The sequence below is a fragment of the Drosophila teissieri genome, chromosome 3L (genome assembly GCF_016746235.2).
Source record: "Drosophila teissieri strain GT53w chromosome 3L, Prin_Dtei_1.1, whole genome shotgun sequence".
NCBI lineage: Eukaryota > Metazoa > Arthropoda > Insecta > Diptera > Drosophilidae > Drosophila > Drosophila teissieri.
Genome location: NC_053031.1, coordinates 15,154,151 through 15,711,528, shown reverse-complemented (window position 1 = coordinate 15,711,528; position 557,378 = coordinate 15,154,151). Strand labels below are relative to the sequence as shown.

Here is a 557,378-nt window from a genome sequence, read left to right as displayed (position 1 = left end):
ATGGCTCATTTCGTTTAAGACAATTTTTATGACCTTTACGACTATTTGCCGAGTCGTTGCATTGGATTGGCTTTGATTGCGTTTATGGTCCTAAGCTTCTTGGGCCAGGAATAAAATTCCTCAATTTATTTGTTTGTCTTAGCCACATAAAAAACGGGTCTACACTTCGGACTGCTTTTCGAGTAATTTGATCTTGGTCGCAACTTGCAACCCTTTTTCTTCCTTTTGTCGTGGAGGCCAGAATCTTTAGCGCGCTTTTGAGCGTTGCGCATTTTTTAATTGCTTGAAATTTAATATTTTTTGGCGAGTCTCGATGTTTGTTTTATTTTATGCTAATTATATTCGCATGCAACGCGAAGCAGTCTCTGTTTTTATCTTCTCCCCCTCTTGTTGCCATTTTTTCCGAAAAGCCAATTATAAAATTTCATTTTTGCACTCTTCGCTTTTCAGTTTGTTATTGAAAATAGCTTTTGGCATTGGTAATCCGATAGCCGCAATTAGCAAGGCGAGTCCTGGGAGGTCAGACGAGATGAGAATTTAATAACAATAAGCAGATTGCCGGATTATTTTCACATAAGTGTGGCTTAAAATTAAAGTGATGGCTTTCGAGCGAATTGCTAACAATATGCTCCGTGTTTCAATGTGTTACATTTGAAGTCGTGTCCGGCTGAATTTTATTAACTTTCGATACATAAATTTGTTTAATTAAGCATTTGATAAAACTTAAATCTCTTTTCACCTCTATATATATGCTATCCCAAACTAAATTAAAAACTTCCGCATGAGTCAAAAGTCCCTAAACCCAAGTAAAAGGTGCCAGTCGATGCGCCTTAAAAATGCACACATCTATTTATATTTATGAGCTGACTCGAGTCCTGCTTCGCGAGTGCATTATAATTCAATAATTTCCGCGCTCGCATGGCGTCAGGATTTTTTAATTGCTTTTCAATAACCGGGTCGTGAGGAAGGGGGAGAGCGGAGGGCAGGATGTCCTGCGTGGAGCCTGTTTGGGTGCTGATAAGCCGCAGGATAATCATCGGCATGGCCAACGCGTTAAAATGCTGAAAAATTCATAGGTATGGAGCTGAAATATTTACGATGCGAATTAAAAAGCGCGCTAATGCAATTCACTCGGCCAGCGCTAATTTAAATTTGTAAGTGGCCCTGCAAAATGCGAAAATAAAATTTGAAAAAAGAGCAATGCAATTTGTATTTCGAAACTCCGACGTGGTACATACCCTTTGGATAACACTTTAAAGCATATTGCACACCATTATTATGCATGTTAATATTTATTGCATTTTGATAGGCGAATAAAGTTATCTTTTCCCTTTTTTTTATAACAAAATGGACAACCAAATTATGATGCCCTTCTTCGAATACCCTTTAGTTCGTTCCATAAAAGAGCAACGCATGGCTGCCGCTGACGACGTGTGGTATGCAACAAATTGTTGCATGGCCTTTCAAACTAATGTCCGTTGCTGTCGCCCTCTCTGTCTATCCTGTACGCCGCTCTCGCTCCCTCTCACTCGGTGGGCGGGCAACAATGTTGTGTTAATGTTTACACATGTCCATGACACGACCACAATGAACACGATTCCGGAGCAGGCACCATTCCGGTCTCATTTCCAGGCCAGACCAGACCCTACACAGGCAGATCATTTTGAACTTGGAATACCTTACATTCGAAAATAAATGATTTTTAAAATTGGATTAAAATATAGTCAAATTAGTTGATCTTTTTTAATCAAATGCAATGCAAATAAATCATTTTAAGCCTGTAAAATATGATTTTCAGCCCTGAATACTTTGAATATTATTATTACATTCACTCCATCGCAATGGATTCATCCAACTCATCCAATAGTCCATCCAACTTTGAATTGTGCAGCTCGTAAAGTTTTGTTCCAAGACTATATAAAGTCTTTTCCTTTTCTCGCGGTGTACCTGGTCAAGCCAATTCAATCCAATCCAGTCGGGTCTGTCCATAAAGTGCATCAGTTGCGCTGCACTGCACTCTGGAGTTCCGTTGAGCTGAGCTAAGTGGAGTGGAGTGGAGTGCCTCGAAATGCACGGTGTCTGTTCGGGTGTCGATAGCAGGCCTTAATTAAAATTAACATTTTTTGCACAAAACTTAACAGGTCCTTTTTACATTGTGGGGCTATGCTTTTAGGCCAGAGTTAACTCAATTTGGGAGCCCTGGCCACTGGGAGCCTGGAGTACCGTTGGGGATATGGGATGCATGGGATGTGTTTTAGAGGGGCCTTTATCTCCTATGCAATATTTCTATTGATTCTGATGATGGTTATTTAATTTGGAGCGTCAAGTGTGCGTTATTGATGCGCACTGGATGGCCTTTGAGTGCATTTGCCGTTTTAATAGCCTGCGGATGTCAGGAGGGCTTCATTTTGTGGCAAGGCACACTCCGGCGATGGGGGAATATTCCTAACGTGTCCTCGATTTGGGACTGAATAAATGTGTTGGCGGGCATAGGTGTAATTTGGCTTAGCAAATTATTACATAGAAATGGCTGGAACGAGTAGGAATTTATTAAAATTAAATATTTATATTAATATCATACTTAAAATATTATTTATATATCATATATAATATAAGTATTAAACTAAAGATTGTATTAGATCATCACATTTTTGTTCGAAAGTAAACACTAGATAATGAAGCCTTTCGATTTATTTGTATTTTGTATTTACGAATATATTTAATAACATTTATATACTGATAATAATATGGAATTGTATTATATATTATGCTGACTTATTGGCAAATTTGTCTTTTTCTCTTTTAAGGCAACAAGTTTTAGCGCGAAAATAAACTTGAAATCGTATTATTTATTCGCAGGGACATTTATTTCTGCTTGACTACACTATTTGCATGTCAAGCTATACTGGGAATTCCCCATAATCCGGGAAAACACAACATTAATGCACAGAAGGCGAAAGCCGCGCAAAACCGTATTTAATAACCAGCTCATATTTCCACATAGTTTATTTGACTTTTTGCGAAAATGCATTTCCGCGCCAGTCGCGAGCAGCCGCCGGCGTCAGGGTTTTAACAGGTCTGCATGGGTAAATATCAATATTTACACCTTTAATTAAAAACGCTAACAAGGTTATTTAGTGTGTTGTGAACGTGGCAAAGGGGGGCAGGGGGATTGGCCAGGAAATCTGGCAGGAAGTCAGCCGTGGCCTACAGCGAAGCTTCGGTTACGACGCTTTTGCCTCGGCGTTCGCTTATTTTCGACCCTTTCAGCCGTGGCCGGAAAAGCTTTTAAGCGAAAATGCCAAAATGAAAATGTAAAATTTATTTCTCGTTCACTTGTTTAACTTAACATTAATGCACTGTTTGCAATGCACGCTCGTTTGTGCGGAAACTTGATGGAACGGTGTAAAATTATGGCCAAAAGATGAATTCGAATATTAATCAAAGGGTGCACAAACCTGCCGTCATGATTTTGAACTTTTTTCCAAAGCTAATAAGTTTTTTCTGCACCCAATAGTGAATAGTGCAGTTATTAATTTTTTTTCAATGCGGAGTCTTACCAACTTAGCTCATATTATGTTGTGTACAAAGACAAAATAGTCTTTTATTTGCAACGAATCTTTTATATCATTTTACTCTACGAGTAACGCGTATAAATAGCACTTTTCTTTTAAATGTTATACGACAATTGGAACCGTAATCGAAGGGAGCTTGAAAGGAATTAGTCATCCGTTGGTCAGCATTCCGGCGACTTCACTTGCCACTTTGGAGGCATCGACAGCCACTCCCGGATGCATTGTGTGCCTAAAATATTTGTCATATTGCACGTGCCACAAAAAGCTGCATCGCCGCCGCCCACGGCGCGAGGTGGTGACATTAAAATCCCGGCTGCGCTGCATGTCGTTTAATTAAAAAATGCCCCAAAAGCATTTACTCAAACCCAAGTTTGTATTTAAAAGGGCAAAAAACCAGTGCAAGCATTGGTGCAGTGGGAAGAAGGGATGTGTGCATTTTAATGAAAGCGGAAACCAAATAATCAGCAAGTGACAATCTCCTAGGGTGGTGGTCAAGCTCAGATGGAAAAGTAGTGCACTGGAAAGAATAAAAGGTACTACTAATAAATTTTAAAAATTATTACGGTTTCAGTTATATATTTTCTGTAATTAAGGGTGAAAGTAATTCCTCTCTTACTTTCCAACCTAATGGTTAAAAATACTTTACATTTCTTAATTTTCTATATTTAAAAGCTTTTTTCTACCAAAAATTGGAATTTATCCAGTGCAGAGGCGAACAAAGCGCCAGTGCCAAATGAGAAAAGTGCAACCCGTGGAGCGTATGAATTTAATGATTTAATCGCAGTCCGCCGCCCCTTTGGTGCCACGCCTTGTTGACACTGCATGCGTGTCAAGAGAATTTGTCAAAAAATGCAACCGCCGGTGGCAGCCTCAAGGGAAATTGGACAAAGCCAAGTGGACTTGGAGCACGCGGAACGGGATTAGGGCTGCACTTGGCCAAGTTATTGACTTTGTGTGTCTGTCAAATCCTGGCATGTGGTCAACATTTAAGTGTAATTAATGCCCGCGGCCACTCGCCGGTTGCATTTCAGCCGATCTCCTCCTCCGGAAGCCGGAATATGAAAACCAAATATTGCGCCTAATTTGATTAGCGTGTCTGCGCCCAGATTCCGATTGCATTTTTCGGTTTTATTTGTGCATCGCAGCCCGCGGCAATTTTCGCTTCCGCAGTTGTGCCCATCAGGAGCAATTCTTCATTATTCTTTTTTAGTACTATGAATTTGATATGAGATATATGCGTTATTATACATCTAAAAGTACATTTAATTTCTTGTTTGGTAAGCAGTTTTCATGTAAATCATATAATATAATATGTCATGTGCAATACACCATATCTACAATATGGAATGTTATACGAACTTCTCAGTAACTTACCTTAGGGGATAGTTGGCCCCAAGTTCCTCAAGTTTATTCCTTTCAATTTTCCCAGGAGGAGGCGGCTAATCGAAAGTGTTTCTGCTTTGGAAATTAATAGTTTTCCAACAGCAGGAAACTTTTAAACGCTTTGAAACTAAATGCAAATGTGCCATCAAGTTCAGTTCCTTTTCTTGGCTGATTTTCTTAGGCGGGCAAATTGAATTTCACTTGGGTCCGTTGAAAGGTTTTCCATTCCCATAGTTTTCATTAACCCCCGCAAGTCCCGTGGGGCCTTTGACGCCTCGTGTGTGAAGCATAATTACAGGCACTAGCCAAGTTCTTCAATTAAAATTTATTTGGTTTTCGGTGGGGGATGGAATTCTGGTGAGTGTGTGTGGGTTATTTTTAGTTTTCATGTCGAACTAGAGAAGTTTTGGACTCGCTTCGATGCGGTTATGTGCGCTTTTTAATCCTTTGTGCCACTGACAAGCCAATTAATGATGATTTGTGGTCGCTTTGTGCAAACGACTTGAACTACATCATATAGTGGGTTTAATGTGAAAATAACAGCTTGCGAAAAAATGCAAGAAAAATGTAGGAAACGTATTCAGTTTGAAATCATAAAATAAATAAATAAATTCATTTAACTGTATCTTTTACGTATTAAATAAATTTATCATGTCCAAAGGCGCTGATGATGAATTAAGTAAATAGAATAGAATATAAATGGAAAATGTTGTTAGTTATTATGCAAGTACTGTTCACATATTTTGCAGTTAACAATATCAGAATTGGTTCTTTTAAACATTATACATTGAGCCCATTTGTTTAACTATTCGCACATTGAACACATTGTTCTCCAGCATTTCGATAGGGCTCGCTCATTCTTTTAAAGCTAAAAAAAACCCTGTGGCCATATCGAACACACTCTCACACTTAAGTGTCCAACAGAAAAGGGAAAAAACTCGTTGGCAGTCATAATGATGACACACTTACCACATAAACCGCACGCACCACATATACATACATACTATAGCCACCACCGAAACCGGATCCAACTCGGAGTGTTGCATGCCACCCACGGGGGGTGCGGCAAAAGCGCCATAGAGCTGGGAAAAGCCCCGAAAAAAGGGTTGGCAGGGAGGGAGGGGGAAAGGCTTGCCACTAAAATGCACGCTAATGAGTTTCAATTACGACCAACTGACAAGATGGGACGCTCTGAAACAGTTTTTATTTTTATTGACATGGCATTTGGGCGCCGCAGCCTCATTTCCCCCGCTTGTTTTCAGTTTCGGTGTCGTCGCTTCTGTTGTCAATTTGCGTAAAATTTTTGTCCTTTTTGAGTGTTTGCTTGTCGCTACTTTGATTGAAACTAAACGACGAGCTGAGCTGCGGCTGAAGGTGTGGGACGGAGGGGTTGGGGATCGCGAGTGCTTGATTTTAATTAAATTCCCATTCCCGCAGAATGCGGCACAAGCAGCTGAGCCTCATCGACCTTTCGTCCTGTGGCCTCAATGCCCGCTGCTCTGCATCTGTTTGTCACTTGTCATCCTGATTTCGGTTGCTCTACATCGGGAGTACTTTGACTATTAAGCCGTATTGGTCTTAAGACTGTTTTTCCATATCATTATGGTATATGATAATTCAATAAAATTGATAGCAGTAAACATTTTAATTCAATAGTTATTGTTTTTACAATTGCCTTTCCGCTGTAAACCGCCAGCTTACTCCTGAATTGAAAAACTAACCCATATTGTGTTTAAAATCCTGTGGTAACCGACAGTTAATAATAGTAACTAGATTTATGAAAACCAAATTGCTTAATGTTTTTTATTTATTTTACACAGTACTTATATTCCAACATACACCTCCAATAAGGCTTATAGGACCACCATTGCAATCCTTGTTTTTTAAAATCGTAAACTTTTATGATTACAAGAGCACCAGGGCGTTTGTTGTTATTTGTGTCCCTGCTCCTGGTGTCCTGGTATCCTGGTGTCGTCGTTTACTTTGTGGCCTGGAGTCGGTGTTGCCATTGGCACATGTTACAGCAACCGAGACTCGTCTAAATGGTTATGGCGCCGAGCATTTTAAATAATTAATGGCCGAGTTGAGAGCGAGTGGAGTACAAGTGCACATCGCACTCAAACTCAAAGTCAAGCCGAAGCGGCAAAGTAAAGCAGCCAGCTCGACGGAGGCGCCACAAATGTAATAAAAATGTTGGGCCAAAACTTTGACCAAGATGCCGACAACGAAGCAGAAGTTTGCCGACTTTGGCTAAAAATCGACTCGACTGCATTTCAATTCCCAAACGATTATAAACTACCGACCGTTTGCAAATTTAATTTACAACTGCACAAAGTGAACAAACCGCAACAAGAGCTCGAAACGAAGTTTCTACTTTGTTAAAGTCGGAGGGCAGACTTTTATTTGCCACCTACACAACAACTTTTGCTCGAGGGTCAGCTGCCAGTTGGTGCAACTGGAATTGGCTGCTAACTGGGGAGTATATTTGCACTGGAAGGAAAGCGAGCGAATGGCAGTTATAATATTAATTGGACTCGGAGCACGAAAGAAAATTGGTCTCTGATATTTTTTGATTTTTTTCAATTAAATTTTTTAAATTGTACTGTCTGAACCATTATTATAAAATCTTTGTCAAACTGCTTTTAAAAATTAATTTTTCATTATATGTATTTAATTTAAAGCATAAACTATACCAACTCATAGATTGAAGATTTACTTGTTGCTTTTATACATTATCTACTGAATATATATTATAATCATCGATATTATTTTTCTTGGTGTGAGGAGTATAGAGAAAAGTTTGCCAGAACAGGAAATTATGTTTATTATTACTTTGGCACACACAAGTCGGACGCCAAGTGGCCAAGAGCTTTTCCCCGAACAATATGCAAATGTGCAGCAGCGAAAGGTGCTAAAAGGACTCTAACAAGGAGTGCCTCAGTCCCATTCTCAACCGTTGCCGAAAACTTCAAATTTAAATTAATAAGACAGCAGACGGGATCGCCCAGTTGGATAAGCTTCGTTAGCCTCGTGGAACATCATCATCAGGAGCAGCGTCTTTTTCCTTGAAGTGCTCACTAAATTGCACTTTAATTGCACTTTTGGAGAGAGCCAGTCGATGGGCAAAACTCAAAACTTTTGTTTTCCTTTTCCCTGCGAAAATTTTCGGCCATTTTCTGAATGGGGTGCAGACGGGAAATTGGCAATCATCATAAATAAGTGATTCAAATTAATTAAATTCAGCTTTGCGACAAAAGCATTCTTCTGGGGACCGGTAATCAAAGTCTTGGTAAAGATTTCTGGAAGTTTAAAGAAGTCAAAGAGATGTAAAAATAAATGCGTACACTTATAGTTCCTTATAATTTATATTATAGATCAAAATATAATAAATTTTACCATAAAATAACACAAAGCGCCTCGAAATGCTTATTGATTGTAATATTTATCTGATCAACTAAGTTGCACTTCAGCCAAATCAAGTTTTGCCTCCATAACTGCAACTTGTTTGCCATTGTGCTTGATGCCCCTCAGCCATTTGATGTAGTCCACCGGGACACCGGATTCCGTAGCTCCTTTTACCAGAACTTTGAGGTACGTTTGCGAAGGCTGGCGATCGAGTGGAATGATTTCCTGGCCACCTCCAGCATGGACGTCTGTTTGAGGCTGATTTGTCAAGTGGTAGGCACGACAGGTGATGCTTGTATCGGTGCTCAACAGGTGAACGGGCACACTAATCGGAATATATAAGCCGTCGGGCACACTCTCCTGACTAAGAAACATGGGAAATGTAATATTTCAAAAACAACGGAGCAAAACCTACTCATCCAAATCCTTAAGGTTGCACATATCAATCTCCCAAATGGCTCCGTACACATGCGATCCTGGAGTGGGTACGATTGTAGCGGGAGCGCCCAGCCAATTCCTCGATTCTGTGTGAAAGTCTAGTCTAAAGTTCTGTAAAATAAATAATTCGATAGATAAGTTTATTATATTGTACATCTTTTAGGAACAAAACTCACAAATATTCGATATTCTACCATCGATAGTTTGTTTTATTGGTGTGGCAAAAATGTCATGTTAGATATGAAAAAGTTTTATTGAAAGCATAAAAAATTTGTTTATTTAAACTTACCTCTAATTTTCCAACACCAATCCTTTTTGCAGTTGGATTTTGTATATGAATCCGACTGGCTAGCATATTGCTTCCGAAACCGAAATAAAAGAATTTAGTGCCCATATTAGTAAGCAGGTGTACCTAAAAATGTAATTAAAACAAGAGAGAACGCTATAGTCGAGTTTGTTGGCAAATCGATAGAATTTTACAAGACTAATACAAAAATGAAAAAATATCAAATATCATTTTTCAAAAGTGTGGGCGTGGCAGCTTTTGGCAAACCGATAGAAATTAAGGAGACTAACACAAAATTGAAAAAATATCGAAACATTTTTTAAAAGTGTGAGCGTGGCAGTTTTAGGCGGTTTGTGGGCGTTACAGTGGGCGTGGCAACATGAATCGACAAACTTGCGCTGCTTCTATGTCTCTGGAGTCTGCATGATGAATCTCAACTTTGTAGCTTTTGTAGTTCCTGAGATCTCGACGTTCATACGGACGGACAGACGGACGGACAGACGGACATGGCCAGATCGACTCGGCTATTGATCCTGATCAAGAATATATATACTTTATATGGTCGGAAACGCTTCCTTCTGCCTGTTACATACTTTTCAACGAATCTAGTATACCCTTTTACTCTACGAGTAACGGGTATAATAATTTTAAAATATGTGCTTATGTAAAATTAAAAAAAAATAACAAGGTGAACGCTTTAATCGCGCCCCGACTGTCAGATACCCGTTACTCAGCTAGTGAAAGTTAGAGAACGAAAAATGTCCACATTTTTCTGGCATATTAATAGGGAACAAATAGTATAATAATACATATAATAAAACAAGTTAGGGCCAGACCAATTCGGCTAGTGATTGTAATCAAGAATATAGATCCTATATCTAATTCTTACATAATTTTCAACGGATCTATTATACCCTTTTACTCTACGAGTAATTGCTACAGTTTTGGCAGCACAGGCCGTTTGTAAAACAGTGCGTGCAAAACCTTACACTGCTTGTCTCGCAAGTTCGTTGACGACAAGCAGTGCTAATAATGGTTGATGTATGGGATAACGTAATTTAATGTAAAGTGTTGCTCTTTTCTCGCTAAAATTGTATTCTTAAAATCAAAATAATTATAAAGACAAACTTATTCGTATAAGTAAATGCAATATACACATTTAATGAAATACGAACTCTGTTTACTATTGTCTTCAATTCGATTACACATGGAACAGCCCAGCTGTTAGAAAAGCTTATGGTTGCTGAGCTTTTAAATCGTAAATCAAATCAGCTGTTCCCTAGAATAATTTTTTTCATTTTATTCTATTCCACTGGTAATTCTTACACTAATTTTACACGCACAAATTTGTAATTATAGCACTTACTTTTGAATTCATGAAAATATAACACGTCAACACTGAAATTTATGTACACTTTTAAAACGGACGAAAAGAATAATGTGAAACGTCACTGACAAAATTTTAACATCTGTTTGTAGAGCTACACTGTTCGCCAAGTTTCCTATCGATTACGTGGTTCAACAGATAGCAGCCGCTTTGTCTAAACTCTCGATTATAGGGATGGACATGTGCCTAAGGCTTCATAGTTAAATATTTGTGTTTACGAAACTATTTTTTTAAATTATTTAGGCTTATCACTAAACAATGGCCTCGGTATAGCCCTATTGTAAATAAAAATGTGTCCCTCGTTACCAACTCAAATTTAAACTAGCTTCAATCAAAGGAATATAAATTAAAAATTAAAAGGAAATAATTCAACTCAATAATTTACAAATTATTGTAATATAAAATATTTTTTTTAAGATTCCCACAGTTCAGTTTGATTTGGCTAAGGGTTTTAGAATTTTCTTATGGTGTAAGTGGTTTGAAACTAAATAAATGACTTGGAACAGGCTACATTGAACTAAAAAGTTAAACCTAGTTGTGATTGTAAAACTGTATATGTATTTGATCATCACAGCACTGCGGACACCTTTTCAGACGGACAATTGAGAATAGAAATATATACAAAGAAACAAAGAAACAAATTTCGGGTTTCTAGCTTTGTTACTATACAAATTAATATGTTTGTTATCTTTACCTTTAATATATAGTTTAGTTTGCATTCTGATATGATAAAACTTTAAGTCAAAATACATAATTAACATATATCTCTGTGATGGTAGCCTGCAAAATTCGCTATTCTCTAGATAAGTCTTAATAAATGAAAATGCTATGGAAGTAACTTCAATAGTTTGAAAAATGAATCAATTTCCTGTCGTTAGACGAGTCCTCCGCTGAAACATGAAATCTATCAATCCAAAAACTAAGTACAGAGCAGTTCTATGTGCTATAAATAATGAACCAATAAGGGCCATTCAAAATTTGGGGGCCACCACCACTTCACCAAGCTCCAGCGACAAAAAGCAATGGAAATAATAACATTTATTTTAGGCGGAAAGAAGTCGCACTCAAAAGCACCAATTTCATCGCAAGTAAAGAGTAACAACGAGGAGACCCACTGACCAAGATTTTCTCGCAGCCATCATCCCTCTGTAATGATTAAATATGAAATAAATGATCAAATTGATTTGCACCCGGAGGATTGAAGGATTTAAAGTATTTCTCTTGCGTAGCTAAATTACAGGGAGGAATAAATATTCAGTTACAAAGCATATCACGTGATCAAAGATTTGTTTTTATCAAAGAACCTATTGTCTGCATGAGTGTTATGCTTAACAATAAACGCAAGGGTTTAGTTTCAATAGTATTTTATTATTTGTCTGAATCAAACATATTTTAAAAAATCGTTGATAAAAATGTCAATGGCACCATCAATTCTAAGGTTCAAAAGGAGTTTACACCTAGTTTATACCGAGTGAAAATGCACCTATTTTTATAATGTTTTGATTACTTAGAGGGTTACATTTTCCAGTTCCAGTTTCCGCTCCGCATGGGAGTTTACTTTTCCATTATGCTTGATGCTCCTCAATCGCTGAACATAATCCTCCGGGACGGAGCTCTCGATAGCGCCTTTTACGAGGCATTGGAGATATGTTTTCGAGGGCTGTCTGGATAAGGGAATGGAGTCCTTGGGTAGCATGTAGAGATTGGTCGTTGGCTGCTTGGTCAGTAGATAAGCACGGGCAGGAGTTAATTCGGATTCTCCACGGAGTTTCACGTTAACGGTGCGGGGCTCATAAATGCCTTCACTAACGCCTTCTTGGCTGCACAAAATATATAATTAAGAGGTATTAGAAGTAGAAGTAAATTAGGAAAAATAGATGCTACTAAAGGCTTTCAAAATACATAAATATAGATTAAGAATATACTTTATCAATTGAGTAATGTGTTTGAAAGTCTGAGTGTACGTCAACACGCTATTTATATTTATTTGCTTGAGCTTACTTATCTATATCCGGTAGATTAGTTAGATCGATCTCCCAGAGGGTTCCCCAGACATGATCACCCTGCGTGGGAACGATGGTCGCCACAGATCCGCTCCAACGAGCTGATTCGAGGGCAAAGTCCAATCGAAAGTCGGGTAGCAGGGCCGGTCCGACTCTCACGGCCGTTGGATTCTGGATGTGGATCCTTTGGATCAGCATATTGCTGCCGAAGCCGAAGTACAGGAACTTGCCACCTCGAATCTCTGGTAGATTCAAGGTGGCATTTGCACTGATGCTGTGGCAATGAACTGTGGCTACCAATAGGCAGTTAATCATCCCGATAAAGCACCTTCGATTCATTCTATAAAATTATAAAGACTTGACACCTGCCAGTGAACCGATCTGACTTGAGGTTGATTGACTACTGAAAGCTGCATTTTCAGACTTGTCTGATTTGGAAGCTTATCTTCTTGTTTATGGATACATGCAACGACATATACACTTTGTTTTGTATTAATAAAAAAATAATATATATATTATATTATTTTGCTCTGCAAAAGCAAAACTTTTCAACAAGGTAAATGGTCGACATAGAGTTTCAAGCTGGTGTTTTCTAATATCAATAGCTGAGAGAGAGCATCAAATGTGTTCATAAACCTCAATTACTGATGCCTTTTTTTATTGCATTAATGAACACAATCTTGATGTTTACATTTTTTTGTATGCTCTTTGAAAGGTCGTTGATTTATATAAGTAAGAGATGAACAATAAAACTAATCAAAAACAAACAACGAACAATGCATTGAAATCGGTTGATAGTCCAATTCTTACATAGCAGGTCAATATCGAGTATTTTCTTAAAGTATTTTAACGATTTTGTATTTTTTTTTGTTTATGCTTATATTTTTATTTATATTATTTTTGTCAGCAGTGGGAAATTGATTAAATGGATATTACCAGCAAAAAAATATTCTGTTTTCGTTTCGTAAAAGGGTTAGGCGCTTTATCGCTTTATGGAGCTGTAAAAAATATTATTTAATCTCAGTGGAATTTATCAAGATTCATGTTGGCTTAATTTCCAAAAAGACTGCCCTTGTTGTAGTTCTTTTCCTTCCAATTTATGTCCACATAACAATTTTACCCTAAAATAAATTGTAAAAATCAAAACAAACACATGGACAATGACAGTCACCAAAAACCATATCGTTTGGCTTTCGAGTTCAATATTTGGTGACATGATGGGTAACATATCATGGGAAAAGGACAATTTGCTTATGTTTGTTCGGGGTGCCGCAGTGACAGCCGTTTGTTGCGCGAATATGTGCGAATGCATTTTAAATGATTTTTGCGATTTTATTGCGGATTTGTTGCACGTTTTCTATGGATGTTGGTGTGGCTTGCGGCGGAACTCTGTCCAGTTTGACATGGTTTCTGGCCAAAGCCGAAACCAGATCGCTTCAGAACAGGACAGGCGTCAGTAGTTGGTGAGCTCAGAGGTCTGACATGGACGTCATGACAACAGAACTTTGTGTTGATTTATGCGATTTTAACTGCGAGTGCCATGTGCGAAACATATGTACATTTCATCAATTATATACAATTAATTATACAATTAATAATTTTGTAAAAATTATATTTATTTTATTGAATATATTAAGGCTGCAGTATAGGCAATCTATTTTTACTGCATGGTGTGATAATTCGAACTCATTTGTTATTTAAGTTTGTTGTGCCATGCAAGTAATGTGGCGTACCCTTAAGATAAAACCACTGCAGCCACTTGAGAATGTCACTTAACTCGGTGAATTTATGGGCCGCCTTGCCGCAAATCATTCAATTGGCTGCCTCGTCTCAGACCTGATGAACAGAAACAAAAACAGGCGCCAGCATAAATATTCATACTAGCGTGTCATCCCGAGGGCCCATTCAACCCGGTAAATCCTTGTCATTGTCCTCGTATCGTGGCTGATTTTCACGCACACATGAGCTCATAGAGAACACAAATGATCAGAGCATCGTCATCATCATCATCGTTTTCCTCATATCCAGCATTACCATTATTATCAGTGGTATTCACGACAAGCTGGGAGAAAACATACACATATTTACAGTCAAAACATACGAGTATATGTGATATCGGAAACACTGTCTACACCATGGCCACACTTATAGATACTCGAAGCGAAAGTAATTTGAATATGATGCCATTCAAGGTTTTCGGTGCCAACGGAATGCCAACTGTGGAGTCGTCATTTATTTCATGCACCTGCCGCTAGTTTTTGTCATGTAAATATCGCGCATCAAGTGTCTTTCGTTACTTTTTCAGTCGTAAAAAAACATTCACATACAGGCAGCAGACACATGATAAATGGATTTTCCGCCCCACAAGCTTTGGATGTCGCATGCAGGACTAGGCTGCCTTTTCTCGTTTGCTTTCTTCATTTAAAGTTTGCCGCGCGGAAGTTGAACGCTTTTATGCACGCATACGGGGCGTATACGTATTCAAAACTCAAATATTTGAGCATAAGCATATTTTATGTCCTCGGTTCTTTTGTGCAGAGAATCCGTCATAAATTTAATGACGTCACTGGTAGATGATGAATAACACTAACGTGTGAAATGGGCTTTGATACAGCAATTTATAAAATTCATAACCATTGCCTATTTTATGTCATAAATTAGGAAAATTTATAAAAAAAGGGACCATATAGAGGCTATATGTTAGAGAGCATATGCTAATGTAAATGATACATTTTTCGAATTGAAATACATGGAAATACTTTTGAGTGTCTAGTGAGTTGCGTTTTAATTTGATGGCACTACGTTCGCTTTTAAATTAAGTTGCATATTAGATTAATTGTTCAGCGCTCTGAAATGAAGCATACTTACCATTAAATGTGCAGTTTAAGCAAATTAAATATTTAACATAGCGTGAATGGATCAATTAACTGAATTTCCGCAGTGAGGCAAATACCGAAATGCTGTTTGCATTTCATTTGTATGTTTTTTGCACAGTTTAATTAATTTTTAATGTTGCGCAAAGACAACAACGAAAAATCAAACTGAAATGGTCGATTTATGGCTATTGTTGTAGGAGCGAAACCCGCAAAGGATTCACAACGTGTCCTGGTATAAATGGGAGCTCGAGTGGGTGTATCTATGAAATGAATTTCCAACTAGGCCTAACACGAGTCTGCCATTAAAATGATTGAGCCGCAAACCAAAGAATCTACAACAAACATCCGCCCAAATTGCCAAGTAAACGGATTAAATTTCCGATTTCCGATATGAAGAGCAAAAAATGCAATTAGGATTGGCAAAAACTTTCGAATACCCTTCAGACATTGTTTAATTTATTAGGTAAGTCGCTAACTTTTTTTACAAAATGTCTTATAGAAAAGTAACAATTACTTGATTTTATTTATAAATAATAATTTACTGTATTTATAAAATTATTGGCATATTAGCAGGCGAGTAGGAAGGCCAAGAGCAACCTGGAGAAGAACCGCTCACCAAGAACTAGCCCAAATAAACACCACATGGGAAAGTGCAAAACAGACAGCTCAAAATAGAGTTAGATGGAAAGCTCTCGTAGAAGCCCTAAGTTCCCGAGAGGAATAGAAGGAATTAAAAAAAAAATAAAAAAATAGAATTATTGGTTACAATACCGAAGCCTTGCCTCATCGATCTATGAGGGGTTGCCTTTGGTGAGGGTATAATTATAGGGAATAAGGACTGAAAGATTGCGTAATCAATTTAAGCGCTTGAAATATCAACAAGGCCTCCAGAACCGTTGGCAAGTCACGTTGTTTGATATCTGCCGACACACGGCGAGGCTTCTTGATATGTGCTCTTGTCACAGGGAAAACTTTTCGGCAGGTTCACAGCCCAAATATTTGCTTGGAAAAGTTTCAGGCTCGAGGGTGGAGGGGCAAACGTGTGGTGAAAAGAACATATTTTTGTGGCTTAACTCAAAAAATATATATATTTTTGCTAGGGCAATCCACAAAGGCGCCGAGGATGTAATATTTGAAGCATGAGGAGTACTACCAGCAGTAGGCAGTAGGCACTTGACCTCGACTGAACTCACTTCACCAATCAACGTCACTTCAGATGAGAAATGACTGTGCCTTGTATAAGGGTTTCAATTTTAGTGCACATTTTTTCAATAAATTTAACACACTCAGCACTCAGCTTGCATTTCATCATCAAAAAAACATGAATTTTTCAATAGACCCTGTGTGTACATTATAAATTGATTAAAACCAAGGAATTCTTATTAAGGAGCAGCTGACCACAAAAAGTTGGATTTTTCAATTCGCTGACCAAAGGCAAAATATTTATATGTATCAAAACCACAGTCTACAAAACACGCAACAAGTTTAAGTTGGTGCACTCGACAGCTTTTAAATTACTAGCATTCTTACTTATGCATTCAAGAAATCTCTGCCACGTCCTTGGCGAAATTTCATCATAGCCATGGTGTGGGTAAAGAAGCTGCTGAAGGTTGCTGAAATAATGGCCCATTGAGCTTACCAATTTATTCATAGAGGAAAATTTAGTTATTCTCTCAACCTATTCAAATGTAATAACACTGTTAATACGCGAATAAAGCGATGGGTTTTAGAAGTAAGTAGTCTCTTAAATGACATTTCATTAATGTAACCTACACTACCCATTTCCCGATCAATAAAACATCTCGTATTTATTGCTGGTGCATTTATTACCTTAATTTTTGAATTTTTAGGCATAAAAAACTTTGTAATAAGCCCTACCACTTCTTACAAACTTTCCGATTAGAATCGTAGTAGTATCCGTAACCACAAACCTTTTCCAAACTACCCTGAGGTAGACGGTCCTCAAACTTAACTGCATTCACAGGGCTGAGAACCAGTCCCAGAATAGCCAGCACGAAACCTTGGTATACGTTCATCTTGTTGAGTAGAGCTGAATATCTGAATGATCGGCTGTGGGACTCAGTCAGCTATTTATACCCTGCTGCACGCTGGAATTAATAAGGACGCTCTATGTGGCGCTGTGATATGGAGATAAACAGTTGCCATTTAAGCTTTTTACGGCATTTAAGCCCAATCACGTACGTAAGCTGTTCGTTCTAGTTTCACATTTCACCGCTGACCCTCTATGATTGGATGGCCCACTCGGCGTATGCTTGATAGCAAATATGATGCGTTAACAAGCGAAATGAGCAGTCCACGGACACTCATTCCTCATTTCCTACCCATCTCACTTCCGATCTCTTCGGTCTTTCTAGCCCATTTAAATTAGATTTCTGTTTGAACTTGCAAAGCAAATCTAGTTTCCTAGAAGCTCCACATCGTCAGCTGCAATACACCTCAAAATATTCATATGTATCAAAACCACAGTCGACAAAACACGCAACAAGTTTAAGTTGGTGCACTAGCATTACTAGCATTCGTCCTTGGCGAAATTTCATCGGATAATGAAGAAGCTGCTGAAGGTTGCTGAAATAATGGCCCACTGAGCTTACCAATTTATTCATAGAGGAAAATCTATTTATTTTCTGAACCTATTCAAATGTTATAACACTGTTAATACGCGAATAAAACGATGGGTTTTAGAAGTAAGTAGTCTCTTAAATGACATTTCATTAATGTAACCTCCACTCCCCATTTCCCGATCAATAAAACATCTCGTATTGATTGCTGGTGCATTTATTACCTAAATCTTTGAATTCTTTGGGCATAAAAAACTTTTTAATGAGCCCTACCACGGCAGGCAAGTATGCCGAAGATAATTGTAGTAGCGTCCCTTACCACAAAGTCTGTCCAAGTTAGTTTCATTACGTACTAGTATCTGTCCATTCGCAGGGCTGAGGACCAGTCCCAGAATAGCTAGCACGAAACCTGGGTATACGTTCATCTTGTCCAGTAGAGCTGAATAGCTGAATGATCGGCTGTGGGACTCAGTCAGCTATTTATACCCTGCTGCACGCTGGAATTAATAAGGACGCTCTATGTGGCGCTGTGATATGGAGATAAACAGTTGCCATTTAAGCTTTTTACGGCATTTAAGCCCAATCACGTACGTAAGCTGTTCGTTCTAGTTTCACATTTCACCGCTGACCCTCTATGATTGGATGGCCCACTCGGCGTATGCTTGATAGCAAATATGATGCGTTAACAAGCGAAATGAGCAGTCCACGGACACTCATTCCTCATTTCCTACCCATCTCACTTCCGATCTCTTCGGTCTTTCTAGCCCATTTAAATTAGATTTCTGTTTGAACTTGCAAAGCAAATCTAGTTTCCTAGAAACTCCACATCGTCAGCTGCAATACACCTCAAAATATTCATATGTATCAAAACCACAGTCCACAAAACACGCAACAAGTTTAAGTTGGTGCACTAGCATTACTATTGAGCGGCAGAATTTTATAAGAAAAACACAGTGTGTTAGCTGCGGAATTTTATTTGCGACTAAATGATGAACGAAAGAAATGACAAAATGATTATACATATTTTCTTATTCCTAATTCGTTAGAGCGGGATAAATTTATGATCGGTAACGAAATACAAAGCGTGCATTGTATACATACAGGGCATATACAGGATCTCTATTTTCTACAATTACTAGCATTCGTCCTTGGCGAAATTTCATCGGATGATGAAGAAGCTGCTGAAGGTTGCTGAAATAATGGCCCACTGAGCTTACCAATTTATACATAAAGCAAAATCTATTTATTTTCTGAACCTATTCGAATGTTATAACACTGTTAATACGCGAATAAAACGATGGGTTTTAGAAGTAAGTAGTCTCTTAATTGACATTTCATGAATGTAACCTCCACTCCCCATTTCCCGATCAATAAAACATCTCGTATTTATTGCTGGTGCATTTATTACCTAAGTCTTTGAATTCTTTAGGCATAAACAACTTTTTAATGAGCCCTACCACGGCAGGCAAGTATGCCGAAGATAATTGTAGTGACGTCCGGGACCACAAATTATGTCCAAATCAGTATCATTACGTATCTGTATCTGTCCATTCGCAGGGCTGAGGACCAGTCCCAGAATAGCTAGCACGAAACCTGGGTATACGTTCATCTTGTCCAGTAGAGCTGAATGATCGGCTGTGGGACTCATTCAGCTATTTATACCCTGCTGAACGCTGGAATTAATAAGGACGCTCTATGTGGCGCTGTGATATGGGGATAAACAGTTGCCATTTAAGCTTTTTACGGCATTTAAGCCCAATCACGTACGTAAGCTGTTCGTTCTAGTTTCACATTTCACCGCTGACCCTCTATGATTGGATGGCCCACTCGGCGTATGCTTGATAGCAAATATGATGCGTTAACAAGCGAAATGAGCAGTCCACGGACACTCATTCCTCATTTCCTATCCATCTCACTTCAGATCTCTTCGGTCTTTCTAGCCCATTTAAATTAGATTTCTGTTTGAACTTGCAAAGCAAATCTAGTTTCCTAGAAGCTCCACATCGTCAGCTGCAATACACCTCAAAATATTCATATGTATCAAAACCACAGTCCACAAAACACGCAACAATTTTAAGTTGGTGCACTCGACACTTGTAAATTAAAAACACTATATTTAATGAATTGCGCATTCTAACTCGAATTTTAAATAAATGTTAAAATAGACCTGAGATTTTAGGGAGCCCTTTCTTGAGGTTTTTTTAAACTAGCAGCTCTCATTGAAATTGTATCATTATAAATTCAATTTAAAACCGATACTGGTTGACTGATACTGGTCGGTTACCTTAATTCAGTGAATCTCAACCAGATATGCATCCTCCCATCATCATAATCAGGCAACTTGTATCGAGGGCATGAGCATTATTAGCTTCGCCATCGCCGACAACAAAGTGATAAACTGCTCGACAACCAGGCATCAGGGAGTCAATTATATAATGATGCGTCGATATCGCAGTACATGGTGGCTGTTGCCTCGCCCATTTCAACTGTTTCGCCTGACAAGCTCGTTAAAATTTATGCTTTGTTTGTATTTCAGGGAAATGGGAGTCCAGGATGCTCCTCGCATGACGCACTCATTTGTGACGTAGTCCACAGGACCCGACAGGATACAAGGGGTTAGAAGCAACTATTATTCTGCCCCAGTTGGCCAGTTGTGACGGGCAGCAACTGTCACAATAGTTGTCAGTGTTTGGACTTTTGTCGATGACCATAAAACAGAAGCTTAAATATTAGATCGTTTTCGAAAGTGGACATTGTGGACTTTATGGGCTGGGCGGCACTTCTGGTTGATGAATGGGCCCAGAATATTTATTGGAATAAGATAAGATAAGATTAGCCCAGTCGAGTGAATTCATTTTTAAGCTAAGAATAATGCACAATAGAGTGAAAGTTTGAATGGATTGTTAATTTTTGTTTCAATTGTGTTTGTATTAACACAACCATATTCGAGCGCAGTACAATTTATTTTAATTAGCTCTTTGCTTAATTGTGAGTCAAATGATAATTTGTTCATTGACAATGCTAATTAAATTATATGAATAATTCGTTTAACTCTGTATATGAAGCAAAATCGAAAAACATGCAACAATATTTAATTGAGGTATGCCTACAACTGTGCTTGGCAATTAAAATACTGTTATTACGAAAGCAGAAAAAGTTAGAATATAAACGAGAATTCAAAATGATTTTCGAAAAAAAAATTTGATTTACAATGGCAATCTATAAGCTTAACTGAAATGAAATGGAAAGTAAATATGGGCTACTGAATTAAACGTAAAAGCGTAACAAATAATAAAGCAGGAAAACTTCATTCGGTCAGTAAATATAATTTTTATGCCAGCGGCACACAGAAAAACGTTTCATTGGCTGTCCAAAGATTCCCCGCAGATAATAGTAAATATTTGAAATTAAATCTGTGTTTGTCCGCCAGTTAACCGATTGAGTGCAATCCAGAGCCCGCATTAAAATGCAATAAATCTGCCTCGAGCAGGCTTTAATTTCCCTGATGAGAGGCCGCACCAGGCTGTCTTTTCCGGACTAAAGTACCCAGTTGCCGAGGTGCCGAGGATCCGAGTACAGGACCCCCAGTTACAACAGGCAGAACGCCAGTGGAAGGCAGTGGAATCCTGCACATGTTTACATGACGTTGGCCTGACTGCAGTCGCGGCTGCATGCAAAATTAATAAGCCATAACAAGTTGGTTTATACTGCGGCTTCCTGGGACTGGGAAACCGTTCTTCTTAGGGGTGAATTAATTAACGAGCTGTGAAAGAGGCAGAGGCATAAAGTTGTGCATTCAAGAAATCTCTGCCACGTCCTTGGCGAAATTTCATCGGAGCCATGGTGTGGGTGAAGAAGCTGCTGAAGGTTGCTGAAATAATGGCCCATTGAGCTTACCAATTTATTCATAGAGGAAAATCTATTTATTTTCTGAACCTATTCAAATGTTATAACACTGTTAATACGCGAATAAAACGATGGGTTTTAGAAGTAAGTAGTCTCTTAAATGACATTTCATTAATGTAACCTCCACTCCCCATTTCCCGATCAATAAAACATCTCGTATTGATTGCTGGTGCATTTATTACCTAAATCTTTGAATTCTTTAGGCATAAAAAACTTTTTAATGAGCCCTACCACGGCAGGCAAGTATGCCGAAGATAATTGTAGTAGCGTCCCTTACCACAAAGTCTGTCCAAGTTAGTTTCATTACGTACTAGTATCTGTCCATTCGCAGGGCTGAGGACCAGTCCCAGAATAGCTAGCACGAAACCTGGGTATACGTTCATCTTGTCGAGTAGAGCTGAATAGCTGAATGATCGGCTGTGGGACTCAATCAGCTATTTATACCCTGCTGCACGTTGGAATTAATAAGGACGCTCTATGTGGCGCTGTGATATGGCGATAAACAGTTGTCATTTAAGCTTTTTAGGGCATTTAAGCCCAATCACGTACGTAAGCTGTTCGTTCTAGTTTCACATTTCACCGCTGACCCTCTATGATTGGATGGCCCACTCGGCGTATGCTTGATAGCAAATATGATGCGTTAACAAGCGAAATGAGCAGTCCACGGACACTCATTCCTCATTTCCTACCCATCTCACTTCCGATCTCTTCGGTCTTTCTAGCCCATTTAAATTAGATTTCTGTTTGAACTTGCAAAGCAAATCTAGTTCCCTACAAGCTCCACATAATCAGCTGCAATACTCCTCACTTACTTATTTAATCACTTTCGCTGCCCTCATCGAAGGAAATTCAATACGCACTTTTCACCGTCTGTGTTCTCAGGCTTTAACTTAATCTGCTTAGGAAAATTAGCAGAAATTTTAAAGATTGGGTTGAAGTGAGTAAATACTTCGATGGTATTACATTAGAAACTTGTATGGCCAATAACTCATTTAACTAAGACTAATGTTAATGTGATTTAGTGTTTTGAGTTAGCTAAAATAACTCAAGACCCATAAGCAATTTAAAATATGTGTTTCGACAATATATTTCTTATTTAACAAATAATATCCTAAGGCACCAAAGTTTTTCAAGTGACACACTTTTGGCAGCGGTCAAGTTGGTTTGAGAAATGTAGGTTTATTAGTTTATTAGGAACTATTTTACCCAATGAAAGTTCATCCCTTGCTTATGCTTTAAAAAAAATACTTCCTTAAATTGGAGTTGAAATGTTGCAAGGCTTTCCCATGCATTATAGTTGCAACTCTTTTCCTCGTTGGTAAGTATTTAAGATTTAAAAATTCAATTTGAAATTACGAACGTTTCCCTTCGAGCTCTTCCCGCAACCCCTTCAACCGATTCCATCTTGCGTTTCTCAATGAATACTTAATATCCCTCTTTTCGGATAGAAAGCAAAAGCCGAAAAGGAAAATCGGAAAATCTGAAAACCGGTAAAACTCAGCTGAGTGACGAATGCTGCCCGGAGCTTACATGGAGACATAATTACCCAGAAAGTCGCACTTAAGTAGGGCGTATGGGGCGCCCGAGAGTGGGCCATTAGGTGTAAGCTGATATTTTTATGCCCTGCAATCGCAAAAGGAAACTTAATTTTTGAGTGAACAACTTTAACTTTAGCGGAGCAAGTAATATTTGCTTGGGCTGGAGTTGGTGGAGAACTTTTAGGAGCTCCTACGACTCGAATTTAATTAATTACACGAAAAATGCAGGAAGAGGGAGCCACCGGTAGTTGCTTTATTTCGGCACGTGATAAATTAATTTAAGCCAGCTCCAAAGCATTTCGTGTAATGTTTTTGCATACACATCGCCAGGCGACGTCAGGTGGCATAAAACTGGATCATTTAGTGGGCGGTAGAGGTGGCAGTGGCATGTAGCGGTGGCAGTGGCAGTGGCAGTGGCAGGTAGTGGGCGGCCGAAGAGGTTTAGGTTATCGAATTGGGCGTGGCATCAACTTAATTACGCTACGCACGGCAGCTAATTGAGTTCGTAGTCTAGCGAAAAATAAAACGCCATTAGTCTAGGCATTGGTACTCAGTTTCGCTTTTCGCTTGGCGATTACACGCAATTTCCATGGTCTCACTGTGGAATACGTATGAGGTTCTATGATTTTAAAAGGTTTTACCTAATGTTTACCTAATATATATTATTGTACATTTATTAGAGTTAAAAAAAAGCATTATAAAATAGTATTCTAGTGAAAGCAAGCCAAGCCGAAGCTATGTTAAAGTTCGTCACTAGTTTCTTAACTCGTTTACTAATCATTTATAAGTTCTGTTTTCTTTATCAGGGAGTCCACTGACCACTGACCAAACGAGACCCTAAATAATACGTTTTTGTTCCTCCAGGAAATCCAATAGGTTCGTAACTGCCCAATTGTTTAAGAGAAGAGTAAATGTTTGCAGAAGGGCATTTTTGCCAGGAGATGGGATTCCTTAACCTCAGCGAGACCTCGACTTTAGACTTGAGCCAAAGGAACCGATTCGAACCCATTTCACGATCTCCTTTCATCTGCACACTTGACAGCTCAATTTACTCAGCTCGCCTCGCCTATTTTCGCTTCGGGACGCCAGTAATTATAACTTGGCTGTAATCTGCGTATTAATCTCAGTTTGTGTGGGCCCAGGAGACAATGAGGGCTTTTTCGGTTGGCTCAGGGCTCAGTTTCCAATTTTTTCCCCATTTTAACATGAAACAAATGCCAGCGAATTTATTTTGTTTATTGTTGCTGATGTTTTGCCGCTTTTCGCAGGCTGCTTTTGTATAACTTAGCGCTTGGCACGAAATATTATTAATTAGTCTAGACGAGCACGAGACAAAAGCACACAACCTCTTGCTAAGAAAGCCCTAATGAGCATTAGAACTAAATATGTTATGTACATAGTTGTGGAGATTGGTTATTCATCTGCCCCTTATCTCTAAAGGTTTTGACAAACTTAAAACAGGCTATTTTGAGTAAAATTGCTATTCAAATTAATTAAATACTTTAACAACGGGGTCGTAAAACTAAAGGTAGTTACATTTTGAAGATTTTATAGTGTCAAATCTATTTCAATCATATAACAAGTACACAAATGTAAATCTTAACTTATGCCATAGTTAATTTTTTTAGTAAATGTAGTGAGCACATTGCAAGCACATTCTAAATAACTATTTTATGCATCTGCATGCACACTTTAAGTGTGAAAATATAAAATAAATCTATAAATGTGTGTCCATGTAAAGTAGGTAATAATAATCGCAATCACACTCTGAATATCTTTTGTATGCATCTGCATGCACCCTTTAGTGTGTAAATATAAAATAAGTAAATAAAATAAATTAAAATATTATTGCGACGAGAGTGTAGACCCCAGACAGCTCACATGTTGGCTTTGCACGAGGTGAAATCGAGTCACATAGGCATTTTCCATGCAAAGTGTCGTCAGTTCAAGGACAAAACCCGTTGGACAAGTACTTAATTAGCCGACGAGGTCTCGAAGTGGCGGTTAATTTCTTGGCGTAGAGTCCTTCCAACTTGGCTCCATGCCACTGTAAGTTTATTTTGTCAGGTTCAGGGATCCGAACTTGGAGTCGGCCTGACAGCATGGCAGACTGCACCCATGTAGCTTGACAACTCTGTTGCAGTGCCAGCCAACACGGTTCGTAAGTCCTTCGCCTAGGAACCAGTCTTTCAGTCTTTCAAAGTCAGATCGAGCCACATGACTTTACTCTTCTCTAATAATAGAATTACATGTGCCTTTGTAGACACATCGCACACAACACATTTACTATCTGTATTCTACTTGAGATTGTTTTGATTTTGCAATAGTTTGTAAATGGAATTGCAATGGTTGTTTTGACCTTTCAGCGCAAGGTTGTCTCCTGGTGAGTCCACAATCTGCACCGCCCCACACTTTTGAAAACAGTTTTGATATTTTTAAATTTTACCAAAAATTGTTTGATACACCCACTAATGCGGTTGCTTTTCATTTTATCATTTCTCTTTCCAAGATCTACCGACATGGCTAAAAAATGTTGAAAGAAGCCCACTTTAACGCCCTCAAACCAGCAAGCACTGCCACGCCCACACTTTTTCTTCATTTTTTTTATTTGTCTTGCCAGTTGCCTTTCACTTTCTGAACTCAGGGTATTTGATAGTTGAGTAACTCGACTATAGCGCTCTCTCTTGTTATTTGCAGTGCATATTTTTTGGAAAATCCTACAATTTATCTAAAAAAACACTAAAAATGTCTATTAGGCCTGAAAATATTAGACACACAAATATTCTGCCTTAATAAGGAGCCATACTTTTGTTATCAAGGGGTCCACACAATGCCCGAAAAGTTTAATTTCTGTTAAATGCAAAACACAACCGGAAGAATTTGATGCCAACCATTTTTGGCACCTGGAATTCACTGTTTCGCCTGTTGTTTGAATTATCCCAGACAATTAAAAAGTTGCCGCCATCAAATTTAATGCTTCATTTTAGTGGACAACTTTACACATAATTGTTGTTGTTTAGCTGCGGCCCCGCTGCTAATTTATGCATCACAAAAGGACGCAGCAGATATTCAGGTGACATCTAATTGCATTTCGCATTGGGGGAATCGTCCAAAAAACATCCACATTCTATGAAACGTGCTGCGGGCTCTCTGAACTTTTTGCCAGCTCTCCGCTTTTAATGAGTTGAAGTTGCCGCAATTTTACGGGTCCACGTGAAGTGGTTGAGTGGTTGGGTGGTTGGGTGGTTGGGTGGTTGGGTGGGTGGTGCCGAGTGGGTGGTGCAGGTCAGTGGTGCCCCGTTCACCTGCGGCGAAGGGGATGGCCGCAAATTGGCTCGTGTGGACGGCTTTGTCAACGTCTCCTATCGCCGAGTTCTGTCGAATTGAATCTTGGATGGGTCCCTTTTATGCTGATGCTCTTTTGATGGGAGAGTAATGTGTTGTCCCAACGTTAATTTTATCATAAGTGACTCATAAGTTGTCTATCAACAGAATTGACAGTATTTGGCGATACACGTTTTTCTAGTTCTTTTAATCCACTGTAGACACCCCTTCCCTATTGACCCCGATCTGTTATCATTTCAATTTGCATTCACCCAAGTAATCTGGATCGGTCCCTCCACTATTTATTTCCAAGTATTATTTAAGTTTGCCCTGAATGTTTGCATAAATAATTGCCGAGATAGTATGCGCTCTACTCGACCACTAAATAACCACTTCATTTACTTTCCACATTTCGCTCGAGGCCCAAAACTAATAAAGCCACGAATTCATATAGTTTTTGGATTTTAGTTGCCACTTGGACTTAGTTGCATTTTCTACCTGGTTTATTTTGTTGATTTAATAAAGCCAAAAGCTCATTAGCACTGAAACAACAAGCGGTAGCTGAATCCGCAACTTCCTTTATTATTTGTATGTTTCAGCTTTAATTTCGAAATGTTTACCTTTGTTGGAGGTGATTCTGCAGCAGCCAAGGGCAAAAGAAGCTCTCCAGAAATAATAATTCCCAATGCTCGAGCGACTGACCAACAGAGTATCTCAACCGCAAAATCAAACATTTAGCCAGGGCACTCAAGTGCTGTCCTAAGATATGATATTTGCATTGGGTTCCCTAGGTTATTGTTATGTCTCGAACCCTTTCACCTCATGCTGGTTTACTCAGAAGCCCTTCAAATGTGTGCTATTCACGCCAGAGACTTATTTCGATTCGTATTTGTGGATTTGTGGGAAACTCATCGATGTCTAATATCTGTGAAAACCAATAATATCTTGTGGCAGGCAGCATTTGTCAAGCCCATTTAGCAAGCAGAGTGCATTTATTCATATGGCACACAAGGCATACCGAACAATTCGGCAAATTGCTGCAGTTCTTCCAACTTAATATTGGCATAACAATCACAATGTGATTGAAATGGATCCTGGGTTCTGTTTCAGATGCACTGGTTTTCTGCATGCCACACGTGCCAAGATATTTGAATAACTCTTGATTTGGCCAGACCAGAAATATTTCTAAACGTGCAAGAAATAGTTATTAACAAAAATCAGAAGTACTTTGTTTTACTCTTTGAAAATACCAAGCTAATTTGCATTTTCCCAGAGTGAATTCCTAGCTCATTGCCAATTACACTTAAACAGGATAAATCAGTGAAAATAGGTTGTAGTTTTGATTTTCTGGTTTCTGTATCGCGTTTCGATGTATAAGTTGTTCATGGGTTTTGGTCCCTATTCAGTCCCACGGTGCTTGGCTCCGAAGTGTCGGTTTCTCCTATCGAGTTACTCCTTCCTGTGGAAGGAGCCCCGCTGACCAGAGCAATCAAAGGATTCTCCTTTGTGGCCTCTGGCACCTTGACGCCTTCGTAGGAGCCCTCACCTATTTTCTAATTTTCCTGCTGGCAAATTCAATTAGTTCCGCCTGCGCCATTCGGTCAAGTTGCGTACCCTCAATCAATTTCCATTTATTCGAGCAACAATGGGCCAGAGTGGGAGGTGCTCTCATTATGCTGTCAGCTTAATTATTATTTTGACATCGCCAGCTGTACATTTAATTACTGGGAATATTTCCATCGCTCACCTGGCCAGAGTATAAATCTCGTCTTGTGAACTACAGAGGTACAACTTTCGTGCAAAATGGTCTGAGCAATTGCCTTGGCGTTGGTTTACTTTTCAGCACTTTTAGCTTTGTTGTTTACTCGGCGGTTGCTATTGTTTCCCTTGATTTTCCTGGGAAGAAACTTCTGCGGGAGTTGTATTCCCCGTGCTTTGCTTGGATAAGCCTTTACTGCCCGTATTTATTTTAGTTTTTTACCCCGAAAATACAAAAAACAGTGTTGGCGAGCGTTTCTTCTGAGAACTCGAGCCACTGCAAAAGTTCGGGGAAATAAAACAACACAGTCACAAAAATACCTAAATGCAACGTTCAAATGCAAATTTAAAAAAAGTATTAAAATTAAACGATACACAATTTACTTAAAGTTTTTGTTCGCTTCTTAATTTGGGCTTGTGGTTTTTAGGAATGATTGTTTGGGTTTTTTAAGTCTGAGTTATTTTAGCCAATTATTTCCACTACAGTTGTCTTTGCGATGCTCCTGAAAATATCTCTGAACTAAAGCATTCGTTATTAACGTACCTTTGACCTAGTTGCTTGTAAATTAAACATCAAAGAGCTTGAGTGAATAGAAAAGAGAGGAAAAAGTAAAAGGCTCCTTCTCTCATTCTGTTTCGTCCATTCATCTCGACGTTTACTAGTGTCTGCTGCTGCTGCAAATTAACAACATACATCATTGACCTGTAATCCGGAAAACAGGCAGCCGGAGCCGCAGACCCGTAGTCGCTGCCGTATTCGTACATAAACCCGGAGTCGATGCCAAGCTGCCGGCTGGCGTCCGGCTTTGGATTTGGCCTCCGTTTAGTTTTGTCTGACGCTTGGCACTTCCGATGATCCGAGGGAATTGCCAAAGGTTTCACCGCCTTTGGGTAATACCTCCTAACTATGCGCTATTCCTCGGACATTAAAAAAAAATAATTTTTGGGGATAGGTAACACCTATTCACCGTACTCACATATTGTTTTGTAGAATATTAAGGAAAAAGGATGGGGAGCACAAAGTAATAAATTTTAGTAACTACCAATCGGATATACCCAAGATAATCCGCAACCGGAAATACCAAACTATGCGGAAGAAAAACAAAATGTTAACAATATGTTAACTCGAGCGGAAATATCACTTAGCAGCAACACGAATTCGGACATGGACAGCCAGCTTCTGACTTTCGTTTCGACCAGCAAAAAAAGATAACGAAAAATCGTCGAAAACAGAAACGAGACTTTGGGCCCGGGGCAATGGCTTCTGAGCTAGAAAAAGGCGGAAAGAATGTGTCAATAATGACTAATGGCCAAGTCGGAACCGGAGTTGGCTAAACTGGGGTTTTCCCTGCTGGCTGAAGACTTCTATTCCTATTTATTTTTGCATATTTTTGAGGGCTGGCATTGGAGCTGCTCGTGATGTCAAAATGATGTGGGCTTTACCTTTTCTTTTTGTATTTTCCGAGAGCCCTTGTTGTTCCCTGTTGGGACCCGCTTTTAATTTGAAATTCACAGAAGGCGAAACTTTGCCCGAGAATGGTGACCCAATTTGGAATGAAATTCACCCGGCTTTAAGAGTCGGACACATCAGAATAAATTTTATTTTTGTATTCCCATTTGCAATAGCCCGGCTGTCGACAAGCAAAGAAACATTTAATTAATTTAGGCTTATATACTCGAATCCGGCTAACGAGAAGATTTCGACAAGTGCGAGCCTGGTAATGAAATCTAGTATTAACCAGCAAAATGTTTGCCCTAAAAAATGTCAATCTGCGTACTTTAAGTAACCGAAAGAAAAAATTGCCCAGCTATGATATGGGGTACAGGTTTGATACATTTAAAGCTCAATTTAACATTTTTAACTGTATGCTGATGAACATTTTTTTTTTAAAAAAATGTGAAAACTGCGAAAATTCGTAGATGTTAAGAAGACTAATCAAGTTTAATAAAATGAAACGAAGCAGTGCTTCAAGTTGATGATACACTTTTGTGTAACTGCTAATAAAAATTCCAATTGCAGGCTTCATTTAAATCAAGCAAATTGACATTATTCGGGGAAATCATTCTTTGATTGCCAATCCGACAATCATCGGTGCAAACACAAACACATCATTAGGAAAAGTGAGCAAAGTATCGAAGCTCATTATGTGAAACACTCCCCAAAGAAGCTTTTCATCGTAAAAAGAACACGTGCCTGTTTTCATTCCGTTCGGGATAAAAATAAAACATTGCTCGCTGGCCAATTGGCAAATCTTTGTGGTCTGCAGCCCACAATTATGGAGAGAAAATGAAATGCTCATCTGTCGTCAAAAAAAAAACAGCACGAAGGAACAGGAGAAAAATGGCCCAAGGACCCAAAAAAATTCCAGAAAAAAGAACTAAAGAGCCAGCGTGGAAATGGGCTAGATGAGGAGGCATAAATAACTATGTCCGCCCAAAGTAAACAGAAATAAAAGCGGGGCAAACACAACAAACTCAAATTACACACCGAAATGCAGGCGGTTGGAGAAGAGGACCTGGTTTTTCTGGCTGAAAGGGCGGGCATTTCGAGGGGAGTGCCGAAAAGTAGGCAACTAATGTTCGCAAATGTTTGCCTGGATTTGCTCTGGTCTGGTCTGCTTTCCATTCCCAGCCAAATCCAAGCTATGCAGGTGAGGCATTCTCCTACCTTTGCTACCTCTGCTACCTTTGCCTTTCCTTCCGGTGTGTGCTTATGTAATTAATGTTTTCCTGCTGGTCCAGGTCCGGCAGAAACAGCCGGAACTGGAAGTGTGAGCCCAAAAAGTTTGCTCCCAACAGGAAATTGTTATTGTTTTGTCGCCTTAGAAAAGCAAAGAGCAGCAGAGCAACGCCAGAAAACCAAAAGTCAATTGCAAGATACCCTATTTCTGAGTTACAATTTAGGGAAATTTAAAATGATGCCATATTGCTGATAAAATTTAAATGAAAAACCAAGGACAGGTTATTGAAAAGCATATACAAAATAGAAGGTTTTTTAGAAATTTTAGGTATTGAAAAATCTATTATTCAGATAATCCAAAAACTATCTAAAAGCTGTATCATTTTATATAAACCATCAAAAATATACCTATTTCATAACTTCCCTTTTATTTATTAATTATTAATTAATAATTATATAATATAATAATTATATTTAAACCATAAAAAATATACATACCTATTTCAAACCTTCCCTTTTATTTTTTAGGTATGACAAAATGATGGAGATGCACAAAACACTTGTTAAGAAATAAGGAAGCTTTAAAAGATTCTGCTCTAAAATATTTCGGAACAAAAATATCTGGTAGCCATCCATTGCATGAGAACCGGAAGTGTGGGTAATCTGGGTTTGTTCCACACTCAAGTGGAGCTATGGTTATCCCGGTCAGGTCATTGACTTGTCTCCAAGTCCGCCCATTAAAGCTCGTCCTTCTGCGTGTGTGGATGGGTAATTAAGATAACATCCCAGGGCGTTGAAATGCGAGACGAAAAACGATTTCTTGTTTGTCATTAGGCTTATGCGGCTATGGCGAGCCTCAACCAAAATGATTTCCCGGAATTTCCCGGAACTCGGTCGGCTTAAAGTCACATTTTCAGGGATCTCCTTACGGCGACTGCTTATTCCCGACAGCGTGCCATATTTTTCAATAAGCACAATTGACACCCACTCGACCAGGGAGTGGCCATCCTGGATAGGGACGAGGTCCTTTGACAGTTTCCCGGGCCTGGGCTAATTTACGCCTTCAATTTGTACTGGCCGAGCACTTGTTATAATTGATGGCCAGTCCAGAACAGTCGCTCACTGCGACGAATTCCCATTATCCTTATGGGCTCACGTCCTTGCTGGAGTAATTAAATAAATTGACATCCAAATCGTAGCATAACATGTTTCGTTTCGAACACTTCGTTATAATTATTATATGGCATATAAAATATGCTATACTATTTTTTCAGTGCATCCTTAAGGCGGTAGAGGCAGTCAGTGGGGAGCAGGAGGCGTCGAGCTTACCCGCTGGCTAGTAATTTACTTGTCCTTGCTGGGACGATTTGGCTTTCCCGCCTCTTCCTAGGTGACGCCTAAAAGCAGACCAGAACCCACCCGGTGGAGAACACTCCATATATCGCATATGTATATGAGCAGCATATTTCAGGCATTTTTATGGCTCTAGAGTAGAATCATAAATATAGGAATTGGAATGGGAAAGGAAAAAGTAAGGAAGATGGCAAACGGGATCCACGGCATGTGGCGTTGTTTACGGATGAAACTGCCTGACCATGGGGTTCCTAGTACCCCAGCTATTTGGCGCCTGGTTTCCTAATCTCTCCTCTTTCCAATATTCATCATCATCTTTGTCGAGAAAGTGTTACGAAAATGTTGATCGATTCGAGTTTGACTTTTATGCCCGCTGCGTGTGTGTCGTTTGCAAGGGAACTTTCTTTTTAGGGATTGAGTAGCTGGTGTAGCCAATTGCCACAATCATAAATAATCAGAACCCCAAAATATATATGCAAAATATCATGACGATATATCTGTCTCACTGCAAAACACAATATTTTACATTCTATAAAAATCTATTTGTATTTTTATTAGTTAACTAAAGACTTGTACAACAGGAACTACGCTTATTTCGGCACAATGAAAATGAAAAGTTGTACTTATATCTAAATATACAAATCACCAGAAGAGCATCCACAGACCGCCTATCAGTTTGCTCACCATTGTTTATTTTGTATCCTTCGCTGTTAATATTTTTTCGCAAGCTGGCTTAATCATCAATCATTCGGTGACCGTCTTATTCCACAGTATGCCACACAAAGGCTTATCAAATTTGTTCCTGAGTGCCACGTTCTGGTCTTGAATCGAAGGCAAGTATTCGGATGGAAAATGCATTTGGGTTCCAATTACTATAACTAAAGAAGCAGCTCCTTGAAAATTTACGATCCAACTCAGCGACTTTGGACTTTTCAGCAATTTGCAAATGCAGCAATGTGAAAGAGGTGAATCGAAATAGTTTTAGTGTGCAAAATGCCTGGCGCTCCAGTGGCCGCAAAACAAAAATTGCGGAAAAACTTTCAATTTGGTCGAAAGCAAGTATCGGAATCGTGGCAATCATCAGCCAGCAACAAAAGAAGAAATCATGAAACACAAGCCACAAGGCGAGGGCTCCACCAAATGGAGCACACTCGAGAGGGCTGGCGAAGTGGATGAAAATGCTCGAGAACTTTTCAATTTGGTGGCAAAATTTGCGCAATTTCCTCGCTGGCTGGTCGGGCAAGAAAGGGTTAAACTTCCTCCACATCCACATCCACCTCGAAAGCTGCCCGCCTCGAAAGCTGCAAGTGTCAGTGGGGAAATTATGAATTGCTTAAAGTTGCTCAACCGCTTTTGTGGGTGCCCCTAACGAGGTTATTCAGTTTGCATACAAATTTGCATTAAATATGCACTTTATTGATGAGTGCGATTGCTCTGAGAGCAAAAACTTTTTAAATAACTGAACAGAGGGTACAAAATCGATAATTTCTAGCAACAAGAGAACAAAGCAACGATGGGAACAATTCGAATTTCGCGTTTCATCGCCAATTTAAATTCGCAAATTCATACAAATTCGCATTCACAAATTCATAGGTGTATAGGTATTTTAGATTATTTTAGCGTCTGGCACGATCCACCTGGCTACGCCTTCAGCTTTCTTCCTATAAATGATTCGCATTTAGGTTTGTATTCATTGAAATGTGTATTTAAGTGCGGTATTTGTTTAGGCAACGTCATTACCCGACTGATTGAGGTGCTAATGTATTTATAAAGCGACTTGGATTTATTTTTAGCCGCTAATGAAATTTCGCTTCTACCGCAGCTGGATGCCTTTTTATCTGTTCATTTTCATTGCCCAATTTATGAAGTGTGAAGCATTAATTTGATTTCGTATGTAGCTGCGAATAAATTAGGTCAAAATGTGCACGATTTACTGGCCAATTCTTTGAAGTCTGCGCTATGGATACACCTTCACTGTGACTTTGAAAATGCACAGATAGCGTTCGAAGATGTAGTTACATGTCATAATTCAACCGACAGCTGAGTTTTTCCATCAAAATGCCAATAACTTGCCTGTCTGCCAGCCAGTGGCGTGGAGCCCATAGTAAGTGCTTTTCCAGCTCTGCCCTGACCTTAAACTTCAACTGGAAACTGGCAACTGGCTGGTGTTTGCAAGTGAGATGGCAGGGGGCAACCCATTACGAATGCGATTTCCCATTAAAACTCTTCAAGTGGCCGCGCATATGGCTATGTGCATCAGAATGCAGCCGGGCTCCACATAATTCCCTGCTTTGGATCCTGCTCTGCCTGCTAATGAAGTCCAGGGCCATCAATATGCCACCTATGTGCTTGAAGATGACCTTCTGCAAGTGCAAGTAAAAGCATGACTGACGTGAAAAACTATCTTTCTCTGGCACTATGGAAAATAAGAAGGTGCCACTATAAGATCCATGCTTACCGAGCTTGATTTTAGAACTCTGTAATAATCGAGTTAGCATTATTGCTTTTCTTGCTAGATGAATATTTACTCAATTTTCTCGCTTTTATAATTCACCATCTGTCGGAAGAGTCATTGTCCTGTGGGTAGATTTTCCCGCTTTCTCTCCCGTGCCTGCCACTACAATTTCTTTGCTTGTCAGTTCAAGACTTTATGTTGCTTCCTTTGCTTTTTCATTCTTCAGGTTTTTGTGAAGCTTTCATTATATGCTCCGGAGTTTTTCATTGCATTTTCTTTGCAATATTCCGCCAGTTTTGTATTGCCTTTATACTCGTACTCGTATGCTGCAGATGTGGGGAATGGCCAAAAGCAGTTGCACATTAGACGAAGCATGAAAATAGTTTTTGTTTGTATGTTGACAATTCCTTCGTTGCTTGTCTTCATTTTAAATGGAAACGATACACCATTACTATATATAATTTTATACTTATGTATCACGCACGAGCTAACAATCCGAATCATATGAAATCAAGAAAGAAAAGCATTCCCTGTGAAGGTAAACAAACAATTATTGTAAGGAAAACCATTCTCTGAAAGCTTGTGCATTCTTTTAAAATATTATTTATTTGTATTTCGATTTTTAAGCACTTACGTTTAGCTTCAATCAAGTTACACTTAAAATTGAAAAATGTTACATTTATCTTTGGTTTTCTTCGCTTTCCTGTATTTTTTGGACAATTAATAGTATATATTGTTATTTTATTTTATTATAAAAGGTATGCATAAGCCTATTTTACTTCCAAAAGTACAAATACAATTAAGGAGAAGTGTTTTTCCACATCCCCAACGATAATTCGGGCTTTTGTTTACAATAATTAAGTCAAAGTCGAAGATTACTGTGAGTTTGTTTGAACAGTTTTATTGTACAACTATTGTGTGTAACGCAAACAATGAAGGAGAATTCTATTGGAACTGTATTTGTTTGCTATCTTTTTACACTATTTAATATTTATGGCCACAAAGTGTGTTGGTATGACTTCATTTGCATTCACTGAATTGAATTATCATCATTGAATGCACAATTGAGTTAATGCACGCATGTGTTTAAAAACACGATTAGCTTAATGTAAAATAAAATATACACAGCTAATTAATCCTCGTTTAAGATTATTGTTATGAATCGTTATGCAAATTGTCCATTTTACCGTTCATGGCTTTTTTAACAATCACATTGCAGTTTAATTCGATTTGTAGAGCTTATATTGAGTACTTTTTAAGTTTTATTTCCAATGGAATTATTTGCATTTATGGAATATATCTTGTTTTCGATTTATACTTTAGTGAATCCTTGCAAATAGTCGACATTAAATACAAATTTAAATGTCGCTCTCCAAAGTCTTTTCTTGAACATTAAGATTAAACCTTTGGCTAACATTCGTTACTTTTTCAATTTTCAAACTGCTCCACAACCAGCTACACAAACTTATTCTAGCATACCAACGCTAAAAGGTTTTTAAGCTTATTCTAGAGGAGTATGTAAACTTGGAAACGACAATAAAAGTATGCACACTTAATTACTCTGTATGATAAACTAATACAAACACTTATCTGATAAGCTCGCAAATGCGAAAACGGCCAAAATATGATATTAGCTACAGTTAACAGCTTTCCTTTCCTCGTGGTTACCTTTTGTGTCCCCAGAACTGGAACAACTTAAAAAGACTTAACTAGCTATTTATTATTAACAGAACTTTATTTTATTTATTAAATATCTATTTCATATATTAATACCTACACTTTTTAAACCAAAATTTAAGTACGTTTCTTATGAAAAAATGTAAAAAGTTGAGAAAGTTTCGAAAAACTACTTCGGCCTGTTAGTAGGGATAAAAATACCAACAGCTTATTGTATAGATAATTTATAATAAACCAAGGATTATTTAGTCGGGCTTTTAAAAATTCCTTGTTGCTGAGATTCGATCTTATAATAATGGGATTCAATTTACCCGTTTTCGCGTAGCTCCGCCCTAATGGTATAAAATATTAATATCATTTCAGACGACCTATAGCAAGCTCTCCGAGTGCCTCAACAGCTGGCGATCGACGGCCACATCGAGTTCCAGCTCCACCTGCGGATCTCACCTCCGGGCGATGATGACCACCGTTTCCAGGGGCATCGAGGAAGCCCGGTCTTATAAGTCCGTGTGAAGCACGGGCGGCTTACAGTTGTTGGTCTCCGCATTGACCACCAGCACAGTGGCCGGACTGCCCACCTGGATCTCGGCTGGCACCTGTTGCACTGGCGGCTGGAGACAGGTCACTGCATCCGTGCCCGTCGTGGTGGTTGTCGTCGTAGTTGTGGTGGCCATCGGAGCATTGTTGTTCCTCGCCGCCGCCAAGCCCTTCTTCTTGGTTAATGCCCCACGTTGGGCGCCACCTTTTCCATTACCCCCGAGAAGACGCTCCGATTGCCTGCCCTTGCCGAACTTGGGGAAGAAACTGTTCTCCAGCTGCAACTGGGCATTCACATCCTTGCGTGCCGCACACGTGCAGGCCTTCATGAAGCTCTTCTTGAAGTTGTCGCTCAGGAAGGCGTACAGGATGGGGTTCATGGCCGAGTTGGAGTAGCTGAGGCATCCGCAGGCCAGGAAGACGGCGAGCTCCAGGCGAGATGCACATCGTTGAGGAGCGGAGCTGATCAAAGCCACCTGGAAAATGGTACAAAAATAAAGAGGATTCTACAAATGCTCTTTTAAAAATGTGCAGTTTATGGCAAGGCCCATACATCTATTAATTTGTTTACCTAATAAAACCCTACAAGTAACTAACAAATAATTCAAAAATCAGTCTTAAGGCATAAAGTAATAAACTAATTGAATTTGTGTTTTGCATTACAAAATTCGGATTGTAATGTATACAATTATTTACCTGTGAAATCCAGTGTGGAAGCCAACAGAATATGTACGCACTTATGACCTGTGGAGTAAAAGAAATTTATTATATAATCTTATTATTTACTTTATAATTATTAACGTTTATCTTTATTCAAATTAATAAGAAGAAAATGGTACATTTATTTATACATTTACTTAATGCAGCAAATACGTGCAAATTGACTTTAATTTGAATTATTGGAATTTTAAAATGCTATTGTCATGCACGCTGACATTATAGCACTTGATCAACATACTGAAAATATAATTTATAAAATAAAAATAATATATGGCGATTATAAATATGGTTTTTCTATTTTTAATACAAAGTATTTTCATAACGCTGAGCGTTCGTTGTAATGAAATTACTAATTTGAGGGCAATGGTAAGTTCCAGAAATAAGCAAATTGTTGTATATTATTACCGTGAGCACCAGTTTGGTGACCTTCCGGTGGGAGCGCTTCTTCTCCTTCGACTTGTGCTTCGGCCCCACGGTGTGAAGCTTCCTGATCACCAGGCAGTAGAACACCAGGATGAAGGTCAGCGGAGTGGCGAATCCCAGGACCAGGGAGTACAAAATGAAGGTGGAGTCGGTGTGCGAGTTCTGCGTGTCTGGCCATTCGATGTTGCAGGACACATTCCCATTGCTGGACTGCACTGTGCTGGCAAAAAGGATTACCGGCAGCATGAGCAGCACGGATGTCATCCAGGCGAAGGCCGATACCAACTTGGACACGAAGGGCGTTCGGTAGCGGGGCGAGGATATGGGATGGCACACGGCGATGTAGCGATCCGCCGACATGATCAGCAGGAAGATGGAGGAGGTGAAGGAGGTGATGGAGGTGCTCACCATGTAGGCCTTGCACATGTAGTTGCCGAAGGGCCAGTTGCCCACCTGCATGGTGTACAGGAGGAAGGGAATGCCGATCAGGAAGCACTCGTCCGCGATGGCCAGATTCAGGATGTATATGTTGGTCACGGTCTGCATCTTGGAGAACCTCATCACCACATAGATCACCAGGGTGTTGCCGAACAGCCCGATGATGCAGACCAGTGCGTACAGGATCATCGTGATGAGCTTCAGGATGAAGTTGTAGCTGTACGAGCAGTCCGCACCATCATCGTCGTACTCCAAATAGTGACTGCCATTCTCCTGCGTCGGTCGATTCCTGTGGTCCAGGTGGGGTCGCACACTGGGCACCATTGTCTCATTCATAGTGCCATTTATGGCTGGATTCGACGCGGACTCCACGGACTCCACGGGCTCCACGGACTCCAGTTGCTGCAGAGTGGTTCCATTTGGCGCCACTGCCAGCTGCTCTGTGGGCGTTATTAAGCTCGTTAGTGTCATCGCTGTCAGCACAAATAACAGAATGCCCGAATGGGCACAGCCGTTGGTCGCGATGGTGGTCCTTTTGCTGCTGTTTCTGCGGCTCGCAGCTGCCCCATTTGGTGTCGAGTGTCCTTCCATGATGGCTTTCCCGCCCAAACATCCTCCTCCTCGCCACCATCCACCTTCCATTTCGATTCGGCTTCTGTGGCTGCCGGCTAATTTCCAGTTGGTATGTGGCAGTCAGTGCGACAATGCATGCTAAACCAGCTAAATGGCAAATATTTTAATATGCTTTCCATACTTTATGCCTGTGACGTCACATGTTGCACGCTGCGGTTTCTGCAATGAAGTGATGTGGAAGCCCGAGAAGTATTAATTAGTTTCGACCAGCAAACAAACATATGTACATGATACATATACATACATATATATTTAGCTATTTGCTTTAAAGAACTTAAATATTTGAAGAGAAAATTCTTAGATTTGTTTAGCACTCATACAGCGGTGCTATCTATTTTGGAATTATTGTTATGATTTCATAACGAACAGTGATAGGTTTTCAGATTTTAATACACATTTATGAAAGCAGATATTAAGCAGATTCTAGTTTCTGTTATGTTTATCCCCACGGTGTTCCTTTCAGTTGGTATGCAGTTGGCTCTAACAAGCGCGTATTATTTACTGACAATATTGAGCACATGCTATCAGCATTTCATAAGACTAACCCAGCCCCGCCCCTCACCACTCCACACCACACCATCCACTTCGTAGTCCTTAGTCCTTGATGTCCTGCATCATCGTGCGAACATCTTCCTGCAGACAATGCAATCAACTATATGAAATTCTGCTCGTTTGCTTGTGTTTGCCTTCTTCGCACTGCTCAGCGTGAGAAAAAATGATTCGCTTTCCGCTTTCCGGCGGGTGAAAAATGAAAGGCGAGTGGAAAATGAAGAAGAAAAAACCAGAGAGTAAAGCGGCACAACAAAAGTACAGCCAACAACTACACGCAATTAACTTTTTCATAAAGTGAGACCAAAAGGCGAGGCGTAACTCATATAAACTCGATTTATTGTTCGTGCCAGGACCAGAAAAATAATTAAATAGAATTTGAAATGAGTCAACAGTTTGATGGGATGAGTCCGCAATACAAGAAGTGCCTTCAAAGTTCAAACAATTTTCACTCAAATTATTCATTATTATGTAGTGCAAACAATGGCTTTAACTCAGTCATTCGAAAATGATGTGTTAACTTTTATAATTGGGCTCGACAGAAATATAATATTCTGAAATGATTTATTTTTAAGTTCTCGTCGCAAAACTTTGGCCCACAATTAATAAGCCATTTGTTTTGAGGTTTCAAAAGAACTTAAGCGTTGTAGTGAAACGTCGTCCATATGGCGTGAAACATGGAAACTTTGCGGCAGAAGAAACCACAAAACATATATACTACACAGCTCCACGAAGGTCGCAAACTTCTCGGTCAGTAGCCAAGCTAAAACTTTAGCAGACACTGGCCAAAAACACGCCAATAAGAAGTGAAGTCAAGTTTTTCGTTGGCAATAAAACCAGCAATACAACAAGCCAAGGCCAAGGGAAAGGAAATAGCCGCAGGGGCGGAAACTCCACCCACCACTCAAAGGAAAATCAAGGCAGATAGCATTTCCGTTGATTAATTAATTGGCGTAATCCTAGTTAGATAAACTGCGCGACTCGCCAAGGAATTTATGATCGCTTCGCAGTCCGGAATTAAGTGGGTCACCAGCAGCTGGGCCTAACGACCTGGCCACCCGATCGGGTTAAAGTTCAACCCACCGCATTAAGCTCCTTAATTGCCTAGATGCAGACGCTTTGATGTCAGCCACATAATAATTGTTACATTGAGGGAACTAGTTAGACAGGAATTGCTACCTTATATACATATGTATGTATGTATAAAGTAAACCTTTTTAATCATAAATAAATAACAATAATGTTATAGTTGTTTGGGGATATTTTGCTCATACTCGAATCTATCTAAGTACCCTTGCTTTACACCGAATCGGACCAAATTCAAAATGAAGTTGATTCGCCGTCCTATCTGATCGCCCAAAATGCCAAGCTGTGGCTCCAAATGAACACTTCTTTGATATTCAAAGACACGACAGAAGACTAATTTCGTGGCCAGTTTCTCCGCACCTTGATTAGACGGACATATGTGCCGATAATTATGGTATGGTCGAAAGGAGTAGAGAGGCCACTCGGAAATGTCCGAGTGACAGTGGCCGTGTCCCATTGTCTGTTCCTGTTCGCTCGACAGCCAGCTTCTGGCCGAGACAAACAAGGTTAGCAATCAATTGCTAAACATGTTGCCATTGACGATGATGGCACCATGCCTAACAAAAGTCCGACCCCGTTTTCCACACCCGCTCACCAGCTCACCCGCTCACAAAGGACATAAAACGCTTGACTACCGATTGATCCGGCCAGTGGAGCACAAGATATGTGATTTGGGCCATTGGCCATTCCCTCCATGTGAATGGCGATTGGGCTGACCAAAAAGCAGGGTTTCGGTGGGTTGCGTTATGACCAAGTGACTGATGAAACCATAATTGGCAGCAGCAGCGCCATCGTTCGCTCCTAATGAGCCAATATGACATGGCCATCCCTTGCTATATCAGCTGCAGTGAACATGCACTGTGTTCGCTTAAGCAGGTAAGACTGTACAGTGGGACAACAAGAACATAAGAAAGAGACATTAAGGAAACCTTAAATACTGTTTTCAGACCCAAAACAACCTAAGTCGTTTAAAGGTAGATAAAAGTTTAAACTTATTTAAGAAAGTTGTATTTTCCATTAGCCATTACTAAGCTTAATGCATTTATTAACTGCTAATTTACTTTCATACCTTAGTTTTATGCCCTGTCTTAAAACGGCTTGAAGCCTTAGGAATTAATCTTAAAGTTCATTGGTGGTTAATTCAAGTCCGGATCTAGTCAATTTACATTATTATTCAAATTTTATGCTGCTTAGCAAAACTTTGTTAAATTTAAGTAAAACTAAATTGGAGAACCCGACACAATTTAATGTATTTTCTTTTTTCGTGTGAAAAATACCATTTTGTTTTTAGCGCCTTTGTTCCACCTGAGCACGGTGGACAAACTTTAGCTGTTATCTTTCTCACTCATTGGCCAAAGTCATTGTCATGCATAGAGTTTCCCATTTTCCCCAGTTTCCCCATTTGCCCCGGTTTCCCATCTTCCAGCTCGGCTTTGTTCTGGTCGTCTGTGGCATAAATTTTCACTTCTGCCGTGAAGTGCACGGTTAAGTTCCACTTAGGAGCTCTCTTTCCTTCAGCTTTTCAACTTTAGAACGCTCTGTTGATTTGTTTTTCCAAGCATATAAACCGACATGTGCTCCTTTGATTTCCGAGTGTGGAAGCCATTTGCTTAATTAAAAATTTCATGCGATCTGTTAGGCAACCCACGAACCGCAAATAAACGCCAAATCGGCTTATGTCAACTAAGTTAATTGGTAAATGCACAAAAATAGCTCACCTCTAACCATCCATTAATCCCTGGGAATTGGGACGGAATCATATATCCATTTGCACATGGCTGAACTAGGCCGATTGGCCAACTAATGTTTGGTGCGCTCTATCATGATTCAATTTCACATTTCACGACTGACTCTGATTAGCTGCATCCAATCGAGATGCTAAATTAAAATCGATGTAATTAAGGAATGACGCATGTAATTGACTGACAGCAAACTGAGTCTGATTGCAACGGCTCATTAAATTAGGATTTAAACTCATATGCTCTTATTAGTTTGCTGAAATAGTTTTAATCAGTGGCCTAAGTTTAAGTTAGTCTCGAGCGGATGCACATGTCTAAAGCAGATTATATTTAACCGCATGCTTATAAGCCATTAATGGTCCAGACTAAATTATTAATTAATACCGATAGGAATAAAATTAGTAAAGTTTTTCAACCATATTTAACTCACACCACCTATTACAATAGATTAATTAGGTCTTTTAAGTGTATTTTTGGACAGGCTAATTGGAACTAATTTCATTTGTGCATAATTAAGATTTAATTAATTAAAATACTTATTATAATTATACTACTTATAATACCATTAAAGCTCGAGACACTTCTTCAAGTTTATACTACTTGTTTAGGTTCTGATAGAGTGAGTTACGATGTCAATTTCCACACATTTATCCCCACATATACTCGCATTAGTAGATTTGCCTCCCACTGACGCCTGACAAAATATGTTGCCATAATTTATGTATTTACACCATGACCCAGACCTCGACTTGAACCCGGCTAAAGCATCCGTATGTGCTCATTCGTGCGGCGGCGGAGAGATCACGTTCTCACCTGGATTCCGGATTCCGGGTTCTGGATTCCGGGTGCTACGTCATTGTCGTTTGGCCAGGTCATGATTTATAAATAATTAAATATTTATTTTCGCACATCGTAAATGACGTTGGCATCCATCGATGAGATAGGGTGGTGGCGTTGGCCACGGGAAGTTTTGCTTTGCCTGTTTGTCGTTTGGCCCCCACCATATGCTCATTAATATTAATAAGGCGATGTTTGCGAAGGGCAGATGGCCCGGCCCTCCTCCCCTCCCCTGGGTTTTTTCTAATATTTCCCCCTGATTTATCCCACCTCAACAGGTGTCGACCCACACGTGTCGCCATCGCCCGACGGCCTTGCCCTTGTGGGCCCGTAATCAAGTGAAGTGCCATCGACTCGGCCGCACAAAGTTTCAGTTATAAACACGGCCTTCGGCCGGGGCGTTTTCGTTTAGGCCAGAAAACCTCGGCTCGAATCCAATTTCCATTATCCAATTTAACGCCGACATGCTCGCATAAATAAGCCTCTGTGGATAGACCAACAGCGGAGGACATAAAGATCCGGATCGCTCGGCGGGATGATACTGGCCCACTTCCCGTAGAGCATTCTAATGCAAATAGCAGGGACAACAAACTCGGGATTTATATAAATCTCTTACTCAGCAGGGATCAGGGAGCAGGGAGAGAACGAACTAAAATAGGCATTAAAATTGGAAAACAAATACAAATTATTACCCGAACATTTAATTTAATATTTAAAAAGTAATGCTGCAAACTGGTTTATGTATTTATTCACATTTCTGCAACCACCTTAACGTAGTAGAAGAGTAGCTATTACATTTTGCCTCTTATTTATGTTTGTATGACTTGAAAACTCAAATGTAGCTTAAGGATTTTCCGTTAATGGAGAGGCCTCGGAAGTCCTTTCAATTTTCCAGGAATCTGGATTGCCCTTCAAAACAATTTTGTACACATCGCTCGAGGGTTTTTCCCTCAATTTTACCGAAAATTTTATTTCTGAGCTTTAAGTGAGTTACTGAAATATATCATATATTAACAATATGTAAACAATAGCAGTCAAAGACATGAGCAAGCATTTACCATTTTCATGAATTTTTCACCGAAACCAAAATAAAGTGCACGAAAACAAAGGAAAATGCTAAGGTAAAATAAAACGCCTACATAAAAGGCACTTTGTTAACTTTGTAAGGGGCGGGCCACGCCCCCTGGACACGCAACTTTTACAGCTACCCGGGGTGTGTCTGTGTGTGTATGACATTGTGTGAGGCTGGTTTCCACCGTAAAGAAAGATAAATAAGTTACAATGCTATAGAATGCTATACGGGTACCATACTCAAAAGCGAGCTATAGATTTAATATTTGTATAAAACGATTTTTCAACAACTTTAATTCCTTCAACGGAAATCAAAAATGATGAAATGGGAATGTCATTACAAATAATTTTGTCAAATGTATTAAATCTTTAGTTGTACTTTATTACTTTTTTAATTATCAGTATGATTTACGTAGTTCTTACTGTTTTTAAGTATAGTTTTATTATAATTCGTTTTAATATGATATTTTTTCTTTACATTTTAACGTTTATGAATATGACCTAACTTTTCTATGTCACAATAGGGCAAAATATGAGAATTTTGTGCTCAACGCTTACAAGTCTATTTCATGCTATTTTTCCGCTTACAAATATTGTACTATTTTTTTGAACTTTTGTTGTCTCAATAACTCGATTTTTGCTGCGTTCGCCGCCCAAAAAAAACACCAATCTATTTAGAAGGTGGCATAGCCGACCTTTTGACGATGAATTTTCACGCAGAGTAAAAAAATAAGGGAAAATGAGCCACGCGCTCTTTCAGCAACATTTAATGTCAGCGTCAACGATGTGTCACGCCCAAAGCGCCCATTTTGGAATATCCACTATGAGATTCCCCCTCACCATTTAGACAATAAATTAATTTCTGGCAAGAGGCGCGGGGAGAGCGGGGGGAGCTGAAGCCAGCAACAGCGAAATCAACTCAAATCAGTGTCTAGACGAGGTTGAAAACTATGGTCGGAGGGAAATGGAAATGAAAACAGACTAAGACTGCGACAGCGACAGCGCGAGGGGAAATTTCAAGGAGCTGGGAAAACTCCTGAAAAGCGCGTGCTGAATTTAAAGACAAGTTAGTGGGTTCCCATATCCAGTGCGGTGGCTTATTCGCTTGAGGATTTTTCCGTTTTGATTTTCATATTCATTCTGGTTATGGCTTACAGCTCGTGCGTGAGAAGAATTGTGTCACGGAATCTTAGTGCTCAGGACAAGTAAACAAGAAACACAACAGCAAGATAAGTGATTTCGAATTTATGAAGGCAAAACTAAGCGAAACCATAAACGAAAATGAAGTGCGAGTTTGGGAAATTAAAAAATAATAAATAATATCAGGCAATTCTCATTTTACGGGGTTTTCTTGCTATTTTATTCAGAGATTTGAGATTCAAAGATACGAAATTTCCATAGCAATGACTACTTAAATCGCCACACGAACGTATCACTTTACAGTCAGCATAAAATGGAAAAATTATTTGTTGTGCTTACAGAAAGTGATACCCTTTCACTTTTAAGATATAATTTATTTTTGGCAGCAAACTAAAATAAAATACTAATTCTAATTCTAAGACGGATGTGAACACATTGTATAGTTATTCAGAATTGCTAACTGTTTGAATGTATAAAAATTAACCTGATCATATTTCGTTATACTCGTATACACTTTCCGTTTCAATTGAGTACCTCGAGATAGAGTACCATGAAATAACATTTATTACACACAGATAGGCACTGAAAAGTTGGGAAAGAGATGCAAATGTGTAGAATGACTGAACAATAAAATGGAAAATATGTGGATGGGGAATGCTTGTAAAATGCCAATGGAATGTGACAAAGTTGCGAGTCGTTCACGCAGTCTATAAGAATGTTCTTCCCTCAACCATGACCTCCAACCTCATCATCGGCCTCTGACTTGTAATAAAAATATGTAGAGCAAAGGATTGTTTGCAATAAATTTGTCGACTTTTTCTGTGTTCCTTGAAGAAAAACGGGCAGCAGGACGTGATGGTGCGATAAACGGACAGTGTCCAAATAAATCGTATCGGAACAGAACATACTATACAAACAAGCCGAAATGGAGGTCAACATCGTAAAAAGCAGCGACACAGAAGCAAAACATGTTTCTGTATATAAATATGAGAAGGCAAATGGGATGGGTGCAAACTAAAACCCGATATTCAGATCATTGAAATTGTTTAACCGAACGGACCCACGAAAATTATGACTTTTCGAACATGACAGAGCCTAAGTAAGTTGGCATAAAATTTATGACCACAAAATAACCGACCGACTGTTGGTTAAGTGAAACATGAACCCATAAAAATGATGACTGCGCCTCTAAATATTCCAAATGAAAACAGGAAATTCCGGCAGAAAAGAGTCCATAAATTGTTCTGGCCAAGAGCGAGGCTATAAAACACGCTAAATGGTTTCGCTCTTGATGGGATTAATAAAGTTGGAAACGCAAAAGTGTCATTTGAAATAACATCTTGTAAAATATTAGTTTAGTTTGCTTTATGCATATGCTTTATTATAGGCTTAACAGAAATCCATAATTACACAATATTCGAATGAGAAAGTATCTTAAAAAGTATCTATGGTTGATAGCAATCTCATGTCGTCACCAACAATAAAACCCCACGTTGTATCCCAATGTATGAATTAATCCCACTGAAAAACTTTATGCAATCTATAGTTTGACAAAGCATTTCACTCATTTTATGTAACAGGAACTCTCCTAGTTGTCAGGCGGCAAAAACAAGGAAAACAAGACAATCCAATTTTCACCAGCAATTTCTCAATGTTTTTCTGCCTTGGAAGTTTTTTCCTATTTTCGTCGTTCAAGCTGAAAGTTTTCAATTAGTCACCCGACTGCACAATTAAATTTTTCCGCCACTCGCAAGCGACACAGATTGTTCCCATGTCCTGGCACCGATGTCTTGCTCTCAAAGGACTCTGCTGAAGAACCACCTATGGAATTGGAAGTAGCACCAGCCACTTGCCAACATTTATCTTCGAGTTCGTCCGCAGCAGAAGAAAATGTTAAGGAAAAGCGGAGTCAGGAGAATTTTCCCCTAGAGACCAACTTGTCGTAATTCACTGGGAGCAGAAGTTTTGCCATCGATAAATTTTCCGGACTCCAAACACTTGTTGCACTTTGAAGTTTTCAATCAGCTGGACGGGTAGATTGCTATGTAGGTTTTCTAAATGGACATGGCCTGGTGTCAAAGTAAATCACTTTAGCCGCTAAACAGCGATTACTATTTTCGGCAAATTTCTCTTTGAATTCTACAAATTTATGGGCCGCTAGATAGAAACATGGCCAATGAATATCTCCATATGCTATTAAAAGGCTTAAATGCTTTTGAGCTGATATACTATATAATCAGTTCGAATTTAGGATTGTCAACAAAACGAAATTCAGCGCATACCAGATTATATTTAAACTATTTTATTTTCCACGAAATTCACAAAATATCGCGTTGACAGGTTCCATGATTAGCCATTAACATAAAGTGGTCGCAACTGATTTACTATACAAAACGACGTACGTATTATGCAAACATTAGCCATCTATTTTAGCCAAGCCGACAGATCCACGCATAACTCAGGACTGACTGCCTACCGATTTGGTCTGATGTGTGTGCCCGCAATTTTGCCCAACATTTCCATGAAACCAGGACCGGCTGGCCTGACACGATGACGTGACAGATGTTGCCGCAAAATACACTGAGAAAAAATGGTTACAAACTCATAAAAGCAATGTGCAAAGCAACATTAATATTTCTGTAATTTTTAGTTCCCTAAGCTGTGTACAAAGTTTTATAAAGCCTATGTGATGTTAAACTTAAATATATAAATGATTTTAAGTCTTGAATTTTAGTAAAGTATATTCTAGTGATTTTCTTTTAGTGTGCTCCCACAAAATGTTGTAGCTCCGCTCTAATTAAAATGAATCAGCTAATGCGAACATTTTTGGCCTTTAAATGGAACTCTCAATTGGCAAGGAATTTAAATCTACTGCCAAGCAGAAATGGATGAGTTCTACGACTCAATTTGGAAATGAAACTACCACAGTGATGCAGTGCCACCTACACTACTGCGAGCAAGGCAGATTCAAGGCAATTCGAGGACGAAACGCATATGGACTGCCAAACTGAACTCGGCTTGATGAACTGACGTATCACTGCGAATCGGTATTTTGACCACTCACCCACGCGCTGCTTTCCCTTCCAAATGTGGAGGCCCAAGGACAAGATGGACTCGACTGAATTATGCAATGGACAGCCGAAGGAAAGGTGGCCCAAGCCCACTGCACTGCACTGAAACACAGTGGAAAAATGAAGGCAAAAAAGAAGGGGATGGATAGGAGACGGGTCCTGTCGAGAGGATATTTTCATTTGAGAGAGAGAAAAAGAGGTTTTTTGAGGAGATGTTTCATATATAGTTCCACACCCACAGAGGTTTCTGGTTATTGCTTCTGTTTGGGTAATTGCAAATTGTAATTGACGCTCTTATCCATTGCACCGATTGAAGGCAGCCACAAATTTGTGGAGGTTAAGTGGAGTAGGGATCAACACACATTCACTTTCAAAGAACACGTGATTTGCTGCAAACTTATTAATAGTTTTTACTAGCATTTTAATCCTGTGAAAGTGTACAATTTAGTCTCGTTTAATTTATGGCAAATGCGAAACGCAATTGTGGGCTTATTTAAATTATTCATTTTCGGTTGGCAATCCGCGAAAAAACTTGTAATTCAATTTCAGCTCATTGGGGCCATTTCGCTTTGCCCGACCCTTTTTGTTCGCGTTTTCCACCCATTTGGGTTAGACTTTTTTAACAGCTTTCGGGAGCACCTTTGACTGAAATTTCAATTAAAAGCGTTACAGGAAGAGGCCAAGTGATAGCACTTGATGAATTTCAATGGCCAAAAGAAAACCGAAAAAATTATAAATCAAAGTGGAAGCGCTTCAGAAAGGCAATGAGAGGAATTCGGAAAGGGCAGTTCAAGTGACGATAAACAACTTAAAGGGTCAGGAATGAAATTTGAATAGAACTCAGAGTTTGGCCCTATTTCATTTTACTGCCAACTTTATTTGCTCTCTGACGGCCTCGTTCCCGCAAAACTTTTTACATTTTGTTACAGTTTTTTTACATAATTCACATAGCACAATTAGTTCGGAAATTTTTTTCGATCAATGGGGGAGACTCACTGGGAAATTAATTTGGTTTTTGCGGCTGCTTGCTGGAAACTTTTCCTTTTCCAATTTAGATCAATTTTTGAGCTCATTATCTGCTTCTGGTAACCTTTTGAAGTGGCAACTTTCTGAGGGGTATTTTTCTTTCCAATGCTGAAAGTTTTAATAGATTTATAAGAGCTTAAGGAAACTTGTTTTTACCACAGTTCTATGCTTTTATCGGACGTCTTAATTTTTTGTTTTGCATAGGCTGTTAATGGGCTTTGTTTAATTTTGAGGTAAAATTAGACCAATGTTTGGCCATTTGGGTGCTTAACTATTAAAATCACTTTAAATTCAATTAGAATTTCTAACCGAGTGCTATTTGGCGATTGTGGCTGTCTAAGTGGATCAAACAAGGTGGCTACCTACATAGAAAATTGCAATTTTAATTGTTATTTTTGTGCAATTGGGTTGCACGAACAATAACGGCAACTATATCCCCAAAAACAATAACAAAAACCAGCTCCAAAGTTTGCCATCAATACAGGGAAGTATTCTGCTGAGATAGAAACTATGATTCTACCCAGCAATTGTGTGAAAAGCGTCTATTTTCATTAATCTTCAAAGATGAATTAGAATTGCAAAGAGTAAGCAAATCAGTTTAATAAATAATCATCTACCAACAAATCGTTTTGGTACAACTTTTAATAGGCTCACAAAACCACAAAAAATAGCGGGTATCTTTTGAGTCGTAATATCGGAAAGCAATTTCTATCTGTTTTGTTGATATAAATGCACAGATACCGCGCTAGTGTTAGTGGGGGTCTGTCTGTGTTTGCTAGTCTGCTGGTGATAACAATGTCGATTTAATTACATTTTATTGACTCCACAGCGCGGACAGGGGTGCGGGGTACATCCCCAAATAACGTGCGCGTCATCGTCATAAGCTGTTATCAAATAACAGTAGCACATTATGCCGTAATAAAGATATATTTACTCATACACAGATACGTTTGCCAGATTGTTTTTGCAGTTTAATTACACTTTCATTCTGAGCGGTTTTGTGCGTTTCTGATGAACTTAATTTGTTTTTCAAAAATATTTTTGCTTTCTGAGTGAAGTTGAGCGACATGATGGAAGGAAACAATTCAATTTGTTGGTTTGGCTTTTCAAATGAAAACCTTTCTGGTATATTTAATCAATGAAAATAATGAAAGTCACTTGATGTATTTTATACATCAATGAAAATAATGAAAGGCAATTTCAGCAGAAAGAATTGAGAGACCTTGTTGAATATCATTAACGATAATTAAAAGTTACACCATGCCATTCCTGTAATTAAGCTTTCTATTAGCTTACTTTCCGAAATCTTTAAATTAATATGAAACAACTTAAACAGATTCATTATTTTCTAAATATACTACCAATAAAATTATAAGTGAAGCAGAATCGTTTTAAGATAAGCCGAAAAATTAATATTTCAAAAAATAATTATAAGCACACATGGCAAAATAGCATAAAGATTTTTTAAATCAAATTATAAATTTTATGATAGTTGTTTATAGTTTATCGATTTTCACGAATGTAGGCATTTAATATAATTGCGCTCATTTGTTTGCGTATATAAATGGTCGTAAATTAGGTGCAATCGAAATGTGAATAAATTTAAAGCAGAACAATTGCTCTATAAATTTATTAGTTTTAAAAAATGTTTCCATTGAAACTGTAAATTAAATTCTAGATGAAACTATTTGTGTTATTTGACGGCAATTCTAGGACGCTTGACTTCCGAGCAATAACATATTTCATGGGCTTAGATTGTTGCTACATTGTGTGTCCTGTGCTGTTGGGGTCCTGTTGTTGTTGTTTTTTAAACTGGTGCTGGCAATAAGCAAGTAATTACTCACACAAGCAAGGGCAAGTGCACAGACACGTAGATGGACTCGGAAGAGTCGCAAATACAAACACATGTAATTACATTTAATTATCTGCATTGAGTTTGCGGTCTCCAAAGGCGGTTTCCCTCACACTCTTCCTCTCGGTGGCACCCTCTCTAGTCGTTTATTAATTTAGCCTTTTTGTCTCGCTGCTGCATTGTTGAAACGGGAGTGAATTGGCCCACATCTGAAGCTGTTCCCTACCGAAAATGGCTCAGTGAGCTATTTGGCAGTCTGCCCCCAAAAGTGTGCTGCAATTCACTCTGACAGCCCCTGCAGTGAAAGTTTCACTTGCATTACGAGTACAACGCTATCGGCACTAAGAATTCTGAATTCCATCTGCTTTCATGGGTGCAGCACATGTGGTGGACTCCCCTTTCATACAGTTTTCTTGACAAATTTGGCAAACCATTTCGCTGCCACATAAAGCCCTCTTCCGCCAATATATACCAACCACCTACATAATGAATGTGGGTACAGTGGATATTCGTAAAAAGCAGAAGATGGTTACTGTTTTATACAAATTTGTGGTAAAGTGCAAAACTTGTATTAGACGAACTAGTGTTTTTCTGTGAATTTTGGGATTAGCTTATTATCACTTCTTGATTGGATGATTTTTATGTCGTTTACTGTTCGTAAAACACTTTTATGACATTGCATATACGATTTGGTCGTCATCTTCTTTTGTCACAAAAACCAAGACATGCGGAACAGAAGCAAAAATCTCCTTGTTCTGGTCTTCTAGGCTCTTTATCTTTTTATCCTCGACTACGGAGCCTTTCCTCTTTAATATTATATGGCCGTACCATACCATTCTTTTGTCCTTCTAGACTTCGAAGTCAAATTTCGTTCTAAGAAGGATTGCGATAGTTGGGCACGCTCTAAATGAAGTGTATAAATAATAAATTAACGAAGACTGTCTGGCAGGTTATACGTTTAAAGTAGATCTCTTGCTGGTTCGTAACTGTGTAGACCTTTTCCAATTTAAGGCACTCGAAAAATGATTGTAACGACTTTTTAAACTGTGGAGCTATTTATATTTTTAGCTTGTGAACTGTGGCTTAAAGTTGGCATAGTGGGAAAATTTGTATCCATTTGATAACAATTGCTCTATAATGTTATCTCGGCCATCAAAGCGCTATCAATTGTGGAATATATTTTTGTTTTGCCTCAGAAAAAGGGGCCCAAAAGCGAATACAAAATATGTTTACAACACAATTACGAGAACAAACAAGTTGACACCCACGCAAACAAAACAATTCAACAATTCTGCCGCATTTCAAAGCATTTCAGGAGGCAAATAAAAATCCTTGAGGTTAAAGCACAATCACACACACAGGCCAGATGGAAAGGTTTCCATCCTTCAGCTCAACGCAACTCAACTCATCTCGACTCGACTCAACTCATAAGCCATATAAATTTCCGGCTGTCGTCTTTTACCGCTTCGCATAAATTTGACACTTTTTGCATTATTCGTTTTTTGTGTTTTGTTTTCGGTATTTTGTTTACTTGTATTATGGCTTAGGGGAATCGTAACTTGTGTTTATGCACCGAACGCGAGAGAGAGCAGTGCCTTGGAGTTCATTTTAAGGAAGATTTATAGTACGATATGGCAGAAATAATATTTACCTTGACAAAATTGCGTTTTTCGGCAGTTTTCTTTTGTGGGAGAATTGTGAAAATTATTTCTGGGTAAGAGAACACGTTTCTTTGATGTGCAGTTTCTGCGTATTTCTGGTTTATTAAATATTCACGAGTTTTTATCTCTTGCTTGAAGTTACATTTGGTCGTTAGAGATTCGGTTATAATTAGCTTTTTGGAAAACGCTTTGATTATTTTGTTTCCACTTGACTCCAAAATCGGAAATGTTTGAGCCAAGTTCTTCAGTCCGTTTCGCGAATGAATTCAAGTGTTAATTTTATTTTCTTGAAGAGCAAGGCTTTTGGACACGTTCGCATCGTTTTGTTGACAGGCAACGACTGAAGCCGCCCAAGAAATTCACTGTCTAACATCAAATACGATGATGATGATGGCCCATTGAGTGGCTAAAAGCCAGCAGCCGAACAGCTGTTCATCCGAATGGCGGTTCGTGTATCTATATGTGGTATATATCCACCTTTTCCTCGGCTACCGAAATGCGAATGTTATGCGAATTCCGATTCCGAAAATGATTTCCAGCCGACTGCTAACATGGCCAACGCTTAACATAGCCAAGTGGGTGGTCTTTTGGCCAACAGCTTACCTGTTTGCTGGGCACTGTTAAGAAACAGTGCCTTAAATATGTTCGCTTCGCTATCATTATGGCACTAAATGTTACGCCCCACCGGGCTTATTTCTCCGCCCAGGTGTTTATATTATTTAATATTATTTTTTATGTTAATGGGTTTTTAATGCCCACAATTCGGAGCGTTTAATGTTCATCGTTCTTTGGTTTTTCATTTGATGGTGGCCTCTTTTATGTCGGCAGCACATTTGTTTACAAACAAATCGGTTGCGTCGGGCGGAGTGAGGATCGAAAATAAATAAATACGCTGGCCAGGCCATAACAATTCCCACCAATTATCGGTAATAAGTCAGACGTCGATTTATGAAAGTGTCAATGCAATCTTTTTCGCTGTTTTCAGTTCTGTGACGTCAACGCTTTGAAATGCTCTCTCATGCATTTGTATTCCAAATAAATAATCGCCCATAATCCATTTGGCGGCGTCTTTGTTTTCGCCAGTTTTCCACAGGTGGGGATAGGTGGCCTTGATACCTGAAAGATGATTACAACATATTTAGTTAGCGCACTAGAATTCTGAGAGATTTATCTAAGTACACCATAATATTACTAAAAATATTACTAAAATATGTTTGTAATATATGGAGTACATAACTTATCTCCTAATAATTTATTATTCTATATAAATGAAAATAAGTATAGCTACTGAGCATGCCATTGTTGAAAAGGCTATTAAAATTGGATATTCCATATACTAATGAGAACTGAACTACCTCAAAATGTAAAAAGTAATTTCTTAAATCAACAAAATGTTTTGTACTTAAAGGTTTAACTCCTATTAAATTATTTGACTTTTTTGCAGTTCAGGGTTACCAACACCTCAGTTTGCCGACCTAGCGAACAATGTATTCACCTGTCTGCCTGTTCAGACCGGGTTCATTGCCGGGCTTAAAACAAAAAATTGTTTGTTCTTTACTTCGGACTACGGTTGTCACTCGACCTGCATTGGCAATCAATTTTCGTGAATCCTTACAGAGCAGCTTACTGTTTGATCCCGCTAATGTATTAATTAACCACTGCGGTTATTTCGTTTGTTTTTATTTTGTATTCCTTTTAAGAGCGCTTACCCAGTTTATTAAAGCTGTTCATTTTTAAAGCCGCTTTGGCTCTGGCTTCACCCATAAATTCCCGATTTATACACGTTTTAAATGTTTTTACTGCAGGCGAATCCTGCAGCTCCGGAAACTGCATTAAAATGCGGAGGATGGAGGCGATAAAATGAGGGGTACCGAGGAATGTTGTTGAATGACTCGGATTGAATTGTTGCCGCCGGAGTTTTTCTTTTTCGGTTGTAAAAGCGGAGTCAGAGAGTCAAGAGAAACTGATACCTCGCCAGTTTCTTAACAAACTTTTAAAGGATGCTCGGTTATAAAATATCAAAGAAATGTATATAAACAAATTCACGAGCCTTACCTTCTGGATGAATGTTATTACTTTTATTTACTTTTTATAAAAATATGTATAGTGCCTAGAGTTGTTTTAAAACTATTTGCTTGAACATTTCATTTAGAATAAATATTTTCCATTTTGTATCTTACCAAAAGGTGCATTAATTGTCACAGAATCTCCTCGCTGTTGCTATTCTTTTTATTAACATTATTTACGGCATAATAAGTCGGTAGCTATAAATTCCGTGCATGCTGTTTGTCCACGGTATGCGGGCCAGGATCTCCACAGGACATGCAATTCACCATCCCTCTCCCGCCTACTTCTTCTACTTTCCAGCCACGCCCACCTGCTCAGTCTGCAGCTGCTGAGTTTGTTTGGTGGCGAATGCTCGGGTATCTCTTAATAAAAAGCAAATTAGCTGAAGCACATTAAATTGATGTGGCAGAAGGAGCTCGGGCGGAAGGACCCGCCCCCAGACCGGGTGAAAATTTATACTTTCATCGCACTTCCTCGGCTGTCTACGCCATTCGGCGTCAATTTAATGCCCGGCCATAAAATTTGAAAGGCTAAAAAATTCACCCAGAGCTGGCAAGGATTGTTCATATGAGTATGAAAATCCAGTCATAAATGTTGGCTTGCTTCTTTCCATGCTTCTTTCCAGGACGGTCATCTTTTTTTACTGCCATTAGAGCTGGACAGTAAAAATTTTGAATGCCGGTCAGCTGCTGAGGAGTGAACGACAATTATGGGACTGGCTAATGGTATCTAAAATGGCATTTAAGGACTATATTTACCAACAGGCGTGACGTAAAAATTGAATGTGTCTCAATGTTTGAACTTGTGTTACATTTATTTGCTCGTAAGATAAATGCAGTATTCGATGTATTAAAATGAAAAATGGTCCTAAGAAAGCATTAAATTGTATTCAAATTAATATAACTTCTTGCACGATAAAAATAATTGCCCGGGCGTCGAATGCAACTTCCTTCCTGTAATTTATGTGTCAAATGTAAATGCTCACCTAGCACCTCGGCCTTCCCCCCTGAAGGCCACTTCTTTGGTTAGTTTCCTTTGTAAATTTGCATCGCTTCATTAATTCATTATACCCGCTAGTTGTAAAGTAAAAGGATATCCTAGATTCGTTGAAAACTATGCACCAGTTACCGTTGGCAAACCTGAAAATACGTATAAATGTCGAAAACAATAAGAACTAGAAGTAGATACACAAAATTTATGCAAATTTGTTTCCAAAGATTGCCATACTTGAAATTTTAAAAAATGTTTTGATATTTTCTATTTTATTTTTCAATTGCTTTTTACTAAGTTTTTAACATGTTTGCCTCGCTGAGTAGAGGGTATCTTGAAGTCAAGGAACATCATAGCGTTCTTTCTTGTTTTAAATTACATGCACGAGCTGGATGCAAATTACAGGCGGCGAATGTGCGCCTCCCTTAAATTAACCCTTCCTCTTCCACCCATAGTAAGTTGTTGCAAAATCAGGCGTTTAAGTGCGTTTTAAATGACTTCCGCACTTTAATAGGGGATACTTTGGCGACGAATGAGACGCATGAGGTAATTATTGCCACGCACTTCTTTGACCAGCGGATACTGAGGATTGCATTAAATATGCAAATTGGCAACCTTATTAAATGAATTTTAATTTATTATTATTTCTCTGACAAAGCAAACAAAAATCCCACAGCCAGTATAACATGTTAATTAACATTTAATTGCGAGGGTAATCAGCATAAAATGGGTTAAGTAAATGTTTAAAGTGATTAATATATCGAGAGTTCTGGATGTGGTTTAAAATACATTAATTGGAAATCTCCGATGCACAATAAATATTTCAGGCAATATTTGCCAAGTTGTTTAGTTATTTATTAGTTTTTATTCGAGACTGAAATCGCATAAGGAAATAAATATAAAACAAACTAAAATATTTAAAACCATTTTAAACATACGAAAAACTTCGTTCCCATTAAAGTATTTCGCTATTTTGAGAGCTTGCTTTACGATCACAGAATCTGCAAAAGAAATCACGTAACAGATTTGCATATTTATGGCTCTTGGGCTATCTCAAACAACCGCCACATGTGGGGAGAATAAGGAAAACTACTGACTGGATGAACTCAAGAACTCTTAGATTGGTTGAGTGGCTTTATCGTAAGAATATGCCCCCAGAAGGGTTTTCAGTGATTTTCAAAGAAAACGACGATAAGTGCACTTGAAAAAATAATGCAAAAACCCGAAAAAATAAACTTCTTTGAATCCATTAAGATTTTTGTAAAAATCTCTGGTCTTATGTTAATATGCAAAAATGTCTGCCTAAAAATAATAGTTTACCTTAAAATTGGTTAGTTTACTTCATTACTCTAAATAAAAAGGGATTTTTTTGTTGTCCCTCCGTTTTTTAAAATATTTATTTCTCTAGCTTTGTCAAACCAAATTAACGGATTCTATGCCTGTATTTGTATTTAAATTATCCACTTTGTTGTGCTTAAGTATAGTATTATATACATCAAAATACTATAAGTAAAAGTATGGCGAAATCAATTGGATTAAAATTTAAACGTATACAAGTTTGCGAATTAAAGAAGTCTTATTGGCATGTAACTAGATAATTTGCCAGAATAAGCACATTAAACATAAATTAATTAACTTCAATTTCCACCCGCATCCCAGTGTGGCCCAATGCATTGACCCATATTTAAAGGGCAGTGGGCTCAGACATTTTCCACTTGGCTGGAGGAGAGCTCGTAGAAAAGCGCGTCGATGTACAATTAACCCAATTGCGAAGTGTTGTCAACATGCCGCAAGTCAACTCAACTCGAGCATTGCTGCTGCGTATACGTAATGTGGATTGTGGACTGTGCCACCAACACTGTTGCCGCCTTGCTGCCTGTCTGGCCTGCGAGTGTGTGGGTGTATAGGTGTGTGTGTGCGGGTGTGCGTTCGACGGGTGTGCTTGCTCGTGTGTGGCATGTAATTGAGTGTGTGCGTGTTACATTTCCTCGTATTGTTCAGCAATTTCCGTTAGCACGGGTTTTGTTTGGTTTTTTTTCTATTTTACAGCGCTTAATAAAGAGGAATTAGTCCTACTTTGCAGGAAAGCTTTAAAGAAATGAAATTTTTAGAATCATTTTATTAAGATTATCGTTAAACTTAACATTATACACAACAAAGACCATCAATAGCTAACTATTTCAATATTTCTATATCCGGCTCCTTTTGAATCACATAACTGCCAAAATCCGATATTGGTTTCTAGGACTACTACCTCAGCTCCATTTTCAAATGCCACGCTTTAGATGTTGTTGACCGCTGCTGTCTTGATGGGCAGCCGTATGGATTGCCAAATACTACCACAACACCTGGCAACCGAGTCAACATGGCGTATGCGCAATTCCCCTTTCTCCACAGACAAGATGCACCTGGGTAACCAGTCTATGGCCCCCAGCATCGCGAAAATCAACTGGACCGAAAGGTCATGAAAGTATGGTAAGCCACTCCATTCCGGATAGACTCACGACTTATTACGGCATATTATAAAGTTCCTGAAAATTAATTTCTAATGGGAGCAAAGGGCACAAACGGTCTCGGGGGCGATCTTCACGAGTCATTGGAAGTCAACTTGCTGATGTCGAACAATTAGAAACTTTTATAACTTAATTCAGTTGGTACTTTATTTCACTTTGATTCTTTGGAAAAGAATGATGTTCCACTTGAAAAGCTTTGTTCAGTTAGTAATTATGAATGGTCTGTTTAACCATTGGGAGCACAAAATAAATGAGCTAAGTTGAAAGATTCCATATAATTGCTTATTGTGAGCTGTTCATGAAATGAAGTAGTTTAATGCGAAGTTACAGTGCTTTAAACTACTAATTTCTGGACAGAATTAAATCATTAAATATTCGTAGGTAATCTTGAAGGATGTAAATTTTGAAATAAACTTACTTACACTTTATAAAATGACTTAATATATTTAGATATACCCTAATCATTAATCAAGAATATTTAAATAACCCGACATGGCGCAACTCTTAACCATTTACAGCAGTAAAGTCGATATTGTGACAGGTTGCATCCATTATTCAGTCATTGATTACTTAAATGGATTGTTTCTTTGCCACATAATCATCGTTGCGGGTCCTTCTCCACCACATTCTTCCGGCATATTTCATTCGCGTCGATACTCGCCATTTTTCCGCGTCACCCCCTCCCCGATCGCCTTGCGACTTCTATGAACAGGACTCCATTGAACATTGACACATGGCCCATGGATGCCATAACTTCGAGTACCGAGTGCACTCTCCCCTAATGGCTCCAACTGCATTGCCCCAAATGATAAATGGTCCAGGCGATATCTTAGGCGGTTCTATAGAACTTGACTTCCAGCAAGGATATTTATGTGGTGGCAATTTCGTTGCAGCAGAAGTACCTAATAAACCTCTCTAGTGGAATGCAATGACCTGTTTCCACCCCCCCAAAAAATTGTTTAAATTTCATTCGCGAACCTTTTGCATCCGTCGCTCTGTCGACCGCCTAATTTCAATCACCCAACGCCGACCATCATTTAATTTATATGCTTGGCCAACTCCTTTTGACTTGGTAACGCGGCGTGAAAAAAACGCAAAAATACAGCGAATTCCCTCTGATTCCGTGGGCAGAATAGCCTCCCAACCGCAGGATTTCCCCCACCCATTTTTCCATCATCCTCTCACATGGCTGGAATTTGTTTACCCGGCCTTATTCGGAGACCTAACTTCTTATCGGGCAAGATAGTTACACTATACTGTAAAAAAATATATTATTTGTATATAATAAAATTAATTTATACAAATATTTCTATTATATTTGTATATATGGACGGAATACATATAGTTATATTATTATATTATAAATATCAATAATAAGGTAAATAGAACAAATGTGATTCTCTAGAAACTTGCCTTATTTTGGGGTTTATTTACATTAATTATTATACATTATTATACATTAATTATAATTAAGTGTAAGAAATGTTTTTACACTTTAATTGAAATAACTTTAAAAAAATATGTACCATTAAAGGGTATTTCAATAGGGTATCACACTAAATCGTCGATCCTTAAGGGCTTTCTATTTTCCTTTTTGGCGGGCACTCGAATTCGTATTTGTTAAATTGAAATTCGTTGCGCTGACGACCGCTGAAAAGGCAAAACAGCAATCCAACTGCTCTCCAATAGCCCATTTCCATTCCCATTCCCATTTCCATTTGGTTTCCCTCGCCATTTTTCAGCCCCCCATCGGCTAAAAAACTCTCAAAGTAATTGATGTAAACGCAGCTGAAGGGTTACCCCAAACACTTTCCGCATCGGTTTTTGTGTAGTATTTACTCCCTGTTCTCAAATCTAAGGATCCTCGTTGCGGTGTTCATATATCATCGAAAAAACAAGATAAAAAGGGGGATGCGCGTGGTGGTCGCGCTTGGTAGTTTCCTCTTAAAAGTCAATGGCCACTGGCGTGGAAAGGCTTTAATTTTAGTTTCCGCCCCTTTACAATCGACGCGACACTCAATCTTTGACAATTTCTTAGTTAAAGTTCAATTGCAGTGCAATAAATGAAAAGGTGTGTCTGTGCTCTTGCACAATCGTTTCAATGATTACAAATCGGCGGAATGACCACCACACATAGCCACCCAGTTCCACGTGTAAGCGGTAAGGATGAACGTTTATTCGGGGTTATTTTTAAGAAATTTTTAATTGGTATACATAGTTAAACGTATTAAGGATATTCTTTAAGATGCTAAGTAGCTTATATTTTATTGAGACAGTGGATTGCATGGATTGGGATTGGAAAACTATATAAATGTAATTATCATGAACTCAACTTACGTATTATCCTGAAGACTGTATCCATCTCTCTCTTGTGGAGAGTTAGACTAGGTTTCCCTTCGAGCGTGTTTGGTGTGCCCCCAAGTGAGTGCGTGTCTGTGTGTGCGTGCAAACGTGGTGCGCGTGCCACAATTTTAAGTTCAAGTGTAAATAAAGCCATAGCAAGAGGCGAACGTGAGCGAACAACAAAATGGCAATTACCCCGCAAAGAAGTGAATCCGCCTTACCGTCTATTTCACTACCTTTCATCTATCTCTCTCTCACCCCTGACGCTATCTCTTTCCTCGCAGCTGCCCCGAATCGCATCGAATTTGTATGGTCGCACTTAAGTGAAAATATTGGCAAGGTAAAACAAAAGAAATGCGAGACAGAGAGGGAAGCAGAGGGACAGAAAGAGAAGGGAATAAGCCTCTATTGCAGAGTAGCAAATACTTAGAAGGAGAGAGGAGAAGTGGTAGAGCGATTGGCATCATTTGATTGCATTTATTGGCCACTTGGCCAACAGGAACCCTATTGACGCAGCTCAGAAAATATTTCACAAATGGCCCTTTGCATATTCACTTCTCTTATTAAATTTCAATTGCTTGAAAATGCCTGGTGTCACCGAGAAAAAGAAACCTAATAAAGCTAGGCTTTGACCAGTTTGTCACTTCTATCTCAGCTGACCAATAAACTTTAGATATTTGATTTATGTATCACGTGATTAGTATTGATAAAAGTCCTGCTTTTCTTTTTCAATCTGCAACATAAATCTCTTTATTATATACTCTGTTCTAAACGCTTTGATCCACATTTTACTCTATCAAATGCCTGGCGATAAATTGTTTAAATTTTGATTTAAGTCGCTTGAATTCATAACTATATATATACGATATACGATATATATATCATAACTATATATATATCCATTTATATGGATTAAGGCGTCTTTCAATTCAACCAGTTCATATTAATCAAGCTCTGACTACTTGGCCCTAACGACACCTAATTATTTTCAGGTCCCCCGCCATAAAATAGCTTAGCATAATTAATTTATGGCTCTGGACCCCCATTGAAGTCAAGTAATTTGTGTCTCTAGCTAAATGCTTGCCACTTTGCCATTTTTCGAATATTGTTTTGCTAACACATGTTAGCATAATGAATTACAGTGAGCTGAGCGGTAATAGATCCCCCACCAAAAGTATCCACGCAAGCGAGACGCATCCATCATCATCATCGGGAAGGCTGGGTGTGAAAGTGTTGCCTACTTTTGGGATTCGGCAACGAGTCTGACACTTCTTCGGATCTCACCTCACCTGGCGGGCTCCACTTTACACCTGAGCCACCTGTCATCCAGAGAACTCCCTCGATCTCTGACCAGGCGTGCGTGATATACGAGTTGTTTTCCTCCTTGTGCAGCGTGCTCATCCGCGAAGTGTTAAACCTAGTACATGACTGGTATTTCATTTGAAATACAATTGAATATTTATTTCAAAGAGCTAGAAGGGAGTTTCTAACAGAAGTGTTTAAATGTGCTCGCTTACTGATTAAATTCAGATGCCATAAACAAACTATATTAAATAGGAAAGTAAAGTTATATGTCTATTCTAAGCAGTTATAATAACTAGTTGGTAAATGAACCATTGATAGTAGAATATCTACTGTGTAGGTCCGTGTGTGAATGTATATTGTTGTTCTCTGTCAGAATGAGGAACAAATTAATCGCTCTCCATTAACTTTGATTTATGATTCTCGCTTGAGTTTCCCTCAACGCGGATATGTGGGCGGGGAATGTAGCAACGAAGTTGGGCGTGGCCGGTATTTACTTATTGCTCGCCATATTTTGCACATATTATTTATAGTTTTGTTACCGCTTTGCCACCCGGCTGTCTCAGAAAAAGATGGGTTTGGTGGGTAACAAATGATGTTGGGGTTAATAGACGGTCAAAGTATTTTGTTCATCGTAGCACATATCGGAAAAAGGAACTCTATCTTAAAGTCTAAAAATCCAAGCAGAATAGTATATAATTTGATTGACTTTAACTGCTTACTAAGTGCGATACATTTCGCTGCGCTTCCTACTAACTAGCGCGTATAAACTTCCATCTAGTTAATAGCAATGAGGAATGTTGACAATTTAGCATTTTAGCTGACGTTGCCTTTTTAATTCTATTCTTTTTATATGCGAAATACTAAACATTTTGCCTAGCACTAGCCGTCACAGCTCGTTAGAATCAGAGGAATTTAGGCGAATTCATACATTCCGCCCTGCGATACCTCCATGCAGCTTTTCATGTCGACGTTAATTTGATTTAGACACATTGCTGAACGAACCTTTTCTCTCTGACCGAGAGACTGCTGTTGTGGCATCACTTTAGCCATTAAATTTAATTTCATTTGATGCACAGGGTATTTAGTAAACAAAGTCAGCGCCACGCAAGCGTCATAAATTGGCTGCTGATATTTCACACATGCTGGCCAACATTCGCCGACATTCGCCAACAGGGGGGAAAGTGGGGAGAGTGGGGGCCCTTGGGAGGTGGCTATATATAATATACATATTCGCCGACCAAGTGGCGCTAATGAAATGCTTAATTTACCATATTCCGATCATGGAGCCGGGCAACCTTTTGCCAAATGGTCCAATGAGTTGCTCACGTTTGGATTGAAATCGTTAGGGGCACGTGTTGGTGTTGTGCATTTTAATAGAATTTTATTGCTGTCGATTTTGAATTCTCCATACTTTGCTTTTAATTACCAATAAATTGGCTTCTTTGCGTGCTCAACAATTGCACCAGTGATTGACTAGCCTGCAATTTAGCTGCATGTAGATAAACCAAGTGTAATATTGTTAATAGTGTAATTACGAGTAAATTTGGTAGATAAACTGATTAGAAATTCAACACTTTAGTTGCTTTCGGTTTTGTTCAGATACATTCTCCATCAATTCACTTAAATTTAAGGCAAAAAAGCGGTAATAGAAATATATCACTACACACAAAATAAGGTTTTTGACTTGATTCCAAATCAAGTCCCTGTCACTGCTTCCACTCACTTCGAGTTGCTTTCCTTTTCCGTTCACTCTGCTTTCCCTGCGTTAAAATGTCATTCAAATTACGTAAATGTGAACGAGGAGAGAGCCGAGGAACGTCTTCACGTATCACTTTGCATTAAATTTGCCACAGATGCATGAACCCTGAATGGAAGAAAGCAGGGCATCCAGAAAAATCCCAGCTCAGCACAATAATCAAAGTAACAGCCCAGAGTCGCACTATACAAACGCATACGAGTATGTACATACATATATAGTAAATATTTTTGGTCATTGGCTTTTGCATAAATTGTGAGGAGAAGGCAAAGGAGCAGCAGCGTAAAATCAAATAAAATAAAGTAAAATAAAAATATATTTATTTTTATATGCCATGAACTTTCCTTGTGGAAACTACACACATGCCGCATTTAAGCCGCCATTACGGCCCCAAAAATGGCAAAGGGAAGTGGGGAGTAAGGAGTGGGGATTTCACTTGTCTATTTCCGGTCTGTGCGCCATTTTTGTCGCCCAACCGCCGTCTTTGTTGTTGCTATCATTGTTGCTCTTTGCGGTTATCTAAACGCTTTGTTTTCGTTGCTTTTTGCATTTCAATTTCGGCTGTTTTTTGCCCCCAGTTTTGGCCCTCTCAAGCTGGCTTCCCTTTTCCCTTTTGTAGCTTTTGTAGGGTAGCAGACTTTCCCTTCCTATGTATTTCCCATTTTGCCGTTATGCCCTTTTTTATGGTGATTTTGTTTATTTTGCTTTCCGGCCAGCGGAAATTAGCCCGCTTTAAACGGTGACTAGATGCCCTTACAGATGAAAATGAAAAATATGTTTAAAGTAAATACCTAGACAGGTGTTGGAATGATAGCCAACACTTCTCTAATAACTGACTAAGGATTTAAAACGTTCAATTTAAAATCTATTTAGATTCTGTGGTCTTTAAACCACAATATAAATATATTATTTTGTTGTATTTGATACACTGTTTTACCATATGAGTAACTTGTAATAGTATGAAACACATAGAAAAGAATCTTTTGAGTAAATATTAGGGTGTTGTTAGAAGGAAACCATTCTGAACACCAATGAACGGTTTTCTGTCTGCTCGCAACTTTCGGCTTAAATATGAATATACCCGAGAAAAGGGGGAGTATGGCAGGGAAACCCACCATGAAAACATTCAAATGATACGCTCCATTTGGTGTGCTCCTCTGACTGGATATTGGGGGACAAACTTTAATTTGAATTGGTTACCAAGTGTCCGGGATTGACTTGCGCAATAATCAAATAATTTGGCAAGTGCTGGGCTGCTGCTGGGACCACTCGCAGGTTTGCTAAACTGATTTTCAATAGGAGTTCGCCAACGCTCATTGATTAAAATCAATCGAAATCAAGTTACTCACAAATCAATTTGTGCAAGCCGGCTTTTAGAGGAGCCAACAAATTACGTTATCAGAAGCGGATGCTAAGCAAATAAAGATCAGGGCAGAGGGATTCTAGGGGTGCTCTTAGCATTTTATATAAATTCATGATGGGCCGAACGGAAAATTAAAACGATAAAAGGGAGCCTGCATAAGGCATGAGAGTTGGGTAAGTGGATCCCAGCCCAGAATGGAGGTTCCTTTTCGGGTTTCCAGCCAGTTTTCCCGGCTTCTTGCCGCCAGTCAGGCAGGCATACTTAATGAGCGAGGTATTTTCGGCACACTGGCTTGGAAAATGAAGCGGAGGCTAAAAGGTTCCACAATCATATATTGTCTTAGCAACAGGCATAATATTAAGGTTTGCTTATTTATAGAGCCATGTCAAACAATCTTGAAGCCGCTGCCAAAATAAATTGATTTGAATATGATAGAATTTAGTCGGTGTTTGTGATACTCGTAAGATTTCAGTCAAAATGACTTGTTTAAAGCCCTATTTGAGGTAATTTGACAATGACAAATTGCATTAAGCATTACATATAACATTAACTAAACATTTACCCAATTACTCAATTGCCTTGTAATTCTCTATGGCACCTGCAATTAATTTAATACAAGTGTTTGCTCAACATACCTGTCCAAATCAAGTGCCAAATTGTCCGTAAATGAGTCAAACAAAGTTGATTTATTACAAGTAGAGTGAAGGGCAAATTACACAAATCATATTTGAAGCAAACTGCAAACTGCATAGACGGGCTGTGCAGCATGGCTGGATTTCCCAAGAGTTTTCCCAGCCCAAAGGGCGGACATTCATCCATGAAAATATTGAAATAAAACCAGCCATGTGCTCGCGTCTGAGCGAAAAAGAAAAACAACCAGCCAAGGAGTTCAAGGCAGTGAGATGAAGGGATTTAACTATTCGAACGACAGCCTGACATTGGCTTAAATCAACAACGGAGAGTTGGGACCTCGGGGCTTCTGGCTTGAAATGGAGTCGAATACCCCCTCACATCCCGCATAACGGGATTTGAATCTGCTGCTTTTTGCGCCTCGCATCAAAAATGTAAGCAAATCAGTCAAAGGATGTTGGGCAAAAAGTGCACAAACGTCGGCCAACTTGACGCAGCCTGGCAACCAGAACTGCACGGGGTCGGGAATAAAATAAAACGAAAAGCAATATAGGTCAACACTGCTCTCTAGACGGCCCGCGGCGTGTTTTGCTCCAAAGGCAAATGGAAAAAGCTTTAAATTTAATGGACAATGTTGTGCATAAACAGATTTGGAGTCGAGTGCCTGAAGCGAAAAAATGTGCGTGCTATTCCACCACATTGTGCTGCCCGGCAACTCAAAAGCACGCGTATTTATACGAAAGCTTTGTTTGTCAAATGCGAATTATTGGCAAGTGTTATGAAGATGCCTTTTGGGCCTTAACTTATTTGTATGACAAATATCAATATCTTTAGTTTAAAGAAGCTAGAAACAGCTGTTCTTTGTGTTTAACTAGAAATGCCAATCAAACAGGTAAGCAGGGAAACGGAAAAACCATAGTTTTCTTTGTTCTCATCAGGTTTCTGTTATCCACTTATTGTCAAAATAAATAAGGTATGTTTACATACATATTTAAGTAAGTAAATAGTTCCACTTTAAGCTTCGCGCTTAATGGATTTTGAAGTCTCCTATCATCATCATTGCCTCTTAAAGTGATCATAATCATTCAGACGGCCACCTCGTAGCTGAATTTGGGAAGACCACGCGAAAGAAACTTCTCCCAGGACCTCGCAATTTATATGTGGGCTTGATGGAGCATTTCTCCGCCTGTCGAATGTCGAATGCCTCATTGATCCGGGACATAAACTTGTCGGTTTGCTTATCTCTTTGTTTAGACAAACATATTGGCAGACGCGCGAGACATCATAGACAGGCACTTAGCGATGGGCTTAGAGGGTTAATGCTGGGGGTCAGGGGTTAGGCAGACAGACATGCTAACTACGGCCATGAATCAGCCCCGTATGAGAGATGAGCCAGCTCGTCTCACCATTGAGCCCCAATACGACTCAAACTTGGAGTAATTGCTTTCCGTCTGGGGATGAGCTGGAGCTGAGTTCATAAAAATGCCATAACTCGACTGCTTTACCCTTGCTCAGTGTTCTTGGCCATTTCTTTTTTGCCGAGCTCTTTGCTATAAATTTACCAATTTGCCATGGCATTTGTTTTTACAGCTCCAGACGACGATGCGTTGATAAAGCTTATGCAAATTGCTCCGCTTGATGGTGTGCGATTTTTATTTGTCATACATCACCCGAACCCACCAACCCACCAGCCCACCGAACAAAAGTGCAGTGGGGTCACTGCACAAAGTGGCTAATCGACAAACACAATGGTAATTAACCCAATTTGGCTGGCGGTGTTCATGCTGCCTATGCTGATGGCTCGGTGGCGTTTCGGCCCAGTCCAGCAAAACATTTGCACTGCAATTTAATGAACGGGGTAATAAGCGACTAGCTACTGCCTTTCCCTCCCTTTACCCCTTTTCGCTCAGTCCCTGGAAAAGCCACTGATGTTGGGGAAATCCCTCCTTGTTTTGTCGAGCAAATTGCCATCATGTGTTCGTGGGCGGAGGAACCTTGCCTCAATTGCAATTTGAATGGCGGGGCCACAGCCACTTGGCCGCGATTGTTGGCTCACTTTAAGTAGGGTCGATGGGATGGCATTATGATGCTGATGTAGTTCCTGCATATGTTAACCATGCAATTGGCAGATTACGAGCTCCTAAGGCCTCTTCCTATTGCGTAATTATACCGACAAGAAGCTTGGGCTCTTGCTTGAAAAATATTTTCAGAAGGCACAAAATGCATTAGCTGGACAAATGCCGGTGGATATCATTACAACAAGTAATTCGACTAATTAAGTCATTTTATTGAGTCCTGTCATAAATCGAGTTATTTAAAAAAATTGCTAGTCTTTTTTTAAGATGCTTCTCGAGCAAATAGAATTATAAATTGTGTATGTTAAAAAATGAAGTACCATAAATAAATAAAATTGGGTTTTTTTTTCCAAGTTGTCTGCCCAGTTAGTTTCAACAAGGTGCTGTGCAATTATTTTTCCCAAACTACTTATATCAATATGAAAATCAAAAATAGATTTGCTCCTGGAGATAAAATGAAATAAAACCCGAGAGCACTTTTGACCCAAAAAAATAATGGACATAAATAGAGAAAAACAGCCTTCAGTTGAGGCATCGACCGCATCATTGTCACTCAATTTGCTGGTCTGACATTTGAACTGCTTGAACCTTCCGAGTGGGCCAGACATTCTGGCCAACAAGAAAAACTGCAGCCATCGATTTGGCTAGGAGTAAGAGTAAGAGTGGGATTTGCGGCAACCGCGGCAGACCAACAAGTGTGAGCCTTGGGGCAGGCGTAATTTGTAAATGTCTTAACATGAAATCAAGACACAAAAACAGCCTTGGGCTGCTAGGAAGGCCCAAAAAGGAGCAGCTGATCCATGCATGACTTTGCCACTTCTGCCTCCAATTTCAGGATCCCTCAATATCCCAACTTTCTTGCGTTTCGGCCAAGTCATGAGCCTTGTCTTCGAAGCGCACGACCCAAAAAGGCACATTTTGCCCCTTGAAAACTGTTGACAATTTGAATTTTAGCAATCACAGCCAGATGGTCTTTAGAATAAAAATCACACTGCAATATAATGGAACTGAGTTTCACATTTTTTTCTAAGTAGCTACTAGCGAATTATGAGATCTTAATAAACTGTTAGTAAAAACATTCAAATGATTACATTACACTTCCTATTATTGATTAGTAAAACAAAGTGAAATAAAATTAAGATTTCAAAATCAACATAGTATTGAATCAGCTTCATGGTATTCACAATAAAACATGGGCAATAATGTTTAATAGAAATCTAACTGAAAAAGCTAACCTTCTTTCCAAGTGTAAGCAAGCAAAAAGTATAGAAGCGTATTCCGCAGACTGGGAAGGAAATCACAGTTTCCACGTGCTGCAAGACAAAGGATGTTGGGCAAGTTTTTCAGCAATCTGCATGTAAAATATTTAACACGAAATGTTTTTGTATAGTCTCCCATTTTCATTATATTTCAGCCCGAAATACTGCCTGGCCCTGGGGCTTCCATGGGCTCGAATTGGGGGAAACTGGATGGGATTACATATACTCGTATACATACATATATACGCCTCCGGAGCGTGGGCTGAAAAATAATGAGCGTCATGCTGCGTCGCCTGATAAATATAGCACACACAAATTTATATATGGGCGACAGTTGTTGATGCCATAAGCGATAAATTTTCGCCAGCTCATGGCAAATTGTGATTATGCTGAAGGATGCATAATGTGTGTGTATGAATGCGGATATATTTATTAAGGAGTGAGTTGACAATTGTGCGACCTAGGTGTTTTGTCGATAGGAGACTTTCCAGTTTGACGACCCATCTCAAATGGTAGCTCTGAATGGAACTTACTTTCATAAAATTGAACCGTTTAGTTTTCACAGAAATAAACCAACCAGCTAGGTAATTATTTTTTGGAATAATATCACTTAATTTGGTTAAAGATGAAGTTGATCTAAAAAACTAAAAGAAAAAAGTAAACAACATGAAAACAGTTGGCCCAACAATAGCAAGAGCGTTATTTGAACAAAAGCTGTTGACTTTTAAACTGAATATCACAGTGTGTACCCCAACGTATATTGCTTTAATTAAACAATACGCTAAATATTCTACGTTATATTAGCTCTTCCCCCAATGAGAGATTCTTATATTTACTCGCCTTCCAACTGTCTTACGCCCAGAAGAGTCAAAGCAAACACAGATTGGTTGGCTGAAGCACAAGACCATTTCGATTTGGACCTATAAAAAGGTGGTTGTGCACCAAAGTTGTATAGTGCGCCTGTGACACAGCTCAAGATGTGTCCCAAACTTATTCTTTTCGTGGGGTTAGTGGCCCTAATCGCTGCTGTGTATGCTGCCGATGAGCCTGCATCGCCATCGCCGGCATCCCCAACTCCTTCAGCCTCGCCAACTTCGCCGACATCCCCAACTTCGCCAACTACTCCCACATCACCGACTTCACCAACCACGCCGGATGCCGCTACTACCACCACTACCACCACCACCACTACCACCACCACTACGGCAGCCACCACGACAGAAAAGACTCGCAGGCGCAGGCACAGACGCAGGATCATCCGGATCCGCAGGTTCAGGAGGGGCAACAGAGGAAACAACCGTCGCCGCGGATTTGGAGGACGCAGATCCCGCCGAGGTGAATTCGGAGGTCGCCGCTTCCGTGAGGGAGGTGACCGTGAAGTGGTGATCCGTGAGCGTGGATTTGGAGGATTTAATCGCATCCTTTAAGATCTACGGGCAAAAACCTGAATAAAATGAAATCGAATTATTAAACTCTGGGGTTTCCCGATTTTTATTTAATATTAAGTACTAGTTTAGCTATAGCTAGTCATTCCTTTTCAGTTTTAAATGAAAGAGTAATGCAGTCCGAATGGTAAAAAATGTGATAGTTATCAGTATGATTTTGGCTTAATCCCTACAACGTCCCGTTCACTGAAAGCCAACCACAGCCGAGAACTAATTCGGTGTACAATGGAACCTCTCGGGTTGACTTGTGGGGCGAAAGTTAATCAGGCACCTAGGTGCGCTTATTATATATTAATTTAGCAGTCAGTCAAGTCTGCCGTGCCGCAAACGCGATTATTTTCGGCCTGGTTAGGCTCAACTTTATGGCCTGGATCTCGGCACAATGCATCTCGGCACAAGTTGGTAGACGGAGGGTTCTTTCAGTTCCTGTGCGAAATGCCCCACCCAACTTCCCTTCTAATGCCCTTTTGTTCTGCTGGAAAGGCAAGCAGCACACTGCAGCTGTTGCCCCATTAGCCATGCAGCGTCGAAAATTGGCCAAGGACATTACAAGTTTTTGCAGCACAGTGCAAATTTAATTTCGCACGGAAATAGTGCTAGATGGGTAAATGGGTAAATGGGTAGATGGATGGGTATGGCGATCTCTTAAATTTCATTGGCAGTGCGCAATTGATGCGCGATTCCTCTTCAGTGCTTCGGCACATGCAATTTGGTTGAAGCTGAATATTTATATCGTTATACGAGTCCTTTTTAAATAATGTATTCCATTTCAGCATTCAACAAGCCCGTTCGCTAAAATAAAAAATATCCCTACATAAATAAGCGGAGATGACAACTTGACTTGACCAAGCGTAATCAAATAAATGATGACCCCACGATATAAAAAAGCCACCCAAACAATTGGTCCTGTCATATAAAATCGACTTTTCCCTGCCTTTGACTGTCGAATTGCGACTGCGAAAAAAATTGTAAAAGTTCGATCGAGGGGTGGAACAATTAAATCGGTTTCCAGGGGGCGAGGCGAACCTGAATTTCTGTTTCTTTTGACAGCACATTTCATTTCATTCACTTAATCTGACTCTGACTCGATTGGCGATTGTGACAATTGCATCTCGTATACCATTTATGCCATTTCGCTTTAAATATTTATATATTCTGTGTAGTCCTCATTTCTCATCTAGCCTGGTATGTCAAAATATTAATTACAAATTGCTAGTTTCAATTCTCAACCGCCTCGTCTTATGTCATCGTTTAATAGTATTATATAGTAATAATATCAATTTATTGGTTTAAACTTAGACTGTGCACCTGATGTTTCGAAGATTAAAGCCAAGTCTCGTTTAAGCTACTTTAAATTCTCCTATATCGATGAAAAACATGTATTGGAATTTGTATTCTGATTACTGCTAGTATTATCTTTAAAATATTTAAGCTTTCAAGCTGATTTCAGAGCCTCTCGTGTATAAGCGATTTCGTTTGGATTGTTTTCAATGATATAGCTAAAATACAAAATCAGGCCCCGAGGATTAATAAAATTCTCCCTGTTTCATATTTTTAAACGAATCCAGTTACTCATTTATCTACGACACATTATAAAATGTTAAAAATTTCGCAACAAATTGGATTTATGTAAATGCAATCCGCGGATCAAAATTACTTACATTTATGTAAATCATTTTTATTACCTTCTTTAATAACTTGTTAAAATCTTATCGCGATCCCACTTCCGTTGTATAGCCGTGTAATCTGTAATTAATCTTTATTATGGTTCCATAATAATGGAACTTAATAGGCTAGCTGTAATTTATTTTACATGCATTGCGTAATGCAAATAAAGAAGTACCAAATTCAAACCTTTAATAGATGGTGTTTTAAAGGTGCACTACAATTTGTAAGCTAAACAAATACCCATTATATATTATAACATTGAGCAATCATTTTAGTAGATCCGAAGCAATATTAGCATATTTTGTTCATCAGTTTTCTGGGAATGACAACGGGCGATGGTACTACACACCGACGTAGAACCGTCTGCGTCATTGAGATTTTACATAAACTGTTCGGTTATGCACGCAGATGGAAAAGCAGAGCAAAACAGGACTCTGTGCGTAATTATAGAACAGACGGGGCCAGACACGTGTTCCTTTACCACTTCGAAGGTCCCAGGTGAGACCATAATGAGTGAGCAGGATTATGCGGAGAGGTGTGGATGAGCCGCACAAGTGTCCTGGTTATCCTCGGCTTCTAATTGTGATGAATCCCCTCAAAGGAATGCAAAATTGCTGCCGGCCTTTTGTGCGGTGTTATTATTACAACATTTGGTGAGCTAACACGCTTTAAATAAAGCTTTTGTTCCAAGGAAACGTTTCTGAAACAGGTGATGCGACCAATAAGGACGAAATTATGGAATTTTGTGCCATCTGCGTCACTAATTGACGTTGGCTGTGATTCGCAATGTAAAAATATAACTTGTCTGCGGATCCTTAGGTTGGCAATAAGCGGATTATTTTTAGACAACGCTTGACCTTGACTACAAATTGATTAACTAAATACTCGTCCATAGTTCAGTTTGCCTTATATTTTATTTGCCCAAGGGAAAGTCCTTTTCAGCTGCAATATGTTGCCAATTATATATTAATTAATTCGCCAACGCGTCTCTGGCAAATTGCGCCGGTTGTAAAACTAACTAATTAAAAGTTAAAGCCCAATACCGCTCACAGGTAAACAGTTGCTAATTCAAGCTGTCAGATTTGTTTTGCCTATCCCGAATCCCATTAGTTCAAACTCCTGAAAGGGACCATCTGCCTTATCCCTATACGAACCCTTTTCAACACCAAGACAGACTGTCAAACATTTCACTGGTGCCAGACAAACATGGATACTTTTGAAAATAAATTCATTTTGGCGAGAGCAACTTTATAAATGAATGCAAGGAGGAGCAAGGACCTCCTTAAAATCCCTAAGCATCAAATCAAACCGCACGTGTTAATTTAAAATAATGTTTTTAATTATCCAAGTTGTACACTTGCACTTTTGCCATTTTCTGAATATGGCTAAAATCCAGAGGCCCTTTTAAGCTAAAACCCAGAAGCAAATGTTTTTACTTCAATCTGCTGGTTCTACTTCCAAACCCATCCATTTCAATTTAGAAATTTAACTCAACTCTATTGCACATCAATCAAAATCAACTCTAGAAATATCCCTTATCGACAGTTGATATCCTTATGTTGTGAGTAACAGCACTGTTGATAACAGCACTCCTTCTGTGCAACATACTTAACAGCTGTCTAGCAGTATCCTGTTGCGCTCTTACTCCGAATAGTTGGCACTCGCTCTCGCGGCTCTCCCGTTGGACTTTCCAGTGTCTCTCACTGGAAAAGCCGCCAAAAAGTCAGCTGTTTTTGCGGCTTACGCGAGCGTTTGCCTCAGATTGCCGATATATATGGGGGTTGGAGGCAAGAGCAGCCATAACAAATATTTCCCTACCAGATCCTTGACGTTTATCGCGTCCAATGTCGCTTTAACCAATTTAATTGTGTTTAATTTATGGCCCAAACTGAAGTCCAACCGGAACGTCTGCGAATCCATACGCCAGTAGGTTCTAAACAGGGGATCCTTGGGGGTCCGTATGAGGTCCTGCAAATGGTGCGTGTCCAAATCGCATTCAGAGGGCGAGGCCGGCTAGCTGGGTAAATAAACGGCAAAATGAAATAAAACAAAATGGAAATGGAAATCGACATAAATAAATTGCTGGGAAAACGGTTTTATCGCCGCCACAGCCTTTGACACTTTCGGTTAATGGCGAGTCCACCCCTCTCTTCCAGCTCACGCACACACACGCAAAATGATTTAGGTTCTGGGCAAACCCACATGGCGTATGCGCAATTAAAACACTGGCCCCGCGGCAAAAACCTACACAATTTATTTGCACGAATTCCTTGCCTTCAATTTTTTTTTTTAACTTTTATATGCTTATCAGTCTCCCCTTGTTCTCCTTGTTCAATAAGACATAAATTTTACTTTGGCAGACAGCGCAGGACAAGAACAACTAATTTGACAATTGGTTTGTCTGAGAATTTCAATATGTTCCTTTCTTCCCTTCTGGAAATATTTATAATCGTACTGTGGAGGGGGGTGGCACATTATCATAATTTGGCCTTGACATGCCTGAGTTCTGACTTCTTGGCAATGTGTGCAAAAAGTTGCCGACAAGAATAATTTTGGATACTAAGTTCTTTTGCCGCAAGAAGTTGGCTTACGCATGGAATTTTTTCTGAGTTGATTTTCTGATAAAGTTGAAGTTCAAATTGGCTTGAGGAAACATTTGAAAGAACAACAGCGTGAAATATAGCACAAATTTTATATTTAGTTAGGATTGTTCGTTTTAAAAAGCACTATAAAAATGCGTTCTGTTTCAAGAGCTGCATCTGAAATAATATGTTTAATATTCCCCTTTGGAATTAAATAAATAATAAAGGTTGGACGCCAGGTAACTTGCCACAAAAAAATAGTACTTCTGAAACTGAATAATTCCCTTTTCCCCCGGAGCCAATTTAAGAGGCATTTCCCAGTTGGCGCCACCTAATTGTTCCCACTGAGGCTGGCGAACTTCTGATATTAATTTTTATGGTTTTTGTTCCGCTTCTCTGTTTTTGGACCACTTGCATTCATTTTTTTTCGTTTTGGAAACGGTTTTATTCCATGTCCGGCAAACCATTTCGAATGCAAATGAAAATGCTTGCGGCCTGTTTCCGACACTACTATATCCACACTCATGTATCCTATACAAATCCATGTATATATATTCCCACCTATATATATCGTAGCCTCGAACATTGCTTTTCCATTTGTGTGTCGCGTTTTAATTGCCAAGCGAAAGAGGGCCAACTTCACAGCGGCCAGCTATTTGGCCCAGATTTGGCCGCTTTGCGCCAAAACATGGCCAAAAGCCTGCAAAATTGTCAGCAGATTGGGTGCGTTTTTCGGTCAGCCTCCTATCGCAATTTGTTATAATGGTCCATGTCGTGTGCGAAAAATTAGCAAGCAATTTGAGCGGAATTGGTCTGGCTTAAATTATGGCCCTTCAATTTCAATGAAACATCTTTGTTGAGCTTGGCAAAAAATGTTTAAGGTTAATTTCGAATTATTTCAGTACGAAAGCTTCTATCAAAGTCTGCTTAATTATATTCAATTTTGAGTACTGATACAAATTAATTAGAACAAAGCCAATCAATATTAATAAGCACAAATACAAATTTCCTCATTTGGAGAGATCAAAAGCTGTCCAAAATTCGTAGTAATTCAATTAGGTAAGAAAAAATAGAATCGAAGCTGCTGAAATGAAGTTTCAGCTTAAGTAAGGCGTTAAGTAAAAGTCCACCAAAAATGGTTTGGCTGGAGCCAAAAAAGGCGGAGCATAAAAGGGCGAAGCATAAAAATCAGACACAAAAAGCTCGAACAGCGACGAGAAAAAATCTCGACAGATATTAAAAGACAGCCTTGAGGACGCTAAAAGTTGTCTTCAAATCCCAAAAAAATGTCAGAGCAGCGAGCGCCGAGAAACATCAACTTAAATTTCATGAGCGATAGATGGTTAGATGGTGGAAAATCCCTTTTTTTCCACCCGATGGGGGGTGGACTGGCAATGGATATAAATGAAAAAGATAAACCCACTTTATGAATGAATTTTTTATGCGAAGTCTTGTCCTTTTCTACGGTAAACCGTTCCCTTTCCCCCCTAAGCATTCTATTCTTATACTCTTGCCAAAAATCAAGTGCTGGAATTTCAGGAGATAGTGAGCTCACTTCCACAAACCTAATAGGATTAGGAAAATTAGGAACAGATTAGTAAAGAATTCCGAATATGAATAGAAAATGTATATCTAAGTAGTATAAATGCATGAATCAGATGTAAACAAACAAGATGATACGAATTAATTAAAATTTATCAAAAGTAGAAGCTGTATGTATATTAAAAGAAAAGAATACTTTGATTATAATTTTATTAAATTCATGCTTTTTTTTAACTATTTGATAGGGTATTTTAAGATCGGTATTTCTTATTAAGGCTTTATCTTGGACAGTCTCTTTAGAATTATGCGGAAGGCCGAAAGACGGGGCGTGGCAGGCGCTAATTCCAGGCAGACACCCAAAGGAGTAGTTAGCCTCAGATAAACGGCGTTTAGAAGAAGACGCCCAGCAGACACTTGGCCATGGCCATTGTATATTGTATTGGCCAGAATGGAGGCATTGTGTGGGCTGCGTTTTCACCGCGAGACGATGGACGCCAATGACCGCAGACTGGCGATTGGCCTTGGCCGCAAATGGCCATAAATCAGCGCCTTTCGGGCTGCAAACTGTAAATCTAATCTGCATCGCTCGAAACCAGCCATACCCATAACCGAGCTCATCCTCAAGAACGGTCGAGAAACGTGATGGGAATATGAAATCTTAAGCTAGCAAAGGTTCATAAGTCCTTATTCCCATGACTCCATATCCTTTCTGTGTGTCCCTGCAATTAGGAGTGGCGAGTTGTCATTTCCATTTGCTTAAATCAACATTTAGTCGAGTTTTTCTGGTCAACTGCTTATGGCCCAGAGCGCCGAGCCAAGTGTGTAAATGAAAATTGGCCAATAAAATAAGCTAACTGCATTTGCGTGACACTCATGTTGAGTGGCAGTCAGTCAGTTTACCAGGGTAAAATTGCTGAAAGAGTTCGGGGAATTGGTATATTGCAATGGGCTAAAGCTCAAAGGATTATATACAAAGTAGAAACTAATTGAGAAACATTCCCTGGGCACTCGCAAATGCTTTGGTCCTAACTTCTCATAATAATCGTTTTAGGTAAGTGCAATTATCATATATGAAGGCAATCACATGGTAGCAAGCAATTAAAGCATTCTATAAAATTTTGATGAAAAACCCCTGTTACCTATTTGCATTGTCAAATATATCAAATGGAACAGATTTCCGGAAAATCCTTAATTTAATTCAGTACTGAAGACCCGAAATTTCTCAATTTAACGTTGGCCGGACGCCCAAAATGGCGCCACAAAAACGATTGTCAACTGGTTGCCCATTGAGTTAGGCCCCTCGAAATCGGAGGCGTAATAAAACTTAATCAAGTTTGACAGAAAGGAGGCATTCTGGAAACTTTTACCCTCCAGCTCGGATTGTTCGCATTCAGTTCGGTTGCCACCGAAGCAAATCCACGGATGACTGATACCCCGTCCACTGCGTTGTTTATTTTGCATATCATTTGAGATGAATTTCCAATTTATCTGGGAAATTTTCCTCCGACTAGCTGCAGAACAAACAGCCGTTTGAAATTTTAATTCCGTCATGGATTTCGCACATATGAATTTTGAAAATTACCTGTATCACATTGATTGAATTCCATCCAGAGGGCCCTTCGAGGTGGCGACATTGTCAGAGCCTTTGATTGATGGCTTAGTCGAGGAGCGACCTTCACGCTTCGGGCTTCCACGTGTTGTTGCCGACAGGTGTTTACCTGCCCCTGATTGATGGCCAGTGGTCAGATTTGCACTTCAAGATCAATAAACTGTCGAAACGACGAGCACTTCGTTAGCGGGTCTGGTCTGTGATTCCATCTTTCCCTGTCACGTCGCTGAACCCTGACGGATTTCAAAATGCGAGTTCACTGAACTGGCAACAAAGTTTTCGTCTGCCAGACGAACGACACTGTGCTAATTAACCAGAGGGAAAGGTTGCTCCTTCGGTTTGGGTTTCCTTGTTGGGTATCCTTGTCATGTGTAACAGGTGTGAAATGTCTCCGCTTGAGCTTCTTTAGTTTGAGTGCGTGCCAGAAAAGTTAGGGAATTTTGGTGAATGAATGGGCAATTATATGCGGGCATTTCAGTGATTCAGTGAGTGGGTTCAGTGATTCGGAAATGTATGATATACAAAAATAAATTTCAAACAAATGCGATTTTTTCATTTTACGGGAGGTTTTCCTCTCAATAAATTTCTTTATTCTACGTTTTTTAGATCAATTTGGTGTAATAGTGTTTAACATGTATTGATGATTTTGAGTTTTTGATAGGATTTCCTAATAACTATGGCAAGTTAAGAAATAAGTATAATAAATAATTCTTTTTATATAAGTTTTAAAAATATTTTTGTAGTAATAAATATAATGTATTAAACGAAAAAACATCTTTATTAAGAAAGTGTTCTATCACTTTTCAAATTATGCTTCTAATTTTCCTTCAAGTTTGAAATGATGTTCCATTTTCACAGAACAGTTGTGAGATGAAATGGCCTTATCCATTCCATTGAGTGCAATGGCACATTCAGGTTAATTGTAGCATCTCATGCTTATCGTTTTGGGTAAGAAAACAATTCAAAAACTAATTTGAGCGGAAAGAAAATCGAGCTGTATTCAAACAGAAGATAATCCCCATACTCCCCAAACTTTCCTTTATCACGACACGGCGCGTGTTAAAATCTACGGAGAGAACGAAGACAAATTTTTGCTTTTATTGCTAATATTAAATGTTTACACTTGAACGGGTATCGGCAAACAGGAAGGCAACAATAACAGCAACGTAAACTCGATTATAATAACAAGGCAGCCGCCGAGCTCGGTATTTGGTCCTTGGACTCCTTAACCTTTTTCACAGGGATCTGGAGGCCCAAACTCAAGTGTTGGGCACTGAGTCTTTGAGTTCGTCGCACGTGCAACGGATGTAGCCACTTGTATGTCGGAGCATTCCATCTCTGAGCTCCTCATTCATGACCATTTTCCCCTTGCTCACAACATAATTCTGTAGTGCTTCCTTTTGGCCTGACCTCTGTCCCAATGGAAGCAGAAAATTCTGTCGAAATTTGCCTGTCCTCGGGGGCAAAAGGACATGCTGAGGTGGAGTCCCAGTAAATTTGACTTGGCCAGAAACACGAACACGCACGTGTGCGAAATGATTTTAAATTCTTACCTAATTACGGTGTCGGTAACAGCTGGTATTTTGTTTCAGTTTAGGGTCTTAATTTCGAATGCTTAAAGTGCCTTCTCTAGCATATTTTGTAGAGCTTTTTCTAGCACATTGTGTATAAAGGTAATGGATATGAGAAGGCGTAACCACATATGCCACATATTATTATATTATATATATTAAATTTATTGGAAGATTTTTAATTACTTGATCCCATTTATATAATATACCATAAGGTTTATTTATTTAACCAAACTCTATTAAATCCAATTATTCCCATTAAAAGCCAGCTTTTGTTCTCATTAAATTGATTAACCAAAAACCACTAGAATCACAAAACATTTCTGGGAATCAGCCGTCGTTCGTCAATTTCCTTGAAAAGGCAATGGCTCAAATCGAAGGTCTGTGCTAATCGCACTCAAATCGAACCAGTCAAACGTCCCATTCCCAACTTACACAACTTGTTTGCTAATTATTCAAAACAAACGCATTTTCGTGCCATGTGTTTGCTCACTGGTGTAGTGCACAAAGGAATTGGGATACACTAAGATTATTGATATGATTTCCTCATTATTTTGCAGTAAGTGTACTGACAAAAACTTAATTTCTAAGATCTTAAAGGGCTTGAACCTTAAACGAGAATTCGGCTCTTTAAGAAATATCCTAAACTATAAACTAGGTATTTATATTATCACCACTTACATAAGCTGAATAAAATATTGATAACAGTTCAAACCGTGATAATTTATGTAATTATACTTAAATGGTGAGGTTTTTATTACAAAATCTTTGAATCTTTGAAAAATATATTTTTTATACAAAAATAGTTTTTAAGCTTATTGAAAGTGTTCTAGTTTTTCCCAGTGAAAGCCAAACTAACCTTAAGTGAGTAAAGAAGCGTAGATATAATGGAAATCGGTCCACGGGTTTTGTAGGAGAGGCGGAAAGTACGACCTCGTCTGCTCCGCAACCACTTGAGTTGTTTGCTCCGGCGGTTTCCCTCAGCTTTGGGGCTTTCTCCAGGCGCCGTCGATGTCGGTCCCTCCGCCCATCCCCGCATCCGCTCCTGGATCCGTCTGCATCTCCGCCCATTTCCCCAACTCTATCCACGGAACGGTTCAATGAGTCGGCGGCGGTCAGGCGAGTATCCAGCACAACGATTCAAGAGACATTCATTAGGAGCCAGCCCAGAAATTCGGCTTTCGATTCTCGGCATGGGCGTGGTCACATTTAAATTCTGACATGTGAGAGGCCATGGATTTGGAGCCGGGTTCATGTGGGGAGCAGGGAACTCGAAGCGCGTGTTTCATCCCGAAAGGCAGAGGATGGAATTGAAAATTAAATGACACTTCATTAAAGGCCGAGCAGATGGGTAGCACATGGCAATCCATTAAGGATATCCCATAATTGCTGGCTTTGAAGTCAAACTTGAGGCTGACAAGGAAATTAAAACACAAATCAAAATTCGCTGAAATTGAAATAAATCATTTTTAACAAACAGGAAACCACCTATGAAACGTTTCACATCACATCATACATTGCTATAATAAATTAATTTTTAACTTGAAACTTTGTATAAAATATTTGTTAAATCATTTAACAACGGAATATTTAAGCATTACAACATTTTGTTAGTACACCCTTAAGTTAATATACCTTGTGGTAATATCTTTTACCCCAATTTCCAAAGTCGAAAGTAACATTCATCCTTAAAAATGCCAAATGGCTGTCGAATAACTCTCGAACGAATCAGGGGCTTGTCAATCAGTGAAACCCGGCCATCTGCCCAGAGGAATGTACTTCAAGTCCATTGATTCCCAAAGCCTGAGTTGAGCCGAACAACCTTCATCTTTACGCTCCTTGGGCCCCCATCACTTTGATTATGTTCACTTTAATTGCTTTGCTGGGCTTTTCATCATTTCCCTCTGTAATTGCCTAATGTCCATCATTGTAAGCCCCTTCAAAGGCAGGGCAGCAAAAAAGAAACACACCCAGGGCCAATTGGATACCAAATCGAGTGTCACTCAAACGGGACTTACTCTTTTGATTGTCTTTTTTGTGTGATTGTCTTAGAGGTTGCATCATGACCAAAATAGTGTAGGAGGCGATTCAAATGCGGCCGTTCTCTCTTCTTGTCACAAACGAAGTGTTCTTTATTTCTTCGTTCCGTTCCTTCTTAGCCTATTACATGTATGTATTGGTGTGTCAGTTGCTGATCGTGCGAACGGGACGCACAAAGTAGTGTCCGTAAGCACGATCTTAACATTAGCGTAAAATTGTACTTAAAACTAAGAGTATGTATATCTAGGACTGTATGTACAATCACTGTGTGTATGTTACGGTAGTGTGCCTGCTTGCTACAATCGGCCATCCTGACCGGAGAGCTCCTGATCTCTACAAACATGTTAACTTTTACTTTTGTTTATCCATGGGCGCATATTTGCTACTGCCCAAACTCCCTTGTATGGAAGTCTAGACTGTTGAAAACCTTCAACGTCCTCCACGACATACCTATCGTTACGCAAAACTTTTGTTATTCTATATGGACCTTTGAACTTGGGGATTAATTTTTTGGATACGCCTATATGCGAGTCGAAATTCTTGATCATCACCAAATCTTCTTTTTCATACTTATAAGGATCTTTCCTTTTCGAGTCTGTTCGTAACTTGTTGTATTCTTGCAATTTATTGATGTTTTTGCCAGCATTTTCTCTAATTTTCTCAAAATTTATGTCATCATTTGTTTTATTTATTTCTTCTAACCTTTCTTTTAAACTATCTATAACTCTGCCTTTTTGAGATACTCCAAACAGAACTTTACTTGGATGTTGGTTAATTGATCTTTGCATTGTATTATTTAACGCATATTCGACCATTTCTAAAACAGTGTCCCAATGCAGTCCTTTGTCTGGTTCAGTTAACTTAGCTATAATGGGACCTATGCTTCTGTTCACCCTTTCGACCTGACCATTAGCCTGTGGAGAACCGGTAGCTATCTTTATGTGTTTTATTTCACTTTCTTTCAAGAAATCTTGAAATTCCCCAGAGGTAAAACATGTCCCGCGGTCCGAAATAATACATTTTGGCCTACTGTAAGCCCTAAAATAGTCCTTTAATGCAACTATTGCTTCCTTTGATTTTGTTGTTTTTGCAGGATATAGTCTTACGAACTTTGTAAACGCGTCTATAATCACTAATATGTGTTTGTTCGACCTACTTTTATCAACAGGACCATAATGGTCTATATGTACTACATCAAATGGAATATTTACTTTGGGAATGTTGTGAAGGAATCCCTCTTCTTTTCCAGACTTTTCAGAATAAGCTATACACTTCAAACAATTGCTAATGTGTATCTTGCATTTCTCTCTAACTTTGGGAAACCAATAGCTTTTTGAAATAACTTCTACCATTTTGTCTATTCCAACGTGTCCTAATTGATCATGATAATTAAACAACACGTGGCTTTCCATTTCGTTCGGTACATAGAATAAGAGAACTTCCTTATCCTTCTTTCGATAAACTATTCCATTACGCATTTCGTAACCTTTGAGTTCTGATTGTTGTAGCTGTTTAGCTATCGTTTTGATCTTCTCGTCTCTGCTTTGACAAATAATTAAATTTTCCTCAAAAGAGTTACAATCAATTGTTAGTATGTTTGTATTTCTACTTAGTGCATCTACGTGCTGCATGTGCTTACCGGACCTATGTTCTAAGATGTAATCATAATCTTGTAGAAACAGCGCCCACCTGGCTATTCTTGGACTTAAATCTTTTTTATTTAATGCTAGAGTAAAAGCACTACAATCTGTGACTATTTTGAACTCAATTCCTTGAAGATAAATCCTAAAACGTTGCAAAGAGTAAATCACCGCGAGGGTTTCTAATTCGAAACTGTGGTACTTTGCTTCAACATCAGTCGTTCGTTTTGAAAAGTAAAATACTGGATGAAACTTATTGTCTTTCTTTTTCTGCATAAGAATAGAACCGAACCCTAAAGCGCTAGCGTCGCAATGTAGTTCTGTTGGATCTGTAGGGCTGTACAATGCTAAAATAGGAGCTTCTAGAAGATTTCTTTTTAATGTTTCGAAACAATCTAACTCTGTCGCACCGAAATCGAATTTTCTATCTTTTCGTACAAGATCGTATAAAGGTTTTGCCTTTGTTGAAAAATCTTTTACAAATCGTCTAAAGTAGGAGCACAACCCCAGAAAACTCTGAACTTCATGAGTTTTTGTCGGCATTGGAAAATCTCTTACTGCTTGCATGCCTTTTGAATCTGGTTTAATACCATCACCTGATATTACATATCCTAAGTACTTTATTTCACTTTGAAGGAATTCGCATTTGTCTATTCTTAATTCCAGTTTGTTATCTACTAATCGCTTAAACACTTCTGTTAGTATTTCTATATGGCTTTTACTATCTTTTGTTGCTATCAAAATATCGTCCATGTAAATGAGGACCTTGTCCTCTTTTACCAAATCTGCGAAAATTCTATTTACAAATCTCTGAAAAACTGCGGGGGCATTTCGTAAGCCGAACGGCATTCTGAGCCATTCGTACTGTCCCATAGGTGTAGTGAACGCGGTGTATTTAATTGAGTCCTCGTGCATATGCACGTGAAAGAACCCGTTTCTAAGATCTAATTTGGTGAAAATTACTTTTTCAGAAAGTTTATCAATAAGGTCGTCTATCAATGGAGTAGGGTAGTTGTCTTTTAGCATGTTTTTGTTGAGAGTTCGATAGTCAACGCACATTCTTAATTCTCCTGACTTTTTCTTAACTAGAACAATTGGTGATGCATATTCTGACTCGCTTGCACGTATAATCCCGTCTTTTAAGTAATCGTCTAATAAATTCTGAACTTGACTTTTTTCTGCATATGATAATCGCCTTGGAGGATAATTGAATGGTTTTGTGTTGTCAAAATTAAGTTTCATTTCCCATTTTACTGCTGGGATTTCTGGACGTTTCGCATTCACATAAAGTTTATCAAATACGTCTATTAATCTGTTTCTTAGATTCGATTCACACTTCTCGTTAATATTTAACTGACTGCATTCTATTGGATCGGGGTATTCAATTGATAGTATTTCTAATCCGTCATAAGGACTACTTGTTTTGCTCTCATTTCCATTATTTATATTAATTGAACACTTATTTCCATAATTTTTGACATTAGCCACGTCATTTTCAGATTTTCTATCATTTAAACCATTATCTTCAGAATTTTCATTATTTAAAACAGCATTTCCGGAATTTGAATCATAATTTTCACAATATCTATCGTTTGCAATAAAATTTTCAACATTTCTATCATTTGAACGATCATTTTCACAATGTCTATCATTTGCAATAAAATTTTCAAAGTTTCTATCATTTAAACAATCATTTTCGCAATGTCTATCATTTGAACTATCTTTTTCCCTAACAATCTTAAAATTACTAATTTTCATAAAATCTCTTCCCAAAACTGTTCCATATGCCATCGATCTGTCTGTCACAATTAGTAACTCAAAATTTAGAATTTCTTTATTGATAATAACGAAACATGATATTTTTCCAATTATATCTAAAGGGCTACCGTTTAAGCCAAAATAATTTTTAAGAATCTTTCCATTTAACGTAATATCTTCCTTTTTCAAAATTTTTTCGACGTATGACTTCTTTATGAAACTAATTGGACTTCCAGAATCGATTAGGCATTCTAAAAACAGGCATTCATTAGGTTTTGAACTAAAATAAATCTTAAACGGTCTTACATATTCGTTGTCGGATACGAACTTCCTCTCAGTGCAGTTGTACACCAGATGATCCTTACTGCCACATGCGTAGCAGGCTCCATACTCGCGCTTGGGCTTGCGGCAGTCGGCGGCGAAATGCCCAACAGCATTGCAATTGAAGCACCTTTTTGGAGGCGCCGAACCAGGTTCCTTATCGAACGAAACCTTAACACGTCCAGCCGGAGAAAGTAGCGGTTTACGTAACGAGACCTTGGCAAATGCGTGCAACATCTGCGCAGACGAATTAAAACAGTGCATGTGTGCCTGTTGTCGTAGAAGGGAGTCGGGAATCCCTTCAATGATGTTGTCGATTAGCTCCTCATCGTCTATTCGAATCTGTGTAGCCAACAGCGTTTTTTCTTTGAAGTATGTGGAGAAATCTTCCGACGGTTTCCACTTGCGCTCTTGAAACTTGCGTCGAGATATTATTTTGCTCTCCTTACCGTGGAAAGCTTCACCAAGTTGAAATAGAAGTTCTTGAACCGGCAAAGTCAGCAAACGTTCCGAAGAGTGCAACCAAATTTGAGCATGGTCCTTTAATTTGGACATCACTAGCATGCGAATTACATCGTCGCTTAGCTTAAACATTTTTGAGACCGCGTTGAGCTGGGCGACCCATGTGCTAACATTGAGTTTGTTGTTAGAAGCACCGTCGAATATCGGAATCATTTCCTTGGCCATTGCTAGCAATGTTTGTTTATTTACAAATGCTTCCTCCGATCTGGCATCTCCGCCAGCGACTTCTTGATCTTGAGTGGCATCCTTGTGTTGATTTGGTTTGGCAACACTGCTTCGAATTAGTGGGGTAGCCTTGTTATGACCCGATGTGGCAGCGCTGTTTTGATCCGATGTGGCAGCGCTGTTTTGATCCGATGTGGCAGCGTTATGGCGTCGAGCAGATTCCAATTTCAACATTTCGTTTTCCAATTGGAGCAGCCTTAGTTGACGCTGCATGGCGTCGAACTGCGTAGAAACTTCTGGAAAATGTTCCTCGCGTGCCAACTCCGAATCGCGATGATTGGTAGATGTTGAGGGCCTGGCGTCGTCATGAACATTCATGCTTTCAGCATTGGTGCAGTGTTCGCTGCTTGGCGGCACCACTCCAGCGGCGGCGTCCTCGATCATGCTCCTTGGGCTTTCCATGTCGACCTCTGGTGCTGACTCTCCGACGATTTCGTGCTCCAAATCATTGTTAGCGATTTCGCCTTCTAATTCGCCAGTCACCGGGCAAACTCCTCGGGCTTCTGGGGGCACACCGTTCAATCGCGCCGCAAGCGTGGCCTTGTTACCGCTTTTCTGCATGCTGAGCTTTTCACACCAATTGCGCAGTTCTGCTGCTGTATAATCGTCCGCACCGATGGTTTCCATTTGATTATATTTAAAGATATTGTTTTTACTTTGCTTCGTAGGTTGAGTTTTTTGTGAAAAAAAAATTCACAGTAATCCCACTTCTGAATTTGTAGGAGGCGATTCAAATGCGGCCGTTCTCTCTTCTTGTCACAAACGAAGTGTTCTTTATTTCTTCGTTCCGTTCCTTCTTAGCCTATTACATGTATGTATTGGTGTGTCAGTTGCTGATCGTGCGAACGGGACGCACAAAGTAGTGTCCGTAAGCACGATCTTAACATTAGCGTAAAATTGTACTTAAAACTAAGAGTATGTATATCTAGGACTGTATGTACAATCACTGTGTGTATGTTACGGTAGTGTGCCTGCTTGCTACAATAGCCTGTTAAAATATTACTAAAATACAATTCCTTCTTTAAATTAAAATATAATATATTCGAAATGCTCAAAATGAACTTAGTAGCACAAGTTGTTATGTTTAAAAATTAACATAAATTCGTAGAAACCAAATCAAAGATTTTTGAAAATTAATCAGTCAAAATACCAGCCCGAAGAATTTAATTTAATCTTAACCGAGCATGAAGAAATTTGCATTGCTTTAGAAAAAAAAACGAACGTGACTCCTTTGAAAAAGTTTCACCTGCGAAGTCAGTCACCTGAGTTATCCTTCCTGCACCGCACCACGCCCCATTTGCGGTGGGCGCCATGAGAGATCCGCTCATATCCTTCCAAATGGCAGGCCCATCCTCCGTTCCTCCGCAAAGAAATAAGCCATGTCCCCAGCAAAAAGACGTGAGAGCGTTCACATAACAAGGAGAAAGCGGCTTATGGAGAACGTACTAGCCTTGGTAGCAAGATATTGCTTTTTTCGTGTGTGCCCCAATGTGAAAAATGTTCACTATACACATGCCCAACATCCTCGAACCGAGCAGCTTTTGGGCGGACCGGGAAAGGTGTTTATCAAAGAGATTTCACTCCTTTGACTTGGCAATGGGTTGGCGATGGGTTCATGGCCTTCGAGTCGCAATAAAGTCGTAAATTTCGATCGATTTGCATAGTTCTGCTCCGAAATGGAAAGCGTTTTATGTGTGATGCAAATTGCTGAAAAATATGTAGCTAAGCGCTTCCTGTGCACATTGCACAATTCGCTTAATTGGCTTTATGTAATTCTTCGACTGTTTGTTGGCAGCATTTTTGCGGTTGCGGCAAACAAGGCAAAAACCTATTTATTAAATCGATTTGGTATTGCTGATGGTGCGGCTGCCGTTCGTACAAAAGTAAAAACCAATTAAATGCACTCAGTTGTGAAATAGAAACAAAAAGTATCACAGTCCACAATTGACAGTAATTTAGGGACTATTCAGCTGACACCTTTTTTTGTAGCGCTTGTCGGTTAACCACAAAGCGACAATGTTTTTTCACGGTCCCCAAGGACCTCATGAAATATCCGGTCAGGGACACAGGCATTGTTCGGCAATAACAATAATATTTATCGGTGGCAAAGATAAGCAATTCGTTTGTCCTAGCAAATCAATAATGTTTATTGTTATTTAAAAATAGCACTAAGAATAAGAAGTAATTGCAATTATTAGTGTGTTACTGGTAGTTATAATTAATTAGATTGGCTGTGTTACTGGTATCTATAAGTACACAGATTGTGAGTATTACTGGTAGTTATAATTAACGAAATGTACGTTAGTCCTGCGAGTACCAGAAATACATACAACATAGTCAAATTAAATTATGCGAATCGGGCCGAGGGTAAATCAGCTTTTACTAAAAAGAGATATACTTAAAAGCAGTTATATTACTTACTCTTTATTTGTCTGTAAAGAATTTAGCTAAACACATTTATAAAGAAAATGTAATTTCCATTATAAGATGTATAGCAGCCTTGCACATATCAATTACAATCTCAACCTACAGGTATAAAAATGTATTCTGAAATAACATTTTCCTTTGAAACTGATTCAAGTAATTTAAACATGTTAATTTTATTCACTTGTTTCTGCATTGCAAATAACAAACGCTCTCTCCGCACTGGAAGCAAAAACGTATTTATATAATTTTTAGAATAAACATTTTTCTATAATTAAGATCAACAACGAGAGACAAAGGCACGTGTTTGCTTTCAACTTCGTTTTGCCTTCGCCCCCAAGGTCAATTCCACCTGCCACGCCCCCTTTTGTGCACCTGAAACGCTGGCGGGGCGGAGATACGGAAAATGAAAAGTGGTAGGAGGTGCAATGCCTGAGGCGGGGAAAACCGCACGCGGAAAAACAATCAAGTCGTTGGTGACCTGACCCCCACACACGCACACACACCCACGCACACACACTTACGCACAAAGCCCCTCACACGCAGCCACTCAGCACGTTGAAGCGAACTGTTTATCTGTAAATATAAGCTGCATGTGCACGTGTGGGGACACCAGAAACAGATACAGATACAGATACTTATTCGGATACAGATACTAATACAGGCACAAGTGCAGATACGGATACGAATGCAAAAGGCATTGCCGTGAAGATCCCTACGCAAATAAGTGCTTATACTGCACGAAACAGGTTCCTGTTATAATTACAAAATTTATTACATTTAAATTTCTATAATATTATCTTCCGAGTGAAAGTAGGAGATGGAGTACATGTTTCACAAACGACTTGATGACGTGACAGAAAGGTAATTTTGTGTAAGAATTTAGAAACCAGACTGTCAGAACCAAAATAACTTAATCACATTTGGCATTGACTTCGAGCTCGCAGTAATTTATTAGGCGAATTAAATTTAGTTATTCTCTTTGTGCAGAATATCAGATACAATATGCGGACTACAAACACGATTGCACTTATCCCCGCGGCTTTCGCGGCCAGGCAATGCGCGTTTCCTTCTCGTTTAATTGCGCTTGCAACATGACGGCAACCATGGCGGATGCGCACTCACACTCACACGCACACTCGCGCCCATATTGATATGTATATATGTTAAAATTCCATTTTAATTTCGTTTTCATTTCCGCGCACAAGCGGCGCTGGGCCTTGAACGGCGGAAGGAGAAAGTCGAAGATTGAGAATCTGAAACCAGTTTGCGGCAACACATGTTCTGAGGACCCAGGGGCCTGAGTCCTGGCACACGGATTCCAACGGCAGCCAATCACTTCGACAGTTTAAATATATAACAAGATAGTGGGATATTACGCCTGTGAAGAGCTGAGCTGTGCGCACTCTGTGGTGACTCAAGGATGCGTAACTTGGAAGGACTTCGACATCTTAAAAAGAATGCCTATCAAATTTGAAAGATTGATTTGATAACAGAAATCACTCGGGTCTAAGAAGTAATATGCCTCTTTCGTTAGTCACAAAAGTATTTTTCTAAATCTTATTTATTCATTTTTAAAGTGAGCCATAAGATATTAATGACAATAAAGTACAGCACTCTTTAAAAATATTTAACTATGTTACCTATTAAATATCTGAAGCACATGTCCTCTTCATCCTATGAAGTTCACATCCCCAGCTGGCATCGGAATCTGAAGGCATACGCCATTTATTATTGAGCGGAAATGAGACGAGTCTGTTGCGACCTCTCCACCTTCTTTTATCCCCAACCATCCACTCCCCACTCCCACACATTAAACCCCTTACTTCGCGGTCTGCTGTATTTTTTATATTGTTGCCCACGTACGCGTTTCGCGTATGCTGAAAATTAAAAGAAACTTAACTCTTCCGCTGTGTACTTGCCGACGTTCCGCGGAAGTTGCAGTAAAATTGCCGACATCCGACAACAACAAAGAAAGCCAATAAAACACCAGCAGCAATGTGGGCCAACCCACAGCGTGTGTGTGCGTACTAGAGATGCCCAGGTGCATATGTCTTAATAAATAACCAGCCTAAACAAATTAAATAATTAAGAATAATTATAGAGTTATGTGTAATTAATATGAGAAGCAAATAAATTATTAAGTTTAATATACAATTTGTAACTTGGAAAGATGCATAACATATATAGAACATTCAAGAGAGTCACAGCCCATCAATTGCAAAAGAAGCTAAAGCGTCATATCTGAGCAGGGATAACGTAACAAGGACGAGCCAGTCCCGACTCCATGCATTTGTCAGTCTAGGCAGGCAATATGGCTGCTTATTTCCTGTGCGCACGGCGGAAGTGATTTGAGCTGCCTGCAGGACATGGAGGCCGGGAAAGGGATACCCGGAGCTACCTTTACCCCTCATCCGAGTCGGAGTCGGAGGCAGATTCTCCTGATTCTCATGACGATGACGGCTGCTCTGCAATTAAGATGATGGACTGCTCTGCACTTGCGCTTCATGAATATTTAGGGGAACTTTTGCACTGTTCCACGGGTGCTACTCTTCCATGGCCAAGGTCGAGTTTGTTTCCTTTTTCACCTCGACACTGACCTTGAATGCCAATTACGAGCTCACCTAGTAGTAAAGCACAAAAGTCCGAAAGGTGAGAAAACATATTGATTCGCTATTATAACACACTGCTTGATGCCAAGCCAACTTGAAGTAATGATTTATATTTTAAAAATACCACTTAATATACGAGTTAAGGGGCAGTATGTGTTACTACTATGCAACTTACCTTAATTGTTACTTGACCACTACAGTTTTCAAAACCAAATTTTTTAATTATTTTTTAAGCTAATAAAGAACACAAACAATCCATAGTACAAATAGTCCAAAAGTAATAAATAAATTAGCTCGCCATAGAGCTGTAAAATTAACTATGCAAAATTACTCTTCTTGGCCATTTGACTTAGCGCTGCGTTTTAATGATACTTCCAGAGCTAAAGGATCCGATTGCTGTGACACTTAAATGCTGCTTGGACAAATTTGCATTTGCATAATGTCCCGCTTGGTGTCGAGATTTCCGAGCAGACTGCCAAGTTTGCGAGCTGTAGACAGCAAGGATTACGCTTGCCAACCGCCAAGGAAAAGTTTTCGGAAATAAAATAAACTTTTCGCTGACAAATTATCGCGGGCACGGGCTGCAACTCCAACCTCAACTCGAACTTCAACTGCGGAAGTCGGCAGATAAACTAGTGTCCCACATGTGTAATGGCCCTGTCCGCCGAGTAGGGCTCCGGATTAGGTTAACTTATCCACAGGCAGCAAGCTATCGACAGACTGCCACCTCCATATGGCACGAGTTCACTTGATCCTTGTTTGCACTTCGCACTCCGCACTCCGCTCACTGGCTCCTTTCACTGCAGTTATTTCCTCTCAAACGGTGCTTGCACACTTTTATTGCAAATTGAATTTGCTGTGTCACGTCGTTGGCCACTTTGTCAATATTTTTTCGCTTCTTAAACTGCCGCCTCTCAAAAAGCGCCCAAGAATGTATGTGTGATGGCCACTGAACGAACAGGGTTATTTTAGATATTCAACACCTAATTCTTTAAGAAAATAGGTCTTTCACCAATGTCATTATTTGTTTTATTATTACATTCAGTTTAGTTTTTGAAATCATATGTGTGGGGCTAAAAAGAAGCTTAGCTCCTACATTTGTTTATTAGATTTAATACAATTTAAGTTCATTTAAACTATTAAATAATGATATATATATGAATATGAATATTTTTACAAATATGGTTGTAGAGCCCTCCCTGATTTATGTATATATATTTTATTGAGACCATTTAATGGTAATGGTTTATGAAGCTTCTTTATGAAGAGCATGCAAATCGGAAAATATTTCACAACGGACTATATTACGAGTGCAAAACTTAATTCAATATTCAAGACGTAATTATCACGCCTTTAAACGCAAAACTTAAACGCACTTTGGAGCACCCTATTTTGAAAACTTGTATCAAGGAGGAAGTTTACACAGCTATGACTATTTTCGTGGCCATAAAATGCAGCTGCAACTTTCAGCAGTTTCCTTTTTGGGCTGGGCTGCAACAAAGGACTTTCGGTGGCATTGTTATAAGGCGGTTCCTGCCACTGGTGGTCAGCTCAGGACATTGCCCTTTTGGCATTTTAGAGCGGCGGTCTCGCAGTGACCCAGTGGGTCTACAAATATTCAACCTCTCCCGCCCCAACTAACCCCCCCAAGTCAGCACATTGTTCGGTGCCCATATTGTGAAAGTGCCAGCAAGGATGTGTGTTCCACAGCCAGGACATCATTTGTCAATGTCGTCCGCGCCCAGGGCGTTCCATACTCACGCAACCTCATACGCGCCCGCTCCAAAAGACATCTCCATGCACAAGGAAAATTCATTTTTTCTTATCATGTTAATCATGTGGGTATATATTGATTATTTTATTTTATTATAATTCAAATTTTTGATGATTTTTTAAAATATATTTAGTGGAGCTGCCATTACAATGTTATTATTTTAAAGTCAGAGTGTCTCTAGAATTCTAAGAATATCAGTTTCTGCGCAGTTGCTTGTAATTTTAAATAAGTAGCAACATTTAAACGTAGAAAGTATTTATCTTATTTATTAAACTTCGCAGGATAAACACATAATGAAGATGGACAGAAGCTACTTTACTCCAATAGTAAAAGACATTTTATACCGATTATCGAGTATTGCCAAAATATAATTTAAAGTGTAATCATTTTCGCATGTTCGGTCGCGTTATTTCAGGGACCTCTAGGATTTCCCCTGTACGACCAGAAATTTATTCACATCTGTTACCTGGTGGACCGTCGGGGCAAATGGGTAGCCACCGAGGGGGAATCGCAGTATACTGAGCATCGTTATTATTGTGGAGCGCAGTTGGAACTACTTTCCCCATCAGGTGGGCATATTTAACTGCTTTTAACCTGTGTCATGCCCCAAATTACATGCATTTGAACTTCGCTCTTGCCCACAGAGGGGCGATCAGGCATTCAATGCAGTCATTTGATTGGCAATGTTTTTCGCCATTTAATTGCCTGAGCAAAGGTGAATGCAATTGCATTTCACTTCCTGGAACTGCTCTTGTTTTTCCCCATATCAAAACTCTTCGGGGATTAAATCAGCATTTTCCATAACATTTCGGAGAACTTTGATGTCATGTTGAATCGATACTAGACTAATTGGAATATTTATTATCAATCCTTAAGGCAGTTACATCGAATTTCTCCCTTTTAAATTAACTAGAGCTAAGCCGCGAGCTCGTCAGTCATTCATAAATTAGCAATAAAATACATCTGCGAGAATAATAAGCAGAGTGTAAAATAAACTGAATAATTTAAGCACCTCCAGGCCGTTGACAGTTATGCACTCTATAAATTGCACCATAAAAGGGAATAAATAAAGTGTAGCTCAGCCGTCTCCTGTCTGCCCAGTAAACCGCAGCTGAAATGTCAGAAACAAATTCAGGCAAAACAGCCAAGCAAAGCGAAATATTTTTAATGGCCATAATTTGGCGGCAGGGACTGAAAACTGAAAGAGCCGCAAAAGCACAAAAGTCGGGCCCAAGCTGGCAAATGAACTGAACTGAGCACTGGCCATAAACCGCTCAATTATTGCGACTTGGAAAGGCCACAGAAAGTCATTATCTAAAATATTTGACATGCGTCCAGAAAGCTCAGCGGTTGGATTGCCACCCCTCGGCCATTAGGAGCAATTAACCATTTTTATTTAGTCTATTTGGTTTAACCATAAGGCATGGAAAACCCCAGACATCATAAAGTTCAGGGTTCAAAGATCTGTTCGTGATTTCCACACGCAATCCGAAAAGTATGCTAGGGAAAATCCGCAGTGGAAAAGCTTTTATCTATGATATATGAGGCATAAGAAAATAGCATTTGCATTCACTATAATCACAATTTGCAGTAATCAGCTGCAGATGACAAATCCAGCTCCAAAGCACTGCGACTCAAAAATATGAAACGAAAACTTTCCTACCATGCATTCTATCTCGAAGACAACTTTTTGAAATGAATTTTTTATGGGGCCACAGGAGCAAAACTCAGCTCGCTAGCAGCTCATATCTGCTTGGCTTGGCACTATCGCCTCCCTGCAGTTTATGACACTTGCAGTCGGGGTAAGTCCTCCGGATAAGGGGGAATCTGCTGACTTGGGGCCAGGAGTTGGAAAGTAGCAGCATCTTGACACGGTATTACATTAGCCAACTTTCCGGGCCAAGGGTGTTTGTTCTCTGGACAAGTGGAAGTAGATCGGAGATGGCTTAGAGCGGCGAAAGGTAAAGATATACATGGTTGACATTATATTTTTCATATTTTCAGGAACTCGTAAACTTGCACAGTTTTGAGCAATACTGCTTAAACTAAAGATATTCAAGACAGGAGTTAAAATATAATACCAAATTGAAAATAAGATTTGTTGAATAAATGCTTACTATTTTCCAATACAGGATAAACACATTTATGTTACCCTACAACACTTAATTCCATCTTTATATATGTATCATATACGCACACAGAGAAGAGTTTTCTGGATATAATATTTATTATGTTTGAACAGAAAAGGGTCTTTAAATGAAATTCAAATAATTTCTTTACAAAAATGTACTGTACATTTATTTTTTGAGCTCAAAGAGTTAAAGAATGCAGGCCATAAACAAAATCAACATGCTGATAGCACATAAATCCCATCACTCAGCCAACTGGGACGCCATTTAAAACAAAGACAAATTCGCACTTTCCCCAATGCATTTCCCAAATCTGCCCCATCCACTTTCACATTTCACTTTTGTGACATCTCTGGCGAAAAATGTGAAATGAAATAAATATTGACGGGCGAGCTGAGTTTCTGCAGCAGAGTTCGGATTGGGTGATTTATGTGGCATGACTCATGGGCGAATAAGTGTAACTGAAACTGAAGCCGGTCTAGATTTATGTGGAGCTATATAACTGACCAATCTGTCCGTCCAGCAGAGCCCGACAATTCCCAGACACGACGGCAAACAACCAAGGAAAAATTGAAAACTTTTGTACGAAATGACATTCCCACGGAAAGCGGTGGGTGCGGTGGGTGGTGCCCCATCTGACGGTGCAAAAAGTCAAGTGGAGTGGGCCAGCAAACATGCCAATATTCTGCAGGCACTTGGCACATATAATGTAAGGAAAGTGCTCTGGGGGCCGTTGAACCCTTGTTGAAAAGGGAAATGCATGCCCAACACTGCGACAAATATAAAATATATTTAAGCACTAAATACCAAAAATAATCAGAAATGCAAAGTGTAATGAATACATAGTGAAGCCATGTTAATTTAGGCAGTTATTTGGTCGATGCAGTTTATATCTAAACTTGTTTTAAATTTTAAATTATAATATTATATATTCACATTCTATTTAGGTACTGTTTCTTATAAGTTTTATGATATCAACTGAGAAATTTGTTAAAAACTATTGATGAAACCTTGTTGCAGTAAGCATAACGTGCTATGAAATAAATACTTAAGGAATAGCTTATGTCTCATATACTTTCTTATGACTTTCAAAATATTCTGCCCCACGAGTCGGTTACTTCTAATAATATATTGTAAGATTTATCGATTTGTAGAGTTTTTAATATATTTTAAGGACTGCCAATTTGACATTTAATGTGTGGGTTTTTCTGCGACTGCAGTGGAGCTGGCGAAATGCAAATGAGTGGGTGGCTGGGGAGGCACGGTGCTGTAGCCTGAGATTTGGCCCGCCTCGGTTTTACTTTTCGCCAGATACTCGCACTCAGATGCGAGTGCGGACTCGTATTTCGGTCACAACATGCGTGGAGGGGGATTCACTTGTGCATGTCAATCACATTCTGACAGGCGACAGGCGGAGGCATATAGCATCCAACATACGAGTATAGAGCACATTCGCACACACCGCCCCGACCACAGCTATCCGAATCCATTCAAATCCATCCACTCATACCCATCCATCTAGCCCAGCTACAATCCATCCTCATCTGGCTGCCAACGATGCGACGATGAGACAACATTGCCGCAATTGACTGACAGCCTAAAACGGTGGCAGCCAATAGAATCGAATACAATCGCAAAGCAGGGCCATTTGCCCGTGTTTCTGGTAATTAAATACAGCAAAATTCTCAATTATTTATGGCTAATTCAATTTTATTCAGGTGGAATTAAATCTCCACAGCGACGGGGAAATGAAATTAAAATAATGACTCCATTAATTGGATTTTGAACATTCTAGAAATAGCCGGTAAACACCTACTAAATATACGAAATGCATATTTCATGGCACCTCTCATAAAAACGCGCCACTTCTGTCCAAACTATTAATTCATGTTCTCTGCGTAATTATTATTTCTAATGTGCGGCATTTATTATACGCTATGATCACTTACATCCGACATAATTCGCACTGGCAAGAATGGGGCAAATTTAATGTGCAAATAATTTCAAGTGTCAAATGCATAGAAAACCAGGGGGGCGTTACTTCAAAGCACAGGAACACCTGCACTATTAAGTCAAATTATATTACTCATGGTGAGGATTGAGTATGATAGATATGTTACTAACACAACTAGTTTCTAATTAAAAGTGACATAGCACCGTGTTTGCCCCACTTCATATGCAAACACACAAAAGCTAAATTAGCTTAACAACAGAGATATTTTTATTTAACGACCTGCTCAATCGATATTGAACTAATTAATTAAGTGTTATCCCAGCTATATATCTCTTTAATGATTTCAAAACCATTTAATTTGCATATTATTTTTGTGATACCGCTGAGCGAGTAAATTTGCCAAAATGAATCATTTATCGTAATGAAGTTCTGAAATTACACCAAACTAATAGCTGCACAGGGAGCTCTATTAATTTGCATACATGGGCCGAGTTCATTAAAAATTCATTGGGGCTCGCGACTTTGCAAACTCACTTGAATATTTAGCCGAGCTTCTTGGAAATCAATTTCGGAAAATTGCTGGTATTTATATGGAAATTCAGCGGTGCAGGAAAGTGTATAGGGGAAAAAATTAACAGAATTTATAAGGAAAGTTTGCCTGCCACCAAAAACTTTTTCACAACCGGGACAACCACAAAAGGGTCCAGGGAATGGGTTTTAAAATGATAGACTGACCCTCACCGAGAATGTCGTCCTTATGCGTCTGCATTCCCAGACACTCCAGTCGCCCCCGACAAAACCGCCCAAAACTTTCCCAGCCACGTCGTCTGTGTTTTGGCCAACTTAATTCAATCAACCGAAAATTGCTTTAAAGTCGAAAATGATTTAATATTCTTGTGGGAGTGATTTCAAAGCAAACTTTAATGAGCCGATTCTTAGCAGCCGTGATTACTATGGACAAGCAAAAATGCATTCTTGAAATTCAATTATCTACATTAGGCTACATGTTTTTTGCGGCCAGTTGACAAAGTGAGGCTAGAAAATAAGCAAAAGCTGGTAATGAAATCTTTCAATGCCCTTGGGTGAGAAAACAAATTTAAATACGTTAAGAGGAGACAATACTTACAGTAAAATATCAAAGATACGATTATTGGCACTTTTAAGGTCGTCGGTTTATTTTAAAGTTTTCTTGTAATCCGGATTAACAACTTCTATTCAACACACAAATAAAAATAATAATTAAATGTAAAATAGCACTTTTAATATATAATCTCTAACAAATCTAACATAGTAAGCTACTAGTAATTTTTATAAGCCAAGTAAAAATACTTGTGCAAATTTTTATAGGTCCTGCAACATTTTACCGTTTACAGCGTTTTTTTTTTTGTAGTGTATTGTGAGCGGTATTTAAAACATATAAACTTTTCACTGGTAGATAATTTAATTTAAAGTTTTCTGCACGACACAGAGGGGACTTTGGTACAGATAAAACTTTTACGATTTGAGCAAGGGTATACAATAAACATCTCGCAATTTCGGTCGCATTTAAAGCACTTTTCAGTGCCAACGGAGAAGCTTAAAGCAAACTGTCGCAAATTCAACCAGATGGATTAAAAGTTTTGCTCAAAAGGCCAAACTAAAGTTGGACTCCAAAGTGCGTCGACAGTTGTCATATTTTCTGTGTCACTCTTTTTCCTAATTTTCTTCGAGATATCTCCATTTCTTACAATATGTTTGCCACCGTTTTTTTTCACTTTACTGTAACTAAGTTGAACTTTTTACTGAACTAAAACTCCAACTGGTTCAGCATGGAAATTAATTCATCAATTTCTTTGCCAGTTGGGTGCGAACAAAAACGGAAAATTTGATATTCTTCTTCTATGGAAATAACTTCTGGTTTGGGCCAGGTGGATAGTTTTCCAAGTGCAGAGCAATTAGATTTCGACGCCAGAGGCTTCTTAAGTTGGAGCTCTGCGACGGTGGCCGTGCTGAGATATGATTTATTTACCCAAAAAATTGGGAAAGAAACTAAAAATTGCTATCTGAAATGCAATCACTTTCCAAACTTAAATTAGATATCTTGCAAATTTGCGAGCATCTACCGCAATCCCGAATGCAAGATCTTTAAAATGTTAAATAGGTAAAAAGGAAACAAATCGGGTCCGATCTTTGGTTACTAGATAAGAAAATATTTTTAAGACATCACAGTCTTGCGGTAACCCATTTTAAGTAAATTTTGACAGCATGCATTTCTGGTCCTCTTTCCCATGTAATTAACGACTTCAATTATTGCAAAACAGCTGTATGCAAAATGCATGCAATTAGGGGCAGAATAATCAATCAGCAATCAAAGCCTTTCCGAATTCGAGCTAATACACGTGCATTTGCAACTATGTATAATTATTACATTGACAGTCCCAATACCGATATAATTTTAAATGCAGTTCACTGCTTGAATTACGAAATAACTGTGCCAAACATAATATGTTATGCAAACACTTTTCTGTTATTGAATTTGGGTAAAAGTATAAATTACGTATACGACAGGTAAGCCCACCAAAAAACGATTTTGCTCACTTAAATAATAAACAAATATTTTATCTGATTGGATGCATTATACCAATTTAATTTATGAGTGATTTTCGGTAACAGTTTACATATAATAATGGATTAGTGCGGTGAAATATGTTCAATTTAAAGAAATCCAGATATTCAAAATCCAACAGAAGTTCCATATTCGTTAGAATAGCATAACATAAAAATTAAATTTCTTGTTTTAAATTGAGATAGGTAACCGAAACTATTGCGACTTACATATCCCACTAGTATAAGTTGAAGATTCTTGTTCTTACATCCCCCTAAATAATCCCAGGAGAATCAACAAGCTACTGCCGAAAATGGCAACAGAACTGCAAGCGCTAACATTCGACTGTTGTTGGCCAACGAAAGTGAGAGTTCGTATAAGAGAGAAAGTTTCGGCGGGAGAGTCTCCCCGCCTCGCGCTCTCCCGACCAACTGTTAATTGAGGAAAATTGCAGCTGGGAAAACGGCAGCAGACCGCAACACGCAACACGCATCAGGCATCAGGCCAATCGGGCGACGAACCTGAAAGCCGAGCACCGAGCGCCACTGGGGAACCGAGCGACTTTGCAGTCGGAAAACTCGCATCGGAAAATTCGCATCGGAAAACTCGCATGCACCACAACAAAATTCGCCGGCAAATGCGGCGCGCAGTATGCAAAACAATGCCGGAACGTGCAGTTCAGCCACTGTATCTGAATCTGAAATAATAATAAAAAACCAAACTACGAGCAAACCCACGGCAAAGTAAACAAAAACTTCGTCAGCGCCAAAAACCGAATTCGATAAACGTGCACGAAAAACTCAAACTAGATAGGGAAAAAGTGGCGAGAAAGTTGGGAGGGAAATAGATAACCCCAGGGGCTTTTCCTGCTGCCTGCATCCAATCCAAATTAGCGGCCAAAACTCAAGGAAAATAAACAAATAATTTTACTACCAGCCGCAGCCGAATCACAAATAAATCCGACGTAGAGTGAAAAATAACATTAGCGTCGCAATCCGAGGAATTGCAGAAACGCTTGCCAAATATTTTGAAAACCCCGAAAAGTGCGTGCTGTGCCATTTTCTCGCATTCGAAAGGATGAGTGGCTAGATGACACAATATATTCAAGTGGTAAGCAAAATGTGCCTCGAGGAACATCGAATTGGTTGCCGTTCCATTGTGTGCACATCTAAAAAGATTGGGTGCCATCTACTAGCATTATAATTATTTATTAATGACTAAAATCATATTTATTGCATAATAAATAAAAATCAGCTTTACTAATCTATAAATATAATCGAAATTTATGACCATGTTTTAAAATTATATTGCTCATTTATATTAAAACAAATCGTTTTTAACTAGTTGGTAATACTTTCGCTCTGTGCGTGGGTTTTCCATTTGCAACGTTCAACTGTTTGTGTGCGATGAAATTTATCAGATAACTGAAATTTTGTGCGAATAGCAATTTGTAACTGTTGAATGTTTTGCGTTGAGGGAAAGAGGTTGCTCTTTCTACAAAACGATGAAATGGGTTGAGGAATGGGGAGTGAGGAATAAGGAATCGGTTTTTCCAATGATGTGGAAACTGAGTAAGGCTGACCATCGGCGGCAGCCGCAGTAAACCAGAAAGGATTTTTGGGAAATGAAACAAAATTTGACAAATTAGGAATGCTGGCTTGGTATGGTGGAAATTTTATTCGGGGAGTTCTATGCTGAGAATAAATGCAGAAATCGTAACGGAGGCAAGTTGATTAATTTCTTTTGTGAGATGTGCAGAATAGAAATACCAATTTAAATAAAAAGCTAGAAGCTTTATTTTCTAAATATATAGCTTTATGGATTTTATATATAACAGATTTTTATAAAAGCAAATAAAGGAAGCATTGTTCATTGCTGCAGACAAATTAAAGCTTAAAATATTTGTTCTTAAGCTGGAATTAAATGTAAATAGTTCCCATTTTATTATGAGGAAGTAAACCAAGTTTTACAGAACGAAAACTATGAGCTACTTACTTAATTTACAGAAGTCCTTTAGTGGTTCAGCTATGAAACCAAAGTTCCTTCAGCCTGTTCCCCCTTTTTAACGGTAAACCCCACTTCGGAAAAGAAGATAACCCGGCGGATGAGCTCATCCAGCTAAGTAAAGTCCACTAAAACCGAAAACCCCCACCACGCTCAAATAAAAGGCAGGAGGAGGAGGTAGCCACCACCACCACCCCATGACCATAAAGCCCAATCAAAAGGCCGTTGCACTCGCTGACTAACGGACTAACTGAGTGAATGACGTGCCCTGGTCCAATCCTTCAGTCAATCGGTTTGATGGCCCGAGTCCGAATGTGGAGCAAGAAGCAGCATGGGAAGACATCGCAAACAGCGGGCGAAAGTGGAGAAAGTAAAGGAGCAAGTCACCACTGAGGAGGAGCAAACGAAGCATTTCAGCAGCTGCTGCTGCGACTCGCAACTCGGGGCGTGTAATTTGTCAGACAGATTTCTTTTAGCGCCAGGACACAACCCCTCCAATCCAATCCTTCCTACACACACACACTCATACTCACACCCACCCACACAAGCAAACGAAAAAATACCGCCCACGTCATTGCAACAAAACTGCTTCCTTCCTGACTTTTGGCCATGCTCTTCGAAACTGAACTGCGCTTCAGTCGAGGCTGTGATTGCTCTGACTTTTCAAATATTCCCTTTAACCATATAATTTACACAGCTTTGTTCATGAGTAATGAATACGTTTGACTTGTATATATTATATTCATCAAATCGACCTCATTTTGATGGGTATTTTTCCCGCTTTATTTAAAAATATATTATATTCTAATTTAATATAGTCTGCGTTATATTAGTTTGCAGAAATATTTTTTCACAGTGAACAAATTTATGGAAAACAACTATTTTTCATACGTGACCTCTGCAGTGAAAAGAATTGTATTTTTTAAAATTAGGTATCGTAAATGTAAGTAAATTAAAATTGTGGCATTTAATTATTGGTTTGTTCCGTCGGTAACATATTTTCTTAATGACTTTTCTCAGATACGAAGAAGCATTTGGCAAAAATATAGTCAGGGATAGGAACAAATTTATAAAATTCCCGACTTCTTTATTAAAAACCATTGAAAAAGTGAAAATGGGAACAGTCTGTACAAAAGGTATGGTATTGAAAAAGGAAGGGAAAGAAACGAGCCAGACATTGACATTTCAGTGCAAATGAAGTGATAAAACGTAAAGGCAAAGCGGCGTCAGCTCGAAAATTGCCAAAGTGCGAGAGGAATGGGGAAAAGTGAGGAAGAGAGACAGACGCAGTCGGGGAGACAGAGACGGGACGACAGAGCTAGATAGAGAGGGTCTGGCAGACAAAGCGCGTCGAAAATGCGTCTAATTTGATGGAAGCGATGCATGCCTTAACCTTTCGTCGGCGTCAGGCAAACAGACAGCAGCAACAACGAAAACAACGATGACAGGCACCAAATGATAGCATTTCCTCCCGACTCAAAGGATCCGACTTAACCAAGAACAAGAACAAGGACACGGGCACGGGCAAGGACCAGAGAAGGGAGTAGGGGCCAGCCAACTGGGAGAGGATGAGCACCGGATTCAAATGGCGGAACAAGTGCCAGAGATGCTGATGTGGCTCCTCCTCAGCTGCTGACAACAAATTGATGGCCAAGGATGCACAGGAATTCCTCGGAAATTAGTCAAGACACAAGGGATTTCCACAAACTCCGCTTTAAGGGGAAACCTATCTGTAATATTAGACCGTTTCGAATACTGTATGATATAGAAAATTTACGTTCGCCTTCACTTAGTTTTAATTTTTTCTTAATCTTTATCATATTGGAAGGAGCTTCTTATATACATATTTCAATAAAGCCCTTAATTGAATCAAAGCACAAACAAATAGTATTTAAATAAATTAAACGTTTTAAGTGAGACTTTAACATTTAATCGTAAAGTATTGCATGTGCTTTAAAATTATTCCATTTTAAGCAAAGCACACAATTTAAATGCATAACCATTAAAATTTAAAAATTCAGAAATAACGCATATTAAATTGTTAACCATATTATTAAAAAAAAGTCCTCAAAATTCTGAAATAACGCGTATTAAATTGTTAGCCTTATTATTAAAAGAACGTCCTCAAAATGGCGATGCCTTATATTTATAACTCTCCAAACTTATATTATATATCACAATCCCCCCCATGAAAAGTGCGTAAAACTTTTGCATCACATTTTCCAAATAATTAATTAAGTGGCACAAACCAGTGTTTCCGCTAGAGTGAACCCCTGGGTTAAAGTTTCCTGCTGCTAATTAGAGAATTTCCAATAATTATGCATCATAATTGACAATTCAGTTTTTCACTACTCATCACTTGCGGATGAGTTGGACTTTCCAGCACCGTCAACTTTGAACTTTTTCTGCTGCATCAGACGACAGAAAACGAACAAAACTTTTGCAATTAATTAGGGACAAGACCCCTAAACTACGAAGGGGTTAGACTGGGCGGTGGGTCGCGTTCAACTTATCGCATAAAAAATAAAAAAATTAGATAATACAAATGAACGTGATAGGGGGAGCTCTGTACTAGGGAGATCTGCTGCAATTAGTATTTTTTTAGGACTAAAAGGGAAATGGAAATGCGTTCAACGGACCAAAAGGGACGGGTATCAGATATCATATTCATCTGTGATGATTCTCGCTTCCCGACTGCAGTGGCCTACTAAAAGAAAACTAATGAGAATGGGCGCAGAGGGAGGGCGGCTCTATCCAAACAAGTGCATCATGATTGACGAGTTAATGTGGCCTTAGTTAGGGTTCCATCTGGGCCAACTGATGGCGAAACTGTCAATTAATGCGAGCTACCAGTGCCTGATGATGGTATATGTGGCGATTTGGAGAGGAAGTGCGACTGAACAGTTGGAAGCTTGGTAGAGTGGTACCAACAATTGTGCTGAGTTGGCGCCAGCGAATTCCTGATAAATCGTTTCGAAAGGTTCAAAAAGATAAGTTCGAAAATCAATGGTTTGTAAAAGACTTGAAACCCAATAAATGCCTTTCATATTAAATACCTTAATAAATACCCCACCCCGCATAGACATGGACGGCCTTAAGTCTCTTTAGATAATTTTAAAATATTTAAATATTAATATGGATCGTATTCAATAAATGTAAACATAAACCACAAAATTATTATTGCACAACACTTCTGGGACTTCACAGAAGTTAATGTACAAAAAAAGGCTTTTTTGCAGATTTATTATATACGTTTATCAGACCATATAATAAACCTGTAAGTTTAAAGCACAGCAACTAATAAAAAGCAAATAATAAAAAACGTGAATTCTTGGTCGTAGCGAAAAAATGAGAAAGTGAAGGAGCAAAGTTTTGCATCAGAATGTTGGCACTTTGCGTCCATCACCACAGGAATTTCCAGCAGTTTTTCCTTTCTCCTGCTGTCTATCGGAAAATTTGCTGCGCATGTGCAACTCAAGTCTGCGGAAAACTAATAACAGCGGAACCTGCCCGTCTTCATTAAAGGTGCAACTTTTCAGGGTGCAATATTGCAAGGGTTTTCCCAACGGACCCCCCAAGTTTTGGCCCCGTCAAGAGTCAGACCATGATTAATGTTCAAATTAAACAAGGCCGCACTGACGTTAATGACGACAAAAGAGCAGCCACGATAACAAACCCGCCAGCGGCAGGAAAACACAACTAAAACAAAAGTGTTAGTCACCCGAAACAATAACAACAATGCCTTTCGGTAGATAATGATGGCAAGTTTATACAAAAATGATTAGTCTGGCTCACTCAATGTCGCAGCTGGGGCATAAAGTTATCAAACTCTGGGTCATATAACAATGTTGTTATAGTCGACTTGGTTATTAATGTAATGGGAATAGGAATTGGATGGGAAATTAAGACACAACAATGAATGCACCTAATTAGTTTTTTAACAATATATCTCTTAATTCAATATATGAAGCAATAATAAAGTTAATTTCCTTAAATTCAAGAGCAACTTCAAACAAGGCAAAACAAAGGTTTATTACTGCGCTTTTCATCACCAAGTCAGCAAATCAATCAAAGCCCTGTAAGCCCTGGATTAGACTAAATAATAGGACCATCAACAAATTGGTCGGAGTTTTCGCTTCATGTGTGTAATCACTTTGCATGAGAGTCAGCGCCGATCGATTTCGTTACGCATCCGATTCGATTTCGCAATTCAATTAGCGGTCCTAATGGCAATGACGAAATGAATGATTGCCCAATTGACACCATCCATCCATCCATTCCACCCAACAGCCGACCCCAATCAATATCTGGCCCTATTGATTGGATTTCCAGCCAAAGCTGATGTGATAGAAAACTTAATGACGTCCATGCTAGCATAATCGGGAATATAATTAATAAAGAGCATGATTTAGTGTTAATTGGCCAGTCGACCCAGCGGGCCAGATATAGAATATGTACACAGTATCCGAGGACTTCTCTAGGTCACACAGCTAGGCTACACTGGGCGCAAAATTGCACTCCCCCTGGGTAAAGCAAAATGGTTATAGAGCAATCAATTGAAATTGGCAAAAGTTCATCATTTTTATTATTTTCATGGCTTCTGGTTAATTGAACTCATAAAATTGAGAATCAACAACAGAAACGGCAAAACGGCAATTCTGTTGGCCGTGGCTACGAAAACCGAGCATTGCAAACACTTCAACGAGCAAAAGGCCAGCAGAATTTTGAGCAAAAGACGGCAGCAAAAATAACAAGAAAATCAACCAGAACAAGACGCAGGAAAATGCAGAGCTGGCCATTTTTGTAAACAAAATGAAAAACGTGAAGAGCTCTGAAAGCGAAAGCAAAATTTTTGAAGCGAGTCTAAATTTGTTTTTCCATTTATTCAGTAAATTAAATTTTAAACAGAACATAAAATTGTGTGAAAACTTTTCGTAGAAATCTGTCACGTAAAACACAGATTTTTATGAACATTGAATAAATAGAAGGAATTATTTACCAAGTGCATTGAAATTGTTGACGACAGAATGCCATAGTAGCTGGAAAAACAAAAACAATCAGATGGGCAAATAAACAGCAAGGAAAACTACAATTAATTGGCTATTCAAGTTGCTAATTGCACATTGAATAGAGCCGATGGAATCTCTAACAACACGAATGGGTCAATTGACCATTTCGCCTCTTTGCAATTTGCTCGATTTGTTTTCCTTTTCAAAACAGACTTCTCCATTTTCTCCGATTTCTTTCCTACGATTTATTTATTTATTTTTATCGTTGGTCAGCGAGTTGACGGCAATCAACACGTCGAGCACATCAAAAGTGCCAAGTGCCTGCAGAAATCCCTTCGAGTTGGGTTTTCTTTTTCCCGGACCCTGGGAAATGACCCCATCCCCGTTGATATTATTTACCTAGGTAATGGCATTTTCTGATGATGACATCGCTGTTAGTATGATTAAGTGAACGAAGAACTCCGATTGAAGTCAAAGGTGGCCATCGAGTGCAAAGCAAATAGCCCAGAAAGGGAGTTTGTAGAGAAGCGAGAGGGAATATTCAATTGAAGGGAAAACAGGGCGTATGAGTGATGTTGGTTGATTGGCTTGGATAGCGATGGAAACCTATCATTAAAAAGGAAACCTTTTATGGTAGAAATCAAACAAAACTAATTAATAGTTACTGAATTGCATTCATTTATTTTTATTTAATGTTTTCAAAGTAAGTTAGATTACAGTCTCAATTTGTATAAATTTTTCTTCTTTTTGGGAACAGTTTTATTCCAAACATGACATGAACATATTTTTCCCATTGCACATCTACAGCAATCCCATGGCTACAAGCCACGAAGTCGTTTATATTTTACACAAAATAATGCCCACTAAGGCCCGCGGCTTTGGCAGCAAAGGATTTTCGATTCCCGCCCAATTAGTGAGAATACTGCGTGTCTGGTTGCATTGCATAGATTCGTTAGCTCACAACATATGCACATAGTCCATACACTCACCCAAAAAGCCCACTAAATACAGCTCAATTATTGTCAATGGTCTCTACAAAATTATGTTAAATTTGCAAGCGGAACTATCAATGCGTCCCCATGCGAACACATTGGTAATGTGCCTACGAACAATAAACACATCGAATCATAGAGGGGGTTTCCATATTTTGGTACTAATTTATGCAAATAACGCTGCATAAATTGCACATAGAGAGGCTGCGGGGGTGTTAGGCGCTCTAAGCCATTCAATGAGGTCTGAACATTGTTTGCCGGGTCCCCGGCAAATTGGATTACCGAAAGGATTACCCTCGGAGCTGGCAAAGCCCATATTTGATAAACCGATTTTCGCCCTAAATCGTCCTTTCTTATGAGACTTACCCCCTGGCCCACATTTGGGGAAAATTTAGGCGACTCAAGACTAAACCTCTTACGGAAAGAGTGTCCATGGAAATGAAAAAGGAAGCGAAACGAATTAATTCCTTTTACAATTTGTATAAGAAGCTTAAGGGTAATGTGTGATACTCAGCCTGCAGCTGCAGAAAGTAAGAGTTGGACTTTAAAAACGATCAATATTACAGATAATTTAATATTTTAAAATTCGTAATAGGATTTTAAATATTATCGTTAAAGTTTTTAAGTAAAGAGTTTAGTGTAAATAACTTTATCCATAGAAAATAATTTTACATTGGGAAAAATAAGTACAGTATCGAACCATTTTTTCACGCATTAGAAAAATTTGGTACTTTAAGTTAAAGTACTTAAAATTTATTAAAGTTATGGTTTGCAAATCCTTTTTGATAGGCCATCATTGAAGATTTGTATTTTTCCTTAATATGTAGAAGTCGTATTTGTACTCTCCCTTGGTGGGCTTGGTCACTACGTGGCCTAACGCCCACATGACAAGATACTGTTATTTCCCGAATAGATATGCAGTAATCTCAGATTGATTTTATTGGCAAGTCCTGAAGTTGTTAACAAATGGCGTGTAACCCCGCAAATATTTCCTAAGCATGTTCGCGGCATTTTCAAGTCTTCTCTCCATCCCTTTCAGCCACTCCCATATCCTGTGACAAATCAGTAAAAACATTTAGCGTGCAATTGACAAACATTTTTTAAAGCTCCATTGAATCGAATGAAAAAAATTGCGTGGAAAAAAGTTCGAAACGAAAAAGTGGAAACGAGGGTGCGGCTGAACAATGAACAAAACAACGGGGAATGGGAAACGGAGTGGAAAGTGGAAAAGCGCTGGTAGATTTCAGTTTTTGGCAAGCCGCCTGCAGTTGAGGCCATAAAAACCAAAGGCAGCAGGGGCAGCAGCAGCGTAGAACAACAACAGGGAGCCACATCAAAGGCAACGCAAACTAGAAGGGTATACCACCTGACTTTTCCCCCATGCACAGGTGCAAATATGTGAACCAAAGGCCAAACAGTGTTGCCTTTCATCTGCCATGCCTGACAAATGAAGGGAATAGCAAATAGAGTGTCCTGGAGGGCCATGGTTGCCATAAATATAAAGAAACCCAATAGAGTAACCCAAAGGATAGCCACTCCATGAAGCTGGGTGCCATTATTTTCCCAGATGGGTTTACAATAGACACCCAGCATAATTGAGTCAGCCCAATGTGTGAGCAACATTCCACCGCATTCAGGTGCTTTTTATACCGGATCCTGAATGTTAGGACACTCGAAGGACAACTAACCGCAAAAGGATAAACTCCAGAGCGGTATTTGGTGTATGGAAAAGAAACTTATGGAAGATGAGCCATTTAAGAGAAGATTTTCAGTTGAATGTGCACAGCTTATGTAAAATATTTGCACCATTGACACAAGTGAAGTATTTTATATGGAAACAACACATAATCTTGGTTAAAATTGATAAAGTATTTTAATTTAAAATTTTATAACAAGAGTTTGGATTAGGACAAGTTTTGATAGTACACACACGGCTTTGCTGGCTACAAAAATGTAACAAAGGGTGATTATCCCGCATTTTGTTTTCTTTTCTAGTGGGTGCTACTCAAACCAAACCAAAAACCAACAGGTACAACAAAAAGGAAAAGCTTCAAACACAAAAGCCCATGGGATTATAATTGCACTGGGTTGTTGTCGTCGGTTTCCGGAGGCTGTTTGTTGTTGCTTTCAGCTTCGTGTTTGTTATGCAACACTTGTTTCAGTGTGTTTTTGATAGGGCCCAAAGGTCAGCTGAGTGGCAACCTGTGGCCAAAAGCCAAAAATGTGTCCCAAAGATTAAGTGCGCCGCCACCGAAATCCGAGTTACAGTGCAAGTGGGATGGGTGGGCATGGTGGTTTTTAGTGGCTGCTGAGGTGAGTGAGTTTTGTTTATGTTGCACTTTATGCTCATTGCTGCGCCATAAACAAAGGCAGCCATCCAAACCAAAGCGAAGCCACTGCCTGGCCAGGACCAATCCGAAAACAAGGACCTCTGCCCACTCCAAACGCACTTGACACATGGCAATGCCAAGTGCAAGTGTGTGTGTGTGAGCCTTCCTTCCTGGGGGTATGTTTGGTTTGTACTGAGTACACATGCAAATTTGCTAGTCATATTTGCATACATACACATGCAGGCCCAGGCGTGTACACTGAGCCAAAAGTATTAAAAAAGCAGATCAACAAAAATATGGTGCATTTTGTTAAATTGTTACTTGACTGATTGGGTAAAATATATTATTGTTTTCACAAAAAAGGCCTTAAAACCAACACACCCAAATTTCAGAGTTTAAGCTCTATTGAGACATTGCTCATACGCCCCGTGAATTGTGCTTTAATTTTATCAAACGCAGATTTTCTTTCATTTTCTTTATTGATCATTGATTTTTGCTAGTGTTTTCTTCAGTGCAAACATGTGTTTTGACCTAGCTTGTATGCATGTTGTACTCCGTGTTTATCCCAAAAATTATGCCCTTCGCATGCCTCTCGGTCGTCCTTTTCCATGACCCCCCTGCTATTGCCCCCTCTCACTCTGCTATGCCGCCGCCCATGAATTACTTGGTATGTGTTTGTTGGGGCTGCTTGAACCCAAGCGAGCGGCTAAACATTTGGCAAGCTGTTGGCTGCCATGCGAGTCCTTCTTGCTGGCGTATCCTTTACCGCTTGCCTCGTAGCCATATATATTGTGCCGAGCCTTGTTTGGTCTGCTCTGTGGCAACATAATCCAAACACATGAACACCCGCCACACTTGCCAATTCACAGCGGCTGCGGCTGCTGCTGCGGCTTCTGTAAACTTTTGATAAAGTTTTAATTAATTAAGAGCACTTTGGAAGGCAAACGGCTCTGTGTCTGTGAATTAGGAAAAGCGCCGAGTATTTAGTGCCCCATATAATGTCCAATAAGTGGAAAACGTTGTAGTTGCAAAATAGTTGTACATTTTGTTCATTGAGCCAGGAGAATCTTTTAGTTTTGAAGATTATGAAATCATTTGTAACATGAGAAACTTTGGCAATCAGTGTAAAGACAAAAGCAAATACATTTTATTATCTATTTAAGAAATCAAGTGGGTTTGTAACCCACTATACACAGATTTTCTACAAAGAAATTTGACACATTTTATCTTTCAACACCAACACTTTCAACTTTAAATTGACCGCCTGGTTTGCATTTTACGATCGAACATCCTCACCAAATAAGCTCTCTAAGCTGAAATTTCAGATTTTTATAACCTGTTGTCACATCATCAAGGGTCTCAACGAAAAGCTGTGAAGCAAATGCATTTGAGACCCTTGCCTTGAGGGTCCCATAAAATGCATCAATTTTTAATAAATGCCGCAGAGCACACAGGACTCACACAAGCGCACACACTCAAAGCCACAGGGATACAGTGAAAGTAAGGGAGAAAGTAGGGGACAGCAGACAAATGTGTTCAAGGGACCGGATGATGGCTTCGTCACCTTCCTTTGGATGACCTGCAGCCGCAAGCTTATACGAGACCTCATAATAAGCTACTTTTTACACTAAAAATAAAATCAAAGTGTATCAAATTAAATGAAAATGTGTTGTACCTTATTTATAAACAAAATAAATCAGATAGAACATTACTTTATATTTTAAACTCAACGCCAAAATTAGTTAAATTTAAGTTACTCGAGGTCCAAACGTTTTAAACTGCCTAGCTAGTGCATTTATGTTCCAAAGCCTAAGAATCTTATATATTTCTAAAAAGTACTTTTAGAAAATGTAAATGGGGAATTATTGAACCCCTATTTGGACTCACACTCTTCCAAGCCTGGAGAACAAAAGAAAGTCAGCAGCCTTCTTTCCAAATTCCCTCAGCTGCCTTCCGGCTGTCATCAAGTGAATTGCAGGGACACAATTGCAGCGCCTGTGGCTGCCCCATTTCGCCCCTTTTGGGGGCACTTGGAGCCCAGGCAATCTTGCGATTTGTGCCTCCCCATTGCGGTTTACCGATAACATAACAGTTGCACTTACATACACCGACAATAAAACGCAGACAGCAGACAGCAACAGCGCAAATAAATGTCGAACAACAATTTAGAAGTCAACGATGATGTTGTCGGGGAATTTGCACCTGTCGTTCGGTTGGGATTTAATTCCGTGAACAAGCAAACAAGAGCAGGCGACACTGAAAACAATCTTTGGTATCAGGAAAGCCAAATAATAAATGTTAAAAGTACGCCTAAAAGTTAGAAACCCATATAAATCATTTATTATATACATTGATATTTTTTTATTAAATTTATCTGATTTACTTAAATACTGACCACCTGAGGTCTACAACACTCAACCACTTATTTTCAATGGACCATGATAAAATTCTTATACGATTTGTGTTGCAAAAATATCCTGGAAAATTATGAGTTATTGATAACAGTTGGGAGAACCAACCAATTAAAGCAATAATTAATAAAAATTACATTAAATTTATTAATGATTATACAAGGTACAAGTGAGTCAATCGTTGATTGCCATGAATTTGTATTAAAATGCATTAAAATTTAATTGAAACCAATTTAATTACCAAGAAGAAGTTAATTTCATTTGAGGTTAATAAGCGCACATAAATAAATTCGGAATTTACGGTAGACGTAAATTGATTATATTAAGTTTATGTTAGTTGAAAAACATGTCATGTCATTTCTAAAAACATGTTTCTTACTTGACGTGTCACTGCCCACAGAGAATACAAGTTTTATACTTTTCACCATGGGATTAGTTTCCAAAATTGTGTCAGCTATGCAGAAGTCAAATTATGATTTATAGCTTCGAACTAAACTGACTTATACGCACAGCGATTTTAATTTGGCTTAACAAATACGAGGACATTCTGGTGAAAGTTAATTTAAGCAATAATCCCCACATGTGTTTTGGCTCAGTCAACAATATTTGATGTGCATGGCATACACAAACAAATCCGCTTAAATTTCTATCTCATAATGCTTGCCCAAGGGGATCTGTTATAGCTGGAGTCTTTCGACTTTCGAGAAGGCAAATATTTTCACCTGATATTTGCATAAATGCCACCCAGCTTTTCCTACCGCCTAATTCATTTACAGAAAGTGTCGAGTGAGGTCAGAATATTAAAAAGTTGTTGTTTCTTGTTTGTGTGACGTGTCAAACTGTGAGCAATTTAATTTAAATATAAATGTTAATTTCCTTCGCCAAACAAACCAAATTTATGGTAACTCAATTTTCGAAAGCCAAATGAGTTGCAGCTTTAGAGGTCAAAAACAGAAAACAGACGATTTACTTTATACGTCATATTCCTCAAAGGTTTGTTTTTCGGAAAAGTTTTTATTTTTGGAGGGAATTTCTCAAAAAGTCGGTAAAAGTTGTGGCAGAGCTGCAAAAGTATCTATATGTGAAGCGACATTACAAATTTGGTACATACGATTCAAAGATGTTAAGACAGAAGTAAAATTATTCGTTTATAACTGGCACTTTAAAGCAAATTCATAAAACAAAAGGACTTTACATTATGCAGTCAGCCTTTAATTAATTTTAAATATCAAATTAGACCTGTTGACTTTACTAAATACTTAGCATAAATTGTTACAGGAAACTAGAAACGCGCGTTGGAAAAAACATAATTGACTCGATTAAGTTAGCCAATGGCTTATATAAAATTGTATACCACATTTTTCGAATAGCACAAAAACATTTCAATTAGTAGCGAATCAATTTTAGCCAGCAAAACATGCGAGTTGCCATTTTAATATTTAGAATATTTGAGCAAGCAGGCAAACAACTAAAATAACAGGAAAATTTTCCGCGTAATAACAAAATGTATTTTGCAGGACCGCCGAAATGCAAGACCATAACGAGAGGGGAGCAACAACGCGGGAAACCTGATTAAAATAATTAAATTTCAACTGGGCAGCGCTTGGGTGGAAATATGCTTACGTGGCTGATGATGGACGTCCTGCAGTTTGTGAAAGGGGACATGGCACCCGATCCAGAAGGAAACACCACAAGCTGGTTTAATGCGAACGAGAGCCTATATACCACGGAACTGAACCATAGATGGATGGGCGGTAGCTCCACAATTCAGCCAGAGGAGCTCCTATATGGCACCGATTTGCCCACCTATGAACATTGCATAGCCACGCGGAATTCCTTTGCGGACTTGTTCACCGTGGTGCTCTACGGATTTGTTTGCATTATTGGCTTATTTGGCAACACACTGGTGATCTACGTGGTGCTGCGCTTTTCCAAAATGCAAACGGTCACCAATATATATATCCTAAATCTGGCCGTGGCAGATGAGTGTTTCCTGATTGGCATACCCTTTCTGCTTTATACCATGCGAATTTGCAGCTGGCGTTTCGGGGAGTTCATGTGCAAAGCCTACATGGTGAGCACTTCCATCACCTCCTTCACCTCGTCCATTTTCCTGCTCATCATGTCTGCAGATCGCTATATAGCCGTGTGCCACCCGATTTCCTCGCCCCGATATCGCACTCTGCACATAGCAAAGGTGGTGTCAGCGATTGCCTGGTCAACTTCGGCGGTCCTCATGCTGCCCGTGATCCTGTATGCCAGCACAGTGGAGCAGGAGGACGGGATCAACTACTCCTGCAACATCATGTGGCCAGATGCGTACAAGAAGCACTCGGGCACCACCTTCATACTCTACACATTCTTCCTGGGATTCGCCACACCACTGTGCTTCATCCTGAGCTTTTACTACCTGGTTATCAGGAAGCTGCGATCGGTGGGTCCCAAGCCAGGCACCAAGTCCAAGGAGAAGCGGCGGGCTCACAGGAAGGTTACCCGACTGGTTCTGACGGTAATGATGGCGAAATAATCACAAAAATCCTTAATAGACTCCCCTTTCTGTTCCATCCACAGGTGATAAGTGTATACATCCTCTGTTGGCTCCCCCACTGGATTTCTCAGGTAAATATTTGTAGTTGATTATAATGTATTTTCGATTTACATTTTCGCCCAACTGGATCTCCAAGGTGGCCCTGATTCACTCGAATCCCGCTCAGAGGGACCTATCCCGACTGGAAATACTCATCTTCTTGCTCTTGGGAGCACTGGTGTACTCGAATTCGGCGGTGAATCCCATACTGTATGCCTTCCTGAGTGAGAACTTCCGCAAGAGCTTCTTCAAGGCCTTCACCTGTATGAATAAGCAGGATATCAACGCCCAACTGCAGCTGGAGCCCAGTGTATTCACAAAACAGGGTAGTAAAAAGCGGGGCGGATCCAAGCGCCTGCTGTCCAACAATCCGCAGGTGCCCCCGCTGCTGCCATTGAATGCCGGCAACAACAATTCATCGACCACCACATCCTCGACCACGACGGCGGAAAAGACCGGAACCACGGGGACACAGAAGTCCTGCAACTCCAACGGCAAAGTGACAGCTCCGCCGGAGAATTTGATTATATGTTTGAGCGAGCAGCAGGAGGCATTTTGCACCACCGCGAGAAGAGGATCCGGTGCGGTGCAGCAAACAGATTTGTAACCCAGCTTAAGTAAGAATTTCCTTTAAATAAATATATAAATATATATGGAGGATAAAAAAAAGTATATAGGGCATTTAAATGATTTTGTAACTCTTTCTTATTCAGACAAATGAAGAACTTAAGACTAAGCAGTATTACTACGTGTCTACATAGTAAAAAGCGAGATATAATACGATAAGAATTGAAATTCAAACAAGATTTGAAGTCTGTACAGCCGCACATCGATATATTAGCAATATATGAATGTGGATGGGGCTCAAATGGATTACATTTCCTTATTGAATTTGATTTTTTCAAAAACATCCGTAAACACGCCTTGACAGTTAATAATTTATATAAACAATAAAGTTACACCCAATATTTAAATAAATATTTTACTGCCAATAAACCCTCTAAAATAAGATATATTTAAGTTCATTAAATAAATAAAGATACATTTAAATCCATTCTTGTTCTTAGTACTTACCTACAATAAAAATGGTTGCTTCTCCAGTAGATTTTCTAATTAACCAATTAAGTAATTAAGCTGATTTATGCAACTAAAATCGCAAAAGACGGAATTGTATTAAATAAGCAGCTTAACCAGAGGTAAGTCAGCCAGCCAAGATGGTCGTAAAATGTGAAATAACGTACTTTTCTACGAGGGAAAACGCAGGATGCAGGAGTTCTAATTGAAAATGTAGCAAACTAAAGTAGACCCAACATTAAATTATTATTCAAGGTTTTAATTGTAAATATAATATAAAATATAATAAACAAAAACTGATTAAATCTGATACTAAAAATATAAAGCTGTTTGTTTGACAAACAGTATCTCATGGAATAAGCTGAATATTCTGTAATCTAGGCTAAGTATTTAAATAATACTTCTATGGTGAATGTGCTTAAAAAATAGTCAATAAAGCAATGTTTGTATAAAATATTTGTATGTGTATTGAAATGCTTTGGGCTTACGGGTTAATGGAGAATCTAAATTTTGGCCTTTTTATTTTGTAAAAATAGAAGTTTAGAGAAAATTAAAAAAAAATGTATTAATTAGAAAGGGAACTTATATACTCATAAGTACATTTGCTGCAAAACTAAAGTATAACCGAACCAATTAGAATAGTATTGCGGCTTGTGGGTGGAAATAGATATTGGCAAGTCAAATGATAAAATAAAATAAAAACGATAAATAAATCAAAAGTTAAATGAAAGCGTTAATTTGCCGCAAATATCTTCTCTGCTAGGGAATATTTATCGTTTTTTTTGACTCCGTGATTTTTGCATTGATTAAACAAGCTTATTTTGTAAGATGGCTGAACCTTGTTCGCGAATTTTACTTGAAACTTGAAATATAAATTTACGTCTGACTTTTTGGCTTGTGAAATGCAAGTAAATTGAACCATATTTTTAATCAGAGATTTCAATGGATTTTTTTCTCGGTTCACGTCCGCATTCTAAGTTGAAAGGATCTACGACTTGACAACTTAGTTTTCCACCATTAATTTGTCAGCAAACAAACCTTAGAATCTTGTGAACCTCAGGAGTATTTTTTCGTGCTGCCGTTGTTGCTGATTTATTTGGTTGCGATTGAACTGAAGTCGAGTTAAGAGCTTTTAAGCCAGCGCACTTTGGAGAACAACCTGCCAATATATTGTATTCTGCTAGCTGCAGCGGCATTAAATCAAGTTTAGGAACTTGGCTTTCTGCCACTTTCCCGGCTTGCTTTTCCCCATTGATTTATGCGTTTCAGCGCGCCGGCATAAAGAGTTGGGTCGAAATGGTTTCTGAAATATCCGTAGGGCGGATTCCATGCCCGTACCTGCAGAATGCAGGCGAAAGGTGAGGAGTGAAAATGTTAACTCAAATATGGAAAAGCAATTCATTGAAAGGAAAAAATAAATAAATGGCAAGAACGTTTGAGCTTTGAGCTGTTTGTTGGGGGATTTAAGCAAGCCATGAGATGGTGAAAAGGAATCGACTGCTTAGCAACTTTTCGAGTGCAAATTTGTGAGAATTTTCCGTGTTTGGTTTTGGTTGGTTTATTTTACTTTCCTCCTTGGCATCTGTATCATTATTACTGCTGTCTTTGTAAAGCCTCGCCTCCGTTGGTCTTTAAATCCCTGAATTTCAGCTGAGAGTTCACTTCGTTGTGTCACTTAAAGTACAAGCCATTGTGCTAAGAAGGGGCGAACTGCAAGCTGTAGAAATTTGCTTTAATTAGTTGATTGGTTTGCGTGTTTTGAGTGCATGGCCTTCACCATCTTGCGGTTACCCGAAATGCAATTGAAGTATAATTGTGGAAATTGCGGTCTGCAGTTAACTCTTTGATTATGGACCAGTTTCGGTTTTCCATTGATCGATTCAACCGAGTAAAACCAATCTGAGCCCCTGCAAGGATGTCAGTGTCAGGGGCAAGAGCCGCGAATTCAAAGTCAGACAGGGCCAAGAGGGAGCCATCATTGTCATTGGAGTTTACATTGGATATCGCTGGTCAAAACGGCTGGACCTCCGCTATAGCATGCAATCTGAAACGTGAGCTTTTAAAAATCCCAGTTAACAGCACTGAAAAAAAAATATACCTTAAATAAATAGTAATTAAAAATTTGTTATATTAATACATTTTATATTTAACTGTCTCGAATTCCGTAGTTCTTTCCATAAGTATATGAGGCTTATTTTGAATAATCTGAATATTAATAAAACCTTTCGTATTTTTAAAGCCATTTTTCCTTCAGTGTTGTGCAAAAATAGCGCTCTGGGAAAAAGCCCTTACAAAGTGCAAAACGTGACCCAGAAAGTAGTGTGAGCCTTTCTCGCTGGATCTGTTGCATTTTCGGCTGGATGAGCTTTGTCTGGCCAGCTGGCTGCTTCCGGCCGTCGAATGCAACTCCAACTGGGAATGGTCCACTTTGGCCGCCCACCTCCGGCTCCTGTGTCTGCACTTACCATTTCATTATTGCCGTGATTGGATTACGCCGTAAATGCATTTCGCTGTTGTCGTCGGCGCTGGCCGTATACAGAATTATCCTTAAGGTCCTCGCCCGGACAAATGGTCCTCCTTAGGGCGACTGGTTCGATAGCAGTATCGAAAATTCCCAGGAGGATATGGAATGGTAAGTGGAATGCCCCAAAGAAAGGTTCCAGCTAGGGCTTTAACATTAACCTATGATTGGCATAGTTTTAGAACATTTAGTATAAAGCATTTGGCATTAATTAAACAAACTAAAGACGAACAATGACGAATGTTGCAGCATTCCATTTTTAAGCCACCCCATATCATTTTAATAAATATTGTTTATTGGTGCCAGTTGCATCGTAACGAACAGATTCATAATACTTCCATGACTTGTGTGCAAATGAAATTTGTTTAGTTTCTAACAAACCAAAGTTAAACCAACTCAAAATGCATCTGGCAAGACCTCACAATAGGAAAATTACTGCTAGTTTTTTTTATGTTTTTCCACGTGCGAAAACATTTGGCTGACCTTGGCAGCCTTTTGATATGTAGAACCATTAAAAACTTTTGAAACTCGACCCTAACGAAGCCACATCATCAACGAAAACTACGAATGCTGCGGTTTATACAGCTACATTTAATATCGACGCCAGGACGTAGAACATAGCAAACCAAAATTATTTTACAATTATTTAACCACCAAACTACCCATATCCGTGGAATCCCAATTTTGTTCAGGTTTTTTATGAAATTCTTTCGCCGGATGCCTTCTTGCTACTTTTACTGGTAAGACAACAATGTTTTCGCATTTAAGTCAGAAAATTGAACGAAACAAGGAAATTATTTGTAAGGGAAATGGAATGACAATAAGGAAACTTGACGCAATAAAATGTCAAGACAAAAAATACACCAAACAACAACAGATGTCAACTTATTTTGTGGACCTATTAATTGCCCTTTCTAAACTTATAATAAATAAATAATTAATACTACGAGTATATCTAAAAATCTATGCCATTTAACAATTAAAATTTTATTTCATGATATAATTGTTCTTCGTTTCAAATCATTTCCGTTTTTAGAAACCATTAATACTAAGAGGAAAAATTATATTTTCTTCAGAACTATCGTAGCATACTTAGAAAGGGTATAAAACGAGTGAAACTTGAAGAAAATGACTTCAAACGGAAATGTTTTGTTATGACTCCTTCTCAAGTTATGACTCCGCTGTCCAGTGAAATGCAAATTTCCATTTAACTTGGGCGCTCCAAAGACGCCGGCTAACAACTTTCAGGCACTCCGGAGATTCTCAACATCTGAGGTTGCCATTTTCCGTACAATTACAGGAAGATTGCACGACCAAGAAGCAAGGCGATGGCGATGGCGACTAACTAAAACTTGTGTAATTGATATGTGTGGTAGCAAGTTTCTAATGGAACTCCTGCAAAGCAGATGCAAGCCAGTCCTGGTGGACAGTGTCGAAAAGTTTGCGGTCTCCGGAAAATTGGGGTCGTGCTCCACACGTGGCTCAAGATTGAAGAGTGAAGTTCGACACAATTTGCCCACTAGATTGTAATTGGTTTTGCGGTGTGGATGCCATGCCTGCAGATGAAACCCGAAACACGCAACATGAGTTGGCAATTACAAAAATTCAATTTAAAGCCAACTAATCGGTTGTACGAGAAATTCTATTAGAAAGGATGCGCTCAATTAGACAAAAGATATATTTTAAAATTAAATTTATTTGAAGATAGTTTTGTTTAATATTAGAAGAACTGATTTATTTAACTATAAAGGACACTGATGCTTAAGAGTAAACTGTATTTTTATATCGATTAACACCAAGCCCAAATAAATATTAATCCTTTATTTGTATATGTGTTTACGTCCTAAAATAAAACTCCTATGAGAGTTTATGCCATCTTAATAATCCCTAACCTATAAATCAAGTGTCTATAAACATTACGTAAATGTTTAGTTTTAAAACATTTAATTTTATTGTTTACATATTTGGCACACGTGGGTATTCCCAAAGAACTTTTTTATTAATCAACAGTCTTCAAAGTAAGTTGTACTGCAAAGCTGGAAGTGCTCGGGCGTCGTTTTAATGGCTCCAAAACGCCTGTGACCTTTGACACGGGAACGCATCCGTCAAGCCCCCCGCGCAGTAGCTCTTCACCCCCGCTCGTCCTTTAATCAACCGCCATAATTTTGAATGACATCCCCTCGCATGGAAAATGCACGCTCGTCGCCGTCACACAGGTCCCCCGAAACATTTAAATGCCATTTCAATTACGCTCTCTATCCCAACAGGACCTTCGCCCCGAAAAACCCCCGGTGCCTCTTAACCCTCTATTATGCGTGGGGCCAAAAGCTTCCGCTTCGTTAGTGCAACGTTTACGCACAAATTAACACGCTGGCAACTGGAACTTTTTGCCATCCAGGACGACTGCGAAACACAAACGACAAAGGACTGCAAAACACACAGAGCGACTGAAGAGCTGCTGGATAAAAACAAAAAACATCATTTCAATTTTAATGAGCAGCAGCAGCAACAGCAACAGGAGCAGCAGCAGCAGGAAATTATTCGGAAAAATTGCGTAAAATAAAAATGCATTTCTATTATATCTTGGAATGCAGCTAAAGCATCAGACATTCCCCGGTGAATGGATTTCCACATCACGTTGCATATGTGCCAGAGTCACTGGAATGCATTTGCATTAAAAACAGAACCAGAACTCCTAAGTGCACGCCGATGCCAGTGGCATAAAAATTACCAGGATACGTACGGAAAATTGCAGCAGGAGTGGAGCTCCGCTTCGGTTGCAAGCCTCCACAGACACACACACACACTCAATTTTCAACACTCATAATTTTCTATTTACCACTCAGTTATGCCAAGCGGCTTATTGGCATTTGTGCCTCCGCTTTTATGGACGACGCCAGCTCCACCATTTCGATTTCACACAAACTGGTTTGGAAAAACGCACTTTCCGGGTATAGCCAACTAAAGAGGAAGTGTTACACTCTAGTATACTCTTAAAACACTGAAGTATTTATTAACGAAAGTCTGGCTAACTTACCAAATCTACCCTGCCTGAACTGAACCGTAAATTATTCAAAGATCCAAAAATATATACTTATGTATTAATTGAACGTAAGAAGTAATAAAGTTGTAAAACAATGCAGTAAAAACCTTAAAAAAAGTGGAATTAGTTAGCATGCTGTAATATAAGAAGCCCAACTTCATTAATCTGTGTCTTCACTTTAACACAAAAGATTTTAAAATAGAAGCAAAACACGCCAGAATTCATTAAGATACTATGAAATATTTTTCGAAATTAAATTCCTATCTAATCAATCTTTCGCCAATTGGCTTCTGCTGCCCCACCTCAATAAATTCGGTAAGTTGAAAAATTTCATAATCAACATTTTTCTACCCTAGAACGGCACACACACCCCGCTTTTCCACTAGCATTTTCCTTTTTCTGCGTGCAACTCCCCAAAGCTTTTTGGCTTAAAATGTTAATTGGACGCTGAAATGTTAAATTAGTAAATGGCAAAGCGGGCCAGAAAAGAGGGCGCTGGAAAAAATGCCAGAAAAATGTAAGCCCGGCCCAAACCCACAGCAGTTATGAAAAATGTCAGTTGGATGGCAGCCAACATAGTGGCAGTGGGGGAAAAAATATGGGGGACAGCCAACTTCCGGTACAGTGGAGCAGTGGAGGCGCCCTCAACTCCCATTTTATTATGCATAAATTATGAAATTACGCAGAAAGTAAATAAAAGCGAACCGCCATTCAGTGTAATGCCGTGTTGGCAGACTCGTTCTTTGTCTAGGATCCACAGACAGTGATGACAACGTTGCTACCTTTGAAATAAACTTGTACTTCTTCCTTAAAATAACTCGCGAGTTTAAGTTGTACCATCAATTAAACAAGGACTTCATCTGAGTATTCCAATAACTGATTTCCATTTAAATTCCAGCCAAAATAGAACTCTGCGCCTTAAAGCAGGCTTTAAAAATGGTGTTGAAATCAAAAAAAGCAATGAGTTCGCCATTATGATGTACGGATTCTTCACTTAATAAATAATAAAATAAAAATAAAATGAGTTCGCCATCACTGCCCACAGAAATCTCACCCTTTCGGCTTTAAGAAAGAATTATAAAGCCATTTACGTGTCGTCGTTTTAATTTGCATTCTACAATTTGAACTTTGATTTTGAGAGATTGCTGCAAGTGTGCGAGTTTATCTTGATTCTAGTGATAGCGAGGTTGACGGTGATTCTGGGCACTTGGCTTAAGCACCTGTCATCCACTCACCCAGCCACCCAGCCAGTTACCAGTTACCAGGGATGTGGACTGGTCAAAGGTCATCAAGTGACTTACTGCTGAATTAAGCGAGCCTTGTCCAGGGGCCATTTAATTGATTGCGGATTCGGAATGCTTGCAGAAATAACACTGTAATGCATTGCACTAGCGAAAGTGCGTAAGTTAATTAATGAATGTTTTATCCCAACGTGAAAGATGATTAGCGAAAGTTGATCTAAACAATTGATTAAACGATGAACATTTTGCAAGTATTTTACAGTCGGGTTTACTCTTTAAAACCGAGTTCCTCTTAATATTTCATTTAAATAAAATCTCACTCAATAATGTGTGTCAATTTAAAACACATAAAATTAAATTTTATGTATTCAGCACACCGAATGCGCTTAATGAGAAATTGTGCCACTTTAAAGGTATCGTAAAAGGTGCAAATGACAGCGAATACTGAAGGCAGCAGCATCAATCGAATTTAAATTCAAACAATTCCAATTTGATTCACCATCATCTGTCCAGCTGCTGAGCGTGCAAATCGTAAATGAATTTTACGATTGATCGAATTTTCCAATTTAATGAGCGAATAAAACACACAAAAAAGACGTCGAAAAACACGGCAGTAGGATAAATGAAATGAAAGGCAGCACAGGTAAATTGGAAGCCGAGTCTTAGAGGGATTAAAGATTTATTAAGAAATGCATCGCGCTGAAAGCTCGCCGAAGAGGAAGTCGGAAACCGGATGAAGGAGCTACGCTGCTCAAACAGTGAGCAAATGAAAAGCAACTCGAGATAAAGTAATCAATGGGTTTTTTATGCGAAAAAATTCAAACGAGCAGCTAAAGTGATTTACAATGAGCTAAAAATGATGATGAAGACAAAAAAGATGGACGCAAAACTAAGACAAGATGTTCAACGTTACTGAAAATTAATGATTCAAATTTGTTGGTGCTAGCAAGAAGAGAGAAGTTGGTGCAAAAGCTTGTGAAAATATCAAAGAGATTTTTAGAATACAGAGTTTTGGTTAAAGAGGTATGAATGCAAAATGCATCAGGTATTTGCATGAAAACAACCATCTGCAAAATAATTAAACACCCAGCCATAAGTGCAGACAACTTTATCAGCTAAGCAACAAACAGAAAACAATGAAAACATGTTGGCAGATGCTCACCAACTCATACGAAATGCATTTCAATTAAATGCAATAAATTAAATATAAATCCAGCACATACCATCTAGCCATATGCCTCCGTAACCTGACCCCCAAAATGTTGCATAATTAATTAGCCAAGCATGTGGCGAGAAAACAAGGTCAACACAAGATTTCATTTCGTTTACAAAGACTGCAAATTATGCAGAAAATGGGATGCAAGCGCAAGTTGGAAATAGGGTTTCAATAATGAGGGTCGGCTATATAGCTCCCTCAGAAAATCAGCAGAAAAATCATATTGTTAAAATTCTATAGAACTAAATTTTAGGCTTTACTTTTAAATTATTAAAACATTAAATTATTAAATGTAAATGTACTTTTTAAATATAATGGAAAGATACTTTAAATAATTATTCAAAAATTACTGAGTCAGAAAAAAAAACACACAAGCAAGCCACTTGGTTTATTTTGATTCATTTAAAATTCAGTTAAAATGCCTTATTATTTAAGAAAATATTTCTTTATATTCAAAGTTGAGTTCTAACGATTTCTTGTTGGGTGCACTTTATAGCCGAGCACTTGCCTTTCCAGCACACACATGAATGCCCCTCAAATCCAAAATCCACCCACGCGATTTGCTTACAAAGCCCTCGAGTGCAGCAAAGACTTGTGAACGGCATTTTCGCAGTGAATGCGAGCCCAGAAGTGGCATCTCATCTCATCGGTATCCGTATCCATCTAATGACATCCAGCAGCTGTCAAACAAGGATGATGACTACGAGTGACTCAATCTTTGACTGGCAGCCAACTGGGTTCCAAAGCATTTTAATTGCTGTCTCAACGGGCGGTGCTGGCTCAGCCGTTGCCCCAGCTTCATTCCCGATGCAATGGCGAATGAAAGGGCATAAATATGTTGACCTTGCACTCAGTCAGCTAGAAAGCTAGAAAGTGAAAGGCAATGGGGGCGGCGGCGGCTGAAAAGGCGGGCGAATTTGCATAATTTGTATGCAGCGGGTGCGGCGATGCAATTGCACTCAAACCAAGCGTGGAATTTAGTTGTTAGCAGAACTTGCTGACAAATTGTGGCCCAGTCGACACCTCAAATCCCCAGAGCCGCCCACAGATTTAGCCATATTCCGTACCTTCCCCTGCCACTTTACCTTCGTCTGTGCGCCGTCTGTGGGAATTTCTAGCCAAAAGGACGAAGGAGGCTAAAGGACGACGACCATGCTGGCGACGACGACGCTGTTGACGACTTTCGCCATTGAGACAGCCAAAGTTTTTATGGCAATTTTCATCAGAGCCAGACACTTGAAGTGAGCTCCGCGCTTTTCTTTTTGTTGGCTGCATGAATATGCGGATTTTAACATAAATTGCAACCGAGTTACACATTTCTTGCCCTCGCATTTCCCTTATAGGCCCGCTCTGAATAAAGTGGAAAAGTTTTCGCTCAAAAAAATTATATGAAATTGAAATGGGACCACGTTAAATAAGATCTGTTAACTGAAGTTAAACGCTAGAATAATTACTTTTCAGAACCAGTTGAAAACGTAGTAACTGGGGTTACTTGAAATTAAGGAAATCTTTTTCTGCACCAAGCTTAAGAAAATGTCGGAAAAGTATGATTTCACTTTTAACAGAAGTTTGGAATTCCTAGAAACCAGCCATCAAAAATCGTATAAAAGTTTTCCTTCGCCAAATTTGTGTAGTTTTTGCATCTCCGAAGTATTTCAATGAAATTAAATAATATTCCAAACCATTTTTAAAGTTGCTTCTGCTAGAAAGTTTTATACAACTGTATTTTAAAATTGTAGCTAAAATTTCGTTTCCTAACAAATAGTTAAAATGAAACTGACCAAAGCAAATACGCAATTCAAATATTCTAGAAATTTGGCTCAACAGTTTATGACTCAATTAGCATTATTCATGGCCTAGCCACACGAATTTGTCTCTTCTTCTGTGAAAATGTGTGAACGTTTTGGGAAGAAAGCAAACTATCAAAAGCTCAATATGTGTACAGGACACTTGATTCAGATCCTGTCCTCAGTGAGCTCTAAAACGGAGCTGGGCTAGATGAAAAAGATGAGTAAATCTCGCAAAATGTCAACACACTGCCATGGAGATGGCGTGGGAGGTGGGACAGGAAGACTCAGATAGACAGAATGCACAGATTTCATCCTGCTCAATTTTGCAGGATTTGCCGAGTCGCCAGGACCTCAAACTCGGGGCCAGGCAGGTGTCCTGGCGCATCCATTAGACGACCCTTGCCTGAGCTTTTAAGCAGCATGCCCAGAAGGCTTTCACTGGACGAGCAGCGAGTATGAAGGCATGTGGATGCAATGGCCAGGCTGCAGGTTGAAATTTGTATGACCCGGATACGCATGGTGTGAGTCCGGGTCGATATATGTATACGGCATAGATGCACATGCGAGTATATGCGGACTCCGTCATTTATACGATGTGCATCCGGGAGTCCTGGTGTCCTGGTGTCTGGGTGTCCGGTTGAATGCCCGACTGTCATTTCGCTTTCGGTTTCACACTTTGCAGCGCAAACAACATTTTTACAGTCGGTCTTTGATTTGATTTTGAGTGCTAACCTGATGGGTGCGAATGGCTGTCTGCCCCACTGCGATGGCATCGGTGTCAGTTGAAGTCACCACTTCGGTTGCAACTTTGCGGCAATTTTTATTTACGTGTGGCAATCCATTTTGCCATACTTCCTCCCGGCTCACTGCATTTTGGCCACCAACTCAGCCGGGAGCCCCTCGTTCTGCATTGGACTTAATTAAGTTTTTGTCCTCACTGTGGCTCTGTGCTCTGTGGCACTGTTTACATGCCAGCCAGCCAAATGCCCAAGCTGCAAAAAATAAACACACAAAAATAGGAAAGCAAATAAAAGCTGAAAAGTTGACAATGCGCAACAAAGTACAAGAGAGATTTATAGGGTGCTCTCAGAAGTTTAAAATGTCTTATTTCCATATCTATGTACATCTTGAGAAAACCTTTTGTCAACTGCTGTATAAAGAAAGAGATATATACTAACTAATTATTTTAAAAATTTACGAAAATATTAAAATATTTTTAAACCCTATAGCATGTCTATTCGTGACTTTTAACACTAAAATTGTTTTTTTTAATAACCTGGTATTTTGATAATGATATACTCATTTACAAAAGTAATACATTTTTGTGGACCCTATAAACTTTCTATATTGGACATTTAACCTTACAATTTTTGTTTTCTGAATTCCCCGGAGTCCAATTTTCATTAAATGCAATCCAGTAGTAAAAGAGCATTGAAAACAAATTAGTCTCAAAGAAAACTAATTGGCATTTATTCAGTGATATTTGAGCTAAATAAATACACAAACTTCAAAAGAGAGAAAAAGAACAGCAAGCACTTGAAATCCAAATGGCAGACAAATTTATTGTTTTCAGCTTCCATTGGCATTATTTCCTCTTGATTAAAATAAGAAATAGGTTTCCATGATTGTTGGCCTATAATATGATATATTATATCTACAAATTCAGAGCAACGAAAGCTAGATAAACGAAAAAAGTAAGACTCGGTTAAATAATTATTGTCCACTTTCTCATGAAGCACCTTCTAATTGCCATTGTTAATTTGCAAGCATATTTCACTGAGAAGAGGCTTTAAATAGCACTGAGTACAGAAAACTCAGTGAGAAGGAAGCCACACCCGAAACCGAAACCAAAACCAGAACCTAAGCCAAAGCGGACAATGAAGCGTGAAAAGCGGAAACGGAAATTAAGCGACTGCAGTGGAACTGGCTCCAGAGCCCAGATCCTGTGGATCCAGGACATCGCCGTCGCCATTGTCGCGTCACTTGCCACGAGGTGGCCATTGTCCAGTGTCCAGTGTCCTTTTCCTCCGCTGGCCATTGTGCATTGGTTTTACAGCGGAGACAACGGCCACGATGCCAAGGCTCAAAACGGTGGGAGTGACTGGGAGTGGGTGGGCTCCACCGTACGGTGCGCCCTGCGTTTGACTGCTGCAAATTGCACGCGGTGGTGGCGCCGTTTGTTTACTCTCTCTGTCTATTGGTTGATCTTTTTGCCTTCGGTCACTTTAGTGAGTGGAAGATGCTTTTTTCCGAGGCAGCTTTAACTAGTTAAAATTAATGAATAGAGGGACAAAGATATACAGAGAACTAATTTGAAAGGCACGAAGCTTGACCTAAGTTAGTTATTTAAAGTGGGTTAGGTTGACATATTCTTATTCGTATATTTATGGGACAATAGAACTGGGCTCTATATTTCTTTCTAAATAGCTAATACTAAAAGGCTTTGTCACATATGTCACTGCCATAAATGGATTGTATTACGGGGTTTGGTGGAATTACACATAATTTGCCTGGTTTTGAAATTTTGCAGCAATAAGGAACAAAATTCGAGAGTTCCTAATCAGCCCTGGTAAACTTTATAGAAGTCCTTAAAGACCCATAAAGAGATCAGGGATTAGGTAAATCCAAAAGCAGATGTTCGCCCACCAAGGAATATACCTGCGACAGGTATAAGTGCAGACTACCTGCTACCCTCGAACTTCAATTTGTATATAAACCAGGTCGTCGAAGAGAAGGACATCAGTCAGCAACTGAATCCTGTCATAGACACATCTCAGTGCATTTAGAGCAATTTTAAAGAGTTACAATCTTTTGTGCCTAAAAACGGTCAATCGTACCAAAAACTATATCCACCATCACTCCAACTTGAATTTTCGAAACCAGAAGTTCCATATCGCAACCATGTTCGACGAGCCCATCTCCAGCTTCGTGTTCACCAACGAGGAGACCACGCAGACCTTCCACCACCAGTGGTTTGCCCAGGGCCAGTTACACGAATGTGCCACCTGCTACAGCTCCATCGACGCAGATGAGCCGCCCTCCCAGCATTGGCTTCGTGGAGGAGAAGCTTCACAGGGCCTCCAGCTCACAAAGCAGCAGCAGGCCGTCCTAGACATTATCGAGGCCCGCCAGATCGAGACCTTCTTCTTCTGCGACGAGAGCTCCAAGGACAAGCTGGAACACTTCATGGGGGAGACCTGTGCAAGAGGGATCCCCGAGCTTCTCCGCTGGATGTTCCAGAACAACACCGTGGCCGTGGAGTTCAATCTGGCCTGCTATGTGAACGCCATGGACCAGGTGCTGATCTTCCAGAGCGGCTCGCTGAGGGTGGACCACCACTACGACGTAGACGAATCCGTGGGCGTGGTCTACGAGATGCTGATGCAGAGGATCGAAAACTACCTCAACTGCAGCAGCGAGTACGGAATGGCAGAGTGCAGCATCACCAGGCTGAAGGTTCAGGTGAAGAGGATTAGGGTGGATGCGGAGGACTCGACCTCCTTCCCTCTACCCCTGCAGCTGCAGGAGGAGGAGGGACTGACCACCACTACCGGGTGCTCCACCAGCGAGTCGGAGCTTGCCAGCCTGCGCTCCGCCTACCTGAAGCACTTCCGCGAGTGCAACGGCTACTTCCCGCCCAACATGCGCGTTAATCTCTACGGTCTGCAGCAGTGCAAGACCACCAAGGAGCTGTATGTGGTGCCCTACCATATCAGCGAAACCCTCCAGCAGCTGCCCAACAAGAACTTCCTCATCCTCAACAACATCATGGGTCAGTTCCAGCGGCTCCACGAGCTCTCCACCCCAGTCAATTCCATCGAAAGGGACCAGACCAGCTCGCCGCTGAAGGAACTGCACTGCCGGAGGTGTCGCACCCAGTTCTCGCGACGCAGCAAACTGCACATCCACCAGAAGCTGCGCTGCGGCCAGGACTTCTCAGTGGACAGCATGCACGCGGACATCGTGGAGATCTACGAGCAGTGCCTGCCCATCTCGAGGAGCGTCTTCCAGCACGCCTGCTACGGCATCACCAAGCCCAAGACCGTGATGCGGAAGGGTCAGTTTGTGCCCATCGAGTGCGACTGGCGCAGCGAGAGCTCCGTGAAGGTCCAGCACGGCCCGTGTGTCGTCATCAGCAACGCCCAGCACAGTAGTCCTTGTAAATTTTATTAAATAAACGATATCTTTTAAGCTCCAACTTAATTCTTTTTTTCCTACCATGGGGGGTAATCAACGAAACAATTCTTAAACTCAAGTAGATTGAAATTGTACTCCACATAATGAAGGATACAATAATTGCTGATAACTTTTAATAATAGGTGTGAAAGATTTAGGAAATTGGAAACGACTAAGCCGTTCAAGCGCTCACAAACTATCCGTCCAAAGTTTATTTGTTTACATATTACTAAATAATGAGTATCAGGATTCCCCTGCATTTATTTCCTTCCATTAGCTTGACCCGGATAAATTAAAGATAAATCCTCTACTTGAAATTTTCCGGCGAAATTATGTTGAAATTCCTAGAAAATCCATACAAATAAAAAAAAACTTTTTTTTTTCAAAATCTCGGGCAATGTTAGGGACTGAGATGTCTTGAGATCTCAAAGTTTATACGGAAAGATTAGACCAGGAATATACTTTAAAGCATTGGAAATGCCTACTTCCATTTAAGATATAACCACTATATTCCTCAACCACTATATTACACTATTATTGAAATTTAAACTTTGTAGTGCTTGTTGAAAATAATAATTATGTAATAAGGACTTACATTATGAAAATTGTAATTGAATTTCAATCATAAACAATAATTACGCTTTAAAATGTATTATTTAGAGATTGTATATAAAGCCATTTGTAATTTTGAGTTGGAGATTAACAAAATATTTTAATTTGTTAGGCGTTCGTTTATTTAAACAAAAACATTTTTCAGTTATGTTTTAAATGTAATTTTAATACGGTGATGTTTTTCGGTGATGTCGTGTTCTTGGGAATTTATATCCTCTTATATGTTATATTTACACAGAATATATAATAATTTTTTCCTTTAGTGTGCGATCTTTACTAAATCATACCTTGTTATTTTCTTGTGGAGTAAAAGAGGATACTAAATTCGTGGAAAAGTATGTAACAGGCAGAAGAAAGTCTTTCCGACAATAAAAAAATAAATATATTTTTGATCAGGATCAATAGTCGAGTCTGACCATGTCCGTATGGGTATGGGTTCCAGAGACATAGACGCATCGCAAGATTGTTTCCAAATGTTGACACGCCCACAAACCGCCAAGAGTTGCCACGCCAACACCTTTGAAAAATGAGGCCAGAGCCCGCCAGTGCCATATATTATTAATAATTAATAATAATAAATAAGCCGGCTCTCGACCACTCTAACTCCCATATAGACTAAATCGGTTTATTTAATATTAATAGGTTTGGCTGTGCGTATAAATACACACCTATTATTAAAAACAAGTCGATTTTCCGACTATCTGATACCCGTTACTCAGCTAGTGGAAGTGCACTGGAGAAATTTTAACACTTTTTGGCGGTTTGTGGGCGTTAGAGTGGGCGTGGGATCCAAATATTTCCCTTATTTTCCAGGGTTGTAATAGCACCTTCCCATTCTCCAGGTTGGATTATTTTTCTGGCAATGCATGCCACCACAGCAGTTTCCTTGCGATCCATTTGCTCCAACACACTGCGAAAACAAAGGGGATAAGAATGCCTCACTGTATATATGTATATGCATTTATAAAAGATTTGGATTACTCACCGGTGAATCATTAGCTTGGCATGCTGCAGCAAAATCCATCACCATGATCAAAGCGTAAATAACGAAGATAGTATAAACCAAAAGTTTACCCATGTTTGTTGATTATTATTATTGTGTCGGTTTTGCAGTTCAGTCACTGTATGAATATCCTGCATCGGATGCTGCGCTTTTATAGTAGTCTCTAGAGAGAGATGAGAGAGCATCCTCTCATCCTCAAAGGTCGATTTCGCGCTGGTTTATTTCTTTTTAATTTTGTAGCGCCAAGTTTATCAAGCTTTTTGTACGATTGTTTTTGTTTACAGCCCCACGCAATTAGCTCAGGTGGTGATAAGGTCCACTGTGCTCTATCACTCGAGTGGAATATATACTATAAGTGAGAAAATGAAATCTATTGCTTTGCTTCGATTCCAAGGAGCCCCACTGTCGCTAATTCTTCTGCACCATTGTGAACTCTATTGGTCAACAACAACCGCACACTGTTATCATTGATTGACCCCCACCTATTGAAATTAAACGAAAAGCATTGAACTCATTTGCCTGTCTCCACTGCGGAATTTGCTGCTTTTTTTTGAGGGGCGCGTTAAAAATGACACAGCGCATTGCATTTTTATTGGCGCATGTGTTAACTGAAATTGGACACACTTTACACTAATACTTAAAAATTAACAAAACATGCTGAGTACATGAATATAATTAAAAATAATAGTTAATACCTTTCTTAACAATATTAATCTGTTTCATTGCAAAAATACTTCGTTTTAAACGTGATATAATCATTTAACTGCGACCGTCACTTGCAAGTTGCGCGCGCTGCAAACCCAAATGAATTTTATGTTCTCTGTTTCGCACTCATTCTTTAGGATAATGGTTAAAGCAAAACCAATAATACATTTCAATCATGTTGATCAATTATGCGATAGGGTTGACACATTTCTAGACTATATTTTGACTTTCATTTTTTTACTCAAGACATCTCAGTCCCAGTCCCTAACATTGCCCGAGATTTTGTAACAAAAAGGTTTTTTTGTATTTGCATCGATTTTTTTTAGGAATTTCAACATAATTTCGCCGGAAAATTTCAAGTAGAGGATTTATCTTTAATTTATCCGGGGCAAGCTAATGGAAGGAAATAAATGCAGGGGAATCCTGATACTAATTATTTATTAATATGTAAACAAATAAACTTTGGACGGATAGTTTGTGAGCGCTTGAACGGCTTAGTCGTTTCCAATTTCCTAAATCTTTCACACCTATTATTAAAAGTTATCAGCAATTATTGTATCCTTCATTATGTGGAGTACAATTTCAATCTACTTGAGTTTAAGAATTGTTTCGTTGATTACCCCCCATGGTAGGAAAAAAAGAATTAAGTTGGAGCTTAAAAGATATCGTTTATTTAATAAAATTTACAAGGACTACTGTGCTGGGCGTTGCTGATGACGACACACGGGCCGTGCTGGACCTTCACGGAGCTCTCGCTGCGCCAGTCGCACTCGATGGGCACAAACTGACCCTTCCGCATCACGGTCTTGGGCTTGGTGATGCCGTAGCAGGCGTGCTGGAAGACGCTCCTCGAGATGGGCAGGCACTGCTCGTAGATCTCCACGATGTCCGCGTGCATGCTGTCCACTGAGAAGTCCTGGCCGCAGCGCAGCTTCTGGTGGATGTGCAGTTTGCTGCGTCGCGAGAACTGGGTGCGACACCTCCGGCAGTGCAGTTCCTTCAGCGGCGAGCTGGTCTGGTCCCTTTCGATGGAATTGACTGGGGTGGAGAGCTCGTGGAGCCGCTGGAACTGACCCATGATGTTGTTGAGGATGAGGAAGTTCTTGTTGGGCAGCTGCTGGAGGGTTTCGCTGATATGGTAGGGCACCACATACAGCTCCTTGGTGGTCTTGCACTGCTGCAGTCCGTAGAGATTGACGCGCATGTTGGGCGGGAAGTATCCGTTGCACTCCCGGAAGTGCTTCAGGTAGGCGGAGCGCAGACTGGCAAGCTCTGACTCGCTGGTGGAGCAGCCGGCAGTGGTGGTCAGCCCCTCCTCCTCCTGCAGTTGCAGGGGTAGAGGGAAGGAGGTCGAGTCCTCCGCATCCACCCTAATCCTCTTCACCTGAACCTTCAGCCTGGTGATGCTGCACTCTGCCATTCCGTACTCGCTGCTGCAGTTGAGGTAGTTTTCGATCCTCTGCATCAGCATCTCGTAGACCACGCCCACGGATTCGTCTACGTCGTAGTGGTGGTCCACCCTCAGCGAGCCGCTCTGGAAGATCAGCACCTGGTCCATGGCGTTCACATAGCAGGCCAGATTGAACTCCACGGCCACGGTGTTGTTCTGGAACATCCAGCGGAGAAGCTCGGGGATCCCTCTTGCACAGGTCTCCCCCATGAAGTGTTCCAGCTTGTCCTTGGAGCTCTCGTCGCAGAAGAAGAAGGTCTCGATCTGGCGGGCCTCGATAATGTCCAGGACGGCCTGCTGCTGCTTTGTGAGCTGGAGGCCCTGTGAGGCTTCTCCTCCACGAAGCCAATGCTGGGAGGGCGGCTCATCTGCGTCGATGGAGCTGTAGCAGGTGGCACATTCGTGTAACTGGCCCTGGGCAAACCACTGGTGGTGGAAGGTCTGCGTGGTCTCCTCGTTGGTGAACACGAAGCTGGAGATGGGCTCGTCGAACATGATTGCGATATGGAACCTCTGGTTTCTTAGACTGAAGGTGAAGTGATGATATAGCTCTTTGGCACGATTGATTGATTTTAGAGGCAAAAGATTATAACTCTCTAAATTGCTCTAATTGCACTGAGATGTGTCTATGACAGAATTCAGTTGCTGACTGATGTCCTTCTCTTCGCCGGCCTAGCTTTTATGCAAACTAGTACTACAGGGTAACAGGTAGTCCGTGCAGGTATATCCTTTCATGGGACAACATCTGCATCTGGATTTCCCCTTTACCTAATCCGTCATATAATTATGGGCTAAGTTGTTCTAATCATCGAGTATAACAGCAGCTGCGCGGTCATAAACTTACTACGGGTTATTAGGTATAATCTGTTTTTAGCAGCGATAGTTTTTCCAGGCACACACATTTCCAATAATCTCAGATATTGAGACCTCTCGCGTTAATGGTTAGATGCAGACATTCTGTATTATCCCAAAATATAGCTACATATATATGTATATAATATCATCAAATAAGAATCAAGTATCGTAGGCATTTTACTTAGCGGTTTAATACTACTTAACTCAGTACAATTAAGTTTTGAGTAATAACCCTTAGCCGGCTTTCACTTGTTTAACTGGATTGGCTTTGACAATAATGTGTGAACAATTTTCCAATTACCCTTTCTGCTTTTCCATGAAAAAGAAGCGCAAAAAATCACAACAAAAACAAGTTAAACAAAAACCTTTCCTCAAATTATTAACACAAGCCAACTCAAGCCACTTTATGCAATAATATTTGAGTGGCAAAGAGCCAACAAAAAATATCCAGATAGATGTAATAATCAAAAACCTAATGAAATTGCTTTCTTATTAGCCAATGGTTTTAAAGTAGTGTAATTGGATAAAACATTTGTGTAAAACGGTTTTGGTCATAATTGTTAATTATGTTATTATGCTAAATAATATAACAGCAAAACAACATAATGTTTTTACAAATATACACGTCAAGAATGTTATTTAACCCGATAAAATGTATTTCATGATTATACAGACATAAACTGATGTGTAGATGTGTGTATAATGGATACATAAAAACTTGAAAAGAGTAACTGTCAATATGTTTTGGTTTTTACAAGAGTATGATCTACCAAATTTATTTGTCAGGACAAAGGATTTAAAATCTTTAAAAAAGTATCTGAACGTTACAGGACTGCAGACAGCATTTACTATATCAAGTCTGCACCAGAATACATTTCCCCGAGGACCAAACTCAAGTGTCACAACACGTAAGTCAACACGTGAAAATTGGATTATGTGGAAAATTAGAACGGCGCGTGGCTACACAGGACACAATGCCAGACGAGGGATCCTGCAAATTGGTCTGGAAGTGCTCCAGGACGACGACCAATGTCGATTGGATAACCAACGAGGCACACAACAAGTATCCCAGGAATGCGGTCCCATTTTAAATTCAGCACGCAACAAGAAGTCCAGGACTCGCCAGGATAGGAATGCGTTTCAGGGGGCATCCATAATTCATGGAGCAGTGGCAAAGACAAACAACTCAATTATCGCCAGAAGTCCAATACTTTACACGGCAAATTTGGTACAAGTTTTATGGCAACGCATAGTCAGATCGCCATTTAAAATGCCAAACAAAGGACTTGATACTCTGAAGACCGCCGACTTCTTTTGACTGAGAAAAGAACAAATGAAGAGAGTTATGATTCAATGTTAGAAGATTTCGTCGAAAGAATATCGCCAAAACCCTTATATTTTAATTTATTTATGCACTGAAGTGTTGGGTTGTCTTGAGCCTATATATACTAAGTAGTAAGAGTATTCAGAGCCGTGTAAAAAACTGTCTCAAAAAACTGCTCAACTGACTTTCGGCCAGACATTGGTCATTGTTTTGATAGCCCAGACGGCAATCGGCAGGACAGCAAGTGCAGAATATGGTCGGCCAAACAGGACCTTAGCTTTAAGGCCATTTCTCACAACGCCTAGACTGTCGGATCGCATATCGCAAATCGATTTTTCGTTCTCGGTTATGTTTCGGTTATAAATTACAAAGTGAAATGACATGCCGTCCCTCGTCAAAATCGCCGGCCAAGCCAAAGTATATAAATCATACGCAATTTACGCGGGGCCATTCCTTGCACTTTGTGTGTGTTTGTGACTCATTATAGCCGCCACTCCCCGATCCCAAAGCCTTGTAATAATAATTCAAATACGGCGGCACATTAGTTCCGCCATTTTGAGCAGCCAGTGTACAATAAACGATGGACCAACAGGTTGTGACAAGTGGATTTGGTCGAGACCGGAGGCTAAAACACTTTGTAGACACTTCATAAATGTCTGCGAACGTTGCACCTCGAAAAATGGTTCACTATTTCTTTCAGCAGTGGCAATAATACATTGAATTTAATGGTGAAATCACTTATAAGGGTTACTAAAAGTATGCCACCATAAGTCCTCGCATTTTAAAGGATTCCCTCGTGTTCAAACATCAAACGAGTGTCTATTTAGAAACAAGAGTACTATCAATGCTGGGGTATATTATTAAATTTAGGTCGGTTATTATTTCAAGTGCACAGTAGAATGATTGATAGTCCGCTTGAGGAGGGAAAAAGGAGGCCTACTTCGAATTGGAAGCCCATAGACCATAGCCCGTGAGCCCATAAAACGTTTTCGGCAAAATGTTCATCAAGTAGCCATACAATATACAATAAATAATAGAACAGTCAGAAACATTTGATGTAGAACCATAAAAATGCAGCTACCCCAAAAAGAGGCAAATAAGACTACACCAGCTCATTCAAATTGTTGCCATGTGCACATAAGGAGCAGACAAAAGATATAAAGTAAATGAAGCGCCTCGCAAAATGCAGACTTCAGATGAGTAGTGGCACCTCCTCCCAGACGATGGGGCGGGTATTTCATTCTATTTCCATTTTCACATACTCGTTTCTCAGTTGCCATTCAAAGGCGAGCGCACATCCACAGTTGAAATCGAAATCAATTGTTATACACAATGAAAACAGTTTTCCTACACAATAAATGCTTACCGCACACTCTGGGATATTGTGCACTGGAAAAAACCATCTTCAAATTGTGAATAAATGTAGGAAAAGTGTTAGGAATTTGTTAAATAATAATATTATAATAATATATGATAATATTATATAATAATTCCTGCACACGTGAAATAAAATAAAAATAGTTATCTCCAACACATTGTTAATTCATAAGTGTATGTTTGTATGTTGTATATGTTGATATAGTTAATAAGTATCAGAAATACCTTTCAGTGTTAGTGCCAAACGCAAAGGATTTTCGGCCAGCAAAGCAGCTCCTGCTTTAATATAAAAATAATCATTTAAGCAAGGAGCCAGGTCCCAATCTTCCAGGTTCTTCTGCCTGACTGCGAAGGAACAATGGACTGGAGGATTGGAGGAGGGAATCGCGTGTGAATCGTATGTGAATCGTATGAATGACAGAGAAGATAAGGTTTAACATCAATCGCGACTTGGCAGACTTGGCAGTGCTTAACCTTGAAATGCTCGAATTCAAATGATTATTTTGTCTGGTTTGTTGGGGGTGCAAGTCGGGACAATTGCTCGGGATTGCAGTAAGTGAGTTCTCAGTGAACAAGCTTTTCATTGATTTAAATCAAGAGATTCAATCCAACAGTTTCCGTGTAAGCTGCTTAAAAATTACGGAATATGTTTGTGCTAAAGAAATTATGTTACGCTATGTTTTTCTGCTGGTTTTTTTATATCAGCTAAATAAAAGATTTTCCGGTACATGCCGTATCATAGTTAATTTTAATACAACAACTTCTGGTTGTAATGCGGAGAGCTTTTTCATTTTCCACAATAGCCGAATGGACAACAAGTCCAGCCAACCACGGAAATTCTCCAGCTTCGTTTTCATGAATACAGATTGCGTGCAGTGGCGCAGATCAACGGATGGGATACCATAAATGTATAGTAAGCCATCCATGCGAATGTATACATTTTAATACCCGTAAATATGAATGAATGAAAATGTCGAAATCAAATCCAAATAGAGCGCTACAAAACAGGCCAGGCAATCAAAAGCCAAAGATGAAAATTAATTTTTGCCAGGCCTTATATGTGATTAAGGTTGGGATTACAACGTACGAGTATGTGAGTGTATAAAGGGAATGTCGGAGAGGAGGGATATCCTGAAAACAAGACAGCAAACAAATACCAAATTGAGGACTCGTCAAATGGATGTTATTAGCATAAATTGCTTTTTAATGCCAAAGATTGTTCGGCAAAAGCATTTTAATCCGCATATGATTATCACATGCTTGTACATTTGATTTTCCACGGTCTGGCAGTCATACGTCAGCTCATCTCGACTCAGACTGAAACCCTAAGTGATTTGTTTACTCAAGGGGAATTGATTGCAACGAAAATCGAGGCAGACAAAGACAAAGGCAGCCAGCTGCGGCCCAAGAATCTGATTCCGAATGCGAACGGGAATGAGAATCAGCTCCAAGAGCTCAGACACACGCAGAGGTCGTATAAATCCATCCATTCATTGGACACACTCCCAAACGCAGAAGAACACAAGTGTAAATTTGCCATTTTTATGGTTTAAGTGTCACGTCATTATAATTCAGTCGAACATAACATATATGGCACTCGAGCCATTCCAATTGTTTATGGTAGACACATTAAAAGTTGGCCCCAGTACGAAAGCACCACATGTTTGCTTTGGAAATATATCACCGAAAGGCAATCAAGATAATAATGATTCTAAGTATACAAAAAATATATGAAGCTTTTACACACTCTTCACACAACAGGTTCTTGATATCGGTTATTCATTATCACACTTTCTCCTTTATAAGACTATATTCTAAATTATTAAGTACTTTATTAAATAATAAAATATCTTTTGAAAATTGTAAAGTGTATACATGTTTGTTGTATGAAATCTATAATAATGTAAAATATGTGTAGCACATATTCGTAATAACCCAAGAACTGCAAGACTACATAAATTATGAAGCACAAACGTCAGTTTAACACTTTGTTAGCCACTGCAAAAAAAATATAAAATTGATTTAACAAAAAAATAAATAAATGCCATGCACACTTACCCCACACATTTCCCTTCAAAATGGGACACTGATGGTAAATAGCACTCTTTTTGAGATTCACCCAAACTAACATCGAACCCTTTCGGGGTCTGACTTTTAGATCGCGAGAAGGGAAAACTATTTCTCCGCCCTTTCCAGCATTGCTCAACTAAGTATTATAGAGAAAATAATGAGTATTAAGGTATTAAAGATTATCAATTAATAAACTCACAAATATGAAAGCATTTGCTTTGTTGTGTTTCCTGGGCTGCGCAGTGTCATCGGGATTGTAGTTGCCAGCAATACCATAATTTATGACTTCTAGCATTTGATTTCCCTTAGATGGAAATCCAGTAATATCTAGGATCAATTCATTTACTTTGCGTACTACATCATGTGAAGAACTGGAAAGATTTCCGATTTTACAACTGCAATTCCCGGATAAGTGCTTGTCTCGTTGAAGTTTTGGTCGGGATACATTCTTCAATACTTCAATATCCTTTGTACCAAGGAATCTATAAAAAATACTTATATGTGGTTTCATGGACAACTCCTCCATTTTTAGGGGTGCCAGTTTCAGGAATGGTGTCCAATCCACATAACGACATACAAGGACTCCTGATTTCCTCCTATAGCGTTTTGAACATATTGCTTTCTGGAGCTCGAAAAATTTCTTCGGTTTCGTGAGTTTAATCGGATTTGATTGCAAATATTTCAGCTTTGGCAGCTGTGTCAACATGTAAGTGTGATTGGGATTAATTGAGAGCAGTTCGTTCGCACACTTTTTAGCCTCCAAATAACGCCCTAAAAATAATATGTTGTTTGATTTATACACTTTCTTTTTAACGGCGAAAATTACCAAGTCCCTTGTTGGCCTCAACCAGGGATTCCAACAGGTTCGAGTAGTTCCAAAGTTTCATTTTAAGCTCCTCTGGACTGAGATAATCCTCGTAGTAATAGAGAGCCAATTGCAACCAGTTCTCCGATTGATTGTAGTGTCCTAGGAATAGATACATCAGACCGAGTATTAGACACTCATCAGTACTCCAGCTCCTAATGCTGAAAATATTTTAAATAATGTATTCTTCACGATATGTGCATGATGTATTTCTTACTTCTTATCTTTGTCATCTATAAAGCCTTCTGCCATGGCATAAGATTCCAAATCGTATACGGTTTGCAGTCTACGCATTGCACCCATTGATTCTTCAAAGTCCACAGAAGTTGGTTGCTGTGCTAATAACTTCTGAGAAACCGCAATCTGCTCAGTGCCTAGATCTTTCTTCAATAGTCTTAAATACTGGGGCCAATCAATGTGCATGTGCCTCAGAACCTTATATCCAAAAATTAAGTTACTATGAAAATTGGTCGTCGTATTCAGCAGATCTTCAGAGTGCCTTATGGCTCTGTAATGCAATACAATTAGATAATTATACTTTATTTATTTTCTGAACGTACCCTCTAATTTTCTGTAAGTGCATTTTTAAAACTTTGTTATAGCTCTGAAGATTGTTGACTTGTGTTTCTTTCAACTTGAGCAACGACAACTGGGCCTCCGAGGATATTGCAAAGTCATAAGAGTGTGGAGCGGATACAACATCGCCCTTAACTTGAAATCCAAGACAGGCAGTCACAACTACAAAAAGAAGCAACATTCTAGCCAAGACATTACCGTGTTTAAACTGAAGATTGCAGAGCAAACAATACCGCTTATATATTAGTCAATTAGACATAATTTGTTATGCATCATGGTTGAAAAATATGGAAAAATGCTGTATAAAAACGTTTTACTTATTTTAAGAAACAATTTAGACATATATGATCTTACAATTTATATTCTGCTCATATAAAAAACATTTCTCCACACCAAGAATCTTTTTTGAGTGTAAGCTCGAAGATCTAGGATAGGAGAAACTATCAGACTTATCAGACTTCAAAGAGCCGCAATCCAGTTTGTCTGAAGAGTCCTTATGCTCATATAAATGTTCCCCACTGCCATAGTTACTAATTGGCAGCTCGTCAGACTCCGATACACTTGTGCCTGCGACCTTCATTACCTATTAATTATTTTCATAATAACTTTCCATCCACATTACTACTTAATCGAATTTTCTTGCAAGTGCGCAGATGAATGAAATCTGTGTAACACTTGCTGCACATTAAGGATGGCCTTAAAAGGGCTCTAAGTCTAAGATTGTATTATTATGGATGAGATTGTGATACGTATTTAACGACATTCATGTTTAACTTATCCTTTTTGGCCAATAGCATTTTCAACAGCATTAGTTATGCATCATTTATCAAATGTGTTTGTAAAGAAAAACTTAACTTCTTGTTGAAATAAATATATTTTCGAATGATCGTGAAATCTTTTGAGTTGCGAAATGGCAATATATAACTTAAAAAAGAAAACCAAAGTGTATACAACCCTTAAACTGTGGGTAGCTCCCTGACAAATGAATTTTGTACACCTTGACACGAAATTGATATGGTTTTTATGACCGGAAAATAGTAGGTCAGTATGTTTTGTACTCCCATCTGAGATAAACATGTTTATGTTCCTATCAATCTGCCTAACTTCACTTGCTCTTTCAGAGGGCCTCTCTGAAATGACGATTGACTCCGCAATGTCTATAGCTGGAATGAAAGTGCTTGTGGATTGGGAGGGTTTTTTCATCAGCGAGATGGAGAGCTACACAGCAGCCCTGAAGAATAAAATCGATATAATAGAGAGGTTGGTGGTAAAAGCTGTAAATATATTTCATCTCAGTGTATCCAACTTTCAGTTTCCTGCAAGAAGTGCAATCCAAGCGAGAGATATCCAGGAGGAACCCAGAAGAGTTCGTTGCTCATCCCCTGAACGCATTTTCCCTTATTCGACGACTACACGAGGACTGGACCCAGGTTGAGCTAGTAATGTTGAATCAAGTTGGCTTGGCAAACCTTCAATCCATTGAAAATGGCTTGGACGTAGCACAGCCAACCGATAAGGATCTCAATGATGCCATCAATGGAATCATTTCACTCCAAGAATTCTACAACCTACAGCCTGACGAAATAGCCAATGGTGTACTAATGGGGCAACAATACAAGTGGGTAGTGAGCTTATATTCTTATCAGGTTAAATACAAGTTCTTGTTTACAGTGCCAGTTTAACCACACTTAATTGCATGGCTATGGCCAACGCGTGTGAGAGTTTTGATTTCGATAACTATGCTCTAAAATGGTATAAATCTGCTGTGGAGCACTACAATGACGATCGAGATGGCCGAGTCTACAGGGAAGTATTTGGTTTTAGCCTGTTTGACTTATACAAAAACTACACCTCCGTTTTGATAAGCAATGGTAGGTTGATTTTGTGGCCCCAACCAACTACTAGATAAATAATTTTTCCAAATAAGGTTTTCGGAAAACCGCATTGAATCTTCTCCGGGACGTATCTGATTTAGATGCTAATCTCTGGTCGATTCGCAAAGACGTTTATGAGATGGGGAAAATTGATGTTCCTGATCCCACGGTAAGCTATAGATTTGTGTAAATATGGAGGAAAATTCATGAATTTTTTATGCTAGTTTCCCATACCACCATGGTTCGATGTCACTGGTTGCCTAAGAGTTTCGCGTACCAGGCAACATCATAGCTGTCACTACGAAAAGAGCACGTCAGATTTCCTTAGGATTGCTCCTCTGAAAGTTGAAACACTTAGTTTAAAGCCGCATATAGTTTTGTATCATGATGTAATCTATGACAGCGAGATCTCAAAAGTCCAAAATATTTCACTGCCTTCACTAAAGAGCCCCTTGCGAATTCTTCACGCTGAAGACCATAACCTAAAGCTGGCCAAAATTCGTGAGGACTATCACAGCCCTCTAAACCTACGAATAAAGGACATGACGGGAGAGGACGTGAAAGAGGACACCGATTTTCAGATAGACAACTATGGTATCTGTGGGTTTAGGTATTATCATACTGACAACTTAGAATCGCAGGATCAAACGGTATGCTGGATAGATACACAAATGAATCGATGATAAAATATTCGTATCTTTCAGGTCGAATTGGGCGATCGCTTAACGAGCATTATGTTTTTCGTAAGTAAAACGATAAGGAATTATGGTTTATAATATGATAATATCTCTTTCCTCTATGAAATTTTTGCATCTTTGATTATTGTAACCCTAAAATTTCAGATGAACGATGTGGCTCAAGGTGGTGCCTTTGTTTTTCCAAACTTAAACCTCACAATTTGGCCCCAGAAAGGCAGCGCTTTGGTTTGGCGAAACCTGGATCATAGAATGCAGCCTAACGATCTTTTGCACAGGTCATGTCCAGTTATAGTTGGCTCAAAATGGAGTGAGTTACCCACGAGCTTTGATTTAAGACTTTGATTTTTAGACTGATAATGGAATATTCTTTCAAGCCCTCACCAAATGGTTACACGAAAGACCGCAAATGTTCTCCAGACCTTGTAAAATATGAGGAAACCGAAATCGCATGACCAAAGCATGAAATTCAAAGCGTTAAATAAATAATTTTGCCCCAGTCCGAATTATTTCACAATCTTTGAAAAGCTGCTAAAGAATGTCGAGTGTTTTGAGAGTCTCTGTTCTGTTTATCCTAGTTCAGAAAGTTTTTTCTACAGACTCAAACGATTTATTTAATACAAGATACTACAGTTCCTCAGTTTTGGGACTAGTCAAGCTCTTGAAAATGGAGCAAGAGTTTATGGAGAATTTTTCGGTCTATGCTAACATCTTGCAGGAGAAAGTGGATAACCTAAATATGTGAGTTAATTGTTCACCAGTTATTAAACATTTCCTACACTCATAACATGTTTCAGTTTCCTTGACTCCCTGAAGCGTCCCAGTCACAACACCCACAATGAAAGGGAGAAGTTCGTTTCCAATCCGCTAAATGCTTTTGGACTGATCAGAAGACTAAATCAGGACTGGCCAAAATGGCAAAACTACAGCCAAAAGCAACTGGGACTTGTGCAACTCAATGCGATGCAGGATATCGTGAGTGCAGCCCCTGAATCCTTCGACATGAATGAAAAACTAAAGGCAATGCATCGCATAGAGACGACCTATGATCTCCAACCGAAAGATATAGCAAAGGGCCTACTTCAAAGGACGGAATTTAAGTAAGTCTATGAATGACTTAAGACAACTATAATCAAAATATGTTACACTTATTAAAAAGATTTGTATACTATATTGTTAACTAGCTATAAACTTACATGGCGGGATTGTTTGGCTTTGGCTCACCATAAATTTAAGATCGGCGAGTTTCAACGATCACTTTTATGGTTTCAAGAAACATTAAATATAAACACCAATCGGAGTCTGGAGATAATCAATGGATTACACGAAATGGAATTGAATGGCTTTGCAACAGACGTAGCCAAGCGCAGTAAGTAGAGGATATTAAGAAAAAGAAAACTAAGATCTTAATTAAGAACTATCTATAATCATAAATACTTTGCAGGCATTTATTTGTCAAACCAAGCACTTACTAATGAAACCATTGATAAGTTGGCCAACAGCCAATTGCAAGGTGCTAAGCCAATAGATTTGGAACAACTAATCAGTTCAAACCTATTGAACTGGAGTAAGGATAGTTCCACAACACCCCCCACTAATCATAATATTGGATGTCGAGGACTGTTTCCTAGGAAAACCAACCTCGTTTGCCGATACAATTCGAGCACAAACGCTTTTCTAAAACTAGCACCCTTGAAAATGGAGGAAATCAGCCGGGATCCCTTCATTGTAATGTTCCACGAAGTGATAAGCGATAAGGAAATTGAAGAAATGAAAGGAGAGATTAGGGAAATGGAAAATGGGTGGACTGGCTTGGAAGATCCCAAGGAGATTGTTTCCAGTGTCTATTGGATAACGGAGGAAACTTCTTTCAGCAAGCGAATCAATCAGCGCATTTCCGACATGACGGGCTTCAGACTGGAAGAGTTTCCTGCCATCCAATTGGCCAATTTTGGAGTGGGTGGATATTTCAAGCCCCATTACGACTATTATACAGAGCGCCTAAGAGAAGTGGATGCCAACAACACTCTGGGCGATCGCATTGCCAGTATTATATTTTATGTAAGTGTGCATATATTTCTCTGAAACTTGACAAGATCGATTGTGGCCCTTTTCTGACAGGCTGGAGAAGTTTCGCAAGGTGGACAAACAGTATTTCCAGACTTAAAGGTGGTGGTGGAGCACAAAAAGGGCAATGCATTGTTTTGGTTCAATGATTTCGACGATTCATCACCAGATCCACGCTCCCTGCACTCCGTGTGTCCAGTTATAGTGGGTTCCAGATGGAGTGGGTATTACGAGAATCAGTTTTACAGCTCCAGACATAACTATATACTACTTTCAGCGATTACCAAGTGGCTGCACTACGCTCCCCAGTTGTTTGTGAAGCCCTGCAGCCCACGAGTTCGTAAAGAGTGACGTGTTCCTTTTAGACTGAAAGTATACAAAAATCTATTAGTGACGCTATAACCTTATCATATTCCATTTACTTACCTACCTTGATAAATAAAGAAGTCAGTCAAAATGAAAAGCTGTTGTAGTTTGATCGTCTTACTTCTTTTTTGGTGTGAAATTAAGGGCGATAATGCCGGAGATTTCTTACACGTTGGAAGTAACAGTGCGTATAGCTCAACCACTGGACTTTTAAAACTTTTAGAATTGGAGGAACACTTCATTGCTAATATTAAGGCATACACCAATAAATTGGCCGAAAAGGTGGAAAATCTCCAAGCGTAAGGCAGTTCTCGTGAATGATTTACAATTCTTGAAGCCTGATGTTTCCCACAGTTACATCGACTCGGTCGACTACGAAGTCAATCAGAGTTTTGAAGATCGTGAGAAATATGTCGGTAATCCCATTAATGCATTTAGTCTGGTGAGACGGACTCATCAAGATCTACCAAAATGGCACAATTATTCACAGCAGATCGTGGGAATGGGTAAGATATTTATCACATTCTTAAAGATAGTGTTTGTATATTTCCCCAACATAAGTCATTGGTTATTACAAAGGCTTTGATTTGTCTAACTCATCTCTCTCCCTTCCTATTTTCCTGTTGCGTAAATGAAAGTACTCCAATAATAATAAACTTTTTTTAAGAGGAACTGTTTGCCTTAGAGGAAATTATAGCCAAGGTGCCGGATACAAAGGATATGGAACATTCGCTGGAAGAAATGCATAGACTTGAAAAGGTTTACGATTTGGAGGCCACAGAGTTAGCTAGAGGTCGTATTCAGGACAAACAATATGAGTACATAAAACCTTGTTATACCCGTTACTCGTAGAGTAAAAGGGTATACTAGATTCGTTGAAAAGTATGTAACAGGCAGAAGGAAGCGTTTCCGACCATATAAAGTATATATATTCTTGATCAGGATCAATAGCCGAGTCGATCTGGCCATGTCCGTCTGTCCGTCCGTCTGTCCGTCCGTCTGTCCGTCCGTATGAACGTCGAGATCTCAGGAACTACAAAAGCTACAACGTTGAGATTCAGCATGCAGACTCCAGAGACATAGAAGCAGCGCAAGTTTGTCGATTCATGTTGCCACGCCCACTCTAACGCCCACAAACCGCCCAAAACTGACACGCCCCCACTTTTGAAAAATGTTTCGATATTTTTTCATTTTTGCGTTAGTCTCCTTAATTTCTATCGGTTTGCCAAAAAAATATTTGCCACGCCCACCCTAACGCCCACAAACCGCCAAAAGCTGCCACGCCCACACTTTTCAAAAATGTTTTAATATTTTTTCATTTTTGTATTAGTCTTGTAAAATTCTATCGATTTGCCAAAAAACTTTTTGCCACGCCCACTTTAACGCCCACAAACCGCAAAAACTGTGAGTGTTGTGTGTCCTGCACACTTTCACCATCTGAGTAACGGGTATCAGATAGTCGGGGAACTCGACTATAGCGTTCTCTCTTGTTTTTGTTATTATCGATCTAATACAATTATTCTTTAGCTTTCGTCCTTCGATTGGGGATTGCGTGGCTTTGGGCGAGCACAAATTCAAAAGGGAGGACTACCAAAGGGCTTCTATGTGGTTTCGCATGGCCATCAAACACAAACCCGAAGAAAATGCCGACATAATCAACAATATTTTTGGATATCCCAAGGATGATTTGAATACGCTGTACGCTAAATCAATGCTCATATTTGGTAAGTAAAATAAGAGGCGTATCTTATCTATAGGATACCATACCATGTGTTTATATAGGCATGCTCAAGTCTAATCCTGCGATGACAGTCGCAGAAGCTAAAGAAATATCCTACGAAGCCCTGAATAAAGCCAGCCTAGCCGATGTAAAGTCTCTTTTGAACGAGTTGCTGAGTCAAACTGATGAGGAAATAGTTTACGAAATGAATGTCAACAAGACAGGACCCTCAGATTACGATATTGGTTGTCGTGGCCAGTTTCTCATGCAAAGGAATCTAGTGTGCACCTATAATCTCACCACATCAGAATTCTTGAGACTATCACCCTTGAAACAGGAAGTTTTAAACTGGGATCCTTACATTGTCCTATACCACGAAGTTCTTGATGACGACGAAGTCGAAAAGCTCAAACATCATTCAAAAGATATTACCGCGAAGGAAATAAATCGCATTAAAAAACGAATCTTTCAACGTATGAGCCATGAAGGGAGAAACCCGAAGGGAACATTACTATTTTTCGTAAGTAGTCACCAATCAAAATTCGATCATAATTAGTCACGTATAATATATAAGACATGGATAAGACCTGTACTAACTATTTATCTAAATGATATGTACTTCTAAACAGCTGGAAAATGTGAAGCAAGGCGGAGCGACAGTTTTTCCAAAGTTGAAAATAGCTGTTTTTCCTCAAAAGGGAAGCTGTTTGTTTTGGCACAATACACTTGATCCTGGGAAAGAGCCATTGGAATGCCCAGTTCTTCAAGGAAATAAATGGGGTAACTGTAATACATAATATAATACATTTGTTTAATGTCGATTTTTCGTTTAGTTCTCACCAAAAAGATACATATAAAGGACGAGCACTGCAGTACAAAAAAAATGAAAGCATAGAATAACCAAAGGTTAAAAATAATTATACACCACATTTTATAAATCACTTAATAATCGTAAAATAAATAACTTTGCAATACAGCTGGCAATAATAGAATCCAAGAAGCAAATAGCAAAACCTAATGCAAAAAAGCAAACGTATTAAATCAATTCAACCAACCTTTAAGAATCCATTTAACTCAAAAAGAACTGAATTGTTTAAACAAATATCAATAATTCTTAGTCATAATGAGAAAGTGCTCTAGTTTATACATAGTTCTGCTCTGTTCCGCAGTCCTGAAAACTTTTGTAGACTGCGTCGATGATATAGAGGAAAAAGAACGATACAGCTCATCTACTGTAGGACTTCTGAAACTGCTTAAAGTGGAACAGCAATACGTATATAGCCTCATTAGCAAAGCAGATCAACTGGGAGATAAATTCAAATCGCTTCGACTGTAACACAACCTGAAATTTGTTTTTATACCCGTTACTCGTAGAGTAAAAGGGTATACTAGATTCGTTGAAAAGTATGTAACAGGCAGAAGGAAGCGTTTCCGACCATATAAAGAATATATATTCTTGATCAGGATCAGTAGCCGAGTCGATCTGGCCATGTCCGTCTGTCCGTCCGTCTGTCCGTCTGTCCGTATGAACGTCGAGATCTCAGGAACTACAAAAGCTAGAAAGTTGAGATTAAACATACGGACTCCAGAGACATAGACGCAGCGCAAGTTTGTTGATTCATGTTGCCACGCCCACTCTAACGCCCACAAACCGCATAAAACTGCCACGCCCACACTTTTGAAAAATGTTTTGATATTTTTTCATTTTTGTATTAGTCTTGTAAATTTCTATCGATTTGCCAAACAACTTTTTGCCACGCCCACTCTAACGCCCACAAACCGCCCAAAACTACCACGCCCACACTTTTGAAAAATGTGATATTTTTTCATTTTTATATTAGACTTGTAAATTTCTATCGATTTGCCAAAAAACTTTTTGCCACGCCCACTCTAACGCCCTCAAACCGAAAAAAACTGTCAGTGTTGAAGACTCGCCTTCGCACTTCCACTAGCTGAGTAACGGGTATCAGATAGTCGGGGAACTCGACTATAGCGTTCTCTCTTGTTATCACTAGTAAATGAACAATTGTAGGTACTTGTCTTCAGTGGGTTATGAATTGAATCGAAGCCTCAATGAGAGAGTGGTATACGTTTCGAATCCCATTAATGCCTTTTCCCTTCTAAGGCGAACCCACGAGGATTTGCCTAAATGGCACGCCTTCTTTAGAGAAGCCATTGTAGAAGGTATGTATTAACTAGTAGTAAAATAGTATGTAGTAACTAGAATGAAGTTGTAACTAGTATGTAGTAACTAGTAACTTGAAATTAAAATGCAATACTACGAGTATATTAATATAGTATATATTACCTCGAACATATCCCATTTTCATATATAAAGGAGGTCTGAGTACTCTGGATGACCTTGTGAAAAAAGTGCCTAGCGACGTGGACATTTTGTCGTCCGTGCGTGGAATTCAACGTATGGAAAGGGTATATGACTTAAAGATCGACGATTTGGCACAAGGAGTGTTGCAAGGAGTTCAGTACAAGTATCTAGAAAAGTAGTTAAAATTGCAGATTTTTTAGTAAAATCAACCCTGCAGCACTCAACTCACATATCGCGACCTCATAGCCATGGGAGATTCGATGTACCAGCAACGCGACTATCAAGCAGCAGCCAAATGGTATCGAATTGCTTGCAAGCGAGAATTGGGAAATTCCGAAGAATTGTTAATTGAGATTTTGGGCGACCCATCTGAAGAACTACATCGCCAGTACGTCAAGTCTCTCTTCATATATGGTAAAGCTGAGCTAATTCTTTGCTCATCTATCTTATCAAAACTAATTTTAGCCTCTACTTTATCTGAACCATCGAAGCCTATTGAAGAAGCCTTTATTATGGCTCAAAATTCTTTAGCACACGCCAGTCTAGAGAATCTAGAGAGTATAATCTCCGACCTAATTGACCCCCGAAACGATGCTAAAGTAGAGAAAGAGCTGTATCAGGTAAAGTCCTTCCCACTTTGAAATTGGCTGTCGAGGACTGTATCGCACCGCGAACGCGTTTCTGCGATTGGCCCCTCTAAAATTCGAGGAAATAAGTTTGGATCCATTTGTGGCAATGTATCATGGAGTTCTGTATGATTCGGAGATTCGTGCACTTAAAGGGCAATCGTGGAACATGATTAATGGCTATGCAAGCGAAAGAAATGGCACAGAAATCAGAGATACAGTAGCGCGATATGACTGGTGGTTAGATGCATCTTTGATGCGAGAACGCATCAATCAGCGCATTTCTGATATGACAGGATTCAACTTCCCAAAGGACGAAAAGCTACAGGTCACGAACTATGAACTGGGCTCCTATTTCCAACCGCACTTCGACTACTCCTCCGACGGCTTTGAAGCTTCAGATGTTACGACATTGGGGGATCGCTTGGCCAGCGTTATTTTTTATGTGAGTTAGGATGATTACTTTTCCCTTTAAACCTGTTCACAGATTACTCTTTTCAGGCTGGTGAGGTTCGGCAAGGAGGTGCCACTGTCTTTCCGGAAATAAATGTTACGGTGTTCCCACAAAAAGGCAGCATGTTGTACTGGTTCAATTTGCATGATGACGGAACACCTGATACTAGAAGCCAACACTCGGTGTGTCCTGTTGTCAATGGAGACAGATGGTTGCTCATATATTACGATGGTTCTACATATAGGATGTTTGCCCTTTCAGCTCTCACAATGTGGGTTCCAATGTTTCCTCAAATGTTTGGCTACCCATGTAAATCGTAGTTAATAAACTTCGGAAAACTCTATAGTCACCTTGATCACTAGTTTAAACAAGATTTTTTGTGTGCAATAGAGTGAAGTAGTAATGGGTATAGTAGTAATATAGTAATAATATATACATATGTACATATAATACCTTCTGGCGGAACCACAAATGTATCATGCCATTACCAACATACCGTGAAATTGTGGATTTGTCCGATAAATAAAAAAGAAATACGCTGCATTAGTTAACCTAATCCAAGATGAGGTGGTTCGTCCTTCAGCTAGGTCTTCTATTAATTGGCATTCCACAGGACTTGTGCATAGACGAAAATGAAACGTCAGAGGAGAAAATGATATACAGTACTTCCGTGATGAGCATGGTGAAACTTTTGGAAATGGAAGAATCTCTGAAAGAGAACCTGGATTTTTACGTTCAAGAAATGCAGTCAAAGCTAGATCTGATTAAACTGTAAGTCTAACTGAGTAAAAATCCATTGAATTTAGACTATGAATTATACTATAAAGTAAATAATATTAAACACATAATACACCATATTTACAGATATCGAGACTCGCTGAAGAGGGAAACGTTGACCACGCTGGAGGAGAAGGAAGAGTACATGTCCAATCCCTTAAATGCGTTTCCCCTGCTCAGACGCCTCAATCAAGATTGGCCCAAGTGGCTGAGATATATGAAACTGGCCATCGCTTCAAAGAAAACCAAAGAAATGGAAGTGCAGCTAAAGTCTGCGCCGAGTGACGATGACCTCAAAATTGCCCTAAAGGGTATGACGCGCATTGAGAAATTTCACAACCAGCACGCAGAGGATTTGACCAAAGGATACCTGTTGGGAAAGAAATTAAAGTGGGTAGAATTTTAAAAATGTAATTCTGAGATTATCCAAGATTTTTGTAGCTCCCATTTGACTGCCCCGGATTGTGTTGCCCTAGGTAACTATTACTACAATCAAACGCACTTCTCCGGATCCACCCACTGGTATCGCATGGCCCTGAGGCTTCACATGAATCCTCAAGGAGTGATGTACGCGAAAGTTTTGGGCCTGAAAAGGAAAAGGATTTACAAGAAATACGCCAAGGCCATGCTGATGGAATGTAAGTTTACTTCCGGAATCTAAACGGATCAAAGATGCCGACTAATGCCATTCAATTCCATTTTAAGCGATAGCAGCGGATAAGAGCAAGCTCACTTCGACAGAGAATTCTGAATGGAACAGATTGGCCAAAGAGGTCACGAGAGAAGACAACTACGAGAACGTCAAGAAGGTAATTGATGAATACCTATCAGGGGACGAGAAAATCTTCCAAGAGGTGGCCGCCAAGCTAAAGCGCAAGCCATCCAAACTGCAGCGCGGCTGCCGTGGAGAGTGGCCACAGAAATCCTCCCCAGAACTGATATGCCGCTATAATAGGGACACATCGGCGTTCCTTAAGTTGGCACCACTCAAATTGGAGTTCCTGAGCGTGCAGCCTGTGGTACTTCTGTATCACGACGTGCTGTATGAAAATGAATTCAAATCAATGCGAGACGCAGCCATATTCAATGCCTCCATGATTGATGGTTGGACATATTATGATTTTGACAAAAAGGGCACTCCGAAGTGGCAGGATCGAGTGGTGAAAACGATTGGTTTTCAAGGCACCACGGCACCTTTCACCTTGAGCATCAATCGGCGGCTAGGGGATATGAGTGGTCTTGAGATGCGCGAGAATATGATTCTCTACCTGACCAATTACGGCCTCGGTGGTAATTTTGGGAAGCATTTCGACTACGTGGAGTTGGGCAAAAGACCTGTGAGTAGTTCTCAGATAAGTGAAATAGCTGAAAAGCTTAATAATATCATTTCTTTCAGCCAAACTTTTTCGCTGATTCCGAAGGTGATCACATAGCTACAGCGGTACTCTACGTAAGTGTTATTTACTTTTCCTTGTATTCCATTTATTTAATTTGTTTGCCTTCATTTAGGCATCTGACGTTCCGTTGGGGGGAACTACAGTTTTTTCAAAACTGAAGATTGCCGTGCAGCCCAAAAAAGGCAACGCCCTAATTTGGTTCAACTTGAATCATGCCGGAGAGCCCGATCCGCTAACAGAACATTCCGTTTGTCCCGTCGTCCTGGGTTCCAGATGGAGTAAGATTTTCTCAAGATTACTTTACAGCAAAAACGTCAATCTCTTTTCCATTCACAGCCATATCCAAATGGTTCCACGAACGCCAGCAAGTATTCAAGAAGCCGTGTTTGGCCTAATATGCGAATGTAAACTTGCATTAAGGCTGTCATTAGTAGGTCATGCAAATAAATAGCCCATTGGCGCACTTTGCTCCTTCAGTCTGGTTGGTGTCCCCTTCATTGTTTGCCATAAAAATTGCAAGTGCCACTAAATTCACAGCTTCTATTGGCAGAGGGGTTAAGCTTATGTGCTCGCTCCAAATACAATTTTGCGCAAGTGCACACTTCAATAATGGAAAGGGGGCAGTTGCAGTTGCAGCTGCAGCAGTAACGCTGGGCACGGAGTACAATAGCCAGGCAGGCCGGCGTACTTAAGCCAACTTTGTCTATGCCGCATCCAGGAGTCACATAATGGGTGCAACCATGTGATTTAAGGGGGCTACGGACCGACTTTCATGAATATTTCTAAACAGGGCTGCAAAAGATTGCCGACCTAGATAATTTGAAGATTTGGAAGTGGTTCACACTATGCAAACCCTATGAGAAGATATGTTTTTACGTTCCTAAAACTATTTATGAGGTTTTAATTGCATGTGCATTTTACGTACTAATCACTTTTTCTTTCATTAGAATCAAAACAACATGATATCAAGCCAAGCGAAATAGTTTTAATTCTTTTCCCCCGAAAATACCTCTAATTATTTTAGCTCCCATGCTTTTAACACACCAACTTTCCTAATTTGCATTGCTTTTCCAAAAAATATATACTAAGCTAGAGAGAGCAAGCGTAAGAGCAAAAAAACTGTTACACTAATTGGAATATTTTCAAAGTGGCATACTTTAACTCGGCTGCTAAGCACGGTCAAGTTGATCTGGAACCTGAAATGAGTTTAAAAGCAACAAGGTCTAGTGGGGGACCAAAGCGAAACGAAATCAGCATGAAAGCAATTGTCCAAGTTATTCCAAAGTGCCCACAGGCAAAAGACACTCGCATGCCGTGGCACTGCGCAACTGGCAGGACGACTGGCAGAAATGGAAACTGCGACCAGGACCGACCGAATCCTCTTTTCGTTGCCATCAACGAAGCCGGAGCTGTTTTTGAAACGGGTTAAAGGGGAGAACGCTGCCGGATGATGGCCTTGCAGACACACAGAAAGGAAGTGCCAGTGATGTTGTTTATGTAGCCATTCAGACCGTATTTAAGCATTAACAAGTTAACCATGGGCTGCAGTTGTTGACACAAGCAGCGAAAAAGGAAGAAAGCTTACTAAGGGTTCATTTCATTCAGTTACGTCTAACATATACCGAGGATGAAGATTTACTATCCCTTTAGTTCAATTACACTTCGCGCAAACTTTAAATTAATTGCTTAAACGAACCTACAACCAGGGAAATTATAAAAACTTTAATCTTTATGATGATTACTTATCCATATCATTAAAACTTCCAATGAAAAGCATCCAACTGCGGCCATTGTGCCATTCAAATCGCTGAAGCAGCGAGGACGAAAGCAGCAATGACTAGGCCAGAAGTTCTTGCGATCCACAGCCGCGCTGATTTGGCATGGCCGACTGTTGAAGCACAAGAATGCGGATGCAGAAAAACCGCAAGTGGAAGTCCAAGAACAAGTGAATCCATAGAATGGTTTGCCAAGTCGTTGGGAAAACTGCAGTGCATGGAGCCAGAACGAGGAAAGAAAAGAAGTGAAAATAAGTCGAGGCAAATGCAATCTAAAGCGTCGCCACTTACCAGACCAGCAGGAGTTAGCCAGAGCAGCGCAGTGCGAAGAACTAAGGAGGACACCACAATGTGCCCATGGAGACTTGGCTTGGGGCATTGTAAAGCGATTTCAAAATGTGCTGAACTCTTAAGTGATTGAATTGTTATCTGGTGACATGAATTTGTCCGCTGATTTCAATGGGACCAAGCCAAGACTCCGCGCTGCACTGCAAAGATGGCAGATAAGTTAATGCTAGTTCACAAAATATTATATACTAACCTGATATGAATCAGCACGTTGGTAAGCGCAGTCTAGTCACCCATAAACGGTGACGTAAGTGCAGGGAATTTCTAGTTAGCTGAAGTTCCGGGAAACAAAATAGGGAGAATAACCAAACAAAAAAGCTGAATTTAAAGAATTCTCTAATTGGGCATTTAAATATCCTTTTCTAAGCGAAATTCCCTATATTCCCTATGGTATCCTATATTCCACCAAATAATAGATTTTCAATAAAATCAAATTTTGGGCCACTACCATTGTGGCACCAGCTGTAAGCTCATACATATCCATTCCATGCACTTTGCGTCGAGTCACTGCCGCAGTGCCAATCTGCAGACTGGGCCATAAGGGTTTATCGTGGCCATGTCCGTGCCGCAGTTCCTGTCTAACAGCTTATGTGTGCACATCATACATAAATGTTGCGCTGAAAAATGAAACCTGACATGTGGGCCAAGTGACAACTTAAGTCAGCTCCTTTTAGTCGAAGTCCTCTAATGTATTCGGATACATAACATATAATTACAGTGTGTTCTACATTTAATAATGTATTTAAGGTAACATGCAGTCGAGTCTCAAACTCTCAATCATAGATCTCCATCACTGGGCAACTCGGCTTCTTCAATCTTACGTATAGTCTCCCAGCTGATAGGCGACTTCTTTATCATCTCAATGGGGGCATTGCAGAATGGACAGGAGCGCTTATCCATAAGGAAAAACTCCTAGTAAGGTAGAAAAGTAAAGTAGATTATAATTCAATGATAAAAGTAGCGCACTGTAGAAATATATAATCGCTTCTTTAAGCTTCCTAGTGGTATATTAAATGAACTTCCGTAAGAGGATACTTTGCGTGTGGCTGGTCGTAGGTGTTATCCCTCAGAAGGACCACCTACCTGTGGATGCTTCTCACAAATCTCTGAGAGCCGCCCGTAGAAGTACTGGTGGCATCGATCGCACTCGTATGCGGTGTTCGAGCGCATGCAGATGCAGAGCTTTGAGCTCTTGTAATCCTCTGCAAGCTCGTACTTAAGCTTAGGCTGCTCCTCCGGCTTGTTGAACTCCGGGCCTAAGCTAGAAATGTGGAGACCACGCTCGAATTCGTGGTACTCCAGCTCCTCGACTTCCAGTTGGGTAGTCGGCCAGGACTTGTATAGTTTCGACGGCAGCGATTTCTTAGGGGTGACATCCTTTAAGAATGGGGACGAGAGATTTAAATAGCGTTCGCGGAGGCGAGCGGCTATGGACTTCGGATCGGTTCCCTTGTTATCTAAAATAAACGCTGCTTTAGCGGATCGGATCTGGTTTAAAGCTCGCACATAGTTACCGGAAGGCATTGTTATTGTATTGGGCTTCGGGTTTAAACGGATATCGCCAAGTCTCAAATGAATATATAAATATTTATAAGTCTGATTTCGTGGGAAAGGCCTGCTTGTTGGATAAACTGCGAATATTTGTTTAACTTTATTAGCAGAAATGTTCTTTGACGCCAAGCTCTTGTAACGGCAGTGCTGTGTAATGCGAGCGGTACCATATCAAAGATATCGATAAGTGTATTTATTTATATTGTTTAACATTCATTCCGCTACTCAGTGCTAACACTTATCAATGTCCTGCTGTGAAAGGGTATTTATAGATCTGTTACACAGTTTCATTTTATTTACTACATTTATATATATGTATTTATGATTGAAAGTTTAAGAAATAAGCGTCTTGACTCGAAATATAGTGTTGTGAAACGTGACCCATATCTTCTAAGAACGCATATCAGTCACAAAAAGTAAACAAACCCTATTTTGTCCATTATTATTGAAAAAACAAAAATAAAATACGTAGTTTACAGAAAGCTTTGCTTATTTATTTATTGGTTCATTTACATAATGTTTATGTATTTCCATAAGTGTACACATGTACTACGCAACGTTGCAGTTTTCGTCAACGAAAACCATTTGTCTTGCGTGAAACTTCATATTTTTCTAGTCTCGGAGACCTGCAAGAAATTTGCATGAGCTCCGCAGAAAGCGCATTGACGAGCGTCCATTAGAAAAGTCACCTGCAACAAAAATTTGAAGTATGTATGTATGTTTATTAACCGCTTGTTTTAATACATCGTTTGTGGCTTACTTCTGGATGTTTTGGGCAGCGTTGCGAAATGCGACCCACAAATGTCTGCTTGCAGCGGCTGCAAACAATAACATTTTCCCTCTTGCGGTCGCATATGCAACTATTGGTGCATTCGGCACCAAAATTTAATTTGGGATAATTATACGACTTTTGAAACTCCATTTTCATCCGCGATCTAATCACTGGCACCTGGACTTAGACTTCTGTGAAAGTGCTGCAAAGCTCCCGATCTTATCGATAGAGTATTTGACTCGATAACTAATCCCTTCTGTTCACACTTTGTCTGATTTGTGATTTATTCGTAAGCTGTATTTTTAAGAATCTAAATTTAATAAATGAGGCGTCCGGATCCTGTTAATCTCAACAAAAGTCGCTAAGCTTTAAAATAAATTAATTGCCTTACGATGCTGTAAGGAAAATTCACGAACCATTTGTATGTAGCTGACACTTTGTACAGTCAAATAGAACCAAAGAAAACGGATTTTTATTGTAACAAAAAAACAGGTATCCATTACACGGAAATAAAAAAACAAATCCACCACTCATAACATATCACATTTTATTCAATACACTGCCATTTAAAAATAACGTACTTTTTGGGAACCTGGCAAAAAAATCTATTTGGTTTGTGCATCAGCTAAAGTAGCAGGTGTTCGAACCACGCGCACACTATAGTTGTCTCTTTTCAACTTGCCCATAGCATGCGCTAGGGCGATGGAGTGAGAGGGCCCGCACATTAAAAAGCGACATTCTGATCGCTTACGCTACCGCAGGCTCGTTGGTCTAGAGGTATGATTCTCGCTTCGGGTGCGAGAGGTCCCGGGTTCAATTCCCGGACGAGCCCAAGTGATGACGGTTGTAATTTTTTTTGTTTTTAACATGTGATTTTTTTAAATATGTAATTCCAGGGTAAATATTTCAAATCCTGTTTCCTAAGCCCCCGAAAAAAATACCTAGAAAATCAAGCGTTATAATTCTGGACGATGGAATTAATTTATATAAATGACTTTGCTAAAATGACGACAAAATATAAATCGCATATGCTTTTAAGTATTACAAACGAAATAAAAATATTAATGTATGATGAGCGTTATCTTGATGTATCTTGAATGAACATTTGTTCAAAATAAAGTTGCGTTTCAAGAAAAGTGGAAAAGAACCTTATTTCATTTGCAGTACCGCGTATCCCTTGTTTGATTTCTAAATATAAATGTATAAGACATCTGTTTTTTTGTTGGTTTTTGTTTTTAGTATTATGGATTTGAAATACTTAGAGCAAAACGGATATCTCCACAAATCGAGTGTTCAGATTACATTTTCAATAATTTCCTTTTTGTTCTCTACTGTTCCAATGTTGTGAGTTCGTGAGCTTGAATAACCCCAAGCGAATTAACACTCATATTATAGGATTGGATTCTGTTTGTGTTAAGATTACTTAATATGTAAGCGCTGCCGCGTCCTTGTCTGTATTTTGTGTGTTTATTCGGAATTCGTAATGCATTGGCTTCTGCTTGTGGGTTTCTGTTTTCTGAGGGATACAGTCGCTTTATTCGATCTCAGCGGATTTTCTTACTCATATTCCAGCACGTTTTTATGGTAAAACAATAAATAGCTGAAAGAAGTGAAATAAGTAGCATTAGTAGTGATTTGCAAATCGATATAGAGCTAGGCTTGTAATTTTATAAGATAATTAACTTAAGTTAATTAACATCAATGCGATTACTTCATAAAACGAATTGTATCAACCATACATATACGATGTGAGTGTGGAAATGGTTGCTTGTTGCATTTATAGTGATATAGTATGTATATGGAAATTTTGGCCATTCTTACCCCTCGCTGTCCAGCACCTGCTTGAGCGATGCCATCGTTATCACATGATCATCGCACTTGACCCACGTGTCCTTCTGGTGGCGCACATACGCCGTATAGTGTCCGGTGTCGATGGTGCCCACGTGATTGACCACGGCGTACAACGAGAACCGGAAGTCCCCATAGGCGTTCTTCTTCTCGGACATAAAGGGCGTCATGTCGAACTCCACGGGGAATTGAATGAACGAGGAGATCTTGCGATCGATGAGAGCAGAGTGCTCGAAGCGTTTCAGATGGAAGGACACCACGCTGGGCAGAGTGCGCAAGCTGAACTGTTTGGTGGACTCCTGGTAGGACTTGCAGGTAGAGCACTTGATTTTGGCGGCCGATCCGAGATGCTCGGCCCTAGTGTACCGCTCCAGGCAGTCTATCAGCGTTTTTGGGGTAACACCGCCATGCGTCGTTGTTTCGCCCAAGTCCAGCGAAATGTCCCAAAAGGGATCGTAGGTGGTGGACACTCCGTTGCATGCCTGGCACACCACATCACTCTGCAGCATGCCCGTGAAGATCTGGTCGATGATGCAATTACACTGGCCGTAGCAGTGCGAGCTGCTCGAGTTGCTTGAATTAGTTCCACTTCCCGAGCCAGAGCTGTTGCTCTTGCTGTCGTGCTCCGCCTTGGCCTTCACGCAGTGCCGATGCAGCACGTCCAGGGTGGCGATGAAGAACTCGTGCGCGTCCTGCTGCTCGTAGCCGGCCAAGTGCTTCGCATGGTTCCAGATTAAATGCAGTAGCCGGTGCAGCGACAACGGCGAACGGGAGCCAGAGTAGAACTCCTGCAAAGAGGGACAGCGTAAAGTAGTATCTCAACCATAAAACGAACAATAATCTATGTCTTTAAGAGTTCCAAGGTAGTTAAATGGCAGATTAAGGTACCTGTGATTACGTTTTCAGCATGAATACCATAACATATATGAAGAACCCACCTGGAAGAGACGCGAAACTTCGCAAACGAGACACTTGGGCGAAGACTTGCTGCCGCAGTCGTGGCGATCTGACATGAAGTAGTCGCTGAGCAGGGGAGTGTGAACCAGAGCCTTGAGGATATAGAAGTAAGTCGGTAAACAAAACTGGCCACATTTACTGGCTTAGCCCACCTGGACGATGCAGTTCATGAAGCAAGTGGCGCCCAGATTCAGCAGACCCCTCAGACCAATCGTTTGATTGGGCCTCACCAGTCGACGCCTGGCGTTCGCCAGCAGCAGATTGGTCTCCTTGGCCGTGGGCACCCACGGCACCCAGCCGATGCTCTTCTGCAGATCCTTGGCCTCCAGCTTGCGGTTGATCAGCGCATACTCGCGGCTCCTCGCGTCGTAGATGAAATCTCGGCAGGCGTAGCAGTAGAGCGTTCCGTGGGACAGCTCCAGGGCCACATTGTGCTTCTTGGATCGCAGGTGACTCGTGATGTGGGCCCCTCGACATCCGAAGTAGATGCAGTGCAGGCAGGCGTACAACTGGATGCCGTAGCTGCCGCACTCGAAGCAGTTGCAGTGTATAGCCTGGGGGCGATAAGAAGGTTATATGATGGACAATGTTATAGTTGATTTTTTTTTTTTCTTATCAGGTAACATATCCATTTTGCAACTGCACTAATAAATTTGTAGTTTTTCAATTGAGCAAAAGAAAATACAAATTTGTTGTAAGCTTAGACAAAGAGTTCACATATAAAAAACGATATTTAGTAAAAATGTTGTTTGCATACACTAAAAATAAATAGTATTTGGAAAAAAGCTATATATGTTTAAATTAATCATTTTAAGTAGTTACATGTTTATTATTTATTTACATAATTTTTCATATAATATTAAATAACAACAAATTCATTTGTTTTACATATATACCTATATTACACATAAAAAAACACTTTCTGGGGTAAAACTATTGATAACAGTGAACCTATTTTCGCCAACTTGTACGTAATGCAGCTATTCTCTCAGCTGTTAAAACAGCTGTTGCATCTTCACATATTACAAGCAGTGCTTCGCGGTGAGAATAGTGTGTTGTCACTACTACCACCACCATTAACATTCCAGCCGGCGTGTCAGTGACCTTTCACGTGACTGACTCACGGCTCACCTCTGATTGCGTTCTCCCCCTCGCACACTCGCACATTCTCACCTCACCACGGCAGCACCGCACGACACTGAACTCACCTTTCGCTCGCGCGCATCTCTGTTGACGCAGGCAGCGAAGTAGGCGTCGATGACCCGGAATGTATCGTAGCTGTGCTCCTTCACGTAGCTCTGGTAGTGCCGACAGCCCGTCTCGGACATGACGGCGCTGCTGGCGTCGGCGTTGGCGTTAGCTTTGACGCTGGCGTCGCTGCCGGCGTCGGCGCTCTCAAGTTCAATAGCAAGTTTTTGCACGGTACGCAGGCAGTCCGATAGGCGCAGATGTTTGGTGGCATCTAGGGGGTTTGGGTTTTTCGCGTCCCTGTGCTGGCCCTTTGCTGCTCTGGCTCGCTGCTTGTCGCTGTTAACTGTTTTGATTAGATCGGCGGTGATAAAGCGACCGGCATTTGTTGTTGCTGCCGCTGTCGCTGCTGCTACCGTTGCTGCTGCTGCTGCTGTTTCGTTCTCGGCCGTTCCCCGGCCCGCTTCCGCACCCACCGCCCACCGTTCCGTTCCCCTGCCGCTGCTCCGGCCACTGCTGCTGCCGCCGCTGCTGCTGCTGCTGCTAAATACGCTCGTATTACTATCAACACTATTCTCTTTTGTTTTCGCCCGTTTCGCCGACGACTGCAGCGGCACGAATGCTTTGTCACACTTGCGCTGTTTTCGCCGAATTTTGGCCACTTTTGCGGTTTTTCGCCGGGCGGCCCAATTCTGAAAATATTTGGGCTTTTCTTTGTGAATTTCTGTGATTTTTCGCTTGCTTTTCTTGTTTCTATTTCGCACTGCACGCACACACACACACTGGCGCGTATATGTGTTGGTGGCAGACAGCTGTCAGTGTGACCAGTTGCGAAAGCGCACTCAAATGCTGGAATTGGTATTTTTCGATTTTAATATGATTATAACCTTTAGAATTAGCAGCACAACACAAATGTAATAATATTCAAATGGAACCTCAAATTAGGTTCTACGAACCATAAAACATTCCTACAGTTCAAATTTTAAACGCTTCATATTTGGATAATTCAGAGCTATTTACTTCCTAATTTTATTCCATTTAATTCTTTCTTTATTCGCGTCCTTTAAATTCTATATTTTCGGTCTGGTCCCATTAAAAAATAAAACGGTTAACGTCGCCCAGCTGATTTGTTATCGAAAACAAACAGCAAGTGGCGCGCAAACCAAAAATACCAAAAGTTTGGCATAGGCCGCAATTCCTTGCAGGAACTTGTGAATAAACAGATAAATAAATGTTAAATGACAAATCAATCGTTAGCTACTAATTTATCTTGAACAGCCCTCAATATCGCATTTCGCTTTTCGAATTGCCAACGATTCGATAACTCCGCCCCGTCGCTTTGCAACACTGCTGCATTTGAAAATACCGACATCTGGCTGCGAGTTGCAGCAGGCGCGCTTGCTTTACTTTAAGTGGAAATTAGGCGAATTAGCGACTGCAAAAGATGTACAACGACGAGGTGCGAACGCCGCAAGCCCTCAAGAATCGATACTTTACAAATCTGAGCGGACTGAAGTGCCGGTCGCGCCGCAACAGCCACTCAAACAGCAACAACTCGACGGCGTCGGCAACGCCAACGAATGGCGGCAAGGAAAATGGAAAATGCAGCCCCCAGATGTCGGGAAATGTATGCACCCCGCCCCCAAAAAGGCTGCACAAGGTGAGGAATCCCTTCGAAGGAGTGATGGCGGATCGTTTGCACCTGCCCCTGATTGCCAGGTGAGTTTTCCTCTTCCTGTGGGTCGAAAAAACCCGCTTATCGTGATTTTTCCTTGCAGTCCCTCGCTTTTCCGCTCGAGGACTCCCCAACTTTCGTCCACGCAGTTCGAGTGGAACATTGACGAGGTCTCCCAACTGAAACCCGCCGACGTGGAGCCCCACGAGACGCAGTTCCACGACTCGCCCGATCCCGAGCAGGAATCCAAGGCCCAGCTGGCCATCAGTGCCTTTTTCAAGGAGACCCACATTGTGGCCAGTCCCGTGGATTGTCCACTGCGAAAGCAGCGCATAATACTCAACCGCAGCGAGGACAACACTCCCATCTCCAATAAGTCGCGGCGGATGCGGGATTGTGAGGTGCAAACGGAACTCACTCTGCCGCCGATTCTGCCAAAAGCCCTCGAGGATGCGCTGCGTCCGTACTTCCAGCCGCACCTGGCTGGCCGCTTGTCTGGCAGGAGCAAGTCTAGTGGCGGCCACGACATCTTTAATAGCTCCATGCGCCGCAAACTCTTCGATCTGCATAACGTCATTGTTTTGGGCGAACAGGACGCGGCAGAGCACTCGAGGTCCATGGTGGGTTCCAGTCCGCAGGGCAAGCAAACTATGTTCGCGGGCAGACTGTCGGATTCCGCCTCCGGCGAAAGCAGCTTCGGCTGCCTCTCGCCCATTAGAAACTTATGCGGACTGCCGCCAGGCACTCCGGACGATGGCAATTGCTCGGGAAAGCGGAAACTTTTAATGCACGAGCTGGAGCTGCCGTCGCCCATTGCCCCCTCGGAGCACCTCAGCCGCAGACTGGTGCACTCCAAGGTGGAGGTCAGCGTGACGGAGCAGCACGACACCTTATCGGAGCGCACTGCCTTGAAATTCACGCCAGACAGGAGCTCCTCGCCCATGGGCGCTCTAGAGCACTCCGATTGCAGCATCAATCAGAGAGTTCGGCGGCTGCGTGTGAACAGCACGCGACAGGCTTTGATCGAGGCAGGCGATCAGCCGCTCTTCGAGGAAACTGAGGGCGAGGAAGAGGAGGCTGAGTCCGAGGACGACGAGGAGGCGGAGGCCATGCAACTATCGACCGTGAGCTTCAACTGCAGCTCCTCCAACTCGGACACGCCGCGCGGGCATAAACGACATCGCTCCGCACAGCGCAAGAATCTCTCGCAGTCCTTCAGTGCCAATTTGGAGGACGAAGAGGATCAGACTCGAGCTGCAGGCTCAAGTCAGCCGGCAGAGCCACCTTCAGTAGCGGTGCCTCAGCAAGGAGCCCGGATTCCGCTGTATCGGGCGGACAGTGGCTTCAACGAGACCTCCAGCACCACTTTCGCCTTCTCCCAGGATCTGCCTTTGGATGTGTCCATGGCCTGCTGCTCCACCCCCTCCACCCGCTCTTGACCTCTGCAATTCGCCGTTCTAGACTCTAGACTGTAGCACCTAATTTTATAGGCAATTTATGCAATAACTCCTTTTCCCAGGCTAAAGAGAGGAAGACTTGTTTCTTAACTGCAATGTGAACCCACCGTTTATATATATTTTGTATTCGTGATTGTATGTTCTTATAGAAATCTGCCAAATAGTGAAGTAAGCCGTGCGTTTATGTCATTCATTAACTTAGCTAAACTCATTGTCATTGTTCTGTGTAGGGTACTTAATAAAAGTTAATTCGATGCCATATCTAATGTAATAAATAGAACTGGAATTGTGCCATTTTTAGCTGCTTTCCAAGCTTAAATCACAAACTACCATTGCGATTTCATTTAGCGCATGCGTAAATGATTGAGTTAAATCTGTAAAGTGAGATTGGGAATAGCCATATATGTATGTAAATAATTTAATACAATTATTTTTAACTAGGTAGCTGGTCACAATAGCAATTCAGGCGGTGACCGATCCAAATCGGTTAATTTGTTGTTAATTTTTGTAAATTCAGCGCTTTTCCAATTGTAATTTGTATGTATGTTGCGAATAGTAATGAATCTAGTTATTTTCTTCGAAATCGATAGGAATCCCGCCTCTTTTAAAATACTGACTTAGGGAAGTTATCGTTTGGTATTTTGTTGGATAGCTGTCTTATTTTTCTCGTCCTTCACATTTCTTTTGGATTTCGAGGACATCAAATGTGTCCCTGCTAAGCACATTTCATAATAATCTTAATTTCAAACAATGAAAAGAAGGGCGCCGATCATATTTGTACATCGTTTTGTACAATTAACATGAACTGAACCAAGAGGGGATTCGTTTTCTTTGACCCTAATTAGTTTAGATCCTTCTCCGGTTCTGTTGCATTCTGCTCGAATTTTTTACGGCAATTGTCCGTTCCTGGGAATCTAAAATAAGAAGTTAAGCTTTAGCCGAATTCTAAAACAGTGGTCATTTTCCAAGTGGAATTGTCAAGATATACAATTTACTGTGGAAGTTACAATTTATAAACAAAACTAAAACTTAGAACTTAGGAGCGCTTCTAAGCCTCACAAATATATATTTTTTTAATCCTTGGCTCTTTTCTTGATCGATCTTTCCATCCAGATTCTGATCTGTTGTGTCTGGCCCCCAAATGCGTCCGATCTCTCCCATCCAGGCTCAGCCCCAGATGGCGCTGGCGTTCTGTGGGCGATCCTGTGCACTCGCTTCCGGCCCACAGATGGGGTTTTGCTAAAATAGTCTAAAATGGCTGCCAACAGCGTTTTATTTTACTTATAATATATAATAATTATAATTCCAATTGTTTACTTATTTATACCTATAAAATACCCAAATCGACAGTTATGATAACTTTATTTAAAATTAAAATTTAGACGGCAGTAACAGAATCAATTAATTATATAGAATAAGCCAACAAGATATAGTATAGATAAAATAACTGACAGAAACTCGCACTTTAATAATAGTATTTTAATTATAATAACAATAAACAGCAGTTCATTTCCAATTCCAATGTTTCATGTTAATTCATAATAAACATAAAATATGTTACAAATTAAACTAAACGGTTTAAGAAAAGTGTTTTAAGAGCATTTGCGATACGAGAATTCTCTTCTCTTTCTTCGTTAAGTGTTAACGAATGTTCGTTGTGTTCGGTTTCGCTGTGCAGAGGCGAGATCAGTATATCGCCAAACACGAACGGTAACGCATGTGGTTTCTTCTGTGGAACAATTTTAAGTGTTGAGTGCGCACGCGAGTAGAACTGTCGGCATTTAAAAATCAACAAAAAGTAATTGTTTTGGGGATCGCATTGAGCTTGCCATATATCAATATATCTATGTTACTATTTCAAGTAGCGATCCTTCTTTCGAGATTTGTGTCTTCCGCTAAACAAAGCAATCAATTTAACCGAAATCAGCGGCGATTTCTGCACTAATTTTCACCTGGTTGAGCCGCCGTGTGTGTGTGGTGTGTGCGCTTGTGTGTGTGTGCGTGAGTTCTGTTATAAATAGCGAAAAAGAGGAGGAAAAAGCAGATCGCTTTTTGGGCCATAAAAACGCCGAAAGAAAGTGCGAAGCGGGATGAATAAAAATCCAAATAAAAATAAAAATCAAAATTATTTGTTTGTGGGCCAACAAAATAAATTAGAACAACTCGTAAACAAGTCGGGCGCCAGAGGAAATACTGTTAAAATACAAGAAATGAAATGAAATGAAATCAAAATAAAATAAAGTAAAATTCGCAAACGCAGCCGCGCGGAAATTGTGCAAATTGATGGAAAATTAAGCAGGCAAAAAGTAGCAAAACAAAAAAAGATGAAAAAGTGGCAAAAAGAATTCCTGTTGCAAGAAACCAGTTCCTAACTCCCCGCCCTCCCCTCCCCTCTTCTTTTCCGGCTGCATCCGTTTTGAGCGAAAGTTTCTACTCCACTGTGCGAAAAGTGTGCAAACAAGTTGAGTTGGCCAGCTGTTTGCCTTTCCTGAGCAGCGTAGAGGGGAGTGGATGAAGTGGCCAAGAGGAGGGGGGAATGCGGAAAAATCTAGCCAATTAATTGTGCCGTGAAAGTGTGCGCCAAGTCAATGTCCATGTCTATGTCTATAATAAATACGATTTTTTACAATTTCTTACAATTTGCAGTCGGCGCCTTTTGTGCGCTTCCATCCGACTCGCCTCCATTCGCCTCCATTCGATTCCATTCGATTCGATTGAAAGCAACTTTGCGATCAAAAATAAAACCAAGTAACAAAAACGGAAAGTCTCGCCTTGCAGTTGGACTGAATTGGCTCTAAAGGCCTTTTCCATAGTAGTCAGCACCCGGACTCTCGAGGTAAGCCTGTTTTGTATTTTCACGCGGATTTTGCATTTTAAGGCAGGCGACTAATTATTTGGCTATCGTATGCAACGACACGTTCCCATCGTCTGTAAGCAATACGTTTTAGCCATAAACAATATGCCAGGTTTCTATTTGTTGTTATAGATATCTCTCGTAGAATATGGGTATTGTTACTACTTGCACTAAAGATCATGGGAATCTACAAGTATCTCTAAATTTAGAGTCTAAACTGATAGATAGAATAATATTCCGTTGGAAATTGATTAATGCAGTATTGGAACTGACTTGAAACATCTTTCTCACACCAGATCCCAAGTGATCCCATCATAAACCATAACTATTCTAAACTATAACCGTTGCAAATCCACGCAGCGCAGTCGCGTTTCAGCACTAGTTGGAATGGCGTAGGACAATCAAGAGTGTAAACAACAGTTAAATGCTGTTAAACTCGAATCCGGCGACTGCTTTCGTCACATGTTCTGCCCCCTCCCCTCGCCCTTCCCCGCCCCTCGTCGACGAGTTCTGTGTCTTATCGCAACCCTTGTTTGCTTTTTGTGTTCTTTTTGCCGTTTTATGTGGCCGGTTGCGCTATGCGCTGCGGCTTTTGTATAACTTCCGCTATTGTTATTATTTTTTAGTTGTTCGTAGGAAGAAGTGTAATTAAACGGTGGCGGTGCAGGCAGGGAAAGGGAGAGGCAGCGGCAGAGGTAACCCTGCAGCAAATGCAGCAGCCGCCGTCTCACGGGAGTTGCCACCTCGAAAACCGGTTTCAAATCATTAAACGAAAATTCTGGCTCTGCATCTGGCTGGCTGGCTGTCCCGCTCGCACCGCACTGCCTCTCGCTCCCACCTGCACGCCTCACTGCACAGTGGCGCATGCAAGTGCAACTTGTTGCAGCAACTGTTGCCGCCGCCGCCGACCGTGTTGCATGTTGCATCTTGGCGTCGTTGCTGCGAGTGCACTTTCATTAGACGGACGGAATGAAAGATTTATGAATCGAAAGAAAGTGTGTGTGGAACAGGTCCACCGCGAATCCAAGAGTTTTATCAATAATTCAATTCAGAGCAACCGATTTCCGTGGCACACATAAAGTGCGCTTATTACAGAAATCCACTGGAGCGGGTTTTTCGGAAATCTAGCAACAATGTAGAAAAGAGCAAGAAATTGCACGTATTTTATTCATTTATTCCGAATATTTGATTTAATTCAATGAAATGGTTTAATTTAAATGTGGTGGTTATGTTTGAACCCTCTACAGAAAGAAGCAAACCACATTTTCATATTTTAAATAATCCAATGAAAAGAAATGACATTATTGATTGAAACCATAACTTCAGCTCGCCTTTAGTACTAAAGACTTTGGCAGAGCATCTTGACTTCTTTGTGAGCATCTGGCTAAGCTTTCCCGTTTTTCCTGTTTCGGTTGCAAAAAAAACTAATTCAATTTGTCTAATATTCAAAATCGAAAGAGGGAAAAACTCGTTTGTCGGCATCCTTGTGACACACTGACATCTTTTGCTAATCTCGGGCCCTCCCCCTTTTCCCCTCCCCTCCCCTCTGCCACCCCCTTCGCACTTTGCTTAATTAATTCGCTTTTCGGCTTTCGGTTTTGTGTGCCGCCACCTATCAAAACCCCCCTCGGTTCCCAATTCCCCCTGTTCCCAGCCTCTCGTCGTTGGCCGCGTCATTTGCATTGATTTGCAAATTTTTTATTGGCCGTTTCGATTGGAGCCTGACGTAATCTGTTAAACTTTGTTATTTACCTGGCTGACATCGATGGCCAACTAATCAGCGCCAGCTATTGTTGCCTTTAATTTATGGCGGTTGTCTTTAATTGCCAAGGACTCTGTCCGACACTCCCGTTCCCAATCTTTCGCTATGAATCTCCTTGAAGAAGACTAATCCCTCTGATTTCAGAACAGTTTTCCATAAAAGTAGATGCATTAAGTAAGATCAACTCTTAACGAGGTGAGGCAAAGTGACGATGCTGATGATGAAGAGAGGAACTGAACTGGATTATATAGAAGTTATACAAACTGGATTTAATGGGTTTAGATCATATCAACTCCTGCTTGATTAGCTTCTGTAGATTCTGTGTATTCGAGTGATAAACTTATCAGTTATAAACTTATTCAGCGTTCAAGTTTCTTAGTGTGGGAATCCTTTTCCTAAGTATCTCTTATGCTTCCTATCGAAGTACCTCCGTAGTGTAAATAGTGGGCATTTCCTATATAGAGTCACTTGAGATGCGTTTCTGCAACAATAGCACACACAGGAAACTGAAAGGTCGCACTGCAGAGGTATTCTGCTCGCCTTAAATACAAACTACACTCTGAATTCTGTTCGAAATTCGATTCCTCAGACTGAAATTTGACAATAAGGAGGATCCACTTCCCTTTTGTTTGCCAACATATGTTCTTCATCGGTAAGCAAGGCAGCAGCTGTTGAACAGACTGAAGGTAGAAGTTCCAAAACAAGAACCTCGAACAGGCCAGACTTCTCAGCCAACAGACCCTTCAGTTTGCCTGGGTTTACTTATTAACCGATATTTTATTTTTCCGGCAACTTGTTAATTGCGCACTTTGCATTCTATTGCAAGTTCATCATGCCTAACGGTTTCGTTTTCAAGTACAGGGAGGGATAAAGACTCAACTGACTCAAAAGTCAGTTAACTAATTCAATTAGTGCCACGTGAATTACCCGTCCAAAAGGCAGGCAAAATGGGCCAAGTGGCAAGTGGCGGTGAGGGAAACGCAGGCAACAAACTGGCCAGCGACGAGGCGAAACTTTTGTTATCCCATTGTGTCTGCTGTCGAGATGATTACTTGGTGGAAATGAAGGGGCATTGGGGGGTAATGCATGGGGAATGGGGGGGTAATGCAGGGGGGATGGAGAAGGAATGGACCCGGCGAGAAATGGAGAAAAGGGAACTCGGAGGTGGACAGTTCTCGGAACCCTCCGCCGAACAATGTGATTAGATAAGGTTCTGAATATGGTCTTTGGTTGGGAACGACATGGGTGCCTATGTTCTCCGTTCTTTCGGAGTGCCAAGAAAACTTGTAACTTGCGGGGTATCAACTTATTTCATACATATTTGAAAATAATTCAAAAGCCCACATAACCAAGCATCTATGACATATAATGTGTACAGAGACAAAAGGCTAAACCTGTAGACACTGGATGTTCACAAAGTTTACAAAGTAACTAATGAACCGAGTGTATCTTTAGTTCGATAATGCTATTATTATTGCTCATATATATATACACTATAATATAGATTAGATTACGGATTTATAGATAAACTGAAAGTTGCAAACTACCTATTCAGACGCACAAGCATCTTAAAAAGGATTTGACATAAACTGAAAGTTGGAAAGTAAATAACAAGACCCCAGTGTTGAGTTCTACAGAAAGTTTAGTTACACAGTGCCTGGTTTGAGTTGTAAAACTTTGTTTAAGTTTCGACTTAAGTCGGAGCGTATCTGGCCCTCAAATTATTGCTATCGAATTCGCGAGTCTCCTCCGCTGACCTTGTTTCCACTTGCTGCCCCATCTGTGTATCTGTATCTGTGGCCCTTTGCTCAACCAGCTAGAGTTTCGGTGCAAATTAGCCAGCCAGCAGTTGCAAATAGGCTTGTTTTGGCCTGGTTTGTTCCGCTGGCCATTCTGGCTCATTATTATCACACGGTGGGGGAAACTTTTGTGCCAGTTTTGTTTGGCATTGTTCTGGTTTGGACTGGCTCTTCTGAATTCTTTTATTGTGCCAGAGTTTTGGGAGCCCGAAAATTGCACATCAGCAAGAACAACATTGACACACAACTTTTCTGCTGGGTGTGGGTGTCAACGTTGTTTTGGTTTTGTTATTTGTTAGTGCGAAAGTCCCACGCCCATTGCCACGCCCCGCTTGCCGCCTCCCGCCCTTAAACATGGCAAACAATTGTGCTTTTGTTTACTAATTTGCGGCTGTCTCAGTTTTTTGCTGCGACTACCCGAAGTTTAGAGCTTTGACTTTATCGCCGGCTTGTTTACTTTCTTTGGCTTGGTTTAGTTTTTGGCCATTTGCTATTTGCTGCTGTCTGCCGAGTTGAAAGTTCATTTGCCGTTTTAATTGCCAGCTAATAGCTCGAAAGCTACTCGTATTTTCATTTTATTACGCTTTTTGTTTTGCTTATGGGCTTCGCCCCCCTTTTTTCCCCCCATTTCTGTGGGCGAATGGCAAAAGTTATGGGCGCCGGCAGGGGAGATGAAATACGGAAAGAGAGAGTGAGATCAAAGCGGAGCTCCTGACTTTTGGGGCTGGCGAAATTTGAATTATTTTGACATTTGTTGCACTTCCGGCCATTTCATAGTTTCCCTGACAGTTTGGGTGCTCATATCAAGCACATAAAAGTTTTATCTAGAAATAATATACAGATTTGGGATGGAAACTATGATGGTGAAGATTAAGGCTACAAATTTGTCATATGTATACTTGATAGACTGAAAGGTATTATTTGTGTTCAAATTGGATATATTTACTAATAAATACTATTCAAATTCTTAGAAAATATTTGTGCTAAGCAAACTCAACTTTCAGCTTATGGAAGTTCCCATTAAGGTAATGGCAAACTCACAGAGCACTCTCAATGGCATTTCCACAATGCAATGCTTTCACCCAAAACGAACCAACATTTCTCTGCAACTCGAGAAGTTGACCTCCGACCTTTACCTGTTGCTCGTGCCCCCTGGGGACTCGAAATCACCTCTTATCTGCCTGAGCTCTCCTCTCGTTGGCCATTTGATCATCCAAGTCCGGCAATTAGCCTGCTGGAAGTTGGCCTTGTACTTCTGCAGAGCAATTTCCTTGTTTCGAGCAAACTTTTTCATTTCTTTCATAATTTTTCTTCGACCAAGTTTAGCTAACTCCGCTCTTCTCTTTTTTCCCCCAGTAAACATTAATCAAACTTCTGGTCTTTGTTCAATCTCCTCCATATTGTGTGTTGCTCTAGCATTTCTGCCGCTTCTTTCGCCTGTTTTTCTAGGGGCTTATTGTTGTTGCTATTTATCATTGTTGCGGCATAGAGTCTACTCTTGAAAGGGAATATTGCCCTTGGGGTCTCAGCCAGTTGTTGACCCCGCACGCGATTTTTACCTCTTTATTGCTAACCGCAATTTCCAGTCTGTCTCGTGAATATTTTCTACGCTTCTTCTAATTGCCAACCGACTTTGTGATACGTCGTTTTCGTATGGCTCTTTTTTCAACTGATTTGCGATAGAGAAACAAATACTGTCAACGCAGTCGGAAGATAAACAAAATGAATGGAATTTGTTGCCATTGTTGTTGTGATTATTTAACTGTTTTTTCAGTTTCCATTGCTGTTGTTGTTGCATGCTAAAACAAAGGCTTGTCATTCAACTTCGGTCATATGTTCCAGATATGATTACGGCCATCTAGCAAAAAGAGCAAACAAAAAGCCAAATTGAAAATTATTCTAGCTGGCATCATACACATTCGTATGAATATACATATATTTTTTGGTCATGGGGTTTTGCTTGTCGCTCGAGTTAACTGATATTGATAGCCGAGTGTCAAGTTATCACTACATTTTCTTATTGGTCAATTAATAAAGTTCGGAAATCGCAATCCAATAAGAAAATATTCATAAAATGCGAGATAGCCTCATTATCAAATTGAGGAATTTAAAGGGTATGTATGTTACGGTTAACAATTAGAATACAAATTAAAAACAAATTGTTTAAATAGTTTAAACTATTAACTCAACCTAACGTATGCTTGCCGATTATTACAATTATTTTTGATTTACCTATGCCATGTGATAAAAGCAGTTAACAAGTCGAAATTATAAATGGCAGAGTAAGTGCACATGAACACATAAGTATTTATAGCTAATTAATTCTGTATACGCGACTAATTCAGCAACAACGCTTAAGTACTAAATATAGCCAAGCAATTCGATGTCAACCGAAATAAAAATATTATACAAATTTATTGTCCATGGGCGCCTGGCAGGCAGATAGACGGAAAGACGGAAAGTGCAATATCTAGAAGCGCACACGATCCGATTTGGCCGTACATTAGTCTAAATATAGGCGAGTGTCATAATACCCTGCCTCGAAAGTCCCTCCTCCCCCCTCCGCCTGCCTTTTCGCCTTATAAAGCGGTTCTGTTCCAGTGACAAGCCAACAAGCCAACGAGCCAACGAGCCAACGGGCCAACAAAAACAATGACTTTACCGCCAACAACAATTCAAATTCAACTTGTTTTTGATTAGATCATTCGAGGCGAAATGTCAGTCAATAAAGGGTGGCGCGGAGGGGCAAGGGGAAAGTGCGGGCTGGTTATACTTGCACCTCCCCTGCCCCACCCCATCCCCCTGAGCTCACCCCATTTAACCTGCCGCCGGCGAGCGATAATTAACTGAAATAGACCCGTGACTGTCAGTCAGCCACAAGACATTCTACATCGATATATGTATGTTCATAAATCCATTCTCTATGTGCGTACAGTGGGTTTTAAAGGTATTAAAGGTGCTGAAGGTGCTGATCTTATAAGCCATCACTTTTGCTTTCTCTGAAGCTAACAACAATACGATTATGTATTCATATTAGTGAAAGCGGTGTTTCTGAAGAACCTGCAAGTTTAAGATTTGTTTCTACCTTTAACATGTGTTTAATTCTAACAATATGTTTATTTGCATACGTTAATTTATAATTTAAATAAAATGCATTTCTTGTGGATAGCATAGATATGATTTTGGTATGATTAAGCAATATTAATACGGTAACAGACTGCATTGTATGTGTGCAGATATGAGGACATGTATTTTTATTTCTGTTCTTGAGGGGGTGTCGTTAAGCACTTGAGTTGCAATTACATTTCTCGACGAGACTGCAGAAGTGGGCTAGTTAAGAATGTCAAGAAGAAGTACCGCACTGAAAGCCATAAAAGAAAAAACAGCCAGAAAAGAAGAAAAGAAAAGCTGGGCTGAAAGACAGGCATTGAAACTTTTTGGCATACACTCACAGAAATGGGTAGCATATTACACCGCAATGCCTATTATAAGTGTTGGTATAGATTTTAAATTTGGTATGGAAAATTCATTTTATACATAACCTAATGGGCTGAGGTCTAAAAAATATTATAACGTGTATAATTAAAATTAAAATTATTATTATTCATAAATATTATTAAGAGGTCATTATTAATAAGTTACTAGTATTCAGAAATCTTTGGGCAAAGCAAGGGAATATCTGTTTAAATCAGAGAGGAGCTCATTCAATTTTCTTTCTGCAAAAATCGTGGCAAAAGTTTTGCCTCCTTTAGCCCACTGGCAGTAGGTTTCGTACCAGGTGCTTAAGACCATTCACTGATTTTTTAATAACTCACGACTTTGGCCATGGCTTTGACAAGCTGTTAATGGCATTAAAAGAGGGGGAAGTGGGGGGAGCTGGCAACCTCGACTGCAAAGGAAGCAAATTCTTCGACGAGATGGGGAAAAAATTGTTGGTCATTTAACAGAAAGCAATTTCGCTCAACACAACTTGCTTTGAGAATTATTTCTCTATTTTTCAACTTTTCTCCTCCCGTAATTGGTTTCAATTTGATATCGAAACGCATTTCAAAGAATTTCTTTGAAATCTAGTTTCCTCTGCTCTCGCTGAATTTCGGACAAACATATTTTTCTGTGGTTTTTCTATGTACATGTCGCAATGATAAAGATGCGATTGGCTGTACTAGGCCGCATTTCTGTCCACTTTTTCGGCCAAAAGAAACAGTTTATGAGATGCCACTAATTGGCCATAAAGCTGTATGAAATTCATGTGCCGGTTTTTCCCACTTTTGTGGCCAATTAGTCACCTAAAATGCGGTTCGGTCAATTTATGTGATACCCTATAATCCGGCAGAGAAAAAGCATGTGCCGATGATTGGTTTTGTTAATAAAAAATTTGCATCTTATTATTCTTTTTTTTCAATATGTATTGGTTCTACTTAATACTTAAAACTCTTTAATACTAAAAAACAATTTACAACTTTTAGGGTATTACCTAGTCTTTACCCATTAATAAATTTGGTTTTTATACCCGTTACTCGTAGAGTAAAAGGGTATACTAGATTCGTTGAAAAGTATGTAACAGGCAGAAGGAAGCGTTTCCGACCATATAAAGTATATATATTCTTGATCAGGATCAGTAGCCGAGTCGATCTGGCCATGTCCGTCTGTCCGTCTGTCCGTATGAACGTCGAGATCTCAGGAACTACAAAAGCTAGAAAGTTGAGATTAAGCATACAGACTTCAGGGACATAGACGCAGCGCAAGTTTGTCGATTCATGTTGCCACGCCCACTCTAACGCCCACAAACCGCCCAAAACTGCCACGTCCACACTTTTGAAAATTGTTTTGATATTTTTTCATTTTTGTATTAGTGTTGTAAATTTCTAACGATTTGCCGAAAAACTTTTTGCCACGCCCACTCTAACGCCCACAAACCGCCCAAAGCTGTCAAGCCCACACTTTTGAAAAATGTTTTGATATTTTTTCATTTTTGTATTAGTCTTGTAATATTCTATCGATTTGCCAAAAAACTTTTTGCCACGCCCACTCTAACGCCCTCAAACCGACAAAAACTGTCAGTGTTGAAGATTCTCCTTCGCACTTCCACTAGCTGAGTAACGGGTATCAGATAGTCGGGGAACTCGACTATAGCGTTCTCTCTTGTTTGATTATTGTTTTCTTGTTTTTGAACTCTTTTGATAAGCTTTAAGCTGATATAAAAGCTGACCATGCTGATAATTATTTTCCTTCGAATGTTATTGCTCGCTATAAATCATAAATGTTTGCGTGAAATACACAAAAGTGCAATTTTTAATTTATTAATGCGGAACAATTGAGTTTTATTTAAAGTATTTTGGGAAATGGTTAACCGAATGCGGTTAAATATGTCATAAATAAAAATTAACAGTTGTACATAAATTGTTGTCATTAAGTAGGAACAATGTTTTAAGGAAGGCATAAAATATCTGTGCTGTTTTCAATTATTTCTAGAAAATCTCTTTTCGAGGCAGCCAATCAAATATTTATGTTCCATTAACCACTTGCTGAGCGACACTTGACAGGACGATAAAAACAAATACCGACAAAAAACGTTTAAAATATTGATGCCATTAAAAATGTAATTTCAATAAAGACGGCGAGAAAATTCAATTAAAGCAAAATTTGTGTGCCACCACAGAAAAACCAAAACGCAATCAAAAACAAATAAAAACGCGAAGAGAAAAAACAGTGCCAGCATGGTAAAGCTACTGGATAACTTTTCGTTCTATTTTTCAGCCGGGTTTATTTACTTTGCTGGCCATTTTAATGAACCCGCTGGCCGATAAATAAACCCAACTCTCCGATAGCAGCTGAATTCCATATTAATTAGTGGTCAAGGGAGGGCAGTAGCCTTTTGGGGGCCATAAGCCATTAAAATACTCAGCTGCATTTTGGGCGCATCTATTGGACCAGCTTAGCCGAGTAAGCCAACTTTTAACCCACTTAACTACCGTACCTTGACGCACCTGCGAAAGAGAAACAGAACAGAAACAGAAACCCGAGCAGAAACAGAGGCAAAACTCAATCTAAAACTAAAGCCATTTCCCTCACAGAAACACGTGTCGGCAAAACAATTTTCCAACTATCTCCACCTAGCCCATCTGCAACTCCCATCCACCCGCGAAGACGAAACTTTGGCGAATTCTTTAAAACGAAAACAGCCACCAGCGAATTCATCTCTTTCCGCCCCTTGTTTCAATATTTGCGCATTTCCTGTCGTACAAATATTTCCCATGTAACAGCTTCCCCGCAGCTTTTCCTACGTGGATTCCACTCTGCAGCACCGGTAACAGTAATAGTTACAATGTCAACAACAACGCGGCCGACGGATCCGGTGCAACACTGTTGCCAACTAACTTTCTGGCCAAAAGCTGTACACAGATAGTCAAAATTGCGGAGTGGAGTTTTGGTTGGGAACGTGGCGGTTAGTTTATACACTTACCAAAAGAGCTTAGGTATTCATTTTATTACATTGGCTCTATTAGTCTATTAGTATTACTTAGTTTTACTATCTATGAACATTTGAAAACATATTTCTAAAATACAAAAATATTTTCATAAATAACCTTGCCAATAATAATCTATTTTTACTGTGCAGCTCCGGAATATGTAAACTTTTTTAATACTTTTAAAGTACCGCTTATATTATTACAGGCATTTGATTGCGATGCTATAGGCTTATAGAATAAATATTTACACGAATTTATGGTTTATAGTGACTGGATAGCTTATTTATTACTTATATCCAGGCGGAGAGCGACAGGTCTGTTTGAGCTTTTTGTTTGACTCTAGGGTCCCATTCCCCAGAGGGTAATTTTGGTGAAAAGTTTCCTCTGCAGCTGCACTCGTTGGAAAAGTGAAAGAGTCGCAGACAAAGGCTTGCGGAAAAGAGGTGGCCGAGGCGGTCTGTACCGCTAAACAAAAGCAAACAATGTAATGCCAGCAGCAGCGACCACGCACAACGAAAACAACAAAGTTGCGGCAGACCACGGGCGTCAGGAAAACGGGTGGGAGGGTTAAGGTTAAGGGGAGTGGGGGGGAAAACCGAGATAGGAGTCACCAACTCAGCTGTGGTACTGCAACAAAGAGGAGCAGATGTAACATCTTTGATCAATAATATTTAAAGTTCTTAAAAGGAAATCTTTCTTTAAGAAGAACACTATTTAAAAGATGGATTTTTGAAATGGTTTGACATTATTCATATTTCTGGATATAAAATATGCCATAAATTACTTCTTGAAACTTTAGGTAATTTTTTTAAAAATTAGTTTTCAATAATCCAGAATGTAATCATTTATACCGATTTATAACGATTAATGCGACTTTTATTATTTTCCGTGTGGTCGAAAAAGAAGGGGAAGACGAATGTTGCCACAGCTAGAAAAAAGGAAAAACACATTTGCGGGAGAGCAGCAGCAAAGTGGAAACAAAGCGACATGTTGCGCCTGAAAGGTTCTTTGGGTGGGAAAGCCCCACCCACCCACACACCCACACCCACGCCGGCAGAGACGCAACGGCTGACCTTCACTGGCAGCACGTGGTGTCTGAACTGTTACCAATCCGAGATTGCCGAATGTCCTGGCATCGCAGGGAGGCAACGGCTGGATGCGGTTGTCTGAACAGAAATCCGGAGTTGGCTTTAAGATGGATGTACATACGTACATATGTACATACATACATATGTTCTTGTTTGTTTGGCCATTTCCAGTGCGGAAGAACCAGTTTTGGTGTCACTCTGTGTTTGTTTGGTTTTACTTAGATAGGAGTTACTTTTAAAGGGATTTGCTTGAAAGTTAGTTTCGTTACAGCTTGGCACCAGTTGGACAGAAAGTACCAGATAGTAAGGACTTTTTCGAATTAATTACCAAGTTATTATACAGTTTTTTAGATATTTAGAACTTGAACCCACGTAAGAATGAAACAAATATGGCTAAGCAGATGAAGTTTATTAAGATAACAGCTCTCTGATACAGTATGTAAATAATTGTATTATATGTGTGATTACCTCTTATTAAATGAGCAAATACGCCTTTGGAAAATCCGTCTAGATTACGATTTTGTGATTCAAAAAATGTTGCCACTTGATTAATGTGCTTTTGGCGATTTAAAGTTGTTCATTTTCGTGACTAATCCTCCACAGCTGTTTGTTTAAGAAACACCTTTTCAAACTGATATGAAACGGTTGATTAGATTAGCAAGCAAACACATTCCTATTCAAGGCACTTTGGCACATCCCATTTGGGAAAAGCGGGACCCTTAAAATGCTTTATACAGACCAGGCCCATTAACGTTCAACGTCATCCATTTATTGTTATTTATATTACGCAATCCCAGCCCTCTTATCGCCAATCAAATAATTAGAAAAGGTGAATAAGGTGTATCAGGTGAAACAGGGCGAAACCCCACAATGCCAATACAAATTATGGAACTTGCCCTTTTGAGGTCTTTAAGGCTTCTTTATAACAACTAGAAAGGGAGACACAGAAGGCGGCATGCCATGGGAAATAGTGATACAAGAATGCAAAACAAGTTGGCTACACAAAGAGAAACTAATATTTAACTATTGAGCAAATGTAAAAAATAGAGAGAATTTATGTAATGACAATATTTAAGTTCCCCTGCAATATAAAAATTGTATTTTTGCGCCTGAAGTTTTAATATGTATCATAAACTCTATTAAATTTGTATGGCTGCTTTGGCTGCTATAATTAGTTTTGGATATTGTCGATTTAAAGGTAATTTTAAGTCTATAAAAATAGGCAATATTCCCTTTTTGGGTATTCTAAACTAATTTAAATTTCATGTTTTGCTGTGTGCAGAGACAGAACAGCTACAAGTTTGTTCAACAGAGTGGTTTTCAACACCCCATAAAAAACATTTGCAAAAAGCAGCTGAAAATTCTGGGAAGGGGAAGAAAACGCACGAAAAGGCAGCAGTAACAAAAGAGCAAAAAAAAGAAACAAAAACACAGGAAAACAGAAAAATACAAGCCCAGGCGAATTTCCCACTGTTTCCGCACGTAAAAGTAAAAGGCAAATAAATAACCGTTGAGAGAAATGTAAACAATGCAGGCCAAAGATGCACAGCAGATGAACAAGAAGAAATAGCAGCAGATGAAAAGATGAAAAGAGGAAAATGCCAAAAGCACAAATAGCAACTGAAGCCGGTTCAAGTTGAATTTTCCTCGCAAGGTTTTTCCTTTTCCTCTGCTTTTATTTTGAGCTTGTGCATACTTTGCAGAGATTGGCACTCTAGAAGGGCAGACCGAGTGGCAGACAGTTGGAAATTGAAGTGGAAAAGAGTGGCAAAATAACTTCACCCAGTCCTAATGAACGAGCTAAGCAGAGAAGGAGCTAACCGAGCAAAATGAAGATGGGATAGACAAAATGGAGAAAACGGCTTAATTTATGGAGTTTGCTCGGCTGGAAACTCCTAGACATTTTAAAGCACGCGGCTGGAGAAAAACGCATGATTCAACACAAAATAATGCAAAAACCTTTCTTTTAATATTCACAATCTGCTAGAATACTAGCTTCTTAGATAATATTCATATTTACTGTATTACAATTTTGCACTTGGTTCCTAATCAGTTAACGCGTAAATTATGTCCATAATATCATAGTAAATAATTTGATTGGTCGAAAAAACAGAGTTAAATACATTAAACATTTGAATTAATCATATTTGATTGGCTTGTTATACTTTGTTTGCCTGCTCGTTTGGAATACATAATACATAAACTTAAACAAATTATTAGCACGTTCTAATTTGGTTCAAATTTGTTTAATTTATTTTGTAGAGTTGTGCAAATTGGTATTTTTAACGGTTTATTGTAAGAGCAACATGAATTATTTCTGATGACATTTAGTGTCAACGAGAGCAAAAACTAGCATACAAAAAATATTGTTGATCACTGGTGACAATAAAAGTAAAAAACTACTTCGAAAAAATAACCAAAAAATTACGTATACGCAGTGTAGCTGTGAAACTAATGCTTTGCGCGTGCCTAAGTGCAGATTTACTTTGAAAACAATTAATTAGAACTACCCTTTTAGTTACTTTAAAAATGCCAAATTGAAATATAACGTAAAATACGTATAGACCAACTGTTCCAATCAAGTACTTTGTGCATAAGCCTGGAAATTTATAAACCAATTGAACAGACCAAAAAAGTGGAACAAAATCAGTGATACAAAAACGGGAAACGGAAAATGGCAAACAAGTGAAATGGAGCAAATCTTTAAGCAAATGTCGAGTGGGCGGCAATTGATAAACTGCACCAGATAGAGCAGCAATAAAAGAGGTTGGGGGAAAACACGGGAAAACCATCGAAAGAGGTGGTGGGGGTAAACACACAGTAGCGCATTTTTCCACCTCCCCTTTGCCGCCAGGACAGACATTGCCAATAGCGCAACGTTTCGGAAACAATTTGAAGGCCATAAAACTTGATGTGGCGGCTGTCATAAAGGAGGCGACACCAGGCACAGATTCTACCCCCGTTTTCCGACCTCCAGAAGCTAGGTGAAAACTGCGACGGCACTTAAGATGTGGAAAGTGCGGCAGACGGAAAATTCAGAAGCGAATGCGGCAAAGGCAAAGGCAAACAACAAAGCAGCACACTCCGGCGGAGGAAAAGGCGGCAAACGTCGGCAAAAACAAACAAATAAACAACGAGCAGCTGTTTTTGGCGCCGCTACGGAGAGAAAACTGGAGAGCGCGTCGAGAGAGAAAGAAAAATGGTGAGAAAGCTTGGTTTTCATAACTGCTCCATGTCGGCTACAGTAATCGCCCGGAAAACGGAATGTGTTTCGTTTAAAATCATTTAAACAAAATAATACAATATTACAGTTTATTGATTGTTAATAAGTTTATGGAAAACAAGATGACGTTTAATAAGCAACCTGCTTCACTATTTTCCGCCACCACTGTAAGCACCATCTTCTCTCACCTGCCTGCTTTCTCTCACACTTTGCCAGGCTCTCCATCGCAATCGCTCTCTCTTTCTCTCTCTCTTGGGCACTTCCTGTGCAATTGCTCACCGCCCACCTATCGTACGGCACTCACTCATTCATGGCCAGACCTTAGGACTCTCCCCTCCGCCCTTCCTCCTGAAAGTAAGCTGCGCCTATTGGCAAAACCAATACTACAGTGCAGGTCAAAATAATAGCTAGCAGCATGCTTTTATAGCACAGAAGATGGTTTTAAATCGTAGAATATTTTCTTAAATGTAATTTTAAAGTTTTTAAAATGGTTAAAAATGTGAATCTATATATAAAACTAGATAAATCTAGATATAAAACCCATTAGAGGGCTATAACTAATAATGCTTTTATAACAACAGTAATTAGTAAACTCAACTGCATAAATTCTTTTACGGGAGTGTTATTGTTTTGCCCTAGACTGTGCGGGCAAACACACGAATGGGAGAACGAAGGCGGCGACGCCGACTGCAAAACGACGCTGCGGCATTTTGGCGCTTGGCATGTTGGCCATGTTTCAAAACGTTTGGAACGGCTTTTGCTCCGCAGTCGCCGTTCTGCTGCTGCGAAGCAAGCAACAAAGTTCCGCAGCGCACTCACAACCAGTTGAGTTTAGGGCCGTAAATACTACGAGTACGTGCGGATACGGAATACGTCGTTTGCAGCACGGGCCTGAAGCCGTTTATTACGTATACGCACCGCGTGCCGCCGCCTGGCAAACTTTAATATTTTCCATTAGTGTCACAAGGCAAATATGAAGCCGAAATGTAAATGAAAATGAGCGGGCCAGTCTAGAAGCGCAAAAAAGATAACAGCTGGGCACACAGCCGTAGTTGGGTGAAATCAATGGCGATAAGGCGTCAAATACTTGACAAAAAGAATGGCAAAATAGAAATGGCAAGTGCTTAAAGTGAACTGAAATATAAAAAAAGTATCAAATCAAATAAAGAAAGCCCAAAGCTATACAATAACAATAAACCCAAACTATTATTCAACGAAAAATAAATACAAATAAATAAAAAGCAAGAGAAAATACAAAAAATAGCAAAGACCAATATCAATAAAGGGAAAACACAAAAAAGTAAAAGCAGCAAAAATCAGCGGAAAAATATGTGAATAGGCAACCAGCAAATCAAACGGAATATAAAGGAAATTGTAATTCTTTGGCACTTCACTATTTTTTGCCCATTCACGTGATAAGGAAATGGTAAAAGACCTCAGATAGACATATAGATTGCATGACCATTTTCAAGAGGTGGAGACATATTTCTCGATTTCGATTTCGATTTAATGTGAGTGCCGGGCGAGCAAATACAAATAAACAAACAAATCAAGCACAATAGAGTTCTCTTACATTCCGTTGCGATTCACACTGCTCCAGTACGGCGCGTTTGGCGTACGGAAAATGCAACACAAATATTAGCAATGCCATAAAACAATAAACCCGAACGTATTAATTGCAATCTTGTGATAGTGAAAATATGGAAACGAAAAGCCAAGCGAAAAGGCAAAAAAAAACAAACAGGAGGTAAAGCACGCAAACTACTTAGTACTTAGTACTTACCATCACAACAGGAAAATTAAATTCACAATAACCGAATAACAAAAGACACAATTTACCCAAAGTTTGTTCATCTAAAGCCGGATTTAATAGAAATGTATTAAATTTGTACATTGATACTAGAGCCATTAAATAAATTGAACCCCAAAATAGCTACTTATATGCCCCAATTTATATTCTTATATTGGAAACAATCCTTAATTTCTTTAGCAAGAAAACCTTTTATCATATTTATATTTATTTTTTAATTTATATTTAATTCGACTTTACAAATGTCAAGTTAGCCGACTGATATTACGGAATTTAATTAACAAAATATAGCAGAATTGACACAATTTAAATAACATGAAAACCAATATAAATTCTGTACGAGTTTCATTTCGCATTCAAATTTCACATTTTCCACATGCTTATCATTCTTTCATATTTGTCACCAAAAAATTCTCGGAATAATTTATTTTTCCCCGTTCGGCTGCCATTTTCTAGCCAATAATTGGTCATATTTTGACCAATTGACGATTGCTGGCATTGACAGCTTTAAGCTTTTTGGCAGAAGAATTTCGGGCTTATGCTGAACAAATAAAGATGCCACGGAAATGAGTTGAAATTTTAAATAAATGATATAGATTTTCCGAAAAAAATAAAATGTACCCACCCATTCATTTTGAAATGACAAATTAAATTGCTTATTGGTATCACGTTAACCTATTTAAAAAAATTGACAAAATTAAGGTTAATAAATCCAAAAATGTCATGTGTATAATCTGTATTCAAACATATAATTCAATTCAATTATATCAACAAACAACAATATATAATATATACAATTTGAATAGCTAACAGAAATCGCCAATTTAGTTGACTAATTAATTAGGACATTTCTGTTATTGCTGCTTGAAATTCATGAAGTAGCCAAGGTCGATTGCTACCAATTTCAGTTTAAAACTTTTAATTAAAATACTTATTTATTGCCCAAACCAGAAATTTCACCAAGTCTTATTCCAATTTCAAAGCTTCACCGCAACGAAAACAGAACTTTAAATACTTTAATTTCATGGGGGAAAACTTTCGGAATAAAAGCCAAACCATACAAAAATCGAGTGCCAATAACAACTTGTCCTTAGACACCAAATTGGCCTCCATGAAAGTTCAGTTGCCAAAAATGTAGGAGGAAACAGTTGGGAATAGTGGAGTGCGGTCAATTGGGGAATGTTGAAATACCCTGCAAAGTGCAGAACATAATGCATTTTGCTAAAAAATAACAAATTAAATACTTCTTTAATTGGTGATTAGTATGTATAAAAATGTAAACATTGTACTTTTTGTCTGTATTATCGTTATATGTATATTCGAAACCGATTGGATTTTCACGATACGTGTAGGGCGGTAGATTTCGACTTTTGTCATACCCCAAAAACTCGACGCCCAAAAAAGAAAAATAGGAAAAACAATAACAAGCAGCAGGAATAACTTTTTCAATTGGCTTCCGCTCTTACAAGATTTATCCAAATATAGATATATATCGTGTGTGTGTGGGATTAGATGGAATCATTCATTTCCTTGGATCATTGAGTAAGTGAGTTTCTGTTGGCTTTCCTTGGGTTTTCCTTTCGCTTTTTATTTACGCCCGCAATTTGTGCTGACAGCTCCCATAATTTATGGCAGCCCACTTATTGATTACGGCAGAATCGCTCAAAGGTGAAATTCATTTTCGGCTTTAAAAGATTGTTATCAAACTGGGCAATAGATTTGCTGCTCTGTTCCACTTGGCTTTTCCACTCTTTTGCCGTTTAACTGCTCTTCCGCAATTGCGGTCGTAATTTGCTGGTTTGCCGTGTTTTCGGAAAAACTCAACAGTGGAATCAAAAGCTCAAACTTTATGCTCAAAATATGAAGTTTAAAAAGTTAACAAAACTTATTTAAACGGAATATGTGTTTATTTATTTCTGTTTAAAGCTCGAATTAAAACGCAATTATTTCAAATACTTTATAGAAATAAAATAATTAAAAAAAATCTTAAAAAAAACATTTCTCGAAAAATGCTAAATTTTTTTGTGGTCGTAATTTGCTGGTTTGACGTGTTTTCGGAAAAACTCAACAGTGGAATCAAAAGCTCAAACTTTATGCTCAAAATATGAAGTTTAAAAAGTTAACAAGACTTATTTAAACGGAATATGTGTTTATTTATTTCTGTTTAAAGCTCGAATTAAAACGCAATTATTTCAAATACTTTATAGAAATAAAATAATTAAAAAAAATCTTTAAAAAAGCATTTCTCGAAAAATGCTAAATTTTTTTGAGATCTGATTTTTTCACAAACTTCTACCACTAGTTAGAGCCATAGAAGATGGACTGTATTTCAGCTTGGACTGCTGGCCAAGCGGAAACGAGAGCTGCCTCGCTTTGGCAGCAGCTTCCAGCCGTTTCCGTTTTCCGCTAGCTGGCAAAATTCTGAGCGACATTTTTATTTTTGGTTTGGGTGAAACGAAAAGCGGGGGCAGGTGGATGTTTTGTTGCAATTGTTTGCAATTTTGTTGCCACCACAAAATGGGCAACTGTTTTCGGGGCTAATCTGTTGCCAATTTGTGGCCTTTTTCGGCCTTTTGCGTCAATTTTGGCCTGGTCGTTATGCAAAGGCTTTAAGTGCTTTTCACTAGTTTTAAAGGTTTTTCCAGCCGTGAGGTCGAGGGCTGGAAATGAGATTTACATATTTTCCTTTGCCTGCACTTCACTCTGCATTCGCATAAAATGGTATTATGCTAATTGTAAGCGCTATAGCCTGCTTTTGGAATTTATTCAAAGGAGATTTTATTTTTTGCATATTTTTGTTTTCATACAGATTTTCGTTCATCACTCATTTGTTGTTAGCTTTGGCTAATTAGAAGCGTGCCCCAATTGCCTTGCCGAAATTTATGCAGATAAACTCAGATCTCAAGGGACAGAAAAAATAAGAGCACGCTTCAAGGAACTTCCCTTTGTTTGAAGAAAGGCAAGTGGTAAGAGTTCTTGTGTTAAAGTTTCGGGAGGCCAACATTGTGGGGTTTAATGTTTAAGCTGAGTGCTCGATCTTTTCTTTTTCGCATTACTTCGGGAAATCTGCTAACAGTTCACTGCTTGTGAATTTATATGCGTTTGAATAAGTTTTTTCTTATATGCTGTGATTTTGATGTCATCAGCATCTTAATAAAAATGGTGAGCTACTAAAGTTATGACAAGTTATAAACACATGTCCCTTAAAATTTTTGAATAAATATAAGCTGCATTCCAATGTAGCATATCATAAAGTCATGCCTGCTTAAAGATTCATAGCATATAAAGCACCGATTGGAATAAAAACAGGCACAAGAGCCTTCTAAAATTTGATATCTGATTGCCGTTGGCTGTGAGCCAAGCCACTTAAGTGGTAATGTTTCCACTGTCTGGGTTATTAAAGTTAAGCCAGGCCATTGTTGTGGCCATCTTTACTTTCATGGAGACTTAGGGGCACGGCATTAAATTGACAGCCCATTCCCGAGATATCTCTCAGGAGATGATCAATAAAGCCAATCCCTAGCTGCCAATTGGCAGGTCTTTCACCCAACTTTGAGGGGGAATATTTACGACTCGGGGTTATGCAACGAACAGAGGGCCAAAAATGAAAAAAGCGAAAAAAATGAAAATGATTTCAAAATTCATTCGTGTGTAAAAATGGCAAGCGAGTAGAGAGACATTGGCTTAATGGATGCCGTACCCACAAAAGCGGGCTATACAAAATTGCGACCAGAGGCCTTGGGTGGCGGGAAAAATGTGGGTGAAGTTCGCCGAATGGAAAATCCATTTATCAAAACGACGTCCAAAGAAACCGCAAACGCATCGCACAATTTGACGCCAAACGAGCAGCGGCAACAACACGAAACAAACGATTTAAATTAATCCACTTAAGGCCACTTAAACCCCGATGCTAGGAGTCGAAAAATGTGTGCTCAAAATTCCCACGCTCCTGCAAACATATAAATTCATATATTTATATCCCTGTTCATGTTCGAATTATCTGTGGATGAGTGTAAAATGTGAAACTCAGGAAGGTGGTGTGGACTTCTGTCTGTTCTGTGCGGCAGGGAATGGCACGAAATGAATGCGAAAGAAACCAATATGGGAAAAATGTGAAAGCATTCCATTGACCGAAGTGGACTGTGCACTTTGAAGGTGAATCGTGAATCTGGTTGAATATTGCATGTACTTTGAGAGTGCCAAGTGGGCGAAGTGCAAATAAGGACGGACCAATCCTTTTGACAGGCTTAATAATGTTTTAAATTGGTTATTTGGTTAAGGCGATTTTAAAGGACTTTCTTGCTTTTCCTTTTGCCAGCTGAAATTATTGTCGTTGTGCATAGAAGTCGCTCGGTCTTAACATAATCATTATTTATTATAACACAAACATTTTAAAAAATTAAAATATTTATAATTTAATTTGGCAGCTGATTTTAATGTCTTACTAAGTTTTAACGTAAATGGATCAATTTAAAAAGCATGAGCTTCTGTATTTCTGATTTCTGCTCTCAAATAAATTATTCAAGTTATCTGATTTTCCACCTACGTTTCTGCACTACTTGCGTCAGTATAAAAATTATAAATAAATGTAATAAAAGTGCAATTTCCTTGATATACTATCTGTCCCTTTGCCCGTTGTAAATCTCAAACCTCCCATTCCCCCAGAGGGTATAGCCCACAAATAAGTGGGTTTGATGGCTTGACATATTGAAAAAGGAAGCCGTTGGAAAAAATATTTCGCAATTTCAATATAAAGCCTGGCGGCATGCTAAGGCGGCTAAGGACAATCGTGGGCGGCGGCACGCCCCCCAATGTGGGTCAAACTACACTCGTACTCTCTCACGCAATTGTTGTTGCCCGGTGCGGCGGCGGAAGGGAGAAGCGAGGGGGCGGGCGAGGCGCCAGGAAGGTCGGAAGGTTGTCAACGTAACGACCCCAAGCCGACCCGCTTTTGGCCAAGGCGCCGGCACCAGAAGCGGCAATAAAAACAATCGGGTCCTGCATATGCTGGACTTCCCCCGCCGAGGGTGGCAACCCTGTCAGTGGTCGCCCTCAGCGCTTTTAAAGCGACGTTATCGTCTCTGCGGGTTTTTTTGTGGTCCGTGATTTGTACGCCCTTTGATCAGCCAGCAAACGGGTATGATGTTCCAGAGGAACTCTCATAGTCTGATCTGTTTGCACATAAACTGATTAGAGTGGATGAATACAGAAATTAAAAAATCTATGTGTTTTATGATGCATGATATATAAAACATGAAGATGCGTTCTTTAAAGAAAAATTTCACTGAGGACTCTTAACTCTAACTCTGAAAATCAAACCCATACTAAATACAAAAATATTCCCGGTTCGTGATGTGAAAAATAAAAGAAGCATTCTTTGTGATAATATTTTACTATCACAACTGCATTTGACCAAACAAAGTTAACTATAAAACAATTCAATATTCCTGAAAAGTAAATATTCTAGTTTTCGGGATTTTTATAAAGCTAATAATAATACAATTTGTATACATTTTATTTAATTTTTTTAATTGTGTATCAGGATTTGCGTTGTGCAATTTAAGTTGATTATATTTTATTTCTCAGCTACAAGCCGCACTCAAATGATCTAGTTTTACCTTCTAAGCAGTGTTGATTAAGCTATTAAAAAACGTCAGATAGCCTATTAAAAGTGTCCGACTGGTGTACTGGGTGTTTTCTGGCTTGAAGGTGTAGTGTGCCATGTGTTTCCTGATTTGGTTCTCCTGGTTTTTGTTGCTGCTCAAGCGTTATAGTGCCGACATTTTATTACTGCATCCTTGCAGTTTTTATAGACCCATCCACACATGGCTTCGTCCCACAATTCTTGTATCCCCCTCTCACTTTCTCTGCCCCTCTCTGTTTGGCACGCTTACACAATGAACCCACATGCATATGGCTGCCTTTGGGTGTTTGTTTGTATGTGTGTACATATTTATCGGTGTGGGTGTTGGTTTTACGTGTGTGTTTGCGGTCTTTCACACATCCTGTTGCAAATTCGTTACTTACTGTTATTTCAGTGCATTGTGCGGCCGACGGAAGTTGAAATGAAAGAAGTACCAGGATTCGGATGCCGAACATATTTAAAAGTATTCAGGCACCAAAAAAAAACATCCCTAAATATGAAATGAATTCATTTATATGTGCGTTAACAAATCTTCTCCAAGTTTTAGTTGTTAGTATGCATATTAGTATGCATATGCAATAGTTTTGTCAATATATTCGTTTTATTATACTTATTTGAGATACCAAATGTTTGAGTGACGTGAGTAACAAGTGTTTGGATACATTTTTTGTTGTTTTTTTTTTTTATAAAATATGTTATTTTATTACAAAGGTATTGTGTGTATGCATCGTAAACACCTTGCATTTCGCACATCAAATTTTTGCATATCGGCAAATGCCATGTGCAGCCCACATTCCTTTCGAGGTGAATTTTCCAGTTCAAAGGAATGCAATTTTTGGTACGAAAATTACATCAACTGGGAAGTCTGAGCGATAGATGCAGACGGAAATGTCAAACAAAATGGGTAGGAAAAGCAGTAGAACCGAAAATGGCAGAAGACTTGTCTGCATGGGCAGCCGTATTGGATGGCAAAATGTGGCAGAAAGGCAGAAAGAAGCTCCGAAGGAAGCACACACACGGTGCCCCACTCAGATTTCCCTCTTTATCACTTTTTCTGCCATCTTCCACAGATTGGAGTCCATATGCTCATCCTTACAGCAATTTGCCTCGTCAACGGGCTTTTTTCACAGTTTTTTCGTTTTCCAACATGCAAAAAATGTGAATCCGAAGGTAGAAAAAAAGCGTGCTTAATCCGAACGTAAATGTACACTGAACGGTTAAATAAAGTAATAAATAAACAGTATTTCAAACGTAAACTACGTTTAAAAAGCACAACTTAAATTCACACTTTTTTTTATAAATTTGTTATGATTATTGCCCACTTAATTGTACAATAAATGAATATTATTTTATTTATTTAAGTTATTTCTATTTACGGTCTGTTTTATGGTTTGTTTTAAGCTGAAAATTAATATGTCAAATATCTAACTGTAGTAAGAGAATAAAAGTGTCTATGTTACACTTGTGGCATAAAAGTTTACGTCTCTATGCCACATTCTCCACAAAGTAAAGATACTTTTTTAAGGGGGCAACAAAAAGCTCGTTAGGCTAAATAGAAAGTAAGAAGATAATCGAATAGAATTTCTACAGTACTCGTTAAGCGTTTGTGCTTCATTAGATAAGTTACGTATTGAAAGTGGAGATAAAAGAACTGCCAGGTGATATCAATTTTAGATAGTGTGCTACAGTGAGATAAGGGCTTGCCAATAGATAGCAACTTAAATGCACAGTAAATTAAGATAAAGTGATTAATAGACCTTTTGTCCACCCGCCATTAAGTAAATTCCCACCCTAGCAAATACCACATACCTCATTCACTCCCCCGAATATTGGCAGTCAACTCTGAAAATGTGCGAATCCCTCGCTGAACTCAATAATTCGTTCCAATTGCTGCCAATTTTCACTGCCTTTCATCTGTTTTCAATTTGTTAGTGGACGAAATATCTCCATAGCTCGCAATTTAAATATTTTAATCCCAGAAACAAAAGCTGCGTGGCCAATAATAATTTATATTTGTAAACAAATTAAATAGCAAATTGACGACTATATTAATGGTTATTATATTTCAATATAATTTATATATTTCAAATTAAAACGCACATAACCGCGAAATTGGCCATAAACTTCAGGTGAAGCGTATTATTTGTATTTATTTCCTTCAGTTGGCACAAGAACGCGTACGACCTTGAAAGTATGTTCAAAATATTTTCCGTGCTACCTTTTTTTGCGACAGATTATGTGGGAGGAGGAAATTTTCACTACAATTGACAGTTACACAAATAGCAGGGAAATTTGAATAATTTATGCTAAAATAAGGCTCGAATTTATTAAATTACGACATGCTGAGTGGAAATAATATGCATGGATGATTTACCAAATTTTCGCTTGTTCCTGAAAGGACTGTTAAACATAATTCAAAGATAAGTTTTATCAGCAAATATGTAAAGAGAAACTGAATTAAATCGAAATTCAAGTTATCTGTAAGCTTTAGATGTTGAAGTGCTGAATTAAAGACGGTTAAATAGTGAGTTTTCGCTTTGTTTAATTCAACGTGCACCTTTTCTTGAAGAATGAAGAGATTGCTGTGAAAGTCCAAATGTTAAACCTTGATGTGGATTTTTAATTTAATCCCCAGGGGTTTACCCTGGCAAACTTTATAGCTGTTCTCTTTCTCACTTTGTGATCCTGTTAGCTCCGGTCTAAGCCTTCAATTGTTGCCATTGTCAGGGGCTCTTCATCATTATCATCATGGGCCAAACAACAGTTTGAAATCATAACAGGAAGCCAGGCCAACCACCAGGTGGCCAAACTACTGCACCAACATCCAACGCCCACTTCCAGAAACCCGACCACCCACCCAATTAAGTCACCCACCCACTGATAGCTACGTGCCTCCGCCTGGTGCGGCTCCTCTGAAGTCCGGCTGTCCGTCTGTCTGTCTGTCCCTCTGTGCCTCTGTCCATAATAAGCCCGTATAAGCTCCTATTAAACCCTTTCAGTGGACGAAGGCGCTTTTAATACAAATTTGCCCTGGTGTGTGTACTCTCAAAAGCCAATTACGTGCCCCAAATGAAGATTGAGCAGGCGGCAAATGGAAGCCAAACTGAACATAAGATTTATAAGATCACGTGCTCAATTATTAAGCCACTAAATAAATAAATAGCGGTCCAGCGACACGTGCCGCAACTAACTAAATCACTCTCATACCCCGACAGCCATGCGGCCTGCCTTCCAACCGGCCGTATCATAAACTTACTCACACACAGGCGCGCACAAAATATAAAAAGGAATTTCATTCATGGACTCATTACTCATACGCCGTGTTGGCCCGTTCCCTTCAATGACGGCAGCGTTTTGTGGCTTCCGCAGTTTAATTAATCACAAGGATGGCTAATAACGTGATGTAATGGACAAGGAATGCGCTTATTAAGCGGGCCTTTAATAGTTCATTTAAGCTTATGGGATAATTAAGAGTTCAACGTAATACTGTGGTCAATGAGTGCGACCACTTTTAAGAAATGCACAAAGCTTAAATGAATGCAAAATATATGGTGAGCTCTTTGCTTACTCTTCATTAAAGTTTTTCTACTCTATTTTAACATTCTTTTTATGCACATTCACCAAGCAAAAGTAACTCTTTGATTAGTCCTCTTGTAAATTTTAAATGACCGCAGCTTGTGAAAGAAAAACCGATTGCATTATAATCCCAGGCGGCATTGTGTGCAATTTTTTGCCATAATTTATTCCCCCCAAGGTGTTGCGACCCCGTTTATATTGGGATGATAAAAATCGCGCAATTAGCCGGCGTTGATTTTCGCACACAGGACGGGCCGAGGACCAGCACAGAAACACATTATAGGAGTATATATAGAACTAGAACGGTGTCGAAGCGGTCCTATGTAGGTCTAATTTACGAGCAGGGTGCAAAAATAATTTACGTTCCGAACGCAGAGGGGGGTGACAATGGTTTTTCCTCTATTTGGGAGGGACGAGTTTAAACGAAGGTGCAAATTAAATCAACATGCATATCCGTTTGACACCGTTTCGCCAAAGCCTCCAACTCACCTTTCCGCACTTGGGAGCCCCCCTGTAAAGGGAATACTATATCGCTGGGGGTTGTATATTTTCCGGGGTTGGGAGGTTGACTAGCGGGGCCCTACAAAATGGCGTACACATTGCAAATGACCGAAAAAGAGAAATTGGGGGGCAGTGGAAAGCGGGAAGTGGGAAGTGGGTGGTGGGTAGCGAAACGGTAACAGCAAATGGGGGGAAATGGGAAATGGAAAAACTTTTGGCCATGTGCTGTGACTGTGTGCACGTCTATGCTAACCTTGTTTGAAATCTGGGACGCATAGATATATGGGAGGTGGCATGCGAAGGCATCGAAAGTGGCAGCCACAATACAGGCAACGGACGATAACAACTTTTCGGCTCCTTTACAGTGGAAAATATTTCGAATATCGGTGATCATAAAGTCTTATTTTACTAAAGATCAAGTTTAATTTTCAATTATGAATATATTGCATCCTAATAAATTCCGCCAATTACCCTTTTGGAATTTATATCAAACTTAAATCTTTATATATAATAATTCATTATGAATATTAAGTGTGTGTGTCCCGCATCAAGAAAAGTAAACTTACAACAATCTTGAATACTACATTTTCTGCAGTGTATTCGCCGTAAGGGACGTGTACTCTCCCTCAAAGGGATTTTGCAACTTTTGCTTGTGGTTTTTAAGAACAACATACAAACTGCATTAAGGCTCCAACATTAAAAAAAAATAGGATAATATGCACGCAGATATGGGAAATAAAAGATGATGGGCTGTAAAGGGAATGCAATTAAGTGCGCTTACCATATTGAACGAAAGCAGTCATAATGGCTAACATTGAATGATGGATTGTCAGGGCTTTGAAGAATAGTTTCGTGAATGGGAAAGTCGTGTTCAAAGTTCTGCATTTATTTGAGATACTTCAGATACACAAAAGGCCCTGTTGAAAAGTTTTCGAAATTGCTGACCACTTGCTTATCCAAAATATATAAAAGACAACAAAAATTATACCAATAATGATTGAAACTATCTATTAATTATATTTTTCTTTTTATTTTAGGTATCTTAACAGCAAATTAGCAAAGGGACAAAACTGAATAAGTAAAGGTAACAAGAATTAAAATATTTAAAATCATGTCTTTTTCTATGAAACATAAACATTTTTCTTTTGCTTCATTTATAATATTTACCGTCTATAAAGAAGAAGACTCTGACCCCATTTAGTTGTTATGAACAAATTGCATACCCATCCGCTTGTGCATTTAAAATTCCTTAAACTTTGTCCCCAATTACCGAGTTTTTGACTATTCAATTTGGCCACGAATATTAAATAAGTGACTAATGTTGTTAATAGCCAGCAAGCCAACGCCCGGTGGGTAAAAGAGTCAAAAGAGTTGGCTAACAAGAAATTTGTTTGCGCATATGCTAAAAAAATTAAGTGAAAAGGGGCTAACGTTGTGACGAGGGGACGAGGTGTTGATAGCGACGTGAGCGCTTGACACTCGCTTAAATAAAAGATTTTTTAATTAAAAATATTTCACCTGCAAAGTAGAAAAAAAGGCTAGCCGGGAAAAACGAGAAAAGCGCCGACACAATTTTCCTCTTTGCGCTCGCATAAATAAATGCAACCACGCACAAGCACAACGCAATATACCAACAAGAATATGAACAAAGGACTCCAACAACACCTTAAACTACACTAATAAAAACGAAGAGCAATCAATGCAAACAAAGAAGAATGCTTAAATATTTTATCTGTTCAATTTAAGCTTTGAAACGGGAAGGTGTTTTTAGTGTTCTTTATATAAAAGTGGGTCATAATAGTATTTGAATGGTAGCAGTTTCTAAACAGATTTCCCCATTTGATAATTAATATTCAGTTTCAAAGTGTTCAGTGTTTTTTGTTTGATAGGTCTATTATGCTGACTTTTAAAAATGTGAATTATGTTTTTTGCGTGTACAACTACACTGACAACAACGCGAACCGCGGCCAAAACAACACCCGGAACGCAAAGAGCAATTTAACAACAAAGACACGTGCCAAATGGGCAAAGGGCGGCTGAATGCGGAAAAGTGGGCGGGGCATCGGCAGTGGGTCAGCGAAATGAAAATAAGCCGCGGGCGTAAATATAAATAAATGAACGGACCGGGCGACAAGCGGTAAAAGGAGGGGGGGGGGGGGGGGAGGGGGCGGCAACTGGAGCAAGCGAGATGGCATCTGCGCGGTAAATGATAGGGGGCGAAAGGTAATAATTAATTCGATACGCAAACAATTGAACTGTAGGTGGGCGCTTTAAGGTCATCAAGACCGCAATGACAGCTTCGATAAACAACAAAAAAGGTCAAAAGGGGGAGAAGGAAGTGCGAGGCAGGTGCACAAAATGGGTTTTAAACAGCAAATTGGAGCATTAATTCGCGAAAAAGTTAACTTTCTCGACGTTTGAACTATCTATATGGCACTCAAAAAAAATCATTCCTTTTATAAATACAAAAATACTTTATAAGAATCGCTTATTGGTTCCGAATCATGTAAACAAAGATATAATCTGCTATTATAAATACAATCTATAATGCGCTGTTATTAGAAAAGACTGCACATCGTACTATAATTTTGGTATTACCTCTGTTATTTGTACTCAATCGATTTTCCGAACCTAGAACTTGGCGTGACAATAATAAGTTTAATCCGCAATCTTTCACGAACTGTGCTTATAGATTTAGCTATCAACGAGTTGTTTGTTTATTTGTTTTGAACAATACCACATATCATTCAACTCCCACAAGTACCCGGTATTTATAAGATCAAAAAAATAAAAGTAAAAATAAAAAAGACCAACCGACACATCGTTAAGCTGGTGAAGAAAAATTACAGAAATAATGGCTGGCGACGCTTAAACAAAAATGAAATGAATGAAATGAAATGAGAGAAGGGAAGAGAAGAGTTTGGGGTCCAAAAAGAGGAAGTGGGATCAGAGCAAGGACATGCCACGTCATGCTGACAGTGGGCGGAATTCGTTGGGGTCCTTCGCTGTATATATATATATGTACATGTGTCATCAGTAAACTTGATTGAGTACAGAGCGGACGGGACGCGGGGCGGGCTGGTGGGGGCGTGGTGGGTCTTAACACGACGACGTGCTAAATTTTGAGAGATGACCAAGGCTTCTGTTAAATTGTGTACGCCAGTTGGCCGGGTGGCCTGTTGGCCAGTTGACTGCCAGCCACACAACGAATTGCACTGGGGGAAATTCGCAACTTTTCACGGAAAATTCGAGGAAAAATTAATTTATGCGAATGCCACGGGGAAATCGCAGATATGGTTGAAAAAGCTTTCAGTACGCTTTCTGACTAAAACTTTGCAGGTTCTTCTACACTTGCAGTAAATGTGTTTTTATCGGAGGTGGCAGACATAAAAAAACCAGCTTATAAGCTAAGTAAAAAACATTTCTTGAACATTAATATACCTTTAAATCGCTTTATGTACAAAAGAAATATAATCCAATAAACAATTCTGTTTTTTTTAGTACTTCAAAGATTTAAGAATCCAAGTTTGTGATGAATCGAGATCTTTCATGTAGTTCAGGAACACTTGTGTTATTTTTGAGGTGTTTCTCTCAGTTTATGAGGGCTACGATATGGCCCAGAAATGGGACGTTGGACACTACGAATGAAATGAACACATCACTGCAGGAGCAAATGCGATATACAGCACACCATGATAATCAGTTGTGGACGCTTTTCCTCTGAAGGAGTGTGTGTGTTACTGGGAAAATTGGAGGGCGGTGTAATGTAGAAGGAAAGTTTAAGGGTTGGGGGAAGTTCGTCCGGCAGTTTTAATATATTTACTCACTGCTTATGCATATTCAGCTCGAAATTACTAACAGGAAGTTGCATTCGAAAAGCCATTTTTGCGTTGTGGGTAACAGTTTAGAATACGATTAGGAACTTCCCTAACAAAATGTACTACATTCTATGGTGAATGTATTACATTATCTCTTTTTGAACTATCTGCGGTGTAGGTATTGCATTAAATATTTTCTAACGAATTAGAGCAACTAAACATTCATTTAATATCAAGCATAGTTTCTGTTTGGTAAGCTGGCAGGTGCTCTGAAAAGTATTAAGCAAAATGTAAATAAACAGAAGTTTAAATGATGAAAAAGCTGCGGAATTCTACACATCTGCGTGCTCAGCTGCAGAAGCTGAACATTTGGCTGAACATTCATTTCACAATTCCTTCCAGCTGCAGGCACATTGCCTGAATGAGGTTAAAACTAAGTTGGAATTCGTCGGATCCACCACAAAACCTACGAGAGTGCTTTTAGTGACAATATTATGTAGCTAAATTCAGAAGGCAGCAACTCGGCAACTCTGGCAAACATTTGGTTGCCAAGGAATCCCATTCGCTGAGAGCAATTCATTTCAACTCGTTGAAATCTCATGCGAAGCACACTCATTATTTTGTGTTTTTGCTCGTAAGCATTATTTTTCTGTCGCTTATGGTAAGCTGCTCAGCTTTTTGGTCTTTTGGGTGGTTAGACCCCAAGTTGACATGCCTGTCCATTTTGGCCCAGTCACTGGAAGTCCATGGCTCCTTGGTCCTTGGGACCTGCGCCAGTACGACACACAAAAAGAGAACAAAACGAAGCGAAGCGAAGGGAACTTTAACTGGCACAAAATACACCTGTGACCCCGTTCGCCAGACGCAGCAGGCACTGCAGACAAATCAGCACTGAAATTTAATTTGCATGAGCCACGTCTCTTCCACTCTTGGCCAAACTGGGCGTCGAACCGGCCGGGCGGAGTCAACAAAGCGGAAACAACAAAGTTGGAAACCCAATTCGCATTTTCCCAGTCTCTGCTCAGTCGGAGGCTCAGCCCCAAACGCCAAACTGTTCGCCCCATGGACGTATTCCGAGCGCAGCCCATCTCGGCCAAAACTCGACCTGACTGGAGACTCGAGACCCGAGACTCTCGCCTCACGTGCAATCGCTTTATTTGATTTTCATTTTTGGGCCAAACACAACAGCAACAGAAGCTACATGCCAGTGCCAGTGCCAGTGCCACTGCCAATAGCAAAAACCAACACGATTGTTAAGAAGCACAGCACGGAATCAGCCTATACCCTTTTCATTCGTGGTAAGAGTGCTGGAAAAATTCCTGGAATTTTTGATTATGAGCAGTATGTGAATTGAGTGCTGAAATGAAATGTTGATGATCCTTCCAAAAATTTAAATACTGGGAATTCTCAAATCGTTTCCATCTGTGCCATTTCAATTCGTATATAAACGCATTTGTCAAATGGATTTGTGGCGACCCAAACTTAAATAGGATCTGATGCTTGGCTGATTTTGCCAAAAGAACATGATTACCATCATCTTAAGAGCCACGTGGGCATCTCTTTTCAAGGTAACTGGGAAGGAACATTCTTAATGCCACATAAAACTTAATGTCCTTAAAGGCCTAATAAAACAGTTTGAGTTATGTTTTTATTTCACAAATTAATGATAATATTACATTTTTAAGGACTACTCCTTCGTTGCTTTAAGTTCAAAGTGTTTTGTTGAGAAGTGTATTTTCCTAGGAATTTTATTAGCATAAGTTTTTGGAGGAACCTTTGCTAATGATGTTCTGTAAGTGCTGCTGATATATTGCAGTTCGCAATACAGCCGAACATGGATTGCCCGAAATTATTACATCCCCAACGAAGGGCACAGCAGCAGCAGAACCAGTAACTATATAGAACTTTCATTGCCCTGCCGTGTTTGGCTAGTGAGTCTGTGTGTTTTGCGAGGCACACTTTTTGGCCAGGCCAAAACGAGTCGTACTGGGCCCATTCAGTGGCAGACATTGCAATGGCCTCGCTAGGAAGCACTTGGGCAGCAGTTAAGGCAAACATCCTGTTCCCTCGCCTAATCGGCAGTTCCATCTGCCCGGCATTGCCACCCCTCTTGGGCGCCCCCACCCAACCACCATCCCCTCTTGGGCAGCCCTCCAACCACCAACCCTCTTGGCGGGTGCTAATGCACTTGCACTCAGTGCAAGCACATAATTCGCTGCCCTCGAGCACACATGCGAGAGCAGCCGACACTCGAGAGCCGCCACAAGTACAGTGCGACCCGGCACCCTCTCCAGTAGCCACCTCCCACCCCCATCCACCCACTATCCACCCTTTTGCCCACCCCCCGCTGGGTGAGCTCCTCTGCCCGCTTACAGTGGCTGCTAATTAAGCGGAACTCGAACGCTTCGATGGCCATAAACCATACGAGAAAATAATGAGCAACGCGTGGCGCTGAATAAATTTTTAATTGCACATTTTTATTGATGAGAAAAAGAACGAAAAATAATTATGCGAAAGTGAGAGGAAGGTAATACCTGTTCCAGTTCTGAATGCACAGGATTAATTAATTTTTGTAAATGGGTTTCCCATTCAAAGGAAGTATTTCTTTCAAGTGGAACTGAGGCTCTTAAAGTCCATTTATTGGTAACACAAATTATAAGCCGAATTGCCAGTTTTAAAGGTATATGCATAAATTGTTAAAAAAATATGTATTTAATTTTATTATTATTATATACATGTACATAAGTATTACTAAAGACTTGCTTAAAACTACTACTGTAGCATTCAAAGTCAGAGTCCAAGAAGTCTATAAATCTTAAACAAAAAGTTTTCAAAAATTGTAAAGTGCAGGATGTAACGATTCTCTCTTAGCGGAGTGCCACTGTAGCAATCTAGCACAGGCATGTGCAGCTGGTGCTGCTTCGGACGCTGCTAGTGATTCTGGTGATGCTGGTGGTGCTGGTGATGCGGGCGCTCATTAGAAAGGACGAGGGAATTCCTTGGCCGCTGGCCGTCGGCAGATTTCGTCGCCAGCTAGATCCCCTGACCTATCCGAAGGATAATGCCTGGAAGGTGATTTTTCTACTTTGTTTCTTTTTTCTTCTGTTTTAGCCAGCCCTTGTTGTTGTTGCTAGCTCGTGTTGCACATTGCGCCTGTCGAGTGCCATTCATTTGCCAGCCCCTTCCATCCCCTCCCCTCCCCTTCACTGGGCGGGCGCCCTTTCATCCGGCCCTTGAGGTCACCGTGGCTTTCGTCACTTGCCTTGATGTTTTGGGGGCACTTGGGCACCGTGAGTGGGAGAACTGGGGAAAAAGACAAATTAAACTGCTCTAAGTGTATTTGAGTTTCGTTCCGTTAAGCTCTCTTCTATCTTATCGGCTAATGTCTGCCTTTAAGTCGTAAATTATATGCACTTTTGCGGGGTAAACTAATAACGCAAAGTGTTTGTTCTCGCAAAATCATTATGTCATTTGAAAATACAAAGGAATAACAAAACATTGCTATTCTATTCGAGGATTTAAAATGGATTACTGGCTAATATTAATAAAATGCTAGTACCAAGATACTTTCAATATTCTTGATTTTATGCTGGTTACAAAATTATAGGATCCAGTGCTTGGAACTACAGGGATTAGGTAGAATATAAGATAGTTGTGCTTCCCAATTTGTGGGTATCATCACTTAACATCTTAGCTGCTGCTCTAGTTTCAGTGATTTGAAAGCTGTTCGGTTTTTGCGCTGTGGCTTCCTTATCTCCAAGTCATAAATTTTGTGAGCTCTCGCCATTGTGGAGTTGCATAAATATTGAGCTTAAAACGAGGCGTGCAAAATTAATAACACGAAGTTCCAGGCACGCACAGCTCAAGTGCGAAAGAGCAAGTACTACTGCCTGACCGCCCAGATAACACGCATACGCCATGGTGTGCGGTGTAGTTGGGGTGCCCATTGTTATTTCAGTAGTGCGTAGAGCTGTTGTTGTTTTTAGGTCCTGCTATCGACAATTTTTGGTACACACTCGCACATTATGGCAGTCACGTCGGATGGAAATTCCTTTTGTATTGCAACTGACAAAACGCATAAATGAACATTTCCTTAATGGCAGCAATTTCCCATCCATCGACTTCAAGGATATTCATGTGCCATAACAGGATGCCGAAAAGTGTGTTACCAGCAGCCATAATCGATATTCGATTTAAATTGTTCATTTAATGACTATTACTGCTGCAATATGGAAGAGGAAAGTGCACACACACTCGCACACACAATCTCCCATCGCGCATGCAGTATTTCAAGGCAAACGCAAACAATAATTACAATTTTCAATTTATGATAATGAACTTTATTCTCGCATCAAGTCGGAATTGATACAGTTTGACGAGATACTCGACTCAAATGAAAGCGCACAGATTAAGTGTTTTCAGGGGAAAATGATTGATTGTTGGCCTAACAAATGTTGCGTTTCACTCTAATGTGAAATTGAGCTTGAGAATGTTCATATACGGAAGGACGGCAAATTAATTTTATTGGTTTTGTTCAATGACTTATATTGTGCAAGAAAACAGGTAAATAATTAATGAATCGCATTAGTTGGTGGTCCTGATTTATAATGCTTTCTGATGCTTGTTTATCTGTCCCTAAGTCCCTAAGTAAACGAACTGCGGTTTCAACTATCGGATTATTAATTAATTGGTTAAAGGGAATATAGGAATATATTTATGTGTCTACTTTAGCTTAAACTTTTGCTGTAGAATTTATTCTACTTAGGTCCCAAAGGACCTAGGATAATCCAATATGCTTTTTTGTTCTACTTCCGCGTAATCATCTTTTAAAATAATCTTGCAGTCCTTTTCTCTCGTTTTCCGCTCAAACGTTTTTGCACTCAGCGCATAGTAAATAAGCCACCTAATGTCTTAGTGCTTTTTACCGAGCCAACTCAGCACGGTCTTTAAAAACCTTGCTCTTTTTACTGAGTTCTCGTTACAAGTCCACTTAGTAATTCCCTTTGTTGACCGTACTAGGATAAGACACATTCACAGGATCAAGCTGGCTGCACATGAGATTGGGCTTGTGGCTTCAACCGAGTAAAGCAAACTTAACTCGATGATGGCTCCTTGGCATGCAATTTCCACGAAGCAGAGGCTAATACTTATTCAAGGCATTGGCCAGGCTATCGATGACAGGTCGAGTGGAGCGGGGGCCTCAGCGGGTTAAGTCAAGGGATCCAAGGACACATGCGTCATCAGCATTATCCTTGCGCTTCAACGCACCCAAAAAGAAACCATTACTGGGCGAAACTTGCACGGGCACATCAAAGTTCAAATACTCTAGGGAAACAACAGACCTTTGATTACACATCTCAATTATAACTTAGAAATGAACGAGTAGGTTCATTTTTAAGTTTAAAGCATTCCAAGGATATCGGAAAAACTTTAATAATTTAAAAAAAAATAATTGGATTTTTCTATTATTTTACCTTTTTAAATTTAGGTTGTATAAATTAAACTTAAAAATTTTGAATAACCGTGTTTTATATTTTATACATTTTAACACTTTAACGCTATATTAAAAAGTGCAGCAAAAGGAATATTGACTGGTACTTTTTGAACTTTGATTCCATTAACTCAATTGCCCTGGCCCTTCGCGTTCAGGAATCATTTATCATGCTTAATTTTATCGGACAGCTAGATTTTGGATGGGAGAACTGGGAAACTTCACAGTTTTATGAAATATTATATGTATTTGATTTGCTTTTCTTGTTTTTCGTTTTTTCCCCTTGCAGAGGTTACAACGAAAAGTTTCGGAGAAGCGAGCTTCGGCAAACATCGACAGCTGGGAAAAGCAAATCATAAGTAAACACTGAGGACAGGACCAGACAACCGCGCAGGACGAGGGATAAACGTGGTAGTTGCCATGAGAGCAGCCTCGGGTGTTGACCAGGAGTGAAAGGATCTGGGAAAAGTGTACCGCAGCAGCAGCAGCAATAGCAGCAACAGCAGCAGCAAAGCGCAACAGCTGCTGCAGCAATCCAAACAGCTGCTGCAGCTAAGAGCAACGTGCAACTGGCAACAACGAGGGCAACAATAAGAGCCGCCAGAGACAACACCCGCAATCAAATCAAATTCAAAGATGCAAATTGCAATTTGCATACAAATGCATGCGCACCAGACGAGCAACATCACAACCACAAACAGCAACAGCAGCACAAATAACAAAAGCCTCGCAAATTGTTGTCAAATGCTATAAAATTGAACGGAACAACTCTGGAGCACACTTGCAAACATATCATTGAGCGGGTGTAGGGTTCAAGTCAACAAATCAACATGATCAAGGGCATTCTGATACAGCGCAAGAGCCAGGAGGATGCCAGCTACACCAAGCAGCTCAAGATGGAGCACGCCGATCTGGTGGCCGAGATGCAGACCGTGGAGAGCCTGCCCACCCACGAGCGGCTCCAGCTGGCCAGACTGTGAGTTCAAAGTGCATTTCATTATATAATCAGTATAGGACACACAGTTCATGGGATATACACTTGAAGCAGTTTTCAAAGGTGCCGGAATATCCATTATTAACCGATTTTCTTTAGATGTTCTGTTTACTACATTCAATTGATTAAATTGATCACAACCATTGTATTCCAATAAAATGATTACTTTGCTTCTTTTTCCGCTCTTCTTTATGTAAAAGAAACATTTACCTTATGTGAATATTTCTTCCTTAGAGTATATATGTTTTACAAAAGATAAAGTAGAACCCTGCTGTTTAAAATCTTTATTAATTGGATTGAAGTTAAAAGAAGAACAATAAACATCCGCTACCATCTGTATTTAAAAACTCAGAATAGGAAAAGAAATTGATGGCTTTTGTCCAAGTAAATCCCTTTAGATAGATTTCCTAGACTCCGCCCCATACATTTTTAAAGCCATTCAACTTGCACAACTAATCCCAAATCTCATGCTCAATCCCTTCTTGTTAATTAGACGTCGTGCCCAGCAGCTGAAGCTCTCCAGGCAGAAGGACAAGGAGTGGGCCAAGTTGCAGCGGGCGAAGGGCAACACGGCGAGCGGCGGCAGCGGAACCGGATCCGGATCACTGGGCAACGGACTGATGAACGGCAACGGAGATACCACGCACCACTTCCGGCACGCCAATGGATCGGGCACGTTGAGCGGCAGGCGGCACATATCCTTCGAGAACAGCGTGGTGCTGCTCGAGGCCGCATCCCGGAACGATATGCCCGAGGTTGCGGCTCTGCTGCAGCACGGAATCACGCCGGATGCCGCCAACGAGGACGGACTGACGGCGATGCATCAGGCGTGCATTGATAACAACGTCGAGATGCTGCAGCTGCTGCTGGAGTACGGTGCGAATGTGGATGCGCAGGACAGTGATAAGTGGACGCCCCTTCATGCGGCCGCCACCTGCGGCCACCTCGACCTCGTCCGCATCCTCATCCGGCACGGCGCCAATCTGCTGGCGGTCAACACCGACGGCAACATGCCCTACGACCTGTGCGACGACGAGAACACATTGGACTTCATCGAGGGCGAGATGGCTCAGCGTGGCGTGACCCAGGAGCTCATCGATGAGACGCGCTCCTCCACGGAGCGGATTATGCTGCGCGACCTAATGGAGTTGGCTCGCACAGGAGGTGACTTGGAGGAGCCGGACTACCAGTGCGCAACTCCGGTAAGTGGAATTTTATCTTAGGAAAGAGCTAATAAAACTTAATTCAAGGAATAATTCCTACACAAAAGCTTATTAAACTTAATGCAAAGAAAACTTCTACACAAATATTATACAATCAGTTTCCTACAAAATACCGTATTATTTTCAATGAAAAGTATAGTTATCCAGCTTCATTAAACCCATACTCACTTCCTGTGCACAACCTTTAATTTATCTCAATTATTCAGCTTCACATAGCTGCGGCCAACGGATACGTCCGCGTCGTGGAGTTTTTGCTGGAGCAGCATGTCAACGTGGATGCCATGGACAAGGATCTGTGGACCCCGGTTCATGCCGCCGCTTGCTGGGGTCATGTGAGTGAAGCCTCGAAGCCATATAAATGGGAATAATAATTTTAAATGTCCCACCCTTTCAGTTGGAGGTGCTGGAGATGCTGGCACAATGTGGTGCTGATCTGAATGTTCGCAACAAGGACGATGAGACTCCTTCAGGTGAGAATATGCGAAAAGGTTGCGGCTCTGAATCAACGCTGCTCTACCATCCTGCTATCCAGCAAAATAACCATGAATATGAAATTGAGCTATAAATTGTTGTTAATGCCACACGGAAAATGTGTAAATCTAGACTATTTGTAGTAGGAATGGCGCTCTCAGGTGTGAAGAACTTTGCTTACACTGCTCGAGCTTCGTAGGAATATTTACTTAAAATGGCCATTTTGCACAAAGTTCTCCCTAGTTCATTATTTACTTTAAACACTTACTCTCATTTATATTAAGATGAATGTTAATTGTCGCAATCGTAGGATTTTATTTAACGTCTGAACTAGATACTTAAAATCCATTACCTCCGCCTCCGTAGACATCTGTGAAGACCCCGAGATCAGGGAGCGCATCGAGCAGCTGAAGACGGAGCAGGAGAGCAAACGACTGGCCGAGGCACAGCGACGACGCGTTCGACGCTCGCAGAGCAACAACACAAGGCATTTATACAGCACTTGGAGCCCATTAAACCAGACCCTTAAAACTAACTATCGCACTCCACAGAGCCCAATCAGTGCGACGCACCAGTTTGCGAGACAAAACGCTGACAACCAAAAAGGATGCCGTCGAGGAGACGCGTCTGCGTCTGCAGGCGCAGGAGGCGACGGACTCGGAGGCTCCCTCCTCGGGAGGGGATCCGCTGACCAATGGCTATGGTTACGGAAACAACAACGGCGAGAAGCGACCCTCGACGGGCAGTTCGAATGGCCAACCACTGCCGCACTCCAAGTCCGCCGATGCGCTGGACAATGCCATGATGGCATCCTCCGCCGCATTGTCGGCCACCGCCACACATTCCTATCCGTCGCGCCGTCCACCGGATGGCCGGGAAAACGATGAGCTGCTCCGCCTGAAAGCCGCCGGTGGCGCGGCAGAGATGCAGCGAGCTACCTCGGCGGCGGCCGTCATCCTCACCGAAAAGGGAACGGCGGCCAGTGCCGAGGCCGTTCAGATCCAGTCGTCGAAGGAGGCTGCCAACGGCAAAATCAATGTCCAGGTCACCGTCCTCGTGGGTGAGTGTAACGCCTTTGGCCACGTGTCAGGCTTGCTTCCGCTTTCGCTTCCTCCTTTCAACCAAAGCCAGCCATTTACTCAAGCACCCATCCAAACACCTCCAGTCACCTCCAGCCACCTCCAACCACCCTGTTTGGCTCCCAAGGAGCGTCAACGTATCACGAAGAGTTCTGCTTAAGCGCCATTCTGTCCCCGTGTCAATGTCAATGTTTAATGTTTATTTAACGACTCTACTAAAATGGAAATGAAAATACTTCCAACAAGCAAACACAGCTAACAGCATGAGTGGAGTATCGAATGGCGTATGCCCTGTAGGGACCGCTATTTGATACCTTAGTACGAGTATTGATAGGAAACCTCTTTGAAACTCTTTTGTTGTAAATTTGTTTATATATAGTATGGAAATGACAGCTAATGTCGTAGTAAAATACTGTTCATATGAATAGGCATCCTATTGTTTCATTAGTTTTCATTAGTTACAACCTAATAAAATGCAATAAAAATGATCTTTATCTTTATGTAACAGCCTCAAATAGCATAAACTAAGCATATTTTATGTTATTTGCAAATGATTACTTTCTTAATAGCTCACTATCCATATTTATTTGTATTAACTCCCGTACTGAGAAGACAGAGGAGCATGGCTGCAATTAGCATATTTGACTCGCATGTAACATCCATCCCACCTATCCGATCACACCCCCCAACAGGTCAAGGGGTATCTGCTAACTTAACTCTCAGGGAAAGAGAAGAAAAGTAAAATAACATTTGCTTGTTTCCGTTTCATTCTTTTTTGTTGTCGTTGTTGTGCCTCGTTTCGCCCGTTCTGTGTCGTCTGCCTGCCCGCATCATCATCAACTATAAAAACAACAACCACACCACCAACGCACCACTAAACACCAAACACACCCAACGCCTTGCCAAAAACCTCCAACATCCAGACACCAATAGCACGCACCACCATCAGCAACATCAACAGCAGCAGCAGCATCAGCAACACCACCAGCAGCAACACGTGCTGCTGTTGCAGCAACACCAGCAGCTTCAGCAGCATCAGCAGCAGCCGCAGCAGCAACAGCAGCAGCAGCATGTTGCCTTGGATGGCTACGGTGCCACATTGGCCAACTTGAAGAAGCAGCGCTCGCTTTCACGCACCGCCAATGTCCTCAATACTTTCGAATTGTCATCCCAAGCAACTAGCAATGCCCATCCAATTGCAGCAGCAGCTAGTGCCACACCAACTAATGGTTCTGTTTTAGGAGCCGGCGGCAGCAGCAACAACAACAATAACCTAAGCACCAGCAACAACAACAACAACGGATCAGCACCGATCTCGACGCAACCAACGCTGGGTCACATGGGACACATGGGTCCGGGCAGCGTACTATCCGACTTCGAGGGCTCCTCACCGGCGGGCAGTTCGCTGAACAAGTTCAGCGGCATCACTGGCGACGTGGTCACCGATAGCACCAGTTCCAGTCGTAGGTGCTGCCTCCTGATGTAGAAGGGCATTGTATTTGAGCAGCCAGAATTGTTAGAGGGATAGACCATTTGTTAAATGGCAAGAAAAAAGTGTCTTTTTATTAGATTAGCCGAATTCAGTGAGTGAATTGTTGAATGTTGATTACACAAATGCATGTTGGTTTTGAGCATGGGGTTCAATTCTGTGAGCTCCTAGAAACGGCTGAAAGTCGTTGCATTTTCCTAGCAGACACAACAAAACACTAAAGACACACAACCAATTATACGAAACAAATTTATACAAATATACAACCATATGTATACATTTTAATGAACATAAAAAGAATTACATATAAAATAATTGTGAGCAGTTTACCTTAGTCGATATACATATAAAAACTAAATCAAAACGGAAACGGAAAAACATCAAAAAATATTTATATAGCAATGCTAAGAACCTAACTTAATAGATTTGCTTGGAGTGCATTAGGAATATCTGTGTTTCCGTGTGTGAGTGTTAAAACCGAACAGGCAAAGTATTATGCAGCAAGTAAATATTTAACTAAATATATAGTTATAGTACGATAGCGAAATTGTAGTTAAACCGTGACAGCGAAGAAAAGCAAAGCAATGAGACAAAATGCATAGCACTCAAGCAATTTTCCATATAAGTGTCTAAATGTTTGAATTGAAAAGAATTGAAAGAATTGCTTATGCCAGACAGCATAGAGATTTATTTTGTAATGCAACTACTTTGCTCTGCGTTATGTAAGTTGCGTTTTGTTGAGAGGTACAAGAATATATGTATTATTTATGTAGCAACTGTCTTTGTATATATACCTACACAATTCCAAAAGATGCAAAACAACGCGCAATTAGCAAATGAGACTTTTTCGATGAATGTCAAGGCATTAGCTGAACGTTTTGTAAAATAAACAAATGAAATACGAAAAAATTACACTCGTGTTTTTTATTTTATTAACGGTTTTATATTTTTTAAAAGGTTGGCTTTTTATTAACCTGTGCTTATTTTTTTATTAGGCATTAAGTGAATGAAATATTTTGTTTTTTAAATGGTGCGCCAAGGTGCTCCACCTGTGGGATTTTTGATCAACCACGCCATGTTTCCCCACAAGTTAGCAGGCCTGTGACATTGAGGTAGGTTAGCAGCTCTGAGCATCAGCTGCTGCTTTGCTTGACTTTTGTTTACATTCTTATTGGTTTGAACTTTTAAGTTTAAGATTTAACTAAATGGAATCCCTCGCAAAATACCGATATAGTTTGGTGGCTGGGTCCTTTGCAGCTGCAGGAAGCTTTTTCGGAAAACTGCCCAGCCACCTCAGCGCCCGGAAATTACTCAATCCTTCGGAAACTCAAGGAGACTCTTCCTATTTAGGCAAGATTGTTTTTTCTCAAAATAAACAATCAAATAAACCCTTTTACTTTTTAGAAATAGCTTTAATTCAGCTGCTGCCATTAGTGCTAATGGTAATATGCAATGTTTGCAACTTGCGCTGCTTTTTGAAGGCCCTGCAAATGACTGAACAAACTTTAACCTGCGTCGTTTTAACTTCCGCTTCGAATTATGTCTTATCGGTGGGTGCTTTCCCGAAATATTTGGTTAATTATGACTAACTTTCGCTATATAGTTTATTTTAGGAGCGCTTGTCTATCGGGAGCCACTTACAGTATTGTCTGGCATCGGAATAACACTCATTCTGGCTGGTCTTTGGTTTCTCTGCGATGGAGGAACCGTTGAGTCCAAGAAGCCAGACAAAATTGAATAGTTAGCTTCTTTTTTAGAATTATTTAATATACGCTTTTATGTTTTTCCGGAGTTGAATTGTAGCCAAGTAGCCCCATTTAACTTAAAAACTTCTTTTTCCATTTTTAATTTCAAATATTCCAAGAAAATATAAAAATCTTGGGCCCAAATACTTGAAGAAAACGAATGGCTTATATACTTTTGTTTAATATATGTACTATCTTGCAAATACATAGTTTTCATTTCATTTATAATGCACTGTTAGTGTGCACGCTTCTCCATTCGCGCAGTATTAATTACAACTATTAATTTTTACGTGGCTTTGTATTTTTGTTTTCATCGTTTGTGTGTAAAAGTTTGGCAGAACAAACAAAAAAAAGGTGTTGAAATGGGATAGAGCAGGACAGTAAGAGCACAAACTATAAATATATTTATCCTTCGTTTATATATATAGGTAATAGTAATTAATTTGTATATTTCAGAATCGTTATTTAATTGCTAAGACGTATAAATACTTTTTATATTCTTTCTCTCGACATCTGTGTTATCATCAGCTTCAACGCAGCCAAACAGACAGTAAAATGTAGTAAAATCAAGCAAGAAATGGCAGATCCAAGTTACATACACATACAATTGTGTGTTATGCCCATCTTTCGTTTGTATTCCTTCGACGAAGTCCTGTCCTGTCTGGGAGTTTTAGAAACCCTTGGAGCGCTTACTTTCCTGTATATAGTTGTAATTCTTTCTTGTTTCTAACCACTATTTTGTTTTATTAATAATACATTATCGAATAAACCAAAATCAGGGGAAGTAATTATAAATCGTATTGAAAAATGCGCACGAATTGATTTGTGTCTGCTTCATTTTCGATTCCCTAGTTGCGTTATAAAGGATTCTTTTTGATAGATTTCCATTTCTTATGGTTGAGAGTGTTTTGCGTAACAATAATTGTACGTCTACGTGGCCATTACTTGCATGTTGATGATTGGTTTCCTTGTTTTCTGTATGGATTTTGTGTTTATGGTTTGCATGAATTGTATGTGTTTTGTTTGCGGTTAATACGTATTGTTTGCTCAGTTTTTATTCTCCAGTCCAAGAGGCATGCGTTGCGACTGGTTCTGACGGTTTATGTAGCCACCACCACCACCTCCCTGGTTGCCCGCTCCGCCGCGACCACGATCGCCCATGGGCCTGCCGCCGCCATACGAACCATTCACATTCCTCTGCTGGTTGCCACCGCGCTGGCCCCGGTAGCTTCCTCCGCCGCCGCCGGAAGACTCGTAGCGCGACTCCTTGTTGTAGGTGCCACCGCCACCTCCTCCGTTCTGGTAGTAGCTGTTGCCTCCACCATTGCCCGACTCATTGTTCCGGAAGTACACACTGCTGTTGCCCGAATTGCGTCCGTTCGTGTTGGATGAGTTGCCGTATTGACGCGACCGGTAGTTGCCCCTGTCGCCGCCATTGCGCCGTTCATCGCCTCGCCCACCCTGATCGCGATCCCGGTTATCCCTGTCTCCGCCACGACGCTGATAGTTGCCAGAGTTGCGACGTCCCTCTCCTTGCGAGTTGTTCCAATGGCTGTTACCCTCGTTATCGGCATAACCACCATTGCCACCGCCAGCGCTGTGGTCCCTGGGCGTGGCCCACTCCTGCTTGTGGCTGGTGTTGCTGCTGCCATTCGAGGCTGCGCTACTCATCGCATTCATCTCCGAGCTCCACTTGGTGGGCGGTGCCGGTGGCGTGGCCTCGCCTTTGAGCACATTCGTGAGCGCAGCTGTGGCGGCAGCATTCGTATTGTTGTTACGGGCATGCCATTCATTGTTCTCCACATCTCCGCCAGCACCGGCACTCGAAGAGGTGTTTACAGATGACGGCTCATCCAGCTGCTGTACATGTTGTTGCTGCTGCTGCTGTTGTTGTTGTTGCTGCTGCTGTTGTTGCTGTTTTAGTTGCTGCTGGATCTGCTGTTCATAGGTAACCACAGCACTTTCGTATGGAAACACTGAGGTCACATCGCCCGGCTGCATGCCAATTCCCTGAGGCGCAGGCTGCTGAGGCTGTTGGGTTGGCAGACGCGGCATAATCAACATTGGTTGCGGCTGCTGCTGTGGCTGCTGTTGACGTTGCTCGTGGATCAGAACCGGGGAGAAAAGCTGCTGCTGCTGCGGTCCCGGCTGCTGGAGCTTGGGCTGCTGCGACGGGAACGACTGGTTGGTGAAGGTCAGCGTTTGTATGGCCTGCGGTGGTTCTTCGACATGGTTGGGCTGCTGCGGTTGCTGCTCAAATACCAATCCCTGATTGGTCGGAGGCGGCGGGGCTAAAGCCTCAGGATTGTCCAGTTCACTGTCCTGCAGAAAATGGAAGCTTCCTGTGCCCAAGACCTCCGCCAAGGGGCGCAACTGCTGCATAAACTGCTGCTGCTGGGGTGTTGGTGGTGCCTGGAGTGCAGGGCCTTGAGGGTGTTGCGGTGGCTGCTTGTAGTAGTTTTGCTCCACAGCCCTCACATTGGGAGCAAAGTGGGTTGGATGTGGCTGCTGCTGCTGTGCTGGTGGAGCAGCTGCTCCAGTTTGCAAGGCCTGGAGATTCACGGGGCTGCTCAACAGCTGGTGAGGATGCGGCGGTGGCTGCTGGGGCTGCTGCTGGGCAGGTGGCGCTGGGGCGTACAGAACATGCACTGGCGTGGTGGTTCCTCCGGCCTGAGGAGCTGCTTGGTAGACCTGCGTCGGCTGCTGCTGCTGTTGTTGTTGCTGCACCACCAAGTTCTGCAGATGTTCCAAGGAAGGAGCTCTCTGGTGCTGCTGCTCCAAATGATGACCGGCACGTTCCTGCTGTTGCTGGTGCGGTGGATGCTGCTCCAATTCTGTCTGCACGCCCAAATGCAACTTGTCCAGTCCCTCCTCCAACGAGTTTCGAGCCGATGGCTCCGATGGCAGTTCCGTGTCCAGTTCGCCAGAGCCATCGTTCAACAAGTCGCCGCTTTCTCCATCGCCGCTTCCTGTTCCACTATCCGTGCTGTTGGCTACCGCGTTTTCGGCCAGTGGAACAAGGTAGTACTTGTCCAGGTACCCACTCTCCTGGATCTGCTGGAAGAGAGTTCGCAACTTCTCGAAGGTCACTTCGCCGAAAGACTTAGGACGCGCATTTATGGTCGAGTAAAACAGTTCGGCAGACTTCTGGGCAGTGGCAATAAAGCTTACATCTTCAGAAGTTTCCGGGCGGCGAGTTTGCGTCTCAATCAAACTAGAAAAAGAAAGAATTTGTGAATTAATATTTACCAAAGGGAAGCTTAAATAAAAAATCGTTTAAAATATGTGTGGTGATGCTTACAACTTCTCCAGCACTTCCAGTTCGGTGTTTTCCAACTTTTTCGCTCCATTTTCGCCAACCAGAAAATCGTTGCGCACTTGTTCGTCGTTGAAGCAGCTGAGCACGTTCTGAATGATCAGAACCTCCCGAATCTTGGCCGTCTCAGCAATTGTCTTCGCCAGGTTGTCCTTTGGTATAATATGAAATTAACATCAGCGGGAAATAGCGATTTAACGAGCTTACCTTCCGCGCCTGCTTCTTCTGCTCCTTTTCGGCCTCCTTGGACTGCTGCTGAATATGCTTGGCCAGCTCGCGGGCAAACTCCAGATTGGCCAGGACCGCATCGTATTTGGCCACTGCCGAAGCCTGGTCGCCGCTCAGTTCCTTTCCGCCGCTCTGTATAGCGCGATAGGACTCTAGTTTGGTCTAGATAAGAGATGATGAGTCAGTGTTAGTCACATTTGCTCAGCTACAGCGTTAATAATTAGACCTATATGAACCGAAATTCCAAATGAAACTATACAACTAAAAATAGTAAAAAGTACCAGCAGCTATACTCTTCTTTTAGGTAGAAAGCAATTAACTTTACAAACTAATCTAATTCGATAATTAGAAAAACACCCATTATCGCTTTTCAAAGATAAGTTTTAAGTGGCTTTCGTTGAAAATTCAATTTGGTGGAGCCCCTATACAATGTCCTCTTTTGGTTTTAACCACTGCTATTTTATATTTTTTTTTATATATTTTTAAGTAAGTATACTAATTTGAGGTGGTAGGAATTTACTTGGACGACATTTAAACTGCGACATCAATTTTCCTGTGGAAAATTCCAGAGGAATTTAAAAAATGTAGTCTTAATGTCCGTGACCGAATTACATTTAACATAACAACATTTTAGAGATAAATGTTAAGTAATTAAAAGAATAAGTACTTGCAATTAAGAAGAAAAGTATTAACAATAAGTCGATTTATGTACAATAATATAAAGAAATAATAAATAAAAAAAAACTCAATTATGTAATGATAATACATGAATAATCAACGTTTTTCCTATTTTTTGCTTGGTATCAAATGTATTTTTGTTAATTGCCCTATATTAATTCTGCAAATCTATAAACAAAACCAGAAAGAGCCGGCAAATGACGTTGCCAGACCCGCCGGTCACACAGCTGTCGACAGTGCGTGCTTTTCAATGTAAGAACTTTCTGGAATCGACGTGCTATAAACATTAAATGTAATCACTTTTTGTGCTGTGCACGAAGGCAGCTTAAAACACTCGGCATATTGAAGCGTGTAATTTTTTCGACTGGTTCTAATTGACATGCCGGCCGCTGTGTGCGATCCGGCAACGCTGTGCTCTAGAAAACATGGCGTCGCGAAAAATCTGCCAGCCCCGAGAACTTAGGTCGCGCGGGGAGGGAGGGGGTAAGGGGTGCGCGCAAAACGAAACAAAGCAACACGGAGGAATGAAAATAAAAATGGTGGGCCATGCTGCCGAAAAAGGTTTCCTTTGCGGCACTTTGCCGGCCCCTTCACACTGACCTTGCGCTTCTCCAGATTCCGGATCTTGTGCTCGATGGTCACCAGCAGCTGCTTGAGCGGATTGTACGGCTCTGGAACGGCGGCAGCGGACACAGCATTCGCCTTCGATTTGGCAGCGTTTCCATTGTTGTTGCTGCTTGCCAAATCCGTTTGACTTCCATCCGTCGTCGCTGCCGCGCTGTTGTTGCTCTGGCCATTGGTGGTCACGACTCCGGCTCCAGCTCCTGCTCCTGAGATTACCGATCCACCCAGCGAAGTGATGGAGGAGCGCTTCTCCTTGCTGGCGTTGGTGCTGTTGTTGTTGTTGCTGGCAGTGGCGGCGACGGTGGTGGCAGTTGCAGCGGTAACAGTAGCGGTATTTGCAGCCGAAGGCATGGTGCGCCGTTGGATTCTTCCTGGTTGGCTCTCAACGACGTTTTAGCTCGAAATGGGGAATGATATTCAATTCAAACGGCTGCTGCTGCTGCTGCTGTTTCCCAGTCCAGTTCGCTTGTCTGCTCCTTTCGGGGGAAAAAAACTAGAGCTGGCCGACGGGCCGATGTGCGGTCGATAGTATCGATGCTGCCAGTTTTAGCAGCTCGATAACGCAGCATCAATGTCAATCTGTGTGCCGGCAACAATCGATTGCAGTGGGCAATTGAGAAAATGTGGGAAAGAAAGAATTGCAAATCGTTTTGGTGATACCTTTCTTTAGTTTTCTGTACTGTGAGGTCGCGAAGAAAATATGTGAATTGTGAAAAGATCTCAGTCTCCCCTGAAAATTGCTTGGTAATCATTTTTAAAGCGGGGACACAATTCCGGTTATCGATATGCGTCTTTCGATTTCTGGAACATTTTTTTTAAATGAAACGATGACTTATTTCGAAATATTCGGAGTAAGTATCAGTTGTCGGTTCTAGTTGTTTGACAATAACACAACTCTTTTACTTTACAACAAAACTTTAGGTAGGTATTTAATTAATATTTTTGTGACTAATGCTACGCCTATTCCGCATAAACCCTAACATAATCTATTATCATCGCACTCTGCCTGCCCCAAGTGGGCGCCCAGGAATCGCGGTGCTGCCAAAATGAGAGTGCCGCGCGCGGTTCCCTGTTTTTATAGGGCTTGACATCCTTGGCCAATACACCATCGTCGAAGTTCAAGAAGCCTCCCACCGTAACGCCAAAAATAATAAAGCACTTCTCGTTGAAGAATGACAGTCCGTCGTACAGCTCCCCATAAACCTCCTCGTCCACCATCAGCGTTATCTTGTCCCTCTGCCAGATCATGGTATAGTTGTGAAAATCGTCTCCGTAGTGGTTGTTGCCTATTTTGTCCTTGATGAACTGGACCGCATTGCCGTGGTGCCAAACTACACCACCGCCATACAAATGGTTTCCGGAAATATCATCTCCCTGTTTGGTTCTCAAATTGGCATTACCTCGGGCATATGCGATTCCTGAAAGTAGTTTTAAAGTTAGGAAAGAAAAAAGAAAATCCTAAGTTTTGAAACTTACTTAGTTGTTTGGCATAGTGGGTCTCGGCGTAAGTGGAAACCGGTTGGAGCATCAGATCTTAAATAAATTAAATATAAAATCATTTTTCTAATAGGAAAGTTAGGAGTTACTCACAGGGAAAGAGCCAATCCCCCTTGGGCAACTTGGCGCGCACGACGATTTTGCCATATTTGAAACTGAAGGAGTTCCTGGTGTGAATTTGAGCGGAGAAAACTGGTGGCTTGATGCTATAGAAGATGCCGTGCGCAATGTTGCACTCCTGATCCGGACTTTCGACGGCCGTACAGCGATCTCCCAGCTTGAAGCTGCCATCGCTAACCTCGGTGGCAATGGTGGGCACGATGTGGAGCTCGCCTTCCCTAACAAAAGAGTTCCGTGCGGCATCGTCAAAGGCCACCAGCTCCTCCTCCACGTGGTACATGCGCTGTCTAAAAAGTGGTATAACATATCTTAGACATCTTAGCCAATGAGTCCACTGAGTTCTCGAACCGGATGTCATGCTTCCAGGTGGTCTTGTTCAGCTGCGCCTCCGAGAAGTTGTCCTCGAAGATGAGCTCACCCTGGCAAGTGTGGCGTCCACTGCTCACTATCGTTTGGGCGGGCTTGCAGCGCTTCACTTGCTGTGCAGGAGCTAGGTATGCCTGACACTCACTCTCGCCTGAAAGGAATGTTATGACTCGCGAGCTGGAGTCCTTGGTGGTCAGTAACCGGGTGTTCAGAATCACCCTGGTTTCACTCTTTTCAAAGATCTCCTCGTTAAACTGCACCAGCATGGATATCTGCAGCTTGTCATTGTTCTGCAGACTTATCTTTTGCTTTGACACCCAACTGCCGTTCACTGCCTCCGTGATGTAGTCCATTAGAGCTGGACAAGTGTCGTCTATTTGGAACATGTAGAAGACCCGCTGTATGCCAGGTTCGTCTTAAGCGGTATGAGAAAAGCAACAAATTACTTTTACCAAAAGGAATTATTCAAATAAGTGCCATCAAAAGTTTAGACTGGATTATTCATCCGTGTATCTTTAACTGAGAAACCTTAGTGGGGTTTCTAAAGCTTTTCCAATATGAATAACTTAGCGCAATCATTGTCATTTATGATGTGCTTGATTTAACCATGTAATTGTAAACCATTTAAAAGTCACCTGGTATGGACACCTCGAATCCTGCATCTCTTAGCATTTCAAATTCAATACTGGGAACTTTAAAACTATAGATTTCAGTGCTTGAAATCAGCAATAATAAACATGGCAGAGTTGCCCACCTCATGACGCAGTTTTAATTGCTCTTAATATGTGTACTAACTAGAATCCGATTAACGTATTAATCTGAGAAGCTGTGCGTTGGGACTGCAGCATCAGATTGAAAACTCCGATCTCAAAAGCTTAGCCCGGTTCAAGCTCCCCTTGATTGCACTCGAATCAGAATATTCAAAAGTTGAATACAATTTTTTTATTATAACAAAATTGTAAATATAGACAACTTATTCTCTTAACAGTAACCAGATTATAGGGTATAAAAGTCAAAAAATAAGTTTTTAAAGCTTTACTTTAGCTTAATCCCAATTGGCAAATCCCCAATTCTTCAAGAAATAATATTTTGAAATGCCTTACATTGTGAACATTAATTTTTAGTCGTGTAAAACGAGCTTTTGTTATCTCATCAGCTGTTAAAGCTCTCATTCGAACGTGGATCACTAAGGGGCTACGTTAGAACCTATTTTTTGGGGTCTACGGGATGTTTAAAAAATGCCCAAGTCCCAGAGCAGCCAGATCGCAGCCGGAGCTGATATCAATGTGGACTCGCATACGCCGAATCGCGATTGTCCGGACCAACTTAAAGTAAACATATAGTAATAATCGCTCCTCACCAGCGACAGAAACCGGTCTGCCAGTGAGGTAGACACAGACACACAGATTGAGTCAGAGGCTTCGGATTCTTGGGGCAAAAGTGCTGAGATCGAGGATTCAAAATGTCAGGACTGTGCATTGGAATACTGCTCATTGGTTTTGCATGCACCACTGGCTACAAGATTCCCACACCGACTGTGGAGCTCCTGGAGAATGGATTTCGTGTTTCTATTCCGGGTAAGTCAGCGATGAGCCACTTTGTAGTTTCTTAATGTCTTTCTTCACCTTACGATCTCTGGAATGCAATTAAAAATCAAACAATAAACATTGTCTATAATCAGAATTCCGAGTAAGTGAGAAGGTGATTTATTTTCATTGCGAGTATGTTTGCTAATTTATTCCACTTGATTTTCATTTTAGATGAAGAAGGCGTGAAAGTGGTGGCCTTTAATGCGAATCGCAATCGGAATTTCACATCCTTCATCAACGAGGGACAGTACAACGTGCGGTTGACTGAGCCCCAGAATGGCAGGTGGACGAGCGACTTTAGTTCGGTTCCCCTGAGAGCCCAGGATATTCTATACCTCTGGACAAGTGTGCAGCACCAGAGGGCTGTGTACCAGGATCTGGCGCAGCCCTTGCCAGTGTGCAATCTTGGCGGAGACTATCGACCCAAGGGATGTACGCCCGGTGAGGATGACTTCACGGATGACAACCAGATAAGTACTGAAGGCAGTGTCTTGGAGCCCACCGCTCCCGCCGTTTGTGAACCTTCTGAAACCCAGGTTTCGCCGCAAACTGGCGTTTCCATATGTAAGGGACAACTTCTGTTTGAGGAGACCTTTGACCAGTTGAATGAATCCCTGTGGATCCATGATGTTCGCGTGCCCCTGGACTCCAAGGATGCAGAGTTTGTCCTGTACGATGGGAAGGCCAAAGTTCACGATGGCAACCTGGTTATTGAGCCGCTTCTTTGGTCCAGCTATCGCCCGGATCTGTCCATAGCCAATTCCAGACTCGATCTCTCGGAGCGTTGTACCGGAACCCACAACAGAATCAAGGAATGCATCCTGCATTCCACGGGCAGTGGACCCAGTGGAATAATGCCCCCGATTGTGACACCTCGGGTCAGCACCAAGGACACCTTTGCCTTTCAATACGGACGCGTTGAGATCCGGGCCAAGCTGCCGAAGGGAGATTGGATAGTAAGTGAGATGATACAGCTACAGCTATATCATTCATATTCCTCGCTTTTTGTTAGGTACCCCTCCTACTACTGGAACCCCTTACCGAATGGTACGGACAATCGGGCTACGAGTCCGGCCAGTTGCGAGTGGCCTTGGCCAGAGGTAACTCCGTCCTGAGGATGCCGCGCGGAAAGCTCGTAGACGGTAGATCTCTGTACGCAGGACCCGTTCTCTCCACGGATGCCCACCAAAGGGAGGACTTGTGGCTGAGCAAGCGAAAGATATCCCACTTCGGCGATGACTTTCACACCTACAGCTTAGACTGGAGCAGCAATCGACTGGTGTTCGCCGTGGATGGACAGGTCTATGGAGAGATGCTAAATGGTTACACTGAGCTGGACGAGAATCCCAGGTGGAAGCAGGGTGGTCCAATGGCCCCATTCGATAGAATGGTAAGCAAGTCTGCAATATTTGGTGAATCATTTAATTCAAATATATCGCCCACTACAGTTTTACATTTCGTTGGGCATCTCTGTGGGCGGATTTGGTGACTTTGTGGACCATCTTCGCACCGCCACTTATGAGAAGCCTTGGGCCAACTACCATCCCCAGGCGAAGCTGCAGTTCCACCAGGCCCAGGACCAGTGGCTACCCACATGGAAGCAGCCCGACTTAAAGATCGATTACGTTCGAGTCTTCGCCAACTGATAGCTAAAATATATATGTAGATGTTTATATAATTACATACGTTCCGGTGAAAATCTTATCGCGAATAAAGCTCCGAGAGAAACTCAGTAAGCTCGAGTGCTTCAGTATGGTTGCTTATCTGAAAGGATGAAGATGAGTCTATGGTTGGCATTAATACTAAGTCAGTTGATCAGCTTGGGTTCCTCTGAGTTTCCTCAGCTATTAGTGAATGTCTCCGACGACGATCCGTGGATTTGGGCATATCTGCCAGGTAAGATGGTTATACATTCTGCTGCCCAAAACCTATTAATGAATCAAATACGTAGAGGACAATCGTATTAGGTCGGTGCTCTTTTACACTGAGTACGGAGGGGACAGATGTCCCATCTATGACTATATGTTAGACCCGAGCATCGCACATCCGTGGGCCATTGGGGAATACATAGCCAATGATACCCGTACCCTTAAGATCACAGCCATAATAGAGACAAATCACAACGAAACTATGATCGAGAGCTTCAGGATGAGTTTCATGGAAGAAAACAGGGCTCTAATAGAGCCTCTACAGAATTTCCTTCCTTCATCTGGGGAAAGTTTAGATTGCGAGAATCTGCGTAGCTCCACAAAGTACTGCCTGCCCTCGATTTCCCACCACCGAGGGCAACCCATCAACTGCAGTGGCAGGTTATTGTTCTCCGAGTCATTTGAAGACGGTGAGAATTCTTTGCAAAATTGGAAGCACGTGGTGCAATCACAGCTTCTGGAACCCCACTATGAGGGAGTGGCCTTTGTGAATCGAAAAGCCAACTCGTATGTGGAAGACAACATGCTTCACCTAAGGGTAACTAAGTCAAACTACGGGTCCAAAAACCCCTTCTATCTGGAGAACTGCACGTATACGAAAAGCGATTCCAATCAAAGATGTGGCGAAAAGAAGTACAGATTGCCGTTTAGAAAATTTATGCCCCCCTTTGATTCGGCAAAACTGATTTCCATTGAGACATTTAAGTACTGCCGCATAGACATCGAAGCCAAGATGCCCATCGGAGACTTTCTATTCCCAGGTAATTTGCAACTTTCAGATTGCACTTACCTTAAGGTATGCAATACATTTAAATAATGTTAGTTGAAAGCAAGGATCCTTATCTAGGACTCACGCTGACTTCAGTTCATCACGACGCCATTCGAATTGCCATTGTCCGGGGCAATAGGAAGCTAAACGATTTCGCCAGCAACGAGATCGGTGGCACAACCCTTTATGCCGGGGCAATCCTCAACGATAACGGAGGACGCACCTACGAATTGAAAGACTTCGCCAGCAGGGAGGATCACTATGGGAATGACTTTCACACTTACACGGCCATTTGGAAGGAGAAGAGCATCACCTTTAAGGTAGATGGTCGCACCTTTGCCCAGATATCAAACTCGACGGTAGTTCAAGAACTTAGTCAGACAGAGGTAGGTTTCATCGAAAATCTTACTTAATAATAAACCAATTATTATACCAACTTAGCGCCATATTGAGTTGTACCTCACCGTCGGCGGAGAGTACAATTTTCCGGATAACCGCGTTCCACCGGAGCAAAAGAGCTATCGCAATTTCGAGACGGGCCTATCATCGAAAATTAAGAAGGCCATAAACAATTCTCCCACTTGGTACCAAACTGTGATGGTCATAAAAAAGATAAATGTTTATTCTACCGATGAGTACGAGGAATGAATATGGCTGTGATCTTATTAATCTAAAATACTTAATAACTAAAAAACTGTGATCTTTGAAAACAAGTGCACTTGTAATTTCGTTAAATAAAAAAAACTATAACTGGGCAAAATAATTATAAGCTCTCAAACCAATGTGACAATGGTCATTTCATTTCATTTTTACATGAGAACAGCGAAAGATTAAGAGCGTATATGCTATACACCAGGGAGTGGAGTAACCCACAGGTTATCATATTGACCACAGGACTGGATTCTCCAGTAGCTTACGAGAATCTATATAGAACGGCAGTTTCATTTAGCCGCCATGCGGAAAGGCTGTGTTCTTTTAACTTGGCTAAGTAGTCTTGTTTCCTTTATGATTGCGCTGGAGGTACCGCATCCAGTGGTAAATGCAAGGGGAAGGGAAGTTTCCATAATGTTACCCGGGGAGCTGGAAGGGATCGAGTCATTGTTCTTTCAAGCCGAGTTGGTTGACGGAGAGTGCGATAACAATGCTTATTCTTTTGCAAACGAAAGCACATGGAGTGTGAAGATTGAGATGCGAAATTCCATCGAATCCAATGCCAAACTAAGAATTCAAACTGTGGTGGAGATACAAAATAAGATTGCAAGTCAGTTTTCGGAGTATAACATCAACGATAAGGGAATTGGCGAGTTAATTGATAAGCCTAGTTTAACCTCGAGTACTGATCTGAGTGATATGATCGCAAAGTGTAAACCTCTTAAGAAGAGTCCTGCAGAAACGTTATCAGAATGTTCCCATAGAAGCGGCTTCTCCGGCGGGGACTTACTTTTCGAAGACAACTTTGACAACGATCAGAAGCTCACGGATAACTGGAAACACGAGGTAAGGTATCGTAATACCGGCGGGAAAAACCAGGAGTTCGTTGCCTTCGTGGACGATCCTAACAATTCGAATGTAACCAACAACAAATTGCACATATCAATTACCAAAGATGAGAGAGATAAGATTCTTCTGGGCTGCACCAGCAAAAAGGAGGGTCTAGCAAAAAAAAAGGAGTGTGGACGGAGCTCGGGAAGATCGAAACGGGAGCCTTGGGTCTCCAAGACCTTCAGGTCCGCCAATATGCACACGAACTTTACCTTCAAATACGGACGAGTTGAGATCAGAGCTAAAATGCCTACGGGTGATTGGTTATTCCCCAGTAAGTGATTGGGTTTATAGTTTTGATAATTATAAATCCCCACACGATGACTGCTTTTTGATACCTTAGACATTCTGCTGGTGCCGAATATTGAAAAGTCTGATGACGATATTGTGGATCATATTCGCTTGTACGTCAGGGGCAACTCAGTTCTGCAGGACAAACACCAATCCTCCCTCGCCGGAACTTCTCTGTTTGGAGGGATTGTGGTGTGGAACAAAACAGGATCCGAACCGAACCCAAGTGAGCATTTCGTCATCAGGAACGAGGAGTATTATTATGGGGACGGATTTCACGACTACACTATTATCTGGCAGGCTGATAAAATTATCTTCAAGTTTAATGGCGAGTTCTTCGGCGCAGTACACAATGCGACACTTCTTGAACCATTCCAAAAACATGAGGTAAGACGCTTCTTTAAAAGTTTTTAAGGTTTAAGATCTCTGTGATCTCTGGTTATTAGTGCCATCTAGTCCTGGGCCTCACCGCCGGCGGAAATGTAAATTTCAATGACGATATTCTGGATATGCAACACAAGCCCTTTTCAAACACGCACCCCAAAGCGGACAAACAATTCGAGGAATTGGCTAGAAACTGGATCTGGACACCACTGGTGGTCGACCATATCCGGGTGTACGCCATTGACAAGGAGGGAAATTAACAAAAACGTATTTTCTTTAAAGTTGTAAAATATGACTTAAAGGCTTTTGATATTGCATATATTGCATCAAGGAAGTCTCTGTTTGCAAATTTCTATCTTAAAGTTATATTACGCCCCTAATTAAATTGTCCTATGAAACTCTTTCTAGATTTCTTGATAGTAATTAATTCGAGATTCCCACTAACTGCTTCTATCTTATTCGAAAAGTTACTAAGAGCAGCGGTTAATCGACTGAGTGCCATTATTTTACAAAACATTGGTGATTTAAGAGTGTACTTTTATGGCTGAATAAACTACGAAAATGATTGTTAGCACTGACTAAAAGGTTTTGCCATTGTTCTTCTTGGAGCCGTTGTTCCTTGAGTTCTGGTTGGATTTCTTTCGCCGCTTATCGGACGACCAGTCCACGTCGTCCTCATCATCAGTGCCTCCGGCATTTCCCGCGGAGTGCAGGTGGGCGGATGAGGCGCCCTCTTTGGTGGCCAGGCGGCGAGAGGCGATTCGCGACGATATACGGCCCATGCCCATGCACTTTTCCAGGTGCGGGGCGAAGCGGGCGGCGGCCACCAGGCGATCACAGTTGGGGCAGGTGCAGTCCATTGGCTTTTTGGCCGTTGAGATGCCGAAGATGTCCAGGTTGGGCATCTCGCACATCCGATAGGTCGAGTCCTCCGGCACTCCGTCCAGGGCGGCTAGGTTCCCGGACTTTCGCAGGTGATGTGTCTCGTTGAAGATTCCGACAACGGCGTCGTCGAGCAGCGTCTGGAACAGATAGTTGGACGCCTCGTCGAGATTCTTCGGGTCCTTGATCAACTCCCGGAAGTGGTTTACAATCGTAGTGCTAGTTGTGGGAACTTGGTTTCCCGATCCCTGAGCTCCTGTCGTCGTCGGCATGTTGGCAGCAGACATACTAGTTGGTGCAAATACTATATCTATTTGCTTCTGGGTGTCTTCCTGTCTGCTCTGGAAGATTTGTTTGGCATGCCGGTTGTTGTTGTGGAACTTAGTTACTAATTGTCGGTTTGTTTAACACGGCTGTTTGCAAAATGAAAGAGTTGCCAGGCTGGTGCGGAATAACATATGGGGTATAGTTTTATAGAAGTGGTGATCCATTTATTTGTTTTGCATTTAAAAATAACAACTTTAACCGTTAATAATAGTAGAAAATAAAATATCTATATTTTGTTATCCAGTTTTTTAATTAACTGTTGCTAAATTAAGTTTTTTGAACTAGTTATTTTCTAAATAAATGTGAAGTGGCAATACCGTTTTGCCCATCTGGCCACACTGAGCCATGGCGTAAATAAATGCATTTCTAAATAATTAACAATTACCAATGTCTGTATAAAATGTTGCTAAATAAGAAGGAACTCATGTACAAACAGCTGGTGGAAAAGCTGTATGACAGGTGCCAGAGGATTCAGGCGGAAAATGAGCGATGTGTGATGAGGTAACCGTCATTTGTGTGCTCCACGAAACGTAAACAAACATGTGGAATGCTAATTTTTCAGAGTAAATGGAATCAAAAAGATAGTGAGAAGGCGCAATCATGATGTGGAACTTCTGAAAAGACGACTAGATAAGCACGGAGACAACTGGCGATCAGTTCCCATGGTGGCTCCACATCCCAAAGGCAAAACCGAGCAGAAGCGCCGAGGACCGAAGCCCAAAAACAAGCAGGCGGCGGATGAAACAGGAACACCAGGGTCTGAGCCTGGCTCCACCACTCCAGCAGCACGGAAGCCCCGAAAGCAAAAGGCCAAACAGCCACCCATTAATCTCAATCCAGTCATCGCACCTCCGCATCCACATCCACAACCTCAATTGTTAACCTGAACCTAAGAGATTCTATGTATTCTATTTTTAAGATAAAGGGCTTTTATACTTTTCACTGTAATCTTAAGACAAATAAAACCCAAATCCACAAGCGAATACCTGCATAATTTGTTCTATCAACTGTAATTACAAAGCATTTAAAACATGATATTGCATTAGGAAAGCTTTAAAATAAAAATCCGTTTGAAGCCTGCACGAACAGCATATTTGCATTTGAAGATTCATGAACATTTTTTAAAATCTTTTGGATTTCTTATCACCTTGTTATGGTAGACATATCAGCATCAATAGACTTTCATTCACTGAATTTATACTTATTTATATTTTGAATGTACTTAATTGCTAAAACAGAAATTCAACGGGCAGGGCATCGCCATGTTTATTCGGCCTGGCGGAGACGTGCCAGTCGCTGGGTGAGCTCGTCTTGCTCTTGGGACACGGCTGTTGAGGCTCCCACGGATTGGCTCTGGACTCCACTGGGCAGATCCATGTTAAGCTCGAGGCCAGCCTCGTCGGCCACTTGCTGGAGCAGATTGTCAACATCGCCCTGGGGCACCGAGGTGGTTACCGTGTCGGACATGGTGCCCTCCATCACTGAGCTCTGAACGTCCAGGTCTTCGAACTGCGATTCAAACTTCTCCATCAGGGAGGAAATCTTCTCCAGGTTCATGCCCTTCATCGCTGCATCCATGGCCTTGACCACGCCGGCCATGGAGCCGGTGACCTTGCGGGTGGTGAGGGCGGACTGCACTCTGCTGGCGACTGCATCCACTCGGGCACTCATCCTGAGGTAGTTAACCGCCTGGTTCTTCTGGCGGATCGCATTCTCTGCGTGGATGCGGGCCACATCCATGTTGCCCTTCTGGATCGCCTTCTTGGCCTTGGCCTTCTCGAGCTTCTCCTCTTTCTCACATTTCTTGGAGTTTCGTTCCAACTCCTTTACGGCAAATTTTAGATTGAAAAGGTGTTCTGGGGGCGAGAAAAAGAGGTGTGGGTCAATTGGAATCTTTGTCTGGCGTCATCGCTGTGCTACACTTACTTTCCATGGAACTCGTAGACATGTCGTTACCCAGCTTGATGAATTTACAATGACGAACGTGGAAAAAAGATTAGGAGTTGGTTTGCAACTTCAACGGATGAATTTTATCAATTTACGTTGTTTTTATTGAAAGAGGGTTTGTATGAATCACTTCTGTTTGTCAGGATTGGTGTGACCAGACGTTGGGCATTTCCCAGCAACAGCTGTTGCCCAGCTTTTGTGCGCCTAACAGCTTATTGCCTGCTGTATAAGTGTTAATGGACTGTTACTTTGACTGTTTGACTGTTTAAAGTCAACTGCTAACGGAAAATAACATTTGTTACATTACACCATACATAAACTGAAAGTTCCATTTTTACTATTGCTGTGGGAATCTTTTATTTTTAAGTATTGCTGAAAATATGTTTGTCAATTCCAAAAATTGGTATATCTTAAATCAAATTAATGTTTTTACTTTTTTTATTTTAAAAAGGAAAAGTATTGTGTAGCAGTACGTTTATTTTTGGACTTGATGTTTTAAAATCTAATGTGGTTATACAAAAGCTCCGTCAAGATGTAAATATTAAGAATATAGGAATTTGATTTATCACTTCAATATTTCACATCGGTAAACTTAAATTTTAGAGGAATATTGGGCTTGTACAAGAATGTGCACTTAAATGCCTTTTCAGTGGGGTGATTATATTCAATGTGAAAATTTCGCACCAAGTTGGCCACCGTAAGCTCCAATTCCAGATCCACAATCCGTTTGCCCACGCACATGCGTGGTCCGAATCCGAATGGCAAGTAGATGAAGGCACTTAAGTTCGGGTTAATCAGGACATCCGAGCTGTCTTCGCCCTTTTGGCGTAACCAGCGTTCCGGGATGAACTCCTTTGCCCTTGGATATAGTCCGTCGTCCTTAAGCAAAAAGCTGTTGGTCATCAGAAGATTGGTGCCCTTGGGGATTCTATAGCCATCGAGGACCACATCAGTCCCGGCGGATCGGGCATTACCAAAAGTGACTGGATACAATCGAAGCGATTCCTTGATGACTGCCCTCAGATACGGAAGGGATTTCATATCCTCCAAAGAAAATTCTCGATCTAGTGTAGTCAGTTTGCTTAGAACTTCCTCCCTTAGCCTTTGCTGCTTGTCCGGATTTTTGGCCAGGTTTAGCAATATACCAGAGATGGCCGTGCTGGTGGTATCCACTCCGCCCATTAGCATGTCCATGGCCAAAACAGTGGCTAGTTTCCTATCGATTTGCAGCAACTGCTCCAGCACACTCTTATGGTCGCTTGTATCGCCTTCTAACAACTTACGGTCTATCCTTTCAATCGCTTGATTTACGTACATCGAACAGGTGTCGAAGATTTCATCCATGGCCTGACTGAACTTCTTGTAGGTGGGTGTGGAGATGTACTTGTATAACGATGGTTTTACGCCCAGCTCGAAGAAGGAATCCATCAGGACTTCGATATTTTGGAACAGTTTGCTGGCCTCCGGCGGCGGGTTGGCCTGTCGGAGCAGTCCCAATTCTTTGTCAAGGGCCACTGTCGCCACTGACTCAAAGGTCAGATGGTTGATGGTGTTTAGGAAGTCGCCTGGCACTTCTTGGGATTCCCTGTCGCGCATCTCGCGGATGCGATTCACAAACTGCCGATTGACCCGCTGCATCGGTTTCAGATAGATAGCCACATTTCGGTGCTGCATCAGGACGGGATTTACAGCACTCCTAATCCTTCCCCACTCCGGGCCACTGAAATGAAATGAAACAAATTAGTTGGTGTGAGCTTCATATATGATTTGTTTTGACCAAAAATTAGCATTAGATCAGAAAATGGAAAGGGCTTTAGTTGAATATGCCAAGTCTTTGCGCATATTTATTAGTTTTAGAAAGTTTCCCATATATTTGAACTCACTTGCTGAACAATCCCACGCAGTCCTTGAAAAACTCATCCTTGCGTTTACTGCGGTAGTGAAGGACGGGTTCGGCGCCACCTCTGACGGGCCACTGACCTTCGGTGCGATAAACCCTCTCAAAGGTTTTCACGTTGAACGAGAACACAGTGGTGGGCATGCCGAATAATCCGGGTATCAGGCATATGTCGCCGAACTGCTTTTTGTACATTCGCATCACATCATCCATTCCCAGTTGGTGGTACTGACCGCCCTTCTGAAAGCCGCGGAACAGTTGCCAGCGTGTTGGTCCGGGAATTTCCGTAAAGGGTTTTGCGTCCTCCCATTCCGATTCCAGCTGCTGAACGTAGGATGATGTATCTGGGTTTCTGGTGGCAGCCAGCTGGGAACTGGCCCTCAAGCCGTGCTTTACTGTGAGACGCAACATGGTCGAGATCTCTCAGCGGAATGACTTATCAATGGTAAACAACCGAACACCAAGACTCACTATATTTAGCTTTTGGTTAATTACACAAATATCGGCAACAGCGGAGAGTGGTTTCCATTATCATTGTGCTTTTTCAGAGAGCTTTTTGCTGAAGGGTATATACATACATATGTTTATAAACAAAAATGTTTGAATGCAAGGCAGATAAGCGAAAAACGATTTTATATTTGCTATAAAAATAAAACAACACGTTTTTGACCTACAGTGGCCAAAAGTTGACTTTCGCAGACTTAATGCGTTTTAAAAACAAATGGCATCTCTGTATATAAGTATTTATTGTATATTAACGTATCTGCCACTTGAAACTGTTCAGTGAGATACTCGAAAATAGGCTTTTGCTTTAATACAATACGTGTATATTTCCCTAGTGGTTTTATTGATAAACTTCGAGTGCCCTAATGGTGTTTCCCTGACTAAGCCCTCAAAACCGGTTTCACTGGTATTATCCGCCCTGCCGCCTATCAATAAAATATGATTCTAAAACGCTTGCATTGGAACAGAGAGGACAAAGACAAACGCATTCTATGTGCATTTCAAAAACAATAAGCCAAAACAAAAGGGCCAAATCGGCCGTAGACACAAACACACCAGCGTAGGGTCAAATCCAAAACAATAGGGCGAGGGCTCCATTGTTTTGGCCAACTTTGTGCAGCACTCGACGCTGCCCAGCACCCAGCACCCATCACCCAGTACCCAACACCCATGCCCATACCAACTGACCAACTGGCCACTAGAATGTATTACATATTAAGTCTGATAACACGTTGCCTGCTTAAATTATAGCCCATTCCCTGTATAGCCACCGCCACGCCCCTTAGCCTGCCGCCCAAAATAGGTAGTGTACGTAAGCTCAATTTGCGGCTACTGCCGAATTTAATAGGGCGCATAACACCCGGTATCACTGTGATTGAAAGCCTCTTTGAGACAAAGGTACAAAAGGAGAGGATGGCTTACGCCTTATTAAATTTCCATGGGCCATGATTTTGGAGTTTTGATTATTATTTAGGCATGTAAGTGTCAGAATATAGATGTTACATACAATATCTAAAACAATGAGTTCTTAAAAGGCCAAAGTTTTCCATTCCGCATTAATTATTGTATGTGTTTCACTCATGCTAAATTAGACTTTTATCTTCAGCTATTAATGATAAAGTGTTCAGGTGGTGGAATATGCAAATTGTATAGTCTGATTGAAGAAAGTAGCCACCCCTAAGCTCGAGGACATAAATTGTACACAAATTACACAATTGACCGCCGAACAAGCCGCAAAACTTGGCCAAATTAACTGCGACTGTGGCGCAAACACATAAAAAAGTTTCTACATAAATTGTGTAAATTATTATAAACATTGTTTGGTCCGCGCAGCCCGAAAATAAAATACAGAGATTTGTAAACAATATAGAAAGTACATTGTTACCATCCTAGTGTGCATATAACTTACGAATTATGGGCGTGTTGCTCAGTCACAATAAAAGGGAATTACCTAAACAATTGCATTGTATTTTTATGATTTACTCGCAAGTATTGAACATTAATAATATAGAAAGGAAGTGTACCCGAAGCTATTCTTTTTGCAGTGCACCCTGAAAAGGCATTTGATATACTCGTCCGATATTTCATGGGGCCTTTAAAGTTCGACCATTAAAGACGAGGGCTGGCTCTCTACGTTCAACAATGACTGGCCCAAGTCACAATGTCCGCCCACTAGATGGGCTGGAATTAATTTGCAATAACTCTTCCATTTGGCTGTCATAATCGAAATGTAGCCAAACTGTCACTTGAGTGGAAATGCTTTGACATTATCATAACTGCATCAGATGTTCAATAATTTTCCCTCACTGCCACGCAGACACCTAGAGACCAAAGGCAAACAGCCGGATTTCTTTCTGCTATTCTCCAATCCTATTTCTCCCCTTTTTTTCCAGACTGCGCTCCATCTTTTCCTGCTCTTTATCACGCGCCCAATTTAGCGCCGGAGGGACGAAAGGGCGGTCAATCCGCCCTAGCTATCGCTATCCAGATCCCACAATCGCGGCCCAGACAGTCCCATTCCCAGTGCCACTCCCAGTGCCATTCCCATTCCCATTCCAAGTCCAAGTCCCATTCCCATTCCCAGTTCAAGTCCCGCCCATTCTCAAGTCCACAGCCAAAGGCAGGCGAGAGATTAAATCAGCGCAAAGTGCAAACACTGTGTCAAGTGTAGACCAAGCGAAAAAAACCCGTCTAAGGACACACGCCATCGATATGGCCATGGCTCCTGGAAAAAACACACTCTCCGAGTAAAACGGATAAATGTCAATCAAATTAACTGGCAATGCGATATGCAGCGATAGTGGAGCAGGTATTCCGCAGGGAAGTCCTTTTTGTAAGGATAGCAGCTCTCCTTCATAGCCCTAAATTTCTGGAGCTAACTGGAGTAACTTTACACTTGCTATTTTGAGTAAACTAAATGGAATAGTGCACTTAAGAGCCTCAGATTATTAATCTAATATCCCACTATCTGCTGAAATATCTAACAACAAGTATCTCATGGCCAACTCTTAATTATAATCCCAATCTAAATAGGATTACACGCCTTCAGCGCGCCGACCATATGGGAATAAATTGCTAATCTAGAATACAAAATCAACACGAAGCACGAGGGGCAAACATTAATTATTGCAGTTTTTATTTAAGTACAGTGAGCTCCTCTGTTTGTGCAAAACTAAAGGCAAACAAGTGTGGAAAACACAGAGTAATTAAGTTGCATATCATGGAGTGAAAGGGAAAACTTTGCTAAATGTCTGTAAACAGGAAATGGGGCAAATAAAGAAAAAAGCATTCATCGTTGGATGAGATTTTTCAACATTTTAAATGCCTGTTGGGGAAGTTGCTCCGCCATGAGGCAACAATTTAAGGCGCATTAACTGCAGGCAAGAGGAAACCATTTCAGATATTCCTCTGATAATTACAAACAGACAGTGGAGAGTCAATAGTGCACTCCTCGTCCTCGTCCTCAATCCTTGATCCACTCCCCCGCCATCAATCGGGCTCATCAAACGGGCTCCCCATCCGATGACATGGCTTGCCGGCGGCCACGCCCCCTGGTTAACCATAAACCATCGATTGTGGGTCAAATTGCGTTGATGCGACATGGGATCCTGGATTCTTGGGCCTCTGCCGCCGGATGGATGACAGTCAACAATCGGAACGGCATCTTCATTATTGGCATAGGGCACGCGTAATTGCTCCACAGTGGTTACACAACTGCCGAGCTCAAGGCTGACTGAAATTTAACATTAAAGATACCCAGATTAGGTAATCTATTAGGTTTTCATTCAGCCTGTATGCACTTCGCCTTGTTTTAAAAAAAGTACAAATTATCTGTGCAAAAGTAGTATTCAATTGAGCAGAGTAATATAAACATGTCAATCATTATGTCTCCCAAAGAAGAATGGTGTACTGATAAAATATATATCTTTTTCATGACTTCAAAGTTGGCTTTATATCAATATTTTAAACATTTTCCTAAAGGCTTTATGTATACTTCCCATTTATTCCCGCCATAATTAATTCATTAGTTGCACCACCCAATTTGGCTGCTACTTTTCAGCCCCACAAATCTGTCTAATGTGTGGGTGTCCTCAGCAATTAGCCGAAACCCTGCTGAGAACCATCTAGGCTTAGCCCAGACAACGAACACCCCGTTTTCCGCCATTGCAGATGCACTGCACCCGGGGGCAAGGTGGGCTGCTGGTGGTGTTTCCAGCGGGTGGGGCTGTCTGACTTGGCACCGCCCGTTTTGGGGGCGCTGCACGGCACGCTGCACGACATAGTTCCATTAAACTTTCCACGATAACGCGCCAAACTTTGCGCCCAGCAAAACTCTCAGTAATTTGCAGGAAGTCGAGGCCCAGCACGCTTCCCACCCAGAAGCCCAGAGGCCGACAGGCCGAGCAGCCCAGAAGTCGATGGGAGCACCCTGGCCATAAGTTAGGCTCTGCACTAATCAAGCGCTGCATATCAGACTAAAGGCAGTCCACGGCTGCCCCACTGAGGCATTTATTAATAACGCGAACTTTAAATAACCCGGCGGAACTTAAGGCAGTTCTGCCCAGAAGAGCTGGATTGAAGTCAAGTCGACTCCTGCCGCCCGAACTTTGTGCATTTCTGCATGCCTCGCCCCCCGTCGCTTCTTTGATAATTGCGCATACGCCACGTTGGCCGCACTGAATGCACGGAGCCACGGGGTTTGAGCGCTTGTCTGGGCATTTTCGGAATATCCGGAATTCTGCGGGCTCTTGCCCGGGGTAGTAGGTTTTCTGAGCTGCGGATATCCTGATCGTCTGGGGCTGGAAAGAACTGAAGTTAATTGTTAATATTTATGGGAGGCACCTCGATTTAGCTAAAACACTGGGCAGTACTTTAAAACAGGTCTGAAGAAGTTATTTCTGTTTGGTAGAAATATTTTACCCAGTTGCAATTAAGTTAAATTGGAACTGAAGAGTTATTTATAAGAAACTCGTAGAAGTTCTTAAATGGAAATGTGGTTTACGTTACTATTCAAAGAATTGCTATGAAAAACTCAAAAAAATGTATAAAGTTAATAATAGTTCAAAATAATAATTTAAAAACATCTTGTAGTTTAAAAATCACAAAAGAGGGTTCAAAAATATTTTATAAAACAAGAAATATCTTTTAAATAAATACATTTAAATAATGCCAAATTAGGTAAAGGGTTTTCCAAACAATTCATATAATTTAATGGAATAATATTTTTGTTTACTAAGGCGACTTCTCTATTAAAAAATATATATGAATAAATACAGAACAGAAAACAGCGCGAAAAGTGTAGCACATTATTTAAGACGAGGCCTGAACTTTATGAATTTAAAAAACCGTTTCTCCTCGAGAATAAACGAACACATGGTAATTTTTTTCGGCTTGAAACGGGTTGTTTGGCCAATAACTGCAGTGCATTCGCAGCTGTTTGTATTGGGTGTTTGTATTGTTATTATTATTACGGCACATGTTGCCCTTCTGGGCTTCTGCCCGAGCAGGCAAAAAGTGTTGGCCTTATTCGGACCAAGGGCCAACTTGGCTCGCCGGTGCTATCAATCTTTCGCCATGTTTTTTTATTACATTTTTTTTTTTGTAGTTTTTTGTTTTTCTTTTTTTGTATTTTTGGTTTGTTTGGCTTGCTGCCAGGATGCATTATCGTAAAATGGAATTTAGAATTTTCGTAGCACTTTGCGGGAGCTAAAGTTACTTCGATTCGTGACTGCTCCAGGTTCTGGTCCTTTGAGTGACTCCTGCGACAGCTTTGACCAGTTGATTGTCGCCCCTCCGAGGACCTCTAACCTTCTAACCCTGTAACCCTCTATCCCTGTAACCATTCAACCCCCCGCCCCGTGCTGTTTCCTGGGTCATTTGCACTTGCCACCTGTGATCCCTGTCGGCAGTTGTACCAATGTTGATATTTTGCCCAAAAACATTTTACAAAAGAGTTCAACACGAAAATTGGCCAAAACGAGGCAGCAGGGGTCGGGCGACCAGACAAGCCACAAAAGGCAATGCAGACCACAAAAAAAAAGAGGTAAAAAAAAAACTGATAAACTTGATAGAATCTTCCGACACTCCCTTCGCCGCCTTTGTCACACTCTTCACATTTCCCCCTGCCCCAATTTCCCCTGTTTTCCCGACTCAGTTTGCCAAGTTTGTCGGCTTGCAGCTGCATTACATGTGGTCGGAGCTGAGCGGAGCGGAGTGGCATCGACAGCCGTTGCAAGCTCTTGTTTGTTATACTTGGCGAAAGTTTGCCATCAGATGCGGGGGCAAGTGTTGCCTGCGGGGCGTGGTGCGATGGGGCTTAGCAGGACTTGCGGCAAGGATATGCTGGTAGTGCTTCTATGGACTGTTGCATGCGCTGCAAATGTCGCTCAACTAAACTGACCCTATTTTTCACATATCCGTTTGAAAACCACACAACTGCTGTTATATACTAAAAATGTATTAAACATATCCCTGCCAAATTAAACTAAAAACCAATGGTATAACCAGGTATAACCAATAAATACATCAGTTTTCCCGTTTTGTTTTATAGTGGATGAATTTTCAAATTAAATCTAGATCATTCTGTTGATTCATTCTTAATTCTTAAATCAGATTATCAATCAGATTTTTGTGTCCTTCAATGATTTAGATATCTTTGCCCAACTAAGTTTTAGTCCGATATTTAAAACACCATCAATGGTTAAGTGCCCAGCTTAGCTGCAAAATGGTCCATGGGAAGATCAGCACTCAAGTTACCCATCATCTGTTGTCCAAAATGTCCCAAACAACTTCAATATGCAATTTTCTTCGACTGACAACTTTTTGTAGCCTCTTAGTCAGGCCGCAAACTTTTCTAATAACCTAAGATACTCGCAAACAGACACGCAGGGGAGCAGGGACTTCGTTTGGGGTTTGGGGGCGGGAATAATCTGCCAGAATAATGTGTGCCACCAGAAAAATTGTAGGGCAAAACAGAGAGAGCCGAACATGCCGTCGATGTAGAGCCATATCAAATTGACGCGTTATTTCGAAAACTTTCAAGGAGAGGCATTAAATTTGCAAAAGTAAATTTGCAGAGCGAGTTAGCCGGAGTGCGAGCAAGTGCATACGTGATATATTATTTCGCATTACGCGCAAATTGAAAAGCTCAATGAAATAAAAACAAGAAAGCGGCCATTCCAAGCAGAAATAAAGAACGAGAGAAATTCCACTAACGCGGTGAAGTGGGGCAAGTTTAACTGCTGCTCCCCCTTTTATGCCCTTCAGTTACGACTAACTGTAAAATGAGATATATCTACTGACGGACGGACAGAATATATGGCTTATTGTGTTAGTTCACTTGCGCACTCGGAATTTATAAATCAATTTTTTAGTGTTGCCTCATAAAAATTCAAATAAATAAATTTGTGCGAAAGTTATATTTGTGCTGTTGTGTTTCACTTCCAGATTGCCGTTTGCACTGAAATTGCAGCCAGTGAAATAAATGGCGAATTGATTGATTGAGCACTTGATTGATGGCGCTGCGCTTTCAACGCCTAATGAGTAAACCATTTTGCGCCCTGAAAAGTATGCAATGAATACTGCAGTTGGTTAATCATTTAGCGCCAGCCGAAATTTCATTGTTTGAATATTTGATTATGCTTTACACGCTCAATCTGCATGCAATCGAGACAATTTATTTAGATTGGAAATTTAAAATTCCATTTTTCAATTTGTTACCCACTTGAGTATTAGTTTAATAATTGATTTGTAGATCTGAAAACTATTAGTATTATTATTACTTTTGTTGGTTGTGTTATCACCCATATATAATTATAAAGCATTCTCCTTTTTTTGCGCCACTCGTAGTTTGCAAAGACAATTAAAAGACCCATTGCTGCACAAAATGAACTACTACTCCACTCAACGTGTACAGCATACCATCCACGAACTTCCCATCCCCAACTTGCCATCCCAGCGAGTACAACTTTTAGTGGCGCCCCGCAGCCTTGCCTCTAATATGTCCAAAAGTTGCAACCAATTTCGAACTGCAGTTAGTTGGTGCACACTCGCATCACCGGCTGATGCCTAATGGCCGTGATAATGCCATGACAACTGTGCGAGCATCGGAGTACTCCCGAAAGTTCTACAGTTCTACCATCTCCCGTGGCAGTCTGTCGAGTTCGCAGCCACGGAACTATGCCAAATTACTCAACAACGTTGCAACACCTGCGTGTATGTCGCTCCTTTCCCTCCCCGAGCACCGCTTAGAATGTGGGCAAGCTGCGTGGCAGCAAAAAGGTGGTCCTGGCCCAATTAGTTCGGACTCCTGTCCAGCAATTGGGCAACGTGGTTCATCCTCTCCAGCGCCAGGATGTTGGGAACTTCGCGCGTCAAGAAGGAGTCCCTGAAGTCGGTAGTGGTAATGAAACGATTGCGAAACAACATCATTTTGGTTTGAAAATTAATGAGCCTAAACAAGTTCTTAATTATAAACTCAAGACATAACACCTTTGATTATTTTTGCATTTTACAATGCATTTTACATTTTACAATAGCTGATAGATACTGATTATTGGATTTAAGACTGTACTAACTATCAAAATACTTAAAGCCTCATTAATACGGTTTTGAAGTCGAAGAAAGTGTAGTTGGAACAGATAAGAAATTTCTGTCTAATCAGGCGGGGCAACGGAAACATTTATGTTCGATAGCACAGAGAGATGACAGTTTCTGTTTCGGCCAAATACACAAAAGTACACATTCACTATTCTGTCAAATTAATCCCATCCGAAAAAATACCCCTTCGAAACAGAAGAAAAAAAGATTGATGGACAAACGAGCAAAGAGAGTTATAAAGACTAGAAAGTGGCGGACAGGAGTACATACAGCAAGCTGGCGATTCGGTTAGAAACCTCCAAAGACGAAGAGATCGAAACGATGTAAGTCCTATAGAGTCCTTTAACTCCTGTTCTATGGAACTTTTCCAGAATACGTCCGCGCTGGTGGAGTGGCGGAGTGGCAGGTGCTGTGGCGCAATGTTTTACGGCACCTTTCGACCTCATCGAGGCGCGAATGGTGGTCATCAAGAAGGACAGAGGCATGGCTTCCAATCTCCAACGGGCTATTCGAACACATGGTAATTATGGGGACAAACTCGAACTAAAACAACAAACGTCCTAGGATAAAGACACTCGCTTCAGATCGAATTGATAGATAGAAATGAAATCCTTGTAAGGGGAAACAGTGTAACAGTTGTATGTGGATGTAGAGCTTGGTTCTGATCGGAAATCCCCTTCCTAGGATTCATTTCGCTGTACGACGGCTTGAGTGCCCAGTTGGTGAGACAGCTGACATACACATCGCTTCGGTTTCACCTGTACGAAATGGGAAAGTCGCACTTGGATGATCCGGATGGCTTGTTGGATAAAGTGCTGGTGGCTGGATTGGCTGGTTGTGTGGCTGGTGTGGTGGGCACACCCATGGAGTTGATCAACACCCGAATGCAGGTGAACCGTGCGCTTCCCAAGGAATCGCGGTGGAACTACCGAAACCTCTTCGATGGACTGTACCGCGTGACCAGGGACGAGGGCTTTACCAAGTTGTACAGCGGATGCTTGCTCTCTTTCATGCGGTCTAGCTTCATCACCATCAGCCAAAATGCGGCCTACGATCAGGTAAGGTTTTAAATAATTTAATTAATATAAACAATTAGCTTTTTATCATGTTTATTCTGCAGGCGAAGCAGATCTACGCGGAATGGTTCCACATGAAGCACGACAACACGTTGCTGCACCTGATAAGTTCCGTGACGGCTGCTTTCATCTGCGGCCCCATCATCAAGCCCATTGAGAACTTGAGATACCTCAGGATGGTGGATTCCAGAAGATTCATACATTCCATTTCGTATATGATGCGCTTCGGATCGCGAGGACCTTTTCGCGGTATTGTGCCCTACTTATTGCGAATGGTGCCCAATACGGTCATTACGTTTTTAAGTTTCGAGCAGCTTCGAGTTAATTTTGGGTACATTGAGGAAATTGAGGATGATAAATGATAGCGAGAAGCAATGTGTGTCAGCAAGAGTATTACCTTTTGTATATTTATTATAATAATTAACACAAAAGAATGAATTATATAATTTCCTGTAACAAGAAGCCACAAGAAAGAGTTATTTCAAACGGAACGGGGATTTATATGGAATTTCGGTTTATTTTTCTTCATTTATACTAAATCACCTCACTTTCATCTAATTAATTCCATTGCATTCAGCTCTGAAAGCGTCTATTCAAACACTTGCTGCCCAACCCACTTATTCTAACCTGTGACCTCAATGGCACACTGTCCACTGTTCACTGTCCACTTATCAAATAGTTGGTAGCTTCCCGACTCCTGGCCTCTGTCCCTTGTTTATTTGTTGAGCAAACTCGAGCAGAGTCAGGCTAAATAAACGGCGCATGCACCTCATAAGGCATACAATTTCGCATTGATTGCACACCGAGCTGCTCGCAAAAACAGGTCAACAGTGCGTATGAGTTATATTTAATAATGCACACCAATGCGAGCTGGCCACGACCAAAGCGGCTGCAGAACACAAACTATGCAAATGATTTTAATGGTGAGCCAAATGTGCCAGCCGAGCGACTAATAACCTCGCAGAAAACAACGAACCCGCTACCTCTGACCTCTGACATCTGACCCCCTGCCACATGCCCCATCCATGCCTTCAGACATTTGAGGCACAACTCATCGCCGATGCAATCGCAAGTCAGCCATAACTTGGCTCAAAGCATTTATGCAAAACGTGGGTGCCCCGTCTAAGTGTTGGTTTGGGCTAAAAGACTAGTCATGACTAGAAACACTCGCAAAAACTTCGAGATAATGTTTGTGAAGCCATACAGAAGATTTATACAGACAATTATGATTGTTTAAGTTATTTGGTAGCACATAGGGAGCCTCTCCGTATAACTTTTTATTTTTAAAATAGATACTATAATGAGGTATGAGGTATATTATACATACATGTTTTCAGAACTTAAAAATATTTTACTGTGCTAGTACGATTTAAGGGGGTGTACGAGCCACTTCTATAGAGCTCTTCTTCAGTTTAATTGCGTCGCTATATTCTTATTTTGGCGCGTTGCCATCGTCCTGAAATTGCCTACTTACAAATTCAATTTCCACAATGATTGCAATCACGATTAAAGGGTAGACGAGAGTGGGAGTGCGTGTGCGAGTGGAGTAATAGCCGGAGTGTCCTCCATATGCTCGCCAGCCATCCACAACAATGCCGTTCATATGTACGTGCAACATTTACCCACGCTTACGTGACACGACACCCACACACAACGCAGGAAGCGGCTCCTGGAAGGATGTGTGGCAGGAAGGGATGGTGGACTCCTCCAACGCTGTCCGGGCATTGTTGCTCATACGCCTAGTTGTCATCGTGGCGGCATCTAAACTAGAACTACACACACAGCACGTGCTGGCATTTAGCCCCATCTTCGGTGGCGCAACTGCGTCCGCCTTGTCAAGGAGTTGGACAAATTAATGTTCATTAGTCACGTTGCGAGTTGTAATCAATTTATAATGCGACCAGTTGTGGTTGATGTTTCGTTCCGCGGAAGAAAAAGGTTCCTAGGGTCAATGATCCGGCCATACTGGGTTTTGCTTTAATTTTTAATTGTTTAAATTCTATGTTACGAAGAACTCCCTATTCCACAAATTGTGTATACTTAAAGAAAGAAGTTTGAATTAAAATGGAAATCTTTATCGTACAAAAACGTTGGTAAAAGTTCACAAGGTATTTTTGCCAAATTCCGAATGCACAGTACTGTCGTCGCAATCCTACTTTTCCCCTCCCAGGGAGCAAATTCCGAAGTGGAGCCTCAGTTGCTCGTACAAAACAAATAGCAAAGTGGTGGCTGGTGCCTTTCGCACTATAGTTGGCACAAATCCCCGGTAGGGTCCCATGATGCCGAATCGCATCATGTGAACGGCTGCTTGGAAGACAGTGCGAAATTCGCCGGGTCTGGAGTTCATCATAATGGTCCTCACCACGTCCAGGGGATGAGTGATCGAGGACGAAATGATCGATGTGACAAACGACGTGAGGAAGTGCAGGGGCACGCCGTCATTCGCAGAGGTATTCTTCCTCACTTCCGTTTTGATCTTGCAAGATAACAAAATAAATCAAATATAGTTCTCAGTATTTTACGTTCTACCATTCCAAACTCACAATATCGTACAGTGCTATCTGGCTGCAGGTGCTTAGAGATGATTTCAAGGCCGCTACCGATCCCCCTTTGTAAAGTGCCCTCCAGCCCTCCTCCTTGGGAATGCGGATGAGGCCATCTATGACATTCTTATAGCTAAGATCGAGGCGATAGGAACCCTAAGATTGATGGCGATTATTCGCGAGCTAGTTCAAAATACTTGCGTCGCTTTGACGGCGGCTCCTTCATATCGGTTTGCATCCGCACGTTGATCAGATCCGTTGGTATTCCACAGGCAGAACCACAAGCACCAGCCACACAGCCCAAAATAATCTTTCCTAGATATGAATCCCCATCGACATACTCCATTTTCTTGCCAGTTTCATACACTATGAAATGGATGTTGGTGCTGGTCATTTGTCTCAGGATGGCAGCCGAGAAGCCATCGTAGAAGCCCCACACTCCTAAGATCGGAATTACTAATTACTTAATTAAATATTGGAAATATCATCCAGGCTCTTACTTCTTAATGAATAAATTCGTTTGATTGTGCCAAAAATGGACCGTTTCTTCTGCTGAATCTGCATGTGCGTCTTCACGATGTCAATCGGCGCCACCGCGAAGGCCACGCAAATCGAGGCGAAGCCACCGAACCACCAACGCGGCAAACGTCCTTCGGGCACATCATGGCAGTCGTCCAGGAAGTGGTCATCATAAACCGGCATTCCTCCAGATGATCGACGCACTTCCTTTCACCGTGCATTCGGATCCTGGATGGTTCTGGATTGGCCTTAATTTAAAAAAATTGGTTTTTGATTGGGGGGGAAAGGCTGATGTGTTTCACTAACAATTTAAACATTATAATATTGTCGCTTTCGTTGTAAGCTATATGTACAGATCGGGACTAGGAAGGAATCAGATCTATTAATCACGAAGCACACTTCTGGTTTGTGCATAGCCATCATTATCTAACAACAAAAATCACTTGTGAAAGTCAGTTGTTGGACTAATACGACTCTTGGAGGGATTTGCAAAAAGTTTAGCTTGAAAAAACTGAGTCAATATTTAATTTAGGAATATTTGTATGTGGACACGACATTTACCTTGTTGGAGTTAAAAAATGCACTATGTTTATCCTTTTTTGCAGCCCTAATAGTTAGACTTTATATTTTCCCAAGTAATTTCCCCCATATTCAGAGCCCCAATCAGGGACCTCATTGTGTGTGTCGGCAGAAGGAGGCCAACTTCAATATCTGCTGCTCGCTGATAGGAAGCATCAACTCCGCACTCAACTTTTACCTTCAATGAATTTCAGCAGCGACCGCCCACCGGACACCGCCCATCCAAGGACAGTGGCAGCTTATAAATCTAAACAAGCTCAGTTGCCCAGCTGCATAAGTTTACAGTTACGATTCCGGCACACTCGATACCCAGCAAGGTGGAGACCCCGATGCGACCCGCTGCATTCCAGTGGGTCTCCATCGGCATTCCACCATTCCGCCAGCGAAACTTTTCCTCCGCGCGGTTTGGTCGTGCGCACTCTTTTGCGCCTCTGTCCCCAGCACGTGCCTTCGTCCTTTTTGCACACCTGCCCAATCACCGGTGGGTGCTGCACCACCCACCACCCACCACCCACCAACCCGTTTGCACCACCCGCAGAGCTCTCGGAATGGTGTCCCCGCTCGCTGTCCCGATGACATAATAAACGAGGTTACCAGCAGCGAACTTGCTCCTCTACTTTGTGCTGGCCCAAGTTCTCACTTCCTCATCGATTGCACACACTGCCAGGGGGTCCTTTGGCTTTTCCGCGGGTGCAGCCTAGAAACGATCTGACTTTGGTTAATGTTGGTTGTAAGATATGCCATACATTAAATATAAAACATTTGTTATCATACAAGTAGGAAGAATTAAATTGGGTGGAATGATGTTGTTTATTTCAAATAAATTCCTTTTATAATTTCAGATTTAAAAAACGTTTAAATTGGGTGTAATTATGTTGTTTACTTCTTTTTCTAATTTTAGATTTAATAAACTCTGCCTTCATACACAAAATGCTTATGATGAAACTTAACATATGAATGCACTTTTAGTGTGCAGCAAAGAAGCGCTTTGATTTCTCGGTCCCAGCATTAGCCGTCCATTTCTAGTGTCTTTATTAAGCTTAATTAATTGAATTATTTTGGGGATATTTTACTCTCGCTCCCAGCCTAAAAATGGAAATATTATGAAAACTATAGGGTATTTCCCCTATCGGGCCGCACGAATATGAGTTACTCCGCTTTTTTGCTCTCCAGCTAATGTCGGACATTTGTCGCTGTCCTTGCAACCCATCCTATTTTGCATACTCGACACGCTCTGTCGGACCTTTGCTGGCGGACCTCCTCTCCATTTTGCCAATTTTCGGCACCATCCCGATTCCACTCCACTTCGTGTGCATTGACAAGTTTTTGTCACGTTTTCGGTGGTGGTGGAAATTTGAGAAACTTTTTCGCAACACGCACTTATCAAAAGTGGCTTCGACTTTTGTGCCAAAAGAGTAAATGAGGCGTCTTCAGCAGCTGGCGAGGTGAAGGGTTGCCGGAGCAGGTCAAGCACCTGACCAGGACAGGCCCAGGACCAGGACCAGGCGCAGGAGCAGACCCAACTAACTTTTCTAATTAAATTCTACGAAAATAAAACCACAACACACACTCGTCCGGCAGCGGAAGCTGAAAAGCAGTTGGCAAGTTGACACTCGCTTATCATTTCCGTTTCCGGCAGGCAGAACAGGACAATCGTGTGACGTGCGCTGTTTTTTCTTGTACAGGGTATTTGAGGTGTATACAATTATTTGTAAATATATATAATAAAAAAATAGGATTAAGAAAATATTTTTCTTTTATAGACCTTCTATATATTAACTTAAGCGGCCAAAAAAATCCCATAAAAATGTCGAAAGAACTCAACCATCCAAATGCAGTTAAAGAGGTACTTCAAGGCAGTGACAGCTTGTTGTACGTTTTTTGTCCCAATTGCAACGCTGCAGGACTTTTATGTATAATGAGAGGGAAGGACCACAAGGAGGTGACGAAATGAGGGAACATTTTAATTGTCAACGCCCAGAGTGTTTAAGTGGCTCGAGAATGCGATTGCGATTGCAGCTCGGCAGTCATTAATTGGCATTACCAGCGGGTGACAAACTCTTTCTCTGTCTCTGTCCCGCACTTCCGCCCACACACACTTACACACACACATGGCCTGATGGATTATGCTTAATTGCAATTCATTTGATATTGACACTTTGGAGTGGCTCTCGTCCGGTTTTCTGCTCCTGCCTACTCGAAGACGCGCCTGGCCATGCCAAATTGTCATTGATTAATGTCAACACGACTGGGCGCAGTGGGAGTGGGTGGTGAACACCAAGAGTTGTATGTATATTCGAGTGCAAAGCAATTAATTTCCCGAATGCACTCGAACGAAAACTGAAGAGCCGCCGCCACACATACGATTACAGGGAGTGTGTATTCGACCTCAAGGTTTCGGGCAACTCCAAACGAGTGCTGGATGGTCGGTTTCTCGTAATCGCGGCTTGGCATGCCAGCTGCATATAATCCAGCGCATTATGATCCTATGGCGTGCCCGAACTGTTTGGTTTGCTAGACGATGCCCCTGGGCCAACTCATCAGCAGTTCACCATGATAATGCTTCGCAAAAGATGCTTTGTGCACTGGCTGTCTCCATATGACAAAAAGTAACCAACTGATAGGAGAAAGAGCCAACCACCATGCTATGCTAGTTCTAGTAGTGTTTTAGTTTGTTTGTAATGTTCTAATCTAGTTTATTCTTGTAATGTGTTGAAAAAGCATTATCGCTTTGATTTGAGCAGTAACTACTAATTATACGAAATATCCAAATTCCATCGAAAGAACATTCAAGTAACTCATTTGAAAGGTACTTATAGACAGTCTTTTGATTTGTAAATCATTTCTGTTGATTTTGAAATGAGATTTTAAAGCACTGCGACCTGCAACGATCCCTCTTCAAGGCGTATACCCTTCGACAGGCAGCAATTAAATCAGCCAGCTAGATCGCTTTACCTTGGTTCAAGTGGAGGCTGGAGAGTTCGTTGTCCCAGCGCCAGCTGCCAACAACAGTTGGCTGTTATTCTTACCACTTAAGTGGGCCCCCAGGCGGCAGGACGAGGAGGACGACGAGGACGGAGCTCCGCTGCATTCCAAATGTCAGTCAACCTACGATTGCCGGCAGCCGCAGCGCAGGCGGCAGATTTTCGCTGCTTTCGCCCGCTTTTCCCTGCTTTTCCCCGCTTTTCCTTCGCTTTTCTCCGCTATTCCTTCGCTTTTTCGCAGTGCGCTTTGCCATCGCATGGCAGTTTTCCTCGTGGCGCTGCAACGCGGCCGGATGATGAGTTTTTAATACTGCTTTGTTTTTGTCCGCCTGTCATGTTTAGGGGACTGGCACGCAGCTTTCCCGGCTGTCAGCCTGTCGGCCCAATTTCGAAACTTACTTTCCCGGTTTACCCGATTCCCATCCGATACCCGTGCCAAACTGTTGCCAATGCGTAGTATCGTGGGAGCGTGGGAGCTTATGTTGACGCGAATGTTTCCGCCTCCTGCCAGTTTCCGTCGCTGGGTGGGGAAGGAAATGGCGCAGAAATCTGGGTGGGCAGAAATCAATTTCTCTTCGGACTCCGGACTGCGGACTGCGGACTTGGAAGTCCTCAATCCAACCAACTGTGCCTCGAACTCTCAAATGAACTCAAGTCGAGCGAACCGAGTCCTAATTCATCTGATCAAGTATGCAGCGAGCAGCTTGAGCTGCAGGAAAACTTTTACATCGAGTTAATTTACATTGTAATTTCCAATTGATGTCCTTAGCAAGGAAGCGAAAAAAAACGGATTTAAGTGGCAGAAATCCGGAAAAATCCCGAGGATTCGGCCAATACAAATACATAAAAGTTGCAATTTGCATTAATTATGCAAAATAATTCGCGTTGACCCATCTACGAACCAGCCTGACTCCCCCACCAATATTTATAAATTTTATGCGTCGTTAAATGTTTGGTCGGAATGGCTTTCCTCAACCCTTGAGGGCTTTGTTACGCTCTTTTGCGACCGTTCAACTGGAAATTATGCAGAACGTCAAGTCCGAAACTTTCTCCGATGCTTGTTGATAATAAAATTGCGGCCAAAAACGTTTTTTCGCATTGTCCTTTGATTGGTTTTACGACTATTCGTAGACTCTCATATTTAAGTATTTATCCTGCAATTTAACGAGGTCCCAATTATAGACCTACACTGAGTGGAGATCGATGTCAAAGAAAGTCTATAGGGCGAGTATATGTAAGCATTCTCTATATTCTTAAATCTTACCAGACAGTCTTCCTAAATCAAATATATATACAATATGAGTGCTATTTTATAATTATATGTTTTTAGGATTACATCAAAAGCAAGAGAGAATGCCACAGTCGAGTTCTTCGACTATTAGATTCCAGTTACTCAGGTTGTGCAACTCAAAAAGATAATTATATATCTTGCGTATATCAAAAGTGTGCAAATGTAATTTAATTACAATTTCTACTATTTGCTATTTTTTGATTAAGTTCTATTAATTCACATTGAGGACTTAGCTTTCTGATCATTCTTGTAGTTTTAATAATAAGTATTCCTTGAATGTGTTGAACTGCCCTTTTCTCTTAGTATTGAAACGATGTCATTCCTTGGGCAAATCCTGGTGGCTTGTTGTGCTGATTAAAGTAATTTCCTGCTGTGAGCAAGTACTCGTGATTATGTCCATCCGCGGGGTGCTCCACATCCACCCACATGCCCATCATATGGGTGTTCCATATCCAGCAAAGGGCCAAACGAAAGCGAGTTGCAAACGTGGCATCCCGTACAAGGACACGGGAATACAAAGTTGGGAACAGGGGAGACAGCATCTGATGGTTTTTCCCCACCTTCGTGCCACTTTTCTTTTGCATTCGCCCGAAACAAGATGAAGTATGAAATATGATGTAAAATGATGTGATTACAGTTGAAAATTTATAAAAAATAATAAAAGAACCCAAGCGGATGGAGCAGGGAAAAAGGGGGAAGGCCAAGACACATGGCGTTGTGTCGGTAAGCAAGGAAAAAAACGGCGAGAAAGTCCAAAGGGGTAAGGAATGTGGCTGCCAGTGGCAACAAGAACAAAACAACATGTCAGGCCATAAAAATGAGCAGCTCGTTGGTAAAGAAAGCATAAGGGATAATTGGAGTCGACTTAAGAATACCTTTTAATTGTAATCCAACTGTGAATCCAAAAAGTGCTTGAACTCAGTGTCCCTGCTTAATTGTTCATGTCTTACAATATAAGTGGTATATATGTATATAATATAACTGCTATAAAGTCAAGAACTGTTAAGAATTCAACACACCCATTAGTACCGCGTGCAAGTGGAGCCATTCATGCAGCTGTGATTGTGGGCGTGGTTAGGGGGGAAACTTGAAAAGGCGGAGGGCGAGTGGTACGTGTTCGTGCTGCCGAGATTGACAGTTTGCGAAATGGGTTGAGTAATTCATATGATGAATTATCTACAACTGAAGCACCGAAACGAGATAAACTTAATAGGAGAAAGGAGCACCTGTACTATTAATGGAACGCGCACTTCGAGTGAGATGTTCCTTGAGTGGAGCCTTTAATATGACGTGCTCAGCTATCAGCTACTGTAGTAGTAAGAGAATTCAGCAAAGGATATTAAGATTGACGAATATTATAACTTTAAATGTTCCTTAGTTTTCTACTAAGTTCCTAAAGAACCCTGATCTCCTAATCTCCCAGTTCCTATATAAATCCTTATAGAGGACCCAACCAGATGTCCTTTCGACTGTGGCAACAAATCGCATGCAGAGTTCCCTACAAAGTGGGCTTGTAAATTAATTTCTCGCAGGAAAAGTGAAGGGAAAAGGGCACTCAGCTGCTAATTAATTGCACAACATTTCGGGCGATTGGTCAGGTGGATGTTACCTGTGGTTCCAAAATGCGGGATGAGTGGGGAAAATGAGGTAAAAAGTTTTCAGCTTTTCGGGATGTCAAATGAAAAATTACCGATTTAAATGGCGGTCGCTTTTGCTCTTTGCATTCCTCTTTTTTTGCAGCTCTAACTGCCAGTCGTTTGTCGACTTCAGGAATATCCTTTGGCTCTCCTGCTGACGAATGCGTCTGTGTGCGAGTCTGTTTGCTTGTGTGTGTGTATGAGTGTGTTTGTGACTGTCTGTCGGTGTGGGCCACATGCTGATGAACACGTCTTGTCAGCGGCTAACGAGCGCCACTTACACGCTCAACAATCACTTAACCTCAATTGTTGCTTCTGAATAAAAAATACAAAAAAAAGGAAAAATGAAAGGACGAGGGGCCAACAAGAAAGGGTAAAGGGAAAAGTGTAAAAGGCAATGCCAATGGCTCCACCTCTTAGTTTCGCACTCCCCTCTCTTTTAATGGCAGCTTCTCTTTTGTATGTTGTGTGTAAATATACTTAATTAATTAACTGATTTTTCGCCGTCGCGCGATTCCGGTTGGTTGTGGGAAATATTTACAAAAAAAAAGACTATCACCAGTGCATGACTCCGGCTTTTATTGGAATCCGTTCAAATGCTGGGGAACTTTATTTGGTTTTTCATAAAGTGAATTTTATTACCAATTTACAACAATTTGCACAGTTACACGGAGTAATTGCAACTGCAGGTAATTGGCTTATTCGCATTGGGCCAGGCTTACTATAATTGAAATTGGCGATGATTAAACAGTGTTGTGTGACAAGGCGATTGGGGTAAACTAGTTCATAAGGAGGTAAACTAAGCTACTCTGCGAAGGCCTGAGGCTGACTCCCTTTAAGTGGCTTTTCAGGGGTATACATAGGTGGACCACCGGGACAAACAAGTTGGTCGCTGGGCTTTCCACTCACTTTCTCCCCTTTTGCAGGATATTTTTTTCCTTTATCCTGGCAGCCGCTTAATGCAATCAAAATGCCTCTGGCCGAGTGCCGGAATGGCAATTACTACTGCCACAGTTACTGCTGCACTTCTGCTACCTATGGCACAGAATAAAGCCATTTAAACTGGTCCTCAATTAGGGACTTTCTTCTCTGACCTTACCATACCACTTATGGGATTTCAAAAAGATATAGGATGAAGCTGTAGCCGAATTCCAATTCAAGTTCGACTAGTGAAATGTATTGCACACATGCTCAGCACAGAAACGCAGCTTGCTGTTGATACTGCAAAGTTTCTCCCAGTGTCTTTGCGTTCTTTGCAGTAGAGTTGACTGTAGCGAGTTGACAATGTCGTAGGTAGTGGGGTGGTGTTGCTCCAGAGGGCGGAAGGACGAGGTCGAGGGGTTAGTTGGTGGCTGGGATTTGTGAGTTGGCTTGGCGTGTAATAAGCAATTACAGCGTTCAGGCAAGGCTCGGCAATTAGCCAGATTTGTGCCCAGTTGAGCCTAATCGAGTGCAACTGCAACTGGAACTGCAACTGCACCGGCCTGCTCATATGCAACCTGGGGCAACTTTGCTGTTGCAGGCAAAGTACCGTGGCAAGGTCCTTTAAGGCTGGCAAACTTCATCCGGATATCGGGTTATGCCAAGTCGAGTTCGCAGCGCTGCCATCTAATGTAAATTGAATTTACCCTGCACGAGCAGCGTCCCAGGCTAATGGAATTTAAAAATATGCACCCCACTCCCTCTGTTATTCGCTGCCCCTACACAAAAACAGCAATCAAGCTCGGCTCAAGGTGAGGGAATGGCGCAAAGGGAGGGGCAGAGGGGAAAGGGGAAGCAGCGGCGAAAATAGAAAAAATTAGCAATTAAATTGTAAGGGCAACCTGAAAACAGTTTCCCCAGCCAAGAGCAGCCAGGCTGCGTTATGATTTCATTAATTTAAAGGTAGCACACTGCGAGAAAAGCGACTTGTATGACATACATTTGTATGCGACGCACACTGCAAACATAATAATTTAGGTTATAATTTTAGTAAAAAAACCTTTATAATGATGCCTGATTTTTAGGAAAATAAACTACCAAACTAATCGTTCCCTTGAACTTGCGTTCTAAAAGTAGCAGTTACTGGGTGTCTGGAAAGGTTTTTCTTTACTGAAAACATGAAATTAACGATTTATTTTCTTAACAGTACAGTTTTTCCGCTCAGTGTTTTAGGGACAAGAAGTGGCAGGAGCAGAAGAAAGAGAGGGCGCAAAGTTGTCGTGTCCTTGTCGAAGTTTGTGCCGCTGCCGCCGCTTGGCAATTAGCAAAATGTGACGCGGCTGTTGAACAGCCCGAGCTGAGTTTGGGCTTAGTTGGAGGAGCCAAAGGAGCCAAAAGAGCCAAAAGAGGCAAAGGAGCAGTGAGAGCCTTGGGAGCAGGATCAAGAGCTGGAGGAGCAGCAATATAGTACAGTATTGCGGCTGAAGCAGCTGCGGTGGAATCGGCTTAGCAACTTGTTCGCTGGCTGCGGAAATGTTTTATTATGGGCGGCAGCGGCAACCTGAAAGGCGCTCTTGAGTGGCTAAGCAGTGCCGAGAAGAATCCTGAAAAGTGTTGATAACTCGGCAAGCAGCATGACATAATGAAACTTTCAATTTCGAGGGGTAATTATGCGCGAAACATATCCAACTAATTTCCCCGAAAAAGTAGGCAACACTTTTATCCGCTCATGTTATTCAAATTTGGCTTCGCAATGCAATTAGTTCTTTGCAGCTTAGTGCCAGGTAAAAATTATTTGCATATAGCCAGGCATTTCATAATTTAAATGTAAGCCAGACGTTGGCATTTTATTCAAATCACACTGCAAGACACTAGACAATGGAGTCTGGAGCACAGGATACCAAATTAATAGCAACAAGGATATTCAGCAAGTCTGCCAGCTGCACTATTTTCCATTAGACAAAGGAAGCTGATGATATGGTCTGTCTGCCTTTTCTGTCTGTCTTTTGTTTTTGTAATATTATTTCATTGCTATGTAAACATGCATTTTAAATATACCTCCTTCTATTTTTGGACATTTTATAAAAATCTTCTTTAGCTGAACCATAGTTTCTCACACTCAATTTTAAAGGGATATGCATTAACATTTCCGATTCAATCAACATTTTATTAAAAGCCATGCCAAAAAGCGCATCAAAGTCGGGGGCTGCGTGATTAAAAATGCATAAAAGCCATTCCAGCTAGTAAGCAAATAAAGAAATGCATCAAATTATCTTTCTCTCGGAAAAAAAAAGTATTTAATATGCAAACTGCAAAATGCGATGGCCAAACGAAGCAGAATAAATCGGTCAGAAATGATATAATATTAAACTGACTCCGGCCTGTGAATGGCTGTAAATTAAATTGGAAAATATTAAACAAACATTTGCACTCAATAAAAGCAAATTGCGTTTGTTTGTGCGCAAGTAAACAGCAGCATAAAGTCGCCAGTAAACAGACTCCTGTCTGTTGTCCCCGGCAAAAAAGTGCGCGACAGAGATGGCTAGCTTCCGACGAAAGAGAGGGCAGATCCGGCTTCGGATTCAAAAGGCAAATAGCATCAAACAATTTGATCGTTTTGTTCGCATTTTCAACTGACACAAATTGCGGGAAATTTTGTTTGCTTATTAGCCAAGCATTCAAGCGTATTAATTTCCCCCTCGTCGCTTTCTGTCTTCTAAGATGTCGCGAAAAGTTCAAGGGTTCCAAAGCACACTTTGCTTTCGCTCTAATTGTGTTGTAATTTTATAATTTTGAACTTTTAATTTGATGACAGGACAAGTCCAAGCCAAGGAGAATGTATCAACAAATTTGCCAGGATAAGAGCCAAACTAATTGTTTGCCGCGCTTAAACAAGTTTAATTGTTCAACGAAATCTAAGAAAGGAAGTAAAATAGTTTACTTACATAATTTTGAGTGACTTTAAATTCACATGTGCGCTTTAATGGAACTTTGCTGATTGTTCCGGCTGGAAGTAGGAACTATTGGCGTCGACTCATCGCACAAGCCGGAGCTGGAGCCGCAAAGCATAATTCAATTTGGTCAATCAAGTGCAACACTTGAGCAGTTAGTTTACTGCCGAGCACATATAACCGGCTCTCCTCTGACCGACTGCCTATTGAACTCGATGAATTTATGGCTCAACATTTTAGCAGATGATTGATGGGAGTTTCGGTGTAGACGCGGGAGCAGGTCCCATCAACCCACCACCCCGTCTCGTTTGAATGTGTGTCGTGGGCCTAGCAGTCTCTATCTGACGGTCCATGCAAATGCCAAATGCTAATGAATTCATTCAACATACAACTTCAAAAGTCATAAATACTCCGAGTGCCGACTTCATGCAACGTTAACTGTTTTGTGTGTACTTTGGGGGAGGCAAGTCGAGGTCCTTGGCGAGGAGACAAACTCATTTCCGTCACTGACACAGTCACTGACTTCATTTAATTTTCAAATGCTCAACTCAAGAGTCCAAAACGAGGTTTCGTTTCAGCAATTTTCATTTTCCCCTGCACGTGTGTGTGTGTGTGGGTGGCATGTCAGTGCCTTTTGTTCCAGTGTAGCAAAGTGAGAAGAACGAGGAGCGGAACCCGAAAAAAACCCAAGGGCTCCACTGCCGAGACTCGGGCGAACCAGCAAATTTATAGCCACGCATAGGTGCCGGGGTCGGCGACTGTTTTACATTTTTGCATTTTTCATGTTTTGCCCTGCCATAAAGTTGTGCGAGTGGCGAGTGGCGAGAGGCGAGGAGCGAGGGGGGAGTGGCATAAAAAGTATGATAAATTAGCATATTACGCATACGCCGTGTGTGCATCTCAGTGTGTTCTGTGTTTGTGTTTTTGTTTTTTGTAGTGTATGTGTGTGTGTGTGTTGTCATGGGCTGGATGACTGTATAATTATGTGCTTAAAGCAATTAGTGCGGGAAGCAGCAACGGAGTTTAGCCGCTGCCAACAGTGCATTACGCATACGCCGTGTGGCGGCAGGGGACTCAACGAAATACTCAAAGACAGATTAGGGCTGCTGAAAAATTTGGGCCAGCTCTGTAATGTTACTGCACCGTTGCCTGGAGCTTTCGTAAGACTTAATAAGTCGCAAAATTGTGACAAATAACACATGCAGTGACTCCAAAGGTTTCTGTTATAGCCATCAAAGCTTGAACATTAAACTTGAATACTTGCTACAAATCTTGGCAGAGCATTTAAGTTTTCTATTTCTTGTCGCAAATGACACTTACATAACTTTTCCAAGCAATATAATCCCCTGTACATAACTTTTTGCATAAGGACTTTGTTGGAGTTGCGTTGCGATCAAAAAGTTCACGTAATCAAAATTCATTCAACACGCTTCGATTGGCAGTATTCGATTTAATTGAAAAGACAAAAGCAAACCGCAAGAAATTGCCTACTGCCCAATGGCGAGATGGCATTTTCCATTTAATTCAACTTTTTGGAAAATTGCTCACGCATCATTTTCCCCAATGAAACGGCCAAGAACATTGGCATAATGCTGTGCGGCCAGCCAGTCTCGGCACGTTTCACTTCATTTATCATCGATTCGCATTCTAAAAACAATGGAAAAGCCAAGTCCACAGGCCCACAAGGAAGTAAGTGTAAGAGTCATTGTGTCACTGCCAATTAATCAATTTGGCTGGCTGGAAAAGCACTCACACAGTCAGACAGACGAAAATGCAAATCAAAGCCAAATGCCTTGGGCATATCAGCGGCACGATTTAATCATATTTGTCAGACTGCAGCGCACTTCACATGTGCAAAAATCAAATCACATTTGTCTTACCCGGCACTTTACGCTTATTGTCAATCAATCAGCGTGCATCGATTCCGCATATGGGATATGGGCTATGGGATATGGGATGTACTCGAAACGTGAACATTTTCGGCTGCCATTGCCGTCGACGCAAAATCCTTCCACCAGCCTCCTATTTAGATGGATTTTGGATGGGGATTTTCCAGCGGATCCGCGCTTGCCGCAATTCTTTCTGCCCAAAGGCAGAAAAGCGCCCCGTTTTCCACAACCAACCAACCAACCTATCGTTTACCCAAATTTGCCTCGTTATTTATCCTGAAAAATGGCGCGCGTGCTGCAAGAGCCACTCGAGTATCAAACACAAGCTGTAGAAAAGGGAAAATATAACAACTAAGGATTTTGTTTACTTCACCACACGCCAAACGAATGATTTCGATAAAAATGGAATGTGATGACATTGCATTAACCATTACAAATAATCGATTTTGTTTAATAAGTACGCCAAAGTATTAAACTGTTGCTATACAAATAAACAGTTATATTGAATGGAATCTGCCTTTGAATCTGCCTACAAAAAGAGAATTAATTTATTTAAATCATTTAATTATTATTTAATAATACACCAACAAATTTCCGCGGTTGGTGCATTAATGAGGAGTCCTTAAAATAAATAAATAAATAAAACAAAATAACATTACAACATCGAACTTGGATTTAAAATCGTAGGTAAATTATCGACACTATAATACCCGAATAACTGTTATATTTTTTTTTATTCGCTTCTCGTTCTTTTTTTAGAAATGTTTGAGTTTCGTACCCATCATTAATAATTGATCTTTATCACGTGTGGAATACTGGCTCCCCGAACACTTAGTCAGTTTGAAAAGTGTCCCATATTTTGAATGGCCGCAAATATAATGAACTGAAAATTCGGGGAATGCGCAAACCAAAACCAAAACACCGCCAGGACCAAAGGACCAAAGGAATGAAGGAAACGGAGCCAAGTGCCGGCCAAGTCAAGTAAATGCTAACGAGCATGCCTTTTCTGGTTGGATTTCGGTGGACTATTCCCTGAAACCCTGAAACCGAACCACTCTGCATTGGGGCCCATCCCCGGGCCCATCTACATATATATGTCTCCATTTTTGCGTCCCTCGATCCCCGAGGAGGACGCACAAGTGCACTTTAGTTTTCAATTTTTGTCGTCTCATAATGCGACGCTCTGGGTTCTCCGCATACTTGTATATCTTCCTTTTTTGCCAGGCTCCCTGCCATACAGCTGAAATCGAGCAAATATCTTCAAATGGATTTTAAAATCCCAGCCAGGGGGATGGATGGGGCGGTGCGGGGGAACAGGAAATGTGAGTCAAAGGTTACCTTGGGGATGCATTCAACAAAATATCTGCACTAATGGAAAAGTAAAAGCTGCAAAACGAGTTAGCAGATATATTTATGTATATATCATAATACTTTCAGCTTCCTCCGCCCGAAAATCACTTAAGGATGGCTTCTAGTTTCATAAATGAAAATGAAAATGCCAAAATGGGTTACTCTGTGTGCTGCTCCTGTTGACTTAGGATGTGAAACAGTTCCTGGCCCCAAGTCAATCAGATTATTAGCCCTGACCACCGGACAAGCCACTGACAGATGGACCGACTGACCACTGACAGATTGCCTAACTGATCAACTGACCAACTGACCAACTGAGCTGCTGACCATCTGACAAACTGGTTGACTGGCTGACAGCTTGACACACCCACAAACAGCTGAAGCCGCTCAATAAAGACAAGTGCAAGACTGCTAACTATTTGAGAATTTTTCACTCGTCTTCCCGGGCACGTGCCAGTGCAAAAAGCCACCCACCACACCCAGGAAGCTGTGGGACATCCTAAAGAAGACACTTTGCTGGCGGTCCAGTTGACTTACTAATGAGCCAGGCTGTGTTCCCGCTTCTCGGGTTGCATCAAACTGATTAGAAAGGATGGCAAATCCCCGCGGAGCAAGTTGAGAAGGAATCACCGGAAAGTTAAGACAAATAGCAAGACGTCCCTTTTTTACGGATTTTGTAATTGATTGCCTTGGCTCGGACCGCAGTTGCCCCCAAACCCAATCAAAAGCCATTAAATATTCCTGCAGGAAAATCAGAATGAGCAGTGAAGTACGCAGGAAGTTCGGTGCATACTAATATACTTAATAAAAGTTAGAGCAACAAATATAAAAACATTTCCTACTCGTTTGTAAAACTAGTTGGGTCTAACTATATACCATTTATTATAAATTTAGCATATTAAAGCAATATTAACTACTTTACGCCCATATATTGCAAATTAAAGTTCCATGGCGATTTTCCCATTATTCCTTCTGCAAACATGGGCTCCACTGTCATTAAAATAGCTTTCTGTAAAATAAACCAACTAGTTTCGCCTAATCTGGAAGGAATCCGAAAACATAATGGGCTCACTGGACTGAGACTTCTTTCGGTTGTGTTCACACCCGCATCCGAATCATCAAAGCGAAATGGCGGCGACATTCAGGGATAAAAGTGAATTTGTTGGTCAAGCAAGCGTTAAATGGAAAACTTTGGCTCCAAACTTCAACTTTTCCGTGTACTTTTTATTCGCATTGGAGGAGTGCGTGGGGGGGAATGAGTTTTCAGCGAATACATTTTACATGGCGACCAAGAAAACACTCCAGGAATATTAAAACGAATGTAGCCAAGTGAGGGTTATTTTTTCCGACTCCATCTGGTTCCCGTTGGCCGCCGAATGGACCGATTGGCTAATGAAGCACCACCATTTTGTGGGGCTCCAGGGCTTCAGCGTTCTGTGGAAAACCGAAAAATCCAAAAAAAAAAAAAAAACCCACTCACTCAACGAAATTTCAGCTCTTTTATGCAAACACGTACGACCCATTTAATTTGGCGAAAAGCGACCGCGTATATGGCCTGCCAGAAAAATACGTGATAAGCAAATTCATAAACCATTAAGACGGTTGCGCTGCCTTCCCCCAAAATGAGGGGCGGAAAGTGGGCTAACGTCAGCGGAAGAGAGCAACAAGAAAGGATATATTCCCCTCAAGTGAGGACTCAAAGAATACCCTAGGTGAGCTCTAAGCCAAAACAAAAGTGAGCTTCACTTAAGCAACTTTAACAGCAATTTCAAAAAGAAAGATATGCAACAATTAAGGGAAAAATCGTTTATATATGTTTAAAATATAATAATGCACTCAAAGTATGGTTATCTTTTTAATTTATTTTAATTGCATGTAGATTTGTTTTTCTTTTGGTTCAATTTACTGCGATTATCAAAATAATTTTTCAAAATATTAGTAACAATGTAAAATACAGTTCAGCTAGAATTACCTTTTAGATTTTTCAAAATATTAGTAACTATGTAAAATACAGTTCAGCTAGAATTACCTTTTAGATTTTTCAAAATATTAGTAACAATGTAAAATACAGTTCAGCTAGAATTACCTTTTAGATTTCCAGAGTAATCACCTCATTTATACCCTGAAATGTTAGGTATTCCAAAAAAATAAAATGAGCTCCGCGCTCGTGTGTGGTTTCATTAAATTTTATAACAAGCATTTTATGCAAACTTTTTCTTTTCGACTAGACGCGCGAGTTGGTTGCTTTCGGTTGGCTAAGTTGAGTCGGTTGGGTTATATATGAGTTTGTGAGTTTGTGGCAGTGTGGGGAGCCGCCTAATTGAGGCAGTTGAAAATGGGAAAAAAGAGATGTTTGGTGTTGGCTGCGAAGCCTTTCAAGTCTTCCTGCATGAATGCCAAACGCCAGCGAGTGATTCATTCAGGACCCAGTCAGCCAGCCAGTTAGCCAGGGCATTTAAAACGACATCCAAGGTGGCACTTAGTTGGGGGAAAGCTGAGGGCACGGGATCGGGCATTCCTTATCTCCCGACTCACTTTCCAATTATCATATTAAATCAGCTGTAAGTCATTGCATGTATACATATATATATTTGCACAACTTATGCGGCAGAAGGACGTCAGCAGCAGCTCGGATAATCCTTTCAGTCAAAAAGGATACTCACGGGCGAAAACAAAAACAAATACAGCTACAGCTACAGAAAGAAAAAAAAGAAACACATCAGCGACGAGCCAAGCGGAAAACTGGTACGAGAAAAATCCAGTTGACATTTCACTGAAATGCAGTTAATGGGAATTCGCCTGGCCATCTCTAAAGATAACGATTGCTAATGGAGCTCGCCATGGTTTTTACGTACTGCGGTTGGCTAGATAATGAGCACATGGCCAAGTGGAGGAGCAAGTGGAAAAGTGAGGAATGCTCCTTTCAGGTGTGGCTCAAAATGTTGGGACAGTTGGATAGGAGAGAGTGAATGTCCACAAATGGATTGGGAAGATTCCAAATTGCAGGGTGGGCAAAATATTAACAAGCTTATAACACATTTTAGTTGCCTTTGTTTATTTAATTGTAAAATCAAAACATTTTATTGAGACAGTATAATTTTAAAAAAGAATAGATACTGCTGTGTAAATACATTGATTTCTATGATATTAAATGTCTGCAAGTATCCAGATACTCATTTGTAGTTGCAAGGCATACAAAAATATAAGAAACCCGATTCACCTATTTCTAAAATGTAATGACACATATGTTCTTTAAACTTTATGCTAACCCACTTGTGAATTGCATTAAATGAAATGTAATACATGTACAGAAATACAAACTACATGTACTCAAATTCCGTGGCATTTACCACACAAATAATTGTTATGTAACCCAACTTTGGTACCTACACACAATACATCGCTTCATTAGGAACTCGATATTTGATTTATAGTTTGAATATCAATTACGTCTTCCTGTGACTTTGTCCTTTTTTCACATTTCCTCCTGTTTCAGCTCAGTCAGCAGCTTAGTCTTCGTCCAAATTATCCGAGTAGTCGGAGTACTCGGAACTACTGACATTATAAGAGAACACATACGGGCGATGAACTCTAAAAAAATGCATTCTAAGAATAGCCAAAAATTCAGGTCGAACTGGTAGCCATTGAGTAGGCATCGGCAATCCCACTTCGACGTGATCTCCGTTGGGCAGAGCGTGCTTATAGAAGCACTGGTTGCCAAAGGGGCACCGGCCTACTCCTTTCCTGAAGTACTTGCAGTCCCTTGCACCCAAAGCGGCGCGGTAATCATTGAGCAGCTGGTCCTTCTCCTCCCTGTCCTCCACCCAAAAGGCACTGGGACACACAAAGTCCGACCACACGCGGCATTCGGGACAAGCGTGCCGCACTTTGTACTCGAACTGCCTTGCCTTGCGCCACGTGCAAATGCACTCAAAGCAGAATACGTGGTTGCAGCTGGGCAGGATGGCGAAACGCCTATCGCCTCCCTCCTTCTCCATGATCGTCTCGAAGCAAATGCCGCACTTCTTGTCCTGGGATCTGGCGATGGAGCAGCTCCAGGACGGCTGCACGTGACTGCCCGAAGATGAAGGCCCTCTCACTACGTCGGCCCAGGAGACACCTGCCGGCCCCCGGGCGGATGCACTGCAGCCAGCTGCAGCCGGCGTGGTCTCCAACTCGTCCTGCGCGCGAGCCATAGCACGTTTGTGGCTGGGCACGAACTCCGCAGCGTTGGCCCAGTTCCTCTGCTGGCTCCAGGTGCTCGTGCTGGGCATCTGCAGCACATCGGTGTCTGCGTCCACCTGGTGATCACTGCTGGTGACTGTACTCATTTCGCTACGATGATTGTAAGATGTTTTTGGGGCCTTCGAATCACTGAAAAGTGCGGACGATAACCTGCTCTGAGGGACTGGGGTTTTCCGAAATCTAGACAGCTTTAATGCCAAGTGCAATTACAACTTCCAACTATGTCGTTTCAAACACGTTGGATGACATTCGCCATTTTGTATTGTCAGTGTGACCAAAGTTATTTGCATCCTAAATCTATTTATCCAATTGCTGGGCAGCAAAATACTACGAAGTTGTGTTGAAAAAAGTTTTTGAAACCGTTTCTAATGGCATTTATGAGATGCCCACACAACGCTATTATGGCTAGATATGCGCTCCATTTAATGATTTGATTCGCATAAACACAATATCTCGATTTCGCTAACAAACGCAAGCTAACTATGCTTTCATATCGTAAGCACGATAAGGGGATTCGCCACTCTGGCAACTCTATACCATTTAGGTGGCAACACCGTTAGCAAATTGGATTCTTCTCATAGGCGAATTTTCTTTCAGAATCTTTAAAGTAATCGCACTGCTTGCTAAGGCACTCTAGCACTGCTTGCTACAGCACTTGCTTTGCTTTCATTTGCAGAATTATGTACTTGGTACATTAGTCGCGTATTTTGTTGATCCTTACAATAAGTGTGGTGTTCACATATTCAATAATAGGATATAAGAGCACAATTAAATGTATCGCAGATTTGCACTGATGTTCTGTTAGCAGTCAGTTAACAAGTGAACTCACAGAGCACAAAGCATGCTCTGCATATAATCAGCTTAAAATATCAGCGAACAAACAATTTCAATCAAATTGAAATCAAACGCTGCAGGAGGACGCCTCCAATCCTCGCCTCCTCCAATTCTCGCATCCTTCCGAATCCCCGTCATTACCCGCAGTTATGTTCCAGATTTACCTTGCTACGTGCAGCGCCACGTTGATTGCTCATATGTGTGCGATGCGCAGGCGATGGTGAAGGCGAAGGCGATGGCGAAGGCGATGGAGGTGAAAGAATAATAAAGGCGCAGGTACGTTCATATTCCTGGTGTGGGCAGGTGGAGTCGCGAGTCACTCGCTGACTCAGTCAGTCAGTCAGTCAGTCATTCACTCATTCACTCAGTCAGCCAGTTTGCCGGGTTGGCCCGAGCCGAGTCAAGCAGTCGAGCGCGAAATAAGCTTTGTCTGATGGACTGAGGTAAGTGAACAGTGGAGCAGATCCGCCAGGTGGAGATGATGCCACATGACACGCGGTGGAGCTGCCAGCAGCAATAGCACGACAGATTGATGATCAAAAATAAATGGAAGCCACAACTGTTACTATAAATTTCTATAAATTTAAATTGAATTTTAACTCAATTTCCAAACATTTATTTATTCTGGGAACAAAATAACTGCAAGTTTTTATTACCTAAAGTAATTTTTTAAAAAATCTCCAAAACAATGTATGTACATAACAATTATAGTATGAAATGTTAAAGCTAAGATAATTTGCATACATAAGTGAAACTTCTTTAGGAATATACCTTCATATTTATTGATACTAAACCAAAATACCCCCTTGCGATACACGTGCCTCAATTCTCCGAGTGTATACAGGTATCGGATCCGCTTGGTTCCGCTTCGCTCGCAGGAGCCACATTTCTCAGCACCGTCGTGTCGTGGAAATCCATTTCGGCTGTTAATGCGACATTCAGTCATTAAAATTTCAGGAGGCGCTACTCAGACAAAGCATGATATTGTTATTATTATTCGCCAGTGTTTGGCTAAAATGCCAGCAAGTTGCCATCAAGTTGCCAGCTAGCGGCGCAACAGCTGCCAACAGCTGCTGCTGCAGAACAAGTGCGTACAACGCGGCGTATGCGTAATGTGCGCACTGCTGATGCTGCTTAATTCAAATTAAATTTGCCCTGGGTCACGCGAGTGTTGTGTCGCATTGCAAGTGTGGAGGCGAGTGAATGAGTGAGTGGAGGGGGGATGACAAATGTGAGGTGGCGGGGATGTGGATGTGGGGATGGGGATTGAAGTACAGAATCAAGAGCGAAGCAAATTGGCAAATAAAATTTTTGCCAGCGCCAAAGAAATATAAAAAGTTGACTTGAGTTAGAGAAGTTTGTACTGGGTGGGAGAAGCGTGTAAAAAGAGACGTAAACTTTCGTGTGTGTAATTAAATGTACTTGTTGCTGGCAATATTTCCCCCTTTTCCCCTTTTCCCCTTCACCCCCTCCCCGCATCAAACCAGAGCAATCGGAAGAAGCCCCAAGGAGAAGTGACACTAATTAAATGCCCATGGAGCGGATGTTTATTTTCTCAAGCGAAGCGACAGAAGCATATTGCCGTTTGAGTTGCTTTTAAATGATGGAAAGTATGCACAGCCATCCTGCTCCTGCTGCTGCTCTTCCGGCCACCTCTACTGCCATTCCTCATTCGGGCCAAAAACTTTGAAAGCCGAGGAAGTGTCACATGGTTTGGCCCCTGACGGTTCTACACACAATTAAGTTGATTTGTTGCCTGTTGCGGTCAAAGCTAACGAAGGCTACCGGCCTCTTAGGGGCCTCTCCTTCTAATGGAAGGATATCTGCGCACATACTCTCGTCTTCGGGAAATGCATTTTCAGCTGCCACCCACACGTATAAGTGCAGCTCTGTGGGCATTTTGAATTGCAGTTCGTTTGGGCGGGGGATGAAAGATTTCTTGATGGATTTCCGGTGTGACGGACGTTGAAATTTATCTCTAAGAACGCCACAAGCAAGGCAGATCACACTGCTGTCAAATGAAATCAATAACTTAATGATTTTAAAATAACTTAAAGCTACCTTTTTGTTCAAGATTTTATCTTGTTATAGGCGTTCCTATTTAACCAACGACATGTTTTTAAGTATTTAGCATTAGGAGAACTATAATTTAAAACGATATTCCAAGAACTAAAGGGAAATTTAGTTAATTGTGAAATGCAGTAAATAATAAATAATAATGTAATAATAATAAAAATATATGTGATAAAGTATTTTTCAATTCAACTATTACTTCCTAGCACCTCGAGTTAGAAATTTTCTTGTTCGTATCCATTATAAGTGTGCGGTGCTGGGTGCGGGTGCTGAAAAATTGGAAAAAAATTTGAAAAAAAAACAATTTTTTTTGGTAAACACAGTTTGATTGGAAATTACGAATTCAACGAGATATGACATTCCATATTTGGAACACTATTTCGAATGTTCTGATCAAAATACTGATATTTAAATCGCAAAAAAACAGAAAATCGATTTTCGGCCATAATCCAAAAATCATCAACAAAAATTTGAAAAAATAATAATTTTTTTTGGTTTGTGCGGAATTTTTTTATTAGTTAATAATAATAACTAGAAAATAAATAACTTAATTTTAGTAAAATGTTTTTAAGTATGTAGCACTATAATTTAAAACGATATTCCGAAAACTAAAGGGAAATTTAGTTAATTGTGAAATGTAGTAAATAATAAATAATAATGTAATAATAATAATAATAATATTATCTGCGATAAAGTATTTTTCAATTCAACTATTATTTCCTAGCACCTCGAGTTAGAAGTTTTATTGTTCGTGGCTGCGGTGTGTGTGGTCTGTGCAGAGGGCTGCGGGGCCCGGGGTCTCTGAAGTCTGCATGCTAAATCTCAAGCTTTCTAGCTTTTATAGTTCCAGATTTCGACGGACAGACGGTCATGGCCAGATCGACTCGGCTATTGATCCTGATCAAGAATATATATACATATGTACTTTATATGGTCGGAAACGGCTTCTTCTGCCTGTTAGGTACTTTTCAACGAATCTAGTTACTCCACGAGAAACGGGTATAAATACAAATGCTAATACTAAAACCATATGTCACAAACTGTTCTGTACTTGCACAAAAAATAGCAAATACCGAAAAGACAAAGAGCGGCGCTCATAATCCTTAGATTTCCATCCATTAAACGTGCTTATATGTTTGCAATCAACAAGCAAAGCAAGCGCGACAAAAACTTATGGCAATCATATAATAAAAAGGAAAATATCTGCAAGAGAAGCGGGCGCAAAAAATGAAAATGCAGAAGTGGCAAACTTTCGCCAGTCGTGAGTCTCAACTTCATTGGAGTGCTCCTCCTAGTCGTACGTGTCTGCACTGGCAAAACAAACAATAAAAACCGGGCAAAGATCCTGCCGAGGAATGCGGAGAGGTCGAGGGGCACTGCAAGCCTTTAAAGTGCAGCAAATTGCATTTGAAGTTTGCAGCAATATTTTTCCTTCCGTCTGAAAACAAGGAGCGAAAACAATTTCTAGATGCGCATTGAGCAAAAGGGCACAAATACAAAATTGCGAGGAAAATGTTGTGGAAACAATGAAATTGAAACTTAACTCGTGAAATATTCAAAGTCAGATTTGCAGTTACTTTCGATCTATTGTGGTTAAATGCAAACAAAACAAGGAATGCTTACAGACCGATGCTAAATACCCTATTTGGACGTCGAATTTATATCTTCAAAAATTTTTCAAAAATACAACAGAAAATTGGCTGCCATGACTATTTATTAAAAAGTAAACTAAAAAATTGTATATATGTTTACATGTTTTCTATTTACCCTATTTAGCATAATTAATTAATTAATTTCATAATTAATTAATATCATAATAATTACTATCGAATTCTCTTTTGTAAAGCGTATTCGAAATACGCAAAAGAGCCGAAAAGAAAGTAAAACAATGGGTAGCAAATAGTTTTCTTAAACCGAAGCTGTTGCTCCTTTAAGTGTTTTATTGTTTAGCTAGTTTAATGGGTCTGCATGGAAAAGTTGAGCATGACTGAAATCTGGGGGAAAATTAAATAAAACTTCAGGTAAATTTTACCTGGCAGAAAGTAAGACAAGTGGGATTTGTTGATTGAAGGAAATGCTGAGGCTAAAGGAAAAGTTTAAGTTCGGATTCGGGTTTCTAATACGGAACGTGTGGATTAAATTACTTTTAATATTCCAAAATTAACAAAATATATTCTTTTATATTATAGAATGTAAGGAACTAATAAAAGCCATTCAAAATCGCCTGTGGCTTCCTCAACCATTCGAATTAATCAATTAGTGCAGTTTTATTTCCTTCAGATTTGATCACCTGGCATTAACTGAATACCGCAATGAAATCAGATATTCCGAACTAATTAAAAGGACATGAAAATGTACAAAGTACAAGACCGGAATTTTCCTACTAATCCCGGCTATTTGAGCTTTGATTGAATACCGCCAAGGACAATGACAATTCCACTGATGGTGATGGAGCTACAACTGATGGTTGATGGTTGATGGCGATGGCATAACAATAAACATCAAGGAAGGAGTGTAAAAACAAGCGTTTCCATTCCAGATTCAACTACTACATTGAGAAAAAAGTCGTTGTATTTTCAACTTTCAACGGAGGAACTTAATTAACAGACTAAAAATCAACAGAAAAGCTGTTCTTAAATGCTTATAAACCTTGGCTTCTATCCCAATGAAAATGATACCTTTTATAATAAGTAACAGTTAAATCCTATCATAATTTATAAATTTTAATAAACGCTTAAATCGAAAATAAAACAATTTTTCTGGGAGACTTAATGATTTATTTACTCAGGGTAACAACATAATGAAGTCTAGTAAAATGTTTGCATTGATTTTGGCTAAGCCTCAATCGTTTTTAGCTACTTAACATTGAAAAATATGCAAGAAGAAACCTTTTTTATCAGTGCACTCTTGCACACACCCACAGACAGATACTTAGTATTTTACTGCCGACACTAAAGTCCAAGCACCAAAAGGAAACTTTGTCACACACACCAACAGTCCAACAGCCAGAGAGTCGGAAAATGTGGGCTAGTGAGCAATTACAAGAACGAGACTGCCAAATGAAAATGGAAAATTGGCAGGGGAAAAGCCGAAATTATACAGCCGCCGACGTCATGTGACGACAACGCACCCGCAAGGCTAGTAAAACTTATGCGTAGCTCATATAACACTTTTAATGCCAATCAAAGTCGCAACTCAAACTCGGCGAAGAAAAAATAAAATACGAGTAATATATGGCGAAAAGATTCCAAGCAAATAGCATCAGAAACTTTTACCTTTTGTTTCCAAAAAACACTCCTGCAAAGAGGCAAAAAAAAAAGAACAGAACTACAAGTCAAGGCAAGTCGGAAAGTCAAACAAAAGCTCATTGAAAATGGGGAAAACAAAAACAAAAAACCCCTCAACCAAAAAAAAAAAGAAGGAAAACTGAGAAAGAATCAAGTGTAATAGAAAGTAAAAGAAAAGCAATAAAGCCAAGGAAACGGCGCAAAGCGAAAAGAAATTGTCACAAATACAAATAGGAAATTGACGCGGAAAAACAATAAGAAGAAGAAACAATATGAAGAAAAATATGAGAGACGTGCGAAACTTTTCCCCAGCCGAAAAGAAAGAAAATTCGTAGAATCTCAACCCAGGGGGGGTTAGGGGGCGTGGCACACCCTGTTTGCCCATTTTCTTTTCATTTCTCCTGTCCTGGCTTTTGCCCATGTAACGAATTTAATCTTTTACGCTAACGCTTTCTGCGGGAAAACGGGTGCTGGGAAATGGGGGGCTGGGAAATAGGGGGGAAATATAGGAGGTGCGTAGGGGGTAATCGGGAGTGGTGCGTAGGAAATCTGTTAGACGGGCCCATTGTTGGGTTTATTTATAGACCTCAAATGGCCTCAGCCCGAGGATGTGGCATTTGTTTGTAATGACATGTACAATGGGTTGGGTTCCGCCGTAGGATCGGGTTTGGAGTCAGCAGTCGGGTTTTGTAGGGGCTGATGTGTGGGATGGATGCCTAAGTAAACAAAAGAGTTGTAGCATCCATATGTACACACACGTAACCCGAGAAATGAGGTGGGCCTCCATTAAAAGACCTGATAAAAACGGCTTAAAAAAGCTTTTAACGCAGCCGACTAAAGAAAAGCCAGAGATGAGGGACGGTTTCGCACAATGGGGTCATGTCAAGAAAGGGGGGGGAAGGGTTAATGGCTAGCAACTTTCAGACTGTTAGGTTAATTAAATTGTAAATAGATTGGCACTTGCTGGCATTACAGCGTATACTATTTCAGGTTTGAAACACACTTTTGATCTCTGCACGGCATGTAACTCCGCTTAATCTGCGCAAGTTATATCCTGAATTATAACGAAAAACGACTTTAAACTCGTTTACCTGCTTGCTGAGCCGTCTGCAAATATATCAAAATATTGTTTGTCTTTGCTTTTTCAATAAGCTTTTCTAAGAAAGCAATCACGCATCGAAAATGCCCATAGGCGTGGCATTAAGTCTGGTCTTGTTTTCGCCTCGCATTTTCCTGCCTGCAGGAATTCCCAGTTCCAATTAAATCCGGAAATTCCCCGGAAAATTATTTCACAACCTCAAATATTGCCACAATTCCAAAGGCGTGTTACTCGCTCAGATTCCCCACTTGGATTTACCACTCCGATGAAAGGAGCACTTCCTGCACTTCACCTTGACCTTGAGTGTCTTGGCATTTGAAGTGTTACTTTTATTGTATTTCAGTGGCAAGTGTCGCGTGGGCGGGGTAATGCTGAACACAATGTCAAGTGACCCGAAGGTACAAATAATCCAACTCGAAAAAGAACAAAAAGTGAAAATGCAGAGACAACGACAACGACGACTGAGGGAGACATCACAAGCGTGTGGCACTGGACAAACATTAAGCACCGACACGCCCCATACGACACGAAAAGGGATGGCATCGAAAGCCCAGTAAAAAGGAGCCAGTAACCCGGGAAATGAATAATACCCGTAGTGCTGCTCAGGTGCCTCACAAGTATGCAAAATCGCTGGAATGCATATTGATAAATTCCAGCACACAGAGAACGATGGCAGGCCCAGATACAATGCGAAGTATTTCTCGAGCTCGAGAGCTAGAGATGCCAAATGTACAAAAGGTACAATCAAAGGAAATACCTGGAGTAGCAAGAAAACAATTCAATTATTCTATTTTGACAATTACACTTTCCTTTGATACATCTTCCATTGATATATATTTCTTATAAATTCCTTCAATACTTTTCTTATTTGTTATTCCAACTCACAAGCTTTCAGAAGTGAATATCTCCAGTTTGTTCTATTGAAACATTTAAATGAAGTATTTCTAACTAGTATTTTTCTTTGGAAGAATATGCCGTGGACTTGCTTAGTTATACACCAATTTTTCAACTGATGTGATATGTATTATACATTCACGACAAACTCCCATCCCTGCCCAGTTGAATCTGCACTTTCGACGCGAATCGCGAATGCGAATGCGAATGCCAATCCGGCAGGCTGAGACGCAGCCGCCAGCACAAAGTATGCATCTCGAAATGCATAGAAGCGAGGCACTGGGCCCGACATTCGACATCCCACAGAGCCCACAGAGCCAGGGATCCTCGGCAGCTGGCCCACTCTGACCCCCATTTACTGCTGCCGGTGGAGGAACGTGGATGGATGCAGGCACCTCGTCCTCAGCTCGCCTGCATATTGATTGAATGCAACTGTCATACATGCCAATGCCATAAACAAGCTGCAGATGCAGCTGCAACCGAACTGAAACTCGAACTGGATCTGCGGGGCCTTGCGAGCAATGCGCCTTCTTCATCTCGGCAACGCATTTCAAAATTGTATGCAAAAATGCAGAAGCCGTGTCCTGGCATCTCGCATCGAGGCTAAAACTGGGAAATGCCCAGCTTTTCGTACTCTACACTGCTGTTGTATCGGGCATAATTGTTAAGGAACTGTGGGAAATATGTTCTGGCGATCCCATTTCTTTTGAACGCAAGACATTCATTAAATAAATTCATTATTGAATAGATATACAAGATAGTGTAATTGAGCAACTACATTGAATTGAACTCTTTGTGCACTTTTAAAAGGATATTCCCAGAGCAGCGCGAATGCTTCGATGGCAAGGATTTTGTGTCATCCCTTCTAATACCGTGCTACCCAATAGAGGCATACTCTCCCGATTTGCATATGTGTAAGTGGAGATAGCTTTGCCGGTGAGAATGCATACATATGTCTGGATATTTGCTGGTACGATTGTGAAATGTGGCATAGCCAAAATGCTTGGCGTTGCGTGGCGAGGTCGAACCAGAAGGCACAACGCGAACGCTATTTTCAGCTGCCGATAAGAATCCGCCTCTCTGTTTGCATGTGTGTGCATGCACACTGAAAACAATTACCCCTACTTCGAAGGTCTTGAAAAGTGTATGCCAAAACGAACCTTTTATAGTTCATTTAATGTGGATGCTTAAAACAAACAAAATACTTTGTAATTAGAGGAATTTCTTTTACAAATGTATGGATATATATGTTGTAGATTTTACAAGTTTGTTTAAATCAGCAAAACTCAAAGACAAACTTAACTAAATACTTAATGTTAAATTTGCTTTATAAATTAAAGAATTATACTTTTTCCAAGATATAAATAATAATAATTATGAGTACCTATAGCATATATTTCTTTATTCATTTCGTTATTACAAAGTTGCTTTATAAGATACTTAATTTTTGTTTCTTCAGAACTCCATTTCTCTCAGTGCTCTGCTGCAGATGTGTGAATCTGTGTCACACAATGTAGCTGCAGATGAACTATTCGGCGGTGGGCGGACTCAGGGGGGGGCGTGGGAAGTGGGGAGACAGCAAGTCGAAGCTCAAACGATTTTTTCAAATTATTTGCAAACAGTTGAACTTTTGACGTTGATTTTTGCATGGCACACAGCTATTGTTGTTTGTCTGGTAATTGCAGCGCCGAGGGGTCAGGGGTGGGGTCTGGGGTCAGGGGTCAGGGGTTTTATGGAGAGGGGGGTGCATATATGGATTGAGGTTGCACTTGGCAATATGTCAGCAGCTTATCGCTTCATTACGCTGACTTGACAAGGCGCCTGGCTCTGAGTCCTGCGACTTAATGAGAACGCTCCACAGAATGCATTGTCTATCTCGCACATGCCACATACCAATACCGCCCCCGCAACCGCCCCCGCCTCGCAAGTTATGCATACATGAGTACATAGCCTGTCGTCACATTTTTGATTTCCCTGCAAAATTGAATGCAAAAGGCGGAGATCAAATCCTTGTGCCCTTTGTGGAACTTTTTCGCCAGACTGAATGGATCACCCGGGGGTGAAATGCGGGGGAAAGGAACTTCTTGTCTGAGTAGTTCGTCATATTAATTTTTGATAAAAGCGAGAAGCTCGTGATAAGAGCAGGAGGTCGGGATGTGTCTGCAATGCGAGGCAAGTGCTGCGACAAACGGTGGCAAAGGATTTGTCGGATTGACAGTCGGAGAAGTGGGAATACGAGTACGAGAAGGACGTAAAGGGACGCAAAGGATGTCCAGGACATGAGTTTTCAACTGCAATCACTCAGTGAGTTCGCCAGGGGAGTTCCACTCACATCAAAAGATTTCCCTAAGCAGAAGCCTTTTGGCTCTGAAATTCAATTAAGCCGAGGCTGAGTGTTTTGTTTTTCCTTTTGTTTTGTTTAGTTTAGTTTTTGGTGGTTTGGTCTTGTGGGAATTCAACACTTCATTTAAAAAGGTAAACGAATTCTCAAGCGATTGCTAGAATTCAATGAATGCATTTGTTTAACTTAAAGAGTTTATGCATCCCCAAGAGGTAAACATTCATTTATGACATTTCAAGGAAATCAATTTATCAGATCGTTCTTTTCCTTCCTGTGATACCCAAAAAAATCGAGCAATTAATCAATTTAATAGCTTTTCCCACGCTTCAGTCGCATAGAAGCCACCGTGATTGCAATCATTAGAGGCGCAAAAATCAAACTTTCCAGACGTTTCCCCTCGAAGCCCGACCGCTGAATAACTTTTTCACCCATTTCCTTTTCAATTAATTTTTATTAAAAACCTTTTCTTTTTCGAGCCTTTTTTTGCCAATTCGACGAAGAGGAAATCAATAGCAGACTTTGTTAACCGAAGCGTGTAATAAAATTTTTTCCGTGTTCCCCACAACAACGGGGCAAAAAAAAACTTTATCGAGGTAGAAAAGAGTAACACAAATTGGCATATTAATTTTTTGTTCTTAAACTTTATTTAAAAGTTGTTTTCTTGACCGCTCCACAGTTTAATCAAGTTCATTAGAAGCCGGGCAAGCCGATGCTTTGTTTTAATTATGCACCAGACAGGAGACATTAGGAGGAAGGCCAGGGGGGGCAGGAGTTGGAGCCAGTTTTAAGTTTTCCGAAATTAAATTAATTACGCGGGCAAGCAATTAAGAGAACTGTCTGCCGCACAGTCGCCAGCCGAAAAGAGAGAGAGAGAGAGCAAAGAGAAGGATGCGATGGCCAGATAACTTTATAACACGAAGATAATAGTCCTGGGCGCTGAAAGGACATAAAAGAAACCCATTCGCAGCTGGGGGATAATGAGCCCGCCACTCCAAATTCATTAGGTGAAAAGATTGCAATGCAATGTCCCAGGAATTAGCCGGCATTAAAATGGCTTGCAAAAATAAATTAATTGGCATCTCGACGGAATTTAGCAATAGCTACCATATCTAGGGGAAAATCATAGTTCGTAGTAAACTATTTATTACCTAAACATGTTCGCAGTAATATGATAACTAGTTAATATAGCACAATCACTAGTCAAGCTATGCAAATTCCAGGTTGACTGAACTGACATGAGTGACTTGAAGGATTTCGTGCCAATCCAATGTGGAAATTAATCCCGCAATTACTGGCATGATCCATTAAGCCCCTGTTATCCGCCCCACTTGAACAGCCCTCAAAAGCGCATTTTCCCCGGTGTTTGCTGATTTTTAATTCATCAACAAGTTGGAGGCAGCAGGCAGTTGGGTTCCTGGCAGCAAGCCGATACATCTTCGTCACAAAGGTGCCTCCATGGCGATGGAGCTTCCAGGGCAGCTGTAGGTGGAACTGCGAGGCGCTTCCTGGGCGCTCCAGGCTAAAGGAGATGGAGAGGGGAAGGGGAATGCATTAAGGGATATGCCGACGTTGGGTAGAATTTGTGTCCTCGGCCGTTTGTGAATGGCCCAAGGTAAATGAACAGCGCGAAGACAAAGCGTCAGGGCCAAACAAAAGCAAACTACAGCAGATGGATGAGAAGAGGAGAGTGGAGTGGGGAGTGGAGGGGAGTGGATGAGAAAAAAGGGCACCCAGACAACAATCCCACGAAGGACATGTCAATTTTCATTACAAACAAAAAGCTAAAAGGCTCCCCCTCATGCGAGCCAAAAGTTCCTTGCCGTGATTAAGGTGCCTTAAAAAGGATATACCTCCGAACTACACCCCGACCCCTCCGCTCGCCCTCCCCCGTGGCGCCAAAAAATGGCCCATAAGTCATTCCCACAAATCGGAAAATCTCTTCGCCGCCGGCTGCCGTGGCATTAGTCCATGGATGTGGATCTGGATGTAGATGGGCTGTGGATGCAGATGGGAGTGAGAAGGCGAATGTGACGCGGGTAGTGCTGGCTTCACGCCTCAATGCCTGCCAGAAGCGGACGACAGATGGCGCTGCCCGGAACCCTAGGCGTATGCGTGATATTTGCATAGCCTCTATGCTGGGCAGATTGGTGATTAATTAGGGATGTCGGTAGTAAATTAGCGAATGAACTGGAAACTGAAACTGAAACCGAAACTGGGAAAATCAGAAAGCGTCCAGATGAATAAGTGAACCTATTGCCTAGTAAATTTATGGCCCAGTCTAATATCATTCTACTGCTAAAGATTATATAATTCATATAGATATTCAAGCCTATATCGAGTTGTATCCACTAGAAAACTTGGAAGACTTATTTTCTACTCATAACTTGATATAGCAATATAATAGATATTTCTTAAAAGTATTTCAGAAAAGCATAAAATTAATGTTACTATTGCAGTCAATTGCGTGTGCTTTCTCATGTAGGAAGAAGTTACAGCTTAAACAAATTTAATAAGGTGTAAACCACACAAGTTTGCATGTGTGATTACCCGGCATTGGCTAAAGGCAAAAGTCAGTTGCCTTTTTTGCAAGACCGACTGATTCGACAGCCTGCACAGTAAAATTAGTCAGCAAAAGAGGGAAAAAAAAAGACTAGGTCTAAACTCTTGCCGAGTTCTGGAAAACAAAAACCGAGCTGCTGACATGGCCTCGCCCACAGATCCACAGAAGCATAGGAGCACCTACGCCCCACTGTTTAACCAACTTCAAAACCGAACTTTGCCAGCTACTCAAAGTCAACAACTGCAGGTTCGACCCTCCAGAACTCCAGACATACAAATACACAGAAGATGGAGGGCTGCGGAGGACCGGGGGGCAGACCTGTCACATGGATTGTCAACAAAATGCAACAAATTGGCAAAAAACTTTTTTCGTATGACCAGCTAAATTAAAACCCCAAGCAAATACGAGGACCAGCACGAGGACGAGGGCGAGGGCGAGGACATCCCCGCACACAACAACCAGAGCAAAGCAAAAAGTGACCAACTGCCGAAAGCTACAAATTCCCAGGGCGCAACGAAAAACATCACAGTAAAAGGATAACAAATATGCAAGCGCTCGGGATTTTATGCAATGCAATAGAAAGTAAACAAAGGAGGGGTGGAATAAAAAATATTTCGGAAAAAAGTACCTGCTTCTAACCTGGCAAACAAATTTTATTCAATTTTTTGTTTATCTAATGGCAGAGTAAAAATGCAAACAAGGGTTGGTGGATGGTCCCCAAAAATACGGCAAAGCTGCAGGCGCACAAAAGTTTTTCCTGATTAGATGGTAGAATGCCATGTAAACCCTATATAAACGATTATTTAGATATAGGTACTTAGAATTTACCCTATGTATTTTAAATAATATAGATATATACAATGTTGGCAGACACATACATATATTAATATAATAATTGCACAAGTATAAAAAGTCTTGAAACGTGAAAAACATTTACTATGGAACTAAAACTTACAATTAAACAACTTAAATTATTATTATAAATTTAAAATTAAAATTCCATTTTTATATTAATATATGCTTTTTAATTTGCTTAAATCAATTTCAAAACTTTAATAAATAACAGCCATTTCACGTGCTACTTTAGTTTTCCATCACATTGGAAACACATTTTTAGCAAAATCAAACACTCGAACAGATGGATGAAAATCGCTCCGCTTGTCGCATCTATTGAGTTCTTTTCAGTTTTCCACTGCAGCAACATTTGTGGAAACGAGGGCGCAGATTTATTTGATTATTGATTGTGGGCAGGTATCGTTTTGGGGGTCGTCCTTTTGGGCATTGGGTGGCCAATAGGTAAACTGGCGCGGAATAAGCATAACCAAACTGTCGTCGACGGCGCAATGGCAAAACTACACTGATGGCACTTGAAGCGCGGCAGGGAAATTGTTTATATGATGGATATGTGTGCTCTCGGGGGCACAAACACACTTGTATACATCTCCATTTATAGAATTGAATGCGTTGGAAAAAAGGCAACATAAAGAGTAGCATTCGAGTTGGTTTCTGGGGGATTTAACACACATTGTGCGTGCGGTTTAAGTTGAGTCCACATATGGATGCTACTTAATGATTAAATAGAGTTATTTTGAAAATAGTTAAAAAATTAAAATGACTATAAAAAAGGCAGTTAAACTTACAAAAAAAGTGATTTGGTAAGTTCAAACGTTTTGAAAATGCTTCTTTTGAAGGAAGGGAGCTATGATGCTTAATCGTTTTTAATCACATTTAAAGAACCAAAACATGAATGCTTAAATTTGATATCTGGGAGGCATCTCTTATCCCTTAATGTTTTTTTTAATAAATCTTGTTTCACGATTGGAAGGTGTCTTGCAACATTGCCCCCACTGTAATTAAACTCCAGGCCGGAAAGGCCACAACCGAAACAGAACTTGCCCAATTTCCCTTTATCCTTTATCCTTGATCCTTTTCTGGCATAAAATACACGTACATATATATTGTATATGCATTTCCATTTTCATTTCCATGGGAATGGGAATGGCAATGGCAGCAAACTGCTGACCAAATCAATTTCGCAATGCAAAATGAAAATGTTACAAGGGATTTTCGGGGATCGATGCGGACGGACTGCGGAAATTTGTTGCCGCTGCTTAGATGCCCGTAAAATTGCATGCGGAAAAGCAGCACAAACATTACGTACCAGGATGGCGAGCGGAAAAACTACGACTACGGGTTTTCCAAAGGTGCAGCAGCGTTGTTGTGTTGCAAATTGTGCCAGCGTTTGAGCGCATATTAGACGCCATTGAATTGGACGTGGGTGTGGCGGGGTGCCTGTGTACGTGCCACAAAATGGGGAGATTCCACCAGAAGCTCCAAATTTGCAGCAGCTGCAGCGCATATCCCAAAAAGGGGTTCAACAGGTGGGGCAGCCCAGTGGGAAAATCCAGCTAGCGAGCTTTCACGGCTGCATCCATCTAGTTTGGTGAGGTGGTAATTTCAATTGAAAGCAATTTATAGATTCCTTTATTGCATACTTTGTGCGGAATTCGAGACTTTTGATGGCTAGCTTCATCGGAAAACAAAGATATTACATTTTTGCAATTTAACACAGAAATCACGGGGAAAATCCAGGCCAGTTTCAATCAAAATTTAAATATAATGTATCTGTGTTAGATGGTTTAATAAAAAGATTTGTTTTTAGAGTTCTCATATGAGGTCTAATTACTTATGCATAATTCATCACTCAAAGAATAAATAGTAAAGGCATATTTAATTGACCAGCCTTTAAGTTAATTACACTCATTGTTCACGGACAGGGAAAAACCCACCAAGGCGATTAAGATTTCCGCTCTATTGACAATTATTTAAGCCCGCAAGCAACTAGTTGAAATGCGCCACAGAAATTATGCACATTTAACCCGCAATGCCCAAATGTATCTGTTCGAAAGCCACTCAAAGGATCTGGCGACAAGTAATGTCCTTTGTCTATTGTCCTTGTTAAATCATCACAAGCGCAATTATAATTAAGGGCACAAAATGGCATAACAATAGTGGCAACAAAAACCCTTCCCCCGCATTTGCCCCTCAATAATGCTCACTCTTATGCAGCCGTACGGCAAAATAATAATAATATTACATAATAAACTATTAAATCGGAGAATATGGTGAGGGGGTCGTGGGGAAAGGGGCTGGCTGCATGTGTAAACAAATTGCAATTGTTTTATCAAGCATGCTTTTGTCCTTTTCCATGACAACAGAAGGGGAAAACAAAGTTCGCAGCGCTAGTCGATGACAAGCAAATGCTCTATTAATTTGTAATAAATGTAAAAGCCACTTGGAACTTTTAAATTCAACTTGTAACTTGACTCTTTATGTATTGACTCATATTATTTAGTAGTTCTGATTATATGAAATAACTATTGGGCATTTCCATTTGCTTCAATGCTGATAATCAATGCAATACATAGGAGTATCTAATTCTAATTGCAAACCGAAGTTTTGCTGAAGCATTCTACTCAAGTTAATATCACTGATTATAATCTAAAATGGAGCATTCCAAATATCCAACGAGTGGCATCGGATTAAATAGCAATGGCAAACCCCTTGAAATTATCATAATAGCCCACTTCCAAAAGCGCATTAAACAATAACGAGTGGCAAATGGGAAATTGTGTAAAATTGTTACAGCAAGCACAGCATAATATGGAAGGCATTGATTTGGCGATAGATATAGCTACGCTGCACTGATTTCTACATCTATATATATAAAGTTGAGCTATTTCGCAAGCCATACATAGACATGAATGTACATATAAAGACGTATGTGGGCTTTGCGATGTGACTGTTGAATGCATTAGCAATTTCTATGGCTCGAATGGGAGGCTCCGAGGGAAATGGAAGCTCGGGTGCAACAGTTCAAAGTGTCGACAGTCCATGCGTGCATTCTGCGTGTGTGTGCGTGAGTGTGAGTGTACGTGTGTGTGAACTTTGTAAGCCATCCAGGTGAAATCCTACCCAACACCACCCTGTTTGCCTGCTGGCAGCTTGAAATGATAAATATGCAATCGAGGCAAAGGTGAACAATTTTTATATGCATTTCCCCAGCTCCCTCTGTCTCTCTCTTCCTTCCCTCGGCCTCCAATGTCAGGCATTTTTCTTGGAAATTTTATGCAAAAACAATTTATTACCGAGCTGCAGAACCCCAGATCTAAGCCGAGACATACTAGTATTGTTTCCTATGGCTGCAGCCTCCGTTGCTGCCCCAGCTGCACTTATCGCCTTATGCGATGCCATTTTGTAGCCCGCAAAGCAGCGGTACGAGCCGTATCTACACAGGGAGAAATGGTTTATTGATGCAAGTATTTTCAATAGCCTTTATCGTTTATAAAATGTTAATAGATAGCTTAGTTTGTTATGTAAGCGCAGTCTTTGAAATCTGTATCAACTGGTTTGCTCTTAGGGCTTTTGAGATCTCGACTTTTATACGGACGGACAGACAAACGGACAGATGGACACGCTGAATTGACTTCGTTAGTGATCCTAATCAAGAATAGCTTTACTATACCTGTAACTTACATTATGACGAATAAAGTGAAGAAAAAATCCTTGGACTAACATATGAAACAAAAAGCTTTGCAATTACTCCCGGTGCATTGAGCGAGGAGATATGCGATTGCATTTGGATACGCTTAAATTATTACATTCGCCTTTTGCTGTATGCCTTTATCGCCGAAGATTGATTGCGTTTGCCAAGTGTTTGAAAGGATACGAGCTATGGGAAGCAATTTCACTTGGCTCACATGACAACAGGCGCAATATTCAGCCCCGAACAGCCGCAATGTTTCTCAATCTCTTTGATTGAAGAGCTTCTGTACAATCGGGGAATTATGGTGCAAAATAATGGAATGTAGTAAGGGTGAAAGTATGACGTTTGCCATTTCAATTATGTAATTAATGTAATGGAATTGCAAATCTTAATGCACAGATAAGCAATTATAATAGCAAATAATTTCCCTCTTCAAATAAGTGAATAGGATAAATTGAAGTTTAAATGCATTGCATTTTAATTCTATACTAAGAACGCTGAGCAGGTAATATTTAATTGAATGCATTTCCTTGCACCATTGTCACATGAATTTGCTTTGAAAAGGAAAGCTTGCAATTTTGCAAGTGAAAGTATGTAATTACATAAAAACAGGAAGCCACAATTAAGGATTTTAAAGTAAAGTTGCATTTAATCACACGTATAGAACGAATAAATTAAAGCATGTATATTTTATAGGTATTTTGATGATTAAAGCTACGCATATATTTCAGAATTTTGAGTATTAAAGCTATGCATGTATTCCAGAATTATTTTAATGATTAAAGCTAACATAATTTGGACAATTTACGATGAAATTCATTCGATGCACATACTTTCAAGAGCTGACTTAAGACTCAAGACTTGTGGCACTTGCAACCGCACTGAAGTTGGAAAACTCATCGCCGCCGACACGCCACTTGATCTGAGATTGTTCTTTGGCAAAATCCTGCGAAAGCCTCATCTAGCAAAGCCGTATGCTTCCAAGAGCTCTTCGCCGGACAGAAACAACAAAACTTTCACACGAGCCAGGGATTTTTGAGCGGGGATTCCGGGGGGCGAAAAGAGGACTCTTTGCGGAGCAAAGTTGACGGCTTTGCAGGCCGTTGAGCGGAGAAGCTGCATTCTCTGGACAAAGCTGTGTGTCCTGCGTGTGTATGGTGTGTTTGGGTGTGTGGTGTGTACACTTGGCATTAACATAATTTATATTTTGTATGTATTTGCATAATAATAAAGCTGCTGATGTGCCATAATCAGGAGCAGAATCCGCACAGAAGCGTCTTTTCTCCTCTGGCCTTTTGCCTGCCACGTCCAGTGAATTCCCAACCTCCCAGTTTGAGTTCCACATCCAAGTCCACGTCCTGCTCCACCACCACCCACCGCCTCCCACGCTGCTGTTGACAAATGGAACACAATCGACCACACCCACAACATCCAAAATCCAGCCAGTGATGGCAATCCCCTAAATCTTTGAAATTAATATTAAGTTTCTTCAGCCTTAGCACATTCTCCATCTGCCTTTGATTATTTTATACTTATATTTTAATTATTAAATTTAGGATCGTTTTTATTGAGTTTAAACACAAAGCTCTATTAATATATAAGTGCATGGATACAGCTGGTTGCATATTTTAAGCAAAACTATTAAGCCAAACCAGCTCAAATGGCACAAAAACTGCAAATTGCCATCCCTGTCAGCTGTAGAGGTTTGAACGAGAAAAGAAACAGACACACATGAGCTTTCTCCCAAGAAGTGGGTCGTGTGCGGAGTGGGCGAAAGTGGGTGAAAGTGGGCGCTAGTGGGCGGTAATGGGGAGTGGCACCCCGCCCGCATAAATGCATGAATACTTATGGATACTTCGCAGCGCATCACAAACTACTGCTGTTGGACTTTCTGGTGGGCGGTCGCAGGCGGAATTGTCATGTTTCCCGCTTGTATTGCACTGACATCTGCAGGACATAATTCGTTGACACACACACTCAACACACACCCAACACACTGGAGCACACACAATGCGAGGAACAACATTTATTTGTGCGCTTGTGTCTTCATATACAAATTCTGAGCGGACTTTGCTGGTCGGGCATCCTTTTTTCCGGCTTGCTTGTGTCGAAACTGCACTAAATACACGCTTAATGCAAAAAGCTTCAAAGAGAAATTGCTAAGAGCTCGAAATGCAAACACAAGTTCAAGTGCATTTATCGTTTAATACCCCGCACAAACTGAATGCTGGAAATGTTGTATTCGGCAGCATAACTATAAACTGATTTTCTACTTTCCATGTAAATGTGATTCCATTCAAAACCAATAATACACCAAAAAGTGCAAAAAACGCAGTTTTACATATGCAATATGTTTCGTTTAGTGGTACTAAAATAAAACAGAATACTACTCAGTGTCAGCACATTTTCAATCTTTTGCCCAAATGCACTGTAATGATTGGTACCAACATCCTGTTAGGTCCTTCAACTTTATATGCTTTGTAAACAACAACTATCATAGGCTAAAGATAATAAAATCAAATATTATTACATAAATTGTATATATTTATTATAAATATAGCTCGACAAGCAATGGAATCACCTGCCATGGAAACCCATTGAGCACACTTTAAAACATTCGGCAACGAAAAGAACCGAAGGAAAAACAACCAGTCACGTGTACTCTGTACCCACCCAGCCCCAATAATTTATTAATTTTTCCCACGGGTATTCGGCCCCCCTCCATTTGCCTGTATACGTTTTGCACGTGTCCTGGGTGGCCAGGACATGCTGATTCCCCTGCTCGACGAAGCGTTAAAATGCCACCATTAAAAATCAATGTTTAAAGATTTATGAGCTTCACAAAGTGTTAATTACCAGGTAAGAGCAAGGATAAGGCAAATGGCAAAAGCAAAAGGAAAAGCAGAAGCAGAGGCTGAGCCCAAAAAGGAAAAGTCCTTGCACGAGAACGTGTGCTCGAACATAAGAGCGAATAAGCCGAAAAGCAACCAACTTGACCTGTGGCCTTTGACTTCTTATTTATTCAGCCTTTTGCGTATATCTGTTTGTGGGAAAGTGGAAAAATAAATTGAAACATTTTCGTCGTTGCACTCGTATAGTTTTTCATCCAAAAGCTATTAATATCCATCAATTATTCAGTAATTGATGGTTGATACATGAAGAGTCAACTTAAACGGGTCAGCTCAAACGAAAACTGTTTGCGTTCAAATAGAACTAATAAAAAGTTGATGCATAATTAAACACATTGATTGATGTGACATGGGTTAGAAGGTCAATCGTGTTCAAATTTTAAAGCATGAAAATGTAAATTCCAAACTAAAACATTAGATAAATACAAGGGGCAAAGATTCTGACATTTTTAACTTTCGACATACAAACTATTTGGGTTCTCATGGCATGTGATAAAATATAAATACCTCTTTGATTAAAACTGATTCAACGTGATATTGCTAATGCAGAGCTAAGCCTGAAGATGCGATAAAAGGCTTGGCTTCTGCAGGCGCCTGGAGTGTATCTTCTAATCCACTTTAAGAAACCGCCCCAAGGTGCAAATAAAAACATAAATGTAGAATGTCAAAGCAGAAATACCCTCAGCAGTACAGAGAAAACCCGCGAAAAACTTTACTTTTAATCAGACCAAAACAAAGGGAGCGAAAATAAAAGCAAACGAAATAGCTGGAAAAACAGGCGTCAGGATGCCAGGACACCAAAGTACAAAAATAACGATACAAAATGCGAAGCCGAAAAGTAACAGAAAATGCGAAAATGGGGAAAGACGAGCGCTCATAATTCCACGGCCAAGAGGAAAACTCAACGACAGCGGCAAGGAGTGAAATAGGAAAATCAACAACCGAAATACGTAAAAAGATGCCAGGCAGCACTTTTCCGTTACTTTTACTGTCGGCGTTTCTGTTTGTTTCTATTTTCATGCACATTTTTTTACTCTATTTTCATTTTTTGTAGTTTACCCACATAAGCTGCGATGGCGAAGGGACACGTGAGGTTTCCCAGCGACAAAAGAACGAAATATGTGGGCATAATATACATACGAGTATTGTAGCCATATGTATGTATGTGGCCAAGCCAGCACGGCTGTGTGCGTGTGAAGGACGAACGAAACGCAACGCCTCAAATATGCTTCAACTACTAAAGAAGCCATAAAGCAACAGCCATCACCCTTCAGCCGGCAGTCAAACGGGCCACCGCAGGAATAAGCCTGTGACGCTCCATCGCCCAAGTGAACTTCCTTGGCCACCCGGCCTGGGAACACATTTTCCAGGACACGACTCGAACCGGGCTCGATTTCAACCCGCAGAGCGTACAACCCGCTCGAGTTGCAGGGGAACGCCTCAAACCATAAGGAGGATGTTAAAAAGTCGGTTGCAAAGGATCCGGTCCGAGGAAAAGGGATTTCAGTGATTCTCCTTTATGCTAACACTAAATGGTACAAAGTATTTAAGAGATATATGTTCTGTGTGATAATATTTAAATGTTTGCTACAGATGCTATCATATCAGTTTGATCTTTATATTATATCTTGATTTATGTTTATTTACCCTTCGAGTTAGGTCATGTAAATACAAATATAAGTGTAGCATTACTGAATAGATTATACAATACTATAATATTATTAATTTCCCTGCTAGAACTGTACAAGTACCAACATTTTTGCAATTTATAGTTTTCTTTTCTTGTTAGTCCTTAAAAACATTAGCCCTTTCTACATGCCTTTTATAGATATTTATAAGTTACATTTTTTCTACGTACATTAGTTTCATACCAGTTAGCATTTGGTCGTATAATCAAAAAAATCCCTTTATCCATACGATAGAAACGCAAGGATGGCGAGGTTTATAGAAATAGACTTTTATGGCAAAACACTTGGTCTTTATGGGAACTTGGGCTTTATGGAAATTAAAAATAAGTGTTAGTACTTATTGCCAAAAAATCTTGATGAGAATTGTCCTCTAACTACACATCCTTTCGTGCAAATACTTTAGTTATGTAAAGTAGAAAACTGAGAAATGTAAAATTATGTCTCCTTGCTTGCAACTGTGCTCAGCTAATAATGGGAATATAAATGGGATTGAAGAGCCATTTTAAATTGTGAAGGGAAATATAATTTTGTAATTTTTATAGGTCTTATAAGCAGAGCCCAATTATGGTCTAACACCAAAAAAGACCTAATCACTTCAATTTCGTACAAATCTGGCACCTGAAAAGCCGCAGCTCTCCGTGAAATACTATTTATAATCCTTCAAAGTAATAAAACTAAGTTTGTTATTTCCAATTTTTCGATTTGCAAGAGAGAGACTAACCCGAAAGCTACTGTACCTGCCAAACTGATATCTACCTGATCAATAGCAGCTGGTTCAGATATGTGTATACCTACACCTGCAGATTCTTGCTACCTAGGAGCCATCGAAATCTTAACTTCTATATAAAGACACTGGATCGGAGCACGCAGCATCAGAAAGTTTTCAAACATGGCCCGTCGCACACAATCGCGCTATATCTTCGACATCGAGGATAACTACCGAGTTTTCCGCCATCAGTTCTTTGTCAACGGGGCAAGGAGAGCGGATTGCACCACATGTGAAAGTAGAGTGCCAGCCAGCGAACCATACCATCACCACTGGCGAAATGACATCAAGAACAACAGAAGCCATTGCATACAAATTGGTGCCGAGGAAAAGGATATCCTTAATAGAATCGAGGACCAGGCCATCGAGGAGTTTATCCTGTGTGATGGAAGCATTGCAGCGAGGACCAACGACTTTCTTCTGGAAGCTGGAATGGATGCAGTCCCTCAACTGCTGCGATTTTTAAGTTATGGTACCGAAAAACTGGAGGCCACAGTCGGATTCTACGTGGATGTGAAGAAGGAGCGAATGTACTACGAAAGCAGTCCGTTGAATATCGAAAACCATTTGGATATTGGCGAGGCGGTGGACATGATATTCTCCATGCTGCTGGAGAAGATCAGCAACTATGTGCTGCTCCATCAAAGGGTGCCACTGGAGGCGTGTGTCATCAGAAGGATGAAGGTGACGGTCAAGAGATTTTGCGTCTCCTCCAAAAGCAATCCCTGCAAACTTCCTTTGCAATACCGCGTGAAAAACGCCACAGAAGTCAACGGAAAAGGACGTAATACATATTCCACGGATTTGGAAAAGCTTTCTGAAACTTATATCAATAACAAGGATAAAAGTCAACATATTCCGGCTACGCTGAAAATAAACCTGTACACATTCCGGGTCTGCAGAACGTCCAAGGAACTATATGCGGTGCCGTATTTGCTCCGTGGCGATGATGTTGAAAACACGCCCACCTTCATCATTCAAACGGACGTGGTTGGTGACATTCAGGGCTTGCTGGAGATCCAAAATATAAGAAAGTTCCTGCGAGTGGATACCCAGGATCGGGTGTTCGAGTGCCGCCAGTGCCAATCCCACTTTGTGGACCGGGTGCACCTTGCCCTCCACAAGCAGATCGCCTGTGGCAGGAACTTTATGGTGTGGCACATGGACAAGGACGCCATCGAGTTGCACGAGAACTGTTTGCCTCTGCCAAAAGAGTACTTCAAATATGAATGGGTCGGATTGGCAGGCAAGAGCATTTAATGTAATTTTTAGAATACAATTCGATATACAACTTAATAAATTATTTAAAATACGTAAAATGTTTTTTGAAGTGTGATTACTTAATTTCAATTCTTGGGAAATTTGTTCAATTTCTAAAAATATTTTTTCCACTGATATTTTGAAATGTTTAGTATATTTGAGGCGTAATATTTTGGTATATTTATGTTCGTCTTGAAACCTACTTATCGAGTTCTGGTCACTCTATTATCCGGCTGATTTGGATTTGTTTATATCAAAAACACGAAAAGCAATGAATCCTCTGGACAAAATACACGCGCTGGACGAGATCGAGAAGGAGATAATCCTGTGCATGCAGAGTGCAGGTGGGATGGGACTAGTTAGTCACCAAAAAGTGGGTAATAATGTACGCTCTTTCCAGGACAAGCCTTGCAGGAGTTGGGCAAGGAAAAGTCATCCCAGAAAAATGCCGAAACCCAGTCGCAGCAGTTCCTCAAGAGTCTGTCCAGCGTGGAATCGAAGCTTTCCGAGCAGATCAACTACTTGACCCAGGTGTCCACGGGTCAGCCGCACGAGGGTTCCGGGTACGCCTCCGCCAAAGTGCTCCAAATGGCCTGGCATCGCATTCAGCATGCTAGATCCAGGGTGCGGGAACTGGAGGAAACCAAGGCCAAGCACTCGCATGCTGCCCGTCAGCAACTGAAGCGCCAGCAGGAACATGCCGCCGCCCAGCAACAGCAGCAACAACAACAGCAGCAGCAGCAACAACAACAGATGCAACAAGCGGCACAACAGCAGCAACAACAACAGGGAGGAGGAAACGCCAGCGGGGCAGATCATGCCATGGGCGGAGACTCCTCAATGTCCACCAACTAATCTGGGGCTATCTTTAAGGGTAAGGGTTTTATAGTTTTTCGAGCGAATTGCACTTGAGCACATTTTGTCAACCAATTGCGTGAATCGAAACATAAGAGACAGTCCTTTTAAGAAATACATTTCCATACTACTATTTGTACTTTATTTGCCTATCTTAAGAGGTAAAGTTATAAAGCATCCGGTGTTAAATCAACGGATTTATCACAAGTGGTATCCAAAGGTTCTTGATTTGATTTAGACTGACCAATGCCAAAGAAATTCTTCTCGCAAACGTATCGCACGCACTGCAGCAGCACATTTCGTTCATGACGTATATCCGATTCCAATAGTTTCGACAACATGGTGTTCGGGGTTTGTTTGCGAGCTCGCTTGAAGTTCAAGCCATAAATTCGCTTTGGAGCAGCTCTTTTGGGTGCAGATTGTGGCTTGGGCTCCACTGGTTCGGTTTTGGCTGTAATTGACTCTGTTATAGTTTCGGTTACTCGCTGGAACGGCTCTTCGTCTGGTGCTTCGTCAGAGGAGCCGCCTTCCTTGGCAGGCTCCGGGGTAGATGGAATTATTCGTGTAATGCTTTTTGCTTCTGGCGCCACTTCTTCTGAAGATGTCATTTCCAACGTTGGTGTTGGTGGTTCGTCTTCACAGAGTTGAGGATTCTCTACTGAGATAGGTGTATTTGAAGCCTCAGCACTTGCGTCATCAATGACTGGAGCCTCTTCTGTGGTTTCAGTTGGCATACTTATGGAGTTGTCTACTTGTGCTGTAACTTCCTTACTGCAGTCTCCTGTATCCTGGTCTTCACTCTCTGTTTCACTTCCTTCGTCACTATCTGAACCATACATTCCAAGAAAGCTAGACAAAGCATTATCCTGCTTTCGAACTTTTCCCTTTAAGTGCTGGTAGTCCGGCATTTGTCCAGTTCCACAAAATTTTGCGTTTCCCAATAAGGATACTTCCTCATCTTTTTTATCTTCATCGGTTTCTTTCTGCTTTGAAGCTTCGTTTGCTTTATCATTAGATTTGTTTGCACTTCCTACGCATTTTTTCTTTTCGTTGGCTTTGCCTTTGGCACCTCTCTTTTTCTTGTTTTTTTGATCGAAACGTTCTTTGTGATCTGCTTGGTGTCGCGTCCTTTGGCGATCTTCCCGGTTACCGAAGCGGGACTTGGAAGCCTCAAGGCGCTCCCCGCGTTTAATCCGCTGTTCCTTGGCCAATCTAGCCATCTCAACATTCGCCGCAGTGGGAAATCTACAATTGGAACAGCTTATTGTAAAGAACTTAAGAAATTGCTACAAATAAACTGACTTTTTCCTTCGCTCTGCCTTCCAAGCGGCCAATTCTTCCTCGGTCCAAACTTTCTTCACCTTGACGTAGGTTCCCGTGATGTGTTTGGCTTCTATGTGACGTTCCAGAATGTTGTGGAGCGCAGCAAAGTCGCAGTCATCCGCAGGGCAGAACTCGTGTTGCTCCAGGTGGCGCTTCATGTCCTGGGAGTTAGCAAGCTCCATGCCACATGTGTGACAAAACTCCGGTCGCGGAGGGGAGTCGTAAATAGGTGGGGATGCTGGCACGCTGACTGTGCTGCTCTGTGTACGGAATTTAGTTATGTTTAAGAAACAATCACGGAATATGGCAGACTCACTTGTTCCTGGTGCAGATATTTGGCTGGCACTGTTGATCCTCGTGCGCCGTACATGGGCGGCGGTTGCTTGGAGCGCGGCAGCAGGGTCATCCCACTGGGGGTAAGGTAGAGGTGATTGGACGTGCTGGATACATTGGGCTTGCCGAACTGTGGAGACGGCAATACAAACTTCGGCAGAACCTTTTCGTCCATTTTGTCGCAATACAAATGTTGAAAACAATGTGCGCGAATCGGCGCAGTGTGACCGAAGCTGTCGAATATAATAAAATAATTACTAAATACTGAAAGGTAATATGTTTCTTATAAGAATATTTAATTTTGTTTAAACATTTTACATGTGGAATATTTGCTGCTATATTAAGAGGCCTGTGTTAAAGTTTGGAATTAAAAATAAATTAATTTTTTCTGCAGTTTTTTTTAACAATATTTATTATCTCATTTTTATTATTATTATTTATATAAAGAACATTATTTATTATTCTTATTTCATATTTATTTAAAAAAAATACCGTTGTTCTTCACGCAACCTATCGATATGCCCGCCCACATCGATAGACTAGTGTGACCGCACCGCACTGTTGTTGTCGCGACGAGCAAGACAAAAACAATTAACTGGGCAGTGCAAGTCAATTGAGAGAGCCATCTTAATTGTATTTATTAAGTTTAAGCGTTTAGATTAGTGCGAATACTCAGCGGCCGACGAAATGCAGAGTGTCCTCAATACCGTAAAGGGCACAGCTCTCAACGTGGCCGAGTATCTGACGCCCGTGCTGAAGGTAAAAAGTGCCAAGTAAACGGAAAACTGACTATCAAAGCGAGGAAATGTCTATTTCAATACGTATGAAACGAGGGTGTACATATGAATGACAAAGAAAACCCGAATAGATAATGGGTTTCCTCGCTCAAATGCTGATTCCATTTTCCCGTTTCCCATTTTCCGTGACTTCTTTTAACGGCCCCCGGGGTGCTATAAATCGGGATCCACCGCTACACTTTCTCCTAGCAAGAAGAAAGGGGCGTCCCAGAATTCTCTGCCCATTTTTGTGTCCTTTTTCATAAACGGTCTTTAATAATGTAAATTAAACCAAGATTAAGAGGTTTCTGATACATATACTGATAACCTATCAATAATAAATACATATACTCTCAATAAAACGTTCTAGTCGTTGATGCATTTATATTTAAAAATCTATTTTAAAGGGGAAACCCCCCCCCAGTAATGAGTTATACAAATAACGTATTCCTTTTTGCAGGAGTCGAAGTTCCGTGAGACAGGTGTTCTCACACCAGAGGAATTTGTGGCCGCCGGTGATCACCTGGTGCATCACTGCCCAACTTGGCAGTGGGCCGCTGGCGATGAGACGAAGACGAAACCCTACCTACCAAAGGGTAAGTGCTGCGATTTGCAATTGATAACTAGCCAATTGACTCATTAAAATCATTTGCCCCTACTTAGATAAGCAATTCCTGATAACGCGCAATGTTCCGTGCTATCGCCGCTGCAAGCAGATGGAGTACGTCGGCGAGGAGACGCTGGTGGAGGAGGAGTCCGGTGACGGCGGTTGGGTGGAGACGCATCAGCTGAACGACGATGGCACAACCCAGCTGGAGGACAAGATCTGCGAACTGACAATGGAGGAGACAAAGGTGAATGCGGGTTAAACTTTTTCACTAACATCTGTGATACACGTTTAAGAAAATAGATCTGTGGTTCTGACTTAATAGGTTAAGATCCTTAAGTTAACTCAGTTAGTTTGCAGCATCTATTCGTAAATTAATAATCATGTACTCCCTTTCAGGAAGAAATGCACACTCCAGATAGCGACAAATCAGCGCCGGGCGCTGGGGCCGAGGCCGAAGATGAGGACGACGACGAGGCTATTGACATGGACGATTTCGAGGAGAGCGGCATGCTGGAGCTGGTCGATCCGGCCGTTGCCACCACCACACGCAAACCGGAGGCGGAAGCAAAGGCAAGCCCAGTGGCAGCCGCATCGGGCGACGCGGAGGCCAGCGGTGACTCAGTGCTCCACACACGCACCTACGACCTGCACATCAGCTATGACAAGTACTATCAGACGCCTCGACTCTGGGTGGTGGGGTATGATGAGCAGCGCAAGCCACTGACGGTGGAACAGATGTACGAGGATGTCTCGCAGGATCACGCTAAGAAAACCGTCACCATGGAATCACATCCGCATCTTCCAGGTCCCAATATGGCCTCGGTGCATCCATGTCGGCATGCGGACATTATGAAGAAGATTATACAGACGGTAGAGGAGGGCGGCGGTCAGCTGGGAGTGCATTTATACTTGATCATATTCCTGAAATTCGTTCAGACCGTCATACCAACCATCGAGTACGATTTTACGCAAAACTTCAATATGTCTTAAGACCCGCCATGCTTTTCAATATTGACGCAATTGATATACATAACTCATTAAACGCAAGTTTGTGAACTAATAATTGAATAAAGATTTGGGCCAACAGCTTACGCATTAAAGACCTGTGATTCGTTTTTATAATTACTTTTTATTTCACTTTGCTTTTGTTGTTGTTGGTTGGTTGCATGTTTGAAACATCTCTGAGATGAAATTGTATGTTAACATAATAATAAAGCATATTAAATCAATTGATCAAATATGCATTGTAGTTTTAGGTAGTTTTGTTTCTAGTTAAATGATTTTTTTTGCGTTTTTAACAGTTTTTCAAACTTAAAATGTGTGTGTTGCTTGCATTTATATTAATCATTTAATGTATAACTGTTAGATCGTTTTTTACTTTTTATGGGTTTATAGTATATATATAGATTTTCTTAATAGTTAAAATCACTTTTCATTTGCAATAACAGGTTCACATCGTAATCAATATTACAATAAACATACCTAACGCCATTCATACCTGAATAAACATTTATATATTTGTATGTGTATATCGATCCCTTCATCTTTTCCCTTCTTTTAACGTGTTTTCAACAACATGCCGCCAGCGTTACGTTAGACGTCAACAATTTTGCCCTTTACTTATAATCTTTAAATATAACTGATCCACTATCTAGCCAACTCTCATTGCCAACTTTTACATTATTTACCCATATTTTCTGTACTTTTTTACATTTTATAATACATATAGAAGTTAGACATACCAACTAGTGACCTAAATATATAATATATACCTAGGCAAACCTATATAGATGTCATCGTGCTTTCGTTTTTCTATTCTTTGCCCCCTAATAATCTTGCGTCTGCCTGAAATTTCTATTATTTTCGTGAATCTTTCTGCTCTGATTTTATACACCGCATTAAACATTTGTGTTGTTTTTATACACGCTGCCTTGAAATTTGTAATTTGAAATGTGTGGTAGTTTGTGTCTGTTTACTGAATTTGGAGTTTAAACTTGTTTAATTTTATAAGGTACGTTTTGTTTAAGCGCAATGCCTAGGCGCGAATTGAGGCAATGATAAGATCCGAACCAAATTAGTCGCAAATTTGGAAATTCCGAGAACATTTCGGGTCATTACATTAACAAATTCAACAATTTTTAAATCCTTTGCCAGGTAACTTAATATTTGAATTGAAAGTTTACCCATTAATAGATATTCATTAAAAATAGTTTATTTGGTTTGTTTATTCCGATTTTTGATTTTTACAATATTCAAGTGTTTCTTTAATTCGATTTCTTTTCCGTCTCATTGCCCAAATTCATGACTAAACATTTTTTACTTTTAGTTTTAAAGTGTTATACAGCTTTTTAAAATGTTTTTAATTGGATTTTACCCTTTAACAGATTTATCGCCTTTCTTGCACAAAATATATTTTGTATTTTAAATATAAGCTTTACACTTTCTGGTTGCTGACATTGAAACAATTACATCTTGGTTGAAATTTACAAATAGTTGAAACTTGCTGCTAAATTTAAATATACATGTAAGTATATATTTTCTATATAGTTTTTAACACGATCTTTATTAATTTATATAATTTCTTGCTCTTCATTATCTTGTTGTAGGTAGTTGTTTGCATTGTTTTCTTACACTTAGATGAAATTACAATTATAATATACACATACATTCATACCATGAACACCTAAATTTGCTTTGTTTTCATTTTCTTTGTATGGATTTTCCAATTTTTTTTTGTTGCCATTAGATTAGACGCAAATACTATGCAAGACACTTGGCGCAAAAAAATACAAGAATCGATCTACAAGTGGGAACGATATTAATTTGAAAACTATAGTATAACCAAATTCTAATTAAAAATATGTAGGACGCTTAAAAGTACGCCAATTTACATAAAAATATATATAGATTTGTATCCATAAGTATCGTATTCATATAGGTATATAAAAATAAAATTTCTCATGCTTTTTTTTTGTAATGCCTAAAAAAGTGTGTTTCTCCTTGCCGTATTAAAATTTAAATCCATACATCTACATATTCTCGTTTAGGTTCAAGTGTTTTAAAATTGCTTTATCAGGGACTACAAATAAAACACGAATTAATTTAAGACAAATTAATTAATTAGTTAAACGTAAACTAGACCTAACCGTAAACGTAATAATAATTAACATTGAATCAACAAATGTGTGCATGTGTGTGTATAGGTGTGATAGTTGGTGGTGTTGGTGGTAGTAGTGATGATGCATTCCCATATTCATAATACGGAATTCTGTATCCTTCGTTCGCCTTCCATATCCCGGGACTCCCGGGACTCCTTGCCTTGAGGGACGCCCCGCCTTGTTATTTACATTTCATAAATGATTAAGTATTCCGTGTCACGTTCTCCCGGCCTCTACCCCTTGCGCTTGGCGTGCAGCATCTCCATGAGCAGCGTTTGGGTGGGCGCACTGCCGGCACAGTGCTTGGTGTACAGGTGATCCTCGCCGCGAGCGGCCATGGCATGGATTTCCGGTAAGATGTTAACTAGCCCTCTGAATTTGTCCTGTAATTGGCCGAAAGAAATGTGTTTTAGAGTTGTTAGCACGGAACTTACAAATGCTTTCGAAAGGTAATGGTACATATACATATTAAAACTGAATCCTTTACTCACATTGACTGACGGATAGCAGGTGAGAGTGTAGTCCAGCAAAGCGGCTTGCACATTATCATGTCCCTCGGAGACGGTCTTCCGGTTGACAATACCCCGTACACCTAAGAAAAATATTTAAGAGTTTAGGAAGGTTGTCAATCTGCGCAAAGAACCTTATACGGCCTTACTTGGATTCAACAGGATTAGGAATTTCATGCAGACATAGTCGCCCATATCGAATTTCAGATCTCGCAGCTTGTTCTGCAGCTCGTTGAAGTAATCGCCCAGCTGTGGCACACCCAGCAAGCCCAGGCTCATCAGATTAAAGACCTGACCATTGTTGAGTTGCGTCTCGTCGGGCAGGCCGTTATGGAGTCGGTGATGCAGGTGATCCAGAACAAGCATGTCCGACCAGGAATGCTGCAGCAGCTTCATTTGGTCGTCAACCTAAGTTAAAGAATATTAAAGAAATGTTATTAATACATTTGAAATAAAAAGGGACTTAATCATAACAGGCGCGGTTGCCACTATGCATAAAAGAGGTTTAAAAGCCGTTTTAATTAGTATTTATACTAAGCTCATAACCTTTAAAATCTCAATCAACGAGTTACAGTTTTCACTTAAAAGTTTAAAAAAAAAAACAAATATTAGTAAAATTTTTTGTTCTAGTAGTACTAATAATATTAGCTAATTTCATTTAAACTAATAAACCTTTTCTGTTTTTACTTTTGACCCAATACTTCTTTTTCAAAAGTTTTTTAAATAGAGTGATCAAAGTCTGTGTTATTTGAAGCAGCAACCGCACGCTTAAAGTCAATAGATACATTTTGAGTGATGATATGGTATGGAGATAAGTTAGGCCTAGTTTTGGATGGTCTGGTATTACAACACGCCGTCTCTTTCTCTTGGGGATTCTCTCGGTTTCTTCGGGTCTCTATGTCTCCGTCTCAGTCTCAGTTTCAGTTTCTCCGCTCTTGATGGACTGTGGTGTGGTATGGGTGAGCACATCAGTTGCGTCATTGAGCGAGAGACGCTGCTGCTTGGCTGACTGACTGACTGGTTCAGCTTTGCTGGCTAAGTAGGTCAGACGCCAAATGAAATCGAAATTCAATGCAGATTCTGTCGGCGTCGCTGTCGACGTCGCTTTCAGTTGTCGGTGGTTTACATAACATGCCGCAGACTTGGCCCCTAGTTTGAAAACTGGTTTTTGGCTTTGAACCATGTTGCTGCTGTCTGTGTTTGCTGTGATTTCTGTTTTCTGATTTACTCGATGTGAGGATACTCGGGGTGTTGAGGCAACCCCCATGCTTTAAAGTGCTCCATACCTTCAGATCCTTGAAGAAGACAGTGTTCCGTGCCCAGTCCACTTGCGAGAACAAATTCTGGTCGAGCACTTTGCACATCAGCTCGAAGAGATCCACTTCCACCTGGTTGTAGGTTTGCTTCTGCAGCAGGGCAAACAGTTGCGTCTGCCATTCCCGATCGTCAATCGATTGCACAAATTCACGAATCATCGGTGAGACTCTGCATGAATATTAATGTGATTAATATACCTCAATACACTTCAATTCACGCCTGGAAAACCCACCTTAATGGCTCGTTTAGCGCGTCGGCTGTGCTCGATGGATGTGTGCCAGAATCGAAGCTTTTTGGTAAACGGAAGATATAGAAAGAGTTGTTAAAATTATAGTTCAGATGACTTCTGATTGGAGAGCTCATCAAGTGATAACTAAGCAATACGTAAAAGGGCAGTTTAATTAAAACCTCAATTAGAGATCAATAATATAATCGTATGATTATCAGATAGATAATTAAACTTCGAATCCAAAGCTACTATCTGATAAAAATACATGTTAAAATTTAGATACTCTTGTTTTTACGAGGAAATCCTTAAATGTCTTTAAACCTTTTGCCTAACAAAATGCATTATATTGATAATTAATTGACCAGACTGCCCTTTTCCACATTTGCTGCATGATCAAGTTGAATCCTTTTCCACAAATGGGGTAATGTAACGAAAGTATCTTTTGAATGTTTGTTGCAGTTCGTTTGTCGTTTAATTTGTTTTGAGTTCGGATATTCTTTGAGTTTTGTTCTGGCTCTTGGGCTAAATACCACAATTTCGAGTCGGCCGTGTTCTGCAGAGATCCTATTCCAGCCTCGTGGCAACTGCTGTTGCCATTGCCGCCGTTGCGATGCAGGCCATCGGTGGAATTGTTTCCTCCTCCTCCGCCGCCCGCATTATTGCCACCTCCTCCTCCGGACGCTCCGTTGCCCGTGCTGCTGTTGTTGTTGCCGTTGCTGCTGCCGTTGCTGCTATTGCCATTGCCCACGGAACTCGGTCCGTTCAGACCTCCGCCCCCACTGCCGCCTGTGCCTGCGCTCATGGGCGTGGCTATTACACCGCCCGTGCTCGCGTTCACCTGTCCCAACGCAATCGCAATGGGGCTGGGCGACGAGTCCGGAGATTGGGTGAGTGAGGATACCTGAAGATATGAACAGAAATTCCTTAATTACTATAGAACGTTAACGTCATTGTAATATGCTACTGCACTGACCACCGATGAAAGCAATCAAAGCAGTTAAAAGTAATATAAAGAAAACAATCCCGATTGCATATCTCACCTGAGGTATTTGAATTTCCTGCTTAATGTTCATATTTGGATATGCTTGCTGGTAGCCCGGCGAGATCGGCGTTGGCTTGATGTCCGGACCCATCGAGTTGCGCAGCGCTTGCAGCGCCAACTGCCGCTGCCGCATCACTTGCAACTTCCGCGCGCGATCCCGTTTGTACATGGGTCCGAATTTGTTGCGTCCACCACGCATTCTATCCGCTCGAACAGCTGCAAGAAATGCATTTGCAAATGAGTGTGAAGTTTAGCAACAGAAAATGATTATTGTTAAAAGTATTAATAGAGCACCAAATCGTTACTTCTGTTTTCCATTTCCAAATAAAATCCCTATATCTCTGAAAAGGCTACAAAAAGATTGATTTGTTGTCTACGGAAATCTGCCTGAAAATCATACGGAGCTAAGAACTGCAGAATACAAAGAAATGTTGAACAAATTAATGAAGCACCCAATGTGGTGACTAGAAATTTGTATGCTTCCATAGAAATTTGAACTCTTTCAACATCTCCCACTTAACTGACCCACAATTCGGACTGGCAAAATTGCAACGTGGGGAAAGCATCCTATTCGTTTCATACCATACATGCTCCTCATTAAAAGCCAAATCATAACAACACACTTCGCAGAAACAACGAGCGGGCAAACGCACACCATCAAGTGCAGGGTGCACATGCATACGCACATATGGGCACGCACATGGAAAATATGGCTACATACACATATTGCGCATACGCCGCGTTGTACAACGGTAGTAAAACAAAAACTGTACAACGCACATCTGTGTATTTACGTGCGTTTGTGTGTGGAGAACACGCTAAATGAAACGCAATAAAAATGCGCTTCTTATGGCGCAGCACGAAAAATGAGCGTAGAGTGTGCAGAGAACAAAATCGTTGCAATATCAACTTCATGGAAATCAAAGGGGAAAAAGAAGAATTTGGTATTCATTTGGTGAAGTGAAAAGTTAATCTCCTACCGTTAACCGACAAGATAAATATTTTAGTACATGTAAATCGTGTTTATAAAAATATGAATAAAAATACAACCAAAATGGTATTCAAATCCAAATATTGTGATGCTAGCTCAGATATTTTCTCTGCGTGTAAGTGAGAATTGCGAGGGTGGCGGCTTAAGCCAAAAACAGATTGCGATTGCAGCTAGCGCCATGTTGATTACAAGATGCAATTGTCGGGGGTTGTTTTCGCACACCCGTAGCACAAAAACAGAAAAACAAAAAAAAGCGCGCAAGTGGGTGGCAATGGGCGGCAGGTGGCCGCTATGAAATATACATCTCAGGTCCAAAGGCAAGGGGAAAAATTAAAATACAAGCACATGCACACGAACACGAACACCAGCATTGATATATGCAGTTTTAGTGCGGCGAACAAGTAACTGTAATTTAGGTCAAGCGTATTGTTTACAAATAATCAACATACATATGCATTTGAATAAGTTTGTGTGCGTTAGAGAGAGAAAGAGAGAGAGAGAGGGACTCTGCAACTTCTGCTCTCAAACGCCGCAGTTGCGGCTCTCTCTTTTGATTATGTTTTGGCTTGGCAACGCGAAAGAGCTTTCTATTACGACATTTCTCTCCCTGCAGACAAACACACACACACTCACATGCAGGCACACCTGCGAACCCGAAAGAGAGCGAGGGAGCGTCAAAGACTGAGAGGCTTTCCGCATTAGACAACTTTGTTGTTGCTGTCGAGTGGAGTAGGTCAAGGACAGTGTGTGTGAAAACTGGGACAACACGGCCATTGTTGTTGCCTGCCAACTCTCCCAAAAAGAAAAACTCACTCTCTCACACTCTCACAATCTCATCGCTCTCTAGTGTGTGTTTGGGAAAGTTGTTTGTATTTGTGGGCGACTTACAGCCGCTATTTTATGGCCTTTTCCTTTTTCCGGCTCAGTATCAAGTCTATTTATGTTGAGCAAGGTAAAATAAATACGAGAAATACAAATCGCTAATCGCCAATCGATAGGGAATTTATGGAGTTCATCAAATCGCTCCCTTCCCATTTTATTTTCCGACTAGTTTGTTGATCCATTTACTATCTTCTTTAGCTGACTCTTACATAATTTCCCAGCGACATTTTTTCACTTTCAATTTCGGCTTTCATTTAGATTTTCACCTCTTTGATGGAAGTTTTTTCGAGTGGGGTTAAGTGGTTCAATTTGTATGCGACAAAATTGTTTGTTGAAAGTTATTCCCACCTTTCAGCCCTTCCTTTTTTTTATTCACTCTTTTCGTCTTTTTGGGAAAATTTCTCACACAACGGGAAAATCAATACGAGGCCTGTCACTTGCCGCTTTTGTAGGCGTTTGAGAGTATTGCCATTATTTGTTAAGCTGATAGCAGCATATGCAATTTGGTAAACACTAATTCGGCACCAGTGGTGCGTATACGTTATTTTGTGGTTTACTTTTCGGCCTAGCGGATGTGGGGCCAAAGTTTATTTAAATTGAATGGCTAACTATTCCACTGCAACAATTTGTTGTGCAGTTACAAATAGTTAATCGATTTTTGGGAATTGTTACAAATATTGTGTATACGCAGCGTAGGATTATCTAATATGAAAGTAAATAAAGTATGTATCAAGGAGTTTAATTCGATTGTTTAATTTGTTGGAAAAGCTATTTTCATGGCTTTGGCAAAGACAGAACATTTAAGAATAAAGGCCAGTGAACAATAAATATTGTCAACTTTTCATAACTTGAAGCTTTGATTTTAAATAAAGCTCAATAGTTCTAAACCGATTAAGAAAACAACGAGCCATATATATTTTAATAAAAAAAATAATAATAAAAACTTGCGCAGCTCAAAGAAGACTAGACATGCCTGTAGTACTGCATAGGACATGGCGTATACACAATATTAAGTATACGCCTCTTATTCTTTAAAAACTCATATAATGAGTAGAACGAGCCGATAGTCCCTAATAGAGTACCTAATTCTAATCTTTAACCATAATAGATTAGCATTTCCGTAAATAAATAGTCCCTGCGATTATAACAAACAATTTGTTGTTACCCAAAAGTAATTCCACATGGCAACAAAATGAAGCAAAACTCCCAATTAAACTCGACAACGGCAGAGAAATCCCTACTGACCCTACCTCCGTAACAAAAACATATGGCATTCGAGCCATGTGAGTCATGTTGGCCAGCTAAGCCGCAAGTCTCGCTGGTCTTTACAGCGCCCTGAAATAAATAAAAACACTCAAGTCACAAAATCCAAAAGCGGCTAAAAATTGCCGCAATTATAAAGACCAAAGCCAAAGCCTGACTGGGAGATATAGTCGGTGGGAGAGTAGGGGGGAGGGAGCCGGCGCTGACGAAAGAGATTTCATCAGAGGCAAACGGAAGGACGGAACGAGACGGAACGGAACGGAACGAAAAGAGGCAAACGACGAGAAACGACGACTACAACGACAACGAAGCGAAAATGTTCGTAATAATTCAGTGAGTATTAAAAATAAAATTCACTCGCACACACACACACGTACGTAAGCGCACCGCACACAACATGTTGCATTGATTACACACTTACACGCAGAAAAACGGCGAGAGAGGCAAACATTTTGTCGTATCACGTGCACACATACCAGCGCACAGTGGAATCTAGGTCATGAGCGCAAGAGATGGCACTATGGGCCAAGTACACGAAGGCGGAACTGAGATGGCGATACATTGATATACGTATGAGTGAGCATATTGCACACACGTTGTTTTTGCGGCCTCAGTCGCCGCCGCCGTCGCTGCCGACTGCGCTGCCCCCGCTGACTCAAGTGGTTTCGTTGTGTGGGTGACCGGAGACACACGACAACAAATAAAACTCAAATGAAAAACGAATTTTATTCGAGCAATCGTAAATTTGATGGACAATATTTGTTGGTCATGTGTTTTCAGCCAGAGCCAAAAGGAAAATTTGAGTAAGCGGAAGTAAGCCAATCCCTTTGGAAATTAGTGCAACATGATAAATTGAATTTGCATGCAGTAAAAATATAAAAAAAAACAACAAAATTCTATATTTGATAAAAAAAATAAAATAATTTAGTTTTTTGTTAAAAAATAATAGTGCAATTTTAATTTTTAAAAATGTTAGCTAACTGCATTATGACAATAAAACTATAATACAAACTTTAACCTGATACAAACTTTCTGGCATTTATTTATGAATATATAACAATTTATCTAAGGCTCGAAAACTCCACCCAAAAGCAATTTCGGCGTCCGGCAATCACAATTTTCACGCTTTTCACACTTTGCTTAATAATTTCCACAGTTTGTTTGACGCTGCCCCACAAACAACACAACAAGTAACAAACAAAAAGGAAAACCGAAACGCAAAACAAAAATTGCTCGTGCTAGTTTGAAAGCAGTCCACAAAAGCAGTCAGTCAGGAAAAATCCATTACAAAATGCAAACAATTTTTGAAAAGAGAGCAACGCAATCACGTAGAAGTAAAGTACATATCGGCTTAATTCCTTACATTATAGAAAAAACGTGGAATTTGATTTCTTTTGTAATATTTTATTTGAAAACAAAAGAAGTTGAAATGGAGTTCCTTAACATGCTTTTCATTCTGATTAATTACTTATTATTATGGGAGAATCATTAGGAATTCAGACAATTTCCGGAATCATTCGTTAATTCTTTGATTTAATATTGATAGATTTGAAAAAGCAGATATAGTTCAAGTTCCTTATTTGGAGTGCGCCCTGTAAAAATGCGAGAGAGCTCCAAGTCTCTCTTTTCGGTTTGCCGCTTTTTTGTGTTTGTGTTTTGGTTTTGAGCTTTGTTTTTGCTCCGCGCTCTGCTCTGCCCGCCCCTGCCCGCTCTCCTCTCCCGGCTCTCTCGCAGCAGCGCCGCTGGCAGAGTCTTGTTTTGTGGGTGAGGGCGTGGAATTCTTTTGGGACCGGTGCATGCTGCACTGGCTCTGAATATATGTACACTTGGCTCCATGCACATATATATAAATGTGAATATGTATATGTGGGTCTCATATAAGTATGCATGTGTGTATATATGCCTACAACATAGTACATATGGCAGTACATGTCTGTGTACTATATTCGCAGCACATGCTTGTTTGTGGGGCGCCCTCTCAACTGGTGCGGTTGAAGTTGTTTTTCCCTTAAATAACTTACGCAAAAAAAAATGGAAAAAGGATGGGGAAACGGGGAGAACTTTTGCCGAGATAAAAAAAATTATGCAATTAAGGGGGTAAATGCAAAAATAATAATAAGCGGGAACAAATTTCAATAAAAAAAAGAACGAGAGGAGCTTAAAACTTTTCGCAAACTTAGCTGTAATCATACTATACTTTCAAATTCAGAAACAACTTAAGCTTTTTAAAAGACAGGAATACAAATGGGGAAACTAAACAATCATTATTTGCCCATATTGATAAATATGTGGAAAAATTAATTGATTATTCATCGTTTATAATTGATAAAAGCTAACTATGAAATGTAAAATATACTCAAAACACAATATCATCGAGATACAGAATGCGTTCTCCATGCTGGAAGCCAAAAAGAAAACCACGAAAATATAAAAATATACAGCACAACGTAAATGAGAACGGGCCAAATGAGAGACAGTACTTTTGTGTAGTAAAACCAAAAAAAAAAAAAAAAAAAGGCGAACAAAAAATGTTGACGCAGTGACAACAATGACAAAAGCTGGCGTCATTAAGACGTGACAGAGCCAAGTACATCGAAAATGCGAACCGCAGACTGACCGACCTACTCAACAATATAAACAATAATAACAATAATACCGAGACAGGCGGGAAACAAATAATTGGGATAGGTCTGGGATATGGCCGCAGATATGTGTTTGTTAATACATATTTAACGCCGTTGTTTATGTGCCTGAAATGGGAGCACAGCACAGTACAACTCAGCACAGCAAAGTCCCATGTAGGCTATCAATAATGCACTTTTGCATAATCTTTTGCTGAATCACTCACTCCGAACTGAGACAGCAGTTGGGAAATAAGTGAATTCTCGGTAGATCGTGGAAATTCCTAAGGGACGGGGCAGGATTTTAAGTTCGTTAGTTCCAGCAGAAACAATTCTCCAGAGAGAATTTCAGCGTTGGTTGCCTCATTTGAGGGTTTTGTTCCTGCGCATTTATAAATAATAAGAAATATCGATTTAATTTCATTTACTGCCAAAGCGGTGCAACCGAATGCCAAAAACTGCCAGCCAGAGACGAACCCTGCTATATTATATACACTTCCATACAAACGGACGTGAAATACGGAAAAGGGGTCATGGTTGCGGCTGTCAATAGTCGAAATAATGCTGTCCGCTTTTTGTAACAGGTTGAAATTAGAAACAAGAAACTGAAGTAATTGCGAAAGGATAATTGTTCCCTTTTTAAGAAATATCACGTCATTGTCAAGTGCATAAGAGAACAGTCTATTGAAAACACTGACCTTTTATATTTGAGAGTATCTTTAAAATCATCTATCTATCCATGATGTACTTTAGGCAGTTCTCAGTGCTCCACCTAATACATTGATTTTTAGCAAATGAAAAAATAAGGAACAAATTTCCTGATTCATTTCCTATGAATCAGTTTTCTTAAAAAGGCACAACATGAAATAATACGAAGTACTTACTGGGATAATTGGAATAATTTTCTATGCCTCTACCAAGATTCAACAAATCAACCTAATCAACTTGAAACTAACTAACTTATTTGTAACTCACACCGACAGTGGAGCATCATCGAATAACAAGCAAGATGTCAGTTTTAACCTGATTTCAAGGACTAAATACTCAGTGTCAACTTGTAAATATCTGATTTTCAGAATGCAAAATCCATATTTAATGCAAATGAAAACCAGTATTGCTCCCCCAGGGACATCACTCATACGCAACGTTGTCAACAAATTGTTGTCGAGGGTCAGGGAAAATACGTGACTTTGGTTGGAGCTGACTCTTACGCAGTCTAAAACAATCTAGAAGGTATGAAATCACTACGCCTAATGAAAATCATAAGATTAAATATATAAATATAATAAGAGAGTTGGAATTCCTCCCAATTATAACTTGATTTTGAGAATACCTTGAAGTAGCTGTGACTAACCTAGTAGTTTAAGAAATGGCTTCTAATCTAATACAGCTTCCTCAGTAAATCCTTTCTTGTAACCACATCGTTTGCTTATATATAAAATAGAAAATACAGATCTTCGGACTTACCCTCTAGCTTCATGCCCACTTCAAGGCACTTCTGGAATCGGCAGTAGGGACACCGCTTGCGCTGCGTCTTGTCGATGTGGCACGACCGCTCCGCCACGCAGGTGTAGACCTTCTTGTTCTGCACGGTGCGCTTGAAGAAGCCCTTGCAGGACTCGCAGGTGAGCAGGCCGTAGTGGTAGCCGCTCACCTTGTCGCCGCACACGGGACACAGCTCCTCGAACAGGTGCTTAAAGTCGATCACCTCGCCGCCATGTCCCGGCGTGGCGCTCGTGCCGCCCATGGGGTTGCCCGGACCGGAGTTGCCGCCCGCTCCGCCGTTGCCGCCGCCGCCGTTGCCCACGGAACCGGAGGACATGTGGCCGGCGTTCGGATTGGCATTGTTGCCACTGGAGCTTGCGGCCTGGGGAAGCAGCATGTAGCCACCGCCGGCGGAGCTGCCGCCGGAGCTGCCGTTGAGCAGGTTGCCACCGCCGCCGCCACCGCCTCCTCCGCTCTGCTGCGAGTGTGAGGAGGTGGTGTCCTGGTAGCCTGTCGGGAATATATACTGTGAATCGAAATTGTATATATACGAGTAGGACGAGGAGTTGAATTGATTGGCATTGTTGGCGATATTCTGTTGTTGCTGTTGCTGCTGGTAGTGTTCTTGCTGCTGCTGTTGCTGCTGCTGGTGTTGCTGCTGCTGTTGTTGCTGCTGCTGGTGGTGGTTGCCGTGGTTGCTGTGGTGCTGCTGGTTGCCGCTGCCACTCCCACCGCCCCCCGCCAACTGCAGCGTGTAGGCATTGTATTCGTGCTCGAATTTCGTTAGAACATGTGCATCATTGTCGTTGTTGTTATTGTTGTTGGTGCTGCTGCTGGTGGTGTTGTTGCCGCTGGCGCTGTTGTTGTTGCTACCGCTGGCCGCGTTGTTGTTGGTGTTGTTGCCACCGGCGGCCAAAGCGGGACTGGAGGGCTGCTGCTGCTCCAGCTGCATGCTGAACGGCGATATATTCAGCGACGATATAAACTGTACGGTCGCCTGTTGCTGATCCATTTCTAATAACATTTCATGTACGTTTATTTGGATAGAATTGAAGGCGAGTGGTTTTGCTATTGGCTTTAATTCCTTTCCTTTAATTCAGAAGGCCGAAGAGTTTTCCTTTGTTGTTTTTGTTTTATTTCCTGGACGGAAGGTTCAATTGTTTTTTCTTTTTCCTTTTCGCTTAACTTGGCTTAATTACCAGCACTTGAGTTGCAGAGTTGGTTTAAATTTGGTAGTAAAATATGTTGCGGTTAACATACGGTGGTCTGGTTTTTGCACTTAATTTTTGCAGATTTGTTATTTGCAACATTGTTAAGGCCAATTGTTGAACAGAATATATTTGGGTGTTCTGCAACAAATTGTATTTGCTTGAATTCAACAGTGATATTTAAAATGTATCGTAATATCTTGACATATTTAATATTCGTTACAACGCAGTAATTTAATGCTGTTTTACTTGCTTTACAACTATTTATGTTTTACTTTCTTTGCAAGAAATGTATTTTATAAATGTTTGGAATTGTTTGGTTCTTTAGAAGATGTGTATGTTATTGTTAATTGAACAATTTCCTTTACAAGAAAATCATTTAACAAACTCGCTGTGTGATCCTTAATTTGTATCTTGCATTTGATAAGATGTTTTCTTTTCGTTTTTGCTTTGTTTATTTATTTTGTATTTTACTTTTGCTTAAATTGTTACTTTTTTGCAGGTACTTTGACGAGGTGAGTGAGATAGATATATGTATGTTTATGTATATTTATTTATATGTAGAGTAGACAGCAAAAAGGATGATTTCTTTATAAACTTTTGGTTGGTTTGCCCGGATAGAGGTAGGACTTTTATATATACTTTATATATAAGCTTGATTGTGTGCGTTGAATTGAAACGAGATGTATAAACACTTTTTGGCTTGCTTAGTATATTTTCACTTTTGTATTTTGATTGAAAGTGGGTCACGAATTTATTGCACTATATGTGGGAATCGGATTTGTTGTTTAAACAATTTGCATTGCACACACACTCACACTGATGCACTGAGACACACACACACTCTCACGCAACGCAGCAAGAGAACATAATCCTTGGGCTGTTCTGCTGGTGTGGGTGAGGTGCAATTGGGTTTGACTTGAATTTTGCTTGTATTTGTTTTGTATTCGGTGCATGCAATTCGATTGCCTTTTTATCTATTTCGCAATGGCTCTTTTGTTTATTTTGATCGATATTTGGGTCACTCACACGCGCACATTTGTTGTTAACAATATTTCGTTAGGTGTAACGCTTCGTCATCTATATATGTGTGTGTTGTTGTTGCTGCTGCTGCTTTTGTTGTTGTTGTTGCATGTATATATATTTATTTATAAGTGGATAGCTATGCGAAAAACACGACCAACATCAACCACGTATCTCGATTGACTAAACCCAAGCAAACGGCGAGGATACCGCAATACGCTGCTCGGCTGGCGTCGCTGCCTCTGCCTCGGTCGGCGTCGCTGCCCCCGACGGCGTCACTCTCGCTCTCAGTCGACCAGTTCGGTTATTACGTATACGCTCGGTGGGTCGCTCGGATACTCGCTCGTTTCACTTTCAACGAAGCTGCGCTCTCCGGCTCTGTGTTTTTTTCGCTCTCTTTCTCTCCTTCTCTGTCTCTGCCAAATAAAGAGCGAGCAGCGCTGCTTGGCTTGACTTAGTGCCCCCTTTTTTTTTGGGGCTTTGTTTTTGCTGTTGAAACTCAAACTCAAACCCAAACGGAAAGCGAAAGTGAAACTTTTTGGCATAGCTTTGAGCCACTGTACACCGCTTTACAGTGCAACAACAGTACGTCATTCCTTCGCACAGTCGTAGCCAAGAAAAAAGTAATCTTTTCAATTTAAAATTTCTACTATTATTTTTGTAGTAAATGGTTTAAAAGTTATGGGTACAGCAATGTCTTTCTTACAGCAAAGAAAACGAATGATTACATTGCTCTTTCTTCAAAAATAGTTTTAAACAGAACAAAAATAAGAAATAAAATTAAATGTTTTAAAATTTGACTGTCATTTAGTTTTCGCTAGTGGAAGTCGTGCCCATTTTTCTACCCTCCACTGTGGGCATGGCATTATGAAAGCCTTTAAGCCTTAACTTTTCAAAGTGGCTATTTTGTAATTTCTTACTCACTCAAATAAACTGGGAATTTTTGTGGGTCTCTTCTTCAGCAGTTTTTTGTACGATTTTTTGTGCTTTGGATTTTTTGGGTTTTGTTGCTACTGCAGCTGCTTGGTTTAGTTTCTTCGTTTTTCTTTCCGTTTTGTGTCTGTGTTTTGGTCTCAATTAGTTTGTGGGTTTCTCATTGTTGTTTCTGCTGGTTTTGTTGCATTTGTTCATGACACGGTTTTCATGTGGCGCGTTTTCGTTTCCTATTTCTATGTTTTTGTTATTGTTTCGCCTATTCATGCTTTTATTTAATAAGTATTGCTCTGGGCTTTTTTCGTTGGTTTAATATAAAGTTATTGTGTCTTTTTGGTTTTCTTATGGGTGATCGTATGGTAAAATACCATTATGAAGTTGCTATGGGGAATTTTTTTAAACGTATTCGTCATTCTTTTTGGCTAAATTAAATAATATGTAATTCTTTACTTCAGGTAAATTTATGAAATTTATGTATTGTATTTATTTTTGGATTAATATTTAGTTCCATTTAGGTATTTATTTTATTTTGTCATACTTTTTTAGTTTTAAAATATTTTTTTGACATGGGTGGTCTTACATTTTTAAAGCTTTTGTTTCTAATATATTTTATGAATAGTATTGCTCTTAGGCTATGTGCAGTTAAATTTTATTACACACCAAACCCGATTTTAATGTTACATCTTCTGCAGATCTTTCTCGCTTCACCGTCCAACGTCCCAAAAAACAATTAGCGTTGCGTATACGTAATATTTTACGGCTAATTAACGTACGGCGAATAACTTCGGCTAAATCACTCATTAAGAAAGCCAAAATTTAACAACTTCACGAACCCAAATAAGGACGCAAGCCCTGCGATGGAGGGACCATTAAAAGCAGAAACCCCAGCGCCGGTTGCATAAGATTCCGCCGAAAGGAGCACGAATCACATGCATAAAATACCCACTATATGGTAAAACGTGGCCGGCAAAATAAACTTTCACTCTTCAGAGTCCGGGCTCTGAGGCCTGAGGTCTGAGTCTGAACCCAAGTCCAAGTCCGATTCCTTAACTAACCCAAAAACGGAACTCAAAGGCGAAGAAGCGAAAAAGGGGCCCATCGCCCATTAAAATGCCACAGTCATGATTCCCAAAACTGAAAATAAGATGCCGAAAATATAAAAATCAAATAAAGCGGAGCAAGAAACAGGCAAGGGGGAAAAACCCTAAAAATAAAAACGGAGAAGAAAAGTGCATAAAATGCAGTTAACGGGGAACTTTCAACGATGCACGTGAAAACGTGTATCTGTCTCCCAACTTTTCTGTTTGCGTAAAAAATGAAAAAGAGAAGAAAAATAAAAAAAAATTAACTGAAACACGTTTGCCACCTTCATGTAGGTTGGGGGGATTACAACATTTCAACGCTCAATTACCAAAGATGAAAGAAGACGCAACTTTGAGACTGAGACGCGGCTCTTTCTCCTCCCCTCCCCCATCTCCTCGTCTCCATTGCTCCACTAAAACAACTCCGATATGCTATATGTGTGTATGGTGATCTTACGACATAACCAAACGCACTCACAAGTTTACCCAAGAAAAAGTACAGAAACGGAAAACAAAAGACTAAGGCAACTTTTCATTTCCTTCCCCCAAAAACAAAAATAAAAACAAAACAGAAAAAAAGGGAAAAACGTTCGTGACCGTAGCCAACAAGTCTTTGGATCTCTGATCATATGGACAGCAGGTAATGACAAAATGCTCACACACACACGAGTCTCAAAGGCACAACTCACTCACAGCCGAGGTTGGCCAAATAGCAGTGGTTTTTAATTTAATTAAACAACTAGCTCAATCTACCTATGCTGATCATTTTAATTTTGCTAAATAACTATAAGATTCCTGTTTCAAATAAGGAACGATTTCGTCTCATATTGAAACGTATAAAACGGCATAATAAAAAAAACTGTGAATTCAATAATTGGCTTTGCCCTTTACTTCCAAACTATATTACATTTTTTAAAGATCGTATTTAACGAAATATTATTTTAGAGTCCTTAAAATGCAGCTCTGTCGGTCCCCAGAAAGTAGGCAATGCTTTTTACTAACAAAAGCTAAATATTTTGAATAGCTGTTTTTTAGATTATGAAGTATATTATTAGAAAAAGATTAATGGTTAGACAATGCTTATCAACTGAATTATATTTTTTAATTTCTAATAATTACTAATTTTTGTTTATAAAAAAATTGACTTTAAACAATATAGGTAATGTACATACATCAAAATTATTGTATTCTAGTTTTTTTATTGAAGCACACTAAAACAGCTACTATTTGTGGAACCCCTGCTGTAGGCCCTGCTCACTCTCACTCTCGGTCTTGTTTGATTCATTCCAGGCAGCGCCAGCCAAACAGGTTTGGGTTTCGGCTGGGTTTTTGGCTGATAGCGAGCGAGAGATACCAGTATCCAAGTATCCAAATATCCGAGTTTCGGAGTATCCAAGCATCCAATACCTGAGTATCTGAGTGTGCGAGAGGAGACCTACTTTTGCAGCGGCAGCAGCATCAGCTTCCACTTCGCTACTCCATTTAAATGGCTCCGTGTAAGCGTTGCCCAAATATGTCCGTCTGTACATACATACAAACAAATGTACATACGAACATACACATGCACATGTGTATGCACCAAAAAAGATCTGTTAACTCTTTTGGGCCCGCTGGCTGGCGGTGGTTCTCGTTTTGTTTCGTTTGCGTTAACGTTTGCCTTTTTGACTTGTGCGCATGCGCAATGACTTTTTCGACAGTTGTTTGTCAATCGCTGGCTGGCAGACGGAGTTTCTGTCTCAGCCGCTGCGACAGTGAGTGCACAAAATGCCTCACTGTACAGTGGACACAGGCGGCCAAAATGTCAAGTGCTTCATGGATACAAATGGGTACAAAGGGGCTTTGAAAGTTGCAATGCCACTCAATAAGTTGGAACTAGTAACACAATTAATTTAAATTAGAAGTAGAACACATAAATGGTTATTATTAGAATTTATATCTATCTGTCTTTACTGCAAAAATGGTTATCTAACATTTTTGATAAAAAACTTCATAAAAATATGAATTATTGGGGATCTACATGTTCACAAGCAAGCATTATATTTCCAATTGAAGTATTTTTGTTTATTTCTTCTTCACACTTTCTTGAGTTTCAGCTTGACATTTGCAAATCGAACGCGACACTTTTGTGGGCGTTTTCGCAGCACATTAAACTGGCCAAAAATGTGCGCAAGCTCACGCTTGACTGCCAAAACATAAGAAAACAAACCATTAAGCCAGCCAGCCCCCAAAGCTCCCCATCGCCGGCGATTTGTCGCCTGTGCTGGTGGCACAAATGTTAATGTCGTGTGGTTGAAAAAAGCACGGCAAATTTTTCAACTGTTTTAACTGTCGGTTTCAACTGGATTCTGTTTTGTTATTTTGGGTTTTTTGTTGTATTTTTGTTTTTTGTGCGATGACTGGACACCGACTCACTGACTGATGGACGAACTGACTGAATGACGATTGACTGACGGAATGGAATGACTGAGGGATTGACCGGCTGACGGCGGGCTGCCTTCGTTTAATTTCATAATAAAACATTAAACGTATAAAATTTACTTGGAACGTGCACCGCATACAAAAAGTCACCAAAATTGTCTTCAATTGTTGTTTTTATTTTGGTCACTGAATCAGATTTGGAATCCGATTCGGATTGAGGTTTGCTGGTCATTTTGTGAGCCGTCGAAGGTTTTCGTTATTTGTTTTTGTTATTCGCCTGTTGTGCGGTTCGGGTTTTGTTTTTACGCAATCTGCAGTTAATTTTCATGGCTTAATTCTATATCTTAATTCAATATCGAGGGAGGCAAAAGGTGGCATTCGGGGGCGGTTGGACATTTTCATTTGTGTGACCAAATGATTGCCAAATGTTTTCAGTTTTTCGGCGACTCCAGGCTACAGAGTTCGAGATTTGTGTGTTGATTTTCGGGAAACATTTGTTATTTTTATCGTAACGTTGGTCAAATGTATGTCACTGACCATTATTCAGAGCTGTTTGAATCTTGGATTATGCTTAGTATTATTGGGGGAATAATGTGGCAAGTACGAAATCTTTGATCACAACCTGAAATACTAGTACCCATTCAGATTAAATGTATAAACATTAATTAAATTTCGTATCTGTTTAAATATGTTAACAAAAATCATACATTCTTACAGCTTACTAAATAACACATTGTATAACATTATCTTAAATGATTAAAAAAGAACAAGTATCCAAAGCAACATAAACTGGGAAATTTAGTTAAATAAAGAAAGAAAGAAATTTTAGTTATTAAATTTAAATTAATGATCTTACACAAAAAAATGAATTTAAGATTACTATTTATATAGGCATTTAAATGTGATTATAAGGATATAGAAATATTATTTAACAGGGTACAAAAATGTACTTTAAAATAATTGAATTAACTGCAACTGGTTCTATAAGTTAAACAAGAGCGATTGATTTTTGAACAAATTCCTTTGGAGTATGCAAGCCCCCAATCAAACGCACATTCCCAGACATTTTGCCATCCGCGATCGTTAGTGGGCAACCACCCGAGCCCCACCCCCCTTTAACCCCACCGCAGACGCAACCTCCAACCTTTCCAATTGCATCGCAAGACGTATGTATGAATGTACATATGTATTTGTAAGAAAAATAAAAAAGGAAAAACGCTGCCAGCCGCCCGCAAACAAATTTCAAATGAGGCAGGTCACTTATTTTATTTCGACGTCGCACTGGGGGGAATGAGAAGAAAAAAAGAAAGAAAAACGAGTCGAAAAAGCAACGTCTCCCCGCTCGGCCCACCGCTGCCCCCCTCACGCCCACCTATCTTATGCCATCTTCTTCTTGCCTTCTTCGCGTTGTCGTCATCGCAAGCAAAACAAAAACCTCAACTCACACACACACTCACAAACACACAGACACTGGAGCTAAATTTAGAAAACACAAAATTTGTTCATACAAAAATTGAAAAAAAAAAAACGATATACGAAAAAAAAAACTGAAGAGAGAAACAAAAAACTCGTCTTAACCTGAAACGAAACCTTGTAACATTTTTCCCCAATGCTTAATTGACAAGCCGGCTGTGAGGAGGGGCCCGGGGGGGTGGTTAAAGTGGGGCTGGGAGAGGCTCTCTCTCTGACACGCTCTCTCTCACAGATCACTTTTGCTTTCAATATGAAATAATCGACTGCGACGGTGGCAGCGCAGCGGACGGCGACTGCGGCAGCACGAACAAGTTTCGCCCACAAGCAGCCGCTCTCGCTCTTGCTCTCTCGGCTTTTGGGGCCTGAATAATGTAATAAGTGAAAGTGTGTTGCTGTGTGTGTTTGCGGCGACGCCGCTGCCGCAGTTGACCTACTTTTTTGTTGTACAGATTCAGGTCTATGTTAGAGAGATTAATTTCGATTTCGTTTTCGTTTCAGGCCTACTACATCACTCACTCCCCCTCCCGCCCATCGCCACCTTTCCCTTGAGCGAGAGCGGGAGGGCGCCATATGCCTGCGGATGGAGGGTGTTGCTTGTGTGCTCTCGCTCTCGCTCTCCCTTTCTCTCCTCCACTCTCTGCCTGCTGTAATGGAAAACTGTTGCCATGTTGGTGTAGGTTGTTGTTGTTGGAACATAAAATAACAACAAATACCTTGGGATAGGTTCCAAACTCTATTTTTATTGTACATGCATGTGCGAGTGGTGGTGTGTTTTATGTTTTATGTATTTATGTGGGGGGGTCTGTTTCTTGTGTGCTTCTGTTTCGCTTTCTGTAGCTGGTTTCCATGTTAATGGGTCAATGGGAAATTTTGTGGGGCGTGTGTGTTGGGATCTCAAAAGAGCGGAAATCGGGCCTATACTCGTACGTACGTAAGCATGTGCGTGAGTGTGGGCTTGGTACAGTGGGTACTCAACGTAAATCCGATTGCTTTCAGACCCACGAAAGTGTCAAATGTGACAGATGCTTATTGCTAATTGCTGAACACACAGAAGCATTTCAAAACTTTTAAGCATCTTAAACTATACGAGGCTTGTTACGTTAAAGGCTTTGGATTGATTAAAAGAGCTCATATTTATTGATATTTATATCGAAACATGGAAAATGGAAGTGTGCAATTTCGCAACCTCTCAACCCAAATATTTCAACTTTTACCTGCATTAGATTCAGTTGCTAGGCGGTAAAAGTATGTGGCCATAAATAAGCGACTTTGGTAAACAACTGTTTGCGTTTGTGTTTCGGTTTCCTTCATTTCGGCATTCCCAAAAAAAAGAACGCTAATTGGACGAGTTAGAGGAAAAGGTTTGGCAACACGCCCATGTGGGTTATGTCAACTCTCCAGCAACTTTCCGCCGGATTTAACCTACCCCACGGAAAGTGAAAAGCCCACGGAAAATACATCGCGCCACCCACATTCCGATTACACCATTACGACAGTCGTCTCCATTTCGCATTTCTTATCGGACGCTGCCCAAATACAAAAGATAAAGGGAGAAAGAGAGAAAGAAATGCGGTTGATTGACGAATAAACCCAATTAAAGGCGCGAATCTCACTTAAACTGAATTGAATATAAAGAAGTCGGTATTAAAAAGTAAACAATAAATAATAGCACAAGTAATGTGTTGTCCACAAAGCAAAATTAAGCACAAATAAAACGCGAGAAGAAGAAACGATGACAGTGTGAAATGAGCAAACACAAAGGGGGTGGTGGGTGGTCGATGGGCGGTGGGCGGAAGGGTGGATGGTGGCGAAAGGTGGGTCGGGGTGGGGGAGTGGCACAATGAAAAGAGCAAACATGGCAACAACGGCGATTACAACAAAATGCCAGCAACAATAGCAACAACAATCGAGAGCAGCAACAATAAGGGGGAAAAGAGGCAAAAACAACAGCAACGTTTTCTCTGCTGACGTCGCGTTAACGCTGCACAAAATATTATTCAAAAAACCTTGACACACTTTTCATATGCCGCACACACAAGCACCACACGCGCACAGATACAAAGCATACTCACACACTCACACACAGATACAGATAGATTCGCCCAGGGACGGTTTCGACCGCAATTCGCCGCTGCCTCCGTCGCTGCCAGCGCTGCTGCCTCAGCCTCTGCCGCTGCTGCTGTCTCTGCCAACGTCGCCGTCGACGCGAGCCGCTCGAGGAGGAGGTCAGCTTAATGTAGATTTGTATAATAGTGTATTTCTATATATAAATGTGTCCGTGTACACTACACAAAAATGCAACCAAATCGATTTAAAAAGTAAATCTCTTTTCGAACATAATTATGTGCTTAAGATATAAGTTTATTATCTACTGTGAGTTTCAGTTGATGTGCAGAAGATTAGAAATATGATTTAGATACATTGTGAGATTAGTTTTGTCATTTTTCTGAGGAGTAAATAAAAGCTATGAACATAGGAAATTTATTATTCCAAAATGTTTCATTAATGTATGTATCATTTAACTTATATTAAACGAAACTTAATAAATACAGATAACATAAATAAAATTCAAATGCTAAACGCTGATTGCTTTTTTTTTTCAGTGCACTTAACCAAACTCGTAATACACATTTAGTCAAAGTGCACTTTTTCAATGCGCAATAAATTACGCATACCACCCGTGTACCCTCCTTCCTCTCCTTTATTATTTCACTCTTTTCTACGCCTGCCTGTTCGAAACTTTTGGCGAAAACTTAATGAATTAACGTTATACTTGTAAATCATACAATATTTAATATTTAATGTGCTTCTCCTACTTTGCGTTGTTAATTTCATTAGCCATTATTATATTTGTTATAGCGCATTTGTAATGGGGTCAGCTGAGTGTTGCTTCTTTTTAGTTATTTCTGTAGATCGGCGGCGGCGACGACGACTTCGCAGTCCGCTACCCGCAACCCGCTACCCCCCTGCCCCCTCCGTCGGTCTATCTTGTCTGTCATGTGGAATGAATATCATCACCAATCGAAAGGTGCCGTGGAGCAGGTGTGGCTCAATGCGGCTTTCGATTGCCGTGCTTTGCTCGGCTATTTATTTATACTAATCAATCACTTTGTCGGGTTAATATGGAAAGAATTTTTGGGTTTTTTGAATTTTCGGAATTGGGTTAAACTGGAATTAATTATGATTGTGGAATTTTAAATTCGCTTCGTAATTACATCATTCTGGAATCATTTGCTTTATAATGATGTTTCTGAACACATATTTATGGTATATCTTTTGCATATATGATTAATTTATTTACTTTTACTACAAATTTAAATTAAATTAGTATACATATTTATAAAAATTACCTTTTTCACAGTGTAAAACGCGCAAAATGAAACGCGACCACTGGGCGTATGCGTGATTTTTTCTCAAGAACTTAATCTTGTCTCAGCTCACAAATACTACATACATATGTAAAATATGATAAGCCAAAAATGATGTTCAGCCCACTTTTACACATTACAAAATGGCTTTACAAATCCTTTTCACTTTCCCAACGCCACTCACTTTCCCTTTATAGGATGACTCCGCTCCTCTTTCCGTTTCGTTGTCTCATGAAATGCCCCCAACTTTATTCATGTCTCAGTTGGCCCGATGACCACGTGCTAATAGCTGACTAATCCCCGCCTGGAATTTCAATTGCAATCAGCTGAACGGAAAAAATCGTTGTAAATATTGCATTTATACATATGTACACACATATGTATGTATGTACTGAAGTCGTCTGTTGTTGATTTGCTCGATTTTATGGTACCGATTTGGTTCTTCTTCTTCGTCGTCGTCTTTTTGTGCAAAAAGAAAAATATACAATAACAGAAAGAGAAACACACACGCCGCACACACAGCGACTGCAATTCATTTAAAAGCGTCGCCCCCTCCCCCCTGCGGACGCCCCTGCCCCTGCGACGTCGTTGCAGTTGACGAAGCTTGAAACTGGGTCACGAGGCCACAAAAACAATTGCAGGCGGCAAAAACGGGGGGTTTTCACAGGGGGGCGAGGGGGCTGCTTGGCGTCGGGTGTTTTTTCTGCTTAAAATGCAGTGCGCGCTTTTTTGCAGGGGGTGGCGGTGCAGAGGGGGTCTGTGGCCCCAAAGCGAGGGTGTGCTCTCCAGTGGGTGGGCGTTTTGGTCCTTCAAGCCGCCGCCCGATGCGTAGAAACAAATATGTTGCATTCGCCTGCAAGTGAAAGGAGCGGTAGTTCGCTTGCGGGGAGCGCCCACCCACCGGGGGGCGAAAAGTGAAAGAAAAGGGGGCGTGGCCGCTAAGGGGCTGCTGTGGGACAGGACTCGTTTCTAGTTCGCAATGTGGGTCACCCAAAAGAAAGTCGACTAAATGAAAAAGTACCATTTTAGCCATGCATTTTTGTGGCACAAACTTGCGAGTCTCGCGCACTAATTAAACACACTTTTTAAACACTGATTTCTAATATTTAATAAATAAACTATTTGGTACAATAAAAATATCCATAGTCAAGTTATAGTTTATGTCTTCATCTTTGCCATGTGTATATTTATTAAGTTTGTTGAAAAAGTATTTACGGGTATAAGAATGTATGTACACAAAACATAAAACTAGCAAATGCCTGAGATTTCATATGGACCCATTTCGATTTATTTACTTGTATGCAAATATTCAAATCTATGACATACATACATACATATATAGTTATTTATGGCCACTCGAACCAGCCCGCTTATTGGATCTCAAAAATCAATCAATAACCAGAGAGAACGCTTTAGGCGAGTTCCTCGACTATCTGATACCCGTTCCTCAGGTAGAGAAATTTTAATATTTTTTTGGAAATATAAAGACGTTCATAAGGACGGACATGGCCAGATCAACTCGGTAAGTAATTCTGATCAAGGATGCGTATACCTTATAGGGTAGGAAACGCTACCTGTCACATACTTTTCGACGAATCTATTATACCCATTCCCTCTACGAGTAACGGGCATAAAAATGATGGTTTATGTACATAGAGGCGTGTGCTTTTATCTTTGCATCAAACATTTGTCTTTATTTTACTAAAGCCGTTTTTGACACATTGTCTGCTTGTTTATGATTCTTTTTTATTTATTTAAAATGCTCATAAATGGCATGTACATTATTTATATGTATGTTTTATGTTAATTGTTTGACAGCGGCAAAAAGGAAAATCTGCCCAATTAGGCAGACATGAGTTGTGTTTTTTCCCTGATTATTGTTGTTGAATTTGGACTGCAGCCACCTTGAGCCTTGGGCAACAACAATTAAACAAACCAACAATTTTGCGATTTTAATTCACATTTGAATAGCGCAGCGTGTGTGTGTTTTGAGTGTGTGTGTGTGTCTCTGATTCGCTTTTTCTTTATTGCTGCGGTTTTCATAAACTTTGTTGCTGTTTCTCTGCGGTTTTTGGGTTTTTGGCACACCAAAATCGTTGAGATTCCAATGCTGAGCCAGCCGAAAACAGATTTATGAATCGCAAAAATGCCAATTTGCATACTTTATATTTAAAGTGCACATTATCAACGATTAATTATAGTTTATGAGCAGCTACTTTACTTTCGAAATTACAAACTTTTGTGTGGCGACTTTCAGGTACTTGAAGAGAAATATTTAAATATTAAGCGATATATTTAAATTATTTTACTGAATGTATGTATACTAAAGATGTGACTTAGAAATTTGACAGTTTTTCGTATGGATTCCTAAGCAAAGCAGTTTGAATAATTTATACTTATTATAGTAGTCATTACACAAAAACTACTTGTAGTACTCGGTATTTTTAAGTACAAAGTACACCACAACTGCTCAGTTATGAAAAGCCCATGTTTACAGTTTTTATGAATGTTCAACCATAACAACCATAAAAATCGTCGGCGGCTTTTACATAAAATTGTAAATGTGAAAACCCATATTCTATGATATTTTCGGATTCCAGAACAGTAAAATTCGTTTCATCTCGCCAATCCAAATAGAAAACAAATAAATATTTACTTAAAATTCCCAAAACCAGCGGGAAAATTGCGGTGATTAAAATGCCAAAACTATTTCTAATGGTGTTTGGCCAAGCAAAATAAAGCAGCAGCAAAAAAAAAAACTAAATAAGACAAAGACGTGGAAAATCGTCTGAAGAAACTTGGAAATATATATGAAATAAAATTCGCTTCGTCTGGCGGCTGTCAAAAAAGTCGACGTCGACGCTGACGTCGCAGCAGCGCTGCCGCGTTGTTAGATATGGTGACCCACTAACCTACTTTTGCTGAAAACGTGGAAGCTTTTACGTATAAACTCACACACACAGACACACACAAACACACTCACACGAATGTATGTTTCTTCTTAGTGCTTCATTTTTTTCCTTTTGATTAATATTATATAAACAAAGTGGAAATATTCAACAACGCAATCGACACAGAAACAAAAAATAAAGCAGAAGTAATGAAAATGAAAATGGACGGTTGTGTGCGTCAGGAAAGAGCAAAGTGAGCTTTTTTTTTAAACGCAAAAATGAAAACCAAAAAGCGAAAACCCAAAACCACAAACGAGAGATTCCCCACAGAAACAAAAAAAGAGAAAAAAAAACGCTTCACAAAAAAGCATACGCAATAACAATTCCCGCCTCACACGCACCGAAGCTTCCACCCATCCCCTCCCCCCACAACCCCCTTTCCCACCCACTGCATCCACCCGAAAAAACGACGAAAACTATTCAATATTGAACCTAACCCAACAAAAAACGCTGGAAACGCTGAAAACGCCACAAAAACGAAACCAAAAAAAGCTCACGCACATTGTTATTATGCCTTCCCACTCCCCACTCACTCCCTCTCTGTCTCTCTCTCTCACTATTGTTCCCGTCTCTTTCTCAGGCTTCTGTTGATATTTTTGGCAGCTTTTTCCAATGCGTAAAGGGCGAACACACACAAAAACTATACAAAAGTGCTTAAAGGTCGAGTCGCGAACTACCCTAACGTATTTATAATTAAAGGTAGATATTTATTTTACACATTCTAATCATTAATAATTGTTAGTTAAAGTTAATTTGATATTATATTATATAACAATTTATTGGTTGTAAAATATTTTACATATTGGAGACATACATATTATTATTGTTATATGTATATATTTTTTTTCTATGAAAACTTTTTTTTTTAATAAATGAAGAGTTTTTGTGAACATAAATATGTTTGTAAGCGAAAACTTCGTATAAAATATTTAATAAGTTATATAAAATCTAAAACCAATTGCTGTGTTACCAAATGTTAAATACTCAATGGAAGAGTATACACAGAAAAAAAAACTGAAACAATGAACAGTGTGAAGCATTCACGATCGTTTGCGCAATTTTGCTCATTCATCGCACGCACTTTCGTTTTTTTCGGCTTTTTGGTTTGTTTTGTATTTTGAAATACATTTTGGTTATATTTCGTTGTTGCTGTCGACCGACTACGTTTTTCCAATCAATTTCATCAATTTACGTTAAGTTTTTACATCGGTTTCGTTTTTGTCAGGGAAAGTCCCATTGTTTCCAACGCCATATGGTTGAATTTGGCATGGTTGTGAATACGAAATGTCACCCAGTACACCTATCGTGACCTATTTCGATGGTTCGAAGTTTTCAAGGGTTTTATCAATCAGCTATAAGTTTTTCATGGGTTCGGTTACGTCATTTGTTCTGATCTCACGTTTTTCCAGCGATACATGCACAGTTTATTTGATTGTTATTTTTTTTTATCCATTTCATACAGATCTTAATATTTAACGCTGAAGATAACCTAATTTAATCCACAACAGTCAGTAGGTGTTCTAGTCATTACTTACAATAATTTTTCTTCGTGTTATATATCATCTGAAAGTATGGCCCTAAGTTCTATTCCCACAACTACTTGATTGGTATATTATCCTTTTAAGCCATTCTGTGCCTATTTAATGCTAGTGCTTTACTTTTCCGTTTAGTAAATTCCCTGTACTTTCCTTACAGTTTCCGCCTTGGATAAGTAAGTCCACCCGTAGAACTTTGTGTTCCTTGGGATTTAGAGGCATATGTACTGATACGTAAGCATGCACCACCCACCGAGAACCCATTTCACCAGCCATCAGTCACACGCAGCTGTAGCCATGTACTAGATTGTACATACTTCCATAATGTATGTACATACATATATGTATGTACAATACATACACATATAGTTCAGATAGAGAGAGACAGATAGAGGCGGGCGAGCGAGAGGGGTAGAGAGAGCACTCGGCTTGAACCGATGACGGCGACGACTCTTGGTTGGTTTGGTAATCAAATCTAGGTGACCCAAATTGCACTGACCCACTTTTTAAAGGGGGGTGGCCGGGGGCGGGGGCAGGTCGGATTTGCCACCCAAAACCAAACAAGAAGCACAACTGCACCGGAATGTGTCCTTTGAGATCGAGCAACCGACTGATGCAACTTCAACTAAATTAAAGCCACAAACACACAAAAAGACACACACGCACACACTTTGTGAGTCACTTCTTAAGCCGAAATGTACAAGTGTACAAATGTAGCTGGCTGTACATTTGTAATTTGTCGGATTTTCTTTTTGCTCTTGCGATCGTTTCATATAAAACCTTTGCTTAAGCAAGTCATAAAACCAACAGCCGTTGAAATGTTTCTTTATTATTTTCGTGGCTTGTGCATTGCAATGTTAATTCAAGTGAAGGACAAACAATATGCAAGTTGACAATGGAGCGGAATGACGAATGACGAATGACAATGCGATGGTGTCAACAGCTTTGGGTTAAAGTTAAAGTTAAACGGTGTCAAAACTAATTAATTTGCTTGCCAAGTGAAGGATTTTGCAACTGACGGATTGGCTTGCAAATAATCTAAGAATTTTTACCAACTTATATGCATTCTGAACCTTGATGGTACTCTAATCTGCCATTATGTGTGGTTAGACCTTTCAAATAATTTATTTATTATTTAATAAAGGTAGCTATGTATGTAGGTGCACTCGGCACATAAACGTTAATATATAAATATTAATAAGGAGCTATGTAGATTTCGAATTACATTAAACTTTTTCCACAATTTGTACCCATTAAATACCAGTCAAATTGAATGGCTAAATCACGAAGAAAAGCATTTGTACAAAATAAATGTATTTGTACTTATGTATAAATTGATTTCGAAATCAAACGCACAAGAAGCAAAAAATAAAAACTACGCATTTTTTAAGTTGTTCGTGTGTGCGATGTGAAGACAATAAAAAAACTCATATACACGAGCACAGATAGGCCGAAAGATTATGTAAGTTCACGTGAAAAGCAACAACACGAGATACAGAGAAACAGTACTCAAATAATATACAAAATATAGAAGAGGGGGAAGGGGCAGGGGCAGAGGCTCGGAAAAGTATTTCAATGTCTGTTTTATGTTGTGTTTTTCACAGTTTTCTGTTTGCCTAGCTGCAATTATTTTTACAATGTTATGTGGCTGCCATGATCTAAATTTCCCAACTAATTATTGCGACAAAACTACAGAGGCGTACGTACGATATGCAAAATGCGTAAATGTAATTTTGGTTTTCATTTGAATTACCAATAAATAGTACAAGCAATTGCTTACAATTTAAGTTACTCAATTATTTCCAATTTAATAGAGCACCTGTACATCTTTTAACAATCTGAATTGAAGTTGTTCATTTTAATAGACAAGTAAAGTGCCTTGAAAGTATTTAAATTTAATGTAATATTTTTCGTTTATTCCTATTTAAATTAAATACCACTATTCAATTGAGCGTCACTATAATGTTGTCCAAATCTAAATACGCTCTCCATCTCGCTTTGGCCAACGGTCACAATTTCGGTCGTGTGTGCGCACGAGCGAGACAAAAACTTGGCCAAGTGCAGTAGGCCATGCAAATAGTCAAAGTGGGTCAAAAAGTGGCTATCAAAAGCTATATCAACATCAACTATGGCCGCCATTCGAACCGAAAGCTCCGTCTTCGCCTCGTTCCCTCTTCGGCTTTTTCTTCGTATGAGCAGCAGATAAGCCGAACATTATAAAAATAAATAAAGCCGAAACGCACCCCCTCCCTACCACCGTACCACCCTCCCCTCCCTCACTGGACCACAAAAATATACCAACAAATATTTCTTGTTTATTTAAATATGAGAAGAGTGACAACACGAACAACAACGAGCACAAGAAATATGGTTACATCATAGCGACATATGGCAGAGGTGTAAATTATTTGATTACAACAATTTTATTTTTATATTGGCTTGGTTTGATTATGGCATTTATTCGGGTGTTGCGATTAAACATGTCTTATTTCCATGGCCTTGCTGATTGTAGGTTTGTTCTCACGTGTTCACCCGTTTTTGAAACATGTTTTTTGGTAAATATTTATTGTGAAAGCAGAACGGAATAAAATGGCGTAATAATGGGGATAACAACATTTCATTAGACATTAAATATAACTCTAAACTATTAGGGTTTTCTAATGTCGCAACAAACAAGTCATAAACTAGCTATGCACTTTGAAACTATTATCATTTTAGAAACCTGATGTTGGGATAACTTTGATTTTAGTTTGGGTCTGGTACCAAGATAACTCAATCCTGCAGAGTAGTTTGGTTAAAACACATATACATATTAAATTTTATTAAATATGTTGCAAACTTTTTCGTTTAACTATATTTATGAACATTTCGTCTATGGCATTATGACAAAACTTGGACATAATCACTTTATGGGTTGGGGATTTTTTAGGAATTTCGTTTTTTTGGTTGTGTAAAATTAATAGAATATTTTAAACGAAAATTACAACAGCGGTTTCCAGAGCGATGACACACTCTCAAGTGATAAGCCTTTCCAACGCGATTTCAGCATTTGAAAGCATTTTTACAACTACAGGAAAATCATAAATAACCATAATTGCTGCATAAGCAAAAATCAGCCAAGACCTGCCGCAACATTTTCAAAAAAAAGCAACGCCAGCGAAAAGTACGTAAATAAATATGCAAATAAAAGTATATGTAAGCGAAAACAGGAACAAGAAAGGAAGTGTAAACAGAAAGAGCAATCGGCGACAAAAATGTTTTTTTTGAGTTAAATACAATAAAAATTGAAAGAGGAATGAGGAAAAATGTGACAACTGCGATAAGGTGGCAGTGATAAGAGCAAATTGTTATTTTTCACTTCTGCCCAGCGAGCTTATCTGTAAAAAGTGCGTTTGGTGTGCCATTTACCTAAACTGCAAGCAGTTGTTCTCGTTTCGCAGTTGCTGATTTTCTCTGCTTGTGTTTCATTTTCCGCTTCTGCTGTTTTCATTTTTCCTTTCCTTTCCGAATTTCGTATTTTTCCTCTTTTCTTATTTTCCTCGTGTGAGCTTTATGGCAAAAAGCTCACATGAGTTCTATTTTATTTTTTGTTTAGTTTGCATTGCCCTGCATGCTGCTCCCCAAAAGCTTTACCACTTTTTTTATGGCGCGTGGGTATTTTTTTATATTTTCTGTATCTGTTTCTGTTTCTGATTCGAAATCTGTATCTTTTCATCTGCATCTTGTTTTAGAGGATCGTTCAGGTTCCCGTTTGTTTGCTCGCTTTTTTTTTGCAGTTGGCGCCAGCCACTCAACTATGCACACACAAACAGACACAGACGTAGAGCCAGAATGCACACACACATGTGCAAACTGCAAAAGCTCCCGTCGACCGGCAAAAGCTCCACCATTTGCCCTAGTATGCGGTTTCTTTATCTACGCCCATGTGTGCGTGCATGTGTGTGTGCGGAGGAGTGCGATTGTATTTGCGAGTCTGCCGCCTGCAGAGCAAATTTTAACATTTTTTTTTCCAGAATAAACTATTGCGCGTGTAGTTGTGACTGGAAGATTAAAAAAAATCGTTCAGCTCAGACGATTTCTGAATGCGCTACGTGTGGGGTCGGTGAAAGGAAATGGCGAAGGAGGAGGATGCAAGAGGAGAAAGACGCAAAAACAGACAGGAACTTACTCAAAACAAAGAGTTACTACTCTAACCTGTCGTTTTGATTGGAACTGAATATAAATCAACACATTTTAATTTGTTTGGTTTGACGCATTTTTGTGTCGTAGCACAATTCCTTAAAAGGGAAATAAATAAATTGCTTTCTTAACGCAGAATATTATGTTTTTGTACCATAAACTAGTTCGTTGCATGTCTAAATTTACTCAAAAGTATTATTTTTTAGAATTACTACTTCCAAGCAAATAAACTAGCTTGAAAGCTATTTACTTTTTATGTTATTAATTTATATTTGCATACAAATTACATGTTGCGATTTCTTACAATGTCTGCAGTATTAAAACCTAATTAACGTGGAACGTTATTTAATTGAATATTTCCTATGTTGAATTTGTAATCGTTTATTAATAAGACAATCATTTTAAATCATTTAATTGAATATTTCCCGTAATTAAAAAGAAATTTCGTTCACCTTTTCAGATTTCCAACAAAACGTTATATTTCCAAATCATAATCAATTTATTTGATCAATTAAATGCACTGATAGTTCTACAAATAATTCCGTTTCGAATCTATCAATGCTACGAGTTAAAATCAGGTTAAGTGTACTCTCTACCTTTTCGCCACATAATTACTAATTGATAACCTATCAGTGAAGCTGACACATGACGTATACGTAACAAAAAAAAGCCGACATTACGTATACGCCGCGATAAGCAAAGATAAGAGCCGAGTTGTACCAGTATCTCTGCAATGCAATGCCCACTTTTGCCCGATACGAATGCTCATGGTAAGTGTAACAGCGCAATTTCAAGAAGAGAGAGGCGATAGTAGGGTTTGTTCACTATTGAACTGGTTACAGAGCCAATAAATATGGCAGTAAATTACCCTTTGATGATAATAAAACAAACAAACTTACATAAAACTCAGATAAAATGCAATTGGCAAACTTAAAAATTAGCTTTAAAAATTAAACTGATTAAAAACATATTAAATAGCTTAGGTTATATAAGAGTAACACGACGAACTTAAACTATTTATTCATATTTATTCCAAGAAATTACAGAAGTACTATATTAATAATGATTTTTATTTTGCTCTAAAGCTACGCTACGTATTTGGTAATATAAAAACCGAACAAGCACATGAAGCATACGAAACTAAAATGTCATAAATTAAATTACAAATGTGCAACCCCGAAGAAAAATAACAATTAAATAAATAAATGCAAAGAAAATAGAATGCAACTAGGTCAGGGTGCAAGTGCGAGCGAGATGCACGGCCGGATGAGCGAGGGAGATGCCGAGAGCAGATGAGAATCGGCTTGTGCAGCGCGCAGTAAGGAAAAATCAATGCGCATTCTCTGTTCGTTTTCCCAACCTCTCACACTCTTTCTCTCTCGCGCCGATTGCATCTCTCGCTGCACAAATCCCACCCATTCGCCACCCATTTGGCATTGCAAAATTAGTGCAAAGCAGCGCTGCAGGCGTCGGCAGAATCGCAAACATCGAATGTGGCACAGGGTCAACTGGCGACCCATTAGCACACTTTTCCAACGGGCGGGGGGTGGTGGGTGCCGGGTGGTGAAGGGGCAGTGGCAGTTTGACTGTATGACTATATGACTGTATGCCGGCCTATAGGAGCCAGACGCCCCAGACATTGCGAGAGTGCGAGACTCACTCTCAATGACATTTGCCTTTTTTCCGAGCTAAGGTTAACAACAATAAAATAAAATGAAATAATAAAATGGTCAACGCGACGCAGTAACAATAACAATAACAATAGCAGCATTACAACGCAACACGTTTGCCACTTGCATCATCGAACAAATGGAAAATGTTGCACCAACAATGGATGATAATTTTATGAGCTAGTCGCTCAAGATTAGCGGCATGCATATATACAAAAAGAATTTGGACCGCCAGGAAATTATGCAGCCACGAAAATCTTTAAAAATCATATGGCTTTGTAGGTTCGGTTTGAAGTTAGCCACTATTATTTCGCCAGAAACAAAATATATTATTAAGTGTAATAAAGGTTTAACTGCCACAAAGAGAATGCCATAGTTAAATTTCATACCAGAGCTACAGATTAAAACATTGCTGTTACATAATGATTTCTTGCTTAGGAAAATTTAAAAGCAATTTATTTGCCAATACAAAACATCACACCTTGCCACAAAAGTAAACTTGAAAAGATATAAGTGCAGCTCCCTATTTTAAATCGAAAACCCTGAAGGGTGCAACGATCCTAAGAACAATTAAAACTAGCACCCTGATTACTAATAGTTCAACAAAACAAACAGAGGTTTCATTCAAAGAAAAACACTCCTGCGAAATCCGACTAATAACCCAATTACTATGCACTTAGTTAAACAATTTGCAAACAAAACAAAGTGCCCACCCCCTCGGAAACTCCCCCTCCCCTCTGATTGCCTGTTCTAATTGCTTGCATTATCATTATTATTGCTCAATTGTTGCAATTGAATGCCTCGGTCTTTGTTTTTGTGTTCTTAAGGGCACAAACGGCACTACGAAGCTAAACTTGATATTTTTCAATGTTCCATCCTTGATTGCAGTTGCAAGATTTCTGTTTTCGGTTCGCTGATCGCTTGACTAAGCCTTATTGTTCGTCTATCGGGGTGTTTAGTTAAGTTTAGTTGAGTTTAGCTTAGTTTGGTTTGGGTTCAATTACCAATTTGCGGTTTGACTTGCCAATGGCAACGAATCGTGAGAAAGAATTAGAATTCCACGCAGGTGTGAATGGCCAATGTGGAGGATAGAATGCGAGGGATTTATCGACTTGCTTCACTTAATTGCTCACTAATTGCAAATAGAACCAGACAATTGGCCATTAGGCCGTGTTTATTTTAAGGGAATTACCCAGAACCGTTTAGAACTCGATAATTCATTTGTGTCCGACTTAATCATTGAATACAAACGAAGAACCTTCAAAGAATGGCTTACCATGATCTTTTCTTATTGAATTACAATAGCTCAATAGTTACAAATAAATTAATACTTAAAATATATTTTAAATGTAAAATCATATAGTACTTTAATGACAACATTTTACGTTTGTACTACTAAATGAATAGTTCAAAATAAAATGTTTAGTTCGCTATAATTAAGTTAAAATTTTCCAATTCCAATCAGCTTTTGCCTGTTTTACTATTGCACCCCTTTTACGAGCTTAAAGAGCATTTTAAATCAAAGTGAAACCAGGTCAGCGTGTTTTTGCCACCTATAAATCTTTAAACTCTTCCCAATGCCAAACATTCGCCCATTTGCACCAAATCCTTTTTCAAAGTCATGCCACAAAGCGACCTGAAGGCCGCAGCTTAAATCAGACTTGGCAGACATTATTTGCATATAGAGCGACCTTGAGCACCCAAGGATTCTCCGGGGGGTGGAGGTGGGCGTGTCCTTGGGACTCAGCCCGCTAGAACGGCGACAGCCTTCGCATCCATCCAAGGACCTTGAAACGCATGCAACGCTAGAACAACCAGTGCACACATAGTACAACATACTCGTATGTATGCGTACTATCCATATGCTATATGCAGTCAATGTCGTGCCCCAATTTGTCGCCGCTTTTTGCGTCTTTTTGCGCATTTTTCAAAATGCAACAAGCTGCTAGCTGACTTTGACCCATTTAAATCCTTTGAGGTGAGCATAGACGCACGCCAGCGACGCCGGTGCGGCACGGTACGGCGCAGAGGGGAGCGGTGCGGTGCGGTGCGGCACGGCGCAATCTGTGTCAATGTCAGCCGGCGTTGCGGGCGGCGGCGTCGTCGTCGTCGGCAAATAAAACCAACTGAGGCAGAACCGCGCCACCGACAAACGCAGCCGCAACAACAGATGCACACAGAAAAAAGGCCCACAAAGTTCCCGATTATCAATGAGCAATTTAGAAGAAGAGTCTAATAAAAATATCCATCCTGGCCATTTATGTACATTTGAAGAATTATTTTGCATAATTCACTGGATTATAAATATAACAGTGCAGCTGATGTATCGTCTATCGCTAGGATATAAGAGATATTTGGGATAGATTTTATAAGCGAATCTCCGAATAGTTAAATGGGTTCTGGTTTGAAAAAAATAAGGGGATTACGATAGTTTGAGTTATGAAAAAGATACTAGATTGGTTTATTAATTTTATCCAAAGAACTAGAGCTTTGGTTTATGAGCATTAAAACCATATTATTTTAACCCAAAATAATATGTTACTCTTTGAAAATGTCTCATTTAAATTTAATGGGTAATGGTCAAGTTAACTATATATTTTAATGTGCATTTTTATAACGTAAACATAATTCTTAATTTATGTGCAATGCATTCATGAAATGTGAATTTTTGTAAAAGATCGTACAAGATTGTATAATTTTCCTGGGGGCAGTCTTTGGCGTTTACTCAGTTTCAAGAACCAATTTCTCTCACTGTAGAGAGTGTGCAATGGAGAGCGAAAGAGAGGTAGCGAGCGCACGCGACTGGCTCCGCCGACTGCGACGCCGGCTGCGCTGCGGCTGATGCACACAATGACCTTCAAATTTCTATGCAATTTCGCTTTTTGTTATTGTCTCGCATCCTTGGGCCCAATCTCCAATATTAGAAAACGCAAGCGAGCGCAAAAGCGATTCGTTTGCGCTTGACCCAAATTCTAATGCCCCGGCGACCTTGCTCCATTTTGCCTCTCTTTCTAAGGATGAAACGCAAGCAGTTGGCGACTTTAAGCTGCACTTGGGGGGTTTCCCGCCCCAAGGTCGCCATTGCCAAGCGGGTGAATCGAGTGACTCTGGAAGGGAAAGGGGCTGCAAGATGCGTTGCAATGCATCTGACATTGCCGAATGTCAATAAAGTTAATTTAAAAATGCAAGGGCCCTATCATGCCACCAAGTGCCGTGTAAAACAAACAAAGAGGTTGACAAAAAACAAACAACCTTACATATGTACATACATATGTACATACAGTGTCTGTAATGTTTGCTCATTCATCATCGCCATTTGGCAGGCGTCTGTCTCAGTTTGCCCATTTAATTGCTATTCACGCATCGACAAATGTATCGCGCGAATTTTTCTTCATTTGCATTTTACAGATACTCTTTGGGCGAACGAGGAGATACCTATTCGACGGTCGAGACCGAAATATAGTATTTAATAATTCAATAATAAAGTTGTTTAATTTCTAATGCTATGAAATTGCCTAAATTTAATTACAGACACCTTTTTTATAAATGGTACATCTTATTTTCAGACAACAAAGTTGAATACTTAATAGAGGTTAATATATTGCATTGCCAAAGGGATGATAAACATGCAATGCACATTTAAAAATAAGTACAAAGCAGCATTGAAGAGCATTTTAATTTCGGCTTTCCCGAAAACATCACCCGAAAGTAGGTTAGTTGCATTTTTATAGACATTTCAAATGGATTTTTATGGCTGCATCCGACGCCAGACCCCACAAAACATGGAGCTAAGTGCGAGGCCAACAGAGCGAAGGAGGGGGAACTTTGGGGAGGGGTGCTCCGTGCACATTTAAACTTAGCATTGCACTTGGCACACTAAGATTTAAGACGACCGTCCGGCCGGCCCAGTGAAAAACCGCCGGGCGGGACCGCCAAGTAATGACAGGTTAGTGAAAACTTCAAGGTCTGAGTCAATTTAAATTGAATGTGTAAAATGTAATAAATGTCAGTTGCAATGCGTGTGAATATAATCGCATTTTAATTGGGCGGATTGGTAGCATGTACGCTAAAGTTGCGTCTATTACACACCCATTTGTTTATCAAAAAATATATATATTTGGTAATAAAATGTAAAATTTATTTATCTTGCATTCGACCGTTTTAATTATATATATTTATATCTGCTAATGGTACATATACTGTGTAATATTGTAGTTTCGTTTTATCATTATTATTATATATTATTTATTTACTTTCATTACATTTTATTGATTTATGTATTTCAGCATTTATCACGTTAGTTATTGGTAAAATGCAGTTTCATGATTAGTTTGATTATATTTGATTTTCAATTAGATTATTTTGATTATCTGAGAATTGGTTTTGCGTGGTTTTTCGTTGATTATGTTATTAGTTTGCCATTTTCTTATTTGTTTTTTTTCACTTGCAGCTCCATTTTCACTTATGCAGCAACATCAGAATATTGCCAAACAATGTGCCATTCAAATTAAGAGGACTTTTGGGAAGAACGAAAATGATTCAAAAGAAAAGAGGGACTTACCTCCGTTATCGTCGATTTCCAGGCCGAACTCATCCTCGGACATGGACTCATCGTCGCTGCTGAGATTGGAGCCACTGTGGTTGCCGCTCTGCATGTGATGCTGCTGCTGCTGCGGATGCGGATGCTGCTGCGGAGTGGTGCTGGCACTGCTAGTGTGGTTGCTGTTGGGAGACGCTGCTCGCGGAGCACAGGAGCTGGCGGCCAGCTCCTCAATACTGTGCAATGAGCTCCTCGTCGGATTGGCAGTGCTGTTCATGGATGTGGTCGTCGTGGGCGTTGCCGTGGCTATTGTGCTTGCACTCGATCCCGATCCCGATCCTGACCCCGATCCGGATCCCGATCCAGAGCCTGTCCCTGCGGTGGTAGTGGTGCTAATGTGGCTATCATCCTTGCCCACCTGCACCTCAAAGTCCAGCAATTGGGCCGTTGTGGAGGACAGGAAGTTGCTGGTGGAAACGGAAGTCGAGGAATTGACTTCAAGTGGCTTCAATTGATGGTATTCGACAGTCGGCACAATTATGCTGCTGTTGCTGCCATTGTTTTCGGGATTCTTTTGCAACAGGGCGGGATCAATGCACTCGTTGCCACTGCGATGGGTGGGAAATAGAATATTGGCAAACGATGGCATCGTCACAGATTCGATGATCACCGAACCGCCGTTCGGATGCCGTACTGCCTTAGCCTCCACGTTGTTGTTGTTAGTGTTATTATTGTTATTGTTGGTGTTGTTGTTATTATTATTGTTGTTGGTAGTGGTAGTTGTTGTTGCTGCTGTCGCAGTGCCCATTAGAGTCATATTGCTATTGCTGTGGGGATTCGGACTGGCCACAAAGAAGCGATCGCACAAGCCGCTCAAGGAGATGCCTCCATCCAGTTGACTGCCATCGATCGTCTGCAATGAACTGAAGTTATCGGCATTGGCCGATGTGGTTGCCGCTTCAACTGCTGCTGCTGCTGCCGCTGCTGCAGGTCCTATTGTTGCAGTGGCATCCTTCTGTTGCAACTGCAAGTGCGAATAGAATGGCAGCATGGGCGAACTGCCAGCGGCCAGCATTTGATCCTTGTGATGATGCGGCATTATGATGAGTTGCTGCTGCTGCTGATGTGGATGTTGCTGCTGATGCTGATGTTGCTGCTGATGTTGTTGCTGATGTTGCAGGTGGTGATGATTGCTGGTAGCTTCTGTTGCATAATTGGTGTTGCTGCTCTCCGCCAGCATAGGTACATTGAAGGTATCCATTTTATTAATAATATAATTTAACTTTTTTTGTACGTTTCGTTGTGATGTGTGGGATTTCTTTTGTTGATTCGTAATGGCAGGTAACGATAGTAGTTGTAAGTTTATAATTGCTTTAAAGACCTGCAAAACGTAATAAAGGATTATTAATAATCAAAAACGAATTCTAAGCGTTTTAAAGCTTTTAAACAAAATATTAATCCTTCCTAGTAATAAGTATTAGTTTTCAGGAAGTAGGACAAGGATTTTAAAGGCCTAGGTTAATGCAAGGTCAGGTTGAAGGTCGGGTCGCAGGGAATGTGGGCCAAGGAGAGGCCTAATGGTACCTGAAGCAGGCCAAGGTCAACTCTCTGTGGGGAGAGAAAGCTTTCAAAGCTTTTTCTGTACCATTTTATTATCCATCCAATTTGTTATGTTTTATTTCATTTTTGTAGTTATTTTACTCCTCAATAATTGTTTAACCCATTTAACTGAAGTGTATCGCTGGTAGACCTTTGGAATTCTTAAACTTTTTTTTATCAATATCAATGTATTTTCGCTAATAAACCAACATATATTTATAAAGAAGTTTAAAAATAACAAATTTTTTGAACAAGGATAAATATATCAACAACAAAAGCTTGCATTGCGTCCCCTTAAAATTCCATTTTTTGTTCAAGTAACTACAACCCATTCAAAATTAACACACTAAATTGTTTTTTCCCCCGTTTACAATAATTTTCCAGTTCGCGAAACAGACAACTGGAAAGATTCCCCCATTTTTTAAACCCTGTGTTACCCTTTTTAACGATACTTTAATTAACTTCACTCGACTTCAAGCTCTTCACTTTTCGTAGTTGAATCTCACCAACCCTCGTGTAATCCACGGAAAAAAATTAATACTAAAATTGATATTAACTTGCTTTTTAATATTTGAATAGAAAATAATCGAATACAACATTTAAATAGAGAAAACCTATAAACCGGTTGAGCATTTTAAAAGATATATTTTAGTTAATAAACCAGATGTTAAACAATTATTATGAATTAAACAGATAAAATCTAAATTTTCTTTTCAAAATAACATTGTTTATGAATGCTTTTTAAATCGATATCATGTCCGAAATGATATTTCTTTCTGTGCGCTTATTTTTCCATTAAAGTTGGTAAATACAACAAAATAAAGCTCACCCAACTAGACAAAAGGAATAAAGGGGGTTTTTGGGGGTAGAAGGGGAGCGAAAGGAAGTCAAGCAGTGGGGAGAATCGAGAATTTACCTTTCATGCAGCTGACGTCGTTGTTTTTCCTTTTGTAGCTTTGTGTGTTGCGCATGCGCCCGGTTTCCATGAATTCCAAGACGAAGATCGCGGAAGAAGAACAAGAAGAGCTGGAAGCTGTCCGTCTCTCTCTTTTTCCGTCCCGTCTCGTCACGTCACGTCGCTTCCCCTCTCTCTTTTTATGTATACAAAAACCAGTTGGAAGCGAAAGCAAAAGTTCTATTATTATGTGTTGGTCTTCTTGTTGTTTCTGTTGCTGCTGCACCTCTCTTTCTCTCTCGCTGTCTCTGTCCCGCTCTCAGTGTGGGAATTCGCATGTGTGGAGAACGGAACGCGAATTTATAATTCGCAAAACAAAGCTTGTGTCTGATTCATTTCGCCGATCGTAGTTGCTGTTGCTGCTGTTGTTGCTTTTGTTGTTGCTATTTCTCCGGATCGCATCGCTCTTCGTCTCGTTCTCTCTGGCTCTCGCTCTCCGAAAGCTCTTTTAGCATATTTCAGAACACGCACACACACGCGACGCCAAACGCATTTGGCAATTTATTTTTATTTTTTTTTTAAATTTATTTCTTTTATTTATTTTGCATTTATTGCCATTTACTCTGCCTCTATTCTCGGTGATTTCCTCTTCCCGATTTCGAACGCACACCAAGAACTTCTTGCACAATCGTCGCACCCGCGCAACAAGCGAAAGCTCTCAGAAACAACAACTATAAATTGCAATTCCTGCTACACACACGCACACACTAACACGCTCGCACCGCACATATGTATATACACATATGTACTGGGGTTCCACTGGGCATTCTGTGTTGTTGTTTTTCCGCTTGGCTTTTGCTAATTTTGCCTTGTTTTTTGCCTCTGCTCCAATTCTATGACACAACGCTATCTTCCCACTTTGTGTTAATTTTTATACAAAATTGCACACCGAAATTAGGGTTTGGCGAACGGAAAGGCGATGACGAGAGCGACGGGTGGAAGCCAGAACACACTCCCGTTATGGACGCATCGGAAATATTAAATATATACGTATGTACACACACATAATTAACGCCAGAGTTCTTCTCCTTTCCGCTTTTGTTTACTTTCACTCTCACTTTCTTGGCTATCACTCGCTTTCAGCTATTGTTTATTCGCTGGCTTCACTTTTTCGGGAAAAACTATTCCGCACGCAAAAATTAGGTCTCGAGCGAAATTAGGTCGAACTCGAACGGGAACACAACACACAGTAAAAAGTTGTTGGCGTAGGTAGAAGAAGACCGAAAGCCCTCGCGCACACACACACACGCACACACATGCGCGGTCGGGATAGTGTTGGATCTCCGGAGTGAAGAGCGGGGCCAAGGACAGAGAGGCAGCATTCTTGGCCTTTAAAAAATCATTTGAAGAACAAGGACGGCAATCATATGAAAACCTGAAAGCTTTTAGCTGAAAGCACTCACATGCACGCACACCCGCGCTCAGCACACAGCTCTTGTGGCGAGCTTTTGTGGGCGACATCTGCCGGAACCTATCGCCAAATTATCGATAGGTCGTAATTTCGAATCTGAGGCGGTTTCTCAATGCCAATGATGCAATCAATATTATTTTAGAAATATGTTTTATTACATGATAAGCAACAATTAAAATACTCAAAAGTATACGTAATTTATCCAGTCTAATGAATTACGAATTGCATAATTGACACGTATTATAAATCCATTTAACCATGAAAAAATAAAATAATTGAACTACCAATAAATAATTGTATTATCTGAAAATCATGTGCAAATTAAGTGTATTTAAGTCCTTATCTATGATCTTACCTTTTCAGTCATCTTACCTTTTAAGCAATTTGACTTACAAATATTATTTCCCTTTTAGTAATAACCTTTAAAACAAATTTCAAAGAATCATAAATCAAGATTCTTTAGTAAAAGCTTGCATTGGAATTTGTTTTAATGCAGGACGATGGTTAAAATTTGGAAGTGAAAAACCCACTTTTAAATTGTCAAAATTTCACTTTGCATTTATTTTGTTTCTCATTATTAGTTTTTTTTTTGTTAAATTTCTTCAGTTTTTTGTGGTTTCTTTTTATAGTTGCACAAAACTTACACACGTACATTACATAGAAAATTACAAACCTATCTGAAAATTGATTTACATTGTAGTTGGATCATATTGTGTATACATATATTTTATATATTATGTTAATAATTTCATTTAAAAATACATAATACATAAATACGCCTTTGTTGCTTCTTTAATATTATTACAATAATTATTATTTACTTTCTACTTTAGCTAGTTTGTTTTGCTTTTTTAAAAACCATAGATTACACTTTATCCCTAGATATATCTGTAAGTATATATCAATTTATTAGCTGATTGGCTGGCATACATTTTCTGTTCGTTTCCTCTTCACTTACTGCCTCGCATTACTTTGTTCTACTTGAATTGCATAATTGCAGCCAATCCCTAAAGATTCCAGATTTTCTCAATACTCTCGCTCTAAAATTTCCATTCATTTCCGTTTTCTTCGTTTTGAGTGTGTATAGCACCTTTGTATCACTTTGCATTAGCTCTAATTTAATTTCCATTATAAAAGCCTTTATCTTCCAAAGACAAAGACGTGTGAGTAAAAACTAGTTACTAGCTAAAATATACATATGCATGTATAGTATATAAATCTATAATTATATTCGTACTAATAGTTTTTCCATATTTGTTTGCACTTTACACTCTATGTTCAGTTAGTACTATGCTCATCTGTTCATCATTATCTAAGCTTTATCTTTCTGGATCATGCCTCGTCCAATCGCTAAAGATTTCTCGGTTAAAATTTCATTAAAATGGTCTTCACGCCCAACAAGTTCCGTACACTGTCGTTGTATTTGATGAGCACAACCTTCGAGGAGCTAAACATGTTCAGCTTTTCACCGGCGCACAACAGCTGCAGGCAGGTGGCTTTCTCCAGGAAATCGTCTATCTTGAACTCCCGGAGCAGGTGCTTCTGACTGCTGGCCAACGCATTGCTGTTGTTCGGACAGAGCTGAAAAAATTAAACGATTTGGTTAGAAACCAATAATTACAGCGGAATATATGTTAACAGTTTTAAAAATCATCTAAGTAGCACATACCTTGTTGAGCAACGTATCCTTCGATTTAACTTTAAGTAAATTGCACAAATCGTTGAGTAGTACCCATTTATCACTGCCCTCGTCTTTGAGCAAGTACAGTGGTGGCAAGGGCACATCGGCCTCTTCAAATTCAAAAATATCACCATTCAATTCACTATCCATTGTCTCGATGTCCGTCTGATCCTCGTCTAGCCTACTCATACTATTCGTATTCGCATTCGTTTCTGCTTCCGGTTCCGTTTCTGCTTCAGCATCCACTTCCTTCTTCACTTCATTCTTGACATTCACAACGCTTGTTACTAAATTATTTTCAACATTAGCATTCAGCTCCTCGTTGTTCTTATTGTTATTGCTATCCTCGTCGGTTCCTGGTTCCAATTTAACCATCGTTGTCGCCGTCGTCGTAGTCGCCGATCCAGTCTTTGTTGCACTCGTCTCCCCGTTCTGCTTGATCGTTGTTGTCAGCCGGTGGTCCTGGTCCAAATCCTCGGGCTTCTGCTCCTCCTTTTTTGCTGGTAACAGGCCATTCATGTTGCTGGTTCTGCTACTGTTGCTCATCCTCTGCTGCTTGGCCTCCTTCCTTTCTCTACGTAGAGCTCTGCTCATATCACAAGCTGTATTCGGTACATTACTGAATATATCATAACCATACTCCTTAGCATCTGAAAGAGATAAATGTTTAGTAAAGTAAAATTCTTGATATTCATTTCGTGTTTCCACTCACCAAATATCTCCCAAGGCCCATTGAATAGCATTGGCTTGATGTCAGCGGCGGCACTTTGTGCATCGCTGAGATGAGAGCTCAGAATGCCACGCATCAACTTGCTTGAAGCTAACATTAGCGGGGTTTGACCTGAAAGAAGATTGGTACAAATTGCTACAATCCTTGCGAAATGAAAGGTAAAACATCCAGCACAAACCTGAGTACGTTGCCAGCAACGGGTCGGCTCCATAGGAGAGCAACAGGCGCACCACCTCCTCGTGATCATTCTCGATGGCTCCGTGCAATGGCCTAATTCCAGATTGAGCCGCCTCCGAATGATTCGCTCCGTATTGGAGCAGAAGCCTGGCGATCTCCAGCCATCCCTGGGTGCACGCCTCGTGGAGGGGAGTGTAGCCGGCGTTATCCTTCTGGTCAGGGTTCATATTCATGCGATCCAAGCAGTAGACCACCACATCGATTAGCCCCTGGCGAGCAGCCTTGTGCATGGTGCTCTGGCCCACTCCCTTGTTGAGCACCCACTTCTGGATCTCACGACAGACATCCATCTCCGTTTTCACCTTTGGCGGCAAATGGGAACTGCCTGCGATGGTGCTATCCGTATCCTCCAATCGCTCATCCGCCGCACTCTGATTGTGTTCCAACAGTTGTTGTGTTATCTGACTGGAGGCTTGGTTCTGATTCTGATTATGATTATGATTTTGGGCGTGGTTCTGAGTCTGGGTTGGAGCTGGCCTCTTCTTCTTTCGTATGTAGTCAAATCCCGAGCTGCCCTTCCTACAACGATACTTTCTCTTATGGGGACACTGGGGAGCCGTGACGAACTTGTCCTCCATTAGAGATCTCCTGGCCAACTTGCTATCGTTAGCGCTGGCGATGCTGTTCATTTGCACCAGGAACTCCTCGTACTTCTGGTAACTAATGGCATCCCCTTCATCTGCCTCCTGGACACATTCTGGCGGTGCCGAAGCTGGACGTTCCGGACCGACGAAAATCTCACGGATGATCTCCCTGTGCTTCTGCAACTTGGTTTCTGTCCGGGTTTTGCTCTGCAGCACTTTGGTGTCGAAAATGCTAAAGTGCCGCTTGCTGATGTCATCTAGGGACTGGTTTTCCGTGGGGTTATCCTGCTGGGGCTGCTCGTAAAGTGAAGTAGAGGCGGAAGTTTGCGAGGTTTCACTATGGATCTGGAGGTTGGTGGAAGCGGGAGCAGAGACTGAGATCTTCCTTTGAGTGCTAGCCGTACTGCCATTTGTTACTCTCAAGTGGAGGACATCGATTATGGACTTCGGCGTGAAGTCCTGCTTACTGGCAGCTTTGGTCTTGGGTCTATTTCTCTTAAAGCAGGCCAGTTCCTGGCTGAGATCGCGGCGCTCCAAGTCCGGTAGTGAGGAAGCCACTTTGTTGAGCTTATTAATCGAGATCAGGCTGTGTGGGATTTTCAAAGCCAACTTATAGCGATACTCCTCCAGGTACAGTTGCTGCTGCGGCGAAGTCTTGGGTGGCTTTCCGGGACTATTTCCCATCTTGCTGCCCTTCAGCTTGGAGTTTCTACCATTCAGCGCTCCTAGATCAGAGTTTAAGCCGCGTTTGTTTCGCAAACGGGTGACCATCATCTCCTTCTTGCTGTCCACCACTTTGCGGACATACTTCCTCTTAATTTTGGTGGTGGAGTTCCTGATGATCTTGTCATTGCGTAGAACCTTACTGTTGGCCAACTGGAGTTCGAGTTCTTTGCGATGTTTGGAGCGGGTCATGGTGTTCAGCTTGTGGGCAATGCGTTTCTTGAGCGTGTTTCCCGGACGTCTGCCTCCTCGCTTCTCATTTTTCTTGTCCTGCTCCTCATCGTCGTCCTCTTCGGGCTCTTCCTCGTCCTCCTCCTGATCCTCCTCCTCTTCGTCATTGTCATCTTGTTCTTCTTCGCTCTCCGAGGTGGTGCTCTCCTGGCTTTCCTGCTTGGAGTTCTCTTCACCTTTGGTCTTGTTTAAGCTGGAAGTATCAATTGGCTTCTTTCTGATCTTGGCTAGGGAGGCGCTGTTGTTGGACTTGTTGCTTCGAGTCTTGTCCTCCTTTCTAACATCCTTTTTGGCGGAAGTGGATTTCGTCTTGCTTTCCTCGCTGGAGGTTTGATTGCGACTAAGTCGCTGGCTCACTTTCTCCTGCTCCTCATCGCTGCTCTGCTGAATGCTGGCAGCTTCCGGAGACCTTTGCCTCGTTCTCCCCTTTCGCAGTAGAGGTTTCTTTTGCCGCGCCGTATTCCGCTTGTGAAGCTCTGTGGTATCGCTCTCCGATGAACTGCTTTGGCCATGTTTGGGTGCCAAGCGGGCGGCAATTCGCTGTTCCTGCTGCTGACGTTTCTTCTCCCTCTCCACTTTGCTGAGTTTCTTCTGGCCACTGCCATTGCCCAATGACGAAGAGATTCCGTTGGTAGTTGTGGTTAATTGAGTAGTTGCAGATTCGGCATCTCCTCCAGCAATCGATGGTGCTGCCAAAGGTTGTCTCTTTAAAATGCGAGCAACCGGCAGATCATCTTCACTGAGCTCCAGTTTGATGCCGGTGTTGGCTGGTAATGCCGGTAATGCTGGTGGCACCACAACCTTGCTCATAAGCTGCTCAACGAGATTATTACATGTGCTGCCCCAGTCCATCAGGTTACCCAAACTGAGTTCATCTTCCACACCCAAATCGGTCGCCTTCGGTGGCGCTGGCGCCGGCTCTAACTTAATTTGAATGTGATTGGTAACCTGGTTGGGTGGCGTCCTGGGTGGTGAAATTGTACTAGAAGCATTGGTTGTGGAGGAAACGAGCACAGGCGGCGTAAATGTGAAGCCCTTGAGCTCGGCTTTAGTTCGAATGCGTGGTTCCATCTTGGGTACCAGATGGGCGGAAGTGGAGGATTCTGCACTCATGGATTGCATCTCCCTTTCCCGCTTGGCGGCCAGCGCCTGTTCATTCACAGCTATCACGGGCACTGGAGCAACTACAACCACTGAGGTGGGAGCCGCTATTATGGGTGCCTTGGAGACTAGAGATGCTGATGATTCCGCTTCCAATCTTGCTTGCTTCGCAGCGGCTTGATTGTACTCCTGCAGGTGCCGTTTCTTGCCCAAATAGTTGGGATTACTGCTGTTGTGTGGGCTTGGCGAAGGTGTGGGCATCAGTTCCACTGTCGGCTTGTTTACCTGCACAATGCTCGTCTCTGGTGGTAGCTGCTGCTGTCGCTTGGCAAACGGATTTGTTTCCAACACACTGGGACGCATCTGTTGCAGGGTTTTGATCACCAAGGCTGGTGCAGCCACTGCCGGAGGAACTGGAACCGTGGGTGGCACAGGAGCTGCCGGAATCGCCAGAGCCTGACGTATCACAGGTGTGGGCGCCGGACTCGTGGGTGCTCCGCCCCTCGTTGCAGCCGAGAAGTTGGGTGTAATATCGAACCTTGGCAATCCCAGGCCTCCACCTCCACCTACGCTTCCGCCCAAGCCCCCTTGTGGCAGCTTGTAGTCCGTGCTGGGTCTCTGGTACTTGTACTCCGTGGAATCCGCCGTCTGCTTCACCGTGCGCATGGACAAATCCAGTGGCGAATGAATCGCTGGCGGCGGGGGTGGTGGAGCAGATGGAACTGATATCGCAGCGGGTGCTGCACTCTGCTGGATGACTCTACTTGGAGCTGGATGATTCCTGGAAGGCGGCTCCATGTTCAGCGTTTTCTTGATGATCTGCAGATTCAGTTCTTGTTCGCTGGCTGTATTTCGTTTCAACATATCGTTGATTAAAGCACGATAATTGGGTTTTGTTACAGCTGGTGGCTTTTTGGCAGGATTGGGATGACTCTGCGCTTGGTTCTGCGCCTGGGACTGACTTCCTGGCTGGTAGCAGATATCTGGCCCATGGGGATATACCTGCAGGGTGGAGAAGTTGGCATTGCTAGACGATGAGGATGATGAGGCGGGTTGCTGGCTGTTGGCGGGTGGTGGAGCCGGTTGGCTACTATGCGGAGGCATGCCGGGATTCGAGCTCGTTCCAGGACCAAAAATCGTTCCTGGCGCTTCGGCCAGCGGTGGTCCTGGTGCTGGCGTGGGCGAAGCCACCGCTCCTGCCGCTGGCGAGGGCGTTCCCTGATGGTAGTAGCTTTGATAGGGCGCCGAGCTACCTGTTCCCACACCGCTAGCGTGCTGTTGCTGTATCAGCTTGCCATATTTGGTCGGATAGCCGTGTGGCGCCGGCACAGTGGCCATGGCTGGCGAGGAGTCCCTATCCTCCGCTCTCCGTATTATGCTCTCCGTATTATAGGGATTGTGGTAAAGCGAGGATCTCGTGGGTTGCGGCAATCCTCCGGCAAGAGCGTGCTCCGGTTCCATTTTCACATAACTAGAGGTGGCAGTTTGAGGTACAGGTGGTGCTGCCTTGGAGCTCTTCACCGGCTGCTGATTGTAGTAAGCAGTTCGCCCATAGGCGGCACCACTACCGGCTCCAGCGCCTGCTGGCGCCACTCCACCTCTGGGATACTCCAAGCTGGGTGCCGGAGTTTCCCTAATGTACTTCTCAATCGCATTGTGCACGGTGGTTTGGAACTTTTCCGTACTGAATGTCGGCATGGGAATATACAGGCTCTGGTGGTGCGATGTGGATGTGGGATTGGGCGTCGAATTGGGCGTGGCCCCGGCACTCCTCTGCTCCGGCGGAGTTTCGTAGTGGGGCGGACACTTGCGTCCATAATTCGGACTGGGTTGCTGGTGCTCGTTGCTCGGATTACTTGGATTGACCACATGCTCGAGTTCATAGTGGCGGACGGATGACGAGTTAGCGGCCGAGCTGGCGCTGGCGCTGGAGGTGGGTGGCGGTGGCTGTGGCTGCGAGGAGCTGGCAGGCGGTGCGTAGGTGAGCACCTTGGATGCGGCAGGTACGGTGGAGTACTTGATGTCCTCGCTGTAGTATCGCTGACTGTTTGGCAGGGGTCCCTGAATGGGTCTCGAACCCGTGACCGGGCCTCCTGGCTTCGCATAGGAATACCGGGACGGCTGCTGGTGATGCAACTGCTCATCCGGTGGCGGCCAGTAGGCGGTGCTACCCGTTGGATACAGGGCAGGATTTCCATGCTGTCGCAATCCAGGCGCCGGAGCTGGAGTCGTAACAGCTTGGCTCTTATAGCTCCAATTGGGATGCGGATCGGACATCTTCTTCACCGACAAATTCTGGTTCGAGGTGTAGTATTGCATGTGAGGATCGCTGCCACTCGTCCCAGCGGCGCCTGATCCTTGGGCCGAAGAATGAGTAGGATGAGGAGGTGGTGGCAAGCCGGGCTGAGTGTTTCTGCTCATATAAATTGCTGACCGGGAGCGCTGATCCTCGGCCATGGATGTGGGGTGATGTTGCGGATGGTGACTGACATAGCTGACGGAGGAGGAGGAGCTGCCCACCGATGAGGAGCTCGTGGGATGGTGGTGCACTTGCTGGTAGTGATGCGGATGCGGATGCTGCTGCTGGTGGATCTGCTGCGGTGGCTGATGCTGCTGCTGCTGATGTTGCTGCTGAGGTGGTGGTGGCGGCGGGTGATGCTGGTGGATCGGTTGCTGCGGGTGGTGCGGTTGCTGGTGATGTGGTGGCTGGTGATGTGGATGCGTTGGATGGTGCTGCATCGACGGATGCGGCTGATGATGTGTCTGATATTCGTGATGTCTGTTGGGTTCCATGGTGGTGGTCTGAAAAAGAATTGTATAAACTGATTAATAATTGGAAAATACATATATACGGACATTAATTACCATTATTTAAACCCCTTATCATTAAATACTATTAACAAAATAAATAACTAATAATAGGCATCACAAGGTTTAATGACCCAAAAAACCATTTTAACTATGAAGTATTTATATTCATTTAGTTAAAATATGCTAAAATAAACTACAAACTATAGTTTGAATATTTCGAATTTCTTTGGGAATGTTTACGTTACAAGTAAACAATGTGGCAACTATAATAATTTATTCATTGGAATAAGAGGATAATGGGATAAGCGATCATTAACACTTTATTTGGTTATTTGATTAGATCATTTTGTTTGCTTATCATATCGTTTTTTTGTGATTGAATATAAGCATTTGACTTGGTCAATTATCAGAAGATTTATACATATATGTATGTATGTAAATACATCAACTTTAAAGGGACATACTAAAGTCGAAATTTAATCTTCTCGGGGCTTCAGCTCGTCATTTTCTAAAGTATTTATTGTGGCTATAAAGTCTTCAAGTCGCAAAACACTCATTCTAATATGGATAAGATTCCACAGAAAGATGATGAAATTGCTATAAACAAATAAACTTAAAAATTCTCGTTGCCTTTTACAATACAATTCGTGGGAGAAAGAGACGGATGGCGGGGCAAAACATGAGAGGAGAGTGGGTGCGAGGGAAACGCAAACAGTTCAACGACTTTCTAAAGAACGTGCACGAAAATAAACTGACTTTCCAATGAACCGAGCACAGCACAAAATGCCCCAAAATGATTCACTTATGGCGAAACTAAGAGAAATTGGACACAAATTTGGATTAACTCAAAAGTGTTCTGCTATTAAAAAAGAAGAAGCTTGGTATACATAGGATTTTTAAGCTGGAAACGATTGTGAATTAGCACTTGCAGCTTTAAATATATTATAAAATGTATAATTCCTTAAATAATAAACATTATTATGCTCAGAAATCTCGTACAAGGAATTTAGATAAAAGTCTTAGCAACTTAACTAGTTTAGTTTCCTAACCAAAAGTTCAAAATTGCTGCAAGTTATGAAAGTGGAGCGGATAAGAAGTCTGATGTTCTTCTTGCAGTTTCTTAGCTCGTGTTCAGTCCGGAATTTCGAATTTCAAGCATATGCCATAGCGATAAGACTGCCAGTGTGGATCTGCAACCCGAGTTCATTTTCGGGTTTACTTTTTATTTTTTGGGGAATATGCACTCAACACTTCACTTTCTAATCACCTTTGGTGTTATCAGTTCTTGGGGATTGCCAACGGACTGACCGACCCCAAAACTAACACTATACTCACGTGTGGCCTGATTAACAAGTGTATAAACAAATAGTGCGATAATGGCTAGAACGGGGCATTTGTACAAAATTATGACAGAGATAAAAACATTAGCGAGAATAAGCGAACACACAGCACACAGCAAGGCGAAATGCCGCAGCAATCACATCTAATATAAACAAAAACAAATAAAAAAATAAAATAAAATAAAAGAATACAAATTGTTGAGACACAGAAATCTCATTGATTTGCGCACAAAAAGCTGACGGGCAACGTCAAAAGTTATTTCACGAAATACATTTTAGTTTCTGTATTGTGGGCGTGTTCGACATTGTTAATTGTCATTTTCTATATGTACAATATGCATACCTACCTACAGACATACACATTTTTGTGTACATCTGTGTCTATTCGAGTTGTTAATTTGTTTAAAGCAACATAAACTACAGCTATAAATAACCGAATGGCAGGTTTAAACGATTTCGAAATGGTTCAGAGCAATTTCGTAGTTTTTTGTTCGCTGATTTTATTAATTTGTTAGTAAAAGACTATCAAGGAATGAATAGATTTTATTCTAATATACTCTTTATAGTAGTAAACTAATATTAACAACAATGAAAGGAAACAAGGGGAACAGGCACACTTTAAACTACCTCGACCGCCTTCACAAACTCAAGGTCTAGAAAGTCGAACGAATTGGGGTCAAGCAGAAGAAAGAGGGTACCATGCCAATAAGATTCATGAATAAAAAGCATGCCAAACTGGCAAAAGGTAGGGAAAAGGCCTTTTTTCATATTTCAATATCTCTAAGATACATCACCGCACTTTTAATGTATCTGCTTCCTAACTCTAAGAATATAGAAGGCAAAAATAAAAGGGTTTTCAACCACTGTTTTGTCTTCTTCACCAGTAGATATCTAGAGATAATCTTGTTAAAAGCATGAAAATATAAAAAAATATATTTCTTTAGGAACTGCTATGCATGTAATATTTTGAATCTTTTAGTAGATACAAAAAACTATCTATTCTTTACACGCTTTTATTGAATATTTTACCTACAGCTAAGTTAATGTGATCCAATGTTCCTTTCGATTTCCTCAAGTGAATGAACTTGGTTTGCTCATTGAATAGTCGCTATCTATCCTAATCAATTACACTATTAGGCTTTCCCCTTCGTGTTTAGGCAAACATTTTATTCATTCGCATTTCAGTTATCTTTCCTCTCTCTGCTGATTATTTTCTTTTAGCTTTTGTTTTGAGTGCTTATTTGCAATTCAAAAAGCAAACTTTTTGGTGTTTGAAAATGAATATATAATACTACAAAAAAATAGAGAAGAGCCAGTGAAAAATTTAGCGGCTTGGCCTTGGCTTAAAACAAACAAAAATGGCAACAACAATTCGAGTTTGTGCTGTTGGAGAGAGAAAACAAGGCAATACAACACAATAGCAAACATTTGCGGCCTGTTGGCTTTTTGGCGCTTTTTTAAAGCATTTTAATTTGGCATTTGTTGTTGACTTGCCAGTTGCTCGTTGCCATTGGTATTCGTATTGGTTTCGCTGCATTCGTAGTGGTTTAAATGCTCGTTTTTATTATTGTTGTTGCCTACGCGGAGCGCTTTGTTTTATAATTTCACATTTCGCAAAAGTTCGTTGTGCTCTTACGTCGCCTTCTCTTTTTCTCGCTCACATTTAGCGCGTTTTTCATTTCACTTGAGTGGGGCATGTATGCAGGTACATACATATGTATTTACGTATGTACGTATATGTATATAAACATTTGTATGTCTGCGCCTTTTGTTCAACTGTGTGCATTTGCCGCTCGGTGTATTTATATCATTTGCAATAACAAAATAAAAATGCGTCACAAATTTATTTGCACTTTTGCCGTCGGTTATTCGTATTATTCGTATCAGACCCTCACGAACGCTAAATCATATATATATATAGACAAATACATACATATGTATATAGAAAGCATTATAGCCTTGACCTCTACAATCTACAAGCTGTGGCCACGGGCTAACGTTCTCCCCGAAATTGTTATTTCTTTTTTGGCTTTATTTTATGTACATACATACATACATACATACGTATGTGCATCTGTGTGTATTTAATTTATTTGGTTCTGCACGCCAACTTAATTGAAACTTTGTACCGGGCGTAAATTTGCACTGGCAGAGCCACAAATCAGTTCGAAATGCTGTAAGAATTACCATATGCACGTTTTTGCTTAAATTCTCTTGTAGTGTTTATGTAAGCCAGTTTAAATTGTATTTCCGGAGAATAAGGTATTTGGTTGTATTGAAAAGAGTTATCAGATATATACTACGCATTTTTCCAGTTTTTCGACCGCGATAACGCATACCCAGAATTGAATCAACTCGATATTGTACATATGCAAGGAAAACAAATGGATTCATATCTTCCGTGTCATTGTATGTTTATAAAATGTTAAAGCAAGCAATAATCATGACAGTGTTAATTCGGTTTTCCCAATCAAAATAGTATTGTATTTTAAATAGTTTTTTAATTTTGTTATAATTATAGCTCAGAAATTATTAGAGATTCATGACAGGTTAGAAGTGGGTATATAGATATTGTATTTTATATGTTGTGTGAATACTAATTAAAACCAAAGAAACGGCGATAAATATTTGTATTAGAAATGACCGAATGCTTAATACTGTAACCATTTTTAGTGTGTAAATACATTCTAATTCAACAAACTAAGGTGCGATAAGCTGGCCTTATGATCTCCTTGGAATTTATATTGATTTACTGCGTATAACTTCGTTTGGAATTATCATGCGTTAACAGTATCTTAAATTGATTTCACAATGTTTCAACCTATTTTTTATTTACTTTTGAACATAACGCAATTCTAATACTGAAATTAGCACTTTAAAGATCAGGCTTTATATGTAAGTATTTCTCAGTTCCCTTTATTTTCATTGGAATTCGTGGGAACCCCAAGTTCTCCATAGAATTTATTAGGTATGTATACTTTTGAATGAACAAATGGAATTTTTATAAAACAGGTAAATATGAGTATGAAATAAATCAAAACCTATGCATAACTGGAATTTAATTATCGAAGAATGCGAGAACTTCATTGTCAATGCTAGTTAAGCAGATATAATTAAAACCCCGAAACGGTTAGTTAATATTGATTTATAAACAAAACAGTGCACACCAAATACAGTAAAACCATAAAACGGATTTTACAGCCGTAGCTGAGAGTTTTTTCACACCGGGTGATCAACGTGAATACCGAAATGGATTTTGTTTGATTTGTATTTGCATATTGAGATGAGCAGTCTAGGTGTTGAGGTACTTTTGTGTAAGCCGAAAGAGAATGAAAACGAGTGCCAAAAACTCGAGCAGATGATCGTCCAAATGATTATGATAATGATGGCAGAACGAACCCATGATCATTCACATATTTTCTCCTCACCATGCTGGCTGCTATTGTTGTTGTTGTACTTGTTGTAATTGTTTTTGTTGTTGTACGCCTTTGGGGGCCAACAACGCACAGATAAATTAGCGAGTGAATCGCTGTTGTATTCGTATCTGTATCTGTTTGTGTACTCTTTTGTTCGTGTGTTGTTTTTGTTGCTTTGTATCTGTATCTTGAAGTGCGCTTGTTTGTATCTGTATCTGTAGAATTAATGTCACCGCCGCAAAAAATGTTGTAATACACATAAAACGCGGCGCGAGACAAGGACGGAGCGACACAGTTGAGGCGCTGCTATCTCTGTCGCACACGGGCTGTTTGCATTAAGATGATGACAAAATCAAATAAACAGAAGCTAAGGAAGCAACAACAAAACCAACAAAGCAACAACAAGAAATCAGCAAGCAAGCGGGACAATTTAAGATAACAACAATGTCAACGACTGCCGCCCTCTCTATCGCACCCCCTCTCCCTCTTCCTCCCTCCCACCTAATGTGCACACGTTTTTTTATATTATCGCGTTCTCTCTCGCTCCCTCATCGAACAACAATAAAAAGAGTAGTGACGAAAACAACAACCAGCAGTTGTCGTGCTTCCCTTGTTGTTTTTGCTAATTTCATTTCAATTTATTAGCATTTCATTTGCAGTTGTTGTTGCCTTTTCATTGCCGCAAGTTTCGTTTTATTTTGTTGTAGTACTTGGCATTTTTTTTCCTGTTCATCGTTTCTGTAATTGTTTTATTGTTGTTGCTGCCACTTTTTCATTGCTTTTTGAAGTCAATTTGTCATACAATGATTTAATTGCCTGAAATTATGAGTTTGTGAAATACGTACAAGAAGCAGAGATATTGCGAAACGTAAACTTTAACTTTAATGAAGAGATACAAAGTCAAAGGAGTGGGCAACAAGTTGAGATTGGAAAGGAAAGTTTAGCGAAAATAAGGCAGTTAAGAGGGAAAACTCAAATGGCAACACAAATAAAAGAGTTCAGCGAATTACATAATTTGTAAGAGATTTCAAAATAATGCGTAGAATAACAAACAATATAAAAAATATAACTCAATTTACCAAAAGTTGGGGATATACACAGGGATAAATATTGAGTATAAATGTTTATAAACTGAAATAAATAAACATTTACAGCTTGAAAACATAAAGAAAGAATATATAAACAAAAGTAAGACTGATGACTCAAAATATGGTTTTAAATATATAAGAGTAAGTATAAATAAGTATGCATACTTATGAACATTTATGACTAATAAAACATACGAATGCAAAAACACACTTTTGAGTCATCAATGTTAAGGTTGCTGCTATAATTAGCATTTTTCTTAAATTAACAAAGCATATTGCATTGAACAAAGTATGTATGCACAAAATTTATCTCAAGTGGATGGTATCTATTAAGTTGCATTTAATATTTTCAAACAAATTTCAGTTTCTATACGGAATTGAAAACCAATTACATACACTTTTGCCGGTAACTTGCCATAAAATTGTTCATATTTCTTCAGTGAATCGTTAAAATACAACCCAAATTTCACACCTAGAAGCGTTCCAATTTTCTCAATTCCAATCGATTCAAATTATAAGGTAACAAACGCCATTATATGAAATTAGATCACGCTAAATGAGTGACACAAATTCCATTTGCATTGCATTGCATAGCATGGCGCACCACTCGCATGCGTTCTGATTATTGTCATTGAAGTTACTTCAGTTCCGTTCTGCTTTCTACTTAACAAACTAATCAGGAAAATTATGAAATTGCATGGGAAAGCAACAGACGACGAAGGAAAATAATAAGATAGCGGGCTTTGCTAAGCTGACATATGAATGGATTTAGTTTGAGAAATTACTATGCTAATTCCATATAATTCATACACTTAAGTGGCCATTTGATGCCCAATTTTACAAATTAAGGTGAAGTTACCTAATCCAATTAATATTTGGCCTATTTTACTTGATCCCACGAAAATATATTTAAATTCATTCTTCTGAAATATATTCGAATTACATTTATTAAATAATTTAATTCTATACCTTTTGTTATTTTATTAATTAAGCTTTTATACCCCTGGTAACAAAGGCAAATTTATTCGCCATATATTTAATTTACTGAAAGGTTCATTTACCTATAAGGTGTTGTTTGTTTTGTGTTTGTTTTCATATTTCATTCATTCAACTTTGTAAACCGAGTTTCCTAACTTTGAAATTCGTTTCGCACTTCAACAGGTGTCAAATTGTAGAGAACACAATGTAATGCCAATGAAATGAGAACAACAAGTTAAGTTTGACAAGCAATTTGAGACTCCAACAAAAACGTGGCCAATTTGGATAACGAAAAACCCGAGTATAAAATATTTTCCCGTTGAGTCACTAAATTGTTTGTGAAATGATATTGCATACATTGCGAACGCAAATTTTCCTGGCTGGAAACTGAAAACTAACTATGACAGCGAAATGTAGCGAAGTTTAAGTGATTTTACGTATTTGTTTTCCAATTTTGTCCAGTCAGCAATTGAGTTGGTAGTTTGTTAGATATGTGTGCATGTATACGCTACGCTCACTAAAAATAAACCGAGTAAACAAAAGCTGGCAAAAAGGGCAGACAAAGTAAATTTATAGTTGCTTTAACACAAAAAAGTACACAAAAAAAAAGAAAAAAGCGAAGGGAACTGTGTGGAAAACATTTTTGAGGGGGAGGGGAAGGGGAAGGTGCAGCCATGTGATAGGTGAAATGAAGCAGCAAATAGAAGGGGTTTCAACTTGAATTTATGAGCACTTTTCCATAGCGCCCACAAAGTTTCGGAGCAAAGTTCAAATTGATGGGAGTTTAAAGGCGAAAAAGTTCTTATCTCAGTAAATTTCCTTAAGCGGATGAAGGTAACCATAAAACATTCAGGGTCTTGGTGAAATTTTATTGACAAAGGCTCCGCCGCGACTGAAGTTGATTTACATTCAAAACACGTTCGAGCTGCTTGGCATTTTTGAGCACACCAAACTAACTCACTTTGGTTCTATTTATAGCCCAGCCCAATTGATTTAGAAATAATTGTAATTTAATCCGGAAAGTCGCGTTGGCAGAAATGTGATACCCTTATAAATTATAGGTATTTAATTTCGCACTGTAATGAAATCGCTTGATAGCCTATCTGAAAGATAAGGTCGAAAGTGCCAAGATAGTTGACTTTTATTGGCCTGCTTTCAGTACTTAGAAGTAGATTTTGCTTATTTAAATAAGCAGCAGCATACTTAAAAGATACTAAATAAAAAGCTCGTTTAATTAATTTCCCATACTTAAAATCAGCTAAGAAGCGTCAACACTTTTCCCGTTGATGCCATCCGCTCATAACCACATTTCCTATCCGATCCGGTTAACTGCCACACGAGATACAAAAAAAGCCAGCAGATATTTCTTCAAGTTAACGTTATTCATCAGAGCCAACTTGCACACACACACACATACTATAATCTTGGCTTGTTCTGTTTTCGGTTTTCTCTGTTTGTTTCGAAACAAACCGGTTAAACGCTTTTTGCTTTTAGCAAAAAGCAGCAGCAACGAGGGAAAAGAACAGCACATAAAACAGAAACCGTTTAAGCGTACAATAGGCGTAGATAGCCAAGTTATTGAGGGGGCTTGGGGGGAAGGGGGGCAGCGGAAGATTGGGGGGCGGGTCAGATTGACTACAACTAATTATCAACCCCAACGAATCGCGCACAGCTGTACAGCGCAATCAGTTCAAATCGCTCCATTCTCGGCCTCCCATTTCCATTCGAAACCTTTTATCATCTATCGAATACAGCTCGGCCAAACAATGTAACCATTTTTATTGTTTTTTGTTTTTTTGAGTTGTTATCAGCGGTGGCAAACGGATTCGACCTATTTCGTTTCACAGATTAGCTCGAAATGAGGAAACACCTAAACACCACACCAGAGCGTGATAAACAAAACTAAAATCTTATCTGTTTAAAACCGAAAATAATGTAATAGTGGTGTTTCAGGTAACAAACGTTTATTTATTACAAGTGTATACTTAATTTAAAAGGAAATTACGAAGCTTATAATACGGAAAGATTCCTCATAGTAAAACAAATATTTCGCTTTATATTGTACGAAAAAGTATTTAGTATTAAATTCACAAACTAGAACATTAGTTAATTCGTGTTTTGTTTGCCAATTTCGGCGACAAAGCCCAGTAAAAGTCAGTAAGTATAGATATAAACAAAAGTGTTAAATTACAGTATTTAAGCCAGCTTCGCTTTGAGTAATTCGACAGCGTATTTTATGTTCGTGTGTGCATAGCTTTCCCAGTTTTCCACTTTGTGTTCTGTTTCCTTTGGGTAATTAGTGAATCAGTTCTACAACATATTTCCCAGAGGGGAATACGACAAAATAAAACATATATCAACACATACCATCGTAACGTATCGGTTTACAGGCTGATAACAAACTCGAACAGAGAAACGTGACTTGGAGCGGTCAGTAAGTGCACCAAAGTCAGGCTATGCCAACTATTTGATCAAGCTATGCAAACATAGGCATTGGGAATGCACGATGCAACCGAGTTGCTAAAATATCACTCAGTAGAATGTTAAGGTCATTAAACATCTCAATGATAAAACGTATATCGTGCACCTATGACAAGCAGTTAGTCATGAACATAATTCGAGTAGCAGTTTGCTTTTAATTATAAATCTATAAAAGTATTTTAGCATTTCAAAATAGAGGCTCTATAAGACTTTCTTAAAATGGTAATATCTCTAGAAACTAATTTTTGATGTTCTTATAAACATTCTTTTTATTTGGTTAATCCATGAAAGGCCATTGTGCTGCAGTTTAATAAAAACCTTAAAAGTCCACTGAAATAGTTTTGGTTGAAACATGTTAACGCAGAAAAATGCTGGAGCATATAAATATGTAATTTATTGTGATTTATCTTCGGGTGAATGAAAATGAAAAGAAATAATCGTGTTCATTGAGCATCGGCTTTTACCGTTAATTAGATGGCGATAAGGCACAAAAAAGCCGAAATTTTCGACGAGCGTGAGAAGCTTTAAAGAAGAGCTTCGCGAAAGAAGAGTCAAGGAATGAAAGAAAGAAAGAAAGACGAGAAGACTGAGCAGCTGTTATCAAGAAAGTAACTGTAAATAAGCCACCTGTAGACATTTCGCATGCTCCAAAAAAAAAAAAAAAAGGAACCAAAATGCCTTCCATCTCTTTTCTTTTTGTCTACCTCTCATGCAAACGCTTTTATTTGATGGTTAGGCCCCCACTTTAATTAAAGCACGCACTTTTAAGAAAAGCATCGAAATATGCTAATTTGCTTCACTTACCTTGAGATTGTGTCCAAATATTTTGTTTCTTTGTTGCTCCTCTTTGCTGTGGTCCTAAGTACCGTTTACTGTAATATATTTATTGTAAACTGGGCTGTAGTTGTTGTAATTCCTTGCAGCATTGCTTTTCACTTTACTTCACCAACACACAGAAACACACACATACACATATGCAGAGATAGAAATGGGGAGACGATACACGAACAAAATTTCTCGTGCAGCAACTTTTTCTCTCTTTGCTTTCTTTCTTTTGCTTTATCTTTTTTTATTTTGTGTAAACCAGTATTTTGTGCCTTCTTTCACTTGTATGCTTTATGATGTTGTTGTTGTTGTCGTTGTCGATTTATTCAAGAAATTGTTGAATAACGGTTTCTGTTAGCCGCTATGCTTTCGTGTTTGTTGTTGTTGTCTTGAATTTCACTTTGCTTTCGCGTTTCACGCATTGCTGCTGCTTCTTCTTTCGTCGCCGTCGTGTTGCTCCTTTTTGTATTTTACATTTTTTTTAGCCGTGGGAAACCTGTCCAGCAGCCTTAAAGCCGCCGTTTTTGTTGCTTTTCATTTTTTGGCTAAACATTTTCATTGCTAAAAGAGCACTTGGGACTTTTATTATCATAACTCATTTATCGCGCTGTAGGTGTGCGTATTTATAAAGATAAAAGCAAGCAAACAGCGCAGCAAAATTCCAAATAAATAAAATTATTGTTGCTCAACGTTCATTGCCACACACACACACTCACACACGGCCAGACACACACCAACACCAGCAGACGACGAGTCAGACACTCACACATGCATACACTTTTTTTGGGGCAGCGTTTTTTGTTGTTTCAAGGCAACTTTATTTCTTGACTCTTTTTTTATTTTCCTCCCCCGCAGGGAAACAAAGAAAATTTCACTTGTCTCGCACACTCACACTACGAAGCGCACACACAGACACTGTGCCTTTCCCAAAGGAAATAATATTTAAAACATTTATTGACACAATTACAAGGTTTTTGCTTCTTTCGCTCGACGTTGTTATTGTTGTTGCTGTTGTGGTTGTTGCCGCTTGCTTGCTTTTTTCTTGCTGTTGTTGTTGGCCTACTTTGTGTGTTGTTGCTGAATTTTTTCTCTCCTCTTTTTTGTTGCTCCAACTTCTCTCCTTTGCTTTGCTTGAAAAAATTTCACACGCGCCGTTTCTTTTTTTGTCTGTTCTCTTTACGTAAATTAGATTGCCATTTGAAGTTATCTTTCGGGGGATTGCACTTGGTATTAAGCTATATTATACATATATGTGTTGCACTACATTATATTTATAAACATTATGTGTATTCGTTTGAAATTTTAATTGTATTTTTATAAAAAGAAAATCAGACGAGACGAACGTATGAACAATGAATGACAAAAAATAACCTGGGTTTAATGGGCTAACATTTTGCGTTTAACAGCACGCTGAGTGCTGTGCGGCGAGCAGCTGATTCTGCAGTTTTCCGTTTTTTAATACCGAAATATTAAATGGTATATTTTGAGTCCGATTTGAAAGTAGCTCAATATTTGTGATGCGCACCTAAAATCTATTTACATGATAGCTTTATGAGACATAGACAAAAAAATATTGGCCTTAAATAAACGTTTTAAAAATATAATAACAAATACTTGTTTTTGGTCCCTAGACATTTGGCACGCTTTTATAAAATTAAATATTATTTACTGTGTATTATATCTTGTGTTCCTGTTCTATGGTACTTGAGCTTTCCCACTTCTTCTGTGACAATGTTATGTTTTTAATTATAAAGTTTAATTATAACATTAAAATATTTATATGCGTATTAATTATATCTTTCTTATGGTATTTGTGGTATATTTCAGCAATCGAGATTTGGTCACACTTTAGTTCTTGAGGTGGCGGGACGATTGGCTTCTAGTTTCGTTTTCGATCGTTCGGAAGCAGAAATGTCAATGTAAAGATTGATTTAAAGGCTAAGAAGTGCAAAACTGGGTGCATGATCCATTCCAGATGAGCTCCGACGACGAGGGCTCCGGCGTAGAGCGGAGATTCTGCGCCATCGGCAACCACACGCTGCGGAGGCCATTCCGCAAACTGAACAACATGTATTTGGTACGCTTCGCCTGGCGGCTGAACAGCGAGCTTCGGGTGGGCCAACTCATCTGCTGCAAGTGTTACACGCACCTGGTGCGACTATACCGGAAGAAGAACGACAATGCCAAACTGCATAAGATGTCCAGGGATAATGCCGCCAGCATTTCGGACGCAACCGGCAGTCAGTTGTCGCAACCAAGTGTCATTACGACTGTGCCCGCTGCACCGGAATCCCAGCACTCCAGCCAAAGTTCCGATTTCGGGGATTCATACAGTCAAAGTGTTGTGACAGCCGATGGAGTACTGGGCTCCGGTGAAAACTCCAGTCACGAATCAGACAACGTGCCCACTACTAGCGCTGCTGCGATCACGAAACGCCAGCATGCGAGGACAAACTATACGGCGAAACCAACCCGGAGGATAAGTTTGGCCTTGACTACGCCGGATAGTGATGACTACGACCCCAATTCCAATCTCAGTCTGAACGCCGTGAATGGCACTCGACTGCCTCACATTCAGCCGATTCCAAAGAGGCGTCCGACCACCCTGGCCCAGCCATTCATGGACATTTACTTGCAGGGAACCACTGGTGGTTAGCAGATTTATTTTTATTCTGACTAGATGGCAAGATGTGTTGAAGTTTGTTTTTAAGATACAGATAATTTGATATTTTTGTACCCTAGACTAAATTTTATTTTAGTTTTTGTGGCAGGAGCCACGCAAAGATAGCAGTTGAAAGATTTATTTAAAAGATCCGCAGGAGGTTAATGATTTGATGATATATACGTTTATTATATGAATTTAAGTAAGCCATTTTGACACTTGAGCACTAGAAGAGGTTGATGATTTAATAATATGAAGGAAAAGCCCATTGATATTTAATTGGCAATAGCGCATTTTTTAGTTTATTTAATTTAACATGATTTAAACAATAAAGCAACAGAATATTTGTATAAATAATTAACCGATAATTTTATTAACGTTTCTGGGGAGCAATGGGACTACAAAGTATTATTAATATATTAATAATTATTAAATTGACGGATTAAAGTGTTGGGAAGAAAGTGAACAACGTTTCTAATCAGTTTCCCTCAAAAAGGTCGAGTTTCGAAAAGCTGATAATGTTTTCTATTATATTATCGCTTAAATTCATAATTTAAATTATGATTATCGGCAAATATCTATTAATACAGGTTGGGATTTTATTTAACGTTAATATTTTTAGCGTACACTTGCAACTCTGAAATATCGCGCAGTTGGCAAAAATATCGATATCTTCAGCGCACTCGACAACCCTGAGCCACAACAACAAGTACGTGGTGCTGGGCTATAAAAACAAATGGAACTGCGCTGCAGTTGCTTTAGTTGACAGAATTCTCGACGCAGTCAGAGCAAACACGAAGGCGGCTAAAAATCGACAACTTTCCAGTTCGAGCGTTTCCAAATTCTGGTTATCCCGTTGAGCAAATATCCTAAATTTCAAGCAAAATGGCTGGACGCGATGCGGCTTCAAATCAGTTGATTGACTACAAAAACTCCCAAACGGTGAGTGTGCTGGTGTGTGTGCGAGCGCACGAGAGCGGTTGCTGGTTGCGTGTGTGTGTGTGTGAGTGCCGGCAGAAAAATAAAAAAACAAGAAACCGAAAAAAAGCAAAAAAGGGAAAAAAGAGAAAGAGAAGGGAGAAGCATTGTTCGAAATAAAATAAACAAAAAACAAGACAATTGCAGCAACGATTGCTATGAGCCTGTACTTTCCATTAATTATTAATAATGTAAAAAAACAACAAAGGCTGGTCGGCAGATGCCAGTAATTTTGAAAGCCGTTTCGCCACAGTTCAAAGTTCAAAAGCCGCCTCCCTGAGTCTTCTATTCGTACAAATCTTATCGGAACCGAACTGATAAACCTTATCAGTGTGACAATGCTTATTGGATTTGTGTTTTCTGTACCTAATCCAGAGTTTGGCTAGGTTAATTTATTTTCCCTAGTTGGCTGCTTAAGGAAATCCAAAGTTTAGTCTAGCTACCTTATTTTCTAACCTTGGCTGACCTTTCCCCTTCGTTTATTTTCATTTTCCGCCTCGCTTTTCACTTAGCACTTCCATTTTCATTTGGCACTTGCATGGTGCATTCGAATTTGTTCGTTTGCACTTTCGTGTTAATTATTCGCTTTCGCTTTTGCCCGAACGCTCAGATTAAATGCATGATTTCAATTGAGGAATCGTGCCCTCTTAAAGTTTTAAACAAATATTGTTTGTTCACACTCGAGAAAGTGTACTACACATTTGAGTAGTTTCCTAAATTCGTGGCAATTGCAACATTTTATACAATGCAAACATTTTCTTGTACAATTTTGTATCAATAAATGGATGAAATAATAACTCATTGCCTCACCCATAGATATTGTATCTTTATATTAATTACTCAGCAATTTCCCATTGCATTTCCCATGTACCTCTAAAAATCGATAAATGAAATAATAATTCTGCATAGTTTTTTTTAGCTAGCTGATAGGCATCCGAAACAGCTAAGTAATTGGCTCAGATAGATTAGATTGATCAAATTGTTGGGTGCGCACTTTGGGTTGGTTACAAAGTTAATAATTTCATTTTTTGTTTTATTTAACATCTCCTTTTTACCCCATTGAATTTATGATTAATCTAGAACTAAGTTCTCGCATCGCTGATTTAGGTGCATTTGTGCATTGAGTCACGAAACCAATTACTGCACTACTTAAAAGCACGCAGTTAGCCATTATTTTATATAAACAAATATATATATATGAACTTTTTGAGGACAGCGACTGCTGGATTGCACCGCTGCTTGCGCTTATAAGTTGGAAAATTCGTTGGGAGTCAATGGACTTTGCGGCGACCGGCTTTATGTTGCACAAACTGGTTGCAATGTACTTCGACTGCAACTTCGACTTCAAGTGATCCAAGTGACAACGAACCCGGCTCTAAACCCGTTTTGGAGTTGCGTGCGGAAGGCTAGACTGCCTTGGGAAAATGCGTTTGCCAGCCATAAGTCAACGCAAATTTTCTTTCTCCAATTTGGTTATGCAACCTGGCTGGAACGCCCGGCTAAAAGCGACTGTATGTGAGAATATGTTTCGAACTGACCCAGAAAAGAGAGCTCCACAGTTGGTTGGTTCGTGTTGTTTTAGTCGATTTTGACCTTCTATGACGAAACTGTGAAAACTGCATTCTGTCAGGCAATTAAATGTTTGCCTTTGTTTCGGTGAATAATCATGGCAACTAGCTCCTTTGTTCTTTGGGTATCTCGCAATCAAGTTCGTTTGGTATCCAAGAAATTCGAAAATGCAAGGAAAATACTTGGAATATTTCAAACCCTATGCATTGCGTAAGGTCATCGTTAAGTGGTTGTAAGGTTCTTGCAGAACCCTAAAAATCCTTCAGCTTTCTTTTTGTCTTTTTGTGATACATGATATCTAGAAGGCAAACTTATCTTATACCTACAGCAATCAGGTGCACTGATCTTGCAAAGCTGCCTCATTAAGTTGCTGTTTGCCATCTTTGTGTCGTTGGCACCGTCGACAAGTTGCAATTAAAAACATTCTAGTAGAGTGTGTGCTTTGCATTTCTATACGAGATCGGTGGAGGTTCTCTTATCAGTTTGCTCTTCGCTGGAGATATCTACAACCACATGCATACGCAACAAGGCTCTGATAGGAACCAGATTGACTTGTTGGGCGTGGATCGCAGTTCCACTCGCATTGTCGTTCCCGGTTTGCTTCACTTTTCGTATCTGCCCCCTGAAGTGGCCCCATATTGTTGTCTCAAAGTGCAAACCATTCGCACTGAAATGTATATATGTACATATGTAGTATTGTCCAGAAAATTAGGAATTTATATGGAGAGCTCACAAACAGGTGAGCTAATTCTGCCCCTCTAAAAGCCGAATTCAGAAATGATAATCAAATTTTATCTCTTTTGATTGCTTTACCGATTGTCTTTTGTCACTAAGTGGTTAAAGTACAGAGTTCCTTCAGCGGATTTCTCCTAATCTAGTGACTTCCATGAACTAAGATTTGATAAGATTTGCAAGTTACTCATCACCCCAATTCCTAAAACAATTAACATATAACTGCCCAACGAGTAATCCCACCCCAAGTGATATATCTTAACGTCTTTGTTGTGAAATACAAACAGTAGCTTCATTTATATGTTTGACACACCAGCAGAGGCTTCACTTTGATAAACAACCTTCTGTATAAAATGCCATATGCACTGTTCTAGAAATGCTTTCGAATTAGAATTTCGCATGGCGTTGTCAGGTTTCAAATCCATTAGCTAAACAGTGCGCATTAACCGGTGACAGTTTTGCAAATTGTTGGCAGAGTTAATTTTATAATTTACTCAATGCTTGGCTTGGCTTGCATGCGAAATAAACGATGAGGTGATTAAGGAGCGGTGTCGAGTTTCTCCAGGGAAATAAATTGAAAAGCAGGAGAATGGGGATAAGGATGAGGATGGATTAGATCGGCTGATAGATGGCGGACATTGATATTTCAGATGGACAAGGCACTTTTATTAGCTTAATGGAATGAAAAAATTAATTGATCCCCCCTTCAAAAACAGTGTAAAATCATTTTGATATTCGAACAATTTATTTTTTATTTTACAAAAGCCATTCAATTGGTTTTTTGTTTGTACACGGATTTTATGTCTTGACATGTTAATGCGAAAACCCATAAATCATCACTTCATTAATGCCCTAAGCACTTAAGAACACCTGAGAACTCTTATTTCTAATTAAAATATGCACTGCAATTGCTTCTAAAATGACCCCCCGTGTGGAGATAACGCTGTTCAATCTTTATGTTTATGTTTTTTGGCGAAAACCCAAAGATTAAATGAAAGTCCGCTGCCGAAAAAAGAATTATCGCAATAGAGCTGATAAGATTGCACGACACTTGAACTAACATTTTAGAGCACAAAGTTAAGAAAGTTAACTTATGCCCTTTGCATAGCACCTTGAAATTTAAACCAAATTCATTAAACTTTACTTTCACTTATGTTCGCAGGTCTCGCCAGGTGCCATTACCACTGGCAATGGGGCACCCATTGGAATCAAGGACGCCACACAGACGGTGGGTCCCCGAGGTCCCATTCTGCTGCAGGATGTGAACTTCCTGGACGAGATGTCGCACTTCGACAGGGAGCGGATTCCAGAGCGTGTGGTGCACGCCAAGGGAGCTGGTGCCTTTGGATACTTTGAGGTGACCCACGACATCACCCAGTACTGCGCCGCCAAGGTTTTCGACAAGGTCAAGAAGCGCACTCCACTGGCCGTGCGATTCTCCACCGTGGGTGGTGAGAGCGGATCTGCGGACACCGCCCGTGATCCCCGAGGATTCGCCGTCAAGTTCTACACGGAGGATGGCGTCTGGGATTTGGTTGGCAACAACACGCCGATCTTCTTCATTCGCGACCCCATCCTTTTCCCCAGCTTCATTCACACCCAGAAGCGTAACCCGCAGACGCATCTGAAGGATCCGGACATGTTCTGGGACTTCCTCACCCTGCGACCGGAGTCCGCCCACCAGGTGTGCTTCCTGTTCGGCGATCGCGGCACCCCCGACGGTTATTGCCACATGAACGGCTACGGCTCCCACACCTTCAAATTGATCAATGCCAAGGGCGAGCCCATCTATGCCAAGTTCCACTTGAAGACGGATCAGGGCATCAAGAATCTGGACGTGAAGACCGCCGATCAGTTGGCCAGCACAGATCCCGATTACAGCATTCGCGATCTGTACAACAGAATCAAGACCTGCAAGTTCCCCAGCTGGACGATGTACATCCAAGTCATGACCTTCGAGCAGGCCAAGAAGTTCAAGTACAACCCCTTCGATATAACCAAGGTCTGGTCGCACAAGGAGTATCCTCTGATTCCTGTGGGCAAAATGGTGCTGGATCGCAATCCCAAGAACTACTTTGCTGAGGTTTGTATGATTTTACTATAGTAATATCTTCTTTTGACTGTAATGCAATCAATTCAACTCTTTTACAACTTGAAAGATAATTAATTTGGTATTTTTCTGAACCTCAGGTGGAGCAGATCGCCTTCAGTCCCGCTCACTTGGTGCCCGGCATTGAGCCCTCTCCGGACAAGATGCTCCAGGGTCGTCTGTTCTCCTACTCGGACACCCATCGCCACCGCCTGGGACCGAACTACTTGCAGATCCCGGTGAACTGCCCGTACAAGGTGAAGATTGAGAACTTCCAGCGGGATGGACCTATGAATGTGACGGACAACCAGGATGGTGCTCCCAACTACTTCCCCAACTCTTTCAACGGTCCCCAGGAGTGCCCCAGGGCCAGGGCTCTGTCCTCCTGCTGTCCGGTGACAGGAGATGTCTACCGCTACAGCAGCGGCGACACCGAGGACAACTTTGGCCAGGTCACCGATTTCTGGGTGCATGTACTGGACAAGTGCGCCAAGAAGCGACTGGTGCAGAACATCGCCGGCCACTTGAGCGGCGCCAGCCAGTTCCTGCAGGAGAGAGCCGTCAAGAACTTCACCCAGGTGCACGCCGATTTCGGTCGCATGCTGACCGAAGAGCTTAACCTGGCCAAGTCCTCGAAGTTCTAAGCAGAGGAGGGCATTGCGCCGTATCAGACTTGGTTTTTGGCCTTAATTACGATTAATCCACTGGAACTAATTATTCCAACACCACCACCACCACCACCACCACTGACCACCACCACCCATTCCGAATTTGACTAACAAAAGCAAACGCTTTTCGGATCTTTGGTTGCGGGCTTCAATTGATTTAACCACGAAATGTGTCTTGTCTTGTTTTGATATTCAAAATTGTTTTAGTCATAAACGAATTACTCTTACATATGTATATGCAATGGATATATAATAAATTCTTTATATTTTGATACAACTGTTTCGAATTCATTCCTGTTTTTGTGGGTTTCTTAATTAATTTCCATTTAAACATTTTTTGAATTACTTCGGTACCCAAATTACTAGGTTTAGCACACATATCTTAAATCTCTAATATACATACATACATTAAATTGTTTACCTTTTTTATTTTAATTGTAACTAGCTGCATTTTCTATGCAAACTATATTTTAAACTATTTCGAACATTTTCAAATTCAGCAACAGGGTTCCAGTTACCATAAAACTATGCCAATAAGTCTCAAACCTCCTCTGTGGAACTCCCATCCCTAGCAGGCTAAGTTATCGATTTATAAGAGCAATCGATATTCGAAAAGCATGGCGCGCTTTCAACATCAAACGAAATAAGTTGTTATTGAATTGAACAAACAAATGTAATTATTGTCGTTTGAGCTTTTTATTATTTAATATTGTTTACAAACTATATAAAACATAAATCATCTGAAAATGTACACAGTATCATTTAAGCTTAGGCTACCGCTATTTGTGTGCTCATTTTGGTTCGCAATGAAGTATTGAGTGAGTTGTTCGTATTGAATTTTTTACAAATTGAAAAACATGTATGAATATGTAAGTTCTCTCAGTCTAGTTATTTAAAATATTAGCAAGCCAGGGCTGCCATTGAACAAAATGTTCAAAATTTTACCAAATCTTTTCCATTTTTATGCTAAATGCAACAATGAAGTAACATTAATTTGTTTTTAAATATTTAGCTGAGTGCGTAAACCAGAAGTTCAATTCCTGATACGATTTTTCAACACATTTTTCTAAACAATAGGTAATGTTTTTGTATCAAAACTTTTCGCAACTCTAAAATGCAAGGATAGTTAAACATTTTTACACATTTTTCGCTGTCAGCAAAGGCACTTTTTTTTCACAATTCCCTAAATTTTCCTCAATCGTATCGCTGTGACGGGTATTGAAGTTACTTTACACTAATTACAAACTATCTAGTGCGTCTTGTTTGCCAGTGCTTCTGCGGCATAGACCTTAGCCCAATCGGGGAAAGTGTTGAGGTTTGGATAGACGACCAGGCCCCAGGTTTGGCAGAAAACGAACAGGGTGATGATGGTAATGATGGTCGGACCAATTCCGGCAATGGCCATGTCCTTTGTCCTAATGTTGGCATAGCCCGCAACCAAAGCGTTGGGCGGCGTGCTCACCGGCAGGTGGAAGGCCATACTGCAGGCCAGGCCAGCGGGCAGAATCAGGTACAGAGGATGGATCTCAATGGCCAGCGACTAAAACGGAATTAAACTCGTTTAGTATAGAATATAATAAACGAAATGTAGAGCATTAAACTCACCATCTCAGCCAACACGGGAATAATAATGTTGGCAATAGCCACATTGGAGCTGAAAGCGGTCAGGAACACAGCCACCAGGATGACCACCAGCAAGAGCACAGAGTGGGGCAGGACCTTCAATCCAATCAAGGCATTACCAATCAGCGTGGCCATGCCGCTCTTCTTGCTGCCTTCGGCCAATGCGAAGCCACCGCCCAGCAGGAAGACCAGACCCCATGGCACCTTGGTCTGGATGAACTTCCAGGTGATCAGCGAGGGAGTGGGACCCGTGGGCACTGGGCCACCGCGTCTGGTGCAGTAGCGCAGGAAAGCATAGTTGGCGGGCAGCATGAAGCACATGACCACGACGAAAATAGTGGGCATAGAGTTGCGAATGTCCCTGGAAAGAAGTAGGATGTAGGTCAAGTGAATAAATAATTAGTTAGAAGTCAGAGTAAAACATTTATGGTTCTTCAACATGTAAAACCTTAAATGTCCACTAATACTTAACAAAATTTATACCGCTTTGTTAGTTAATAAAAAATTATTGAGACGTCTATAAGTAATGGCTTATGATATTTGATTGTAGACAAGAAATTAGCACGAGAACGGGTAGAAATTTTTGTTTGAGATAAAAAAGACAGCTCTTACTAGGAGAAACAAAGCTAGACTATGAACTTACTTGGTGTTCAGCCAATCAGCCCATCCAAGAAAGATGCCCGGCTTGCGGGTGAAGTACATCACAACCATGAAAATGAACAGAATCATCACTTGGATCTCGTGAATGGACATGGGACCCAGATCCTTGTAGCGCTGATCGATAACCTTCTTGGCGACTTCGGCGCCCTCTCGTCCCCTCTGCACTTCCTGAGCCTCCTTGCTCTTGGGACGCCACAGACCCATGAAGTGCCATTGTAGGAACACAAAGGTCAGCAAGGTGTAGACCAACATGGATGGCACCGAGTAGAACATGAAGGTGGGGAAGTCCATCTGTTCGGTGGAGTTCGTGAAACGCGCCTCGTAGATGCCCCTGAAGGTGAGATTGGTGGCAGTTCCGATGATGGTTCCGCAGCCACCCAACGAGGAGGCGTAGGCGATGCCCAGATAGTAGCACAGAGTGATCTTGGTGGGGTATGGGGGCCTAAAAAGAGGAAAATATTACAAAATTACAAAAATCAACCAATTGATTTTTACTTAACGTTAATAGCTTGACGCCAACATAGAGCTCATAGTTAGGTATAAAGACATTCAATATGAATAGTACTTACTCATCCTCGTTGTTCTTCTTGGTGCCTCCAACGATTTGGTATTGGGGCTCATGGTTGATCTTGCAGACACCCTGAGCCTGCAGCTCCTCCAACACGGCTTGGATGATGGGACACATCATGGCAGTGCAGGCGGCGTTCGAAATCCACATGCTCAAAAACATTGTAACCATAATGAGGCCAAAGTGTAATCTAAGGGAAAAGCACAGAACATAAAGTCAATTCGCCCCTATCAATCCATTAGTATATATACCTGCGGGGACTGCAGCCCACGATCTGGATTACTCTCAAGGCAAGGCGTTTGTGTAGATTGCTGTACTCCACAGCCAGGGCAACCATGATGCCGCCCATGAACATCACCAGCGTATCCTTGAAATACGTGCGGCAAGTATCATCCGAACTCTAGACACGTGCCAGGAAAGTAAGCGGTTAGCAATATATCATTTGCTTCTACTAACAAAATCGTACCATTATACCCATAATGGGGAAGGCCACAATGGGCATCATGGACGTCACGTAGAGCGGCAAGGCTTCCGTAACCCAAAAGATAGCCATTACCAAAAGGAGGTACATGCACCGAAATTCCTAGAAATAGGAGTTATCAAAATGAAGTTCAGTTAAGCTCTATATCTGTTTAAGGGGTATAAACTTACGGGGCCCTCGTTTAGAAGCATAACAGGCAGGCAAAGCAGCGGCACCAGGAACACCACCAATCCCTTCCAGTGGTTGGCGATGAAGTTGGAGCACTTCACCGGTGGCTGTGGTTGTTCGCCAATTTCACTGTGAATGAAATAAGATTGCAAAGTTAGAAAGAATTTGTGAAAAGTGTATAAAAGACACTTTCGGTTGATTTGCATAACGTATAATTGAATTAATAGGACGTTTATACGTGAATTATCATTAAATTGAATAAGACGAACTTATAAATGCCAAAGAAATATCATTCATCATTTGATAATGTACCTCTTCTTGAGATATTTGTTTCTATTCGCTATTAAATCAATTCATCGTTTCTGTTATCAATCAAGCACGGAATTTCGCAATACTTACATTTCCATTTTGATGTCCAGTGGCGGTGGCGTGTAGATCTATAAGCAAATAGAGCGCAAAAAAGTAAATCAATTAAAGGTTCTCAAGAATCAAGAACGAGCCCCCTCATAAGAGGCCGAGCCACTTGTTGCCAAGTCGTCGTACCCAAAGTAAAGTGAACCCCAAATCGAACCCAAGCATCGATTGTCATCGTTTCACGCTTCATTAAAATGCCATCCATCAATATATGTGCCAGCCCAAACGTAACCAATTGAAAATCATTTGAAACACACACGAGCACGAGCACACCATCGCACCCAAACCAAACCAAAATAAATAAATAAAGAAGCGTATGGAAATCGGGCGCGTGATATAATTTCTTTTTGCGAAAAGAACACAGAAATACCTACTGTAAAATGGAAGTGAAATAGAATGGAACGGAACGAATATATGTCCAAGTTGTGCCTCAAAATTTGTCAGCGTCTAGCGTGGAATATACTATATGTAGAAATGTATATATTGAGTGGACATTCCGCATATTCATGACGACAGTTGGCCTGTTTTCCATATCATGGGCGTCAGCAACCAAGCTCCCAGTTCTGCTGTCGTTAGGTAATCTTTGTGGTACCAACTAGAGTTCTGGGTTAGGAGGCACGTCCTAATCACTGGTTGCTGCAAAGCCTCTTATCACCACAGCACCGACCATCCATCAAGCCAGTAAGCTGCAGACAAATATAATAACACAGCCACACCCACCCATTCCTTGAATTTCGTTTACCCTTTGACAATCGTGTGGATTTGTAGATACATATGTATGTACATCTAAAAGAAAGCCAAACTAATTATAGATCGGCAGTGGAGGGTCCTACAACAGCAGTGTCAATGTCAATGCGAGCCTTGAATTTGAAAACTTTGATGGGGTTAACCCTAATGGACATGTTGATACCAAAGTGACGGAGTGGTTTCAAATGGATCGGTGGCGTGCCGCATGCCACCGCTAAAGGGGCCATTGACTGGCACAAAGTGAAATGTCGCCGGGAATGATATTTTATAGCTTGTAAGATACTATGCCTCACGTGCCGCAGATACAGCGCATGAATAATGACCAGTTGAACCTTTTTCGAGCAAATGGCTCAGAGCATAAATGCTGGTAAGCTTTGAAGTGAAACTGTCAACACTTATTGATGTATGGAAGTGGCCGAACATTATAATTATTAGCATTACTATACATTCGTAATGTGGAAGTGTATGTACATGAATTCGAGTATATGTTATACTCATTTCTATTTGAAATATTCTTTTCAACGCAACTAAGAAGGTTTACTTCTATCAAAAACTACACAATATCAAATTGATCTGTTTTTTTCCGATTGACGTTCTAAACATTTATCCAAAGCATTAGCAACTCTGATATGCGATATGATTAATAATAATTAGCTTATTTAACAAGTTGCCGCCTTTGTGAAGCGTTTTACTTCGCTTATCGCGGCTTGTTATTTATTTGTTGCCAATGTTATTATTTCGACTCTTGTTATTTTGTTTATATATATTGTCTACAGCGCTTTTGTTGTTGATGGACTGACACTGACTGTTCGTTCGTGTGCTCCAGCCAGACGTAATTGGAGAAGTGCTTTTGTTTATAGGCGACGAACGATGGCATTTAATTTCACACTGGACTGGCACGAGATCGAGAGGTATCTGTATGGAAAACTAGCCGGGCAACTAGCAACATCTATATAAGCCATCATTGGCATCTATCGGCATTGTTTCTGCCGGAGACGCTCTCAATTGTTGCTAAATTGCATTCGAAGCTGTTCAGATAGTCTGTAAAATGCTTTTAATTATAGATTTTTATTTCGACTCTCTTTTTATGTGAATGATGATAGGAAGGCATTGCTATTTCCCCCAAGTTAATGTGTTTGTTTTCAGTGAGCTCACACCCTTAGCAAGTCAAAAGTCAGTCATTAATTAAGGAATATTTCCACACCGCAATTAACAGCATTTTTATTTTGAGAACTCTGAATAAAGCAACTCCTCCAAAAACCGCCACGCCCACTTTGTGGTGTATACTATATACTATATAAGCAACTACATAACGTGCTGATAGCAAGACTGAGATGAAAGATCGTCAACCCAGCGATAGATAAAGCAACAAATTGATAAAGTGGAACCAATAATGTGGAACATTCTTATAAGTTCGTATCTGTGTGTATAGTGTATAGTATTTAGTGCTACAATGAGCAAACAATCTGATTGAGAATTGAGAATGCCCATCTACGTCAGCGGCTGCTCTGAATATCAATCGAAAATTGAATATATAAACGCGCCTTCTTATTATTCGTATAACTGAATACTGTAAATTATGACATCTTTATACTGCAATCTAAAATATATATACGCCCAACGCTTTCGAGTGGAATTTTTCAGCTCGATTCCAAGTAACTGACTGGAGTGACAACATTATTCGCTGGGCAAAGAAAAGGTTGAAGGGCTTTATAATATAGAATATATAGAACCAATAAAGAGGTGCTCTGGAGATAGGCACGTATATAGACAGCTATAATTTACTGAGCTAAAAATACTTTATGCCTGATTGAATCCGGATTAGGTATAATAATAAGAACCCAACAAACCGCAATTACATCTAATAGCATTGTATGAGCGCCAATTTTGTCAGCTTACAACAAATAATATGGGGAATCAGCTAATAATAGTACGCAACTCCCACACGAAACACCTGAAATTGCCGCCCATTTATGTTGTTGATGGGGAAAAACGAAAAGGAAAACGAATTTCTGTTCAACTAATTGAAATGTCTGATGGGCTGGCAAGACAATCGGAACCGAAATCGAGTGGAATTGTCTTAGGAGCACCATCATCATGTTGTTTTCGCTGTAAACATATTAATTGCCCGTTTACAAACAAGTTGCCAAATGCCTTTTGTTTGGCGCTTGGGGCACCCACGACATATTCGAAGATAGACAACTGCTCTTTACTAGAGAACCACAGAATAGATATAGTAGATGTTTCTGGGCGATAAGTGGAGTAAAGTGTTTACCAGTTAATTGAAATAATGGGTCATGGAGAGAGGCACATTCCTGGTGGACATGAGTAACCAGCTGGGTGAAACCATTATTTATTAACCCTCAAATGCTCACGTATTTGCGTAAATTAGCGTTTCAATAATCGGGCTATATATATCAAATACGTAAATGCTCACTTTTTGCTCGAGTGCACATCGAAACTTTTTTAATGCGGAAGTTAAGTGTGAATTTATGTTACGAAGTTACCATTTTTGGATGAGTAACAGGTAGTCTTTCCCGGAAAGTGCCAGGCAGATTGATGAAATTAGCATCAACCATAACAACAAACGCATCAATTAAAGATTATTTGTAAGTCGAGCAATGATATTTATTGAGGCGTAAAATCCATTGAGAGAAACGAGGAAAATCTCGTATAACCAAAGCAATAGAAGCTATTATAGTAAAAGATAGGGGGACTGGGAAAAATATTTCCTTAAACAATTATAAACAACAGAAACTGAGTTTTGCTTATCAAAATGTGACTAATTTATCCAGACCACTTTGCAAATTATTTATTCATTCAGTGGCAAGCAAATATTCAAATAATTTCCGTCTGCGACTCCTTCGTTAGTCAAAACAGTCGCATTAATTTCTTACTTTTACAGTTTTGCCATACATTTGCCTGTTGATAAGAAAAACCAGTCCATATAAAAAAAGAAATCCAGTTGCCAATTCAGTCGCCATAAAGATATAAACAGAGCTATTAGCAAAACACAGTGAACTGCAGCCGAGAAGTGACACAATTTTTGCAGTTATACTATAACATTATATTATATAATTGTATTGTACTAATCGTTCTTTACTTCTCTATTACGTAATTATAAAGTAATAAGAGAAGAAATAAAACCCGCGACGAAACATTGATAAGGGATTTGAGTTTCTAGTTCAAGTGTTTCAAACATACATATAAATAGTCTATATATAGGGAAGCATGTACTCATTGATGAGTACTTTAGACTCTAATCGGAGGCGTTAAACCAAGCCAGTCGATTAAGTTGATCCAAAGTACAAATGCAGAGGCTAAAATTAAACCCTTCTGAGCGGAATCTCTGCAATAAGCCAGTTACCAGAAGCAAGTTACTCATGGCGATCGTTAGTTGAATGCGTTTCATTCGGTACTGTACTTGTGAATACTCATTAAAACAACTCAAGTGAACAGAACAGAAAAATCACCTTACGACACTCGCATACATTTGATATGGAAATGGGACTCTTTTGCTTCACTTTTCCTTTTAGTTCATTCACATATGCCACTTGCCACTGGCCACTCGCCACTTGGCAACAAGCAATTGTGTTCTCGAATTTCGGATGAGGTCAAACTGCGGGTTATCGCCAGAGAATTGGCCAACGAAATGGTCAGCAAAATATGTTTTCAAATGGCCTGATAATTGTATGCACATTTCAAGTTATTTTTATCGCAAATTCAGAATCAATTTGTGGTCTGAGTTGCAAGACGAGCGGAAACAGTCAAATCTTTTAGTAATTATCAATAGAAAGGGGCAGTGCGATAGATCTTGACTCACTAGCACTGTTTCCAAGTTTAATGCACTGCAAAAAACCACATAATTGTAATTCAGCGAATGAATCTCTGGAATTCCATTCAACTTTTCACCTTCAGGCGGCTTTGGTTTTACTTCCCCAACAAATGACCGGCATATTAATTATAAATAACCCTGGCTATCGCAACGAGCACTTTTTTCTGATTTCCCATCCTATTTACTAACGTGTGTACTATTGTGTGTATGCCAAATATGGATTGACCAGTCGGTCGAGCTGTTGTTTAAATAATTGTTCTAACAATTAGTATGTCAGCAGTGCCCCAGCGGCTATAGAACTTTGAACTTGACATTGACATTGTCAACAAAAGTGAAACCAAAACAAAGAAGATTGACAAATTAGCATATTTAACTGTCTAGCAGTTCCCTGGGCATAATAAACGAATATTAATATTCTTTCAGTTCTTCGATAGAATAATAGGGCTCACGTGGACTGACGGCCAAGAAACAGCTGTGAAATGCAAATAACTAATAGAAATGGAGAGATAATCAAACAAAACTCAGTAAATGTTTGACAGATAATACATGAAGTTTCTGAAAAGTTCCACACTTTGATGTGAAGTTACACCCAAAACAAGCTAATCGCAGAGTATTTATCTTTTGCCACCGCGTGCAATGACCACATACAACATCTTTTTTCTGATATCGTTTATCTTCACACAAAAACGCCATCCGTCGTCAACTTTTATTACACATTGATATATCAGTGGTTATTTGATTAAGCTGCTTATTAGGTGTGAATTAATAAACTAAAACGCGATAACGTGATTTATCTCACACGCACAACAAATTCGGTGTGAATTCCACCTCGGTTGAGTTTAATGATTCGTTTAGTGAATTATCCAATCCATCGAATTTTAACACTTGGCTTTTTTAATTTACTTTAACCACATAGAATATTGATAAGTTTAAAAGTGCAACAGGTAAACAAGTGATATGTTTGTTTCAAGTTCAACTGATTAGTTAAGTTTAGAAACTCGACTAACTGGTTTCTAACGGTCGAACTTATATTTTATTTATCAATCTAAAAAATTGTTTTGCTGTTGTGTAATTTCATTTCCTTATCGAGTACACTAGGCCTTCAAACCACACTAGAAGATAAGACAACTTTGATTTGTAAAGTTCGCGGTTAAAAATAAGACTTGAGATATGTAAAGAAATTAATTGTTATGTAATGACAGCTGCTGGGATGGTTTATACAATAAATAATTGCCCAGTTCGCACATTTCGCAGAAAACAGCTGCTATTCACAAATGAAACCATAAAGTTCAATGCTTCAGCGCGAAAATAAAATATAAAAAACTGGAACTTATTTATAAAGCTAGTAAGTCAGACCCATTAATGAATTTATATGTCTATATATTATATAAATTGTGTCACCTGATATGTACATATGTTCAATATTCAATGCTAGCCAGACATGCGGCATGCGATCTGCCGAAAATTTCATTGATTAGGGGAATGCGTGTTACTCTATTGATAAGAAACGATCTGATGGAGAATCATGATGCATTATACAATAGCATGATCACTACGGCTATAAAGAAGTTCCTAAGCTAACCGAAAATGAATTGTTGCTAATGAACTGCAATTAAAAACTCGTATTCGGTTGCCACTTTCAAATGATTGGGCTGTCGACTGACATTATTCATATGATTTATATGGCAATTAATAAATACGTGTTTTATACGTTTTTTTACGTGTATACTTGTAAAATTCCACAACATTTTTAAATTAGTTTCGATTATTTTAAAGTCTACTCTGGCAGACTGGAAATAGAGAACTTTCACCCACGAAACAGCACAATTTTGCACGTTTTAAGGCAAATGAACATATGAACAAATTGTAAACATTATTATGGAAAACTTTGGGCAGAAAACGCTGAGTCAGTTCATCAAAAATAGAACAGGAAGCGCACGAATGCATCAAGATCTGCCCTACAAACATATGCACAAAAGTCCAAGAATATCGTCGAAAAGTGGAAATATCTGTTACTTGACCAGTTGCACGTTTTGAAATGTTTCGAAATTGGAAAACGATATTTTTGAAAAGTTATTTCACAAATATTGAGATTTTGTTATGAGAATTTTCTTTTTTGAGCAATTCCTTTCCTTTAAGATAGATTGAAATGTATAGAATTTGGCCAATACACCAGGTCGCAATAGAAGTGTGACTTATCGAGGTAGAACTGTACTGCACAAGGTGCACTTGGATCACGAAGAAGAGCAAGTAGAGCGGAGGATCGCTAAGTCCATTGGAACAAAGAACCAGATGACAGAGGCCAGCGGAAAAGTAAATATTGGTAAGAAATGCACTTCTGAGAGTCTCTGGTGCAATGTTGTCAGTGTAAAGAGATTCTTGGCTGGGGGGTTCTTTGTGCCTAGACCTTCACACTGGCACTCGGTCAACGGTTTCATCTGGGGTTCTTCTTCTATTTATTTTTTATTTTTGTTGCTCTTTTTGTTGTTGTGAGAATGCAGACGTCACGAGTTCGAGTTCACTTCCTAACCAAAATTTTTAAATAAACACAAGAAAGCAACGCGGTATTTTTATCGCACGAAGTAGTATAAAACAAGAAGGGACGACGCACATGGCGATTGTTCAGTGATGTCCGTTTGTATGTCTTTCGCAGGAATTACAACGTAGATAACAAGTACTGTATTTACTTTTCGAAACTAGCGGCAGGAATCCTGGATTCCTCTTCAGGTTGTAGTTATATCCTTATCGGGAGTCCCGATCTCGAAAGCTGCAGGAGAGCAAACACGCCCGGTTCGTCCGATTCGGAAACGGTGAAATGCGCGACTGAATTTACTTGGCGATAGCTTCGCCGCTTCAACCGCCCGCGTTCTGTGTGTTGGTGTGCCGCTACGTAGGTGTGAGTTCGCTGCACACGCGTGTGTGTGGGAGCGCGCGAGAGCGGGAGAAGAGCAGAACGTTTTTGGGCGTCTAGTGGTGGCACCGTGAGGCTGGCGGTCATCGTAAGACGGACTTAGAAACACTCAGAGAAAATTCGGTTGGCTCAGCATTTTCCAAGTATTGAAATAACTTATTTGATGGTTTGCTTCGTAGTGTTTCATGGAACAACTATTTAAGCTAAGCTTAACAAGTTATTAATATGAGACATCTTAGGCATTTTAAAATTTGAACTAAGCCTATCTAAAATCCAATTAATGGAAAAAAGAAGAAAGCTATTTCAGCAAAGAGTTTGACTGATGCGCTTTTGTTATTATATTAAGCAAGGTTTTAGGATCTGCAAGTCACTTAAGCGGAAACAAATACTAAATTAATCTTTAAAATTGTTAATATATCGTATTAGTTAACTAAACAACGTGATTATCACACGTAGGATTTAAATGTGTTTTGATTTGCACTAATACAGGCTCTGAGCTGGTTAAAGTCTACAATCTTAGTTCTGCATAGTTTTCAGATATTTTGACTTATATTTTCTTATATGAATAAAGTATTCCAATGTTTATTCTAATGTCTAATCATTTGTAGTATTCCTGTGCCGATTAGTCACGAGTCCACTCCTAGCAAATAAGGAATGCAGACAGGCGAAGGAGATCTCAAAACAAAAACTGCAATTGACGTGAAGCAACAGGAAAAATCACTAAGGCATCCAAATAGAAAGAAGACGTGATGCCAGACACACAAACCGTGCTAAGAGAGGGGCGCGATAAAAGGAGGGGGAGGAGAAACACGCTGCCATGTGCAACGTGAAGAAAACAATTGCGAACAAGTAACCAGCAACAGAAACCAAGACCAAAACAGAAATAGAAATGAAAACGAAAATGGAAATGGAAATAGAAATAGAATAGCCGTCCCCTGTCGGCATGTCGTGCAAACGGGAACTGCTGTGCAACTTCGAACAACCTGACAACCTGCTTTCGCAGCCACGCTAATTAGCCTGGCGACACCTGGGGATAATAACGGTAGAGCAGAGTACCTGTTGCTGATCAGAAAGTCTACAGAAATGCGAAATCACTGACACAGTACCCTAAACTATGCTGTGAAATATTGTACTAAAGCAGTAGTTACTTATATGGAAATATAATAAATACTTTATGAGGAATTCAATGTTATCATCAGTTTTCACCATCGGAGATTTAATATTGATTTACAGGTCTTTAATAACATAAACTTTACACCTTTAAATGAAATCCTAAACTGAATTTACTAATATCATAATTAAAGTATCTGGGGGATAGCTCGTACTCCCTTTAGGCATTAAAGATGTAAGGCCCATGTAATCTGGATACTGCCAGTGCAACTTTCTCGCCGGCGAGGGACATGCACTCACCCACTGGGTGAAAGTCGGCCAGAGGTCCAGAATCCGCTGGAACAACTCAACAAGTCAAGTCAATCTCAACGTGGAACTCGTTTGCCAGTTCAAGTTTCAGTTGCTTATGTACATCAAGTGCAAAAGATATGAATGCGACAAGTGGTTGCCACTGTCAGCGATTGTTGGCATGGAGTGGACTTGGTTTTCCTGTTCATGCCGCGTGTAAATGTTCTATCATCTGCATTTGGCATGCTCCACCCATGGGTGGTTTTCCAGAATAAAAACTGATAAAAATAAGCGTGACCTGTTAAGATAGTGGTTGAGATACTTTAAGGTTCTTGAATCATCGAGGGTTGTGAAATAAATGCTATTATTAGTACCCCAACTTCAAATTCAAATAGGTGTTGTCAAGGACTTCCTACATCATGCAATGTACTGGAAAAGTAGCTGGAAAGCAATTTGTAATAAATGTACTTCTATGCGAAATACATAATTATAATTTTATAAAAATGTATTCAATAATTTGTTTAAAAGTAATACATACACACACCTGTCAAAACAGTTTATATGGAAATAATTGGACACTTTTACGTTGCAGACCAACGCAGTTTGTAAAAATCAATAGGAACAAATTTCAAAGTCGCAAAGAAAAATGCCATAAATTGTTAATTGGATCGATTCAATTGAGAACGAGGACGATTCGGTTAGGGAACTAACGTCCATCGAATCAATACGACGAAGTAAACTTTAAGGAACTTGCCAGCACAAATTTCACCCATATCGAATTTCGCCAGCGAAGAGATAATTCTATCATAACAAAATGCACCGGTTGACAACAAATCATTTTCTCAGATCTCGCTGTTTAAACAGGAAAACAAGAAAATGTTCATATGAATCATACATTTATATGTACATACATATGTGCAAAGTTTTTTCGCAGCAAGTGGATCAAGTGAGATCATTTTATTGCATTGAGTAGTAATTTAATTGAACCGCACGGAAGGCGACAATGAAATGCAACGAATAAATTTACATACATATGTAAATATGTATATGTATATGTTATATGTATGTAGAAAAAACATACTAGGTAGCAACTTGCACAAATTGTACAAAAATAAGGCCCTTTTTATTGGTACACAGTGTTCTTGAACAACTCGGACTGCATTTTATTGAAACAGTTGTTAGTTAATTGTACTTGCTGGCAATTAACTTGCAAAAGGGCTAAGCTAATAACCTGCTGTGCTCCTAAAATTCCCCAACTGCTATTACTCAAGAACATTGTAGGAATTTTAAGGACCTAAAGCTGTTTTTTGTCGAGTTTGTTTTATTTGGTCTGGAATCACTTCTGTACCTCAACTTCAAGTTGAAGTTGAAGTTTAAACTTTAAACAGATCTCTAGAGGCACTCACTTAGGAAACCCCCTGTGCTCGAGGCAAAACCAGTTTAGCAGCGGTCAATAAATTTGGGCTCAAGATTTTTGCAACTCGTTTTTTGTTGGCGAAACAAAACAAAACGAAAATCAAGGCACCGATTGCGTTGACCCACATTTAATCACTTTGGAACATAATCCAATAAGTAATGTCGATTAAATTCAATATCGAATAAGAATCGTTTTTTTATGCCACATTATAATAACCTGTAGGTAATACCGCAAAATGTATCTCAACGCAAAGTTCGGATACATTTTGCGCGTATTATACTGAAGAATTGAAATATATCAAAATAAACTTTTCGTATCTGCGTCTGCAATTGTTTTTCCTTTTGCGTCATTCCATGTCACGTGTGGGGGCGGGACCCACAGAAAGATGTATTTTCTTCAAGGTAACATGGAGATTATAAGCCAAAAATGTGAGTAAACATTTGCTCGAGAGCCAAAGTGCTGGGCGATTCTAAAAATATCCCTAATGTACTTTGAATTTTAATGCAGACATTTGCTTTTGGATTTTGAACTTCAAATACATAGTACTCAATCGAACATTGGACCTTTCTCTGTCAGAAAAAATGGGTTGACATTCAGTGCACAAAAGTATAATCCTTTTATCAGCTTTATCTATTTCATGTTCATTCATTACCGAAAAGAGCTTCAATTGTTTGATTAACGATGGGTCAATAAAACATGGTATTCACATGTATGCATGTATGCTACCAAAAACAGGTGAAAGCAAGGTATAGTGATAAAGCGAATTATACCTAATCATACACTTTATAGATTATGCTCGTATATCTATAAAGTCACTTGCCTGAGCAGTTCAAGCAGCTTCTGTCTAAATATTAGCTGAAATTTCCAGGTTCCATAAAGTCTGTTTGCAATCCGCGTGCTTCTGGAAATTCCAGAATCAACCTTATCGCACGTGTTTAAGTTTGCTCCTTAATAAAATGGGGATTTGTGGCGGGTTCGCAAAAAAAGTTAAGCCTTCTTAAGCCCTTCCACAAATTGCCTTGGGAAACCTGGGCCCGTTAATTATTTTGCTGAATCTGAATAATTTTGTACATATTGTTATCGCTCGGTGTCGTCATTCAGTTTTTCGGTCAGGTGGTTGTCCACACACGAGAGCGATACTATGTACAAATGTATGGGAAGACTGGGGGGAAGAAAGCGGTGTCACTTCCGAAGATTTGCACAAAAGTACGCTTCTTCAGTTAGATAACAGATGGCGGAATGGAGATATCATAGCAGCAGAATAATAAAAACTGCTCATCGGGTTGTTAAGTGGGTGTGCAAACAGTACGACGACACTTTATAGATTGAGCACTCAAACAAAACGATTGGAAGTGCATTTATATAACTATGTACGTATTTTCTAGGGAGTGGAATATATTTCAAAAATCCGAACACTGCCTCAACTGATTTAAAAATCATTTCAAAATCGATCAAATGCTTGATTTATGATTTTGTTTACATAACACTCTATTACCTAACGCGTTCGCCACGCGCTACTCAAACTCGAATCCAGGTTTGCAATCGGATCTCAACAGTTCGTTGCGAAAAGCCGTCAAAAGTGCTAGGGGCTTGCCGGGCATTAAGGCGGCGGGTTCAAGGTCAACGAAAAGCAATTAACCGACAAACACAAAGAACACTGCCACGTTCCCAAATAGCCAGCTGCAAGCCACCACTAGTCACAAGTGAAAGCCTAATCACACGGAATTACCAACGGACTCAAAATCGAACTTACCATTTTGGTGGTTTCGGTCGCCATGATTGGGATCTATATGGTGTAGATAGTATTGATATATCTGAAGATCTGCGGATCTGATCACGCCGTTTCTCGTTTAGCACAACCCGTAAGCGATTATTTCATAATTTCCACCACCGCGTCGAAAAAAACATCTATAGACTCGTTGGCTAGACCACTTTTTATGAATATGTTGCTCTGCGTTCGACGACTAATATGCGAATGCTACCAAAACCAAACCCAAACGATTTTCTTTCGCGTTCTCCTCTCTCTCTCTCTACCACTCTCCCCCTCTCTCTCTCTCTCACTCTTTTAAGCCCTGGACATGGGAAAATATCTGATAAGTTGTCGTTGTCTGTGGGTCGGGTGTGTGCGAGCGAGAGAGGTAGAGTGTCGGCGAGCGGGCAAATACTTTAATACGCTAAGAGACGCATTTGAACGTCAACTTGTTTTTCTGTAAACTTAGCTGTGGTAACGATTCTACACAAGTATATCTACGTTTTTGCTCAATTAAGTTTTATTTCATGTGCACCTTTATTGTTCCTCGTAAATTGAAAAGGGGGAATTTTAGACGGCAACAATTTAAATATGTTCAAAAGTTTAGATCAAGGGGGGTTACTTAAGTCTCGGTTTGGGATGATTATTAAAAAAATGTTCTTTCAAAAAATGTTTGGTAAGCTTGAAGAACAGGTAGAAAGATCCTTTCATATGTTAGATTTGTTTCATTTATAAAATTTATAAAATAAAAATGTTGTCCTTCATTTTTATAAACAATTTTAAAATCAAAAAGTTAGTATAATTTACTGCTTACTTTTTGGAGATTCTTACTACGTGTGTTTCTCTGCATATAAGTGGCATGTATTTTACGTATGTCGAATGTAAGATAATGTAGATTTATGTACATATGTATATTTTAGTCTTGAAATTAAATTAAGAATTGGTTGGATATGCAATGAAGTCCGAGTACGTTGCAAATCCCTTTGAGTGTGTGTCTTAAATGTCATCTTTAATAATGTTTAAGTTCATAAATTGTTAAATTCCTCGACTTTTCCAGTCACTTTCACTGATCTGCCAGAACAAGAAGAGGCACTGCCTCCTCTGGCTAAGTAAAAAACATATGCTACATATCAATGTAGACATTCTAAAACCATATACGGTTTACATAGCTCTTGGTCTTGAGATTAGAGATACAGATTGCAATGAAGCGGACACATACCAAGCTTGCATTAAAAGATTGCCACGCCCACAAGCCGTGCAAAACTGCACTACACTTTTGAGAAATGTTTTGAATTTTTTAATTTGTTAGCATTCTTCCCCTTTCTATCCATATTTCCAAAAACAATTAAAAAAAAAAATTTTGAACAACAGGTATCTGTTTTGAAAGTTTACCTAACTTTTCCTTTCTTCTCACTTCTTAAAATACAAAGAAAGCACACCAAAACTGTAGCTAAAAACTGTTAGAATAAGGTTGTTGGAAAAATGCATAAACAAATTATACACAGTTTTTCAGAAAATCGCGTAACAGTAGGAAGAGCTTAAAGGGATTTAAAAATGCCGCCTTTTCTTGTACTTGAACCACTGGGAAATCCATGTCATGAACCGCTTTATTGACATTTACATTTCGGCGCTGAATTCAATTATTTATTACTCTGCGCACACAGCGCGTTCCAAGTTGCACGGTATCTTAAAAATGTTGTAGTTTTATAAATTATTATATTAAATTATTATATATTATATTATATATTTTTATTATATGCAACAAGTTTCATTGGAAGTTTTCAGTTTTCAAAGCGATTGCATTTCTCTGTTTCTGCAGCATTATATCGATATTTCGATAAGAGTTATGTACGATCTACATACATCGATATTTGCTTCGAAATCTTTACTTTTCGAAACTCTTTTATATATAAACTTGCCGAAAAAAGTGTTGAAAAGTATTCTCAGATAAATAGATAAGAGAATATATTTAGATAACCTTTACCCTTTTCTTTCCCATTTTACGCCGGGACATTATAAAACAGGATGGTTTAATATTCTTCTTTGTAGTACATATGTTTTGGAAAATACATCTTCAAAGAATAATATTATTTAAAAATAAAACAGAAACCTATTAAATTTTGTTTTCAAATATATAATAGGAAACCAATCCGTTAATTGATCATCAATTTAGCTTGTTTTAACATTTAAATAATATAATTTGTAGAAAAGTTAAATAATGTAAAACTTTTCATATATGAATATGCCAATGTAATTTAAATACTAATTTATAATTTCAGAGACCAAAGTACGCGGACAAGTGGAAACACACAATTTCAAGGGTGCAGGTGAAGAAGATGGCAATCATATGGTACTTAAGATAGTTTGGTTGGGGGTGGGCGGTTCAGTTTAGTTGGAGTGTTTGTTATGGCGTCGTCGGATCGCAAGCTCATTGTGGTGTCCGGATTTGGGCCATTCCGGGGTCATGAAGAGGTCAACGCCAGCTGGGAAGCTGTGCAACTGTTGCCGGATACCCTAACCCACGATGGCATCGAATTCGATCTGGAAAAGCGATTGGTTTCGGTGGAATATGAGGCTGTAGACGAGGCGGTGACAGAGACTTGGAAACGCCAGCCATATGTATGAATCGCAATTGAACCATAAATAGATAGAGTGCTAAATGATATCATCTTTCTCCTAAAAAACCCAAAAACAGCTGGTCATCCATGTCGGTGTGTCGGGCGTTGCCAAATGTGTCTACATCGAGAAGCTGGCGTACAATCACAAGTTCCGAAGAGCTGATAATTGTGATAAAAGGCTGGCCAACGGCAGCTGCGAACTCCCCAACAATGGACACGCAAATGTCTTGAGGACAGAATTAGATGTAGATAAGATTGTGGCGGCTGTAAATGAGAATTGCGCCGATTGTGTGGCACCCACGCAGCAGCCTCATAATGATAATCTCCAAACCTTGAGCGCCACAAAGGCGTCCAAAAATGTGGGTGACTTTCTCTGCGGCTATATCTATCTGAAGTCGCTGGATATGGACAGGAAACGGAGCCTGTTCGTCCATGTACCACCTATAGATAAGCCCTTTAGTAGTGTTAAGACTTCGGAGATACTTTTTAGCATAGTCGAACAATGCATTCAACAGGTGGTTGCTTTTGACTCCTGAATTCCGTATTATATTCTTACAATGTCTGTCTTTTAAGGAATTATTCACGTTTTGTGCTGTCAAGTGGCTTAAGAAAGGAGTTATATTTCTTTAAGGCACAAAAAATTATATTTGCTTTATAATACAATAAAACAGAAAGGCAATACAACTGCAATAATAATTAAACAGTTTTTATCACGTTTACACAACACCAGTCGTCTGTATTTTAACAAAAAAAAAAGAAGAAAAGAACTATAAGGTCTTTACAAATTGATCTTTTTGTTAAATATCGTAAATTAACTATTGTACAATACAATACTATTCAGTTCTAAAAATATTCAACTTCAGTAGAAAGCCCCTAAAATAAAGTACAAACATTAATATAATGCAAATTTAGCTAAATATATAAAAATAAAATGCAAATATATAAAATAGATCCAAATTGAAATAAAAAAGTTTTCTTTCGAGTATTGCCAGACTTCCGGGCACCCTAGCGCCACCTACAGTTGAATACCCATGCATCGCCACATATCGATATATTAACCAAATGTATCGGAAAATGTCGAGAAATACCAAAAATCCCTCATTTAACTTAGCTATATATGTATATATCTCTGCGATTCAGTGTGACTCGAATTCATTTGAATTTCTACTTGCAACCGGGCAAGTTCAGCGCAGTTCGAATCCCAGTTTTGGTTGGCGAGTGTGCTGCACCCACACAGGGCAATAAATTCATAAAATATCAAACGACGACGAGTGCCCGCGATGAAATTCCTGATCTGTGCACTTTTCCTGGCGGCGTCCTACGTGGCCGCTTCCGCCGAGGCGGAGGTCAAAGTTGAGGAGGGCGTTCTGGTGGCGACCGTGGACAACTTCAAGCAGCTGATTGCCGACAACGAGTTCGTGCTGGTCGAGTTCTGTAAGTACATGCATAGATCGAAAATAAGGCACGAAAATCTCAGCAAAATGTGGCAAAAATCGAATATCAAAATGCGAAATGCGCCGGCCGCTAGCGCCCTCTCGCTCGCACCCGCTGATTCATGCGGCTTAGCGGCTACGTGGTCTTTCAAAGCGTCGGAGAAAATCTGTCTGCGTGGCAATTGTTGTTGACTGGAAATCTGGAATATCATGTTGCACGGCAAATCCTAGTTGATTTATCGGCCAACTGACAGACTAGTTCCAATAAGCGGCCTGGAAAATTTGTTTAGTTGATTTTCCAGCAATTTATCGTTTGTTTAACCGTTTTTATCTCTCTCGCGTCATCTTGTGTGTCGTTGAGCGGGGCGGGGAGTAGCGCGCTCTCTCAAACGCAAGTGCCATCTCTTTTTCGCACCTGTGCACGCAAGCGAGAGGGCCTTATATGTAGCCTTATACTGCAGCACTACTTGTTATTGTTGTCGCCATAAACCTGCTATAATTTCGTATTCTTGCAAATGCTAAATGCCAAAGGAAACAAAATGTTGTGCGCAGCAAATGCTGCATGTATTTTATCGACATTGCTAGTTATTGTTCTAACTTGGAGCCCCACGGGGCGTGGCCACAGCATATCACACATCCGCTTCAATAATCTTCGAATGAGAATCTCTAATGGAAACAAAAGGCAACAAAAAGTGGTCGGGCAACTCTTCTTTCCTTCTCCCACGAATCTAGGTTAGCCTAACCAAACCAAACCACTTTTTATTCGCCATTTGCTTTCTTTTGTTCTGTTCTGTTCAGATTTTTTGGTTCTAATTCTCACTTACAATCTGGTTTCGGTCCCTTTTTCCACGGCGGCGCAACGGCCACGCATTGGAAAGTTCATTCAACTCTTTCTCTGCGCGTGCCTAACGGTGTTGCGTCGCCAGTGATGCTCTGCACGAGCAACAGATTAGTTAGCGGGGAAATTAGCGAAAAAGTAGCCAGATTTGGGAAATAGGCTGAAAAATAAATAATAATGTGCAACTTGCAAAACAGTAGTGAATTTGGAAAGACAGATCTGTTCACTTGAACAATAAAAAAGTATATATAGTATCTTTATTTTATCGTTTTAGTATGTGTCACAAAACTGTAATTGGCTTTCCAAATATTTTAAAAGTATACATTTTAAATGGTATATAAACATAAACATCGACTGTAATCACACAGAAAAACTAATTACACAAAACTTTTTTTTTTCACTCATATATTTTTTAGACATTGTGTTTAAACACAAACAGAAAAACTAATTACAAAACCCCTAAACTTGATTCCATATTCGTTCATATTTTTCAAGCGATTTGTCAAAACAGTTTCAGTATGCTTTTTAGAGGCCATTTTAAGTTCTAGATATTTTTAAAAAAACATAGAAAATCAATAGGCAACCCCCGCGTATGCCATAATCTTCAATGAAGTTTTATGTTCTTTTAATGACAACTCGAAAAGGTCGATCTTGTTATCTAGCAAGTGTGAAAACCACTCCAGAGATAAACGTAAATCAGAGATACAAAAAAGTTCCCCTTCATTTGGCTTTAAACCGCCAGAAATGCTAGCCTGGCATCTTTGGGGGCCAGCAATATGGCGGACCTGTGGGTTTGTTTATGCCAGCGTTTCTCTCGGTGTTTGCTTAATTAACTTTTGCAAATTTTGCACCTGTTTTTTTGGGAGGTGGCGACAACGTCACCCAGGTCGATAATGGTCTGCTCCTCCAAGGCTGAGCGCTTATCTCCTGTAGAAAACACAAAGATGTTCGTGGAAGCGGAACCAATGCCAGGGCCACGTCAGCCGCAGCTATAGCCAAGTCGCAAGAAGCCGGCGATAAGGCGGCATTCAATATATATATGAATTACGACAATCCCGATTGTGGACGTTGTCAAGCCGGGCATTATGTCATCTCATCTTCCGCCGCTGGTTCACCCCCAGTTTTTATTCAAATTCGAGTGCTTGGATGCGTACCTAATTGCAGTCGTGGCTCCGAGGAGCTGCACTTGGGCAATGGGAATTCAACACGTGGAATTTGCATAATGCCAACAGCTGCTGGATGCTTTAGTGGACTCATTCCTAGGGGCCCTGCCCCAGATCCGTGGCAAATCGAGCGATTAATTGTCGCTTTCATTTGGGAACTTTACACTCGACTTACTATTCAAAGCAGTTAACGACGACAAGAGGGTATAGAATTATAATCTGCAACTGCGATAGCATTTGTCTGCATTGTGTCTTAAAAACCATAGAAACTGATGAACACTTATCCGTATGTTGATGGAATCCATTAGAACCATCGTTCAATCAGATTTGAACGATTCAGTAAAACTATTATTTGAATTAATAAAACAAATTTGTGCCATTTTACGGTTGACATAGTACGGAAAGTTAACTTTATATGGATCTTCACTTAATTTGATTTAAGTATAACTGCTACTCTAGCATAAATAATAATTAAAATTTCTGTTTTGTCAACATAAAAGTATTATCATTTTTATTGGCATAGTTTACGTGCTTAATAAAGATGAAGTAAAAGTACATGAAAATATAAAACTAGTTCTCCTACCAAGTCTACAAACCAAATGCTTACAAGTCAATTAAAAACAAATAAATTATATATTGTTCGAATCTATAAATAGTTAAAACATACGTGTAGGTCGCATCATGATGAACTCGACAAAATATAAATCTGGGAGCAATTCTAGAACTAATAGGTGGCATGCCTTTTTTTACCATATCTTAATTGGGCCAATTGAAAACCAGTTTATAAGCTCTATCACTTTTTATGACTAGTATTTCGTTTGCTAACTGAGGTTCCTTTTCTCGCTCTTTACAGACGCCCCATGGTGCGGACACTGCAAGGCTCTGGCTCCCGAGTACGCCAAGGCTGCCCAGCAGCTGGCCGAGAAGGAGTCGCCCATCAAGCTGGCCAAGGTCGATGCCACCGTCGAGGGTGAGCTGGCCGAGCAGTACGCCGTCCGTGGCTACCCCACTCTGAAGTTCTTCCGCAGCGGCGCTCCCGTGGAGTACAGCGGTGGCCGCCAGGCTGCTGACATCATTGCCTGGGTGACCAAGAAGACCGGCCCACCAGCCAAGGATCTGACCAGCGTCGCTGATGCCGAGCAGTTCCTTAAGGACAACGAGATCGCCATCATTGGATTCTTCAAGGATCTGGAATCGGAGGAGGCCAAGACCTTCACCAAGGCCGCCAACGCCCTGGACTCGTTCGTCTTCGGTGTGAGCAGCAATGCCGATGTGATTGCCAAGTACGAGGCTAAGAACAATGGAGTGATTCTGTTCAAGCCCTTCGACGACAAGAAGTCCGTGTTCGAGGGTGAGGTGACCGAGGAGAACCTGAAGAAGTTCGCCCAGGTGCAATCTCTGCCCCTGATCGTTGAATTCAACCACGAATCTGCTTCCAAGATCTTCGGTGGCTCCATCAAGTCGCATCTGCTGTTCTTCGTGTCCAGGGAGGCCGGCCACATTGAGAAGTACGTCGATCCCCTGAAGGAGATCGCCAAGCAGTACCGCGACGACATCCTGTTCGTGACCATCTCGTCCGACGAGGAGGACCACACCCGCATCTTCGAGTTCTTCGGCATGAACAAGGAGGAGGTGCCCACCATCCGTCTGATCAAGCTGGAAGAGGACATGGCCAAGTACAAGCCCGAATCGAACGATCTGTCCGCCGAGACCATCGAGGCCTTCCTTAAGAAGTTCCTGGACGGCAAGCTGAAGCAGCACCTGCTTTCCCAGGAGCTGCCCGAGGACTGGGACAAGAACCCCGTGAAGGTGCTGGTCTCCAGCAACTTTGAGAGCGTTGCCCTGGACAAGAGCAAGAGCGTGCTGGTTGAGTTCTACGCCCCATGGTGCGGACACTGCAAGCAGCTGGCCCCAATCTACGACCAGCTGGCCGAGAAGTACAAGGACAATGAGGACATTGTCATTGCCAAGATGGACTCCACTGCCAACGAGCTGGAGAGCATCAAGATCTCGTCCTTCCCCACAATCAAGTACTTCCGCAAGGAGGACAACAAGGTCATCGACTTCAACCTGGACAGGACTCTCGATGATTTCGTCAAGTTCCTCGATGCCAACGGTGAGGTGGCCGATGCCGAGCCCGTCGAGGAGACCGAGGAGGAGGAGGAGGCGCCCAAGAAGGACGAGTTGTAAATCCAACAATTACCACACACCCACACACATCTACACACTCAAAAATCCAACAACTATGAACAGAAACATCCGTGTAACAAACAACAAAAAGCCACAACTAGCAACGTACATTCTGTAGTTTACTTCTAAAGTTTCGGCGCATGTGGTCCCCCGGAGTTTCCCCATTCGACGGCTGAGTTTTTATCAGTCGTAGGATGGGGTCAGCTGGTCGCCAGTGTAGCCATCGAAGCTTTTTGCCCGCCCACGGTTTTTTATTCGCATACTTCCGTTGTATGTAGTACACTTGCGACGCAGATTTTAAGCGCCCACAGCGCGATGATTGCATGAACTTAAAATTCAGTTTTAATGAAGAATTAAAGAAAACGATAAAATTTAATATGTAATTCTATAAGTTTTCTATTTTGGAATTTTAGAATCATTGAAAGAACTGATTAAGAACGTAACAAATAAAGTTGGTAACAACATTAAAACAATTACATTGTTTTTTAAGGGACGGGGGGAATATCTAATATGGTTGCGTTTATGAATGTATTTATAAACTTACTTAATGTGTATTTTGCATATAATTTCTCAACTGTTGCGTCCGACGCAATTCTGCGTTAAAAGTCCGATTAGTTGTATTGGAGACTAGTAATCAATTTTAATTTTACCGCCTTTTTTTGGCTATCGAAATACGATCCCTCTTGACAATTTGTTTAATATCGCTTTTGTTAGTTCAACAAAATAGTGATATCTAGCTAAGGGAATAAAATTGTTCACAGCAAATGCTTAAATAATACATCAATGGTTAAAATATGTGATTTTGTTGGTTTCGATAGTTAATACAAATATCGATAGTAGATACCGAGGACTTACAGCTTGGTTAGTGCTGTGTAACAGAAAAATATGTATTGTTCTCGGATTTCAAATTTCCTGTTTATACAGTAGCATATACTGATTTAAGGAACTTAAAAAATTTCCTTAAACAAATTAAAAAGACGATGAAATAAAACAAAGAATTTGGTAATTGCATTACGAAAACACATAATAGATAGTCATAGCTAAAAATAAACACTATTTAAAATTACAATTAATATATTCTAAATTTTAGTGTAAATTATTCTAGAATAGTAATGGTATCTTGTGAAATTCATTCTAGCAATTTGCTTGTGTATAAAAACGATAAAAAGTGAAATTATAATTATCGCGTGAAATACGTGAATTTGTGTAGGTGTATCGGCGCAGGACGACGCTCCCCAACACTGCCAAAAAAGACGGCATCTGCTGCTTCGTTTCCACGTTGTCCTGAATTACGCATTGAGATGAAACCATTAAAAGTTATACTTGAGTACTCCGATAATTACCAGCGGCGAGCTCGTGAATCACACATGAGATTAAAGCACACATACCGGCTTATCAGATAGTGTTTAATTTAAAGAGGAAAACAAAGAGCTACGAGTCCTGCACCACATCATGAAAAGTGAGAAATCACGATGTGCGATTAACGGCATCTGCGCACCGCATGAACGCAATATTCATCAGGCGAAGCTCTTAATCGGTACTGCTCCTGCTCAAAATACAAAAAGTATATATAAACAGTGCACATATTACAAAGATAATATGTTTGGACCCGCTCAGGTGTGCAGTGCGTTAGTGACTTGCCGCGGCACATCGAAATTGGCCGTGTAGAGCGTTCTTCTTGGCACAAATACACCATTTTTGGTATGTCTTTCAATTTTTGGTCATTTATTCGTTTAGGTCTGCGGGGAGAAGGGGCGAAGGTGGCGCTCCGACTTTCACTGCAACAACAACGAGTTATTTTGACCCTGTTCGATTTCATCAATTTGCATTTATACCTCATTTCAACTGTTTTTCTCCTTTTCGCTGGTAGCACCATGAGCTGCTCGGCCAGGAACCGAAAGCGGAACAGCGGCAGCACGCTGGACGAATACGACAAGGTCAGCACTTTGGCCAATGCCGATGAAACCGAGTGTACATCGCCGGATCCGGGGCGGGAGCCGCAAAGCAACGAACCGGATTCGCAGACGGAGCCTGAGCCGGAACCTGAGTTTGGCCATTTGAATGAGACGCGACGGAAGATTCACGATGCCATTGCTGCTTTAAATGATGATAGCTTCGATAAGCGCATGGCCCGGTTGCTCATGCAGTACGAGGGGTAAGCACAGATACATTTGCATATGGAAGCAGGTACTCCACACTAATACACAACCCAATTAACCTTTCAGCGCCATTCGGGAAGAGTTCGAGCGGGCACAGTATTTGCCCCTGAAGTGCCGCAAGTTGGCGCGAATCCTAACCGGTCTCACGGATGTCATCCACACCATGGTTCAGGGTCGAGCGCTGCAGCGGGACGAGGGATACAGGCAACGCATGTGCAACATTGTTGGCTTCTACATATCCTGCGAACTCTGCTCCGCACAGGAGCCGGTGGAAAAGGAGGAGATCATCATCAACCGGATCAACAGCTGCCTGAAGCTTTATGTGGAGTACGGAGATGGTGGCGCCGGCGTCCACCGGGAGCACGTGCTGCGCACTCTCCTCGCTGCACCCAAGCTCTTCAACAGAGCCAGCATTTTGTCCATGCTGTACAGGTAGGTGGTTTTGTTCAACTCAAATGGAAAAGATTTGCCAACTATTTACTATTTAATTTACACCTGTATGGCATCTACGCATACGATGAGTCAGATGTAGTGTACAATCAAATAGTTTACGACTTCTTATCGACAGATCTCTCTTTTCTTTGTTTATAAGAGCCAATTAAAGAACCGACAAGCCATTAGTTTAACGCGAAATGTTGAAACTCGGCGCATGATAATTGTGCCATGTGTTCTTAAAAAAGTATACGTACGGGTTTTTTAAATCACGTTATATTAATGAACATTAATAAAACTATTATTAAAACGTATTATTATTTCATATTCAAAATTATTACGAGCTCCTGAAAATCTTTTCCATTGTCCTTCAAAAATTAATCTTTTAAATTTGTTGTATATGGCTCATCGGGTACCAAAACATTTCGTATATTTTTTGCATCGCAGTTCAATAACCTTTTCCTTCTTTTGCAGCCGCCTCTTTCCCCACTGGTCCATGCCCAGCGTTATGATTCAAGCAGAACTGCCAGATAAACTCTACATTGAATACATACTCATATTTTACTACTGGCAGCGTCTGGTGTCGGATGAGTCAGTCAAGGAGCGCATAGTGGAGTTCGCAGAAAAGTTTATGCGACCCTCAAGATCGCTGGCCCTAAAAAGTGTCTATGCCCACTACTTGCCAAAGTTTACGGACCAGAATGCGGCCACGCGCACCATATTGAATCATCTGCGAATGAGCAGTTGCACCAGTTTGCATGTGGTCAGCAAGGTGGACAATCGACCGCCCCAGTCCAACGAAGTGGTTAGTTTGCTACTTTCACTCTCATGCAAATCTTCTTTCAATGATTAGCCAAAGTTAGCAACACTGTGAAGTTGTTTATATATTTGGTCTTATTATGCATACTTAAACGTGGATTTAAGTTTATAAACTTTCAATACTCTCCTAAAAATCAAATATGACCAGCTTCACTGTGTTGCTCGTATCTGCTTAACTATGATGTCTTAGTAAAAGGTCTGATTCGGACAAGCGGGTTGGGCAAAAGCCACTGCCGGCGCAGTTAGTCGCGTGACGGGCAGTAGCTGGCTCCTCTTCGCTGTCCCAAAATGACTACAACCTCAACTGAGTGCCCAAGAACACTTAATTAAATGTTCATTGATTTCGAACATATATTCTAATCATTTTTGGTTATCTTCTTTTGCACAGGTTCTCAGCTCCGATGACGAGGACAGCTGCCCGATGTGGGACATATCGGGTACGCCGACATCATCAATGAACAATCATCCGCCCGTTTTCCTCCAGAATCTCTGCCAGAATGCTCGCCAGTTGGAGCCGTGCAAAAGGGCCAATGCTCTGTTTAGCGGCATTGACAACTCAATAGAAATCGTAGAGCTGCGCGACTCTGACGACGATGTGGAGATGTTTTCTGTTAACTTTAATGTGCCTGCCAACGTGGATGGCATCAATTCGAACTCCAACTCCAACGATTCGGCCAATCAGACATCGACAACGATCCTCGGCGAGGACGACTCCGTGCCCGTCACTCGCATATATCCCAGCAACCTGCGGACTTACGAAAGAGCTGTGCTTCCACCCACTACCTACACGGTGCCGCGGATTGTGAACAGCTATAGTTGCCGCCGGGATAGTCTCCATTTGGTGTCCACCACGGCGCCACATCTTGTCGATCAGTGTGTGCAAACGTTGGACGACGAGGAGCCGGATCTGGTGGAGGACGATCAATACTCAGGCGCACACAGCCACGGCTTCTTCCCGCGAAGCAGCAATGCCAGCGATGCCAGCGGACAACGAACACCACTTTACCACTGCCGTCAAACTTCTAGTCAAAACAGCAACTGTAGCGAGTCATCGCTGCTCAAGAAACAGGTTACCTTCAGTCCCCGGCACTTGGGCGCGACTACGCCGAACGCCAAGACAGGGGCATCCAAAAAGCCATCCATTAAGCAGTACAAGCCATCTTCGTCCAACGGCACAGATTCATATCGATGGAAAGAGGGTAATGAAAAATAAATATATATAAAAATATAGTATTATTAATCTAAATGTTGAATCCTTGCAGAGCATCGAAAAGCCAGTGCGAAAATGTTCGCCAAACTGGACGCCAAGATCAAAGCCAGGAGTGAAGCTGCCAGTCAGTTAACGCCTACCACTAGCAACGCCTCCAGTAGCACACCCACAAAGATCTCGGCCACACCCACCCGCATCCGGAACACGCAACGAGGACAACGAGTGGCGTTGCCCACGCCGCCAGCTTCAACGCACAGTTCGAGTAGTCCCTGCCAGATACGAAGTGCATCAACTGACAACCATAACTCAAACGGCGATTTGGATTTCAGTCGACGCCTTTTCTCCAAGGCAGCGGGCGATGAAGTGAGCTACTACAATCACCTGTTAACCCTGCAGCGTGAGAATATTCGACGACGTAGGTTGAATAATCAGAAAAAGAAAAAGAATCGAAGAGTAAGCCATAAGTTGCAAAATGATGATAAGCTTAGTATGCTTAAGCAGGCCACAAAGCGATGTCGGAAGCTTCGCGCCTCAAATGCAAAGCGGAAAATAGAGGTACAGCAACTGGAGCAGGATCTCGACACCATTCGGAAATCTGCGCCGCATAAATTGCCTATAATAAGACTGAAACGTTGTAATCTCAAGAGCCGGACTCGGTCACTCAGAGCTGAAGAAGCTCCTACTGTCCAAGATGGTATATGTTGTATCAATTCTGATCGAGAGTTAGAGGAACAAAGAAAGGTGCAGAAGCCTAAAAGAAAGCGACACAAAAAAGAGTTAGAGGAACAAAGAAAGGTGCAGAAGCCTAAAAGAAAGCGACACAAAAAAGAGTTAGAGGAACAAAGAAAGGTGCAGAAGCCTAAAGGAAAGCGACTAAAAAAAGTGAAAAAGGAGCTAGAAAGCGGAAATGATTTGCGAGAACAAGAAACTATAACATCGCAAATTCAAATGAATGAAAAAGATACAATTGAGAAACGCCAAGCTCCTGAAGCGCCAAGTGAGCAGGAACGAGAGCTCGACCTGGAGCATCAACAATTTCTGGAAGAGCAGCTGCTACAAGAGCAACATCAATTGGCGATCCACGAGGAAGAGCATAACCATATGGATGATGAACAAGAAGCGCCCGAAGAAGAAGAACTGCTAGAGGATCAACAACCGCCGGAGGAAACACATGTGCATGTCGAGAATATAAACTTGGCAGAGAAAGGGCCACCTCTGATAGAAGAGGATGAGCAGGAAGCGGAAGATCAAACTCCAAATGAGCAGTTAGTGGAAGATCAGCATCAGGAAACGGATCAAAAGGTGTTGGAGGAGCAGCCTCCGGAGCAGATTGAGGAACTGTCACTAGAGCAGCCTCAGGAGCAGGAAGAGGAACACTCACTGGAGCAGGAAGAGGAACAGTCACTGGAGCAGGAAGAGGAACAGTCACTGGAGCAGGAAGAGGAACAATCACTGGGTCACGAGCAGTTACACAAGCTTATTAAGCCAACAATGAATGGCAAAAGGCGAAAGCGAAGACGGCGATTCAAGCGCCCCGTTTGGACGCACGTAAAGAATAAGAAAAAGAAGCAGTGGCTAATAGATTACCCATTAGAATTTGAGGCAGATCCCGCACTAGATACCTGTTCTATTCAACCAGAGCCAGCTCCAGATGAACAGCTAGTCGCGCCAGTTGCCGCGCCGACACCAGAACCCGCCTACGATTTCGATCAGGACTTGGTGCCCGAGGTGGGCAACGAGTTGGAGATTGCTGCTCCCATTCGCGTGGCCGAGGACGAAGACAGCACTGCGTTACTATCGCCGTCCCACAACCTGGAACTGGTGACCAGCCACGTGCCGGTGTACTTGCTCAATGGAGAAAGTCGCGATGTCAGCACGCCCCTGTCCAGCAGCTCATTCAGTGCAGGGGGTTCAGAGACATATGCGTCGTCGAAGGAATTAGTTTAGGAAGCCCCTCACGCAACCCAGTTCGAGTTCCAGTTGCCGATCCAATTCGTTTGATCTTGGCCTGCAATAGTATTTGTATTTTTTCTTTTGAAGAAACGTCTGTAAAACTGTTGAATCACTGTAATACTTAGGTTTATTGTAGTTAATTAGGACTTGTTGAACGTTATGATTTTTAGCTTACATATTTTTTGCAATACACTTGTCCCATTACAGTCAACGCGTACCAAATCCCCGACATTATCCTTGTCAATTTTAAGAGATAAAACGAAATTATTAGTGTAAATTGTGCGTAAAATAATTATAATCTAAACAACATCAGTTTTTCTGTCTTATGGGGCGGGTGGTTTGTTTGATTCGTTCTGAAATCGTTGCTAATTCTCGTAATTCGTTTTGTATACGATATTAATAGCATTTATATAACTTGAGATCAATAAGCACAGCCTTAAACATCAAAGCCAAATACCAATGAAATCAAAACGAATATATTTATATTTTCTGTGTATGTTAATTGCGAGCGCGCCTAAGAAAAGGCAATGGATAACAAAACCAGTAAATGTAGGCAAGCCGTTTAAAAGTTGTTGAAAAATACGTATCTATGTATACATTTCACAGGTCCCAGTTATTTACTGAAACGACAGGAGCGAGTCTCGATCGAGGGACACCAACGGACTTACATCAGGAACACGCAGACGAAGGTAAGGGAACTCTACCGCCGTCCGTTGGATAGAGTTTCCGGTTCCACGGCCACGAAAAAGCCGAAGTCGGAGAGCTCATCTTCCTTTGAGAAAATCGAACAAACGCGCCAGAAGGTGGAAAGCCTAAACCAGAGGATCGGCAATGAGTTGTATAAGTTGGGGCTCTTTCGCAACCATTTTCTCGAAGTCAAAGACGCCATGAGCCGATCTGCGAGTCCCGAGAAGGCGAATGTAAAAAACATGACGTGGAGCCAGAGCTTCAAGGCGAATCAAGCCAAAGAGAGTCCTCTGTCCATCAACAGAACTCCTGCATCCGGTGGTCAGCGGAAGGGTAAGTTGCCCAAGTGCCGCACCCTCGCAGTCGCTGCCCGGAGTGATTCTCCGAGCGCCGCTGAAAGAGTCAGTGGAGGTTGCTGCTGCGACTGTGGATATGGGGCGCCTAACAACCAAACTGTGTACCAGAACATGTATGGAACTTGTCACTGTCACTGTTGCCACTACGCCGGCAGCTGCGACATGGGGTATCCTCAACAGTTCTGCGCCTGCGGTGGTCTCAATGGAGAGGTGTCACCCCTTCAGGGTACACAATTTGGCATACCATATAACATGTTTCCGCGTCAAAATTGCAGGAGATTGGCGACGGACCTGAATACCGAGGCATTTTGCCGCAACTGGCGGCCGGAAATCGAACGTTCTTTATCACCCAAGGGGCGAAAGGATAAAAGAAATCCGGCTATAACTGGAAAGTCCACAAATTATAAGAAAGTGGAATGTAATCTTAAGAGGGAAGCTACCTCTATTACTTCACCAGCTCGTAATAAAGCCAGAAAACCTGAAAAACCAATCAAAATTGGACAGAAGAAAGAGCTCGAGTCTGCCAAGGACCAGGGACAAAAAAAATCCAAACCGAATGACAGTAGTTTACTGTACTCGAAAGGAATCACCAGCAGAGCTCAGCCATCCAAGTTTTGCCCAGAGGAACTTACGGATGAAACCAAGGCGCAAAATTACCAAGAGTATTTGAATCTCTATAAGCAGGAAAATTGCAAGCCTCTGCAGTCGAATCCCACATACACAAGAATGGCAGTGAAGAAAGAATTCAAGTCGGAAAGGGACGAAAGGCCTGTCATGATGACACCTATGGATACAAAAGCTCATACTGATTCAGCTAGGGTAAAGGATTGCCTACACTACAAGGAAATAACTGCCCACTACCAGTTGGCCGATGTGGGATCTTCCAACTCAACGCCAGATAGTGTTTCTTATCAGTGCTGCGAGGAAAAGGTTTCCTATGCCAATGAAGATGGCTGCTTAGAGGATTGGGGGTACACCATTCCAGAAAATTCACACCTACGAGGTGACCCAAGAGCAGCTAAGCCCCATGTGGAAAGAAACTTTCAAAGAACAGGTGAAGCTACAAATGCAAATCGCTCGCTTGCCCAGCAATCAAAATCCCCGAGGTCCAAGGACGATCATTGTGAAGCCATAAGGCAGGAAAGGCGGGAGCACTGCGAGAAGCTTGTGGAGCAGGATGAGAAGCGTGATAGGCAAATGAGAACACATCCAGTTCAGCGATCAGTTTCACCCCAAAGCGGAGCTATGCCCACCAGCTATGTCTCGATAGCTCTTCAATATCCTTCGGATGCTTGCACTGGGCAAGTGCAAAGAGAAGCCAAGAACACCCAGACGGAGTTTCCGTGTCGGGAGAGTCCCACGCAAACGGAGAGGCAGATCAGGATGAACAAAGCCTGTCAAGTGTACCGAGAACGCCAGCATTTTCGGGAGCAGGTGAATCCTGCATCACCAACGCCATCTCAATGCCAAAACTCTTCCTTGATGTCAATGGTTTCCCGTTTAGATTATGATTATGTCCACAATGAGTTGCCTTCCAGGCAAGGTACCCCAAGAACACCAAGAAAAATGCAGCAATCTCACGATGACTACCACATTCAGACTCCCTCTTATAGTCCGAGAACACCGCCGCCATCCTATAGACAACCTAAAAGTTCTAGGAACGAGTGCGACACTGTACAGATTGCGCAAGCTGGCGCCAATTCACGCAGTAACAGTCCACATATGAATAATTCAATTGAAACCCTATCGTTGAGTTATAGCTCACAATGCTCTCAGTGTCAGGAAAACTATAAGAACCAGTATACTCAAAATATGTCCGGAAATATCGACTGTTTACGTAGTGATGACGAGTCGTCCCAGTTGGATTGTCCAAGCTGTACCGATCACATTTCCCAGAGGAGTGTGGAGGCTCGACCTGAATGTGTTCGCTATGAAGGAGAGGTGGTGAAGCATCCTGGAACGATTTATGATCAGCATAGCCCGAGATCGTGTATGTCCTCCCCAGGACAAGCGCCAGTTTTGGAAACAGTCTGTGAAAAGCGAACGCGAACCGTGACCTTTGAAGACGAGAAAGGGGACCTGACCAAGGAGGAGCATGTGCAGGAAAGTTGTCGCAGTCTGATTGATTGGGAGCGTGCTCTTAAATACCACACTGCAGAGCATGGCGATGAGGGGGATTATATGGAACAGAACTCCACTTGCAGTAAGTTTATAAGTATATGATGTACTTATTTCAAATAATATTTCATTTTATTACAACTTGTGTATTTATAAGTAGTATAACTTTGTAGGATCCAGCAGCTCTGCGGAGCACACCTGCAACGAGTCCGCCTACGATGATGAGTACGCCAGCTGCGAGGAGTCGCATGCACAGACCAACCACATGCGGATACCTCCGTTTAATGGCTGTCCCTGCATGTACCAGACCTACATGAACCTGGCCAGCATGTGCCGGAAGTAAGGTGGCTTCATTCAGCGAGATTCCTTGAGAGTCCCAGATAACCGCGACCGTCGTTGCATTAAATTTTTATTTAGTTTTAACAATCTTATATTTGTACAATTTCGATATCCCAGCCAAACATTAAATTTGAGTTAACATAATAAACAAGAAGCGTACGTTACAAATACTATCAATTAAAGAGTTTTCGGTGGCACCCGGGGACTGACCTCACGTGTTCTAGCCTGATTGAAGCGATCATCGGCGAGATTGCGACGCAGGTCGCGTACCTGTTGCTCAAACTCGTCCGCCAACTCCTCCTGGCGCCTGGAGCGGGCACGCTCCTCCTGCAGCAGATCCTTTTCGGGAAAAAGAATGAATCATATTAGGCCAAGATTTACTGATTACTTGTAATGTTATTACAATTTCATTGTAAATGTTCAACAAGCTTGATGAGCCAATGAAATGCAATACATATAATCTTTTATACGACTAAGTGGTTTGTTATTGGGTTTTTCACAGCGAGCTGACGTAGAGCGGTTACCCTTCGCTGCCAAAACTTACCAAAGTTTGCTGGAGCTGACGTTGCAGTCGGTCCATTTCGTTTTTGGACCTAATGTCATCGTCATCCTGACGTTGCTGATCATTGTGCAAGCGCCCGAGCATGAGATCAGTGGTTTCGGTGGTGACCTGATTAAGAGCCGCACTCTGCTGAAGATCATCGCGCAGTTGCTCGCATTGTTTTTCCAGCTGCAGAGAATATATTTCATGTAAAAATGCATGGCGATCAAAGTAGAGCTACTTACAAGCGCAAGTTATGGTTAGAGTATTGTTAGAAAGCGAAGTAGACTACAGCAGAGTGTTCTAGCTAGGTTAGAGATACGAAAACTGATCGGCAGCGGAACTGAAGCTCACCTTTTTGCGAATATCATGCACTTCATTCAGCTCCGCATTGAGCTTGCTCCTCTCCACATCCAGTTTATCGCACAGCTCCTTGCGTGCCTCCAGATCCACCTTCTGCACACGGACCTCATCTCGGGCGTCCTCCAGCTCCCTTTCCACACAACGCATTGAAGCCCGGGCGGCGGTCAGCTGCATCTCCAAATTCTCAAGTGCGCACTGGCGACAGTGCAGCTGATCCTTCAGGCTGCGCACCTCGCACTCCAGCTCACAGATCTGTCGCCTGCGTAAAAACGGATAGTAATTGGAAGTTAATTAAGTAACATCAAAATGGTATCTCTTTGTTCTCCAAAAACTTCAAGCTTTGAAACTCACCTGAACTCAACCGCCTCGCACTCCAGACTTTGGTTATTACCCTCCAGAGTTGCCTGGCCTTGGGTTAGACAGTGGTAGTGATCCAGCATCTCATCGCGCTCCTTTTCCTTGAATTTAGAGCACACCTGTATGCCGACTCCAGATCTACGACTTATAAACTAATTATAGAAATCAACCAACCTTCTGGGTGAGCAAATCCTCGGCCTTCTTGACCTCCTGGACGTACTTGTGCAGCTGCTGCTTCATGTTGGCCACCTGCTTCTCGGATTCCTCCAGCTTCTTCTGCAACGTCCTGGCCTCCACTTGGACATCGCTCAATTTGTCCATCAACCGGCTGTGGGGCAAACAAATTATGTGTGTACATTGGGTAAATCATAGAAAAAAGCCCTAATGATCGGGGCGAAAAAAGATTTGCCCCAGCGCGGAAGCAGTTCTATGATATCTTCACCTCGCTAATGACTTTTTTGCTCACCGATTCTCTGCTATTGCCTCATCGCGACTGGCTTTGAGTGCCACAATCTGCTGGCGCAGCGTTTTACTTTCCGTGGAGGTCTCCGTCAGTTCTGAGTCGCGCTGCCGGTTCCTGTTGGTCAGTTTTCTGTAATGGAGGCGCAGAGGAAAAGGGGGAAATCAATTGGAATCAATGCTAGAGGCGTAGCGCAATCAATGCCACTGTCTGCCAGAACCTGACCCTCTTCCGATGGCCATAAAGAGGGGGTCAGTAAATAGGTGCACTACCAAAAAAAAGGGAGAAATACAAAGTCGAACGGAAGTTATAGAAAGTGACAGATAGTTAGGTATTCCCTATACCTTTAATCAAACAACAGTGGGAATATGGGAAAAGAAAGATTGGTACTTTTAGGTTTTTAATAAACTTACTTAACTCAATAGTTTAGTGCATCTTTCGGACAGACATATGTAATTCAAATGAATAGACTCAAGTGTTTCCGAATCTGTGCGATAAAAGTACCAATGAATCATGCTCAGTGCACGAGTGGATAGGAGTATCTAGCACTAACTACCCATGCCAGGCACGTAGCCACACACATCCGCACTTGGCCAGAAGCTCAAGAACACACGGCAGTCAAAGTCGCCATCGCCATCGCCATCGCTATAGCCAAGCCGTATCCATCGCCGTCCGTCAGTCAGTCATTAAGGCTAAACAAAGTTCAAATACCCGTCACTGCCGCCGCTGACGCAGAGCTGAGATGGCTATGGCTGAGATGGCCAAGATGGCTAAGAGAGACACCGACAAAGCGGTTAGCACGTTCACACACATCCACCGGGCCTCACCTTTGAAAGAGCGGATGTGGAAGGCAAGAGCGGGCTGCCCAAGAGCTGGCTCACCAAGTAAAACATGGCCAAAACCGTGGCCCAGACGTTTGTTACCTGCCCAAGCGAACGGACGCCGCGATCGCTTGGTTGCCGTCGGTTGGTCAGTCGGTTTGGTTCAGTTCGGTTCGTTTCAGTTCTGTCCTAGGGAACCGTCTCAGTCCAAAAAGTGTAGCGAATATCTGTGATTTTGTTATTGTGCGTGATTGCTGAAACCAAATCAAAACAAATTGAGCCCTCACCAACCAGTTTGGACATTAAACCAACCAAGTTGCAAAAGGTGCGATCGCAAATGAGGGACGGCATAGTCCCCGTAAAGCCAGAATAAATACAATGTGGAAGAGGAAACCGAGAATCTTTGCTCGAGTTAATTCTCAGTAGTCCATTGTTATCCTATATAAGCAGCAGATTCTTACCTGATCTGGTGCTAAGTGTTGTTAGTTTTATAAAATAAAACAGAACAAGTTTGGGAAACAGATTATGAATGTATACTTTCAAGAAAGGATTTAACAATAATGCAGTGTTATTCAATAGCATTAGTTGCTGTCAATCCAAATAGTCTATAAAAATAAGCTAAACCATATTTGTAAATGAATACAAAAGCGCGTTAAAAAAATTGGACACACTAAATAAAAGGAGCAGTGGCTTTGAAAATACGAGGGTCGTTTGATAAGTCCGTGACTTTTTGTATTTGCCGCGCACCTGCTCTAAATACAACACTGCTCCTGTCAGCAGTTATCGATTAACAGCTGACTGTAAAATTTTGAGAAAGCTGCGTTTTTTGGTTTGCGTTTTATAGGCATTGAAAGCAGACGATCTCGTGAATTTTTTTTGTCCATCAGGACAATGCACGGGTGCACACGTGTGTAGTCAGCATGGCAAAATTTCATAAATTGGGCTACGAACTGCTACCCCATCCAGCATATTCTCCAGATTTAGCCCCCTGTGACTATTTTTTGTTTCCAAACATGAAGAAATGGCTCGGCGGTAAGAGATTCGGGTCAAATGAAGAGGTCATCACAGAAACAAACGACTATTTTGAGGGCCTTGAGAAAACCTATTATTTGGAAGGAATAAAAAAATTGGAAAAACGCTGGACTAAATGTATAGAGCTAAAAGGAGATTATGTTGAGAAATAAAACGCTTCTTTGACGAAAAAAATATATTTTATTCAAAAAGTCACGGACTTATCAAACGACCCTCGTATATTAAACAATATAAAAACATCCATATATTTAAAAAGTTACAAATGCCCAACAATAGAAGGGAAGCCCAAAAAGCAAAGCAATAAAAGACCACAAAAAACTTTATCAAAAGCCTAAAAAGGCAACCAACAAATGTATAATACAACTTTGGGTCATAATTGATAAATATGAGCTCATTAATTTCCTTAATTAGGTTCATAACGCAACCCTAAATAAATCAAGTCAGTGTGTTAACAAGCCAGTTGCGAGATCTAATAAATGTTATGAATTATAAAAGTCGGGAGACTCTGAATTAAAACCTATTTTTGAAAATCCTATAAATTCCTAGATAAACAAAAAATACACATAGCTAACTTTTGCTATTATTTAAAAAAAGAAGATCCAGTTGGTGTGTTAAGAAAAGAATAAACTATTCAAATAAATCGCAAACAAACTTTACATAGAATAAATCATAAACACATAAAAATCGAGTAAGGCAACCAGATCTGCGATTGCACAGCTAAAGGTGAAACACCTAGAGCGGCTCAAATGATTTGCTTAAAGGTGATCACATTAAATCCAGTTTGTGTGTTAACAGCAAGCTTACGAAAGGTGCCAATTCAAGTGGAGTAAATGGGCCGGAGAATCCCCAGAAAGCCAGAATAAAACGCTGACGTAGAAGGAAAACCAGTTGCCAGTTGCCAATGCAACCGCTGGGCTAGCAGAGCGGTCCAAAACGGGCCGCAAATCACGCAACCCGTACCGCCCAAGTGTGGCACCTTTCGTGTCCAGCGGCAACGGTGGCGGCGTGATCGCTTCGCTGGCTGTTGTTGCTGCCACATGTTTCATCATCTGCGGCCGGTTGCATAAGATGATTGTAGCCACCAGTTTGGCGCAGAAGAGCAGAAGATTTCTGACCAGCGGCCGGCGGCTGAGGCGAAAAGAAGTCAAGATAAATGGGTATTTGGGTCATGGTTAACCGCGCGCGAACCGTTTACTGGTTTTCAGTGTTTTGGGTTTTTGGCATTTTAGTTTTCATTTCGTTTTTTTTTTTTGCGTTGCGCTCCGGCCAACATGATAATCAGTTGCCCCAAAGGGTTGGCTAATTCGAATTGGACCCGCTTTAAAACCCTTCGCCGCTGCAGCGGTGAATTGATTTTTAAACAGCAGCGACGACAATGGAAAAGTCATCCATCATCCGCTTTAATGGGAGCTTCCACCCCCGACATCTTAAAAAAGCATCTCCTCCAGCTCGAACTTAATTTAATTTAATGACTTAAATTCGAGTTATTTGCTCTTTCAGTTCGAAACGTCAATGGTTAATTTTCACGCAAACGATTCGTTATAAATGACCCCCAAAAATGCCCAAATCTACTATTGATTATACAAATCGATTAATAATGGTCCAACACAATACAAAGTTATGATTTTCTGACACCTTTGCATCAAAACAGTTTCATAAAGCAACACCAAACCGGAAACTCTGATCTATGGAGTTTAGCATATAAGTTAACCTAGGAATTTAGATTTATGAAGCTCAACTCTAATCGTTTGTTTATTGGTTGTGTTTACTAATCAATCACCTTCGATTTCAGACCCACCATGAGGCGTCGCAAAGTGCTCATCTGCTGGGCTGCTCTGCAGGCGGGCAGCTCCATCCTCACCTGCCTGCTCCTTCTACTGACCACCGGCCAACATCCGCAGCAGGTGGCGGCCGGAATTGTGCCACCTCCGTGGAGCGATCCCGCACAGAATCCGTGCGCCAGCATGTCCGGTGGCTGGCAGCTGCTGTACTGGGCACCACTGAAGAAGTGCTTCAAGATTTTCACCCTCGGCTACCCGTGTCCGGAGACCATGGAGCTCAGTCCCACCGCGGTGAGTGCCAAGCGGAAGGATCTGCCGGCGGCCGAGTGCCGCTGCCCTCCGGGAACTGCACTCAGTCCGCTCCACGACAATGTCTGCTATAAGCTATACGAGCGGGGACCCTGCCAGCCCGAGGAGTACTTCCAACCTGTGCCGGATCAGGTCAAGAGGTGAGTTCAGTTGAGTTCGGTTCTTGGCTCAAGCTAAGAAAGTATAGCAACTTTGATCCCATTTTCACTTACAAAAGGTTCAAAGGTTCTCTTTCTCGTGCACAAGTTTTGATTCCAATTGCGAAACTCGGGTTTCAACAGTAATCATAGGTTTAGAGAAAGTTCTGGTGCACTTCAGCAATAGCGGAAGCATTCTACTTTAATATCTCGCTTTTATAAGAATACATGGACATTTACATCAGGTTTTACTTTTACGACATAAACTGTTTGGCTTTTTGTAAATAAAACAAAACCAGTCGTGTCAGGAACATGAAATGCAGCTTAATTCTCAGTGCAATTAAATATTTACTATTAAATAGCAGTTTTTGTTTTACATTGCATTACAACATTACAGCCAATACTGGAAACATTGATAGTTTAGCTATTCACTAAACATAATTTAAAAAGCACCGACTTCTACCCGAATATACAGATTAGTCTGCACTCAACTTCATGACGATTTCCACTTCATCTCGTTAAACTCGATTTCATTCCTAACTTGCTAAGCGAAAAGCAGCCAAGCGATGAGTATAAAGGCCAAGTAGAGAAAGAACTTGGAAAGGAGTTGCTCGATCGGCAAAACCCTTGTGCCGCGATTAGGAGCAGCATTGCGTGGCTCGCCCAAATTCAGAGAGGATGTTAGGGAGCCAAAGGGGAAACCCAGACCAAAGGACATGTGAAAACCACGACCAAGTCCAGCCTCCGCTTCGGGTTCCGAGCGATTTGCAGTTGGACGCGGCGGAGTCTTGTCCCGCGGATCCTCCTGCCTTGTGTCGTTCCGTCCATAGAGCGGTATTACTTTGTTTCTATCCACGGCCGACTTGCACACGGGACACAGCTTGCGCTTGGGTTGCGTCACTAGCCACTGATGCAGACATGGCCAGCAATACAAGTGGCCACACATGCTGACCACGGCATTCCGGGCGGTCTCCAGGCATATGTTACACTCGTAGAACGATTCATCCGTGGTGTCCTTTGCGATTGACTCGGCCGACATTGTTTCCGATGTGTGTGTTTAGCCCAGGCAATTTTGACGCAGTCTACGTGTCCCAAAACAAAGTGAAGTAATCTTAACAGTGCCTGTGATATCTTCAATAATCATCGGACTTTCCCTACCCAAGTTTTACAAGATTGCTATTACTTTTGAATATTCAGTTGAATACTACAAGGGGATCACTCTTTCTATACAAATTAACTAAAGTATATGCCAAATCCTTTTCAGAAGCGGCAACCGTTGGGGAACTTGCAAGCGACCGCTGCATTGTCCGGAGGACATGCTCTTCTGGCCAAAGGACAACAAGTGCTATGCGAGGCATGCAAAGGGTCCCTGCAGCCGGGGAAAGCTGCTAGTTCGAAACGAGAACGGACTGGCCGAGTGCCGCTGCGAGGATGTGGGCGAGTTGTCCTCGTTCTACTATCCGGCGGAGGAGTCCTGCTATGAGCACTACACCAAAGGACCCTGCTCGACGCCGGGTCACATCTTCTTGCCCGGCGGTCGATGCGACTGCCAGCGGCACCTGCCGCACTATCATGCTCCGCATCAAATGTGCTACGAGCTGGGTAGGATTGGCCTTGGATTGCGGCAAACTTTCTTTTAGAACAACACTTTTGGAGGCATTAACCGTTGCTTTGCAATTACCGCCTTGGAAATGCTGTTCTACATAGCTGTACATTTTTCCTGTATCGTATATAATGTTTTCCTATTTTTCAGACACTCCTGGTCCGTGCCCACCTGGCCACATCTTTCGCATACCCGACGAGGTCCAGGACACAACTGGTAGTACCCTGCAGCTCTTGCCTCGTGCCCAGTGCCAGTGCAAGGAGGGCTACGTGCCCTGGAGCGATGGCATCTGCTATCGCCTGTACACAAGGGGTCCCTGTGGACCCAACGAGTTCCTGGTCAATGGAACCAGCTGTGTGCGCAACTTTTGTGGCAAGAATCGCCTGTACTTCCCAGCGGAAGATTCTTGCTACAGGATCGGATCTCAAGGCCCGTGTGCCCTACATCAGGTGGTGATCTTTGACTTCACCGCCAGGCCATCCATCGATGGCATCTCCTACAATGGCATGTGCGGTTGTTCCGGTGTCCTCACCAATCTGGACCAGCAGTGCACGGGGGAGAGAGCGGATAAGGAACAGAACATATGCGAGTCCACGCCCGGCATGGTGGAGATCAATGGGCAGTGCCACAAGCTGTATACACGAGGACCCTGCGGCGCGGGTCAGTGGCTGGAGCCACTGAAATCACAAGCCACGAATGGCACCTCGATCGTGGCGCACGCCAGTCGGGCCAAGTGCGTCTGCCGACCGGGTTACACGCCCACGGAGTCGGATCAACGCGGCATGAGCAACTGCAGCGCTCCGAGTGTCAGCCTGGCGAGGTATTTAACCAACGAGCGACTCAATTCGAAGTTTCTCAATGATCTGCACCTTGGTGGGACCACCTAAAATCCCCAATCTTCAAGCTATTTTCTGTCTGGTTGTGATGACTTCTACTCTTCCTCCCCGCATGCCCACCTAATTTTCTCCATATCACCCCTATTACCCTATGTTTTTGTGTTGCATGCTCAGTGTTGTTCGATGCGATCACTTGTTATTCAATTAACCATTTTATTCTCTTCTAGGTGGTTTTTAGAAATATTCGGTTAACGTGTTTGATAGGAAGAGACAGTGCCATTAATGTATTACATCGACTAATGTACGAGTTGTATTTAAGGAAAAGCCCCATAAGGAAAATAAAACTATTTGAAAGACTAACAATATAGTTTAGAAAAAACAAACCAAAACTCTTTAATTTTTGGAGGAAAATGGCGTTGTGAAAAGGTCAATTATTCTAACAACTTGTTAACTTTTTCTAAAACATAGACATAATAAACGAAATAGTTATCGCACTTACCGCACTTGATCCTCGAGATCCTTCACATTCTGCTCTAGGGCATTCCGTTTTTCTTTGCAATCCTTTAGCTCATATTCCAACTTGTATGCCCGCTCTGTTTTAGTGTCCAATTGATGCTAGTAAAGCAGAAAAAATATGGTTAAAGTATCTAGAAAAAAGGATGACTTGAGGTTACCAGAAGTGTATCCTTCTCGTGCTCTAGAGATATGTAAGTCTGCCGCAGAGCTCCTATGTCCATACGGAGTTGAGTGACCTCGCTGCGATTGGTTTCCCGGCTGGAGTCCAAGGTGCTTGCCCGAACATCCGCCGACTGTCGTTGACGCTCGGCCACCAAAAGCTTACTCTGATAATCCGCTATGATGCGCTCGTTCTGATCGTTGAGCATGCTGCATAACAAATTTATAAAACATAAGAATGTATGATAGCTTATTAGGCAGAATTCCACTCAATTACTTACGTTATTTGACCATTTTCGTCCTTTAGCTTATCAATTTCGGTTTGCATAGAGGCCACGCGCTGCCGCATCTGAACCAAATCGTCCTTAAGCAGCACCAGATTCGTTTCAGTTGGCAAACGAGCCGAGCTAAGTTCCCGATTATCCCGTTCCATCTGCCGCAGGCGGTCGTTGAGCTCTTCGTTGCGCACGCGCAGCGCCTGCAGCTCCTCGGCGTGAAGTTGAACAGTGCACAGTTGCTTCTCCCTCAGGGTATCCCGCTCGCAGCGAACCCGTTCAAGCTCGGACCTGGCACAATCCCGTTCCCGCTCCACCCTTGCAATGGCCGCCTGAACGCAGTCACTGCGATTGCTATTGGCGGTGGAAGCAGTCGATGAAGCTGTGGCGGGCGGCAGTGTCTCATACTGTACACTTTTGAGTGGTGAAAACTGCAGCTTCCCTCCAGGGAACAGTTCAGATCGCAGGGCCCTTAACTCCTCGTCCTTGGATTTGATTTGGGCGTGCAAGAAGGCGATCTCCGACTCGGATCCGGACTTGCTCATTAGGCGCAAGTACTCCTTCTGGAAGAAGTCCCTCTCAGATGACAGGCGTATCTTCTCTTCATCCAGTGTGATGTTGGAATGTTTATTCTGATCTTTGAGCTCCTTTTGCAGCTCCAAAATCTTGGCTTGCATTTTCTGAAGTTTCTTCTTATGCTTTTCATTGGTGGCCTCCAGTTCCTCTTCACGACGAGTCAAAAGATTCAAGCGTTCATTAAGATTATGCTTGTCACTTTGGTTAGAAGCAAAGCCACCGGCCAGTCGGTGATCCTTTCCCTTCTTCTTCAGCTCCAACTGCAGTTGCCTAAGTTCCAGTTCCTTGGCATCGATCTCCGCATTGGCCTGCTGTTCCACTTGCAAGGCAGCCTCCTTGAGCTCCTCCAGCTGCGTTTGAAGCTTTATTTTGTCCTCCTCGGAGCTTAGAGCCCGCTGCATGGCATCGTGCATCTTGTCTTGGAATTCGCGAACTTGCAACATCAAATCGCTCTTCTCGCGTTGCAATAGATCGATGTCCTGGGAGAGGGCGCCCACATCCTTGTAACAGCAATCTTTGGCCAAAGCTGCTGGAGGTCGTCCTCCTGCTAGCATGTCGTTTAAGCGGCGAATCTCCCGATTTCTGGCCTCCACTTTGCGTTTGAAGAATTCCAGTTGTTCTCCAGCTGCCGTAAGATCGTTCTGCATCTTGTCTAGCTCCTCCTGGCCACTGGTTTGCGTCACGGTCACACCATCCTTGGTGGTTGTGGTGGTCTTCTGGAATACCCCAGCATTGCATTTTGTGCATTTAAGAGCAGTGGAGCTGGTGCCCAGTACAGTTGGCAGCACATTCCCCGAACGCACTGTGCTTATGAAGGGTTTTTTGGCTGGAAAGCAGAATATTTTTATAAGACGAACTTGTGGATAGTAATTGAGGAAGGTGCGATTCCAACTAATGTCTAGTTAAATATCTTTCTTGGACCTACTCTGACGACCAATGCCAGCCTGCGACTTTTTGTTCGTGACAGATGAAACCATTTGTTTGGTGAGCAAAGCGTCCAGTTGGCATTGAAGCCCATCATTGTGGCTCTGCAAGTGCTGCTTGTCCGACTCCAGATTTCGGATCTTCCGCTCGGACTCTGCCAAAGTGTTAAAGAAACATACATATTCTTATGTAAAAATCAAACAGAAATCGATTACAACATACCACACAGGCGCAGCTCGTAATCCTCCCTGTCTCTCAAGAACTGCAGATGCAGTTCATTGCACTCGGCCAGCAGGCGAGAGTTGTCACACTTGTACGGTTCGACGCCCAGCTCCCAACAGGTCTTTTCCTGCCGAAACGAAAGCCACAACACAAGGATTGCTTAGCAACCAATTAAAAACCACAACATATGAGGAAGAACGTAAGCCTAAACAGGCAACGTGCTAAAATCCTTGCAGGTATTTCAACACCAATTATAAGGATTCATTTTAATGTGTATAGTTTGGCATTTAAAATGAAGCATATTTGGCGGATATAAGAATAAGAATCATGGGATCCTTACAATTACATCATATTAATGTGACAGCTAAATTTGTGTTGGAAAATATCAATCTCTTCATTGAGAAATTTCCATAAGTACTAATATTATAGTTGAACATAAATGATTGAGGAATCACAAAGTCTTGAGCTCCCTATTAGTTACCAACCTCCAGCAGTTCCGCCACCTTTTTCTTGGTATCCCGCAGACATTCTGTGGTCTTGATTAGGTCCCCGAAAATAGCCTGCAATATAAAAGGGGCCAGAATTATGCCAAAAATTTGATACCAACAGGGAAGAATGGTACCTGAACGAGTGGAATGGCCAAAACGGGCAGCGTCTGTGTGAAACCCATGATGTCCAGTTTGCAGCGAAGGTCCTTAAAGTCGCCATCGTTGATATTCATGGGAAAACACTAATAGCAACAACAAAATTCCTAGTTATTCTTCTAAATGCCCTAAATTTTAGAAAATGCGCAATAAACACAATGCTGTTCAATCAAATCAAAACAAAACCGGACTCCAGTCGATATTTATCGGTTATCGACTCTAACACTAGCTACAATGTGACCATCCTTTCTCGACAAAAAAAACAATCGAAAATATAGTTCAGTATTTTGTTATCGCAGCTAACGAACATCTCAATTTAAAACTTAGTGATATTATTGTTAATTTCTTTAATTCCTAAAAAACGAATGATATAAAGGATTTGTTTAGCCCATGTAGCATAGTACCCGGATTTGGTAAATAATTGAAGTCGTACAAATTAGAATTGTTTGAAATTGGTGTGTTTATTAAAACACATAAACTAAACAGTGTGGAACTACGATTAGTCAACAACAAAACAATAGAAGTTCTTAAACATAAAAGGAGCCTCATTATCTGAAATAAAATTACGTTCTGGCTTTTCCGAGGTAAATGGATTTACAGTTGGTGGCATAACGACATTTAAGTGGCGATTCGATTGGTTGATGAATTGAACCATATCCAATGGTGCCTCGTACTTCGTATATGAAGTAACTACAATGGGGCAGTTCAGATTAAGTGCGGCTTGAATGGTATCTGGCCAAGTATCCTCCAGTGCGAATCCAGTGGATCGGTAAAGACCGCAGTTGAAGAAGCAAACTATAAATTTGTAACAATTAATATTGGTTTCAACTAAACTGAAGTAACTTACTTAAATTTGGCTTAAGAAAGCTCGCTTCTCCGCAGTAATCGTGGTATAAGCTATTCTCAAAATGATAGTTAACAGTTCTTTGAGCTTTTCGGCAGGAACGGCAGCATCTAAATTGGATTGATAACTTTAATAAAATAACTACTAAAAAAAAGGGGGCGACTCACTTGATTTTCTTTAGCTGTTCAAACGATATGTTGTTAGGATTAAGTTCAGGTCCAACAAAAACCACATTTAGGGTTTTAACCGTTGGAGTTATGTGGAGCAGGAAGAGCTCCCATTTCTGTAGCATATCCGCCTCGAATTCGATCTCCGCTCCAATCAAGTGAAGAGTCATCTCCTCGCAGTTTCTTAGCCGCTCGCAAAGTTTTAGGGCAAACCAGGCAGTCAATGGGCCAGTGGACACCTGGGTAAGCGCTGCGTACTCGCACTCATTGGTAACATCTATCAAAAGAAGGTAATAAAGGTCAGGAAGTTTTCTAAATTGAGGTTAGCTAAATAAGAAACTTACACACTTAATAATGTTCAAGAATAAAATAATATATAATATAAAATATGGGAATTACATTACATTACATTACAATAGTTAATAGCTATTCATTTAATTTGAAAAAACCTAGCTTCTTCCAGCTAAGTATCTAAAAACATCTATCTTGATTTACCAGATTTGAATTCAATTTCTATAGCACGCCTAAGTTTTAATTATAGAGTATCCTACTCTAAACTCTATCGGAAGATTTTTGACTGAAATGCTACATAATATCCAATATTATGAATAATGTTTATGTAATTAAGTATACTTACTGAAGTTCAGCTTCTTCATCATCTGTCTAGTGTTGGAGCAAGTCATGGGCAGCTCTCTAAGGATCTTATTGGGCAGAGAAGGCTCCATACGTCCAAACTTTTCCTGAAACATGATGAAGGCCTTGAAAATTTGATAGGCTCCACACCACTTGGCGTGCTCCTTGCCGCGGTGCTCCGGCTTATCCTTGCAGAAGGCCACCTCTCCACATCCTCCGCACATGGATAGACGTTTGAAGCGGTGCTCCCGGCACTTCGACTCGGCACAGATCAGGGGGAATAGGAGCAACTCCCGTTCCGTTGCGGTGAGCTGACGATTCATCTCCTTCTCCACCTGGCGAATGCACACGATCCGGTAGGAGCGGAACTGCTCGTTACTGAAGTCGCCGCACTTGTAGAACATCTCGTGACCTGCATCCGCCCACCAAAAACTGGCAATTAGCGTGATTTATGAATCGCCGAAAGGCACTCACCATTGCGATCCACCGTCTGCCGCAGGGCGTAGCACAGCTGCCGGTGCTCCTGGTCGTCTTTCATGTGCCCACTGCTGCAGTAGTAGCTCAGTCCGCAGCGGGAGCAGGGTATCCGATTTTGAGCACACAGGTCCGACTTGCAGAACTGTAGAGCGAGTAAAATAAAAGGCCTATTAAGATTCAAATGAATAATAACGATACATAATAATGTCGAAAATGAACTACAAGATGGGTTACAAACTATATTTACAAATAAAGGGAAGCGCAGTGTCTACGCAATGAACATCAACTTTTAAAGAATGCCACCTACATTGCACAACGAGGCCATGAAGTATTGCCGTGGCTTATAGATGTACTCCACATACTCCTCCACCTCCTCATCGGATGACTCCACATCGCTGGGCGGCGCTTGGCTGAAGAGCTTTCCAAGATTGCTGAACAACGCCGCTGCTGGGGATTCACCAGCTCCTGCAAAGTTTATTTTAGTTGTTTTGAACTTTAAATACTTTTTTATACAATGATCTTATTACGAACCCTTCGGCAATTTGCTGCCCAGGCATTTGAGCAGGTCATTTATTTCCTCTTCCTTTGAAAGTGCGGATGTCTTGGATTCCGTTTTGGTTTTTGAAGTTACCGAAGCAGTTGAAATCTTTGGTTTCTTTTCTTCACTTTTGGTTTCCTTTGGTTGGGTAACTATTTTGGCTTGATCGGTGGATGGCTTGTTTTCACTGGATGGCACGGCACTATTTTTGGCCAATAATTTCCTACGTAACAGTTGCTGTATTAGCCGGATTGTATCGACCTCTTGCGGATTTTCCACTTGACCATTTCGTGATAATAATTCAAGCAGTGGGTTTCCATTAGGTAAGTGACTTTCAACTGGACGTTCACTTTGTATAGCAGTTGCTGCTTGGGAGCCATTACTTTTGAGTGGAGTATCTGGAGCATCGGGAGATTCCCCCTGATCCTGCTGCGCCTGGTTGATCTTGTTTCGCTGGCGATTGCGAATCCTTGGCTTCTTTTTATGGACCCCCGCCGACTGATTCATATTCGCTGGGTTTATGTTATTCCGAGTGCCAAATTAGCCAGAGCACGTTGCTCAATTGAACGAACAATGAAGAATGCGCATTGTTCTTGGTCTAAGACTTGCGGTCCGCCTCGATTCAATTGGCCGCCAGCCATCGCTTCTCATCGCGGCCGCAAGCCCAAATGTATGCCCCGTCTATTTTTGTTGAGCACGGGCCGCTGTCTGACAACGCCAGCCGGCATCTGAATCCGCATCCCGCCTCTGAATCCGAATCCGTATGGGCTAGTGTCCATTATTATTCTCGAGTACCACCAGCGTTTGATTAATTCTCTGCCTATCTCTGCTAATTGCGTCAACAAGCAGAAAACTACACACAAGTTCACTCTGTGGTGCTCTTTAAAAATATAGTTCTCAGCAGATAAGGGATTATGTCTATATAGTCCCTAAATATTTGGAAACAATTTTGGAAATCAGGCATTTTTTAATGAAGTAATGCCCTAAAACTTTAGTTGCCAAAACGTCAATAGCACTGAGTATTGATGGAACTGTCCGTAAAAATAGAACATATTGTTTTCATTTGTCAAACAACACTTTTCGTGGTGACAAAAAGCTTTAGTTTATTTTTAAAACAATTGTCTTCCAATAGTTTATGTTCGAAAAAATCCAAAGCAATAGGTATCATCTTGAGGAGAAACTTTTGCATGAACTGGGCAAGAGATTTATGAGATTTATATTAATCAAGAATAGCATATTACATTCAAATGTAAAAATTTCGCGCCCAATTTGAAAAGAGAAACTGATAAATGTGTTTTTACACACCTATTTTCCACGCACTATTTCCAATACCGTTCCTGCTTGCCCGCCGAATTCAAAATAAAACACAAACATTTAAAATATTTTCATTGTTTATCTAAAAAATATATATATGAATAAGGTAATTGCTTACATTTCGTTTTGTTTGCTTTAAATATTGTTTAAATCAAGGCAATATGCACTCAACTTTTCAGTATACAAGCAGAATACGATATTTAGTCGTAATTTGAGATTAAAAACTAATTCACACCAGGTAGTGTCGATTTCAAGAAATCATTCAAAATAATTGACTGTTCTATGGAGATATCTTTCAAAGTTAAAGTAAAATTAATAAAACTTGTAAAACCAGCTTAGACTTTTTACGAAAAACGTAGTGAAATTATATAGTAAAACAACCATAAATATAAATATTCATATGAATTAATATGTCATAAGGAAACTATTATAAAATGTGCGAGGATTTGAAGTGAAAATCATACTTTACTTAAGCTAAATAGGACAAATTATAAATGATCTCTTAATGTCATCGACCATACCCTATTATACACACCCAGGTTTACTAATGTTATCCCAAACTTTTGGGGTTTGCGATAACAAAAGCACGCCTGATAGTTAAGCGGATCTTAAGCACTTTAAGATATAAGATACCGTTTACTAGTTTAGTTATGGCCATTGGTAAGATCAACGCCTCCGCAGGCACCTTCGCCGTCGGAAGTGCTGGTGCTACCATTGCAACCATTTGAAATTCCATTTGTGGGTGTGCTGACAATCTTCAGGGATCTCAACGACTTTGTTGCCCCGGCCAAACCCACAACACTGTCCTCCTCATCCGAGGATGCGTCGGATAGCTGGCGGGGCGACAGGCGACAGCCGCGCTGAATATATTGAGTCAATCGATCCACGGAGGCCAAGATCAGGCCGAGGAAAGGAGGCGAGGGCTTCAGGGGCCGCGACAAGTACTCTGGATGGTATTGCGTGGCAACAAAATAGGGATGACCGCTGAGCTCAATGATTTCCATTCTGGTTTTGTCCACGTCGGTGCCCACAAATCGCATGCCTTGCTCTTCCAGCCGCGGCACATATTTAGGATTAACCTCGTAGCGATGCCGATGACGTTCCTCCACGGTTTTAGGATTTCCGTACAACTGGCGAATGGTACTAGGGCCATCAGCGAAAACGGTTGTTCGCTTGCCCAAACGCATAGTGCCACCCAATTGACCCGTGTGATGCTCTGGCATGTCGATGACCAAGGCATTGGCTGTGTTCGGGTCGATCTCTGTGGTGTTTGCATCCTTCAGACCAAGTTTACTGCGTGCGAATTCAATCACCGCTGCCTGCAGACCCAAGCAGATGCCAAGCAATGGCTTTCGATTCTCTCGCGCCCATTGGCACGCACGAATTTTGCCCTCCATTCCACGGGAACCGAATCCACCGGGCACCAGAATGCCATCGCTTTCGCATAGCTTTTGCCACTCCTTGTGATACTTGCTCGGCTCCGACTGCAGAGTTTCCTCCTCCAGCAGGCACGACTCGATAAAGACCAGTTCCAATTTGCGGTTCACAGCCAGGGCGGCATGTTGCAGGGCTTTAACCACGGAGGCGTACGAGTCCGTGAACTTAGTGTACTTGCCCACAACGGCGATGCAAACTTCACGGCGAACGGTCTCCGTGCGACGGGCCAAATCACGCCATTGTTGCAAGCATCTAAAAGTAACAAAGAATAGCTGGTTAGTTAACTTGCTTTCAGGGTTTCACGATAGACTCTAACTTACTTGGTCCTCTTGCTCATGTCGATATTAAGCTGTAGGCGCTCATTTAGGTATTCAATAACTCCATTCTGCTCCATCAGCAACGGAACATGATAAATGGAGTTCAAATCGTGGATGCAAATCACTTGATCCGGGCCCACATGACAGAAGTTGCTAATCTTCTCCTTGACCTCCAGTCCAATGGGTTTCTCCGATCGGCAGACAATCAAATCGGGGCTCAAACCGCATCCTCTTAGTTCCCTGACCGAACTTTGAGTGGGCTTTGTCTTGGGTTCTCCGGTGGCCTTGGGCAAGGGAACCAGCGACACATGGGCCAAACAGAAGTTCTCTCTCTTTACGCGGAACTGGAACTGACGGAAGGCCTCTACGAATGGCATGCCCTCGATGTCACCAATCGTACCTCCCAATTCCACAATGCACACCTGTGGCTTTGAAGATCCCTGAACGGGTGTCTGGGCCACGCGCTCCACCCATTCCTGAATGGCATCAGTGATGTGTGGGACAACTGCAAGGGAAACAAAGTTAAATTACCAAATGTTTCCAGTTACAAAGGCCTTCCAAAAGGATTTATGGAAGAGGATAAAGGATAAGACCTAGTTCGCTCACTCACCTTGAACAGTTTTGCCCAAGTACTCGCCAGTCCGCTCCTTCTCAATGACCAACTTGTAAATTTTTCCGGTGGTTATGTTGTTGTCCCGATGCAGGGTAACATCCAAAAACCTTTCATAGTTTCCCAGATCCAGATCCACCTCGGCTCCATCGTCCAACACGTAAACCTCACCTGCGGAAAAAATAATACAATTAATACGAGGTTTCAATATATTGTGGACCACCCTTCTTAGTAAAAATGAAAAGAACTGAAAACATTTTAATGTTACATTTTTTATTTCCAGGGTATTTGTGCTTAGGCGTAAATGGCGCACTCCGAGCTTTCCTTGGAGTGGCGCTCAACTAGAAATCAATCAAATAGCATGGCATGGACACGAACTAAGAATAATGCTTACGATCTAGGCTAGTGGGCGTATGTACAGTCTTGAGCTTAATCTAGGCGTTCTGAGCTGTTCCACTACTTGGACTCCTCGAGATCCTCTTTGTAGAGTTCCTTGAAGATGAGCTTTTGTATCTTGGTGCGTATGCGCAGCTTCTGGGCTGCGGTCAGCTGTTTCATGTACGGATGCAGACTGAGCAAGTAGTGGTAGTCATCGTCCTCTGGTACGAGCGGAGTGTCCATTGTCGAGGACCCATTAAAGTTGCTATCCTCGGAGAGACGCGGCCGCTTCAGCTTTAGGGCGGGTATCAGTCCATTGGCATAGGAGTGTTGAGTGAAGCTCAGGTGATCTCCGTTTGCTCCTACAGCAGAGGATGCTCCGAAGTCCTCATTTCGGTCTTTGGCCGCTAGATGAGCTGCTGCCAGAGTGGCCAGCGGATGGTGTGCTTTGTTGTAGAGTGGCGGTGGCGACACAGATCTTTTACCGCCCATTGGCGCTCCGTTCGAAGATACAGATGACGCGGATGTGGTCGTTGCCGGCGCCAAAACAGCTGCTGAACCTGGTTGTTGTACTTGTGCGGATGTGGTGGTCACCATTGGCGGTGGCGAACAGTGTGCGGCTGGTGGTTCCACCAGCACTTGAAGTGTGGGTGCCACTGGAGATATCTGTTGCTGTGGTGGAGGTGGCTTTCTGCTCAAATCTTCCGCCTCCTTTTCCAGCTCCATTAACTGGGCGCGTAGTAATCCGGCCTTGATTAAAGCGTGCTGGTGTGCCTCTTCTTGGGCCCGCAAGGCTCCGGTGGCCAGTGGTGTGGTGCTCACTTGATTCATCTGATGGGCAGCCGGTGGCGTGGGCATTGTTTCCTCCATAGTGGCTTCGCTAGCCTCTCCGTCCGCCTCCAATTCCTCCTCGTCGTAATCCTCGTCGCTGTCCTGCAGACGACGTATTAGACCGTTTGTTAAATCCGGTTCCACCACAGTCTTCTCGCAGTCCTCGCTTTGCTGGTTGAAGTAAAATGACTGATCCTGTTCGTTCTTTGGCAAACGATGACGCATGTGATCAGCTATAGAAAGTGATTCCCATTTATTAAAGTAAATAATTGCATTAATCTAACTCACTTAGAAACAACAATGCGTAATAGTGCAGCCATTTGGACTCAAAGGTGGCCGGATCCACCATAAAGTCACCGTTATCCGCCCGAGGTATCCTTTTGTACTCCACTCGGAAATTGTCTCGAAGTCCCTTCCACTTGGCCTTGAGAACGATCTCTGGGAGAGAGAGTGGGATAACGATAGAAACCGCTTTGTTCGCGCTTGGAGTCATTGTCAATGTTGCCAACTTGGCTATTTACTCGCCAAATCTGATTAGAACAGAAAACTATTCAGTTTAACTATTGTTTGTAAGATTTGTTTTAATTTAATTTAAAATTTCTTTCTTTAAATATTTTAAAATACGTTGTACAAAGGTTTTGAAAAGGCACGACTTTATTTGAAAAGATTTCTCAAGTGAAATAAGTTTATTTTAAATAAAAGCAATAATTAAAAGCTTCGTCGCCTTAAACTTTTGATATCATTTAAATTTAAAGTTTATTAAATTTGGCTACTTTTCAGTTAAAGGGATTCTCATCGATGTACGGTTGGCAACACTGTTCTGGGAACTACTTTTGTCCACATGCTCCACTTACTTGGCAGCTTGTGCGCACCGCTCAGCTCGTCCCACATCTGCTCGAGGAAGGCCTTGTTGCAGTGGAAGTTGCGGTTCCAGATGGCCGGCCGCTCCTCGATGTCGTGAATAAACTGCTCCACATTGAGCACGATGGTGGACTTTTTTGGCGCCATCTTAGCGCGCTCAAAGCGATTGAGTGAGTTTTATATATAATTTTTGTGTTACTCTTTTGTCTCTGTTTCGCGGGCACACTTTTTTTTAATGGGTAGCTGTACGGTGCTGTTTCACTTGTCCGCTCAGTTAACGGTGAATTGCAATTGCATGCTCAAAACGGCACACACACGCGCACATAGACACCACTAACCAAACTCACTGAGAGAAATGAGAGGAATGAAGAGCATTAGTCGGCTTCTTGACCACTCACTAAAGCCATCCCGCTCCCACCCACGAGTCAGTTGCGATCCCCGACCATCAATGAGCAGCCAGTGCTCCCCAAACTGTTAACACAATAACTTCATTAGGATTCCCTCCTTGGGCTTAGGCCCAAAATCGAGCTGGGCGACAGGAAATGCCACGCTGCTCGCTCTGCTCCACTCTGCTCCCCATCGTCCATCTCCCTTCCGCGCACTCTGCTCCCCAGCCAGAAGCAGATGAAGAAGACGACGCGGCAGGAAAGAAGCAGCGAAATCAAATTATAAACACGCCAGGGCGAGCGAGGGGGCGCGGGGCAGACAGGAACAGACGGCGATGAGAGACGACCGAGAGACCAACCAACCAGCCAACGGTTACTCCACGAGCCTGCCTGCGACTGCACCCCGCTCCCACTCCCACTCCCGATTACGCTGCCGGTTCCGCTGACTCCGTTTCTCCTTGCTCCCCTTCCTCCAGCACTGCACTGCATACACTTGGAAAAACAAGTGAATGATTTAGGTATTGAATTCGAAGGGGTTCACGCATTAAGCATGTGAACTTTTTAAATTAAAATCCATATAAGAATGAAACGTTTAAAGCAAATGTCTCTCATATATATTGGATTTAAAAAAGCTTAAATTTTAAAAATCTAACATGTATTGTCTTGCTTGCATATGTACATATATGAAAATTATCGGTAAGAAAGTTTTGATCTTATTCTTGAATTTCAATAACAATACTCTAAACCACCCAAAGGTCTATACAAATTTTGAAGTGCTCCTTCCCCTCAACTAATTACCAATATCATATGCCCATTCCCACCCCACCGTTTTCTCCGAGTGCATTGTCTGGCCCCAGTGCATCGGTGTGGATGTGGACATGTGGTGATTGTGTGAGTGAGTCAGGCGCAGGCGGCGGCATTCAGTCAGTCATGCAAAAATGTTTGCCGTGCACAGAGTGCGAAATACTAAAAACGGCAGCGTGTGGAGTGTGGAGACTTCGGATTGTGTGAGGGGGAGGGGGCAGGCAGCAGGGGGCAGGGGCCACAAGGGGAGCGGATGCGAAGGCACAGGCCGCAAAGCATTCATATACATATACATATGTATGTATGTATATTCCAGCGAGCAAAAGCAATTTCTGGCGGCAGCTACAGCTTTGCTGCAGGCACCGCACCGCACAGCACCACACAGCAGAGCGGAGCAGAGCAGACAAGAGACCGACCAGAAGACCAAGCCAAGCCAAGCCAAGCAAGCCAAGCCAGACAAATAATGCGTCACGTTGCGCAGTCGTTAAATTTTCGTTTTCGTCGTTGCCGTTGCCGTTTTTATGGGCAAAAACTGCCGGCGACAGTGTGTTTCACTGCTGCTGCTGCTGCTGCCGTTGTTGTTGCTGTTAGGTGAGGGCAGGGTGAAAAATTGTGGGGGGATATCGGGGTTGGAAAAGCGGGCTGAAAAGCTGGCCCAGCTGCTGTCGAGGTGATTGGGAGCTGGGCAACTAACAGCTCCTCTGCTGGTAGCCAAGAATTTCACAAGTTTCGACCCGCCGTGGAAAGTTATGAGGCCTCCTCACACACAAACACACACACACGCTTTTTTTCGTTTTTGAACTGGAAGCTGTTTGGCTAGGAAATTGGCAGCTAAGTGGACTAACACTGTGGGGATTTGGAAATCGTTTCCTCAACTTTGATTTCCCGCTTGCTTATCAGCGAGAGTCAAGTGAAGGAAACAAGAGATAAGAGCGTTTCTTTCGCTAAATAACTATACTATTTATAGGTCAGATCTTGCATAAAGGCGATGTATTGATCGAAATGAAAGAAAGAATGAGAACTGGGAAATCTTCTGAATACTTCCATCTCTCTTTTTGGTTAACCCGATGAGTGTGCAAAAGATGGTTATTTATATTACAATGCTAATTTGGTAACTTGCTAGATAACGAGGCTTGAAAACTACTTTTGGCTTATCAGGAAAACTAAAATATCTTGTTTTTAGAATATAAGGTTGCTTAGAAATGAACAAATGTATGAAAAAGAGTTTATTTATTCATAGTCTTTCTCCTTTCCTTTAGAATTGCCTTTTAGTTATTTACTCTTCCTCGGTTTATAAAGCTTAAATATCATTTCTCATAGCTTCACATACCAGCTCATCTGATCTGTAAACCATATATGCATAGGTTTTAGTGTTATCTTCAAACTCCTCCTCTCTTTTATGGCAAACTATTCTCTTTCCTTTTCCCTCACAAAACTCTGATTTCCATCACTTCCCCCCTCTCGCTTCAACTATCATTGAAATGTGCCCAGGAATCAGGAACCAAGAAAGATGGGCTCAGAGGGGGAGTGAGGCAATAAACCATATAGTTTGCTCTATAAAATCAATAAAACCCACGCACACACGTGTGCGTGTCTCACTCGCTAACACACATATGCAAAAATTAGCGCGCCAGGAGTCGCAACTAACGGGACATGTGGGTGGTTTTCATGGGGTGGTGAATCAGTGGGTGGTCACTGTCAATGTGTATGTTTGTATGTGTCTGTGTGTGTGTGTGTGTATATTTCTGTTACCGCCAAAGTTTATAATAATCGAAAAGTTTTTTGTGCGCCCGGTCAGCCGCGCCGGCCCGTAGATTCCGTTATGCCCCGAGAGCGTTTTCCACGAGCGCGAATGACAAGTCGAGAAGCCGAATTGCGGAATTGCGAATTCCCGAACCAAAATGCGAACCACTGCTGATTGCAGTCAGCTTACAACTGAAATTGAAAATTCAGCAGAGCAAAGTGCGAAGCGCCGCTGCTTCTGCTGCTGCTGCTGGCGGCTGTCGCAGCGTTGTTGTTGCTGCTGTTGCTTTTGCCTTTGCTGCCGTTGACGCGCCGCCACCGCTGCCGCACACAGACCGCCCGCTCTGCCCCTGCCCCCACCACCTCTCTCCCCTCACACTGTCTCTCTCACACTCCCCACCCTCCCTCTGACCCATCGGCTATTTGCCACTGCGACAGGCTGCAGTCAAGCCATCCGCCATCAGGCCGAGAGCCATGAGCCATGAGCCAGCCAGCCAGCCAGCAGGCCGTGTTCAGGCACAGGCCCAGGCCCAGTCGCAGTCGTAGTAGTCCCATTCCCATTCGCACTCCCGCCCCCCTCCGCCGTTCCCACTTCAAATTCAAATCCCCGGCCAGGTCCACAAGCCCCCCAAAAGCCAAGCGAGCCAGCCAGAGCCACCAGCCAGCCAGCCAACAAAACGTGCCAACTAGCGGCGGCAGCTGAAACGACGCCAGCCAAACAGCCAACAGCCACCAGCAGCAGCAGGCAGGCAAAATAATATGAAAAAAAAACAAAAAAGTAATAAAGGCCTTCTAGAGAGAACGAAAATGATGATACTCTTGCCCCTTAAATATCCAAATGCTTGAACTATATATGTATGAACATAGCTAATTGTGGGAAAATTTAAAGTGTCTGATTAGATTTGTTAAAAATCAATCGCAATAATGAGTCAATGAGGATTCTTACTTAACTCTTGATTATCAGTGTTAAAATACATCCGTACTTATTACGCAGCTAAAACCAGTTGGGAGTTATATCGTTGCTAGTACTATATCAAATATAATCTTAAGAGATATGATCCCTGAGGTTCCATTACTGAGTTTTAGGAGTCTTGGAAGTAATTTGAGGGGTAGGTGTATGTAAAGTTGTTATCGAACTTTGTTGTGAAGAAATTATTAAATTATTATGCATAGTTTTGGATACCAAGAGAGTGTATTAAAGATACTGGATAAGAGATTAAATCATAATATTGGAAAAAGTATCATCATTTAAAAAAAAACAAGAGAGTACATTAAAGATACTGGATGGGAGATTTAATCCTCGCATTCTTCTCGCACCCGAATGTCCAAGCACACGTCAAACTGGTAATACCCTCCGGAAAAGAGAGGGCATGAGAAGCGCACACTGAAACGCAAAAAACGCCAGCGAGGAGGCGCAGGCCATCCAATGGGCGGAGTGGCGGAGGGAGGGGCAGTGGGGCAGAGCAGTCAGCAGGCTGGCAGTTAAGTTCAGTTTCAGGCGAGAGCCAAAGCCACGCCACAAGCTTTTGCTTTTGCTTTTGCCGGCGCGACACATACATGCGTACACAATGTGTGTGTGTGTGTTTGCGCTTGTGCGCTACAGAGAGGGGGAGGGGCGCTCGAGCGAGGGGGAGGTGGAGAAGCGCGCACAAACGCTAAAAACGGCCGCCGCCATTTGCTTCGCTCTGCTCGCTTCTGGCTCCCCGTGTTGTTGCTTTTGCCTCTGCTGCTTTTGGGCATATTATTGCCGGCTATCCAGCACACGCACACCAACACACTCACCCAGAGCCGCATGGCCACACAAACACATGCGAGAGAGAGCCAGCCGCGCTGTCTGTGTGAGGTGGAGCCGGTGGCCTGCTCTCCTCCAGCTCCTCTCTGCCCCCGTGCTTCCTCTCCTTCCTTTGCTCTTCCTGTCCTGCCTGGCTGCCTACTGCATGCTCAGCCAACAACAATCAACGCGCGGAAGCGAGCGAGCTAGCGAGCGAAAAGCATAAACCATGAAGAGAGAGAGGGTGCGGAGTGCAAGGGGAGCGGGTGCGGGCGGGGGCGCGGGCGGAAGAGAGGAGGCTCGTTAAAATCACGCGACAGGAGGCAGCGGCGGCAGCAGCAGCAGAAGAAGAAGAAGAACCAACGGGGGCGGTGCAACAAACGCCGGGCAAAGCGAATCGATGTGAATTTGGCTGTGGCTCCACGGCTACCGCTCTTCCTCTTTCCTCTGCGCTCTCCTCTTCACACTTCCTCCCCTCCCCTACCTACCCATCGCCCGCTCATAGCTTCTCTGCTTCCTCTTCCTTTTCCCCCTTTCCCACCATTCTTCTACCACTTCTTCTTCTGGCGCCTGTCGCTCAGACACCGTAAGTGTGAGGTGGGTGGCGTTGGGTGGAAAAACGGAGGTGGCTGGCAGCGAGGTCGTAATACAACGCTGTATTGTAAGGGGCAAGTGCGATTGGCCGGCCGCACCGAATTTTCCGATTTCATTTCTCACAATTAAGCAACAGAATGGCGCCCCCAGTTGCATAATCGTCGTTCGCGATTCTTTTATGAATCTTCTCTTAGCCTGGGTTATTACTATTGTAAATCTAAATATGAATATTTCGTTCAATCAATTTAATGGCGCAGAACATGCTCCCGACTGTGCACACTTAAAATTTATAGCACCAAAAGGTAAATTATAATATTTTAAGCTAGAGTTTGCAGTTGAACTATACGTGTTCAACAATGTTTGGAAAAGATTACTCAATGGTTTTGGTAAGATACCTTTACAAATTTGATAAGTAAAAATTCGCAGGGGTTTTATTTCGTTGCCACTATCTAACAAAGGTATTATCTCGAACGAAGAATAAGTTCGTTTTTATCTTTAAAGAGTTTGGGGATTTATTGAATTTATAGTATGTATTATTCGAGATTTTTACGGTAGCTGGACGGAGCTCAAATCTGGGATGCCAAAGTTTGCTAGTCTGGTGAAAAAAAGTGAGAACACACCTTTGCCATTACTTACAACGTATCAGTAATCAGTAACTTAGTTGCTGGAACCAACGAAAAGGCGGAAAATTTAACTAACGGCTGCTGTGTTCCGTAACTTCCCTGCTGTCCAATGCAATTACTTAAGGCGATCCATAAGCTATGCTTAAAGTTGCAAGTTATGGCAAGTGGGCAAACTTTCGGCCAGACGCAAGATTGAAGCTTATGAAGCCATAGAACACACACGTACACACGCACACACACAGACACGTGCGGGACCATCAGTTAACCGTGGTGTCTGTGCACTTGTGGCTGTGTGCGTGTGCGCCGCAAATGAGGGGGCGGAACGGAGGCAGGCGTGGCCGAGGAGCGGCGATGGGAGGCAGCCACTCAACCTCAGACGCCAGCAACGCGTAGCAACGGTCACATCCTGCTGGCGAGCTGCCGTTGGAGAGTTGGGCTGGAGAGCCGCCACAGCGAAATGGTATTTTCCATTTAATTTTTGCACACTCGCACACACGCACAAAAGCTCGCACACCCGGGCCATATGTATATGAGTACAGCGGGGCTTCGATAATTACTATAAAGGAAAAATGCTGTTGGAAAACAGAAATCCTTCAAAATTCTGCGTACGTCAAATTCGGTTTTATAGAATTTAAATGATTTTCTCTAAATAAACTTTAAATGTAAATGTGAGCTAAAAACATTTACTAAACAGAAGCAATACCCCCAAAAATTAGAAAAATAACTAACAAATTTAGGCTATATTTATTACATTTAAAGTGCACGGCTATAGTTTCTATCTTAGTGAGTTACTACTGTATGTGGCAGCACACGCACAAGGCGGAGCAGGAGCGTGAGCAAGAAAAAAGAGGAAGAGGAGCAGCAGAGCAGTCAGAGGTGGCACCAACAACAACAACAATAAAAACAGCAACAGCAACACGGCAGCAGCAGCAACAGCAGAGGCCCAAGCATTATTGTCGTCGCGAAACGAAACGTGAGCGTAACGAATGCGCAAGCAGAAATCCAGCAACAAAGCAAATGCAGGCCAAAAAGGAGGTGGAAGCGAGAGACGGGGGGCTGCAAGAGGGGGGCGGCAGTTAATGGCGCACAGGCAAAGAGCAACAGCTGCTAACGATGTTGACGCGCCGATGACGGCCGCACAACCAAATGGGCAGACAGAGCTGCGAAAGAGAGGACAAAGAGGATGATGAGTGGGGGGAAGAGGAGGAGGACAAGCGGAGAGCACAAGAGCTTGGCTCTTTTATGGCTAAAAACGCTAATGTGACCGATGGATCTTGGTGGTGGATGGGGGCAAGGGGAGTGGGGGAGGGAGCATGACGGAGCGCAAAGCACGCGCAAAAAGCCCAGGCGGCAGGAACAACAACAACATCAACAGCAACAAAAGCACTCGGCAGCTAGAAGAAGACACCCTCGAAAGATGGAAGACCGCAGCGGCCAATATGGCGACCCTTGCCATTTCCCGTTCCACTTTCCCTCCCCCACCCATATCAGCCATCTTCGCACCCACTCACACTCACACTACCGAAATTAACGCAAAACAAATGAAGCACACGCATGTGCCGCTGCCTCTGCCGCTGTCGCAGTCGACGTCGGCAGCGAACTCAAACGCGCAGCAACAAGAGCCACAACAAATGAGCAGAATTGCATTTTGTGCATTTCGACCCCCAAAAAGTGGAAGCTGGGCACAAAAATGCAAATGACAGGCGGCAGACAGTAATCCCCAATGAGTGGGGGTGACCAAAACGGGGGGTGGTGGGTGGTGCGTTGCGAGAGGGAGACGGAATAACCGCCCTTTCCACTCATCGAAGGTGCTTCGGTCTATTTACACCACTCAAAGTGACTCATAATTGATACGGTGAGTACTTATAGCTATAAAAAACTAATATAATGAGTAATAACTTGTTAATCTATAGGTAGCTACCTACGTTTTTATATTGGTTGTAACATAAAGATTAAGTTAACCTGATAGAACATTCAATTGGCTTTAAAATTAAAAAAAAAAAAACAATTTATTTGTACTTAAATTTATTCCCTTTTAATACTTGTTTCCCGCAAATCATATTAACAGTCTATGTTAAGTTCACGCATAAACTAATCGCCGTAAGCAAATAGAACGTTATCTATCCACAGCGACACCACGTTTTTAGCTTTCACTTTAATTTATGTATTTAATCGCACGTGTAGAGCGGCCTCGCAAATCGTGCAGGTCAACGCTGCGGCACATGTCACACACACATGCATACGCACAGAGGTAGGCGCCCACCACCCAAACACACTCGCACACACACGCAGGCAAACAAACGCACCGTAATTGCATTGGCACGTTGCATAAATACATTTGCAAGTGTGTGTCGCTGTTGCCGTTTATTTATTTATCGTTGTTGTTATTGTTGCTGGCGCCATTTTGGTGGAGGAAGTTCTTTTTTGGGGGGAGGGGAGGAGGGGCTGGTGGGAGAGAGAATGTGGGCGGAAGTGAAAAGTGAGTGAGTAAAACAGATCAACAAGAGAATGCTCAGAAGTACAGTAAATTTTTGCTACAGATACAAGGAACCAAATTGCATTAAAAAGATCTTTAATATATAATATTATTAATAATAAAAAGAATATAGTATTATATATAATAGTAATATAGTCCAATTTCATGTTCACTGAATGCCTACAATTTTGTATACAATATTAAATTAAGAAACAGTTGTACAAATTTCCAAATACCTTATCATATAATAAAACATAATCTAAAAGAGCTTAATATTAAGTTTAGATAAGAAACGAAAAACTTTTATTCCACAATTCGATTTGTCAGTCATCGTTGAATCGCCAGCAGCTTCGGATCAATTGCAATCGTTTTAAAGTGCACCTGTGTGAAAAGTTTCCCTTTTTTCACAATCAAACAAATAAAAGCACTAAACAGAGACAAAAAAAGAGAGCAAAACAAAAATAAGAAACAAACGAGGAAAGCAGAGCAAGTCAAACGGACAGAAAAAAACTTTCATTTTCAATGTCAAGCAACAATAACAACAACCGAAATGTCTACCGGTTGAGGGAGTCGTTTTTGTGAACAGAGAGCCACAAACAGAGAGAGGATAAAGAAAATAAAAGAGAGAAGGTGAGAGAGATCTAACTTCGTACTTTTTTGCACAAGAGCACGAACATTTTTGTAGCAATTGCTTGCTCCCTTTGTTGCCAGGCGCGTTTATTTCTTTTTAATTTCCGAGTTAATTTGTTTATAAACAAAACTTAATTGTCAAAGTCCAAGATTTCAAAACACGTGCATTTGTTGCTGATTATCAGAGAGCGAGAAAGAGTGGGGACATGAAAAACAGCTGACGACTGCTATGTCTAGTTATCTCGTTCACTCTTCACCGCGCAAAACGGTATTGTCTCTCATTTATTTACACTAAAAGAAAACAGTTTCTGCACATGTTTTTTGATATGATACCAGATGATACAAGCACCCTATTTTCAGAACAAATTAGTTTTCAGCCTAATTACACTTTTCTATCAGAAATATCGCGTTTGAAATTGTTATTGAATAATGTCATTAGAATCAATTACATTTTCCGTGTAGATTTATAAAGCTTGCAGTGGATTATTTTTCTGCCCCCTCATAAACACAATACAAGTAATACGTTTTTTAAGGTTACTTATATTATTTTAATGACAAATAACATAAGTATTTGTTTTTGCTCATGTCATTGTTTTTGGCGGGAGAGCGCTTTTTGCCTGGCTTGGTAACACTGCCACATCGCACGCTTTCTCCCTCTCGCTCACGCCATGTGGTTACAACCAGCCGCGTGACCTTTGACAACAACAACTGCTTGCACCTTGCAACAATAGATGCACATACTGGCAGACACTCGCCAACACACACGCACACACACTCACTCCCACACAGATAGGTAAAATATTGAAAAATTGCCAAAATAAGAGACCAGACATTTCCCGAATGTCGAAAGCAATATATACTATACCACATATAATGGGAAAGAGCTTTTAAAAACTCACCATGCTCATAAGGCGAAAAGGTTCCAGCATCTATGTTGATATAGGGGTCAATCTTGATCGAGGTGACATCCAGACCACAGGATTTCAAAAGCGTTCCGAAAGAGGAGGCAATCACACCTTTTCCCACTCCGCTGATGACGCCGCCTGTAACTAGGATGTACTTCATCTTTTCGTCTCGCATCTCGAACTTTGGGATTAGTAAATCTCGCGAATTATCGAATTACCCGATTCGTTTCGCGATGGACACTTAATCTGCCGTTATCTGAGCCACTTCGAGCAACAATTGCGCCGTTTATTTGCCTTTTGCTGCACGTGGTGCCCCGTATCGACAGATTTGTTCACGTATCTTTCGCGACGGAGGCGCCGGCGTATGACCAACATTTATTTTCAGCATAATACCAGTGACTCACCGTGTGTTGGTAAACACCACAAAGCGCGCAAATTCCGTTGCATTTAAATTGAGCCCGCGTTGGAAAATAAACAAGAGTCAAATGAAATTTTAGCAAAGCGGTGAGGACTGTTTACCCATTTATTTATTTATGTATACATATAAAGCAAACTTGATATTGAAACCTATATCACCAATCAACTATTATTTGTATAACTTTCAATTCTTTAAAAATAGTAATAAACCTTTGGTATACTTAAATTTAATTTTACACGTTGTGTAGGAATTTAAAAATTTATCCTTTAAAATTGTATTTAAATCAGATGCCCGGTAAATTTGTATTGTTATTCATAACAACTACATTAAATGTGCATACGTTATTGCTAAACAGTATTAATTTATATTTATTCATTTTGGAGAATGAAACTAAAATATTTCCCAATTCATAAAATAATAAACCACTCCAATTCCATTGCGCAAAGCATTAAATGTTGCATATTTATTGAATTTTAAGCGTAGGTATAAAAGAATTAGAAAACTTTGAAACTCTGTAAATGCGTGCCAAGCGTAAGCAACTCCTGGATCAACCGGTTACTTGCTAGCCTCCTGCTGCTCGAACAGAGGATACTGCTCGGTGACCTTCTCCCAAGTGGTTCTCGCCGTTGCCAAGTCCTTGACCACGCCCACAACCTCCTCCAGACCGACGCGCACCTGCTTCATGGTATTCCGATCCCGCAGGGTCACCGTATGCGGTTCCTTCAGGGTGTCGAAGTCCACGGTGATGCCATAGGGAATGGCAATCTCATCCGTGCGGGCATACCGCCTGCCAATGGAGCCGCTGGAGTCGTCCACCTTGTGGGAAAGTTCCGCCTTGGTTAGGGCAGAAGAAAGTTTCTGAGTATAAGGTTGGAAGTCGGTGTTGTTTGACAGCGGCAGGATGGAGCACTTGATGGGCGCCACTAGAGGGGGCAGCGTGAAGTAGCACCGCTGCTCGTCGCCGTCGCGGCACTCGAAACTGTGCTCCAACAGAGAGTACATAATGCGACCAATGCCGAACGAAGGCTCAACCACACTCGGGATGAACTCCTCCACATGAACAGTTTTCGTAGAGTGCTTAACGCTGATTGTATCCTTGCCGAGCTCGTGGCTTTGGCCATCGGCCGTGGTCAGTTTGTATTGACCAGCACCAGCCAGCTGTTCCTCCACCTTGGTTATCTCCTCCAGCGAAAGCTTAGCCAACGCATCCGTGATGTTCTTTGCCTCCTTCTTGAAGGTCTTGCCAAGAGCCTGCTTGTTGGGCACAATCTCGCTGACCTCCACAGTTTTGGGAGCCGGCAAACGCTTCTCGGCCACTAAACGCACGCCAGTGGCTGCCGTATGCTGTCCCAAATCGTAGGCACTGCGATCCGCACATCCTACGCACTCCACCCATCCGTACGAGGTAAGGATCTCGGCATCCCAGCAATCGCAGGCATAGTGAGCCATCTCATTGGACATGTGCTGCCGGAATCGCAAGCACTCCGGTTTGATACCAATCGCCAAAAGGAACTGCTGAATGCGGGCCATATAGTAACCAAGTGTCTCGTTAGCCACCAGTTTGGATGCCACTGCCTCGCCAATTTGCACCTGCGCGGCAGATTTTCCATCCATCTGGTTGCAGGCAGAGTAAAGGGTCAACTTCTCCGATTTGATGTTGCCAAATTTGGGATGGTCCTTGAGCACGGGATCGCAGAAATGTTCAATCTCCGCCATGGTGAACTCTCGCACACGGATCAAGCCCGATCGGGGTGAGATTTCATTGCGGAACGAGTTGCCAATTTGAGCCACAGCGAAGGGAAGCTTCCCCTGATTGAATTCCAGCAGTCGCTTGAAGTTGACGAAGATACCCTGGGCAGTTTCCGGCCGCAAGAATCCCTTCACCAAGCCAGTGGGTCCAATTTGGGTGGCAAACATCAGGTTGAACTCAATTGGTTCCGTTAAATCATTGCCGGTTAAGGGAGATTTGATGTTGTATTTGGCCAGGACACCAGCCAATTCCTGTTTGTTCAGGCCATCCAGTTTGATGATAATATCCTCGCACTCGGCTTGCAGGGCGGGAGTGGCATCCTTGGCCTTGGACAGCTTCTCCAAAGCCTGCTTGATGAGATGATCCAGTCGGAAACACTCGCCGGTCTTGACATCCTTGACCATCAGATCGGCAAATCGCTCCACATGACCAGAGGCTTTGAGCACAGGTTCCGGGGTCAGAATAGAGCAGTCCACCTCCAGCATTTGCTCTTCAAGGGCGAAATACTGACGCCACAGGGCCAGAATGTTGGACTTGAGGGCACAGCCCATGGGTCCGAAGTCGTACTGGCCGGTGATGCCGCCATAGATGGCAAAACTCTGGTCGTAGAAGAAGCGGCGCTTGAGAAGATCCTCCATCTTGGCGCGATCGAAGCTAACGACACTGGGGGTCAGGGCGAGCTCCTTGTCCTCCAGCAGCTTCTTGCGGGCCTTCAGTTCGGCTACTGCCTTCTTCACATCGATCTCGGCGGCACCATTGGCCTTGAGCTCCCTCACCAGGTTACCCTGCTCCTGAACTCGTTCCCTCAATGGAGCCAGTTGGGCCTCAATCTCCGGATTCGACATGATGAACTCGGCAGCTGCGGATCTTAATTTGACCTTTCTATTTTGCTTCTTGGTGCCCCAACTAGTGGTTGCAGCTGGTGTAGGCTGCTGCGGTTGCGTGGGTGGAGGTGGTGGTGGTGCGGCGGGAGTAGCTTTTGTGGTGGTGGTGCTAAAAAAGACTTTCGTGGCAATGTGCTCGCTCCACGTTGTTCTCGCAATCTGAGTTCTCACGGCTGTGGTGGCGCTGCGCAGGTGGGGTAGCGCTTTCAATAACTGCAATGACATAAAGAGGCTTTTATTTTTCCAGCCGAAAAACGCGAATTTATGTAATAAACCGTCCAATTGGCAACTAATGCAATACCTTCACTTGCGGCTGCAATTTCGACTTGGATGAGTCTTTGTCGGCCGGCTTGCAGCACTGATTTGGCAGACGGTGCACAACACTGATAATGGTTAACAGAGCTCCTCAGTAATGCGCAATGTTGCGACTTGTAACAACATTTGCCAAATGTGACAAGGATAGTTCGGTTTTAATCTTTACTTTTCAGTTCAATAAATGTTTGAACTTATGGTTCAACTAAATTAGATATTATTATATTGCTACTAGTTTACTGATAAAATGATCACAAAGTCACTGTTACCTTGTCGGCAACACCGATCACTTGTCCCTAACAGCGCGGTTTATTAACAGCACCTTCTGTGTTTTCCAACACAACAGTACATCGATATCGGGCAGGGCCTTCAGCGTTATCGATATCTTTAGTTTTTGTTTTAATTATGTAGGCGCAGCATTGCAGTCTGTTTTCTTGCGAGTTTTTCCCATATAATTTGCTCAATTTTGGTTTAGTTACGTCGAGCTCAAGTGCTACCCCAACCAATTGCTCAAACGTGCAGCGCTCAAATTGAAAAACAAGCGGTTAAAGCGGAAAGTTGAACGAGTTTAGTTGTTTTCTATCTGAGAGGACGCGGCGTTGCAACAACAGCGACGCTATGCGACCGCATTTCGAGCGATAAAACGGAAAGGTGTGCTCCTCTCTCCCTCTCTCCACTGTTTCTCTCACATGAGTTGCTAATACAAATGTTGTTTTTCTGTCAATTTGCCGAAATCTAAATTGCAAACAATTAAAAATTAACTCATTCACAGGCGCTGCCACACATAACGGTTCATGTTTGTTTTTACGACGACGCACACACACATACACCGACCAAAGAGGCAGCGGCAACAACAACAGAGGTCTTCGTTCGGTGAGTTAAGAGTTGTTTTTGTTTAACAGTTTTCCGTTCTTGACCTGTTTTTGTTGTTGTTTTGTTGTTATTTTGTTGTTTTTTATGAGTGGGCCAATCGATCTGTTTAATGTATGCATTATAATTTATTTATTAGTCATAAGCGTAGTTTGTTATTGTACGTGTATGTGTGCACACCATTTCACATCATTAAACATGCACAGTGGAGGTTCTTTAATTAGAAACCAACCCCCACGATGGAAACTATTAAGAATGCGGAGAAAAAACCAGTTTGGTTCCTCTCAACGAGCATCCACTGTAGGCGCACTTATTTCAACGACTTTTGCACGTTTGATATTAAGTCATCGCCGGCCACGAAGGTCAAACTCAAGACTGTACGAAACAAAACAAAAACTATTAAAAAAAAACACACACACAACAAACTAATAACACCTCATCGGGATGCTCTATGTTTGGGTAAATGTTGTGGCCATTTTTTGGAGAGGGTTCGCTTCAAGGTTTACAGTGGTTGTGGTGCGTGATGAAACGGGTTGGAGATCGGAAACAAACAATAACTAAGTCTGTACATACAACATAATGCATTAATACCTAATAAACTAGTGCACGTCTCTAATTCAAAAAGCTAACTCTGAACAAAATCATATAGGGGTATTTAAGAGCTCTGATACATTGAGATCTTATACAATATACATAAGCCCTAAGGAATATTTGCATAAATTGCAGATATCTTTGTAGATTAACTGAGAAAAATAGGATTCATTCAATGATATTTCTTACGAGTTATAAAAGTTTTCAATATATGTGTTTTTAAAATATAAAATAAAATAGAGCTGTATCAGAGTTGGTTGAATACCCCAAAATAAACACATAAATTACATAAAAACAAAATGAGCTTAGGAGGCGATTGATCGAAGACTGCTTGTCTTTTCTAGGATCCCCCGAAATATCAAAACCCGCACCAACAACCCACCAACGAAGCCGACGAACCACTGGCGATGCAATTGAAAGCGCCCAAGAGCAGAAATATGGCCAGTCTTAAAGATGAAGAGCAGGCGGCAACTACGAGCAACTCGACGCACAATCTCAACAACAACAACAATACGCACAACATAAACAATAACCACAGCAGCAGTAGCAGTAGCAACAACAACAAACACAAAAGCGACGATGATCCAAAGGTTAGGAAGGAGAATTTGGAGGCCAGGAAACAGGCTTTGGAGCAGCGTCTTAGCGAAAAGAGCTGGCTGCTGCAGCAAATCCAGAAACAGGAGACAGCCATCATCAATGGCAACTACGAGCACATGACAGTCAATGAGTTTTTTGTCCAATTGGCACAACAGTACAAACATGAACAGCAGCTTCAAGCTTTGGCCAGGGAAAACAGCTCAATTCTGAGGAGAAAACAAAGTACAACGAGTCGGGAAAGCCGCGAAAGCCAGATGACCAACAACAATAACAATCGGCAGTCGGAAACGCTATCAAATCGAAGTTCAGAATATGACAATTACCAACCCTCCTCATCGGCGGGGGCGGGCGATATGCTGGTGATAGGCGTGGCCCAGCAGCAGGCGCAACAGCAACCGCCTCTGGTGAAGAGTGCCCTGAAGAAGCGACCCACTCCCACGCCCAGCCAAATGCAGTATATGCGCCAGCAGCATCAGCAACAAGCTCATTTAGCGATGAACATGAACTACCAGAGATCACAGCCGGATGTCATATCTATGTACTCGGCAAATTCATCCAATGTAGCAACTTTAAGACAACCGCCACAAGCGGCTCCCCAGCAGCAACCAATTATAGTGCAGTGCGATAAATACTACTTATCGCCCACACATCAAAATTACAATGAGGGCGGCTTCATCAAATCAAGTCAGAACATCAAGAAATATGTGTCCCCAATGCCATCGCCCAGTAATATCAGTTACGAGCAGCAGCAACAGCGTAATCCCTTACATCACCAGCGGCAACTAGATGCGATATCCCTGGCGCCCAGCTACGTTTCCGTGGACATGGAAGCTGCCCAGCATCAGCAGCAATATCGCTGGCGTTCTCAGTCACACATAGCACCACTAACACCTCCTCAATTGGGTATAATAGAGGTGAAATCGCACTCCAGCGATATGCTGGCGGTGCCCATGCCACCCAGCCGCTATCCGCCGCACGATGAGATCTCACTGTCATCCTCGTCCACGACCATTGAAAAGAAGCCCAAGCCCAAGCAGTGGCTGGAATCTTCGCTAGATGGGCCAGCTGTTATCAGGCACATGGATTCACAGCCGCACAGTCCAGCTGGGAGTAGTAATGGAAGTAGTAATCCCGGCGCTACTGCCATGGTCTCTAGTAAACCCCGCGCCAAGCTCTCCTCGCAGTCCATGTCGGTGGCGGGTCGACACTATTCCATGTCCAACCAGCGGCCGACACCGAACTATCCCAGTGCCAGCTATGCGGTGAATACCAGTTCGAAAGCCCTGCTGAGTCAATCGACATCGTACCTCAATGCCATGGAGCAAACTTTGGGGATATCGGTGTCGTATCCGCTGGAACCGCTCGACATACCAGCACTGCGAAACCTACCACCTAAGCCAAGTCAAATGCAGCAGCCAACGCCTCCGCCCAGACCACCACCTGCAAATCAGGCTCATACTCAGAACCAGAACCTAAGTCACAGTGGCAATGGCAGCACAAGCGGACTTGGTCATGGCAGTGCTGTACAAACAGCGCTGGTGTCTCCGCCTTTAACCGTGGCCGCAGCCAGTTTATCGCCGGATATTCGCATCGAGTCGCCCAAAAACATGACCGTGGTACAGCAGGCCACTTTCCAGCCGTACAAGGAGGTGACGAAACCCTTCGAAATGTCCGATTTCTACAAATACTCCACCAAGTTTAAGCAAAAGGAGGGCGGAAATCCCAATTGACCTATAAGGTTATACGGAATTCGCATCCACTTTCACCTTTTAATGTGATTAACTAAACTAATTTTGTAGCACTGCGACAAAGCAAAACTACAAAGCAAAATCAGCTCGAATTATTGGACGCCTTTCGAATTTTAAGTTCGTTAGCCAAATTATTTAGGATCAATAACTGAATTAATGCAAAATAACAATGCTCAAAAGATCTGCCAAACTGAAAACTGACGTATTGAAAGCAATTTATCGAACGACATTCAAATTTGTATTGAATTTATAAAGTACAAAAAACACACGACAATATTATCCCCGAGGGGGACAGAAATCGCCTTACAACAGGATGCCTAGAAAATATGGAAATATTTATAGAGTTAACAGCATTTATAAAAAATAACTGACTAGCAATTGTTAATAAGTGTATAAAGGATTATATTTACACTAATCGAATGATATTTTTATGTGAATATACAGATTGGATACTGGTATATTCACCGATTTCTTTAAGACTAACTACCGACAAGCAATAACAAATAGATAAAAATAAATATTTTATATTAAAATATACGTGGATTTGTTCTTATTCATTTCATTCAAATATTTTAATACTTTTCTTATAGCTTCATTAAGATACTTTTAGCATCCCACTTGGGATATTTGGAATAAATAAAATACAAAGGAAGTTTTATGTTTCTTTAGCGTATAAATAAGTGTCACATTAATGTCCATAAATATGTTCTCACTTCTTTAAATCATTCCTTATCGAATATATCACGTAGTTTCTGAATCTCTGCTTAGAACTTATTTATAGAACAGCCGATAAAACTTAATTACTTCCTCCCCTTTTTCTCTCGGATTTCTCTTTGTTTCTCTGGCGATCTGGTGGTAATACAGTGAATTCTCTTTCTGACTCTCCCCATCTCGATGCCACTGCAACAGATTTTGTTTACGATTGATTATTTTTAAACAATCTCGTGTTGTGCTTCACTGAGCATTACAGTATACTGCAGTGGGGAGAAAAAGAGCGGGTTTATCCCACGATATCGAAAACATATAAAGACTCTTCGCAATGGACTTGGTTCTCAGTTGCATCGCGCTCGCTATTACGTGCAACTGTTTCAGATCGGTTGCACCATTGGTTTATTTTGTTTTTAAGTTTCGGATTTAACGTTTTTTTCTCCCTCGAGGAGCACTGAAAATCACATAATGATAAATTAAGAGTTCACGGTTTATGTAGCTAGTTTCCCCCATTGTGTTGTCTTCGTGTGGAACTTTAAATTTGTCGAAAAATTTCAAATTTTACGTAAAGTGCCCAACATAACCTACAAAATTATTCGGTTCGTTGCATTCGTCTGTGTTTGTAAGCAAATCAACCCGAAAAAGTTCCGAAATATTGTGTCATCAAAATCCCAACGTAAACATCAACAAGAAAATGGATCGCATTTGGGCCACATCTAGAACGCCTATAGATATAGCCAACTGACAGGCGCAAGTGTCAACAAAGGCGGCCAAAAAGCAGGGAATAGGCCATAAATTATTTGGTTCAAGTGCAGTCGCCATGAATCTGTACACTCTATACGACTGGGTAAGCCAAACAAGCACGGGAATCCATTAAAGTATTAACCCATTTGGGAGCCAAACATCCATCATTTTCGCTCTTGCATTGAGAATGAAATCCCCAAAATGTGGGATGAATGCGCCTTGCTTTGTGTGTTGATATATGTTTTCAATTCAATACGATCCACAAACAGAATTTGTGCTTTTTCAAGTGTGTTTACAAACGAAAACGAAATTGAATGCGCCTTTGAACTTTCGATTAGAAGACCACAAGGCCCTTCAGCATTCTGTAAACAATCTACAGTGAATAACGCTTATCGGATTCTAAATTTTAAAAAATAATATACTGTTTGATAAGTATAAATAAATGACAAATTTTTGCTTATTAAAGTAAAACTTTTTAGTAAACATTGTAATTTAAACGTACAACTTAATTTTAATGCTAAAAAATGAATCAATTTATTGGTAAATTTGAGTTATATTGTAGAAAAATGTGTCGCAACAATAACCGATTCGCATTTAGAAGGTGTTGACAAAGAATGTTTCTACAACTTGTTGCTGAAAAAGCCTCATAATGTTCCGCAATATGAAAAACATCTTGGGAGAATGCATACAAAAACTATTAAATTTAAAAAAGCTTTATAATGATTAATGGTAAGAATTTACAAATTTTAAAATAAAATTTAAAAAAATTAATTTGCATTTACATTTTTCCTAACTTTAATTTAATTAATAATAATAAAATAATAAATTTTAAATAGTAACATTAAAATAAATAAAATACATCAGTTGTTTAATAACATCGAACATGCCCATTCTAAATACGTGTATACCCACTTCAGCATTTATTGGTATCTCGAATAGTAATACGATAATTCTAAATGCTTTTAAAACTACTCTTTAGCATATATCACCATCTTGCAAACAAATTTATGTTCCACACACACATTTTGTTTATAAATAAGAAATGGGAGCGAACATTCGGTGCACGGAACCGCGTGGAACCGCGTTGCAAATTTCCGTGGCACTCGCTCTCAATCGCTTGGGCTCTCCGCGGCTGCTCTTTTCCAACGCTTTTCTTTTGATTTTCCTCGGATTGAGTGACTGATTTCAATTGAATGTCTCTGCGGGCGTTTTATTTATAAAAGAACTTGCACTGCAGGCGGTCGCGTCGCTCGTTTTTCGGTTTTGCGCACATTTATAGCTCTATAAAGAAAGATAAGAGTGCAGTGCCAGTGCCAGTGACTGTGAGCCTATAAAATTGTTTAAAAAATCTACGAAACATTTGCATACACGCAGAACTTTGCACAATGTAACCCATAATAGCCATTGTCGATATATGGACTTTTTAAGTGATTGTAAATTGCATTTAATTGATAACTTCATCGCTGAATTGAATCGAATGAGAGGCGAGCAGCGAAATGGGGAAATTGCATGTGAGTTCAGCCATTGTGCGCAATGTGATCTTTAACATCTCCCAGTGACATTTGCATCACTCGTCAGCCGAAGTGTGTTAATATCATTTGAAACCGCCTGATAATGAACCACATTAGTGCTCTTTTGTGCATTGTGAATCTGTGTACATAGGAAAATTATATAGTATTAACTATATTTTCTATAAATTTACTTTTAAAATATATTATCCTTTGTTTGAAGGCGATGTGATCCCATTTTTTTATGTATTTAAATATTATTTATTAAAACTATTGTTCTGAAGAGTAATGCTTTATAAGGTTTGTTTTGTATGGGAAAATAAATAATGAAATCTAATTAACCCCTTCCTACTTCAGCTACTCCAAAAACTGTAAATATATCAAATATATATTTATATAAAATATAAAGGTGTTAAATGAAAAAGTGTTCAAGAATTCATAAAAAATATGTATGGTCTTTAATGTGAAATAAACTTCTTCATAACAACGCAAAAGAAAATCCCTTCTCCGATCCAAACTTATTTTAGTCCGACATATTTCACTGTCAATTTTTCGCGAGGCAAAGCTATTAATTTAATCATTTTCGCCAATATGCGTGCCATTATTGTGGGTTTATCGACAATATCTGGTGGAAAATCAAAGGAAAGGCGTCAGCGCCATTAACTGAGACGTTGGGCTAGGTCCTCCGCCCTCTTTTCGCGTTCTGAAGGGGAGTGGCATTGTTGTTATTAGTCGCCGAAGTGCAAAAACCTCAGACGATCCACCTGAAATGTGTGTCACACCCAAACAACGGCCCACAAAAGAGGTCCAAACTATAGCAACAAATAAAGGAGTTTGCACGGAATGGGAAAGACTTTCGTTTTCGTTTTTCACGCACACTCGAAGAAAATCCGTTGTCATGGTTATGGGTGCAAACTTGTTATCCCGATATCCTTATCGCGGGCCTGGTACTTCCTGAATGGGTTGTCGTTGTCGTTGTCTTTGTCCTGACAAGTTCAAGGACGTTCAAGCCACCAAGTGGCCGGGAATTGGATAACTTTTGCACAAATACTTTCCGCAAATGTTCTATAAACTTGTCATGCGTTACGGCCTGACCCACATGGCGTATGTGTAATATGGAAATATCTTATGCAGATGTTCGATTACAGTACGGTTTTGATTTGTATGCAAATTACACTTTAAATAATTACACTTTACATTGATAGCAATAATTTTTAAATGATATTAGCCAAAGAATAGAAGGGGCAATTTCATAAGATATAAGAATACAATTATACAGGCTTCTGGCATCTTTGAACATATTATTTCGATTTAATTGTATTAGGAAATAAATTATTAATAGTCTAATAACATTTCATATAAAAGCCAATAAGTTTGCATATAAACGAACATCTTCTGTATGATCTACGATAAGTTCAAAAAGGTTTATTACTCAGCCGTCGAATGCATCGCCTTGGCACATGTCTATATATGAGAAGGAATGCAGGCGATCTAATTAGATCTCCAGCTGTGAGAAATGTAATTGGAAAATGCCCAAATATTTCCCCCCTCGATTTGAGAACGGATGCATGTGTGGCACACGTTTCGAACACCTTCAGACATATAGATCACTCAAGTGGACAGAGACGTCTTTCTTAATTAATGTGGGCAAGTCCAAAAATAAATAATCCAAACATGTGCAACTCCTCCGCGAAGGGAACGGGAAGTTTATTACTAAACATAAAGATGCCTCGAATGCTTCTAATTATAATTTAAATGGGAAACCAACAACCGACACAGCTGCAATCCATCAAATAGTGGATGTGGGCAGCAGTAGCATCTTCACTGCTCCAAAAGATAGCCACCGATCCACACTTGAGATGCAGGTCAATTTGAAATTGGATGTGGCCCGATCATTGCCCACATTTCCAATCGCATTTGTTTACGCAATAAAGTCGCTTCTTAACACCTTTCGCCACCAAGTTTAGTGGGCCGCCAAGACGGCGAACCTCGAAAAGAATCCTCACAATGCGCCTTTAGACGTTGACAACTGGGTGACATCATTAAATCGAATCAAAATCTAGAAAATAAATTTATGGCGGCAGACAACGCGTGTTGCCTTATAACTCAAGTGGCACGGCCTGGTGGCACAACAAGTGGGGCAACGAAAAATGAAAACCTGCTCTTGTTTTCATTTCATTTGTTGTTCAAGCAAATCCGAATGTTCTAATGTTCGTGGGGTGGTAAAATATCAGTAGCCGTGTGTCGAACACAAATGGTATCAATTCTTAGGCAATAACTCAGTTTTGTAGACAACTTTTGACCATAATTCTATTTGTATTCCCATAAATCTATCTGTGATATCAACTTATAATAATAAACAAAAAATAAACTATTGGCAATTGCTCTTAAAACATTTCATAAAACATCTTATGAAACTAAGTTCTAAACTTAAGATTTTTATGAATATAATTCTGACCTTTTTACTTTAACTGTAAATCGTGATTCATAGAAAATATTTTATTATTTGTATTTATTTATTTGCTTCAAATTCATAATATTTATGCGATAAGCAAACATTTCAGTTGCTTTTTAAGCAAACTATAATTCCAATGCTTTCAAGTGTTATTCATCAAAGAAATACTTTGGCAATATATTTCGGGGAAACATAAATGCAATGGCCATTAATATTGCTTTATTTACGTTACAGATCACATCGCTGCTCCGGCCGCCCAGTGCCAGTGTAAGCTATAAGGCGATCGAAGCGGCGTCTCTGGAAGAACTGCCAGCAACATCCGTGGCAACAGCAACATCCACAGCTGCAACATCACGCGCCACTGGAGCGGCAGCAACTTGTGTGGAAGTTGAGTTCGTACCCACGCTAAATATCATATTTGAGAAGCCGACTGCGTCGAGTGAGCAACAGTCCGCCGAGAAATCGGAACATGTGGCCAGTGGTGGCGTGTCCGATAAGGAACCAGCAGATGATTGCGACTCCGACAATGATTCCACGCGCACGTACATAATCTCGCGGAGCAGTTGGACGGGTGTAACATCGAGTAGCACCCCATATGCGGTTACATCCACGGATACCGCCGAACTACTCAGGCGCCAGAACAACCTCAGTCTCACGGAGGACGATCAGTCGGTGTCGTCGTTCAGCATTGAGCAGCCCACCAGTTCCATGACCATTGACATGGCCGATCAGCGCACAACCACGACGACCACAACAACGACGACGGCAACAACGCCGAGCAGGGTCGAAGTTGTGGCCACAACGACCACAACCACAACGAGCAGCAGTATTGAGGAGGAGATCGAAGAGGCCATCGAGATCAGTGAGGTGGAGGAGCAGCTGAATACTCCACTGGAATCGCTATCGGAGGCGGCTGCCTATGCCCGGCCAAAGGATGAGCAATCAAGTGCCAAAAGTTTGAGTAGCAATCCGGCAGAGGATGAGGAGGCCGATGAGTTTCGCATCGATGATGCCCAGCTGTCTGGTGGTCAGTTGGCTCAGCACTTCCTGGTCGACGAGGATGACAGCGAGGAGGGTACGGATCTTCCGGCTGCCTCCAAAGTGGAGGCTAGTCTCTCCTCTAACGATGAAGACTTTGATATTAGTTTGCCACTGGAGCAGATGAAACCGGTGCATTCCCTGCACGAGGATGAGGAGACTGTAGATCAAAGTCTCAGTAACCAAAGCACTACGGATGATGTATCCGAGTTGGTTGAGGAACCAGTCCAGGGAACGGAAGACAAAACCGAAGGCAGTGCGGCCATTAGTGCCAGTGCTCCACAGGAAACTCAGGTGGACGAAAGCCAAATAACCGAGGAGCAGGATCACTCAATGGAGGAAATAGTGGCCACAAATGAATCGATTGAGGTGACGTACGAGGCTGAGGAAACACTCAATACTTCGCAGAAACAAGATTTAGTCACTGATTTGGATGAAGAGTCCGAGGAGCAGGTGCAGGTGGACATCAGACCCACTTCTACTTCTACTTTGCAAGCATTGAAGCTTCCTGCACTGCAACAACCTCAGATTTTGGAAAGGAAAGCTGCTACAGCATTGAGCACTTTACGTCTGCAAGCAGATGTGATGGAGCCTTTGGAGTTAACCATTTTAGAAATGGAGGAGAGTGAAGTTGATGACGATGACGATGATGAGGAGAGTTCCCTGCAACTAATGAAGCTGCGATTGATGGCCATGAATCAGCAAATGATTGTGGACAACGCACCCAAACTTTCGCCCACGGAAGCGGAGCAAACACAAGTAACCAGCAGCGGCAGCAATTTAGAACTCAAGCAAATGGAGCGAGTGCCTCTCAACGAGTTCTCCAAGGATGTTCTGGAGGATATCACCGAGGAAAGCGAGAGACTGCTCTCCATGAGCACAACTATCGAAGAGGAGCAGGATCCGCCTTCGCTCTCCTTAGACGAGTCTAAAACTCTGCTGCAGCTAGGAGCACATAAGGCTGGAGGCAGCAGTTCCAGTCTGGTGAGTCTAAATATGCTTAAGCAACTGGAGGCCAAGGTACAGGAACTGCACACCCAACTGGAGACCAAGGACAACTGTTTGGCGTCGCTGAATCTGCAGCTTGAGACAGCAAGAAGGGAATCCAGTGCGGGCCCAGCTTCGGCAAGGGATTCCAGTTCGCTAATGACCAATTCGACAGAGTATCGCACTCTTCAAGATGAACTAGGCGGACCGGTAAGTGAATCTATATTTATTAATTTGCGCATTAACTGATCATAATTCGTTGTCCCACAGACATTGGACATTTATGTGGAGATGTCACGGAGGGATGAGTTGATTGCGAAGCTAACAGATTCACTGCAGCAATCGCTGAATGTGCGTGACAAGCTGCAGGCGGATTCAGATCGTCTGGGCGGCGAAGTCCAGAACTTGCGTAGGCAACTTCAAGAGACGATCGAGGCGGTGAAACGTTCGAGTGCCGTATGGCCAGATCAGGAGTGCAATCCCGGTCAGCGTATCTCGGAGATCTCCATGGACTTGATCAGCGAAAGCGACGATGATCTGGATCGTCATTTTCTCACGGACAACGAAGAGCGCGGATCACGTAGCTCCAAGGAAAGGCAGCTACCTCAGTTCCAAACCAACGAGGAATTGGGACTGCAGGCCTCAAATCCAGATTGGACACCGGCATTTAGCAAGCAGATCGAGCAGTTCCACACATACCTGTTGCCCACCGAGCAGCGCATCTTCCAGATGGTGCAGCGCAAGTTCGACGACTACTTGAACCAACAGATTGCCATGTGTCGTGATCTTGGCGCCCAGGAGCTGAAGATTGCCCGCGATCAGTGGGAGAGCGAGAAGCTGACCAGCGAACAGAGCCAGCAGGCAGCTCATGCCAAGCAAATGGAGGACCTGCGCAAGTACTTTGAGCACAAGTGCGCCGATCTGGAGAAGCAATTCTCTGACGATGTCTTCTCGCACAAGTCACAACATCAGGCTGGTGACAGTTCATCCGAGTGCTCTGAGGCAGACCAGTTGCCCGAGGAAGCCGCCGCCGCAGTGTCCTCCAAGGAACCTTCTCCGCGCAAACGGAAGCGAGCTGAGCTGCTGCTTAGTCCCAGTCACAGGCAAATGACTCCTTGTGGTTTGGATTCGCTGGGAGAAAATACTGCACAAACTGGAAAAGACGTGAGTAACCTCTTGTATTAATTAAGAGTTCCTATTATAATGTGCACAATTATATTTTTTAGAATACTGTGGATATGGCCGACCTCAAGATCTTCTACCAAACCCACATCAAGGAGCTAAAGCGCGCGCATGAGGATCAGGTGCGCAAGCTGAGCGATCGGATCAAGTTCTATGAGCGCCGGCAGGGTGACGATGACTATAAGGTAGGCACTCAACTTTTGGAATCCCAGATCACAGCGTATATCTAAGCTTGTTTTCACTAACTGTTCTAACTGCATGTCCATTCTTGTTTTTCTCTCCGAACTTTATAACCCAATAAAACGAACTAAACCAATTGTAACTACCTGCAATCAACTGCCAACCCAAATGCAAAAACTAATCCAGCCTGCACCCGAATCACCCCAACGTACCTGCCCGGATCAGGAATCCGCAGAGGGGGTCGCGAATACTTCCCTGATCATCATCGACGAGGATGAGTTGAACTTCAACAACGAGTCGCAGGTGATCCAGCGCATCATCGAGGAGTACGAGAGGAGATTGCAGGAGCAATTGGCCTTGGCGCGGCAGGACATCGCCACCGAGTTGGAGCAGCAGATTCAGGTGAGGGAACAGGCAGGCATGTGGCATGCAACTCAAATCAACTCATTGCACGTTTTTGTTATTCAAAATTAGTTCATAAATCATATTCCTCGGTGTTTGTTACATAAAATTAATTCATTAATCGTTTAAAATGTATTTTCAAAGATTATAAAAAGATATTTTAGAATCATAAGCAGCTTAATTAACGATCAAGGCGATCGTTGTGTGCATGATTCACGCCACTGATTGGTCTAATCTTAAAGTGTCTCCCTTGCAAATATCTCTTCCCGAGCATAAATTATTTTTAAACACTGCACGCAGCTCACATGAAAAAAACGTGCGAAATTTGTCAAGTAGCCAAAAAACTGAAATGAAAGCAAGAGGAAAACAACGAGAGGCCTAAAGAAAGAGCAACATGAAAATCATGCTGCCACAAACGTGTGCCAAAAGAACTTTCAACTCACTTCGAATTATGTAGCATTAAATCAGTGTGCACTTTGGTACCTGGGATGCCTCTATTTATACCCGGGAGTCAATGATCCCCTCGTCTCGTTGACAGATGCCTCAATCCTTTCCAGCGGCCGCCTCAATCCTCGCTGCCTCACCAAATATGGTGGCCACGTGTCAGCAAATGGTGGGGATAAATAGAGAAGACCTCCCTTTAGTTGGCGCTTCGCATGACTCTAGTTGTTGTTCTTTTGTGCGACACCAAAATAAGTCAATCGAAGGTCAAAGACTGCTGGAGATGCCTTTGTGTCTACAGTAGATACTGGTTAAAGGTCATGTTGATTGGGAGAATATGCTTTGGAAAGATGTATTAGAAATATTTGAGATTATGGAGGATATGTTTTAGTCTATAGGATTAGTTGGGTAAATAATTAAAATATCATCGAGAATCGGAATTAAAATGATATATTGCAGATATTTAATGAATTTAAATAATATTCAAACATAAACATTTCTTTGATTTGGATTTTGCAATGTTAAAATTATTTAACATTGAAGTCAAAACTCCGCCTATTGAAGTCTAGAAAAAACATAGTATTTTTCCACTAATAATATATGTATGCACAAAGATCTTGGGAAACTTACGAGTACATACATATATCTACTGTATGTTTACGCACTATTCAAATACTATAAGAACTCATCGTTCTGGCACAAAACCCTACCACTGTTCACCAAAAATTTCCCGCCCCACTTATGCTGTCAGAAAATAGTCTTTTATATGTATCATATGGGGGCTATCTGGCGATCGGTCTGTTTGCCAACAGCAAATTTCGCAGACATTCTGTGGGCAATATGACAATGCAAAGATACAAATATATCTAAAATCAGCCAAAGAGCGCGCCAAATTGCCGCTGAAAGACATGTGCTCGTCCTGTTGTCGTTGTCACAGCATAGCAATCCACATACTTCACACCTATCTAATGAAGTCATGAAGTGGAGCTAATAAAGTCCAAGCAGGAAGTGAGGCCCAACTGGGGATTAATGAAAGGGGGGAAAGTGGAGCAGAAACACCCCCACAAGAGTGGAAAGCAAGAGTAGATACTGCCCATATAACTTTTCAAAATTAACGCTCATAAATTTGAATTAATTCCAACACGCACTGGCAAAGAGAGGGAAAGCAAGCAGTGCACTGCTTGGCGCGATCTCTCCCGATCTCTGGCGCTCTCTCCGCGGATTTTCATTATAATGCGCTGCCTGCTTTGGGTGGCGTTCAGTCTTTTCCGTCACTTCAATGCGTGCGTACGTGTAAGTCTATCGGATAATTCATTCATCTAAATAAAATACAAACGGTTTGTGAGAGCGAAGGAGAATTCTAGCTATAGATTCTGATTCTACACATCTTCGCGATCTTCAAGTGGTTCTCGTGAAAAGCTTAATATGCAAATCATTGCCGAAAAGCGGAAAATAATTGTGCAAACAAAGAACTAATGTACGTGGTTTTATTGTGCCCATTAATTGGCTTTTTTTTGTGAGTGTGTCGATTTAAATATAACGGTTTTGGTGTGCCAAAATATCTGAAACCAAAAAGGAAAACTGCGGATCTGAAAAGGGAAACTACGGATCTAAAAGAGGAAACTACAGCTCTCCAGAAGGAAATTTAAAAGTAAGCAAAGCAAATTGACTAAACAAACTGCATTTGTTAAGAGTCCATCACTCAAAAGTCGCCCAAAAAACACAGACTAAATAAACAAACAGTCTGCACTTTGTCAAAGATGTTTCTTTCTCCCAAATTACTCGAAGAGTCGTTGCCCTTTCTGCCCAAAAATAAAGGAAATTAAAACCGGAGAATTCCCATTTCCAGTCGCAATCGGTCCACGAGGAGTTTATTTTTGTTCCAGGCGCGAAATTTTCGGTTTCTCTGGGAATCTTCTTTTGGGTTATATTTAGTCAACTTTCCGGGGCTCTGGAAAAAGGCTATAAAGAAAGACTTTCAGATCGAGTTTAGCGAATCAATCAATGGTTAAAAAATATTATAATATCTCCCTTTTAAAATACCGGAAGTTAAAAATTTAGAAACTATAAGAAAATGTATCTTTCAAATTGGCAAGGAAAGATGGTGGATTGGTAAAGGGGACTGAACGTTACGACTCATGTAAAATCAGCCAACTGGCTGGACTAAGTGAATTTTAATTGAAAAGTCGCAGTACCTGGTCCGCCCCCAAAATTAAGCAATCAAGGAAACCAATTAGGGCAGCCTATATAAAGTAGCTCCCAAATCGGACTGTATCAATCTGAGCTAGGACTTTGGCAATGGACTACGATCGAATTCGACCGGTGCGGTACTTGACGGGTTTCCTCAAATGGTGGCGACTCTGGCCAAGGAAGGAATCGGTCTCCATAGCGGACTGGACCAACTGGCAGGGATATGCCTTGCACGTGCCATTCACCGGGTTGTTTGTGGTGCTGCTGTGGGTGGAGGCCATCAGGAGCCGGGACATACAGCATACCGCGGATGTGCTTTTGATCTGCCTAACCACAACTGCGTTGGGCGGTAAAATGATCAACAACTGGAAGTACGCCCATGTGGCCCAAGGCATTCTGACCGAATGGAGCACGTGTGATCTCTTCGAGCTGAGAAGCCAACCGGAAGTGGATATGTGGCGATTCGAGCATCGCCGTTTCAGCCGGGTGTTCATGTTCTACTGCCTGTGCAGTACTGGCGTAATCCCATTCATTGTGATTCAGCCGTTGTTCGATATCCCCAATCAATTGCCCTTCTGGATGTGGACACCATTCGACTGGCGGCAGCCGGTGCTCTTTTGGTATCCGTTCATCTACCAGGCCATAACCATTCCGGTTACCTGTATGTGCAACATCACCATGGACGGCGTCAACTGGTACATGATGCTGCATCTGTCCCTGTGCCTGCGAATGCTGGGCCAGCGATTGGGTGAACTTCAGCATGATGACAAGGATCTGAGGGAGAAGTTCCTGGAACTGGTCCAACTGCACCGCAGACTCAAGCAACAGGCCTTGGGCATTGAGAGCTTTATTTCGAAGAGCACGTTCACCCAAATCCTGGTCAGCTCCCTCATCATTTGCTTCACCATTTACAGCATGCAGATGGTGAGCGTCTGCAGTTTAGGATTTCCAATCATGTATTGATTCCTGTTGATTCCTGTTTAGAGTCCCGTCTTGCAGGACTTGCCAGGATTTGCAGCCATGATGAATTACTTACTGGCCATGATCATGCAAATCATGCTGCCCACCATATATGGCAACGCGGTCATCGATTCTGCAAATATGCTGACCGATTCCATGTACAATTCCGACTGGCCGGATATGAATTCCCGAATGCGTCGCCTAGTTTTGATGTTTATGGTGTACTTAAATCGACCGGTGTCCCTAAAAGCCGGTGGCTTCTTTCATATTGGCTTACCCCTGTTCACCAAGGTGGTATTGTCTTTCGTGGAAACTCCATCTATAAGATATCTCTATTTCAGACCATGAATCAAGCATACAGCTTGTTGGCCCTGCTGCTCAACATGAACCAATAGAGACGAAGTTGTGTCCTATAAAATACTCTGCATTCTATTTTGGATTAGCCCAAAGTTTTCGCAGCTCGTTTGGAGATTTATTGCCGAGCGTCTTGTTATGCAAAGTTCTAAAAATATAACGTAGCATTGCACGAAATACACGCTTTCCTATATATACTGTATGTTGAGTGCACATGAAATGTAGAAATGCAAGTGACGAAAATAAATTCGAATTTGGACGTGCTCAAAAATTTGGGAAAAGCTTTAGCTCTGGCAATACGTAGTTTTCCAAATAAACAAAGGAGGATCGAGGAACTCACTTTAGTGCCTTTTATTAGTATATTAAAGTCTAAAAAGAACTTCATTTCGAAGTCGTTGAATCTTTAAAAAATATTCTTACCTAAAAGTTCAAGGCCAGAATGCATTTTAATTCACGTTTCCATTTCAATCATGTTTATATAATTCTGTAGCCCATCGCTGTGTTTGGCCACGTAAAAGTCTCAAGTAAATAATGAAAATGATTGAAAACAAAGAAAATTCACAATCTGCTGGGATCACGACCCTCTAGTGGGGAATTGAGCGGCGAATGGGAGATAAGACAACTGAGTGATGATAATTCTTTGAATTACTTTCGAATCATCAACTCTTAGCTGTATTTAATTGTATTTAATGCGATTTCATGTTTAAATCAAGCGAGAGAGGGTGGAGTCCACTCCAAAAATAAGCAGCAACTCCATACACTCCCTTTTCTCGTTCTTTTCTACGTTTCGGGTGGGGAAGATTTTTATTAAGATTTATGTATCTGGCTCTGCTTCCGTTTGTGCCACCCTCAAGGGACTCGACACACTCGACTTGGGATGAGCCAGAATGAATATCAAAAATGTGAAAAAAACACACATACAGATCACTTCCCATCTATATCATGTAAATATTTTGGGTTGAAACCATAAATATTTATGCTCTGGTGAAAGGCGGAAAAAGTTTGATCTAAAAGCTCGATTTGTCCGCATTTTCCCCATGCAATATGCAGCCGAATGTTGCAACAGCTTTTCACACATTTTCACATGCATAAACAAAAGTTTTTAATCCATGTAAACAATTTGCATTTCCAGAGTTTATTGTCGGAGAACACCGTGGACGATCAGCATTGGCCCAAGGAGCTGATCTTGCTGCGCGAGAAGTTTACGGCCAAGAGTCAACTGGAGATCACTCAGCTGAACATTAAACATGCCGAAGAGGTGAGTAACACATGCATACATTCAGTTCACATACAACTTAATCCCTTATATGTGTCGCATATCGTAGATGTCGCGGGTGAAATTGGAATTTGAAAAGCAGCTGAATCGGAAGAACAAGCGCCATCTGACCTTCGATGCAGCCCGTGACCTGGAGCAGGTGATCTGCGAACGAGATGGATTGCGGGAGCTGTCCAAGAGTTTCCGCAACGTACTCTGTCGGCTGGCCAAGTGTGTGGCCAACTGTGAGGAGGATTTGAATGCCACACTCTCCGAGGAGGTGCAACGCCTGCTCTTCCACAGCCGCAGTCAAGATGGGGCTGATGATTTGGAGGTTACCCTCAGTGGTTCCCTGAATAACACGAAGCAAATGCTGCGTGTGCCGGATGTGCACAGTCTGCTGGAAGTTGTGGAGGATCCCAGTCTGGTGCAGTTCATCGACAGCAAGAGCAACGAGGAGCCCAGCGAGGACTTTGATTTGAATGATTGTCTGGAGCGTCTGAAGACGGAAGCTTCCTACCTGTTGCATTTGTCGGAGGATTTGCACAAGCAGCGGACACATGACGAGTCGTCGGAGCAGCTGGACGAACCGGAAAAACAGGAGCATGAGCTCTGCTGCGAGGCGGAAGATGGTCTGAAGACCACAGCGGCGGTGCATCAACAAGTACTGTCCAAATTCCTGCGCACGAATTCCTTGAACGATCAGCAAATGGGCGTGGCCAATCAGAGGAAGAACAGCAATCCCGAGGCGGGAAAATCCCACTCCTCCCTACCTCCAGATCTTCAGGAGCATGCGGGAAATGCCTCAGAGCTGACCTTCCAGCTTGTGCAGCTGAAGAATCGCTTGATTAAATCGGAGGCGGATCGTCAGAACTTGCAACAGCAACTGAGTCACACTATTGATCGCAATGCGGAACTGGGACAGGAGCTCCAAGCTCTTAGGGATCAGCTGTCCCAATTGAACTCCCTCAACCACACCGATTACAATGAGGGCTATGGCTTGGGAACGATGAAGAGCTTGCAGGAGCAGGGATTGGATCAATCATCGGCCAGTTTCCTTGCCCTCCAAGAGCGAGCGCGTCATTTGCTTTCATCCTCTCCGGTCAAGGAGCAACCTTCGAGAGACCTGGGCAATGCCACCGTCACCTTGCTGCAGATGATCGAGGACTTTTGCCGCGAGGGCGACAAGGTGGTGGAGTGCAGCAAAAAGGATCGCGAGGATCTGCAGTCACAGGTGAGTTCAGAAACGGTCTTCAAACAGATCATCTTCCCCTTTTGAGTTTTCCCCCCAAACTTTTTATTTTGAGTGCTAAACGCATGATCCAAAAATAAATTCGATTAGTCCGTAAGCCAGGTTACTTTTGAACTTACCACCCTTTCGTTGCCCTCTCCTTTGACCTATAACATCACACACACAAACACAGATCGATACCGCTGACAAGCAGCTGAAGGATACCAGGCGATTCCTGGAGGATCAGGCCGCCGAACGCGAACAGGAACGCGATGAGTTCCAGCGCGAAATCGAGCGGCTGAAGGCTCAGTTGCGCGACAAAGAGAAGGAGCACAGCTCCTATGCCAATGCCTCCGAGGAGGTGAGTCCAGTCCACGGTTCCTATCTATGATCTCTCGGATCTTGATCTTGACTTTGATCTTGATTTTGGGCTTGGTTTGACTTTCGTTTGCGTTCTTGGTTCTTGCCTGGGTTCACAAAGTCCTTTCCTCCTTCCATTCATTTGTTATCCTCTTTATTTGTTTTCTATCTATCTTTCGGATTATGATTTCATAGCTTAAGTTTTGGTTGTAAGATTGGTTATAGACATATAAGTATTTAAGTTGTCCCAGCATGTGGCCTTCCCTTTTTAATTAACTGACACAATTGCGCACATTTTCGAAAATATTAACACAGAACTGCTTCAAAGGCACTGTATTCTGGAAGCCATTGAAGTCATCGTTTCCTACAAGAGTTTACCAAATCGCATGGGGCACCTGTTCGGCCATAATTCAATTGTAAATCCCATGGGGGCAATCCAACGGAGTTAAGGGCAGCCTCCGATTCGTGTGTATATATGCCTGAGCTTTTGTGAGCATCTGCCGACATATTTATAGACCCCAAGATATGGGCACTTAAGTGCGAGTGAGTCGGAGCCTTTCAATCAGTTTCCATTTAGCCAAGCTACCTCAAGTTTAAGATCCCTGGGGGGTTGAGAATACTTTCAATGTCGCTCTGATATATGCACTTCGTTGCAAAATAATGAACGAGGTGTTACAACAAAGCTGTTGATGCTTGGATTTAAAATTAATTTCTTTGTTCCTAAGAAAGATTGTCTCACATTTTGAGTTATTAAAGATTGCAATGGGGTTTCAATGGTTTCCTAATTAAATTACGTTACTAATTGACACTTTAATTAAGAAAGGGTATATTTATGTATACTTTTATGTTTTATTTAATTGAAGGGTTATTCTTTGTAATGTTTCGACATATATGTATTACATAAACTGCAATTACCATAAGTGTTCTCCGTGCTAATCAACATTGTATATTAAAAACTATATTGAAGTGATTAACGTATTTGTAATTCTTTGCATGCACTCAATAAATCAAACCGCAACTAAAATTACAATCTAATGCACCTGTACCCCTTTGCCACCGCGTGCACTCTAAAAAAATAGTTGCAGTTAGCGAAGCGAAAGCATGTAAGTTGGTACCTAACATGGAAACCCGCACCCGCACACTCTTCACCTCATTGGTCCATTAATAATTAAATTTCTTACAACATTACTAACGTATTTTCTATTTTCATACAGTATGCACACCTGGAGAGTCAGTTCAGGGAGGTAAGTCAGCAGTTGAGCGAGTCGAATGCCAAGCGGGATAAGTTCGAGGTGGAACTGAAGGCTTCAATTGACAAGATCTTCGTGCTGCGGGAGATCATCTCGGAGCTGGAGACCCAAGTCCAAACCAAGGCACTCAATGAACAAGTTCTGGCCGAGAAGGCCAAGCAGCTGGAGGAATATGTGAGCTTGCAGATGCGGGACAACGATGTCCTGCAGCAGGAGGTGCACAGCCTTAAGACGGACATCGGCGAGGGCTATCAGTCCCGTATCCGTTTGCTGGAGGAGAAGCTGCAACAGAGTAGACCAACGGCAGAACAAGGTGTGGTCCTGAGTCAGGTTGCGGAAAAGTTAAGAGACATTGAAACCACGCTGGATCAGAAGACCAAGGTTCTGGAATCTCTGCATAACTCCAACGCAGCCTCCAATTCGGCCAGCTTGAGTGTCACCGAAGATGTGTCCATTCATGGAAGCAAGGAGCCCACGGCAGTGGGTTCACCCTCGCATCCATCGCTCACCGTGGAAGGTGTTCAACGGGTCACCGAAAAGCTGGACCGGCACACTCGCGTCGAGGAGGCGGCCATCAAGCGGATTCGCGACCTGGAGATGCAGGCTCATCAAATGCGCGCCGCTTGCGTGGTAAGTACATACATTTCTATTAAGTAATTATTATTTATCTTAAAATTATCTTGAAAGTGAATTTTGTGTTTAACTGATCAAGCTAAAATTTGTTAGTTAGTCATTAAAAACTAACTGTCATAGAAATATGAAAAATTTGATATGCTTACCCTTAACAATTTCAATATTTAAAGTATTTGAATCCGTTTGAACCGGTATGGTTTGAGAGCTGGCTAAACCGCTTACCATCCACTTCACCAACCTCGCTATGTTCGAACTCGAACGGCTGTGTTTGTGTCTTGGATAAATCGTTTATTTCAAATGCAACGTATATTTAGATGCTTTCTCTCTTGATTTTTTCCTCTCACGCAACAGAGCATCAAAAAGAATTTTCTTGTGATAGACCCTCTTGGTTTTCTCGATCGGCAGCATCACTCAGTTGCCTTCAGAATGGCACTCTGAACAGTTGAATCGGGAGAAATGCCCGCATCTATATAGACAAGTTTGAATCGCAAACTAAATATTCGCCAGATATATATACAATTTATATATAATTTTCATTAAGAATAAATCTATTATTTTGGATGCAGGCTGCGAAAGTTTCGAAAATGTTTCTGGGTCCGAAGATCCCGCTGCGAGTGAGTTTTTCAAATGGAGCTTTTAATATCCGATCAAGGTTTCTCAGTGCGACAATTGGTGTGCGGCAGCGAATGTTTATTTGTTTTGATGAATTCCGCCAAAGGCAATCATAAAAAATATAAATATAAATATATAATTCAATTTAATTTCATTTGTTGTGCCCTCGGTTGCCGTAATGTTTTCTTCACGCATTCATTGGTGGCCAGTGTGCAATTGTACTGCTTGTGATGTGTGATTTATGGCAAAAAACAATTTTTTTTTGGGCATTTGGCACACGCTGTCACCAAAATATATCGCTCCCTGTTCCCAAAATTTCCCGGTTTGTTCCACTTCAAAAATAGATTTCATATCTTGTGGCTATCCCAAATTAACGCCTCATTCATTATGCCACTTGAAAATCGAATGTAAAACAAATCATTTGGCGCCCCTGGCACCTGCCACATTCCATCCATCACTCCCGAAGTGTTGCACCTTATTGTCACTGGGGTTCCGATTCAAAGAAAAGAGAGAAAACAGGAGCCCAGCTTGTTTACAATATGCATTCTCGCACTGCAGCCCAATTGGAGCACTAATATGCGGTAATGCCTCCATAAATTTATTTATGCTGTGGCACGCATCCCGCTGAGTTGTTTGGAGAAAGGGGAGGCGGCACGATTGAGAAGGGGTTGCAGATTGCTGGGGAAGCTGCATCCATGCCCGTATGAATATAAATGGATCCAACCGAGTAAACAACAGCAAAGAGATGCCAGCACTAAAGCGAAGATACCCAGAACAGTGGCGGAACTTGTATATGTGCATCCCAAAGTGCTTTCTTATCGACGCTCAATTTGAATGAAAATATTTACCTTATGAATGAAGCTACAAAATTCCCTGCTTTTAGTTATAACTTAATATTTAAAGCGCACATGTTTCTGCAAAGAAAACTTGAGAGTTCTTTGTGGTTCTTTAATAAGCAAGATATATTTATAGCTAAGATAAGGAAATGACACAATTAGTCATGCCAGTTCCTCATTCGAGTTTTATACAAAAAACTCTCTCCAATTGTTTTCATTTTCATCCATTAATACCACAGTGCGAAGAGATACGATAAATACATCTACTTTAATTGAAGTTGGAAAGGGTTAAATGCAGATGAAGCCAACGGTCAAATGGTCGGCCATTGACTCACCCACGAGCACCAGTGTCTACAAACTGACAGCCAGATACAACCACTTGACTGAGTAGAATCCCACTAATAAGGAAGAATATGAAGATATAAACACACATCAAAACATAGAATAGTTAAAATGTATTATAATATACTTACATATATTATATAAAATGTAATACCTTTAACTTAAATTTATCTCATCTTCTTTTATAGGAGCTCCAGCATGAGCGGGACTCGCTGCAGGGGCGCATGGATGAGCAGACCCAGCGCATTTCTACACTCCAAAATCGGCTGGAGGAGCAACGCCAGCGGGCGGAGCAACTTCATCGGGCTGGCACATCCGACCTGAATACCCGAGTCCATGAACTCCAGGGCGAGGTCCAGAACCTGAGCGAGCAACTGGCGGCGCGGGACAAGCAGATGGCCACCCTGCGACAGCAGCTGGAGCGCAGCAAGGAGGAGATAATGCGACTGGAGGCGGGAGTCGCGGTGCGCACACAACCAGATCGCAGTCTGGTGGACAAACTGCAGGCTGAAGTGCAGCAAAAGGGAGCAGAGATCGGGAAGCTGAAGGATAAGATACGCACAGAGATGATCAACCGCCTGGCTATTCCGGACCTCATGGAGACTATGCTGGCGGACAAGAACGACGAGATAGATCACCTGCGCGATCAACTGGAGGCCAAGGAGAAGGAACTGCAGGCAGCTCATCAGGATGGCAGCCTGATTTCATCCCCGGCTGGAGCAGGAGCAGGCAAACAGGAGGGAAGTGGTGGTGGCAAGTTGAGTGGCCGAACCCTAAGCGATATCGGATCGATTACCGAGTTCCCAGAGCCGGATGTGGAGCGTCGGGCAGCCATGCGAAGTATGAACGCTCCCTTGCAGCTGAGCGAAAGTGCGGGCGGCTTTCTGCACCAGACAATGGTAAGTGTGTGCCACTTTAAGGACCTACAAGTATGTCCTTTATGCCATTGTTAAGTAGTTAACATTCTATTATTTTGTTTCAGGAAACTTCTAAGGAAGCAGTGGCCAACTTAACACACAAGCGCACCGATGACCTAAGTGGTTTCATTGTCCCCTACCCGGTCAACACTTTCGAGCACCCGCACTACTTCCAGGCTATGGGAGTCACGGCCCAGAGCACCGAAGGTCTAACGCCTGGTCTGGTGCCGAGGCAGATCAACTTCTCCAACCTAACAGAGGATTCCAAGCTAAAGACGCCCAGTCTGCTGATGCACACACCGGTGTTGCCCAAGCCAACAACTCCTCCTGAGATTCACCAGCTGCGTGCGAAGCTGTCCGATTTGCAAAGCGATAAGCAGCGACAGCAGAGTGAATTGGAGAACAAGTTACACGATCTGCAGAAGGAACTGGAGCAGGAGAAGGAGAAACTGAGTCGTCAAGCGCAAAGTCTGCAGAGCTACGAGGAGAGTGAAGTAAAGTACAGGCTTCGCATTGAGAGCCTGGAGTCCAAGGTGCTGGAAACAGCTGCCCAGGCGGCTTCTGATCGAGAAAATCTCCGCAAGGAACTGAATTGTGTTAGTGCGGCCCATGAACAATGCCAAGATGCAGCTTCTGCTCGCAAACGGGAGCTGGAGAAACTCAATAGTGATGTCAAGATTAAGGCCGATCAGCTGCAAGCTGCTCTACGACGGTGTGGAGATCTCGAACTGCAGGTTCTAACACTAGAACGCGATTTGGAGCGCTTGAAGAACAGTGACAATAGTTCAAAGCAGTATTCGGTGGACGAGATTGCCCAGCAGGTGGAAAAGGAATTGAACTACTCTGCCCAGCTGGACTCGAACATCCTCAAAGCCATTGAAAGCGAAGAGGAAAACAATCTGGACAAGAAGCTGCAGAAAGGCGTCCAAACGGAAGAGGAGACTTTGCCAGGAACCGGCAATGGCACCGACGACGAGAACTTCACTGGCGAGCGGGAACTACTTAATCAGTTGGAAGCCCTACGTGCACAACTGGCCGTGGAGCGTGAGCAGTGCGATGCTATAAGCAAGGAGCTTCTGGGAGAGAAACAGCACTCGCAGGACATTCAGGAGCAGGATGTGATTATCATAGAAGCCATGAGGAAACGACTGGAGACTGCGCTTGATGCCGAGGACGAGCTCCACAAACAGCTGGATCAGGAACGGGAACGCTGTAAGCGTCTTCAAACGCAGTTGACATCCCTGCAGCGAGCAGAAAGTAGAAGAAACAGTTCCCTGCTACTGAAATCACCGGGCGACTCGCCCAGAAAATCCCCACGAGCTGATTTCGAATCTGAACTCGGGGATCGTCTGCGCAGTGAGATCAAGCTGCTGGTGGCTCAGAACGAGAGGGAACGGGAGAGATCTGCGGATGCCCAGCGAAGCAGCGAGCGGGAACGTCAGCGGTATGAAAATGAGCTCCAGGAGCGAGTGGCGTACTGTGAGCGCCTGAAACAGGAGATGGAGAAGCTATCCCGAGATAAGGACTCCGCGGAAACAGAGCTAGAACACTTCAATGAACGTTTAACCCTGCAAGCCAGTGAGATCGAAAGCTTGGAGGCCAGATTAGTCACTCTCCAGGAGGCGGAAACGCGAAGAGCCAACACACGCACCCGTCAGCACCAAGAGAACGTGAAACTCCAGGCCGAGATCCATGAACTTAAGTCGAAACTTTTGGCAGCCGAAGCAGCAAGGGATTGCCTAGAGCAAAAAGTAACTCAACTGCGTTTCGATGTGAGTCGCTCTGGTCAGAGGGAGGCCAAACTAGCTGAGGCGTTAGCCCAGGCCAATGATCGATTGGCTCACAGTACCGATGACACTGTGCCGGCGCAGTTCCTGCAGAAGATGAAGGAGATCAACGCCCTGCTGGCGGAGAACACTGCGGAGAACCGGCAAATGGCCGAGACGGTCCAGTTCTTGGTGGGCGAGCGTATTGCCCTGCAGAAGAAATGCGAAGAGTTGGGTGGCGCTGGTAACACCAATGTCACCGAGCTGGAGGAGCGCTGCCGCCAGTTGATCGGTCGCTACCTACGAGTGGAGTCACATCGGAAGGCGCTGGTCTACCAGAAGAGGTATTTGAAGCTCACTTTGGAGGGCTACCAGGCCAGTGAGCAGTTGGCTCTGCAGAATCTGAGAGGAGGTGCTCCGCAGCCTCCACAGCGAAACATCAAAAAGAAGTTTAAGTGAGTTTGGGATTTATTTAAAATGGTTAAAACATTTTTATTAACGGCAATTATTTTCCTTTTAGGACGGTAGCCTTAGCGATCATTGCCATCCAGCGAATCAAGTACATTGGACGCATCTGGCACACGGGAAAGCGGATTGTGAGCAAGTCAGTCTTCACAATAACTCAGCAGAGGTGAGATTGGCGAAGGTTTATTAGAAATCAATTGCTGTACATAGAAGCCTTGCCATAATCCTCATTTTCTCGTCCCTCTAAGCTCTAAGATGCCCATAGTAACCGTCAATATGAAAGTTAAACTTAAAAAAGGCGATTGAGCCAAGAACTAGCGTCTACAAGGTCTGGGTTCTCCTATGAATGCACCTGATTTATAGTATCTTTGGTCACTAAAGTAGCTGTAATTAATTTATTAATAATCAAGGTGCCTCACCCACAACAAGCAACATTTACCTTTCTTTTTTAAATATCTAAATTTGTACTCTTGCATATTGTGTAGCTGCTGAAAAGTATAACATCGATCAGGAATAATAATAATAGCCTTTAATTTATTCTGCAGTAGAGTGCAATCAGGAATCACTGAATAAATCAAATTGTAGTTTTACTAACTATGCAATTTTACCTTAAACTCACTTCGAACTTGATTGAAATCACCCATTCACTTAAAATCATTCTCTTTATGACTGAAGACTAATGTGGTACATCTTTTTAGAAGTCCTGGACTGAACCTCAATGTGGCGCCTCCCCAATCGCCACTGCCTGGGCCCAACTCGAATCCACCCACCAATAACAACAACCTCATGGGCCGCCTTAGCTATGCGCCCCTCTCACCGCCGATGGTTAACTTCAGCACCGTGCAGCCCATCATGCTGCCTTCGGATTTCACCCTCCAGGCGCCAACCACTTCGTTGCAGAGCACCATCGCCAATAACAATAACAATAGTGAAAACAGTCTGCCCTCACTGGCAAGATTGGACTGGCCCACGATGCAAAAGCCAAAAAGAGCGCATGCGCGGCATCATTAAGCCCAAGCCCAGAAAAGCACACAGTTCCATTGAGGTGAAATCAACGGAAGGCCCTAACTTTAAGTGAAGCCATATCGAAGACACTCTGCAAGCATGAAAGCATCAAGGATGTAGGACAAGCGATCCATTTTAGAGTTAATCACCTGTACCATTTCCCTCATGATTAGTTCTTAAGCTGTTGTAACCTATTTTAAGCGTGCGCGCAACCACACCAAACTTAGAAATGTATTCGTCTGTAAGTGTTACTTGTATTTACCGCCCAAATGTAGACGTAAGCATAAACCTATCCGTGTCCCAGTATTTTGATTGGTTCGACTTACTATTGGCTAACAATTCCCAGAGTCACTTATGTTTAGTTTTATCTTATTTGGTTTCTGACTGTACAAGTTTCCTGCTAAGTTGATTAAACAAATTTATTTTACATTGGAAAAGCTTTGTTTATTATTTCACTGTTTTTAACTCGAATGTTTTCTGTACATATAGGGAAAGTGCCTTAAGGGTGAGAATTCACTGGACAATTAAGAATTCAATTCATTGCATTATTCAAATAAAAGTTACCATCTTAAAGAGGTATAAATTGCATTACTTCTATGTAGTTATGCAGTAGATAAAATGAAATGTGTTACACAATCATATTTTTTAGCTTTTTACGTTTGACTTTATTGAAGTCAAGATAAAAGATAGGTGAGTATAAAAAGGCGTTTGATAAACACAACAATCAAATTATAGGGAGGAAGTCAGCAAGCAAAGAAAATTCCTGTTTACAACAGTTGAATTATACCGCACTTAGTCAAAGAAATCGCAATAACAAGCTTAAAATCAACTGCGTATACTTGATATTTTCAAATTACAAAGGCTGGAAATAAGGACTCTCAGCATCGGGAATGGATATAAACAAAAGTGTTCTTTAACAATATGCTAAGGGGCCCAAATGGATGCAGCTGCTCCGTTCCGTTTTCCCAGTGCCGGTAAAGCTCAACAGGTTGAGGGGTTGGCTGGGCAAATGTCAAGTGCTGCAAGGACACCTAAGCCGGACATACAGCAAAGTACCTTGCCTCAGGGCGGCTCTTCGTCAAATGAACGCAAATGCTGCAATGTTTTTGCACGTCCAGCAGGGATTCACTTGGATGCCGCCCTCTTTTAACCCCCTTTAGGCCAAGGCAAATGGAGGTGGCGAAATTGAAAATACTCTGCCATTTTATTCGAAAGCAAGTTGCGTGAGTTCGCTATGGCACTGATCTTGATGGTGTGAAAATTATCAAATGATGCGTCCATTAAGTTATTTTGAATTTGGTAAAATATTTCATTATCATAATAACTAAATACTAATATTTTTTAAAATATATATACATATAATAAAAACAGTTCCAAATTTGTATGGTTTATTTGAAAAACTTTGATTTCTTTCACAAGAACGTTCTCGAGTTTGCTGAAAAAGTTTTCAATCCTGCGTTATACCCTTGATAATTACTGGCCAGCTCGTTATCAGCGGCAGCAGCACACCGCCCACTGATAAGGAGTCGCGGAGCTTTCCGTTCGTACTCAGCCGAAGTCATCCGAAGTTGGCCGAAGGTTTACGGCCGGAAAAGCAGAGCTTTCCCTGCAGCAACCGTGGAATCGGCGGTGGACAGGCTGAAATCGCTAACATATGGTAGCGTTGAATGGCGCATCGTCTAGCATTGGCCATCCTGTCGTTGTGGCAAGCGGTCCTTCCAAACATCCTGTCACTAATATCCTGTCATTCTCACACGGCGGTTGCGAGCGTTTTCGATACGGATTCGCATTCGTATTCTAATACGGGTTCTGTTTTTGTTCTTCCCCATCGAGCGGTGTGTGTGGGCCAGAACAAAATGAGATTCAGTTGTCTGCAATTTAAATAGATTGCTTATCGCATAGATATCAAAAAATATTTTGAAAAGAAACTCAGTGAATTCGCTTATTGCGCCTTTGGTGTTAAATTCCTTCCTTGATTTGCATATGCCAAGAGTGTTACTCCGAGTTTTGTTTGAATATTAATGAGTTGTGCCCAGGGAGATGATTAATTATCCCTATTTGGTTTAAAACAAACAATAAAATTCATCTTGAAAACAATTAATTCTTGTGAAAAAAGTGCTGTTCAAATCAGGAATAAAACGGTAAGGATTAATTAATTAATTTAACCACAAAATATAATAAGGCTCATAAATCATATTCAATACATATAGTACCTGTATGGATTTTTATAGATGCAAGAATGCATTTTATACATACTTTCTAGTTTATCAATTATATATATTTTTAAATAAAACAATACTCAGTTTTCTTGCTTAATCCAACAATCAGTTGCCTTATTCTTATCTCAACATTTATTCCCCAATTGAAAGAGTTTCAGTTGAAAATGTCTCTGCCACTTTAAGCCATCGACAAGCAACTCAGAAGAAGTGAATTGAGGGGGATGGGGACGGCGATGAAGAAATCCAATTTGATAAGTAATCGCATCAGCCAAAAGCCTTGAAATTCGCACTTAAAGCGCCTTCGAGCCCCTAATCCCAGCCATTTAAACACTAAACCAGCCAGAGCCAGCATTTTTTTATGGCACCCAAAAAGTCCCTTTTCTCCGTCTGCCTGTTGAATATTTACCATTCAAGTTGATATTTGTATATGTATTTTTTTTGGGCTTTGGCTTATTAAATCTGTGATTGTTCGCGCCCTGGTGGGTGGAAATCCCTGCAAAAGTTGGCCAGGTCAAAGGACGAAATAGTTTGGGAGCTCTTTGATAAGGGTCCTTGGTTATTTTTTGGGCTTTTAGCATTTCCTGAGAATGAAAGTGAACTGTTCGTCTCGCTTTCCTATCGCACATGTGTATCTGCATCTGTTATTTTGCGATAAGATAGTTCTCCCTTATCTGCGAACAGTATACGGGTATTGAATGTACAAATCGGCTTCATATTCGTTACGCCCCTGCAGAATTTTTTTCCTGGTAGGCGTTACATAGGATTGTATACCCAGTTGATGTGATGTTATGCTTTTTCTATTCCTTTTGTTTTTTCTGTCTAATGACGTCAAACGATTGCGTTTGCGTTCCGTATGTATGACCAACAGGTAAGCGAATATATCCTTAAATTGGTTAGAGTTGCTGTGGCAATTTTCGAATTTACAAGTTCTTAATTTGTGTTTCAACTCTGGTGGCCAAAACTTGACCAAGGCAGCAAACTTTTGTTCGGCAGCAGGCTGAAGTGCTCGGAATGGGGTGGCATGCTTGGATGGCTTCCATGTCACCAGGCGGAGAAAGTACAAAGGGAATGGAAGGGTGGAAAGATAGAAGATAGAAAGCAAGGAGCAGCGGCGAAGACAGCCAGTCGATGGCGAGACAGCTTGTCACTGGCATGTCCAGGGCTTAAATTTCATCCTTCACGCTTCCCTGCCAGCGCACAGCACCCAAGTTCATTATTGTTACTTCCCACATCCTCCATGTGGTGCACTCGCTTTAAGTTTTTTAATTATGCTGCCTGGTTAAGTCGCCGTTTTAATCCGTTTTAAAGGCGGTCATACACGGCGTATGCGTGATGGGAGGGGGAATTGCGAATTATGTACTCTATGACTGCCAAAACACACAGAACATTTATGACATGATCAAAATGTGTGTGTAGTACATGCTCGAGGTTTATGAGCTTTTTATATCTATTTTTTGCAAGTACAAATTTACCATACTTTGGTCTGAAATCACTGCGATTTTGTTTACTTGACTAGAAAATATGCAACTTTAGTAAAAATGAACTACACATGATCATTAAAGTAAGGCGGATATATTAAAGCCATAGATTACAAATGCCTTTTAATATTTGATAATCATTTTCTTTGGGTTTCTTGCTGTTTATTGATACTGGACGAAGGTGATTTAAATGTTTACTTGCTGAACCAATTTGTTGACTGCACCGTGCAGCTTTTGCAATTAGCGTAATTGAAAGTAGGCTTATGGAAACCGTTTACACTCGACTATTCGTAATTCGGTTTGCCAACCGTTTCTCGTTAATTTATAATTACCCACCTAATGAACAACTGATTCGATAAGCCCCCTAAATAGGCACTTAGTTGGTTTAGACTGGCATAAATTATTAGGGCACTTATATATATATATAAGCTTATTTCGAAACCACAGTTTAGTTTGCCTTAAACTTTCATCAGGATGAGATTTTTAACATTTTCGGAGCTGTGTTGGCTAGCTTTAATCGCAGCAGCTAAAGAAGATTGGTTTACTACCGTGAGGGAGTACAATGTCTCCCTTGGAATAGATTAAACTAATTAAGATGTAGAAAAAAAAGCATCCTTCAAATGTATGTGTGCATAGGAGGTGTGTAGGAGAAGACAATTTATTTGCTCAAATTCTCAGTTGGTCCTTTTCGTATTCGCAAAAACTTTCCAACTGTCACCTGCAGTCGTGTAGACAAAGTTGCAGTAGTAATCACAATAAGATGTTAAATTAAAACCGTGTGCCTTGGCTTGGAAATTACACTTGGTGTAACACTTACTTACACTTACATTGTTTGGTTATGAATAAAAATATCGTTTGAAAATGCTTACACGTTATACAAATATGATATATACAAGCAAATTATATACAAAATAAATAAATTCTTTGGGGCTTCACACTTAAAAATGCGTGAGGCACGAAAATGAAATGGCTGCGTTTTTCTAAGATACATTCTCAAGGAAATTATGAAAGCTCTCTTTTTAACTTATACCATCAAAACTGAAACCCGGAATCGGAACTCACAAGCTAGACTTTTTAATTGCCGAATTGTGTGAGACAATAGAACAGATGAAAACATCTAGCAACCAAATTTTTTTTGCCAAACCGCTAATGACAACTATTCAACAAAATCGGCTTTCAGTTCTCCGAGCGCCGAGAACCCAACTAAGCAAATATGAAACTACGCAAAACATGGTTAAATAATTTGCACGGATTCCCAGAAACGAAATGTTAGTTGAATCAATATTTAAACGTATTAATTACGCCCGAAAAAGAGGAGCTCTATAAAATGGGGTAGCAATGGCCGTTGGAAGTCAGTTTAAAGAGGTTGCTCGTGTTGGAAAATATGCGTTTGTTCGTGGCTCTGGTTTGTGTCAGCCTGGTGGCAGTGTCGTCTGCCCAGTTGTCCCTGCGCGGAAGATTGGGACGCTCGTCCCAGGTGGACTTGGCGGTGGAGCAGCCCAATTTGCTGGCTAAGGCAGCCGGCATTGTGCCCACTGTGCTCGTGAAGAATGCCGGCATCGTGCCCACTGTGCTGGTGAAGAACGCAGCCGGAATCCTACCTGCCGTCGATGTGGCCGCCGATGTGGAAACCCCCAGCATCCTGCCCCAAGTTTCCAACAACATCTTGCCCTACTATCCCAGCTACTGGCCCAACTATGGATCATATGGATCCTATGGATCCTATGGCTATCCCGGCGGCTGGAACGGTCCGAGCTACTGGAACAACGACTACTACGACTATGGAGCACCCTACTTGCGCAGACGTCGTCTTGTGAAGCCCGTTGTGTCCCCCACCGTGATCGCCTCTCCCTCTGCCACCTCCTCCTCCTCTTCTACCACCACCACCACCACCTCCACTGGTGCGTCTGGTGAGGATTCCCCTGCCGTGACTGCCGATGTCGTTCCCGAGCAGACTGCTGCCACTTCCGAAAATGAGGTTGCTGAGCCCGTGTTCTCCACCCAGGTGATCTAAGGAGCAGTCGAAAAAATAATAATTAAAATTAATATATTGAGCAATTACTGTTTTATTCGGAGAGTTTAAATCAAAATGGGACGATTCTATTGCTTAATAGCTTATTAGTTGCATCAGAAATTTCCACATCAATATTATAAATCATTTTTAAGGGTAAAACATTGTGGAGGAAGATTGAAGATGATTTATTTCTGACATTCTTATTTATTCGTTTTTTTTTAATAAAAAATAGTTTATCACCCAATATTCAAAAGATAGCATTGGGGTAAAACTTCTATATCTGTTTTAAAACTTATTTTTTTTAAATAAGTTTATACAATTTTTGCATGCCAACAGGACTTTAGTATACATTGATGGTATGTAAAATGAATAAACAGTTATGATGAACCTTGAACTTATTTGCTAAAATCCATGATTCAGGATTTGTATCAAAGTTAATTATCAGTTTATGGCCACTTTAGGCCTAAAACCAGAACGAGTACCCATCGGCTATCTAATCGCGCTTTGTGCCATAAACTGAACGCTATTTGTGGCATTGAGTAGAGTGCAAACACACAGCTCAGTGGGGCATTAAAGGTGTGAACTATCCGCTGCCAACCAGTGGACAACCAGTTTTGACCAGGCCCACAGACCCAGAGACCCAGCGACTCAGAGAGCCAGAAAAAAGCAACAGGCAACGAAGAGCCTTCCATATGGCGCAATATTGAAATATCCAATCAAAATGTTAATTCGAGGATAGAAGAAGCGCCGAGAAATGAAAATCAAAGGAGCATTTTTCGTTCATGGCCCGGGCATTGTTTGAATCCTGCATCCTGGGATACAAGGATCGACTCACTTCAGGTGAAATTTTCAATCGAAACTTGATGGGTTTTTATGTAAATTTACGATACGCGCGCAGGAATAGATTTAGATGAAAAAGTACCCTTATCACACTTGTTGATTCATTAAACGGCGCGACCGTTGAGAGTATACATCCATAAAAAGAAAGGGGTTTATTGTTATTTTCGCTCCTAGTTTGTTTTGTATACAAAAAATGCTTTTTGTTTTTTTCTTTGCCTATGTAACCGGAGCATATTGAGGGACTTTCTATGCTCGCCGGACCAGTGGGAGTTGGGATGGCAGTGACGTGCTTTTTGCTCCATGTTTATTTTTAGGGTTTTGGCCGGGTCTTAGGGTCTGGCGCCAACGGGCCACTCCCACCCCCATTGCCACTCCCACTCCCACTGCCACCCCAGCAACCTCCCCTTGAGTTCCCGCCCCTATTTATCCAGCGCGCTTTCATAGCGAGGAGCTTTGGGCTATGCAAATGAATTAATGCCCATGAAAGTTTCCGCCGGGCGATGAGAGAGTACATTCCCCTGCAGTTTCGCTTAATTGCATCAATTAGGTATGAAAATGCCAACAGTTGAACTGCAAGTGCTCTTTTTGTAAATATCTCAAGAACTTGACTTCTATGCAGCATATGCTCTTTAATATGCAACGTATTTGTTGACTGCTACCTTTAGCTATCAATTATGTAGTACTAAAACCGAATGCCTTTAACACTTCATAGTTGGCAGCACTTAACTCGGTTAAGTTAAGCGTTATTTCTCTATTCCAATCACAATGGCGGGCTTAATAAGCTGAAAGTAATGAATAAACATCGGATATGAGAGCTAGCCGCTAATAATCCCATGCACATGACAGCATATGCGTACACTGAGCGAAATGTTTCATCGCCACCCTTTGGCATCCGACTGGCAAATAAATCGCCTGGCTGCTATCCCTTCGAATTTATTGCGGTGATGTCCTGTCACTCGAACGACTTGATGAGAGCTCAGCCATCACCATCATTGACATAACAATTGGAAACACTTCCGTTTCCACATGAGCAGCCACGGGATGTTTTCCTTGTCGGTTTTCCGCTGGTATCGAGGGAAATGGGAGCTGGGAAATGTGGCCTATAAGCAAACAGAAATTAGCGTCCGACGTCGAAGGAAATGATTGCCCAGGAGATGAGCTCTGTTATGGGTCGTCTGTGTGCTGGCAGAAAAGCTAAGTAGGAGTTATGGGAGGGTCATCTTGGCTTAATCTGTTATCCTGCAGCAATTTCTTGTTCAGAGGTATTTTTAGTAGTTCTCTTAAATATAGGATAAATGCAACAAGGGCACAGTTTTAGACGCGTAGGAATTTTATTTGTTATTTTTGCATAAGATCTTGTTTGAAAGGTTTAATACTTTGCAAACGTCATTGCTATTTTTAGCTAAAATAATATTAATACTTTCAGTGAATGTTGATGTTAATAAAGACTTTTAATAGTGATAATTTCTTAATTTCATTAAGAACATCCCCCGCATATATATTATTTTATATAACATATATATTATTACGTTCCTGTTGTATAAGACATTAAATAATATATATAAAACACTTAAATATTTACATAGCTTTCCTTAAGTTATCGTTGTTATTAAAATAAATATATTTTCAAAAATAATAATCCAAGTTTAATCTCCACATCCACCTCCCTCTCCGTGTGACTTCATCTGTCCTTTATCCTGTCATAAACCATGAACCCGCAATATCCACAAATAATAATTTAAAGCCAACACATGGCATATTCTGCGCCCCAGGGTGGATCCGACTCCCCATGGGACTAGACAAAGTTTCGTAATTTTTTGTATGCAAATTACCGTGCAGGGGGTTCAGGCCATGGCAAATTGACCAAAACATGTCAACTGTGTCAACAAGAATTATAGCAATTGCGCTCGTTTTACGTCGATTGCAATAATTTGACCTGGCAAAGGTCACAATGGAAATATCCAGGAACGACGAAAAGGAAAAAAGCCCACAGTCCACTGACAAGTTACCTTTTGTTTAAAATAATAATGTTGTATATTTATTAGGAATTTTAAAGTTTAACTCATTTTAGAAAATGGGAAGGAAACGAAGGCAATTGGTATAAATAATGTATTATTATGGGCTTTGAATGCAAGTAAAACTTGATAATTTAAAAAATGTTAGCTGGTATTCCAATTTTCCTTGCCAATTTCTATCCATTCTACAATATCCATTTCTATCTATTCTACAAAGAATTTAAATTTCTCCCCAGAACTCCTACTAGCTAAGTAGAGGGTATGTGATATTCGATGCAACAGTATAAGGTATTAACTATTTCTGTGTGCAAACATGGCACTTTTACCTTGCACTTTCGTTCAATTTCAATTAGGGTTTTTCACCGCTGGGTGGACGCATGTTCCATTTTCAGTTTTAATTTAATTTATTGAGTATTGTAACTTTCGGAGTAGCCCAGTTTGCAAACTTCGTATCAACAGTGAATGGAATGAAATGTAATGTGCTGTTGCAATCAATGTAAGTTCGCTTCATTTCGGATAATTGGCTAGAATTGTGGGACCGCCAAGAGAATTACTTTAATTGGCAGGAGGCGGGGCAAGGTCACCGCCAATTGAACGGGGTCAGTGGTTATGGGCGGGCATATACGGCGACTAAGGAATCGATTGCAATCACAGTCATAAAGCGAATTACTTTGAACCCGAAGCGCACAGGCTGCAAGAATGCCATCGGTTCACATGGGGGATGGATGGGGTTAAGGGCTGATGATGATATGGCGGTTATGGGGGTTATGTTGGTTTGCCGTTGCCATGGGGTCAAGTGTAATGGACATGAACATGTGAGGCACGGACTGCTGACCCGGCCATTGGAGTTGGAGGAGCCATTGTCTCCTAACCCGGCTCACTGAGTCAGCAAAGGAAATGTGCGCTTCCCGTGGCTTATTTCCCTTTGTCTCCGGCTCATATTGCGGTTTAGGCTCTGCAGCTGATCACTAAGAGGTTTCCATTTTAATTAAATAGTGTCCGAGCTGAGCAAATGCAATTAAATTGAATTCCCATCGCTTGTGTGGTTTACCTTATTCAATAGAAATTCAATAGATGATCTCTCAGCAGGTGTGCCTTTGAAACACACGTGTTGAATAGTTAGGAGCGGAGGTTTCATTGATAGTTGACAATGTGCTTGCGGTTAATCAATCAATCCATTAAATACCAATAAAGCAAATTAAAGATCTGCAGGCTAGAAAATGTTGAAATGTTTGTATTTTATAAGAATTTTACTCAGCTTTTTACTTAGCCATCTTTCAGGAAATCCATTTACCACACTCAAATTTCTAAATAAAAGTCTTTCGTATTTATTCATGCAGAATTTATAGGTGTCCTCTGAACCTCATTGAGGCCAATGAAAATTCTTCAATTAAGCAAGCTTGATGCCACATAATTGAAAAAGTATGCCAATTATGCCAGGTTGGCCTCGAATTCGTAAGCTACCTCAGGGGAGCGAATTCTTGGGGCGCCTATTTTTAGCGCGCTGAAATGTATGCTACAATTTCTGTCAGTGGCACGAGGCCGAGTCGAACTTGAATCAAATTATGATTAAGTCCTTACGGACGCCTGTCGAGGGAATGCGTGCGTGAATATCCCTGCGAACGAGTCCTGTTGCCGTCTCAGTGTGAGTGAGTGAGTGAGTATCTGTGCGCGTGACATTGATTGGCATTGAGCTGCGCGTAGGCAAATGGGCGATGCGGAAACACGGCCCAAACACGACCCAAACACTCTCGACCATCAGCGGCAATCGAGTTAAGCGCATGTGGATGCCGTTTAAGCCCACGACATGTCCAACCGCCGACCAACTAATCTCATTGTCGGCATTAAAAATTACAAACACGCGCCGCATTATAATGCAATTCGCCTTTGTTCGTCGAGCACCTGACTGCCGTTGCCACCTTCACCTTCACCTTCACCAGCACCTTAGCCATCGTCGCCATCCTTCTTGTTGACTCCTTCGGTGGCAACATTTCTTGCCCTTTTAACCACCTCCACAAAATGTTTACAATTGCGCACAAGTCGTCAATGGCTGTCCTCGTCCTTGGGCTGCCTCAAAAGGAAACTGGATGTCCCAACACGAACTGCTTTCACTTTCCTAGATTTTTTCACAGATTGTGCATTCAACTAAACATCGTTACGCTTTTCTAGTTGCCCCACGCAAATAAGCAACTAAGCTGAAAGTTTATGATTGCGGCTTCTTTAAGAACATTCAATTTCTCACAGAAAATTCTTGGAAAAGCATAGATGTCTCATTAAATTCTGAATAAAATAAAGATTTAAATGATTGGTTAGGTCGAAATTAGCATTTTCTTGAAATAATTGATTTAAGTTTCAGTCAGTTTCTTGCCTAATAATGTGTTTCAAGTAAAAACCATTTCTTATTTTGTATAAACTTTTATTTTTTTATGAATGATCCCAAAAATATGAAATGAAAATAATGTGTGCAACATGTAGTGCTTTTTTATAAACACTTTGAGTTTGGCTTGTTGCCTATTGGTTCTCTTCAGCGACTATCTCTTTTTCGATGTCATCCAGAGCCTGGTCAATGGCTTCTTCCTCGGGATCGACCTGCTCATCCTCACTTTCGTTGTCTTCCTGGACAGCCTCCTCGGATTGGTCAAGGTGGCCATCCTCCTCCTCATCCTCTTCATCGAGCTGCTCCTCTTCTAGATCATCGAGCTGGTCCTCTGTAAGATCTGCTTCGTTCTCTTCTTCGTCCTCTGCAGTCTGATCCTCCAGCTGGTATTGATCCTCGCCAGATTCCTCGTCACTCATATCCTGGGAAATCTCGTGGGAAGACTCCTGGGAAATCTCCTGGGATTCCTCTGCACTGCTCTGTGGCCCCTCGACAATCTGACCATTGATGGTGGGAACCATGCGATAGTAACCGTAATAGCCATTGTAAGCGTTGTAACCACCGTTGTACGGATACCAATTGTAATTCCATTGGTTTTGTGGTGGAGTTGGACGAATGTTTCCCTCCTGGCTGTTGGCATTGGCATTGGCTACTCCCGTAATGATCACCGTGTTGTTGCCAAACTTAACCGTCGTATTCCTTTGACCAGCCTCACCCAGGATCTCCTTCAGAAATTCCAAATTCAGTTGTGGAGCTGCATTGCCGTAGGCCAGGATTCCGGCAAAGATCAGAAGGGCAAATGCTATGGATCGCATGATTATCAAATGAATACAGGCTGAGTGCAACTGAGACTATGATTTCCAGTTGGCTTATCTTGGGTTTTATATCTTTAAAAACTGGTCCAAATCGATCGATTTCTTGTGACATGATTACATTATGCAAGCAATCATCAAGGTTCCATGTTCTACGATGTATTTCATAGAAGTAGTTTTTCTTCTCGGCCTACCACAAATATGACAACGAACATGTGCGTAAATATTAAGAAGTTTCGAGTAATCGGAGCAAAACAAAATATGTTATGAATCAGAAGATAAGAATATCGAGGGCCATTCCCAAAAGTTGTAAACAATTGTAGGTGGAACAGTTGATATTCTACTAAGACGAAAAAAAGAGTCATTATAACCTTAATATATACAATTTCCTAAACAAGTGTCTTATGGTTTTGAAACATCTTGTGATTGCTTTCCTTCGGATTTACAATTAGAGTAATGTCAGCATATCGAGTTAGCCATGTTTCACTGTAGTTATACCCGTTACTCGTAGAGTAAAAGGGTATACTAGATTCGTTGAAAAGTATGTAACAGGCAGAAGGAAGCGTTTCCGACCATATAAAGTATATATATTCTTGATCAGGATCAATAGCCGAGTCGATCTGGCCATGTCCGTCTGTCCGTCCGTCTGTCCGTCCGTCCGTCTGTCCGTCTGTCCGTCTGTCCGTCTGTCCGTCTGTCCGTCTGTCCGTCTGTCTGTCCGTATGAACGTCGAGATCTCAGGAACTACAAAAGGTAGAAAGTTGAAATTAAACATACTGACTCCTGAGACATAGACGCAGCGCAAGTTTGTCGATTCATGTTGCCACGCCCACTCTAACGCCCACAAACCGCGCAAAACTGCTACGCCCACACTTTTGAAAAATGTTTTGATATTTTTTCATTTTTGTATTAGTCTCTTAAATTTCTAACGATTTGCCAAACAACTTTTTGCCACGCCCACTCTAACGCCCACAAACCGCCCAAAGCTGCTACGCCCACACTTTTGAAAAATGTTTTGATATTTTTTCATTTTTGTATTAGTCTTCTAAATTTCTATCGATTTGCCAAAAAACTTTTTGCCACGCCCACTCTAGCGCCCACAAACCGCCAAAAACTGTCAGTGCTGAAGACTCCTTCGCACTTTCACTAGCTGAGTAACGGGTATCAGATAGTCGGGGAACTCGACTATAGCGTTCTCTCTTGTTTTTTTTATAAGGTCTCCAAGTTCCGTCAGCGAAATGTTTACGCACGACTTTGCCTCATTTTTTGAGGCTCAAACCAAGGCAACAGCTGTCGCCGGGTAAACACAAAATGAGCCAAATAAATTGTCACAATGCCAGCTTTTATTTTTCCGCCAATTTAGAGATTTTCTATAAAAGCGTATTTTAGATGTGGACCTGAACTTAGTTAGTTAAAGACTTAATTTGACAATACAATGCGTGCCTATCTGCTGCTTGCCCTTTTCGGATGTGTGCTCTTGGCCACAGTGTCCGCAAATCCAGTGGATATCGACGACTTGGAGGACTTCGAGGAGGAGAAACGAATTGCCGATGAGCAGGATAATAAGGATAAGGATGACGAGGAGGACGATGAGGATACAAATGAACCCGAGTCCGACGACGAGTCTGAGGAACCCGAATCCCAGGATGATAGCTCTGATGATGAATCCCAAAACAATGATGAATCCCAGAACAACGAAGATTCCGAAAGCGACGAGAGCAACCAGAACAATCAAGAAGAGTAACTCTAATGGGAATCAACACTTTCCATTAATTTATTGTTCTTATCTACACGCTTCTACCTTCCAACGGTTGTTAGACGTTTAAACAACTGTTTACACAGCAGAACACAGTTCATCTCCGACAACCAAATAAGTAAATGTTTTTATATTACTCTAGCAAATACACACATTTCTGGAAACACCCGTGATCATAGTTGTTGCTTCTTAGCTAAACTTCTTTTAATAAAGCGCTTAAATGTGTTTGTAAAAAGTAACAATAAAACAAAAACATACTTCAAAAACTAAAAGTTGCGATAATTTGATTTAAACGGCCTACCTAATGCATTTATAAATACTTTCAACTATGCACTGCGATTAACAAATAATTTTCTGTCCAGCCGAAAGCCACTGCAGCTATGGCTGATACCATTCCTGTAGCGTAGTTTATAAATTAGGCATACAGTGTACAATAAATAAATACATCTTCTGTTAGTACGGCGGAGCTTAAACTATCAATAACTGTGGTACCTCTCAAATATTTAGTTAACAAAAGTAAAGTGCAGCCACTGTGCAGTTTGCAATAGGAACTTTAAAGCAAACAGGGCATGCGTATATAAGTACTGCAGTACATTCAAAAAACTTATTCAAAGAAGACCCAAGCAGACGACATTGAGATGCACTTTCTTATGGTACTCGTCCTAATTGCTCTCTTGGCCATGGCCTTTGTGAGTGCGGTCCCAGTTCCGCTTCCAAATGGAGAAGTTATCGTTATTGTCAACCAGAAAGTGCCCGATGACTGTACAACAGGTACAACTTCGGCTTGAAAAGTGTCTATTTCAGTTTTAAAATAAAAAAGTTTTAAATTAAAAATAAAATTTTTAAAAGAAATTTAGAAATTATCCCCGATGCAATTCCTCAAATACGATATATGAAAAAAAGCAACTGATAAATATCAATACAAATATTGAGCAAAAACTTTTACTTTAATAAGTTCTTCTTTCGTCTTTGGGAGGTAAATTATATATAAATATATATATATTTTGAAGTTCGATTTGTTTATTTAAAATGACTGTAGACATCCCCTTTTTTTTGCTTAATATTATCTGCAGTATACAAAATAGTAAATACATACTATTTTCCCGATAACAAGTTGGGCCCGACTTTAAAATTAAAACTCTTTCGACGAAATCAGTTTTATAGAATTTTTTAGGGGGTTAATTGTATGTGCGTAAGCATTTATAATGTGATCAAATACTGCTGCCAATGTTTATAAATGCATGCACTATCTTTTTAATACGAAAAAATCCATTAGAATAGACTATTACATACCCATTACTTAGATACTAAATTATATTAATTGAGAAAGTGCGTCATTACACAATAATAAGATAAGCAATTGCTCGAATATGAGATTCGTAAATGACTCGTTCAAATAATAACAAAAACAGTCAGTGTTCCAACGGTTGTTAGACGTTTAAACAACTGTTTACACAGCAGAACACAGTTCATCTCCGACAACCAAATAAGTAAATGATATTATATTACTCCAGCAAATACACACATTTCTGGAAACACCCGTGATCATAGTTGTTGCTTCTTAGCTAAACTTCTTTTAATAAAGCGCTTAAATGTTTTTGTGAAAAATAACAATAAAATGAAAACATACTTCAAAAACTAATAGAAACTATATTTTGACTTAAACGGCCTACCTTATGCATTTATAAATACTTTCAACTATGCACTGCGATTAACAAATAATTTTCAGCTATGGCTGATACCATTCCTGTAGCTTAGTTTATAAATTAATAAATAAATAAATACATCTTCTGTTAGTATGGCGGGGCTTAAACTATCAATAACTGTGGTACCTCTCAAATATTTAGTTAACAAAAGTAAAGTGCAGCCACTGTGCAGTTTGCAATAGGAACTTTAAAGCAAACACGGCATGCGTATATAAGTACTGCAGTACATTCAAAAAACTTATTCAAAGAAGACCCAAGCAGACGACATTGAGATGCACTTTCTGATGGTACTCGTCCTAATTGCTCTCTTGGCCATGGCCTTTGTGAGTGCGGTCCCAGTTCCGCTTCCAAATGGAGATGTTATCGTTATTGTCAACCAGAAAGTACCACATAACTGTACTACAATTAAGTATTGAAATGTGTCTATTTCAGTTTTAAAATACAAAAGGATATTTAGAAATTATCCCCGATGCAATTCCTCAAATACGATATATGAAAAAAGGAAAAACGTTTACTTTAATAAGTTCTTCTTTCGTCTTTGGGAGGTAAATTACATCTGCCAGCGTTTTGAAGTTTGAGTTGTTTATTTAAAATGACTGTAGACATCCCCTTTTTTTTTGCTTAATATTATCTGCAGAATACAAAATAGTAAATACATACTATTTTCTCGATAACGTTTGGCTTTCGACGAAATCAGTTTTATAGAATTTTTTTAGGGGGTAATTTTATGTGCGTAAACAATTATAATGTGATCAAATACTGCTGCCAATGTTTATAAAATGCAAAATGCATGCACTATCTTTTAAATACGAAAAAACACCAATAGAATAGACTTTTAGATACCCATTACTTAGATACTAAAGCGCGAGAGCATTGAGATACAAGCACCACGTAATAATAATTCATAAAAATATATTAATTGAGAAAGTGCGTCATTACACAATAATAAGATAAGCAATTGCTCGAATATGAGATTCGTAAATGACTCGTTCAAATAATAACTAAAACAGTCAGTGTTCAAAAATTAGGCTTTTAATATAAAAAGGGGTTGATCGAGGAGATTTAAAACTTAGTTCCAAGCATCGCTGAGCACAAAAACACCGAAAATGCGATTCCTAATTATCGTTGCCCTTGTGGCCTTCTTGGCGGTTGGCCTTGTGGCTGCCCGACCAGCAGAGGATGAGGAGTCCTCCGTCCAGGAGAACACCAATGAGGATGCTGCCGAGGAAAGACCTGCTGCTGAAGAAAGTCAGGATTATGGAAGTGATGAGGATTATAGTGAGGAATATAGTGAGGACTATCAGGAGGAGTCAGACAATGAATCAAACGGAGATGATAACAATGAGGAAGATGACCACAATTCGGATGATAATACCGAATCGGATAATAACAACGATTCAGAAGGCGATCAGGTTCAGAGTCGTACATTCAGTCAAGCAGAACCCCTTTTCCTCAAATAATAACAAGTCTTCTTAAAATATACATATATTATAAATGTTAAAATAAAAATGCCTATAAAATATGCCGCAGTAGAAAACGTAAATAAAAAAGCGCTATATGTGGATCTATTACAAAACAGCCACAAAGTATATAATACTTTTAACAGCATTGGTTTAGCCTAAGGGGCTTGTCTACACAGATCAACAAAATATAAAAATATACATACAATATTTAAAAGTGCTCTGTTTCGCTTCACTTCCATTATTTTTATGTATCAGACTTCGTTATTTTTAACCTGGGGTCATTACTTTAAGTAATAAACTCAAAACTTTAAGTACATATATACTTGATATGGTCGGAATGCATTCTTCTACCTGTTACATACTTTTCAACGAATCTAGTATACCCTTTACTCTACGAGTATACTAATAATTTAAATAATAATAATAATTTATCGCCGCAGTAATTTTCTTTATAAATTTAAAAATCCTCGTGTTACCGAATAACATTAACCATTTTTAAGCCAATTTTATTGCAGTGCAATACATTGATACATTTCTAAAGTTATTGTTCAGTGATCAGGTTCAGTGATCAGTGTTCAGGAACTGCCGTTCCCAGTGATATTATAAAACAATGATTATTTCGCGAATTTTAATAACTTCGTGCACCAGAATTTAGCAACTTTCAAGGTATTTTTAGTGCAAAGCAAGCTGTTTGTGATCCATTCGTCTCAGTACCTCAATATGCCTCGTAAATTACACTTTACTCACATCGCAAACCTCTGGAGGCTAAATACCTCGGGATCACCCTTGACAAACGGTTGACCTTTGGCCCACACTTAAAAGCTACGGCTCGGAGATGCGGTCAAAGAACGCAGCAACTGCGATTGTTAATCAACAGACGAAGCACCATGACACTTAGAGCCAAGACGCCTACTCCCTGCCAGGCCTCTAAGAAGGCTTAAAAGAAAGGGCTTTGCCAAAACAATTGGACAGCTTAAAAGACCCCTCGATGTTTGAGATCTTGTTGTTAGTCTCCCCGCGATAAGTGAGAGGTTTGGTTATATTATTTATATGTTTAATTGCAATGTTATGGTACTAGTACTGCATGTACGGATTCGTCGCTTTAATAAAACTAAATATTAAAAAAAAACTCACATCGTGAGGTTACGGAAGAGTTGGCAGATGAAACTGCAGTATTTACCTTTGTATACGGGAATTTACAGATTGCACAGCTTGGCAGGCAAAACATTCAGAGTAAAAGCAAACACTCTGTTTGTATAAAATGTGCAGTTTGTGGGAAAAAGCTATAGTTACCGGAGAAATTCAAGAGTATCAAGATGCGTGTACTAGAAGTTATTGCTCTCCTCGCTTTCCTGGCCATTTCCGCTGTGATGGCACATCCATCTGCGAACAACAGCAGTGATCAAGGATTAGGATTCAATTTGGGATCCCTTATTCCTTTTCCTAGATTTCCCAATTTTGGTGGAATCGGTCAGTAAACACTTTAAACACTCCCCCCACTCCAGGGATATGAACTATTGCAAGAAATGATCTAGAAAACCCACAACGAACTTTTATTGTGTCGAAAAAAAAATATTTCCAAAAATAATATACAAGCTTGTAAAACTTTCCATTGAGACAATTGTTCAAATACCAAAGCGCAAATAAAGATTTTGTAGTAGATACTGCGAAACGGCAAAAATTGCGAGACTTTTCCTATAAAAAGCCGAATGCTGCACGAAATTGGAAAGCAGTTTTCGCAATAACTCCTTAGACTCAACTTCAAAATGCGTTCCCTGATTGTCGTCGCTCTTTTGGCCTTCCTGGCTGTTGGCTTCGTGGCCGCCCGTCCAGCTGAGGATGAGGAGTCCTCGGCTGTCGTGGCTGAGAGTGCCGATGAGGATGCGACCAGCAACGATGCGGAGACCACTGAAGCCACTGATGCGGAGGAATCTACTGAAGCTGAGGAGGCGGCTGCTGGCGATGAAGAATCTGGCGATGCCGCTGACGAATCCAGCGATGATGCCGATGAGGAGGAGACCACAACTGCCGCGGCGGTCAAGAAGCAAATCCGTCCCTTCTGGCCCAGGTTCGGAGGTCATGGTCCAGTTGTGGTCAGACACCATAGATTCGTCTAGGTCATAGGCCTATAATCTGGTTTGCTAAAATGTTCTTTTCTATTTTTCTGAATAAAAAATGTTATCTTCAAGTGAATGTTTCTAACTTCTCTACCTGTTCTCTATAACCCACCATTTTTAAAGCAAATAAAGTGAAATTTCAAAGTTTATGAACATTAAAAGCGGTTGATTCCAATGTCGCAGCTGACAGTATTGTTCAGAACGTTGAAGAAATGCGTGTCTTGTGTGCTCTAATTCTTATCGCTCTTATGGGCATAGCCCTAATATCTACAAAGCCATTAGAGGAATCAAGCAATCCGAAAGATTCAAAACTAAAGAAAGCGGAATTAGATAAAATGATGGAGAGCTTGCAGTTGCTGGAGAAGTTGGCCAATGACACATATTATTCAGCAGATCCCACCACAAAGGAGACATATTTAACCAAAGATCCAACGGCGGAGGAAACAAAAGCACCAACTGGAGAGGAAACTATGGAACCAACTGGAGAGGAAACTATGGAACCAACTGGAGAGGAAACAAGAGCTGGAGAAGATGGGGAGGATGAAGAGGAGGAAGATACAGCGACTCTGGATAGACCAACTGAGGCACCAGTTATGTACCTCAGATACCCCGAACACGAAGAAGATTTCAAGGCTTATCCAAGGTTTGCAATCCTCCGGAATGGCTATGTGCATCACATGAACTTGGACTTTTAGCCCACGCATTTCATCAGAAAATAAGTGCTAGTGACGTGTTCCTCAGAACAATGCCAGTTTAAGTCGATAGATGGGGAAATTCCGACTACAGTCGGGTTTGCACAGCTGTGACTCTGAATATAAGTTAGAACTGTGGTACCTGAGTAAGAGTTTGTTTTCCTATAGGTATATACCTTTAAACAGTGTGCTACGAACCAAGCATTTGAGTAGTTTTGTTTTAAGTTACCAAAATGCGACTCTACGTTGGTTTTCTATCGGTTTTGGCCCTTACTTTTATGCTTGCGTTAGTCACTTGTGCTGATTCACCTGGAAAGTCCCGAAACCGAGAAGATCGTTTTGATTTAGAGAACGAGAACGAGAGCTTTAATAATCAAGACAGTGACGAGCTGACTGCGTCATGTGAAAGTACGGAAAGTGTGGAAGTCGATAGCTGTGGTCAGGAGAAAAATAAATACCCCACGAGAAAGACATTCAAATTCGCTATATAGTTATAACTTGCTATAATACCTCACTCAATAAAAATGTATAAAATACAAATATACGCAAATATTTACTTCAAAATGAATATGTTATTAGTATTACAGATTATATTGGTCTTGGGGCTGAATAGAGTAACAAGAATTTAATATAAAATATATATTTTGATAAATATACGATTTGCGTTCATGCTGGCCAGAGTTGTTAGTATCATCAACTTATTCCTAAAATATATTATTTACACAGCGTTTGCTTTTAAAGCAGAATTTGTTCAAGTAATGGTAGTAGTATGAACTCAAATCACTCATTTTTGTATGCTTCCTTTAATAAAATAACGTGTTATTTAGTGATTATTCAACTTGTATTTCCAGTGAATCCAACTCATCGGCAAGATGGTTATGGTTAGTTCGGCGGTTCTGGGGGCCGCAGCAGGAACAGGACTGGCCCTGATCCTGGCCGTGACAATCGTCATGTACCGCTACTACCTTCTGCGTAAGCGTGGCAAGGAGTGGGACGAACTGGACCGCTGGGAGGAGACCCGCATCATGCGGAAGCTGCAGATGAAGGTAGGTGACTGACGCAGTCCGTTAACGTTAATGTGATTGCGGCTAACATGGCCAAAATGGCCCTCCGGCCGAGGACGCCCCGTGGAGTTGCAGACGCACAGCTGACACTGCCAGGCCTGAACGCAATGGAGCAAATAGAGTGGGAGGCAGACCGATGTACATAAATGACATAGGTCAAATGGTTTCATAAACACATTTTATTCTGATTACAAAAGACTTTTGAAATATCCTTAAGAAACCACTCCAAAATATTATTATATAGATTATATTGGGCTGATTTTTTGCTTGTCTGCAAAAACGGCAGAGATTCCAGTTTACACTCTTGCTGTTTAGTGGCGCCACCATTTCAATGACATGTGACGGGTAACTTGTGAACTATCCGACTCTACACGGAATCTACATTTCAAGTAAAATACTGGTTTTTCTGATTACAATATGTAAGGAGACGCAACTTAAGACTTCTTCGTAACAATATTAGGATTATTAGGATATTTGCAAAAAAAAAATTTTAAGCAGAAAAAATGTTGGCCCGTTTTAAACCCGACACCACAGCAAATATTTATATCAAGGGGATAAGAGCGCTTAATAATGCAGAAATGTTTCCGGTAGCTATTTAAAAAAGCGATTTAAAAATAGCTATTTAAATTATTTGAAATTAGCCATATTTAATTTAAATTATATTTTTTTGAGGAATCTAATATAGTGTCTTTACAATTATTTGCACTTAGTTTGTATGTTATATTTTATTTACCCTACTACTTTCTGGGTAATAGCAAACTTGAAAGTATATTATTTTTGGTTTATCAAACATCTTGAAGCTTAGTTTCTATAACAAAAAAGTCAATAATTACTGTCAATAATTAGTGTTGATGTAAGAAAGAATGACTTGCAAATGTGGTCTTGCTGTGAAGAAATCCTGTCTGGCCTAGATGTCTATCAATCACAGGCCGGAAAACTGCGTTGGGCAGCCATTTTGAATCGGCGCGAAATCAGAAGGATCGCCGACAACCACAAGGATACAAATGTGTCTGGTGCTCCTGCGAGAGCGGCTGCAATCGAATGAATAACTGAGGCCGTATCAAAATCTGTTTCATTATGCATTTGATGCACCCCTCGGCAATCGGCAATGGGCAATGGAAAATCCGGCGGAACCCGGGGGTTGTTCCGATTTGGAATCTTACCTTGTTTCCAAGGATTCGCATGGTGACCTAACCCAACGCGTGCTGGTGGAAGGGGAGGATCGGATCGGATCGGTGAAGCGTTTTACGATTGCAAATGCTGTTTTTATTAACTAACTGGCTTTGCTCGTTGACAGCGGGGTAAGTGGTGGACTTAAGGGTGCTAAGCGTTTCTGGTTTCGTTTTGTTTGCTATTTATTATATAATTTGATTAGACGTTAAGTGTTTAAGTGTTTTTTGGTTTTGCTGGGGTGGAATTGTCACCATTTTCGAGTCTGCATCTCCCCCACCCCACCACACGATTTACAGTGTACAATTGTACACCCCAAACAGGCCCTTCAAACTAGCCACAACATTTACCACAATAAATGGGACCTGATTAATAGCATTGTCCAGCGGCCTTGACCACAGCTAAAAAAGAAACCTATAAACCTCCATTTAAACGGCGGTCCTTGTTCAATATTTTTTTAAATGGTGAGCAGAAAGGAATTTCGCCTTACCTGGATTTCTACCTCGCCAGGTTCGCTCTTCTCGGACAAAGGAAAACGGAAAAAAACAAAACTGCAGATCACTGCAAGTGCGGATCGTGTTTGGGTCCTTTGTGCAGTGTCCTTTGTCCAGCCACTGACTTTTCATTCATGAAAATAATACTCGAAGAAAGAATAAAAAAGTTTCCTTTGTTTTGGCTTGAGTTTTTGAACACTTGGCGGTGCGATACTTTGATATTTGTTTTCAATAGTTGGAGAACAGCTAAAAGCGGTCATTGAGAAAGCAACTTTCTTTTGCTAAGAAATGTCGCATATATTTCAAACATTTTATTATAATTAAATATAACATTTTTAATTTTTATATTTTTTATATCGTTGTATTAATTTTGTCCTCTTTATTTAAATCCGATAGATTCCTTGATAATTATAGATAAACATCATAAACACTGTAAATTAAACTTATACAACTTACATAAAATCCCAAAAGGCGAGTATAAAATCCTCATGATGCTTTTCTGATATAAAAACGTGTTTATGCTGTTTAAATACAACGATATTATTTCTCACAGTACCATCATTATAACCATTAAAGAACACAACTCGCCGTATAATTTAATTGCTGAAGAACCCATCAGTAACCCATGAGTAACCCAAAGCACTCCCTGAGGCCTATTGACTCAGTAACACGCAGCGAAGCCAGACTCAACCTCAAAGCTCATTCGTAAATTATTCAGGGGTAAATAATAATTTATCCGAGCACATGCATGAGGCTATGATACTCGTATAAAAATGCTTGGTCTATGATGAAGTCATATTTGTTAAATCAACAAATATACAAATGGGTATCGAGAGAGTGGATAAACAAACCCCTGGCTAAGTAGCAACAATGGCAACTAGAACAATCAGTCAAAATGCAAATGTCACAACCAATTAATGTCAATAAATGATTAACCCAATCCCCATTTATAAGGGTTTCGAATACCCACCATGATGGTGGTGGTTCAGTGTTCTGTACATTTTTTTGAAACACCCCTTTGATGGGCAAATCCGGTTTGATATTCTCCCCGGCTCAGTTAGTTTTGCGTTGTATCCATATCAAAAAAATAAATAAAATAAGGGGAAGTAAACATTTCGATATGCTTTCATTTGTTCAGCGTTTAGGCGACTTTTGTTCACAATTAAAATGAAATTGTGCGCTTGAACGGAGCTGATGCTATCTTGGAGATACGAAAATTTGCATATTTCCAATTCCGAAACATTTGTTTTCTCTATAAGCCATAGACGATGTCCAAGTCAATAGCACGATCCAATTGTGAAAAAGGAAACCCGAATCGATCGAGCGTGAACTAATCGCAGACAAAAAACGGAAGTGGTCAATGGAGAAAATCTCAAGTGGCCCAGACAATTGGTAAAAGGCGGTCAAAAGGACCTCTCGCACGAGACCAACGCAACGCCCAAGGAGAAGAAATTCCTACAAAATATTAACACAACAGCATCTGCTCCCGATTTCACCATTGACCAGCGTCCAGATCCTTTTTTTTTGCACAGCCCGCCAATTAAGCAGAAGCCAAATCCTTGAAAACCTTAAAAAGTAGGCGAAAATTCGGCTCGCCTACGTAGAAGTCGGTCCACAATTAACAATCAACAATTAACGTCAGCAATTGTGATCGGTTTTATAGCCACTTAACATACGATCAACTGGCAGAGGGACGACAATGCCGCACCTCGGCACAAAGCCATGAAAAGGACAATTATAGGTAAATCCCTTAAGTCAGTTAACAAATGATAAAACTGCCGCCATAATTCTGTGTAATGTGGCCCAAAAACAACATTTCTCGGCGACGTACTGTCTGGCTCAAAAGTCCAGACCTGGCCCAAAATACACACAAACAAAGGCGCAACGTGCGTCGTGTCTTGGATTTGTCAAAGGACCAAAGGACCAAAAGGACTGCATCCATGAATGGGATCGTTCTGAATGGATGGATGATCCTTGCCACATTGTTCGCCGTAGTTGCACAAGCAGAAGAATGCATCAATAAAATTACGCCAAGGCGAGGACCAGGACTCAAAGGAGAGTCATATGCCCAATGTGCTGGAGGGTCTAGTAATCGGGAGTTGTAGAAGTAGAGGTTCGATTCGAGATTTCAGCAGCCACCACTTCGGGCCATAAGTTGCCATGAAATTGGCATTAAACGGTTGGAGGGCTTGCAGTTTTCAATGGTTGTAAAATTAATCGATTCGATTGTGGAGAGTCACTGAAGAGGTTTTCTTTCAATGCAATAAATTACAAACAAGATACTGTGTAACTGCCGTTGGCTATTTAAAAGATCATCCTACGAAAATTATTGTCATTGCGTTTAGTTTTAAGTAAAATCCATCGGTTTTAATATTTCAAGTTCTTACTTCCGAGTATCGTGTGCATAACTGAGTTTTGTTATAGTATTGGAAGCTAGTTTGTCTTCGTCTAGACATAACAAACATATCATTACATAACATATCATAAGTGTGATATATCATAGAAACAAAAACTTTAAAATAGTTGCATTTATACACCACATAAATAATGCAAATAATTTTGTTTAATAAAACATTTAAAAATTTCGCTAATGATAACACAGTTTGTAAAACAGAAGAACAGCTCATAACATTTTAAATCTAATTTAGTGAAGAATTTTTAAAAAACATTTTGACGCTTATACACAAAGTCAAGTTTTATTAAATTTAAACAGTCAATACCACACCAATAAAAATACAACTATAAAAGCAATATACGTTTTAATTAATTTCCTAAAACTACTATTTATATAATTTGTGTAATTAATTACATACATTTTTCCAACTGCCTATCAAACAAACGTTTTATTTAAAGTTTATATATATTTAGAACTTTAAAATAAATCTATAAAACGTTTGTAATTTGATCTTACTTAGGCTGAACTAATTCAGTTCCGTTTAAAAAGCTTTTACGCACTCTCTTCAACTTTCAATTAAACTCGAGTGATAATACGAATTGGAAAGACGGATTCGTTCCACAGGGACACCAACACAGTCTCATCGCACGCACACATGCATGGCAGAGGAGGGTTCGCCATTGTCCTTTGGCACAGACACAGATACAGTGAAGCATCGCTTACCTGCCATTTGCGGCATTGTGAGTGATCGAACAAGGGCGGAGCGTAAATGGCAACAGTTGCTGCTAAATGGTGACTAAATGGCCGAACACACTCGCCACACACTCAAACAACCCTCGAATTGGCCCTCAGGGGTGTGGAAGTGGTAGTGGAAAACCAACCCCCAGGACAGGGTCTTGAGGTATATAAGAGCCGGGTGAGGGCGCAGCAGCCAGACAGTCTCGCACAGTCAGCGATCGTGTTCAGTAGTTCATCTCGCAAGCAGTTGGAAGAGGAAATAAGCCAAGAAACCAAGATGTCACGTTCCTTTTTGATGGATTCCCTACTCAGCGACAGGCCCAACTTGAGCCAGAAGAAGGAGAAACTGGGATCGCCGGGAGGAAGTCCTTCGGCTGCTGCTGCAGTGGCCGCAGCTGCCATGCTACCATCGATACCGATGCTGCCCTACCCGGCCAGCTACGTGGGCAGCTATCTCTTCTCCTTGGGCATCCAGCAGCAGCAGCAGCAACAACAACAGCAGCAGCAACACGCAGCAGCGGCGGCCGCAGCAGCAGCAGCAGCTGCCTTGCAGCAACATCCACATGTCAGCTCGAGTCCTGGTTCCCTATACCATCCATACGCGCAGCTGTTCGCCAGCAAGAGGAAGTCCAGCGGATTCAGCAACTACGAAGGCTGTTATCCTTCGCCGCCGCTCTCGGCCAATCCCAACTCGCAGCAATTGCCGCCATTGCACAACCTCTACGGATCTCCAGTTGTGGGCGGACTACCCTTGCCGGAACCTGGCAGCTTCTGCACATCACCATCCGCCTCGTCATCCGCCTCCTTGGATTACACCAACAACTTTGATGAACCGCAGGGAAAGCGATTCAAGCACGAGTCCTCCTGCTCACCGAACAGCTCACCGCTGAAGAGCCACTCCGCGGCAGGTCCTGCCGAGATCACGCCCCTGATCAACGACTATGCCGATTCCAGCAAAAGGATTCGCACTGCCTTCACCAGCACCCAGCTGCTGGAGCTCGAGCGGGAATTCTCGCACAACGCCTACCTATCCCGCCTGCGTCGCATCGAAATCGCCAACAGACTGCGCCTCTCCGAGAAGCAGGTGAAGATCTGGTTCCAGAACCGACGTGTCAAGCAGAAGAAGGGCGGCTCCGAAAGTCCCACCTTCAATCTGTCGACCAACTCCAATGGAAGCCCCCAAGCATCTCCAGCGTCGCCCCCCGTCAAAGTCCACGAATTGAAAGTTGAGGCGTAGGATCAGCTAGTATAAGAATTATGTAATTGTACAGTAGATCTTAGTCTGTTTTCAGCCTTAAGTATGTTAAAGTAAATAAATTTCAATCAAAATGAAAACCACTGTTTTTGGCGCTACTGAGGAGGAATACAAACAAAATCTTTTAAAAGCAAGATATTATTCATGAAAAGTTGATCTACATCTAGCAGTTTAATGTTCTGCGAAAGATCGTTTTATATTTGCATCTTAAATGTTTTAACAAACTTTAAATATACATTGTAAATGTGACAATTAAATACGGAAAATAAATATAAAGCAGCCCTGGAACATCCCTAAATCTACGATTGCAACCTTTGACAGGCACCGATATACATCGTTCAAAATTGTGTTCTGTCAATCAAAACGAACAAAATTTTTAACCCGAGAATTTAGTCGTCGTGTAGACTTGCCTGTGATCATGTCGAATCTGTACACCGAGTTGAAGAACGAGTGGAGCAAACATGCGCCCAACCTGGCCCTTTGCTCCCACCTGCTGGATGGATTCAAGCTGGAGCTGGTGAGGTCCAACTTCGGCACAATCCAAACTGCATCCAGTTCCAAGCAGAAGGATCAGCTCATCAAATCGCGGGAGATGCTGGAAATCGCCGTGGAGCATAGCATCACCATCAAGGATTACGCTGCCTTCGAGAGATACATGGCCCAGTTGAACACCTACTACTATGATTACGATAAGTACCTGGAATCCTCGAAGCACATGCACAAGTTCATGGGCCTCAATCTGCTCTATATGCTGGCCACCAATCGCATTGCCGACTTCCACATCGAGCTGGAACGTTTGCCGTCGGCTTTGCTGCTCCATGATAGTTTCATCAAGCCGGTTTTGGCATTGGAGAACTACTACATGGAGGGCAGATACAACAAGATCCTGCAAGCCAAGAAGTCTATGCCCTCGGAGATCTATTCGAACTTTATGGACATCCTGGTGAACACGGCGCGTGAGGAGATCGCATCCTGCATGGAGAAATCCTACCTGAAGATGGCGCCCAAACAGGCTGCTCAGCGCCTGGGACTTCGTCCCGGCTCCAAGGAGCTGCTGGAACTGGCCACCAAACGTCAGTGGTGTCTGGACGTGGAGGGAAACTACGACTATGCTGGACTCCATACCAGACCCATGGAGAAGGTACCCGCCAAGGACATCGCCACCCATAATCTCACCTATGCCCAAGAGCTGGAGAAAATTGTTTGAATTCTTGTGCCTAATCCACTCAACCAGAAAATAATATCCAGAATTTATACATTCAGGCAAAAATCAGTAAATAGCGAACCGGAAATTTGTCAGATTTAATTTTTCACACATCTCAACGGCTTCACTCGTTTATTTTTTGGCATAAAATGTGCAAAAATTGAGTTGCTCGGAGGGCCGCTAAGTCGACAGGCTTGACAAATTATGGGATAGGAAATGTTTTCCGGCGAAATCTCATTTGCAAATCTTTCATAGGATGATTGTTAGAGGGGCTTAGTGAGTGGCAGTCCAATATGATGGTTGTTAGGATAAGGCTACGTGTTTCATAGGAAGCTACTTAGTCCAAAAAATGTTTGCCTCTAGGGATTTTGCGCTATCTCTTGGGAATAGTTAATATAATATATTTCCTAAATAATAATCCAAAAAACCTATAAAATTGAATCTTGTTTAGATATTGGTGTAATTTTTATAGAAATTGCAGTATTAAATATTATAATTAAAAATTTCTTATTAAAGTTATGTAAGTTAGGTATAAAAGACAGACTTATCGAATAGAATCAATTAGTTCCATTAGAAAGTAGAGAATGTCTCCAGGCGGAATGTGTGGTCTGCCACCTAAATAGAACCGCAAATGATGACAACGAATCATATCTGCTGAATCATCAAAACTGCCAATTAATCAAGGACACTTTTCGCTCTTGGAGTGGGGAGAGTTTTTAACCATTTCCCACGACACTTCAGATATTGCACATATTGATGATGCCAACTCCGCCGATGATGCCTATCAGCCAAGATATGGCAGTGATTTGCCCAAAAAACGAGATGGGTGACAAGCCCAAAACGAATCAAGCGCAACAAAACCCGACGGAGCCGACTCATTCAGCATTCATTGAACGGCGGACTGACAATTCCTCAATGGGTCCTCTAACTCGGAACCGAAACGAGGACTAACTCGTCCTTTTGTGCGCGAGTCCAAGGGGTGCGGTGCTAATAAACGCAATTGCACCTACGCCCCTCTGGGCCTTCGGTCCGAATGCCATCCGAAATGGAAATCGGAATGCCAATGGGCAAAATAGCCCAGTCGGCGGTTTTAAACGGAATTTCGGTATTCCATTCTCCTTGCTATTCCCGAAAATGCTGCACTTCGATCTCTACCTGATCGCATCCCGATCGTTATCTACTAGAGTTCCTTGCTCAAGTGTGCGCCTCCTCCACTTGAGCTGAAGAGCTCGGCTCTTGAGTTTGAAGTGCTGGGTCAGCAGGTAGGACTCCTTGACTCCATTCAGGATCAGGATCTGCTTTTTTCCGCAAATTCATTCAAGGAGCGTAGCGAACTGTGTTGTGCCAAAATGTGTTGCGTGGACTCTGCGATCCTTATCGGTTGGCAGATTTAAAGTGATTTTTGCGAAATCACAGATAGCATTCGCGACTATTCGAGTGGATGTTGGGACTGCAGTTTGGCGACATGGGAACTAAGTTAATTGGTTGCAGGATTGGGCAAGGAAATACGTAATTGGCGGCACTGTCTATAAGAAAGGGAGTGTTTCGATTGAAGAAAGGTTTAAAAAGGCAGTTTTAATAAGTCTAAATAAGTAATTGGCCAAGGTCCTGCGAAAACTATCCGTACAGCTAAATTCCCAAGCAGTGTCTTTTTCCCGAAATTGTTTCCGTAAACAAATTTGCATACACCTCTTCTCCGTAGGTTCCAGTTTTAGAAGTACCCTTAGCCAGATGTCCTGCCAACTTTCGAGTGTCCCGCTGATTCGGAGATTCCTCGCTGTTTCGATCTCCCGCCCGGCAGACACTTCATGAATGAATACAGCCTGAAGTGCAGAACCTCTTCAGTTTAAAGTGGAATCTTTCTTTTTGAATTGGCCTCATGAATGAATGCGCTGCACTGCCTGCATCAAGGCTGGGAAATTCCCTCAGGTCCTTTGGGCCTGTTAAAAGGTCATTAGGCCAACGATTCCGGCTGGAACAGATGAAATTCCGTTGAAAATGTTCCGCCTACCTGTAAGTGAAAGAAGAAATTTGTCAGGTGTTCAACTCTGGATTCTTGTCTAGACGTTCTGTCGCCAGGGCCTACAAAAATGTCCTTAAATTCCCTGTGGTGCAACGGTTGTGGTCTCAAGTGTTTAATTTAAATATTTTTCAATTTCTCTCCTAATGGAATTCTATATCCGAATTCCAAACCCGGAAAATTCCCAAAAAGCTCTAACAAATTTTCCTGCAAAGCTTTTAGAACTTTCCCCATAAAAGTTGTCAGGCCATTAAGTTTGGAGTATTACAAAGTTTCAAAGCTTCAAAGCTTTTGAAGCTTTTTGGGGGAGTCCTTTCAACTCAATTTCAGGGTTAAGCATTTGGGGGCCATTGGGTTTTCATGAGCAGGACAATAAAACAGCTGCAGACTGAGGTAAATCTAAGCTCGCTGTCCGAAATCCTTTAAGCTTATGCAAATAAAAGCGTGCACCCAAAATAAATAAATTAACCTATATGCTTACGTGTTTGTATGTAGTCTGGGCGATTTTCCTATTTGGTGGTCAAGCCAAGGTAAACATGAGTCCAAATGAGTTTTCACTTTGCCGCATAATTGCGTTTTTTAGTCCCTTGTTTTTAATTATGAGTCTCGGCGAATAGGCTTCCGGTATCCTTGTTCTGACCTAGATTAAGCACATATTAATGGCAAATTTACCCCCACAATCCTGCTTAAAACTGTCGATGTTCCCGTGTCACGCAATCGAGGATTTTTCCCTTTTACGCCGCGATATGTGGAACCAGCTAATTGACCCATTAAAGTGGCCTCCGCACATTGTTGCCCCTTTGAGTGCTTTTTAGGTCACAGGATGTGTGAAGCCATAAAGTTGTCCGCACTTAAAGCGGTTATTTATTTAAACCCGCGCGGAAAGTGAACCATAAACAATAGATTGTTTCATCAACTAACTACATACATTACACGTGCACTAGTTTGATTGAAAACAAAAAATAAGTTCGTTTCGTGGTAAACAAGCCCCCAGTTTTCCACCTCCAATTTCATTAAAGTTTCAAACTCAGTGTGCTGCAGCTGAGTAATTTCCAAGAAATGCTAGTTTCCAATTATTATGTCTCCGTAAAGATTTCCATTTGCTAAGCATCCCACACTTTCTATCAGCTACCGGGGGAGCAATCTTCACCTCCCCGAAATACCCGTAATAAGTGGCCCTCGAAGGATATCGGGAGCCAGCACGTCATCGTCCTTGGCCACACTGTGCATTGTATTTAATGAACTTGTTGGTAATCGTACTGGGCTCATCATCAGCACGTTGACTCGGCCGGGAATACGACCTGGGATCTGGGCACTGGGCTCTGGGTTGTGGACTCTGGGTTCCAGGGGTCTGGAGCGGAACGATGGAGCAATTTGTGTGGCGCCCCACAGTCGTTGAGTGGCGCCTGTTTAAAATGAGTTTTGTCGCTTCGTTATGCAACTGACGACATACTAGGCATTGGATAAGAATACACTTGCGAAAAATTAGCTGTGTAAAAAGCTAGTAAGCAAGCCATTTCCAAGGATATTCTAGTAACTTTTCTAAGTATTAAGCGACTCTTCAAAAGGTTTTCGTGTTTTTATTACACTTTAAGTGAATTATATCTAGTAAGTTCATAGTTAAACAAAACAATATTTTAATTTAAGGATGAATTAACATTTAGAATCTCAAAACTCTCCGTGGGTCTATCCTAAAACAGAAAATTCTTCTCAGTGACTAAGACTCCAGAGCAACACGAAAGCAGGACGTAAACATACGCCAAGGACTACTATCTGCTCAGGACGATGTAATTATGATTGGAGCATATGCCAGGAGGCGCCTTCACACTGCGAGGACAATGTCCTTTGCCTCGGCCCAAAAGGATCCCGATGGCCAAGTGAAATTTACATATGGCGAGGAATCAAGAGAAATACATGAGAAATATATGTGGATGTGTTTATGTGCGTATAGATTACAAGTGAAACTGAATTTATTGCCAGCATACGCATTGAGTGGCACGTGTTCGGATTTCAATTATATAAAAAGCTTAAAACACACATTCACATTCATATGCCGTGCGGCTTACACGCCAAGATACCAACATTCATATGTATATATATTTATCCGAGTCAAAAAACGAAGGTAGTATTAAAGCATTTAAAATTGGTAGAGCATGATAGACAGTGTCTATCTAGGCCCACAAAAATCAAAACAAAGAACAAGGTTCACACACCCCAAATGAAAATGGCCTGAAAGTGAATGAACTGCTGTCGGAAAAGTAGTAAATGGGTTGTCTAAGCCTAGCGCTGTAAAAACGAGGTGCCAAAGAGCAGAAAACGCCTTCCTTTTCCAGGCTAATCTTTAAGATTAAAGTCAGGATAATGTAGATGGTGGTGAGGTGGCGGAGGGGTATAAAGGCGAAACCCTTGGAGGAAAACATCTGCCGAAGCACAACAGAAAGCCTAAATTCACTCGAAAAATACGACAAAAATAACGAAGACGAGAAAACAACAGCCCGCCATGTTTGTTATTAAAAGAGCCAAAATAAAAAAAGAAGAAAATAAGTGGGAAAAAGAAGAAAGCAGCCAGAGATGAAATGAAATCAAGTCGAGAACAGCGAACTGCGAACAGCGAGATGGCAGAGCACATAAATAAATATGCCAGCATATCTGCAGGGCAAAGGCGACGACTACGTTGACAATTTTCGCCAATGCCAATCCGCCACTATGCAACCCACCCACTTTCCGCCTCCCAAAAGATCTCCCGTCCCATGAAAATGGGTTATAGCCGCCGCGTTTGGCACAGGTGGCCTGGCGGGCTTACGAAATGTAAGCAACTTGTTGCTGAAACAGAATCGCAAATCCAGCCAGCAAAAAAAAAATCAAGAGCAAACGAAACGAGAGCCCCGGGAAAATGGGGAAAATTTGGCGAAAGTGTGGAAATGAGAGGGAAAACAGATAGGGGCCAATGTGCAGCAGGCAACAAGCAACAAGCTAAGCCCCCTGTCGATGGTTTTGGCCAAAACTTTTTTCCATTGGCAACGGGGGTCTGAATAATTCAAAAACGGTACACTTCTACTGCAGTCGGAGAAAAATAAAGTTCGATTAAATGGTCATTAATCTCTGAATAGGACAAAGAGGTCAACGCGGGCAGAGAAATTAGTAAATTGAAGACAAATCTAAAAGGTGATGGAGTTACTAACCAAAATTATACACAAAGTTTGTTGTCTTAAAAACGAATGTAAAATAATTAACTGATTTATGAATTTCTTTAAAAAATGTTCACAGTTATTTGTTTTAATACGCATTCAAATAAGAAAGTTTATAAATATTTATAATATAGCCACTATATTATATTCCTTGTTGCTTTTCAGTAATGGAATTAATTTATATTACATATTTAATAGCAGAAACTGAATTCTTGTAACTTCCTATTTTGAATACATTTCCGCACAAGTTGACTATTTAACTAAACGAGTTTGTGCATACACCTGCCAGCAATAGGAGCGGCTTAGAAATTTCTTTAAAAGTTTGGCAATCGCATTTATATTTGCGTCGCACAACTCTTCAGAACAAGCCTCATTTCGCCACGCCCCTGTTCGCCAGTCTAAGCGAATATCCTGCGGTCGTCTGTACACATCTGAGTCCAGTGTCCTTTGCCTTTGTCCTGCCGCCATGCTGAGCTCGAAAGTCTGCCTGAAAAGTTTCCTATTCACATAAAGTATCCACGGGCCCAGCGACTTACAAACATAAATATATGCACACATTTAGGTTATGGACAAACACTCAGCTAAGCCATTTGGGGTGTCCCTATGCCATACCATCCATCTCTATACCATCTCCATACCATCGCCACCCAGTGCGCTCTGTTTGTCTGTTGCAAACACAATGCAAACTAGGTTCTGTTGGGGATGCACAAGCTGGTGAGGAAGATACCCTACTCGCTATGAGATATAAGATGGGGAAATGGATAGAAAATACATAGATTGGAAGTATATGTTGAGGTATGTTGATGCCAAATGAATATTACTAATTACACTTTCCTTACCATAAAAAGAGATCTTTAATTGAATGTGAATTCATTATATATTAGTTTATATTTTTATTAAAACTATTTGTATATACATATATTATTTGAATGTACATATTTATTATAATAGATACATATTAAAATAGAGGAGGGATCTGGCTTACTGTCTGTGAAAATGTCTTTATTGATTTTAAAGTTGAACCTAAAGGGTGTGTATTGTACGCCTTGACTTACGCGAACCGAGTGCCCAGGACCCAGGAGCCCTCCATTGGCTTTCTGCACTTAAAGGACGAATATACCGCGAGGTAGGGTGTTAAGGACCTGGGAGGTGGGAGCAGAACGATGCCATTGCCATGGGTAAACTTACTTTGCAGCTTGCTCAATGTCAGCCGTTGTTGGCCGTTGGACGTTGGACTTGCTCTCTTCGTGGCTGGCTTCGTGTTGTTGTGTCTCTTTTTTCAGGGGCACCGATGACAACAGGTAAATGAGGTGGCTGGGCGGAAAAGGGGGTATGTGCTGGGTATATCAGGCAATGGCAGAGAGAGAGAGAGCAGAACACAAAAAGTTGCTGGCGCACTTGTGTGCGTCAATTAAGGTCGCTGCTTATGGGTAACTCGAGCCGCAGTTATGGGCGGTCATTAGGACGAAAAAACGCCGAAAAGTATTCAACAAATTGAATCACTGGCATACGCACACAAACATATAGATACACCTATACACATGCAGGGATATACATTTTGTATCTCTGGCTCTCTAAATTCACTTCTGCGAGCTTTCAAGGTGAAGTCGCGCATACATACGCACACCATTAAGAGCTGGAGAAAGCTTTTTCGAACTAATCACCTAGGTCCTGGAGTTTCCTTTGTGCCAAGTTTAATTGTCAGGATAATGACCAGTCAGGGGCTATGACCAGTCAGGTTTTCTACCCAAAACTATGCTCCATTTAATTGAATTTAGTAACCACTCCCAAATTCTTCAAATCGGAATAAAGTAAAAGGGAGAAGGGGGAGAAAGAGAGCAACAGCTGATTGAGCAACGCACAAGGCAACAAGTTGCGAAAAAGCTTTCGAAGTTCGCATTGAAAGAATTCAATGCCAAAGGAGCAGGAGCTTTGCGCGATTGATACTTTCTCTCTCACTTGTTGTGTCTGTGTGCGTACTTTGTTGTTGCTCTAGCACTATAAAAAAAACTTATGTTATCTTATAAAACTAGATTAAATATTTATAGATAAATGCGTTTATAAAAAGTATTTCTTGCAAAGTAAAATTATTCTGGCTAAGTTCTCACAACTCACAAGAAAATTCTTAGAGTATTTTTAATATTTATGAACATTTCCTTTATAAGATATAATTTCTTTTGAATACCAAAGGGGTTGATAAATGTAAAACAGTACGTTTTATTTATATCTTTCTTAAGTGTTTGTAAGGTCTAAAGGGATTTTCTTTAAACTGGGCTTTTTTCTTACTTTTTTTAAATTATTATAATTTACAGTCTCCATTTTTTTTGAGTGTATTATCATCATTTTCGGGGCAGTTGAGCATTCACTGTTGCTGCTGCTGCTTCTGCTCCTGTCGGCTGTTGGCAGTTGGCAAGGCCGAAGACGAAGTGCTTTCGAATGAAGTTCCCTTTTTTTGCAACTTGTTGGCTCTGCGTGAAAATGGAAAATCAGTAGCACGCGTACAGCTCCCAAGTGAAGAACAGTTCGCTCACCGGATTTTCGCCACCGAACGGTTCGAAATTGTAGGAAAGCCAGAGGCAACAACTGAAATCGCTGAACACCAATTAATGGACGGCAAGAGGCAACTTTCAATTGAGTTTCGTGTCGCAGTCGTTGTGGCTGCCACATATTGCTTTTGATATATTTTGCGGCGGTGTTTGTGTCTGTGTCCGTGTGACTCTGCAATATGGCCAAGTGTTTTGTGCTGAAAAATGTTAACCAAGCTTAATCCCTTCTGTTGTGTTTGTGGCTTAAAAGGAAGAGTATAAAAAGCTAAATATCAAGTAGGTAAAGGACCTTTTGGAACTGTTGCTTCGCCGATTTCGCTCTCACTTGCCCCCACTTTCAGCAAACTTTCACGCACCGAAAACTTATTCCGTCTCATCTATTATTTACTAGTTCATTTTCATAGCAAATCAAATGTGTCAGCAGCTGGGCAACGCCTTATCCTACATATAGATCTATAAATATCTATAGATATATATCTTGAAGTGCCTGCATCTTGTTTGCTTTGGGCTAATTGGAAAGTTAATTGAACACACCGTGATGGAAAGTTAATTGTGCATTAATTAGTTTTTGTTTTCGGTGGGGCAGAAAGCATAACCTTTACTATGGATTGAGGTGGGGCTCGTATCTGATGGCCAAATTGCAATTAGGATATCTGTGGAATTTCGATTAAATTCCCCACGTCAAGGCAGAGAAAAAACCAAACTGGCAAATTGTGTCCCAAGGAAGAGAGTGGATGAAAAGCTGTGCATATAGAAAAATTAAGTGTTGGCTTAAAATAGGATTATTTTACTTATTTATTTATATAAAGCAATACATTTAATCGAATTATATATGTCTATTGTTTGATGATTTAAGTGCTAAATATATACATATATGTTGTTTTTGCTAGAAATGATTATTTCGCGACCTAAACTAAAATCAATTTGGTGATTTTATTGTAAAATAAGAAATAAATTATTCAGAGAAAATTTGGGAAGTAGTTTGTACCAGTACTTCTTTCTTGTTGCTGCATACATTTAATTACATATTTATTTACCTCAATTATTTTAAAAGCAAAAACTTGATTTAAAGTAGACTTACATGCTGTGAAATTATTAACTTACTAGTTAAAATAATCAATTCTAAGCAGCCACAAATACATTTGACTAATATATTTTCGTTAGTGAATATCCCCCCTTATTTTACCAGTTAGATCTTTTTTTTCTGTGTGTCTCGTTGTCCTCCACTGTTTTGCTTTCCATCGAGGAAATGCCGCAAAAATTTCGACGGCGCCCTGTGCTCTTCGCTGGATTCTAGGCGCGGTCCCAAGGAACTCAGTTCTTATCCCAGTCCCTGATAAAAATGCAGCTCGCTGACTGATGAGTAATTCAGGGGAGTCCTTCGGCCCATCCTTCATTCCTGCTTGTGTTTTGGCCTAGTCAAGAGCAAAAAGCAAAGTTAATATAATTATTTATAGATAACGAATCAGGCGAGTGCACAAATTCTTTGGGGCTGTCTCCTATTTTGCGAGGGAGCGTTAATGGAGCATCTGCCTCGTTTTGTGGCAGGGGAATTTCCCTATTAACCAGAGATGATGGCGAGCCCCTACACTACGCAGAATTTTTTCAAATGGAAATTCCTAACGAAACAGCAAAAAATATTAAAAGGTGATATCTACGGATTAATTTCTTAAAATTCAAAGAAAATAAGTGGTATGATTCGGAGAGTACAAAGTACATTATTTGCAAAATGGGTTGAGTAAAAATCGAGTTTTTCCCTTTAAAATAAATAAATAGCAAATATGAAAGGTGATGGAACAAGATGATAAAATGATTTTAAGCAACTTTAAAGTTTTAGTTCTGATTTTCCAACCTCCGAATTCAAGTGTAGAAGTATTCGTTAAAACAATAATGAGATTAAGTTCAACAAGATGATAAAATTTTTAATTTTATTTCTGATCCATCCATCTTTTCCATCCATTTTCTTTTTTTCTTAAAGTTTTTTAGGAATTTTGTTCAGATTTTGTTGTGTATGAATGAGCAGTTAATTCAGAGCATGTTTAGGCAGTCATTTCTGCTCCCATGACCCTATTAAATGTTATTGTTGCTCCTGCTGTTGCTCACGTGCTTCAGCAGCATCCCTATCCCTATTCCTATCCTATCCCCCCTCATCATCCATTGAAAACGCACACGAAAGGCTTCTGGGAGTCCTTCTAAATATATATGTATGTATACACCCATGCATATATGGTTGCCTGGGAGCAAGTCCATAAATTATATCAATGAGGCAGCGTATAATAGAAAAATATGTCAGCATTTTGTGGATAACAATAAATGGCAGCCCGCGTGAGGGAGATAGCGAGTGTGTGCGAGTGAGAGGCCAAGTGACACGCGTTGGCACACACACTCACACAGTAATACACGCATGCACGTACAACATGTTGCATGTGCCACACAATTTGTCACAATTAGAAGGATGAAAATGGCTGCAACGAGTCACGGGCCAAAAAAAAACACAAGAGAATACGGCCAAACAAAAATGGGATGGGAAGGGAAAGGGGATGGGGAAGGGGGAAGGATAATGGTATGGGGATATTGAAGTGGATGCTTCAGTTGCATTTGGTGTTTCCTTCTTGCGTTGTTTTTCCGAGTTTTCCTTTTGCTTCCTATCTTTCCAGCTGACTGCTCGCATCCAAGTCGTAAATCTTAATTTGGCATGCGAGTTGCACTCTGGCTGCATCTAAGCCAAATATCCTTCAGCCTTGGCAATAGCCTCATACACATACAAAATATCCACACGCACACACACATGTATAGCGACACCCACGCGCCTTCATAAAGAAGGGAGTTATCATGCATACAAATGGCACATGTATGTATGTGTGCGTTGATTGCGTTATCCCCGCCCCCAGGATATTCATCCCCGTTCATTCGTCCCCATTTCCCTCTTGGTTAGCCAATGCATTTCCGTCCAAAAGCTCAACAAGCTGGAAATGGTCATAAATGCACTGAGAGTAAAACTGGTGATTAGGGAAAAATATATCCTACATCTGGTAGAAACAATGCATGAATAATATATATTTCGAATTCGTTTTGTGCTTATTTATTTATAAAAGAAATAATGGATTTACATAATAATTTAAATATTTATAATATCAGCATACCGCCAAACAAATTTCCTTCTACTCCGAAATATACCAAGTAAATAGTTGTTTACAAGGTTAAACAACCAGGTTAAAGTTCTAAAAGATTTATTCATAAATCTGTTTTTGCAGATTTCCATCAATTTGTATATTTTTTAGTTAGGTGGAGAGGTGGGCCATAATATGATTTATTGAAACGAACTGTATGTGCACTTAAATTAGTTTACTTGATTTCCGTTGCACATTTGATTGGACGGCATTGATTTGATTGCCTTCAGCTAAATGAAATGAAATGATAAATGAAAGGCTGAAAAATATAAAATAAATAAGAACAGTATTGTGCGAAATCACCACGTATGTGTGCAAAGCGGCAAACAGGAAAAAATAGCGGAAAAACTTTAAAAGTGATACCTAGCTTTTTGTGTAATAATCCGCTTATTCATGGCTTACAGTGATGCAAAAAAAATTTCGTTCAGCATTCAATGAATATTGAAAAGGTCGTAATGCGATTTACTTTTTCAAAGCTATCAGTTCCAGTTATTTTTCGCATGCATCACTTTTTTGTCGAGAGGTGATGTTCGTGAGCTACAGGAAGAGTTTACCAATAAATTTAATAAAATAGAATAGAATAACATGAAACATAATAAGTAATTATTAAACAAAAATTTCCAAATCAAATATCTCAAGATAAAAATACCTTATCGTATCCAACCTTATTCATTATTATAAATTTCCACAAAATACCCTTTGCTTTACTTAGACCACTTAAAGTTTTTCTCTTGGCGGAGAAGTAATTAACTTTTGTGCACTTACCAACTCCACTGAGTGTGCCAATTGGCCAGTGTTGTTTACCAGGGGCCTCAAGTCATCCGAAAAAAAGGGCAAACTCACAACAGTCAAGGGAAAATGTGAGGTGGGCGGATGGGCAAAAAACTGGCACAGATACAGTCTGCAGTTAATTAAAAGCGCAATAAATAAACAATAAACAATGGCCATGACGAGCGGATGTGTGTGTGGGGTGTGTGGTGTGTGTGGTATGTGGGTGTGGGTGCGGACATGTTGCAGCATCAGCTGGGAGTTCTGGCCAGGCTTAATGCACTTATGGTCGGTGCAATATGCAAATGCAATTAAGATGCATGATGGCGCGGAGTGAAAGCCGCACTCCAGCCACCGCCGCCCACTGAAATGGAAATGGAATCACGTAGAGCAGGGATTTCAGTTGGCCAAAATCAATAGTGGTCGGCAGTCCAAGAAAGAGCCAATTCTGCATTCGCCGTATGTCCGTCAAAGGAAAACTTTTCGTGGCAAACGGACGAAAGCTGAAAGGATTTTTTTAAAGTTTCCTTCAAACAACTTTTCCATCAAAACGAAATATTTTCATTTTTCCTCGGAGAAATTAAATAAATGGAAAGCAACCATCGCGCACGAACAGAAATAACAGAAAGTCAACGGAATCAAATTAAAGAATAACATAAAAGTTCGAATGCAATACAATTGCGAGGCAGTTTGGTTCTCATATTGCCACAGAATGGATTTCCATAAAACGGTCCTGCGTTTTTTGTGTTCCAAGTAAATTTTGCAATAGATTTTCGCAGGCAATTGGCGGCGGCAATCGCGATATGGAAACCTGATTCCAGTCTTTGGGCCACGGCCGTCGGGCGAAATCCATATAGCCAAGCACACACATCGCGCACTCAGGCTTATGCAAGCAGAAAGTTTTCAAAATATTTTTTATAGCCAGTTGACAACGATGAAAATTCGAGGAAAACGCAATGGGCGACGGAGCGGAGGTGGTGAAGACCCAGCGACAGAGAGATGAAAGCCAAAAATGATGTCCTGATAACGATTCCGGGCTTACACGTTCACTTACTCACTCACACAAGCCAACCCAACTCATCGATTTGTCAGGACCTTTTTTGTACACGGGGTCACAGGGAAAGTAAGTGGAGGCTATAGGAAGCTGGGGCCAAAAATTGGAGCCCTGTTGCCATGGCACATGGCAATCAAATTTCAGGCACTAATTAATTTGCCCATCACAAACTGACAATTGAAATGTCCATCAGGTGCAGCGAAAAATCAAGAACTAATTGACAAACTCTGTATTTCGATGGCGTCCGGTGGCAGCATCAATTAAATGGGGGTTCTAGCTAGCAATGCCACCAATGCAAATATTTAAATAAAAACAGCTATTGGTGACTCGATTGTTGTTTAATTATGCCATTTATTTAAACTATCAAAAGCCTAGTGAAAGCTTTTATATTTAAATTGTGGTTGGGCATGATAAAATATGGAAATGTATATCCTTAACAGTTCTCAAAAACTCTGTGCCTTTGTATTTAATTAATTTATTCTGCGAGTCTGTATAATTTACAAATATACATAAAGTATTTGGCAGTATAAGGTAAAATATTTATATACAAGCGATAAATGACCAACATTAATTTTACCTTTGAAAATGCTATCCAGTTTCCTCGCAAGGTCACTGCCTTGTCAAAAATCAACTGTCCAACAAAATTTAAGTTGGCTTAGCCAAATGAAATTATCGCTGCGAACGAAGGCGAAAAAAACGTGCAAAATGTAGATGGTCCTTGTTTATATTTAAAACTTTGAAACAGAAAATGTTGCGCCTAATTGAAACTCTTTTGGGCAAAGTAAACAAATAAACAGCTGAAGCGAGACACGGAGGCCATTGACGTCACAGCATTTAGGGGCTTGGAAAAGTTGATGTGCCACGGGGGAATAGGAATATGCGAGCAGTGGGTCCTTAGGAGGTCCTCGGCGAAGGAGGTTGGATTCAAGACGCTGAATGTCCTTGATTTGCGCCACACTCCAGTGTGCGAGTCGGGCAAATCTTTTCTTGGTCCCTAACAAGATTGATGGCAAATAACTAGCTGCATTTGCTATCGCCATCAGCATCCATCTCGTTGAAGTGAATGGCAAATCGGATCATGTCAATGCATCGCAGTGCAATTTCTGCTGCCAGGCCCCCAAACAATAGTCCTTTGATTTGCGAAGGGTTAAATGGGCAAATTGTCGAAAGGCGGCGGCTGATTTGCTTTGATCCGATCCCATCCTTTCGCACAGCGATTTGCAAAATACATTTGCCAAACACACATTTCCCCATTTCACTGCTGCCTCTGCTGCTTGCATTGTATGTTTGTTTATGGCAATATTGAATCTGATTTTGTTTTTCATTCAAACCGCAGAGAAAATTGCCATTGTCGGTATACTTAAGGTAGCGCATGGGAGTTGTCAATGTAGCATGTTTGCTAACGGATTTTGACAACTAACTGAACTGGGAAAATTGGCAGCACTTATATGGTGGGAAGGGGAATGCTGCTTTCCATTATACTAATTGGCTATCAAATCTTTAAAATATATGATGAGTAGGATAAGTAAGCCATTATTATTGTTTACCATTCTCTCGTACTCTTAGCTCCTCTAATCAATAAAGCTATTTTTATAATACAGCACTCGGGATAAATAACAATCAGCAAGGCTTTAGTGGACTTCTGCAAGTCTTTTGAAACCAACTTGCACCACCAAGGCTTCACTGGAATCCGCATAACATACATTTTCTAGCTCTGAAAGTTCCCGATACATTGACTTTTCTACGGACAGATAGTCAGACTGACAGACGGACAGATAGACGGAGAAATGGACAAACGGACGGACGGACAGACAGGCGGACAAACTGACAAACAAAGCTAGATCGATTTACATTTTGAGCTTCTATAACATAAATGACCAATTTCATGGTTTGTTAACTTTCATATATGATCAAAAAGACAGGTTCCATGCATATCTCGGCACAGGAAACGCATTAAGTGCCTATCTCTTTTACGGATTTATAATCCATTTCTGAATGAACTAAGCGATCTTAAATCGTTTTTATTGAAAATATCTCTCATATACGGCAACCCCGAAACAAGTAATACCATCACAAAAAAGCCTCAGCTGAGAATGGGGCAAATAGCATTAAACACATTCCGGCAAAACCATTTGTAAGCCACTGCGTGTGGCCGCAGGGCTATTTACCAGAGATTCGTAGTAGAATGATTGTGGAAAGGATGGAGGCAGCGGGAAAAGCTGCCGCAGCTAAATGCAATCGATGCACTGCAGCCGCACAATTTCCATTGTATTGGTGATTAATTTCTTGCCTCCGGGTGGCTGCGGATGCAGTCGCTGGGTATCCTGGGCATCCCCACAAGGACTGCGGCAGGACTCGTTCGCATCTCTCCTTTTGTAAACAAGTTGACAGACAGGCATCCGTACTTGGGCATCGGGCATTGGGTATTCCCTTCCTCGTGCAGCGATGAGAGCCGTATTGACGTTTGATGAGCGGATTATCATCGGCAGTTTCCCCTGCCAGGACTATAAGGACTGCCAGGACACAAGTGTGTTCGATCGGGGTACAATAACTGCGCCATTTTCCACCGCCTTTCTCATAACAATATGTGCGCCAAACTGTTGAAAATCCTTGACGATTGTTCTCTAATACTGGCAGCACTTGTTGCAAACCCCCTCCAAACTGCTAAACTATTTTATTCCACGCTTAGCTTTTATGGGGTTCTGTATCGTTTCATGTTTCGGCTGGCCGTGCATAACTTTAACTTTTTAATGGCGAAATGCGAGAGCGACGAAAAAGTTTTTCGTTTGCCTTTAGTCACACAAACTCTCTTTTAGTTTCGAATCTCGGGATAAATTCGCAAAGTTCTTTGGCTTATTGTTTTGATTATTTAGACAAACAAATTTAGTGCAATCTAAACTCAATAAAATGTTTTGCTATGATGAAATACCCCGAAAGTGGCAAAAAACTTATTTTTATTAAAAGCACAAACGAAAAATAATATCGTATGTTATGTTTATTTTTTAACAATTAAATTTATACACTTAGCTACAATGAACCAGCATCAGAGTGTGCAATTGCTGCAGTTTCTGCCATATTTTCCATTCACAGTTTTTAGTTTCTAAAGCTTCACTGAACCGGATTCAAATAAAAGCCCGTATTAATAACGTGCCGTCCGCTTTTTCGCTTTTGCAATAAACTCTAGTTTTATACCAATGGCTCTGGGGAATGGGAGACGTGGCAGTAAAGTGCATCCAAGGACGGGGCACAAAGTTGGCATGCTAGTTCCTTTCGCAAAATAACCCCCATAAATGTCGGGCAATAAGAGGCAGCACAAATTGTGTGGCAGGATCATAAAGTGCCACGCACGGAAGAAGTAAAACCGAGCAGCCCAATTTCCTTTCAAGCCACAAAAAGTGCAAGATGAATTACCGTTTGGCAGTGTAAGTGAGTCCTGGCTGAAGGTCCTTCCACTGTCGTCATCTCTTTTCCATTGCATATCTGCTTTTCCCTCCTCCTTTTGTGTTGGTGTGTGTGTGTGTAGGTGAGCGTATAATGAGCTGCTGTTTTACATTTTAATTTCCGGCTACGTTCAAATGGCTGTCCGTCCGTTTGTCCGTTCGTCCGTTTGTCCGTCCGTCCGGCTAGAAGCAGAGATTTGCGGATTTGCTAGCTGTGCCATATCGCTTTCCATTTTTCCACTGTTGTTGGCCGCAATTATTTAAATGAGATTACAAAAGACTTATGCAGCGGAAATCTTATTGTGTGTGTGTGTTCTGTGTGTTTGTCGTTCATTTGTCTGCCGCCTCTTGTCTGTTCCTGAATCCGGTATACGGAATCCGGAGTCCTTCTTCCTCATTCCGGACTCGGCATTCCCAGTTCAGTTCATTCCCGGCTCAGATTACGGCTTAGACGACGTGTGTCAAAAGTTATCCCGGCCAATTGTTTGGCTTTTGTCCAAACTACAATAAAGTCGACGTGCATACCTAATTTGATTGTTAATTGCCCTTTTTTTGGCCAAAAAGATTAGCCTGGCGTTGGGCCCAAGGTCTGAGCGCCTAATGAGTTTGTCAGTAGTTTCCACTAACGGACACATGTCAGTTAGCAAAGTTTGCCCTAAAGACCTGGCGCAGTTGGCAAGTTTTAAACTAAATAAATTTGCATTTAAATGAAGTGATGGCTCGTTTGGGGGCTCTATACGAGAAAACTTATTTAGTATGCTGGGAAGAGTGAGTATCTATTAGTTCCCGGAATTTTATTGGTCCATAGATATCTTGCATAAATATCCTAATGCTAATATGAAATGTGTACTGATGTACTGATTGCTTTTCAGTTTAAATTTAATTTCGTAGTCATTTTGAAGCGTGACATTTGTTCATTTTAATATGGACTTTCTTCAAATTGAATGTACTTTAAAACTCTAATCAGCCAAAGATTATTTGGCTTAATTTGTACTATTTTATCTTACAAATGCTTTTCATTTCTGGTAATATGTACTTACTTATTTATAATAATAAACTGTAGAGGACTGAGATTTCTAAATTAATTTTAAATAAACACAAATATTTGTTTGGCAGTTAACATTCTTCAGTTTGTTGAATATATTATTCAGGCAAATCAACTAAATTATTTTTGTGGCTGAGAATCCTTTTCCTTTGATTTAAGAAGTGGATTCCGATTTACCTAGGCTGATATTAAATTCTCTGGGAGAAAGTACATTTATGTTTGTAATATTCTGTTAAATTCTGCATTTTAAACTTCGTGTTTTGTTACAAAACTACTTGGCTGAAAAGCGCTTTGCTTAAAACACCTTTCTCCGGGAATTTTAAAACTGGGTGCCCCTCAGTTTATTTTGCCTTTATGATTGCACTTTGCCAGCTGGCTCTCCACTCACTTTGGAATTCAAATGAGCCCCAGTAAATCTCTACTCAGGAATGCGAAAACCTTTTCCATTTCTGAGACCAAAGGCTTTGCCCACTCGTCACCGCCTTTCGGTGACCAAGCTATTGTCACTTTTGTCTCGTTTTTGCGCACAAATAAGCAGCCGAAGCCTCTTGCACCTGGACTGGCCACGCAAAATAGCTTTCAGCGCTCAGCGATTCGAAGACTGCAGGACCACACCTAAGTATCCTGTCCAGTGGCCAACACCGCAGGATATTTGTGCATACAATAAAAAACCAGCAGCTGAAGCACGAGCAGTGCGGGCTTAAACAGAAACTGAAACAACAACGGCGATGACAATTTCCACTCAACCACTTCTCCCCACATTTTCCATTTTCCTGTGTGGGTGGGTGGCTTTGGCTTAACCTTGGTTTAAAAGGGGGGATACTGGTCAAGCTCAAGGACGTCGGATGGAGTGGGGAAGTGGGGCAGTGGAAGTGACAGGACATTGGTGTTGTAGCTGACATGTCTGTGGCAGGGAGAGCAATCTAGAGAAATTACTGCAATATGGAATAACAGTAACTATTGTGCTAATAGGATTAAAATGTATGCGGCACAGCCACAGGCGCCGACTGCCAGTGACAGCCAAAAAGGGGGAGGGGTTCATGAGAAGGGGAGACGTCCCCTACACCCACCCATACAGGTGTCAACAGATGCTGAGTGTTGAGTGTTTTGTCACCGGACAACCAACCTCACGTATCTTTTGTTTTGCGATTGTGGCACCTACATAGATACATTGCAACCCGCAAAAGGATTCAACTGCAGATGTAGCTCATCCGCGTATGTAAAGTGTAATGGGTTTTCGCGGAGAGCGGTAAAAAGTTGAATGGAATTTTCGAAAGTCGCATTTATCTTTGTGTCACGATTTGATTCCAACTTAGGGTTAGTTTCACAGAGAATATTTAAAAGGTTTTAACTTCTCTTCCTATGAAAACAGTGCGCAATAAAGGGCTAAGCTTAATTCAAGTCACTTCATTACTTTCCGTATAAAAGAGCCAGCTGAATTTTTCTGGAGAAATCAGTATTGGCATATTCTTTTCAACGCGGCCATTGCCTGTGGGGAATTTTCTTCGGAAATGGAAACTAAACGAGGCTGGAGTGACGGGAATTGTAATTGCAGTTTTCACTTCTCGGGGCGACAAGGTCCATCTTTGCAGGGATCCCGACAGCGTTTGCTCTTTTGCTTCTTGTTCTCCCTCCTAAAGGGCTCAGACTCTGGGAAAAGCATTCAATTTAAAAGATGGAACCACTTTAATAAGTAGTTAAACTCACTCTTAAAGCAGCCGCCAAAGAACTGATCCTTAGCACAGGTCTTCTTGCCCTTTTCGGTGTCTTGGTTTTGGTCCTTCTTCTTGGCCATTCCCCTCGCAAAGAGTAGTGATTGATGGAGCATCTGCTTTCTGGGCAGACATTTTAACAAAATTCCACTCATTTCGGAAGAAATTAACTGAGTAAATGTTATAATTTTGAACTGCTACGAACGAAAAAGGGATGTGTAATACAAAATAGTGAACCATACTATCGGAGCCTGCTAATCGAAAGTTTCGCTTCAAAGTTTTCACATGCCGAGAGCACAGAACACTATAAAACTAGAACGAACACTCCTTGCCGCCAAGGGGCAACAAGTTTGTAATGACTTTGAGGAACTAATTAGAATGCAGCCGGATTGCGATGCACTCGCCCACCAAAACGCAAACACTTTAATCGAAAAAGTTCAGCCAGCTTCAGATTAATTTCTCCGGATATAGCTGCATATACGCAAATTGCAATAGAATATATAGTATTTACAGAGAAAAAGCGAGGATTAAGTAATAAACAAACAGGACTAGAAAATGAACCAAACTTTTCATTTCATTAACCTTTTTAAGCTCTGCTCCTACAATCAATATACATATATATATCTTAAGCTTCCTATACTACCAATTGGCTTAGTGTTCCTATTTTCTGTGGCTTTGTACTGTATCTTTATACATTTCATAGGAATAGTAAGAGTCTTATGGACGTTATGTGAAATATTTAGTTTAAACAAACATCTTTGGCGTCTGTCAGTATTTTCTGGGTTTAAGCTGCTTTCTGGCAGATTATCGTGTTCAAATATACTTATTGATCCATGTTCACATACACACATTTATTCCACGTTTGAAGCCAATGTTTTAGCACTTAGTGTGCAAGCTCATAACCGACAGTCAAGAGCGGGAAAACGCAACAAGAGCTTCGTGGAAAAATGGCAAAGCCAAGAAAATAAGGGGAAAATGTGAATTGGAAAAGTTGAAAGTTCAAGCCAGTTTAGCACAACGAAGCGGAAATGCTCTAGCACTAAAAGAGAGTGAGTGAGACTAGATGTGGAAATCCCATTAATCAATCCTTCAGCAATATCAAACAAGCTGGAAAATTTCAATTTCATATTTATCTACTCGATTGTCCTGAGGGTTGCAACTCGCAACACGGACCGTTGATACGCCGATGATGTGTTGCAGTTGTTGCTGCCACATTCAGCTCCTTTTTTTTGTGTTTAAATAGTCCTGGGTGCGGCTGCCTTTGAATTAGAGGTTTTAGTTTTCCCTTCCCATTTTTTTTGGGTATTTTTGCCAGGATTTTTGGTTCATTTTCATTGCATGTGGGGTGGGAAGTGTGGAAAACTGTGGGCTTGGCTGCCTGTCGCTTTGATTGCAGTTTACATAGGTGTCAATTAGCAACGGTGCGGTTGGCTGCATTTCAATGGAATTATCGTTGATGTTTTCGCAGTTGGAGAACTCCCCCTAAAATGTGCAGCACACTTGGATGACACTCGAGGGGATCAAAGGAGGATTAGCGAGCGCATTTTAAAGCCCCGAAACTGACACCCAAATTACTAGCTTATGTTGTCGTTTCATGGGTGTAAATAGTTGTTGATATTACACTTTTCGATCCGCTGTTGCTGAAATATTCATTTAACAAGCACCCCACTCAGCTCCTTAATAGATACGCTTAAGGATAATTTCGAGTAATTGTAACATCCGGAAAGGGATTTCTTCAATATCAACGTTATGCTTAATTTTAGCTTAGCACTTGTACTTCTGGTCAAAGGCAATATCTGGTATATAGGCAATAAATATTTTACAAAAAGCACTGCTTCCAAGGTAATAAGGATTTGCTGAGTTAAAATGTTATTACCTCTTACCTCTGCAGATTTATCCTTACTTAATGTTTATTTATCGAATTCCCTTTCAACGAATTATAGGTACAACTGTTTTCTCGACAGCTGCTTGACTTCGCCTCAGAAATCAGCAGCCGAATTGGCGACAGTCAGAGCAATGAATGTGATGAATAACTCAGAGTAATGTTGCGAAATCAATAAAAATCCTTTTACAGGATCTAGGACACACCGCACACAGACGCACACATTAAGGACGAACACGGGGTGCTTGTCGGTGTGCGGTGCGACAAAGACTTGGACAACATTTTTCTTTGACCGAGCGAGCACATTTTTATTATCCCAAACTAATTTGAGGGTTGGTCCTTGATTTCGTCTCCTTCTCTCCATCGCATCCAGTTGTATCCTTGTGCCTCTCCCTTTTTCTCGCTGTATAGATAGGGTCGTTGCCATGTTTTGATGTCATTCGCTACACGTGCTTAATTTCATTTAATTTATTTAATACTTGAAAAATAAGTTTTCTGTTTACTTTTGTATTGCGCAACCCCTCGTCGCACGAGATCCTCGCTATAGGGATATGGGTATATATGCCTGATTTTCCATCTATTTAACGCCACTTGGGCGTGTTCGAATGCCAATGAATTCGCATTTCGCCATTCGCCACGCTGCGTAACGAAAAACGTGAAAATTCTGGGTGTGGAATTGGGAGTGGAATGCAAAAGACGAAATCGAAAAGGCGAAATGCGAACTGCGGACTGCAGGACAAATCGGCCGCCGGGGAATTGGAAATTGTGTGTTTCGTGCCAGGAGGAATGCCGCGTCTGCATATTCATGATATCGTGTGGTGGCAGTGGCAGCCTCCTCTGCATATTTATGGACTCGCAGATATGCTGTCTAATATCAAGCAGCAGTTTGCCAGCGCAGCAGGAAGCAGTTAAACGAAAACTTTCATTAGCATCAGCAGCTGGCACTGTGAAAGCATCGAGTTTTGGACCTCCCCACTTCCTGAAGGTGAGACTTTAATACGACCGGGATTTCTGCTCATTTAAGCCAACTAATGGAGTGCTTTGCGATCTTTCCGTTCACTCTTTTTATACACTGTTCTTAGTTCTCTGTTTGGATAATTAGGCATTATTCTTAGTTCTCTGTTTGGATAATTAGGCATTATCCGCTTTGGACGCATGGGGCTGCTGGCCAAACTAGTTAGCTGACTGATTGGCGGAGCTGCCTCCGCGTTGACGCACATTGTTCGTTAGTGCAGTTGCCATGGCTGCGTCCCTAAGAATTCTCATTTGCCACCTGCCACTGAGATGGCCCATAGAGATGGCTGAACTTTTCACTATCGTTTACACAAATTATATGGCTGGTGGCTGGTGGGGTGAAAGGGGTTGGCTGTCGGAAATGGCAAGGTCAGGACGTCATTTCGACATTTGGGAGCTGCAAAGTTGGTTGAGTTGTTAAGTAAAATTACCAAAACTTCAGCCACAAACTGCCAATTAAAAGCAGTTCAATTGTGGTCACTGAGTTGTGCAACTCGTTTCAAATTCGTAGACCAAAATGCACTTTATGCACTGAGAAAAGCCAACCCTTAAGGCGAAAGTGGGGTTTTCTTACGAAGCTATGCTAAAATGCTGCACCCATGACCTGCATGGCAATAATTAATGGGCGCTTAGAACTTTCAACCTGAAACCGCACTCGTGCCGGGCATTTCATCAGGTTCCATTTCCTCGTCGGTGGTTGGTCCACTCTAATGGCGTGTGAGTGTATCTGCGTAAGCGGATTAACAGCGGTCAAATGTGTGGGTGCACTGGCAGAAAAGTTACTATACATTCGCGGCATTAGTGTAAAGGTTATTGTAAACATACTAGGTTCTTAACTGCATACTTTTACACACTTCTATGTATGATCGAGTTAAAGTCATCTTATTATTTGGAACATGCACTTCATATAATGTATCCTATCCCAACCTATACTCTCCTATAAAACTACGTTTATCCCTTACTGAAAGAGCTACACTTTCGGCCCATGTCTTTTAAGTGTAAAGTGGGAGAGCGAATCAGTGAAGCAGCAGTTTCCTTTCCCGCCAAAAGTCCAAGGTAGCCAAGCAACCAAACTTTCTATTCACCGCAGAGTTCCCATAGCCCAAGTCCCTTGACAACTGGGCAGAGATGAGTGGTCTGGGTCCGGCAGCCTGTTGGCTGGCCCACAAGCGCATCGAGTCCTGGTCGCGGATGGCCAAGGAGCGAGTGGGAGCGGTGCGGCGCGTTACTCTCGATCGGAATTCGGCGGACGAGGGGACACCGAGTGGGAGTGGTGCCTCCACCACGGCCGGGGGCAACGGTGGTGTTTCGGTGGTGCACATCCTGCCGATGGGCGAGGGCTCCACCACCCCGCCGCCGCAGCCCATGACCCCGCCGCCGTCGGCCTCCTCGGTCACATCGACCACCAGCGGAATTGGCAGCGTTTCGGCCGGTAGTGTCAGCGATAGCTGTGATTTGCCCACGGACTCGGAGGTTCTTATAACTGGGTTACTGCGTCCCATGGACTTTTCTAATATTTCGCCATTATTTGATTCCCGCAGGAGGTTGCCATTGCCAAGGAATGCCAGCCCATCCAGCCGGCCAGCCAGCTGCATGGAATGCACGGCGGCATGGGGCTGAACCATCACCACATGGGCACCGTTTCGGCCACCGGCACGGACATCTTGCGCGGACCAGCCGAAGTGTTCCACAGTCCGCTGCACTTGCACCACCAGAGCCGCTCCTTTCCGCCGCGCCTCCAGCGCACGCCGTCCATCTCCAGCCAGAGCAGCGTGGACAGCGCCCCATCCAGGCATTCGGTATGTGGGACCACTTATGGTGAACTAACAGAACTATACAAATACCTCTTAATATCGCAGGGTCATCGAGGCTCGTCACCACAGATAAGGACTTTCGGACCGGACGGACGCAGCTCGCTGCCCAGTGAGCCTGGATTTCCGCACCACTTGGCCAGGTCACCCAGTCCCATGCGAACCATTTCCTTGGACGCTCGCTGCGGCAGTCCCGCCCACTCGGCGGATCCTGGCGACCTGAGGACGCCCAGTCCTTCGCAGAGCAGCCTGGCATCCTTGGCCGGAGCATCGGGCATGGGAGGCGGCAGTTCGGGCAAGGGCGTGGCTGGAGGTCGTTGCCTTTCGCCGCTGCTGATACCGCCCAGATCCCAGCCCGGCGTGGATCCCGCCATGGGTCCCGCCTCGCCACTGGGAGCCCTTCAGCCGGATCTCTATCGGATGCCGGACGGACCCGTTTACCTGACAGCTCCGGAATCCAGTCACGCCGTGGGTCGTTTGCATCTGCGCGTCAAGTACGACTACCACCTGTTCGACCTGACGGTTCATCTGATTGAAGGTAATGCCCACGTTATGATTATAATGGTTTCCAGAAATACATTAACTTTTAAAAGGATTTATTATAATCAATTTTAAACATAAAATTGGCACAACTACAAAATACAACTAAATACACGGGATAATGAAACAGAATGATATTAAAATGAAAATGTACTGAGCACTGAGTACTATTGTTCACTTGATAAGTATTGATAGTACTTAGTTCTGACCTCTATGCCATCGCCATTGCGAAGAGTCAAAAAGTCCGCCGTATCATGTTCTTCGATTCGAAGGGCACGCGTCTTGAAATATATATTCCTCATATCAAGTTTATAGTAATCGGCGTAGGCTCTCATAACTTGACGCATCGGCATGGAGCTGGAAATATTAAATTCCAAAGCTCTTCTTTCCACACAACGTAACTTGATGTCAATACGGCGCATTCTGATGGTATATACTTATTTTCTAGAAAAGATATTGTAATACTATAACAAATGAGTTTGCTGACTGTTTAAGCTATGTGTGCCAGGATAAGATGTAGTTCAATATGTCTTATATATGTATATAAATTTATATTAAACAAACTTTAATTGCTCTTTTCTTTAAGCTCACAATCTCAGTCCCATAGAAGAGGGTGGATTCCGGGATCCGTATGTGCGCCTGATGCTGCAACCAGAAGTGGACAGCCGCAAGCGGCAGACCCACATTCACAGGGGCGAGTCCAATCCCTACTTCGACCAGCACTTCAAGTTCCCGGTTTCCCGGGATCAGCTGCAAGGCAAGGAGCTGATCCTGCAGGTGCTCGACTACGATCGCTATTCGCACAACGACATCATCGGCGAGGTGCGCATCTCTGTGGATGGCCTAGATCTCTCCAAGTCAGTGGAGGTGAGTAATGGTTTGGATTTTATAAGGACATATTATAATACAGAATATTTCCAGATCTGGGGAGACTTGCTGCGCACCAAGAAGCCCAAGGAGGATCGACCGGAGCTGCTGTGCTCCTTGAACTACTTGCCGCAGGCCGAGCGATTGACGGTCGTCATCATGAAGGCTAGAAATTTGGATACTCTCCAGGAACCATATGTCAAGGTGGGCAAAATTATTATACATATATTAAAAGTAGAAAAGATAAAAAATATGAGAAGAAAACAGTAACTTCTATGTAGTAGGTTCAATTAAAATTGTATCTATGTTCTCATTCACTGCCATAGAATTATGATGGTTTACCAACAATAAATTAAACTAATACTTTTAATTTTCTTGCAGATTTACCTGATTCAAAATGGCAAGCGCATCAAGAAGAAGAAGACGAGCATTACGAAGTCCGACGATCCCACCAATCCCATTTGGAACGAGGCGTTCACGTTTAATTTGCAATCAAATTATCTCCACAACGCAGCCATCGAGGTAACCTTTATCCTTTATCCTTTGCTCCTGCCTTTGCCTTTGCCACGTGGACTTGGCCATAAACCGATGGTGGTCTGCGCCGCTTTTAACAGCTACGGCTGCTAATTCCGGGCAATAGCCCCGGTTTAATGCCCGGCCGTGTTTTAATTGAAATCCCCCCCGCCACCACTCTACATACTAATATATTTTATGCCATATTTTATATCTCGCCAGATCTATGTGGTGGGTGCTGGGAGCGAGGCCACGGAAATCGGATGCTGCGGACTGGGGCCACAGGAAAGTGGAACTGGATGCCAGCACTGGCACGACATGATTAACAATGCCCGAAAGCCCACGGCCATGTGGCACTACATCCGCTAGGGCCATGCATAATCAGTTATGGATTATGAATTATGAATTACGAGCTATGATTTCTCCAAAACACATTCAATTGCTCCCCCCATTGCGTCTATATAGGTGTACTACTAACGTAACCGTGTCTGTGTGAATTTCCAATTGCATTTTTGGAGGTGGTTCGCCGCCCCCCCGAAGCTTATAATGTTCTACGAAATCAAAATCTCATCTATATATACCTATATATATATATATGATTGTATGTATATGAATGTACAATACATATATGCAGCTAACTAGCCCTCCAAGAAGCTCAATCAAAAGTTCCTAAGCAACGACAGAATCTTCGAAAGAATACCCACGAATTATGAGTGTTTGTGGGTAATTGTTTATGGGTTGAACGGTTTGATTCTGGTTTTTGTTCTCGCTGTGCATTTTGTGCAACCTCTTGGGAAAACAGCGCACATACACAAATCGCAAAGAAGAAAACCGGTACCGTACGGATACAATAGGAAATCGTAAATCGGTAATCGCACATCCAAAACTGTCAGCCAGACTTGTTGACATTTCCATCGACTTCAGCAGACACTTGAGGAGCCTGCCGCCTCCTTTTCCATCCTTCTCCGCTCAAGGAAGGCATTCAAGTGTGCATTTCTTAAATAATTATGAATACACCGCACCGGGAATATAAATAATAATAATAATAATTCGTATATAGGTGAATGGTCGTCAATCATGCAGGAAGCCAAAACTCGAGGCAGGACTCGCCCTTTTGTGCCGGCGACAGTTGACAAATTGCCATCGTCGTCGTCATCCTGTTGTCCTTTTGCCATTCGATCCTGTATGCGTTTGTCGTTTTGTCGCTTTGTCGTCGACTGTTTGACAGCTTAGCCCGCAGAATACAAAAAAAAAAGCGACGAGTGCGAGAAGTGAAAAGAACTTATGCTAATTGTTAAGTTAAATACATTTATTCCTTCCAGCCGAGTACGTCTATCACAAGGAACACCAAGGAGCATTTCTCGAGCACTTGAACCTATTTTATATGTACTTACAACGAGCATTCCGAGGCATATGAAGTATAAGAAATTTTTGAAAGGAGAATGCATTAGGGTTGGCCAATTTCTTTTTCACGTAAAGCTATGAGTGTATTTTCGGTGTTGTCGTATGAACTATGGGAAGTCCGACCTTATAATGTGTGTAAAATATGCTACTTAATCCCAGTAAATATTGCAGAATACAAACTGAATGTGTGTAATTTAAACTTAAACAAAGACTTGAAAAATACATAGCACTGCACGTGTTAACTAGACAAAAAGTACATACTCTAAGGAGCCAAGCATATAAATATAATGAAATATATGTACACTATACTTGTACAAGTTTTTCTAAACAAATTCTTCTACACAATCGTTTCAATTTGTCCGGGAGCAGACAAAACACAAGAACAGCTTTGCTGAAATCAATAATATAAACCAAAACAACAGAACAACAACAGGATATATGCTGAAAAACCTCCGATTTAAGCAGAAGATACTTTAAAACATATACGAGAACGTGAATAATGCACTCGGAATGATAAGAAAATGATAAGACATCCAAGAATGCAACACATGAAAGCGAAGCGAAATGTACAAATTCAGCATATACATACAAATATGTTTCCTACAAATAATGTTTATTTATTGTAGCCTAATGGGGACACTGTTGAAAACTAAACCATAAATGAGGGTTAACACCACCTAAAATATAAATATATACACATACAAACTACAAGACAACCTATATTCATATGAATGAAATGTATATGTAAACTTAAATGTATGTGAATTTAAATTATTCGGTAAATAAATAACTAAAACAAACAAAAGGCAAAGAGAGGTTTACTGCAGGGGTCTTAAAAGCTACAATATATATATTCGTTTTAACTTAATTAATTTTCAGCTATCTGATGACCAATTGAACAAAAGGCTAACCATATAAGTAATGAAAGGAAATTTGAACATGGCGCTTAAAAGCAGTTCAAGCAGTTCATCTCAGCAGTTCAGTTGGCAACGCGAACATAAAATCTACCGGTTTGTGACTCAGCTAAAAGTTAGCAAGGACAACGTTTTGGTATTTTGTAACTTAATTTATTTAGTTTGATTTGTTTACATTTGTTTCCATTTAGTTTTAATAGGAACATCATTTTAAAGACCAGGAAAGTTTTCACTTTTGAAAAACCTATTAAAATGATAGTAATATACATTTTTTAATGTTCTTAAAAATATAAATTATACGAATATATGTATATATGTATAACAATTTTAATTGAAATAAATAATACTTGCAGGGTTCATATTTAAAACAGGAGGGTTTCTTACAAATATAAATAAAAAAAAAACTACAAAAAAAATTTATTTTTTTGTGAGTACTAATATTTTTTTGTATATTTATTGAGTGACATATCCAAATATTTTTTAAATATATATCAAGATATATATATATCGAGATATATTTTGTTTTCCAAGTATTAACTTAATTAACTTAAATATCCAGTTTATTTGCCTGAAATTTCTCGCAGTGCATGTTTCAGAGTCGCCTATAACACAGTGTGCACTCTCATCGGCGCTCACACCGTTTCCAACCGTCGGATCGTGCGGACGCAAAAGATGTCGCGCGTCAAGTGTGTTGATCGCCAGCCGAAATAAATGAAATTAATAATGAAAAGTAAAAGTGTTTCTTCAGTGAGAATTGAATGACAGGCTGCTTAAATTTATAAAACAAATACATACATACGCATAATCCAAACCAAAGTGTGAGTTTCGGCGGGAAAAGCGCAGTGAACCCGGCAAACAAATCAAACGACAAGTGTTTGTGGGATGCACTTGGGTGCAATGTGTTGATGGATGTGTGTGTGTGTCTCTCTCTGTGTGTGCGTGTATGTGTGTGAAGCTTTTGGGATGAATGTACGTGCAGGTCCTTTTGCGGCTCCTTTGCATCCCTTTTTGCAAAGTGGCGCTATTTTCTGTTTGATGCATATTGTTCTCCCATTGCAATCAAAACGGAGTTGGAGCCACAATCACACACGTACAGTGGAGACTGCCTATAATTAGCTTTGAGCTTAATGCATTTAACAAAATATTTTTAAAGGGCCTTAAATGCAGATATACAGGATATGGATATACAGGCTTACTTAAATCGTATTGTTTACATATTGTATTTAGACTGTGTATTATGTTTGTTTTGATTACCAAGTGGATCTGATTTTCCTGATCTAAACCGGTTCTAAAAAGATGATCAATAAGTTCAGACGTTTTCAATCTATAAGTAATTCGAAGTTTCCTTAGTTTCTTGTCCAAAAAATAGGTCGCGGAAATATTTAAAAATTCGTCATACAGAAGTCAGACTGTAGGGCCAAAGACAAAGGCTCCTACTTCTACGCTCAACCTCAAGCTGCATATGAGTTAATATTTGTCTAGTTTTTGAACATGCCGCTTTTGTCTCAGCCTTTGTGTTCCCACTCGGATTCGTCTGACGCTGAAGCTGACGCTGTCGCTGTCGCTGAAGTTGACAAACCAACCAGGTCCTGGTCCACTTTGGATCACGGCGTCTTTGAGGCGATGGCCCGGGGACTGGGGGGCCTTGGATGCAGGGTACTGTGGGCGAAGGGATGTATGTAGGGGCAGCCTGCCGGCATCCACATCATCACAGCAAATAGCTCCACTTTCCACTCTCTCGCCGAAAGTGCTATCCTTTTGCAGGATACCCGCGCTGGCTGTGGATGCGCGGGGGTGCGGGGAGCACTCTCTGGCGCTGTAAAATATGCAATTAGAAAGACATCAAAGCACAGTCGCCGCTCAACTCAACGCTGATAGCCCTGCCACCCTTCTACACCCTTTTGCACCCTTCTCCTCCTTTTCCGCCCACCTTTCACCGCCCGCCCCTTGTAGTACACGCCCCTTCCCCGACGCCTGCTTTGGTATGCGCTTTGACACTGCCACAGACAGGCAGTGCAAGAAATATGTGAATGTTTTCCCAATTGTATGTTGCATACATTTTAATAGCTCAGCAGTCAGACATTTTTAATACGTTAACATTTTTTAAAAGCTATAAGCAATTCGCCATTCAATAAATAAGATCTTAAGATTATAGTGCAAGTTTATGTGCAATAAATCGCAACTAAAAGCGAAATGAAGCCAACAAAAAATATATTTCTTTAAAATATATATATTGATAATAAATAGTGATATTATATTTATATTATAGCCAAAATAAAAACTATATATTTTTTCTTGTTTTATTTTTTAAGCTCATGCAACAAACTGATTTCAAATATGTAGAGTGATATTTTTCAAGCATTATTTCTGTTGACTTATATAAGCTTAGCACTATGCAGTTTTTTTCATAACTATATATAAATATGTGTGTAAATTAGCTAGTCTTTTTTCGAGTGCAAAGTGCAAGGACACTCGGCGAGAAGCGGAGAGGGTGGAAATGAAGGCTTTCGAAAACGCAACCCGAAACGAGACTCATCATTAGTGCTCCCCCGCCACCGCGGCTTGTAGTTGTCACTTTGTAGGCCGCTACCGCTGGCGCTTTTTGATATTATTTATTTATATTTTTCACTTTTAATAAAATGTTGTCGCCGTTGCTGTACGGCAATGCCTTCGCTACTTTGCCTTTGTGGAAGGCGGAGGAGCAGGCAGCGAAGAGTTGGGAACGTTTTGCCAAACTCGCGGCCAAGCGAGGTCAATTGGCTTAATTACTGTGTGACATCGTGTGTACAAGTGGCGATGGCGTTGGTTATGTCGCTGGTTGTAGTGATGATGAAGGCGGAGGCGTCTCCAAATTCCTCCACATTCGCCACCGAGTAAACAGTCTTGCGTTTATTCATGTATATTCCAACAGATAGCTCATCCCCCTATCAATAGAGTCTCTTGTGCGGGAGACCATTAAATTTAATCGTTTTTCGTTTTTTGTCTGCGTTTTTCAATCACTATCTAGTAACGAGCATCGCAGCCCCACTGCCCATAAACATATACACTCGGAAATGCAAGCTTCAGTTTTGAGTGCTTCACTTAATTTAAATCATTTTATAATACAAATAAATAAAATATATTTATATTCATTCAGCTCTCAAAACTCCAAGCTCATATCCCGCTAAAGTATCAGTTGAACTAAAAATAATATTTAAACCCCAAAATATTTCTCTCTGTGCAGGAAAAATCAGTTTGTATATAGTGAGAAGTAGCGCGTAAGCGTCGCTTATCGAACGGATGCCAATTGGCCATGTGTGCATGTGGATGAACCCAGCGAGACTTTTGACTTGTGACACACTCATTTCCTTTCGATGCAACCAGTAATCAGTGTGCACAAAATGCACTCGACATCATAATCAGTGGAAAATACAAACAAACAAGTGCATATACGAGTACATTTCAAACAGCAGACAAAACAACGATAAAAATGCGCCTGCGTGGCTGGGAAATGCTCCTGCTCCTGCTGCCCTTCGGAGTGGTCAGTGCCGTCCGGCAGTTGGAGGAGAACCAGAGCACCAAGAACGAGCACCAGCATTCGGGGGAGCGACAAGTGCGTCGTCGAAATAATAAAAGCAATGCCTCCGTGGACCACCATCGCCATGCGCCACCTGGCGGAGTCAAGAAGAACAGTCGCAGCCACTCCGTGAGCCTGGATTCGGATGACTACGACTGGCTGGATGCGGACACCAGTGAGGCAGTCGACAGCTCCGAGGTCACGGCTGTGGAATCTGTAAGCTCGTCCGGCGAATCGCATGGTAAGTTGATAAGCAACGCCAGCCCTGTGACCTTTTGCTGGCACATCAAAAGCAGCCGCTTATCAGTTTGGTTTGACCCACTCATAGTGACAAATGACTTGGAAATGTATTGAAAGTTCTATAATGTGAAAAAGTGTTTTAAAGCAAAACAGAAGTACGTAGTATGCATGCATATTTATGCATATAAAATAATACTAATATAAATAATATAAATAATACTAATAATAATAATACTAATATTTGCACTAAAAGTGTAAATCGAATCAGTGAATCGTCAGTCAGATTCATACAAACTACCAAGAATTTATTGATTAGTTCTTTCTTCCGCGGATTTGTGCATGATTTGCAGCATATCTAAGCATTATATATTTTCAGTTCCTGGTTTTTCGAGTTCATTGCTATTAGGCCAATCTGGTTCTCTAATTTATTTGAACGTTGTCACTTTCATTCGGCCCGCATTTTTAGGGCTGGTCAGTTCGGCTGGAAGTGGAGGAACCGGCAAAAATATGTACAAATTTTACAGCCCCTCCCACTTTGATTTGCATGTAAATGGAACCACACTCGCAGCCACTCACTTAATCAAAAGCAATAATTTGCTTTTGAGCGCGAACGAAATGTTTTAATTGAAAGTGCTGATGCGGATGACGATGCCACTGTTTCCAGATACAGATACAGATACTCGCATCCGAGTGAGTGCGTGTGCGCTTGTGCTCGAATCTAAATTGAAACTGTGTTAAAAATTAGTTTAAATTGTTGCAAAGCTGGCTTCTCTGATGGCGCCAGCATATGTGCACAAGTAGGAATCCAAGATATGCTTCTCTTCACTTCTGTTCTCATTTCTTCGCTGCTTGTTTTATTAACTCGCCACTCGAGTGAATTATGGTGGGCCGGGGTGTCAGTGTATGATAAATGTGTTAGATTTCCAATGAAATTTTATGGCCTGCACACATATATGTCGCCGCCTTGAGCTTAACTGATTGTACTCTTTTGTGGCTCTTTTTTGCAAAAGGAAATTCTTCTTTGGCGCAACTGCGCGATGTTGTGCATCCGAAATGATGTGGATTGTGCGGCATTTGAAGTGATTTGCATACAAATGGCCATCGTTGATGTTTCATTTGGATATGCGCTGCGATCGTAAAATAGCTATTAAACAATCATTTTCCTTGCACTCACGTTAATCGAACGGGTGGTCGGATGTGTCCACTCCTTTTGATTTTTTTCATGGAAGTTATCTTCCCGCAAATGCCGACAACTTGGCGACAAATCAGCTGTGATACTTGACATGCGACAGCGAATCCGGAGACTGCCATTCGGTGGACTTCTTTATTTTTAGCAGTCACCCCATTCCACGGATCCACGGATCCAAACAGGAAAGATACACAGCAGTGGGAAACACCATTAAATTAGACCATGTCGAGTTGCTCTTTGAAAAAATGTTGAAAAGGAACTAATTGGATTGGATTAAATATTGTTTTGCTTATGCATTAACCTATTAAAGAACTAATATGAAATAATAAGTAGTCTGAAGAGTTTTTTATTTGCATATATTTATTTTTATTATTTTCGAAATGATCACCCATTTTCTTTGCGTGTAGTGCGTTGACAAGCAACTTAGATCATTGGCCAGAGGAGGAAAAAACCATCGGCAGGCTGCGCAACTTTGCAACTTAGACTGAAATTAAGATGCACCATAAAAATAGCACTCAACGACACACTATACGCAGAGTAGCAGGCACAAATGAAAACATTAACAGTTTTAAAAATAAATGCCAAATAAAAACCGTATCACAAGAATCGGTGAATCTCAAAATGGCGTATAAGACAACGCCCGGGAAATCAAAAAGGCATTTTCCAAACGATTTGTCACAGTTTCGCATTTGCACATTTGATTCCCCAAATCGATGTTCATAGGCCGCGGCCAAAAATATATTTCGGTGGACTTCAAAGTAAATTTCCGCTAAAATTAGTCACTCAACCCGAGGAAAAAGATAAAATGCGACTGTCCGGACTCGCTTGGCCGCAATGAAAATGGCTGAGCCAAAAATACGTGAGTTTCCGAACAAGAAAACCGGGGGAAATCTTAGCAGTTTCCACTCCACCCCCTCGTCCATAGTTGCCTGCCCTGCTTTGGCAATTGCACACTTAATTAATGGGCACTGCTTTTGATCTTCTGTGAAGTTCAGTAGCCCCCCAATTCCTGACGCAAGTGACAAAAACTGAAATTTTTCACGCACTCAGCGAAACTCTTTGAACCCGCCCTTTACGCCCAGCCAACTGTCACACGTCCAAGTTCCACGGATCCGGAGTTTCAAATCCGGAGATGGGAGATCGGAGATGGGAGATGGGAGATCGGGGACATGTGTCGCAGATGTCAGACATGGGAAACGCTTCCCTGTAGTGATGGGCATCATGACGTGATTTTAGATCAGATCGTTTAAAGTGATCTTCAGAGGAGTACTCCCTGCATCAAAGATATTGCATTCGTGTCACGACTTTCAGTTCCCTTCGAACAAACTCATTCATATTCATCTGGTTGGGAAAAGCAGGCTATCTCGTTGTTCAATCTGCAGTTCAATCAGAATAATGCCAATTATAGGTAGGTGAGACAAGCTGCTACAATTGACGGCGCATAAATCTTCAAGATCTTATAGCACAAAGAATTGAAATCAGATTGCGGTTTGAATTCTAACAAGCTGTAGCTAGTAAACTATTTCATATTTCAAATAATTCTCTTCCATAAATATAATAATTTGTTCTTATTATTATGCATTCTCTTATGAACCAAACATTTTATTATATCACGGTGCCATCGCTGATCCCAAAACCAAACGACTCATCGTGCTCCCCCATTTCATTTCGCAAGAAAAGTTCAACACCCAATGAGCAATCCTCCAAATGAACCGCAGCCAGATAAAAAGGGGAACGAGTACAAAAACCAAAATAAAAAAAGAAAAGAAAAGGAAAACAAGCCTTAAGTGCTTAATAAGTAATCAGTCACCCAGGGCACTCGTAGATAAGCAGGATACCATTCCAGCCACCTAATTAGTGCGACAAACGAAACCCCTCCTTGATTCCTTGATATGCCGTGAAAGTCCCTGTGTGATTTGTGCCAGAGGAAGTGTGTGTTGCAACAGATCCAGCACAACATGTGGCGATCATGATCATGGTCATGATCCCGAATCGGGATTCAAGAATCAGGAATCGGGCATCAAGCGAATCTGACTTGGCGAACCAGATATCTGGCAGATATCTCGCTGCGTTCCGAGGCATTTATTTAAGTTTTAATTTACTGAGTGGTGTCAAAATGCGTGAGCCAAGCCATTAAACCCTGATATGCTGCACTTTGCCAACTTAACTTCTTGTTTTCCTCGCGAGACATGCTTATTTTCTGTTTGTTTGCTTCTCTTGCAGATATCTTCACATGTTGCAATCAGGTCTTCGGCTCATGTCGCACAGCATGCGAAAATGTAAGTATCGCAGATCGGGGGAAAAGGGGAAAAGCGGAAAAGGGGGTCTTAGTGGGTAGGATTGATCATATATCAAAAATGCATATGAATGCTTCAGTGGATGCAACGGGTGGCACAGACAAGGGCAGCACTTTGATAACAGTTTGGAAAATTTTCATTTCAGACTGGTTTAAGACAAAAGTTTCTTTCTAATTTATGGATTTTTAAGGCAAGCAAAAATTGAAGAAAATTATAAGTAAAATATTACAAACTTAAACTTCTTTTTTTACTTTTAAATTAGAATATTTTCTATTCGCTAATTCATATACGGTTTATATTAAGGTTTTCATACGAGTTCATCAATGAATAAAAATCATTTAAATATAAAAGACGTACAGCGCATAATATAAAAGCCTATCAAAATTAGTTTTTAAAATATTACTTTCTGCCTTTGCATACATTGTCCAATCTAATACTTAAACTCATAACAATTTGAACACAAAGTGATGAAGCAGGCGCCTGCTGCACAGTGAAAACCAACGCGAAGGGAAATGATGTGTCTGTCATAAATATTAAACGCTAGCCACAGGCAAGTGACCATAGGTACGAACACCTCGGACAGCAGATCAGATACAGATTGAACAAGCCGATAAGGTGGAAAAACTACTGATCAAGCCACAATGCATTTCCTGGTATTTTTATGAGCCCATGAATCCTCTTTCCCTCATTATGAATGGAGTACGGGCCGTGCATGCCGAGCAAAATACATTTAGAATTCAATAAACGTTGATCCGTCAGACTGTCACACGCAGAAAATTCATTGAAAATGATTATGACAGGTTTTAATGGTCGTTCGATTTCGGTAGAACTTTGAATACCATATCCACATATCCACATCCGCTGGCATTTGATTTCGGATTTCAGATTACAGAGCCTTGTGCCAAAAAGGATTGAAAAATCCACACAAATTGCATTGTTAATTAGCATAAACTGGCAAACAGGTAATTGCACTTCAATACCGAACCCAGACCAAAAGCCCAGTCAGCTACAGAGAAAATAAAACCTAGGAAGTAAGAACAACATTACTTCTTTCAAAGTTCAAGAGTGGATATAAAAATACGAAATTAGTCAAAATGCAAGCTGATTTTAATAGGACTTCAAGTGGCTTTTGTTGTTCATTTAATTTCTTTCCGTGCAAATTGAGAGCCAGACGAACCAGTTTGCCACTCAAAGTCATTCATGAAAACCCCAGCCGGCTGAAAATCAATTTGTTGTCTTTGCCAGTGAGTTGAGTGAGTGTCGTGTGCGCAGTTGTCGGTAGTCTGCCCCGACTAGGAGCCCCGATTTAGTTGGAGGCAATGCCGGCAATCAAATCACTGACATCATTTAACTTTGTAATCATAACCATTCTCCACCCAAAACCAATTAGTTTTCCCAGCCGAAAGTGGGCTGTGCGGCTTTGCCAATCTTTTCATTTAGAAATGCAAATGAAGGCATTAAATCTTTTGGCCAAATTGAAACTGACAAACAGGATAACCTAGCCAAGCCAAGCCAACCGGTTGCGTTCCCATGGGCGTTACCCAAATCCACTTTTCAATTGCTCGGCTCTCTCCGGTGTGCCAAAGATTAGAGAGTTAGATCTTACAAGTGGGTGTCGGGAAATTGGAGACCCCTTGATATCCGACTCCCCACTCATCTCCACACACAAATTGTTCTACTCCTTATCCGCTGAATGTGTGAAACGTCGAACCCGAGACGGCAGATCAGTGCGAGATAAGTGAAAATTTACGCGCGTTTTATTATTGACAAAATGCTCGGCGTCTGATAATTGCAACAGGCAATCCTGTGGGCTCCTATCTGATGAGATTCGGCGGTGCCCAGGTGGGCAGCTTGTCCTCGAAGAGGAACCGAGGACAAGGTTCCGGTGGGATGCCATGTGCATACAATGTGCCATGTAGTCATCCGCGTGTGTGGGAGTGCGTGACATGGCCACGGACACTTCATTAACAAAACTGCAACAGACATGCCCGAGGCCCAATCTTCAAAGGGGGGGAATCAGGCGAGGAACTCACATGCAAGAAGTGCGTTCCAACCAGGGGCGTAGTCGATAGGAGGTACCCTGCAATTCGGAAATAAGCATGTCATTAAATAGATGGGCGGATGTACTTTTAAGTGTCCTATCAACAACATAGGAATAATAGTAAAAAAGAAGGTAGATTTTAATTATCGGTTGTCATCGCTGAAATTACGAGGGTCGTTTGATAAGTCCGTGACTTTTTGTATTTGCCGCGCACCTGCTCTAAATACAACACTGCTCCTGTCAGCAGTTATCGATTAACAGCTGACTGTAAAATTTTGAGAAAGCTGCGTTTTTTGGTTTGCGTTTTATAGGCATTGAAAGCAGACGATCTCGTGAATTTTTTTTGTCCATCAGGACAATGCACGGGTGCACACGTGTGTAGTCAGCATGGCAAAATTTCATAAATTGGGCTACGAACTGCTACCCCATCCAGCATATTCTCCAGATTTAGCCCCCTGTGACTATTTTTTGTTTCCAAACATGAAGAAATGGCTCGGCGGTAAGAGATTCGGGTCAAATGAAGAGGTCATCACAGAAACAAACGACTATTTTGAGGGCCTTGAGAAAACCTATTATTTGGAAGGAATAAAAAAATTGGAAAAACGCTGGACTAAATGTATAGAGCTAAAAGGAGATTATGTTGAGAAATAAAACGCTTCTTTGACGAAAAAAATATATTTTATTCAAAAAGTCACGGACTTATCAAACGACCCTCGTAGTTAAATGTAGGTATATAAATAAGAGGGGGCTACTTTAAAAGTGTAATTGAATCGACTGGGAAAGCAACTAGGAAAATATTTATAGCAATTACAGTTTGAACCGCATTTAGAGTAAACAAAACTAAAATTTTAAATTCATGAACAACCTTTGGTAAAAGATTCTCCGCCAAGATGCACTCCCCCTTAATTCCACTGCATCTCCACCTCAGTTTATGTTAATTTGTATTTATGGGAATGCCACCAGGCTCAAGATCCAGACAAGTTCCGAGGACAAGCACACGAAGTATCTTGAATAGACATCGCTTTACTCAGATTACTGTGGCAGATACGTGAGCGAGTCTCGGCGTGGAGTGAGCCTGAAAATTTGTTATTGAAGTTCCCTGGGCCCGTTCTTTATCGATAGAAGGAAGCAGCCAGAGAGGGGCAAATGTTATTTATGATGGTGTCGGGATGAGAACAGCACTCAAAAATGTAACATAATACGCCAAAAACTACAACGAAAGGAGCAGGAAAGAAGTGCAACCTGCATGTTTTGAGTCCTGTATCCAAAACTTAATACCGACCCTGAATGCAACCCCATGCACTCAGACAAAACCAATAAAAAACCCTTTTAAAGATTGTACCCCACAATCTTCGGATTAAAATCAAACACCAAATACCGCAGTCTATAACATATTCTTTTTAAGTAAATGCTTTATTTAATAATTGCTTAAAGCTGAGAAGAAAGCACCTAAGATTTTCCTGAGTGTCGATACTCTGAGACTGCGCACGGAGCACTTGAAGTCCAACAGGTTGCGGGTCAGGAGTTGCGGGTTAAGCGCATGGTCGATGATTAAGTTTGATTGCGATTAATAACTTGTTGTCTATTGCAATTTATGCATATTTTTCCAGTTATCTCTGGTGGAGTATGCCACTGCCACTGGCGGCGATAGTCGCGATGAACTGCACAGATATTGTCAACTGCACCAGGTGGAGTTTTGGACCTGCGTCAACCAGACTTTCGACGGTGAGTGTGTAAAATTAGATCATAAAATCCATTAAATTATATGTATGTATTTTGGTTTTCTGTTTTCTTTTCTGGCAGCGGTCACCCGTGGAGCCGACTGGTCGGGCAGACGCTGCTGCCAATTTGGAGTCCTGCCCCATTGCCGCAACGTCTGCGCCACCTCGAGTCGCTCACCTGTGCAAAACTGTCGGCGCAGCGACGAGCAAACGCTTTACGACTGTCTGGAGCGGCAGGAGGCGGCGGATCAGTGCTGCGGACAGGCCCGCACTTCCGAGTGTCTGGAGGTAGGGGTCATGAGAGCTATTCATAAAGTATTGAAGTATTTAAAAGCCTTTAAAAATCGGACCTCATTGGAAAATACATCTATACTGTTTCTTCTATTGATGAATATATAGATTTAAATATCTGAATATTTTACACGATAATAATGACTAATTATTTTTAGGCTTGTCGAGCCGTTTTCGAGCCCGCCAACGACAACCATGACCATGTGGACATCAACGGAGCCTGCGGAGATCGCAACGCGGATGTGATTCAGTGCGTAAACAACCACACGGACATGACCCCACTGGCAAATGCCGAACAATGTAAGTGAACTAATCTTAAAAAATTAAAAGTACCCAAACTTAATGTTCCAAAACTATTCCTTAGACATCCCCTGTTGTGAGTACAGCAGCAAGGAGCATTGTCGCCACACCTGCCGGAATCTTCTGCGTCTAAATGCCACTCTTATGGAACGAAGTGAGGTGATCTTCTCGCGCTTGGAAGCGGCAGGATGCGGGTCACCACTACCACAACTGCCCTTCTGGCAGTGTTTCCTAACAGTGACGGGTAAGCTGTATGTGCCGGGAGGAGCAGGAAGAGCTGGGGGATCCTTTGCCCAAGGACGCATATCGGGCCAAGGCGGATCTCTGGGGGAGCCCAACCACCTGGGAATGGATGCGGCTAAGAGGCAATGCTGCGAACAGGCCAGCAGCCACAAGTGCCGGCGATTGTGCAACCAGATCTTCACCAGCAATTGGTGGGATGCGCGCTCCAGTTTTGAGAACGAGTGTATGGACCAGCCTGGAGAGCGGGAACTGCGACGATGCATAGAAAGCGTGGATGCTCCATGTGAACTCGGATGCCAGGGCCTTAGCTTCTGCTCCAACTTCAACAATCGGCCCACGGAACTCTTTCGCAGCTGCACGCCAGAACATGATGCAGCTGCTCGCGAGGATTTGCAGCTGCTGCAGCAGCGGGGAACCGTCAGAGTTCTGGGACAGGAGCTCTTCATCAAGAACACCAGTCGGTGTGCTCCGGACAAGTGGAGGGCTTTGGTGTGTGCCCTCCAACTGAAGCCCTGCACGCGAGTTGGTCTCTTCAACGGCATTTGCAGCGAGGATTGCCACGAGCTCTTGGATGAGTGCCTAGACTGGACATTGCAGCACCAGCGACCAAAGGACATATGTTCCCGGTTAAAGGAGAACGATGATGATGCTCCACTGCCTTGTATATCCCTGGGCAGCTATCTGAAAGCAGGTGATGCCAGTCCCGAGGAGTTCCAGGGTATCACTTCACCCTGCGCCAAGAAACCCTGCAATGGCAGCGAAGTGTGTATCCTGCAGCGAGGAGGCAATCAAGGCTACTCCTGTATACCCGGCTGCAATTTGGGACAGGATTCCAAACTGTTTGTACCTTTCGGCTCGTACGTGCGACTTGGAAAAAGTAATCTCCATAAGAAACTGGAAGTGGGTCAGTTTCCGCTGGCCGAGCACATAGTCTGCTCGTGCGGATTACAAGGTCGCCTGGAGCAATGTCAACCACTGCCGAGCTATATGCACGCCCACTGCACCCTTCCAGGAGCCAGGAGCTACCGGCATGGCTCTTCATTCTACCTGGAGTGCAACCTCTGCAGTTGTTTCGCCGGAGAGATCACGTGCACCAAGCAGCAGTGTCGTCTGCCAGGATTTGCAGATTCCGGTTACACGAGTCTACCGTGCAATTGTCCAGCTCACTATGTTCCCGTGTGCGGCTCCAATGGGAACACTTATCCCTCGGCCTGTGTGGCCAAGTGCCATTACCCTGAGGGGGAATACGTCTACGGGGCCTGCAATGCTCGGAATGCCTGCCAGGCAGCACCACCAAACAGTTGTCCCTCCGGAACGCAGTGCTTGGACAGCAGGAAGGTGTGCCTGGCCAGCATGCAGCGACCTTGTCTGCAATACGTGTGTGGTAAGTTACGGAGCAAAAACGCTTTATACCCAAGATGCATACTTAAAAAGATACGACATTCTATAAATATTTCTTGAAATATTACAATTATCTTTATGATTTCTCCATTGCAGTCAATGCCACCGCTTCCAACTGTTCAACCTTTCATCAGGGTGAGGTGTGCGACGCCCAAGGACGGACTCATGCCAATGCCTGTGCCCTGCTGAAGGCCAATCCTCAGGGTCAAGTGGCCTACTGGTCCGCCTGTCAATCGAGTCGCTTCAATACCTCACCGTCACCAGTCTGTGGCATCAATGGAGTCACATACAAGAGTAGTTATGCGGCCAGAGCGGAATACGTGCTGGTGGATTATGTGGGTCGATGTCGGGAGGTGGGACTACTGGTCAGCGACATGGGAAGACGCTGCAGGACGGTCCAGTGTCCCGCTCCCGTATCCAAGCATTGTCGCTTGATAGTTCCCCCAGGAGCATGTTGCCCTTTGTGTGCGGGAGGAGCCTTCAGGATCATCTACTCCAGAAAGCAATTTGATCGCGCCATGTACGGACTGAGGGCACAGAGCAGCACTCTTTTGACATTGCACGGGGTGCTCCAGCAGCTGGATGGACTGGTGCAGGTTAGCGAATGCCAACTGACCGGATTCGTCACCATGGAAGTGGGCATCTTTGTGGCCATAGTGCCGGCCAGCAGTATCAAGCGCCCAACGCGCCTGATAATGGAGGCTTGCGCCCGGGAGGCGGAGAAGATATCGTCCCTAATCAATGCCCAATCGCCCAGGATCACAACCAATCTAGCTCTATCCTGTTTGACAGTATCGCATCTACTAGAACCCACGCCAAATGGAGCAACATCTTATGGTTCCCACGCCACTTGGATACTCCCCTTACTTCTGTTAGTTTCTAGATTAATCATAGCCTAAGTTAGTCCTAGAGGAGTGTGTATGATCTGACTCAATCAAGTGAATTCTTGGTGCCAATTAATCCGTTAGTCTAAGGAGATGGAATGTGCCTTCAACTGTAAGGAATTGACCCTCTGTACCATGTGATATTAGCTAAATTAATTCTTAAGCTTTAATGTTCTTTTATAGTTATTATTTAATTCATGCCAGGGACCGTAAATCATAAATGCTCTTTGTTTGAAATAATTTAAATGTATGTTATAATTTGTATACCCCTTCATGGTAACATCTAAGAAATTAAAAAAAATTCTTTTTAAATCTGGATCGTAAAAGTACAAAGAAATTAATGGACCAAAACCCGCTATTGTACCATGGCCACATGGTTATATTCTTATATCTTTAAATAATTGTAATATATTTATTTTTGGTCCCTGGCTAGCGTTCGTTAATGACCAAAGCATTGTCCGCCTAGGAGTATCGCTAGTCTAATAAAATCCCTTGAAAAAAAGGAACTTGAGATGAAGCATGGCTTCCTTTATTGAACCACTCCAAGTAGATCCTGCCGAAGCTCTATTATAATAAATGTACGAAAAGGGTAGAAAGGGTTATCGCTTTAAGAAGTCTCCATGGGCACCACCTGGACGCGTTCGGTGACGAGGAGGTCCTTAATGTTGGTGTGCAGCACGGATGAGGTTCCGGTCTTGAAGCGGTAGTCCAACTGGCGCTCGCCCTTCTTATTGGCCAGCTCATAGTTGCGCAGATACTCCACACTGCCCTTGCGGATCACACACAGATCGATGTTGGATCCCGAGCCCAGATCGTTGAACACACCGGAGGCAATGGCATCGCGCACCAACTTCTTACCCTCCTCCTCGGACAGGTCAGGTCTCCAGCGGCTTTCGAATACGGTCATGGCGGCCAGGGAACCCGATCCCATGGTGGCATACGGCAGTTTATCCGAACTTCCATGTGGGTGAATGGAATAGATGTGAGGTCCGGTCTTATCCACTCCACCAAGCACCAGGGCGGCGCTGATGTGTCCCTGGTAACGGAAGAGCATCTGCTTCAGCATCACATTGGCGGCCACGACGCGCACCTCACGCTCCGTCTGCAAGCGATGCAGCTCCAGCTGGGAGGAGATCAGGTCCGTTGTCATCTCAGTGTCCGCAGCGGTTCCAGCTCCACAGCAGCTGAAGGGTAAAGATTTTCGTTAAGTATTGATACTTTGCGTGTTGAAAAAGAAACTTCACATCTTTTCAACTAAATAAGCCCCTAAAATCTAAATTATAATCTGTTATGTTTCAATCAATTGTAAATAAGAATATAGACTTTGAACCAACGAAAAGTATTATTCATGTTTGTCTTAGGTATCTTTTTAAATTATGCACTATTATATTCCTATATTCCGGTTGACATCATTATGGTTATGTAGAAACTACTTGGTGAAGACCTTCGTATTCCTAGATTTTCAGACAATTTGGAGGATAGGATGGATACAATTAGGTGTGTCATTTGAAAACCGGCGAGGTCAATGCAATATAGACTATGTGGATACAGGACGTGGCTCCACTTTTGTAATATAGCACAGAAGAAACCCTTCCCTTCTTTTCCAGCATTATATTATCCATTATGCACTTGTAAGTGTTCATTATACCTGCCGCCTGTGACTTACTATATATTTTTGGCCAGGTAATGGATCTTGGCGCAGTTCTTGTCTGAGACAATCGGTCCCTCGGTGGCACGCGTATCGGCGCCCAGGATAACACCATCCTTGTAGATGATGCCAACGATTGTGGTTCCCGTCTTGGTGGTGGTCGGTGGCTTGAAGCCTCCTTTCAAAAGAGTCGCATTGCTGAAAGCAAATAAAACACCAATTAATAAAAGCCGATGGGGGATTGCTGGACAACCCGGATGATTCTAACCGCTTGCAGTTGTCGAAATTGAACCCAGCGCGGGGCAGATCGCGTGCGTTATCCAAATCCATGATATATTCTTTTTAATTCAACTATATTAGCAAGGAAAACTAAAGGTTTAATTCTGCCGAGCGCGATGACAAACAAAATTGTTAAAGGCGTGATAGAGCTGGAAGTAACATCGATAATCTATCGATATATACTGATGGTCTTGATTAGCGATAGTATTAAAGAAAAAATATTCAATTTGTAGGTTTTTTTACTTTAACCTATGTAATTAATTATACCACATCTTAAACATTCACTGATGTACATACCGCATTTTAATGTTGTGGATTTTTCTACGCCTTTTACATGCAACAAGTAACATAGGAAAGCCCCTTATATTTTGAAAGCGAATAATCATGTTCCGAAAATATCGATATACTGATTTCCTACTGACCGTCTTGGCAAAGTACCATCACATTTGTGAATTGCATCCCTGGAAAGTATTTTGGTAATTTACCATGTCTGCGGCCACAAAATTACATAAAACAAGCTGGTGCGCCCTTCGGCAGCTGCAACAATACAGAACTAAGGGTAAGTATCACTAATTACGAGACCTTTTATTGACCAACGATCGAGGAAGTTGTTTACATAATGCCGGCAGTCATTCACGTTTAGCGGAGCTCCTCGGCCAGTGATGGCATGCTCGCTGGTATCTTGGCGGAAAAATCGCTAAAGTTTAATACGGATCCCGGAATTTTCCAGGGGTTTACAAAATGAAATAAGGTTTACTTATTTATTATCATTATATTATATCATTACAGCCAATTTCAGCGGCAGTTCGGCATCGATTGCCAAACGGAATGACCTATTCAACCAGGAGCAGCGCCGTCAACGGGATGCCGTTGGTCGAATCGATAAGATCGAGGTGCGGTACCTGGGACTTCCCGAGGATGTCACTCTGGTGATGAACAGCAACATCTCAACGCCCTTTAATTGCGCCCAACATCTGAGTGAGGGGCACTGTAAGAGATCGGCACTGGCCTTGATCGATGGTAGTGTACCCTGGGATATGCACAGACCCTTGCAGGAATCCTGCACGCTGCAGCTGCTCAACTTCCATGTCTCCGAGCCACACGTGGTCAACAAGTGAGTGTTAGACTACACATATTAAGGCATATTTATTAAACTTACTTAATTTGTTTACTTTTAGAGCGTTCTGGCGCACTTGCAGCTTTATGTTGGGAGCCGCCTTGAACCGCGCTTTTAAGCCTGAGGCCAACCTTCAGCTCCACAGCTTTCCTGGTCCCAACAGTAAGCCGAATTATTTTTAAACTATCTTCGAACCTTCTAAACTGGTTTCCCACTTTAACCGAATACAAATTTCAAAAATATCTATCTAAATACTAATACTTTCAGTGTTATCCTATTAGTGCAAACCTATTATCCAATCAATTCTTAAAAAACTTCTATTACATATTACAGTCAAATCCGGTAGCTTTGTACACGACATTGTGCTGCAAACCCAGAACTGGGAGCCAAAAAAGGAAGAGATGCGCGCCATTTCGGCAGAGATGGTAAAACTGGCTGCTCAGGATCTGCGCATCGAGCGTTTGGACGTCCAACAGGATCTGGCCCAGGAGATGTTCAAGGATTCCAAGTATAAGAGCGAACAGTTGCCCAGTATTGCGCAGCAGACCAATGGAAGGGTCACCTTATATCGCCTGGGTGATCACATCGACATCTCGCGCGGTCCAATGGTGGCCTCTACCAGCTTTCTAGGCAAGTGCGCCATCTCGGCTGCCCACAAAGTTGCCGAGGAAGGTCCCTCTGGTGCTTTCTATCGCATTCAGGGCGTTGCACTGCCGGCTGGCTTCCAGCTGAATCATGTTGCATTTGGTGTATTGGAGGAGCGTTCCAAGAAACCCGTGAGTATACCCCGCCGTTTTTTGGTACAGAACTGTGTCACAGATTTAAAACACATTTTAGAGCCCCGCACGCCTGCCCAATGAACCATTTGAGGAACAACAACAACTGCAATTATCTTAAAACGTTCTTTAATATTTAAAACTATACTATAAGTGTTTAAAGGTAAATCATTAAAGAGCGTCCTAATTTGTTACAAGAAAACCCGTTTTTAAAAAGATTTGACCATTTTACTTACTAGCTAAATTATCGTATGGAATGAAATTCTGGATAGATCGTATAATTAAAGACAAACACATTTAGCATCGAACAGAATTTAAATTGCGGAACACTTTTGGCCTTATTTTGTGTATTGATTTATATCCTTTTAATTGCCAGTGCTAGGATTTATCTTATTTGCTCATACACAAGTTCTTTTATTACAACTGTCTCTTTAAAAGCATTTATATTGTAAATTTTAAGCTTCTATAACATTAAGGAAGGTGCTGTTTAAATCATGTGTAAATACACATGTAAAGCTGACCACAGACTAACATTTGGTAACGATTTCATCTCTAACATATAAGTCATGCTTAAGGAAGCAAGAGAATCGGAGATTCCACACAAACATATACAATATATACATCTACAATAAGAAAACAAAATCAACATAGCTGTTTGAGATTCAGAGCTATTCCTTAAAAGCTCTTGAACAGACCCTCTAAATCGTGTTCGTTTAGGGCAATAGCCAGCATAATCAGTCCACCCAGAAGGATACCAACAATTTGTATTATTATACCCTTTGGATCTTTGGCCATCTCCGGATTGTGAGCCACACTCATTGTGGGCACTAGATCGGCAAAGGCAATATACAGGAAGGAACCAGCGGTAGCTGCATAAATCCATTGGGTCATGCCATCTCCAATTCCCGCGATGAACAGACCCACGGACATGCCCACAAAGCTGAGAACGGAGCTAACAATGTTCATATAGATGGCTCTTCGCATGGAGACACCTGTTTGGAGCAACAGAGCGAAGTCGCCTAGTTCGTGTGGCAACTCATGGCAGAGAACGGCAAAGGCGGTAGCAAATCCAGTGACCGGATCACTGGCAAAGGCTGCACCTATGGCCAAACCATCGGTCAGATTGTGCAAGCCATCTCCGATGATTACCATGAAGGCTACTGGAGTGAGCGGTCGATCAGGGGTCTTCTCGTCCAGCTTGGCCTCCTGCAGCATCACATTGAGTTCTCGAGGAGGGGGGAGATCAATCGCATTCTGGGCAGCCGGCTTCTCCATATGTCCGTGACTGTGGCCGTGGCTGTGACCATGTCCATGGCTATGTCCATGACCACCTGGCTTACCCCCCTTTAGCAGCGGAATCAGGTTCTCCAGCATATACATGAATAGCGCCGCCAGGAAAGTACAACCACATAGCAGAGCCGCCTCATTGCTATGCTTGTGATCTGATTCCAAGGGATTAATGCCAGTGACTTCCTCCTCGTGCTTCTCCTCCTTGAAAAGAGCATGTGGCAGCAAGTGCATGAGGGCATCGCCAGCTAAAGTGCCCACAGCGATGGAAACCAGGAATTTGAGGATTTCCTGGTAGGCAGCTGACTTCATCAAAGGAACCAGAAGAATTCCCAGCAAACCGCAAGCGGAGAGTATGAACATGGTGATGCTGGCATAGATCCAAGCTATATGGATACAAGTAAGTTATCTTGTAAGCCAAAGTATAATTAGAGATACCTACCGTACCATATCTTCTGGTTCTTATCGTTAAGGTTTTCCGATCGAGCAGCTGGTTGCTTGCACACTCCATTATCGATTTGGGCTAATAGAGCTGGGCAGAGTTTCATAAAAGCTCGTGGAGTGATCCGCACCGAGTTGATGAATTCGTTGTACTCCTCTTCAGAATTGTGGATGGCATCAGTTGAACTAGCGTCATTCTTAATGAGCAGCTTGCGGTAGGCAATGTTTTTGTGGAGATCGTTGTGGTTTACGATGAGCGAAAGCAACGACTTGGGCGATAAGCAAGCTGCAACAGGTTCTGAAAATGAGGGGAAAAGTAATGTATTGTAAGAACCAAAGAAAATCTTCCTTGTTTTAAAGTGAAGGACTAGTGGGTTAACATCTTAGTACTTCGGTAAGCTCATGACGGTAAGTGACTCATTTAGTAATTCTTGTTACATGTTATTTACTCCTGATTTTGCAGTTTGCAATATAAACTGTACGTTATGCATTATTCTATAGCTTTGTTCACATTCTGGGCAGCACCTGTTTGTTTTAATTTCAACCTTTTAAGCACTTTGTTTATAATGTTAGGTATGGGGAATTTTCTTTTTCCAAGCTTTGTCGCTACTATTCTGTGGAAATAGCAGTTACTTTTCTTCGATCCCGGCACGTTGCCCTTTTACCACTTAAATGTTATCCAATTCGCAAGTGCGAACTTGTCATTAATCCAGTCGGTTGTTTAGTGTTAACTTTATATGGGACAACGTTGTAATGATTGTGTGCACTTCAATTAACCGTAAGGCTCAGCCAAGAAAAATAAATAACAAACGAACCGATTGAGGCCTGTTTGTTTCTCGTTTTGTTTCTGTATCTGTATCTGTCTTTGTATCTGAATCTGTTTCAATTGTTGTTTTGTTTTGGATTTCCGCATCCATAATGCGTCCGTTTATCGTGTTATCGCCCTGTTTTCGTCGCCTGCTGACAATGATCTTTCCTACCTGCTGATTTACGGCTACATTTACGGCCCAAAAGGAGAAGGAATACGCATCTGGTACTAGCTACGTGTAGTATACGTGCATGGTAATGATAATTTATGCGACAAGGCCACGATCACAGACGGAACTTCCTATCAACCAAATGAGATGGGAGGATGGGATGGCATAATTGAATTGATGATAGACCGACCGCAGTCGCCGGTCGCCTTGCACTTGGAAATCGGCCAATTGATGGAAAGAGTCGACTCAAGTCAAGTCGAGTCGAGTCGAGGGCCGGCTTCATCTATTTATACTTCCATTCTGATGCGAATGCGACATTCTGGCGTACTCAATTTGTATTGTGCCACAGGTGGTTGGTGTTTTATCATGTTTGCTGTTGTTAATGGCCAGTCAAGTGAGCTTTAATCCGAGAATTCCTTAGAAATGCTCGGCCTTTGTGGATTCTGGAGAACCGGGCTAAGTGTTAAACAAAAAGTACCCTACATTTATGGCCATGTTGTCTGTCCTAGCAAAGCTCGGGTATTATCAGACATACATAGCTGATGGTGGGCAAACACAGTAATAAGGATGGAAGTGAAGTGCGGATTCCCCTACCATCAAGATAACACAGGTGCAAATCTTTATTCAACTATGTATAAACAACGCCACCCACCTGAACTCTCCCTCGGGTGCCGGTGCTTGGGATCATGCATTTCCAGGAATTCCGGAACCTCCGCGTCCGACTCTGCCTTTGAGCGATTGCCAGGCGGAGAGATTTGCACCTCCAAAGTTTCCTCATCGGTGGTGTTAACTTGTGTCGGCTCAAAGTAGTACGTGACATTGGTGCCACGTGTTCTTTCGTTTGAGTATCCCTGAGGTCGATGCTGATCGATCGTGTGCGAGGGATCGAATTGGATTTGACCCAGGTTCAGGCTGAACATCAAATGCTCAAGACCCTGAAAAATATTTAAATAACTATTAAAATGGACGATAATTTACAAGGTTTAATAAGGGATCTAAAAAATATATCTTATCTTATAAAACATCCTTGCGTATCTTACAGTTTTCAAAGATAGATAGCAACAACAATCTTACAAAACCAAAGTGGTTTACTCAAGACTTACAGTTTTTATATACACAAGTTTAAGTAAGGCGCAAACTATAAGCAAACTATCTATTGATAAGAATAGACAGCATTACATTTAAATTATTGTATTTAAACTAATTCCTTTTAAAGATAAGAAAGTAACTGAAAATAAGCATTGAAAGAACTTTTGCAAAGATAAAAAAGAATTTGGCATATTTACATATGTACAAATACTGATATAGTTTGATGATTCAATAGCGTTTTGAATAGTTGGGAATTTCGTTAACTATGCATATTTAAACAATAATGGCAACCTTGAAGTTTTAAAACCCATTTAAAACAACAATTAATCTCGAAATAGCTAGAGAAAATGCAACAAAACAACTGCCAGCTGTTTTGTTTACAGCAACCGTCCTGAAATCTTTATTAAAAACAAACCTTAACCTGCTGCACATTTTTCACAGTAGCTCTCCACAAAATTTCCCGCCCACTATTTGCACTTGCAACTTTCTGCTAATTTGTCAGAGCAAATACTTTGGCTCCGATCTATCACAGATAATTACTTGCTTTACTTGTCAACGTGGCAGGCAATTATATTTACATCTAAATTCATTTGTTTATTGTTATTCCACTATTATGTCGCATTTTTGCTGTCGGCAAAGTGGGTGGAGGGTCCCCGGGGAGACGAAGCCCCATCTAATTGCCTCGACAGCCACCTGTCGCCGCCGGAGATCGGGGCTTGGGGCGTGTGTCATTCGAGTGATGAGTGGCTCCGAAGAATTGCCCAGATTCCCAAGATCAGGATGGCGGAATTTGCATATGAACAAACATTAGACACACACGCGCTGGCACAAAAAACTACTTAGTATGTAGCTCATGCATCCACCAAATGGCTGATTTTACTTTCATTCAGCGAAGATTTGCTTGTGTGCCAAGTGTACTATATAATCAAAATTGGAATATTATAATGATAATAGAATATGAGACGGTTGGGTGGGCATGGGGCCATTGGACATCCAACCCTTAATGTTAGTATGCCGAGTGCGTAAAAAGTAAAAACATTTTAGTAGCGGCGCGCCATTCAAATGGACACAGCGTATTGCGTAGCCCAAACGCATGAGTAATGTCAATTGGCTCGGATTGTATGGAATCGCACTATAAGTTTGGAGTCCATGTCCATAAGCATAGCGATCGCGTTGCGAAAGATGCGGTTGATTCGGCGGGGTAACATGGGTTTCGTCAGCTGCGCCGCGCATCTTGTGCCCATTAGGAGGAGCAGTCTTATCGGGCATATCCCCTAATCTCCGCCTTGGATAAAGAAGGATGTTGTGGCAGGGGCAGGGGGTAGGAGGTGGGTGTGGGTGTTGGTGCCACGACAGTCGTGTTGATGCTCAAGTCTCGTACTATATATCTCACAGTGCGCTGCCGTTTGTTAGTCTGGATTTTGATTAAATTTATGATAATGCCAGCAATAAAGTGTACGTTTTTTATCATACGTTCCAAGCCAGACGAAGTGCCTGCCTGCCCGTGCCCATACCCCTGTTATAAAATTGCTGCCCTCATATAAAGATTACAACCTTTTAAGAGTGATGCGATAATAGCCGTTGAGAGTGTTTTGTTTGCCCGCTTGTCAAGTTGGCCAGAACACAATTGTTTCACTTTCACAATGCTTAAATATTTGATCAACTCTAATATGTCCGCACATTGTTTTTGTTGCCGGCCCAAATATGAAAAAAATGACCAAAAAAGAAGACACAAACTCACTAATTTTTTGCCATAACATTAACCGCAAAAGCTTTGTCCGTGCCCGACTTTGTTTACCTGTGCTCAAATTACTCTCTTCTGTGTGCTTACAAGGCTAGTTCGATGGTTTATTGGTTATTACCTCAAAGTTGATTGTCCCGCCATTGCCGTATTTTTGAAATATCTGCGCCACGTACTTGTTGTATTCCGTGGAAGCCGGCACTGTTTTCAGAAATAGCGAACCCAGGCAAATTAGGGTTAAGACTAGCACCTGCTTTTGGGCCATCGTAATGGACTGAACACTCAGGTGGCAGATAGTTTCTATTCTCGATTTTCGTTTTATTGAACCCGCTTATCTGTCTACTGGTGGTCGGTCGTCACTTGTCATTTCACGGAGCTGCACCGCGATTTTCTCGACTTTTCACAATTTTCACAGACGCGTGCGATCCGTAACACTGCGGCCAACTACCGATCCCGTTCGACGGTCTTTTGAAATGACAGTTTCGCCCACGCAACGTTTTTATACGACTTTCGGCTCGGCGAGCGCCGGCGCGTTCTCCTTTCTCCCTCTCTCCTTCGCCTGCCGGGCGGGGGGCAGCTCATCGCTCTGCGCACTCGCTACAAACTTAACTGCTATTCGGATGGCAGTTAAGCTTCGGAAAAGCTTTCGCCGGGCCATCAAATCTGAGCGCCAAAAATGGCTAAAATCGGTTGACCAGTACGCTTAAACTCATATCAGAACTCATCTTTTAAATTACAAATATTGAAGTCACAACACTTTCCTTTTATAATCTTAAGAATTGCCCAATTAAAGATGTTAACAAGCAGAGATAAAGATATTTTAGTGCTCTCGATCTAAAAAGTATCTGGTAGATTGTAACTACTACAAATAAGATTGCATACCTAAAAGGCGTTACAGAGGGGCTTTTCATCAACTAGTGATTTCCAGAACTCGCTGGACCAGAAATAAGAACTAGAAAACCAAAACATTATAAAAAGTCATTGCCAAAGTGCAGCCTACAAATTTGTGCTATATTATAAACACCTTTTTGGAAGCTTAAACGACTTTTTAAAATAAATATCATGCGTTGATTTAAATTGATCTAAGTTAATCCTCCATTTAATTACTGAATATATCCTCTTTGACTGGCTAAAATATATTTATTATTATTTGTCTGACAAACCCGAAAAAATTAAATGATTTAGCACCCATCTAAGTTTTAAATGTTTATTATTAACTTTCTTATACAAAACAAATTCGATTTTTACATTTCGCAAAAAGTTGCTTCAATAATAATTATTACTTACTGAATAAGCTCCTAATTACGTGTATAATATGTAAAAATTGGTTCGCATTTTGTATAACAGGCATATTTCTGCTTTTGACGAGGAACTCATTTTTGGGATTTTAATATACAATAAAAGTAAGGCTACCAAATATTCATAATATTAATTGGAGCAGAATGCATTTGAGTTATTTACAATAACACTTTTGTAATGTTGTGCGTAGGTTTCTACAATTTCGCGTTGCTAACCTATCTTATTGGTACATTGAGACTTATCCTAACTACAAGATATTTCCTTCTATAGTTGCGTTGATCGATTACATCCACAAAAGGCACTCTCTTCCCTAAGTCGTAGAGTCCTGCAATCCTGCAATCCTAGTCGAACTTCTCCTGGTTGGGCATACAGATGAAGAACTTGGAGCACCACAGGTTGATCGCCTGCGAAGTGTCCGCCAGCCATTTGACCGGATTGTGGATGGTCAGATAGTAGACCGGAATGCCAGACAGTATGATGATCGTCCCGATTCCCACCACAAATGGCGTCTGCGTGCAGGAGGAGATCACCAGGAACAGGCAGACGATCAGGTAGATGACGGGCAGCGCCAAACTGACTTTGATGGGTCGCTCCGTCTTGGGCTGCTTGTAGCGCATCCACAGCAGTCCGGATACCGAGATCAGCGTGAACAACGCCTCCACGTAGCTGACGTAGTTGATCAGCACATAGATGTCCTTGATGAACAGCAGCAGCAAGGTGAGCACGCCCTGGAAAATGACAAAAAGCGCGATAATTAGATAGATATGATTATGTAATGGATTCTTATAAAAGATTACTATTAATAGTTTGACTGAACTTATTTTCTTTTATTAGTCTGCTGATCACATTAGGAATATTTAGTATATTCCTTACAATAAGTTAAGCCTCCAACTCACCAGGAATATCAGCGATGGCACAGGAGTAAGGCAATTAACGTTAATCAGCGAAATAGCTGCCGGCAGGTGACCATTCCTCGCACCGACGAAGAAGAGTCGCGAGGAGGCGAAGATCGCTCCATTCAATGACCCAAAAGTGGAGCAGGCCACTGCGAAGGGCATAATCCAGGACAAAAAGCCCAGCATCTTGTCTCCGAAGGTGACCGCCACTGCATCAGACGATAGAATTTCATCTGGCGAGAGTACCGAAAAGTAGGCAATGTTCGTGATCATGTAGATGATCGTGACCACCGGCATGGAGATGCAAATGGCCTTGGGGAGGTTTTGGTACGGATCCTTGAGCTCCTCCGTTACGAAGTTCAAATAGTTCCAGCCGGAGTACGAGAAGAGACCGCTGTAGAAGGCCAGTGCTATATATCCTGGATCCTGTAGTCCTCCCGAGAAGGGATTATCCCAGTGCTCCGTGTTTCCATTCAACAGCCACCAGACTCCGGCGCCGACGATCACCAGGAGGGCAACCACTTTGGTGCCCGTGAAGATGTCCGTTACACGCGTCACCCACTTCACATTATAGCAATTGATAAGCGTCAGCACACCTAGGGTGCAAGATCAAGCAATTAGTCAACAAACCGATTAGCAATCAGCCGATCTTACATATCATGGCAGCCGCCAGCAGCTGCACCGCTTCGATGGGCGCTTCGCAGGACGGCCAGAAAGGTTTCAGCAGATACTGTGCGAATGTCAGTGCCGTGATCGCATTGCCCGTGGGCACCAGGATCAGCAGGGCCACCCACAGATAGAGGAACGCCGGCAGGGGGCCAAATGCAGTGCCTATGTAGGCGTAATCGCCTCCCGATTTGGGTATCATTGTGCCTGAAAAGCGAACATATTAGTTAAAGAGGAGAATTTGCTTATTACGGCGTAGCTTACAAGAGAACAATGTTTTAAAAGTGATTAGCCTAATAGAGAGCAAACATTGACAATCTGATAAGCATGACACAGTTCTGCTAATGCTTGGGGGGTAATTGCTCATCTAACGAGGGCTGTTTAAGCAATAAGAAAACATTTGGGACAGCTTTAGTAGCATATGCTAACTGTGTAAAGAGCCACACATTTTATTTCTTCCATTTGTTAACCCGAGTAATTGGTGCTAATTGTATTTTGGACAGACAGCTTTTTTCGCACATTAACTAAGGAATTGCTTTATATTTTCAATAAATAAGAATCTATAATCTTTGTGTAGTAGTTAGGAATGTTAAATATCTTATAAACATGTTTGACAGGAAAAGATGAAAAAATCAAACATATCTATAAACATTTAGATGATTTGATCTGCTCAGATCAAACATATTGAACTTGCATTGATACTTCGCAAGGCAAACTCCAAATATTATGCTAATTTGTGTCTGCCGAAAATGTTATGAGTGTCTGACTGGGTTATTGTTAAAAAAACGTGTTTAATAATGATTACAAAGGCCCCTAAAAAAGATGACGTAAAAGAAGAGCAAAGGCGATAAGACTTATTCTCGCTTCTCTTAAGTTTGGCTGGGGATCAGGGTTTTAAAGAGAGCACAGTTCAAGTTCTTATTCTATTTGAGATCTTGAAAAGGTAAATTTATGCTTTTGCTCACATTTCAATGAAGGGGTTGAAAATTTGGATTTGGGGTAAGTCTTTTCTTTTCTTTGATGAATCCAAGAACACTCGCTGTATTTTCAACAATATAAGCATATTTACTCCTAGTATTGAAGCATCCTTTAGTTTTATTAAGAGGCTCGACAGCTAATTAGTTGATAACTGAATGTTTTGTTTGCCTCATTATCAATTCTAATTCATCATTTTGCTGGGGAACTGGAACTGATTTTGTGTGTGTGCCACTTGAGGGGGACCGAGCTAATTCCATGCCTTAAATGTGTCTCCATGGTAATTGGTTGGAGTAGTTAATCTCAAAAGATGCTCAGTTCGACTCAAGGGTCATAGTGATGTTCCGCTTCTGTCTCTTTGAATCTGGGCCAATTTTAATTGGAAATAAGCTGATTTTTCCTGTTCTTTCTGTGGAATACTGTACAAAAACTGAGTGCTGTTTATTTATAGAACTTTAAGTACCACATGGCGCTTGAACTTTTATGTTACTGTTTAGTTTCAAAAAGAATTCTGTATCAAAAATTAAACGCAAATCGCAATCTTGGAATTTCATTATTCTCGGTGCAGTACTAGTGCTATGTACATATATGTATATGAAGATTATCTCTGGCCTTAACCTCTTTGGCCGACTTACTGACTTAGGCATTCTTGTTCCAGTTTCTCTTAATTTTCTGCTGTGTTTGCTACAGGTGCTTGTCTGACACCTATGTAAACAACTCCCCCACTTCGCCACACACATACATGCCATATGTTGACCCACGGATTGCTGTCATCAGCGGGAAGCAATAACTGCCAGCTCCGCAGAACATTGTTTGAATGGGCGTGGGCTCATTATCGGAAAACCCAAAAAAATTCCTAAAGCTGTCCCCATACATGGAGCATTACTCACCCAATTCCGCGTAGCAAAGAGCGCCCACCATGCTGAGCACGCCGCTGAGGACCCAAACGATGAGGGATTGTCCAATGGAGCCGGAGAACCTGAGCACTCCCTTGGGACTCACGAAGATGCCGGAGCCGACAATCACACCGACGATGATGGCCACTCCATCGAGGAGACCGATCTGCTTCTTTAGCTTCACCCCGGATCCCTGGCTGCCGCTGTCCGCCGTGGCGGTGGAGTTATTGGGTTCCGCCGGAGGAACCTCGAACACCTGGCGGGGAATCAACGAGTCGCTGGCCTGAACTCGCGCCATTTTTTGTCGAGCGATGTGCGGCGGCTTTTATGGTTGATTTTTCGAATACCTTTTGAATTTATGCTGCTATAGGGTAACTTTTGCGTTTTTTACTGTGGCTGGCCGTTGTTATGTACACGAGTCCATTGCTTTTATCGGGGTTTTCTTGTAGTTTTCTCGGTTTTCTTTTATCAGCGCACTCGGTGTGCCAGCGTGGAGCTTCAAATAGCGCAGTTCAGTTCGTTTGAGTCCACATGGTTTTCATTTGTCCCCGGTGTTTTCCGATTTCAGTTCTGTTTTGTTCGGCACTTCACTTATTCCCATGTGCGCCTCAGTACACAAGCACACACATTTGTCACGGACTCTATATGTGTACAATTCAAAGGCGATAAGGGGTTATAACACACGTGGTTCCATCATGTTCATCTTTTCGAATCCAGATGAGATGGGTGGTATTTAGGAAGCCGAAAAAACCGAAAAACCGGAAGATCCCACTGAATATCGGAGGGAACGCACTGCTCGCGTCGCGCTCTGAGTTCAAACTAAGTTTGGAATACGAATTTACCCCCCTTTATGAGCAAGCGACTGTCGCTCCTCGCTCAACTTGGGCTTTGCATTTGCCTGCTTTTGTTATTCCATTTACAGTAGGTAGTAGAGTGGCTAAGGCGAAAAAGCAAAAGCAGCTGCTCTCTCGCGCTCTTTTGGGCCATAAACATCTTACCTGTTACCTGCAAGAGGAGCAGCACACACAGCACACTTTCCACCGGAACATGCGGCCAAACGCATGATGCAAGACGCCTCAAACATTTCGCTAGCCAAAGAAGTTTGAGAAGTTCTCGCTGGCGAGCTGTGTGCCAAAAATAAAGCACGTGCGCTCGCCTAAGAGAAACTCTCTTAAGTTGGCTTATCTTCTTCGCCTTAGTCATTGACCCTTAGGTTGGTCTCAAATGCGTGCTACTTGCTCCTATTTGTCGGAATCATTTAGCCACTTTGTTGTCACCTTTGCTAATAGTGGGTATGCCATGTGCCAAACGGCATTAGCTCAGTGATCCGTTTAGGCCTTTAATTGCAGCTGATTTAACGGACATACACATACTGCAAGTGAAACTTGCCACAAACTATTTGTGTGCAATAATTGTAACAAGGTTGAACGCCACTTGGTATTAACACGAAATAAACGGTTAAGTTTTAACAAAGATGCCCATAAACTACTTCAAAATGCTTTACATTTTATGGATTGAAAACTATGCAAATATTTGTTCATTATAAGATGGTTTCAAATATTTGTTTGAAGTCAAAACATGTTAAAACGTTAGCCAAACCTCCAATTCAAAATCTCTGCAAGTCAAACAATTCGTTAAAGCAATGTTGTAGCTCGAGATCTTTAAAGCTCCATCTTTTGTGGTAGAAGGGTTGTTCTAGTTATTCACTGTGATTTAGAAGTCTTCAAAATAAAATGAGAATTTTATGTTATAAAATTCCGTTAAAAAAACTTATATTTTGGGTTAATAAAATACTTCGTATTGTCTAATTTCCTTGTATTATCCCTTAGGCAATGACTACTGTGTGCATGCCGATTTCCGGTAAAATTCAAACTTCGAAACTGAGGAAGTCGTTGATAAGAAGCCCCAACATCGCGCCCAGCTAATCTAATACCTTCCTTAAGTGCCACTACCTATCAGTAAATCAAATATCAATTAATTTTACAGCCGTATGTCTTCGGATTTATGAGCTAACCGCAACTGAAGAGAGTTACGGATAAGCCAGTGATTACCCAATGGAGACCCCATTTAATATAGGGCTTCTTTTGTTGCTCATTTGACGACAACTGCTCCAATGGATTCGGTGGTCTTTTATGCGCTAAAATACTCATTAATGCGAACCGAGCGACTTTTGTTAAACACTTGAGCGGATTGACACAAAGTGTAGTTTCATGAGGGGAACTGTGGACCAGGGGATGAGGGGATCATCGCCAGGCGCGTGCATTTGACATTTCAAACTGTGATAATTCAATTGTGTGAATCGTGAACCTTTAGTGCCCGACTGGCTATATGGATTAGCTGCCCATCTTTGCCTCCCTCGCGACCGCCATAAAAAATACTACAAATAATAAACAAAACAAGTGTAGCGCCTCCACACATTTTAGTGGCTCAGCCCGCGGGATCGGATCATTTCGGTTCCGTGGAGCTCGCAGCTCCTCCGGTAATCTAATTGTAAAAGAGGCACACAGGGCGCTGGATGTTTTTTTTTTTTTTTGTCGCCGGTGTGGTGGTGTCGCCACAGCCACAATTACAGTGGTTTCGGTGGATACGGTGGATCAGTTCGGGCTCCCGTTTGTGGTTGATTAACTGTGATTTCGTGTGACTTTTATTGTCGCCTCGTAGCTGCGGGATATCAGCTTTTATACAGTTCGTCAGGGTATGGCAGCTATTAGTTCATGTTCGTTACATTATTAAGGATATGTATTAAATACATTTTATATTTTATGTTATATTATTTCATCAGATTTTAAAGTTTAATCAGAGGAAGAGTATCTTTTTATGGATTTTTTTAAGCAGTTTTTCCCCATTTACTTTTATATTATAAATTCAAAATATTATTAATTGATGTAAGACTTTATACGAAATTATTATTTTAATAAATCGGATATGCTCATTCTTATTGCATTCTTGTAAAACCTGCCCAAGTTATTGTAGGGTATTCCAGCTTTGGAACTCAGAATTAACCCTTTCTTTCTTGTTATTTTTTAACTCGCCCGCGCCACACATAATCTATGTATGTTTTGAAAAAGAAAAATGTGATGGATCACTTCCATATGCAATTTTCGTTAATGTTTCGGTGAGGCTTTATCATACAATGCCACGAGTCATGAGTTTTCGTGATTACCATATACAGGGTAATATAAATGTACTCAAACTTGCGAACGAACATTGTATGTTTTATTTATAGCTGCGGATCTTAGTGCATTTGCCTTATTAAATTTGATGTAGTTATACTATTCACTCGCTGCGCCTTATATATTTATTTTAGATATTTCCACGCAATTTGAATAACTAGGAGACTACGCTTTAACCCGTTTCAACATTATTTTTTACCCGATTGGGGGAGAACCGTTACCCATTCGCACTGATAACCCGATGCAGACTGAGTCGGGAATTCCATCCGCGGGTCGCTCTTCCGAAAAAGCTTTAATCAAATAATACAACAAAGGTAAATAAATATGTAAATCTGAAAATTCGTTTTCATTTTTGAGACAATTGTCCGCCTTTGTGTGTGTGTGGATGTGGGAGGTGAACGACAAGCGACAAACAAAAACATAAACAAGTGTTTGTCTCTTTGGAAATACTCCCAGTGCAACACGCATGTTCCATTCTCTCTAAGAGAACTAGTGATTCAAGAGCATTCGTTGCAGTTGCATTCAGAATGCACTTAGTTCTCCGCATCCGGCTAAAACCATAGTTCCAACTCATTAAACATTTTGAATTATAATTAAAATCATAACTAAAATTGACAGAATAACATCAAATTTCATTAAAAACTTACAGATGCTTTAAATAAAATAAGTTTGACACAATGCAAAAACGACATCTTTAGCAGATCTATTTTGCTACCCCAAACTGTAACCTTCTTTGTGTGTTCTATCTTTAGTCAGCCTTATGCCTTTCTCTTTTTTTCGTATATATAGGGCAAGTGGAGCAGGACCGCCGCATGGGTTCATTGCTCCTGGCTACTGAGATAAGCGAAGTTCATAATTTTTTATATGTATTTACTATTTACATATATAGCACAGTACAAAAATTTAAAACCTAACTAATCGCCCAGCGCCGGCACCTGGAATATCTTGGCCGTTTGGTCCTCGGATACCGTCAGTAGTAGATTTTCCTGTGGCTTGTAGACAAACTCGTAGATGTGATAGTGGTGTCCCGTCAGCGTGAATTTCAGCGCTCCTGTGCGTGCGTCAAATGCGTTCAGATTTCCCTGCGAAGTGGCCGCAAGTATCGTGTGGTCGCTCAGCCACTTGATCCTGGAATACTTGCAACAATTAGTAAGATGTCCAGTAACAAAGTTAAAAGTTAAATCAAAGTTTGAAAGTAGCACTAAAGTGAGTGCTCATACTAAAAAGATTTGGCATAATCTTCAGGTAGACATGGACAATCGGTGCTCACCTTAATACACCATCATTGGGAACTGGATTCTCGCATATGGTACGCAACGCAGATTTGGCGTAGTCCCAGATGGAAATCCTGCCGTCCAGCGAGCCACAGGCAAGAAGCTTTAGATCCGCCGAGGGTGGAGCAAAGGCCAGGCACTCGATTCCGTGTTCCGACTGGATCGTGCTAACCGCACCGTTGTTAGTGCAGAACAGCATTTTGCCTGAAGGAAAAGAGATCTGTTACTAGCCGTTTAAATTCAATGGGGTTCCCTAACTGGATTGCTTTAGTTAATAGTTTGTAATGGTGGGACAAGTTTTTATATGGAGCACTCACCCGACGACTCAGCGCAGACGTAGAAGGGGGAATCTCTTTCGCAGGCCACCACCGCGTGCGCGATCTCTCCGAATCCCATTGGATGCGTTTCGTTGATGTCAAAGAGCACCTGACAGCTCTTGAGATCCCAGAGTTTCACGGATCCGTTCAAGTAGACCGTGAACAGCTTCTTGCCATCCCCACTGAGCTCCCCGAACTCGCAACGCGAAGACTGTCCAGGCAGGATTTTGCAGTCACCACTGGGTATGCGGAAAACGAAGACCTCCCCGCTGTCACTGCCCGCCAGCAGGATGTGGGCAGCTCGATGCCAGAAGAGCCAGGACATGTCGCTCATGGAGTACTCCCAGATTTTGGTCAGGATTGGGCGCACGTCGTGTTCTTCGCTAACCTTGAAGGCAAACAGTTCACCGGCCATATCACCGGTGGCCAGATAGACGCCATCGTGACTGAAGTGCGTTTCCGTGATGGTGTCCTTGTGCTCTGTGATCTCGTACAGGACATCGCCGCTGGAGGTTTCCCAAACGTAGGCTCGATCGTCCTCGCTGCCCGTCACTGCCCAGTTGTAAGTGGGATGCAGACTGCAGGCGAAAACAGGAGCTGTGTGCTTCTCAAACGTGACCTTAGCTTCATCCGTGATGGCGGATATTCTCTCACGATCACGTAGCTCCTCCTCATCCTCCTCTTCGTCATCATCGCCACCGGCCATTGCAAGCCGGGCCTCCAGTTGCTCCAGCGTCACTTCCTCCAAATCGTCGTCATCTTCGTCCAGCGGCTGTTCTTCCAGCTCAATTATCTCCTCGAGTTCGTCCTCGCCGTCGTCGAAATCTGGCCGGTGTGGCGGTGTGTTGTCACGCATCCCTGCTCTCTTAATTGTCCAACAAGCAAGCTGAACTGCATAAAAATAACAATTAAGTGAATGCTCCACACGTGCTAGAAGCTTAAAGGTCTGGCAACTCTTTCCGCAATGTTTATAAACATCGATTGCTCGTTTCGACTATCGACGTAATCGATTAATTTTTACAATACTTAAGTGTTGCAAAATGTTAAACTTTTAGCGGGACTTTTAAATTTCAGCGAGACATGATAACACGTTCATCTTGATATTTAAACGTAACCGTATGCTTCAAGATGAAATCAAAATATTTATCTGTGGTGTTTTTATTAATTCATGTAGTGTTTTGAGTTTAATTTTATTAAACAAAGCCATTTCTTTAAGGTATTATATTTATAATATATAGTTATTAACATTTTTATTGGTATATCGACCTTGAAGGCCCACGATTGTCTTTGGATTTTATTTATTTAGTTTACTCTTGATAGCCTGAACTCTTTTCATCAATTCATCAATAGAAACCAGATCACCAAAATCACATTCAGCGTCGCATATATCTGCCCTGTGTTCAGTATTCTCCGACTCCTTTTCCAGGTTTTTTATTTGCTGTTGTAGCGATGCGATTTGGTCCAAAACTGTTTTTTCGGAATTCGCAATTTGTTTGGGAAAGTCCACGGCTTTAGCTTCAAGTTTGCTTAGTCTATCGTCATATTGCTCTGGTGCTTCCAACATATTATCGCCTAATTTGGCTAGGCGTTCTTCGATTAGATCTTGCTCTCTTTTCATCTCTTCTCTAAACAGATTTATATTTCTTAGCTGTTCCTCAATTTTCCTATCAATTTTTTGTTTGTCCATTTCGTATTTTAATCGCGTATATTGCAGTTGTCTCTCCAAGCTTCCGATTCCGTTTTCTGTTAAGTTGTCAATATCTCTTTCCAATTGGTTTATTTCTAGTTGTAAAGAATTCGTGGTTTGAACAGATGGATTTGCACTATAGGTCATGTATCCTTTGGTTAAGGCTAAGCTTTTCGGGCTATTATATTGCTGTTCTTTTTCCTTATCTAAGAGTTCTTTATATCGCTCTTTGACAATATTATCCTGCTTATTATGATAAGCTATAGTATTCCTTTTATCGTTATCAAGTTTTTCCAAATTTTCATTTAGTTTTATAGACTCATTTGTACAAAATCGAACTGGACTTTTGCTCTCTGGTTTGATGGCTAAGTCTGCGGTTCTTCTTTTAAAATGCTTCATTTCATTTTTCATTGATACTATTGTTAAATTTGCGAATAATAATGGACTGTCTTCGACCATTTTATTAACAGCGGCCACAGATTTTCTAAGCTTCGGCCAATCGACGTTTTCCAACAAACTCAAGTTATTGATTCTATATCCCAATTGGTTCACTTTCGATTCGAGATTCTTAAAGTACTTGTCCTTTTGATGGCATTCTTCACCGTACAAGGAATTTAATTTCTGGAGATTGTCCTTTTCCAAAACAAGCAGACTTTCTGCACCTGAAATAGCTTTATTAGCTTCAGCTAGATTTTCATTTAATGGTTCAATTTGTTTTAATAGTTCTCCCAAGGACTTTTCGGGCTTCATGTCTTTTATTAATTGCTCTATATTCTGAATTTGTGCTTTTTCGCCTTCGCAACACGGACTTTTCTTGGCTTGATTCATAAGAGAAGATTCTAGTAGACCAATATCCTTTATATGACTCAAAATCAAGTCTCGCAAGCTCTTTTCTTTTTCTATATATGGGTGGTGGTCAAGTTTCGGTGGATGCACGCTTTCAATTTTAATATTGCTTACAAAATCCGTTTTAAAAACCTCCAGTTCACCCATAAGGTTGGGGCAACATATTCCTACCGAATAGTTGACACCACCTTTTTTATGGATGCTGAAAGTAAAGTGTTCCAATCTGCCCTTCAGATTTAAAATATCAGCATTTACATCTTTGTATTGTGGTAGTGAATAAGATTCAATGCCCAGCAGTTCTTGCAGAAAGTCCATTCCATCATGTATGATTTCTAATCGATCTCTGATCAAATCATAGGGGCAGCACTTGCTCTTGGCATACTTATCTAATTTTAACATAATGTCCGAAATAACGTTAACATCTTTATCTAGTTGTCGGGTGCTCTTAATCTCGTTGGAAATCCACTTGCCAAATGTACCATTAACATCGCAATTTTTTAATGGTTTAGGCCTTCTGGTTATACCGCCGACATCTTCATTTGATTCCTCGGGCTCTTCTGTCGTTTCATCGTAGTTATCGGTCCTATTGCACCAACCCTGCCATTTTCCAAATGCTAACTTCGTATTTCGACCATTCTCTGTCGTCAATATCACCGCGAAAAGATTTTGGATCAGGAACCTATCGTCGATTTCCTTCTGCCATTTGGCGGCAATTTTCCAAAACAATTTTTCTCCGTCCTTCGAAAGCCCTGTCGGTATGCAACCCCCCTTCTTGTACTCGGCCTTATCCTCGTCATCCACGGCCTTTCCATCAGGAGTTTTCTCCTCATCGGCGTAATCGGGAGCTTGGTCCCAGAGTTTGCGGCAAACTCTTATTAGCTTTACACACAGCTCGTACTTGTCGATGTCGCCGTGAAAAATCTGATAGGCTTCGTTGACAGTTGTTTTTGGGGACTTAGACTGGGCAACATCCAAACTCTTTAAGGTCGCCACCCGATCCACATATAATAGCATTAGGACTACGCGAATCTGCAAGGAACAAAATACATTAAGATCGATTTTAATTTGCAACTTATTGAGACTCTTTGTGTTTAGTTTTGTGGTTGCTTGGTTGTACATTATACCTTTCTCCTTTCAATTTAGAAGAAAGTATAATAGTTAGAACACTTCCTAGTTTATATAAATGATATTTAGTGAGCAAAAATTAACTTACAAAAAAGGGAAAAACAAGTTCTGCAACTAATTCACTTTTTAAATAAATTGTTGCATGATGAACATGTAAAGAGTTTACGTATTGTCTATTACTAAAATAAAAATCAGTTTAGGAGCACTTTTCATTTTAGTTTTCTATTCTATGATTTTATTTCTGTGGCCACTTGCTCTTCAGAAAGATTTCTTATACAATTGAAAAATAGTAATTGTTATCGGTTATATTTGGAAAATGCCCCGGGGATGATTTCTTTTCACTACTCTCCACTTTTTCCGAGGGATTGCCTATTTACCATGACTTGACTGCTAACTTGGCTGCTTGATTTACATCTGATTGCTTTCATTGCTCGGGACCCATTACAATCTACCCCCAACTCCACCTGGGCAACCTTTTCTAATTCAATTCGAAATGGCCCGGGTGCGGAGAGGGACCTGTCTATTGTTACCCTCTTCTAGGGTCTGGTGCATTTATTTTTGTTTAGGTGCATTTCGGTTTCGATTCCCACGGTTTCTTCCGTACGTGTCCTGCGCGTGAGGAGCGCACGCATAACGTACGTTCCCATGATTTTATAAGGAGGGTTCTCGAAAGGAGTCACGGCAAAAAGGAAATGATTAGGGGAAGCAATTCTAGCAATCCTCCTACCTGCCTGGTAATTGTAGAGGTTTTTATTGATAAGACCCGGGGTAAACATTAACAGAGGAGAGATTTATTCAAAATGGGGCAGATATGATACTCTTGCAGTTTTCTATATATAATATTATGTAGATATACCTAGTCAAAGAACATACATTTGTCAGATCTATCAATCTGCAAATAAGGACTTTAGATACACCGAAATATCAATTTAACCAGCATACTCCAGGGATTCATTTTTTTGTTATTTATAATAATAGTTACTTAACTACCCCGTTTCTGCCTCCTCTATCAAATTATCAAACTTGTTTTTTGAAGGGTCCCCCATTCCAGGGTGTCGGCGATGTTCGTCGTAGAACAGTTCTCCCTGATTTTGCCATGCGTAAATAGTCCCGCATCTGATTGACTTGGTCATGAACGGTCATTAAACTGCATTTCCAGAGGGGCGTACAGGAACCCTCTGTACATCTACAGGCATACAATTTCTATATGCACCGTATGTATCTGGATCTGTATCCACATGTGAGTGAGTGCCTGTGTCTTATATTCGGAATGCACATAAGCTCCACTGGCGGGGACCCTTCTTGTTTTTGGGGTCTGCGCGATCGTTAAAAACGAGTCAGAAGAAGGGACGGTCGGGTTCTTGGAGTGATTTTGGAGTGAGAGGTGCGGCGGACCGGACCCTAGAGATGCTGCCGAACGTGCGTGTGGAAGAAGATTAAACGAAAACAAATCACACCAAGAGCAGAAGGGAAACGGCAGAGTCATCAGAGTTTCCAGTGTGCAGTACAGTCTGAGAAAAAACTGAGTGTTTCAAATGAATATAACTTTCCCAAAGAGAGTGTTCTAGAAACTAACTATTACCTAAATGCTCATGATTCCTGAACAGATTATATAAAACTATAGGAAATAATACCAAAAGTAATAAATCTTATTCAAGTGTTATAAATTATATATTTCCTTATCTACGGTTTTGACAATTTAGAAGTTTTTTAAAATGTTGCGACAGATAACTAATCAAATTATGTTATTATTATTATTATAATAGACGAGTTGTGCAGTTGAAACATTAATTTAAAAATGTTGCCTACTTTTTGGCGACCTGAGACACAGTTATCCGAGAAGTTTATAATTTGTTATAGTATGGATGTGTTATTTATTTTGTTCAGTATAAAGTGTAATTTACTAGACTTTTATTCAGTTTGCATTATATATTCCCTATTCACGCATATATATTTATATTTATTTCTTATTTTGTGCAGTTCAAGGACACGTTCGTAAAATCTTTATATTTTACACGTGTACCTAGGTTTTGTTACCTTTTACATTCACCCTATGTTGCCCATTTATATGTCTGTGAAATGTTCCTTTTCTAGAAGTATCTTTCCTATCCCAATCAATGTTTAGAGGAAGAAAGCCATTTCTCTGAGTGCATCCGAATCGAATGACCTGTAGAAAACAGAAGATCGAGCGAGGGGAGGGTAAAAAGTGATAAACATAAAAATGGGTAGTAGCCCGTCGACTGTAGATAACCGAAAAGGGCCCACAATAATTGGTTGATAACGAAGGGCGAACACACAGACGCAACCCAAGAGAGTCAGGCAAACGGCTGTGTGTGTGTGCGCGAGTGTGTGAGTAAAAGTGAGTTGGTGTGAGTTTGTGTAAGTGCTCTTTGTTTATCTCTATTTACGCGGCAGCGGCGTCAACGTCGTCCGTCCGCGAGTTGTATAAAATCCGGCGATCCGGCGATGGCAGAGTCAGTGCTCAATGTAAACCGTTAACGATCACATCGCCTCATCTCGTGAAACACCCACCCACATTCTCTCCCAAAGAATTGGGAGAGGGGGTGGCGCTCGAGGAGGTTGTAGCAGCTTTAAACGCGCTCCAAGCGCACCCTCTACGTAATCCTACGTAACTTTGGATGGTACCGAAGCTTTAAAGACCGCTTGGCTCCCCATTACCCATTACCCAACGCCCAGCAGTCCACCCACCCACCACCACTCAAGTGGGAGAGCGAGAATGGCTTGGACATGGACATGGACATGGCGATCATGGAGATGGAGGACCAAACAGGACCGGGCTGGAGGAAAGTGCAATGGTGACTTTGCGGGACACAAGAACTCGAACTGAAGCCTTCGTTTCGAGTGCGTTTCCCCCAAGGTCAACACCCCCACAACGTCATGTGCAATATATTAGCTAATTTGTTGTTAACTTATGTTGTTATTAATCCATTTGTTGTTGGTTTCACGTTCCTAGAACGTTAACTGTGATTGTTAACCCCTTGAAAGTTGAGATGTAGTTGTTAAATCACTGTTATGTTTGAATCTTCAGATATTGTTATTGATAAGAAAAGCAACAGCATTGCATATGTCTTCCACTACCGTTAAGTGCAATCTAGCTTGTAAGAAAATTAGTTTTTCCTTTGTTGAAATAAAGCAGCTCTTCATGGGAAGACTAACAAAAAACCCATATTGTGTTCTTTACTAGCCAATTTTTTAAAAGCTCCCCACAGTCTAGGATGGACTTTCATCGTCAAGGCTGCTCAAGGACAAACAAGTTTTTTATATTTTTTTGTCGGACTTTTATGCTAAAAAAAACGTTTTAGGTGATTTCGCCAAAGGTAACAAAAATGTAAAGTAAGATTTTGTGTTGCTCTAGGATGGATTTTGATCTTCAAGGCTGCTCAAACCATAAAAAAGTTTGTTTTATATTTTTTTCGCATTTGTAAGGTTTAGCATCAAATGATTTCACTAAACGTAAGCAAAAGTTTTAAGTGACATTTTGTTTTGCTCCTTTTCTCTGCTGACTTAAAGACATGCGTTTGAATAAATATAATTAATTTGGGTTTTTCGTTGGAAAATCAATAAGACATAAAGCACAAAGTTGTAATTTTTTAGCAATTTTGAAACAGTTTAATAATTAATTTGGAATTATTTTGGTTTTACAAGCAATACTTTTTAAGTCTGTGCGGCATAACTTGAAGATAATGTTCATAAGTGCCTGTTTAATTCGAGTATAAATTCTCAAACGCACTCTCTAATTCATTTTTTTGACATTAAAAAGTCTTTTCTTAAACTTTTTAGTTTGATATATACTCAATTCGATATCTACTTATTTATATAAGTCTGCGATATCTTGAAAATGTTACAAGCAAAAAACAAATTTAAAGAACTCTCATCGGCTGCTGCTATCTGAACTATCCAGTTTATTTTAATGTTCCCGTATCTAATGTTTGTTTAAAATCCCTAACCCGAGACCATTGTCTGGTTATCTAAACTCTCATATGTTGAGCTGATGGTAGTTTTCCTCACCGCTTTCCACACATTTTCCGAAATCTCAGACAGATCTATGGGCAACAGTAAACAAAAACCCAACACATGTTTGGTGCCGTGGGAATGTCCCACATCTTTGAAGGATCTGCAGACAGGACCTTTTGCATCTTTACCCGAAGCAGGCCCACATGCTGAGAATGCCAGGCATCGCAAATGATAAGAAATTCAAATATGTTTTCAATGTTTATTTTAGTTTTTGTTTACAAATGTATTTTGAAAATCCAAGCAATTGAAATCCATTTTTGCGCTGCAAAAAGGACTAATTGTTGGAATATCTCCCGCCACAATATTATGTGGATGCCCAATCGCTTTTTGGGAATTTCCAGTGAGCTAAAAATTTCCCAAAGCGCTGCCCAAGATCGATGATCCCAAAGTCGAAGTGCCCAAACTCTGGAGTACCCATCCCGCTGGAGAACCGAGCTCCAGTCCGTTTGAAGTTATCCCAATTGAAAGTTGAAAAACCCCATTTTTCGTTCAAGGTCGAAGTTGCAGCTCCAGGCGATTGCTTCGTTCAAGCTTGAGCCCAACGGTCCAGGAAGTTCCATTCGATGGCGTAGGGCTCGCAGGCTTTGGGTTGCACCGAGGTCCAGAAGAAGGTGCCGGCATTGGTGCGGGCGAAATGCACGGGCACGTAGTAGTCCTCCTGGTCGATGGTGTGGAGCTCCCCAGATCCGTTCTCGTTGTAAACGATGACGGCGTCTTCCTTGGCGCACTGGCGGATCTCCTCGATGAGGCGATGCTCCAGATGCTCGTTGGCCATGTTGTCCATATCGTTGCTGAGCCACTCGAACTCGGCCTCCTTCTCCTCGGAGGCGATGTAGGAGCTCCGCTTGGGCTGCTCCTTCTTCGTGTTGAAGAATTGACCGAGAAGGGGCTTCAGCAGGTTCTTCAGGCGGCGAGAGGGCGACACTTTCGACTTGTACATGGTGTTGATGTTCTTTTGCTTGCTGATGGCAGACATTAGATGAATTTCGTTCAGATATTTCTGGTGGTTGGTGGTGAGTGCGTAGAATGCGTGCTGAGATGTTCTCGCTTCGACGTTCGGATGCTGTGTGATGCTGTCTCTAAGACCAGAGGCGCTATTTATACCTTCTTGGGAGACAGGAGCGATCCTACAGCATCTCGGCCAATCACGTCGCTCGAAACGCAGGCAGGTGCAAGGATCCGAAATTTCACACGTTAGTCAGTGACAGCAGGTAGGTCCTGCAGGACCTGAGACCCGAGATCTTGTGCGAAGCGTGGGAATCTCGGGCCCATTCCACCTCCTTTCAAGACAATTATCCCCAGGACCTAAGCGAATCCTTGGCGTGGGAACAGCACATTTCAGGCCTTCGCTCGGAGGCCCAGTTATTGTTTTGGATTTCGGTTGGGTTTGTTTTGCCAGTTCATCAGAAATATGTCGATCCTGTAACCGAAAACCAGCTACATTCTAAGCCAAATTTACCCAAATCGTGCACTTTCATTCTTGGGTTTTTTGTTCGGCTGATTAGTGATGGCATCGCTAAAAGTCCTTTGAGGCACGATCTTGAGAATTCTCACGTTCAGTGGGGGAGCTCTTCGTATTTTGATTACTTTTGCAGTGGGCCTCCCAAATATTTTCGTGTCACGACAGAGTATTTCATTTTTTAACATCTCTAGACCTAACTTTTTTGGTTCGTACCCTCAATTAATTGAATGGGGGCTATTTTTTGTGAATGTATCGTATTATAACTCATTTATTGTGGGATGTGGTGATTGCTCGTCTCACATTTATATTTACAGCCTGTGAGAATCTCTAACCCGTGTTGTAATTGTTCAAACGATCTTTGGGATATAAAACTGCAGATGAGGTCTGTTGAGATGTTTGGGCGCTATTGATATCAAATTTGTTTGTAGCAATCACAAATATAAATTTACTTGAGGGTTCAATTCTTTTATTACTTAGGTCCACAAAATAGGTGAAATCCTTAGAGACAACTATTTTGTCCTGAAGTTGTTTGATGTCTATGGCTTATTGTGGTGGTCTTGGATTATTTAAATAATTCCTTATCTAATGGGCAATGTCCATATTGCTAATATTATATATGAATATGGGTGAATATACTCAATTTTTCATTAGGCATTGTTTATATACTAAAGCAATGCATTGTTATAACAGAAATATAATATTAAAACTCTTAATATACAAAAATAAAAAATATATTAGAAATGTTTTTAAAATGCTTTAATTGTAATGTTTTGTATTTAATTAATCTGATAATAATTAACTATTGTGTTACTTAGGCAACCTTAACTACACTTAATAAAGGGAAATCGTAAAATAAAAATTAAAGCTTAATAATCTGATTTTAAGAACTTAAAAATATAGAATTCAAAATTTAAGATCATGTTATAGTTATGTAAATATCTTGATTTCCAACACATATGCTTTTGTATAGTAAATAATATTCATTAACCATTTTTATAGATGTAGCATGTAATAAATATAATGCTGATATGTTGTGCCTAACATGTTTATGAATGCATATCAATATCTTCTGACCATTGACCACTTAAAACTCCAACTGGTCATGAACCTGTAACGTATTACCCAAACTGTACCTGGCTGCATGCTTTCAATAAGGAATCCGCATCCACTATATAGTGTGTAGTATGTAAGCCTATTTACATAACGCACACACGAGCTTATGTACGAGAATCCCCCTTTGAAATGCCATAAAGATCGAACTGATCCGTGCGGCCTTTTCGCATTTATTATTGAGATAGGATTGGCTTTGTTTCTGCTCGTGGCGTAGGGCCCTGTTTTTGTTTATCATCCGAGGGACTGGGATTGAGACTGGGACAGGGACCCTCTCTACCTGTTCCGATGCAATTCGAGACTCGAGATTTATTTTGTCCAGGGCCCAACCCTAAGAAGGAGCGCAGAAAACGAAAATCAGAAATCGCCTGGAGGTAACAGGTTTCCCCAGCTCGCTCGGCTTGATTTTTCGAGTTTTTCGAATCGACAACAGGTTTTCAACAAAAGGGAACAGGTAAAGGTTTTGTTTTTCGAGTTAAGGTTCTTAGGGTCTCGCCGTTCCGTGAATGTGGTAGCCGTAGGGGGTGGGGGTAAGAACGGTTTTTGGCTTACAGATTCTTGGAAAACCTTCGAGGAAATTACAATGACAAGGGGAAAGTTCGAATAAGAAATCAGAAATGCAAACAAGTTTCGGTATTAATATTATGTATTTATTCATACTCTTAAACATAGATGGAAGACAATGATTAAAGCTGGGTATTTATGCATTTTAAAATGTCCACTTGCACAGTGTGGAGAGTTAAAGCTGTTGCGGATGTTTAGAGACCGATTCCGTTGGAGTCTTTAAAGCTGATTGGGAAGTGGGTTTTCCCATTTTCGGATTTCCCATTTTCCTTCATCACAGTTGGACGAGCTCGAGCTCGGCTTCCAGTTTCTCGTTCTGGGAGTTCTGCAGCTCCTCGTCGGAGGTGGGCGTGGGGAGGGGGAGCTCCTTCAGTTGCTGGTGACCCGACGCCTTGAAGAGTTTGCAGGCCACCTTGAAGATCTTCTTCATGGCCTTGGCGGGGGTGTAGGTCTTCTTCTGGCAGACAGGACTGTAGGTGGTGGTGGTGTTCATCAGGGTTTCGTAGGCCATTTTTGCTGTTTAGTTGGCTCGTTTGTTGCTTGTTTGGTAGACTGAACTTGGCTGTTCAACGTTGCGATTGAATGTGATGTCCTATTCGGAATTGCGCACCGCTTAAATACCCGATCCTGGCGAGACCAACCCCTAAGTCGACCAATCAGGACGAGTCCTGGCGCAGGTGTCTTTCGGACTCTCCAAATATGAGAGTCACGCATTCCTCCACTCTCTGCAGGTAGTCAGTTCAGGATCGTTTCGGGTCCCTTTGCAGAGCGACCCTTGCACGTGTGCGAAGTAAGGCCACAATTTTGGTAGGCCCTAAATAAATCTCTCCCTCGATTTCGTCGTGGGAGAGTATAGTTTCAGTCGAACACCAATAGGACGATGCGGCAAGCATAACAAATACGAAAAAATGATGGAAAAAATAAACGATCATCCCTTTTTCATGGGTTCGGGTTAGTAATTTGAGTGGTTTGTTTGCGGAGGACGGAGGACCGAGGACTCGGCTCGAATTTATGCCTTGATTAGTTTTTGGCTATTAATTGTTAATAGGCTGACAGTGGAGGATAAAAGTGACAGACCCTCGTTAAACACATGTTGTCGGCAAACGAAAAATATTTACACGTCAACATTTCATTTTTGATCAGTACAGGTAGGCTGTGGTCCTTTCGAATACAGTGAACTATCGCCTGGAGGTGTCTAGATTGCTCGCTCATTACAACGGAGTTGATGTGCCAGGCCTCACTGTCCTCACACTTGTTCTTCGGGGTTGTTTTTGTTCTTTGGCAAAATTTGAATTTGGTGCGTGATGAACTCAGATTTCACCATTTATTGCGTGGAAGGTTTCTTTTTCATTCCCTAAATCCCCTAAGGATTTTTCTGGATTTCTTGTTGCATGGAACCACTTTGGAAATATGGTTTTCTGTGACAGGTTTCACTGTCCCCACACTTGTGTGTTTGGGCCCTCCAAGAAATGTAAAATTTCGTATCGTGTTGAAATTCGAATTTCGTCTTCTATTGAAATACTTGGCACTTGTACTCGTAATTTGGGATTCATTCGTATTCCAATCGTGTAGAATCACGTCGTCGTGGATGGAGTGGGATAGGATCCTGGCCCATCCACTTGGGGGGTGCTCAACCAGGAACCTCGCATGTTCGTGGCTCGCTTAACTATTCCACAGGCATAATTCCCTATAAACACTGGGAGAGTTTTTTTTGGTGGCGTTTCAAGTTTAGTTGTTAGTGTCAGTTTTCCTGAAATCCAAGCGCCCGAATGAAGCCTGCATAATTAGCTTGTGGCTATCGTGAAATGAAATATTGTGAATCGATCGAGGGGTGTAATATGAGTTATGCTGCACTTTCTTATGGAAAATTACTTACACTCAAAATAAATTTACTCTTTAATTCGTTAAAAATAAAATATTTTAATGGGACTCTGTTTTATGTGCAATTTAAGGAACACAATACAGGGTATTCTCTTTTTCAACCGTAAAATCAGAATTATGGTTAATGTTCAACATTAAAAAATGAACTAAATTATAGACTACATTTTTATTTTTTAACACAACTCATGTACAAAATTTGAAAATTTAAAGATCATGTCGAAAGTTTCTTTCATTTTAATTTACTAAATAAATTTTATAAAATTAACTGAGTAATTCCGGTTGTCGTGGGCATTTAATAATATTGCAAACATAATTTTTGTATTTCGAAATACAAGGATGTTTTTGTTATTTTGTTCAAAAATCGAAAATACAAATGATTTGAATGATGTATTAGTACTGACAATCATCTCTTATCCAAATCTCATGCAGAAATTTAACGAACGACTATTTCATAAATATTAGCCTGGCCTCATAAATTTACCCAATGAATTTCTTAATTGTGCTGAAAACTCAAGCATTTCCAATTGCATACCAGCAGCATTGTTGGATTTAAATGGTCTCCAAGCAGGAATGCATGAAGTCACTGATTGGAATGTGGTCACCAGCATAGCGAGTCCAATTTAAAATCCATTTCTCTAAATCAGAAATGTACAGAGTAGCTACCACAGATTTAGCTATACCAATGGTCATTCATTTTGGGATTTTCTTCGTATCCAACTATTTATTTTATAGCATTTATTTCATACCAATTTTCAGAGTAAAGACACATTAGAATTTCTTTTTTTTAGTTTATTTATTTCTTATATGATAGAGGTGGTTATAGCTAAAGTTTTACATGGAAGACAATGATTCTTAGCCTAGTACCTATGCGAAGACCCTAACAAACAAACATGGAAGACAATGATTCGGCTAAGACTAACTTAAGGCTAATAAGACACGAGGAATCACAATGAGTTAACGATAGTAACGCTTGATTGTGATAATTGAATATCAATTAGAGTTGTGTTTCCCTTGGGACGCGAGCCCAAAGAATCCAATCTATGCCTAATATCACCCTGAGATTACGAACATGCGAAGCTGAACCCGCATCCATCCGACGACCAATGGACGGAGACACTTGCACTTAAAGCTGCCAATTGGAGATTTTTCCCGGTGCATCGAGGACGTGAACTGTGCATCCTGGCGATGTGTTTAGGCCTGAACCCAACGGTCGAACTGCTGGCGCAACTGCTGCTCGTGGTGCTGACGAGCTCCCTCGGCCGAAGTCCAGAAGAAGGTGCCGCTGGTGGTGCGGGCGAAGTGGACCGGGATGAAGGTCTGCTCCGGATGAACGGGCACGATGCTCTGTTGCTGACCCTGCTGCACGATCATGGCCACGTTGGTGGGGCACTGGCGGAGATCGGTGTACAGTCGCTGCTCCAGCTCCTCGTTGGCCATGTTATCGCAACTGGCCGCCGGGTCTTTGCGCATGTCCTCCAGCGAGGCGTTGACTGCGTTTTGGTTCTGGATCTCGGCCAGAGTCTTCCGGAGCAACTGCTTCTTCTTCACCAGCCGCAGAAGGGGTTTGACCAGTTTCCTCAGACTCCGCATGGCCATCGTGTGCTGATCTGATTTCGGCTCCATCACCTTGCTGCTCTCAAACTTGTATTCCCGTGTGATGAACGACATTGTGTTAAGGTCTTTTGAGATTTGAAATAAAACTTGCGATCTTGAGTTGGTTGCACTCGGTTGAGAGTTGGTAGTATTCTGGTTTCTCTGCTGCCCGAGCGACTCCTTTTATACGATTTCCTCTCCGGTTTCTCTCCGCGGGGGAGATTTCTCGCACAGAGCGGCGGTTCTCTCGATCAGTGCACCCAGCCAATGGGAAAGCAGACTGACTGCAGGTGGTTGCACAAACAGTGAGAGCGGGAAACAAAAGAGAGCCAAGAGAAAGCGGTCTCGCGATCAGGAGCATGTCCTTACCCTTGTGAAAGCGGGGTATGATGGATTTTTAGTTTGCGCATAAAAAGTGTGTTTTACTTTTAGTACTATAAATAGTTTTAGTAACTTTTTAAGTAATATTAAAAGGGAATTTAAATAAATTAATATATACAAGAATTTTTAAAAGGGCCAACATTAAAAATTACTTTTTAATAAATTAAATTATAATAAAAAAAGGGGAAAGTAAAAAAACTAAATACCCTTTAAACTGTCTTCATATTAAAGCCCCTAATTGTAAATAAGCAAAAGTAGTATCTTTAAAAAATTCTCAACAAATATCTCAAAAATTAATATATGGCTAGTTATATATAGTTAGTATAGTTAAATATATATATATTTTATATAAATTATAATATTTAGATAGGCATAGCATTCATATAACGTTTGTGTTAAAAGCTCATTGGTAATATTTAATTATGTATAAAGTACACTTAATGAAAATGTAATATGTACACCATGTTTGGCAATACTTTTTAAAATTTTATAATTTGTAGTATTCATTTATTGGAACACCTCATGCTATCCTAAATCGTTTACTTCAAAATATCATATGCATACCACGTGATTCAAATGCTGGGTATTACCCACTCGAGTTGCTCATTCACTGCAGGTTTTTAACGGATTTTTTGGATATTCTCACAGAGCTCGCTCCGTTCTCGATCTTT

At 41.1% G+C, this 557,378-nt stretch overlaps 77 protein-coding genes, 1 long non-coding RNA gene, 1 other non-coding gene and 1 pseudogene across 106 annotated transcripts; 45 read left to right on the top strand and 35 right to left on the bottom strand.

The window, feature by feature from the left end:
• Positions 1 to 8,354: 8,354 nt before the first annotated feature.
• Positions 8,355 to 10,608, bottom strand: LOC122617428 (gamma-glutamylcyclotransferase). Of its 2 annotated transcripts, none has more exons than XM_043793279.1 (4): positions 10,454 to 10,608; positions 9,091 to 9,213; positions 8,779 to 8,912; positions 8,355 to 8,727 (listed from the first exon to the last, which is right to left on the bottom strand). In XM_043793279.1, exons 1-4 carry the CDS (start codon positions 10,463 to 10,465, stop codon positions 8,409 to 8,411), a joined length of 588 nt encoding a protein of 195 aa, XP_043649214.1. In that variant the 5' UTR covers positions 10,466 to 10,608; the 3' UTR covers positions 8,355 to 8,408. The 2 variants fall into 2 exon arrangements, with proteins under 2 accessions (XP_043649214.1, XP_043649215.1); XM_043793280.1 differs by lacking the exon at positions 10,454 to 10,608 and adding an exon at positions 8,978 to 8,991 and having other exon boundaries at positions 9,091 to 9,186.
• A 1,213-nt stretch (positions 10,609 to 11,821) lies between these two features.
• On the bottom strand, positions 11,822 to 12,868 carry LOC122617463 (gamma-glutamylcyclotransferase). Its single transcript, XM_043793328.1, has 2 exons — positions 12,476 to 12,868; positions 11,822 to 12,294 (listed from the first exon to the last, which is right to left on the bottom strand). Exons 1-2 carry the CDS (start codon positions 12,814 to 12,816, stop codon positions 11,982 to 11,984), a joined length of 654 nt encoding a protein of 217 aa, XP_043649263.1. The 5' UTR covers positions 12,817 to 12,868; the 3' UTR covers positions 11,822 to 11,981.
• Positions 12,869 to 36,878: 24,010 nt separating this feature from the next.
• Positions 36,879 to 39,383, bottom strand: LOC122617285 (somatostatin receptor type 2). The gene is made up of 3 exons (XM_043793083.1): positions 38,286 to 39,383; positions 37,857 to 37,904; positions 36,879 to 37,636 (listed from the first exon to the last, which is right to left on the bottom strand). Exons 1-3 carry the CDS (start codon positions 39,381 to 39,383, stop codon positions 37,121 to 37,123), a joined length of 1,662 nt encoding a protein of 553 aa, XP_043649018.1. The 3' UTR covers positions 36,879 to 37,120.
• Positions 39,384 to 70,681: 31,298 nt separating this feature from the next.
• Positions 70,682 to 71,134, top strand: LOC122616712 (coiled-coil domain-containing protein 80). The gene has a single exon (XM_043792258.1). The coding sequence runs from the start codon at positions 70,685 to 70,687 to the stop codon at positions 71,132 to 71,134; it is 450 nt and encodes a 149-aa protein (XP_043648193.1). The 5' UTR covers positions 70,682 to 70,684.
• Positions 71,135 to 83,804: 12,670 nt separating this feature from the next.
• LOC122616710 lies at positions 83,805 to 87,257 on the bottom strand. Its single transcript, XM_043792257.1, has 3 exons — positions 86,764 to 87,257; positions 85,869 to 86,715; positions 83,805 to 85,813 (listed from the first exon to the last, which is right to left on the bottom strand). Exons 1-3 carry the CDS (start codon positions 87,255 to 87,257, stop codon positions 85,805 to 85,807), a joined length of 1,350 nt encoding a protein of 449 aa, XP_043648192.1. The 3' UTR covers positions 83,805 to 85,804.
• Positions 87,258 to 114,468: 27,211 nt separating this feature from the next.
• On the top strand, positions 114,469 to 116,047 carry LOC122616104 (somatostatin receptor type 5). Its single transcript, XM_043791403.1, has 3 exons — positions 114,469 to 115,362; positions 115,425 to 115,472; positions 115,538 to 116,047. The coding sequence occupies exons 1-3, from the start codon at positions 114,469 to 114,471 to the stop codon at positions 116,045 to 116,047; spliced, it is 1,452 nt and encodes a 483-aa protein (XP_043647338.1).
• A 12,753-nt stretch (positions 116,048 to 128,800) lies between these two features.
• LOC122617400 (protein terminus) lies at positions 128,801 to 130,498 on the top strand. Its single transcript, XM_043793249.1, has one exon. It carries the CDS (start codon positions 129,227 to 129,229, stop codon positions 130,496 to 130,498), a length of 1,272 nt encoding a protein of 423 aa, XP_043649184.1. The 5' UTR covers positions 128,801 to 129,226.
• Positions 130,499 to 133,494: 2,996 nt separating this feature from the next.
• On the bottom strand, positions 133,495 to 134,766 carry LOC122617744 (protein terminus-like). The gene has a single exon (XM_043793719.1). It carries the CDS (start codon positions 134,764 to 134,766, stop codon positions 133,495 to 133,497), a length of 1,272 nt encoding a protein of 423 aa, XP_043649654.1.
• A 4,876-nt stretch (positions 134,767 to 139,642) lies between these two features.
• Positions 139,643 to 141,532, bottom strand: LOC122617450 (prolyl 4-hydroxylase subunit alpha-1). The gene is made up of 6 exons (XM_043793309.1): positions 141,323 to 141,532; positions 140,980 to 141,270; positions 140,724 to 140,923; positions 140,097 to 140,668; positions 139,886 to 140,033; positions 139,643 to 139,825 (listed from the first exon to the last, which is right to left on the bottom strand). The coding sequence occupies exons 1-6, from the start codon at positions 141,517 to 141,519 to the stop codon at positions 139,803 to 139,805; spliced, it is 1,431 nt and encodes a 476-aa protein (XP_043649244.1). The 5' UTR covers positions 141,520 to 141,532; the 3' UTR covers positions 139,643 to 139,802.
• Positions 141,533 to 142,396: 864 nt separating this feature from the next.
• On the top strand, positions 142,397 to 144,413 carry LOC122617689 (prolyl 4-hydroxylase subunit alpha-1). The gene is made up of 8 exons (XM_043793639.1): positions 142,397 to 142,598; positions 142,651 to 142,956; positions 143,010 to 143,209; positions 143,266 to 143,381; positions 143,437 to 143,862; positions 143,917 to 143,955; positions 144,055 to 144,217; positions 144,285 to 144,413. The coding sequence occupies exons 1-8, from the start codon at positions 142,414 to 142,416 to the stop codon at positions 144,341 to 144,343; spliced, it is 1,494 nt and encodes a 497-aa protein (XP_043649574.1). The 5' UTR covers positions 142,397 to 142,413; the 3' UTR covers positions 144,344 to 144,413.
• Positions 144,414 to 144,416: 3 nt separating this feature from the next.
• LOC122617686 (prolyl 4-hydroxylase subunit alpha-1) lies at positions 144,417 to 146,437 on the top strand. Of its 2 annotated transcripts, XM_043793637.1 has the most exons (6): positions 144,417 to 144,648; positions 144,705 to 145,007; positions 145,092 to 145,276; positions 145,352 to 145,968; positions 146,029 to 146,194; positions 146,252 to 146,437. In XM_043793637.1, exons 1-6 carry the CDS (start codon positions 144,446 to 144,448, stop codon positions 146,323 to 146,325), a joined length of 1,548 nt encoding a protein of 515 aa, XP_043649572.1. In that variant the 5' UTR covers positions 144,417 to 144,445; the 3' UTR covers positions 146,326 to 146,437. The 2 variants fall into 2 exon arrangements, with proteins under 2 accessions (XP_043649572.1, XP_043649571.1); XM_043793636.1 differs by having other exon boundaries at positions 146,029 to 146,437.
• Positions 146,410 to 149,036, top strand: LOC122617690 (prolyl 4-hydroxylase subunit alpha-1). Its single transcript, XM_043793640.1, is given in 8 exon segments — positions 146,410 to 146,639; positions 146,695 to 146,846; positions 147,008 to 147,158; positions 147,868 to 148,064; positions 148,123 to 148,580; positions 148,690 to 148,840; positions 148,894 to 148,905; positions 148,908 to 149,036. Coding segments are annotated over 8 exon segments (1,383 nt in total). The 5' UTR covers positions 146,410 to 146,430; the 3' UTR covers positions 148,961 to 149,036.
• LOC122617687 (prolyl 4-hydroxylase subunit alpha-2) lies at positions 148,964 to 151,867 on the top strand. Its single transcript, XM_043793638.1, is given in 7 exon segments — positions 148,964 to 149,392; positions 150,093 to 150,244; positions 150,399 to 150,549; positions 150,604 to 150,800; positions 150,852 to 151,011; positions 151,013 to 151,457; positions 151,514 to 151,867. Coding segments are annotated over 7 exon segments (1,587 nt in total). The 5' UTR covers positions 148,964 to 149,183; the 3' UTR covers positions 151,787 to 151,867.
• A 155-nt stretch (positions 151,868 to 152,022) lies between these two features.
• Positions 152,023 to 154,116, top strand: LOC122617273 (prolyl 4-hydroxylase subunit alpha-1). Its single transcript, XM_043793056.1, has 7 exons — positions 152,023 to 152,237; positions 152,331 to 152,633; positions 152,685 to 152,881; positions 152,949 to 153,580; positions 153,640 to 153,693; positions 153,753 to 153,918; positions 153,977 to 154,116. Exons 1-7 carry the CDS (start codon positions 152,029 to 152,031, stop codon positions 154,033 to 154,035), a joined length of 1,620 nt encoding a protein of 539 aa, XP_043648991.1. The 5' UTR covers positions 152,023 to 152,028; the 3' UTR covers positions 154,036 to 154,116.
• Positions 154,117 to 156,428: 2,312 nt separating this feature from the next.
• On the bottom strand, positions 156,429 to 157,468 carry LOC122617516 (uncharacterized protein CG13380). The gene is made up of 3 exons (XM_043793409.1): positions 157,278 to 157,468; positions 156,847 to 157,220; positions 156,429 to 156,675 (listed from the first exon to the last, which is right to left on the bottom strand). The coding sequence occupies exons 1-3, from the start codon at positions 157,285 to 157,287 to the stop codon at positions 156,541 to 156,543; spliced, it is 519 nt and encodes a 172-aa protein (XP_043649344.1). The 5' UTR covers positions 157,288 to 157,468; the 3' UTR covers positions 156,429 to 156,540.
• Positions 157,469 to 157,786: 318 nt separating this feature from the next.
• LOC122617837 lies at positions 157,787 to 158,315 on the bottom strand. Its single transcript, XR_006325976.1, has 2 exons — positions 158,075 to 158,315; positions 157,787 to 158,003 (listed from the first exon to the last, which is right to left on the bottom strand). It is a non-coding gene; the product is annotated as an uncharacterized LOC122617837 (long non-coding RNA).
• Positions 158,316 to 158,846: 531 nt separating this feature from the next.
• On the top strand, positions 158,847 to 158,918 carry Trnap-cgg. Its single transcript has one exon. It is a non-coding gene; the product is annotated as a tRNA-Pro (tRNA).
• A 674-nt stretch (positions 158,919 to 159,592) lies between these two features.
• LOC122617441 (ubiquitin carboxyl-terminal hydrolase nonstop) lies at positions 159,593 to 162,882 on the bottom strand. Its single transcript, XM_043793297.1, has 5 exons — positions 162,100 to 162,882; positions 161,044 to 161,445; positions 160,873 to 160,983; positions 159,908 to 160,722; positions 159,593 to 159,686 (listed from the first exon to the last, which is right to left on the bottom strand). Exons 1-5 carry the CDS (start codon positions 162,217 to 162,219, stop codon positions 159,644 to 159,646), a joined length of 1,491 nt encoding a protein of 496 aa, XP_043649232.1. The 5' UTR covers positions 162,220 to 162,882; the 3' UTR covers positions 159,593 to 159,643.
• A 502-nt stretch (positions 162,883 to 163,384) lies between these two features.
• Positions 163,385 to 165,511, top strand: LOC122617440 (protein aurora borealis). The gene is made up of 2 exons (XM_043793296.1): positions 163,385 to 163,798; positions 163,858 to 165,511. Exons 1-2 carry the CDS (start codon positions 163,524 to 163,526, stop codon positions 165,191 to 165,193), a joined length of 1,611 nt encoding a protein of 536 aa, XP_043649231.1. The 5' UTR covers positions 163,385 to 163,523; the 3' UTR covers positions 165,194 to 165,511.
• Positions 165,512 to 166,908: 1,397 nt separating this feature from the next.
• Positions 166,909 to 209,380, top strand: LOC122616498 (protein phosphatase 1 regulatory subunit 16A). 3 transcript variants are annotated; one of them, XM_043791969.1, is made up of 10 exons: positions 166,909 to 167,009; positions 167,858 to 168,047; positions 194,976 to 195,022; positions 203,537 to 204,223; positions 204,735 to 205,443; positions 205,671 to 205,796; positions 205,859 to 205,934; positions 206,302 to 206,422; positions 206,487 to 206,995; positions 207,938 to 209,380. In XM_043791969.1, exons 4-10 carry the CDS (start codon positions 204,078 to 204,080, stop codon positions 208,498 to 208,500), a joined length of 2,250 nt encoding a protein of 749 aa, XP_043647904.1. In that variant the 5' UTR covers positions 166,909 to 167,009; positions 167,858 to 168,047; positions 194,976 to 195,022; positions 203,537 to 204,077; the 3' UTR covers positions 208,501 to 209,380. The 3 variants fall into 3 exon arrangements, with proteins under 3 accessions (XP_043647904.1, XP_043647906.1, XP_043647905.1); XM_043791971.1 differs by having other exon boundaries at positions 208,256 to 209,379; XM_043791970.1 differs by lacking the exons at positions 166,909 to 167,009; positions 167,858 to 168,047 and adding an exon at positions 183,199 to 184,154.
• Positions 209,381 to 209,662: 282 nt separating this feature from the next.
• LOC122617230 lies at positions 209,663 to 210,451 on the top strand. Its single transcript, XM_043792985.1, has 3 exons — positions 209,663 to 209,853; positions 209,908 to 210,053; positions 210,107 to 210,451. Exons 1-3 carry the CDS (start codon positions 209,709 to 209,711, stop codon positions 210,242 to 210,244), a joined length of 429 nt encoding a protein of 142 aa, XP_043648920.1. The 5' UTR covers positions 209,663 to 209,708; the 3' UTR covers positions 210,245 to 210,451.
• Positions 210,452 to 210,611: 160 nt separating this feature from the next.
• LOC122617229 (caprin homolog) lies at positions 210,612 to 215,592 on the bottom strand. The gene is made up of 4 exons (XM_043792984.1): positions 215,071 to 215,592; positions 213,772 to 213,954; positions 213,550 to 213,716; positions 210,612 to 213,462 (listed from the first exon to the last, which is right to left on the bottom strand). The coding sequence occupies exons 1-4, from the start codon at positions 215,443 to 215,445 to the stop codon at positions 211,296 to 211,298; spliced, it is 2,892 nt and encodes a 963-aa protein (XP_043648919.1). The 5' UTR covers positions 215,446 to 215,592; the 3' UTR covers positions 210,612 to 211,295.
• Positions 215,593 to 216,022: 430 nt separating this feature from the next.
• Positions 216,023 to 217,923, bottom strand: LOC122618589 (gram-negative bacteria-binding protein 2). Its single transcript, XM_043795148.1, has 5 exons — positions 217,713 to 217,923; positions 217,060 to 217,492; positions 216,685 to 216,998; positions 216,571 to 216,627; positions 216,023 to 216,512 (listed from the first exon to the last, which is right to left on the bottom strand). Exons 1-5 carry the CDS (start codon positions 217,834 to 217,836, stop codon positions 216,055 to 216,057), a joined length of 1,386 nt encoding a protein of 461 aa, XP_043651083.1. The 5' UTR covers positions 217,837 to 217,923; the 3' UTR covers positions 216,023 to 216,054.
• Positions 217,924 to 218,241: 318 nt separating this feature from the next.
• LOC122615733 (gram-negative bacteria-binding protein 1) lies at positions 218,242 to 220,399 on the top strand. The gene is made up of 4 exons (XM_043790812.1): positions 218,242 to 218,654; positions 218,838 to 219,622; positions 219,679 to 220,056; positions 220,115 to 220,399. Exons 1-4 carry the CDS (start codon positions 218,540 to 218,542, stop codon positions 220,310 to 220,312), a joined length of 1,476 nt encoding a protein of 491 aa, XP_043646747.1. The 5' UTR covers positions 218,242 to 218,539; the 3' UTR covers positions 220,313 to 220,399.
• A 697-nt stretch (positions 220,400 to 221,096) lies between these two features.
• LOC122617831 (gram-negative bacteria-binding protein 2-like) lies at positions 221,097 to 222,566 on the top strand. Its single transcript, XM_043793838.1, has 3 exons — positions 221,097 to 221,355; positions 221,442 to 221,749; positions 221,805 to 222,566. The coding sequence occupies exons 1-3, from the start codon at positions 221,118 to 221,120 to the stop codon at positions 222,009 to 222,011; spliced, it is 753 nt and encodes a 250-aa protein (XP_043649773.1). The 5' UTR covers positions 221,097 to 221,117; the 3' UTR covers positions 222,012 to 222,566.
• On the top strand, positions 222,429 to 223,187 carry LOC122616708 (gram-negative bacteria-binding protein 2-like). The gene has a single exon (XM_043792254.1). The coding sequence runs from the start codon at positions 222,429 to 222,431 to the stop codon at positions 223,185 to 223,187; it is 759 nt and encodes a 252-aa protein (XP_043648189.1).
• Positions 223,188 to 223,458: 271 nt separating this feature from the next.
• On the top strand, positions 223,459 to 223,966 carry LOC122617332 (annotated as a pseudogene).
• A 137-nt stretch (positions 223,967 to 224,103) lies between these two features.
• Positions 224,104 to 224,898, bottom strand: LOC122617331 (SAGA-associated factor 11 homolog). The gene has a single exon (XM_043793158.1). It carries the CDS (start codon positions 224,747 to 224,749, stop codon positions 224,159 to 224,161), a length of 591 nt encoding a protein of 196 aa, XP_043649093.1. The 5' UTR covers positions 224,750 to 224,898; the 3' UTR covers positions 224,104 to 224,158.
• A 223-nt stretch (positions 224,899 to 225,121) lies between these two features.
• Positions 225,122 to 225,772, top strand: LOC122615476 (TCF3 fusion partner homolog). Its single transcript, XM_043790396.1, has 2 exons — positions 225,122 to 225,290; positions 225,352 to 225,772. Exons 1-2 carry the CDS (start codon positions 225,190 to 225,192, stop codon positions 225,674 to 225,676), a joined length of 426 nt encoding a protein of 141 aa, XP_043646331.1. The 5' UTR covers positions 225,122 to 225,189; the 3' UTR covers positions 225,677 to 225,772.
• Positions 225,773 to 225,974: 202 nt separating this feature from the next.
• Positions 225,975 to 226,915, bottom strand: LOC122615475 (charged multivesicular body protein 1b). Its single transcript, XM_043790395.1, has 2 exons — positions 226,716 to 226,915; positions 225,975 to 226,645 (listed from the first exon to the last, which is right to left on the bottom strand). Exons 1-2 carry the CDS (start codon positions 226,735 to 226,737, stop codon positions 226,056 to 226,058), a joined length of 612 nt encoding a protein of 203 aa, XP_043646330.1. The 5' UTR covers positions 226,738 to 226,915; the 3' UTR covers positions 225,975 to 226,055.
• Positions 226,916 to 227,156: 241 nt separating this feature from the next.
• LOC122615474 (probable cytochrome P450 12c1, mitochondrial) lies at positions 227,157 to 229,071 on the bottom strand. The gene is made up of 2 exons (XM_043790394.1): positions 228,620 to 229,071; positions 227,157 to 228,456 (listed from the first exon to the last, which is right to left on the bottom strand). Exons 1-2 carry the CDS (start codon positions 229,042 to 229,044, stop codon positions 227,307 to 227,309), a joined length of 1,575 nt encoding a protein of 524 aa, XP_043646329.1. The 5' UTR covers positions 229,045 to 229,071; the 3' UTR covers positions 227,157 to 227,306.
• Positions 229,072 to 237,337: 8,266 nt separating this feature from the next.
• LOC122617485 (mitochondrial dicarboxylate carrier) lies at positions 237,338 to 238,710 on the top strand. 2 transcript variants are annotated; one of them, XM_043793362.1, is made up of 4 exons: positions 237,338 to 237,521; positions 237,606 to 237,754; positions 237,919 to 238,292; positions 238,355 to 238,710. In XM_043793362.1, the coding sequence occupies exons 2-4, from the start codon at positions 237,691 to 237,693 to the stop codon at positions 238,670 to 238,672; spliced, it is 756 nt and encodes a 251-aa protein (XP_043649297.1). In that variant the 5' UTR covers positions 237,338 to 237,521; positions 237,606 to 237,690; the 3' UTR covers positions 238,673 to 238,710. The 2 variants fall into 2 exon arrangements, with proteins under 2 accessions (XP_043649297.1, XP_043649296.1); XM_043793361.1 differs by having other exon boundaries at positions 237,338 to 237,557.
• Positions 238,711 to 240,363: 1,653 nt separating this feature from the next.
• On the bottom strand, positions 240,364 to 241,685 carry LOC122617477 (mitochondrial dicarboxylate carrier). 4 transcript variants are annotated; one of them, XM_043793348.1, is made up of 4 exons: positions 241,354 to 241,683; positions 241,051 to 241,309; positions 240,854 to 240,986; positions 240,364 to 240,786 (listed from the first exon to the last, which is right to left on the bottom strand). In XM_043793348.1, exons 1-4 carry the CDS (start codon positions 241,553 to 241,555, stop codon positions 240,463 to 240,465), a joined length of 918 nt encoding a protein of 305 aa, XP_043649283.1. In that variant the 5' UTR covers positions 241,556 to 241,683; the 3' UTR covers positions 240,364 to 240,462. The 4 variants fall into 4 exon arrangements, with proteins under 4 accessions (XP_043649283.1, XP_043649284.1, XP_043649285.1 ...); XM_043793349.1 differs by having other exon boundaries at positions 241,051 to 241,294; positions 241,354 to 241,680; XM_043793350.1 differs by lacking the exon at positions 240,364 to 240,786 and having other exon boundaries at positions 241,055 to 241,309; positions 241,354 to 241,685.
• A 16,420-nt stretch (positions 241,686 to 258,105) lies between these two features.
• Positions 258,106 to 259,505, bottom strand: LOC122617203 (probable E3 ubiquitin-protein ligase makorin-1). The gene has a single exon (XM_043792948.1). The coding sequence runs from the start codon at positions 259,303 to 259,305 to the stop codon at positions 258,484 to 258,486; it is 822 nt and encodes a 273-aa protein (XP_043648883.1). The 5' UTR covers positions 259,306 to 259,505; the 3' UTR covers positions 258,106 to 258,483.
• A 22,834-nt stretch (positions 259,506 to 282,339) lies between these two features.
• Positions 282,340 to 283,476, top strand: LOC122618066 (protein terminus). The gene has a single exon (XM_043794199.1). The coding sequence runs from the start codon at positions 282,340 to 282,342 to the stop codon at positions 283,474 to 283,476; it is 1,137 nt and encodes a 378-aa protein (XP_043650134.1).
• A 226-nt stretch (positions 283,477 to 283,702) lies between these two features.
• LOC122618233 (mediator of RNA polymerase II transcription subunit 11) lies at positions 283,703 to 284,470 on the top strand. The gene is made up of 2 exons (XM_043794503.1): positions 283,703 to 283,820; positions 283,877 to 284,470. The coding sequence occupies exons 1-2, from the start codon at positions 283,748 to 283,750 to the stop codon at positions 284,329 to 284,331; spliced, it is 528 nt and encodes a 175-aa protein (XP_043650438.1). The 5' UTR covers positions 283,703 to 283,747; the 3' UTR covers positions 284,332 to 284,470.
• LOC122618231 (nuclear fragile X mental retardation-interacting protein 1) lies at positions 284,457 to 286,220 on the bottom strand. Its single transcript, XM_043794501.1, has 3 exons — positions 285,971 to 286,220; positions 285,634 to 285,914; positions 284,457 to 285,576 (listed from the first exon to the last, which is right to left on the bottom strand). Exons 1-3 carry the CDS (start codon positions 286,160 to 286,162, stop codon positions 284,499 to 284,501), a joined length of 1,551 nt encoding a protein of 516 aa, XP_043650436.1. The 5' UTR covers positions 286,163 to 286,220; the 3' UTR covers positions 284,457 to 284,498.
• A 338-nt stretch (positions 286,221 to 286,558) lies between these two features.
• LOC122618232 (ubiquitin-like-conjugating enzyme ATG3) lies at positions 286,559 to 288,473 on the top strand. The gene is made up of 4 exons (XM_043794502.1): positions 286,559 to 286,746; positions 287,224 to 287,359; positions 287,427 to 287,617; positions 287,770 to 288,473. Exons 1-4 carry the CDS (start codon positions 286,675 to 286,677, stop codon positions 288,361 to 288,363), a joined length of 993 nt encoding a protein of 330 aa, XP_043650437.1. The 5' UTR covers positions 286,559 to 286,674; the 3' UTR covers positions 288,364 to 288,473.
• A 58-nt stretch (positions 288,474 to 288,531) lies between these two features.
• On the bottom strand, positions 288,532 to 331,106 carry LOC122618230 (nuclear hormone receptor FTZ-F1). Its single transcript, XM_043794500.1, has 10 exons — positions 329,766 to 331,106; positions 327,272 to 328,631; positions 300,853 to 301,380; positions 293,627 to 293,844; positions 293,117 to 293,487; positions 292,590 to 292,646; positions 292,327 to 292,525; positions 291,190 to 291,448; positions 291,023 to 291,123; positions 288,532 to 290,914 (listed from the first exon to the last, which is right to left on the bottom strand). Exons 2-10 carry the CDS (start codon positions 328,509 to 328,511, stop codon positions 290,765 to 290,767), a joined length of 3,123 nt encoding a protein of 1,040 aa, XP_043650435.1. The 5' UTR covers positions 328,512 to 328,631; positions 329,766 to 331,106; the 3' UTR covers positions 288,532 to 290,764.
• Positions 331,107 to 331,969: 863 nt separating this feature from the next.
• On the bottom strand, positions 331,970 to 350,798 carry LOC122615861 (AF4/FMR2 family member lilli). Of its 3 annotated transcripts, none has more exons than XM_043791019.1 (6): positions 350,505 to 350,798; positions 349,421 to 350,013; positions 333,805 to 339,304; positions 333,609 to 333,737; positions 332,885 to 333,546; positions 331,970 to 332,796 (listed from the first exon to the last, which is right to left on the bottom strand). In XM_043791019.1, the coding sequence occupies exons 3-6, from the start codon at positions 339,293 to 339,295 to the stop codon at positions 332,581 to 332,583; spliced, it is 6,498 nt and encodes a 2,165-aa protein (XP_043646954.1). In that variant the 5' UTR covers positions 339,296 to 339,304; positions 349,421 to 350,013; positions 350,505 to 350,798; the 3' UTR covers positions 331,970 to 332,580. The 3 variants fall into 3 exon arrangements, with proteins under 3 accessions (XP_043646954.1, XP_043646953.1, XP_043646955.1); XM_043791018.1 differs by having other exon boundaries at positions 349,421 to 350,002; XM_043791020.1 differs by having other exon boundaries at positions 349,421 to 349,488.
• Positions 350,799 to 351,280: 482 nt separating this feature from the next.
• Positions 351,281 to 352,423, top strand: LOC122617291. Its single transcript, XM_043793090.1, has one exon. It carries the CDS (start codon positions 351,417 to 351,419, stop codon positions 352,095 to 352,097), a length of 681 nt encoding a protein of 226 aa, XP_043649025.1. The 5' UTR covers positions 351,281 to 351,416; the 3' UTR covers positions 352,098 to 352,423.
• Positions 352,424 to 352,853: 430 nt separating this feature from the next.
• LOC122617808 (catalase) lies at positions 352,854 to 358,416 on the top strand. The gene is made up of 3 exons (XM_043793796.1): positions 352,854 to 353,045; positions 356,545 to 357,465; positions 357,573 to 358,416. The coding sequence occupies exons 1-3, from the start codon at positions 352,989 to 352,991 to the stop codon at positions 358,113 to 358,115; spliced, it is 1,521 nt and encodes a 506-aa protein (XP_043649731.1). The 5' UTR covers positions 352,854 to 352,988; the 3' UTR covers positions 358,116 to 358,416.
• Positions 358,417 to 358,816: 400 nt separating this feature from the next.
• Positions 358,817 to 374,322, bottom strand: LOC122617807 (protein I'm not dead yet). Of its 2 annotated transcripts, none has more exons than XM_043793793.1 (9): positions 374,115 to 374,322; positions 362,039 to 362,076; positions 361,642 to 361,768; positions 361,457 to 361,573; positions 361,242 to 361,390; positions 360,992 to 361,180; positions 360,406 to 360,864; positions 359,745 to 360,123; positions 358,817 to 359,679 (listed from the first exon to the last, which is right to left on the bottom strand). In XM_043793793.1, the coding sequence occupies exons 1-9, from the start codon at positions 374,136 to 374,138 to the stop codon at positions 359,389 to 359,391; spliced, it is 1,773 nt and encodes a 590-aa protein (XP_043649728.1). In that variant the 5' UTR covers positions 374,139 to 374,322; the 3' UTR covers positions 358,817 to 359,388. The 2 variants fall into 2 exon arrangements, with proteins under 2 accessions (XP_043649728.1, XP_043649729.1); XM_043793794.1 differs by lacking the exon at positions 374,115 to 374,322 and adding an exon at positions 369,323 to 369,453.
• A 2,152-nt stretch (positions 374,323 to 376,474) lies between these two features.
• On the top strand, positions 376,475 to 377,421 carry LOC122617810 (pyroglutamyl-peptidase 1). The gene is made up of 2 exons (XM_043793798.1): positions 376,475 to 376,730; positions 376,807 to 377,421. Exons 1-2 carry the CDS (start codon positions 376,518 to 376,520, stop codon positions 377,263 to 377,265), a joined length of 672 nt encoding a protein of 223 aa, XP_043649733.1. The 5' UTR covers positions 376,475 to 376,517; the 3' UTR covers positions 377,266 to 377,421.
• Positions 377,422 to 377,876: 455 nt separating this feature from the next.
• LOC122617809 (protein disulfide-isomerase) lies at positions 377,877 to 382,826 on the top strand. The gene is made up of 2 exons (XM_043793797.1): positions 377,877 to 378,163; positions 381,017 to 382,826. The coding sequence occupies exons 1-2, from the start codon at positions 378,010 to 378,012 to the stop codon at positions 382,351 to 382,353; spliced, it is 1,491 nt and encodes a 496-aa protein (XP_043649732.1). The 5' UTR covers positions 377,877 to 378,009; the 3' UTR covers positions 382,354 to 382,826.
• A 778-nt stretch (positions 382,827 to 383,604) lies between these two features.
• LOC122618455 lies at positions 383,605 to 389,238 on the top strand. Its single transcript, XM_043794905.1, has 6 exons — positions 383,605 to 384,054; positions 384,224 to 384,508; positions 384,579 to 384,944; positions 385,419 to 385,749; positions 386,152 to 386,962; positions 387,026 to 389,238. The coding sequence occupies exons 2-6, from the start codon at positions 384,228 to 384,230 to the stop codon at positions 388,918 to 388,920; spliced, it is 3,684 nt and encodes a 1,227-aa protein (XP_043650840.1). The 5' UTR covers positions 383,605 to 384,054; positions 384,224 to 384,227; the 3' UTR covers positions 388,921 to 389,238.
• A 93-nt stretch (positions 389,239 to 389,331) lies between these two features.
• Positions 389,332 to 392,572, top strand: LOC122618457. Of its 2 annotated transcripts, none has more exons than XM_043794909.1 (3): positions 389,332 to 389,475; positions 389,533 to 392,172; positions 392,248 to 392,385. In XM_043794909.1, exons 1-3 carry the CDS (start codon positions 389,454 to 389,456, stop codon positions 392,250 to 392,252), a joined length of 2,667 nt encoding a protein of 888 aa, XP_043650844.1. In that variant the 5' UTR covers positions 389,332 to 389,453; the 3' UTR covers positions 392,253 to 392,385. The 2 variants fall into 2 exon arrangements, with proteins under 2 accessions (XP_043650844.1, XP_043650843.1); XM_043794908.1 differs by having other exon boundaries at positions 389,333 to 389,475; positions 392,261 to 392,572.
• Positions 392,459 to 404,193, bottom strand: LOC122618456 (centrosomal protein of 135 kDa). Of its 3 annotated transcripts, none has more exons than XM_043794906.1 (13): positions 403,961 to 404,191; positions 403,824 to 403,898; positions 403,339 to 403,465; positions 403,118 to 403,270; positions 401,623 to 403,018; positions 401,341 to 401,551; positions 401,166 to 401,281; positions 394,154 to 394,279; positions 393,862 to 394,015; positions 393,682 to 393,806; positions 393,322 to 393,589; positions 392,971 to 393,156; positions 392,459 to 392,765 (listed from the first exon to the last, which is right to left on the bottom strand). In XM_043794906.1, the coding sequence occupies exons 1-13, from the start codon at positions 404,057 to 404,059 to the stop codon at positions 392,604 to 392,606; spliced, it is 3,198 nt and encodes a 1,065-aa protein (XP_043650841.1). In that variant the 5' UTR covers positions 404,060 to 404,191; the 3' UTR covers positions 392,459 to 392,603. The 3 variants fall into 3 exon arrangements, 2 of the variants coding, with proteins under 2 accessions (XP_043650841.1, XP_043650842.1); XM_043794907.1 differs by having other exon boundaries at positions 392,460 to 392,765; positions 393,682 to 393,788; positions 403,961 to 404,190; XR_006326026.1 differs by lacking the exon at positions 392,459 to 392,765 and having other exon boundaries at positions 393,020 to 393,156; positions 393,213 to 393,589; positions 403,961 to 404,193.
• On the top strand, positions 395,167 to 400,996 carry LOC122618458. Of its 2 annotated transcripts, XM_043794912.1 has the most exons (5): positions 395,964 to 396,000; positions 397,793 to 398,230; positions 399,492 to 399,829; positions 399,981 to 400,650; positions 400,894 to 400,996. In XM_043794912.1, the coding sequence occupies exons 1-5, from the start codon at positions 395,990 to 395,992 to the stop codon at positions 400,916 to 400,918; spliced, it is 1,482 nt and encodes a 493-aa protein (XP_043650847.1). In that variant the 5' UTR covers positions 395,964 to 395,989; the 3' UTR covers positions 400,919 to 400,996. The 2 variants fall into 2 exon arrangements, with proteins under 2 accessions (XP_043650846.1, XP_043650847.1); XM_043794911.1 differs by lacking the exons at positions 395,964 to 396,000; positions 400,894 to 400,996 and adding an exon at positions 395,167 to 395,293 and having other exon boundaries at positions 399,981 to 400,717.
• On the bottom strand, positions 398,556 to 399,352 carry LOC122618459 (E3 ubiquitin-protein ligase RNF185). The gene has a single exon (XM_043794913.1). It carries the CDS (start codon positions 399,264 to 399,266, stop codon positions 398,772 to 398,774), a length of 495 nt encoding a protein of 164 aa, XP_043650848.1. The 5' UTR covers positions 399,267 to 399,352; the 3' UTR covers positions 398,556 to 398,771.
• Positions 404,194 to 404,424: 231 nt separating the features above from the next.
• Positions 404,425 to 407,227, bottom strand: LOC122617216. The gene is made up of 7 exons (XM_043792963.1): positions 406,635 to 407,227; positions 406,411 to 406,568; positions 406,101 to 406,245; positions 405,631 to 406,038; positions 404,994 to 405,270; positions 404,830 to 404,936; positions 404,425 to 404,777 (listed from the first exon to the last, which is right to left on the bottom strand). The coding sequence occupies exons 1-7, from the start codon at positions 407,146 to 407,148 to the stop codon at positions 404,482 to 404,484; spliced, it is 1,905 nt and encodes a 634-aa protein (XP_043648898.1). The 5' UTR covers positions 407,149 to 407,227; the 3' UTR covers positions 404,425 to 404,481.
• Positions 407,228 to 408,059: 832 nt separating this feature from the next.
• Positions 408,060 to 422,691, bottom strand: LOC122617087 (CTP synthase). Of its 4 annotated transcripts, XM_043792779.1 has the most exons (5): positions 415,332 to 415,503; positions 412,383 to 412,735; positions 410,320 to 410,490; positions 409,713 to 410,214; positions 408,060 to 409,644 (listed from the first exon to the last, which is right to left on the bottom strand). In XM_043792779.1, the coding sequence occupies exons 2-5, from the start codon at positions 412,534 to 412,536 to the stop codon at positions 408,600 to 408,602; spliced, it is 1,872 nt and encodes a 623-aa protein (XP_043648714.1). In that variant the 5' UTR covers positions 412,537 to 412,735; positions 415,332 to 415,503; the 3' UTR covers positions 408,060 to 408,599. The 4 variants fall into 4 exon arrangements, with proteins under 4 accessions (XP_043648714.1, XP_043648711.1, XP_043648712.1 ...); XM_043792776.1 differs by lacking the exons at positions 412,383 to 412,735; positions 415,332 to 415,503 and adding an exon at positions 422,316 to 422,691 and having other exon boundaries at positions 408,062 to 409,644; XM_043792777.1 differs by lacking the exons at positions 408,060 to 409,644; positions 409,713 to 410,214; positions 410,320 to 410,490 and adding exons at positions 410,576 to 411,761; positions 411,817 to 411,966 and having other exon boundaries at positions 415,332 to 415,512.
• Positions 422,692 to 423,170: 479 nt separating this feature from the next.
• Positions 423,171 to 425,816, bottom strand: LOC122616131 (glycine--tRNA ligase). Of its 2 annotated transcripts, XM_043791458.1 has the most exons (2): positions 425,675 to 425,816; positions 423,171 to 425,586 (listed from the first exon to the last, which is right to left on the bottom strand). In XM_043791458.1, exon 2 carries the CDS (start codon positions 425,332 to 425,334, stop codon positions 423,295 to 423,297), a length of 2,040 nt encoding a protein of 679 aa, XP_043647393.1. In that variant the 5' UTR covers positions 425,335 to 425,586; positions 425,675 to 425,816; the 3' UTR covers positions 423,171 to 423,294. The 2 variants fall into 2 exon arrangements, with proteins under 2 accessions (XP_043647393.1, XP_043647392.1); XM_043791457.1 differs by lacking the exon at positions 425,675 to 425,816 and having other exon boundaries at positions 423,171 to 425,598.
• Positions 425,817 to 426,317: 501 nt separating this feature from the next.
• Positions 426,318 to 429,982, top strand: LOC122617969 (putative uncharacterized protein DDB_G0271606). The gene is made up of 3 exons (XM_043794043.1): positions 426,318 to 426,336; positions 426,458 to 426,558; positions 427,491 to 429,982. Exon 3 carries the CDS (start codon positions 427,554 to 427,556, stop codon positions 429,471 to 429,473), a length of 1,920 nt encoding a protein of 639 aa, XP_043649978.1. The 5' UTR covers positions 426,318 to 426,336; positions 426,458 to 426,558; positions 427,491 to 427,553; the 3' UTR covers positions 429,474 to 429,982.
• On the top strand, positions 426,318 to 453,749 carry LOC122617967 (pericentrin). Of its 7 annotated transcripts, XM_043794040.1 has the most exons (14): positions 426,318 to 426,336; positions 426,458 to 426,558; positions 435,141 to 437,141; positions 437,202 to 438,095; positions 438,158 to 438,298; positions 438,480 to 438,695; positions 443,773 to 443,898; positions 443,966 to 445,129; positions 445,320 to 445,487; positions 446,701 to 447,366; positions 449,348 to 450,058; positions 450,142 to 452,297; positions 452,363 to 452,473; positions 453,006 to 453,749. In XM_043794040.1, exons 3-14 carry the CDS (start codon positions 435,615 to 435,617, stop codon positions 453,316 to 453,318), a joined length of 8,193 nt encoding a protein of 2,730 aa, XP_043649975.1. In that variant the 5' UTR covers positions 426,318 to 426,336; positions 426,458 to 426,558; positions 435,141 to 435,614; the 3' UTR covers positions 453,319 to 453,749. The 7 variants fall into 7 exon arrangements, with proteins under 7 accessions (XP_043649975.1, XP_043649971.1, XP_043649970.1 ...); XM_043794036.1 differs by lacking the exons at positions 426,318 to 426,336; positions 426,458 to 426,558 and adding an exon at positions 430,588 to 431,046 and having other exon boundaries at positions 453,009 to 453,749; XM_043794035.1 differs by lacking the exons at positions 426,318 to 426,336; positions 426,458 to 426,558 and adding an exon at positions 430,590 to 431,046.
• Positions 441,435 to 442,681, top strand: LOC122617970 (putative odorant receptor 71a). 2 transcript variants are annotated; one of them, XM_043794045.1, is made up of 3 exons: positions 441,435 to 442,205; positions 442,311 to 442,577; positions 442,628 to 442,681. In XM_043794045.1, exons 1-3 carry the CDS (start codon positions 441,435 to 441,437, stop codon positions 442,679 to 442,681), a joined length of 1,092 nt encoding a protein of 363 aa, XP_043649980.1. The 2 variants fall into 2 exon arrangements, with proteins under 2 accessions (XP_043649980.1, XP_043649979.1); XM_043794044.1 differs by having other exon boundaries at positions 441,435 to 442,250.
• A 1,644-nt stretch (positions 453,750 to 455,393) lies between the features above and the next one.
• Positions 455,394 to 508,807, top strand: LOC122615590 (synaptotagmin-5). 2 transcript variants are annotated; one of them, XM_043790596.1, is made up of 8 exons: positions 455,394 to 455,453; positions 473,653 to 473,847; positions 504,502 to 504,759; positions 504,820 to 505,309; positions 505,898 to 506,178; positions 506,233 to 506,382; positions 506,560 to 506,700; positions 506,914 to 508,807. In XM_043790596.1, exons 2-8 carry the CDS (start codon positions 473,674 to 473,676, stop codon positions 507,058 to 507,060), a joined length of 1,641 nt encoding a protein of 546 aa, XP_043646531.1. In that variant the 5' UTR covers positions 455,394 to 455,453; positions 473,653 to 473,673; the 3' UTR covers positions 507,061 to 508,807. The 2 variants fall into 2 exon arrangements, with proteins under 2 accessions (XP_043646531.1, XP_043646530.1); XM_043790595.1 differs by lacking the exons at positions 455,394 to 455,453; positions 473,653 to 473,847 and adding exons at positions 488,848 to 489,151; positions 504,051 to 504,433.
• Positions 458,216 to 459,023, top strand: LOC122615594. The gene has a single exon (XM_043790600.1). It carries the CDS (start codon positions 458,394 to 458,396, stop codon positions 459,021 to 459,023), a length of 630 nt encoding a protein of 209 aa, XP_043646535.1. The 5' UTR covers positions 458,216 to 458,393.
• On the bottom strand, positions 464,390 to 465,070 carry LOC122615593 (retrotransposon-like protein 1). Its single transcript, XM_043790599.1, has one exon. It carries the CDS (start codon positions 465,068 to 465,070, stop codon positions 464,390 to 464,392), a length of 681 nt encoding a protein of 226 aa, XP_043646534.1.
• On the top strand, positions 466,394 to 467,033 carry LOC122615597 (nucleolar transcription factor 1-B). The gene has a single exon (XM_043790603.1). It carries the CDS (start codon positions 466,503 to 466,505, stop codon positions 466,809 to 466,811), a length of 309 nt encoding a protein of 102 aa, XP_043646538.1. The 5' UTR covers positions 466,394 to 466,502; the 3' UTR covers positions 466,812 to 467,033.
• On the top strand, positions 467,442 to 467,768 carry LOC122615601. The gene has a single exon (XM_043790607.1). The coding sequence runs from the start codon at positions 467,462 to 467,464 to the stop codon at positions 467,609 to 467,611; it is 150 nt and encodes a 49-aa protein (XP_043646542.1). The 5' UTR covers positions 467,442 to 467,461; the 3' UTR covers positions 467,612 to 467,768.
• LOC122615602 lies at positions 468,786 to 468,992 on the top strand. The gene has a single exon (XM_043790608.1). The coding sequence runs from the start codon at positions 468,802 to 468,804 to the stop codon at positions 468,943 to 468,945; it is 144 nt and encodes a 47-aa protein (XP_043646543.1). The 5' UTR covers positions 468,786 to 468,801; the 3' UTR covers positions 468,946 to 468,992.
• LOC122616706 (uncharacterized membrane protein YrrS) lies at positions 469,630 to 469,989 on the top strand. Its single transcript, XM_043792252.1, has one exon. It carries the CDS (start codon positions 469,636 to 469,638, stop codon positions 469,987 to 469,989), a length of 354 nt encoding a protein of 117 aa, XP_043648187.1. The 5' UTR covers positions 469,630 to 469,635.
• On the top strand, positions 471,278 to 471,673 carry LOC122615600. Its single transcript, XM_043790606.1, has one exon. It carries the CDS (start codon positions 471,309 to 471,311, stop codon positions 471,468 to 471,470), a length of 162 nt encoding a protein of 53 aa, XP_043646541.1. The 5' UTR covers positions 471,278 to 471,308; the 3' UTR covers positions 471,471 to 471,673.
• On the top strand, positions 471,746 to 472,270 carry LOC122615595 (transcription termination/antitermination protein NusG). The gene has a single exon (XM_043790602.1). The coding sequence runs from the start codon at positions 471,759 to 471,761 to the stop codon at positions 472,107 to 472,109; it is 351 nt and encodes a 116-aa protein (XP_043646537.1). The 5' UTR covers positions 471,746 to 471,758; the 3' UTR covers positions 472,110 to 472,270.
• On the top strand, positions 472,319 to 472,804 carry LOC122615604. The gene has a single exon (XM_043790609.1). It carries the CDS (start codon positions 472,322 to 472,324, stop codon positions 472,802 to 472,804), a length of 483 nt encoding a protein of 160 aa, XP_043646544.1. The 5' UTR covers positions 472,319 to 472,321.
• Positions 472,971 to 473,319, top strand: LOC122615598. The gene has a single exon (XM_043790604.1). The coding sequence runs from the start codon at positions 473,035 to 473,037 to the stop codon at positions 473,290 to 473,292; it is 258 nt and encodes an 85-aa protein (XP_043646539.1). The 5' UTR covers positions 472,971 to 473,034; the 3' UTR covers positions 473,293 to 473,319.
• LOC122615591 (homeobox protein Hox-B4) lies at positions 478,714 to 479,899 on the top strand. The gene has a single exon (XM_043790597.1). It carries the CDS (start codon positions 478,940 to 478,942, stop codon positions 479,897 to 479,899), a length of 960 nt encoding a protein of 319 aa, XP_043646532.1. The 5' UTR covers positions 478,714 to 478,939.
• On the top strand, positions 480,228 to 481,222 carry LOC122615592 (26S proteasome non-ATPase regulatory subunit 8). Its single transcript, XM_043790598.1, has one exon. It carries the CDS (start codon positions 480,336 to 480,338, stop codon positions 481,122 to 481,124), a length of 789 nt encoding a protein of 262 aa, XP_043646533.1. The 5' UTR covers positions 480,228 to 480,335; the 3' UTR covers positions 481,125 to 481,222.
• Positions 499,617 to 500,302, bottom strand: LOC122615599. Its single transcript, XM_043790605.1, has 2 exons — positions 500,060 to 500,302; positions 499,617 to 500,002 (listed from the first exon to the last, which is right to left on the bottom strand). Exons 1-2 carry the CDS (start codon positions 500,217 to 500,219, stop codon positions 499,911 to 499,913), a joined length of 252 nt encoding a protein of 83 aa, XP_043646540.1. The 5' UTR covers positions 500,220 to 500,302; the 3' UTR covers positions 499,617 to 499,910.
• Positions 508,808 to 509,547: 740 nt separating the features above from the next.
• Positions 509,548 to 523,541, top strand: LOC122617078 (reversion-inducing cysteine-rich protein with Kazal motifs). Its single transcript, XM_043792763.1, has 8 exons — positions 509,548 to 509,827; positions 512,233 to 512,806; positions 516,218 to 516,273; positions 519,943 to 520,057; positions 520,136 to 520,341; positions 520,503 to 520,644; positions 520,709 to 522,271; positions 522,385 to 523,541. Exons 2-8 carry the CDS (start codon positions 512,479 to 512,481, stop codon positions 523,185 to 523,187), a joined length of 3,213 nt encoding a protein of 1,070 aa, XP_043648698.1. The 5' UTR covers positions 509,548 to 509,827; positions 512,233 to 512,478; the 3' UTR covers positions 523,188 to 523,541.
• A 138-nt stretch (positions 523,542 to 523,679) lies between these two features.
• LOC122617079 (proteasome subunit beta type-7) lies at positions 523,680 to 525,249 on the bottom strand. Its single transcript, XM_043792765.1, has 3 exons — positions 525,089 to 525,249; positions 524,839 to 525,018; positions 523,680 to 524,356 (listed from the first exon to the last, which is right to left on the bottom strand). The coding sequence occupies exons 1-3, from the start codon at positions 525,148 to 525,150 to the stop codon at positions 523,780 to 523,782; spliced, it is 819 nt and encodes a 272-aa protein (XP_043648700.1). The 5' UTR covers positions 525,151 to 525,249; the 3' UTR covers positions 523,680 to 523,779.
• A 271-nt stretch (positions 525,250 to 525,520) lies between these two features.
• On the top strand, positions 525,521 to 527,194 carry LOC122615875 (39S ribosomal protein L39, mitochondrial). Its single transcript, XM_043791040.1, has 5 exons — positions 525,521 to 525,658; positions 525,889 to 526,213; positions 526,278 to 526,378; positions 526,550 to 526,992; positions 527,054 to 527,194. The coding sequence occupies exons 1-5, from the start codon at positions 525,586 to 525,588 to the stop codon at positions 527,111 to 527,113; spliced, it is 1,002 nt and encodes a 333-aa protein (XP_043646975.1). The 5' UTR covers positions 525,521 to 525,585; the 3' UTR covers positions 527,114 to 527,194.
• Positions 527,195 to 527,333: 139 nt separating this feature from the next.
• On the bottom strand, positions 527,334 to 532,984 carry LOC122615874 (zinc transporter foi). The gene is made up of 4 exons (XM_043791039.1): positions 532,649 to 532,984; positions 530,350 to 530,632; positions 528,722 to 529,018; positions 527,334 to 528,665 (listed from the first exon to the last, which is right to left on the bottom strand). The coding sequence occupies exons 1-4, from the start codon at positions 532,790 to 532,792 to the stop codon at positions 527,668 to 527,670; spliced, it is 1,722 nt and encodes a 573-aa protein (XP_043646974.1). The 5' UTR covers positions 532,793 to 532,984; the 3' UTR covers positions 527,334 to 527,667.
• A 736-nt stretch (positions 532,985 to 533,720) lies between these two features.
• LOC122615763 (Y+L amino acid transporter 2) lies at positions 533,721 to 538,273 on the bottom strand. The gene is made up of 5 exons (XM_043790853.1): positions 538,258 to 538,273; positions 537,254 to 537,900; positions 535,377 to 535,595; positions 534,723 to 535,318; positions 533,721 to 534,554 (listed from the first exon to the last, which is right to left on the bottom strand). The coding sequence occupies exons 2-5, from the start codon at positions 537,555 to 537,557 to the stop codon at positions 534,168 to 534,170; spliced, it is 1,506 nt and encodes a 501-aa protein (XP_043646788.1). The 5' UTR covers positions 537,558 to 537,900; positions 538,258 to 538,273; the 3' UTR covers positions 533,721 to 534,167.
• A 3,012-nt stretch (positions 538,274 to 541,285) lies between these two features.
• On the bottom strand, positions 541,286 to 542,969 carry LOC122617090 (angio-associated migratory cell protein). The gene is made up of 3 exons (XM_043792783.1): positions 542,024 to 542,969; positions 541,703 to 541,910; positions 541,286 to 541,560 (listed from the first exon to the last, which is right to left on the bottom strand). Exons 1-3 carry the CDS (start codon positions 542,877 to 542,879, stop codon positions 541,347 to 541,349), a joined length of 1,278 nt encoding a protein of 425 aa, XP_043648718.1. The 5' UTR covers positions 542,880 to 542,969; the 3' UTR covers positions 541,286 to 541,346.
• A 262-nt stretch (positions 542,970 to 543,231) lies between these two features.
• On the bottom strand, positions 543,232 to 546,109 carry LOC122617243. Its single transcript, XM_043793004.1, has 2 exons — positions 546,059 to 546,109; positions 543,232 to 545,585 (listed from the first exon to the last, which is right to left on the bottom strand). The coding sequence occupies exons 1-2, from the start codon at positions 546,107 to 546,109 to the stop codon at positions 543,318 to 543,320; spliced, it is 2,319 nt and encodes a 772-aa protein (XP_043648939.1). The 3' UTR covers positions 543,232 to 543,317.
• Positions 546,110 to 550,242: 4,133 nt separating this feature from the next.
• Positions 550,243 to 550,692, bottom strand: LOC122618079 (enhancer of split malpha protein). Its single transcript, XM_043794213.1, has one exon. It carries the CDS (start codon positions 550,690 to 550,692, stop codon positions 550,243 to 550,245), a length of 450 nt encoding a protein of 149 aa, XP_043650148.1.
• Positions 550,693 to 553,126: 2,434 nt separating this feature from the next.
• Positions 553,127 to 553,363, bottom strand: LOC122618126. Its single transcript, XM_043794268.1, has one exon. It carries the CDS (start codon positions 553,361 to 553,363, stop codon positions 553,127 to 553,129), a length of 237 nt encoding a protein of 78 aa, XP_043650203.1.
• A 2,561-nt stretch (positions 553,364 to 555,924) lies between these two features.
• Positions 555,925 to 556,401, bottom strand: LOC122617947 (enhancer of split malpha protein). Its single transcript, XM_043794011.1, has one exon. The coding sequence runs from the start codon at positions 556,399 to 556,401 to the stop codon at positions 555,925 to 555,927; it is 477 nt and encodes a 158-aa protein (XP_043649946.1).
• Positions 556,402 to 557,378: the final 977 nt, after the last annotated feature.

Bases quoted from the DNA above. Each gene is read 5' to 3' on its own strand.
- LOC122618079 (XM_043794213.1), bottom strand. From the start codon at position 550,692: ATGTCTGCCATCAGCAAGCAAAAGAACATCAACACCATGTACAAGTCG.
- LOC122615592 (XM_043790598.1), top strand. From the start codon at position 480,336: ATGTCGAATCTGTACACCGAGTTGAAGAACGAGTGGAGCAAACATGCG.
- LOC122617090 (XM_043792783.1), bottom strand. From the start codon at position 542,879: ATGCGTGACAACACACCGCCACACCGGCCAGATTTCGACGACGGCGAG. The intron at 541,911-542,023 runs GTGAGTGCTCCA...CTTTTCCTTCAG, and splicing joins CGTCTGCGCTGAGTCGTCGG to GCAAAATGCTGTTCTGCACT. The intron at 541,561-541,702 runs GTGAGCACCGAT...CAAGTATTCCAG, and splicing joins CCCAATGATGGTGTATTAAG to GATCAAGTGGCTGAGCGACC.
- LOC122618456 (XM_043794906.1), bottom strand. From the start codon at position 404,059: ATGAATATCAACGATGGCGACTTTAAGGACCTTCGCTGCAAACTGGAC. The intron at 403,899-403,960 runs GTACCATTCTTC...TTTATATTGCAG, and splicing joins TGGCCATTCCACTCGTTCAG to GCTATTTTCGGGGACCTAAT. The intron at 393,807-393,861 runs GTTGGTTGATTT...GTCGGCATACAG, and splicing joins AGGATTTGCTCACCCAGAAG to GTGTGCTCTAAATTCAAGGA.
- LOC122616712 (XM_043792258.1), top strand. From the start codon at position 70,685: ATGTGTCCCAAACTTATTCTTTTCGTGGGGTTAGTGGCCCTAATCGCT.
- LOC122615595 (XM_043790602.1), top strand. From the start codon at position 471,759: ATGCGTTCCCTGATTGTCGTCGCTCTTTTGGCCTTCCTGGCTGTTGGC.
- LOC122615590 (XM_043790595.1), top strand. From the start codon at position 504,089: ATGAGTGGTCTGGGTCCGGCAGCCTGTTGGCTGGCCCACAAGCGCATC. The intron at 505,310-505,897 runs GTAATGCCCACG...CTTTTCTTTAAG, and splicing joins GACGGTTCATCTGATTGAAG to CTCACAATCTCAGTCCCATA. The intron at 506,701-506,913 runs GTAACCTTTATC...ATATCTCGCCAG, and splicing joins TCCACAACGCAGCCATCGAG to ATCTATGTGGTGGGTGCTGG.
- LOC122618589 (XM_043795148.1), bottom strand. From the start codon at position 217,836: ATGAGGTGGGCAACTCTGCCATGTTTATTATTGCTGATTTCAAGCACT. The intron at 217,493-217,712 runs GTGACTTTTAAA...ATACCGCTTAAG, and splicing joins ATTCGAGGTGTCCATACCAG to ACGAACCTGGCATACAGCGG. The intron at 216,513-216,570 runs GTAAGTTTCAAA...AACTACTTTCAG, and splicing joins CCACTATGCCAAACAACTAA to GAATCGCATATGCCCGAGGT.
- LOC122618458 (XM_043794911.1), top strand. From the start codon at position 397,800: ATGAGGCGTCGCAAAGTGCTCATCTGCTGGGCTGCTCTGCAGGCGGGC. The intron at 398,231-399,491 runs GTGAGTTCAGTT...AATCCTTTTCAG, and splicing joins GTGCCGGATCAGGTCAAGAG to AAGCGGCAACCGTTGGGGAA. The intron at 399,830-399,980 runs GTAGGATTGGCC...CCTATTTTTCAG, and splicing joins TCAAATGTGCTACGAGCTGG to ACACTCCTGGTCCGTGCCCA.
- LOC122616104 (XM_043791403.1), top strand. From the start codon at position 114,469: ATGCTTACGTGGCTGATGATGGACGTCCTGCAGTTTGTGAAAGGGGAC. The intron at 115,363-115,424 runs GTAATGATGGCG...TTCCATCCACAG, and splicing joins TTACCCGACTGGTTCTGACG to GTGATAAGTGTATACATCCT. The intron at 115,473-115,537 runs GTAAATATTTGT...TGGATCTCCAAG, and splicing joins TCCCCCACTGGATTTCTCAG to GTGGCCCTGATTCACTCGAA.
- LOC122618066 (XM_043794199.1), top strand. From the start codon at position 282,340: ATGGCCCGTCGCACACAATCGCGCTATATCTTCGACATCGAGGATAAC.
- LOC122617831 (XM_043793838.1), top strand. From the start codon at position 221,118: ATGCTTCACCTAAGGGTAACTAAGTCAAACTACGGGTCCAAAAACCCC. The intron at 221,356-221,441 runs GTAATTTGCAAC...ATCCTTATCTAG, and splicing joins CGGAGACTTTCTATTCCCAG to GACTCACGCTGACTTCAGTT. The intron at 221,750-221,804 runs GTAGGTTTCATC...ATACCAACTTAG, and splicing joins AAGAACTTAGTCAGACAGAG to CGCCATATTGAGTTGTACCT.
- LOC122615593 (XM_043790599.1), bottom strand. From the start codon at position 465,070: ATGCGATCCATAGCATTTGCCCTTCTGATCTTTGCCGGAATCCTGGCC.
- LOC122617947 (XM_043794011.1), bottom strand. From the start codon at position 556,401: ATGTCGTTCATCACACGGGAATACAAGTTTGAGAGCAGCAAGGTGATG.
- LOC122615861 (XM_043791019.1), bottom strand. From the start codon at position 339,295: ATGGAACCCAACAGACATCACGAATATCAGACACATCATCAGCCGCAT. The intron at 333,738-333,804 runs GTTTGTGCTGGA...ATCTTCTTTCAG, and splicing joins GTTGCTGGCAACGTACTCAG to GTCAAACCCCGCTAATGTTA. The intron at 333,547-333,608 runs GTGAGTGGAAAC...TATCTCTTTCAG, and splicing joins TGGGCCTTGGGAGATATTTG to ATGCTAAGGAGTATGGTTAT.
- LOC122615476 (XM_043790396.1), top strand. From the start codon at position 225,190: ATGTTGCTAAATAAGAAGGAACTCATGTACAAACAGCTGGTGGAAAAG. The intron at 225,291-225,351 runs GTAACCGTCATT...CTAATTTTTCAG, and splicing joins AATGAGCGATGTGTGATGAG to AGTAAATGGAATCAAAAAGA.
- LOC122618233 (XM_043794503.1), top strand. From the start codon at position 283,748: ATGAATCCTCTGGACAAAATACACGCGCTGGACGAGATCGAGAAGGAG. The intron at 283,821-283,876 runs GTGGGATGGGAC...CGCTCTTTCCAG, and splicing joins CCTGTGCATGCAGAGTGCAG to GACAAGCCTTGCAGGAGTTG.
- LOC122615591 (XM_043790597.1), top strand. From the start codon at position 478,940: ATGTCACGTTCCTTTTTGATGGATTCCCTACTCAGCGACAGGCCCAAC.
- LOC122617440 (XM_043793296.1), top strand. From the start codon at position 163,524: ATGTACAACGACGAGGTGCGAACGCCGCAAGCCCTCAAGAATCGATAC. The intron at 163,799-163,857 runs GTGAGTTTTCCT...TTTTCCTTGCAG, and splicing joins CACCTGCCCCTGATTGCCAG to TCCCTCGCTTTTCCGCTCGA.
- LOC122615874 (XM_043791039.1), bottom strand. From the start codon at position 532,792: ATGGCCCAAAAGCAGGTGCTAGTCTTAACCCTAATTTGCCTGGGTTCG. The intron at 530,633-532,648 runs GTAATAACCAAT...AATATTTTTCAG, and splicing joins GCGGGACAATCAACTTTGAG to GGTCTTGAGCATTTGATGTT. The intron at 528,666-528,721 runs GTAGGTATCTCT...GTATCCATATAG, and splicing joins GAACCAGAAGATATGGTACG to CTTGGATCTATGCCAGCATC.
- LOC122617331 (XM_043793158.1), bottom strand. From the start codon at position 224,749: ATGTCTGCTGCCAACATGCCGACGACGACAGGAGCTCAGGGATCGGGA.
- LOC122617079 (XM_043792765.1), bottom strand. From the start codon at position 525,150: ATGGATTTGGATAACGCACGCGATCTGCCCCGCGCTGGGTTCAATTTC. The intron at 525,019-525,088 runs GTTAGAATCATC...ATTTGCTTTCAG, and splicing joins AATTTCGACAACTGCAAGCG to CAATGCGACTCTTTTGAAAG. The intron at 524,357-524,838 runs GTAAGTCACAGG...TTTACCCTTCAG, and splicing joins TACCTGGCCAAAAATATATA to CTGCTGTGGAGCTGGAACCG.
- LOC122617969 (XM_043794043.1), top strand. From the start codon at position 427,554: ATGCAATTGAAAGCGCCCAAGAGCAGAAATATGGCCAGTCTTAAAGAT.
- LOC122617463 (XM_043793328.1), bottom strand. From the start codon at position 12,816: ATGAATCGAAGGTGCTTTATCGGGATGATTAACTGCCTATTGGTAGCC. The intron at 12,295-12,475 runs GTAAGCTCAAGC...TATTTTGTGCAG, and splicing joins AATCTACCGGATATAGATAA to CCAAGAAGGCGTTAGTGAAG.
- LOC122617809 (XM_043793797.1), top strand. From the start codon at position 378,010: ATGAAATTCCTGATCTGTGCACTTTTCCTGGCGGCGTCCTACGTGGCC. The intron at 378,164-381,016 runs GTAAGTACATGC...CGCTCTTTACAG, and splicing joins GTTCGTGCTGGTCGAGTTCT to ACGCCCCATGGTGCGGACAC.
- LOC122615733 (XM_043790812.1), top strand. From the start codon at position 218,540: ATGTCAGGACTGTGCATTGGAATACTGCTCATTGGTTTTGCATGCACC. The intron at 218,655-218,837 runs GTAAGTCAGCGA...TTTTCATTTTAG, and splicing joins ATTTCGTGTTTCTATTCCGG to ATGAAGAAGGCGTGAAAGTG. The intron at 219,623-219,678 runs GTAAGTGAGATG...GCTTTTTGTTAG, and splicing joins TGCCGAAGGGAGATTGGATA to GTACCCCTCCTACTACTGGA.
- LOC122617243 (XM_043793004.1), bottom strand. From the start codon at position 546,109: ATGAAAGCAATCAGATGTAAATCAAGCAGCCAAGTTAGCAGTCAAGTC. The intron at 545,586-546,058 runs GTAAATAGGCAA...TGTTCCTTGCAG, and splicing joins AAGTTAGCAGTCAAGTCATG to ATTCGCGTAGTCCTAATGCT.
- LOC122617428 (XM_043793279.1), bottom strand. The intron at 8,913-9,090 runs GTAAGTTTAAAT...TTTATTTTACAG, and splicing joins TTGGTGTTGGAAAATTAGAG to AACTTTAGACTAGACTTTCA. The intron at 8,728-8,778 runs GTAGGTTTTGCT...CATGTTTCTTAG, and splicing joins AACCTTAAGGATTTGGATGA to TCAGGAGAGTGTGCCCGACG.
- LOC122615604 (XM_043790609.1), top strand. From the start codon at position 472,322: ATGCGTGTCTTGTGTGCTCTAATTCTTATCGCTCTTATGGGCATAGCC.
- LOC122618126 (XM_043794268.1), bottom strand. From the start codon at position 553,363: ATGGCCTACGAAACCCTGATGAACACCACCACCACCTACAGTCCTGTC.
- LOC122617477 (XM_043793348.1), bottom strand. From the start codon at position 241,555: ATGCCGGTTTATGATGACCACTTCCTGGACGACTGCCATGATGTGCCC. The intron at 241,310-241,353 runs GTAAGAGCCTGG...TTAAGTAATTAG, and splicing joins ACGAATTTATTCATTAAGAA to TAATTCCGATCTTAGGAGTG. The intron at 240,787-240,853 runs GTGAGTTTGGAA...TTATCTTGCAAG, and splicing joins AGATAGCACTGTACGATATT to ATCAAAACGGAAGTGAGGAA.
- LOC122615601 (XM_043790607.1), top strand. From the start codon at position 467,462: ATGCACTTTCTTATGGTACTCGTCCTAATTGCTCTCTTGGCCATGGCC.
- LOC122616708 (XM_043792254.1), top strand. From the start codon at position 222,429: ATGTTACCCGGGGAGCTGGAAGGGATCGAGTCATTGTTCTTTCAAGCC.
- LOC122615875 (XM_043791040.1), top strand. From the start codon at position 525,586: ATGTCTGCGGCCACAAAATTACATAAAACAAGCTGGTGCGCCCTTCGG. The intron at 526,214-526,277 runs GTGAGTGTTAGA...GTTTACTTTTAG, and splicing joins GAGCCACACGTGGTCAACAA to AGCGTTCTGGCGCACTTGCA. The intron at 526,993-527,053 runs GTGAGTATACCC...AACACATTTTAG, and splicing joins AGGAGCGTTCCAAGAAACCC to AGCCCCGCACGCCTGCCCAA.
- LOC122617078 (XM_043792763.1), top strand. From the start codon at position 512,479: ATGCGCCTGCGTGGCTGGGAAATGCTCCTGCTCCTGCTGCCCTTCGGA. The intron at 512,807-516,217 runs GTAAGTTGATAA...CTTCTCTTGCAG, and splicing joins CTCGTCCGGCGAATCGCATG to ATATCTTCACATGTTGCAAT. The intron at 520,342-520,502 runs GTAGGGGTCATG...AATTATTTTTAG, and splicing joins GCACTTCCGAGTGTCTGGAG to GCTTGTCGAGCCGTTTTCGA.
- LOC122618231 (XM_043794501.1), bottom strand. From the start codon at position 286,162: ATGGACGAAAAGGTTCTGCCGAAGTTTGTATTGCCGTCTCCACAGTTC. The intron at 285,915-285,970 runs GTGAGTCTGCCA...TTCCGTACACAG, and splicing joins AATATCTGCACCAGGAACAA to AGCAGCACAGTCAGCGTGCC. The intron at 285,577-285,633 runs GTCAGTTTATTT...TTCCAATTGTAG, and splicing joins AAGGCAGAGCGAAGGAAAAA to ATTTCCCACTGCGGCGAATG.
- LOC122617516 (XM_043793409.1), bottom strand. The intron at 156,676-156,846 runs GTAGGTGGTCCT...CTACCTTACTAG, and splicing joins TTTGTGAGAAGCATCCACAG to GAGTTTTTCCTTATGGATAA.
- LOC122618455 (XM_043794905.1), top strand. From the start codon at position 384,228: ATGAGCTGCTCGGCCAGGAACCGAAAGCGGAACAGCGGCAGCACGCTG. The intron at 384,509-384,578 runs GTAAGCACAGAT...TTAACCTTTCAG, and splicing joins TTGCTCATGCAGTACGAGGG to CGCCATTCGGGAAGAGTTCG. The intron at 385,750-386,151 runs GTTAGTTTGCTA...TCTTTTGCACAG, and splicing joins CGCCCCAGTCCAACGAAGTG to GTTCTCAGCTCCGATGACGA.
- LOC122617810 (XM_043793798.1), top strand. From the start codon at position 376,518: ATGGCGTCGTCGGATCGCAAGCTCATTGTGGTGTCCGGATTTGGGCCA. The intron at 376,731-376,806 runs GTATGAATCGCA...ACCCAAAAACAG, and splicing joins CTTGGAAACGCCAGCCATAT to CTGGTCATCCATGTCGGTGT.
- LOC122615602 (XM_043790608.1), top strand. From the start codon at position 468,802: ATGCACTTTCTGATGGTACTCGTCCTAATTGCTCTCTTGGCCATGGCC.
- LOC122617808 (XM_043793796.1), top strand. From the start codon at position 352,989: ATGGCTGGACGCGATGCGGCTTCAAATCAGTTGATTGACTACAAAAAC. The intron at 353,046-356,544 runs GTGAGTGTGCTG...TTATGTTCGCAG, and splicing joins ACTACAAAAACTCCCAAACG to GTCTCGCCAGGTGCCATTAC. The intron at 357,466-357,572 runs GTTTGTATGATT...TCTGAACCTCAG, and splicing joins CCAAGAACTACTTTGCTGAG to GTGGAGCAGATCGCCTTCAG.
- LOC122616131 (XM_043791457.1), bottom strand. From the start codon at position 425,598: ATGTCATTGCAGTTATTGAAAGCGCTACCCCACCTGCGCAGCGCCACC.
- LOC122617229 (XM_043792984.1), bottom strand. From the start codon at position 215,445: ATGCCTTCGGCTGCAAATACCGCTACTGTTACCGCTGCAACTGCCACC. The intron at 213,955-215,070 runs GTCAGTGTGAAG...TCTCTTATCTAG, and splicing joins GGAATCTGGAGAAGCGCAAG to ACCAAACTAGAGTCCTATCG. The intron at 213,717-213,771 runs GTAAGCTCGTTA...ATTATACCAAAG, and splicing joins AGAAGAAGCAGGCGCGGAAG to GACAACCTGGCGAAGACAAT.
- LOC122618230 (XM_043794500.1), bottom strand. From the start codon at position 328,511: ATGGATACCTTCAATGTACCTATGCTGGCGGAGAGCAGCAACACCAAT. The intron at 291,449-292,326 runs GTATGGAGCACT...TCTTTAACTTAG, and splicing joins TCTTCTTCAAGGATCTGAAG to GTTGACGACCAAATGAAGCT. The intron at 291,124-291,189 runs GTAAGGCCGTAT...TATTTTTCTTAG, and splicing joins CCTAATCCTGTTGAATCCAA to GTGTACGGGGTATTGTCAAC.
- LOC122617216 (XM_043792963.1), bottom strand. From the start codon at position 407,148: ATGAATCAGTCGGCGGGGGTCCATAAAAAGAAGCCAAGGATTCGCAAT. The intron at 406,569-406,634 runs GTTCGTAATAAG...TAAACTTTGCAG, and splicing joins GGGCAGCAAATTGCCGAAGG to GAGCTGGTGAATCCCCAGCA. The intron at 404,937-404,993 runs GTGAGTCGCCCC...AATCCAATTTAG, and splicing joins GAACAGCTAAAGAAAATCAA to ATGCTGCCGTTCCTGCCGAA.
- LOC122615600 (XM_043790606.1), top strand. From the start codon at position 471,309: ATGCGTGTACTAGAAGTTATTGCTCTCCTCGCTTTCCTGGCCATTTCC.
- LOC122615475 (XM_043790395.1), bottom strand. From the start codon at position 226,737: ATGTCTACGAGTTCCATGGAAA. The intron at 226,646-226,715 runs GTAAGTGTAGCA...TCTCGCCCCCAG, and splicing joins GTCTACGAGTTCCATGGAAA to AACACCTTTTCAATCTAAAA.
- LOC122617686 (XM_043793636.1), top strand. From the start codon at position 144,446: ATGTCGAGTGTTTTGAGAGTCTCTGTTCTGTTTATCCTAGTTCAGAAA. The intron at 144,649-144,704 runs GTGAGTTAATTG...AACATGTTTCAG, and splicing joins AAAGTGGATAACCTAAATAT to TTTCCTTGACTCCCTGAAGC. The intron at 145,277-145,351 runs GTAAGTAGAGGA...AATACTTTGCAG, and splicing joins AACAGACGTAGCCAAGCGCA to GCATTTATTTGTCAAACCAA.
- LOC122615599 (XM_043790605.1), bottom strand. From the start codon at position 500,219: ATGAGTGGAATTTTGTTAAAATGTCTGCCCAGAAAGCAGATGCTCCAT. The intron at 500,003-500,059 runs GTGAGTTTAACT...TGCTTTTCCCAG, and splicing joins CTTTGGCGGCTGCTTTAAGA to AGTCTGAGCCCTTTAGGAGG.
- LOC122617285 (XM_043793083.1), bottom strand. From the start codon at position 39,383: ATGGAAGGTGGATGGTGGCGAGGAGGAGGATGTTTGGGCGGGAAAGCC. The intron at 37,905-38,285 runs GTAATAATATAC...TTTACTCCACAG, and splicing joins TCACCAAACTGGTGCTCACG to GTCATAAGTGCGTACATATT. The intron at 37,637-37,856 runs GTAAATAATTGT...ACCATTTTCCAG, and splicing joins TTCCACACTGGATTTCACAG to GTGGCTTTGATCAGCTCCGC.
- LOC122615763 (XM_043790853.1), bottom strand. From the start codon at position 537,557: ATGGCGCGAGTTCAGGCCAGCGACTCGTTGATTCCCCGCCAGGTGTTC. The intron at 535,596-537,253 runs GTGAGTAATGCT...TTCGCTTTTCAG, and splicing joins TCTTTGCTACGCGGAATTGG to GCACAATGATACCCAAATCG. The intron at 535,319-535,376 runs GTAAGATCGGCT...CTTGCACCCTAG, and splicing joins GCTGGCGGCTGCCATGATAT to GTGTGCTGACGCTTATCAAT.
- LOC122617485 (XM_043793362.1), top strand. From the start codon at position 237,691: ATGGTGGTCATCAAGAAGGACAGAGGCATGGCTTCCAATCTCCAACGG. The intron at 237,755-237,918 runs GTAATTATGGGG...TCCCCTTCCTAG, and splicing joins ACGGGCTATTCGAACACATG to GATTCATTTCGCTGTACGAC. The intron at 238,293-238,354 runs GTAAGGTTTTAA...TTTATTCTGCAG, and splicing joins AAAATGCGGCCTACGATCAG to GCGAAGCAGATCTACGCGGA.
- LOC122615598 (XM_043790604.1), top strand. From the start codon at position 473,035: ATGCGACTCTACGTTGGTTTTCTATCGGTTTTGGCCCTTACTTTTATG.
- LOC122617689 (XM_043793639.1), top strand. From the start codon at position 142,414: ATGTTTATGTTCCTATCAATCTGCCTAACTTCACTTGCTCTTTCAGAG. The intron at 142,957-143,009 runs GTGGGTAGTGAG...TCTTGTTTACAG, and splicing joins CTAATGGGGCAACAATACAA to TGCCAGTTTAACCACACTTA. The intron at 144,218-144,284 runs GTGAGTTACCCA...TATTCTTTCAAG, and splicing joins TATAGTTGGCTCAAAATGGA to CCCTCACCAAATGGTTACAC.
- LOC122618457 (XM_043794908.1), top strand. From the start codon at position 389,454: ATGGATAACAAAACCAGTAAAT. The intron at 389,476-389,532 runs GTAGGCAAGCCG...TACATTTCACAG, and splicing joins GGATAACAAAACCAGTAAAT to GTCCCAGTTATTTACTGAAA. The intron at 392,173-392,260 runs GTAAGTTTATAA...ATAACTTTGTAG, and splicing joins GGAACAGAACTCCACTTGCA to GATCCAGCAGCTCTGCGGAG.
- LOC122616706 (XM_043792252.1), top strand. From the start codon at position 469,636: ATGCGATTCCTAATTATCGTTGCCCTTGTGGCCTTCTTGGCGGTTGGC.
- LOC122617967 (XM_043794035.1), top strand. From the start codon at position 431,020: ATGAATCTGTACACTCTATACGACTGG. The intron at 438,096-438,157 runs GTGAGTAACCTC...TATATTTTTTAG, and splicing joins CTGCACAAACTGGAAAAGAC to AATACTGTGGATATGGCCGA. The intron at 443,899-443,965 runs GTGAGTAACACA...CGCATATCGTAG, and splicing joins ACATTAAACATGCCGAAGAG to ATGTCGCGGGTGAAATTGGA.
- LOC122618459 (XM_043794913.1), bottom strand. From the start codon at position 399,266: ATGTCGGCCGAGTCAATCGCAAAGGACACCACGGATGAATCGTTCTAC.
- LOC122617273 (XM_043793056.1), top strand. From the start codon at position 152,029: ATGAGGTGGTTCGTCCTTCAGCTAGGTCTTCTATTAATTGGCATTCCA. The intron at 152,882-152,948 runs GTAAGTTTACTT...TTCCATTTTAAG, and splicing joins CAAGGCCATGCTGATGGAAT to CGATAGCAGCGGATAAGAGC. The intron at 153,694-153,752 runs GTAAGTGTTATT...GCCTTCATTTAG, and splicing joins TAGCTACAGCGGTACTCTAC to GCATCTGACGTTCCGTTGGG.
- LOC122615594 (XM_043790600.1), top strand. From the start codon at position 458,394: ATGCGTTTGTTCGTGGCTCTGGTTTGTGTCAGCCTGGTGGCAGTGTCG.
- LOC122617291 (XM_043793090.1), top strand. From the start codon at position 351,417: ATGAGCTCCGACGACGAGGGCTCCGGCGTAGAGCGGAGATTCTGCGCC.
- LOC122615474 (XM_043790394.1), bottom strand. From the start codon at position 229,044: ATGTTGCGTCTCACAGTAAAGCACGGCTTGAGGGCCAGTTCCCAGCTG. The intron at 228,457-228,619 runs GTGAGTTCAAAT...ATTTCATTTCAG, and splicing joins TGCGTGGGATTGTTCAGCAA to TGGCCCGGAGTGGGGAAGGA.
- LOC122616498 (XM_043791969.1), top strand. From the start codon at position 204,078: ATGATCAAGGGCATTCTGATACAGCGCAAGAGCCAGGAGGATGCCAGC. The intron at 205,797-205,858 runs GTGAGTGAAGCC...CCACCCTTTCAG, and splicing joins CCGCCGCTTGCTGGGGTCAT to TTGGAGGTGCTGGAGATGCT. The intron at 206,423-206,486 runs GCATTTATACAG...CGCACTCCACAG, and splicing joins TCGCAGAGCAACAACACAAG to AGCCCAATCAGTGCGACGCA.
- LOC122615597 (XM_043790603.1), top strand. From the start codon at position 466,503: ATGCGTGCCTATCTGCTGCTTGCCCTTTTCGGATGTGTGCTCTTGGCC.
- LOC122618232 (XM_043794502.1), top strand. From the start codon at position 286,675: ATGCAGAGTGTCCTCAATACCGTAAAGGGCACAGCTCTCAACGTGGCC. The intron at 286,747-287,223 runs GTAAAAAGTGCC...TCCTTTTTGCAG, and splicing joins ATCTGACGCCCGTGCTGAAG to GAGTCGAAGTTCCGTGAGAC. The intron at 287,360-287,426 runs GTAAGTGCTGCG...GCCCCTACTTAG, and splicing joins GAAACCCTACCTACCAAAGG to ATAAGCAATTCCTGATAACG.
- LOC122617744 (XM_043793719.1), bottom strand. From the start codon at position 134,766: ATGTTCGACGAGCCCATCTCCAGCTTCGTGTTCACCAACGAGGAGACC.
- LOC122617450 (XM_043793309.1), bottom strand. From the start codon at position 141,519: ATGTTGCTTCTTTTTGTAGTTGTGACTGCCTGTCTTGGATTTCAAGTT. The intron at 140,924-140,979 runs GTAAGAAATACA...AAATATTTTCAG, and splicing joins ATAGATGACAAAGATAAGAA to CATTAGGAGCTGGAGTACTG. The intron at 140,669-140,723 runs GTAATTTTCGCC...TATTATTTTTAG, and splicing joins TGAGGCCAACAAGGGACTTG to GGCGTTATTTGGAGGCTAAA.
- LOC122617230 (XM_043792985.1), top strand. From the start codon at position 209,709: ATGGAATCCCTCGCAAAATACCGATATAGTTTGGTGGCTGGGTCCTTT. The intron at 209,854-209,907 runs GCAAGATTGTTT...TTTACTTTTTAG, and splicing joins AGGAGACTCTTCCTATTTAG to AAATAGCTTTAATTCAGCTG. The intron at 210,054-210,106 runs GTGGGTGCTTTC...TTCGCTATATAG, and splicing joins CTTCGAATTATGTCTTATCG to TTTATTTTAGGAGCGCTTGT.
- LOC122617203 (XM_043792948.1), bottom strand. From the start codon at position 259,305: ATGAGTACAGTCACCAGCAGTGATCACCAGGTGGACGCAGACACCGAT.
- LOC122617400 (XM_043793249.1), top strand. From the start codon at position 129,227: ATGTTCGACGAGCCCATCTCCAGCTTCGTGTTCACCAACGAGGAGACC.
- LOC122617441 (XM_043793297.1), bottom strand. From the start codon at position 162,219: ATGTCCGAGACGGGCTGTCGGCACTACCAGAGCTACGTGAAGGAGCAC. The intron at 161,446-162,099 runs GTGAGTTCAGTG...TATCGCCCCCAG, and splicing joins GAGATGCGCGCGAGCGAAAG to GCTATACACTGCAACTGCTT. The intron at 160,984-161,043 runs GTGGGCTAAGCC...TATATCCTCAAG, and splicing joins TCATGAACTGCATCGTCCAG to GCTCTGGTTCACACTCCCCT.
- LOC122617970 (XM_043794044.1), top strand. From the start codon at position 441,435: ATGGACTACGATCGAATTCGACCGGTGCGGTACTTGACGGGTTTCCTC. The intron at 442,251-442,310 runs GTGAGCGTCTGC...ATTCCTGTTTAG, and splicing joins CCATTTACAGCATGCAGATG to AGTCCCGTCTTGCAGGACTT. The intron at 442,578-442,627 runs GTGGTATTGTCT...TCTCTATTTCAG, and splicing joins GCTTACCCCTGTTCACCAAG to ACCATGAATCAAGCATACAG.
- LOC122616710 (XM_043792257.1), bottom strand. From the start codon at position 87,257: ATGGAAACCATCGGTGCGGACGATTATACAGCAGCAGAACTGCGCAAT. The intron at 86,716-86,763 runs ATCGGATCAAAA...CAGCGCTGCCAC, and splicing joins CGACGCCATAACGCTGCCAC to ATCGGGTCATAACAAGGCTA.
- LOC122617087 (XM_043792776.1), bottom strand. From the start codon at position 422,496: ATGCGAGACGAAAAGATGAAGTACATCCTAGTTACAGGCGGCGTCATC. The intron at 410,491-422,315 runs GTGAGTTTTTAA...TTTTTTCCGCAG, and splicing joins CTTTTCGCCTTATGAGCATG to GTGAGGTTTACGTGTTGGAC. The intron at 410,215-410,319 runs GTGAGTGAGCGA...TTTCCCTTGCAG, and splicing joins CTTGGGCAAAACTGTTCAAG to TTGTCCCACACATCACTGAT.
- LOC122617807 (XM_043793793.1), bottom strand. From the start codon at position 374,138: ATGGCGACCGAAACCACCAAAATG. The intron at 361,574-361,641 runs GTAAGTTTATAC...TCCTATTTCTAG, and splicing joins TGCTTCTAAACGAGGGCCCC to GAATTTCGGTGCATGTACCT. The intron at 359,680-359,744 runs GTGAGTTTAATG...ATTCCGTTTTAG, and splicing joins TTCCCGTGTTGGCTGAGATG to TCGCTGGCCATTGAGATCCA.